The 576,716-nt window shown below is 41.3% G+C and overlaps 25 protein-coding genes and 4 long non-coding RNA genes across 82 annotated transcripts in view; 14 read left to right on the forward strand and 15 right to left on the reverse strand.

Moving 5' to 3' along the window:
• The window catches only part of LOC129172564 (nesprin-2), a 60,249-nt gene extending 58,861 nt beyond the window's left edge, over positions 1-1,388 (forward strand). For 8 of the 9 annotated variants that reach the window (XM_054762447.1, XM_054762448.1, XM_054762449.1 and 5 more), the window contains one exon: positions 1-1,387. This exon is cut by the window's left edge and continues 4,678 nt beyond it. The gene's annotated coding sequence lies outside the window, so the exon portion shown is untranslated. The other variant, XM_054762456.1, reaches the window with a different exon arrangement.
• esr2a (estrogen receptor 2a) overlaps positions 1-20,163 on the reverse strand; it is a 21,977-nt gene extending 1,814 nt beyond the window's left edge. The window contains exons 1-9 of one of the 2 annotated variants that reach the window (XM_054762462.1): positions 19,979-20,163; positions 10,926-11,650; positions 10,119-10,279; positions 9,464-9,577; positions 9,083-9,391; positions 8,867-9,005; positions 7,680-7,813; positions 3,778-3,961; positions 1-2,267 (exon numbers count right to left, since the gene is read on the reverse strand). The exon at positions 1-2,267 is cut by the window's left edge and continues 1,814 nt beyond it. In XM_054762462.1, coding sequence (XP_054618437.1) covers positions 2,051-2,267; positions 3,778-3,961; positions 7,680-7,813; positions 8,867-9,005; positions 9,083-9,391; positions 9,464-9,577; positions 10,119-10,279; positions 10,926-11,332 — 1,665 coding nt within the window. In that variant the 5' untranslated portion in view covers positions 11,333-11,650; positions 19,979-20,163 and the 3' untranslated portion in view covers positions 1-2,050. Of the gene's footprint in view, positions 2,268-3,777; positions 3,962-7,679; positions 7,814-8,866; positions 9,006-9,082; positions 9,392-9,460; positions 9,578-10,118; positions 10,280-10,925; positions 11,651-19,978 lie in introns of both variants that reach the window. The other variant, XM_054762460.1, reaches the window with a different exon arrangement.
• Positions 20,164-65,013: 44,850 nt separating this feature from the next.
• On the reverse strand, positions 65,014-116,639 carry jag2b (jagged canonical Notch ligand 2b). Of its 2 annotated transcripts, XM_054761872.1 has the most exons (26): positions 116,272-116,639; positions 113,626-113,940; positions 94,260-94,314; positions 90,427-90,684; positions 90,211-90,271; positions 85,566-85,696; positions 83,897-84,016; positions 83,573-83,686; positions 82,611-82,724; positions 81,268-81,381; positions 80,849-80,895; positions 80,563-80,739; positions 78,144-78,306; positions 77,889-78,050; positions 76,997-77,110; positions 76,776-76,889; positions 76,521-76,634; positions 75,299-75,415; positions 74,973-75,000; positions 74,283-74,368; positions 71,566-71,679; positions 71,334-71,449; positions 69,874-70,140; positions 69,664-69,795; positions 68,488-68,638; positions 65,014-67,452 (listed from the first exon to the last, which is right to left on the reverse strand). In XM_054761872.1, the coding sequence occupies exons 1-26, from the start codon at positions 116,338-116,340 to the stop codon at positions 66,911-66,913; spliced, it is 3,795 nt and encodes a 1,264-aa protein (XP_054617847.1). In that variant the 5' UTR covers positions 116,341-116,639; the 3' UTR covers positions 65,014-66,910. The 2 variants fall into 2 exon arrangements, with proteins under 2 accessions (XP_054617847.1, XP_054617848.1); XM_054761873.1 differs by lacking the exon at positions 81,268-81,381.
• A 10,576-nt stretch (positions 116,640-127,215) lies between these two features.
• Positions 127,216-148,874, reverse strand: nudt14 (nudix (nucleoside diphosphate linked moiety X)-type motif 14). The gene is made up of 5 exons (XM_054762569.1): positions 148,703-148,874; positions 140,349-140,392; positions 135,705-135,769; positions 134,980-135,280; positions 127,216-132,207 (listed from the first exon to the last, which is right to left on the reverse strand). The coding sequence occupies exons 1-5, from the start codon at positions 148,781-148,783 to the stop codon at positions 131,958-131,960; spliced, it is 741 nt and encodes a 246-aa protein (XP_054618544.1). The 5' UTR covers positions 148,784-148,874; the 3' UTR covers positions 127,216-131,957.
• A 10,188-nt stretch (positions 148,875-159,062) lies between these two features.
• Positions 159,063-174,198, reverse strand: knl1 (kinetochore scaffold 1). 6 transcript variants are annotated; one of them, XM_054762666.1, is made up of 33 exons: positions 173,342-173,484; positions 172,879-172,913; positions 172,746-172,782; positions 172,595-172,654; positions 172,413-172,495; positions 172,265-172,320; positions 172,167-172,188; positions 172,017-172,057; positions 171,891-171,943; positions 171,575-171,767; positions 171,369-171,451; positions 171,101-171,200; positions 171,000-171,012; positions 169,324-169,829; positions 169,198-169,235; positions 165,183-169,007; positions 164,979-165,093; positions 164,812-164,870; positions 164,634-164,732; positions 164,431-164,546; positions 164,084-164,174; positions 162,604-162,720; positions 162,443-162,530; positions 162,240-162,302; positions 162,115-162,154; positions 161,923-162,027; positions 161,717-161,808; positions 161,411-161,476; positions 160,000-160,109; positions 159,792-159,913; positions 159,568-159,693; positions 159,358-159,450; positions 159,063-159,278 (listed from the first exon to the last, which is right to left on the reverse strand). In XM_054762666.1, coding segments are annotated over exons 2-33 (6,642 nt in total). In that variant the 5' UTR covers positions 172,908-172,913; positions 173,342-173,484; the 3' UTR covers positions 159,063-159,277. The 6 variants fall into 6 exon arrangements, with proteins under 6 accessions (XP_054618641.1, XP_054618640.1, XP_054618636.1 ...); XM_054762665.1 differs by having other exon boundaries at positions 171,369-171,767; XM_054762664.1 differs by having other exon boundaries at positions 159,064-159,278; positions 171,101-171,451.
• On the forward strand, positions 173,680-175,658 carry knstrn (kinetochore localized astrin (SPAG5) binding protein). 2 transcript variants are annotated; one of them, XM_054762668.1, is made up of 9 exons: positions 173,680-173,806; positions 173,975-174,016; positions 174,098-174,215; positions 174,661-174,690; positions 174,769-174,868; positions 174,957-175,071; positions 175,149-175,210; positions 175,292-175,366; positions 175,485-175,658. In XM_054762668.1, exons 2-9 carry the CDS (start codon positions 173,998-174,000, stop codon positions 175,611-175,613), a joined length of 648 nt encoding a protein of 215 aa, XP_054618643.1. In that variant the 5' UTR covers positions 173,680-173,806; positions 173,975-173,997; the 3' UTR covers positions 175,614-175,658. The 2 variants fall into 2 exon arrangements, with proteins under 2 accessions (XP_054618643.1, XP_054618642.1); XM_054762667.1 differs by having other exon boundaries at positions 173,702-173,806; positions 174,095-174,215.
• A 524-nt stretch (positions 175,659-176,182) lies between these two features.
• Positions 176,183-179,888, forward strand: mtif3 (mitochondrial translational initiation factor 3). Its single transcript, XM_054762468.1, has 4 exons — positions 176,183-176,300; positions 176,770-177,232; positions 177,385-177,536; positions 177,604-179,888. Exons 2-4 carry the CDS (start codon positions 176,773-176,775, stop codon positions 177,835-177,837), a joined length of 846 nt encoding a protein of 281 aa, XP_054618443.1. The 5' UTR covers positions 176,183-176,300; positions 176,770-176,772; the 3' UTR covers positions 177,838-179,888.
• On the reverse strand, positions 178,140-187,521 carry heca (hdc homolog, cell cycle regulator). 2 transcript variants are annotated; one of them, XM_054762466.1, is made up of 5 exons: positions 187,076-187,521; positions 183,778-184,777; positions 182,720-182,886; positions 178,887-179,041; positions 178,140-178,802 (listed from the first exon to the last, which is right to left on the reverse strand). In XM_054762466.1, the coding sequence occupies exons 1-5, from the start codon at positions 187,224-187,226 to the stop codon at positions 178,638-178,640; spliced, it is 1,638 nt and encodes a 545-aa protein (XP_054618441.1). In that variant the 5' UTR covers positions 187,227-187,521; the 3' UTR covers positions 178,140-178,637. The 2 variants fall into 2 exon arrangements, with proteins under 2 accessions (XP_054618441.1, XP_054618442.1); XM_054762467.1 differs by lacking the exon at positions 187,076-187,521 and adding an exon at positions 186,893-187,061.
• Positions 187,522-188,432: 911 nt separating this feature from the next.
• abracl (ABRA C-terminal like) lies at positions 188,433-192,769 on the reverse strand. The gene is made up of 3 exons (XM_054762658.1): positions 192,678-192,769; positions 191,652-191,717; positions 188,433-190,321 (listed from the first exon to the last, which is right to left on the reverse strand). The coding sequence occupies exons 2-3, from the start codon at positions 191,710-191,712 to the stop codon at positions 190,137-190,139; spliced, it is 246 nt and encodes an 81-aa protein (XP_054618633.1). The 5' UTR covers positions 191,713-191,717; positions 192,678-192,769; the 3' UTR covers positions 188,433-190,136.
• A 745-nt stretch (positions 192,770-193,514) lies between these two features.
• reps1 (RALBP1 associated Eps domain containing 1) lies at positions 193,515-207,948 on the forward strand. Of its 2 annotated transcripts, XM_054762648.1 has the most exons (19): positions 193,515-194,248; positions 198,189-198,312; positions 198,783-199,012; positions 199,162-199,327; positions 199,414-199,544; positions 200,277-200,439; positions 200,523-200,586; positions 201,272-201,426; positions 201,663-201,784; positions 202,120-202,200; positions 202,740-202,827; positions 203,037-203,138; positions 203,255-203,315; positions 203,508-203,706; positions 203,793-203,987; positions 205,130-205,219; positions 205,335-205,489; positions 205,574-205,679; positions 205,977-207,948. In XM_054762648.1, the coding sequence occupies exons 1-19, from the start codon at positions 194,096-194,098 to the stop codon at positions 206,043-206,045; spliced, it is 2,454 nt and encodes an 817-aa protein (XP_054618623.1). In that variant the 5' UTR covers positions 193,515-194,095; the 3' UTR covers positions 206,046-207,948. The 2 variants fall into 2 exon arrangements, with proteins under 2 accessions (XP_054618623.1, XP_054618624.1); XM_054762649.1 differs by lacking the exon at positions 202,120-202,200.
• A 493-nt stretch (positions 207,949-208,441) lies between these two features.
• clu (clusterin) lies at positions 208,442-221,022 on the reverse strand. The gene is made up of 10 exons (XM_054762651.1): positions 220,888-221,022; positions 214,169-214,327; positions 213,936-214,084; positions 213,689-213,859; positions 213,081-213,251; positions 212,772-212,988; positions 210,734-210,874; positions 209,777-210,003; positions 209,496-209,683; positions 208,442-208,859 (listed from the first exon to the last, which is right to left on the reverse strand). The coding sequence occupies exons 2-10, from the start codon at positions 214,281-214,283 to the stop codon at positions 208,847-208,849; spliced, it is 1,392 nt and encodes a 463-aa protein (XP_054618626.1). The 5' UTR covers positions 214,284-214,327; positions 220,888-221,022; the 3' UTR covers positions 208,442-208,846.
• A 4,380-nt stretch (positions 221,023-225,402) lies between these two features.
• On the forward strand, positions 225,403-239,414 carry LOC129172686 (scavenger receptor class A member 3-like). Its single transcript, XM_054762657.1, has 6 exons — positions 225,403-225,816; positions 235,266-235,301; positions 235,448-235,492; positions 235,570-235,689; positions 238,720-238,800; positions 238,879-239,414. The coding sequence occupies exons 1-6, from the start codon at positions 225,810-225,812 to the stop codon at positions 239,079-239,081; spliced, it is 492 nt and encodes a 163-aa protein (XP_054618632.1). The 5' UTR covers positions 225,403-225,809; the 3' UTR covers positions 239,082-239,414.
• On the reverse strand, positions 239,211-258,458 carry LOC129172682 (adenylate kinase 7-like). Of its 2 annotated transcripts, XR_008567044.1 has the most exons (18): positions 258,159-258,458; positions 257,331-257,445; positions 257,158-257,252; positions 256,976-257,086; positions 256,813-256,896; positions 256,651-256,739; positions 256,474-256,564; positions 255,073-255,150; positions 254,167-254,316; positions 253,901-254,029; positions 253,248-253,344; positions 252,885-253,013; positions 252,741-252,800; positions 252,467-252,664; positions 251,927-252,144; positions 251,545-251,703; positions 251,321-251,423; positions 239,211-239,504 (listed from the first exon to the last, which is right to left on the reverse strand). XR_008567044.1 is itself a non-coding variant. In XM_054762650.1 (17 exons), exons 1-17 carry the CDS (start codon positions 258,456-258,458, stop codon positions 239,433-239,435), a joined length of 2,175 nt encoding a protein of 724 aa, XP_054618625.1. In that variant the 3' UTR covers positions 239,211-239,432. The 2 variants fall into 2 exon arrangements, 1 of the variants encoding a protein (XP_054618625.1); XM_054762650.1 differs by lacking the exon at positions 251,321-251,423.
• Positions 239,614-242,919, forward strand: LOC129172684 (scavenger receptor class A member 3-like). The gene is made up of 5 exons (XM_054762652.1): positions 239,614-240,064; positions 240,740-240,828; positions 241,427-241,619; positions 241,703-241,880; positions 241,940-242,919. The coding sequence occupies exons 1-5, from the start codon at positions 239,693-239,695 to the stop codon at positions 242,416-242,418; spliced, it is 1,311 nt and encodes a 436-aa protein (XP_054618627.1). The 5' UTR covers positions 239,614-239,692; the 3' UTR covers positions 242,419-242,919.
• Positions 258,459-263,344: 4,886 nt separating the features above from the next.
• On the forward strand, positions 263,345-268,127 carry actc1a (actin alpha cardiac muscle 1a). 2 transcript variants are annotated; one of them, XM_054762653.1, is made up of 8 exons: positions 263,345-263,441; positions 264,154-264,307; positions 264,426-264,554; positions 264,634-264,829; positions 264,911-265,072; positions 266,958-267,149; positions 267,597-267,778; positions 267,867-268,127. In XM_054762653.1, exons 2-8 carry the CDS (start codon positions 264,179-264,181, stop codon positions 268,008-268,010), a joined length of 1,134 nt encoding a protein of 377 aa, XP_054618628.1. In that variant the 5' UTR covers positions 263,345-263,441; positions 264,154-264,178; the 3' UTR covers positions 268,011-268,127. The 2 variants fall into 2 exon arrangements, with proteins under 2 accessions (XP_054618628.1, XP_054618631.1); XM_054762656.1 differs by having other exon boundaries at positions 263,381-263,441; positions 264,157-264,307.
• LOC129172688 (uncharacterized) lies at positions 266,355-268,689 on the reverse strand. The gene is made up of 3 exons (XR_008567045.1): positions 267,852-268,689; positions 267,583-267,792; positions 266,355-267,189 (listed from the first exon to the last, which is right to left on the reverse strand). It is a non-coding gene; the product is annotated as an uncharacterized LOC129172688 (long non-coding RNA).
• A 410-nt stretch (positions 268,690-269,099) lies between these two features.
• Positions 269,100-271,569, forward strand: LOC129172630 (rho GTPase-activating protein 11A-like). Its single transcript, XM_054762585.1, has 7 exons — positions 269,100-269,128; positions 269,284-269,380; positions 269,475-269,731; positions 269,994-270,145; positions 270,220-270,327; positions 271,251-271,412; positions 271,508-271,569. The coding sequence occupies exons 1-7, from the start codon at positions 269,100-269,102 to the stop codon at positions 271,567-271,569; spliced, it is 867 nt and encodes a 288-aa protein (XP_054618560.1).
• Positions 271,570-272,262: 693 nt separating this feature from the next.
• Positions 272,263-275,277, forward strand: LOC129172204 (neuroendocrine protein 7B2). Of its 2 annotated transcripts, none has more exons than XM_054761727.1 (6): positions 272,263-272,464; positions 272,774-273,017; positions 273,193-273,342; positions 273,447-273,559; positions 274,475-274,528; positions 274,611-275,277. In XM_054761727.1, the coding sequence occupies exons 1-6, from the start codon at positions 272,339-272,341 to the stop codon at positions 274,737-274,739; spliced, it is 816 nt and encodes a 271-aa protein (XP_054617702.1). In that variant the 5' UTR covers positions 272,263-272,338; the 3' UTR covers positions 274,740-275,277. The 2 variants fall into 2 exon arrangements, with proteins under 2 accessions (XP_054617702.1, XP_054617703.1); XM_054761728.1 differs by having other exon boundaries at positions 272,263-272,463; positions 272,792-273,017.
• A 54-nt stretch (positions 275,278-275,331) lies between these two features.
• On the forward strand, positions 275,332-276,736 carry grem1a (gremlin 1a, DAN family BMP antagonist). Its single transcript, XM_054761729.1, has 2 exons — positions 275,332-275,417; positions 275,510-276,736. The coding sequence occupies exon 2, from the start codon at positions 275,515-275,517 to the stop codon at positions 276,040-276,042; it is 528 nt and encodes a 175-aa protein (XP_054617704.1). The 5' UTR covers positions 275,332-275,417; positions 275,510-275,514; the 3' UTR covers positions 276,043-276,736.
• Positions 276,737-276,773: 37 nt separating this feature from the next.
• On the reverse strand, positions 276,774-319,992 carry fmn1 (formin 1). 10 transcript variants are annotated; one of them, XM_054761643.1, is made up of 23 exons: positions 319,866-319,933; positions 319,686-319,748; positions 315,131-315,643; positions 310,321-310,418; positions 301,198-301,381; positions 299,377-300,883; positions 297,665-297,837; positions 291,675-291,783; positions 289,837-289,898; positions 288,762-289,417; positions 287,961-288,102; positions 287,481-287,568; positions 286,533-286,594; positions 286,358-286,446; positions 286,075-286,204; positions 284,609-284,755; positions 284,348-284,407; positions 284,135-284,255; positions 281,301-281,393; positions 280,972-281,023; positions 280,735-280,884; positions 279,071-279,152; positions 276,774-278,988 (listed from the first exon to the last, which is right to left on the reverse strand). In XM_054761643.1, the coding sequence occupies exons 6-23, from the start codon at positions 300,797-300,799 to the stop codon at positions 278,944-278,946; spliced, it is 3,684 nt and encodes a 1,227-aa protein (XP_054617618.1). In that variant the 5' UTR covers positions 300,800-300,883; positions 301,198-301,381; positions 310,321-310,418; positions 315,131-315,643; positions 319,686-319,748; positions 319,866-319,933; the 3' UTR covers positions 276,774-278,943. The 10 variants fall into 10 exon arrangements, with proteins under 10 accessions (XP_054617618.1, XP_054617620.1, XP_054617615.1 ...); XM_054761645.1 differs by lacking the exon at positions 319,686-319,748 and having other exon boundaries at positions 315,131-315,251; positions 319,866-319,992; XM_054761640.1 differs by having other exon boundaries at positions 315,131-319,820; positions 319,915-319,988.
• On the forward strand, positions 306,875-398,313 carry ryr3 (ryanodine receptor 3). Of its 3 annotated transcripts, none has more exons than XM_054761638.1 (108): positions 306,875-307,067; positions 318,958-319,077; positions 322,482-322,586; positions 325,332-325,352; positions 329,472-329,486; positions 329,855-329,929; positions 331,151-331,229; positions 331,486-331,598; positions 333,609-333,708; positions 335,321-335,414; positions 336,572-336,646; positions 337,921-338,077; positions 339,288-339,452; positions 341,207-341,328; positions 341,421-341,601; positions 342,227-342,362; positions 343,339-343,434; positions 343,987-344,105; positions 344,549-344,682; positions 344,774-345,015; positions 345,677-345,869; positions 346,104-346,320; positions 346,780-346,884; positions 347,015-347,118; positions 347,495-347,578; positions 347,815-347,974; positions 348,066-348,210; positions 348,634-348,839; positions 349,407-349,581; positions 349,659-349,867; positions 350,145-350,308; positions 350,454-350,502; positions 350,595-350,755; positions 352,023-352,185; positions 353,657-353,743; positions 354,342-354,568; positions 355,043-355,255; positions 355,335-355,935; positions 356,887-357,087; positions 358,835-358,937; positions 359,084-359,218; positions 359,877-360,150; positions 361,171-361,285; positions 361,559-361,691; positions 361,854-361,957; positions 362,523-362,658; positions 363,183-363,366; positions 364,572-364,674; positions 364,780-364,900; positions 364,989-365,158; positions 365,639-365,859; positions 366,193-366,283; positions 366,931-367,071; positions 367,804-367,967; positions 368,129-368,207; positions 368,273-368,362; positions 368,463-368,606; positions 368,717-368,779; positions 369,904-369,979; positions 370,075-370,198; positions 370,296-370,411; positions 370,494-370,561; positions 370,651-370,772; positions 370,869-370,918; positions 371,083-371,143; positions 371,233-371,471; positions 371,682-371,763; positions 372,084-372,214; positions 372,295-372,413; positions 372,563-372,761; positions 372,865-372,959; positions 373,046-373,191; positions 373,279-373,366; positions 373,432-373,524; positions 373,646-373,813; positions 373,996-374,055; positions 374,834-374,968; positions 375,725-375,837; positions 377,667-378,051; positions 380,496-380,608; positions 380,690-380,741; positions 380,831-380,887; positions 380,962-381,061; positions 381,135-381,214; positions 381,281-381,357; positions 381,434-381,507; positions 382,897-382,911; positions 383,669-383,749; positions 383,839-383,927; positions 384,022-384,150; positions 384,236-384,340; positions 385,410-385,491; positions 385,563-386,848; positions 386,922-386,974; positions 387,035-387,197; positions 388,147-388,233; positions 388,310-388,510; positions 388,599-388,729; positions 389,617-389,659; positions 390,074-390,201; positions 390,388-390,448; positions 391,639-391,785; positions 392,721-392,855; positions 393,082-393,238; positions 393,347-393,411; positions 394,660-394,760; positions 394,832-394,883; positions 397,084-398,313. In XM_054761638.1, the coding sequence occupies exons 1-108, from the start codon at positions 307,020-307,022 to the stop codon at positions 397,177-397,179; spliced, it is 14,862 nt and encodes a 4,953-aa protein (XP_054617613.1). In that variant the 5' UTR covers positions 306,875-307,019; the 3' UTR covers positions 397,180-398,313. The 3 variants fall into 3 exon arrangements, with proteins under 3 accessions (XP_054617613.1, XP_054617611.1, XP_054617612.1); XM_054761636.1 differs by lacking the exon at positions 377,667-378,051 and adding an exon at positions 376,087-376,186 and having other exon boundaries at positions 397,084-398,312; XM_054761637.1 differs by lacking the exons at positions 325,332-325,352; positions 329,472-329,486; positions 377,667-378,051 and adding an exon at positions 376,087-376,186 and having other exon boundaries at positions 397,084-398,312.
• aven (apoptosis, caspase activation inhibitor) lies at positions 353,545-427,619 on the reverse strand. 10 transcript variants are annotated; one of them, XR_008566936.1, is made up of 12 exons: positions 427,357-427,619; positions 425,186-425,354; positions 401,634-401,704; positions 400,910-401,005; positions 399,447-399,741; positions 398,535-398,715; positions 372,599-372,741; positions 368,478-368,564; positions 364,151-368,283; positions 362,535-362,650; positions 356,730-356,791; positions 353,546-355,921 (listed from the first exon to the last, which is right to left on the reverse strand). XR_008566936.1 is itself a non-coding variant. In XM_054761654.1 (7 exons), exons 1-6 carry the CDS (start codon positions 427,549-427,551, stop codon positions 398,573-398,575), a joined length of 969 nt encoding a protein of 322 aa, XP_054617629.1. In that variant the 5' UTR covers positions 427,552-427,619; the 3' UTR covers positions 374,220-374,557; positions 398,535-398,572. The 10 variants fall into 10 exon arrangements, 3 of the variants coding, with proteins under 3 accessions (XP_054617629.1, XP_054617628.1, XP_054617627.1); XR_008566933.1 differs by having other exon boundaries at positions 353,546-354,195; positions 354,307-355,921; positions 364,151-368,564; XR_008566932.1 differs by having other exon boundaries at positions 353,545-355,921; positions 364,151-368,564.
• Positions 414,104-431,193, forward strand: chrm5b (cholinergic receptor, muscarinic 5b). Of its 2 annotated transcripts, XM_054761650.1 has the most exons (3): positions 414,104-414,339; positions 414,422-414,884; positions 427,871-431,193. In XM_054761650.1, exon 3 carries the CDS (start codon positions 427,931-427,933, stop codon positions 429,452-429,454), a length of 1,524 nt encoding a protein of 507 aa, XP_054617625.1. In that variant the 5' UTR covers positions 414,104-414,339; positions 414,422-414,884; positions 427,871-427,930; the 3' UTR covers positions 429,455-431,193. The 2 variants fall into 2 exon arrangements, with proteins under 2 accessions (XP_054617625.1, XP_054617626.1); XM_054761651.1 differs by lacking the exon at positions 414,422-414,884.
• A 163-nt stretch (positions 431,194-431,356) lies between these two features.
• On the reverse strand, positions 431,357-436,780 carry emc7b (ER membrane protein complex subunit 7b). The gene is made up of 5 exons (XM_054761659.1): positions 436,423-436,780; positions 434,194-434,313; positions 433,917-434,055; positions 432,756-432,836; positions 431,357-431,934 (listed from the first exon to the last, which is right to left on the reverse strand). The coding sequence occupies exons 1-5, from the start codon at positions 436,644-436,646 to the stop codon at positions 431,785-431,787; spliced, it is 714 nt and encodes a 237-aa protein (XP_054617634.1). The 5' UTR covers positions 436,647-436,780; the 3' UTR covers positions 431,357-431,784.
• Positions 436,781-437,233: 453 nt separating this feature from the next.
• Positions 437,234-450,639, reverse strand: katnbl1 (katanin p80 subunit B-like 1). 3 transcript variants are annotated; one of them, XM_054761656.1, is made up of 10 exons: positions 449,158-450,639; positions 443,297-443,422; positions 443,124-443,161; positions 442,695-442,974; positions 442,486-442,601; positions 442,358-442,408; positions 440,461-440,550; positions 440,139-440,240; positions 438,288-438,381; positions 437,234-437,822 (listed from the first exon to the last, which is right to left on the reverse strand). In XM_054761656.1, the coding sequence occupies exons 2-10, from the start codon at positions 443,303-443,305 to the stop codon at positions 437,790-437,792; spliced, it is 813 nt and encodes a 270-aa protein (XP_054617631.1). In that variant the 5' UTR covers positions 443,306-443,422; positions 449,158-450,639; the 3' UTR covers positions 437,234-437,789. The 3 variants fall into 3 exon arrangements, with proteins under 3 accessions (XP_054617631.1, XP_054617632.1, XP_054617630.1); XM_054761657.1 differs by lacking the exon at positions 449,158-450,639 and adding an exon at positions 443,631-443,783; XM_054761655.1 differs by lacking the exon at positions 449,158-450,639 and adding an exon at positions 443,906-444,062 and having other exon boundaries at positions 437,235-437,822.
• A 40,378-nt stretch (positions 450,640-491,017) lies between these two features.
• On the forward strand, positions 491,018-511,879 carry LOC129172421 (uncharacterized). Of its 3 annotated transcripts, XR_008567010.1 has the most exons (4): positions 491,018-491,199; positions 507,199-507,433; positions 507,884-509,330; positions 511,423-511,879. It is a non-coding gene; the product is annotated as an uncharacterized LOC129172421 (long non-coding RNA). The 3 variants fall into 3 exon arrangements; XR_008567009.1 differs by having other exon boundaries at positions 507,199-509,330; XR_008567011.1 differs by lacking the exon at positions 491,018-491,199 and adding an exon at positions 496,175-496,265 and having other exon boundaries at positions 507,199-509,330.
• On the reverse strand, positions 500,738-512,427 carry LOC129172422 (uncharacterized). Of its 3 annotated transcripts, XR_008567014.1 has the most exons (4): positions 512,350-512,427; positions 511,993-512,135; positions 501,393-501,524; positions 500,738-501,197 (listed from the first exon to the last, which is right to left on the reverse strand). It is a non-coding gene; the product is annotated as an uncharacterized LOC129172422 (long non-coding RNA). The 3 variants fall into 3 exon arrangements; XR_008567013.1 differs by having other exon boundaries at positions 500,738-501,509; XR_008567012.1 differs by having other exon boundaries at positions 500,738-501,524.
• Positions 512,428-528,385: 15,958 nt separating this feature from the next.
• thbs1b (thrombospondin 1b) lies at positions 528,386-541,851 on the forward strand. Its single transcript, XM_054762169.1, has 23 exons — positions 528,386-528,574; positions 528,660-528,739; positions 528,831-529,390; positions 529,615-529,690; positions 529,859-529,936; positions 530,037-530,146; positions 531,534-531,659; positions 532,414-532,510; positions 533,529-533,702; positions 533,775-533,951; positions 534,056-534,229; positions 534,305-534,432; positions 534,521-534,673; positions 534,788-535,006; positions 535,095-535,202; positions 535,555-535,714; positions 536,636-536,754; positions 537,170-537,404; positions 537,826-538,053; positions 538,673-538,944; positions 539,025-539,122; positions 539,196-539,335; positions 540,150-541,851. The coding sequence occupies exons 2-23, from the start codon at positions 528,676-528,678 to the stop codon at positions 540,155-540,157; spliced, it is 3,504 nt and encodes a 1,167-aa protein (XP_054618144.1). The 5' UTR covers positions 528,386-528,574; positions 528,660-528,675; the 3' UTR covers positions 540,158-541,851.
• A 12,254-nt stretch (positions 541,852-554,105) lies between these two features.
• LOC129172692 (uncharacterized) lies at positions 554,106-569,358 on the reverse strand. 6 transcript variants are annotated; one of them, XR_008567050.1, is made up of 5 exons: positions 568,468-569,358; positions 568,177-568,359; positions 565,701-565,855; positions 560,504-565,457; positions 554,106-560,032 (listed from the first exon to the last, which is right to left on the reverse strand). It is a non-coding gene; the product is annotated as an uncharacterized LOC129172692 (long non-coding RNA). The 6 variants fall into 6 exon arrangements; XR_008567051.1 differs by having other exon boundaries at positions 554,106-559,842; positions 559,960-565,457; XR_008567048.1 differs by having other exon boundaries at positions 554,106-559,657; positions 559,741-565,457.
• Between the last annotated feature and the right edge of the window lie 7,358 nt (positions 569,359-576,716).

Below are 576,716 nucleotides of genomic sequence, written 5' to 3' on the forward strand. Positions count from 1 at the left end.
GTGTTGCTTTCCAAAATATCAACGTGGCCCTTGCGTCCTATCATTTCTCTCGCTGGAAAAAGTTTGGACACCCCTGTGCTAGGTGCAATAAGGGTTGTAAAGTGCCCTCTAGTGGTGGCATTGCAGTCATGCTGTGATGTCAAGTCGTCGTTGGCAGCGACAGATTACACTTTCTGATTAAAATATGATTGTGATCAGTTTAATCGTGGACTCCTCCAAAAACCAGCCGATAGAACGCAATCATATCAAGTATGGCGCTGTAGCCCAGCCTGCTCTATTATATTGTATGCTGTACTATTAAGTCTACCATTAATCAGGTAAGAACACAACAGAACTGAGTCATTGAACCAAATATAAGACGGTATTTTTGTTCTCTGGAAAAGAGAACTGAAAAAGGCGCACCATCTTCTCTTCCGCAGCTACACATTTGAAAGTCAACAAGGTGGTGCCACAACTGAATCAGAGCCTTTCTTCCTGTCACTCACACGCACATTCATTCTCTCAAAAGATTGGGCAAGTTCGCAAACACAGGAGGAGTTATGATGCCAATTTTCAAATATTCCAAATGAAATATGATTGACAAAAACAGATTTTGAAACGAGATGCCGTCTTATATTGGGGTCAGTACGATAGTTTGTACCTACAAAGCCACCAGTGTTGCCCTGTGCGGGCCAGTTAGGGTGAAAATGCAGGTTTAAGGCACGTTCAATACTGGCGATACAGGTTGCGAGCCTACGTGCACACTTCTTCCCGGATGCTGCCCTTTATCGATTAGTAATGTCTGCCATTTTAACCACATAAACTTGATGTTGATGTTCATCATGTTGGCTGGGTCTCTGGATGAAGGCACACAATTCAATACAGTAAATGCTCCAATTAAAGCGGGTCTGTGGCTGGAGGCAACCTCCCGATGTCGTGTTTTATTTTTTATTTTTAATGAACTTCACAAAATGTCAGTAGCTGCATTTGAAGTATCATGAGTCCTCAGCATCCAGCAGCTTTATCTACGTCCGCATTTAAAAAAAATTAAAATCTCTGCAATTATCGCCTACTTGCGATGGACGCCGCCCTTTTTGAGGCTATAATTCAGGGGTGTCCAAACTTTTTCTACACGCACATTATTAGACTGAATTAACTTTATTTCCTTATGTTTGTTGCTTGTTTGCTCTATTTTTTGCTGGTTTAATGAATTTATTTATTTTAACAAATATTTAAACTTTCTTTTCATACATTTTTTCCTCTTAATATGTCTTTGTTGTCATAATATTTTGACCTTAATATTGTAATATTATAACTTTTACCCAACCAAACATCTTAACATTGCAACTTTACTCCTTGTTTTGCTTGTTTCTAATAATATTGCGACTGTTAAAAATTCTATACATTTCTTACTGCTGTCTTAATATTCCGACTTTATTCTAATATTTTGTCTTTATGCTCTGTTTCTTTGTCTTTTTTTTTTTTTTTTTCCATTTTCTTGTATTTTTAAGAATGTGCCAAAGGCCAATAAAAAACAGTCACACTTTGGCCACCCCTGCTATAATTGGAGCATTTCCGATATGCACTTTTTCCTCTTGTGTCTGTGAATTAGGAGGTTAAGGCAAGTATTGAGTGAGAATTGTTTGTTTTTTTTAAACTGATGTAAATAGCAGGGTTTAAGGCACCACCTCCAGGTGAAGTTTTATATCTTTTAGTGTGTTTTCTTTCTTTGTAAAAAGTGGACATGAACAGTGCGGCCAACTAAGAAGGCAACTATCCCATGAAAAGGATGTCCACGGTGTCACTCAGGTGAATATTATGTTGTAATTGTCAATATTGTTGATCATCTTCTAACAGTAAGAACCAGTGAAACTAGTTGGACTTGATGTGGAAAGTTGTTAAATACTGCAGGAGTTTGTTCGTGAATGATTTAAAACCTTAAAGTGTGCAAAGAAAAGCTTGAGCTTTTACATAAAACATCTCATCACAGTCATTTTTTTTACCTACTTTAGGGGAAGGTCATAAAAAGTAATTGCATGGATGCGTTTAAAGCCAAGAAGTGCTCTGCTGGCTACTGAGCACCACCTTCCTTAAAGGAGGCGCCGCAGGAGCCCTCCAGCTTGGCAGGAACCTCCTTTTGGTCTGAGGGCTCCTGCTCCTGCTGCTGGCTCCTGTTGGGAAGGCGGGAGCTGTGCATGATGTGAGCGTCCAGCATCTCCAGCAGCAGGTCATACAAAGGCACCATGTTCTTCATCTTCATGCAGTGGAGATGGTCCATGCCCTTGTTGCTGCACGTTGGACAAATATATGATTACTGGACAGGCACAACCTCCAAAGTCAAACACTTCATAAGTTGTACAATTTGAAGTTCAAACTAGCATTTTTTGGTGGAAAAATAGGCCTCAAAAGTCAAAACAAAAAATATGAGTTCAAACCATCATCATGCATGAATTCAGCGAGCATCTAAGGCCGTGGTTCTCAACTGGTGGGTTGCGGATGCGTTCTGGGTGGGTCGCAGACAGCAAGTCAAGACTGACATTAAAATATGTAATCTACAACTCACGTCTGACGAAGAGAAATATCTGATACTGTGGTCTTTTTGATATTTCATTTTTAACGCATGCAGTTAAGGATAATTTAGAGTCACCAGTTAACCTAACATGTTTTTGGAATGTGGGAGGAAACCCACACACGCACGGGGAGAACATGCAAACTCCTCACTGAGATGGACAAGCGGAGATTCGAATTCACATCTTCCAGACCTCCTGACTGTGTGGCGAACATGCTAACCACTCGGCCACCGTACGGCCCATGCCTTGGCAAATTCCTCTAAAATGCACTTTGCACTTTTTCCCCGTGCGTGCGTGGGTTTTCTCGGGGTACTCCGGTTTCATGTGTTTCAAAAGATGATTTAAAAGAAATACATTTGCTTGGTTTGACTTAAATAAAAGCAGAAAAAATAGAAATACAATTAATAAATAAATGAAGGAGTAAATAAATAAATATAGAAATAAAAGTGTAATTTTTTATTATTTTTTTCATTTTAATAAATGAAGGAATAAATAAATAAACATAAAAATGACAAAGTGTAATTTTGAAAAATGACTTAAGGAAATTGGACTTATTTTGGGTCTAGCTGCGTGAGAAATGCAATGAAATGCAGTAAATATCAATTACGTTGCCAAGTTCGATTGCAACTGGACTGTTTGGGTTCTCTTGGAAGCTGTTGCGTCTCTTATCCGAGCAGATTTCATCAGTTCAAGCTCAAAGACTAGATAGGGCAGGTAGAGGCACGGCGACACAAGAACGTTTTCAGGGGTTTTTTTGGTGCAAAACGACAGACGTTAAGATTCAATAGAGCATCTGCCAGCCAACGACAGTCATTTGAGTGGCTGTTGGCTGGTGAGAGTTCATTATTACTCTGCTAAAAGCATGCATTGTTTTTAATTCCCAACCAATATTCCCTATCAGTCACTGCAACAATATACTGTACGTATGCGGAAGAAGAACCAACTTGTTAATGGCAGCAATGCCTATAAAACGCCACTAGATGTCAATATTGCTGTGAAAACACCCTCTTGTCTGACATGTGTCTTCCAAGGGAAAGTAGTTTTACTTTATTTTCATTTTATTTGACAGTGGTTAACTCGTACACAACATTTTTTCGCTTAAAACATTGCAGGTACAGTTGCAGGACGGCGACAGTTTGACACTGGAACAGATGAATTGACTTGACATTATTTCTATGGGTATAGCATCACGGAATAGATTGTGCTCCATTCGGAGCGTCGTCCTCACCTGACGTGGCGGATATGCGAGAGCAGCATGAGCAGGTGTGCCAGGCGGGTGTACTGCTGGCGGAACGTGAGGCCAGTTTTGGCAATGGCCCACACCAGAGCGTCCGTGACAGCGTCGAGAAGACGCAGCAGCTTGGAGCGACTCTGCAGCTCATTGCCGCCCTCTGAAGAGACGAGGCACATGTCTGTGGGGGGGGACACAGAAGATCTTTCTGAACGGACGTTTTCTTCTTCATAAAATATGGACCATGGACCATGTCCTTACTTGACCGTTATCTCAGCTCCATGTGACACCTCTGGCCCAAATTTCATTCATAATAAATAAGACCCTTACTCTGAACATTTTTTTAAAGGACAAAAACAACCCACAATAGGGGTTGAACCCCGAAAAAAGAGGAAACACGTCTGAAGAGGATGCAATGAAAACTGTGACTGACAAAGAATGTACCAATTCAAAGTAAATAGGGTTCTTGCCGTGAACAAAAAGTAAGGGTGTCACGAGATCTTGAGAGATTAAAACGTGGCGAGATGTCTCGTTTGGAGAAAATGTATACCACGATAACAGGGCAGCCAAAAAGCCAATCAGGTTGTGAACTATGGCATCGCTACTTGGATAATACTGTACAGTAATATGGAAGTGGCAATGTGCAAGGCATTATTGGAACCACACAAGAAGTGCTTTCCACACACACTATAGACCTTGCAATTAGGGATGCGCCAATAGATCGGCCACCGATTAGTATCGATTTCCGTAAAAATTAGTGATCGGCATATGCCAATAAATGCCTTTGACAATTCATGTCAAGACAACAGACATGACATGAATGTGCATGTGTGCTGTGTCGCGTAGCGTTGACAATACCCGTATTGAGCCGACAAGGAACGCGCTTTGTCCGTATTGCCGCGAGAGTCAACGCTAGTCTTTAAAACCTCCAATGGTTTCAGTTTGACAGCTTGACACAGGCTACGCCAATCGATGCCAGAGTGTTTGATCACTCCCTTGTCAAGCCTATTGGTGTTCAACGTCTCTTGCATCTTTCTACACACGCTTTGCCGAGCAGCTAACTAGAATTATCTGCATAGCTTCTCGTCTTTGGACTCCAAATCTGACTTTTTACCACAGTGACATTTTTAAAATAAACGCACCTCCATCTCGTCTCGTTTTGTTCTCGCGGGCCCAATCTCGTGCACCATCTCGTCTTGTGAAAAGTGGAGAAAATAGTGACTGACGGCTTTCAAAACGTAAGAAACAAAGACGTGACCTTTAACTTTTTCTGCCTGCTACAATGGCAAATGTCTGAAGAAGAAAGAATCTTTCAAAATAAGTAGGGCTCTGAAATGGCAAACACTCCAAAGAGGACTGCTTGAAAACTGAACTGACTTTGCCGTCTTGTTTGGAACAGCAATAAAATGAATAGGATGATTGCTTTCCAAACATGCCCCTTAAGTATAAAGAAGAAACCACTCGAGAAACCCAATAGAATCATTTGTTATCCGGTGCCAAATATCATTCCAAATGAATTGGATTATGTCATGGCTTGACCTTTAACATCATTTACATTGACTATCTTGATATTATTGAAAATAAATACAATCCTTGCAATGGCGAAAAAAAAAAAGGGAAGAACGTAGGTTAAAAAACAACAACTGCATCCGCCACCTTATCAGACCAGCATCTAAGACTCCTGAAAAATGAAAAATCCTCTTACAGTTTGAAGGTGATAGGTTGAACCGTGTTCTAATAGGAGCTCTGTCATGGCTGGCAGATATATTCCAAATGAATACGGTTACGGCTCTGAACTAGAAAAGAAGCTAGAAGCAGATAAGATTTACACAACACATGAGAAAGCTCTGAAAGCGTTGAAGCAAGAAGAGGATACAGGTGCAAATCATGCCTCATCTTTATGTCCCCTCGAAGAAGTCCAACATGTGTTTTTGCTGTCCATCAACTCCAGAGGGAACACTTTAGTCCTTTCAGCAGCTGAGTACATCACATCCTCCAGTCGGCTTTACCTTTGAAAACCGAGTTTCTTCGCTCATGCTGGGCAACAAGGTTGCTCCCTGATAACGGTTTGTTGAACAACAGCCGCCTGCTTGCGGCTCCAAATATGTCAAATCTAACATGAAGACATGACATGAAGTCCATAAGTTCATCTTTGCTTTGGACACTGCAAACTAGCAGCATTGAAACACACAAAACTATGGGTTTTCATTACGGGCTACAAAATAAAATGAGTGGTTTAATGACTTCTCTGGGCCTGTAAAATCAGATGTTGAAACCAACAATCTAATAAAATGAAATTGGCAGCAAAGATGACATTTGATGTATTACTTTCCAAGCAAGCCTTTGCCAAAACGCTTTTTCATTCAGGACTTCTAGGATTGTCTGTGAAGTACTGGCTTTCTTGTGTAAATGTCTTTATTTTATTATTAGCAGTAGTATTACCGTAAACTCCGGTGTATAAGCCGCTACTTTTTTCTTAAACTTTGAGCTCCGTGGCTTATCCAGCGGTGCAGCTAATTTCTGGCTAGGGTTATGGCTAAAGTCTAATCTCGTGGCATCTCCTTCACCTCAGAACTACAACTAATTGTTTAACACGTGAGCGGCACAGTATTTAATGAGGAAACGGTAGCTCTTTCTTTGGCAGGAGCCAATCACGAGGTATCCATGCACTCACAACAAGCTTGTCAACCCATTGAAAATTGCAGGTCAGTATATTTAACAGTATAACAATATAACACTCTGACTCGCTGTGTCATCTTACAAAGAGCACTAAACTCATCACACAGCAACTTAACACTCAAAAGGTATACCTGATAAATATACTGTACAAACAGACATGAAAAAAACAAGTCTTTTAAAGTTTTCCTATAATGCATTGCGTCTGAGCAACGTATTCAATGGGGCGCTGCAATGATGTCAGCCTTCCTCTGGGCGCGTCTCGCTCCCTCTGGTGGACAGAGACAGCATTGCAGCGCCATCCACCATTTTCTATGCTGCTTGTCCTGCAATGGCTCCTGTCAAATGAAGAGCTGCCTGGTCGTCACGGACTCGTGCTTGCCACAGTGTGCCATTTTATGACGTGGACACGTGCGGCTTATACACCGGTGCTGCTTATATATGTACAAATCTAGTTTTGTTGGTATGGCTTATGCTGTGGCTTATACACTGGAATTTATGGTATTAATTCAGTATTTACAATAATTATTTTTGTTGTTATTAGCATTTTCATTGTCATTAATTATTTTTCTATTTTATTTGAGTTATTTGTCTATTTTTCGCGATGCATATAATTTTTTACGTGACCTATTTTTAGTTTTATTACTAGTATAAATAATTTAAATTCTTAAAGGAATGGACACCCCTGCACACACTAGACATGGATAAACTCATGTAGTCCTGCCTATGAACAACCACCATGAGCCTGGATGGAAGGTGCTGCCAATGGATCCTCTAATGGTTTGTTATTATCTCCTCCAAGAAGACCTAGAAGTATTTGTCTGCCAGGCTGATTTTACCGGAGCTTTGTCAAAGGAGCAAAAAAAATACCCATTAAAACTGGACCAGATATATTCATTAAAGCGAAAAAAATATGTTTTGGCATTGGTTTGCAGAGCGGTGGTTACATGGATTCATTTTATGTTGTGACTCACAGCTATTACACAAATGATGAGCCATGATGAAAGCTCCGGTGGAGGAGACGGTGCAAAAAAAAACCGCCACGACCCTGTTCAACTTGGTTGGAGGTGGAAAGCTCAAAGGACGGCGGCTCTGCAGCAATGCCGATTCGCTGACCCTGTTCATCTTCCAGCCACGCAACACACAAACATGCACATTTGTCCCACTGAACGGCTGGCCACACTCTCCCATGTTGCAGCAGGTGTGTGTGTGTGTTGACTCACTGGAGTTAAGGAGGATCATGGCCTTGAGGCAGACGTACTCCTCCCGCTGTAGCTTGAGCTCCCTCACTCTGGACGTGGCGGCAACGAGCATGTCAAAGATCTCCACAAAGCCTTGCACACAGCTGCCCTCTTCTCTGCCACACAAACACAACCTTTGTCATTCCCTCTTAAGATGCAGAATATTTAAAAAAATGACATGCACGAAAAGGAAAAGAGCATGACTGAATGACAAAATAACAGAAATATGTCATATCAATATTGATTACATGACACAAGGATGCAATACAACTAGTATCCGTACACATGTACAATAGATACATAATAAAATAGCTTTTTAGCTGTTCTCCGTCAGGTATTGTTTGATTTAATCATATGGGCAAAGTGCAGAAGGCGACAAAAACAGAACAGGCAACATGAAAGGCCTGAAATAGCCACGACTGTGCATGGTATGCAGCTTGGGAATGCCAAAGACAAAAACATGAGCTTTACTGATGTTATGTTCTCTCAGTGTGGAGATTGCCACAAAACGGGAAGGCGTTGTAAGGTTGTTTGCAATATTACGCTGAAATAGTTACCACAGGGCATGGTATGCTGCTTGCATACCATGAATTACAATTGTAATTCAAATTCTAAAAGAGAACAAAAACAACACGGAAGAGGATGAAAGGTTGAAATGCAGCAACAGGGTGAAATAGTCACGTTTGCTGCTATTTAAAAGAATCAGTATGTAATCGCTGGCCGTATAGTCTTATATATAGCGTAGTATTTGTTACCTGCATGCCTTGTTATTTTACCTTTTATTATGGGATGTATTAACTGGTGGTACGGCCCTCAAGTCACCACTTTGGCTCTGCGTTATTAGCGTTAACACTCTTTCTAACTGCAAATTCTTGCTTATTGAGATTACACTTCAGGATTTGAGATCGTTTACCGTTCAGTTACTGCATAAAAGCTGTTTGTTTTACAAGCAGCAAGTGTTTGGCCTTGCACAGTAAAATATTTCAGATGACACCGCGTGCGAAATGAACTGAAGCCTCCAAGGACAGTTATGAATACACTGCCAGCATACAAGAGCAAACTCTGTCTTAATTGGACACTAAGTTCCATGTATTTTGTTATTTAGCTTTCTGCACTTTTTGTCTGACTCTGAGTAGTCACAAGAGCATGTGAGGTTTCTGCTGAGATACCTGCTCAGGCTGAGGTCCGGGGAAAAGATAAGTTTCCCTGGGTGGTTGACCGACCTCCACATCAGTCCTATCATCAGCACCTCCAGCCAGCAGCACTCTAACAGGTGCACCTGGTCTAGCAGTCCGAGCTCCATAAACCCTGTGTAAGTTAGAGCAAACATAGTTTTATAGAAATATCGTTTTTCCACCGACTATTACAACTTCAAATTCATCCACCTGGGATCTTCTTAGCCCAGCTGATCATGTGAACCAGTTCCTTATCAGCAAGGTTAGTCAAAGACATCATGACGTTGGCTTCTGTCAGGGGTCTCCTCATATCCTTCATCAGGTATATCTCAGGTGGCTCTGCTTCCATTATTCGCCCTATCAGCTGCTCTGGGGTCAGCGCAGCGGGGCTGAGTTCGATTATGGCACCCGCCGCCGGTTCAGCTAGCACCGTTTCTGCATGAGTCCTGCTGTGTGAAGACAAAGTGCTCACTCGCCTCCTCTGCTGGTTCCTGGAGCTTCCACGCTCCTTACGCATGCCTGGATCAAAGATCACAAGATTAAGCTAGCAATAAAACAAAGCATTTCAGAATAAAAGCATTGTCTCACCACATTTGGTCATGCCAGCTTCATAGCATTTACGGAGGCGACATGCTTGACAGCTCTTACGGCGGTTCTTGTCTATCGTGCACTGATTAGTTGCTGGGCAGATGTAGTCATTGTGCCCTGATTGAAGGAAAATAATACAAATACAAATGAGGAGAACAAATAAGCAAAACCACCAGGTTCAGTTAGTTGGGGAATATTGGTCTCTATAATACTTGAGTTGTGAAAAAGTATACAACTCATGTCCATAAGAATACTAGAATAACTTTTCTATGAAGGCCTGAAAAAGCCCCAACAGTGCTTGGTATGCTGCTTATTGCTCAAAAGTAGACAATCAATTAGAATTGATTTCGACTCAAATGCGCCAAAATCTGCATCAAAATAGTCATGAAAATGAAGAAGGCGACAGCAAAAACGGGACAATAAAGGACAGAAATAGCGCCAACAGTGCAGGGTATGCTGCTTACTGCTTGAAACTAGGAAGTCAGTTGAAATAGATTTGGACTCAATGTGCCAAAATCTGCAGAGAAATAGTGATGAATATGCAGAAGGCAACAGCCTAAACAGAGAACATTAGGGCCCGAAATAGCCCCGCCAATGCATGGTATGCTGCCTGCTGCTCTAAATGTGAAAATCAGTTAGATGTGTTCCCATGTCTCACCTTGTATGCTCCTTTTGAAGAACGCCTTACACCCTTCACAAGACCAAACGCCATAATGGTAGCCAGAAGCATAGTCGTGGCACACAGCACAGAAGTGAAGGTCTGCTTTTCCACCCGAAGACCCGACAACTTCCTCACTATCCTGGGAACTTCTTCTCTTGCTAGCAAACAAGCGTGTCAGCAAAGGTAGTTATGATGGATAATACTTGAAATTTGTGTACTGTTATGTCACTGAACAGAATTGAGGACATTCAATTGAAGTCTGCACCCAGTGGAGCAATGACAAAAAACATCTCCTGATTTGACCTTTGAACCTGGCTCTCATGTATACTTCAAAAATCAATAGACTTCTTGTTCTGGTGACTCGTGAGGTGACAGTCCATGTGCAGACATGACCTTGGACGCCAGCTATCTCAATACATGTTCAAAATCAACAGGGTCCTTGTGCTGCCTTAAGCGTATTGAATTTGTTACGAATCAAAATTCAAAAGGTTCTTCCTCTTAAGCAACTAACTTGGATAGAATAGATATAGTTAAAAATCAATAGGGTTCTTGTTCTGATGACCGCTGGAAATTGCGAGCTGCTGAGAGGTCACAAATCCGAAGTTTACACACCGATTAGCTCAAGCACATTAGAAACGATATTGTTCAAAATCAACAGGGTTCTTGTGCTACCTTAACCACCACACCGAATGGGATAATGTGATAAACCAACAGCATTCTTGCTCTAACATATATTATTATCAAATGACACCAGCAGAGGGCATCGAGGCTATTTTACAGCCAAGAGGTAATGGAGCATCCTACCTGGTAGTCAAGTCTCTGTCCCCTGGTGACAGCTCCACCCATGGACTCTGGACAGACTGGCTGTGCTGAGGGCGTACCTGGGAGGGGTGCAGCGATCCGGGCGGGCCCACGTGGCCATGGCCCGGCCAGAATAAGGAGGGCCTGAGGGACTGGTGCACAGAGGAGCAGTCTGAAAGACCCGGTCCGGCGTAGAAGATAGTCGGACTGTAGAAAGGGATGGTGGTAAAGTCATGGCCGAGGTCGGTGTAAGGGGAGGGGATACAGATGGGCTGGCTGTTTTCGAGGGACAGACCAGGGGAGGGCACGCTGAGGATGGGGGACAGGACACGACAGCCCGTGCGACTGTAGTCCACCTCCTGGAGCTGCAGGAGGGGCTGATCCTTGTCTGGAGGGGAGGTATTGGCCATCACAGCTACAAGGATGTGTCACTATGGCTGGAATTCCTACATCATCCATGTAGGATAATTAGAACACTGTCTACAATACAATGCAGCTTTTCCAGGACATATATGCTAATATAAAGAGTTCATTAATTACTACTGAGCCCTAAACACTGCATGGAGTTTCATACATGTGGCTTGTTTTGGTTTGACTACACTTGCTGTTACGTTCCAGTTTTAGGATGCATCCTACAATGCAAACAATGAGGAGCTGTGGTTCATGAAGATGTTCAGATTTCAGGCCAGCCATGAGCATGGAGAGTCGTTGGGCTGGCAGGACATCCCCTGCAAGACAAACAAATGGCTGTGTTAAAAAAAAAACAGCTCAAAGACATGAGAGTGGGTATTTTTTGGGATATGACACAATCTCATTGTCCATATACTCAGTGACTCACTGAGTACAACCCCTCAGTGCCTCATCTGCCAGAAACAATATTTGTTCCTTATTGCTTTACATCAACATTTACAAAAATTATATAATACAAAATGGTGTATTATGGTCAAATACGGTCCATTATTATTACAAAATATGCATATTTAAGCAAGTTAAACTATTTTTTTTGCCTAAATTAAACATTTTCAAGCATAAAAATCACTAAAGGAAAGGAAAATAGAAATACTTATTTGTAGATTAGCTGGTAGACTGGTTACTAGGTGTCAGTAATGTTACTGTAATGTTACTGTTCAGTGAGACACACAATCTTATGTGTCACCTATAACACAAAGCTAAGAAGGCGATGTTATGTTCAGATAGCTTAGCATATATTGACCAACACTGTATTAGTTTAGCATCTTTGAAAACGTATCAAAGAGGGCCCCCCCCCACATCCTTTACGTTTTCTGTATGTGGTCCTCGGTGGAAAACATTTGGACACTCGTTTCATTGCATTAAGCTAAATGTGGGATCAAAAATGGCACTTTCATTAGTTTTCAATTGGTGCCTTTTGTTGTTGGGGAAAATTTAGTTTTTTGTTTTTGTTAGACAATTCTAAATATGAAAAAAAAATATTATTATCCTCTGATAAATTTGACCTCCATTCATTCAACACTGCCAAAAAAACCCTCAATGGCACAAAATGTCTTTTTTGGACACCTGTTAAGTTTACTTGGAAATACTTACAATTAGTCTTTTCATTGAACTTTTTTTTTTTTACTGTACAACAATAAAGCACCAATTCATTTTCCAGTAACATTAAACAGGCCAACACCTGTGTCCCGTCTTCTGTGACTCAGTGATGAAAAGAAAAAGCTGCACCATGTTTTAATGGTTTTGGTCCTTAGCCTCCTTGTAACACACATACTGTAAATTCCGGACTATAAGCCGCTACTTCTTTCACACGCTTTGAACCCTGCGGGTTAAACAATGATGCGGCTAATTTATGGCTAAATCAGCTACAGTTCCCATGATGCAAAGAAGCTGCAGCAATTGTGTTTTGGTCTGACAAATCTTTAGTAAGTTTGATGAAGTGTAGAATAACTACAATGTCTGCTTGGACCGCGGCAGCTGTTGAACTCTAATGAAAAAAACATCTCACGTGTCACTCATCAGTAAATACCAGAGTATAGGTAGGATTGCAAGGTTTATAGTGTGTCTTTCTGTGCAAACATCCCATGTTAGAACGTGGACGCCTGCAGCTTATACACAAGAGCGACCTATATATGTACAACATTTTTTTTCTCTTTAAATTTGGTGGGTGTGACTTATATTCAGGTGCACTCAATAGTCTGGAATCTATGGTACATTTCATACAAACAAGCTTTTCATTGTCCAATGTGTCCAAAATGAATTCTAGTGTTACTATTATAGTTAGTAGTAGTCCAGTCTACTCAACATAGAATTAGGTTATACTTAAGAGTTATTTGCAAAAGAATACTTCTCTTTTTATTCCAGTGAGGTGTTAGTTTGCATATTTTACTTTCAGTGTGTACAGATTTTATGGCAGAGAACATGAAATATGATTAATAATGTACTTTAGACGGACACCTGTTAGGTCAATACACACACACACACACAGAGATCACATCCCAGGAAGGTAAAGGACACCCTCGTTTGCTTTTACAACATCTGATACAGTCAACTCAGCAGAGTTAATCATTCCTGGGTGACAGCAGTCTTGTCTTCACTAGAAACGTTTGTGTGCTACTTTTTGGCATCAAGCCGGCTTATTGTCAGCTTATTTCTTAACAAAGTGTGCGGCTGACCCACAAGAAACAGACCGATCCATCTTTGGACTTTGAAAGACCACATTGATTTGTCATTTGAATGGCTGAATGTTCAAATCTGTTATTCAATGACATCTGAACTAAACTAGACAACTTCCACAGATCACATTGACCCTGTGATCACTGATTAGTCGTGAGGAATGGGCTACTTTTTCAAAGTTTCAACAAGTGGAAAAAATATAGGAATGTGACCTTAGCACAGCTTTCCCTGGACAAAAGTAAAAGTAGGACAAAATAGAATTCCCTAAAACATGTTGGGAAGAGGAATAACCAATATTAAGGGGGGGAAATAAGAGGCCAACTCCTGATTGATTCACTTAAGTGTGTCCGAATATTTTTATTTTTGTCGTGAATGTTATGTTTGCTTTGTCTTAAAAATGTAATACTGAAAATTGGTTGAAGGGTCCAGCGCTGAAAAGGACCTCGTGTACCAATTTGACCTTTGACTTCAGCTATCTAAACTGAACATCTATCACCTTTGATGTCGACACGGCTCTCGGCCTGGAACAGGCAGTGAGAAGTTAACAAACGATTAAAAATGGGTACAACTCGTACACTAAAAGTTTAAACCTCTGTAATTGTGTCAGACACAGTTGTGTCTGCTGGAGGTCTGACACAGAAACGGTTTGACCTTTCGCTACTTGGGTTCACAGAAGGAACACCTGATATACAATACCTCACTAAAGTGAGTATTCCCCTGGCATTTCTGCAACCGTCGTTATGACAGTGTATGTCCTCAAGGAACAATACTATCTAAATTAAACTAGGACATACGGTAGTCAGTGTACTACTTACGTATATAGTAGTAAAGATTTACTATGCATTGAAAATGTGCTTCAGAATATCACCGTCCATTGGAATTCATGTTTCCTTCAATGAACCTGTGATCCCCAGTGTCGGCAACACTCATGCAGCCCCAGATCATGAAACTACCAAGATACAATTATCATGCTACTCAGTTGTGTTGCCAGCTATTCATACAAAAATGGTTGGGTCATTTTCAATGGATAGTACATACATAACACTATACTGATTATGCTAAAGTATATCTTAGTTTCATTTCTATAGTCCCTTGAGAAGATATAATAAACTGGCTGCTGAAAAGAGACAGGTGTACTCGCTTTTGTAAGATACTGTAGTTGTTAACCTGCATTTTGTTTGTGTACATATACGGGCAGGGATGGGTGTCGTTTACATCTTCATCGATGCCATTGCCAAATCAGTACTTTTGAAATGATCGCGGTGATTACAAAACATAGACATTTTGTCTAAAAACAAAGCTGGGATTTTGTGACATCCAAGAACAGAATCGTACCCCAGATTCCAGAATATAAACTGCTAGGTTTTTCACACGCTTTGAACCCTGCGGTTTAAACAATGATGCGCATACTTTATGCATTTTTACAGGCTAACGAGTGAAGTTATAGACGGAGATATTGGCACTAAATTGGATTTGGGCGTTAAGACCTGTCCTGGAGGCAACAAAGACGACAATCAGGGTCACAGCAGGGAAGCAACTCCTTGACAAGCTGAACACTCTCTAACGAGATAGAATCTGAGCAGCATTGATTTCACATTGAGCGTCATATTGAATTATCCGCTCACAACAACAGCAGCGAATCCAACAAATGTCCCCTTGCAATACGAACAAATGACACAAACTGGATCAATGTGTTTTTATGCTCTTTATCCAAAGTTTAACATGGAAGACAAGCACTACATTGGGATCAAGATTCATTTATTAGTCTGAAGCTGTGTCGACGTTGAATAAGACCGTCACTCATTTTCTACCGCTTATCCTGACGGTCACACATTAGCTGGATCCTATCCTAGCTTACTCTGGGCGAGAGTCGGGGTGCATCCTAGATTGGACACCAGTCAATAACAGGACACATATATTCACACCTACAGACAATTTATAGTCTCCAATGAACCGAACCTGCATTTTTTGAACTGTGGACATACAGTATGGTGTGTTCCTATTTGCTGGTTCACTGACAGAGGTCGTAGTGGCAGTTCTCAGAGTGACTCACAACTTTATATATGTCATAGCCCATCTTTGGACGCAAACGTTCACCTGCAAGATGTATGGCAATGATATATTCAATCCCTCGTTTATTGCAGTTAATTGGTTCCAGACCCGACCGTGCTAAGTGAATTTTCGCGAAGTAGGAATCCTTATTTATAAACAAATATTTTCATACTTGTAGCATAAAAAACATGTTTATGTTCAACCTTCTAAATACATTATTAGAGCCCTCTAGACATGAACTAACACCCCTATAGTCCGTTTTACACTCATCTTACCCAATACAGCAGTCATAATAAGCCATTTGCCATAAGCCATGTGTGTGTTGATATAAATGTGTTCCCTGTGGGAGCAGAGTGAGTGACGGACAGGAAGTAATGTCGGTAGATCAGAGTTGAGTTTTTGCTTGCCATGAGTTATGGCCACAACACTAGTCCGGGTTTTTATTAGGAACTTTTATTAGGGATTATTGTGCCTGTTATGAGATAGTTCAAACGTGCAATAAAGGCTTGTTGTTCTGGCAAAAGTCTGGTGAATGTGTGTGTCTAATCAAACATGACAGTAACATTACTGACACCTAGTGACGAGTGTAGAGTACTACCTCACCATCTTTGAATGCATCTTTTGAATGCCTTTGATTTGTATTTTAGTTAATTCAGCCATTTTTATGCTTGAAAATGCAACACATATGCATATGTGCATATGTTTTGATTAATAATAAGCAGTATTCTACCACAAAAAGGCATGATGTATTAATTAATATAATTATATGTATTAATATATACAAAATTTGAACTGCAAAGTGGCAAGGGACGACTGTCCTGCAAAGAAATCATGAAACGCCACAAAGTTAAATACTTCTCAAGAACTTTTAATTACTGACAGCTTCCTGGTTTTACCTGACTGCTGAGTCACTGGCTCTCAGTGGCAATTAAATTGTGAGTAAAACAAGACCAAACGTTTGGTGAACAACAACTATTCCAAACGGACAACGTCTTGCTCCATTAGTTTGCCAATAAAAGAGTCTGAATCCAACATCCAACAAACTGACTACTAAATCAGATGAGTCACACTAGGAGGATAACAAACAAAATGTTGAGACTGGTGCTTCTTAAATTGCCATTTGGGGGTAAACGCAGATGTGGATGGCTTCCCCACCCCCGCTTTGACCTTGACTTTAAAGCTGCCTTCACTCTTGTCATACATGCATTGTGGGAAAAAAACTCCCTAGTGTCCATTCTGCTGCAATACCGATGGGAAAATGCTTAAATATTGCACATCTCATGACATCATAGACAGGTACTGGTAAAAAAAAGGGGGGGACTCCTGCAGGGGGTATGGCACCACCTCCAAACAACACACGATGCATCATCAAGAAGCTCCATCAAAATGCCTGGAATCTACTGCGAGTTATTTTTTATGCATGATCATGTGCACTGAAGGTCAGAGCCAAATCAAGTAAAAATAACAATGGCAGAACTGTGACCAGGAATGAAACCATCCTTAGCACACAAAAGATCAAGGTCAATGCCATCACCCCCTCATCCCTGACTCCTTTATGTCACGGATATGAAACGGCTGCGCACCAATAAGCTGAACCTTCCTACGTAAAGGAGTGTGCTGGTCGGTGGGAGTCAACAGCGTGAATTGTTCTAATAAAAATGCTGACATACTGATAACACAAATAGTAGAGAGGGGGGTTAAATTGTCAAGGGGGTGTGAGAGACAGGGAAGACTTTCAATATTAGTGCAGACCTGGCAACATGTCTGAATTTGTCCCACTCAGCATGCAATTTGACTCTTGAATAAGCTCATACGGAGGCCTGTCACGATAATCGATGAACACCAACGACCGACACGGACCGTTTTCTCAACTGGCAAAAAAAAAAAAACAACTACCGACATAGGTGCCTCAGGCAGCAGAGCCTTCGTCCCGACAGTCAACTCTTACTGAGGCGTTTGGTCAGCAAATATGACCAAAACAGTGCAAAATGGTGCGCTCTCACAAACAGTGTCGCTGGCTACATTGCAAAAACATACATACAGGCAACTTCTGCGTCAAGCTAATGTCTCGCAAAGGTACACTGTACACTATACTTGAGTACCATCTAGTGGTTCAAATGTGCAGTACACCTCTCATGGCAATGAAAAAATGGTTTAAAATATTTTTTTATCAATATAATCGACTATCGACGATAATTTGTAGCACAATTATCCACCAGCAGAATTTGTTATCGTGACAGGCCGACTTGTATGCTTCCCTGCTCCCCTTTTTGTTGCATTTTGCTGGTTTCAGTTTTGAGTTCAGTCTGTACAGTACAGATAAATAAATCGATACTATCAGTTTCTTAAAATTTTTTCAAATGGGGGGTGCCAAAATAGTTCTGTCCCCCAACGGGGGCATGACAGAACCACTGCCTTAACTCAACTTATTTGCTACCTTCCAGCTGCTAAATCAGCAGCTAGGTATCAAAAAGGGAGCCATAAAAAATATATAAAAACACAATTTTTTTCCGCAATTTTAGCATTGACAGGTGTCCTGGCTGGGTCTACATGGTCGTAGAGATGCCATCCCCTTTATTAAAAGCCAGTGTGATATCAACAAAGCTGTTATTTTAAAGTAAAATTATTACCGAATGTGTCTTTAATATTGAGAACACCTGTCTCCACATGCTATTATACAGCTACAGTTCTGAATGTGAGTCTAGCAACTGCCAAGAAACATTTTACAGTCTGGGCCAGACCTGTTTAAAGCTCCCACAGTCCGCCTGAAGTTGTAAAGCTAAAATTTCTTATGAGCAACTGTGGTAAGTTTCCAGCAAACCCAGTTAAAAACTACAGAAGCTAAGCTAAGGAATACTATAGTTTGTACAAAAAGCATAACTGTGAAGTGTAATATTAGCAATGATGCTAACGCTAACACAACACAAGAGATGTGTCCTGGCTGGTCTATGGTTATTGTTTATCACTACAATAGATTGTATGGGGTTGCAATGACAAAGGCAGTGATGCCATTATGTGTATCGCCATGATATTGATGATGTTATGTTCAGGGCGCTTAATTACTGATGGCTTCTTTAATCTTGGGAATACGTGTCTACATGCTTTTAGAGTGTTACTAATGCAAAAGGCATTTTTTAGCTGCACCTCTGAATGTGAGTTGAGCAAATACATTATAAGTGTTTAGCTTCCAGGCCGCCCCTTTTGAATACTGGAGTTTTCTTTCATAGAAAATAAACAGCAGTAAACATGCTTTTGTTTCGAAAACAGGATCAGAAGCTGCCCCAAGGTAAGCTACTTAATATACTGTAGGTCTTAAAGTTTGTACAAACAAAACACACTCCTGAACTAGCATTGACTCTAGTGCTATCACAACATGAGGTGTCCTGGCTGGTTCATCAGTATTATTACAGTAAAGTAGGTTATCTGGATGCCATGGCTATGACAAAGGTACTACTCTATTACAAGCCAGTGTACCATCAATGTGATCTTATGGCCAAATGTATACTTATTGTGACTTTAATATTGGAAATATTAGTCAGCGCTCACTTCTCGAGTGCTGCTGATGTTATTACACTGCAGGTTAGAGATTTGATCTTTTACATTTGTACATTTAGGATCATTTCCATGTAAGGTGCATCTTTTTTTTGTTATAATGACAAATCATGACAAAACATTTGCATTTGTTTAGGTCATCACATGACACAAGGCGGCAGCGGAGTAAGTTAATGTGAGAACAACATCTGCATAAAACATCAGGGGAAAACAACAAGACAATGTGTTGAACACATTTATAAATCTAGTGTGGTGCGCAATACAAAAGGAGCATCAGTTTCGTTTCAAAGGAGAAAAAGAAAATTCTCGCTTGTAAACTGGAGCGATCGCAGCCTGATGTTTACACACAGTGATAAGTGCTTGTTGAAATGTTCTCATCATGTTTAAATTTATACACACTGACCGCATACTTCTATTGTATGAAATGTTTATACAGCACAGAGCAAAGGCAGGATTGTTACTAAAGCTGCGCACTCAGTAAACGCTAGAAATTAACATAATGGTGATATGTTTATTACATTGGACGTAAATACACGCGTCAACACATTACTACAATAAAGTCTGGACAAGATTATTTTCACATTTCTTGCAGGAATATTCTGTCACCTGTTGACCCACTAAATCCAGTAGACTTGGAAGATAAATCGGTTGTCCACGCACAGCCCCCGGGGGCTCTCCACTTGTTGCTTGAGCAGAAATATTTGACATGCAGCGGCTGCGAATCCACATGGCTTTAACCGACCTTCTCCGCAGCTACCACGCGCAAAAGCAGGAATATTACACTTTACATGAACAACAAGACTCACCTCTGCTGTCAGATGCCAGCAACTGCACAAAGTTGTCACCACTCAGCGCCGACACGACAAGTCACGCCGCGATGTCACGACACGCTCAAGTGTGGAATAAAGTCACCACTGAAGTGAGCTCGCGTAAAGATTGCGTTTAAAACGAGCAGCTGGTGAATCCCAGTTTCAAACCAGGAGGACGTACTCTCTGGAACCTTGTGATGTACAACACAATGAGATGCACGACATCCGGTTATTCCCTCCAAAATAAAGTTGGCCCTACCAACGTTGTAAATCAGTGGTCCCCAACCCTTTTTGGCCCACGGACCGGCTTGTGTTCCTACAAATCTCCCGCGGAACGGGGTGGGAGGGGGTACATTATACATTATAACGACCTAATTTATCTTATTTATTTTGTATTGTGTAAAAGTAAGACATGAATAACATCAAATTAAAAGCACAAAATGAATACCGACCCGCCATCCACCAGTTCAAGTTCCAGCCAAGTTTTTCCAGAAAGATTATTACATCGCTGTTTGACGTGTGTGGTAAAAGACAGTGGCTAGCATGAATGAACTTGAGACAAATGTGCACATTAGCATTCAATAAGTCATCAAAACTTACCTTTATGCATTCCCACATAGTATCAGCATTTGAGGCCAAATATGAGGTGAAAAAATGGTAAAAATACAGTAGTAGTCTATCTGTGCGGCATGAGATAAAGTTAGCACACGCACAATGGACATGCGTCAAGTAAGACGGATGTAACAGAGAGACTCCGGACACTTTTCAAAATAAAACAAAAGAAATAATGGAAAATATTTTTTCTTTCTGTGCGGCCCGGTACCAAATGACCAGGGGGTTGTGGATCGCTGTTATAAATGCTTTATATTAAATTCATTATGTACAAAAAATAACACGAGCAGCACGCATTCTTAAATGTTAGGTTTGTTGTTGATTGGGTGGTTGGAAAAAAATGTCATAAGAAAAAAATATTCAGTATATTAAATGTTAAATACATGACAAAATAATTAGATTTATTTGTAAAGATGCATGTGAAATTAAATCTGAAAAGTTAATTACATACTATACTTTGCCATAACTTCTTCTTAACACTTGGCTATAAAGAAAATAAATGAATAAATGAGAAATAATATTTCTATGCTGGCTTCTAGCTGCTACTGTAAAAACAGAAGCTTGTGCAAAAGGTCATCCATGCAGACTGTATATACTGTATATAATGACTGTATATACAGTAAGTATAATGATTACACGAACAGTGACTGAAAAGCCAGCCAATGACAGCACAGTGAACCATGTAGGAAGGCGGGACTTTACTGTACAGCACAACAGCAGAATACAAATGTACTAAGCATCCAATCAGATCCTCCCCATTCTGCTGACAGCCACTAGGGGGCATATTTGAAGTGTATCAGTGGTATGAGCCTTTCATGGTAGAGGGCGTGGGTTTGACTCCAGGCCAGGGTTGCATCAGGATGGGCATTCAGTGTAAAAACTAAGCACAAAAAAACCCACAAAAAAAGCAATTGAGTCACTGTGGCGACAAAAAAGTGGATTGGTTGTATTCAACACTTTTATTGACCTTATTCATGTTTTTCTATGTCATTTCAGCACTTAAAGTGTTTTGTATGGTTTGTCTGCAAAAGTGGAAGTATCGACTCCATGAACAAAAGGCGATCAGCGTAGGTCTGACCTCGACTTTCCTCTGAGCTCATTAGAGTGCAGAACGGAAATTGCAGACAATCATTGGAGCCAAGAGTGCAAGAAAACAATACGTTATTTCAAGAGCGGTTTGATTAACACCGCTGCATAATCCGGGTAATGCTGGAGTGTTACTCAATTTAATGTTCAAATAGCTCAAACTTTACTTTTGTGTGTACTATAAAATCAAAAACACACATTGCTGGTGATTTACATTTAATTACAGGACACTTCTGACCCCCCTCTAACAGTCCTGTTCAGAACAGCCAGTTTGGGGGGTCACTTCTGTCTCATGCAAATGAACTACTGCTCTGCTGCGAGAGCTGTCAGATGTGATGTGCGGGTTGTGCAATGTGAGGGGCGAGCAATGTGGGTGAGGAAGCTTTACAAAGAGAATGAGTATTTCGTGAACGCAGGTTGGCGCATGTCTGCGCTTTTAAATAAAAGTTTCACTCAGAAAACTGCAGTTACACAGATGGGAAAGACGGGGGATGAGCCCTGATGTCACGACTTTACAGACAGATCTACTGTATCCTGTTCTACAAAACCAAGTTTGATGTCCTCTGTGTGTGGGATGTGATGTAACGGAGCGTGACAATCTGTGCATCCAACAACACTGCAGTTGTGCTTAGCTTTTAGCCTTGACATTATAGTGGTTCCGCATAGTCACTTGCAAGAAATGGTGGCTCTTCATCCAAGGAATTTCCAAGTCAATGGCAGAAAAACTTGGGGTGAGGGCGGTCTTATGTAAATTGACCCTGGTGTTACACCAAAAAAGGGCCAAAATATGAACAGCTTGCTGAAAGACATGTTCTGACATAGGCAGCTAAGAAACAGAGACCCAAATACAGTATGCATATTTAAAAAAAAAAACAGTATATCCCCTTTAATTCTGTCATGAGGTCAATCTGCAAGTTCACGTTCTACTGATTTTAACGGAAGCAAAAAATGGCCTAAGGAAAATAAGAATAATTTCAGAGGTAGTGTGGACATAATGTACCATTCAGGCGCTGTAGTACCTCTCTCTGCTGCTTCAGTTCCCCTCTCCACACTTGCTCTCTGCCACAAGTCAGCACGTGTGTCTAAATGAGCATTTTCATCCTGGTAATCTTCCCCCGAAAACGGACCACCACCTCACCTGCCAAGATAATCATTCCAAATTACGATGCACTCATTTCTCACCTCTCAAAATCCAATTTTGGTGATTTCGTTTTGTGGTTGCACAATTTATCGCTGCTTCAGAAGCTCATTTGACGTTGCCGGGTAATGGACCCCCGTCTTTACGTTTGCACCCGCACACACACAACAAGCCGCAAAGTGCGAATTGTGGTTAACATTTTGACGATGCCTTTTTCATCTTGTCATTTTGGTTCACATGGGGTCTGTCTGATGGGGGTAATTTTCCTCTAAAATTGAGATTTCACCCCTTGGCTTTGCATGATGATCCAAAATTAATTAAGAGTGTGTGATTTTGTTCAAGTCTTTGCGTATCCTCAACTTCATTTTTCTTGATAAAGTATTATTTTGAAAATCCGTCACTCATTTGCTGACTGGACATCTGATTTCATGGCAGTCATCAAGCAGATTGACATTAGTGTAAAAGTGGCTGCAGGGCAACATTTTGCTGTGTTCTGAATAGACAGGTTATAACGTGTTATGTCATCTCTCTATTGTTATTTTTTATAACAAATTTTCTTTTCACATACCAAAAAGCAAAACGTGTTTGCGAGTTCCGTTGCTTACAGCTGCTTTTCAACACTTTTTCTGATCCTGGATTGAATTGAACATGCTGCTTCTCAGGCCTAGAAATAAACTAGAATGGGAATAAGAGTGGACGGAAGAATGCATCCACGATTGAATACATTTCAATAGTTTGTATTGTGCGTGAGAACAGAACTCTTGCAATTTTCTTTGTTTTCATCTAGATTGGATTTATTTTGTGTCTGCTGCATCATGTTGCTGCAGATCTTGCTTTGGCTGAACGCAAAATAGCATTTAAGCTATTGTTAGTATGGCCACTTGCATGGCAGCTATTATTATAACGCAGTCATATCAGCAGAGTGTTGATGTGCATGGCGATATCAAATTATATTTTTAACAGTGTTTTTAAGGCGGAAACAGCTGGCAAAGAGAAAGGAGAAGTCATGTGTGCCCAGCTCGAGAGAGAGAGATGGACCCATCAGTAAGAGGAAGACAGATGATTATACCCCCTTTTCAAATTCATTATCCCAAAGAATGGACCTCCTTTTTCTGCACTTCTTTTCTGTTTACAGCTAAGATGTTACATAAACTTGGCTTGTAAACACTTTCATACAGTGAGTCACTATTATGTTTCCGGTTACATGATCCCCCATTATGAAGCTCATATTGTAAAAAAAAAAAAAAGATGTTTTTCTTTACCCAAGATCAATACTTCTTTGATCCTGATGGGATTTGTAAATCCAACTGTTCATAGTCAAAGATGTCAGATGTTTTTCAAAACAAGGAATCAAAACCACTTGACCTCCAGGCTGCCAAGGTCTGGCCAAGGTCAGAGGTTCACGGTGACCTTTGAGGCATGGGACAGGCCAACATCACATGCTGCCAGCTTTGTAGAAGTGAGAGTGGGAAGTTATTGCTCATATTTTGGCGACCTGGCACATGAGGTGACACTGAGGGCACTGCTTTGCTTTTTAGGCTTGCTGGCTTCACACATTGACCGCTGTGGGAAATACTCACATTTGGCATCACGTAATCAATGGATCCAAAGAAATTAATTGATTTGGATGGAGTGATGGTAGGTATTAGGTGAAATTTCTGTCGCTGTATTTGTTTACAAAAATAATAGAAACATTTTTTTTGTGTGCTAAAACTAGACTAGGTGGATTTTGGTGCGGATCTGGGTAAAGGTGGGTGCACTAACATTGCCAGATTTCTTCATTTGCTCAATACTTAAGTCTTCAGGCATTTGCAGAACGTGGGTGTGTCTAATGTTTGCACTCGCACATATACAGGTATGTTGTGTGTGAATGCGTGTTCCTTACGAATGGGGCATCATTTAAAAATGGAGAATAAACACGCTCCAAAATGTACCGGCAAAAAGCAACGTTAGCAAATAATCTTTTTGGGAGTTTTGTTTTTGCTCTTTAACAAATTGTTGCTTGATCGATGCAGAGTGCATCCTGGTGTTCATCAGCTCAATGCCAAGAATGGAGGACCAAAACAAAGAGCCTGAAAGACACTTGCGCCATCGGCAAGAGGCTGAGGACAAATGAAATGTGTTGGTATTCCTTAAGCGATGTTTACAACTGCACGCATTTTGCCTCAATTCGCTGTGGCAATGCGCGTCATTTAGATGGCACGCTTGAAGAGGTTGAAGACTAGTTTGCGCACTGTTTACACACCCGCCACGCAATTTGTGACCAAAAATGCCGCACATTAGCACAAAATGCCACCCATATTTACATGTAAGTCATGAACTGTTTACGTCTGGTGTGCAATATCGTACACAGGGCACGCATTTTTCCCGCATGGGTATGCACTGTCACCACCACTTCCCACATCCGTGAAGCAGTCATGGCATTGTTTGGTCCCACTTTCATTAATTCCTCTATTTGCAAGGGACCTGCAAGATGTTGAAGTCCAGAGAAGAAGAATGCGGAAAGAGCTGGGAAAAAAGCATAACTGAGGAAAAAGAAGGCATGGACAGTGTAGGAGAGGGAATTGCTGACTAGAAGACATGGCTTTGGGCATTATGATCAGTTATGAACAGAAATTCACAAGAGCGATCCAAGAGATTACAGAAATTTCCTGAGAAGTCCCCTTGACCTGTATTTCCACCCAAGAGCTGGTGGAAAAGTTCACCCGTTCATGTGAATGAGACATGCTGTAATATGCACCGCCCACGCTGCTTGCACACAGGTATAATAGCTGTTCACGACTAGTTCACGGAGGAAACTGCGTGTACAAGTTTTGAACATTTCAAAATGTTCTTTGTGCACTGGCACGCAGCCCTGCACACTTTGCACATACTTCACACCTGTTTACAAACCAATGTACTTATTGGCAGACCTTTAAAATTGCATGCAAGTGTGAACTTGGCTTTAGATGTTTGTTGGGTTTTTTTTGGCTCCACTACACTTCACATGCAGTTAAAGGATTGTTACTCTGACAATATACTGTATTTTCTCAAGGATCACTTTATTGTCTTTCAGACTGTACATCCGTGAGGGGAGAAGCAGAGTGAAATTTCAATGCAGCTAACTTTGTCATCACAAGGAGGGAAATTAAGGAATATTTGAGGTGAAAGTAAAACAGCAGACCATGGGCATAATATTCTTATGGAGGAGTGCAAGACTTATAAATAAACTTGTAATATTCCGAAATCAATATATCATATTTGTAGTGTAAGATACAAAAATGTGGTTGGGATGTATCTTTCTATAGTCAAGAATGATGTCATTTTTAAATCATAGTAAAAAGCAGGGAACTAAGCACACATCCCTGTGGGATACCGAGGTTATTTTTGATAAGTTACTAATATTGTGGTTGACTGTGCCTTCCAAATGGTGACACATCAGTCAAATTAAAATGCAAGAGAATTATATTGTATAACGGAATGGTTGGTGAGGTTTAGGGAACCAAATGCTTGGATGACGCCAGCCTCCCTCATAGTATTACCATACTAGATAGAATAAACAAGCCTCAGACGTGCTGAAATGTACATAAATTTACTCCAAAAAGGAAAAAAGACAGATGGGAAGAATTCTTTTGATCAGACGAGTCAAGGCCAGACCAAACTGCAATCTGGAGATTTATGTCTCAAGGCTTATACAGCTGGATCTTGACTAACAATCTCTCATATTTTTCTATCAACTGCCATTTTGCAGAGTATAAAGAGAATTTATTATTTAAAAATGTGGAAGGTTTAAAATTTTTATATATTTTTTTGTCCAAACCAACATTTCTCCAAAATGCCCAAACTAAATTACAATTTGATGTTTTATGTTGTTTGGCTGTTTATTCTGCTGAATTGATTTACACAGCTCTTGTCCTAAAATATGTGGTGTATTTATTGCAGTCCCAGAAATCTGTCCATTGTTTTTACTTTAAGAGAGTCAAATTGTGTGGTTATGTTTAACTTATGCCACAGTGCTACAAAAAAAAACACTCAAAATGCAGTTTTTAGGGAAAATTGCTTGGGATTATATGTAAAAGTACCTACAAAAGAAACAGAATAACACGACTGAGGTGAAACATAGTCAGAGTTCATACGGCTCTGCTAGAATTGGAATTGAATCATTGCTCTGTATTACATACAAAATGCACATCAGACAGAAAGAAAAACTGTGCCAACAGGTGGGACATTGCCACTGATGAATTCTGACCACAATAAAGGAAGAGTTCACAGAGCGTGTAGGACTGTGTGTGTGTGTGTGGGGGTGTGTGTGTGAGTTGAAGAGAGACAGCAGAGATTTGCATGTCATTTTTTTGGATTTTCGCTGCTGGTTTCCTGCAACGGACTCAAGTGGTTATTTATTGCCGCAGAGCGCCGTGCCTCGCATTCTCTCTTGGTACACGTTGTGATGTGGGAGTAATGTAGCTCGACTGAAAAGCAATTAAAACCATCCAGACTAAAGTGTGCAACCGCACAGCCCACACAGTTACTGTATTTAACGTTTAATTCTGAGAAATGATAATCGGTCCCTTTATTTCCCAGGTTTAAGATAGTTATTTTAGCGGCTTTACAGTTTGTTTTATGGTAGTTTCTTAAAATAAAGCCACGGAGATGAGAATAAATCAAATTCATCTGTTCTCCAGAAGACACGTGTTCCTCCATGTCTGTCATTCCATCTCCAAATCTCCAGTTTCTCTCCTGGGAAGCCATCTTCCTGCTTCATTCCAGGGGGCAGACACGCTCTACATTAAGATGATATCTAAAACATTCCATTGATAAGGGGTATATATTTAGACCTGGTTCCGAATTGTCCAGGACCCTCCTCTCATTAGACTTCTACAGGCCCATTTTTAGAAATCGGCCTTTAAACCTTTCAAGTCGAATGGCCCTAATTCCCTTGAAAGTTGCACATACACCCCAAGATCTCTTCGTACCTGAGGAGAGCTCACTGGATTTACTTTGCACCTGGTTTGCTTTTTCTTTGTTTGTTTGTGTGTTTTGCGGCTTTTTTGCAACACATGTCCCTATCCAATCCAATCCAATCCACTTTATTTATACAGCACATTTTATAAACACTGTTCCCAATGTGCTGCACAGACGAGTAAAACCATAAATAATAAGTACAAGTACAAATTACTACAATAAATACTAAAAGATCAAATAAAAACAAAGAAACTTACAACAGTAAAATATTTAAAACTAGAAGTAAAAACAATAAAAGCAATCGATCCAAGAAGTAGGTAAAAAAATAAATAAATAAATAGAAAAAAATAAAAACTCAAATAAATAAAACCATTAAAACAAACAAAAAAAGAATAAAAGACACAGAGGACCACACGACTCACGCCGAGTTAAAAGCCAGAGAATAAAAGTGGGTTTTAAGACAAGATTTAAAGCTTTCAATCGTGGGGGCCGTTTTTACACCAGAGAGGAGAGTATTCCACACCTTCGGGCCAACTTCGGAAAAGACCCGGTCTCCCCTGGTCTTAAGTCTGAGTCTTAAGACTCAACTTGAAGTAAACAGACTAGCATTCAAAGCAGTGAGATTCCAGTGTGACATGTCGTCATTGGCAGGTAGCATGCTTTATTGTTTTACATGGCTAACTTCTAGTTACGTGATAAAACAGAACCTTAAAAAGTGAAATGTGTGCGTCGCATCTGTTACACTAACAGTGCTGGGCGTTAAAAATAACAGGGTTACTAATGTCGCTACTGTTTTCCAGTAACAGGTAATCGAATTAATAAATATTCCCGACGTTACAATGCTGTTACCGTTATTGTTGAAACATTCCGACAGAGTCACACAGAGTCTTTTTTAAACTTTTTAAACTCTTTACACCTTACACGCCGGACCGTCTCTGCGTCCTCTCCTCACCAACACTTCCTCATTCTCCACAAATACATGCGAGGTGCATTCACGGACGTCGGAACTCCGAATATCAACACAAAACACAAGTAGATCCTTTCATGATGCACTTTTCCGTTAAGTGCTCAGTGCCACACGCTAGCTATTTGAGGTTTTTCAAAAAAGTAACACAATTACGTGCCTTGGTAACTAATTATATTTTGGAAGGAGTAATTCCCTCACTCATCGGATGACTTTATGGGGAAAGTAACTAGTGTTATTACTGTATAACTAATTACTTTGTCCAACACTGGACCTAATCACCCTCATAATTACTTTACACTTGTCTGACAGTTAGGAAACATATAGAGTTAATAACGCTTTTATTATTGCAACACTTTGACTCTGGAACTTATTATTTCCTAGGGATTTTTTTTTTTATCGGAACAAATGAACAGTTAGCAACCAGCATCAAAGAGAGGATTGTGTTCAACCTTAGAGGTTCCACTGTGATGACAGTATACTGATTAACAGTGAGGGAACGCAGTTACCATCTGCAGCCAGTAGAGTGCTGACAAAAAACATGGACCTCATGTGAACTAGTACAGTATATAGGGTCAATCTTTGAATACTGACAGGTTAGTCCCTCATAAGTGGTAATGTAAGTGCAATTGTTTGTACAGTACAGTATGTGCTCTTTGATTGGCTGGCAGCCAGTTCTGGGATAGGCTCCCGCTCACCTGTGACCCTGAATATTAGGATTAGCAGGAGAAAGAAGTTGATCCTGAGCATGTTTGGTGTCAAACATGCTCAATGTTGGACGGTTGATGGACCCTTTAGATCTCCTTTAAATGGAACTAAAGTAAACGTCTACTTGGAAACCTTGAGAACTGTATCCTGTAAATAACAGAAAGTCAAGCACAGGACACAAGAACATATAATGTTCCTGAACCACAATAATTTAGCTGATTTTCTGCCTTGGAGAATCCATAAAATCAAGTGATTGTGTTTCTCCCTGACTGGACTTAAAAGCCATTTAATGACTTGGCTGAGTTTCCCTTTTTGCAAATGAATCACGCCATCACTGTCTGGCGAGGAGACGCAAGACGAGTTTATGAGGTTTTGTTTTGATGCGGGCTCCATTGCTCCCTGACAGATTTAAAGTTCACTGGTCACAGTTCAGTTTCAGACATAGATTAATAAGGCGAGACGTGAGTCACTGGTAAACACACAACAATACGTTTGTCACTGGTGGTGAATTACGGAGATCCAGGAAAACCAGCCATTCCAGATTGTGTACTTTTTTATTGTTTTATTGATTCTTAAGCTTCAGAGAGAAACGGCACATTATATAGTAAGCTTGTTTATAGTGTGTGTCAGTGTGTTTTGTTAAACAGTTAACTGTGGCCTGATGATACATCTGAATAATTAATTCATTGTATGCTACAACAATATTAATGCAATTCAAACAATTCAATCCTGCAGTCCTATGTGTGTTTCCATGAAAGACCGACTATTGAGCTGCATGACTGTTGTAGGACAAACTCAGCACAATTAGAGTTACACTGCCACCCTGTGGAACATTTTGTCACTTGCACCAACAAGTTACTGGTATCACCCAGTGGCATACAGACACCTTCATATACAGTAATATTTTAAAAAAATGTTCACATAACCATGTCCCATATTGTGTAGCTGTTGGGATTTCTGGTTTTCACACAGGCTGCCCAGGTTCAACTCCCGTGGGAACACGTGCTTTTGGGGGCAATCCCATACTGTACATAATTCATATGGCAGGGGTTCCCCTGCAAGGCACTACACACCCTACTTATTCACACTGCACTGATGTTAACATAACATGAGCGATATCCTGACATTATTTTTCCGAATAGGAGTGGATGTACAACGATTTTGAAGGTTTACTCGTATTACCAGAATATTGTTACTTTATTAAGGTTGAACAATTAATGAAGTACAACAAATAATGGTTACAATATAAATGCATGAAAATGAGAACCAGCCCAAAACAAACTATTACATACAGCAAAACCTCCGTTTTCATTATTCAGTCACTCCAAAAGGTCTGACAAAAACTGAAGTGCAGCGGAAAAGTGCAATTGATGGAAGTCGAAAAAAAAAAAAACGCAATTAGCACTTTTGTCAAAAATCAACACCTCAAAAAACTGGGATTTTCTGCCTTTTTTAGGTGCTTTCGGGGTCACCGAGGAAAGTGTGGGTGGTCTCCCCTTCCTCCTGGAGTGGAAAAGTGCAGTTAATGCAAGTCGAAAATAAAAATTACGTACTGGTCCCCCATTACCACTTTTGTCAAAACTCAACACCTCAAAAAAGTGTCATTTTCTGCCTTTTTTGTGTCCTTTCTGGGTCACCGAGGAAGGTGTGGGTAGTCTCCCCCTCCTCCTGGGGCGGAAAAGTGCAACTGATGCAAGTAAAAATAAAAAAAATTACGTAATAGTCCCCCATTACCACTTTTGTCAAAAATCAACACCTCAAAAAACTGGCATTTTCTGCCTTTTTTGGGTCCTTTCGGGGTCACCAAGGAAAGTGTGGGTGGTCTCCCCTTCCTCCTGGAGCAGAAAAGTGCAGTTGATGGAAGTCGAAAAAAAAAAAATGACGTAATGGTCCCCCATTACCACGTTTGTCAAAAATCAACACCTCAAAAAACTGGGATTTTCTGCCTTTTTGGATGCTTTCGGGGTCACCGAGGAAAGTGTGGGTGGTCTCCCCCTCCTCCTGGAGCGGAAAAGTGCAGTTGATGGAAGTCGAAAAAAAAAAAAATGACGTAATGGTCCCCCATTACCACTTTTGTCAAAAATCAACACCTCAAAAAACTGGGATTTTCTGGCTTTTTTGGGTCCTTTCGGGGTCACCGAGGAAGGTGTGGGTCGTCTTCCCTTCCTCCTGGAGCGGAAAAGTGCAGTTGATGAAAGTCGAAAAAAAAAAATTACGTAATGGTCCCCCATTACCACTTTTGTCAAAAATCAACACCTCAAAAAACTGGGATTTTCTGCCTTTTTGGGTGCTTTCGGGGTCACCGAGGAAAGTGTGGGTGGTCTCCCCCTCCTCCTGGAGCGGAAAAGTGCAGTTGATGGAAGTCGAAAAAAAAAAAAATGACGTAATGGTCCCCCATGACCACTTTTGTCAAAAATCAACACCTCAAAAAACTGGGATTTTCTGGCTTTTTTGGGTCCTTTCGGGGTCACCGAGGAAGGTGTGGGTCGTCTTCCCTTCCTCCTGGAGCGGAAAAGTGCAGTTGATGAAAGTCGAAAAAAAAAAAATTACGTAATGGTCCCCCATTACCACTTTTGTCAAAAATCAACACCTCAAAAAACTGGCATTTTCTGCCTTTCTTGAATGCTTTCGGGGTCACCGAGGAAAGTGTGGGTGGTGTCCCCCTCCTCCTAGAGCAGAAAAGTGCAGTTGATGGAAGTCGACAAAAAAAAAATGACGTAATGGTCCCCCATTACCACTTTTGTCAAAAATCAACACCTCAAAAAACTGGGATTTTCTGGCTTTTTTGGGTCCTTTCGGGGTCACCGAGGAAGGTGTAGGTCGTCTTCCCTTCCTCATGGAGCGGAAAAGTGCAGTTGATGAAAATCGAAAAAAAACCAACTACGTAATAGTCCCCCATTACCACTTTTGTCAAAAATCAACACCTCAAAAAACTGGCATTTTCTGCCTTTTTTGGGTCCTTTCGGGGTCACCGAGGAAGGTGTGGGTCATCTCCCCCTCCTCCTGGGGCGGAAAAGGGCAGTTGATGAAAGTCGAAAAAAAAAAAATTACGTAATGGTCCCCATTACCACTTTTGTCAAAAATCAACACCTCAAAAAACTGGGATTTTCTGCCTTTTTTGGGTGCTTTCGGGGTCACCGAGGAAAGTGTGGGTGGTCTCCCCCTCCTCCTGGAGCAGAAAAGTGTAGTTGATGCAAGTCGAAAAAAAAAAAAATGACGTAATGGTCCCCCATTACCACTTTTGTCAAAAATCAACACCTCAAAAAACTGGGATTTTCTGGCTTTTTTGGGTCCTTTCGGGGTCACCGAGGAAGGTGTGGGTCGTCTTCCCTTCCTCCTGGAGCGGAAAAGTGCAGTTGATGAAAGTCGAAAAAAAAAAAATGACGTAATGGTCCCCCATTACCACTTTTGTCAAAAATCAACACCTCAAAAAACTGGGATTTTCTGGCTTTTTTGGGTCCTTTCGGGGTCACCGAGGAAGGTGTGGGTCGTCTTCCCTTCCTCCTGGAGCAGAAAAGTGCAGTTGATGAAAGTCGAAAAAAAAACAACTACGTAATAGTCCCCCATTACCACTTTTGTCAAAAATCAACACCTCAAAAAACTGGCATTTTCCGTCTTTTTTGGGTCCTTTCGGGGTCACCGAGGAAGGTGTGGGTCATCTCCCCCTCCTCCTGGGGCGGAAAAGTGCAGTTGATGGAACTCTTAAAAAAAAAAAAATGACGTAATGGTCCTCCATTACCACTTTTGTCAAAAATCAACACCTCAAAAAGTGGAATTTTCTGCCTTTTTTGTGTCCTTTCTGGGTCACCGAGGAAGGTGTGGGTCGTCTTCCCTTCCTCCTGGAGCGGAAAAGTGCAGTTGATGCAAGTCGAAAAAAAAAAAATGACGTAATGGTCCCCCATTACCACTTTTGTCAAAAATCAACACCTCAAAAAACTGGCATTTTCTGCCTTTTTTGGGTCCTTTCGGGGTCACCGAGGAAGGAGTGGGTCGTCTCCCCTTCCTCCTGGAGCGGAAAAATGCAGTTGATGAAAGTCGAAAAAAAAAAAATTACGTAATGGTCCCCCATTACCACTTTTGTCAAAAATCAACACCTCAAAAAACTGGCATTTTCTGCCTTTTTTGTGTCCTTTCTGGGTCATCGAGGAAGGTGTGGGTCGTCTTCCCTTCCTCCTGGAGCGGAAAAGTGCAGTTGATGCAAGTCGAAAAAAAAAAAATGACGTAATAGTCCCCCATTACCACTTTTGTCAAAAATCAACACCTCAAAAAACTGGCATTTTCTGCCTTTTTTGGGTCCTTTCGGGGTCACCGAGGAAGGAGTGGGTCGTCTCCACATTCCTCCTGGAGTGGAAAAATGCAGTTGATGAAAGTCGAAAAAAAAAAAATTACGTAATGGTCCCCCATTACCACTTTTGTCAAAAATCAACACCTCAAAAAACTGGGATTTTCTGGCTTTTTTGGGTCCTTTCGGGGTCACCGAGGAAGGTGTGGGTCGTCTTCCCTTCCTCCTGGAGCGGAAAAGTGCAGTTGATGAAAGTCGAAAAAAAAAAAATTACGTAATGGTCCCCCATTACCACTTGTGTCAAAAATCAACACCTCAAAAAACTGGCATTTTCTGCCTTTCTTGAATGCTTTCGGGGTCACCGAGGAAAATGTGGGTGGTCTCCCCCTCCTCCTGGAGCGGAAAAGTGCAGTTGATGAAAATCGAAAAAAAACCAACTACGTAATAGTCCCCCATTACCACTTTTGTCAAAAATCAACACCTCAAAAAACTGGCATTTTCTGCCTTTTTTGGGTCCTTTCGGGGTCACCGAGGAAGGTGTGGGTCATCTCCCCCTCCTCCTGGGGCGGAAAAGGGCAGTTGATGAAAGTCGAAAAAAAAAAAATTACGTAATGGTCCCCATTACCACTTTTGTCAAAAATCAACACCTCAAAAAACTGGGATTTTCTGGCTTTTTTGGGTCCTTTCGGGGTCACCGAGGAAGGTGTGGGTCGTCTTCCCTTCCTCCTGGAGCGGAAAAGTGCAGTTGATGAAAGTCGAAAAAAAAAAAATTACGTAATGGTCCCCCATTACCACTTTTGTCAAAAATCAACACCTCAAAAAACTGGCATTTTCTGCCTTTCTTGAATGCTTTCGGGGTCACCGAGGAAAATGTGGGTGGTCTCCCCCTCCTCCTGGAGCGGAAAAGTGCAGTTGATGAAAATCGAAAAAAAACCAACTACGTAATAGTCCCCCATTACCACTTTTGTCAAAAATCAACACCTCAAAAAACTGGCATTTTCTGCCTTTTTTGGGTGCTTTCGGGGTCACCGAGGAAAGTGTGGGTGGTCTCCCCCTCCTCCTCGAGCAGAAAAGTGTAGTTGATGCGAGTCGAAAAAAAAAAAAAATGACGTAATGGTCCCCCATTACCACTTTTGTCAAAAATCAACACCTCAAAAAACTGGCATTTTCTGCCTTTTTTGGGTCCTTTCGGGGTCACCGAGGAAGGTGTGGGTCATCTCCCCCTCCTCCTGGGGCGGAAAAGGGCAGTTGATGAAAGTCGAAAAAAAAAAAATTACGTAATGGTCCCCATTACCACTTTTGTCAAAAATCAACACCTCAAAAAACTGGGATTTTCTGCCTTTTTTGGGTGCTTTCGGGGTCACCGAGGAAAGTGTGGGTGGTCTCCCCCTCCTCCTGGGGCGGAAAAGTGCAGTTGATGGAACTCTTAAAAAAAAAAAAAATGACGTAATGGTCCTCCTCCATTACCACTTTTGTCAAAAATCAACACCTCAAAAAACTGGCATTTTCTGCCTTTCTTGAATGCTTTCGGGGTCACCGAGGAAAGTGTGGGTGGTCTCCCCCTCCTCCTGGAGCAGAAAAGTGCAGTTGATGAAAGTCGAAAAAAAAAAAAAATGACGTAATGGTCCCCCATTACCACTTTTGTCAAAAATCAACACCTCAAAAAAATGGAATTTTCTGCCTTTTTTGGGTCCTTTCTGGGTCACCGAGGAAGGTGTGGGTCATCTCCCCCTCCTCCTGGGGCGGAAAAGTGCAGTTGATGGAACTCTTAAAAAAAAAAAAAATGACGTAATGGTCCTCCATTACCACTTTTGTCAAAAATCAACACCTCAAAAAATGGAATTTTCTGCCTTTTTTGTGTCCTTTCTGGGTCAACGAGGAAGGTGTGGGTCGTCTTCCCTTCCTCCTGGAGCGGAAAAGTGCAGTTGATGCAAGTCGAAAAAAAAAAATGACGTAATAGTCCCCCATTACCACTTTTGTCAAAAATCAACACCTCAAAAAACTGGCATTTTCTGCCTTTTTTGGGTCCTTTCGGGGTCACCGAGGAAGGAGTGGGTCGTCTCCACATTCCTCCTGGAGTAGAAAAATGCAGTTGATGAAAGTCGAAAAAAAAAAATTACGTAATGGTCCCCCATTACCACTTTTGTCAAAAATCAACACCTCAAAAAACTGGCATTTTCTGCCTTTTTTGGGTCCTTTCGGGGTCACCGAGGAAGGAGTGGGTCGTCTCCCCTTCCTCCTGGAGCGGAAAAATGCAGTTGATGGAAGTCTAAAAAAAAAAAAAATTACGTAACGGTCCCCCATTACCACTTTTGTCAAAAATCAACACCTCAAAAAACTGGCATTTTCTGCCTTTCTTGAATGCTTTCGGGGTCACCGAGGAAAGTGTGGGTGGTCTCCCCCTCCTCCTGGAGCGGAAAAGTGCAGTTGATGAAAATCGAAAAAAAAACAACTACGTAATAGTCCCCCATTACCACTTTTGTCAAAAATCAACACCTCAAAAAACTGGCATTTTCTGCCTTTTTTGGGTCCTTTCGGGGTCACCGAGGAAGGAGTGGGTCGTCTCCCCTTCCTCCTGGAGCGGAAAAATGCAGTTGATGGAAGTCTAAAAAAAAAAAAAATTACGTAACGGTCCCCCATTACCACTTTTGTCAAAAATCAACACCTCAAAAAACTGGCATTTTCTGCCTTTCTTGAATGCTTTCGGGGTCACCGAGGAAAGTGTGGGTGGTCTCCCCCTCCTCCTGGAGCGGAAAAGTGCAGTTGATGAAAATCGAAAAAAAAACAACTACGTAATAGTCCCCCATTACCACTTTTGTCAAAAATCAACACCTCAAAAAACTGGGATTTTCTGGCTTTTTTGGGTCCTTTCGGGGTCACCGAGGAAGGTGTGGGTCGTCTTCCCTTCCTCCTGGAGCAGAAAAGTGCAGTTGATGAAAGTCGAAAAAAAAACAACTACGTAATAGTCCCCCATTACCACTTTTGTCAAAAATCAACACCTCAAAAAGTGGAATTTTCTGCCTTTTTTGTGTCCTTTCTGGGTCACCGAGGAAGGTGTGGGTCGTCTTCCCTTCCTCCTGGAGCGGAAAAGTGCAGTTGATGCAAGTTGAAAAAAAAAAAATGACGTAATGGTCCCCCATTACCACTTTTGTCAAAAATCAACACCTCAAAAAACTGGAATTTTCTGCCTTTCTTGAATGCTTTCGGGGTCACCGAGGAAAGTGTGGGTGGTCTCCCCCTCCTCCTGGAGCAGAAAAGTGCAGTTGATGGAAGTCGACAAAAAAAAAATGACGTAATGGTCCCCCATTACCACTTTTGTCAAAAATCAACACCTCAAAAAACTGGCATTTTCTGCCTTTTTTGGGTCCTTTCGGGGTCACCGAGGAAGGTGTGGGTCATCTCCCCCTCCTCCTGGGGCGGAAAAGGGCAGTTGATGAAAGTCGAAAAAAAAAATTACGTAATGGTCCCCCATTACCACTTTTGTCAAAAATCAACACCTCAAAAAAATGGCATTTTCTGCCTTTTTTGGGTCCTTTCGGGGTCACCGAGGAAGGTATGGGTCGTCTTCCCTTCCTCCTGGAGCGGAAAAGTGCAGTTGATGAAAGTCGAAAAAAAAAAAATTACGTAATGGTCCCCCTTTACCACTTTTGTCAAAAATCAACACCTCAAAAAACTGGCATTTTCTGCCTTTCTTGAATGCTTTCGGGGTCACCGAGGAAAGTGTGGGTGGTCTCCCCCTCCTCCTGGAGCAGAAAAGTGCAGTTGATGGAAGTCGAAAAAAAAAAAAATGACGTAATGGTCCCCCATTACCACTTTTGTCAAAAATCAACACCTCAAAAAACTGGGATTTTCTGGCTTTTTTGGGTCCTTTCGGGGTCACCGAGGAAGGTGTGGGTCGTCTTCCCTTCCTCCTGGAGCGGAAAAGTGCAGTTGATGAAAGTCGAAAAAAAAAAAATTACGTAATGGTCCCCCATTACCACTTTTGTCAAAAATCAACACCTCAAAAAACTGGCATTTTCTGCCTTTCTTGAATGCTTTCGGGGTCACCGAGGAAAGTGTGGGTGGTCTCGCCCTCTTCCTGGAGCAGAAAAATGCAGTTGATGGAAGTCTAAAAAAAAAAAAATTACCTAATGGTCCCCCATTACCACTTTTGTCAAAAATCAACACCTCAAAAAAATGGCATTTTCTGCCTTTTTGGGGTCCTTTCGGGGTCACCGAGTAAAGTGAGGGTGGTCTCCCCCTCCTCCTGGAGCAGAAAAGTGCAGTTGATGGAAGTCGAAAAAAAAAAAAATGACGTAATGGTCCCCCATTACCACTTTTGTCAAAAATCAACACCTCAAAAAAATGGAATTTTCTGCCTTTTTTGGGTCCTTTCTGGGTCACCGAGGAAGGTGTGGGTCATCTCCCCCTCCTCCTGGGGCGGAAAAGTGCAGTTGATGGAACTCTTAAAAAAAAAAAAAATGACGTAATGGTCCTCCATTACCACTTTTGTCAAAAATCAACACCTCAAAAAATGGAATTTTCTGCCTTTTTTGTGTCCTTTCTGGGTCACCGAGGAAGGTGTGGGTCGTCTTCCCTTCCTCCTGGAGCGGAAAAGTGCAGTTGATGCAAGTCGAAAAAAAAAAAATGACGTAATGGTCCCCCATTACCACTTTTGTCAAAAATCAACACCTCAAAAAACTGGCATTTTCTGCCTTTTTTGGGTCCTTTCGGGGTCACCGAGGAAGGAGTGGGTCGTCTCCCCTTCCTCCTGGAGCGGAAAAGTGCAGTTGATGAAAGTCGAAAAAAAAAAAATTACGTAATGGTCCCCCATTACCACTTTTGTCAAAAATCAACACCTCAAAAAACTGGCATTTTCTGCCTTTCTTGAATGCTTTCGGGGTCACCGAGGAAAGTGTGGGTGGTCTCCCCCTCCTCCTGGAGCAGAAAAGTGCAGTTGATGGAAGTCGAAAAAAAAAAAAATGACGTAATGGTCCCCTATTACCACTTTTGTCAAAAATCAACACCTCAAAAAACTGGGATTTTCTGGCTTTTTTGGGTCCTTTCGGGGTCACCGAGGAAGGTGTAGGTCGTCTTCCCTTCCTCCTGGAGCGGAAAAGTGCAGTTGATGAAAGTCGAAAAAAAAACAACTACGTAATAGTCCCCCATTACCACTTTTGTCAAAATCAACACCTCAAAAAAACTGGCATTTTCTGCCTTTTTTGGGTCCTTTCGGGGTCACCAAGGAAAGTGTGGGTGGTCTCCCCCTCCTCCTGGAGCGGAAAAGTGCAGTTGATGGAAGTCGAAAAAAAAAAAAATGACGTAATGGTCCCCCATTACCGCTTTTGTCAAAAATCAACACCTCAAAAAACTGGGATTTTCTGGCTTTTTTGGGTCCTTTCGGGGTCACCGAGGAAGGTGTAGGTCGTCTTCCCTTCCTCCTGGAGCGGAAAAGTGCAGTTGATGAAAGTCGAAAAAAAAACAACTACGTAATAGTCCCCCATTACCACTTTTGTCAAAATCAACACCTCAAAAAACTGGCATTTTCTGCCTTTTTTGGGTCCTTTCGGGGTCACCAAGGAAAGTGTGGGTGGTCTCCCCCTCCTCCTGGAGCAGAAAAATGCAGTTGATGAAAGTCGAAAAAAAAAAAATTACGTAATGGTCCCCCATTACCACTTTTGTCAAAAATCAACACCTCAAAAAAACTGGCATTTTCTGCCTTTCTTGAATGCTTTCGGGGTCACCGAGGAAAGTGTGGGTGGTCTCCCCCTCCTCCTGGAGCGGAAAAGTGCAGTTGATGGAAGTCGAAAAAAAAAAAAATTACGTAATGGTCCCCCATTACCACTTTTGTCAAAAATCAACACCTCAAAAAACTGGGATTTTCTGGCTTTTTTGGGTCCTTTCGGGGTCACCGAGGAAGGTGTAGGTCGTCTTCCCTTCCTCCTGGAGCGGAAAAGTGCAGTTGATGAAAGTCGAAAAAAAAACAACTACGTAATAGTCCCCCATTACCACTTTTGTCAAAAATCAACACCTCAAAAAACTGGCATTTTCTGCCTTTTTTGGGTCCTTTCGGGGTCACCAAGGAAAGTGTGGGTGGTCTCCCCCTCTTCCTGGAGCAGAAAAGTGCAGTTGATGGAAGTCGAAAAAAAAAAAATGACGTAATGGTCCCCCATTACCACTTTTGTCAAAAATCAACACCTCAAAAAACTGGCATTTTCTGCCTTTTTTGGGTGCTTTCGGGGTCACCGAGGAAAGTGTGGGTGGTCTCCCCCTCCTCCTGGAGCGGAAAAGTGCAGTTGATGGAAGTCAAAAAAAAAAAAAATGACGTAATGGTCCCCCATTACCACTTTTGTCAAAAATCAACACCTCAAAAAACTGGGATTTTCTGGCTTTTTTGGTTCCTTTCGGGGTCACCGAGGAAGGTGTGGGTCGTCTTCCCTTCCTCCTGGAGCGGAAAAGTGCAGTTGATGAAAGTCGAAAAAAAAAATTACATAATGGTCCCCCATTACCACTTTTGTCAAAAATCAACACCTCAAAAAACTGGCATTTTCTGCCTTTCTTGAATGCTTTCGGGGTCACCGAGGAAAGTGTGGGTGGTCTCCCCCTCCTCCTGGAGCAGAAAAGTGCAGTTGATGGAAGTCGAAAAAAAAAAAAATGACGTAATGGTCCCCCATTACCACTTTTGTCAAAAATCAACACCTCAAAATACTGGGATTTTCTGGCTTTTTTGGGTCCTTTCGGGGTCACCGAGGAAGGTGTGGGTCGTCTTCCCTTCCTCCTGGAGCGGAAAAGTGCAGTTGATGAAAGTCGAAAAAAAAAAAATTACGTAATGGTCCCCCATTACCACTTTTGTCAAAAATCAACACCTCAAAAAACTGGCATTTTCTGCCTTTCTTGAATGCTTTCGGGGTCACCGAGGAAAGTGTGGGTGGTCTCCCCCTCCTCCTGGAGCAGAAAAGTGCAGTTGATGGAAGTCGAAAAAAAAAAAATGACGTAATGGTCCCCCATTACCACTTTTGTCAAAAATCAACACCTCAAAAAACTGGGATTTTCTGGCTTTTTTGGGTCCTTTCGGGGTCACCGAGGAAGGTGTGGGTCGTCTTCCCTTCCTCCTGGAGCGGAAAAGTGCAGTTGATGAAAGTCGGAAAAAAAACAACTACGTAATAGTCCCCCATTACCACTTTTGTCAAAATCAACACCTCAAAAAACTGGCATTTTCTGCCTTTTTTGGGTCCTTTCGGGGTCACCAAGGAAAGTGTGGGTGGTCTCCCCCTCCTCCTGGAGCAGAAAAATGCAGTTGATGAAAGTCGAAAAAAAAAAAATTACGTAATGGTCCCCCATTACCACTTTTGTCAAAAATCAACACCTCAAAAAACTGGCATTTTCTGCCTTTCTTGAATGCTTTCGGGGTCACCGAGGAAAGTGTGGGTGGTCTCCCCCTCCTCCTGGAGCGGAAAAGTGCAGTTGATGGAAGTCGAAAAAAAAAAAAATTACGTAATGGTCCCCCATTACCACTTTTGTCAAAAATCAACACCTCAAAAAACTGGGATTTTCTGGCTTTTTTGGGTCCTTTCGGGGTCACCGAGGAAGGTGTAGGTCGTCTTCCCTTCCTCCTGGAGCGGAAAAGTGCAGTTGATGAAAGTCGAAAAAAAAACAACTACGTAATAGTCCCCCATTACCACTTTTGTCAAAAATCAACACCTCAAAAAACTGGCATTTTCTGCCTTTTTTGGGTCCTTTCGGGGTCACCAAGGAAAGTGTGGGTGGTCTCCCCCTCCTCCTGGAGCAGAAAAGTGCAGTTGATGGAAGTCGAAAAAAAAAAAATGACGTAATGGTCCCCCATTACCACTTTTGTCAAAAATCAACACCTCAAAAAACTGGCATTTTCTGCCTTTTTTGGGTGCTTTCGGGGTCACCGAGGAAAGTGTGGGTGGTCTCCCCCTCCTCCTGGAGCGGAAAAGTGCAGTTGATGGAAGTCGAAAAAAAAAAAAATGACGTAATGGTCCCCCATTACCACTTTTGTCAAAAATCAACACCTCAAAAAACTGGGATTTTCTGGCTTTTTTGGGTCCTTTCGGGGTTACCGAGGAAGGTGTGGGTCGTCTTCCCTTCCTCCTGGAGCGGAAAAGTGCAGTTGATGAAAGTCGAAAAAAAAAAATTACGTAATAGTCCCCCATTACCACTTTTGTCAAAAATCAACACCTCAAAAAACTGGCATTTTCTGCCTTTCTTGAATGCTTTCGGGGTCACCAAGGAAAGTGTGGGTGGTCTCCCCCTCCTCCTGGAGCAGAAAAGTGCAGTTGATGGAAGTCGAAAAAAAAAAATGACGTAATGGTCCCCCATTACCACTTTTGTCAAAAATCAACACCTCAAAAAACTGGGATTTTCTGGCTTTTTTGGGTCCTTTCGGGGTCACCGAGGAAGGTGTGGGTCGTCTTCCCTTCCTCCTGGAGCGGAAAAGTGCAGTTGATGGAAGTCGAAAAAAAAAAAATTACGTAATGGTCCCCCATTACCACTTTTGTCAAAAATCAACACCTCAAAAAACTGGGATTTTCTGCCTTTTTTGGGTCCTTTCGGGGTCACCGAGGAAGGTGTGGGTCGTCTCCCCTTCCTCCAGGGGCGGAAAAGTGCAGTTGATGAAAGTCGAAAAAAAAAAAATTACCGAATGGTCCCCCATTATCACTTTTGTCAAAAATCAACACCTCAAAAAACTGCCATTTTCTGCCTTTTTTGGGTCCTTTTGGGGTAACCGAGGAAGGTGTGGGTCGTGTCCCCCTCCTCCAGGGACGGAAAAGTGCAGTTGATGGAAGTTGAAAAAAAAAAATTACTTTTGGTCCCCCATTACCACTTTTATCAAAAATCAACACCTCAAAAAACTGGGATTTTCTGCCTTTTTTGGGTCCTTTCGGGGTCACCGAGGAAGGTGTGGGTCGTCTCCCCTTCCTCCTGGAGCGGAAAAGTGCAGTTGATGAAAGTCGAAAAAAAAAAAATGACATAATGGTCCCCCATTACCACTTTTGTCAATAACCAACACCTCAAAAAACTGCCATTTTCTGCCTTTTTTGGGTCCTTTCGGGGTCACCGAGGAAACTGTGGGTGGTCTCCCCCTCCTCCTGGAGCGGAAAAGTGCAGTTGATGAAAGTCGAAAAAAAAAAATTACGTAATGGTCCCACATTATCACTTTTGTCAAAAATCAACACCTCAAAAAACTGTCATTTTCTGCCTTTTTTGGGTCCTTTCGGGGTCACCGAGGAAAGTGTGGGTGGTCTCCCCCTCCTCCTGGAGCAGAAAAGTGCAGTTGATGGAAGTCGAAAAAAAAAAAAATTACGTAATGGTCCCCCATTACCACTTTTGTCAAAAATCAACACCTCAAAAAACTGCCATTTTCTGCCTTTTTTGGGTCCTTTCGGGGTCACCGAGGAAGGTGTGGGTCGTCCCCCCCTCCTCCAGGGGCGGAAAAGTGCAGTTGATGGAAGTCGAAAAAAAAAAATTACCTAATGGTCCCCCATTATCACTTTTGTCAAAAATCAACACCTCAAAAAACTGGCATTTTCTGCCTTTTTTGGGTCCTTTCGGGGTCACCGAGGAAAGTGTGGGTGGTCTCCCCCTCCTCCTGGAGCAGAAAAGTGCAGTTGATGGAAGTCGAAAAAAAAAAAAATGACGTAATGGTCCCCCATTACCACTTTTGTCAAAAATCAACACCTCAAAAAACTGGGATTTTCTGGCTTTTTTGGGTCCTTTCGGGGTCACCGAGGAAGGTGTGGGTCGTCTTCCCTTCCTCCTGGAGCGGAAAAGTGCAGTTGATGAAAGTCGAAAAAAAAAAAATTACGTAATGGTCCCCCATTACCACTTTTGTCAAAAATCAACACCTCAAAAAACTGGCATTTTCTGCCTTTCTTGAATGCTTTCGGGGTCACCGAGGAAAGTGTGGGTGGTCTCGCCCTCTTCCTGGAGCAGAAAAATGCAGTTGATGGAAGTCTAAAAAAAAAAAAATTACCTAATGGTCCCCCATTACCACTTTTGTCAAAAATCAACACCTCAAAAAAATGGCATTTTCTGCCTTTTTGGGGTCCTTTCGGGGTCACCGAGTAAAGTGAGGGTGGTCTCCCCCTCCTCCTGGAGCAGAAAAGTGCAGTTGATGGAAGTCGAAAAAAAAAAAAATGACGTAATGGTCCCCCATTACCACTTTTGTCAAAAATCAACACCTCAAAAAAATGGAATTTTCTGCCTTTTTTGGGTCCTTTCTGGGTCACCGAGGAAGGTGTGGGTCATCTCCCCCTCCTCCTGGGGCGGAAAAGTGCAGTTGATGGAACTCTTAAAAAAAAAAAAAATGACGTAATGGTCCTCCATTACCACTTTTGTCAAAAATCAACACCTCAAAAAATGGAATTTTCTGCCTTTTTTGTGTCCTTTCTGGGTCACCGAGGAAGGTGTGGGTCGTCTTCCCTTCCTCCTGGAGCGGAAAAGTGCAGTTGATGCAAGTCGAAAAAAAAAAAATGACGTAATGGTCCCCCATTACCACTTTTGTCAAAAATCAACACCTCAAAAAACTGGCATTTTCTGCCTTTTTTGGGTCCTTTCGGGGTCACCGAGGAAGGAGTGGGTCGTCTCCCCTTCCTCCTGGAGCGGAAAAGTGCAGTTGATGAAAGTCGAAAAAAAAAAAATTACGTAATGGTCCCCCATTACCACTTTTGTCAAAAATCAACACCTCAAAAAACTGGCATTTTCTGCCTTTCTTGAATGCTTTCGGGGTCACCGAGGAAAGTGTGGGTGGTCTCCCCCTCCTCCTGGAGCAGAAAAGTGCAGTTGATGGAAGTCGAAAAAAAAAAAAATGACGTAATGGTCCCCCATTACCACTTTTGTCAAAAATCAACACCTCAAAAAACTGGCATTTTCTGCCTTTCTTGAATGCTTTCGGGGTCACCGAGGAAAGTGTGGGTGGTCTCCCCCTCCTCCTGGAGCAGAAAAGTGCAGTTGATGGAAGTCGAAAAAAAAAAAAATGACGTAATGGTCCCCTATTACCACTTTTGTCAAAAATCAACACCTCAAAAAACTGGGATTTTCTGGCTTTTTTGGGTCCTTTCGGGGTCACCGAGGAAGGTGTAGGTCGTCTTCCCTTCCTCCTGGAGCGGAAAAGTGCAGTTGATGAAAGTCGAAAAAAAAAACAACTACGTAATAGTCCCCCATTACCACTTTTGTCAAAATCAACACCTCAAAAAAACTGGCATTTTCTGCCTTTTTTGGGTGCTTTCGGGGTCACCAAGGAAAGTGTGGGTGGTCTCCCCCTCCTCCTGGAGCGGAAAAGTGCAGTTGATGGAAGTCGAAAAAAAAAAAAATGACGTAATGGTCCCCCATTACCGCTTTTGTCAAAAATCAACACCTCAAAAAACTGGGATTTTCTGGCTTTTTTGGGTCCTTTCGGGGTCACCGAGGAAGGTGTAGGTCGTCTTCCCTTCCTCCTGGAGCGGAAAAGTGCAGTTGATGAAAGTCGAAAAAAAAACAACTACGTAATAGTCCCCCATTACCACTTTTGTCAAAATCAACACCTCAAAAAAACTGGCATTTTCTGCCTTTTTTGGGTCCTTTCGGGGTCACCAAGGAAAGTGTGGGTGGTCTCCCCCTCCTCCTGGAGCAGAAAAGTGCAGTTGATGGAAGTCGAAAAAAAAAAAATGACGTAATGGTCCCCCATTACCACTTTTGTCAAAAATCAACACCTCAAAAAACTGGCATTTTCTGCCTTTTTTGGGTGCTTTCGGGGTCACCGAGGAAAGTGTGGGTTGTCTCCCCCTCCTCCTGGAGCGGAAAAGTGCAGTTGATGGAACTCGAAAAAAAAAAAAATGACGTAATGGTCCCCCATTACCACTTTTGTCAAAAATCAACACCTCAAAAAACTGGGATTTTCTGGCTTTTTTGGGTCCTTTCGGGGTCACCGAGGAAGGTGTGGGTCGTCTTCCCTTCCTCCTGGAGCGGAAAAGTGCAGTTGATGAAAGTCGAAAAAAAAAAATTACGTAATGGTCCCCCATTACCACTTTTGTCAAAAATCAACACCTCAAAAAACTGGCATTTTCTGCCTTTCTTGAATGCTTTCGGGGTCACCGAGGAAAGTGTGGGTGGTCTCCCCCTCCTCCTGGAGCAGAAAAGTGCAGTTGATGGAAGTCGAAAAAAAAAAAAATGACGTAATGGTCCCCCATTACCACTTTTGTCAAAAATCAACACCTCAAAAAACTGGGATTTTCTGGCTTTTTTGGGTCCTTTCGGGGTCACCGAGGAAGGTGTGGGTCGTCTTCCCTTCCTCCTGGAGCGGAAAAGTGCAGTTGATGAAAGTCGAAAAAAAAACAACTACGTAATAGTCCCCCATTACCACTTTTGTCAAAATCAACACCTCAAAAAACTGGCATTTTCTGCCTTTTTTGGGTCCTTTCGGGGTCACCAAGGAAAGTGTGGGTGGTCTCCCCCTCCTCCTGGAGCAGAAAAATGCAGTTGATGAAAGTCGAAAAAAAAAAAATTACGTAATGGTCCCCCATTACCACTTTTGTCAAAAATCAACACCTCAAAAAAACTGGCATTTTCTGCCTTTCTTGAATGCTTTCGGGGTCACCGAGGAAAGTGTGGGTGTTCTCCCCCTCCTCCTGGAGCGGAAAAGTGCAGTTGATGGAAGTCGAAAAAAAAAAAAATTACGTAATGGTCCCCCATTACCACTTTTGTCAAAAATCAACACCTCAAAAAACTGGGATTTTCTGGCTTTTTTGGGTCCTTTCGGGGTCACCGAGGAAGGTGTAGGTCGTCTTCCCTTCCTCCTGGAGCGGAAAAGTGCAGTTGATGAAAGTCGAAAAAAAAACAACTACGTAATAGTCCCCCATTACCACTTTTGTCAAAAATCAACACCTCAAAAAACTGGCATTTTCTGCCTTTTTTGGGTCCTTTCGGGGTCACCAAGGAAAGTGTGGGTGGTCTCCCCCTCTTCCTGGAGCAGAAAAGTGCAGTTGATGGAAGTCGAAAAAAAAAAAAATGACGTAATGGTCCCCCATTACCACTTTTGTCAAAAATCAACACCTCAAAAAACTGGCATTTTCTGCCTTTTTTGGGTGCTTTCGGGGTCACCGAGGAAAGTGTGGGTGGTCTCCCCCTCCTCCTGGAGCGGAAAAGTGCAGTTGATGGAAGTCGAAAAAAAAAAAAATGACGTAATGGTCCCCCATTACCACTTTTGTCAAAAATCAACACCTCAAAAAACTGGGATTTTCTGGCTTTTTTGGTTCCTTTCGGGGTCACCGAGGAAGGTGTGGGTCGTCTTCCCTTCCTCCTGGAGCGGAAAAGTGCAGTTGATGAAAGTCGAAAAAAAAAATTACATAATGGTCCCCCATTACCACTTTTGTCAAAAATCAACACCTCAAAAAACTGGCATTTTCTGCCTTTCTTGAATGCTTTCGGGGTCACCGAGGAAAGTGTGGGTGGTCTCCCCCTCCTCCTGGAGCAGAAAAGTGCAGTTGATGGAAGTCGAAAAAAAAAAAAATGACGTAATGGTCCCCCATTACCACTTTTGTCAAAAATCAACACCTCAAAATACTGGGATTTTCTGGCTTTTTTGGGTCCTTTCGGGGTCACCGAGGAAGGTGTGGGTCGTCTTCCCTTCCTCCTGGAGCGGAAAAGTGCAGTTGATGAAAGTCGAAAAAAAAAAAATTACGTAATGGTCCCCCATTACCACTTTTGTCAAAAATCAACACCTCAAAAAACTGGCATTTTCTGCCTTTCTTGAATGCTTTCGGGGTCACCGAGGAAAGTGTGGGTGGTCTCCCCCTCCTCCTGGAGCAGAAAAGTGCAGTTGATGGAAGTCGAAAAAAAAAAAATGACGTAATGGTCCCCCATTACCACTTTTGTCAAAAATCAACACCTCAAAAAACTGGGATTTTCTGGCTTTTTTGGGTCCTTTCGGGGTCACCGAGGAAGGTGTGGGTGGTCTCCCCCTCCTCCTGGAGCAGAAAAATGCAGTTGATGAAAGTCGAAAAAAAAAAAATTACGTAATGGTCCCCCATTACCACTTTTGTCAAAAATCAACACCTCAAAAAACTGGCATTTTCTGCCTTTCTTGAATGCTTTCGGGGTCACCGAGGAAAGTGTGGGTGGTCTCCCCCTCCTCCTGGAGCGGAAAAGTGCAGTTGATGGAAGTCGAAAAAAAAAAAAATTACGTAATGGTCCCCCATTACCACTTTTGTCAAAAATCAACACCTCAAAAAACTGGGATTTTCTGGCTTTTTTGGGTCCTTTCGGGGTCACCGAGGAAGGTGTAGGTCGTCTTCCCTTCCTCCTGGAGCGGAAAAGTGCAGTTGATGAAAGTCGAAAAAAAAACAACTACGTAATAGTCCCCCATTACCACTTTTGTCAAAAATCAACACCTCAAAAAACTGGCATTTTCTGCCTTTTTTGGGTCCTTTCGGGGTCACCAAGGAAAGTGTGGGTGGTCTCCCCCTCCTCCTGGAGCAGAAAAGTGCAGTTGATGGAAGTCGAAAAAAAAAAAATGACGTAATGGTCCCCCATTACCACTTTTGTCAAAAATCAACACCTCAAAAAACTGGCATTTTCTGCCTTTTTTGGGTGCTTTCGGGGTCACCGAGGAAAGTGTGGGTGGTCTCCCCCTCCTCCTGGAGCGGAAAAGTGCAGTTGATGGAAGTCGAAAAAAAAAAAAATGACGTAATGGTCCCCCATTACCACTTTTGTCAAAAATCAACACCTCAAAAAACTGGGATTTTCTGGCTTTTTTGGGTCCTTTCGGGGTTACCGAGGAAGGTGTGGGTCGTCTTCCCTTCCTCCTGGAGCGGAAAAGTGCAGTTGATGAAAGTCGAAAAAAAAAAATTACGTAATGGTCCCCCATTACCACTTTTGTCAAAAATCAACACCTCAAAAAACTGGCATTTTCTGCCTTTCTTGAATGCTTTCGGGGTCACCAAGGAAAGTGTGGGTGGTCTCCCCCTCCTCCTGGAGCAGAAAAGTGCAGTTGATGGAAGTCGAAAAAAAAAAAATGACGTAATGGTCCCCCATTACCACTTTTGTCAAAAATCAACACCTCAAAAAACTGGGATTTTCTGGCTTTTTTGGGTCCTTTCGGGGTCACCGAGGAAGGTGTGGGTCGTCTTCCCTTCCTCCTGGAGCGGAAAAGTGCAGTTGATGGAAGTCGAAAAAAAAAAAATTACGTAATGGTCCCCCATTACCACTTTTGTCAAAAATCAACACCTCAAAAAACTGGGATTTTCTGCCTTTTTTGGGTCCTTTCGGGGTCACAGAGGAAGGTGTGGGTCGTCTCCCCTTCCTCCAGGGGCGGAAAAGTGCAGTTGATGAAAGTCGAAAAAAAAAAAATTACCGAATGGTCCCCCATTATCACTTTTGTCAAAAATCAACACCTCAAAAAACTGCCATTTTCTGCCTTTTTTGGGTCCTTTTGGGGTAACCGAGGAAGGTGTGGGTCGTGTCCCCCTCCTCCAGGGGCGGAAAAGTGCAGTTGATGGAAGTTGAAAAAAAAAAATTACTTATGGTCCCCCATTACCACTTTTATCAAAAATCAACACCTCAAAAAACTGGGATTTTCTGCCTTTTTTGGGTCCTTTCGGGGTCACCGAGGAAGGTGTGGGTCGTCTCCCCTTCCTCCTGGAGCGGAAAAGTGCAGTTGATGAAAGTCGAAAAAAAAAAAAATTACGTAATGGTCCCCCATTACCACTTTTGTCAAAAATCAACACCTCAAAAAACTGGGATTTTCTGCCTTTTTTGGGTCCTTTCGGGGTCACCGAGGAAGGTGTGGGTCGTCTCCCCTTCCTCCTGGAGCGGAAAAGTGCAGTTGATGAAAGTCGAAAAAAAAAAAATGACATAATGGTCCCCCATTACCACTTTTGTCAATAACCAACACCTCAAAAAACTGCCATTTTCTGCCTTTTTTGGGTCCTTTCGGGGTCACCGAGGAAACTGTGGGTGGTCTCCCCCTCCTCCTGGAGCGGAAAAGTGCAGTTGATGAAAGTCGAAAAAAAAAAATTACGTAATGGTCCCCCATTATCACTTTTGTCAAAAATCAACACCTCAAAAAACTGTCATTTTCTGCCTTTTTTGGGTCCTTTCGGGGTCACCGAGGAAAGTGTGGGTGGTCTCCCCCTCCTCCTGGAGCAGAAAAGTGCAGTTGATGGAAGTCGAAAAAAAAAAAAATTACGTAATGGTCCCCCATTACCACTTTTGTCAAAAATCAACACCTCAAAAAACTGCCATTTTCTGCCTTTTTTGGGTCCTTTCGGGGTCACCGAGGAAGGTGTGGGTCGTGTCCCCCTCCTCCAGGGGCGGAAAAGTGCAGTTGATGGAAGTTGAAAAAAAAAATTACCTAATGGTCCCCCATTATCACTTTTGTTAAAAATCAACACCTCAAAAAACTGCCATTTTCTGCCTTTTTGGGTCCTTTCGGGGGTCACCGAGGAAGGTGTGGGTCGTCTCCCCCTCCTCCAGGGGCGGAAAAGTGCAGTTGATGGAAGTCGAAAAAAAAAAATTACCTAATGGTCCCCCATTATCACTTTTGTCAAAAATCAACACTTCAAAAAACTGGCATTTTCTGCCTTTTTTGGGTCCTTTCGGGGTCACCGAGGAAAGTGTGGGTGGTCTCCCCCTCCTCCTGGGGCAAAAAAGTGCAGTTGATGGAAGTCGAAAAAAAAAAATTACGTAATGGTCCCCCATTACCACTTTTGTCAAAAATCAACACCTCAAAAAACTGGCATTTTCTGCCTTTTTTGGGTCCTTTTGGGGTCACCGAGGAAAGTGTGGGTGGTTTCCCCCTCTTCCTGGAGCGGAAAAGTGCACTTTTCTGGCCCGGGAGGTGGGCTAAACCCCCTAAACATTCATTGGGGGTCCCGGCAGCACTCAAAGATGGCAAAAACCCCAACTTTTCCGAGGGTGCGATTTTCACCCCTTTTTTCAGTGCCGGCACAAGTTGCTGAAACGACACTTTTCCGGTCTGGGAGGTGAGCCAAACCAACCACGTATTCATGGGGGGTCCCGGCAGGACCCAAAGATGGCCAAAACACCACTTTTCCGATTGGTTAATTTTTCAGGGCCGTGGCTGACGAGGCGGTGGTTGGCTCGGTGACGTCATCATTCTCGTATTTCCTGCATAAATAGCAACGTCAAACCGTTTCATATTTTCTCACTTTGGAAGCCGTTTCAGGTCACCCCGAATGCAGTTCCCCTGTGGATGAGAGCTGAAATAATAAAATACTTGACCTGAAAACGTTTCATTGTGGATAGTCCCTCAGTTGTCTTTTTAAGTTGATGTTTACATTGTAAATTTTCAGTGGCAAAGGAGTGATTGGAGTCGCAGGTACTGGCACACAAGCCTAGAGCGAGCGCCCTCTCACAGCTGTCAGTGTGAATAAACATATATAAGTCGCTCTGGAGTACAAGTCGCACAACCGGTCAAAAATATGACCAGTACGGATTTAAAATTAAAATTAAAATTAAAATTAAAATTAAAATTAAAATTAAAATTAAAATTAAAATTAAAATTAAAATTAAAATTTAAATTTAAATTACAAATACAATTGCAGTTAAAATTAAAATTACAACTGAAATTACAGGTACAATTACAATTAAAATTACAAAGTAAAACCTAGTACGTTGTTTTTATGACTTCTCAACTTTTTGTGTGTGCATTGTTGTGTTCTGATGGGGGCGCTCCAATTATGTCATTTAAATCAACCACAAAAAGGGCACTCAAACTGGCATTTACTCTTTCTATCGCTCTCTCTCTCACACACACACACATATACACGCATACACAGATTTAGATGTTGATACAAAGGGAGGAGTTCAGTGAACTGTAAGACACTAATGGGATCCCTGACAATATAATTAACTAATGAGGCTGATGGAAACGACAGCACTCCATCACCAGAAACCCACCACGCTTCCTCCCCCCTTGCCCAAATTGAACCCCTCACCGCCCCCATAGTGGATGCACTCCTGTCCCATCTGCTGCTGTTTGCCTCCATTTCAGTCATCATTATGCACATTCATTATTTTACGGATCACTTACAGCCTCTGTGGTTTGTTTCCACACTCATTAGCTGCAATAAGTGGAAGTCAGATCTGTCTTTTGGGAAGTTAATGGGTTACCATATGAGATACATGACACTGACTGTATATTTAAATCATTGGGGGAAGTTTACCAGTACATTTATAATGGGCTGTTGCTGGGCCACATACAAATATATATATTGTTTTTAAATCTTCATCTAATACAGGTGCAAGTCATCATAATATTGCCAATGTTTTTGGTGTTCAATGCATTTTTTTACACCAGTTTGATATTTAATATGAACCACAAGCACATGAATTTAATAGATTACTATTTGCCGCTACTGAGTGAGCTGTGTGTGTTGTTTCCCAGTGTGATCCTCACACCAGCTGGGCCATAAATCCTCCTGTGTGATGTGTGTAAGTCGCTGCTTTTACCACCTGCCCGTTGTGATTACAACTCGCGCTCAGCAGGACGACACATTTGGCCTCAAGACGGGCCCGCTGTGTGCGTTTATACCCCTCCGAGTCTTAACTGCAGGTGCACAAGGTAATTGAAATGTGATTTCATTTCACTTCTGTTCAGTTAAAAAAAAAAAAAAAAGTTTGGAATAAACCATTGTCAAACACACGTTTGATTTAAACGGATGAAGAATGCAAACGTGAGGCTGGGAAGTGCTGGTTAACGGTCAACGTCTGGTCATGCTTAATTTGATGGTTAACGCCAGAGTACCTTAAAAGGCTGTGCACTCAGCAGGTCACAAACGTGCAAGATGCTGACGTCGCCAGCGTGGCTGCAGCTAACGACACAAACATCACTTACATTGTGCACCAGTGTCACAGACTTTGACGGTGGCCACTGATTTATAGGCGAGCCGCAAAAAGGTTCCCTTTGTCCGTCGGAATAAAAGCCTGGAATGTTGAACACTCCATTGATCGGACAGTTTGTTGTGCTTTAACATGGGAACACTGCTAATCATTAAGCCGCCCTGCAGCTCCCATTATATGCAATCATTTTAATTAGTGTGTTTAATGTTCGTGTTGAGGGTTGAGAGGTTCAAGTAAACACACAAATAATGCTGAGCCCATGTAACTGTCTTCCATTTCCATTAGTCCATTTTAGCTACCCCAGCGTACAAATCTTTTGACCTCTGACACTGATGAGATTCGTTGTTGTCAAGTTAATGTGCAGACAAAGACGTTGGGGTAATATTCCAACAGTAGGGGGCAGTATTATCAAGTGTAGCAAGCACAGAGCAAGTGCATGTACTGTACTGTCAGTGAAATCTGATGCTGCAGATTATATGCACACCAATACAATTCCCAGATTAGTTTTACATGTATCTAATGATGTATCAGTTAAACATCATTAACATTTGTTTGCACGTCTACTTTGCATTCACACTGATTGCTTTTCTCTTTTGTTTGGTCTGAGGAGGTAGTCCCAAACTAAATGCTCAAGTGAGGCTGGTTGCTAGGCAACACACAACTCAAACCGTCCAGAAGAGGCTCAAAACTGAGTGGCAGGACATTTAATTCAGGTGCCTCAGATGTTAAAATAAATCGTGTCAGGATCGTTGCTACCTCCGCCAAGCTTGAAAGCATCAGGGTGAGAAGAGCTTTCCAATGTTTTTGCTTCATTTAGCAGGATGAGGCAAAAACTATTTAACATGGAGGGCTGGCACATGCCCATTTGGCAGAGATCGAAATAAAAGGCACTTTTTGCCGTTACATTCCACTTTACCTGGGGCCAAGAAGTAGAATGACTCTCCAGATACAGCAGATGAAGCAGGAGGTCATGATTTTTCAGATTACAGTCGCCCCTCGCTCCATCGTGGCTCGAACATCGCCCCCTCACTCTATAGCAGTTTTTCAAAAATGAATTCATTAATAAATGATTGCTGTTTTGTGGTTGACTGAGACCTATTATTTGTCCCAAAAAAGGTACATTTGAGCAAATTCTTCTTGGCCTAAATCAAGTATTGTCAAACATAAAAATGCTCTAAATGAAGTCAAATACAAACACAGTTTAATACGGCAAAACAGTACAAGACGTTAATGAACTGTAGTCTACAGTGGCCACTAGGTGTCACTAGTAACACACACCAGACGTCATCGCCAGTGACAGGGTTTTATTATTTAACAATTATTTATCTCACAACAGGCACAATAATAACATAATAATAATAATAATAATAATAGTCATCATCATCATAACGTGGGCTACTGTTGTGGCCGTACTCCAGCTAAAACCCAACTCTGAATTCCCAACGTGCCTTCCTGTCCACACATCCGGAAGACATTTATTGAAACACACATGAGCACAAGACTCATTTTTGTCTTAAATGGCTTATTTTCTGTGATTATATTGACTATATTGGGTAGTATGATTGTACAGGTGACCATAGGGGTGTTATATCAGGTCTAGAGGGCTCTAATAAGGGTAAAAATTGTATTTTGAAAGTCATAAACAGGTTTTCTATGGTCTCCGTACGTATTAATATTAAATCAGACTTCATGGAAATTCACTTATCGCGGTCGGGCCTGGAACCAATAAACAGACATAAATGAGGAATTACTGTATTTGGCCTTGGTGGTCTGTACTCGACTGAATGTCAATCTATAATAAATAAATTCCTGTATTAGTCTCTTCATCCAGATCCCCACCAAAATGCAAATACAAAGTTAGGTAGAAATTGTTTTTGTATTTTTATTGTAATCCTGCTATTTGCATCTGTCAATCTGTTTAATGTTCATTAAAAAATGAAACTAGTGGTGGCCAAAGACCTTTTGCACAGTACATATATATGTTACGGTAACTAGTGGCATAAATTTAGCCTTTTAGTTATGTCATTAGTTGTGTTTTCGAACATCTTTCCCAAACATTGAATGATTCTTCAGTTGCTTATAACCACTTTCCCACTATTGCCGCATAATAAACATGTTTGTTAGAATACTGCCTGCCCCCTTAATTGAATAATCTAATAACCAAGCTACTTGTTCAGTCATACCTTCAACATGTGACAGCAAAAAAATGTAATAACATTCATTTCCTCACCAAAACCCAAATGACAAACAATAATGTATTTTAATAAACATTGTTTTCAGGCCTCCTTCTTTGTTTCGTGTGTGTGAAAGCAAAAACCTTACCCTGGTTTGGCTGCAAACTTACTGACCTTCTTAGCTGCAGCAGTCATGCACATCACTGTATTGACTCCTTCCTTCTGTGGAGAAAAATCAATAGGCAAGGGTCAAAACAGGCACTGAGGAGAGGAGTATAGGTAACACCATAAAACCTTTCAGCACAGGATTTGTTACGTCTGCCAGGAGGTTTGCTTTTGTTGAACTGGCAGCAGGATTACTCAGAAATGACCAAACAAACCTTCTAATTGATTTTTCCATTCTCCATGAACCAGGAAGTAGCCTGCTAGCTAACATACAGATAGACAGGAAAACAAAATGTGGCAGTTCATTTAGGTTTTTTTTTCATGGAATTATTTTCTCTGTGCCGTTTGAGAAATACTGTGACAGTCCCACACACCCCAGAATGAAAAATGATATTGTGCTGTTACCTTTTGTCATCTTCTACGAGCCAGGAAGTAGCCTGCTTGCTAACGTACAGACAAAAAAAAAAAATGTGGTGTTTCTCCATTTTTTTTCCCCCACTTTTTTTGAAGAATCATTCTTTCTTTCTTTCTTTTTTCTTGTTTGAGTCACAATGGAACGGTTATCTTTTAAAGAATCTCTTTTAGTGTGAGCTACAATGTAACTGTTCCACCCACCCCAGAATAAAAAAATGTATTGTCCTGTTACCTTTTGTCATCCTCCATGAACCAGGAAGTGGCCATCGATCAATGTTATGTCATCCTCTATGAACCAGGAGGTAGCCTGCTAGCTAACATACAGACAAAAATATGGATAAACAAAACTGTGGTAATAAATGATTTGTTTCACTTTTTTGGAGGAATCCTTCTTTGTTTTTTTTTTTATTTTGACTCACACACTGTTTCACACGCCCATAATGAAAAATATGTATTGTCCTGTTACCTTTTGTCATCTTCTATAAACCAGGAAGTGGCCTGCTATCAAACAAACACAAATATGACATAGACTACAAACTGAGTATACGGTACACTGCAGATTTGATGACCTGATTTTGAATTAGTTTTATATCCTGGATTAAAACCAACATAGTCAGATAGTTGATGGCCACAGGAAGTTTCTGATAGGCCTCATCTGAAGACACAAACCTGCCTCCTTTCCACACAAGCCTTTCACCTCTCAGCACTCTCAGCCCTCATCGTGAAAGCGCCGCTGTGGATTTATCTCTGGCTCCGCGCCTGCTGGTGTCCGTGCCACGAACAAGCTCTTTATCAGGTGTCGGCTGTAGGTTTAATGTCACCGAAGTCTTGTCTGTTTCCGTTCACACCTAAAGTGACGTGGAAGCATCCAACTCTCCGTATTAAGAGCTCTCAAGAGAATAATATTTTGTCATTGTGAATTCGAACAAGGATGAAACTGCTGCAAAATGTTGGTGTGGCTCAGTGAACAATGCACCAATCCCTACGGGTTTGGAAAAGAGTTTGGAAAGTCCCACGCCGGCCGTGGGAATAAAAGACATGAAAGGATGAGTGAATGGACACTTCAAATGCAACACAGTCTCATCCACATTATTGCATTTAGCTGCTGATCAGCGGTGAGAAAAGACAGCAGACTGTGTGGGAATCTTACCACGTCTAATTGCATCTTAATATGGAGTCAGTTGTCCCCAATCTTGAAAAAGAAGCTCACGGGCTCCCCCCCTACAGATGTGAAGCTCGTAATCATCATAATCAGTCCTGGAGAAACAACTATAAGGTCTCATAATTATCCACAAGCCCCGTTTAAACTGTACTTATTATCTGTGATATTGTGTACTTTTTACTGTATTGTTATATTTCCCCTTGCCTTGCTGCTTTCCATAAAACCATAAAAGAAACATTGTTTGATAAGATTAGACTGATTGCACCCAACTGTCTGCCTGAGTTCCTGTTCCCATCCACCCAGCAGGGATCGGTGGCTGAGGACAGAAGAAAACACTTGGTTTTTTTTACAACATTAAAAGGCAGACGGTCTTGTCACAGAGTCCGAAAGGGGAAATTGGATCTGGACTTGAGAGGGGAGGGTAATGCGGTTAAAGCATCATGAAAAAGGCAGCTGTAACAGCATTTCGTCCTGCAAGGAGCTCAGGACCGACTGCTGACGTGAGGCCCGTCATTACGTTGAAGTCCAAGCTTGTGTGTTTGTATGGCTAATTCCCGATTATACAATTAGGTCCGAAGGTATTTGGACAGAGACATAGTGTTGTATTATTTTTGCCTTAATAAAGCGCCACAATGGATTTGAAATAAAACTATCACATGGACATGGAAGCGTGGTGTTTTATCATTGATGATGCCTTCGGTTACTGTTTGTGTGTGGGCCTTGATGCATTCCCTTTTGCCTACGTCTGACTTGGGCATTAATTGAGCTAAAATGGCTTTTTAATGCTGATGTAACAGTAATAGTGTCCCAAGAGCCTGTTTATGAGCACCAAGCATGAGAAAAATCAGTCAGTCCCTCACTTGTTTGCGCCACTTGTGACTGAAAAGTTCCAGGTTTTCGTGATGTCATGAAGGAAAAGCCTTCTTCTTTATGGGATATGATACGATACCACCTCTTACCTGGCCCTTGCTAGATGAGCCCACCCCGTGTAGATACCCACCACTTCACAGAGAAGACTTTGCTACACATCTCAAAATAAAGCCTGGAGTTCTGCCAACTATCAGTCAGTGAGCTACAGACGTGGGAGCTGTCAGTCTGGTCATTTAGCTTAGGTATTGGTTTCTCTGTCCAAACAATCACATTTTAAGAACATAGGATGCTTTTTAAGATGTTTTCTGGCCTTCCTGTTCTCGAATGCTACCTTCTTGTAAACATTCTTGAAGATGTCTCTTGATTGTACATGTTGTCAACGATACGCCAGCAAATCTCCTGAATATCCTCGGTTTCTTGATTGTTTCTTTTCAAATCCATTCGAGCCAACAAGTCAGATAGATTGGTACAGCAAGGTGACTGTACATGTGCACGTTCCCTTGAAAACAATTTTAATAGCTTGTCGCCAAGGTCAGCGCCTCGGCTGTGCTATGTGCGGAATGAGCGAAGCCTTGTGGTGCTCTGCCTTCAGACGACTCCAGAGAGTCGCGCTCATTGTGTGGCAGCCGAGAGGGGAACAAAGACATTTCCACTGGAGGAACTTTGGGTTCCTGTCGATAAGAGGGCAGCATTCTGAGCCCGACTGTGTTTATACGCGAGTGTACAGTGAGGACCTACAGAGCAACACAGGCTCGCACTTTCCAGACAACAAGTGGTGACTGTATAAATAGTCACCCTTGGAGAAACATCAAAGGCAGGGAAAAAATTCCAGCCCGAGATCAAGATTCCCAGTTGGAATTAAGCTGATGTATGTGTGCTGACTTCAAACCTGTGGTTCAAAATGATTCTCTCAATCTCATGCAGTTTGTGTTTTACATAAGAATACAATACAAATGTCATGTTGACACAAATAGGGGTGTCTTGGACTACTGTAGTCGACTAGTCAACGATTCAGTTCCTTCGGAGTCTGATTTGACTAACAATCTCGCCGTTGAATCTATCATGTGATCAAGATTGTACCATTCTGACTACATGGGGGTGGCCACGGCTGCTGCTGACCATAGATTATTTCTTTTACAAAAAAAATTATTTTTGTTTTGTATGCGTTTTTGTCATCAATATCCTATTTTGATACAAAAACAGCCTAATTCGTGTTAATAAAGAACTGAAAATGATGTGTGTTTAACAGAAGACCTACAGTATACTCACCACGCATTCATAAAATCAGCCCACTTCAGTGGCACAATCCAAAGTAGCTGAGGTGAGCGCTAGCTTTGAAAGCCAGGAAGACCGTCAGCATCAACTGACTGGTCTCATAATAATCTTGTCCTTTCGTAGATTAGCACTATTTCGAAAGTCTTTTGTTAGTTTTAGCCATTTTGTTAGCTTCGGGCTATTTTCCCTAAGCGCCTTATTTAGTTAGTTCTTTGCACCGCTCCCTTTGTTACCTTCTTTGTACCTTGCCGCTCCGTGCGAGCTGATCTATTGTTTATGAAATACTTTATTCCTCCTACCTGCCACCATGTCCTTGCACATGGAATATCTGTCAACATTTGCATTCTAAAACAAGAGAAATGTTGCAGGAAAACGATAGAAATTCTGATCCGTGACAAGAATTTCCACCGGCAACATCCCCTCCACCCTCCGTATTATCAATCCAGCCAAGGACGTTCGTTATTTTTATTACCTCTCTCCAACAAGGCAGGCTACTACACAATAAATTTTGCAACTGATAAGCGCCTCCTGGCACACGTTAACAGTATAATGACACGTCCACCCTCGTATACAAGTAAAACTGACATAATAAAATAAGGTGGGTCCACATCTGTTCATAGTGTCCGTCCCCCTGAGTCAATGAACACATTCATTCATTCGTGCAGCGCAAAAAAGCCTTTTTTTTTTAAGTCAGCTGTCACATTGGACTCTTTGCCAGGCTGCGCATCACATCTCACTACGGGTAATTATGTTTCTAGCCGTCAGTGCTAATGCTTAGCCCTATTAGCCTTATTACGCACCCATTTAGAGCTCCTACGTCAACAAAAATCAATAATATGGAATATAGAAGAATATATAATAGGCAGATTGGCCATAAAATGTTTTTAAAAGGTTCTGGAATTTGGACAGGAAGAGGACAGCACATGATCCTGTTGGAGATGAAATTCTCCGCAACCTAATAGAGGTCTCAAGGACCACTCTGTTAAATAAATTTCACCTCCCTTACGTGTTCGTTAATCCACAATTATGAGATGGAATAAGACTTACACACCAGTAGAGGGTTAATAAAATGTAGTGTAAATATGTCAGACAGAATAGAAACACATTACAGGATGCTGGGCTAAAAAATGTCTCTTCTAATGTCCTCCTGCGGCCTCCTGACCAGAAGAAGAGAGATTTTCACGCCCCGCGCGTTGAAGCTCCCGGCTTTTTATAGGGGTTTCTCCAGACGACTGACGTATGCTCTCGTACCAAAATACCTTATTTGAAACATTCCCTGTGAGCGTGTGTGCGGCAGTAACAGCTGAGAGTCGTGTTTTTGCTAACGGAAGACTACTTTCCGTCAGCAACCTTTCTGAACAAAATAGGACAGGCACGTACAGAACATCCTAATTTCGGCCTACTTACTACTAGTACCTATCTATGGGTATATCAGTTAGCGGTTTATGTGAATGTACTTTATCTCATGTGTTTTGTATAATCTACATGCAGTACACGTTCATCTACTCAGCTCACAAGTGAATAAAACAATGTTTTATTCACTTTATTTATTTATTTATTCACACAATTTATAATAAAACAAGCTACTAAGCTAGCAGCCTATTCCTGGTCATTTGAATGGAGAGCACAGATGGAGTTGACCCCCGATCACTTTTTGGAAGGTCATTCCTGACGAGTTGAGTCAATTGATTAAAGGATCAAATGAGATTTTGATTTATTGATTCCCCCCTTCGCCCTATCTCTGTCACTGCCTCGGTTTTCACACAGAAAATGGGAAATATCTAATAAGGGTTGACTTTATAATTCCTAAACTGCTTCCAGCTACTTTATATACTCTCATATGTTCTACATTGCTAATGCACGTTTAACGACGGCCTTTAAGGCTTTTCACTAAGTTTTAAAGGTCTGTACAATGTGCATACAATGTGCATTGCTAAGCTATTCAATTACAAATAAGTACAGCAATTAAAGTGGCAAATTGAGCAATCCCTAATTCTTACACACTTGTGACAACATTCATCTTAAATGGAGGGTGAAGGCGCTGCCGGAGGATATGCATTTTTTTCTTCCTGTTGTGGAATACCGTCTCTGTAAGTGAGGAAAGCAAACAGTCACACATACTGTAATTGCGCACATAGTTCAACATATTTCTGTGACATGCCCCAACCGACACAGGAATGTATCGTATTACAAAAGAACTCGGATTATATATTTGATATATTTTATAACTCACACATGAATGCAACATGTCAAAGCTGAAAGCGTGGGTGCGTGTTGCTTTTTTTTCTTTTATGATTGATGTTTAAGTAAAGACTATTATTTATGAGCACAAATAACCCATGTTTATACATTCAGGGAGATACTGGTGTGCAAATCTAAAGGTACACGAGGGAAATATCCAACTAGTAATAATCTGTTCCACAGTCAAACTATGGCTTTTTTTTTTATTACATAGCGATACAGGAAAATAAGAAATTCCTCCAAGTATATCCATCCATCCATCCATTTTCTATACCACTTCTCATTAGGGTCGCGGGGGTATGCTGGAGCCTATCCCAGCTGACTTCGGGCGACAGGCGGGGTACACCCTGGACTGGTCGCCAGCCAATGGCAGGGCACATATAGAAAACAACCATTCACAATCACATTCATACCTATGGACAGTTTAAAGTCGCCAATTAACCTAACATGCATGTTTTTGGAATGTGGGAGGAAACCGGAGTACCTGGAGATAACCCACGCACGCACGCACGGGGAGAACATGCAAACTCCACGCAGAGATGCCCAAGGGAGAATGGAACCCAGGTCTTCCCATCTCCAGACTGTGACTGTGTGGCCAACATGCTAACCACTCCTCCAAGTAAAATTAAACTAAAATAAAACAAAATCACAATGGATGTTTCTTGATAGAAACATACAAGTTCAAAGATAAAAAAAAAGATTAAATAAATAGGATAAACTGTGTGATGCCTTAAGTACAGTAAATACATGTGCCTGGGAGGTGAGTCGCATAAATACTTTGCGTACATTTAGTTCTGCTTTTATTATTAATGCATACTTACAGTATTGTCACTTTCACAGAAGTGGACAGAAATTTGTGTCACTCTTCTATGTAAAAAGTTCCACTCCTTCTTCTATGGTTATCATCGTGCTTTTGGCCCCTATGCCTTTGTTCTGTATGTAAGCCCGCTGTAAGTAGTCTTCTCTAAACCCGTGTGAGTATTTGACACTGTGTAACGTCAGTCAAGCTCAGAGAGGTGCAAATTGACCTTGCATATCACCGAACAGCGGATTGGGTTGCGCCGCACACTGACATCTGAGCATGCACAAACAGACATGCATGGAGTATGTAGCAGCAAACATAGCGAGGAGGCATGTATACTGTACATGTATGCTGCATGCATGCATGTTGAGTGTCATCCGATCTACGTTTTTTTTCTCCAACATCAGCTGCTAAAAGCCAAAATCTTACCACTTGCTATTCAAACGGCCGTATCAATTAAAACATTTCCCCCATAAAAAAAACACAAATTGAAGTCGTACACAAACAAAATTTTGTTTATGCACATGTTATATGTTGTATGTTGCACGAACAGTACGGCCTGAAAGGTGGGTTCCTAATCAATTAGCCGTTTTCAACTTTGCTCTTCAATCACGCCGGCCTGGTTGTTACCAAGTAAGGGTGTCACAAGATCTCGCAAGATTAAAATGTGACAAGATTTCTTGTAAAAAAAAAAAAAAAAAAAAAAAGAAGGTCTCGTGGGCACTAGGCCTGGTGCGATAAGAAATTAATTAATTAATTAATCACACAATAAATGAAAATGAACTTGATTATTTTGCCGGCCTCAGATGTATTGTTGTGTGCATGTGTGTCTATTTTCCTCGTCTCTCGCCTCCAAACAGGCAGGAAGAGAGTAAATAATTCTTTTTTTTTTTAAATTACTGAAAAAAATGGTTGACGATGTACTTTTTATGATTGTTTCAACCACGAAACGAACCATTTGTTTTAATAGAATGGTTCAAATAAATCATTAACGGCCCAAAATGAATATGACATACATGCCCACAGCAAGCGTATGTAAAATTGTGATTGCAAATGTACATTTGTGGATATGTTCTGCTTTAAGGAATATTTAGTTGCGTTGCAGGTCTCTAGGCGCAAGCTGAATGTTCTGTAGTACTACGCTAGCATACAAAGATGTCTTTGGCTACCTCTGTAGTGTGGTGTCAGTTTACTGTGCTGTATTGATGCACAGGAGGAAGGAGTACTTTGCGAGGTGAGAAGGTAGTACACTGACAGGACGAGGGCTCACTGCAATTGGAATATTAGAAACAGCTGTCAGTATGATGCAGCAGTTTTATAGTGCTCCACACAATTAGTAAAGACTCTAATTCCATAAGCGTTATCCTCCTCTTTGTAAGCCGATCCCATCTTACCAATAAGAAAAGGTCCCATTAACGTGGGCACCCGGGGGAGTCCAGAGGAGGAGAAGTGTCCCACCCCATCCTGCTCGGCATCATAACATTACTCATGAAACATTCACGTCTTCATGTGACCAGGAGGAAGATCACGCCAGCCTCCCATTGGTGGAGACAGCATGGGCCCAGAAGAGAAGATGAGCTTCTATTGGTGTACTCGGAGCGATATAAGAGAGGATGCTGAGGGTGTTCGGATCGATTGAGCCAACCCAGTCAGCCCACTAGGATGTGGGCCAGAGATAAACACAGAGGCGGGCAGATAAAGCAACTTTTCATCATGTCATCAAGCAGCTCAGCATATCGAACTTGATAAATGTGCAGAAGTGTTTAAAGGGATACTTCAAGTCTACCGAGAAATCGGGACTTTTCAAGTTTGAGCTTAAGTGCTGTAGCCTCAATCTGAAAAAAAAAACACGGCTCCCAACCACAATAGGCTAGCATTTGACTTTCGGCTGTCCCGACACTTGGCTTGTGTCTCAAATGGAATACCTCCATCAGTACCCTTCAATATGTACAGTACACTTTATATACTGTGTACTTAGTTCTTGCGGGAATTTTAAGAATGTAGTTCTGCCCCAAACCGACTGCCTTCTTTGCACACTTACTGGAAATATTTACAGGCTTCCACTTCTAATTCTCTTTTTAGTTGAGTTGCAACCGCTCAAGTTAGTTCCTCCACTTCCATTATGCCGCCAACAAGGCAGTGATTGAGGGTGGTAGGGGTCCATTGCTGCACTCTCCCAATTTGGAGCTTCCAAGTACTGACGGTGTACTGCAATTTGCCCTACCTCTCAACGTGAATGCACTTTTATTCTGAAAATGCTGTTTACGTATGGACGTACACAAATTGTTGACACAGCCTTAAGCACAAAAAAAATTGTTACAGTCATCTTTAGTTAAGACATATGATATTTTTACGTATTAGGGCCACTTTGCTCATGTCTTTGCTATTTTTTTCCCCCCATTTTTTCAACTTTCTTCGTTAATAAACTTCATAAATTTTCTTTTTGTAATATTATGACTTTATTACCATAATATGACTTTTTCCCCAACCAAATTTTCCAAAAATGACTACTTTATTTCGTTTTGTTTCTCATGATATTATAAAAAAAAATGTAAAAAAATCAATAAAATAAACATTTCTTAAATATTTCAACTCTATGATGCTAAACATGACATGGCATTGTTTTTCCTCATAGTATTGTGAGTTTATTCTCGTAAAATTGCAACCTTTTTTCCTCGTTAGACGATGACTCAAAACTAGAATTGTTTTAGTCATTTCTGTTGGATTTTTTTTGTAAATTTTCTTCTAGTAATTATTCTCGTAAGATACATTTTTCCACAACCTAATTTTCCAATAAAGTAAAACTTTTTGCTGTTGTTTTTCATTTTTCCAGCATATGTTGCCATGTCGTGCTCTGAGCATAGCGGCACTTCATTTCAACATGAACATCGCTAAACATCTGCTTAGTTATTTCTTGGTTCAATTCCTCTGTGACCAATCACTTCAAAATCAATAGCCTGAATGTGCATGTGAGGGTCCAGCCTCACTTAGACCACTACTTCCTGTTTCCCCGGTGAGGATATAGCGTAGTACACTTGGTTTTATGTGAACAAACATGCCTGAGGACGTATATAAAGTGTGTGAGGTTCTGCTGATATCAGCATATGGGAAATACGGTACATGCAGAAGTGCTGAATGCATACAAGCATATTATATCACACGTTTGAATCAGCAATATGTAATAATTGCTTTTTCATGGCTTTAGCTTGTCCCTGCGTTTGTGCTCTGATTCCAGCTCCATCATAAAAGGCCGCTAAAAGCGACTTATAGTCCAGAGTGACTTATCTATTTTTCCCTCTTCATTACGCTTTTTTTTTGCACAAACCCAAATATCACAAGCGTGATGAAAAATGTCAAAAGAGCTTTAATAACTGCCCATGAAACATTCACCGAAAGAATGAAAACCTTTCCTTTGTACAAAAATGATATAGAATGAAAATATGCATATTCAATTTTGTACACCAGCAGTGATGCCGCTTTAATTCTTTATTTTTGCCGTGTCCCATGAACAGAAAATATGATGGTCTTACATGGTATGAAAAAAGAGGGGGTTCAACTTTGATATGAGCCTTTTTTGGGGCTGAGTTGGGAACTGAAACAAACACAGCTGCATGGTAGCGACAGCAAACATTGTTCCCTTCGTTAAAGCCTTGAAACCAAACATGAAGCTAATGCGTTTTGTCCACATTTGACCGAAAAAAGAGCCACGGTGGACAGCTTCTTTTTCTCCTCTTCCTTTTCAATAGTCCGTTGGTATATCACCCACAAATTCTATCATGAAAGCAACGTGAGACAAGGAAAGCACTTACCTAAGGCGAATAAAACACGCCACAATACAACACACAGTTTTTTGTTTTTTTTAAAGTTACTTGTGAAAACAAACCAAAAAACATAAAAAGATGACAACTGATTACACAAATGAAGCGTTACTCGATACTTGAAGGCACCTGAAACAAAAAGGGTTTATGACGGGCTTAGAAATGGTTTGTGGGAAAACACTTAAGGATAAATAACGCAAATTCTTCTTTAACGTTGGTAATTTGAGCGCACAGTCCGACATTCAGTTGACTTGTTTCGCGGTGAAACTGCCACTTGGTCTGCTGCAAACGATTTTGTATTAAATCAAACTAAAAGAAAGCTTTAAAAATCAGAAAAACAAACCATTTGTAAACCCTTCAAAAAGTCCTTCATTGGTGGTACCTCAGTGTAAAGGTTCTTAACTGTGGGACTGATTTGGACGTTTTATAAAACCTTCCTATTTCGACTGGCATAAATAAAAGGAATGGCATTGTAAAAAAAAATAATATTAATCATAATAACAATAATAATAATAATAATAAAAATGTGTGACTTGTCTTAAGTTACTTATTTCAAATATACACAGCGACTCCTTTTGTTGTATTTACACATATGTACAGAGTATTCATTTCTGTTTTGGATCAAATACCTTGAATGGCGTTGCTGTGAAATGGAAGTCTTTAAATGCACACGTAGATGTTTGAGATTTGGAACCAAGGAGGTCAAACTGGGCAGCGCGACTTGGAGCCTGGAGCCGGCTCATAGAAAGGCACTTGCTACCAACTCAAATACTGCAAAAAAAAAAAAAAAAAAAAGAAGAAAATTCTCAAACAGAGCTCAAACAACTGAGAGACAGGATAAAATCATTGAAGGCCACATAGTAGGCACTGGGGTTTGTGTCCACCGCCCCCTCCCCTCCCGAGCCAAGTGTTTTGGTAAGGCTGGCGTGTGCTGGCCTCAGGCGGATGTGAGGGTAAAGCCGCAACGACAAAGAGCAGAGAGAGGGTTTTTCCTTGTTGTTGTGACAGCAACAGCCCAATAAAAACCCTTCCTGGCCCTTTAAATGTGTATGCTCCCCCCCCCATCCCACCACAGACATCCAACAGAAGCCTGATGGGACCACTCAAAGTCATAACAGTCTGTAAAGCAAACCAACCAAAAAAAAAAAAAAATCATTCTACAGATTTTTTTCCCTCTTCTTTGTGTTTCTTAAAAGGTACATAAACAAAAATTGCAGCGGGCTTCTTTCACCACCTGGAAAAAAAGGATGTTCACTGCGCCGCCTGAATCTAAACATTATCAGGTGACACAAATATGATGACAACAAAGCAAAACAAAAAATGGCTTCTTGAAACGCAAAGCCTTTTTCCTCCCAAAAGGTAGTCCAAAAAAAAAAGCCTGCCTCATCGCAGCTCATCGTCTCGCTTCCACACTGGCGAGTCTTTCGTTGAAATGTCTTATACACAATGATCTCTCACGTCCTTCTGGCCAGTCATGACGGCGCTGACATTTTTCCAGCGGTTGTCTTTGGGGCTGTAGCCTGGGGTCCGGTGGGGCGCCTTGAGGGGCGAACTGGAGCTGTGCGTGGTACAGATCAGCCCCCCACTAGACTGCACCGCAGTCTTCGAGTACTTATAAACAGGCTGCTTTCCCGCCTCTGCACCGCACATCTCCTCCTCCTCCAGCTCGCCCTCCGTCTCCTCCTCATCCTCCTCCTCCTCCTCTCCTCCATCACACGTCCGATAGGAGGGCTCCATGAGCTTTTTGCGCTCCTGCTCGGCCTCCCTGTTGCTTTCTTTCAGCTGCTGCTGCTGCTGCTGCTGCTGCTGCTGACGTCCCCCTACTAGCCGAAGCGGCTCCCAGTGGTTGTTGACGTCGGACGGTAAGTGCGCGTTCCTTTCGCGCTCTTTTCTTCGCTTGCGAGTCCACCAAACACAAACGATGATGCAGAAGAGGCAGAGCAAACTGAAGATGACACACAGTAGAGGCACCAGGTAATCTGTTGGCAAGGACACAGCAGGGGAGAGGTTAGCATGGAATCGTTACCGCATTATTACGTCAGTGTAGCCAATTTAGCGACTTTTAATCGTCCCCGTACTCTTTTAATTCGAAAAAGCAACAAATACAGTAATCCCTTGTTTACCGCGGTTAATGGGTTCCAGACCCGACCGGGATAAATCAAATTCTGCGAAGTATAATTCCGTATTTATAAATGAAATATTTTCGTATTTAGAGCATAGAGAACCTTCTACCTTTTACAACCTTCTAGATTCGGCTTTTAATATGATTAGAGCCCTCTACACATAGAATAACACCCCTATAGTTACCTTTACAGACATAAATAAAGACATACATAAGACGAGTGCTTGTGTGTGTTATTACAGATTATTTTATAGTGGAATCAAAGCACACCCAGCTTCCCATTTGCTCCAAATTCAACCAAAATAGTCCCATTCCTTTGTGCTGCATTTGTGCAATTAAATGAAAGATTTATATGTCCCCCGAGTACATAATCAGGCAAGGACATCATCGCCCACTAGCACCAAGGAACCACAAGGAACTCTCCCAATGCTAACGGGCGAGTCCATGCTAAGTCTCATTTGGGCCTAATATGTCTTATTTCCTGTTATTATGTCTTCTCTATTTGGTAATAGAAGTGTGAAAGGGTGTTATAGCATGTCTACATGGACCTAATCATCTTAAAAAGAGCTTAAACTGGTTTTCTGTGCTCTTAACTACAAAAATATTCCATTTATAAATTAGGAATCCTGCTTCGCGGAAATTCACTCATCACGGTCGGGTCTGGAAGCAATTAACTGTGATAAACGAGGGACTACTGCACTTCAGTATAACTTTGTTAAGCACATTACACACAACCGAGTCATTTGTTTCATGTTAGTTGTTGAGTGGCTCAGCTGTGCTGTAGATCGTTCCCAGCTACAGGGAACATCAGAGCAACAGCCCGCGGTAAAAATGCACGCCAGATTCGAAGAACAATGAACAAAAGAAGTGAAAGGTGTCCCTTGTTGCGTACCTAGTGAATGGGACGTGACCTGCGTTTCCACTTTGACCTCTATGACCGCCAACATGATGGTGCTGTTGTGCCGCTTGGACAAGGTGCCCACGATGGTGTTGGCCGTCTCCTGTATCAGGCTGTGGTCTGTCAGGTCCTCGGGCTGGAAAGACTGGAAAACCAAGTGAGACAAGATGGAGATTTGACAGTCAGCATTAGTAAACATGTGATGCAATCTTAAATCAAGCGTACAGAAAAATCTAGAGTTACAAAAAAAATGGTTTGTCAATGGGCGGGCCCTTTCTGTGAGAATATAAAATGAAAGAACGTGAATTAGAAAAGAAGGAGAAAGACAGATACGTATGGCAACAGACCGGGAGGTTTACAATTTTGTTATGGTTTATTATTAGTTGGGTTTTACAACAATGTTGCATTTTTTTTTTATAACAATAGAATTTCCCGTTGCTTTTAGTTACAACTTAGCTAAACAGTGTGCAGCTTGTATAGCAAAATAGAGCCACTAACTACAACGTACTCTTGAGTCCTTTTCATAGGACAATAAGTTGTACACCGAGTACTAGAAGTTATATCTAACTTGCATTTGTATATTATTGTCACTTAAGATATTTACATGTTTTTTTAATGCTGAATAAAAAGTGGGTTGATGGCGCTATCCGCAAAGGAAAAAGTGTTGCAGTTATGAATCCAGCAGAGGGCGCTGTCTGACAAGTCAATTCACTCAATGTTTTCCAGCAGGAAGATGATTTGACGAGACGTGATGCTTGTCACTGCACGTTTTCTAAGTACAATACTGCACGCCTGTGATTGTTAATGCGTAAAACTGTATTTAAAATGTGTTTAAATGTATTTATTTTATTCCAAAAATCACTATACACTTAGAAATCCCACAGTTTTTGCATGTTTATGTTGTTTGCTGTGAACGGTGACCCATCACACTTTTTTTGATGGTCCTTGAACGCACCATAGTCGTGTGTGTTTGCTAACTTTCTCCCACACAGCACAGGTAGTCTACCATATTGTGTTTTTCCCTGTTGAGACATGAGCCTTTCTAAGCCCATTATAAACCTTTGGAAAGGGCCTGCTAATTAGATCTAAGTGATACCACAGCGCAGATTTAAAAAAAAAACAACAACAACAAAAAACACTTTAGATAGGGTGAGCCTTGCAGGGACTTACAATGGCCACTTCCACAGCATCCTGAGTGGAATGAGACAGGTCACAGAGCAGCAGGAGAATGTGGTCTTTTGCCAGAGTTCTGGTGTCAGGAAGATACCTCAACTCAAAGCAGATGTTCTCCACTGTGGTCCCCTGACGGGTTAAAACATGAAAATAGTCATTAGTAATAACAGCACGACTGAAAATATGAAAATACAAAGAAGAACTCACTGGCGGGACTTTGTCTTTGTTGAAAACCAACGTGACACGCCCGCAGTTGTTGTCCAGGTGCCCGCTGTTGGGCTGGCACTTGGTGCTGGTGGTCTGTGTGAGTGCTTGTGATGTTCTACCCACTGAGCAAACCCCCCACTGATGACAAGGTGGGGAAAAGCACGTCAAGTATCTGTGTGGCACACACTCGCGTCCTGCAGGGCATGACTGCACGGTCTGGTCCTGGTCTGAGGATGGGAGGCGGCAGGGCCGGCGACCACACAGCACCTTGAGTCAGAGGGTCAAATGGAGACTGATCAGGGATCCTCCATGTTGTTGTCACCACACATTCATAGAAAACTATTCAACTTCAGGAAAAACAAGTATGTATCCATGACAGAACATCCAGAAGAGGAAATATCGATATTGTACTATTTAAACAATACAAAACACTATGTCATAATAAACTACTACAACAGGGGTGTCCAAAGTGCGGGCCGGGGGGCCATTTACTGAACATTGTTTTTTTTAATTGGCTCTCGGCACATTCTAAAAATACAATTTAATAAGAAAAGAAAAAAACGACAGCAAAAATGGAAAAAACCCCCCAGTAATTTTACAGGAATAAAGACAAAATATAAACAAATGAGAGTCATCATATTAAGAGAAAAAAATAGCATACATTTTAAATAACAAAAAGGAAAAACAGTCTTTATATGTGAAACAAAAATAAAATAAAGCTGCAATTTTTGGAAAATTAGGTTGGGAATAAGTTATCATATTATGATAATAAAGTTTAAATATTATGAGAATGAAGTAAAAATATGAGAAAAAAATGCACAAGGAAAAATTAGAAATTTATGTAAAAAAAAGTGAAAAAATTCATCATAATAATACGCTTTGTCAACGATAAAGTTCAAAATGCAGGCTGTTTTTTTAATATAAAAAAGGCCTCAGCATATGTACATGGGTTGGTTTAGAAAATGTTCAAGTGGCCCCCGCATCCTTTGGTTTTTCAGTATGGGAGGGAGGGGGGCAACTTTGGCATTTTAATATATTTTTTAAATTTAGTAAAAACCTATAGGAATTTGTTTTTTTTATATATACAGTATGTCAAACCTCTGTTTTCAAACGCTCCAGTTTTTGTATGATTGTTTTTTTGACTCAGTTTTCGTGCACTCGCTCTGTTTCCTTTTGGAACTAATGAATAACAAAAACCAATGTAACCACTGCATTTATCGACCAATCTTTGTGTTATTATTAATGTCAACACTTCAGCTTTTTCTCTTTACATTGTGCCTTTTTTTGGTTGTATTTTATTTCTACACTATGCCTCGGCTCGCAAATGACACCAGGGCCGCAATTTGGACACCCAACTGGAGGATCACGTCTCATTTGTTGGACAGAACCAGCTGATTGCCAAAGTTGCTGAATGAGTTGCATAGTCTTTAAGCAAAAACGACATCAAAAATGAATGCTACCTTTGTGCAATCCACTTTTCCGTTGCTACAGTGGCAACTGTTGCACTCTTCCTCCCAGCGGCTGCCATGAGGAAACTGCAGCCCGGCGTACTGACAAGACTTCCCGATACCTATGACTTTACATTCACATAGACGAAAACAGACAATGTAGACCATCTAGTCATAAGAATGCGGCACAACCACAAAATATGGATGCCGTAGAGAAACATAAACATAATAGAACAGTGTTTACATTCTTGACATCTGATTCCAGTTCTGCCGAGTGGACAAATGCAGCGAAAACCGTTGATCTCGTCCACACAGGTGGCGCCATAGGCACAGGGTGAAGACTGGCACTCGTTGATGTCTAAAAAGACCAAGCGATGTATAAACCCATAGACAGGCAGCAGCTCTTCTCTCAAACTAATGTCATGAAATGAACACATTATGCTTCTTCTACTGGACGCATTTCACAAATACTGTACACAGCTTGTGCAAAATAACACAAATACTGCACAATGTGCACTTTAAATTCTAAAAATAAGCGCCAAAATGCTGGGTGTGACACCGGGTGAGTCTTCCTGAGGTGAGATATTAGATTCAGACATTCAGAGTACTCCGCACTACTAGTATTTACCCTGTTTTCCGGACTATAAGTCGCATCATCATGAGTTGCATTTATTTATATGTATGTATTGTATTTATATAATGTGTTTCGCAAAATTCAAGACCAAGAACAGACATTTAATCTGGAAAGGCAAGTTATTCAGCTACACAATAGCATAAACAACACACCTGGGAGGCTGAACAGGCTAAATTCACACAAGCCAGCGGGCCCAACAAGTAATAGCACGTGCAACGAGCATTGTTCCCACATAAGTGTGCATTGTCACCACCACTTCCCGCATCCGTAAAGTAGTCGTGGCATTATCCGGCCCCGCTGCGTCCCACGTGACGCCATGCAACAGCAGGCATTCCCCTTAGCTTCATTAATTCCATTATTTGCAAGGGACCGACTTGAGAATTCTCCCCCCGACTTGCTCCAAGAGGTGGTGGACACGCAGAGGCACGCATTGTTTGCACACAGGTTGCGGTGCTTTTATGGATTTTACATTACTCCAATTTGATAGCAGCATCATGTTTTTTTGGTCAACAAATTGCTGCTATGTGGTTGTTGTCCTTTTTTTGTCCAAGGGTGCCTCCACGACAGGTAAAAGGATCTTAAATGTTCACTTCTCCATGTCATACAGTCATGGAAAAAATGATTAGAGCACCCTTGTTTCTTCAGTTTATTGATCCATTTTAATGTCTGGTACAACTAAAGGTACATTTGTTTGGACAAATATAAGGATGATAACAAAAATACCTCATAAGAGTTGAATTTAAGAGCTGATATCAAGCAACTTTCATGGTTTTCTTAATAACCAAAATCACTTAAGTTCTTACATGAATAGCTATAGCATTGTACTGCCAAAAAATGTAACTCTTATGAGCTATTTTTGTTGTCATTGTTATATTTGTCCAAACAAAGGTACCTTTAGTTGTATCAGGCGTTAAAATGAACAAGAAACGGAAGAAACAAGAGTGGTCTAATATTTTTTTCCATGACTGTATGTGTCATTGTGTCATGTTTGTGGCATTGTTTTTTTTATGTAAAACTGTGCATGTTAAAAAGCCTATTGTTAAACAGACCTCTCTGCATAGATTTTTTTGTGGCATGAGTGCAAAAACAGTCGCCCTCCCAGCATAATCTCTTCTCCTCCCCCTCCATCTTTGCAAACTAGGTAAAAGTGATGTTAAATGATCAGTTGTCCATTCATTTGTCATTTCTAATTATGTTTGCACTATTTTGTGCATGTAAAACAATAATCACTGTCTACAAAACTGGTTTTGTGTTAACATTTTTGTGTTTCTGGAACGAATTAATTGGATTTACATTATTTTCTATGGGCAAATTTGCTTTGGTTAGAGTCTGCTTTGGTTTGAGTCAGACCTTCTGAAACGGATTAACGACGTTAACCAAGGCACCACTGTAAATCACAACCCCAAACTATTGTAACACATTGTGATACTGCCTTATCATTTTCTTGTGGTATTTCAATTTGGTTTCTATTTCAAAATTGGTAAATTGTACATGCTGAATACAGGAAGTGCACAAACAAATGTATTAGCAATTGATGTGAAACGGAAAATGGGTAGGATTATCTAAGATGTGCTTCTTTCTACTACTTTTTAGACATGTGGAATTGTAAATTGTAATATGTAATGATTCCAAATGTAACCTGTATGCATGTTCAAAATAAAATTAAACCATTGCCATGACTAATTGCTGTAGAATCTGGATCACATCCATATGAAAGTGATTTGACATTACAACTCTTGACACTGCATTCACACTGGCCAAATATGAGGAGACAGAAAAATGAGTCATACATACTTTTGCAGATCATAAAATGATACATGGATCATCTCCAAGTTTTAAATCATCCTTTTGAGAAGACAGAAAGTTGTGCACAAACTAAACCAAAGAAAAAGTTATTGGATGAAGTAATAACGACATGAAATCAGTTTAGTCCAAGCGTGTTGAATAACATCTCATTTCCTCTTTTCCCGCTTGGGCTTGCATGATCACTAAGAACTGCGGCTTTTGTCATCTGAGATTCTCGCAAACAGAATGAGAAAGCTCAAATTCGAGCCTGACAGAAAAGGTGAACACTTTCTGGCGAAAACAAAGGAGAAAAGAAGAAGAATTTCAGGGTCACTGGTTAATTTGTCTTCAGTGGGCGTTGGTGTGACTGTGTGAGTATAGAGGAGGGATGACCTCTGACCGCTCGGGGACGTTTTAAGGATGAAGAAAAAAGGGTCTTGCATATTGGCGTCCATGTGACCCACAGCGGCGGAGGAGATTTTTGTTTGAACTGCACGGCTGAGCGTGTTGTATAATGAGGCAAACCTCATGTTGGCACTCACTGATTCTGCAGTCAGGCCCAGCGAACCCGGGGGCGCACTCACAGCGGAACCAGTTGACTCCGTCCACACAGATACCGCCGTTATAACTGAGAGACGGAGAGACATAAAAGATGATTAGATGAGGGTGTAGAAGAGCCATATCCTTTCCAGCTGCAACAAAGCATAGCATTTGTGTGTGTGTGTGTGTGTGTGTGTGTGTGTGTGTGGTGTTGGGGGGTGGGTGTGGGGGGGGTCACAAAGCTCAATTCAACTCATCAATACAAGCTTCCACCTTTCAGATGCTAATAGGCGTGTCCAGTGCCTCCCCTCCCCTCATCCTACCACTCTTCCATTCCCCCTCAAAGCCCAACCCAGCATCCCTCCCCTCCCCTTCAGGTTGCACAGAAAGAAAAAGGACATGTGCACCCCCCCACCACTCATCCTCCTCTGGCTCTCCACCCCCCACCTGCATTCACCACAGGGTAGTTGCTATTACTCCACCTCTCCCTGTCCTATTCAATTCCCCAAAGCCCCGTGCTCCATGAGATTCCCCTTTGAGGCTTGATTTAAGGACAACTTCCACCCCTTTTTAGGGAGTCCCTGCACCCCTTTCCAGCCTGTGTGAAGTGCGGGGAGGGGGGATGAAGGGAGGATGGGTGCAGGAGATTTGACTACACCACAGGAGTGTGCGAGGCAGGAAGCGATACATACCATGGATGAGGGTTGCAGTCGTTTATATCTGTTAAAGAAGCACAAAAGAGATACTGAGTGTACGGCCATTATAGGGACATATTGGGCAACTTTTATTAAGAAACTGCCACTTTTATTACATAAGCAAAGATGGCAAAGGATGTCAGGCATTTACTGTGAAATCCCCGCATCCTTCACACATTTTTATGCAGTTAGACCTTGATTTAGCGATACACAGACAGAACTACACACTTGATTTATGGGCACAAATACTCAAAAATGCAGGCTTGAAAGAACAAAAACAGACACTAGCCAAGAAGGGCTTCTGGTATCACAGAAAAACGTACTTTGGCTGCAGGTGGGACCTTCCCAGCCTTCTTTGCAGATACAAGAAAAGGTGTCTCCTCCTCCCACGCAGGTTCCACCGTTCGAGCAAGGACTGGAGGCGCATGTGCTGTTCTTGGCTGTGAAGGCAGGATTCACAGAGCTTGTTAGATAGAAAAATGTGAAAACTCACACAGATAAATGTCTGATACAAATACTGTGTTGAATCCAGCATCCTTTTTTTTCCTGACTATACTAATACCCATCCATCCATCTTCTTCCCCTTATCTGAGGTCAGGTCTTCCATCTCCCCAGCTACTTCGTCCAGCTCCTCCTGGCAGATTCCCAGCCCAGTTGAGAGACATAGTCTCCCCAATGTGTCCTGGATATCCCTATCCCACAGGCCTCCTCCCAGGGAGGCGTCCTGAACAGATGCCCGAGCCACCTCATCCGGCTCCTCTCAATGCAGAGGAGCAGCGGTTCTACTCTACTCAGAGTTTCTCCTGGATGACAGTGCTTCTCACCTTATCTCTAAGTTAGAGCCCAGGCACCCTATGGAGAATTTGGACGCTTGTACCCGCGTATTCAAGGGTCAAAATGCGTGCAGTGTATAAAAAAAAAAAAAAAAAAGAGGCATGTTGGCAGATCTGTAGCTACAACCTACATCCAGCTTCCCTTTGTCATTAAAATAGCCAAAATTAGAACACAATTAGTGGTATTTTCGTGATCTTATTTCTGTCATTGGACCACAAATCTAGCGTTTTTAAAAGGAAGTGCTTTACTGGGTACCTGTGAACTAAAAATTGCAGAACTACGCTGACAAATACAACCCCCTTCAGCGTTGACTGCTAAAAGCCTCGCACCAACAGGCAATGTGTGCAAAACCAAAATTAAACAGAAGCTGAGTGTATTCACCATGGCCGGGTTAATTAGTGAGAACGTTCCCTCACCCCAAATAAACAACGCTGGCCTTTAGAGGAGCAGTGGAAGTAAATACGTTTTGCATACTCCAAATGACTTATGTCATTAACAAATATTGATGCTGACTAAGGGAAGAATACATGATAAATAATAAAAAGTTTATAGAAAGTAAGTGATGTTTTTGTGCAGCAAAGAAGAGCAATCCTTTTCAAAAACACAAAGAAATAACTGTCCTGTTTTTACTTGATCATACCCTAAAATGCAAGCATTTTCAGTTTAAGTTTAAGGCGGGTGTGGACACCCTGACTGTGCTAAAAGTGTTACCTGTGTTGCATGTGTTTCCTCCCCAGCCAGGTGGGCAGGCACAGCGGAAGGTGTTCCCATGGTCATAGCAGGTGCCTCCATTACTGCAGGTGGTGGCATCACACTGGCTCTCACCTGTACCAGATCACACATTCCCATCATCCAGTCTGTTCTTTTCCATTTTATTGACCTCATTTGACATTGTCATAAAATATGAAGATGTACAGCATTAGCGGACTTGAGATTAACACAAAGTATAAAATACTCATTACTCACGCGAATGGCAGGTCTTGCCCTTCCAGTTATCGGCACACTCGCAGTAGAAGTCGTTCAGAAGGTCGACGCAGCGGCCGCCGTTCTTACAAGGGTTGTGTCTGCACTCGTTGACATCTGAGGAGGGCGAAAGGACTTTCATGCCGCTTGGAATTCAATAAACTACTAAGTGTTCCCATGAAGGCGGGATTGTTGGAACTGACGGTTGCACGCCGGGAACTCACTCAGGTCACAGAGTTGTCCTTCCCATCCGTCAGGACAGAAGCACTGAAACGAGTTGACGCCATCAATGCAGGTTCCCCCGTTTTGACATGGGCTTTGGATGCAGTCGTTAATGTCTGAAAAAAGATGATGATAGGTTAGATCTTCTCCCGATAGAACATATGTCTCTGTAAATAGCCTTAAACCGTACCTGAAGGGCTAAGTTGGTAAGAATCGGCATGACCTTATGTTTTAATTGCTGTAGTTAGTGAGCAGAATTAATCAAAAATCGTCTCAGGGGAAAATACTAGAGAAATTGAATAGATTGGACATACTTGGGAATAGTCCGTGTACAGCTTGTACAGCAGCATACATGTACTATCCACTGAAAACAAGTTAACGCACAACCATTTGTGTCTTACCAGCTGATAGCATAAGTGAAAACCAAGATAACTGGGGCTGCATGAGTGCTGCCGGCACTGTGGAGCTGCGGTTGTGCTTTGAGTGGAAGATACACTGACTACCTTAAGTCATTTCCATGCTTCACCATTTTATTATTGTCCCTTCAGAAGATAGAACAAACCTTTGTGAGATACTGTAAGATTTTTAAAAAATACATTTCTTTAATATGTATGTGATATATGAAATAAATAAAACTCAGGTATGTGCAGGAGTAATTTGGGTTGGCACGCTACTAAGCTACACTCTAGCCCTCTTAATTAAAAGCCAGGAAACCTGATTAGATGATGATTTGCTGATGTCTGATGAGGTATGGTACACGAGCGCAGGACAAACCCATAACATTTTGGTGCAGATCTGGGTAAAGATGCAAATTTCCCCTTTTTTGTAACTTTGTGAGATAGACCTGGGTATTTCTGGTCTACAGTTTCTTCTAAGGTCCTGTACTGTACATACTCTCGTGACAGTAGATGCCGCTGAACCCCGCATCACAGATACATGTGAAGTTGCCAGCCGGGCCGCTCACACAGCGCCCTCGTGGTCCGCAGACGTTGGAGGAGATGTGCCGCACTTCTGCAGAGTCGTTGGTCGCTACGGCAACAGTGCAGCTGTCGATAACTGACGGCAATTAGAAAAAAAAAACAAACCCGGCATTGTTACTTCCTCTATTCAAGCTTTCTGTATGTACACAAGGAGGACAGTTGTAGTCACCTTGACAAGGTGTGGTCTTGCAGTCCTCTTTGGGTTGCTCACAGGTCTTTCCCTCGAAGCCCTCAGGACATGCACAGTAGAAGTCCTGGTCCATGCTGTGGCATTTGGCCTGGTTCTCACACGGGTTTGAATCACAAGCATCCAAAGGGGAAAAGATCTGGATCTTTGTGGATAAAAGAGGCGGAGGACACATTGTAATGGAGTCATATTATTGCTTTAGTAGGCCAGTGAGCCACTTGGCCTTGCTCATGCCAACGTCCCTTATCAAGGTGTAAGACTCTCCCTAAGCTCATCAAGAGGCACACTTTTGTTTTAACGTCACTAAACGCCTTTATTCAAGGTTTAACAAAGAGAAGATGAACAGGTAGCTCAGACAGACAACATCTTTGTGAAGATAAACGACCAAAAGAACCACCCTGCTTGTTTGGCCTTTTCTTAAACACAAGGAAAAGCGTGTAGTTTTTGTAAACATCACTACTGGGCTGCACCCTTTTAGCCATTTAAGGTGCTGAACAGGAGAGTTAGAGCGGGTCAGCAGGGTGCGTAAAGTCTGTGGTCACACACAGTTTATTTTAACCCGAGTGTCATGACCACATACCAATTTTCTTTACTATTTGGATGTGTGTGGTCAGAGCGAGGAACGCTATAAATCATTGGATGCAAGTGCTTTTCTTTTCGGTGGAGGACATTATAGATTTTTTTTTTCCCCCCAGAGAGATTGGCAAGACCATGCAAACAAGTAAAAACTTACTTGCATCCAGTGTTTTCTCATGACCATACGCAGTGCTCGACTGCAATGCCATTATGGAACGTACGGGACCAAAAATAAATATAAAAAGATACTTTGTGCACATTTTGGTGCACTCTGTTTATTTTTTTAAAAATCATTAAAAAAAAACTTAATTTTTTTTTTACTTAATTTAATTTTTTTTTTTAATATCACCTTTTTTTTTTTTAACTAAAAATATTTTTAAAATATTCTCAAAAATATTCTGCTAAGTTTGAAATACTGTGGTACCTGGGTTTTCATTATTCATTTGTTCCAAAAGGTCAGAAGAAAACTGAAACATACAAAAAAACGAGGCAATTTTTCCCATAGGAAATCATGTAAATCCAATTAATCTGTTCCAGACACACAAAAATATTAACAAAAAACAGCACCGTTATAGTTTTACATGCAGAAAACAACACAAAGTAACTATAAATAACGAATGGATGGAACTTATTGTTGATGCAGACTTCCTGTACACCTTGGCAGGGTTGAATTCAATACTGTTTCACGCCTTCTTTCTGGACATGCTGGTACTTGCAGCTTTCTTTGGCCCCATATGGCGGTTTATTTGCCAGTGGCACTCAATAAAAAATGGACGATGAGTCAGTGTTTGGCCACTCGATTTCTCAAAATGATACAGTACAGGGCAAAGGGACTAGTTTGTTACACGCAGTACTGCACAAAAAACAATAATTACTTCGGAATAAGCTCAGAATACGGAGTAAGTAAATGCAATGCTTAATAATCAACATTATGGAAAGTAGGAAAAATTTTGCTAAGCATGCATGCTGTGCCGTGGCAGACAATGTTCTGTAGTAAACGGGCAGCAACCCAGCGTCACCTCATTGAGTGCGGCTGCTGTATATATAGTGGCGATGCTAAATCAGGATTGGCTCCCGACCAGCAATGTCCTCCATTCAGGCCCCAAGAGAAGCAGAAACAGAATCAGTTTCCTCGCAGATAACCTACATTGGCTTCAAACGCACACTAAATATAACGGATTACAGCGAGGAAACAGAGACGTCATGTGATAGCCGCGAATACAAGCAGGACAGGTGGCTGACTGGAAAGGACTCTTGTTTTGGTGACTGTTTGTAAAGGCGCCATGTTGTATTTACCATTCTACCATCTTCATGGTAGCAGTTCCAAAAATACATCTCACTGCATGTTCTTGTTTATTTTGGACTGTCTCACTTGTTTTAACCACACTCTCTATGATAAAATAGCTGCACTACAGTATGTCACAAAAGCGAGTACATGTCTGAAAATCTTTGATCATATTTCATGAGACAACACTAAAGAAACGACATTTTGACACAATGTAAAGTAGTCAGTGTACAGCTTGGATAACTGGAAATGTACTGTCCCCTCAAAATAACTCAACACGCAACCATTAATGTCTCAACCACTGGCAACAAAAGTGAGTACACTCCTAGAACTGTTGCTCTACATCAAGATGTTCTTGGCTATAAGACGATTGCCAACACCCTGAAACTGAGCTGCAGCACGGTGGCCAAGACCATACAGCGCTTTAACAGGACAGGTTCCACTCAGAACAGGCCTCGCCATGGTCCACCAAGGAAGTTGAGTGCACGTGTAAACTAAACTGAAGTTTTCATAAACTGACAACCCAAATATGAGACTCACCTCACACAGTTGCCCTGCGTAATCTGATGGACACTGACACACAAAGCCACCCAACACAGCATGGCACTGCCCTCCATTCTGACACGGTCCGCTGTCACACTTATTCCTCTGGATTTCACAGTGAGAACCAACAAAGCCTGGTGGGCACTGGCAGCGGTAGGTGCCTGGTGGGCCCTCCTAAAGAAAAAAGATCCACACAAAGCCATCAACACGTGTGTTAAAAAAAAAAAAAACACACACAATCAAAAAGGTCTCATGTGGTTATTTTGAATGCAAAATGACAAACCTTGCATGCAGCTCCGTTCTGGCATTGTCCTTTGCAGCCACTCATGTCTGATATGCAAGCAAATATGACACTTTAGCAAATAATTTAAAGTCGCATATAATGCTTAGAATTATAACATGGTGCGTGTGCAGACCAGACAAAGTTTGGGAAAGGAAGATACGAGTTAAGCTGAAGAGACATTGTATGGAATAGCTCATGCACTGGATCCAGAGTGAGCATGCAACTGGTTTCATGGGGGCAGAAGAGGAGAACGGTTACAAGTTTCCACATGTGAATAAATGAGTAAGCCTAAACTACACCTATGTTGTGAGTCCAGGAAGTGAATGTTGCCGTTTAGAATTAAAAAGAAAGAGTCTGTCGGTCAAAAGATCGGAGGGACAAACATTAAGAAGTGACTTTGAGGCAAGAAAAATACTGACTGATGTCACAGTTTTGTCCAGACCATCCCCGAAAACAGTCGCAGTGATATCCACCAATCAAATTTTTGCAAGAATAAGCGTTCACACACGGCTTTCTTGCACACTCATTAGCATCTGTGAAAGCAGGTAGAAGGAGACCGCATCCATAAAATGGGACAAAGCAAGGAAAGCACAAGAATACAAACCAAAAAATGATAGGATTTGAATTTGATTTGAACCAAAGGTGCTAATTTTTAGTGTAATAAAATGTTGGACATTGGACAAGGGTGAATAAATATGGTAATTACATATCAAAACATCTGCAAACCAAGATTTTCTACATGGATAAGTGACAAATGCACAATACACCCACAAGAACTGAAAAAAAAGAATTTGCAGCAATAGGAAATGTTTTTAGGAAAAATATGCCTCTAACGTCACAGAAAAACCCAGAGTTTGGACCACCGTGGCGCATGATGTTCTGATCGTGCTCACAGGCTAAGCGTCAAAATGCAAAAGAATAACATTGCAAAATGTACTTTTACTAATACACAACTCAACAGTTACGCACGCAGATTAGGCAATATAAAGATTCTGCATGCGCATTGTTTGTTCGGTCAAATTGGGCTACATAATCATAAAGTGTCTCCAAAAGGCTAAAAGAAACAAACAAAAGGCGTTAAAAAAAAAGAAAAAAAAAGGTTGAAATGAGATGCAAATAACGGACGCCCACCACCTTCCACTGACATCTAAAGTGTTACAACAAAGCACTGTTGCTCAAATATCTAAAAGGCAGGGTGAGGTGGGGGTGGGCAGACCGCAGGGGGTCCTGCTGTGCTCTCACACACACACACACATGCACCTGTCTTCTTTCTGAAACACTACACTTATCACACACACCCACACACACACACACACACACACACACACACACACTCAACGCCAGGTAAGACAGGAAGCTGATTGCTGCTTGTAAATTGAGATCTAAGCTGGTAAAATGACTCTTGAGATCGTTTTTCAGAGCAGCTCGTCCCCCACCCCCTTTCCTAACACACACACACACACACACGCACCAAATGTATTTACTAGTTGTACATTTGTGTTGATCATGTCCGCTTTTGACAGGAGCCACACAGAAAGAGCCAGATATAAGACCCACTGGGAGCGAATAAAAAAACTGGGAAAAACTTCGATATCGACAACAGGGCAGTGTATCATGATTCAGGGTCCTGGGTGATCTGGAGCCTATCCCAGCTGACTTTAGATGGTTTGGTGGTAAAACCAGGAAGAAGTAGCCACGTAATAGGAAAGACTGTACCTCTACGCACGTGTGCTCGTCCTTAGATCAAAAAGATGTCGCTCACCTATCTGGCAGGTCTTTCCTTCCCACTGTGGAGGGCAGACACACTCAAAGCCATCCTCCAGGTCCATGCAGGTTCCACCCCGGGCACATGGATTAGAGGCACACTCGTCCAAATCTGAGTGGACGTAACACGACGTGACATCAGATTTGACTGACACGGTCACAGAGCTGACAACATGTTTATTATCGCCATGTTTTTTTGAATATTTTGTCATACAGCTAAATGACCCGAACTGAAAATTAGTCACCACCAATTTCTAGTTTGGTATTTCCCATATATTTTATTTGTGGCGGGCCTCCACAAGTGAGATTTGGCGCTACTGTTTGCCCTCACTCGTAAATACAACATAAAAGGGACTATCAGTAGCTTGTCGTTCCAAGTCGGTCGTAACTCTGCTTCTTAACACACCTCATACGCACCTGGTCTGCCAGAGAGTAAGAAGACGTAGCAGGAGGGATCAGTGCTGTCAACTTAGCGACTTGATTCTGTTTTATTTTATTTATTTATTTTTTTTAATAAAAAAAGCGACTTGCGACTTTTTCTGGTCTTATTGGACACTTTTGGAGTAAAGCACTTATTGCTCTTCTCAACGAGCACTGTGTCCTTCTGTGCCCCCCCCCATAAAAAAGCACTCACAGGTGGCTCTGTCTCTGTCTGCGATTGTGAGCGTGTACCTGATGTAGCATGTGAATGTGCACTATAGCAAAAGGCGGGCATCCTGCAATTGTCCATGCTACTGACGCGTGTATGTACTATACGCTGCCCTTTGGGTGACATGATGAGTTTTTTTTTTTTGCTCCCAAAAATAAGAAATAAATCTTCGGCCTATTTTGACGTCTCTTTGACTGTGATCGAAAATATAGCTGTGACCTGTGTGGCTGCCAACAAAATAAATCAAAACAACTGTGTGTTTCCCTCAGTGGGACACAATAAAATATACTGTATGTGTGGCAGCAACTCACTGTGTGCACAGGTCGGACCCTCCCAGCCTGGCGGACACTGGCACTCAAACCCCGAGGGACCTTCATGGCATGTGCCACCGTTTGCACAAGGACTGGAAACACAGGCGTGCTCGGCTGATGGGGGCACCAATACAAAGGTTAATTACAGTAAGTTGAGATGGTCAAAAATTCATTCTTCCAAGCTTATTTTTCCAAGTGACACCATATTTTGAACAAATACTTCTGACATAATTTTTTCTCCCTCTTAAAGCAATAAACTGGGGCTGTGGAATACGAGGGAGCCAAATTCCAGCAGATGCATTTTAGTGAGCGTTCTGCACTCACCCATCTGACACGTTTTGCCCGAGTAGCCTTGTGGACAAGCGCAGTAGTATTCGTCTGGTTCGGTGTTCATGCACGTGCCTCCATTGATGCACGGCTGGTGGCGCCCGCAGTAATTCAAATCTGGGGGTGGCCAGGAAACACACAGGTAGCAAGTACAGTACATTTGGATTTACAGTATATAAGGAAGCAAGAGTAAGGCCTTCACAATTCACAGCATGAAGGAAGTCATCTCTTCACTCTTGCTGCTTTGATATATCATACAGTAGGGGTGTCCGCAGAATAACATCCCTGTTATTGCCATGGCAACCAGATCATGTACTTTAGTGGTAAATATTATTGGTGGACCAGCCAGGACACCTCTGTGTTAAATGTTACTGTACAGAGATGTGTACACTAAAGTCATTTTTATTTTAAGTCATGCTGTTATAATGCCAAAAAGTTTGGACAAGAACTAGAAAACTGTACCCTTTGAGTGTGTATCGGGCCTACAAAGTAGCGAGAGACTTCTCCATGAACATGACAAGCTCTTGGAGCAATATCAGCTTCCACCGCGTCCCCAACTTTGCTAATTGGCTGCCAACATTCATCCCGCTGGTGCCAGGAGTTCCCGGGAAGCTTGTCGGCGTCTTCGTCTCAGTTATAGAGCACCAGCTGTCCGTTTGACGGGAAGCACTGAGTGTTTCCTCAAGCACTCTGCCGCTCGGCACCACGAGAGGGTGGCTTATAGTATTTACAGGATGTGCTCAAGGAGTTAGCAACTTGCCTCTCTTTTAATTATTCATCAGGAAAAAAAATATACTGTAAGTTTCAGTGTTTTTTTCCCCCTCCACTTTCAAAACACTTCAACCAAACCCATTTGATCCTTGAAACCAGCTTCAGCCTGAAGGGCAGGTCACACTAAAGGCTGCTAAATAAATAAATGAACAGGGATGAGTCTCCACTGGGGAGCTTTAGGACCAACTCTCATCGCCCAAAGTGCACTCAAGTGACGAAGAGGATGTGTGGGGATCGAGTGTCCCTGCTGGTGCTCAAATCACACGAGCAGTAAAACTATACAGCTGCCGTTTTCCAGTCGGAGAATGGGGAAAGACGTCTATGGTCTGATAAGGGTACATACACTGACACAAAAGTGAGAACGCACCTCACATCTCAGCAACTATTTTTTGCAGTACATTCCCTCTCAGGAATATACCATGGAAGGTAAACTTGGATATACTTTAGTCAATGTTTGACAGCAGCAATATCCACTGAAAATGAGTCAATACACAGCCATTATTGTTTAAATAGCTGGCAACCCAGGTGAGCAAGATAACTCAGTCTTGCCTACAGTCAAGCATGATGGTGGTAGAGTCTTGCTTTCGGGTTGCATGAGTGCTGCCGATACTGGGGAGCTGCGGTTCATTTAAGCAAATGCGAATTCCATTTGCACACAATTTGGACATGTTCACTGTGAGGTGTAGTCGCTTGTGTCGCCAGCTACTGTATGTGTTTACTCATTTCGTTTCATTTCTATAGTACAGTATTGTCCCTGGAGAAGTAAGTTGCCAGAATTGTCCGTGTTGACACATTGCATCTTACAAAGAACACATAGCTTGAGGGTACCTGCAGCATGAGAGAGTGTGCCAATTATGTTAGAGTGGGAGGTGAAGACGCAAAACCTCGTGCATACCTTTATCGCACAGCAGGCCACCCCAGTTCCTCTCGCAGTTGCACTGCCAGGGGACGCTGCAAGTGCCGTGAACGCATCCGGGGAACACCGCACATTCGTCGCAGAACTGCCCCTGCCAGCCGTATTTACACCTGTGCACCCAGACACCAAAACATCATTGTCACTTAGTGCATGTCTCCCCTTCTCCCACATTGAAAATAAGCATACATTGGACATAGATCATTCTAGGACTGCAACTAACGATTATTTTCTTAGTCGATTAATCTGAAGCTTGTCGTTTCCATTAATGGAGTAATCCGTTATGCCGTAGACGGACTAAATCAATATACACTAACCACAAACAGTTAGTGGTTTGGTCCGCATCGTATCAGTAGGATACGATAAATAGGCAAAAATGTTGATCACTGTTTTACAAAGTCAAAGCTGATGTGTGTGAATATCTAAGATACTATGTCTGCTTTCATGGACGACTAAGGAAATTAAAAATCTTCACATCTGAGAGGCTGAAATCAGAGGATATTTACGTTTTAAAATGAAAAAAAAAACCAGACACCAAAATCGTTGTCGATTAATTGGATAATTAATCATGGATTAATGAAATAGCATATTACATCATACAAGCAGTTGATTTTTTACATTCTTTTAAAAATCTTTCTGTAAATTGTATCAAAATGCATATTTCTCAATAATTATAATTGTGTAATAATACATATACTAGATGAATCCATGAAATCACAGAAACATTTCTGATAAGACGGAATGGCACTCCAACAATTTCCTTGTTCAAACAAAAAGAAAGGCGGTGGATCGCGAGGTTCTAAGCTAAACTTCATCCCACTCAAATGCACAAGTGTAGTGTAACAAAATAAACTCCAGCCTACAGATTTGTGTTGAGAAACACGAGCATGTCAGTGCTTGAAAGCAGCCTGGTGACAGTCAAGATGAAAACACCCACTCTGAAGCTCCCAGAGGTGAGGTAGATGCAGACTAATGGATGCGCTAACTTTACCAGCCAACCAATAATCAATGTAGTTAGTATCTCAGGTTCACGCAATATTTATTGAGCATTACCGCACCGATACATTGTTTCTTCTGCAGCCCGTTTGGTAGGGGTTGAACTACTTGTGCCTTCGGCTGTTTGCTGCCAAGTAGTGAAATTGATTTTTGCACCCACTGCTGCAAGAAAACAAAGTGACGCATTAACCAGCCTTTCCCAAACTTTGGTTCGGGAGCCAAAACGGTTCCTTGTCAGTTTTTAAATGTGATGCTGACGGTCAGGGCAAAAGGCTGTGAGCTACCTGGTATAATATATTACACCTTGGGAGGTGCCAGAAGACTTCAAAAAGGAGGCGCAGCAGCAAATAAAATAAAATATATACACACACACACACACACACACTATATGCGTGTGTGTGTGTGTGTGTGTACATGTGTTTTTTGCTGCCTAGGTTTGCTGAGGGAGTTTTTCCTCGCCTCTGTCGCCAAGTGCTCACTGGCGCGGTGTTTCAGTTGGTTCTCTGTTTTCATTTCTGACCTTCATGTGTAAAGTGCCATGAGATAACTGCTGTTGTGTTTTGGTGCTATATAAATAAATGGAATTGAATTGCTGTCATTTATTGCACTGACAGTCAAGCAGGCACACGTTTTTGGGGCTTAATTAATTGTTATTTTCACTAGTTTAGAGATATATGTCAACATTTGGCACTAAATGGCATTGTCGCGGTCCAACAAAAAGCGTGCATGTCCAAATTATGTGCATTCTTTTGTTTTTATAATAAAAAAAAAAGAAAATACAACAGAAGAGTAAGGTTTAGCATTTTTGGATTAAAAAAAAAAAATTTAAATTAATATTCGACACGACAGCAACAATAGTTGCCGTATTGTGAAAATGAATAAAATATATATATGTTGTATATTTGGGTAAGCCTGCGTTGCTTCTTCAATTATATAGCATTAAAACACAGTTAATAAATGACAGCAACCATGCCAATCAATGCAGAGGGTACATGAGTGCACACGAACATTTATTTAAGGTTTAGAAACCAATAATTGACGAAGGTCAAAATGAACAATCAGTAAGTTTTTGGGAGAATGTCTCTGAATGTTCTAAACTCATGAAAAGAGGAGTCAACTTTGTATTGCGCCTCTGCTGGCTGCAACAAAGTACTGCAAGGGCAAGAAAGAGAGAAAAAAAAAAAATCAGTATCACGGCTTTCGTCAACCCATCCCAAAGCGCCTTTGCCAACTAATCTTAGTGGTGGGTTACATTCCAGGGCAGGAGAGGTTAAGAATACTTCCAGCAAGCTCCTGTCTGGACTGGGCTGGGGAGGGGTGTCTGTAGGTCTTTGAGGGTCTCAGAGCAAGTGTCTGGAGACGGCTGTGTGTTTACAGAGGCTGTGTGCACGCGCCTGCTGCTTCATGACAGCACACGGCTATTCCAAGGCTGTGGTGTCGTCGAGCCAGCTGTCTTGTCAATTGGCTCCTATTTTGAGCGAGTACTCCTTCAGACGGCACCGCTAGCACTCAGAGAGACAAGGTCTTTGAACGTCTCTTAGGGCGGGAGGGGTGCTAGGAATACCTGACATGCTTTCTTACAAGGTGTCACTGTCTTAATAACTTTAAAATTGTCTGAATCAATCAAGCAGGATCAAGTCTGTACCATTACTCAGTGCACGTAGGCGGCTGTCCGATTCCTGCATCATGGCACCTTGACGTGTCAGAAGGTTGACAAATGTTCTGGAGTGGTGAAATACAGGTAACGCCATTTCACCATTTATCTACCCTCAGGACACGGCGAGCCTCTCACAAATATGTCATGACAAGCCTAATGTGTGCCGATATAAACCCCTCAATGCCACAACCTGACAACCAGCAGCTTTTGTGATTCTTAAAAGGCCCGTGGCTAAATGAGACGGTGTAAAGCCCACAAAATTGATGAAATAAAGGCAATGAAAGGCCTTGAGATCACAGGGGATTTATTGTCGGCTTTCTGTGACCCGAGGCTTCATTAAATTCATGCCACAGCAGGAAGAATCTTTACTGCTGCTCCTTTACTCATATCACTTTTCCCGTCTGTCGGGACCTGACATTTCAGGAGAAGAAGATGCCTTGCTCCCTTGTCTGCCTGCTAACTGGAGCCAGGATACCGAGTCTGCCCAAATGCAGACAAACCTGCTCCTCCTCCTGTTCAGTTATACATGCAACACATCATAGCAAGTAAAAGCAAATCATCCTTTCCACTTTGGAAGCATTTCAGTGCAACTTTCCTTGCCTTGCCCTTGAGGGCCGCATTGCAGAGGGCAAGGAGGCATGACGATTCCCGGCACGTTTACAGCACTCACACTGACATCTCCTTGTCTCAGGAGCGGTAAAAAAAACCCAAAAGAATGGAGTGCTTGGTATTCTGTGTGGGGAAACATACAAATAGGATTTGCCGGCTGGATATGCCCGCAAGACAGAAAAAAAACTGTCTTTGTTTGGCATCCGTTATACATCAATTAATTAACAATTAAGTCGATTGTGAGGAATTGAGTGTTGATTAATTGCTCCTTGAAGCAACTGAGGAAAAATGGAATGCACTATTTGGTGCCACCAGTAGAAGCGCTGTAGATTCAGGGGTCCCAAACTCGCAGCCCGTGTAGTTAGAACATAGAAAACCTGTTTATGACTTCCTTAATAAGGGCTTTACCATTATTAGAGCCATGTAGACATGAAATAACACCCCTATAGTCACCTACACTCTATTATATTACTATTATTCTTTGTTTACACCATACTGTGCAACATAACGTGCAGGCTACGGGATCACTGCAGGGACATATGGGACAGCCGCCCCTCATAGCATATAGCAAGCTAGCGAGCTAACTAGTTAGCCTCCAATTTATTTGTTCTACACTTAAGAAAGGGTCTCAAACAGATTTGGGACAAAGTCAGAAGCCAAAAATGGGACGGTTAATGACATTTGTGGCATAGGATCCATCATACCTGCGCACTCCAGTGAGGACAAGCGGTATGAAAAGTTTTGGTTGCTGTGGGCCATGTTTTCCAGCCAATGTTATACACACATGTGCTTGTCAGTCCTCTAAAACAGGGGTCCCCAACCACCGGGCAGTAGCCAGTCCTTGGACGGGACCGAACCATGCCGCTGGAAAACTTTCAGGCCCAAAAAAATCTCATAATAATGAATCAAAAAATAATATCCACTAATAAATCCCAAAGTTTTTGCATGTTTTTGTCGTTTAGTGTGAGCGAAGACTTGTCCTGCTTTGTCCAACAGTCCTTGGACGCACCATTGTGCGTGCACCAACTTTCTCCCATGCTGCACAGATAGACTACTATAATGTATTTTTACCCTTTTTCTTTCACCTCATATTCGGTCCCAAATGCTGATACTCAGGGGGAAGGTGTAAAGGTAAGATTTGATGAGTGCATATTTGTGCAAAAACAAAGCCTAGGCTGCAATGTCGGTATCGCATCAGAAGTGAAAGGTTGTATCAGGACAGCCCGAATATAGAGTGGTGTACAATTACAGACGTACAGTATGTAGAATAGTCCAGTGACCTGTGATACTGAATACTGCTTGGACCAAATACTATAAAAATACAGTAAAATCACAACTTCTCCATTGTACAAAAGAGTATCTTACTTGCATTCCCCCGGAACTGTGCAGCCACCATGTAGTAGATTACAACCTTGCTTGCAGATTGCTAAAAAGAAGCACAGTGCATTTCCAACATGAATATAGAAATGTGTTACCATGACAGCCACACCATATCAAAGTCCGTGAATAATGACTTTAAGATTCTAAATGCAAACATGACATAAAACAAAATATACACGGACTTGTTGGCTGGTGCCTCACCTGTCCTGCAGTCAGGACCCATCCAGCCCTCCAGGCAAACCTTGGCGCCCGACTGCTCACAGCGATAGTGGCCAAAGTAGTTGTCGCGAGGAACACACAGCTTATTGCACTTGTTGCCGTAGTAATTGTCATCACACCGCACCCGAATACGGTAGATGATGCGAGCCACGGGCCCGTCGTAGGGGACGGTCTTCCAGGGATCACCGGGGTTGACCATGCCCGTGTGAGCGGTCCGCTCGATCAGCAGCTCCTCGTCATCTGTAACGGACAATCGAATAATTACCGAAAATGAATAAGTGTTTGCTAGAAATAAAAGGATGATATAAACTCCTGTTTCGATGCGGGGGGTTCTCCCTTCACTGTTACTTTTTTTTTTGTTTGTTTTAAAGGACCTGTTAATTGAATAAGGACCAATTAATTAAATTTGTTATTTTTTTGCTCATGTCCACATTTTTTTTTTATGTATCGTTGTGAAAAGACTAACATTGACAAAAACGTGATTAAGTGCTTCAACTGTAAACCGCCATGAGCATTACTGCCACCTACAAGACGGAAAAGGAACAGCAAAGGTCAAAGTTGTTTAGCAACTGGTTGTTTTCCCCCCTTTATTGACTGAAGATTACCTTTCTAAAAAATGACGTAAGGGGTATTTTATTGCTACATTTCTATTGCAAAAAGTATCATGAGCTGCCAAGCTATGACTCTTTCTTAATTATGGTTTAGCCTACACACTACTGAGTTCCACTTGTTAGCTGCGCAATTGAACTGTTCTGTCAGAAAGTGAGAATCTCCGATTTCTCAGCAGGCATAAAGCGTCTGTGCAAAATATGCTAGCGTTTATCTGCAATTAATGCAGACAGAAAACAGCCTGCACAAAAAATCCATTTAGCACAGTGGGATTGACGCTCGTAAACAGTTTTTGTGGAAACGGAGGGTCTGATTTCCTTTCCGCCATAGCTTTGCAATGCACTATAGACACTTTTGAAGTCAGCGCTCGCAAACACATACACACACTTTCCTCTGCCGGGGGACTGACACAATGTCAGACAGAATTAAGCAACAATAACAAATATAACCCCCGGCATTTGCCAGATAGAGAACAATGGGCTGCGGGCCCAAGCCGGGCTCTGCTACCTCGGTGTCTAAACAGCAAGCCCAGCCGCCCAGTCCACTCCACTTCCTGCTCGATAAACACAAGGAAAACAGCCGGCTGCCTTTCCTGAGGACGCGGGGGGAAGAGGAGGGAGGGGGAGGTAAACTGGAGGATGTGATGCTGGAGGAGAGGAATCTCACTGACACATTGGCGGGCTCTTACGTAGGACAAGACAGGAGACGGATGCTGACTCAGGCCAGGATTCTACTCTGATGTCTCACAGATACAGAATATGTCCATGCGTGCACGGGTATAAAACTATTTTACCCCCACTCCCTATGGTGCAAAATTGACTTTTTGAATAATGTTCCAACAGGAATATATGGCCCTAGAGCCGGTTTATGAGCACAAACGTTTGCTCCACTTTTGAGAGAGGAGGCACTCAAAGGGTCAGTTTTAAAGACTTTTTATAACATTATGAAGGAAAAATGTCCTTCCGCATGGTCATCATAGCTCCTCTGACCCCCCCCTCTAGCTAGATGAGCCCGCCCTGTGTATGAGCACACCATTTCACAAAGAAGGCGGCTACGCTACACATTTTAAAGTAAAAGGTTGGAGCAGGCGTGAACAAACAGCTCATTAGCATTAAAGCTACAGAAACAGTAGGCTCCCGGTAGTGCTTACTAAAAGTTGTTTTGTTTTTTTCATCTGTGTCTGTCTCTCAACACATTTTGACTACACTATTATGGGACCTCTGAGACCCCTATCTTATTCAAACAAATTAAAATGAATGAAAAATAGTAATGCTGGATCTCTGGTCTAATGAACTACAGTATGATTGGCTGGTGACCTGTCCCAAAGTCAGCTGGGATAGGCTCATACCCCCGCAACCCTAGTGAGGACAAGTGGCACAGAAAATGGATGGATGGATGTTCTAATGAAATGTCATTCCCGTAGTTATGGAATAGAAAACCTGTTGACAACCTTCTAAATAAGTTTTTTAAAACATTATTAGAGACCTCTAGACATGAAATAACACCCCTATAGTCACCTTCACATTCGTATTACCCATTATAGTAGATCAAACCAAAGAAAATAAGCCACTTAGGACATAAATAAGACTTGTGCTTGTGTGTGTTGCAATAAATGTCTTCCGGACGTGTGGACAGGAAGTGACACTGGGGGTTCAGAGTTGAGTTTTAGCTGGATTACGGCAACAACAGTAGCCTGTGTTGTTATTACAATGATTATTATGCTATTATTATTGTGTCTGTTGTGAGATAACTTAAACCTGCAGTAAAAGCATGTTGATCTGGCTGTCAAGTCTGATGCTTGTCTCACCAAACAATTACTGACACCTAGTGGCAGATGTAGAATACTGCATTCACAAACGTAACGCTGCTTCGTAATTCCCTGTATTTGTATTTTAGTTCATTTATCCATTTTGATGCTTGACAGTGCTTAATTTAGGCACAAAATACATAACACTTGCTTCGATATGCATATTTTTGGACTAATAATAGGCCGTATTCAACCACAAAACAGCATGATTTAGTCATTATTTCATGTTTGAAAAACCGTGATAGAGTGATAAAAAATTGAAGTGAAATATCAGGGACAGAAATCAGAGCCTTAAGGTTTCCCGGTGTCTCTGTCATTAATGAGTTTCGCATTAAACATTATTTTAAAAGTTCCCTAGACATACAGTAGATGAAAGCAGCAGAATAGTTCGCTTTATTGACGACGCTATTAAGTCAAATAAGCCAAACCCAACGAATGTACTCAACAATAATCAACATTATGAGTGAGACCAAACTATTCCACCAGTCAAGCAGCAGCTATAAAATGTACCGCCACATACAGAAGCTTTTTCCGATCTTTACAAAAGGAAGATTTGTTCTAGATGCTCTTATTGCATCTTTGACCCATGACATTAGGACTGAAGTCAGCTGATGTCTATGATGCGACGCACAAGGCAACCGCACTGCATGAGCACCAATAATCACTTATATAATTTGACATGACAAGAGTAAGCATTCTTGAGCTCAGAATGTCCTATTCCATTCTTTTTTTAAAGATAATGTCCACGTCATATCTCACTACATTGATGAGCAGATGCGTCACAATGTGCGACCAAGTCAGTTGTCGTACTGTACGTGTGTACGGAATCCGGAGACGACACACGGCAAGAAGCTAATCACAGCCATGATGTCAAATTCTATTTCTTGTCCATTGTCTGCACTCATGAGTGGAGGTATGTTTGAAGTCGTGGACTAAACAGGATGCGATGGCCTCTTACAAATAAAAGCAGACAGAGCGAACACGGCGGTGTGGACATGCATCGCATCCATGTTTCCATGCACACACACAAGGATATGCCAGACTCCTGAAAAATGCCAAGGAATCGCGGGAGCGCGCAAACATTTATAGTCCTCAAAAGATTCCTCCCGGCCGGAGCGGGGCTACTTCTCAGACGGGAAAAAGGGGGATGTACAGGAGTCGAGGAAGCGGACATTTCCAAAGGAAAACAGGATACAGCTGGTCAAGCACTGACCACCGCAAGCCGACATCGCTGCTTGTATTGTACACAGGGCGTCTTGGGAAGTTAAAATGCACATTGCTTGTGGAGCATTTCCTACAGTAAAATGCTGCAATCACTACACAAAATACAAGAAAAACTCAATGTTATCTGGCAGGAACACCTGTTCAAGTCAGCCCACTTGAGTTCGCATTGACTTACTGTTACGGGTGATGTTGTCCCAGTCCCAGGCCTCAACAATTAAGGTGTACGTCCGCTGCAGAAAGAAGACAAAAAACACATCAATTAACATTTGTGTTGCATGTTATTTGCTGAGCTGTGTGCGTACAGTACACATGTAGCATGGATGCACTCCCTCGTGTTCCCAACATGGCATTCGGTGATTATATCGGCAATTTATCATTTCCCATTATTCTAACTTTCATTACATTCAAAAAGGGTGCTGCCATATCTTACATTTGGACTCAAAAATCTTAAAAGCGACTCTAACCCGTCGAGGGGAAAATGCCTCCCACCAAATAAGAGGCCCAGTAACAAAAGGTCACTTTGCCAATATTAGCTACAGTATGAGAGCTGAATTCAGTCTGGCTTCGTCCGTGCTTTCCAGACACCGAGGTACAGTAAATAAGCAGCTAATGGGATTACCTTGTTTCAGTTATGCTTTGCTTTCCGAACACATCATGCGACGGATTAAAAGAAACACTCCCTGCATATTTGTAAAGCAATGCAATACGTTGTTAAAAAGATAAGGGTGACTGTGCATACTGCAGCTGCTATGCATGGCTATTTGTTAAAACACAATAAATGCCACATTTAAAGGAAGGAACATACAAAGAGCCAGTTGTACCAAAACAAAGTCACTACAGCTTGAATACACCATAGTTTGATGCTTTCCTATTTATTTATTCTACGACCAGTCCAGGGTGTACCCGGCCTCTCACCCGAAGACAGCTGGGATAGACTCCAGCATACCCACAACCCAAGTGAGGACAAGCGGTACAGAAAATGTTGGATGGATATTTAATCTATTTGGACTCCAATGGCAGCCCAATTAAGTACTTAAGGGGATAGTTCGGAGTTTTTGACATGAAGTTGTAGGACATCCCCACCAGCAGTGGACTATTTCAAGTGACTTACACCCCCTCCCCATCATAAGAATGTCTCCTGAAAAAAAAAAAAAAAAAAAAAAAAAAATCAGACCTCACAAATCGCTCAGCATTATATTTTTCTCCCGCCATGTCCGTGCTCACTGACGCCCCTCTATTTGTATGTGATGAAGACGCTTGCATCTTCTTCCGCTGTGGAACACACGTAACACCTTGCGGACTTCTATGTGTGTCATGTGCACCACACATACGTAATTAGTGCGGCCAACGCACGTTCAGATATTCCGTACGTCCTCCATGCGCGTCAAGATCTTACTCCTCCATGGTCACGAACAAAAAAAAAAAAAATGCAGCCATTCGGGGAAAGCTAAAAATCGCACGTGTGGTTGTGATCTAGACTTAACAGTTTGAGAATGATGTGATGAAAAAAGGCACCTTTTGGTCTGAAACATTGAACCAAATTAGGGAAGAGGGCGATCCAATCCAGTATTGGTATAATGGAGATTTTCTGATCCCATCTGCGGGGAGTTCTGATCCATGAGCCACGTAGGTGCTTTCATGTTGTCAGCAAACGTAGTTAGAGGAATATCAGTCAAAACAGCATCAGCGAACCACCTGCTCATCATTCTTAGAACATCTGTAGACGCCACAATAATAATAATAATAATAATATTAAAGCAAACAGAGCTCTGGTATCGGAATAGCGTCGTTACAAATATCCAAATTGAGGTATCAGGATCGGATCTAAGTGAAGAAATGTGGGTCGGTCAACCTGTATACAACACTTACAAAGACAACGCGTCTTATGTTCGAAGTGAGTCAGATCTTTTCTTCCCTCACGAACATCAGTAACCGGACGACACGGTTCAGTGTGATCGCGCTGACAAACGGCTGCAAAAAACTCGGACAACTCTCATCTAGCATCAAATCTAGTCACAACGACAAATGACTTGACAAAAATCATTTCACAAATCAATTATGCCGAGCTACCAATGGTGCGCGCACACACACACACACACACACACACACACACAAGAGTAATCTAGCCGGTGTGCTGCATGGCACACTGCTAGGCAACCAGCTGACCTAAATAGCACTCATTACGTCACCACCAGAGACAGTTGTAGTAGCCACAGTGTGACCTCTACTGTAATGTCACTGACCGGACATCAGACCCGAGAGGAGTTTGGGCAGGGGTGTGTGGGGTGGGGTGGGGGGCACAACGCCAGAATTACAACCTGCGGTTGCTCAAATGAAGCGGGAAAGAGAAAATGCAGGGAGGAGGAGGTGGGTGATGTGTCAAATGTGTGCGTTGTTAATCAGGGGGACCAACAAGCTGGTAGGCTGGTTGCTGCTGGGCTGCAGGATTAAGAAGGCTTGTCTGGCTGTGGGTGGCGGCGGGAGGAAGGGGAGGGGAGTGTTGTTGAGGAGAGAGACCACAGGGGTGAACGGGAGAGAAGGATGGCACACAGGGCTTCTTGGCGTGAGGGTCTGGACTTCAGGGACAACTGCTTCAGATTGGTTCTCAAGGAGTGAGGTCGGGAGGAGAGTCGGGGGGCTTTTGATGAAAAGTCTGTCGACAATTCCGCATCTCGGCGCAGACGCATAACAGATGCAGCCTCCGTGATGGATTATTTGACATGAACGTGGATCATCCCACGACATGTAGCCCGGCTTCTGACCTTTCCACCTGCCCCCCCCTCCCCCACCACAATAGGGTAGGCCGGTCTGAGCATGTGGGTGGGTGTGCACGTATGCCAACGCAACCCAGAGGTACTTTGAGTGGCAAATACATAAATTAGCGACTCATTGGGAGTCAACCCTTAAATGATTCAGCATCAATGACAGGTGTCCAAACTGTACCCCCGCACCTTCTGTGCTGGACTGCAAGTCAGGCTTCCTTGCATGCCTGCGTCTTGTAAACGCTTGCGTAAAGTATCGCCGCAGTCCGTGTGTGTTGGGCTTGAGCAAAGCCACGGACTTGTCTGGTTTCCCACAGACCATCCCAGTCTGTGATTAGCTGGATTAAGTGACAGCTGCCCAAATGGTCGGAACAAGATAGATGATGGTCGGGGGGAGGGCGTGGGGGAGGAAAGGCTACTGAACAAAGACCCTTGTTCCAACACCATAACTCACCCCCATCCCAATCAAAACCATTGTCCACGAAGAGACGCAGCTTGAGGACAATTAGCAATCAGCACCGCTGAGTCAGGCCACATTAGTTGGATGGAGTCAAAAAGACAAAAACAGTCCGAAGGATCCGTGCAGCAGATTGCAAAATACAGCAACGACTCAACTTTAACTTTCTAAACCATTTTTCTAAGCGTTGTTCCTGAAGCGAGCGAATAAAAAAGACTGAGGAAGCTACTGTCAGTCAAATCTCCAAAACCCTCCGTAGCCCGTCCCTCTACTGGATTAGAGGATTTACTAAGAGAAATCCTAGTTTTTAAGTGAATAAGGGGGGCATGTTTAAAAAAAAGGGTGTTTCTGTGTCATGTACTCCCTGATTTAACACTTGCATTGCGTGCATTCAAAATGACATCAGGTGACTACCTCTGGATGTATATCACTGATCTCTATGGAGATGCGACTGATATCAAGCGGGCGCCACAGGTAGAGCTCCACACCAGATGAGGGGTGGATGGGTGAGTGGGTCGCAGCCATCGCTGCTACTGCAGAGTCATTTTGTGTTTTGAATAAAGAGGGCCGGGAAACGGAGGGAAGCAGCAATGGGAAGTGGAAGCCGGGGCTCGTCGGGGTCATTAAGCATGGGGATCTGCACGCTTCTGTTTCTAAAGAGGGGTCAGCGCTCTGCATGTGGGGCGATGTGCGTGTTTGCATTCGAAGAATACTAAGAATGTGAGATCCAGGCCTGGTGTGTAATCCCATGCAAAATCCCAGTCGGCCAACAGTCCGCTATCAATGGGAGCGTCTGCAACGAGGATCAGTGGTTTGATTGACTCATTTCTGTCTCCCCGGGAAAATGTTACTTTGAGAATCTGCCCATATCCACCACCTCTTAAAATGTAAGAAAATCCGAGCTAGTTTCATCCCGAGGTCCCATTCAGAGGTGACCTGAACGCCCGATATTCCCGCTCCGCCATGCGAGAGTTTCACTGACCTCTCCTGATTTATTGCCTTCTGATGGGACATGAGGTCATCACAATTCATCCCGTGGCCAGTAATCGCTGCATGTAATCTTCATTAATCTGTGATGTCAATCCCAGCTTTTGGTTTTACTAGGGCTGAGTCTACACTATCCCAGGGAAGGCAACGTGCCACGCCGTCTCTGTTGGATGGAGACCCGGAGACCAGTGGTTTTTCTTTTTGCGATACCCCTTCCGATACCCCTTTGTGGATAAATCACTGCAGTACTAATGCCTAACTGACGCACTGCTTCCTGAAAATAAGGACTGATAGTCTAAAATGACGTTAATGATGCATCGTCATTTCATAATTAGTCATTAAGATTAACTGACGGCAAGCCTAGATGGTCCCATTAACCGACGCAGATGGTTTCACGTTTGATGAATTTGAGGTTGGATGGTGGGGATGCAAAAAAAAAAAAAAAAAAAAAAGTGACTTGGTGCCAAGAGGGTGGACCCGATCATAAGTCTCCACTTGTCTAGCCCCTCAATCTGTTCAGAGGAGAGGATGAAAGACCTCCAATGGCTAAATCCTTGCAAATGTGAAAAGGGTGTTGGCAGTACAATTTGGCACTTGCTAACATCAATAAAGAACAGGCCTTTACTCCGCTTGTCACATTTTTGGATTCAGTCCTCACTTGAAAATGAGTGGCCCTTCCCAACTCGTTTCTGTGTGTGTCCGTGTGTGTGTGTGTGTGTGTGTGTGTGTGTGTGTGTGCGCGCCTGTGCAAAACCTGGTTTCCAACAAGTGGGCTCAATTGGAATCAGTCGAAATGTCCTTGATCAACAATGTGGAAAATTAACTATTGATTAATGCACCATTTGATATTATTTTTTAAAACAGGTGAATGCTCTGAACTACCGTTTCCATGCCAGTAGTGTATCCATTATAATACTGTAATACTGCCCGGAGACTTGTGCCATAGTGAACGTCTGCATCGATGTTGCTCATCTTCCCATAACTGACATCATCATCATGCAAATTAGTTGATAGTGAAATCAACAGTGCCTTTGCTGGTTGCGGCAAACATAGTACACTCCATTTTGCCTGATTTGCTTCAGGACATGATTAATAAAACAACTGATACCACAAAACAGACGCTGACAAAATTGTAAAAAAGACATTATCAAACCACCTAGTATCATGCTCATCCCTAGTTAAGTCTCATTTTGGCGCACTTTTGGGTTGCACTGATCCACATTTTTCCCCCACTTTCAACCTGATCCCAATATCTGAATTTGGATATCTGGATACCGATACCAGAGCTTTGTTTGCTTTGATATACAACCATGAAAAAAAGATATCAGCAAATTTAGCTAGAAAAATATCAGCCAACGCAGCTGTCTCCAGCTGCCACACACACACACACACACACACACACACACACACACACACACACACTTCAGCTTCACAGACAGATAACACAGAAGTCTGGATGAACCTCGCCCATACCTTCCAAGTTGCTACATTATCATTATTGTTGATTTGATGCGGCTGTAATAAACTTCTCTCTGCAGGCAAGTATGGTGTTGTACCAACCAGTTTTGTGTGGCCATGAACACGTCAGGCGGGGCGCTTGTGTGTGTGTGTGTGTGTGTGTGTGTGTGTGTGCGGCACGGTGGCTGCAGTGCATGTGTGGAGCCAGCTACGTTTGCTGGTATTCTTCTGACTACATTTGCTGACAACATGAAGAGCACAGACGTGTCTCACGGATCAGAAATCTCCGCAATACGTCTGCAATACAGATACGTGAATTACGCTGGTATCAGAGCACGATACAGATACCGGATCGGATCTGCCCCATCCCTAATACTGCAGTACCCTTATGTGTACGGCTTGTAATGGTCCACTTATGGATGAATGATACGCTTATGGAGCGTGGAGCTAGAATGGTTATGGAAATTACTGATCCAAAGTGTACCCCCAACTGAACTGCATTGCTAGGTGGCAATACTAGCTTCTTTAAATACTCTGTTCTGATTAGAGCGCATACAGCATTTGCACTGTATGGTGAAAAACAAAAATCCATCCATCCATCTTCTATGCCGCTTATCCTCCCTACGGTCGCAAGTATGGCTGCGCCTATCCCAGCTGAATTCGGGTTAGAGGCCGGGCACACCCTGGACTGATTGGTGCAGAAATACTTTCGCAAAAGTACAACTGCATGGTCCGAGACACTACAATGTATCCCACTGTTCATTCTCCAGTTAATAATATCAATATATAAATACCATAGAAAATAATCAGGGTCCAATAATAAGGTAAGCTAAAATAAACATGGAAACTGTCCTTAGAGAAAGTAAAGATGTCAATGTTGCTAGGCACTGGCAGTGAACACCTGCCACCTGCACAGGCACACCTGCGCATAAAGCAGAAAAAGAGGCTACAAAAAAGACCAATAAATAAAAGTAATCATGGGAGAAGTATCAGCATCTTCACATTGTAGAATAGCAGGTTACAGGTTGCTTTGCCAGAGTGCCAAGAGAGGTTACAGTGAAGGCAAGGCATTTGGCTGGCTACTGTGCACCGGCTGTGAGCAAACACACAAGCGCACACACACACACACACACACACACACGCACACACACACACACACACACACGGCCCATTGAGCAGGCTGCTATGATGCCAAAAGGGTCATTAGGCATGCACTTCCAATTCAGCACACCCTGGTGCTAATTAACCAGAATGATCCAAAACTGTGCAAACAGCACAAAATGCATGTTAGGAGGGCGAAAAACAACATGCAAACAAACCAAGCGGTGGGAGTTTTTTACGATGGAAACCTAAGCATGGCAGGAGGATGGTTGTCCACAGATGACACTAACCAATACTGCTTATAAAAACCAACTGTTGTCATTGTCCACGGCAGTATCAATACATTAAAGGAGGGTGTGATAAGTCAAGCTGCAGTTAAGGCTCACGCATTTTTTTAACATTCAAGTTCACAATTTTGTGTGGGAGTTAGCGTAAACGTTAGCAGCGTACAATCAATAAAACACTAGCTTTGATACCAAAGGACAACAGCGGCTGTGTAATTGTGAGTGCGCTTCTTTCGCTATAAATTGCTCTTCCGCCTGCCGCTTCTCGCGGTGTCTTGTGGAATACGAGTTCCAAAAATGCCACCGGACGCCTAAGAAAAAGCAAAACGCGCAGATTTGCCGACGTCGCACATGAAGAGTGTTGAACTTACTTTACTGATCTAACTTTTTTGTTGATTTTTGAGTCCTTTTGAGTGAGGGAGTAAACAGTCTGTGATGAGCAGAAAACAAACCAAAACTTAAAACACAAAATACGTCACAGAAAATCCTTTTCACGGAGAGTTTGGGAGGCCCCAGCCAGAGGGGCGGCTCACTGCGCCACACTTTGAAAACGGATGTTTTAAGACATATTTTCAATAAAAAGGAGAAGGTAATACGTAAATCAGCTTTGCAAGCCTCAAGTTAAATCTTAACTTGAGCGTGCTCTTGGCTGTCCGTCCTTTCCTCCCTGAAGGTGGCTCATTTGCCTAAAGACATTGAAGAGTTGCCACAGCGATGGACATGCTCCCCAAACATTAACGGACTAATACCCGATCCAAAGTAACAGGGGAGCCTGACAGGAGTGCGATGCAGCACCGCTTCCAGCCGAGGCCCATTATCATTTCAAACAGGTTCAGCGGCACGGTGACGAGTTAACTGCCCATGTAATGACATGCGTTAATGACCTCCACAAGAAGCCCCTTGGCACCTGTACACCATTTAAGAGGAAGGGGCCATGACAACAAGCACATACGGGATGTTTAACCAAACTAATCCATGCATGGTGATAATAAAATGCATGAAATTGATTTAGCGCAATGCGTGCCTGTAGTCACATCTAGGAAAAAGCTGAAGCTAACGGTGCACTATGAACTTTATCCGCAAACCTTACAGCAGCTTCACCCAAATGTCGTCACGCACCTGCTTTAATAGCTTAACAAAAGACAGTCAGCGCCCACACAAAAAGCATCGACCGCCTCTGGCCGGTAAGCTCCACCCACCCAGCTTAGGAAGTTTATTTCCGTTGTACAAGTTTCCATGACAGCTCATAACCACTTTGAATGGTGGTTTACACATTCAAAACCAGGCCAACTTGAATAGGCGCCCAGGCACCGACCTCAGCAGGTTACATTTCCATACAGTACAAGCTACAGACTACCGAGCATTTTATTTTTGAATGGCTGCACCGCACTTCCAGCCACTTCCGTGAATTCATGTATAATTAGATGCTGACATTCAATGAACAGTATCAGCTGGTGATTGATGTAATAACCACCATGTGTAAATAGCGCACACAATAGTTGACAGAAACATACAGGCGTAAATAAACTGCTGAATGGTGGCACAATCAGCCAGATGTCCAAAATGAACGGCTGTACAGGTGGTCCTCAAGTTCTGTTCCTACCATAGACATGATGTAAGTCAAGTTTTAGTGCAAGTCGGAACATTAGTACCCAAGTCACTCATACTGTGCACAGAACACATGAAGGACATAAAATAAAAAGATTAAATACAACAAGGCTAGTCCGGAAGGATAACCTCATGTCCTCCCAGATCTCCTTGTAACATCGCACGAATCCACGACCCCTCGACAATCATTAGGATTCGATTATCTTTATCCTTCATGGTTATTGCGACAGTCGATGGGCATATCTCCTTTCTCTGAGATTTTTATTATGTTCATTTTCACTTCCATGATGATGGCTTTCCTTTTCTTTAGTGCACTGCTGTTTGGGAGACATGATGAAGTCCAAAAAGTTGACTAAAAAGCGATCATATGCCGAGTACGAGGAACACACTGCATTGTTGCGCTGTAACTTGTTCTCGTGAGAGTGTTGTGTTTACGGACCAAAATTACATTTTGAATCATTTACGGGAGTGCGTTCGTAACCACGTAACATCATAAACAAAAGGGCCACCTGCAGTTGTAATGTCAACTGCTTGAAAACGTACAGGATGATTTCAACTCAATATAAAACTTCCATATTGACCCATATATTATTATATATACACACCGTAAATTCCAGACTCTTGAGTGCACCTGAATATAAGCCACACCCATCAAATATAAAGAGAAAAGCAACTGTGTACATGTAAAGGCTGCACTTTAGAAGCCGCGGGTGTCCACGTTGTAACAAGGGATATGTACACAGAAAGACACACTATAAGGTTCAGGCAGTCCAAGCAGAAGCTGTAGTAATTCTGCACTTGACCAAACTTACTTAAGTTTTGTCAGATCAAAACACGATTGCTGTATAAGAATTCAAAACATGATATTAGCGTCACTTCTTCCTGAATCTGCACTCTTAATCGTCATTGGAACTGTAGTTCTTTTAGCCGCATCATTGTTTAAGCAACAGGGTTCAAAGCATGTGAAAAAAGTAGCGCCTTATAATCCGTAATTTACGGTATGTTATATATACCCATTTATATTATTAGTATTGTTTCCATAGAAAAAGTCTGCCAAAGACTTACATGCAAACCAAGGTGGCGCCAGCAACTTCTCCCCAACCGTGGCTGAGCTTTTCTTCATCACTCACACATCAGATATGGATATAACGGTGGTCAAGGAGACTCAATTATCGAGCATCTAAGAAAGATATTTTCTTTTTCTCCAATTGTTATTTTATTGAAACCATGACTAAAGAATTCTTAATCTTGTCTGTTTTTTTTGTGTCTGAAATGTTTTTCCAAAAACAGATCTTGAAAAAGATGGGCCGTCTAAAATTCGGGTCAGAACAAAATAAGCATTTTGTTTCACTGGATGGGTATAAATAGCATCAATGGAGCAAAAACCCAACCATAAAGATTCTCTCAGAACATGTGACAGTGGTGGAACCACAAGCGACAAGTCAGGTTATGATACTTTGGCACTCTTTACAAGGTAAAAAGTGATCAATTAGGAGTGTACAAGCTTATCTGTTTATCTATTATCTGTTTATCTATCTACTATTTTGGTTATTTTGGTGACGTGTCAACCATTCACAAAAATCAGCATACTAGAGTGTTCAATTAATGTAACACATACGCCGGAGAACCCGCAAGGACACACAAAAGCACTGGGAGACTGAGCAGAAAGTTTATAAACGTGATTTGAAACGAGCTCCAACACAAAATTTTGTGCAATTAAATGTCCCACCGTACTCCCTTCACTAAATATTCATCTTGTGAGTCATAAAAACAATCCATGCTGCGTGATTGGCCAGGATGCGAGTCGCCTCTCGCCCAAGGTCAACTAGGAAAGGCCCCAGCTCACCCTTGACCCTGAAAAAAAACACTGCATTAATGAAAAAGATCTTGGTGGGGATCTAGATCATTATAAAAGTTTCTCAGTTCGTTATACCGAAGCTAAACACTGAATCCAGCCTCGTGTTCCCTCTGTGGACTAAAACAAGGTAGTCAGATGGAGAGGTTTTTCGTCCACATGGGTCGCAGTGAAGCAGTTTTACAGTCTAAGATACACTGCAGCTTTGTCGATGAGGCAACATACAGTAGCATGTCTGTCCGAGTAGTGAGCTCCGTCAACCGGGGGCCGTCCACAAGAAACAACACGTGCAGTGTCACTGTCTTTTATTGCTCTTGCTAGTTCTTCTATTCATTTGTTTGCACATGCACATAAACATGAGGAAGCCGCGTCTTTTGGTGCACTCGCTGCCCCTTGGTTGGAAGATTGTTCGGGAATATAGCATTAAGACTTGCCAAATGTTGGCAAGGCTGCTTGCTTGAATGGAGATGTAAACAGGAGCTCAAGGCCATAAGCACCACTTTTCACACTGCTTTGAAGCTCCAAGCCTTGGGAGTGTACCGGTCAACTAACCAATTGCACAATCGATTCAAAGCTGAGCAGAACCACAGGTGAGTGGCTTTGCACACAAGCAGCCCTGGGACCAAAAAGAGGGAGGCCGGGGGGTAGGGAGGCACCGCGGCGAGCAAAGATAATTGTTTACCAGAGGCCTATGTAGCAGTCTCCTAGCAACAGCTTTTGACAAGCTCCCTATCAGGTGTGGCTGGCTGAACCACGGCTGCCTCCGCCCGGCCTCAGCCAGCGTGTTCATCATCCATCCACTTAAACCGGGCGTCCAGGGCACGGATGAAAGCAGAGGTGACTTTCTGTGAAAGTCCCGAAGAAGTGTTTAAATGAAACGCCGCTACGGCTACTTCTGTCCTACTTCTTTTTCATTTTAGGAATCACACTGTGTCTCTTTGCTGGCCCAATTCTGAGAGGGAGCGGTTTGTCTCATTAGCACGAGGCAGGAACACAGAAGCGCAACGCTGACCTTCATTTTCTTTTACACTTCCCAGCATGAAGAGCTTCAAATGAACACACTGCAGGTTGGCTTTTTGAATTATAATTTGTGAAACAAGAGTAAAATACCGAGCTAGTGCCTGCTCATAAACAATTCCATGCAGGATTAATTGTTGATTAATCAGGTCTTGAAGCACTGAGAGCACTGTTTGGTTGCAACCAGCAGAGGCGATGTTAATTCAGTATCGACGAAACCGCTGTCTAAAGAAGCTGTGCAACATAAAACTGGATCCATACAGAAGGTCACTGTGGCACACAATCTTCGGGAGGCATTACCCTGGCATGGAAACAGGAGTTCAGAACAGACAGATGATCAAATGCCATTAAATTAATATTCAAAAAATACCACAGATACATTTATTGATGGCTCATTTTTCCACCTTATTCAATCAAGAAAAATGTAGGCCATTTCAAATTTTTCACCAATTGATGAATAATAAACGCTAAATAAGGAATTACAAATACAATATACAAAGACTGAGCAGTCTTCAATGATCATTTCTTCAAATGACAATTCCGAAATTATGACTACGATGAGAATATACCGTCGTTCCTCGCTGCATCCCGATTCCAACATCGCGTCCTCACTCTATTGCATTTTTTTCAAAAATGAATTAATAAATGATCAGTTTTATGGTTGAATATGGTCGATTATTAGCTAAAAAAAATGCATATTTAAGCAAATTATATGTATCCGTGGCCTACGTTAAGCATTTCATAAAAATGGCTAAATGAACGAACATACAAATACAAGGTTTTCAAAAGACGTGATTTGACGTGTAATACCATATCTGTGACTTGTGTGCACATTTAAGAAGCGGGGCCTGGGAAGTGACGTGTGTGACGGCAGCCGGCTAGAGTTGACTGTTAGCTGAGTGCCAGCAGCGGGTTAGCAGTGTAGAGTGTGGCCGACAGCAGCTCCTGTGTGAACGTTCACTGCATGTGTTCTCTGCTTGTTCATAAAGCGATTGAAGTGCATCGAGGGTCTCTTTTTAACCACAAACAGCAGCAGTAGAGTAGCATCCTATACTGGTCTGTAGATGTCAGTAACGTTACATTGATGAGACAAGAGCCACCAGGAAGTACGCATGAGTCTCTTATCTTATTTACGTCTAAGATGACTTATATTCTATGATTATGTGTACTATATCGGGTAATACAAGTGTAAAGGGGACTATAGGGGTGTTATTTCATGTCTAGAGGGATGTAATAGTCGTATAAACCGCATTTAGAAGGTCATAAACAGGTAACAAACTACAAAAAGATTCAATTTATTTTGAGTCCTACGGAAATTCACTTATCGCGGTTGGGTCGAGTGACGACTGTAGACGATTAAAAATGACTAAACCAACTAAAACAAGAGCAGAATCTGAATGCAAAAGACAAAGAAAAGGTGGAACCAATAAAATTCACAATTCCACATGTCCAAAAAGGAGTAGGAAGAAGCGAAGCTTATTTAATCCTACCGCACATCCGTTTCGCATCGATAGCTAATCCATTTGTTCGCTTCCTGTGCTCAACATGGACCCTTTGCCAACTCTGAACATCATAAGAGAAAGGCACTGTAACGATGCATTGCAAGAGGGGTCAAAGTTCTTCATTGATTTTTAGCACTGAAAAAAGCAGCACAGAAAGAAATCCATTTTCTTGTGTTATGCTAATTTTCAAAAGACAAACATTTGCATTCCTAGCACGACTGCAAATTCTAATTCTGACAATTGAAGTTCCGTATTTACATTTCATAAAGCAAAACATCCCGCAGCTGTAGCACGAATCCCATTATAATTGCCCGGGGATTAGCGTCCGTCTCTTTATTGCTGAAGTATGCACTCATCTTTATTGTGAAGGTGGGTTTCTTAAATCAGCTTTAATTGGCCTTGCAGGAACCGCAAACTCAGACGTGCTGTTGTGCTTAACCCACTGTGGGAAAAAGTAGCTTTCGAATGACATGTAAGCCTGAATTCAAAGGCATCCTGCCGAACAGGATCGGTTAATAATACAGATTGGCCAAATATCATCACTGGTTGATTGATCGGTCCATCTTATGGCGTTTTCCATGATGATGCAACTATTTTATCACCTTCTGCATAGCTAGATTAAAGAAGCAACATGGAAATGCACGGGATTCTAAAACAGTCAGCGTTGACAGCTGAATTTCTGCAAGAAGCCAAAGTTTACTCTGCGTGTTCCACAGATCCCACTTAAAAAAAACACACGCATGGCTGCACTTGACTGCATCTGCTTGAAATTGCACACCGCGTGCATTTGACGGACACGTGGCTGGAGGAGCAAGCCAAACCCATTCAAATAGTTTGGGTTCCCTCCAGGAAAGGCCTGTCTCACACAGGTCCGTGCAGAGAGACAGCATGGTTTTGATACGCTTCCGCTTTTGATATGGTCACTTTTGTGACTCAAAGTGTATGACTTTATCTGTGACCAAATGTGATTAAGGTCACGACCTCGCCACATTCAGAAGATTGTATAAAATGAGGATCACACAACCTAAAACAGGCCTTAACTTCCTGTTGGCTGGCTGTCTTTTTGTCTGCCATTTAACTACAGGTAGGCACAAAATCTATATAACCTCTAATGGGACTTATTTTAAATGCACTTTCTTTGTGTACCACTTTTCAATAGAACATTGATTAAAAAAAAAAAAAAGTGATGGAAAACCAGAAACACCTTTGGAAGCCCAGTCATTGTGCAACAATCTGCAGTAATTATCTTAATCATTCTGTCATTTAGCTAAAAGAATCCAGCAAAATGACACTTAATGAACACAGATACACTGTATGTTATGTGCTACAAACCTTTTGCGTTTTACATGTGATGTTTACGGATCAAAATACGACAAAAGATGCATTTCAAAGCTGTAAATGCAATTTGTCTTGTTTCCATTGCAAATCTATATGGCAAAGGATGCTAATCATGCTTTCATCAATGTTAGTTTCTCCAGAAATTCAACTACTCTCTAAGAGTAAACACTAAAGAGGGTATAAACACCAGCTGTGGCATTACTACAGTATATTGACAAAACTGTTGGGGCAACAAGCGAGGCTATACGCCAAGAAACCATTCATATTCTTTCTTATTGATTGAGTTTTAATTTCCCTTGGAAATGAACTTACCAACACAGCTGGTTAACCAAGCAACAACCTGACTTCTTGTTGCTAGGCAGAGCTCATCAGCCAATGACAAAATTGTCATAAGCCACGCCCACCAGGCATTCTGAACTGCAAACTACAGGCGAAGAGACACAGTATGGAGACCCTGGATGCACAGACTTAAAAAAAAAAAAAAGGTAAAAATACCTTTAAAAGAGCTCTTTAGGGATGGCGAGACAAGTTTAACAGCATTTAGTATAAACACCCAACCTTAGCAGAGCTGAGTAAGCATCACTCCCTCATATGCGTCTCTACTGGCAATAATGCAAAGACAGAACAACTGGAAGAAGTCCGAAACATGACGCAATCCGAGTCCAATCAGGCATGAGCAAGAGCGTCACGCTGCAAGAGTGTCGTTACACCAAGACCAAGCTATGATGTCTCGTCACGGAACAAGCGGTTTTTCCAACAAATGTGAGATTGGACACACCACAGTAGGCTGACGTTAGCACATATTCCGAAAACTCACGAGAGATCTGGTTGTTCTGCATTTGTAAATAAAGTTAGTTACTTCAAAATTTTCGGTAATGACTTGTATTTTGGTAATTCTGTGCTGCTATAAAAAAAAAAGGTCCCCATTATGCAAAATTGGCTTTTTAATTATAACAGTAATAGGGGACCCTAGAGATGGTTTATGCACCAATCGTGATCTCCCTCCCTTGTTTGCTCCCCTTTTGAGAGACAAGGCGCTCAAACAGTTTGAAGTTCCGGGTTTCATGACGTCTTGAAGGAAAAACCTTCTTCCTCATGGACAGAATACCACCTCTGCCCTGCCCCGGCTCGACGAGCCCACACCACGGAATGCCTGCCGTTTAACGGAGGTCAGCAGGCTTCGCTACACATCTTAAAATAAAGCCTGGAGCTCTGCCAACTGAATGCGCATCAGCTACACGCCTGGGAGCTGTGAGTTTGACAGGCGTGGACAAACACAGCTCATTAGCATTAAAGCTGCAGACACGCAAAACGCCATGTTCCCATGAGGACTTTCTAAATACACTAAAAATTCCATCAAGCATAATGGCTAAATTTTGGGCAATACAGTTCCAATACACTATTGTGAAAAATAGTCTAAATGGTACCTTTAATAGCATAATATGTAGAAGTTGCGAAATCGAGTGCTCTTATGGTTGTAAAATTCCCAAAATGTCCCAAAGAACCACACCTCTAAAGTAGGGGTGTCCTGATACAATATCAATATCTGATATATATATATATATATATATATATATATATATATATATATATATATATATATATATATATATATATATATATATATATATATATTAATTATATTAATCGGCCTTCATCTAAAATTTCCGATATTGGCACATATAAGCAGTCGATCCCAGACTCCGCCCCTGCGCGTCTATCCAGAAGCCGCCAGACAGAGCCTACGTTACCACAACAACAGCGTGTGCCGACGTGTTAAGCATGATGTAGGCCGTGCTTATTTTTTGTCTGAAAAAGACATTGCAGCTTTGTGAAAAACTTGTCATGCACAAGTTTCTCGTGGAGGCACAGAACCGGGGATGTTTAATAAGACCGAACTCATCCCGGAAACTCACACGGATGACAATGAGCTACGAAAGAAAAAATGAGCAGCCCCTGTCGGTGGTGAGTAATGTCGGGCTGAAAGGCTCAATTGAGCACATCGAACCTCGCTATATTATGCCTCGCCGTCACTACATTGTGCATAAAACTATGCACCAGATGCACAAACAAGTAAATGGGTCTGTTTGTCCTCATACCTACTGTTGCTGATTATTGTTCTCTGAGTAATACCACTTGAGCCATTTTTTTCTAACTTTCCACACTACAAAATAAGTAATAAAAGTATGAAAGGGGTGCTAAAAGAATATACACTTTAAGTTTCAATAAGTAAGCATACTCCCATTTGAAGCAGTAAAACCCGTAAAGTGAAGGAGTGTTTCCTTCTTTTTAAGGCCCGCTGACTCATTCAATCCCAGCCATATTTCTAAAAACAACCCGTTCAGTACCGGCCATTTTAGACGATTTTGACAATATTGACTGACTTTCAAGGCACACAGGATATTGCGTTCTATGGCTATAAAAACATGGAACCTCCCAAAAGAAAGCTTAGACTCCCGTCTTTCATTGGGAAAAAAAGTTTGTTTCTACCATTTTCCGTTCTTCAGTTATCAGCAGTAGAACATAGGTAAGTTTCATGTAACACCATGAACTCGTTACAGTGTTCACATTTGGAACTGAACCATGTGTGCGCACGCGTGCGGGGGAAAAAAATCTCCCCACACGCTACACTCCTCCCGTTCAAACAAAAAGGCTGCTGGGTGATGTCAGACGAGAGAAGCAGGGTGTCAAATGTGTAAAGTGGGCAGTGGTCCAGACGACACACAGCCAGTGGTACACACTGCATCTTTGTGTTCCCAGTGTGCCACACAGCAAGTGACCCCGCGGGCTTGTTGTGACATCTGCCACTGGAATACTGCACCGCTATCAGCCTCACGGACCACTTGACACAGCACATGAAGAATAAACCTCTTCACCTCTCATTTGAACACAAAGCCTTTTGGATTTCAGCATTTGTCCTTTCACTTGCCATCATTTGTAGGTCGGAAATCTCAATTAAGCCAATTATCATTTAATTTGTTGTGACTGGGGATGGGCATAATAATTGAGCGATGGATTGTGAAGAATTATGTTCATTGTGCGGAAATGACTGTAGATGTCCCGGAGCAACTGGGGCAAAACGGAGTGCAGCGCTTGGCTGACACCAGCAGACGTGCCACTGATTTAGTCTCGAGGTCGCTGTCTAAAGAAGCACATCAGCTGTAGGAGGTTGGGCTACAGCCATGCAGCCACTCCACTATGAAGCAATATTCCGCTGCATGCAACAGGAGCGGAAACAGGAGTTCAGAACATTCTTAAAGCTTCTCCCATCCGAATAATATTTAAAAATCAACATCGTTCAATTTTCGAACTGTAGTCAATCATTTGGCAGGATAACAACAACTTCTGGATTATTTACACATTTGCGCGCTCATTTGAGCGATGCAAAAGAGACAAAAACACAATTTCCTGAAAACTATGGTGCCAAAAGGTTTGTATTTTCCAACAATGATGCCGAAGCACTGCTACTAAAGAAAGAAAGCTGTCTGATGCATAGCTCTTGAGCTTGAAATGTTACCATAAGCAGTTGTTGACATAACCAAAACCGAAAATAGCCATTGCTTGCACATTTACTGAATTTTGCCCAAGACATACTGTAAGGATTTCTCGCCAACTTTTGCCAGTGTTTCAGGGGGCGGGCTAGTGTTTGTGAGGAGATTCCGCCACAATTGAGTGATCTGCCGGGGAAATACTTCCCCACACAAACATTCCTTCTCCTCACGACAGCATTCCATTCACATTATGTAAATGCCCGCAAAATTTCGCATTTAACAGCAGATTCTGTTTGTATTGGCCAAACACGCAAATCATAGGGCCCTACGGACTAGATGAGTTGGTCAACATAGGTGGGCTGTTAACATTAACGGGGCTGACTAAAGCACGTTGACCTGTATAAGCCAGTATATTCCTCGGAATTTGGACAAAGACAGGTCGTCTTATATTGGGAGTCTATAGATTTATACTGCAGGAAGCCATCCAAACAACTTATCTTCCAGCGAGTCAGAGCTTTTCGTCACGTCAGCCGTGACACGGAAATGTGTCTCAAAGGTCGGGCATGTTAACAAACAACAGAGGAGGAGCTGTGACGCTAATTTGAGGATAATAGTGAAGCAGAGTCATCAAACCACTGTGGAGCAGCTGAGAAAAGCCATATTCTTTTTGCATTGCAATCTACCAGTCCAGCTACATTTTACCCCAGAACAGGGGCGTCTTATATTCGGCGTTGTCTTATATCCAGGTCAATACGGCAACTGGGACAATTAGGACACTAAAGTCACCCGCCTAAATGATCATCTATGAATCTTCTACGGTGGGACAAGCTTAATTGCCCTGGAGGGACCACCTGGCACCCACAGCAGGGGAGGAAGAGGTGGACCCACACCAAACCAAAGGCCCACTCATCCACAACCACATTAAGGCATAACGTAAGAACTAACTGGCTTTAAAACAGAACAAATCAGATCAGCTGAAATGGAACTTGACTGTCTTCATCGTCACCACTCAGCCACAAGTGTCTCTGTACAACTGCAACACAGATCCACTTCAGGGTCTGCATATTAAAGCATGTCCCCCTGTCTAATTAGCCTGTGGCGGCCTTGGCAGGTGCTTAGTGGTGCACTGGAACAAAGCCAAACCTCATATATCAGGGGCACTATATATATATATATATATATATATATATATATATATATATATATATATATATAAAGAGACAACCCAGGTGACATTACAGAGCGCTGCAACTGCAACAGGATCCATGGGAGGCAGTCTTTTAGCAATACTTGCAAAGAGAGGATGCCGCTGCATTTAAATGCCACTTCAGTGACACATGTGGGTAAATATGGCAGCGATGTGTGAGACCGACTTCATAAAATGACAACGTTCAACCCCAGGCAGACTTCTAAGTATAAAGCCTGCAGCTGCAAAGCTCGTTTTCTTCAATGACAAACTATTAACATTCATCTACATAATTGCTGCTGTAGCGGATTGCAGGAATGCTGGCACACACACACACACACACACACACACACACACACACACACACACACACACACACACACACACACACAGTACATGCATTCTAAACATTTTTGATCTTTCTAGACAGGAAGTAGATATGTGTTAACCCGCAGGTTTAAAAAAAAAAGAAATAAATAAAATAAAATCACTTACCGGCCATGCAAACTGGAAGGGGATCACAATCTTTCCAGCCTCGTCGATTTTATTCTTGCCGTTCTGAAAATTCAACATATTTCCACCGAGAACTTGCGTAGCTCCTGCTCCGAACGTGCAGGGCCCCCCAGTGGTGACGTCCACCTGGTACTCCTTGAGGCACACCTTGAAGTAAGTGTCGCACTCGTCCTCCACGCAGCGCAGATCCTCCTGGGAGCTCCTGGAGCCGTCGCAGCACTCCCCGCCAGCCAACTCGCCGTTCACATTCTCCACGGAGATCAGCTGCAGCTCGAAATAGCCCGTCGACTGGGACGCCTGGAAACAACATCGTTGAAATGACTAAAAAACGCATGCCATCGAACACCAGATCAAAAATTCCACTTTTGCAAACCTCATCACTTTGGTGAGTGTGAATGCTGTTTGTCTACATGTGCCCTGTGATTGGCTGGTGACCAGTCCGGGGTGTACCCCCACCTCTCACCCAAAGGTCACCTGGGACGAGCTCCAGCCGAACCATGACCGTAATGAGGGCTAGCAGTATAGAAAATGAATGGATGGATATTGTGGTTTGCAGTGGTGTCGAACTGCGCTGCATCACACTGACAGCTGTTTGTAATATTTTGACTCTTGTGGTTACCAGCGAGGTTTCCAGAATTGTAGAAAGAGCTATGGTTACGGTTTAGTTTATTTCGAACGTGCTTAACGGTGTTACATTGGAGTGCATGGCGTGTTGACAAAACTCAACATGTGTGAAAAGGAGCAGAATGAAGCAGAGCTTATTTCATTCGCAGTCTCAGCCATGATGGATAGTTTTTGCACCTCCTGTGTTAAACGTGTAGCAGGGTAACATTACAACATAACAGGGAAAGAAAAGGATAAAGAATGTTAAAACTGGCATATAAGTTGTATAATATCCAAGTGCGGGATATATGACCAACAATACCTTCATTAAAAGAATAAGTAATGGGTCAAACTGACTGAGCTGTCATCAGAATTATGCAGTTCAACCTGCAACAACAGTAATAATAAACACGGTGTCAAATGAATACCTCAAAATTGAGAAATTTTAATATTGTAAAAGGTATTAAGATTATACATGCAGGGCGTACCTTGGGCAGTCTGGTGTATTTTATTTATTTATTTTATTGTAACATTTGCATATACAGTCGTGTGAATTCAATAAAACATATTTGATATCATCTTATTTTGTGCGTGCAGTGTGCCCAATTAAGGCTTGTGTATCTTATTATTTAGATTGTAATGTTTGCGTTTAATTCCAATCAAATACAATAAGGCTGTATGAAGAAACACTGACCACACATTACAATCTTTTCTAATGATTGACTTATTTTATATTCTACTTTGCGGACACAGGGTGTAGCTAATGTGCACTGTCTAATACACATGTCATGTCATCTGTAATGTGCACCTGGTGTATTTTTTTTCCTATTTAAAATTTGTTGGTATATAATAAATTCCATCAGATTCAACACAAGAGATGCATGAAAAATTCAGAAAAACTATATGAAATGTTTTTACATTTATATATTTTGTATCATAATTCATGCTGGCTCATTTAATTTAGTTAAACTGTCATTTTTGCATATAAATTCAACCACATTCAATACAAGGGCTACATGAAAAAAAAAAAAAATATATATATATATATATTTTTTATTATTATTTATTTATTTACTTTCATAATTTGTGCAGGATTGTGATTTTTTTTTATTTCATTTCCATATTCGCATGTAAATTCAACTAGTCAATGCGAGAGCTGTGTGAAAGTCAATATAATATAAATATGAAATGTTTGACTTTTTTCTATACTTTTATGTTATAAATTGTGCTGGCTCATGTGATATGTATTAAATTTGTCATATCTGCAAATAAATTCATGCAATGCAATGCAATGCAATAGAAGAGCCACCTGAAATTATTTGTTTTATATCCTAATTTGTGCAGGCTTTTTTAATTTTATTTCCATATTTGCATGTAAATTCGACCAGTCAATGCAGGAGCTGTCAATGAAAACACATGAAATATTTGACTTATATGCCTTTATGTCATCATCACGTGTGCTGGCTGGTGGAATATTTATTAAAATTGTCATATTTGCCTACTAATTCAACCACATTCAAAGCGAGAGACGCATGAAAACAAAATCACTGACATATACGAAATATTTTTAAATCCTGCATATATTTTATATCGACACAAAAAACCGTCAAAATGCACGTTACGTGCATTTCCTCCCAAATGCATCCTCCATGATGATGCATGGCATGATGGGTATTTTCAAAATAAAGTGTCGCATCATGACGAGAGCACGTGAGCATGCAGGTTGGTGCAAATTGAACCAAACAAGTTTGATCCCCCCCCCAAAAAAACACCTACAAATCACCCCAGCGTTAATGAAAAGGCGAATAGTGCTTAACAATCCCTCTTGATGCGCGTCTTGTCAAGGTGGCGTGATCACATGCTCCACTAATGACGTCTACGTAATTGAATTATCGATTAATGTGATGGCGAGGATACAACAAAAAAAACGCCAGGCTGCAAATGCAATATACAAACTTTGAAGCGTTTATTTTACACCCTGGTTAATTCATTATGTTTTTTTAATGAAGGAGAAAGACGTCTTACCTTGGCCCATATCGTCAACAGCAGGCACACTATTAGGAAGCAATGTCTAATCCTGGTGCGAGTCCACATGCCTCCGATTAATTAGAGTCCCATAGGAAGGAGGGACGAGGGAGGGGGGGCCGACAAGAACACACAAACAGCCGCAGAGCCGGCGAACAGCAGCCTTCTTCACATGCAACAACAATAACAACACATACACACAAATCACACGCTGTGTCTCTCCGCGGCCACCGTAAAGCTCTCAGCCAGGTGCGTGTGCATGTGAGCGGGCGGCGGCGGCGCGCTGGTGATGGTCCACGCACAACATTCAACACACGAGTGGGCTCTCTCCCCCTCCGGCACACTTGTCTCTCCACACACAGCGACTGACTGACTGACTGACTGACTGAGATCTGTTCTCTCCCAGCCCACAAGCCCCAGGAGAGGACGTCGGCTTTGATTGACAGCTACACCAGCCACTCACCACTTGGCCACAGGGCAGGTTGACAGCCAACCGGATTAAGGGGGCGGGCAGTTAGTGGGAATAACCCCCCCATCATCACCCAACCAACCAACACCAGCCTTCCTCATTATCATCCACCTCCTCATCTTCCCTTTAAAACTTCTTTATTACGGTCTACTGGTGATTTATATCATAAATCTCATGAGGAGAAAATAAACAATGTTAACTTATTTCATTCAGGGTTTATATACCGTATATTCTATGTATTTTTATATACAGGTAGTAGCACTGTGCAGGATGCCATTCATTTACATCAGGTGTGTCCAAACTTTTTCCCATGAGGGTTGCATAATTTTGTGCATTAAAGATGCTAAAAGCAATCCAATGTAGGTCAAAAAATATGCTAGGATGGACAAAACATGCACATGGCAGCTTTCTGTTATAGGTGACAAAGCAGATAGATGTAATATGTAATAAGAGCTCTCATTAACAATTTTATTATTTTTAGAACACGCCCACGGCCAACAACAAACAAGCTGCGGGCCAAAATGACCCCCCCATTGAATATTATTGTAAAGTCATTACAGTGATTAAATTAATATGTTTGTATTCTAAACTACATTTTCAGGCTGATTTTTTTTTTTTATGAGGTTCACTTTTATGATGATAATGAATGGAAATTAGTTCTATTTTGGTTACTTTTTTGTTTAAATTTTCATGTTGTTTTCCATTTTGTTATGATAAATGATTGACAAAGAACGTTTTAATCGCAATGTCGCATACGTGTTTTAAACTTCACAACTCTCAATGTCACTTCACACGCAATAAAAATAAAACACGCTATATACATGGATAGATGTTTTGAGTTAAAACAACATTCACCCATCCATTTTGTATACCGCGTCTTCTCATTAGAGTCAGGGTTGAGCTGGAGCCTATCCCAGCTTACTTCTGAACTGGTCACCAGGACATCACAGGGTTTATATAAACAACCATTCACACTCAAATTCACAATTTAGAGTGTCCAATAAACCAAACATGGATGTGTTTGGATAGTGGAAATAATTGAGAGTACCCGGAGTAAACCCACACAAGGACAGGGAGAACGTGCACATTTGTGTAATGTGCAATGATGCCAAAATGCTTCCAAGTAACTTCCTATTGACGTTTCACTCAAAGACTCTGAATGTTGAGTAAAAAGCAAGAATATTTAGAAGTGTGGGTACCTACAAAGTGCTGATTCAAATGAGTTTTTTGTTGTTGTTTTTTTACCTTGTTGAAATACCGTTCGTGTCATTTAGGAAGCTTGGTATGACACAGCCCTCTCCTCAAAGCCTCCAGTCCACTGCAGCAGCAGATTAGAGCGCCCTCTACTGTTTGCAGCACACCCCTGTTAAACCACACAGTGACATTTCAGGTTTTTAGGCCACTCGTGTAAGCTTTTTTGTTAACTTTTTTGTCGCATAGCACAGCTCCATGTGAAATAAATGACATATTGCTTTTTCATCCGGTCAAGCAGTGTTAAAATGTCCATTAAACACCACGAGGCAACAAGCATACAGTGAATATACACAGACAAGAAGTCTTTTATTTATTGCATGGTGAGCTGGTGCACGAGGGGGAACACATTCGGGGGATTTGCAATGGCTTCACCTCACATATAGACAAATTAAAAGATGATGTATATCTTATTAAAGGGGGTTCATTTCCTGGTTACCTGCCAGAATTAGTTGTACTAGTTTAGGGGGGCTGGGCTGGGAGGCAGGCAGGCAGGCGCTGAGATAGGCCTCAAAGGAGGCGGCTGATAGCCTGACCTGCTGTTGCCGCTTTGACTGGAACACTTCACACGCTGTCACAAGTGTGTGTGAGTGCCTTAAGTTGGCTCACACCTGGCTCGGAGTGCCCTGTGTGTGTCTTTTTGTAGCTCCGACTGTCAAATATAGGTCAGTTTTCATTCATTTTCCAGACAAGCTTAATTAGACATCATCAGATGCAGAAAAATGATGCAGATACAATCTGATGCAAAGTTTGCACAGACTGTATGTACTGTAACTCTGATGCTAATGCTTACGCAGCATGAGAGGTGTCCTGGCTGATCCACCGTCAGTGTGGTTGGAATGTTGTGCCACGGTCCAAAAAACATGCATGTTATGCTCATGCAGACACTCAATAGTTGTCAATAGGTGTGTTCCTGTGTCGCGTATGTTGTACTGTGTGTAAGGTGACACTGACAGCAATAAATGGAACCCATAAAAAATGCATTACTATGATGATAATAATAATAATAATAATAATAACGGGGAGAGATTGGAACCCTAATCACTACAGTGGCCCTTCACATACAGTGGATAAATGCATTTAAGTCATTCAAGTCCTTGGTGACAGTGAATGATGCTGCTATTAGTTGGCTAGTAAGAATTATCAAAGGGCTTTGGGTGGTGTGCACCTATAGTTTTTCCTCCTGTTTGCACGCCACATGTGTGTGTGTGTGTGTGTGTGTGCAGGAGGAGAAGGGATTATGAGAGGGAGCACTGTGGGGAGTTTGCCAGCCTCCGGGGGGGAGGTGAAGTGGATTTCTTCTCTCATCCATTTTTCATGGCTTTCCTTCCTTTCAGATCTCAGTGTGTGTGTACGTATACGAATGAAGGGTCCATTCTCTTTTATCTCTGCTCCATCTTTTGGGGGACTGTGTGTGTGTGGAGGCTTTTTGGTGGCTTCTTTATGGAATCAAGCTGTAATGATGATTCTGGAGTTGATGCATAGCCTCTCATGTCCTCGTGGCTTACTTGTTCTAATAATTCAGAAGAACATAACATGATAAGGGATGTTTGGTTTTCTGTCAACTCATAATATGAGGGTCCCCACTCAGACCATAAACGCGTTCCTTCTCCCTGTGGGTTAATTTAACTTTGAATGATAAATGACCTTGAGTGGTGACCTCTGTGTTGTAGGTTTCAGCATCATTGATATATGTTTCCTGGCCACCACCGCCCTTTCCCTTTTTTAGGACAATAGCATGTGCTGCAAAATCAACATGTAAAAGAATGATATAATAGAGCAGTTTTGTCATTTGCTGCGTTTTTCCTCATTCTTTTCCTTCCGACTGTTGTATTGTTCCCTCTGTGGGTTTTATTTTGTATTTGAGGAGTTTTGTCTGTATTAAACAGTGATAGACTTTCGACTTGGCTGAACTTGTCAAAGGTTATTTGTTATTTTTGTTACAACTGACGAAAGGGAACCTCATTGTAAAGTGTAACAAACAAAACAAACAACGATCATTTACAGTCAAACCTCAGTTTTCGCACACTGTCTGAGTTTTCCTACAATATTGCACGTAACAAACCGTTCATCCTTTTGCCCTGTATTGACAACTGTTTTGCCCATTCCGTGAAATCAAGTGTGCAAAAAAAGGACACTACGTATTGCTTACTCACTGTCCCTTCATTTTTTAGTGTGTGACTACTAAATAACCCGCCATGGGGCCAAAGAACGTTGTGAGTGCCAGCAATTTAATAAAGAAGGTGAGAAACACTACTGAATTCAATCTCGCCAGGATTTACGGGATGTTCGCATCAACAATCATTTCCATCCATTCGTCCTTTACAATTATTTTATTTATTTATTTATATTATTTTATCATATAATTTATTTATATATAATTTATTGATTGAAATTATTTTCTGCGTGTAAAACTACAGTGGTGCCTTGGTTAACGTCATTAATCCGTTCCAGAAGGTCCGACTCAAACCAAAACAGACTCTAACCAAAGCAGATTTTCTCATAGGAAATAATGTAAATCCAATTAATCCGTTCCAGGCACCCAAAAATATACTTTCACATGCAGAAAATGATGCAAAAATAGTTTCAAATGACAAATGAATGGACAGCTGAACATTTAACATCACTTTTACCAAATTCTGTTGGGGGAAAAAAACTCCACAAAACCATCAATTAACAAAATCAACACATTATTCTCTGCTATGTTTGACTGTGGATGCCGCGAACATGCTACAGTAAGTTTGAATGCTTGTGTTTTGTTTTTAAAACAAAAAATGAGTGTTATGGACGTAAAATGAGACAGACAGAACCACCGAGTGTCACATTCAAAGCGCCACCGGGTTGGCAGACTGTTACACGGGACGCTGTGTATGCATGTTTGTGTGCAGCACAGCCGTCATACCTCTGAAATGACCACTGTCTTCTCTTTACGTCGTAAAACTCGGAGGTCTTGCACTACACTAGTTCCACTAGTTCACCGCTCTATACTAAATGTCTTGTAGGTACAACAATATTTATATATGCCTTCAATTTTTGAACTGTGGAACGTTTGAAGTCCATGCCACTGAATTTTTCTTTTAAATTTGACTCTACAGTTAAACCTTGATTTTTGAACGCAACAGTTTTTTTATGATTCGATTTCTGACGAAAATTTTTGCCAAAATTTTGCCTCGTATTCATACACCGTCTTGGTTATCGTTAACATTGTGCATAACAAACTAGTCCATTTGCCTGTATCGTATCGTTCCGTGGAATAGAGTGGCCAAACTAAGCACCCCAGGCGTTGCTGACTCACTGTCCGTGCGACTGCTAAATGACCCACCAGGGACCCGAGAAAGTTTCCAGTGCCGGCATTTTGATAAAGAAGGCGAGAAAGTCTATTGAATTCATGAAAGGACTCATTGCAGAGTACGAAGGTGGCGTTCATGTCTCGCCAGGATGTACGGGAAGTCTGCATCAACAATAGGTCCCATCCAGGCGAAGAAAAAAGAAATCAAGGATGCTAATGTTGCAAAATGGGTAACGAAATGGAGATCACAAACAAAGTTTTTGAGAAGCTGCTGTTGCTCTCTCTTTGCTTCTCCCTCTCCACTCCTCGCCAGCCGGTCTCCTATAAAGGGAACGGGTAAAATTGCTTTGGTTTTCATACAATTCAGTTTTCTTCGTACCTTTTGGAACAAAAACCAAGGTAGCACTGAATAGTAGTCAGCTTACTCCTTGTATGGCAGTGAAGAATGTTAAAATGTCACCTAAAAACTGCCTGTGCAATTAATAAAGGATTTATGATAGTCCTCTGTTTATTGGAAGCTATTGATCAGCATCCCGGAACAGATTGTATTCGACCTTGGGGTTTCCCCTCTGCTCACATCCTGTCCTCCAGCGTAATTACCTTCCTCTCTTCAAATGGGTTCCACCCCATCAAGGAATATTGTTATTTTTTAGCTTGACGACCTTGCACACCCACTTTCAAATGCTTAACCCTAAGCTTTAAAGCAACATATTCCTATTAAATTGGCATTGCCGCTGATATATTCATCTCTATGATGCACTGAAGCCAGCTTTTCAATGACTCTAATGATGCATAACACAGGGTTTTAAGAATGAATTGCAGCAAATGAAGCAGCTTGCTGTGTCAGGGCCACTTTTCTTTTGGTTCCCATGGTTGACTGAGCTATCAAGTGCGTGGAAAGGGCAGTTCCGCTAAGATAAGAGGAGACATGTAGTCACCATTGACACACAGAGGTATCTTTTTCATACCCTTATGTTCCGCTCTGCTGGTGGTACTGTATGCATTTGTTTGCTGTCATGCAGAAAGCTCAGGTTTCCTTCAGTGCACGCCAGCCAGCCAGCCAGCCAGCCAGCCTGTGTGAAATGTTTGCCGTCAACTGAAATGACTTTCCCAAACAAACTGGAAATGCATATTTGCATGTTATTAACGTGGCAGCCCTACCCATAGACAAACATGTTAGCCAGTTGAGCCGGTGAATGGCGATGATGCCATTCTAAATATCTGTACTTTCTCATGATGATGCACTGGAAATGATTTCCTCACCCATGAGGAGGAGGATGACATAAGGCACGTCTCTCATCAGCCTTCGACACTCATTCGACATTTTGTTTGGTACACCTGCACAATGAGATGTATCAGGAATTATTGGGGAAAAATGTAAATATCAAGCGTTAAATTAGAAATGTAAACAATATATGACATGAATATCCCTCGGGTGATAAACACTTGAAATAAAAGAAGAAACTTCAAAAAATTAAATCAGAAAAATAAGTCACGAAAGAACCTTCACTTATTTGTGGTGTTCCACAGGTGTCCTATCTAAGTCACCTATACTTTTTCAATGATTTAACTTTTGCCTTATCATTTTTCACACAGCTCACTGCATATTTTATTATCGTCGTTGACTTGTTGAGTTAGGCATTTTGTGTTGAGCAGCCTGGTCCGACCTGCAATCCTTTATTGCACAAGTGGGTCATATACTGTAGGGGTGTCACGAGACACTCAGTTCCTGAGACGAGACGATCCATGAGATCGGGTCTATCAGAATGAGATGGTAGAAGATGCGAGCATCTTAATCACATACACAAGACTGGACAGGTGACAGCGTCTATTAAATCTGAACATTGTCATTTGGTGAGATTGGTTCATTGCAAAGAGGAAAATCTGCTCCACTATCACCCGTCAGTAAAAGCTGCTCTGATTGGCTACACCGTGCTGCTGTACGGTACATTCCCTATTTTGACCAAGAATGACATGCTTGAAGAGGAAACGTGGCAAATTTATTTCCTGACCGTCTGAGCATCCCAGATAAGACCGTCTCCTTCCACGCAAGCAGACTTACCCTGAATCCTACCATCCATTCCTTCACGTAAAGCCCGGGGTGCTCGTAAATATACGGATAAGCCACACCACAACTCACCTCGCTTGCAGAAAGTGGAGCAACAACCTCAAGAGGCAGCTCAACTTTGAAGCAGAAACAGGTTGTCAGCATTCACCTCGGTTCTTATCGCACACCGGACCAGTCCTTCACCCGCTGCTCTTCCTCAAAGCTTGATGTTAATCCAATGAGGTCATGACCTCACTGCAAGAGGGGAAAAAAAGAGATACTTTGCACGGGCTGGATGAAAATGTGGATTTTAAATTTGTATAGGATACTTACATTTTGTTGTAGAGCAAAATGATGATGAGATGAATTCTCTCCATTGTGGTCCAAAACGGAGTAATGTAACATTTTTACTACTTTTGTTTTTACATTTTTTACAAACACTGCAGATTATTAGAGGGGAGCAGACCTCCGCCAAGGCCTAATAACTGCAATTCCAATCACCTCCTCCAAAAATAAGCTACGACGTGGTATTAGAGACAAAAAATGAATAAATAAAATTATGAGGGTAAAAAGTCTGACTGTCATACTCAATAAAAACTATTCATTGATTCCTTTGTTTTAAACCTTTTCTATTATATTAGCTAAGATTTATAATATAATTAGAAATAGTACTACTTTATTATCATGAAATTACAACTTTTTCCTCATTTTTTTTTCAGAAAATTGCATTTTATTGCCATCTTTGGCATGGCAATATTTTTGTCCATGACTGTGTATGATTTAATATTGCACTATTAAGACCTTTTCTTCTAAATATTACCACTTTATTTTCACGATGTTTCAACTTTTTCCTCTTAAAAGTTATTTTCCATAAAATTGCCATTTTATTCCCATAACATGGGAGCTTGCACAAATGAATCCAATGTTTTTTTTCACAATCCTTCTACCATACACAAACAACACTCACAAAAAAAACGTCCTTAGTGGAGATAATTAGGTCGGTATGTTGGTACAACTACCACCTGTATCTCAACAGATAGACCAGTTTCACAGCAAAACAATATACTGTAATATGGACGACAAAAGAGTGAAAAACACACCTTTTCTCCTCCTTACACAAGGTCTCATTATCATACAGATGGGGAGTGTGTTGGAATCGTGTTAGCTTCAAACTCTTGACGGTGGCCCTTGTCTTCCTGTCAAAAAGCACCTCTTAGCTCCCACCTGTGAATAGGTCACATTGACAAGGTAATCCATCTGCTGGGCTAACACACATGCAGATGGTCTCTGGAGAATGGAGGTACGTCCTATGTGTCCCGTTACAACACGAAAGCAGCAGGCACGCAATTGAAGGACTCATCCTTGCACACAGGAAGTTGCTGAATGGTTGCTTTTGTGGATACGGTGGGGTGACGGTGAAAATGAGTCAAAACAAGCACCCTGATTATGTCGCATGTGCTATTATTTTTCTGACAAACACACGACATGGTGGCACAGTTATTAAACCGCAAAGTTTGACCCAATCAATCAGATTGTCTAGAAATTTCTCATACAGCTGTACGAAACAACCACTGTAACTTTAAGGTGTTTAGCTGAAACACCACGAAAATTGGTACACAGCTTTTACAGACACATGGCCGTCATCAAGTAAAACGTGTGTGGGATTTAGCAACTCCATAAGTCATCGACCACTTCTCCAATGGTTCTAAAACTTTGAGGCTCTCTCTATTACATGTATGCTAGAATATTTTCCCAAGCATTAGAGCACAAATGTCGTTTCCAGTCACGTAGCACAGACTCTGCCTTTCCTAAGATATCTAGAATGTCACTCCGTGGAGTACAGACCTCCACCAAGGCCGATGTTCACAAATTAATTTGTGGAGGCCCATATTTGTGTGAAGTTAGGAGGCTACTTCCTAAGACCACGAAAGCATGAGCATTATTATCCTTGCAAAGGCAGAATTTTTAATGTCAAAGTGTCTATTGTGTCTAGTGCAGACTCGGTTTTCAGAGTGCGAGGAGCCCGACCACTTCAGGGGAGGTGCAACGGCTTGAGAAAAATTAAGAAAAATGGCTTCTGATATCTTTAAAGGCAGTGTATTTTTTGTTCCTATGGAGGGAGAGTAAACATGGTCTGGGGTGAGCAGAAAAGTCCACAAATTGTTTTTTCAGGGCATACGGGGAGACCCTGATTGCATTATATTCTCTGTGCCACACTGCTCAAGGGAACATATTTACCAACAAGATGTTCCGGGTTGGTTGTGTTGCTCAAGCTATGAAGATGCTGTGCAGCATTCCACGCCACCATTGGGCCTTGAAACTCTGGCAAGTGACAAACGACAAGTTAAAAGTACACAGTAGTACAACACACATAGCTTTACTTGTATAAAAGGAAGTAACTAAACATGTGACAAACTTCTTTCTTTCAGTCATTTTCTACCACTTATCCTGTTCAGCGTCACGGGTGAGCTGGAGCCTATCCCGGCTGACTTTGAGTGAGTAGTGCGGCACACAGTGGTCTGGTCACCAGTCAATCATTCACACATCTGGACAATTTATTTTAATACTTGAAACCCTTTAAGTGGAGTTTGAGACCCCTGATTTCGAGTTTTTGGAGATTGACCCCTGCTCTTCTATTAAGATGCGATTACGTCATGCTGGTGGGTGAATGATGTTTGTAGAATCTGATCGGAAGAAAAGCATGTGCTGACCCTGAGGTGTGAGTATAAGCATGACCTGTCATCTTGTTCCTAAGCAACACACTAAGCAGAGTGAAAGTGCTGCCGCATGCTTGGCAGGGAACAAAAAGTACCAATATGTCCTAAAGCCAAATGGCTGGTTAAGGCATCCAATGGTCCCTTTTGACACTAACTTTTTCTGTTTCCTATAATTACCTGCATTTCCTCTTCAAAAAAAAAAACACATTCATTTCTTGGAAAAGGATCAAGATCTAGCGTTCATAATTTACATTCACTTATCAGCATGGAAGGGATTCTTTGCATAAATGTGTCATCTCCTTTCCTGATCCACTATCTCTAGTTCTGTCTTATCAGCGTGCATTGATGCATGTGAGATGATGGACAGGTTTTTGAATGGGAGGAACGGCTCAGCGATGCTTCGCATTCTCTGTAAAGTGAAAGTAAACTTACATTCTGCCTTTAGTGCTAATAGGATTACTGAATATGCTCTAATTATCGCCGGAGGAGTTTATTTACGGTACCTAACCTGCAAACAGTATTCATTGGAAGCAGGTTTCTGTTTCTGTTAAATATGAAAACAATGTCTTTTTTATTTTAATAATGATTTGGAGTGCATGAAAAGAAACCGTAGCTCTTACAAGTACATTGTACAACACCGCAGCAACAGAACCAATGTTGTAATAGCGGTAAGGAGTAAGGAGGAATACCGCAGATGAGTTAATTGTACACAACAGTGCGGCAGGTGAGTTTCACACCAACAGCTGAGTACAACATTTTAAAGCGCATGCAGAGGTAGATAAAGCTTCTGAATGCTGACCACTCATGATGCCTCAAATGCAGCCACTGACTTCTTGTCGAGTTAAGAAAACGACAAAGGGAGGTTGCCTACAGCCACAGATGTTAATGCCAATGAATTCTGACCCTGGTGGTTATTTGCTTTTGTAGAAGAGGCCTTAGGAAGGAGACTTTGTCTATTGAAATGAGGTGTTGAATGGAGCATTTACGATGGTCATTGTCAGATGTAGGCTATTTTTTTAATCGTGCTGCATCATACTAAGAACTACTAATATTTGTACCAGAAGGGACAAACAACAGAATGCACAATATTGTTACATTAATACCTTTTTAAGAGTGTCAAAACCATTGCAGAAGAAGGCAAAGATAAATGATCACAAATGACATTGTCTCAAAATGTTGTTTGGGTATTCCACCCATTTTATTTCAACTTAATGCAGTTTAATCCATCACAGTTAGTGAACATGCAAGGTATCTTATCTGAATGTATACCATTTGTTTGTACCAAGAGTTTTTAAAAGTATCCTGCATTAACATTAAAATGAATTGAATTGGAACAATAACAAAAAACAACGCGCACAAAAATCAAACACTCTTAATAAAGCGTAAAACACGTATTCTTATCTTTTTTCTTTTTTAAAGAAAGAAAGTCAGACAATGAAAACATGAACACTTTTTATAATGTTTACTTTGTGAAAAACAAACCTAAATACCTTGTATTTCCAGTAAATATCATGTCAATAGAAGGAGTTTTATAGCGGATTACTTGTAGATTGTGTAAATCCAGCTACCAGTCTGCTAAAAAGAAACCAAATAAATAAAAAAAGCTGTGCTGCCTAATGAAATAAGTCAGAATAACATTTAAATAACATTTCAGTTGCTGCCTAGAGTTAATATATGGACGGCAACATCCACATATCAACTAATTTAACAGTACTCCACCTGTCTTACTGAAGAGGACACAACACATAGCACCGTTATAAAATAAACTGCAGCAACATGACGAAAAAAGTGCACAGATATAAAATAAACAGTCACAGTTAAAGAAGCAACGACAGCATAGTCATGGGGAATAAGATATAACTCTGAAATCTGCTGGATGAAATCCGTTTTCTGATGCGATGCTGAGCGTCGGATATGTCAGCGCCTTGTTAGACAGCAAACAGGCACAAAATTGTTGTGTTGTGTGCCTGAGTGATGGAGGTAGAAGTGTCTTTAACGTTGAGCTCATGGTCCTATCGTTACCATAGGCAAGAATGAATTTGAAAACAACTGACTACCTACCTCGATTTCTTTAAAAGAGAGGGAGCATATGGCTTTTTAGTGGCAAACGTCACTTCAAACTGTGAAAGAATGGCTTGTAAATAAATTGCAAGGTGCAGCTATTGAGGTGTAACGTCGCTAAATATTCCCAAATACTTGAGGGACAGTTGGGATTTTTTGACATGAAGTTGTATGACATCCCCATGAGCAGTGTAGTACATCATCAGTGACTCCCCCCCACCCCTTACCTTTGTTCCATTTCAAGCTACTCATTGGACCTCAACGGTTTCAATTTCAATAAATAACTGGAAAAATTGGGGTGTTCTAAAACTTTTGGCCGTTGGTGTATACACAATAGTGGACAGGCGGAAGAGCGCAGTCGTACGAAGGGAGAGAAAATAACGCACAGAGGCTGTGAGGTCTGACTTGTTCACCTCCAAAGGGTTTTGGGATGCAAATGTACTACTGCTTTTGAACACATTGTTTTGAGAAGCAAAACGATTTACTTTTGTGTCCCGGAACTACTTCAACACCAAAAACTAAACTTGTCTCACGGTACGAAGTGGGGGGAAAGTTACTGCTGATGCACTACACTGCCGATGGGGTTGTCATACAAATTCATGTAAAAAAATAATAAAAAATCCGAACTATCCCTTTAAGTTCAGGTCTCGTGCAGGATCATACATCTGTATAGTAAAATGTGGGTTTAAAAAAAAAAAGAAAGAAAAAAAAAGGCAGGCACACAAAAATATTACATACATAAATTGTCGATGCCTACGAGCCAGGTCATGACAGGGTGTTCAATCAAAAATAAACAACCTTTCAATGAATGAATCACCTCATCTTAGATAAGACCACTGGAAACCAAGGGCACCTTTGGGAAGCTTGACTATCTTGGGGATCTTGGGAAGAAAGGGCTTTTCAAGGTGCTTTTCACATTTTGCCGAAGGCGTCTTGAGGTTGGAGATCCCTCCCATCATTTCAAACAAAGACTCCCGGAATTAGAAAGTGCAATTCCTTTAGAAATTGCATGTGAAAGCTGAGAAATGTCGAGCAAAAATGCCCCCCCCCCAAAAAAAGAATTAACTGTGGACTATAACGCTGAATAGTACTGTACATCACAGCATATCATAAAGTCCCCAGATACTATTTAACATGACCGTCTGATTGGGTGCTAAACCATTACCCCTTTTCCACTGCACAGTACCAACTTGGCTCACCATAGCGTTTCCATTTGCCATAAACAGGTAAATCTAGCATCTGGTCAACTAGGGATGCAACACATTTTTTCACTTCATATCCGATATCAATATCTGAATTTGGATATCAGCTGATACCAATACTATTCTCATACCAGAGCTCTATTTACTTTAATATTATGATTATTGTAGCGTCTACAGACGCTGTAAGAATGACAAGTAGGTGGTCTATCAACAATTGAACAAAACAGGTTACTTGCAACCAAGCCAAAAGAATATCAGCAAACGTAGCTATCTCCACACATGCGGCACCGCACACACACACACACACACACACACACAGACAAGGCAAGTATAATATTGTAGCGACCCGTCCGACTGCTTTGCGTGGCCATGAACGTGTCAGGCGGAAAGCTTGTGCGTGTGCGGCGCGAGTGAGTAGGCCAGCTAAGTTTGCTGATACTTTTTTGGCTATGACCGCTGATATTCTTCGAGCTATATTTGCTGACAACGTTAAAGGACAGATGTGGGTCATTGATCGGCAATTTCCGATACGTGAATTATGCTGGTATCGTAACCCGCTACTGATACTTGATGGGCTCGGCCCCATCCCGAGTGTAAACTACTGCTGGTTGCTCATTGCTTGAGCAATTTTTGGACAGAAAACAGCAAAAATAAACACACATGCTAACATTTGCGTACCCTGTTGCTGTGTCTTAGCTCTGGATGCTGCAGTAATATACTCCGCAGTCTCCTCTCTGCTGCAGACACCCTCAGTCCCCTCTTGGACAAAATTAGTGTCTTACCGTCACCAACATCCACATGCTGACAAGTAAAAAAGTGAAAAACCGTGAAATAAACACTATAACAAATACTATGCAGTGGGAAAGCAGCAATTCATTTATGACCTTTTTTTCCACTTTCTTGCAGAAAAAGTCCACCTTTAAATGTTCTTTGTTGATGTTGTTCATTTGTGTGAGTGCTTGACTACCTCAGAATTAGGAAAAATGTTCAACCCTGCATAAAGGAATGGCTATGAGGAACCCCAAGGAGAATATAGCTGATATTGGTATAAATTGAGCGGGTGAGAACAATGCAGTTAGAACCCAAAGAGTACCGAATTATTGCACAAAGACACCTGAAACTATTCTATTGCTTCTGTAAAAACTGGGATTATCATTAACCTACTCATTGAAGGAAATGACCATGTATAAAACTTGATTGTCACCTTTTTTTGGAACAAAAAAAACTTCCACATTTCTAACTGTGTTAGCCCACATGTTATCTCGAGCTGACAACATTTCCGTATTTAGGTTGACTAAATCATAATTCAATATGATTGCATACCTTTTCGTTCAGTCAGTTACATGATCTGATTGTAATCATGGATTGAAGAGATCGGTTATCTTCAACAGGTTTTTGCATATTGTCCAAAAAACTCTTAAGATGTGGTGGGGAATTCTTCCCCCAGACGTGCGGAACATTACAATACGGTACCAGCCCTTTGTTCAAACAAGGAGGAATACTCACAGATACTAGGACGATTGGAAACTTTGCTGCAAGTGCGTATGACGTATGATGTTAAAATGCTGGTCACATCCAGAGATTGTCCCTGAATCGGAACATGGGTTTTAATATTCGGCCCTGAGCTTTTAGCAAACAGCTGTTGTGATCAGCAAAGTAGGATTCTGTTTGTGTGTGATGCAGCAGGTTTTTTCACTATTTTGACACTACAGTTTGTTAGATAGTTGACGTCCGACTTAAACATCAACTTATATGATTAGAATGCAAGCTGACACAAAGATTTGACTTCCTACCATAGCTACTGTTTTTTTTTTATCCAGTCTGACTTCATTCCTGCCAAAATGACGCACCAAAAGTGGAATTGAAACCAACCACTATGTGAACGGAGTCGTTCACTTTCTTAATACTTGTCAGGTGCTGCATATCTTCAACACTTTGCTACTCAAAGCAGCTTTGTGTTATGTTTTGTACTCACGCAATCACACAAGCTGTGCTAAAGCTAACTGTGCTAAGCAACAATATGCTTAAAGCAGAAATTGGCGAGGATGTTTATTGTTAAGACATCAAGTCTGCAAATTTTCGAAAGATTGCCGTACTGTTGGTACCAATTAAAGTCTGCGGAACCAGGAAACTGTTTGAGGCATTGCTAACAATGCGGCGCAATGATCAAAGGCCACCGACATTGACGAGCATAGTTTTTGCATTCCTGGCTCACAGTGTAAAGAAATGCTCCACTTTTTGAAGCCACATCTTAATTAATACTGGGTTTCAAGGGCACATTTCTTAAAAATATATACATTTTTCCAAAAATGGGCCTTGGAAAAAAGGGGTTGTCTTATATTCGGGTGAATACGGTAAGCAGTGGAGCATTTGTTTACTTGAAATCAATGATATGTGGCCACTTTTGATGCATGGCAAGGAAAAACAAACAAAACAAGAGGTGAAAAGTGCCAGTGACAGCCCGCTGGGACAGTTTGCTTTACACATAAAACGCTGAACAGGGCAACAAAGAAACAAGCTGGCAGACGTCCACTCGTCATCATGTGTCATTTAACAAAAAGGCAAAAAAATCAAATAAAAAAAGGTGAGGGGCCATGAGGAGGCGAGTAGGTGTGCTGGGCCAGTGATTTGACATAAAAGTTACTAGTGGTTACACATTGGTGGAGATCTTGTACTTAGGAGACATGTTGTTATGGAACCAAATGAAGCTAAATATGACGCCCATGGTTTTGGGGATGCGCTCGTTGTAGGCAAACGTCATGGCTTCGTGCAACGGAACTTTGACCACCTCAATGAGCTCGCCCTCCCGCGGCTCACCTCCACCTGCACTCACGCAGTTGTCGTCGGACACCTCGGCGTAAAACATGGTCTGTTTGGCGCCTGTGACGCCCACGCCAGACCTGGAGACAAAAGAGGCAAATCAGAATTGTGTGTAGAATTTGAAAAGATCCAATGTATTATCATTATTATTTACAGTCATCCCTCGTTTGGTGAGGCTAATTGGTTCCAGACCCGACCATGATAAGTGATTCGATTCGATTTGATTCTTTATTTATAAATGGAATATTTTCAGAACAAAGCCTGTTTACGACCTGCTAAAAACATTTTTTAACATTATTAGAGCCCCTATAGTCACCTTTCCAGTCGTATTGCCCAATAGAATAGACATAATCATAGAAAATAAGACATAATATAGACACACATGTGTTGGCATTGGGAGAGTTCCTTGTTGTTTGTTTTACTACCGGTACTTCCTGCGGCGGCTATTGTCTTATCAGTGCAACATTGCTGACAACCAGCGATCGGGGGTAGAATACTACAGAATCCCTCGTTTATTGCAGTTCACTGGTTCCAGACCCGACTGCGATAAGTGAATTTAATACTAATAAACAGAATAATTTCGTAGTTATAGCATAGAAAACCTCTATGTCTGTCTAAATCCGATTTTTACTATTATTAGTGCTCGCTCGACATGAAATAACACCCCAATAGTCACCCTTACACTCATATTACCCAATATAGTAGATATAATCAGAGAAAATAAGACTCGTACTCGTGTGTATTGCTGTAAATATGTTCCAGGAAGTGACATCGGGGATTCAGAGTTGAGTTTTAGCTGAAGTACAGTCACAACAGTAGCCTGTGGCATTATTATGATGATGATGATGATGACTATTATTATGCCTATTGCGAGATAAATAATTACAAAATAATAATCGTGATCCGGACTTGCATGTTACAAGCGACACCAGTGGCCAGTGCAGACTACAGTTCATCAACACCTTGTATTGCCTAAACTATATTTGTATTTTAATTCATTTAGAACATTTTTATGCTTCAAAATGTTTAATTTAGGCCAAGAACACATAAAATTAGCTTAAATAAGCATTTTTGGACTAATAATAGGCCACAGTCAACCACAAAACAGCAATCATTTATTAATTCACAAATTTTGGAAAAACTGTGATAAGAGTGAAGTGCCGAAATTCGAACCGCGATGTGGCGAGGCACGACTATATACTGTATGTATTCTATCCTATAATCAGAAAGTATTGTTTGTATTAAGTATTGAATGTATTGTATGTAAATGTTTATAGTCTCAAGAATCAAAATATCTACTGCAGTTAAATTTAAAGAGCTCAATGTAGTTATCAGATATATCAAACAATTGCTCCCCCAAATAACATTCAGTACAATGTGTATGTCATTTCACTCGTTGAGTGTTTATAATACACAACAAAGCCCATTTAGCGACCACAGTAAATCGTCACGGTGCTTCAGCAGGCTGTGACCTAAGCGAGCTGCTTCACCACCACACAATGCACTTCCGTCAAAACCATATGCCCTCATAGGGGTCGTGAGGGTTAAGACGATACCCATCTATTCAAATGGAAGGGGCCCACACGTAACAAGGACCATAGACAACACCAACAAAGCTGGAGGAGGCCAGCGAGTCAAATCAAAAGCACAGTTATGAGAGCCGTCAGTCTCGGATGTGCAGGTGCAGTAGACGAATGTGGGGTTGTTTTTCTTAAGTCGCACCGTGCTAATAATACTTTTGAAAAAGATGGATGGCTCACCGAGTCTCTGAATCTTTAGCTCTCATACATGATCAGAGGTGGATGAAAAAATATACAAAAACATGCACATGCAAACAGGATTCACAATTATTACATTACATAGCACCATGTTAGACCACATTTAACTAAAGTGTTGTCTAGATAGCTACAATGCATAAATATTGCAAATGTATGGTCGACCTGTTTCATAGAAAGACAATGCCCACAATAATAGCTGAAAAGGTCTGACGCTAAAAAGGAGCAAGTCTGTATTGCTCAAAATTTCTGTGTATGAAATGTATGAGTTTTCAACAATACAATAACGTATAACCATTTGTAAAAAGTGTACTTTGTGGTACATGTTAGCATGTAAAATATACAAGTGGTCCTGTTGTTGCAAACGACTTCCGTTCCGCTTTGTAAGTCAAAGTCGGAACACTTATCTAAATTAACACTTAGGTCACTCACACTGTACACAGAACACATGAAGTGCTTAAAATACAGCAATAAAAACACCAAATACAACAATTAAATAAAACAGTAATAAAAAAAAGATAAGACAGAAAAAAAAAAACTACAGTGTTTAGTTCTTTTTTCCATCGCTTTCATACGCGGAAATCCTTTAACATGCTCAAGCATACTGTAGCCACCTGGCAGTTGTGTAGTATTGTAAAGTTTTGTGATTTCCGACACTCTGTGAAGCTGTGAACATGACATGAGTCCGGACTTTGTATTTGTGGGTGCAGGCCGAGGAGGACGGCACATGCAGAGGACAGCTGAGTTTACTAATGTTGTTTTGGCGTGGTAGGGGCGACAGTAGACTCTACAGTAGACAGCAGACAGCAGATTGTTGATCGATCACCTCCTCGTCACCCTTTCAACGTCCGAGTAGATGATACAATACTTTATCCTTAAAGATCGTCTAACAGTAGAGCAATTGAAACAACTGCGGCCAATGTTGAGCACATAGTGTACGCCTCTGCGCACTGTAACTAGTTTTCATGCGAGACTCGTGTTTATGGACTAAAATTAAGTTTTTTATTACTTTATGGGAGCGCGTTCATAAACACAAAACGTCGTAAAACAGGGGCACCTGCAGTACCACAAACCCACCTGTAAGATGTAATCCTTTTAAGTTTCGAAGCGGGCACATCATAGCCACACTCCTCCAGCACTTCCTGTCTGGCGATTTCCTCCAAGGAAAGATTGGGTTTGTCCACCAGCCCGGCGCACAGCTCGTAGGTGACCCCAGCAGCGGCCGGCGGCCATGCAGACGAGCTCTCCCCCTCTGTGGGTGCCTGACCCTCCTGACTCTCTGAACCGGAAGCTGCAGCTTCGGTGCCCCCTTCCTCCGGTTTCTCAGCGGCTTGACACGCCTGCGTCTTGGTCCTTTCCCACTCACACATGTATACAGCTAGAGGATCACCATCAATGTTAGTCGGCAACTTTATGCATTTAAGTGTGGAACATGAAATACAGAAGCTTATTCTGGTTGACATAGTTGACAAGATAATATCCACATGTTAACAACAAATGTCAAGCAAAGTCTCAGATGAAGGGCATATTGTGTTTTTATCTATTTTCTTGCAGCAATAGTACAGAACAAAAGATATTAATACCCACACTTCCTTGCATTTAGCACACAACAAAGGAGGCAGGCCTCTTGTGGCGTATTTAAGCAATGTGGCTCCAACCGACACGAATAAACAGGATTTGAAATATACTGTTTTTGGTGAAAGTGGCTACAGCATAACAATATGCTGTAGATCTCACATTGTGCATAAAACAAATAAGCAGCAACCGAGGGTCGACAAAGCTGTTGTGTTGTCAAAACTTACCTGGACGGAACTGCTTGACAAGGACAAAACAGTGGGAGGTGGTGTTGAAGATCAGCACGGATACACTGAGGATAAATGGTGGAAAATGCAAGAATCAGTATCCAATACATTTGTTCGTTGATAGTGATGATGAAGTGTCAGCTAATGCACCGAATCATTTGCCTTTTGGCATTGGCCCTAAGGAGTTACTGTATGGACACATTGGTGTATGTGGCTGTGACAGGCTTCTACTGCCAGGGGCGACTTCAGGCCTTTTGTTGGGAAAGCGGATGTGTCTGAGGCAGGAGGAAACCATTCCCTGCCCTTTCCATGATGCAAGGAAACAGGGCACTGCTATCAAATCAACAACTTCTGGTCTGGACATTTCAATATATGCTCGCAATAAAAAATCTGACAAACATGTTCTCCATTGTTAGAGGACTCATTCAGGCTCTATTGATCACCATTTTCTTCAAATTTGCACCATAAATCCGCCTGTTGTTTGCTAACTTGTCCAACCTTTGAGGCACCTACGGCTCCAGATCACTGGTTAGCGTGAGTGACAGGAAGAAAAGCTCAGATTTGCTAGGGGAGAAGGTTCTTTGTACCACCTGGTGGTTTACATGGTTAACATTAGCTTATACAGTCATCCCTCATCACTTGGCGGTTCGAACATTGCGCCCTCACTCTATCGCGGTTTTTACAATTAATTAAATAACCACGGCCTATAATTTAAAAAATAATATTAAAAAATTTGCATATTAAGCACATTTTACATATTCTTGGCCTAAATTAAGCATTTCAGGCACAGAAATGACTAAATGAACTACAACACAAATGCAGTTTCAGGAATTAAAGGACGATGAACTACAGTGTACACTGGCCAGTATGTGTCACTAATAACACACACACCAGACTTCATCGCTGTCAACAATTATTGCAGATTTGAATTCTCTCACAACAGGCACAATAACATCAAAAATAATAATAATCATGACTATGATAATCATAAAAACCATAATAATAAATCAGAGGAATGTTGTGGCCATACTCTGGCTAAAACTCAACTCTGAATCGCGCACGCTGCTTCCTGTCCACACGTCCGGAAGACATTTATTGAAACACACACGAGCACGAGTTTTATTTATGTCTTAAGTGACTTATTTCCTCTGATTACATCTACTGTATTGGGTAATATGAGCGTAAAAGTGACTATAGGTGTGTTATTGTATGTCTAGTAGCTCTAGTAATATTTAAAAAAACGTATGTAGAAGGTCGTAAACAAGTTCTCTATGCTCCAATTACAAAACTATTCCTACTTTGAGGAAATTAATTTACCGTGGTCAGGTCTGGAACCCATTAACCACAATAAACGAGGGATCAATGTACACTCAAATCCTTGCAGTTTTTCTCTCAGTGTAAAGCATCCACATTTTACATGTAGAAACTGTAGATTTGTCAGACCGCAAATCATGTTGACAACCCTCAACATGCCCTCTTTCTTCCCAATTCAGAAGCTGTCAAACATCCAGACAATGAAAACTATTACAGATGGAACTCAAGGAGCCGTGTTGAAACATATCTACATTAGAATCCAAGTACAGGTACAGTTATGCAGCAGATTGAGGCTAAAAAAAAAAAAAAGTGGGACATGCAGGCCTGAGGCATAGAAGTTGTCCCTTGAGGCAGCTGTGGGTCTTTTAGAACTGTTCCACACCATTACGGCTCTTCAGCAGCTTCCCAAAGACATAATGCTCTAATGGCTATACCAAGACGCTTGGGATTTTCCATGCGCCATTGAACATGCTACCTTCTCAAGGGGGCTTTCAACAGGACAGTGGGATATCAGCTGTGATTCTGGTAAGTATGAAAACAGCAGAGAGTCTGGCGCAAAAAAACACCTTTATATTCGATACTATGACACACCCAATGTTATTGGACAAGATGCTTGATGTTATGAACAAACACATATTGTTGTCAGGTAAAATAAGGATTCTTGGAAAGTATTTATTGAAGTATACATTGAATTTCTCTTGGAGATAAACAAAGTATCTATCTATGTAATCTTTATTTTGTTCTTCCCCCTCATAATACCACTTTAACACTAATTCCTCACAGACCAATGATGAATGGCTTCCAGAAAACAAGGGATGGCCATTACAAATGATTAATTGCTAATAATTTGTTTGATGATTGACGAATTGAAAGAACTTGACAAAACAATGGAATACACTACTTGGCTAGGCCCTGTTGCTGTCTAAAGAAGCACAACATGACGTCAGCTATCCACATGGAACTCCCCTGCTCAACATTAATCCACTCAGTAGTGCACTGGCATTGAAACAGTAGTTCAGAACTGTCAATGAGCAATTTTTCCACCCCATTAGAAATACAGTAAACCCTCGTTTATCGCGGTTAATTGGTTCCAGGCCATACCGTGATAAGTGAATGTCCACGAAGTAGGATTCTTTATTTATAAACAGAATTTTTCTGTAGTTTGAGAATAAAAAATATAAAACTTCTTTAGTTGTTGTTGTTGTAGTTGTTGTTGTTGTTGTTGTATCAACAACTATCGTCTAAATATTTTTTTTACCATTATTAGAGCCCTCTAGACATTCCCTAACGTTCCTATAGTCACTTTTACACTTGTATTACCAATATAATTGATTTATATAAGCCGCATAAGACTCGTGTTTGAGTGTCGCTAGGGTTCGGCATCAAGTCTGGAGCATATTAGGGATTTTATTTTTATTATTTTTTATTTTTATTAGAGATTATTGTGCCTGTTGCGAGATAATGCAAACCTGCAATAAACCTGTTGTTCCAGCGACCAAGTCTGGTGTGTGTGTGTGCGCGCATGTGTGTGTGTGTGTGTGTGTGTCTTACTAAACATTACAGTAACATTACTGACACCTAGTGACCAGTGTAGAATACTACATATCATTCACAACGTCTTTGAATGCATCTTCTGATTGCCTTATATTTGCATTTTAGTTGATTTAGCCATTTTTATGCTTGAAAATGCTTAATTTAGGAAAAAATGCATAAATGCTTCAATATGCATATTTTTTTTATGAATAACAAGCCGTATACAACCACAAAACAGCATGATTTATTAATAAACATATTTTTGGAAAACCGTGAGAGTGAAGCTGCGAAATTCAAAGCACAAAGTGGTGAGGGATGACTTTAATATTTAAACATGTTTATTTTCCACATTTTGTCACTTTGTCAATACAGAACATTCATTCAAATGTCAATCCCTACTTGAAACATATGACATTTTTTTGTATATATATTTTAGATTTTAGGCACAAATAAATTATTTGGCTCTACGATGCACCAATATTTCAGCAAGATTACTGACACAAAGGTGTCAAAACAGCAAAACAATGGAGGTCTATAGAGCATAGTGTGGCCACCAAGTGTGTTCTTGTGGCTCTGGTGAAGGTTTATCATTACATCCCTCAGTGCATTCTGTTGTTACTGACAATTTCTCAAAGTGGTATCCAGGTACAAGCTCCAGAGTAAAGGGTCACACAAACAATGACAGGTATTTTGGCTTTGGTGTAACAAAAGTGAGAGCTTTGGGTGAGTTAGTCTGCTGATTTGTGTCCACAGTTAGCCAAAAGAGAAAAGCAAGAGAGTTTTCCTGCCTGTGATGCATGGCATCCACAACTTGAGCAGCCACTTGTGATCGCATCTCACTTCCTTGCACATTTGTGTTCACTGCTAAAAGTATGCAGTCACACATGGCCCAGAACGCCTCCCAATGGACTGGGTGAACAAATCTGTCTTGAGTGCGCACTCAGTTGGGATTGTAACTGGGCCACTGTCCTCGCCAATGATCATGAGGGATGCAGCTATAAAATGAATAAAATTGCACAAACCATCTCAAATCTTTTAGCTATCTGATAGACATGTCCATTCTTCACTTTATTCTAGGTATGGTGAAACAAGTGCTGATCTTCAGACGGAACCAACAGATTTCATATCTGCCAAAAAATTTAGTATTGTCCCCAAGTCTGTCTTTCACATTTTTTTTACCTATTCTATACCATTTTATTGATCATGTGAAACATACAAAGAAGTCTAGACATAACTCAGCCCTGCTCTGAGGAAACTGTAACGCCCACTTTAACAAAAATTCTAAACAAATTCTGGTCCATTCATAACATGTCAAATGGGAAATACTACTTTCACACCTGGGAAAAACCTGTCGGCTCTCGTGGCCTATTTCCTCTTGGAAATACAGGTTTAAGGTTTACAGCCTTCGTCTCAGCGGTACTGTTTTTTTTTTTGTTTTTTTTTACAAGGACCTCTTTTGGGTTCAGTCGTAGAGGAAAGAGGGCTTAAATGACCTGAGACGTACCTTGGAGCATTAGAGTGCCCCAGGCAAAACAGTAGGAACCAGGGTTTTGACATGAGTGTGTGACAGTTGTCTTACAGGACGCTATAGACAACTAAGAATAATGCTCCATTTCCCCAAAACAACAAAGTATTTTGGTTTACAGTCATGGGTTTATACTGCGTGTTAACAAAACAAGCTTTGTGCATGTAGTTTGACATGATGAAATGTATTTTTTTAATTAGATCACTGAATAAGAGCAGTTTCCTGAATGCATCACTTGCACAAATGAATGCAAACCAAAACTGTGTGTTTACCTGTCATGGGTTCGCATGAAGTCCCAGGACTTTTTTGTGCCATTCTGTGAAGAAACAAGATGGAAAGAAAATGCGTGAGTACATGCAATAAAAGCACAACACGATTGAACTGATCAAATACTCGGGTTAGGGAAAGTAGGGGCTTCCTTTGAAGCATGAGGTCCTTGAAGTCAGAATGTCAAATCATCCTTGATTTATTCAATCTGGGTACTGCTAAAGCAATCAGCTTCCTCACAACGGGTGCTCAGTTCATGTAGAACCAAAAACGTCTGGCATGCATTTTCGACCCCTTCTACTAGTAGCATCTTGGATTGAAATGATTCTCACTATTGGCAAAAATGGAATTGGAGCACTCACAAGTAGTATTTACTCAGTGGTTTTTACTTATTGTATGCGTACAGTATCTCAAGAAGTATTGGCGTTTTAGATTCGGGTTTTCAAAGTGTGAGGAGGGCACAGTATCTTGAGAAAAATAAAGAAAACCATTGTTTCAATTATGAATAGAGAACACGCCAGGAAAACCAATTGTTTTTTTAGTTGGTGAGGCCCAAATTGTACTATTTTCTCAGACGAGAAGCTCACTGTGCCACGCTTTGAAAGCCACTGTGGTAAGACAACCGGCCAAGAAAACCTTCTAACCTTAGATTCCTTAGCCATGTTGTGTTGGTTATTATTCAAACTCAATAATTCACACACCCTGGAAGTTGTGGCGAATAACTTCTATGGTCGGGAAGATCATCATTGGCTGATAGGGGCCAAAATGTGTCTTAACTTAGAACAAAATAATAACAATGCCTTTAAAGAAGAGAAAGCAAAAAGAAAAGATGGGTGTTTCCACGCTGGATTAAGTTTCAGGGAGGGAATCCTGATGACTAAATGCTAAAACACGTCCCATTGTTATTCAGCTCTGGTGGCAGAGGTTGTAAATAGCTGTTTATATGCCCTGCGGTCATGTTGTCACATCAACAGGATGTGCAGCATTACACTCCATCAGATGTGCGGTTAAAAAGCGGCACAAAAGAGAACACAGAGTGTTCGGTGTGTGGGAAGTGACTCACACTTTGTCCCGGATGTTTCTCGTCCCTTAGAAGTGTAAAGGAATTCGCTGAGCATCTTGATTGTCAAGTTTAATATATCCATTCACTTTGCACGGGGCGGGTTCAAGTACTTACATGCTGGGATTCAAGTCTGCATTTGAGGAAATGATAATGATATGGAATTATCCACTCAATTCCACTTTCAGTGTGAAATCGACACATCTGATTATCATCTGCTTAGGTCTGAAATGTTGGCTGCTGCTCCTCAGACATGAGACGCACTTGAGTCTTATTTTAGCACATTCGATTATAACCGTGGTCATGGTGACCCGGCGGAGCCCAGCAGTTTTGCAACCTAAGCGGTAGTCACAATGAGCGTGTCACGGAGGCCTGCAAAACGACAGGCGCCTGCTTCGTTTGCTCCCGTGAATTCAAGGCGTTCTCTGAACATGACTGCTCATAACAAGCAGCTCATAACACCCACACAACAAAACCGACGCTGTGCATTGTTGGATGATTTACATTTGCATAAGCAATCAGTTGATCTACTCCTTGTTGACTGGTAAACGAAACAACAGTTTGATATCTACTAGGCCTGCCATGATAATCAATAAATCAATTAACCGCCCGATAAATAAAAACAAACTAGATAATTTTGCCGGCCTAGATATATTGACATGTGCATGCGTGTTTTTTTTCCTCCTCTCTCTACCAAACAGGATGGACGACAAGAGGGTTCATGCTGTGCATCTGTCTCAACACCTGGGGGCGTTGGTTCTATATCGGAATGAACGGAGTGAGTGAACCCTCCTGTCAATCATTCAGTCTATTTGTCCAAGTGGGGAAATGTGGGGCACTACTCGCCAGCTGTGTGTGTCGTATGCCACACGATCTAATACTTTTTTCGTGCCTGTCATGTGTAAAATGTCAATTTTAGCCAGTTTGCGCATCATCAAGACAGTTAAATAAATAATACAAAACGATGGACTTTGCATTTCAAATGCAGTGTTGTTTTCGTCAACGATGATGATAAAGAAATTATTTTGTTGACAAAGCTTTTTTTCATGACAAAAATGAGACGGTGACGAGACGAGATTGGACGAAATTGTTAGTGGGCGGTCTATCAGACGTTTAAAATGCATGACATTTCTGCCTATCGTGTGTCATCTTTCAGTCAAAAACTAAAACACAGCAATGCACCCTAGCTAAGCATGCAGCGCACTTCCTGCTCAACATGCCGGTGGCCAGTGACGTAGCCAAAGGGAGCACTTTTGGTGGGAAACGACGCACTGATTTTTGCTAAATATAATCCATCTGAAAGAAAAACTTAAAAAGCTCCGCCTCTTTTCCAGAAACGCCAGCATTTAGCATTGTTGTATCAGTCCAAAGGTTGGGACAGCAACTATGAAATCTATCTATAATCTGTCTTGCATGTGATCATTCCTTGTCGAGGCCAAGCAAGCCACACCCCACTTTGTGCAGAAAACAAAAACAATCTGAAATCATTCAAAAGCCTGTTGAGTCCTGCAAGCTTGCCACCCACACAGAAACACCTACACTTCTTAACCTGGCAGCCGCAAAGTCGTCCTACATGTTTTAAAATGCACTGCAGAATGTATTGTAGGTGTCCACCACTGACTTTTTTTATGCATGAACCACAATTCTGAGGCTCAGCTGAACCAGGATTGTCCAACCTTGGTGGAGGTCTGGCCTACAAATACGGTACAGAGAGACAAGTTCCATTCTCTTTCCAGTGACCATTCCCTGTCAACATATCAATGGATCGTAATGTATCATGATACTACTACCTTACATAGCTTAAAGAACAACTGCACAAATCTTGTGCTGAAAGATACAGCCATCCCATTAGTGCAAGTTCCGGAAAGGCCAAAAATGACCAAAATACGGCAAAATACTGTAGTGACGTTGTTGGACAGTTTTTAGGGGGTGTTTTAATGGAGGGCTTTGTAGGTGGAATAGGTGAATCCCATTTCATTGCTTCATTAGCTGCCTTGTGCTAGCAATTTTTCCCTCTTTAAAAAGCATAGAAAAGAGAAAGTTCATGTCTCACATAAGGATTGGTGATGGTGGGCAAAAATCCCCAAAAATGTGCAGTTTTCCTGTGCAGTTGATATCAACTTTGTTGTTGTACCACATTAGACTTTGGCGCCCAATACAACTTAACACAATAGAAACACATTGTGTACCATGCATAAGAGAACCAAACACTACTGCATTGGCTGAAAGGGGGATTAACTTTCTAATAGGAGGCACAAGCATTGAGCGGATAGATAGATAGATAGATAGATAGTTAAGATAACCACCTGTCATGTCACTTTAGAGAGAAAGGCGGTCAACCAGTTTTATTTAGCACAATCGCACCAGAACATCACCAAGGATTTGTAATTGGAGTACCAAAAAGATGACACTCAATGCAGCCATTCTCTCTTGAGGATCTTGTCACCACTCCCAGATGGTGGGGGTCCCCTCATTACTACACCCTCTTGCTGAGAGGATAGTGGGGCTGGTGCAATGGCTCAGGAGTGCCACAGATTCATGTTCGATGTTGATTTCAACACAGTGATTAGCCAACGTAGCGTGAGTGGGAGATGGGCAGTGGGGGAGAGGAGAAGCCAGAGGAGGTCATAAGGGACCTTGAAATTAATGTGGTCCCCCTGGCTTTGGGCCTCAAACATGAGAGGCTCCTGTTTGAATGGCCATTGTCGAGAGAGGGCGTATCGTCTTGATCTTTTAGGTGCTTAATGTGTGATGACCGGCGCATGCACCTACTGTGCTCACCACACTCGACACTACAAAGCTGCTACAGAAAGTGGAAGAAAAAAAAAAAATCAACTCAGTCCTCAAATTCAATAGCGCTCTTTGATTCCTAACATATGCTGTCAGGATTTAGCTTCAGTTGTGTTCTTCTCAGCATCGCACACACTGTACAGCTGCTCCACTAATGATCAGCGACGTCTAAAGGAACAAAAGACCCACGCTTTGCGACAGCTAACTTGTGATGTGGAGTCACAGCATCAGGAGCTTCGCCAGAATGCACTTTTCATAAAACAATACCCATGCACCCATGTCAGTATTAAACCAATATCAAAGATATGCAAACATTCTATGGAACTTTTTTTTATGCCAACTGTGTGAATCCCATTGCAAAGTATTACATTACGTCTGGAGATGCTCCATAGTGGCTTTCTCACCGATATCCGATGTATTGATACTGCCCAAATCATTTCATAGTATCATCAGACATCCAAGGAAAATTGTGATCGATCGGCCACCGATCAATATAAGCCAATTTCTGTGAAAAAGCCCGTGATCGGCACGTGATTAAATTCAATTTATTTATGTTACACTCTCCTGCACTCTGTGTGTCTGTTACGGGTCCCGCCTCCACCCACCGAGACAAAGAGAGTGTATGACTGATAAAAGGGCTCACTCTACTTGTATTTGTGCTGTTGTTCTACGGAACAAACGCGCCAAGGTGCTGAAACCAATACACAGAGTGAACCCTCTTCCTGCCTGTTTGGGGGCGAGAGACGAGGACAACAGACACGCGTGCACATGGCAATGTATTGAGGCTGGCAAAATGATTGAGTTCATTTTCATTTATTGAGTGACTAATTTATTTATTTACTACCATCCCAGGCCTAGTTCCCATGAGACATTTTTTTTTTTTCTGAACGAGAATCGTTCGAATCTTGCGAGATCTTGTGGCACGAGATCTTGTGACACCCCTACTCCAAGCTGACTTTTGTGCATTTCAAATGATTTAAACCAAAGACTATTCATGGTATATGGGCCATGTGTTTAAAGTGTGTGCATACAGCTCATCATGCAGGTGCAGTGACGAACAGGTGCATGTAGAGGAACAGTGGACTAAATATTAACACCAGTGTGTTTTACTTATTCTTTGTCTTTTCTTGTGTCCAGCAAGCCTCCCTCTCCTGTAGGTTCTGCTAAAAACGGGCAAAAAGATGTACTTTTTGTTGTGTTTCATAATGTGGCGGTTACAATGTCAATACAACTAACAGTCAGTCTACACCTATTATTACTTATGCTGTACTTTATTGGTTCAGTTTAGGTGGAAGCTGACCACTAACAATTCCAAGCGAGAAAATGTATGTTAAGATCATAATGGATGTATTCACTGAAGGGCAGAGGGACCACAGGCTGAAAGCCACACGGGCTGAATAATTCAAATCATTATCATGAATAAATGAAGGTGATTAGCCTGCATGAAGTAGCAACTTGTATGCGGCAACAATGGTGAGTATCATTTCCCAGAGTCAACAGGAGACTGTCACCTTTTTTACTAGAGCGAAGAGACCAACAAACAACAATGATGACGAGAACCACTTAAGGCGCGCACTATTGCCGTCGTGAGCGATTGTGCGTGATCACGGTGAGGCTGCAGATGTGCTGTGCGACAAAAGGGTTTTTTGGGGGGGGGAGTGCCTGAAAAGCCTTTGTGGGAACTCCCTGAACAGCCCGTCCTGATCTGGAAAGGAGTTGGTCAGGATGAAAGAGAGGGAGTCTACCGTCCTCATCTCCTTTGTTGTCCATCTGCCATATTAGCTGTTCCACCATCCTCTTGATAAGCTTAACCCCCCTCCTATCACAGGTGTGTACCCCAAATGGTGAGAGCCTCCCCCGACCATAAGCACCATGGCGACTGAGCTTGTAATGAATGAAAAACAGCTCCTTCAAATGATACTGTATATACATTAGTTATCGTCGCTTATGTATTATGTGTCTTACTGTAAGTGCACTGCTGAAATGCTGCTGAAAAAAGTGAACTCATTCTGTTTTCCAATTAATGATTTAAGGAATAGATGATTTGCTATTATAGAATCAATCTGAATGAGGGGAAACAAAACAAAGTATTTTAACTAATGGAAGTAGAAATACTCCAAAAATATGAACTAGACAGGCAAGTTCTTAAAGTAATATTTTAACAGTGTTAACTGAAGGGGTGAAAACGTGACAAGATTTCTCGTTCAGAAAAAACTGTCTTGCAATAACAATTTTATTAATTAATCACACGATAAATGAAGATGAACTGGATCATTTTGCCGGGCTCCATATATCGCCGTGTGCACGAGCGTCTGTATTCCTCGTCTCTCACCTCCAAACAGGCAGGAAGAGAGTTCACCCTGTGCATTGGTTCAGCACCTACAAGCTTCATATAACAACGGCGAACAGAGTGACACCTCCTGTCAGTCATACAGTCACTTTGCCTCTGTGGGGGAGGCGGGGCCGCTAGCACAGATACACACAGTAGACAGCAATGCAAGGTAACGTAGTAGAAGGAGGGAAAAAGATGCTTGCAAAGCCAAATGCCACAGCCCCTGTGTGAGAATATTACTGACCAAGGTGAGCCCATCAACATGAACAAGCCAGTATGCCGAAATGATTCAAAAGTGGTAGCAACATAAAAGGCAACAAAACAAACTTGCCTACTTCAAACATATCCCCTTGACCCAGTTTTCCCATCTGGGGAAAAAAAAAAAAATACACATCGAGATACAGAGCCTTCATCCCGACTGTCAACACTCACTGAGACATTTGGTCGGCAAAGTAAACAAACAGAACGGCGCAAAATGGTGCGCAGAAAGTCATCGCAGAAGAAATGCTGCTCTTTAGTACAGTCAAAAAGCCAGCGTTTCAAGGAATGCTGCAAACGTTTCACAGTGCTACTTGCCTGTGACAAAATACATATCACAAAGGGCAATTCCACAACTTTACAGAGTGAAAGATGACATATTCATAGAAATAGTGCATTATTATGATATATTAGAATGTATTATTATATACTGCATTATCATAACATTAGTGGTTTATTTGGTCTCAAAAAACGTTGACAATACTATCATTTAGCGGCAGTTTGTGGGATAATAAACATTTCGAAACGCACCTGCATCGTTTTGTGTTTATGTTTATGAGCAACAAACATGAGAAAGATGTATCATCTTCCTCACTTATTCACTCCACTTTTGAGAGAAGCGCTGCTCAAACAGTCACTTTTGAAGTTCCGGGTTTTCTTGTCATCAGAAGGAAAAACCTCCGTGTTCACGGGCACAAAAAAACAGGCTTCTCTACACATCTTTAAATAAAGCATGCCAACTATCTGCGAATTATCCATGTGCTACAGATGTGGGAGCTGTAAAAAATGTTTTCCTTCACCAAATAGGCTAATAAAGCATGATACCCTGTTAAAATATGATGCTAGCACCCACAAAGCTATGGTAGTTTTGCTAATGTTTGTGTCTTACCCCACTCTTTAATGTTACATTGCTATATGTCATTTGTGACATATATTACATTGGACAATACAGATTTATAGTGTATATGTAAAAAGTGGCACAAAGTGCACAATGGCGCTTTTTGGAGCCACACACGCGGACAAACAGCTCATTAGCATTAAAGCTACAGGCACACAAAACGCCATGTTCCCAGTCGGGCTTACTTACTGGAGGCACTTTTAAACTGTCTACATTCATGTATCAAGGCTAGATTTTATACAGTACGCCATTGTGGGACCTATGAGACTTAATTACAGTTGTTAAAAATGATATAATATGGGATTTACCAATAAAGGGAGAAAAGACATGAACATGAACACATTAAATAGCGCAGGTGTACCTAATGAAGGGGCTAATGTAGTGTAGTTAGTGAATGTATACGTATATGACTATATAATTATTGTAAATACAAACTTATCTGAAGAGGGGGTTTAAATAAACCTATGTCGGAAGATTTGTCATCCACATTCACTAAAATCGATCGATATTAACTTCATTTTAGCAATTGTAATTGATACAAACAATAGCTGTGATGTTGTTGATCATGATTTACACATCAACTGAGTACGACCTAACATCACAGGCAGAAATCAACAAGTCTTACTTGGGCTGTTCTTTCGGATAGAAACCTGGCACCGACCGTGATTAAAATTGTGTTAAACAAGCCAAATTACGCCAAATAACAGTGATGCTCTACCACAAATTGGAACATCTGTAGCAGGCTAATGTTAGCATGTTAGCGTCAAGCTGTACATTAGCTGTCAGGTTTCACACCACAAGCCATGTCAAATCCGAGTCTGCTGTAAGCGACAAGACACATTACATACACGTTTTCGTCATTATTGTAAACAAATGTCAATTATTGCTGTCGGGGTTTGTCTTTAAGGTCAGCGTAGCCTTCACGTTTTGCTAGCTTACAAAGTGAATGGGGGCGAGGGGGTTGGGCTAACCCACAGCATCCAGCAGCATCTCAGCAACGGTTCCGACACAAACAGCTCACCTGGTTGTAGTGCACCCTGAATGGCTTTAGATAGTCGGAGTCTGTGCAAGGAACCACTTCAATGTTGTTGATCTCTTCCATAGTTCAGTGCTGGGGCTTGGATTGTGTGGCTCGGCGATGTTGGTCTGTCACCGCGAAACACACACTGACAGTGAAGGAATCCTACGGAAGCCTGGAGAGGACACGACACACATGTTGGGACCATAACTCCCGTGAGGCCTGGCCAATAACGTATCTAGTAGTAAAACGTGACCATATTACATTTAAGTCACTTTAGTAAAGTGTAACATAAGATTCTTGCTTGAGGACAGAAGCAATGTTCTTATTTAGAAAGAATTTTCCCAAAGGAAAAAAATGGAAATAGAAATAATCTGTTCAGGAGTCAAAACATCCCCACCGTAAAGCCTTTATCAAGTATACAGGCAATTTCTTAAGTACAATTTTAACACTGCAAAACATTTTAAAACATTCTACATTATCTTTGATAGCTAGTGATAAATTAATTAATTCCTCCTATTGTTTACATTTGACTCCATATTATCAGTCCATAGGTTGGGCCGAACTGGGCCTTTCAGCAGCAATGATTTAAAAAAAAAAAAAGATATGTAAGTGTTTTTTAAATTGTTTTCTAAACAGTAAAATGAATGCAGTCATCCCTCACGGTTAAAATGTTGCGGCAAAAATATATTAAGTAATAAATCATACTGCTTTCTGGTTGAATTCGGGCTATTATTAAAAAATATATATATTCATGTGTAAGCTAATTTTACGTATGTTTTGCTTACATTAAGTATTTTCAAGCATTACAATGGCGAAATGAACTAAAATACAAATATAAGGCATTCAGAAGATGCATTCAAATTGTCATATGTAGTATTCTACACTGGTCACTAGGTGTCAGTAACGTTACTTTAATGTTGGGTGAGACAAGCACCAGACTCCGCCAGAACAACAGGCTTTTATTGCAGGTTTGAATGATCTGACAACAGGCACAATCACAACATCATAATAATTAGGGTTGTCAAAAATAGCGAGTTAAGGGCGGTAACTGGTTTAATTCATTAATTAGGTTACATTTTTAAGCGTAATTAATGCGTACGTATCATGGCAAACCATGCTTCTCTGTTATGACGACAGACAGAGTCACATGACAGTCCTGACGCTCTTTTAAAACGTTATTCTCACCTGAACACATCAACAGAAGTGCAATTCCAACACCATATGTGTCTCACCCACTCACAAACACGTCTCTAATCCCTGCGTCGACACTTCCTCGTTGTCACTACAAAAGATTGCGAGATGCATTCACGAACACTCCGAACAACACGACTACATCTTTATGATGTGTGTATGTGTGGTTTAAATAAACACAAAGAAAAAAAATATCGCTCACTTTGCAACTCTTAATGTGGATGTACAATCTCGCTGCATTCAAGTATGCTCGGAAATGCCAGAAAATACACTCAAAACATGTGAATTCAACTTAAATGACGCAGTGTCTTCGAACACAACCCATAATAACATGGTTAAAGTGTGTTTCAAATGTTCTCCTTCTCTTAAAGAAACTAGCCTTAGGTAAATACATTTTCAGACATGCACGCTACCTTTTCGCTTGATTTAAATTTTCAGTTAATTTGCAGCTGTTGGTACATGCAAATACTTCACAAGGGAGGCGCAGCCGTGTGTTAGGACCCCAAAGGAGACAAAAATGAATTGAGATCCAAAAGGTTTACTGAACAAAAGGAGCACAAAGCCACGAAAATATAATAAAAGGTGTGTGCAACAGACGGCTGCAGTGAGAAAATGGTTGTTGCTTCTTTGCGTATTAAAATGAAAGGTAACCACCCACAACTTTCCCCAACAGCATTGAAGACGCTCATTCTCATCCAATCCTGTGAAGATACGCTTTGGTTGGGGACTGCTGCCTTAAAGGACGGAAATAGACTCCAACTGTATCCCTACTTCTGATGAGGTCACGAGTTGGAAGAGGATGTGGAAGCCCTCTCCTGACCTCGACCCTGACCCTGTGGGTGGCTTCCAATGATGTCATCCTCTCAAACGAATAAAAGCCTTATAATGGAAAACCACCTGCAGATTTCCAATCTCGCTGCAGCTAACTTCCTCCATCCAGTCAGACTCCTGCTACACAAGGGCAGGACGTAACACATTTGTGAGGTGATTTACATGAAAACAAATATAGGCCAAGACGAAACAATGAGTGGACCCATAAGAGGAACACGGCGTCTCTCCTGTGGGCAAGACCCATTTATATTGCCTGATCCAGCCAAGCTGCTATGGCACGATAAGGAGGGAGGACCTGCTGAGTGAAGGTATTGTACTCGTACACAAGTCACAGTGCATGGGCACGCTTAGCAAAGTGCATACAATTAAAGCACAGATGTGACTTGAAGCGCAAAGTAGAAAGAAAACTAAATAAACCAGAAGGGGACTGAGCTGCGTGAGAATGTAAAAGAACTCTATCAACGTCAGAATGATGGCAAAGAGGAAAAATATGATGATAACCACAGAACAGCAAATGGAACAGGACATTTTTTTTTTTTTTGGCCCACGGCACAGTCTAAAAATAAAAAAATATATATTTTTTTTTAAAAACAACAGCAAAAATAGAAAAATCTGCAGTAATTTTACAAGAATAAAGTAAAAATATTAAAAGAATTTTTTAATAATGTAACAAGAAAAAGTCCACATTTTACAAGAAAAACATAATATTATGAGGGAAAATAGCATCATTTTATAGTATGAAGATGAAATCATTGAAAAAATTAAATTATTCTACATTTTTACATTTATAAGTCATATTAGTAGGAAAAACAAACCAAACAACAAATTAAGTTGTAATAAAGTTGTCATTTTTGGAAAATTAGCTTGTGGAAAAAGTTACAATGTTACCAGAATTAAAGTAAAAATATTATGGGAATAAAGTCATAATTACAAGAATAAAATTTACAAGAAGAAAGTTTAAATAATTGGAAAATGTAAAAAAAAAAAAAAAAAAGCAACAACAACAGTAGAATCCAAAAAAGCAGCGGTAATTTTACAAGAATAAAGTCAAGATATTAGGAGAAAAAAGTCACGTTTTTACAAGAATAAACTCGAAACTAATGTTGTGAGGAAAAATAAAGTCATTTTAATAGCAAACAATTGAATTCTTAAATTAAAAAAATACACTATTTTTTTTTAAGTCCTAATTTTACTAGAACCAAACAAAATAAAGTTGTCATTTTGGGAAAATGAAGTTAGGGGAAAAGTTATAATATTATGGGAATAAAGTCTAATATTACAAAAAAAAATTGCAAAGATTAATTAAGAAGAAAGTTTAAATGTTTGGAAAATAATTTTTAAAGAAACAACAGTAAAAATTGGGGAAAAAAAGACCAAAATTCATACTAATAATAGGCTTTTTCACCTCCACCAGAAAGCTGAGATGCATTTTTTTCTTGAAATGTATATAACTTCTTAGCATATCTAATGTGTTGCTTTACAAAATATCAAAGTGGCCCTTGCATCCTTTCATTTTTCAGTATGTGGCCCTTGGTGGAGAAGGTTTGGCCACCCCTGCTTTATTTTAGTAAATTTAGCGGTACTGTGTCCAGTTAAAGTGACATTTACACCAGACAGCGCCATGATATTTTCATTTCCTCATTGAGAACCCAAATGCAGTTTTCCCCTTGGAATAAAACGTGACCTTTTGAGCCTCAACATCCAGCCTCAAAGGAATGCGGCCCACAAAAAAAGGCTTCCTAAAAAGTCTTATCAGCGACTACTGGGGCACCCATAACGTGTTAATCCCATCCTTCCATGAACATGTGGGTGCCAGGCTCTGGTAGTCATGAGCAATTACTGTTTGCAGGAAGCTGACGGAGGCCAGGCTTTGTGGGGCTTAAGGCAATGAAACCCCTGGAGCCTCCTCAAGTCGCCAAACATCTTCCACTTGTCTGTCTCCGTTTATTTTGTGACTCTTTTACAATTTGATTTATGTTTAGGGTATTTTTGTTAGAAAAGATGCTTTCACAGGGTTTTTTTTAAATATATTTCATGGCAGTTACAGTGTGATGACAACTATGGAGTACAGGGCACACGACTCGGAGTTGGTTACCTGAAATTGATGCCAGGTCTTGCGATAAGGCGGCACAGCCTTCCTATTTCTCCTAGCAGGAAGGCTAACGACAAGAAAACATGTAAGAGTTACTCGGAAAGGGGTAACAAACATGACAAACATCCTGTCTTGCTTATCTTGGTTCCAGTGTCATGTTTCCGTCACCTGTGTCCAGGTGTGTTTTGATGCAAGCGCATGACAGCCACTCATATTACTAGCAACAGACGCCTGCATACACTGTTTACTATACACCAGGTAGCACATCCAGGGTTCTCATAATACACATAATGCCTTATCCAGGATATGGTTTCCATGCAACGTGGAAGATCAAGCAAACACACGCAGAAAAGATTTGTCCTATACGACATGTAAACAGACGTGAGTAACTGTGGAAACATTTGACAGAGCCTTATTTTAAAGGAAATCTCTACACTGGGCTATCCATAGCATAGTTTATCAGTGGGGTCAAGCATGGATTTGGGCCGGGGCCTCAGGGAATGCACTTAAGAAGGCGGCTGTCGTCCCCCTGTTAGCGGGCTCGAGGTGTGGGTCGCACAACAAAACACCAGTCTGGACGTTCGGCCGCCACTCGCCTTGTCCGGGAGATCCTTAACGACCCTCATAAGGCAAAGTTCTAAAGAGTGCGGCGTGTCAAAAGGGCACTTGGTGAAGAAGACACGATGACCAAGTATGTAAGGATCATTCAGAACAGGTTTTCCTTCCGTTCAACACAATAAACTAGAGATATATCATTGCATTATTTGAACTATGAATCAAAAGGACATTTTATGCCATTTTATATAAAAAAAAACTGTCCCAGAACCCAGTATGGTTGGGGCCTACAGGCTATTGCCTGTGTTTGCAAGTCCGCCCCTGAGTTGAACTTAATAAAATAATAAAATATGCTGCTGAACTCGCATGAAATGTCTGAGTTTGCTTTATCTTTGGCTTTTTCTTTTTAAATCCCTTATTCTGAAAGGTGTTAGCAAAAGAAGCGTAAAGGAATACACACCAGATTTAAATTGAGGTTAGCTTAATTTTACACTTATAAGACAGCTACAATGTTATTGAAACATTGCCTTCCAGTTCATACATATTTTATGACGGTGACAGTTTTTGATGTCTATCATACTCAATGAGAAAAATTCCAATTGTCAAGCGATGTTCTTGTGACAACAAAACAGCCTCCTCCCAATTCAAGTGCAATAGAAACCGGCTCGTGTCAGACCCCTTATATTTATAGCTGTGTTCCCTTGTTGCTCGCATGCCCCAGGATGCGCTCCCCACGCAGGGTCAGAATTCCTGTTTTGTCATCATTCTTCCAGCAGAGAGAATGGGCAGCTCACCCACGATGCTCCGTGTTTGCTGGCGTTCCAGATACTTGTTTGTCTTCCTTGGATACAAATAGATCTGAAATGGCATTCAGACGGCGCTAAGTGACTCTGTTGTGGTTGGGTCGAGTCTTAGACACACCAAAAAAGGGAGAGAGAGAGAGAGAGAATTGGGGGAAAAAAGTCTCTTTCTTAAGAAATTACACATTTCTTCGTAAAACACCAACACTATTAGGAAAAATGTATGCGTATATAAGAGTAACATACCGTATACATGCCTTTTGAATGCTTTACATTTGTATTTTTGTTCATTTAGCCGTTTTTATGTTCGAAAATGTTGAATTTAGGCCATGCATGCGTACAATTTGTTTTAATATGCATATATATATTTTTTTTTACTAATAATAGACCATATTCAACCACGAAACAGCGATCATTTATTGATTAATTATTTTGTGAAAAAAAATCGCAATAGAGTGAGGGCACAATGCTCCAGCTACGATGTGGCGAGGGACGACTGTATATGCAAACCAACACCGAACAGAGATTTTCTTCCCGTCACTCACACACCACAATAACATGGAGATTTGCAGCTGTGACTAAGAGACCCGCTTGGAGGGGGGGGGGGGAGTCTCAAAGGAGGATATATTATAGTGATACTTTTAAGATAATGACGATCAATGAAGCAGAGTCATCCAGCAACTCTTTGAGCTCTTGAGCTGCTGAAAAATCTTTCTTTCATGCAGTCTGTTACCTGTTGTTTTACTGCTGGTTGGTCTCCACTGATTTTGTCTTTCAAATATTTTTACAAAAAAGGGTCGTCTTATATTCAGACTGTACGGACTTTGGTTCATTCCACCTCATAACCAAACAAGCAAAGTAACGATGAAGTGACGGCACCGCTGAGGCTCCATAATAAGAGGCAGCTGCTGCTGCTCCGCCGTTCCACCCTGCTGAGCGGGAACCTATTTTAACAAGCCAGACCTATTGTCTTTTCCTAAGAATGAGCAGAGAATGTGGCAACTTCCTTGGGTCACATAAGTCTTTGGGTGCGTGTGTGTGTGAATGGGTTGAGTAGGGGTGATGGGGTGTGGGTTTGGGGGGTGAGGGAGATCAGGCTGTATTCCTGTCATTCGCATCCCTATGGGAGCACATGCCACCAGAACTAATGACCTGCCTGCGAGGACCAATTAAGTTGGCCCCCGTAATGCCACATAACAAGATAAGTTCAGCTGTCTGGGAGGTGTACAGTGGTGTAAGGGTAGGGGGTGGGGGCTCTGATAGAGATGGCTGAGGGACATGAGGAGACAACAGGAGTCAACTGTGCAAAGCGTGGCACCCTGTGTCTCTTCTTCTATCAGCATATATAGCACACACACAAAAACATTGTGTTTCAGAAGGTACTGCACCGAGCAAACAAAGAAACACACTTCTCCTCATTAGGGTCGCGGGGGCATGCCGGAGCTAGAGCCTATCCCAGCTGACTTCGGGCGACAGGCGGGGTACACCCTGGACTGGTCGCCAGCCAATGGCAGGGCACATATAGACAAACAACCATTCACACTCACATTCATACCTACGGACATTTTAGAGTCTCCAATTAACCTAACATGCATGTTTTTGGAATGTGAGAGGAAACCGGAGTACCCGGAGAAAACCCACGCACGCACGGGGAGAACATGCAAACTCCACACAAAAATATGGAACCCAGGTCCCGATCTCCAGACTGTGCCTGTGTGGCCAACATGCTAACCACTAGACCACCGTAAGACACCAAATTATACACTACAACATTATTACAACTTGCACAGTCTAATGAGATCCAATGCAAGATCTGTATCAAAATGCTGCTTAAATACTACATTTTGATTGGCATTGTCAGCGAGCAATTTTATGCATTTTATTAAATTAATTTACAGTTAATGTAAGGTCAACTAATTATGAGATTTCTTAAATGAAATTATAAGCAAACTATTAGAAAGTGGGAAGTGGACAGGAAGTGATGTTGGGGGATTCAGAATTGAGTTTTAGCTTTGTGTGTGTTACTTTAGCAACAGTACCCCGTGTTTTATTCGGGATTATTGTGCATTAATAACCTGCAATAACGTTGCGGCAATCAAGACTGGTGTGTGTGTCTCACTGAACATTACTGACACCTAGCGGCCAGTGTGGAATACTACATATCATATCATATAGCGTCTTTGAATACCTTACATATTAATTTAGCCATGTTTAAGCTTGGAAATGCTTAATTTGGGTAACAAATACATAACATTTGACTAATAAAAAGCTACATTCAACCAAGAAAGAGCATAATTAATATATTTTGGAAAAACTAAGCTAGACTAAAGCCACGAAATTCAAACCGCAAAGTGGCGAGGGATGACTGTGTAACATTCATCAATCGCCATTACAGTATGTAGCAAGACTTGTTTTTCCAAAGGAAAAAACGTCTGTCTTACATTTGGGTCGGTGTGGTAAATTTGAATGAAACTGGACACTTTCGATGTGTTGGTAGGCTTAATAAGCTCTCAGCATTGTACTGTCATTTTAGTAATTGTTATAATCTGTTTTTGGACCAAAAAAAACGTACTGTCATAGCCCGATGTGAGAATTGACTGAAAAAGGAACTGGGCCAAGTCAATATTGACCACACGTTTAACAAGTACCATTCCTTCTTCTGCTGTTCATGTCAGTCCTTGGTCGAAGCTCCGGCTGTCTATCAGGATCCCCCAAACAAATAAAATCTCCCACTGGGTTTCCATCTTCCAAAAACCAATTTCAGCACCGTCCACCTTACAGTTGTTGATGTCAGTGGAGGACACTGATGATGTTACGACAGTGAAATACTGCTTCCAGGCGTGAGGATAAAAAGAATTAAACATGTTGCCTGGGGGCAAAATGTTCTACTTGATACAATTAGAGTTTCCTGTGGGGGACATTGCCAGGCACGTTAAATATTGTACATCTAAATCAGGATAAGTGTTATCAAGAAAGGAAAACACTTGCGTATCATTAATATTTATGATAGTTGGTTTTTATGCTTGTAATGGGTTTTGTAAGGTTGATAGCTGACCCAGATGAGGGATTATCAGGGGATCATACAGCACAGTACAGACGAGAACGGGGGCAAATTACAATGAATTAAAGTTGCAACATTAATACTATATAGCCAATGCTACATTTTTTCAACAGCCATCCTGCATTTAAATACTGTAAGTATCAGTAAGGTATGGACTGTAATGAATCCTTGCCTGTGATAAGGATATCCAAATGGCACGCTGAACCAAACTTAACCTCCTGAAGACCCCGGGTGTCCTCGATGTGCTCTGACAGGAAGTGTTGTTTTGGGGGGAGGGTGGTAAGGAGGAAGAAACATGTCGCCTCTGACGGCTTACTTGAAGGTGACGGTTTGGAAAGCCCTCTGTGACCTTTAACATCAGGAATGGACAGTCACTCGCCCACTTTTCCATCCTCTCAGAGACTCGTCTCTGGTTGTTTGACCTTTCAAATGACCTCGGCACAGTGGTCATGCTTCACCCCCCCAAAAAGTGGAGTGCAGAAGCATCACACAGATGCTCATATTTGACACTTTCTTTAATTGACAGTGAATTCGAAACAATTGTTCGTTCATTTTATACCACTTATCCTGTGCAGAGCCTAGCTTAGGGCAGCAGGCGGGGTACACCCCCGGACTGGTTGCCAGCCAATCACAGAGCACATGTTGTATACACCAGGGGTGTATACAGCAGTATGTGTCCGAAGGCCACATACTGAAAAATGAAGGGATGCAAGGGCCACTTTGATATTTTGTAAAGCAACGCGTGCAGATATGCTAAGAAGTATTTCAAGAAAAAAACGGCATCTCAGCTTTGTGATACAGGTGAAAAAGCATATTATTATGAACTTCAGTCTTTGCTCTTTCCAAGTTTCTCACAATATTGCGACTTTTAAAAAATTTAATATTTTTTCTTTAATATTGCACTTCTATGCTACTAAAATGCATTTGTTTCCCCTCAAAACATTACAAATTTAGTCTCGTAAAATTGCGACTTTTTTCTCGTTAACTGAGAATTTTTTTCTCTTAATATTTTGACTTTATTCTCACAAAATTACAGCTTTTTTTAAATTTATTTCTAACTATTTCAACTTTCTTCTTGTAACTATAACTTTATTCCCATATTTTGACTTTATTCTTGTAACATAACATTTTATGCGAGCCTAATTTTTCCAGAACTTGTTTTGTTTGATTTCATAAGTTTTTTTAAAATGTCTTTTTTCTTTAATATTTCAACTCTATGCTTCTAAAATTAGTGTTGTAAAATTACAACTTTTTTCTTTTAATATTCTGACTTCATTGTTGTTAAATTACTGCTGATTTTTTTCATTTTTGCTGTTTTTTTTTTTTTATTTTATTGTTAAATCATTGTTTTAGAATGTGACGCGGGCTGCACTTTGGACACCCCTGGTATACACAAACAACCTTCATACTCACATTCACACCTATGGACTATTTAGTCTCCAATTTACCAAACATGCATGTTTTCAGAGTGTTTGAGAAAAAACACGCAACACATTGAAAAGTCTAAGCCGGATTTGAACCAAATAACCACCTGGATGTAAGGCAGATGTGCTAACCACATGCACCACCGTGCTATAAAATAATACAATATTTAATTGTGTCTTTCCCCTCAATCAATGTAATAAATATCCCTGAACATTCTGAATTAAAATATACATTTTGTCATATAAATTAGATAAAGAATCATTACAGGCATAAGCTGCTTCGACACACAATAGTTCAAAGTCATTTCCAAACACAAGTGCCACAGTATTTCTTAAAAAAATCGAATATATTGCCATGTATCTCCAAATACTTGCTATGATTGCAATAACTGTGCACGTCAACATGCAGACAAAATGTGTACATCCCTGAACATACAAAACACATTGAAGAAAATAATTAGAAAACATTTTTAATGAAAACTTTAGGTATGAAATATTTAATTCTACCCACTCTTAATAAATGTATGACAAAGACAAATAGGGCATATTTACATGTGTTGTTTTTAACCACAAGTTATTTTGCAAACGCAACTTAGCAGGTTAAGTAGGACTTGGTCGCCATCTAGAGGTTACAGAGAGAAGGAGAAGAGATAGTTAGGAAAATCCCATTTAAAAGTATAGACTGTACAAATTCAGCTCACCAAAGGAGGTCAGTGTTAATCTTCTTAACAACCTTGGTCAAGAGCTTCTTGGCCGGAATGAATGACTCAACGATGGTTTCAATCTGCTGGATCCTGCAGACACAGACGTGCAACACGGTATGAAAACCTGACCTTTTCTTCCACTTTCTCGTTATTTGCTGTGTACCGTCAACGTTGAAGCTGTCAGAGGTTTCCTTTAGTCATACTTACGTTGTGTTCCCATAGATGCTATTAAAGCTGTGCACCTGAAGACTATAGATGTGGTTGTCCAAGCTGACAGAGAAGGTAACCTCAAATTTGGAGCACCTCCTCAGACTGCTGAAGAGAATGTGTACTCTAGAACAAGACGATGACAGTTATTTGTCAAAGCTATTCTACAGTACGAGTCTTCCTGCTTCAATGTCTTTGTGGACAGTTTGGAAATGGACTCTCACCGAGTGTCCACACAGCTGATGTCCACGATATTGAGCCGTAAACCTCCCCACATTTTTAGCAGTCGTATCTCCTCCCCCAGGAGACGACAGTGACTGACCACCAAGGACACGTCAGAGAGCAGCTGGACACAGCAGGAAGAAGTATAGCTTAGGAACACCGGATTCAGTCTATCAAACCAAGATTGAACTTCGATCCATCCACCCGCACCTTTTGAACATGATTACTTGTTGGGTATTTCTTCACCCAAGCTGTTTGGCCGTCAATGTACTGGGAGAGCAGTTTGTGAACGAGGCGGGCGTGGCTCTGCGACCTTTTATCTACATCCAAAATAAAATGCAGAGATGAAAATGCACAGAAGAAATGTAAAAGAAAATTCACTCAGCCGAAAATACAGTACATCCTGGAAATGTGATATTGTACACCGTCTTGACCCAAATATACAACGACCTTGAATATAAAAGACCCGTAGATGGACAATATCAAAGAGAAAAAGACTAAATTAACTGATTAATCAAATCCTGTTTTCTTTATCAGTGATAGTAGCAGACCTGCCAACACTGAAGACATTTTGAACCAGTCGTATGCAGACGGAAAATAATGTACTACAAGCTGACCAATCACAGCCTTAATTGTACGCGTCACTTCAGCTCGACAATTGTTTGGACAAACTGAAAATGGGGAAATGCAACAAAATGTGTACCTGGAGAGGAGCGAAGCCTACAAGAGTATTCAAGCTCAAAATGCATGCCAGGTACGAAAAATACGTACATGTTAGCAGGTGTGTATTAGTCGTTTGTTACAGCTTAACTCCTCACTTTTTTTTAATGTGTCTTTGTGCCACAGCTGCATCTCTCCAGGTCACTACAGTCATCCCTCCTTTATCGCGATTAATTGGGTCGCGATAAGTGAATTTCTGTGACGTATTATTGACGAAAAAATGTTTAGGAGTTTCTAAATGCATTTTTTAAAACCTTGATAAGAGCCTTCTAGACATGAAGTAACACCCCTATAGTCACCTTTACCCTCATTATTCTTTGTTGATACCACATTCCGCAGGCTACAGGATCACTGCAGGGACACAAGAGATGGCCACGGTTTAAGCATAGCGTGCTAGCGAGGTAACTAGTTAGCCTCCAATTTATTTCTTCTAAACTTAAGAAAGGGTTTCAAAAGGAGTGGGGAAGAAGGACAAAGAAGCCAAGAATGTACCACTTCCACACAGAAGGGGAGGACAACTTTTTTTTCACTCTCTCATGTCAGACATGCCATGAAACCGCAATCATTTATGAATTAATGACTTTTTGAAAAAAAGGCGACATAATGAGGGAGCGATGTTCGAACTGTGATGTAGCTAGCGACCACTATAATGTGTTTGTGTGACGGAAGAAAAGGTCTGACTCATTTTGGGAGAAGTTGAAAACAAAAAGATAAAAGAAAACAAAAAGATAAAAAAAATATCGAAGTGATTTTTCACTATGCAGCCCTTGGTGGATAAATACACCCCCGCTCTACCCTATGAATATAAAACGAGTCTTTTAGAGACTTTTCCCAGAGTAAAAATACCATCATATATTTCAGGCAGTAAGGTAATTTAGTGTGAACTATTTTTTCCCCTCACCATCAAGTAGAAATGTGAAATTGATGTGTGAAATTTCTCGCTCAGGTTCCTCAGCGGCACAATCTCCTGCAAAAGAAAAACAGTTTCTATTTTAGATATCTACCAAATTCAGCTTTTTTTTAATGTCACAAAGATTTCCAATGCTAAAAACACGTGTGGTATGAAAAAAAAAATTCTGAAAATCACAGAGCCATGATAATGAGCTTGAAATTAATTGATTGAGGAACCACTTTTCTATTTGCGTCTGAGTGGAGAAATTCCCAAGTACATAACGTAGTGTGTTGGGTGAAAAAAAAAAAAAAGTACCTTTGTACATCAACTGTAGATGCAATGTGGCATTGAGGAACGTGTAGACTGCATATTTGTCTGTCTTTTCACTCAATCTCCATTCATTGAGTCTATGAAAAGGCATTCACCAAAGACAAGCATAAATATCATTGTGTGCAAATAAATGCTGGAAAGAAAAACTGCACAAGAAATGATGACTGATAAAAAAAACCCAAAAAACTGACGTATTGAGAATGGCGATGGAGCGCTCAAGGTTTGCTACGTCAGCTTTCAGATTGTTCAGTTTGCTTGAAGCCTGCTTTTTCTGCATCTCCAGTTCAGATATTTGACTGTCGCAGGAGGAAAAACACATTTAAATATTAAACAGCATACTCCTAGTTTTAGTGTTTTTTTACGGAAAGGTTGAATTAGTTTACCGCTCATTGTCATTCAACGTCTCATTGACTTTCTTCAATTCTGTTGGAGAAAAATCAATGATTTAATTTAATTATTGGACAAAAAGTATAAAAATGCAACAAAAGATATGCAGTGTACAAGTTACCTTCCTGGAGTGATTTAAGACTTGGCTTGCTATCAGTTCCTTTCTCCTCAATTTCTGCAAGTTCTAGGGAGGCAAAACATAGTTTTAATGACTGTAACCACTCACAACAGTTCTTTGAATTGTGTTGTTTTTGTTTAGTATAATGAATATTGTGCAAATATATAACAATATATAAAAAAGTGAACATTTTAAACAGGTCTTACCTGCTTCCAAATCACTAATGCAGTCATCCAGCATTCTGATCATCCCCTCAGATTCATCAACTTTCCCTCTCAGTTTCTCCTGCTCATCCTGAAAAGAATACATTGTCACATTGAAAATCTCCAGCCAGTTTTAAAAGTACTTTGGAGTGATGCCTACTTACCGTAATAGCCTGCACAACACCTGTGTACAGGACCTCCTTCATTTCATGCGACCGGACTTTGCTCATCTTTCTGAAGTAGTTGTTTCTTTCTTTTAATTTTACGCCAAAACATTTGATCTGCAGATTTAAACAAATACAATCATGTTAGGATAAAGTTTATACACATACTGGATATTTTTGTCATTCTATGCACATGGAAAAGGCCAATAGCCACACCGTCTGTTGATAAAAGCTGTAATTTTCTGTCTTTTTTCCATGTTGGATGGGCGTACACAATCGCTCAGTCAATTTCGCGCTTTTGGAAGGACAGGTGGTCCTCGGGTTACGTATGAGTTGCGTTCCTAGACCGTGATGTTAGTCGAGTTTTGGTGTAAGTCTGACCTTATACCTAAATTCTACATGAATTAACTCGTAAGTCACTCTCATTGTACACACAGAGAACATTCAGGACATATAAAACACAGCAAAAATAAAAATAAAATAATAAAAAAAGACTCCTTTCCTTTATTTACTCTGTGGTTTATTGGGAGTAGAAAGTTGAAGTGGCAGGAGAACATATAAAACAATAATAAATCCACTACTTATGACTGTAAACATGCTCAAAGCTATGATCTTATGATGGGCAAGATAGTCAAAACATTTAATACCAAAAGGGCTGCCAATATTCATGGGTGTTTCTACTCTCAGAGCTTTTTATGTTCATTTTCACTACCATGGCGATAGCTTCTCTTTTCTGTGGCGTGTTTCCACCAGCCTGCCTTACGCTTGCGAGATGTAGGCTACATTCACACTGCAGGGCATGATGCCCAATATTGATTTTTTGTTAAGCTCCCCCCAAAAATGAGCCTTGTAAATGTGAAAGCGATGTGTCAAAGATGGGGCGTGCAAGCGCAAAACATGACGCTACACTCATTGCCGTGTGTTTACGTACGTTTGTGCTCTCCTTGGCGCGTTTGTGACAATTTCATGGATTTTGTCAACATTTTCTCAACCAAATGATTTAGACTAAGAAGGAAGAGTGCAACAATTTTGGCTATGGCATTTTGTGGTGAGATAGTGACGTGAGCCACTACAACACTTTTTAAAAATAATTTTCAGATGACAAAAAGAAGTTTTGCCTACATCTGTGGGTATCTTTATCCAGTCTCGCACAGCAAAACATGCCTTTCGATGATAGTATAGGTATGCTATATGTGACCTGACCATTCAGGCTGCAGTAGATCTGATACATATCGGATTTATATCTACATACGAACGAGGCCTGAGTAGCATTTGAAAAAATCTGAATAGTTTACATTAGAAATAGAGTCTGAGTCCACTTGCAAAAAGACAAGAGGAGAAAGTATTACAGTACATTAAAATAAAACGTCGTACAGTACTTTAAATAGAGTCAGACATTGACGATGCGTTAAAAGGCGATTTAATATGACCTTTTGGCGCTAACTTCAGTGTTAGGTCAAATGAGCAAAAGCAGCAATACCTCATTTTCTGAAGAATTTTTCATCTCTTCCCATAATGCTTGATTGATCGTCTTAAGAGGTTTGTCTAAGTCCCACATTCGGTAATTCAACCTGAGAAGACAAAACAAATGTGCTTAGACCTTTATGAAACTACTCTTTAAGTAATGATTTTAAGGAATAATAATGGTCTCTAAATTGTGAATAGGTATGAATGTGAGTGTGAATGGTTGTTTCACTATATGTGCTGGGCGACTGGCGGCCAGTCCAGCTTGTACCCTGCCTCTCGTTCGAAGCAGTAGGCTCTAGCATACCACAGCGACGCTAGTGAGGATAAGTGGCATAGAAAATGAATGAATAGTAATCTCACCCTTCCACCTTTTCAGACAGGCTCTTGATGTCAGCTTCATAGACCAGCTGTTTGGGCCGATTTATAAGTTTGTCTTTCATTACATCCATCAGTGTGCAATCTGTGTCGAATGAAGACTGAGCCAAAACAAAAACAAGTCTATAAATGCATATCAGTGTTTTTTTATGTCGAGTTCACAGAATGAATGTCAGAATAAAACCTACCCTGCCAGGAAGCATGCTTTGCCGGGGATTATGGATCACAAAGTCAATGTTGAAGAGGTTAAGGAACTCTGAGACCGTTATTGTGCCATCCTCTAATTTCTGAAAGACAATCACCAATAAATGTGGGGCAGGGGAGCGGCATGGAATCATACATTTACAACATCAAACGAAAACAAACCCTCTGTACATCACTGGAGTAGTCTTCCAGCTGAGATTCCAACATGCTCTGTTTAAAAGCTGCGGATAAGAAAAGAAACATGTTTAACACAATTTCAGAAACAATTATATATTAAGAAAGTAAACGATCAAATGAAACAACATAAATTATACACTGGGAGGACTTACTGGAGTCGCTTCTGCTGCTAGACGTGTGAGTACTGCTGGAGGAATCCATGGTGTGTCTTGTTGTTGGAGCTGCAATGATGCTACCATCATATTTGACAACATGAGGCTGTGCTCCCTGGTAAGAAATAGAACCAAGTGGACATCTGTTGACAATTTATTTACCAACTTAGAGATAAATAGAAATTATAATAGAAATTGACCTACCGTCTCTACTGTCTCAGGAAACATCTGAGTGGCCATTTTTAATTTCTTCTCCTCCTCAGTGTTATTTTCATCTGATGGCAAGCGTCTCTTTATTCCTGGGACACGATTTGCACTGTCTTCTTCAAAAACGTCCAATAAACATTCATCAATGTTGAAACCTTCAAAAGGGATCACATTTTCTGAGATTTTCGGCACACTCCTATCATCCAATATTTCTGATAAATCTTCGCAGCTGCCAAGCTCTTCATCGTAAATGTCACTCACGTCGTCATCATTCCAGTTGCCCAGATTATTTGCAATATTGTTGGTCGTGGTCCTACTGTCACTTTTTCTCTCAGAATTCATGTGGCTGGAGTTTGCCTTTTTTGGATCATCAACTCTGGTTCTTTGAGGGAGTTTTGCCTTAAAGCCTCCCATTGACAGTCTTGACATCAGCTCTTTCGTCTTAAGTTTAAAAGGAGTTTCCACAGTTGCATATTCTTGTGGAAGATCTTGCGCTTCAGCCGCAGTATTTCCTAAATCTACAACATCTGGCACTACTGCAGGGGGCAAATCATTCTCGTCTTTTGGGCTTTTGTCGGTGCCAGGGTCCGAACAAGGCGTAGGTGCTATGCAGCTGTCCACAGCTGGAGTCTCAGGAGTCGTGTTTACCATGCAGCTCAAACGCCTCACTTTTTTTTGGAGATCAGCTAAACTTATTCGTCTAGACTTCCTTGAAGGACTATCATGGTCATCAGCAATGGGTGAATGTAACTTTGTCAACAGCGGGCTGGTTTCATTTCTTAATTCATTTTCTTTTCTAATCTTTGTTTCTTTTGAGTCTACATGGTCCGGAACATTTGAGATTTCCATTCCATCTTGTTTGCTTAGTCCTGACTCTTGATTGGATTGAGATGAAGTTGCCTTTCTGGTCTCTTGAAGACAAGCATCTGGGTCTCGTGTTGATGACCGAGAGTGAGGGGGCTCATCTGAGAATTTTTCTACTACAATTAAGCCTGTTTGAACTTCAGTCAGGTTCATGCCAACATCAGTCTCTGCTCCTTCTAATGCGCCCTGCAAGTTTGTGATTTCATTCACACCACTATCCAAAAGAGCTTGAACTTCACTTTCATTATCCATGCATGGTGTTTTTGGCTGGGCTGGGATGAAGTGGTCTGTATCACCAGTTTCTTGAAAGGATGACTCTGCTGAAGGTTCCTCTCTGGTGATCATGGGATTAGCCCAGGAGAAACCTGTCTTTTTAAATCCTGTATTGAAACCGAGTACTGATAAAGATTTATTTCTTGGCAGAATAGTCATCTCTTCTCTCTTCTGGGTAGGAGGAGCTTCGTTTAAAAATGAATTACCAGCAATGTTTACAGTATGTCTTCGTTGACTATCCAATGCAGCATCATCGGCAGGGAACCTCAAGGTTTTCTCTCCAACTGGTAATATATCCACATTTGTTATGGTGTGTGGCTCAAAAGGAGTATCAGTGTTTACAGCGTGGCTTTGTGTCTCATCCATAGCTGCATCATCTGCAGAAAACCTCATGATTTTCTCTCCTCCAGCAGGTACACAGTCCACATTTTGTGCTCCTGATTTCAAAGGGGTATCAATGTCTACGGTGTGGCTTCGAATCACATCCATAGCTGCATCATCTGCAGTAAACTTAACTGTTCTCACTCCTCCAGCAGGTACAAAGTTAACATCATGGTGTGCTCCTGGCTCCAAATGACTAGCAATTTTCGCAGCGTGGCCCTGTGTCACATTCACATCTGCATCATTTGCAGAAAACCGCAAGGTTTTCTCTCCTCCAGTCAGTAAAACATCCACATTTTGTTTGGTCCTTGGTTCAAAATGAGTATCAATGTTTACAGTGTGGCTTCGTGTTACATCCATAGCTGCATCAGTTGCAGAAAACCGCAAGGTTTTCTCTCCTCCAACAGGTACACAGTTAACATGGTCTATTTCTGCCTCGAAATGACTAGCGATTTTTGAAGCGTGGCCCTGTGTCACATTCACATCTACATTACTTGCAGAAACCCGCAAGGTTCTCTCCCCTCTAGTTGGTAAAGAATAACAATTTTGTTTGGTCTCTGGTTCAAAATGAGTATCAATGTTTGCAGTGTGGCTTCGTGTCACATCCATCGCTGCATCATCTGCAGAAAACCTCATGGTTTTATCTCCTCCAACAGGTACACAGTCCACAATTTGTGCTCCTGGTTTAAAATGAGTATCAATGTCTACGGTGTGGCTTCGCGTCACATCCATAGCTGCATCATCTGCAGTAAACCTCATGGTTTTATCTCCTCCAACAGATACACAGTCCACAATTTGTGCTCCTGGTTTAAAATGAGTATCAATGTCTACGGTGTGGCTTCGCGTCACATCCATAGCTGCATCATCTGCAGTAAACCTCACTGTTCTCTCTCCTCCAACAGGTACGAAGTTAACATCATGGTGTGCTCCTGGCTCCAAATGACTACAGATTTTCACAGCGTGGCCCTGTGTCACATTCACATCTGCATCATTTACAGAAACCCGCAAGGTTCTCTCTTCTCCAGTTGGTAAAGAATCCACATTTTGTTTGGACCTTGGTTCAAAATGAGTATCAATGTTTACAGTGTGGCTTCGTGTCACATCCATAGCTGCATCATTTGCAGAAAACCGCAAGGTTTTCTCTCCTCCAGTCGGTAAAACATCCACATTTTGATTGGTCCTTGGTTCAAGATGAGTATCAATGTTTACAGTGTGGCTTCGTGTCACATCCATAGCTGCATCATCTGCAGAAAACCTCATGGTTTTCTCTCCTCCAACAGGTACACAGTGCACATTTTGTGCTCGTGGTTTAAAATGAGTATCAAGGATTACAGTGTGGCTTCGAGTCATATCCATAGCTGCATCATCTGCACTAAACCTCTCCGTTCTCTCGCCTCCAACTGGTAGAATGTCCATATTTGTTTTGGTGTGCGGATCAAAATGAGTATCAATGTTCACGGTGTGGCTTCGTGTCACATCCATAGCTGCATCATCTGCACTAAACTTCACCGTTTTCTCTCCTCCAGCAGGTACAAAATTAACATTATGGTATGCTGCTGGCTCCAAATAAGTAGCAATGTTTGCAGTGTGGCTTTGTGCCACCTTCATAGCGGCATCCTTTTCAAAAATCCCCAAAGTTTTCTCTCCTCTAGCAGATAAAATATCCACATTTGTTTTGGTGTGTGGCTCAAAATGAGTATCAATGCTAACAGTGTGGCTTCGTGTGACATCCATAGCTGCATCATCTGCAGTAAACCTCACAGTTTTCTCTCCTCCAGCATGTAAAAAGTTAGCATTATGAGAGGCTCCAGAATCGACAGGAATCGCGAAGTTTGCAGTGCGACTCCCTGTCATATTCATTGCTGCATCATTTGTAGAAAACCTCAAGGTTTTATCTCCTCTCGTAGACCAAATATCCACATTTGTTTTGATGTGTGGCTCAAAATGAGTATCAATGTTTACAGTGTGGCTTTGTGTCACATCCATTGCAGCATCATCTGCAGTAAACCTGAGTGTTTTCTCTCCTCCAACAGGTACAATGTCAACATTATGGTGTTCTCCCGGCTCCACATGAGTAGCAATGTTCATGGTGTGATTTTGTGTCACATCCATAGTAGCGCCATTTGCACTGAACCTCACCGACCTCTCCTCGTTGGTCGGTAAATTGGCCACATTTTTGTGCGATTGCACTGGCAAAACACAGGCTATGTTCACAGTGTGACTTTGAGTCACATCCATGAGTGCGCTGTCATCGGTGAACCTCAGCGTTTTCTCTCTGCAGTCCCCTTGACTACCACAAGTCATCTGAGAAAGAAATTTTGAGTTAAGACTATACAATCAAAATCAGATTATACCACTTCTTTTTAATTATCCGCTTGGCCTATTGGAAAGACAATAAAAAAAGCAAAAGCTGAATTTATACTTTATAATCGTTATTATGCCCATCCTTTCAATCCATTTATTCAGCAGCACAATGCTAAATAAGTGAACTTACCTGACGTCTAAAAGAGGACTCCAATAACATTTCCTTTCCTAAATGTAGAGATGGAGATTTAAGCAAGGGTTTTTACAGGCACCGTTTGTCAAGATCATTTCCTTTTTGTCAAAATTTGTCTGTTACCTGTATTGTAAGATGACCGGTGCCTTTCAGTACACAACTGTTGAGTTGAGTTTTGTCCGCCTTGAGGGCGCATTTCTTGTGCAGGTCGGAGATAGTGAAGTGGGTCATTAATCCCTGCAATCTCTATGTGTCCCGTTTGAACTTCTGTCATATCCATGCTCAGATCATCTTGAGGACAGACTGGATCTCCATTAGAGGGTTCCTTGATCAACACAGGGTTAGCGATTCTGGAATATCCTGAATTAACGCTGGTGTCTTTTGGCTTTAAGAGGCTTGCAAAGAATCCAGAGTTTAAATTATTTGCAGATGAAGATAGCCCAACAGTATGTCTGTGTCTCTTTTCCACAGAAGTCACAGTTTTTCTAACATTGTCAAAATCAGGGGGAGCTGACACATCTGTTGGGATTTTAACAGGGTGACTCTGCGTCATGTCCATATAGGCGTCATCTGCAGTGAACCTCACTGTTTTCTCTGTGTGTTCTTCTTCAGCCTTCCCCCTATGGAACCTTTTAGGCACAAAACACAAGATCAATTATTCCACACTGTCTGCTATGTCCTGAAAATAATTACTACAAATTACCATATTTACAAGAATAAAAAAATATATATTATTTTTTTAAAGACAGAAACACAGTCTCTCTTGTTTGATAACTGCTTCATTGATCACTATTTATATTTTAGAAAACCTCACAACTCCTGCTGTTTGCCAACTTGCTCAACCTTTCAGACACTTTTTCCTTGTGGGGTTCGGTGTTGCACCAGCATTTTTCTAGGTTACTGGTGTGTGTGTGTGTGTGTGTGATTGACATGGAGAAAAGCTCTGACTCTCACGGGGAGAGGTCATTTGGTGCCACGTGTTAGTTTGCATGGATAACTCTCTAAACCCTCAACAGAAGACAACTCATCTTTGTCTGACTCCAATTGTCCCTTGTTTATTGCGATGAATTGGTTCCAGACCCGAGTGCAATTAGTGATTGAATTATATAAATGTACTATTTTCGTAGTTAGTGCATAGAAAACCTGTTTATGACTTTCTAAATACACTGTTATCACAGCTCTGTAGACATGAAATAAGACCCCTATACTGTAGTCACCTTTACGCTCATATTATTCTTTGCTCACAACACATTGCTCAACTGTAATGCGTAGGCTACGGGATCACTGCAGGGACACAAGAGATGACCGACGCTTTAAACATAGGACGATGCCAAGCTAAGTTGTTTGCCTTGAATTTATTGATAAACTTAAGAAAGGCTTTCAAACGGAGTGGGGAACAATGACAAACTAAGAAGCCAAAAAAACTTACCACTTACACACGGAATGGAAGGAGAACTTCTTTCCACTCAATCATGTCAGACATGCCCTGGCTGACTACATGTAGTGTGAAGGTAATCTAATGTCATGTCTCATCAATGTAACATTACTGACACCTAGTGACAAGAATACTACATATAACTTGTCTTTAAATGTTTTTTTGACTAATAATAGTCCATAAATCAACCACAAAAAAGAGGCCATTTTATATATTAATTTTCGAAAAACCGAGAGAGAGCGTTCAAACCGCGATGTAGAGAGGGATGACTGTAATACATTTGATTACGTATATTTGCGTCACTACGGTAGTTAGTGCTACTAATATAACTGAAAAGACAATGTGAGATGAACAGGAAACATACCTGTGTCCTGATGCTGTAAAAAGGTTTGCAGAATTGTTAGAGTGTGCCTTAAAAATTTGACATTATGAGAAAGTTACATTTGTTAATTGAAATAAGAGTACCTTTTGATTTGGACAATCCAGGTGTCGTGCTGGCTTGCTTCTGTGATTCTGGTGACCCTCTGTCAGACCGGGAGTACATTTCTTGTGAGGGAAAAAGACACTGAAAAGGATTGTCGTTATCGTCAGTCAATCCTTTAACAGGCCGGTTGTGTGTCATGTCCATGTTAACGTCATCATCTTGAGAGAGTGCGCAGCCACGGGATGATTCTCTAACATTGCCAGTATTTTTAACTGACGATGGAACGTGATTTTCTTTATCAACATTGACCTTTTGGGTTTTGGTCTGGGAAAGGTTTGTGTCCACCGTGGCATCAGAGAGTTTTACATTCAACCCAGTTGGTTTTGAAAGACCTGAAGGAAAAATGGTCAAAGTCGGATCAAAACTCGACACTGGGAGGCTGAAATCTGTGTTTCTGCAAGATGATGGAAAATCGAACCCTCTAGCCATGTCAACATTATGGCTTAGGCTCATACCCATGGATCCACAATCTTCTGAAGGCATCACTGTACTCTCGCCACTCTGAAATAAGTTGAAATTGTTCTTCTGTGGCGTATCAACAAGATAGTCTACATCGATGTTGATGGTGTGAGACTGGGTCATGTCCATGATTCCATCATCCACGCAATAAATCACTGTTTTCTCTCCAAAGTCAGTGTTGGAGATGACCTGAAGAGAAGTAACATGTAAATGAATGCTTGCTAAATGTGCATATAAAAAAGTATCAGGATATATTATCATCTTGGTGGTCGCGGGGGGGAAAGGGAAATAAAGTCGTGAAGCCAAGCTCACCTTTTCTTTTTGGTCAGAGGCATGTAGAGGTGCACTCAGCAGGGTTTCCATTCCTATATTAGACACAAATATTAATGCAAATAATATAAATCATAGACTGCAGTTGAACAGTACTGCAATGTGTACCCATAATTTGTTGAATCCCATCTTCACTTGACACCTGGAGCCTGTAGTGGGGAAAAAATTAAAGGGATTTATTTTATGATTATGGATAACTTTAAAAAAAGGCACTTTGTTTTAGTGAATTTTAGATAGAATTTCAAATAGTCATGTTACCTATTTTGTGTGGGCACAGCTGCTGAAAAAATACAATAAGATTAGAAAACCGCTTAATATTTAGTATTTAAATGCAAAGTATTGAAAAAACACTCTACTTGTTGGCATTAGCTCTTGTAATGGACTTCGGCCGGACGAGGTGTTTTTCGCATCCCTTGAAATAGGGAGGGGAAAAAAAAATATTACAATGAAAAGGTTAGGCTTTTTGAATAAAGTGGATTAAATGAAATGACTGTGGTGTTTTACTTGGGAAAAAGAAGAACATCATTGGCTGGTGCAAAGCTAACTCTTCTGGAATTCCTTTTTTCCACTGGTTTGGCACTTTCAACCTTAATGTATATAATAAATAATAGTTACAAAAAGTTTTAAATATCCTGACTATTTTGATGTTTAAAATGTATAAATCTCAAATCGAGAAATGTGTTTACCTGATTTTCCTGTTGCTCTGGATCAGAGAATTTTATTGATTTCCGAGGCGCTTTTAATATCTGAAAATCATACATTGACAGCATGGTTCATGCCAAAGATTGTAGCAATATTTAAAGGATTCTTTCTTCAAAAGTACTTTGGATTACTCACAGAAGAAATGCGTCTCTTGGAGAACCCACTGTTTTCACTGTAAACAAACAAAACAAAACAAAAATGTATCACCTGATGTAAGCTATATATTTTTTTAATATTAAACATGACATTTCAAAAGCGCTTTACTTACTCATTCCTGCCAGGGTCCAGGGGCTCCATTTTTAACTAAAACGTGAAAACAGCATTTGTTTTGAGAGAAAGGCGACTTTTTAAAGTTTACTTGTTTAAATTTATTTGTAAGGAGTGTTTGTCAACTTATTTGTAAGGAGCGAAGAAAAGACAAAGCTGTTCCGAGCTATTTGAGACTAGTGTGCATCATAAGCAACAGTAGTTTTGCAATGTATGTAAACTCATGTAAATTATGTAAGAGCCCCTTTGAAAAGAAACGCCCGCCCAAGTTCAAACACAAGCTTTTTAATGAACGAAAAATTACGCTATTATTGGGTTCAGGTTCCATCAAATGAAGCAAGACACTGAAAGACTTTCGCTAAGTCTAAATTGTGTGCACTTATCCTATTTTGTATTTGACTGTTAGCATTAGAGCGATATTGATAAGCAAATGTCGTGCGAACAAATAAACATGCCGTACATACCTTGTAGTTGTTACTAGTCAAATAATTATAGGTGCTGCTGCTACTTGTTAAATAACAGTTACATTCATTACGTCCAGCCTAAACAAGTTGGACGTAAGAAAGGCTAACACCAAGCACCGCGCTAACGTCAACGGCAGGCTTACGTCCGGAGTTTTGAATTTAGCCGCCTCCACGCATGCGCAGTAGGCTCTTTTCAGAGCTCTTTATCCGTCAGCCGTGTGTAATTATTTATACATTTATGTAGTTATGCATTAAATTCAGTAGGCGTACAATATTATTTAATAACGCAATATATTTATGTGCATATAAATTTACGTGAACAATTTGCAAAATTATATCGCGACAGTCCTCCGACCGATACAGGAAGTGACACAGAAAGCGGAAATGACAATGCGGGGCTGGTCGTTTTGAAAATTGGTGTGGTTGGTTTGCCTGTTGATAGGTCCATGTAACGTTCCGATTAAGGTAAAGTAACATGTTATTGGTGTTATGTGTTTAAAATACGTACGGACTGTACACGTCTTCCATGCTGCACTTGTGTATGTGTATTTTCATCATCGATACTTTAACTTAAGTGGCTAGCTCGTGCATACTCCGTTACTAAATCGTTCATTGTTTCATATCTGTTTCTAGTCGCTGACGTCTCGGATAGAACAATGTCAAAAATTCCCAGAGGTGAGCATAATTAGCCGTTTTCTTGTTGATTTTTTTATTGATTTAAAAAAACACTGACCGGGGTGTATTCTTCTCCAGTAGGGCAGCATTCCGCAGACACAAAAAAAGCAGCACATAGAAATGAGATGAAAGAGGCAGCAACTGCAACTAATGCTCTCCAAAAAGACGGTGTCCTCAAACAGAAAGAAAACATCATGCGGTAACAAATCTCTTTTTACTACCCACCGGACCTAGATGTTCGGCAAATGATGCATTCACTGTTGTTTGGGAGTTGCAAAACAACATTTTAAAACACTTTTTTTTAAGTCTCAGAGGTCCCACATTCCAAAAATATGCAAGTTAGTTTAATTGGCGACTCAAAATTGTCCATAGGTATGAATATGAATGTGAATGGTTGTTTGTCTATATGTGCCCTGCGATTGGGAGGTCCAACGATAGTGTATTGGAATAGTTGCCTGAAATCTAGACAGTTTAAAATTGCTTTTATTAAGTCCTACTGGGAACATGTGTTTTTTGTGTCTAGCTAATGAGCTGTGGTTGATATATCTGTCAGTCAGATATTTTTTAATTCATATTTGCTGTGCTTTTTAATTTATAGCATCATACACCTCTTTGCATTCAAAATGGCTTATTTTTCTTTTCAGAAAAAATGTTGCCCATAGGGTTTACAAAGGGTAAGCAGTACATTGTATTTAATTTCCACTCATGCAATAGGATTTTTATCTCTGTCATCACATATTTGCTTTCCTCAGGGTTTCAACAAGGTATGACATGCAGGAACAACTGAAGGAGCAAAATCAACAGTTGATGGCTGCCAATGAGGAACTGCAGAAAAACCTCGCAGAGACACGGGTAGAAAGATAAACAACCTTTTGGTTTGACTCCATGCAAGGTGCTGCTATGTACGCGTTTATAGCCAAGTGTTATTTTTAATACACAGCAAAGAGTAACTCATTTGGAGCAACAGTTTTGTGCCCTTGAAAAGGAAAATTCTGAGGTGGAGAAAAATCTGAAGGACTGTCAGATACTCCTAGTGGCTGCAAAAATAGACCCCAGTAAGTATACTGTGCTACACAACATTCTCTGGTTTATTTATTACTTGTTGGAAATGAACAGTCTCCTTGGTAATTAGTTTCAGGAGATGTTGTTGGAGAAGCTGCACGTCAAGATGAAGAACAAAGAAAAGAAGTAATGGTATGTACATTTGTTTCGATTTCTATGTTCAACTTCTTGTGATACTTTTTCATTCAAAATCAACTATGTGTCCTATTCTAGAGCATCTCCACAGACCTGCTGAAGGAATTAAAGCATTTCAGTGAGATGGCATCGCAGCAGCGATCTCATCTACAGGTCATTATTGTATGATTATTCTGATTCTGACATTGATACGTGATGTTTTTACTTTGAATGGTTTCCAATGTTGCCACATATTGACATTTTCAATATCCCTTCATTTACACATTTGAAGGAAATCCAGAAAACAATGACTGACCTGAGTGAAGCAAGGCAACATATGCTGCAAGAGAGGGAGGCTTTTTCTGTGGAAGCTGCCGAAATGGAAAAAGCTCTAACGGAGGCAGAAGCTCTATTATTGTAAATATGTAGAAATGACTCAACTGAAATAGTGTGTGATGGTTCATAATATGACTTTAAATATTGTTGTTATTCAATCTTAATAAAAAAGTTATTTGTGAAAGCTATCATTTTATTTCTTTCAGTTTAGAATTATGGACTGAAATTATGACGTAGTTATTTCTGGCAGTGCACGGGAGCTATTTATTTCCACTCATTCACAATGACTCCCAATGATTGTATACAGCTATATTTGAATTGTATTTATTTTTTATTAAGCCATTGGTTTAACATATTTGATCACAAATACAAATATACCTTTTTCGGACCCAATCTCATATCTATAATTTTGCCAGCCCATCTCGTGACCGAGACAATTCAGAGGACCGAGCAGTTGCTTCCTCTTGTGACCTGTAGGTGGCAACATTGTAAATAAGGTTTATGTACTCGTAACAAGTTCAACTGTTATTATAGTATTATTATGAGTAGTATACGTAATTTCCTCATTATCTGAATTATTATAAAATAACATACTGTACATGGCCCATGTTACAAACTCTGGTACAGTTGGTGGCGGTATGCACCTTTAAAGTCATGGTTGCAACCCGCCATTAAACCAAAAGAAGAGAACTAATTCAACGAAGAAGAACATTGCGGAAGAAGACTCGTCGGTCGCCCTTCAGACAGCATGAGCTAAAGGTGTTGAGCCATAGTGAGTAAATACTGCAGAAATGAAAAGTTGTGATGTTTGCATCTGTGCAGCAAAGCATTGGTGACTAAATGATTGTTGAATGATAATGTTTTTACTGTTAGCAACTCGGCGCCACACGCCGGTGAGAGTGATGGGACAGTCGTCTGTAGAAACGTGTGCATCTTTCCAAAATACGAAACAAATGTAGATGTACTAAAACTATATTTGCTTTAGAAAACAGCTTTTGTATTGATTTGACGTCGCACTGTAAAAATTTGGAAAGTAACGTTAAACCTGACAAACTTTGAATAGAGGCTGGTCTCGTTTTTATTTGTAGGGGTGCTCGATGTTGTTATAATCAATTTGCAAGGTTATGCTGTTGATTTCAGTGATGTGACAATCCGTCAGGTCTGCCTCAACTAGTAACAAAGATATGAAAAGCTGTATGTTTTGAAGACTTTAATTCAAAGTATGTTTGCTGTTTTTTTAGAATATGGCTGCAGGTTGTGTGAGACTGGTACTCTGTCATGCAGTCAAAACTGTGTACGGTGGCACTCTCGGGTACTGGTCGGCAACAGCACGGACTCTCATCAAGAGCGAAAACACATGCATCTTTGCCAGCGCTCGGGGATGGTCTTCCTTGGGCACACAAGCGGATGATACACATCCGAATCCTGCACCCAAGAAGAAAAAAAAGCAGGATCCTCGGGCCCGGACCACAATCTCCAGTGTTGGCCGTAAGATCCCTCATCCAGAGATCCGAGTGATCAGTGAGGCTGGAGAAAACTTAGGCATCATGCACCGTGGGGAAGTGCTGCGACGAATGGATGAGAAAGGACTCAAACTTGTGCTCCTTGGTGAACATCAGGACCCTCCGGTCTATCGTCTGATGAGCGGCAGACAGATCCACGAAGAGCAGATGAAGATGTGGGAGAAACAGAAAGCCAAAGCAGGTACAATGAGCCATACTCATTCAGCTACATTACAGAAATTATTTAAAAGCATCCGTTTGCTAATGAATTGAATTCTTGACAATGAAAAACATGTATAATAACTTAAATAAAATGTAACATATAAAGCCGTTCTGGTGGTATTGTCTGTCCAGCTCCAGTGCAGGTCAAAGAGCTCACCTTCTCATCTGGCATCGCTTCTCATGACTTGACAATCAAACTGAAGCAAGTGGAGAGCTGGTTGGAGAAGAAGCACCATGTTAAGATAACACTACGCGCGGGACGCAACACACCCACGAACAACCTGGTAAGGAATAGAGGTCCAAATGTTTTTCCCTCCAGCTGTCTTCAATGGCAAATCTTATTTTCCACAGGATGAAAATCTTCAGCAGATCGTGGAACAAATGGAGGTGATGGTGGGATTTGTTTCCAAGCCAAAAGTCATACGCGACGGTCAAGCTGCCACGTGTGTCCTCCGGCCACCTTCAGCAAAGGAACTGTCCAAAAACCAAAGAGATCGGACTTCGCTGCCGCAGTCTGATAGCCCACAGGCTGCCAAGGATGAAACATCACCTCCAGTTACAAAAGAGGAGTCTCTGCAACAGTGAGATGTGAGAACTAAAAATAAAACTTCTTTGCAAGTACATTTTGTGTTTGCATGATAGAGATGTCATGCGGCAGCATTGAAGAGGATCAGCAGAGTCAAGTTTGACGTGGTAGGTAGAGTTACTCCTTTACCTCAGTGGCAATATCACTGGTATGTGCAAGTCCTCTCTCTGGAACAATGCAGCATTGATGATAAATGCCGAGCACATCACAAGATATGGAGAACACGTCCTCAATAACCCCACTCAATGGAAAACTGCACTTTCACCGTTGATGTAGTACACTGCTGTTGGGGATGTCATACAACTTCATGTAAAAAAAAAAAAAAAATGTTAACAATTACTGAAAAATACATTTATAACACAGTTCAATAGACAAATAATATTTATTTTGTGTTATCATTATTTTTTCCCCTGACCACACATCACTGGTCATGGGGTACTTGATCAGAGAATAAATATTCACACTGCCATGTATCTCGCCTTTATTCAACAATGATATTGTTTTTGGTAAAAATAAAGATCTAATTTGTCTTACAGATACATTCACGTGTCACAGATCAACGTGTTTCCATCAAAGAGTCACTCCCACACTTTACCAACACCTGTCTAGCGCTTTCAACATTAGACACAAAGTCTTGGAACTTGTACATGCTCTGTCTGTACATTTCAAAAGTAAACCAAACAAATAAGAACCTAAGACATCCAACCCCTCCTCACCTCCTGAAAATATAAACTTTCCTAAAAAAAAACAAAAAAAAAAACGATAAGCAGCTTTAACTAGCATGCATGAACAACATTTGTCAATAAGCCTCAAGTACTTTGTAGGAGGAGAAGGGTTTAACAAAATGATAGTCCAGGTTGCCGCAGTGAGGGCATTGCTGGACGTTGCTGTACTCGGAGAAATACTGCATCCCCACACGGACATCCACCACTGGCTTCCCGCAGTGTTTACAGTTTAGACGAGCCTGGTGGCACACAGAGGGATGCAGGTCAGATAATGCTTTACCTTGATGCTCGAGCTATCATCATTTTTGTCACTTCTACTCTACCTGGCAACAAGGTGAAGCAGCCAGGATGTCGTAGGTGTACATGGTGCCTAGTTGGTGCCAGCTCCCGTCCCAGCGGGACTTGCACTTGATGCACACGATCTTGTGGACACCTTCTAGACAATCCACACATATGGCATACAGGTGCATTAACCTGCCTGTTAGAGATGAAGACAGATGATTAGTTGCTACATAAAAGCACCGGTAAGTGAGTTAGATGTTGGATGTTTACCAGACAACACCCCTCACATTTCAGGCAATCGTTTTTATTACAGCGCAGAGGATTTGCGGCTTTATGGCAACATTTTTTTCCCCACATACACATCTCATTCAGCAGAAGTCAGTGATAACGTATACATTTGTGATAATACAGTCACAATGTACAACATACATGTTCCGCTGTTAGAAAGGCCACTGTTTTTACATGTTTATGTCTTTATGCTTAGCTGATGTTTTTTTCATCATGCGTTGAGATTTCGGTCCTTGAACGATTTCGGTCCTTGAACGCATCACAGTTGTGTGCTGTGACTGCCTGCAACGTGACTCCCAATCTGTTCATCAGTCATCTTTCATTATCATTCATTTCTACTGTACAGTAAATGTGTTTAATAAGTGTGTGAGGCCTTAAAACTGGATTGTGTGGCGAGTGAACAATGGCGATTGAAGAGAGAAGGGGGGTGATCTGTATCTGAATTTAATGATTACATTTTTATCACTTTTATCGCAAATGTTGATCTGAAATCGCAGGAGAACATCAATGTCAAGCTAAGTGGTTTTGGAAGCGGGAGAGTGAGCCGCGTGTCAAAAACTTTTAATGGGCGATAAAAACACACACGACTGGACTTATGTGTTATTGAATTTGAAGTGATCTGTTCTGTATTTTTCTTATCTCTCCTATCTTGCCTTGTTTGTTTTATTTTTAAGTGATTATATTTAGTATGACGCTTTTGCAGAGCTGCAGAAAATGTGACTTTCTCTTGGAGATAAAGTATCTATCATATCAATTACTTGCATTTTTCTGCCATTTGTTGGTGGTCCTGGGATTTAACCCCCACAAAAAGCAGACACTGTATATGCTCTCAAGGAACAACACTATAGAAAGTAGTAGTTTTACTATCCACTGGAAATTACTCAACATGCTGTACTATACTGTGTGTACATTATGGCATAGAGATGTGTTTTAGTAATGATGCAAAATGAGGGGTTTTCCTGGCCGGTGCCTGTATGATTCTTCATCTTTCACCGATTTAATTTCATAAAATATTTATGCTTCCTTAAATAACACCCATGCTGTCAAACCACATCCCAATCACGAACCACTTTTAACGTCAGAGCCCAGTGAAACCATTTCTCTCCAGAAAAGCGGACAGAAAGGATGCAAAGCTTAATTAATGATCCTTTCATGCTTATTATGCATATTAGGCATCGTACATATCAAAGGGTGTGGGCCAACACATCAAAGTAGCATATGCAAGAGTAGGGCTAATTCGCAATGAAGGCTGGACTGTGCAAAAAAAAAAGAAGTGATAATGGGCTGTGCAGTATATAGCGTAATTTTTACATCTAATGACTGTGTGTGCATTTTTAGTCTGCAGGAGGTTTACAGAGTGTCATCTACTTGCATTATATTTGGTTTTTATGATTAAACCTTACATCACATTGCATTTTTGTGTGTGGCTTCTGTCATTTGAGGACTCCTACTACAACAAGTAATAAAGAACAATAATGATTACATATGTTTAATTAACATAATTATCTTATTTGCAGTCATATTCAAAGCAATTCTTGCGTTCATTAGCTCGAGGCTCGATTATTTTAATGTCTTCTATAAGGGAGTAAATCATTTCCCTCCTCCGCAGGCTCCAGTTGGTGCAAAATGCAGCTGCTCGCCTTGTCACTAATGGTCCAAATCACGCCCATATCACGCCCACTCCGGTTCTCTTTTCTCTACAATGGCTCCACATACACTTAAGAATACATCTTAAAGTCCTCCTGTTTGTGTTCAAGGCCATTAATGGTCTTCCTCCAGCATTTTTGGCTGAACTTTTAACTGTCTGTAACCAATCCAGGGCTCTGCGCTTGTCTGAGCACACAACTCTGGAAGTCCTGAGGATGAGCTAGAAAAAAAATGAGGGTGGAATCGCTCTTTTACTGCCTTTGCCCTCAAGCTTTGGAACTCCCTTCCGCCTGCACTACGGTCTATCACGGAGCTATCAGCTTTTAAATCTCATTTAACAGACTTATCTTATTTGTAATCGTATTCAGAGCAATTCATGCGTTCATTAGCTGGAGGCTCAATTATTGTTCTATCCTCTATACAAGCATTCTAGACTGAGTTTCTAAATCTCATTTAAAAACAAATTCATTCAGTCATTGACACTTGATCAATGCAGGAATTTTAGATGTGATTCTGGACATGTGCATCTATTTTCGTTTTAGTTGTTCTTATATTTTATTTGATCTTACCCTGTTATTATTTTTGAAAGCTGTTGTTATTCTTGTGAAGCAGCTAGGGCACTATTGGGGTGTTTTAAGGTGCTATACAAAACAAATTGGGTTTGATTTGATACACTACCGGTCAAAAGTCTGGAAGCACCTTCTCATTCAACAGCATGAGCAAGCGTCTCCAAACTTTTGACTCGTATGTATACGGCAGGGGTGTCAAAACCTTTTCCAGGGAGGGCCGCATACTGAAATATGAAAGGATGAAAGGGCCACTTTGATATTTTGTAAAGCAACACATATAGATATGCTAAGAAGCTATATATATTTCAAGAAAAAGCATCTCAGCTTTGTGATTATGGGTGAAAAAGCCTATTATTAGTATGTACTTTGGTCTTTGCTCCTTTTCCCCATTTTTGCTGTTGTTTCTTATATAATATTTGTACATTTTCTTTTTGTAATATGGCTTCATTCCCAAAATATTTTTATTTTATTCTCATAATATTGTTACTTTTTCCCCAACCTGATTAATAAAAAATCGCAACTTCGTTTTGTTTTGTTTGTTTCTTATAATATTGTGACTTTTAAAAGAAAAAACTCATTTTCTTTAACATCTCAACACAATACCACTAAAATGACATGTAAAGTTTCTTTTTTTCTCGTTAGAATACGACTATTCGTCTTAATATTTCGACTTAATTCTTGTGAAATTACAGCCCTTTTTCCATTACTACAATTTTTAAAAACGTTTCCAGCAATTTCAACTTTCTTCTTGAACATTTTGATCCTGTAATTATCAGTTTATTCCCATAATATTTTGACTTTATTCTCGAGGCATAACTTTTTTCTGTGACCTAATTTTACAAAAATTATAACTTCTCACTATATTACTTTAAAATATATTTTTTTGTAAATATTTCAACTTTATGCTACTAATATTACATTTTTTTTCTTCATAATATTACAATGTTCTTTTCGTATAATTATGACTTTTTGTTGATAAATTACAACTTTTTTCTCCATATTTTAACTACATGCATGTAAAATTACTGCTGATTTGTCCATTGTTGCTGTGTGTGGTCTTTTTTTTAGTTTTCTTGTTAAATTCTACTAAAAAAAAACCTCAGCCCTTTGGACATCCCTGGTGTATGGCATATTATAATCCTTCACTGGCTTTAAATGCCGTAATTAGTTGCTGCTTCTGTAATTGAAAAAATGTAGTTTCGAACAATAATAATAGATTCTTGTGAAAGATCAGAATTCCCCTTATTTGCTTTCATTTTCCTTTATTTTTCTGGAGCATGTCCCTTATAAGGTATGTTGTTATTATCAGTGTTTGGCAATGTGCAAATGAAATCAAAGAATCCCACATGATGCAATGAACCGGGTCTGACCTTGCAGGTGGCATGGAACATCATACTCAATCTCATCGTGGCGTGAGGGGCTGAGGAACATCGTGCCGTCCACGAGCGGGAATTGTTCAAACACTGGCAGCGCCCGGTGGCACAGCGCACAGTTGACCACGTTCCTCTGGCTCGCACTGAGGGTGGACAGGATGAACCTACAAGACAATAGTGAGCACGTTTCACAACTGATTCTCAACTTTTAGGCGACTTCCTTTTTGTGGTCATTCTCTAAACCAGACACCATACTTCCTGTTTGACTTACTCGTCGTGTCTCGGAAGAAAAACACGTGCTATCTGTGTGTGAAACAGTAACACGGTGTATATGCTGAAATTCGTCCTAACATTTGCAATGGAATAAAAATAGTATCCATTACCGTCTCTAAAGGCTTTGTGAGACTTTTTTCGACAAGATGTTGGATTGTGTTTGAGGGATTTTTTGTCCATTCATCAAGAATAATAATTTGTGATGTCAGAGGTGACTGATCTTAGCCTGTTCATTCCAAAAGGTGTTTGATAGGGTTGAAGTCGGGGGCTCTCAAGTGTCCAAAATGTTCTTGGCATGCCAGGTATGCTTAAGATCCTGAGGGAACTTGGGTCAATCCAAACCCTTGATTGATTCTTTTGGATATGTACATAATTATGAAGCATTGTTCAACTGTACTGGCTTTCACACCAACAGATGTCAACCTGGGCGATTAATGGTAGCAACAAGGCCAACCAGCTAACCCAGGGTTTTTCAATGTATGGCGCAGTGAGCCTCCTCCAATGGGTCATCTGGCGCCTCCCACGGGAAGTCCACCTCACACTTTGAAAACCCTTGAGCTAACCGATCAACTGGGTCATTCCAATGTGCAAGGCGGTGTCTGTCATTTATTACTTTACCAAGGATTGATGGCATTAATTAAATAAAACGTCTTTGTTATGCATGCCAATGTATTCGTGAATGACAGCGTGCAATGGGGTTTGACTTTACGGACTTTATATGACTACGAACTGGCGTGGAGTGATCAAATTACAGCCATTCTATGACTTGGCCAATGTCCTACCTGCGTAGTTCTTCTCCCTGGCCTGCCTGGGCATCGTCCTCCATGCGAACATGGTAGGTGTTCAGTTTATGGCGAGGGACGTGAGTGAGAAGTTCCGAGAGGTCCAGCCTCCTTAGGAACTGCATGGGCTGAGGAAGAGCGCCGTCACCCACACTACCCGAGGCGAGCCGGTGATGAAGCGGGAGGGTGAAGGCCATGGGCAGGGGTAGCACTGCGGCGGGGTCAAGCTGAGGAATACCACCAGAGCCTCTGCTCAGGGCTCCCCCGACTAAAAGGTGCTTGCGCTGCGTGTCCATGTGGACTGCGGATTTGAGAAACTCTCCTAATTGACGGGAGCCCCGGAAAGCTGCCCCACCTCCACCAGGTCCGAGTACGGAGGTTGGCGAGAAGGAGAAACCTGATGGAGGAGATTGTCCTGGGGAGTCACATGGAGACTTGTGAGGAGGCCCCAAAGGAAAAAGTCCCCCTGCTGCTCCTCTCTCAACAGAGTTCTGGCGCTCCACTGATTGTCTTCTTGGTAGCTCCTGACTCGAGGCTCTGTGTGCTGTTTTACCTGATCCCACCACTGGCTTACTTTTCCTCGGCTCCTCAAACAACCCGTCCCCAGACCCGGAAGCTCCTCCACTGGCCCCCGTCCGACCAGTGCTCCTCTCAGATGGCTTCTTCTTTCTCTCGTCCTGCATGCGTTTCACCTGATACCAGTCGGTGTCTTTCTTCAGGTGACCCTGGCCGCAACGGCAGGAACAGAATCTGAAAGCCAGGTCGTATCCCTTCTTGGTCCACATGTTCTGCCGGCACTGTTTCTCATTCCATGAGCGTGCGCGGCCAATGCAGTTGAACTGCACCAGAATGGAACTCTCCCACTCATAGAAACACTGCAGATGCATCCAGTTGCCGTAAGGACACAGCTCATTGTTGCAGAGCACCCGCTGGTAGTCATCCTTCTCCAGGTCAATGGCACGGCCCAAGCTGCAGCCCAGAGGGGTCGCACACTGGATTTCTGAATAACCAAAGACAAGGAAAGATCAGAATGTAGAAGATACAGACAGTGACAATTATCTGTATTGAGACCATCTCTGAGGAGCAGTGGCTGCCCAAGAACCATATCCTGATCCTGTGACCATCTGTTGTTGTGGGAGAAAACAGAGTCCCTGGAGAAAATCCACACATGCAAACTCCACACAGAATTACCCCGAAGTTGGGTGCTCGGAGCGGCCCAGTACCAACTGGCTACATAATAACCTCAGATACATTTTTCATAGTAGCAGGATACGGGCTTTGGAGCAGAAGGTTGCAAATTTTACACCCGCTGGAGACAAACAACAATGAAATTAGGGCTGGTTTGGGACTACAAATGGAGACGTTCTTGATCTAACGTGACAGTTCCCACTAATATGCCATATGCTTCTGTCAAATCACAAATCCTAACACATGCAAATTAAATCCTGCTTTTACAGAACACCCAAATCCCTTCATTAAGAATCTCAATTACAAGACATAGCGAATGATTTCTAGAACATAACAAGAATTTTTTTCAATAAACAGACCAAGTAAGCCAAGACTGTGAACAGCTCCACTGAAGCGGTGCCAACACTCAAGTCTGTTTGCGAAACACCAAGCAAACATGGGAACGCTGTCTTTGTTCTGGAGGGAAGCTCCTCAACCAGGTGCTCAAGTTACTAATTTAACTTGATTGAACTGAATTAATTAAATTTAATCTTTTATATGCACACAATGGGTACACATAGATGAGATTTGTGTATTGGTTTGTGGTTTATAGGACATACATATTTATTTTTCAGTTACGTCCGTATTTTCAACATCAATGTTTGTCATCTTTGGCATGCAGTATGAGGGAACTACAGTGGAACTTCGATTTCGTCATTAATCCGTTCCTGTTCCAGACACCCAAAAATGTTAACACAAAACACATTTTATAGAGAATAATTCAGAGCAAGTACAATCATCAGTACACACACTGACCTGACACACACTCAAAAATGCACAGTGCACTTGAATGACAGTGCTTGAAGAGTGGAAGGAAGGGGTCCGATACAGTGTTGTTCATCGTTCTGTGTGTACTCTATGACCAAATAAACCACACACACACATAATTAATATGAGTAAACGGTTCCCTGGCCGGAATCTGTCCATAGTACTATGGACCGAGGCCCTTTTAGAGCTGGGACACGTGTCCCAGCTCTAAAAGGACCACAGTCGCAAAGACCGGGTCACCAATGCGTGGCTGATTGTTTGGGCACTCGATTCCGTGGACTAGTTTGTCAATCGTAGTTTAGCCGAATGAAAACCGAGACATATTTTTGACAATACCTTTTGTTGAAAACTAAATCGTATGAAAACTGGGGCGTACAAATCCACTGTATATATCTAATAGTATACACAGTAGTACAAGTACATACTGTAGCAAGGGTTTTCAAAGTGTGAGCTGAGGTGCCTGAATCATTCAAGGGAGGCGCTGCAGGTTGAGAAAAATAAGGAAAAACAATGTGTTAAACCCGCTAAGATCTCACTTCAATTATGTTTACCTTCAGCTTAATTGATTGAGCATCACTATGAAGACTCCTGATGTATAGTGAAGACTGATTTGAGTGTAAGAGTACATTAAGCATGATGAACAGATTATAAATACATTTGCATGAAGTTATTAGTATGTAATAAGGAGGACTAATGCATTGCATGACTATGACAAAGGAAAGAGGTGCATATGAGTACTGAAGGGCGAAGAGTGCGTGGGCAGACTTGTCACTTCAATCCACACAATAACATAAGGAGACATCAGTTCCATCTATGGTAGTAAATCTTCATTCCAAACTCGGTTCATATTTTTGTCAATTTTAGATATTTCTTGTTCCAGGGCAGTATATCAAACCATCATGGCCAATATATTAAGAAAACGGCAACAGTAGATTTCCTTTTCGATAATCAAGCAATAGAAAAGGACCACATCTGCCACAATGTTTGGTTAAAAGAAGGCAAATAAATTCCAAGTAATTGAATACGAACGAAATAAAAGTACATTTCACACCAGGCCTCCAATTGCCATCGCGTAGCGGAGCCTACATTTGCATGATAATCTGCAAAATTATTAAAATACCATCATTTCGAATGGAAGTTTTGCATGGCTCGTTCCGGTGCAGCCAGAAAGCCTAGCAGGAGCACAGCCGTTTGCAACATCGCTGTGTGCAGGCATGTCAAAGAATGTCCCACTGTGGCACAGGCAGAGCAAGGGAGGCAGCATCACCAAACTTGTACATCTGTGTCCTGTTTCCTCTCTTACCACTCGAACGCTCGTTCCCGGGTGCAGCAGCAGCAGCAGCAGCCGCGGCCGCGCCTCCTATTGCGGCCGCACAGGCTCCATTTTCCTGCTCATCTCCGCTACTGTTTGTGCGTTTGCTCTTCTTCCCCTTGTTGCTCTTCTGGTTGGGCATTTTTGTGACACGATTCGAGTGTTATTTTCGACTGCTTATCACCAACGACTGCTGACAACGTAGTCGGACATTTCTGTGGACTCCATTTCTGCAATGCTAATCTCGATGTTTCTGTGAATCACAGGCGTGTTGTTGTTGTTCTAGTTGTTGTTATTTAGTCTCTCTGTGCACGATAGGCCCACGGTTGTGCAGCTCTGACAGCAGTACTTATTAAGCTGCTATAACCTTTAGGAGAGAAGGCGTGTCCCTCTCTTGTTTTCATTCCTGCTCTGTCGTCTTCTCCCAACCCCGTGACGTCACAGGACCCCCGGCATTGGCCGACGGCGAGTCGTGCTGCGTTCAAATGCCCTGGGAAACCTGCTTAAATTTCATCGCCTTTGAAACGCCAGTCAGAAACAACAGCGTCCGTGTACTTCACTGGCAGTGTGTTTCTGAAACGATTAAGTACGAACAACTACGACACAATAATGTCAACTTTCATTTAAAAAATTGTAAATAGATTAATACATTTGATTTAAGTAGCAATACTTTTGTTACATTATCATAATAATACAAAAACATGACTGTCTTACAATTTAGTTCATGGCCAATTTATATATTTCATCCCCCTTTTGATTATTTAATGACTAATATTTAGATGTATTTACTAGTATTTGTATTTACTTAATTTCTTGTTTAGTTATTTAACGACTTTGACTTTTAACATAATATTTGTTTAATCAATTAATTAATCAAATATAAAGGACAGTAAATTATTAAAAAGGTAATGGAATATATAAATTCACTGTAAAATAAATATATAGAGGGTCAACGGAATAATGACTATATTAACATTTAACACATTTAAACCAATAATTTCATTATTTCACTTTTTAAATTTAGTTGGTTTTATATTTATTACATACATTTTGCCACAGAAAAAAACCCTCTATAGGTAATCCTGCAGGGACAGCATAGAAAAATCAAGACATTCTCTGATACAGTAGACATCATTACAGTACATTACTCGGGTGTACTTAATTTTGTGGCCTTTTCTTTCATTCCATTCTTTTTATTGCATCACATTCAAGTGGGAGGCAGCTGATTTATGATGGTACGTATTTCACAAGACGTAAGTTGTATTAAGGGTGTGCTTCTTCTCATATTTGTTGCAGAAATGTGGTGGCGCTGCCAGATAAATGTAGCAAATGACAATACTGCATGTGCAAAAAGCAAGAGTCAAGTGTGAAGATTGTATTTATTGGAATGTGACATGTGTTATTGCCAATACAGAAAACAGTAATAACACAAACTAAATGCAGGTGTTGTACACCAGTTCACAGACATGACACTAAAGTGTAAACAGCGTGAGGTATTGGTGCTGCTCTGGCAAGAACGTCCTCCAGTTCTTGCTAAATATCAACATGTCGTGTACATTTCTTGTAAGAAAGGAGCAAAACGCAAGTGTGTCCAAAAGTGATAGCGCCAAATAGGGTGTCAGCAGCAGGCACAAGAAGCATAATTCTCAATGGTGACTTTGTTTTCAGTGCTTCGACAATTATTTCCACTGACAAACATTAATTATCAAGTGACAACGGACATCTCCGATCATCCACACTTGTTTGTTATTACAATACAGTCCATTCACAATACAGTGTAACAGTTCAAACTGCACAAGTACAACAACTGTTGGGCGGATGCTGTTTTAAGAATAATCAAAAGGAAAAAAATAGATCCACCTGGGCTGACATGACAACAGTGATGTGAATGCGTCTCACTGAACTTACAGGCCTGGCATCCCCAGTGATTTATCTCCCACCCATGTTTTCTTGATGCGGTATCTTAGCAAAACAATCGTGCCTGACCTGCAAGTGCCGTTAGACGTACAGTACAAAATAAACTGTGGTAAATTAACTAATTCACCATTCATTTGTCAAGTGTATTTGGTTGATTTGGTCCTGAGAAGAAGTACAAACATTTGGCACCGCTCCCCTTTCTAATTATACCCTCACTTTACCAAAAAATTGCACTGTACAAACCATGTCCCATATAAAGTCTGTCCGAAGGTATTACAAAGACAGGTTTCAGAGTTTGCTTGGCAAGAAAAAAACATGTGTATAAAAAAGATGGGATAAAAAAAGAATGCAAAAAGTTGCAAATGTTCACATCCTAATAGAAAAGTTGCGAGGTAGTTCAATGGACTCATGCAAACCGTAAGGTAGTTGGTTAATAAACTCTGCTTAGTGACATGAATCCAGATCTAACCTTGCGTACCTCTAAAAAAAGAAAAGAAAAAAAAGCGATTTTGTCGAGAACATTTTGCTGTAATTTCAGAAGTGAAAAAGTCTGTATGACATACAAACTGGGACTGGTGAGTCAGCAATAAGCTGTCACAATAGCTGTAAGTACTGTTCTTATTTTTCACGATATTGTTCAAATTCAACCTGAGAATTTGGTTTTCAAGAAATGTTTAAGTAAATTTCAGACGAACACAGTTTTGCTCGCAAACGTGGCACCAGCTGATATATAAAAGGTTGCACGTGGGTTAGCATGTTCGCTAACAGTAGAGTTGTTAGCACGATTAATTCACTTCTAGTAAAAACTTGATTTTATTTTCTTCAGAAATATATTTTTTCCTGCTGTTACGTCATTTTTAACAAACATAATCCAAATATTCAAACAGATACATAGATTTAATGAAACACCTGACTTGTCAGTGTGCTTTGTTTGAGGGCCGTGCCGTTGGCGGATGTTAAAAAGCCCTTGAAACTCTAAGACTCTTCTCAAATACAAACTTGCTTTGTTTGGCATGGAATTGACATTAATTGTGAATAGAAAAAATATGCCAGCTCCAGCTGTTTCTAATCTTGTTCATTGAGGCAGCTGTAGAGGCAGAAGCGCCACCTGCAGCTGCTATGGGCAAGTGCAGACTTATTCTTTCAGCAGAACGATGTCGACATTGTCATGAACACCCTGAAGAAGTATCTCGTTCTGGAAGTTGACAACCTTCCTTTTCTTGGCGGCCCTCAGGGTGCCCACCAACGCCTCAAAGATGTTGGCACAGCGGTCGTCTTGAAACAGGACTCCAAACTTAACGCACGTTTGACCTTCAGCATCTGTAATAAATATAGAAAACGTTTTTTGTTTTTTTTTTAACCTCCAGGGAACAGGGGCAGCAAAATGTAAGCATACTAACGTACCGCATTTTCTCACAGACTGATACTACCATGCGTCACTGAACAGCTATAGCATCTGTAAAGCTGATGCTTCAACTATTACCGTTAATTCTGGACTATAAGCTGCTACTTTACATAACTCTGTGGCTTAAACAGTGATCTGGCTAAGTTATGGGTAAAAGAACTACACTTCCCATGATGCTTAAGAGTACATATTCAGGAAGAAGTGAATTGGGGTAGTCAAGTGGAAGCTAATACGGCCGTCCCTCGTTGCATCGTGCCCTCACTCTTACGTGGTTTTCAAAAATGTATCAATAAATGATCGCTGTTTCCTGGTTGAATACGGACTATTATTACTATTATTATAAAAATGGCTAAATTAATTAACTAAATGAACCTTAATTGTGAATGTAGTATTCTACATTGGCTACGAGATATCAGGAATTGTTCGGTGAGACAAGCACTAGACGTGATCGCCAGAACAGGCATTTATTGCAGGTGTAAATGATCACACAATAGGCACAATAATAATAATAATAATAATAACAATAACATGGGGTACTGTTGGGGCCATAACCCACGACAAGCTATAAGTGAACTTTGAACCTCTGATGTCAATTCCTGTCCTCCACACACATGTTCGCCCGCCACTAAAGGTCCCCTAGGGAAGACATTTACTGTGACACACACAAGCAGGAGTTTTATTTATGCCTTAAGTGGCTTATTTACTCTCCGCTACTATCTTGGGTAATACGAATGTAAAGCCATTTAAAGCTGCCATGACAATACACTGATGAGACAATAGGCACTGCAGGAAGTACGTTGTCCTGAAAAAAACAACAAAGTATTATTGTGTGTGTGAAAAAGCTTCTCACGTCTCACTCGTCAGAGGTTACGGGTGACGCTGGGAGCACCGAGTGTAGGTAGGATTACAAGGTTTATAGTGTGTCTTTCTGTCTAAATATCCCATATTGAATATTATTATAAAATCATATTGTACATATAAAAGGGCCCCAAATGGATGCCTGGTAATTTTCCTGATTATGCAGCAGTAATTGGTCAACTTATATATTTTTGGATGGCCTGGGCTGATTTTGTTCATGTTTTCTGTACTTGAAGTAAGACAGCCTCCTTTTAAAGCAATGTTTACAGTTTATTTGGATTCATGGAATGAACTGCCTTGAGAATAGACCAGCCATGCCAAAGCAAGACCAGAAAAAAACTATTAATCCCCATAATGCCACAATGCAAAATAAGAGCTTGGACTCACTTTTGCTGCCAAGTCGCTCAATCTCCTGCACCAGCAAGTCTATTTCATGTTGCACATTCATTGTTTCTGGGAAAAAAGAGTAATAAGAGACATAAACAAGTTAATGGAATTCTTAATGGCTCAAAGGGTGCTTTTTAGTACGCACTGCAGATTGTTTAATAAAAACAACCAGACGTCACTGGCAATGTTTACATTTTAACAGTGCTGTCTTTTGGAGCACATTAAATAATCTTTTTTAAATTGATTCTGCTCAAACTCAGCATAAATTGAGTTTATGGAACAAAACATTCACATTTTACAACCTGGTGTCATTCAGAACAAGTGTTGTGCAGTTAATAGGAAGATTACTATGTTGATTTACTAAAAATCTCTCCAGTGGGTTTTGATAAACTCCATGCCGAATTGTGTAGGAAAGGATAATCATTTAAAATAAGAGTTTACTTTTATTACATTCTTCTTTATGTTGGGTGTTTCCTGAGGCAAATTCAAATTGGCTTGATTAACGAGCGATATCTGGGGAAAAAAATGCATGTACTGTATTTAGAATTACGTTTAAATCGTTGTTACGTGGCATAATAAAACGCTGTATGTACAGTCTGCAATAATGTAAAGCATTCAAATACATTCAACAAATAGTGCCATTTAAAGGAACACGCTACAACACAACCAGGGCGGACCGCAGTGAATGCGGAAGTGTGTGGTTAGCGTTACCGGCTAGCCATCATAAAAAAAAAGATTATTTATGTAATTGATCCGCTGTCGTCAATTCCTATCGGTGTCATGTTTAAATTGGTAATCCGTGGCTAAAATATGTTTGGACGAGATTTCGAAATTGACATTAGCACACCGATTAGAAGGCCGTAGTAAGGTCTACTTAAAATGTAACTTGTGATCTGCTTGCAATGGAGGGTGGAGTCCTGGCTGTTAAAACGGATGAAAAGTGTAGTGCCGAAATTGTTTTAAGACCAGTCAAACAACATACACTACACATGTGTGATATTTACTGAGCAACTTTAATTTTCTTACCTGAAATTATGCGACGGTTGGGTTTTCGACGAATACAATGCGGCAGCGACTGTGTGCTACTAATAATGCTGCGTTTGTGGTAATCGTAATCTCGACACATCCTATAAAACGTCAAACAATGTGGTGTCAGCGTTATTACAACTCACCGTGGAAATACACTCAATTACATGTATAACATGATATGTACTTTGCTATAAAAAAATCTAAACATTAAAGGTGTAATAAATGTTGCTTGCCTTTATTTTTCATTTAAAATGTCATGGTTTACAAAATATCCTGAAGTTCAGAAGGCAACATCAAGATCATCTGGCGTCACGTCAATGCACCGTTGAATAAACTTTTTTATACTGAAATATAAGAATTACAGCAGTAGAATTTTAAAAAATAAGTAGCAACATTTGAAAACAGGTACGGAGTGTAATATAACAACCCTAATTATTGGAAACGGCACATTTATGTGTTAATATTTCAATTCTAATAACATTTGTCTGTACAGTATATTGTGTGTACCTTGCTATACGATATGGTTGCTGTAATGTATTTTTAAAAAATCTATTTAAACATAATATTCTTATTCTCCCATTCCCACCCATTGCAATTCCCATCGCCAGATGTGGAAATAGCTATGCTTCCACCTGCAGACTTAAAAGCACCAATTTAATTTCAGTGACAGTCGAGGATACAGAAAACATATTAATGTTAGCGCCACAAAATAATCAGTCGTAACACTTTACTCTCTGAAGTGCTCTTATTGTGAAATGCACACCTTCAAAGCGTGTCATCGTCAGTGTGTTATATTTTGAAGTGATTCCCGGAAGTGCTCATTTATCGAATTGGTTGACAGCGCTAAGCAGGAATGGCGGCTATGGTCAGCAGAGGAAGGAACCAAAAGAGCCCGAAACTTTACTTCTAACGGCCCTGCTGAGGATTTTTATCTTTGGCGAAACGCACGAGCCCCTCTCTTGTAGCTGTCGAAAGGGCGGTAACGTGCTTTGACGTGAGATACTTGAGGTCGACTTGCTTGTTAGCCCTCATCGTTAGTGGCCGCCGATTTAGATTGAAGGTAGCTGCTAGCTCGCTCGCACCACTAGCCAGCTGTTGGCTCCTTGGCTTGGCTGGCCCAACAAGTTAACTAAGTGAATAACTGTATTAAAACGCTCGTTATTTATCGATAAATGGTGATCGCCTTTCCTTATCAACAGCTAGTGTTTGGCGACTCTAGAGAGAGTGGTGCTCACAGGACACAAACTTGTCATTGCGACTTGAGAACATAATTAGTGCTAATCTTGACGCTAGCTCCAAAGCTAGCTAAGTTGTGATCCTGAAGTATCGCCCATTTTCGATCCTGCCCCAGCTACTGACTCGGTGGGGCTAATCAACAGCCCGCTGTCTGCTTTCAAGGGGGCATAAGCAGTACGATGGAAAGTCTAACATTAAGCGATGTCGAGCAGAAATATTACTCGGATTTGTTCGTTTACTGCGACACGGACAACACCAAAAAAGTGGCTTCTTATGGGAGAGTTCTTGACCTTTTCCGGGCGGCCCAGCTACCTAGCGAAGTTGTCCTACAGGTAAGCTAACAGTGTTAAGTGATCAGTTTGGAACGATGATTGTTCTTTTGAAAATATGTCTTACCAAAGAAGATTGATGCTATTTTCAAAAACTTGAGTGACTGTCAGAGCTGAGCTGTCAGTGCGTTAGCCTGAATAGTTAGCAGCGCTGCGCATTAAGAGACACACCTTCTTCTGGCTAATGTTAGCTGCTCATGCACAGTTCATTCACTCCAGCTGTCAATATGCGTTGTATTATACATTTTATATAATGATAAGGTGTTTTCTCTTCAGATAGGAACCTAACTATACACAGGAAATCATAACAACTGCCCAGTTTTTCCTGCCCTCTTAATTTTTTCATCTATATTTTCCTTTCATCTTGTGATGTTTATATATTGAAAGTAATCCGGACATCTTCAGTTACATGCATAGCAACTGTTTTACATGGCTGCATTATGGTAATATATTGGAAATGTGTGCTAGGAGGTAGTGACTGTTTCCAGGTTGTTTCTATACACAAGTGTGTATTTTGGTGTTTTAGTCAAGGGGAGCAAATTGACTACTAAATTTGAGAATGAAGAAGGTGCTCTGTAAGACTCATAAACCGAAGTGTCAAAAGTGGGAGAATAAGTAGCTTAAAACAGATTTTTAAGGGTTTTATTGACAGATAAAATGAATTCCACTTGACGGACCAGATGGACACTGGCTGAATCACTAATGGTCGGATCATCTTGTATCATAAAGGAAGACGGTTTTTCCCGTAAGGACTGTAATCTATTTGTGGCCGGAGGTGACGAAAGGAAGTAATTGAGAAGAGCGATACGCGCTCCCCAAAAGTCTCCTGAGTTGCTTTTTTGAAAAAGAGTATCTGGAGCAGTGGTCTCCAACCTTTTTTCTTGTGAGAGCTACTTCTACTAAGTGAAAATGACCGAGAGCTACTCATTTATTTTCATAGCTTATTTTAACCCAAACAAACTGAATATGCTTGCTTTACCACAACATCAACAAAATGATGGTGTCCACAACTCGCATTTTGTATTTCAGAAGGCATTTCTTTCTGGTGTTCTCACATTATCAACTAAAATCCTAAATGAAAAGTAGGCTTGCGGGGCCCTTATGTGGTTGTGGGGGGATACCACTGATCTAGAGGGATCTGATTACTCGTTAAATATAGCAACAAAGTCACTAAGTTGGTAACAAGGATCCCTCCTGCTCTGTAGTCTTATTCTCTGGCCGACCAGGTGTGTTATAATGTTTATGAGCGAGGGCAAACAAGTAATGCCAAATGTATTTGTGGTGCTCCAAATGTATTTGTGGCAACCCGCTACAAATAAATGAACATATGGGAAACACTGGAAGAGCTAGTTGAACCTTTGGGTTATGAGTATGTCCTGAAAGTCAACTCCCAAACCTTCAACATGTTTGATGAATTTCCCTGCTGTGGGATTAATAAAGTACTACTACTACTAACCAATTCATTTATCAACAGGCAATAGTAACCCCAGCATTCAGGGAGGGCTGTGATCTTTATGCAGGTCAATGCTCACATCAAAGGTGTTACTTCACTGCTCGGCCAGTGAGGAATCAACTGTGAGGTTTTCTCAAATGTGAGATTTGTTTGGGAGCCTGTGATTGATGCTTCAGCAAAAATTGGCTGTCAACTGACCGAGAAACTGACCAGCTTCTTTGATGGAAAGCTCATGGCAGTTGTTGAAAGAACGGTGGCTACAGTGGTCACTGAATATTTTTCAAAGGCCAAAATGTTATGTAGGGGTCATTTTAAGCTACTTTTACAGACAGTTTGAAAAACATGTGTTTGTAATTTAGGTGCATCATTGCGCTGACTAATATGTCGCCTAGTAATTGTGCACACTCGGAAAGATAAAGCTCACATTTTCTTTATTCAACAATCGAGTTAGAGGCAAAGTATAATTTTGGATCAACGAACTGAATTTGGTCTTTAATAAAGAGGAGTGATTTGCCTTATGATTGTGCACAAGCTGCATTGAGGTTTATACATCACAGCGTATCACAAGTAAACCCCAAGATGCCATGTGATTAGGTAATCAATAAATCAATTAACAGCACTATTAATAAAAATTAAGTCAATAATTTTTCCGGCCTCTATATATTGATGTGTGTTTGTTTTCCTCCTCTTTCTGCCAAACAGGCTGGATGACAAGAGGGTTCACTCTGTGCATCTGTCGCAATACCTGGGTGCGTTGGTTCTATAGTGGAATGAACGGAGTGAGTGAACCCTCCTGTCAGTCATTCAGTCTCTTTTCTCCCAGCGGGGAGAGGCGGGGCACTAGCAAGTGTGCACTCGCTAGCTGTGTGTGTCGTATTGCTTTTGATACAGTGTACTCGCATGATTATGCCAGATTGCATTAATGAAAAAGTTGTCTCAAAATGTTGGTGATAATATCGTTTATCGTCAATAATTTGCCAGAGCGACGTGACAATGTGGAGCACTGCCAGCATTTTTTTTTCATTTATACAGTTGTACCCTGGCTAAAGGGTGCTAAACTTTGGTTTATGAGCTGCTTGTTACTGACAGGCATAGCCATGGACAGCTATTTGGGGGTTTGTGTCAATGTGATGATTACTGAAGACTAGAATGGGTCTAAATAGCATCAGCAGCGCGCTAGCTAGTCACAGGGAAAGATTTTCAACACATCAGCAAAACATACGTACATTATAGCGATGTAATTTATCAAAATGCGATTAATCGTGATTAAATATTTTAATCCATTGACAGCCCTAGTATAAATGCAACACCTCAAATAGACGAGTCTGTCTATACCGTATACAGTAGGTGTGTCACAAGCTCTCGCAAGATGAAAACAGGACAAGATTACTCATTCCGAAAAAAAACCCAGTCGTGTGGGCACCAGGACTGGGACGATAATAAATTAACTAACCACACAATAAATATATTGCATGTGCATGCGTGTCTGTTTTTCTCGTGTCACGTGAAGTGAGTGTCTTGTGACACCTCTAATACACAGCCTCTCATATTCTCCCTGAGAAGGTTACAGTACATGTTGGAACTCATGTTTCCCACTGTGAACCGCATCTCCCCAATGCCGGAAACATTTATGCAGCCCCAGACCATGACGCTCCCACCCCCGATCCAGACTACAGGCAACACACTATTATGCACTTGTGATGCCAGCTATTTAGATCGTTAATGGCTGTGTGTTGTCATTTTCAGAGGATAGTATATCTGCTAAACAAGCTGTACACTGACTACTCTATAAATCCAGTCCCAGCTTTGAGAGTTCCTTTGTGTATGTACATCTTAGGCCCAACATACACCTGGTACTTTCTGCAATAGAGTACATACTGTAAAACCCTGAGGCAACTATATAAGGAAATATTGGGATCTGGATTGTGCTCCTCTCAAATTCCGGCATCTGTACAGAGATTACTATCAAATAATAACTCATGTTGCAGTCACATCACACATTGTGCTATGAGTGTTGAAGCAGCGCATTCTTGTGACTTCTTGGCTCTCAGCGGTATTTGCACTTGATGAGTCAGCATCCTTTTTCAAGGTCAAACCGTGTAGTGGAAAAAAATGAAGCAGTGTAGCACCAGTTTACTTGAAAATGTACATTGATTTAAACTGCAAGAAACAGCTGGTGTCTTGGTTGGACAGACTGACTAAAATGACTTGCACTGTTTGTCCACACTTGATTAGAAAAAAAAAAAAATCTTGTCAGCAAAACAACTGTGGCAGGCCTTAGGAGCCTCATGTTCTTGTTGTGGACCGTCATTAGGTATACCGACGCAGTCTTAATGAAATGCAGCAAGGTTTTTTCCTGTTTGCTTTCAAATTCTGCTCATCTGTCTTGAAATCTTCACGGTGGATCTAATAAGTACTATGTTGTTGACTCAGTAATGGGTCAGGTTTCAATACAATGTTTTATCTCTCCTTGTGTGTGTTTGTTTTTAGATCACAGAGCTGTGCGGAGCCACTCGACTGGGTCATTTTGGCCGCAGCCAATTCTACATTGCTCTGAAGCTCATTGCCATCGCCCAGTCTGGCCTGCCTCTCAGAGTGGAAAGTCTCAACTCAGGTGAATTTATTATTGTGGTTGTAGTTTGTATTGGTCAATCATACTGTATGTGTTACTAATATTTACTTGATTTAGTTATATGAAGAGGTAAACCATGACAAACACTTCTCATTGTGATGCAGTGTAGTTCTACAACACACAAAAAACATATTACTATTCATATGCAAGTAAATCAAAACGGCATTATCTTTCTAAAGGTAGAGCATTGGATTCTATACAGTTTGGCAGCTTTTGAGTTTATATAGCCAGTCTATATAGTTTTTATATGGGCAGTTATAACAGTAACGCCTCCAATGTTGAACTTTTATGTTTGTCGTTGATGTGACTTCTTTAAAGAAGTACATGTATATGCATGGAAAAAGTCTAGAGTAAGCATTTGGCCTGAGATGTTGCAATATGCACACCCTGAAATGATTTCACAATGTGATAAGGAAGCGTGTGATGGATGTTCGATGTGTTTGCGTTTGCAGTCAAGGACCTTCCGCTACCCAGGTTTGTGGTGGGGAAGAACGAGGCGGAAGCGAGACATGTTGCGCTGTACCAAGACCCTGACAGCCAGGGGTTGTACCCTGCCTCTGCCACTGCATTAATACCCAGACCTCCAGGCAGGGGTCACCAAAACAAGAAAGTCCCACCCTCAGCCAGCACCCATCCTGTGCATGAGACCATTCAGCAGATGGCACCCAGCATAGAAACACAGGTGTGTATGTGTAGCGTATGTGTTTTATGATCTTCGGCTTTGATGTTGTTTTTTTGTTTTTTTTTTGCCACCTGAAGTAAACAAAGGACACCATGGATACTAAGGGATGCACACTGAAATGATGTTTTCATGTGGCTTGTCTCTTGTAGCAGGCAGAACCGACATCCCCTGTGGTCTCCCCTCACCAGTCCCCACCCGCCTCCCCCCCTTCGTGGAGGAAACACAAACGGCAGCACAGTGGCGGAAACGCAGAAAGACCACCAGTGGTGGCAACAACGGGAGCTGTGTGGACACAGTTCCGAGATCCACAAACTGGTAATACAAGCAAAGAATAAAATAAGTGGCTTAAAAAGAAGATAAACTCTTAATGTTATTAACTCTATTGATTATGTATGTTTCAGCTTCAGTAACAGGTGATGGGATATGGTTGTCGCACTCACCCCCTCTGCCAGGACAGGAAAGTTGGGTCAGTTTCACAGCTGACACGCCACCATCCAGCACGCTCCCGGCAGTGCACCCCTCGTCAGTGCAGGTGGCAAAGCATTTTTTGTGGTTGTTGGGATTATGTAACTATAATATTATTTTAAAGGGATAGTTTGGATTTTTTGACATGAAGTTGTATAACATCCCCATCAACACAGCACACCGCACGTGGTCTCCTAAGTCTAGTTCTGGTCGGACTTCGGTGATGAAGAACGTAGCTCCGCTTAGTTGCTGTGGCCATTTAAGTAAAGACTTGGGCTTCTCAAAACAACGTGTATGTGATGAAGACACTTGCATCTTCTTCCACTGTGGAACACATACATAAACAAGATGTGTGCGGCGCTCCGTCGTGGAAGAATGGCATTAATGCGAATGTGTTCATCCCATACACATGAATGCACAGGCGACAGTGCGCAGGGTTATGGCGGGAGACAATATAACGCTGAGCGTTTTGTGAGGTTAGATTTTTTTGAGGAGGCAGTTTTGTGACGCAAATGTATTACTCTTTTGAACTAATATTGTTTTGAGAAGCCAAACTCTTTACTTAAATGGACCCAGTAACTAACCCGAACGAAATCCGACCAGAACTGGTCTGAGGAGACCAAGTGGGGGGAGGTCGCTGTTAATGGACGACAACGCTGATGGGGATGTCATTCAACTTCATGTCAAAAAATCCAAACTATCCCTTTAATGACATCAAAAGTGAATTAATTACTTTCATTCCTAGAATCCAAACAAAAAGTTCAATATGACTAAATACCCCCGTTTTTGTGCTTCATAGGAGAGCACAACGGTACGAACAGTGGCCTCAGCAGCAGCGACCAATGAGATCCAGCGACAGTCCAGCGGTTATGACGATCCATGGAAGATAACAGACGAACAGAGACAGTATTATATCAACCAGTTCAAAACCATCCAGCCAGACCTTACTGGATTCATACCTGGTATGCAAAAAAAACAAAAACAAACAGTTAATAGATCGTTATAGATTAATAGATAATTTCCTGTCTGTTACTCTGTATTGCAGGCTCAGCAGCAAAAGAGTTCTTTACCAAATCCAAACTACCCATTTTAGAGTTGTCACACATTTGGTGAGTCTGCAGATTTTTTGTGTGTCTTTCTATCAGAAGTTATGATCTGTACTGTTTCCAGTGGGACAGTGCAATAGGGAGTTAGACACGCTGCTGTGTCAATTTTTTTAACAGTGAGTCGTCACAGCGAGATTGAATTGGAAACATGATATACTTTTCTCAAACAAAGCTTGTCTTGTAATAGACAGAAAGTATGCACAGTACAGATTGTGTCTCCATTGTTGTCATTTGTTAAGTGCCAGATTCTTTGTTGCCCTAGTCTTAGGCAGCTTACACTTTGTTGTGCCAGTATAGTTTCACACTTTACGCAGTTAGTGTCATCCTGCGGACATATAATGCAGTGGAAGCACACGCCAGGTAAGGGTTGGGTGTTCCAAATGTAATTGTGACAAACTGTATTGCTTACTGCTCATGTGATGTCATCATTGGAGTGCACCCATGTGGTTGCGCCCACTGTTAAGTCTACCTAATTGCTATGGCGTCACAATGGTATCACTGTAATAAGTATCTCAGTACATTATGCCAAAGGATAAGTCTTTTAGTGAAAAGTCCATTAACACTCCTCTTTGTCAGACTGATTTATAGCTACATAATGGAATCAGCCATTAAGTGGCAGAAAAGTACAATATAAAAGTACAAAATAATTGTTTTGTTTTAACCGTTGTGCTTTTGTGTGTGGCTCCAGGGAGCTTTCCGACTTTGACAAAGACGGAGCGCTAACTCTTGATGAATTCTGTGCTGCCTTCCACCTGGTGGTAGCCAGGAAGAACGGCTATGACCTCCCAGAGAAGCTGCCGGAGAGCTTGATGCCAAAGCTGATTGACCTAGATGACTCAGCAGGTTGGCAGCTTCATGCTTCTTATTTCACTTGTTTTCCTTTTCTTCGCCACACCAAACCTCAACTGTGCTCTACATTAATTATACAATCAATTCATTAGCATTGGCTGTTTGATATTCAGCATACAGATATTCACATTCTGTGTCAGAGCAGCAAGACTTCCTTTTTTGTTGCAAGCAATTCACAGAACCTATCACAGCTGTATTGAATTAAGCCGCGCCATATTTGTGGTCCGCAGAAGTCCCCGAACCGACAGCTGACGTCGGGTTCTCTGCCTCCCCCGCAGAGGTGACGCCCAACAAGTCTCCCTCCATGCCTTCGCTCAACCAGGCCTGGCCGGAGATGAACCAGACGAATGAGGTTCCTGCATGCACACAACACGTTTACTTCCATAAGTACATTTGAATCACCTCATTTCTCTTGGTTCCTTTTAACCATCCATTGATTGGCATTGAATCTTGGTTGTTAGTATGATCTGTGACTGTTGTGCTTCCTTTTCTACTATGGCTGGCGGTGCCACTACATTATTTTGCCTCTATGCCTGCTGATGATCTCACTTTGTCTCTGGATGACTGATTATGCCACAGCCTCGCTAGTGCCTTGGACTGATGATGATGAATGTGTGATGTCACTGCACTGGCTGACTGACTTTTTTTTTTTTTTCTTCTTTTCACTGTCCGTCTGTCTCCTTGCAGCAATGGGAGACGTTTAGCGAGCGCTCCTCCAGCTCACAAACTCTGACCCAATTTGACTCTAACATTGCACCAGCTGACCCTGTAAGTCAATCACTTAGCATGCATGATTTCACCATTAATGGAACAGACATTAACCCACCCTGAAATTCTCTGCATTGTTCTCCCTCTATTTACCTGCCTGTGCCTGGGCATGAGGTTCTTTGGCAGTCAGCAGTGCTCTGATTTTTATGAAACATCATCTTTTTGTACTGTGACATTAGCCCCTTAATCTTTCCATACGTTACAAATTTCACATGGCTGGCTGCATCAGTTGTGGTCTAAAGTGTAGACAAACATTTTTTGTTTTCATGCTTGCCAAGCAGGGGTAACACGGGAAACTACAAATAATATGTTGCAATGACATTCAATTCAGTTCAGACATTCTTCAAGGCCTCAGTCCCCATTTGGATCATCACCAAATTGTATTCCTTTATAGATACCCACCTCCTCTGATGCTTTCTCAGATTAATGCATTAAGTCCTTGGCTGAAGTAATGATATCCCTAGCACAACAAATCATTTTTATAGAGGAAAGCTCTCTATCTCCTTTGACAATTTTGTCTCCTCGTCTTTTTACTGCAGGACACAGCAATTGTCCACCCAGTTCCCATCCGGATGACCCCCAGTAAGATTCACATGCAGGAGATGGAGCTGAAGAGGACTGGCAGTGGTGAGTCATCACAAACTGACTTCATAATAAATCTTTAATTAAATGAAACTGTCTTTAAAACAGTTATTTTTTTGTTTTTTATGTGATTTGCATTTAATATAATGAAAAACATTGTGTTATGCAATGAGTTTGCAATAAGACCCTCAAAGGGGCCATTTGTGACATCATAGTGTTTTCTGAATAATAACCGTAGCATTCCCAATCCATAGAACACAACCACCCAACCAGTCCACTGTTGACCAAACCCCCAGAAGTGTTAGAAGAAACCAAAGTACCTGCCACCATGAAGTTTGTATCCGCAAAAGCTGTAGGTTAGTAAATATCCGCATTATGGCATCCTGTAATTAAATATTCTCTGTTGTATGATAAAATACATTTCAGCAAATGTGGTAAAGTGGTGGTAAAATAGTTTTTGCCTCCTTTGAAGGTGATGGTTACAGCAGTTCTGACTCCTTTGCCTCAGACCAGGAGCCAACTGCAAGACAAAGGCAACTATTACCTGCTTTTTTTATTGCATCTCATCAGATTGTTGTTTGTTTTGCTTCTATAGGATCCTAACACATGTTGTTCTTCAATAGGAACCTTAGCCTTGTTTTTCAGTGATTTTGCAGCTGATAAATGTGTAAGTCTTGGTGGAGGTCTGCGCTCTCTGAAGGCTCTTATGTTATGTCTGTGTTCAGGTCACAATCGGGTGCATCTCCCGAGGCTCTAAAAGTTGTGGCCCCGCCTCCTCCTCCGCCCCGCCCTCACCCCTCGCACTCCCGCTCCTCATCTCTGGACATGAACCGCACCTTTGCCGCCACCTCTGCCGCAGGACAGCAACCATCCGCTGCCATCGCTTTCCCGCCTGCCGTGCCTCCGCGACCGCTTCCCACACAGGTGAGACAAAAAGCAAGATCTAAACTCACCACTCACTTATTCACTCAGAAACGCAGACCCATCACGTGCTTGTCTCCTCTCCAAAGTCATCAGCACCGCACACGGGCCAGCGCACCGAGGCTGAGGGTGCACCGGGAGCGGGGACCACTCTCTCCGCTACGTCTCCCCAGCAAATCCCCCAGCAACCCAATTTTGCAGACTTCAGTCATTTTCAAGCCTTTGCTGCATCTGAGCAGCCTTCCAGTCTGCCAGAAGCGGACAAGCACAGTGATCCTGGACAGGTAAGTACTTGCGTAGTACTACTACTACTACTACTACTACTACGACTACCAAGACTACTACGACTACTACTACGACTAGTATAATATTGAATTGAGTATAAGCTGACTCTGAATACAGCCATCCCCCGTTTATCTTGGTTAATTGATTCCAGACTCGACTGCGATAAGTTACTTTCCACGAAGTAGGATTTAGTATTAATAAAGTGAATATTTTTTTTTGTAGTTATGACAGATAAAAACCCATTTATTATCTTCTAAATACAGTGTTGTATTAGGTTAATATAGTAGATATAATCAGAGAAAATAAGACTTTATTCATAAGACTCACACATTAGCAGTTCCTTGTTCTTTTTTCTGGACAGCGTTCTTCCAGCGGTGGCTATTGTCTCATCAATGTATTGTAATGGCGGCTTTAAATGGCTTTACACTCGTATTACCCACAATAGTAGACATAAGAAGAGTAAACGAGCCATTTAAGACGTGAATAAAACTCCTGCTAGGGGACCTTAGTGGTGGGTGAACGCATGAGTGGAGGACAGGAAGTGATGTTGGAGGTTCAGAGTTGAGTTTTAGCTTGTTGTGAGTTATGGCCCCAACAGTAGCTCATGTTGTTATGATTATTTTATTATTATTATTATTATTATTATTATTATTATTGTGCTTGCTTTGAGATAATTTAAACCTGCAGTGTGATCATGTCTGGTGCTTGTCTCACTGAACAATTCCTGACACCTAGTGGCCAATGTAGAATACTACCTTCACAATTTGAAAAAACCTTGTATTTGTATTTTAGTTCGTTTAGCCATTTTTATGCTGGAAAATGCATAATTTAGGCCAAGAATAAATATGTAGGCCACATTCAACCATGAAACAACGATCATTTATTATTTTGTGAAATAGCGCTACATTGTGATGGCGCGGTGTTTGAACTGTGATGTAGCGAGGGGCGACTGTATTAGACAACCACTTGTTTTCAAGACCTGTTTGTTTGACAGAAGGAAAAGGTCTGACTAGCTTGGGGAAAGGACGTTTATCGCCACATCTGTCTTTAGGGAATAAATATTGCCTTATAGACGGGTCTACACAGTAATAAGCTTTTTAGGCTAAGGGCCGAGTTTGACATGTTTGTTGGTCTATTGCAGAGCGACAAGCCATCAGAAGGAGCAGGGCCCTTGCGGACAGTCAAGAGTGACGGCCAGGCTGACGAAAGACCTTCCACCATAGTTAACTCGGTGTGTGATTTTTCCAGTATTTTAGTACATAACAGTTGTACCGAAGAAGCATTGTTAACATTTTTACAGCTAATAGACATACAAAACCTCCTGTTGGTTTTATTTTCATATCCAGACCAAGGGTTCGTCTGGCCCTTTAGCCCCTCCCCCTAAGCCTATACGTCGGAGGTTGAAGTCTGAGGATGAGTTGCGGCCCGAAGACGAGCAGCACGGGCCACAAAAGTCTAATGTCATAGCTGCGGTCCTGGCCACTCAGCCATCCATCCCCAGGTAGGCAAAGCTTCCTTAAATAGTGGTGAAATGTGTTGGCTTCTCCAGATATGTCTCGAATAGGTGTTTGTGTTGTGTTAACAGGTCAGTAGGGAAGGATAAAAAGGCAATACAAGCATCAATAAGAAGAAACAAGGAGACCAACACTGTGTTGGCACGACTAAACAGTGAACTGCAACAACAGTTGAAGGTACCACACACACACACACACACACAGAGTAATGTGTGCATTTGCAAATACATATACTCAAATTGCATACAAATGCACACCTCAGCAAAGGGAAACTTGGATTGAAAAGTCATGATAAGTAAGGCTATACAGTACTATTCCACTCCAGCTCCATCTGCTGGATCTGTTTGGCCACTGCACCTGTAGGCTCAAGTGCAAGTGGATTATAACAGCACATGTGACACCCATAATCCTGCTCACAAACCAACAAATGGTGACCAAAAAAGGTAAAATCCCTCCTGTCCTGTGATTTCCCAGGATCTGCTGGAAGAGAGAATATCGTTGGAGGTTCAGTTGGAGCAGCTCAGACCTTTCTCTCATCTTTAACCAACACCAATGAGGTGCTTGTAGTTTCTCCAAAGTAAAGGCTGTGCCCTTGGCGGGACCCTGCCCCGAACCTCCCCTTATGTTCACTCCCTCCCATCCGCAGTGTGCACCATGTTAAAACCCACCTTTTATCTGGTGGGAAGAACCGGCAGCACAGTCTGGCTGTAGTGCGGGAGAAGAAAAGACAACATGGCGGGGGTTGTATTCTTCAATGTGGCACTTTTTAATGTCTAAAGAGAGATGGCCGACAGCCTAGTGGGGAAGCAGTGTTGGACATTTGGCTGCAGCTCTGAGTTCAGTCTGAAGACAACTGCTGATGAATGACTGCGTGTGTTTGTGTGTCAGATTTTGTCTGTTTTTGTGTCTGACTGGACGGAAGCACCAGCGTTGTCAGCAACAAAACAAGACTACACCAAACTCTTTCAGTCAAATCTGGTTGTTACACAATGACGTCCTGTAAAAAAAATGCACAAAACTGGACAGTTGCAAATAAATACTGTAGTAGGATCACATCTGATCACAATCAATAAAATAAATTGTACTGGTTTCTTGCTTTTACCACTAAAGAGCCGATCTTTGTCTGATTTGAGTTTGGTGTGGTTAGACATACAGGTCTGACGTGTGTGAGCGCTCTGGTCATCCAATCGCCTTCCTCTGCATCATTTACCGCCACCTAAAGTGTGTTTGTGTGTGTGTGTGTGTCTGAATGGCCTCAAACTTATGCCAAATGACTGAAGTATCACTCTGCTGTGTCACTTCTGTTTCCCTTCATGCTTATTTCCTCTCTATCCAAAACATCAGGAGCACCCTTTCTTTTAAGCCTCTTGAACGCAGCTTTATGCTCCAATCTCCTTTTATGGAAAGAAAGTTTTTAAGTGTATTCCAGCTACAGGAGACGGCACTTATGAAGGACTGTGTTGCCCATCAGTGCACACACACACACACACACCTGCACAGATCCAGAGTTGATATTTTCCAATCATGCGTCAGGACTGTGGGCACTATGCAAGTACGGGCGATACATCTCCACAGCTGGGCTATAAATAGTAGCAACTGTGTCTTTTTGCGTCTTCGATCTTCCAGCTACACAATCTGCTGTATATGCTTCAAGGGGGAAGCAGTTACACATCAGTGTTTTTTCAGCCTAAATTTGTTTGAAATGAATCTTAACACGACTAAAGACCGGTCACCAGAACCTGAATGACCCGACTGCACTTTGAACCTCTTTTATTGTCTTTCTTTTAAGCTGTTTATTTAAAAAGGGGGCGGGATGAACGACTCAACTGGAAAGATTAAGGTCTTTGTGCCGTCCCAAAGTAGCCTCTCTGGTTTGGTTAATTCCTCATTTTTATTATTTCTGTCTGTTTGTGAATGGCCTTACTCTTAACTCTTCCGGAGTTGAGGTTCCATGGTGACTGACTGACCACCTCCTTGTTGCATCAAGGCTCGCCTTCGTTTTGTGTCTTCTGTTGAGGATGATTATGTACTTGGGCTCTGTCTCTGTATGTACGTATGTATGGTTGTGTGTGTGTTACAGTGTTGCCAGGCCTGGAACTAACACCATTTAAAAACCCACATGGGCTGGATATTCCCGATTTGTTTGCTCCCAAATGGCAATCCAGGCAGAAGCAATCCAAACAAACAGGAATCTTTGATGGGATTTTGAATGCTATTTGCTCCCAGATTTGTGTTGTATATTGAATATGACACACCCTTTTTTTGGACTTGTGTAAATTTGCGGTAAATGCTGACTAACAGCAAAATAATATTCTATTTAATTCCTTCTCTCTTGGCTGTGGGATCCTAGATGTTTAAACTGCATGGATGTACTGTATCTCTGCAGAGTTGACTAGCAGCTGTGTGATTTTTACACAAAAATAAAAATGGCACAATATTTTAACAAGTGTGCTTTGCTACCTTGACTTTGTGGGCTCATGACAGCGTTACTGAGCTATTAAATGTGTTATTTCAAATGATTTTGTTTTATAATAGGATGCTGCTCAGTTTTGGCTGACACTATGTGCTAGTCAGTGCCGCCCCTCCCTATGTGCAGTACACTCGCTAGTACACAATGACTTTCTACAGCTTGTGTATTGCTTTTAATGTGAGTGCGACGTCATTCTTCTTGCTCAACAGACAATAAAATGCATAGAAATGTCATACGGGAGGCACTTGCAGTACCGCTGCGTCCTGAAGAGGTGGGGGCGTGAGTGAGCTGGAAGGTGCTTGTCTCTGACGTCATTGGCTTCCATAGAAGAAAAGCCAGCGGTTTTTTTCCTTTTTGCTATCACTAGCTAGCAGAAAATAAAATGCATTCAATATATTTTTATGTTCTACTGAATGAATGAATGAATTTGGCTGCCAAGATGGAGGATTAACAGGTAAAAACATACAGCATTGTTTAAAGTGTTTTATTAATGTATGCATTGTTTTATTATTCCTAAAATGTAACTGGGGGGGGGGGGACACAACAGGAAATAACTGCTTTCCTCTATTTCTTTACTGGAGAAATCTGTCAGTGTTACAGAGACTAATTACAACAAACTAGTGTAGATTCTTACAAGTTAAGCAGGAGTAGTTGTAGTGTAGACATGTCATTTTAAAGATTGTGGAGCTGCAGACATGAATACAATCATCTTAAGTATGTTCTCTTCCAGCAGGACAAGGAGATCTAAATACACCTTTAGAGGTTAAACTTGGGAGAAGCAGGACGTGAGAGGATATACAGCTGATGGGGAGTTGCTGCAGGGTGTGTTTCAGGTGTGTTTGGATCAAGCAGAGTCATGTGCACAAATCCACCTTTATTTGGCAATGCTGGGGAAAAGACAAAAGATCAGAATTAAAAGCTATAGCTTTTTAGCCCTCCTGACTTCAAGACATTGAGCCCGAGAGCCGCAGCAGCTTGAGAAAAGTAAAGAAAAACATGATCCAATCCCGCCAAGCTAATCCCACGTTTAAAGGTAAAATGAATTGAATTGACCAAAGGCAACAGAGTAAGTGTGGTCGGAGGAGGGGGTTGTCAAATCCATTTCGGCCAAAGGAGAGGAATGCGGCTTTACCCTGTACATGACTTTGAGATCTATGTAGTATTTTATCAGAAGAAATTTACTATAGCGTGCTACTGGGATACAATATCATTTTAAAAGCCGCTGAAATGAAATGACAGCCCCTTTAAAGAAAAAAATTGCAACAATATTAACTGTGTCGCTGTAGCTTTTTTTTAAGCTGTTTTTATATGTTTAGACCGCATCAGAAAAGAAAAACGTTTGTTCATGTCTCACATAAGGATTGTTGATAATGGGCAAAATAAAAAAAAAATGCGAGCACCACATAGAGGGTTGCAAAAAATGTGCAGTTTTGCACCTGCAAAAATTAAATCTGACATCTAAGTTTGTTGTCATGTTTATATAAGGTTACTGTATATAATCTACACCAAAATAGGATACTCACACACTGGTTTCCTTGTAGCGGTCCAAAGCCTCCTGGGCCACCACCTCAGAGAACTTGGGGTCATTCCAAGGGATGTCGCCCGGCACGTTAAACTTCATGGGTGGTGCGTTGAAGAGTTTGACGGACACGCTAGTGTCAGGCTGCTCAATATCTTGACCAGGCTGCTCTACGGGGTCCCTGCTCATCACCTACAATAACAATTAGCATAATCTGACTTAATTATTCAGTGTTTAGAGATGAGGAAGTGTACAAAAATGAACTAGGAAGAAGACTACGTGTACCGTCTCAACTTGGAAAATGTCCTTCTTGGAGTTGGTGTTGTTGACCAGAGATGACACCCACCCAAATTGCCTGTTGAACAGGTCCATGACGGAGGACGTGTTGAGCATTTGCTCCTCAAATCGCTTTAGGAGGGCGTTGTAGTGCTGGGTGAAACGCTCTGCTATGGCCAAGGCCCTCTCGAGCTCCTCCTTCAGGGGGCCTTCCAGGGGTTTCTTCCCAGAACAGTCTGTGAAAGCAACAAGAGAGACCACTGTTAGACGTCAGACATCAGGACCAGAAAGGTTTTCCAACACTGGTTTGTATTAAATATAAATTGCGCATTTTGCGGTGAAGTACACAAAATCCTCACTGGTCTTCTGTAAAATGTATCCATCTATGTTGAACTAGAGTACAGCGGCACCTCCACAATCAAACACTATCCATTCCTTGACGCTGGTTGACTTCCAAGGTCTAATTTTGAAACAACTTTTCCTATAGGAAATACTAGAAAGTGCTTTCATTCAGCCAAGCAGCCTTTGCAAGGTTTTAAATATCATGAACATTCTTACCTGCCATACAGGTAAGATGTTTGCAGAGCAATATGTCACCAAGTGGTGTTTTGTATTTGCTGTATTATGTCAAGTTCCTTTTCTGGTTATCGGTCACACTTTACAATAAGGTAGACAAAAATACAGTAGTTATTGAGGAACTAATGACTAAGGCATATACATTTTGACTAGTTGCTGAGGAACTAATGAGAAGAGTAGTTATTAAGTAACTAAGGCACATAAATTTAGAGTAGTTACTGAGGAACATATTAAGAACTAATGAGTAACTAAGGAGTAGTGGTTAGGTAGGTTCATTCCTCATTAACAACTGTAATTTTGTGTACCTTATTGTAAAGCGTTACCTGGTTATCTTCTGTGGTGGCATCATTAAAAAAACTGTTTTTTGCCATATTGAGAGAATCCACTCACCAATATGTTCAATCTCTTTGCATTTCTCACACTCGTCACGGAATTTGAGGCAGCCGGCCGAGTTGCGACGAATCTCCCTGCAGGTCATCTTCCCGTTTCCGAAAGGTTTGGTGATGACCACGTCCTCGTTCACGCTGCCATCTGTGACAGACATCTGAATTATTTACCTTCGGACTTCTTTAAAATATATGGAACAAGGATAAAAAGCTACACATTCCTGATTGTAATCTAAAGAGGGAAACTTGAATATTTAAACGTGCTGTCCGTCCTTGGCTCGCTCCCTCATTGGACACTTTTTGTTCACCCAAAAAATATACAAACCCCACCACCGGCTGGCATATGTTACCAATAGTGGTCTCAGAGGACAGATTGTGCAAGCAATACAAAAAAAAAAAAGTATATTCCCAACAATTCCAAGTTAAAGTGAATGAAAAGGGGGAGTGGCGTTAGTTGCTGTCACTCACTCGCGGCGAGTGCACAGGCACATACCCATAGTGAGCGTGCACCACCTTTAAGCATAATCTTGGTTAGAATCTAAGGATGATAATATCAGTGGGACGATACTGGCATAAAAATTTAATATCGGTATTGTTTTTTTTCCCTATAATGAAAGCCGATATGGCCCTTAAAGCCACAAGCATTGCTGTCGCCATGACAGTCAACACACAGCATATACTTGAGCCGATGCTTTGCTTAATAACCGTGTTTGGGGTGGCAGGATGTGATGGGTTGTCAAAACACCGCTAACGGTGAGCAGGGTAGCTCATGAACATATATAGTAGACGCCGCATCGAGCGCTGAGCCGTACGGAAACGTCGCCGCCATATTGGATGTGGCAAGCGTTGGAGCGTTGAAGATGCTTCATTCATGTGCTGCAAACCAAATCCCAGGGAATAACATTTCACAGGTAAGACTTAAAGGGGACCTATTATGCTTTTTCTTTTTTCTGACTGATAAATGTTGTTACAATGTGTTGCCAACGTGTCAGATAACGAGCTTTGTGCATTTGAAAGTGAGACCTAAAAGCAGTTTTGGATGGCTCTGCACGCTGCATTTTACAGAGTTTTTTTTAACACCGAGTTCCTCTGATGTCAACGCAACCTGGACTTCCTTATATGGGCATGCCCAGGTAAACGCTGTAGGTCTGCCCTCCCCCTGCTCTGCTCTGTTCACCGTGTTAGCACGTATGGCTCCCAGGAAATGTTTGTTCGCGTGTGCCTAAAAAGGCAAACATCAGGCAGAAGTGGTTGGAGTTGCTGATTCCCGGCCAGCAAGAGAAAGATATGCTCACCTGTCAACGGCATTTCACACGGGACTGTTCTGTGAACATGGGCCAATATGAAGCTGGACTATCTAACTGAATGAGTTTTTTCCCAAATGAGTTTGGAATGGTTTGAATTGGTTTAAAAATAAGGAAGTAGTAATGGTTCAAGATCAAAGGAAGTTGTGTTGCAGAAAAAGTGGGAATTTTTGGGATGTGGAAACTTGTTTTGGATGAGCTGAATGGTTTGAATCAGTTTAGAAAAATGTTCATCTATTTTCAATAAGAATTTTGTTGTGATAAATACTAATGGATTGATTTTATATAGCGCCTTTATACAAGGTACAGTGAAGTCAACTCATTATTCATTCAGTCCTCAGTCACACACTGGTGGTGGTAATCTACATGTGTACCCACAGCTGCACTGTGGTAGACACCAAATAGTCATACACCAGTGTGGGCAGCACTGGGTGAAGTGTCTTGCCCAGGGACACAACAACTGTGACTGGGTGGAGGAAGCGAGGATCGAACTGCCAACCTTCCAGTTTTTGGACAAACCTGCTCTACCTCCTGAGCCACTGCTGCCCAAAATGTTGTTGCATGTGTTGCATGTCCCAAATGAGCAGGACATTTTGATGTGGAAATGGTTTAAATTGGTTGAGAGGTTTCAACATTCCCCAGCTAATCATCCCATGTCAAGTTTCAAAAGAGTTTCCAGAATATGAAAATGAATTTTTCCCCTGTTGCAATCCTTGGTGTCACCGTAAGAGGGCATACCCTCGTTAGCGGGGGCATCTGTGTCAAAGTCCATCATGGAACCAAAGGAGCCAAAGGAGCCAAAGTTGTTCCTGTCGATGTTCATCATGGGGGAAAACAAACTCTGGAAGCTGGGGAAAGACTGGCGGAGGAGCGAGTGAATGCTTCTACGCCAGCGCGCCGGGAAGAAATTGGGCAGAAGAAATGCGGGAGGGTTGTAGTGCACATGATCAGCCACCTGAGAAACATCCCAACACACCCAGAGACTGCAAGTTAATACGCATACTAGCTTTCAATTGGAGAGAATCATAGTCTTTGGGTATTTTGTACCTTCATACTGTCTGAAAATATGCCATCCACACCGTCAGCCATCTCCGAGTATTTGTCTTCCAAGTCCTTGAACTCTTTCTGCTGACGTTGGCCTTCCTGCTCCAGGGTGTCAATCCTCTCCCCATTGATCCAAATGGAGAAGGGAGACGTTCGGTTCAGCAGGTCCTCCAGCTACACAGAAAGGGACGCTATTACGTTACATTACATATTATATTGTGGAATGTCTAATGCCACAAATGTGATTTGCTTTTTCTTTGGCTTTTTTCCCCCAATCAGAAAATGGTAAAATGTGATGGAAGAACACGAAAAGTGGAAAATGAATCTCTGTCCTCGCTGCCAAGCGCAATAGCTATATAAGAAGAACGTATGTACACCAGTTGTTTGACCTTTACTATTTAACAGCAGCTTAACTTATTTTTACACTTGTACGAATGTTAAACGTTACTTAAAAACTGGCTGTTCATTCCATGAAGGTGACAGTGTGGCCCCGGAACAGACCTCTTCATTGTAAAACAGCACGTCCAAGACCGTCTAGGGTGTACCCTGCCTTTCGCCAAAAGTCATCTGGGATAGGCTCCAGCTGAGCAGGACAAGTGGTAGAAGCTTACCTGGCGGCCCACCATTCCAGATCCACTGCTGCACGTGCGGGAGTAGTACTTGACGCAGGTTTTCTTCAGACAAGGCTTACATTCCTCCCACAGCGCCTTCATGGTCTCGTTGCAAACCTCGTCCTGCTGCTCCAGCTTGGCCTCCATCTCTTGAGCAGCCAGCATGGCCTCCTACATCAACATGCATGCCGTTTAGAATGGGACAAAAAACGTCTCTTTTGTGGGATTTCAGTGGCTGAGACAGTACCTCTTTCTGCTGTTTAGTTTTCTCCAGCTCATCCAAAACCTTCTTGTGGTCCTCTGACGATTTCTGCATCAAATTCTTCATCTCCTTGACGCCATTGATGGCATTCTCAATTTGGACATCCAGGTACTTCTCTCCTTGACGGGAGATCTCTGCAAAGAAGCAAACAACACTGACCTTGAACATGTTTTTATTCTTACATGGTGCCAAAAGTGGAGTAATGCAGAGGCGCTTACGTTGGAGATCTTCCTTTGTGGGCGGGACAATGCAGTTGGCTGAGGCCAGGAAAAGAGCCACCACAGCCAGCGACTTGGACCCCTTCTTCATTTTCATCATCATCATCATTAACATCCTCTCTGATGCTCCAAAGGCCAGCAGGTAATGATGAGAAAAACCTGCACAAATAAAACACCATCATCAGGCTGACTCCTGAGGCGTAATGCTCTGGTAATGTCACACTGTGCACACGAGAGGGCTCTGTAGTCGCTGTGAAATTTAAGAACACTTTCTCATACATAAATGCAACACAAATCATTTAGAAAAATAATCTGAACTGAACCACGTTGAGAAAAAAACAACGCATTCAATGAATGCATCATAAATACATAATAATAATAATAATAAAAATAATAGGTCATAAGTTACAATTTAAAATGAAATCCAAAACCATTATATATTTAAAAATTTATTATTTAAATATATATATTTAATTACAATTTTTAGATAGATAGATACAGTAGATAGATAGCTGGAGAGGCCGTAGGTCTACCCCACTTAAATATCTTATGTATTACATTGGCTAAAAAAATTTATTTAAAAAAATGCATAAAGTGACTACATTTTTTTTAAAATGTATTTATTTGCTTAAAGCAGGGTTGTCCAAAGTGCGGCCCGGGGGCCATTTACAGCCCACGGTTGTTTTTATTTATATATTTATTTATTTATTTATTTATTGGCCCTTGGCATGTTCTAAAAATACAATTAAACACAAAACTGAAAAAAAAAAACAATAACAAAAATTGGAAAAAAAAGCAGTAACTTTACCAGAATAAAGACAAAATATTAGAATAATAAAGTCCATAATATACAGAGAATGAATAGCATCAATTTGAAATATTTTTAAATCATAAAAAAATATAACATTTTAAAAAGTCGAAATATTGAAAAGTCATAATTTTAACAGTCGGAATATTATGAGAAACAAACAAAACAAATAAAGTCAAATATTATGAGAATGAAGACAATACTAACGAAGAAAAATGTATGAGGAAAAAAATTTAATAAAAACAGCAAATCTGGAAAAATGATCAAAAAAATCTAATCAAAATAAAAAAAAACCTAAAGGAGAAAATGTTCATTCTTACTAAAAAAATATGCTTGTCACCAAACACGAAGCTGAGATGCAGGCTGTTTTTCTTTAAGTATAAAAATCCATCTCAGCATATCTACATGGGTTGGTTTAAAACATTTGGAAACACCTGGCTAAGGTTTAACTGGAAAAAGAAGTACAAGCAAAGTAAAGTATAAAGTTAAATGGCTGCACATGGCTTTAGCATATCGGTCTTCTATCAGTAGTGGTCACCAAAAGTGGGTACTTTGCACACCCTTCTAAGAGTGCACAGTGAATGAATGTAACCACAGCGCGAGGACATCATCCCCACACTGACCTTAGATCAGTGTTTTCTGTGACTTTCTGCTTACATAGCAAGAACAGCAAGCTCTTTCTCTGTTTACACATTTTGCTGATGTCCGATTGGCCTGCTGCCCATTTAGTGCCCTTTTTCAAATACACACTTAGGTGACCTTGGAGAGTGGACACACAAACACGGACTAGTCAAGCTGTGAGACTGAGATCGTTGACCTGACCACACATAGTAACGTGTGACAAAAAATACATAAATTCGAGACAGGGATTTTAATTTAATTCATGTTGGTGATGCAAAATTGAGAGCGCATCGTCGATCGCCAACCATCAACAGAAAACTATACTCTGCAGACTGTGTTGGGCAACAATCGGCCCAAAAAACTCGATAATACGTTCCTTTTCCCACCTCAAAATGAAACTCATCATTGAATACCACCAAGTTTGTGTCATTTAAGAAAGTAAACTTACTTCCTTCTGCACCGTTTTGCACTTTTTTACCCTCTATGGCATGGCACTGCTGGAAAGAAACTTTAAAACTTGAAATATTTTCTTTAGTAGAGGTATGTGTGTGGTATAATGCAGGTACAGTATTTCCTTTTATTCCAAGGATTCATTGCTTAAATCAGGGGTGTCCAAACTACAGTATTTCCACTGAGGGCCACATGCTGAAGGATGCAAGGACCACTTTGATATTTTGTTAACAAACATATGTAGATACAGTATGCTAAGAGGTTCTGCATCTCAGCTTTGTAATATAGATGAAAAAGCACATTGTTAGTACAACCTTTGGTCCTTGCTTTTTCTCCCAATTTTGCTAGGTTTTTTCTTGATTTTTTACATATTTCAATTTTTTTCTTAAATAATCTTTGTAAATTTTCTTTTCCTAATATAACATTATTTCCATAATATTTTAACTTTACTATTAACTTTATGATAATTTTTTCGAACTTTATTTTGATTTGTATGTTTTTCATATTATGACTTCAAATACAAAACAAACAAACAAAAAAACACCAACATATACTGTATGTCACCGATGCCACTGAAATTTCCTCATAATGCGAAATTATTCTTGTAAAATTGTGACTTTTTTCTTGTTAGTTTCTTGTTTATTCCTGTAAAATTACAGCTGTTTTTTTTTCCATTGCTGCATTTTTTTTTACAACTATTTCAACTTTCTTCTTGTACATTTTCTTCTCGTAATTAACTTTATTCCCATGATATTGCGACGAGTCTTGTAACATTATAACTTTTTTTAAATTTCCAAAAATGACAACTTAATCTGTTGATTTGTTGGTTCCTCATCATATTACAACTTTTTCCATTTTTTTTTCCCTTTAATATTTCAACTTTCTGCAACTAAAATGTCATTTTCCCTCATATTACAACGTTATTCTCGTACAGTTACAACTCGTTTGCTGACTTTTCCCATTGTTTTTGTTTTTTTTCTTGTTAAATTATATTTTTATAATGTGCCACGGGACAATAAAAAACAGCTGCAGGCTGCAAATGACCCCCGGGCTGCACTTTGGACACCCCTGGCTTAACGTGCACCAAATGTTGCAGGCTACTTTGTGCAGTATGTTTTTATTTGAAGCATGTGCACACTACACTTAAAGAATTGTCTTTATTTAAAGTAGCCATGCCTCATACATACAAGTAGTATTGACCTAATTTACATGATCCACTCCTCTCATTAACAAGACACCAGTTTTTCCTGTTCTGTGTATCTTTCAACCTGTTGGAATCGTTCGCACTAACAGAAAGAAACGAGAATGTTTTTTTTTATACAAGCTATGAAATAATTTATCTGCAACATTAATGTGGTATAATTGTAGTTTTGCACGTTCTCAAAACTACATACTAGGTTTCTTTCTACAAGGGGCCGCATTGTATGTGCAACATGGATTTCACCTAAATATAAGATGACCTGTTTTTGGAAAGCTATTTTTTAAGCAAAAAAAAACACTGAATTCATTAAAATTCTTATCATTTTTCAATCAAATTTCAGTGAAATGACAACTGGTAGGTAGCGATGAAAAAAACCAAACATACTTCTTAGCTGATCTTAAAATCAGCCTCATGACTCCCTCGCTTTGCTCACGTTCACTTTTTTCCAGCAGGTCTCTGATCTCACCAGGTCACACTGGTTTTTGTGAATGACAGGTAGAAAAGCTCCGACTGGGCTTATGTTGCTTCAAGACACCACGACACAGTAATGATGCATGGGAGCATGTAGCCTGAAAACACGACACAATGCGCCTCGTGTGACCTTTTAGAAGAATTTCAATCCTTGCGCAGCCACACATGCATGCATACTAGTCTCTGGTTCCCATGGAAACGAGCCCAGCAAGTTATTTTTGCATGATGTCGTCATGTATAAATATAATCAATGAGCGTGCATGTCTTCTTAATATGCTGTAAACACCAGCAGCAAAGAAAACGTCCGGCATTCCCGTCTATGTGAAGGCGCACATGCAGAACAATGAGGTTAGTATTCTATTCACAATTAAACCAGCCTGCTTCATTACTGCATGCCTGTTAGTCTGGAGATGAATGGTTGCTTCCGCTGAGATATTTTCATTGAGGTTTAAAAAAAACAAAAACAACAAAAAACCCACACAATCCAGATTGTGTGGTGTGCGGAGACAGAGGGGGTGGGTGGGGCCTGACCGAAGCAGCCAAAGTGTGGGAGAGTTAAACAGAGAAGGTTGACAAAGAGAGAAAGTTCCACAAACTTCCACAAACAAAAAAAACAAACAAAAAAAAAACGTGGCAGCGCATGCAAAAGAAACACCTTCACATCTGCATGTGATGTCATTTCAGATCCACCCGATCCTTCCTGCCACTGCATGAGAAAGTAAACACCCCCTTTTAGCCTTTGCAGTATTTTCTCATAGTTCAACCATTTACATTTGTGTGTAAGTTAAGATATAACACATTCATGTTACATGTTCCACGTGTAAATAACATTTACATGACATACTGTACATACATATATTGTAAACACAAATACACAATCTCTATGTATCTACTGTATGTATGCATACAGCAGCTTGGTAGAGTAGATACATACTGTACATATAGTACATGCATACAGTGGAACCTCAGTTAGCGTGGTTTTTTTTGGTTAACGCCCAAATTTATGCCACAATTTTGTCTCGGTTTGCGTGCATTCTCCGTTTAGCGTGCAATACGGCTCTCGTTTTGTGCTGTTGTTAACTCATTCGATACCGAAGACGTATTTATACGTTTTGATAATCCCGAACGCCCAATGCCAACAACGTATTTAGACGTTTTTTACGTTTTTTTTTTCGCGCGAGAGGCAATGATGAGGTGATGATGCAACTCTCCACTAATGCATTAACACTTCAGAGCACTTTTAAGACATAGAAACGGCCAGAAACGGTGTCAGAAATGCATTTGATAGGATTTTCAGCAGGGATCACATGAACGGAGAGAGCCAGAAGGTTACGCATCGTAGGGAAATTTTAATGCATGCACGCACATAGTTCAGTTCCAAATGTGAAAATTGTAAATAGTTCATGGTATTTGTAAATAAATTGCCATTTTGATGTAAACAACCCCTTTTTGGTGTGGTTTATGCTGGTATAGTTGTTTAGAGCTGTCACAAATGCAAAAAATAGTTGTGCCAAAGTGATGCTTGAAATGTGTCTTTTCACAAAATGCTGGTGTTCTCCCTTTTATAGTTGGGAACTGATATTTTCCTGAAACTTACCTATGTTCTACTGCTGATTACTAAAGAACGGAAAAATGTAGAAACAAACTATTTTCTCTGATTAAGGACGAGAGTCTAATCTTTCTTTTGGTAGGTTCCATGTTTATGTAACATAGGACACAATATTCTGTGTGCCTTGAAAGATCAGTCAAATTCATCTAAAATGGCCGGTACTGAAGGGGTTGTCTTTTCAAAAATGGCTGGGATTGAATGAGTTAATGTATTTTTTACCCCCAAAAATGTCCTTCCTTGTTAGCATCCTTCACTGAAGACCGACTAAACTGTTCCCAAAGACACGACGTGCGAGATCAACCATCACCACCTTCCTGTTTTCAGTCACATCGAGAATCACGTCTTCAACGAAGGTAAAAGTAACCTTAAATGTTCACATTGTTCTTTTCGTTCATCTTGTACATGTATTTTTATGTATTTGTAAGTGTGATCTGCATGTAAAGCTATAATTGTAAAACTATAAAAATATGTTTTGTGTTAACATTTTTGGCTTTTTTGAGCAGATGAATTGGATTTAGATGATTTCTTGTGGGTAGCAACTATTGGGTAGCAAATGGGAATTTTTCAAGTTTTATTGTTGTTAGTAGTAGTATTACTACTAACAATTTTTATTTAATAGTTTTCACAATAAGAGAGGAAATTATTGTTGTATTACTTATTATTTTATTATTATATATTATTATACATTATATATATTATTATATATTATTATTATTACTTATTATTCGAAGTATTATCTAAAAATGTAAAATAGTTGCACAGAATTTTTTTGCTTAAAACAAAAAATACTTAATTGCACAAGTATTTAGTATAATTTGGGACTGTTTTTACTGTCTGTCAATTTTGTACCAACGGTTCTCTTTGTAAACAATGTGTCAGCAATATTAAAGCACTTTTCAAATTGACTTGACAGTTTCATTTTCTCATATTAAAAATGGGCAAACAATAATCTCCCTTTCAATGGGACACTGGCACGAGTGGCCTCGTTTCATGCCTCTAGGGCTTTATGCACTTGGCATGTGAGTCCTGCAGTTAGACAGTTGGACAACACCCCCCCCCCCCCATGAACAGAATCAACATATGCAACACAACTATCATGATTATGACTTTAAACAAGGTAATTAAAAAAATGTTTTGCTCCGTTGAGGCACAATGTATTAAAACTGTATATTCTTTTTGCAGTATGCATAGCATGCATAGCATGCATAGCATAAAGTCACATTTAAGGATAACACGGCTTCATCTATTTGAACCCACTTGGTTTGATCGAGAGATGGTGGTCACGCCCATGAGTAAGCAAAACAAACAATTCTCCACTGCGGCCACGCGGTCCACCATAATTCACCATGACACATTAAACTACGTCAAATGCTTTAAAGCGGTCATAAAATAAAATAACATCAATGTATATTTTCTAAAACGCCAAATATGAAACACTGCGGCAAGTTGCGCACCAATGTAATCATCATCATCATCAAGCTGCTCTTGATTTAGTTTGCCAGGAAAGGTGTTTACCACCGGCCAGCAGAGCTCCCAAAATAAAAGCACCTGTGACTCACCTCTGTGTGCGTCCTGAGACTCCTGACCGTCTGAAGCTGTTTCGCATCTTTCCGCGACTCTTATTTATACAGCCGCGGAGATCTGGGACATGCAAGACACGTGACTCATCAGACGGGCAAAACACTGCCGCTGTCAAACTACAGGAAGAGCCTTCCAAAGGCGCCCTTCAAAATAAAAAAACACATCGCGTCAGAATTTGATGTTAAATAGTAAATAAAAAGATAACATTACCTGACTGTAAATGCTGCAAAAATTCCATCCAAAATATATTTAAATATAAAAATATTGCACTCTATAATTATTTGATTTGAGGAACGTGTCAAAGCCTAATAATAATAATAATACAATAATAAATACAGATTTTTATTGTAATACCATGTAGCATTTTATTTGGGCTGATTTGAGGGTAATAATAACAGTAATAATTATGATCGGCATTCACACATTTAAAAGGTAATTTAAAGGGAGAAAAACGTTTTAAAAAATAAGTGAAAATCTTTTGTTACTTACATTTACAAGAATTATTATTCTACCTTATAAAATTTGATTTGAGTTGATTTTAGGGTCTTGATGATGGTAATAATGATGATTGGCAGTCATACATTTAAATGTGTTTTAAAGTGAGAAAAACATTAAAATTTGAAGGTTTCGATCATCATGTCTATAACATTATGTTGCAAAGTCTCTTAAAGTTTAGCTAATTGAGCAGCTTGTGTATCTTTGACATCGATTTAGAACTTTCATGAGTGGTAATTTCATCACTGATAAAGTAAATGATACGTTATACAGTACAGTATTAGATTTTTTGCTGTAATGTGGGCTTTTATTTTGAAAACCAGAATGTAATTTCCTGTCGTTTCTGTAATGTTTACCCACCACTTTATTTTTTTTAAAAAGACTTTTCCAGAAATGTCGTAATGTCCTGGCAGCTGCGGACGGACAGAGCTGTGGACAAACGCTGGACACGCTGCTGCTGCTGCCGATGATGATGATGATGATGATGATGGTGACCATGACTCAACATTTCATCGTTTCACAACGCGAAAAACAACAAATCTTCCTCAATGAAAGAAGAAAAGTCCAAATGAAGTGAAAGGGTCAAGTCTGTTTTCACACGTCTGCATTCAGATGAAGTGGAAATGTGAATGCTACCACGAGTAGATCACTTATGCACGATTCTAAATAACATTTTAAAATGGAACAATTGCTAAATGCACTCCCTCTTATCAATAAGGATTAGAAAAAGATAAATTACGTAAAGTATATCAAACAAATCTGCAGAAAAGAAGCATATTGGAGTTATTGACACACGTTAATGTACTCATTTTAAAAACACATCAAAACAACAGAATACTTATTGGCCCTCAACTGAGCTAAAATGTAAATAATTGAGACTCCTGCAAAAAAGGACAAAAATTCAGTCTTCAAAACTCTTCTTACTAACTTTTAAATATAAATTCCCATGGTCACATAAACACATTTTGAAGCTTGTTTGCACAACTTGAACTTTTCACCTCCTACCAAGGGAACTGTGTTGTTGTTCCCAAATTGAACATTAGATGGCAGCAAGTCTTAACTCTCAGAGTCGTTAAACACTTGGTATTAATGATCTGGTATGCACGGACATCAGAATGAAAAAAAACAACAACTGCACTGTAACTATATACATGAAATATGCATTAAATAATAGAAACGACTCAACCAAATATTCTTGGTGTACGGGAGCACGGATGACCACCAGAGGGCGACAAAGAACGTCCAAAAAGTACACATTTTACACTTTATTTACCAGAAAACAATCCATTGAGCTTACGAATCTCGTTTAGAGTATTTTAATATGGCATTTGCCCCTCTCGTGCAGCTGAATAATCACCAAAATATTTTAAACGGCTGTGTGTCACTGTACACCACTGCAAACTGCAACCACACTAATAAATGTATACTGACTAAGCACTAGAGTTTTATACCTATTTTTATTGTATATATGCATGTTTACATGCACAAACATCGTAGACTCAAGCAAAAATGAATAAGTTTGCTGTTGTAATGTTGTGCTCCCGGTTGGTTCCCACAATCATTTTAAGGTATGCCAACACTGACATCAGACAAAAGGCAACTTTAATATCCCCTGGCAGTCTTACAATGACACACATGTGTGCGAGTTAGAATTTGAGCACATCTGGCATTGGCGTTTGTCGGTGTTGATGGCTTACCAGCAACAGATCCAGTGTGACTAAGCTGGAAATCTGTTGCGTGACCCCGCTGCAAAATGCTGTTTTTCTCCACTTTGTGTGAGAAAGAGTCCAGATGGTTGACAGAGCTTGTGGACTTGTGCAAAAAAAACCAACAAAAAACACGCAACTTCCGGCTATTTACGCAGGTTTTAAGGTTTAGTTAGCCCTTGGAGTCATGAATAAGTCAGTGTAAAGAACACTAAAGGGATGGAAGTATGTCTGTCCAATTGGCCAGCCAGTGAACTGAAACCGTCTCCATGCTTGTTGCTGATTGGCTGCAGAGGTTTGGCCTGAACGGACGAATTTGAACACCAATGCAAAGAGCACTTCCTAATGAGTCACCTCTGGCACACAGAGCAATTATCACCAAGCTTAACGGCTCCCGCGGGTGACATTGACTGAGCCGCCGCTGATTGGCTCCAGATGCACTTCAAGAACATTGACATGATTCTGGTATCAATTTAGCTGCAGCTTTGTGCCCGCTGACATGCGTGTATGCGTCGGAATGTGAGCTGATTTAGAAGGCGCGCGATGTCATTCTTCATGATCAAAGGGCAGCGGGGCGATGTTTGTCATTGGCTGCGTGCTCCACTTTGCATAATGAGGGATGGAGCCTGGAAGCAGGCTCAGGAAGCAGACGTCACCCAAAAAAAGGACTGAAAAGCTATTGAAAACAACCCTGTATTAGCTCCTATGGTGCTTTACAATGTTGGCGGACCAGCCAGGGCACCCCCCGTGTTGGGTTAGTGCTTCACCCTTGACCTTAGCTCTCTTAGAAATACTTATCGTGCTCTGTTTTTAACATTTTAAAGTAACAATAGGTATCAGCTGATCCAAAATAACAGCTTAAGAATCATTTTTGATGAAACACTGCCTTCTAACAGGGAGCACAGTGTTACAGTTTGTGCAGTGCCAACCCTGCCTTGCCTTCCATCTGTGATATAATTTGTGTGGACCAGCCAGGACACTTCCCATGTTGAGGTTGCCCTTTGACATTGCATGCAGTTACAGTACCAAAAGATATCACCCTTGAACTTAGCTGCCCCAGGTATGTTTTTGTTTACTCGACCAAAACCGCAGATTTATTGTGCTGCATTTTGTTAAAGTCATAATTTGTAAGAAGTGTCCCAAAATAACGGCCCCACCAATGATTTTGTTTAAATAATTTGCTTATCTTTGTAAAAAAAATTAAAATAAAGTAACCATAGGTGAAAATTGTCCTAAAATAACATCTTTAAAATAATTTAAGATGGAACACTGGCTTCTAATAGGGAGAATAGCGTTTCTGTATTTGCCATTACCTTCCATAGTGTGGTATAATTTGGACGGACCAGCCAGGACACCTCCTATGTTGCATTAGTGCTTTAACATATGCAGTTACAATACCAAGGGATCTAACCCTTGACCTTAGATACTCATTAACAGTTTTTTTCAGTTAGCTGCTAAGATCACCTTATTTTTATTATACATTTGTTACACATTAAAGCAATAATAGATAATACTTGAGCCAAAATAGCAATAATAAAAACATTATACATTGTGTACATTATATAATAGTTAGCTTGTAAAAAGAACGATCGTGTTTCTGTCATTGCTGTGCATGACCTTCTATGGAGTGGTATACTGTAATTTGGGTGGACCAGCCAGGACACCTTCCATTTTGTGTTAATCTAATCATAAAACATAATATTAACCTACAACTGTAAATAGAGCCTGAGAGCTAAAAAAAAACCCAACATGAAATCACATAGAATATAAATTATTACTTACTATTACTTTAAAATCTATTATGTGAAAAAAAAACATTGACTGGCAGCTATCCTTTAAAATGATACAAAATCTAGATGAGTTGAGGTTTTGTTGTGATATCACTCGAAGGTTAAAAAAATGCAAGTGTTATGATGGTCTGACCTTTAACCTCACACCTCTGAGGTAGACAATATAGACAGAAGTATCCAGACATCCCCCTGGATGTCAACTCCAAGACCTTTTGGACAGTTGTCCTGCTTCCAACATTTCCAAGACGCTTTTGCTGTAATGACACCTGCTGGCAGGTTTAGAAGAGTACAGCACGGCGTGGGCGTTAATGTGCAGGTGTTCAGTTCAAGCTATTTTTCTTACTTTCCAAGGTCACACGTATTCGAGGTGCTCCTTCGTTCATGTCCAAACATTTGTTAGTCATTAGCCTCAGCCACAAAACGCACCGAGCCTCCCCTTTTTTTTCTACCTCTCGCCTTCCCTCGCCCGGGCCCTCCCTCATTTTCCACTTTCTTTGTTCTCTTCTGCCTCTCTTTGCCTAGTTTCTTCTTCTTCTTCTTCTTCCTCCTGCTCTTCCTCCCTCTCCCTCACTGAAAGTTGCACATGGTTTCATTCTGCAGAGGTTCATTCTCCTCAGGCTGTGGATGGGAGAGGGATGAGAGGACGGAGCTCCAGTCTAAGACACTTGCAGCTGCTTTGGAACGTTTGACTTCGTGTGAGGATTATGAATGATGAACACAGCGGCTCCTCTTAGTTTATTGTGCATCAACTTCTAAACCCGACATTTTTTTTTCTACTGTTTTTTTTGGAGTCTGCATGCAACTGGAAAATGAACACTGACGCATCAACTTGCTGACGCTTTGGCTTATCCCGTGCACTTGTTTTGTGGAGGAGGCGGTGACATCATCACCATCAAGCGCTCAGCAATCATGAAAGGTAAGACTTATATCTGTGTGTGTATTCACTATTATGATGACAAATACACTACAGGATGGTACATGTAGTCATGCACCTTCACGGGCACCCGCATATTGGTCACATCTACCTGAGAACGTACCGCTTTGTTGTTTTTGGGCTGGAAATGATCATCTGTCAGCTTTTAGCAGCTCTGTGCATGCGCGTGCATAATACACCTCCATTATTTTTAACACACAAACATGCAGCGACAGAGAACATAAGGTTTGCAGCAACGTGCGTGATTCCCACTAGAGATGTGCGAGACATGAACGAGTCTTTCAAAGCTCGCAAGTTTGTACAATTGGGACTTACGGGTACTCGTGTCTGTTAACTTGTTCCCTTTGCTACTGCTAGCAAAACTCTCACTGACTGACTGGTGCTCGACAAAGTCTCGAGCTTCACTGACTCACAGGTGCTCGATAAAGACTCGCATTCAATTGACTCATGGGTTCTCAATTAAGACTTGGGTTTCGCCGACACATGGATGCTCGACACAGACTCAAGTTTAACTGACTTCACGGGTGCTCAATGAAGACGAGTGCTCGATGAAGACTCAAGTTTCACTGACTCACGGGTGCTCGACAAAGACTTTAATTTAAGTACCACACAGGTACTTGATGAACACTCAAGTTGCACTGACTCAGGGGTGCTCGACGAAGACTTGAGTTTAACTGACTCACGGGTGCCTAACAAAGACTCAAGTTTAACTGACTCGTGGGTGCTTGACGAAGACTCGAGTTTCAGTGACTCACGAGTGCTCAATAGAGACTCGCGTTTAACTGACTCACGGGTGCTCCATAAAGACTCGTGTTTAACTGACTCATGGGTTCTCAATTAAGACTTGAGTTTCGCCAACTCATGGATGCTCGACAAAGACTCGAGTTTAACTGACTAATAGGTGCCTGACGAAGACTCGAGTTTAACTGACTCACGGGTGCTCCATGAAGACTCAAGTTTCACTGACCTCACGGGTACTTGATGAAGACTCGAGTTGCACTGACTCAGGGGTGCTCGACGAAGACTTGAGTTTAACTGACTCACGGGTGCCTGACAAAGACTCGAGTTTAACTGACTCGTGGGTGCTCGACGAAGACTCGAGTTTAACTGACTCACGGGTGCTCAACAAAGATTCGAGTTTAACTGACTCACGGGTGCACGATGAAGACTCAAGTTTAACTGACTCACGGGTGCTCAATGAAGACTCGAGCTTCACTGATTCATGGGTGCTCGACAAATACTTTAATTTAAGTACCTCACAGGTACTTGATGAAGACTCGAGTTGTACTGACCAGGGGTGCTCGACGAAGACTTGAGTTTAACTGACTCACGGGTGCCTGACAAAGACTTGGGTGCTCGACGAAGACGGGTGGTTGACGAAGTCTCGACTTTCACTGGCTGACGGGTGGTTTTTTTTTTGTCTTTTCTTTTTTATATACAATACAGAGGCGATATTAACTTGCTGTGTGAGCAGCCTCGTGGTCATGACTGTCACTTCATTGCTTTATGAACTTCACCAAGCAGTCACAGAAGTAATCCTGACATTTAATTGGTTGATAGTGCAGCTATGATTAAGTCCTCTGACTTAATCCGCCTAGCAACAAGTAGCTAGATCCAGTATCCTACAACAGAGAGCACACCCCTAACATTTCAGCAACCATTTTATTACGGTACATCTTCTCAAGGCACAATACTATAGGAATTAAAACCTGGATATACATCGTGCAATTCACATTTCCACATGGAAATGGAGAAGTAGGAAGAATCAAAGCTGCTATTATTCTTATGATTATTTATAACATGGCAGTTGGAGCAGAAATTTGAATGAAAAGGAAAAAGATACTATAAATTGTTGAACGATAGCCTGTTTATTTAAACTCAGCTCGTGAACTTCCCTGACACCCTGACTCAGCGCTTTTGTGTCAAAATGTGAATCAAAGCTCTGATGTGTCCCAAACACAATGAAGTGATTTATTTGGGACCCTTTTGGAAATCTGCTGACTGAATTAAGGGTGCAGTAAATGTGTGCTCATGGGTCATTACAGGGTCAGAACACGTGGCCCAGCCACGGAGGACATTCTTACGTCATTGCTGTTGACATTATCACTTGTGTTGTAGTTTATGGCTCTGGCAGATTAGCGTACGTTTATTTTGGGATGAATACATAAAAACAGAACAATAAGTTTCTAGTCCCTCAGCAGCAGTTTAGCGATAGAGTTGATGCTGAATACATTTGAAATAATATTAGAATTGTTTTCAATTGTAAATTGCTATTAAATAATACTACTGATAATATATATATATATATTTTTTTAATAAATATTTGAAATATACAGTAATGCCTTGTTTATCTCAGTTATTTGGTTCCAGACGCGACCATGATGTAGGATTCCATATTTATACATGGGATATTTTCATAGTTAGAGCATAGAAACGATGTTTATGACCTTCTAGATATGTTTTTTTTACCATTATTAGAACATTCTAGACATGAAATAACACCCCCTATAGTCACCTTTACGCTCGTATTACCCAATATAATCGACATAATAACAGAAAATAAGACATATTAGACATAAATAAGTTTCTGGACATCATACTTCCTGCAGTGGCTATTGTCTCATCAGTGTAACATTACTGACACCTAGTGGCCAGTGTCGAGTATTTGTATTTCTGTTCATTTAGCCTTTTTTATGCTTGTAAATGCTTAATTTAGTCCAAGAATGCGTACAATTTGCAACCACAAAACAGCAATGGTTTGTTCATTTAAAACCCATGATAGAGTGAAGCCGCCAAACTTGAACCGTGAAGTGGCGAGGGACGATGTATTTTTTGGATGACTCTGGGAGAGTCACAAAAGGGCAACTATCCATCTCTAGACTTTCAACTTCATTTGACATGTGACCGTCAATCCTGTGGCGCAGGACATCTGCTTCCATTTCCTGTTATTATTGCAACCATGACAACCCAACCAGTGCGTTTCCCAGTCCCTACCCTAATGTTTTGTCTATCTAGTGCTGTAGTACAGGTCCTAATCACAGACTAATGATACCTGCTTGCACATGTTTGGGTTGGACATAACGAATGCATACTAATCACACACATCTTGCTGGCAACGTGGTGTGGGCTGAGCCACGTGACCACACAGCAAAAGAGCGCCGAAAACATGTACAGTGGTTTCCACTCTTGCTGAGGGTGAGTCCAGCAGAACTAAATATGCTGCCTCATACATTCCTTTAAGGGGGCTTGGAGCGGGAAGGTTGAGGGCGGGGTGATGCTGGATGATGGACAGGTGCGGCGTTTTCGCAAAGCATGGTGAAAGCGTGAGAAAAGAACACGTGTAGCTACCATAATTCCCCACAGAGGAGCCAGAGACATTTTTTTGTTCAACTACAGAGAGTATCAGACGTCTGTCGTAATAGGGGTAAGGATGGTTTGTTGACTACAGTATACAGTATCGTAAATAACTGCAGGGTGCCCTGTGGGGTAAATGTGTGAAAAAGTGAACAAAAAAGACTTTTAGGCAAAGAGTAGAGGATATTGTACACGCCCTTCGACCTCACAGTGCTGTAAACCTAACCTGGTTTGTTTATGTGCAGCAGACTGCATGCCAGAGAACACGTTGGCGCTCTTAGAACATATCCATTTTCATTGCTGAACCACAATAAAAGAACCTACACCCTCGTAAAGGCTCGTCTAGATTCACAGTTCACGGAAACAAATTCCAAACATTTACAGTTTCGTGAGGAGACCGCATGATGAACATTCCAGTCAGAAGGCATGTAAATAATCGACAGCTACACTGTGACCTGGACAATCTGTTCACTCCCGCTTTCATTTGCAACGTAGCGAGTTGGAGTTGAAGGGAGGTAGTGTGCATGGTTATGTAGGCCCGTCATTTGAATTTCATCCACAACCTCCCAAGAGGAACCACCACAGAAGGCCCACGAACACAACATCATACTCTTACTGCTTCGTGCTGCATTCACATACGCCACGCAGTGTCGCACACACCAGCGCTGAGAGCTGAATAGTTACTGTATGAAGCATGGGGCTGAGGAAGCAAAATGTTGGATTGCAGAACATTTACCTTCTGGTGGGGTTTAAAGTTGCATGGAATGTTTCTCAAGCTGCTTGCACATGCTTGCAAGCTTGATATTTTCATAGGTGGCTTTCATGGCCACAGAAACACCATCTGGACCAGATGCCCACAGTACAACTTGGGCTTTATGGGGGGGGGAAATCACCTTTTCAGGAAGTTCCAACAACTCAATGTACAGAACAAGAACATTATGTTTGCCTGGAAAGTCTTTCATGGACGAATTTGGGACCTGTGAAGGAACAATGTGCTTGTATATAAACCTTTGATACATTGGAAACGGTCATGCATGCAAACCATACAGCCTCACATGGTGGCCTCCACTCTATTAGTCACTGGGTGCACTTAAGCCTGGAATGTCCGGACCTTCACATTTTATTTTGTAAAAAGGTTCAAACAAAATAAGTTATACACAGTAGATCCCTGCTTTTGTGGGGGTTACCACCAGCAAATGGCAAGTACATGATATGCCCATAAAAATGTCTATTTTTGACCTCATGCTAGCTTGATGTCGACATTCTCCTCCGATTTCGGATCACCATTTGCAATAAAAGTGACGGCTGTAATTATCACACCGAACACCGTAAAACTATACTGCTGAACTGTACAGTAAGAAAAATTGCTGATATTGCAAACTGATGTTTTTCTGCTGTCAGTCTGCTTAAATAAAAACAAAACAATATACAATTCATCACAGATCTAAAAATAAAACAGCCATGAAGACTTATGTGGACTGATGTGGTTTGCCTCATTCACTTCTGTTCCCACCGAGTTCATTTGGTTTATGCTGGATCTTGGACGTGCAGTGAGGCGAAATAGGAAATGTTTCGTTTTATTTGATTCAGAAACAGACATTTTCCAGCCCCTGTGGTAAATCCCTGCACGTCCTACCTCTTTCCAAGGCCAAATTATGCACTTGTTTTGCTCGCCGTCCAGTTTTCCATCCAGCGCTGCATTTATTACATAAATCCAAATTCCATTGTATATTCATGGCTTGGTGTTGTAACCAAATACTGCTGCACTGATCATAACATGCAGCGTTAGTAACAGTAGTCATTGTAAATAAAAACTCAAGCAGAAAAGAATAACATTGAAATAAACCACCACAATAATTACACAGGTGGGTTGGGAGGATTAGGAAAGCTGACAGCACAGGTAAAACTAATGGTGTCGTTTAGGGGCGTCCAAAGTGTGGCCTGGGTGCCATTTGCAGCCCACTGCTGTTTTTTTATTTCCACGCAGCGCATTGTAGAAATAAATGTAAACTAACTGGGGGAAAAATAAAGAAAAAGGGCGCAATGTAAAGAGAAAAAGCTGAGATGTTGATACTAATACTGTAACTAACACAAAGCTTTGTCTTTATACCGTAGATCCCCACAAGTAGTTGACACGGCCGACCTTCAAATCCTCCTGCTAGCTTGACGCTGACATTCTTCTCTAATCAACATTTGCAATAAAAGTGACTGCTGTAATTATTCCGGGTTTTTTTCCCCTTCTCTCTTCAATTGCCATTGTTCCCTCACGACACGATCCAGGTTTAAAGCCCTTAAAAATGCCTGACACTCTTATTCAAGGCATTTCAAGTATAAAATGTATCGGTACTCGCCACGAATGAATGATAACGTAAGATGATACTCGAACAGATGGACTCGGACTAGCAATGTAGCCTTTAGCGGTTGTCATGCGAGCCTTAGAGAAGGCATTCCTCCGCGCTGCGTCGACATAATCCACACTGCTCGCTTGTTGCAATTCCAAGTCGCGTGTTTTCGAAGCTGTCGAAGTGCTTCCGTAGCCAAACCAACTTCACAGAACACAACTATGGTGCATTCAGTGACCGCCCAACAAAGTGCAGACTCCCAACGCGTGATGTAAAAACACGATCAGTGAAGCATAAAGACATAAACACGTTAAAAACTGTGGGCTTTTCTCAGGGTGGTACACGTACGCTGTACATTTGATCACGTATTTGTAAATTATTACCAACTTATGGGGAATAAGGTGTGTTTTTAGATACTTCGGTTGTAAATAGACAAAGCTGGACTCAGACCCAGAAGAAAATACGAACAAACTAAGAGTAAACAATTCAACTTGACTAAAAACGTACACCATTGTTTTCACTGAGGCGTCTCTTTATATTGAAGTGTGATATACATGTTACTATTATGAGCCAATTTTCAAAATAAGATGAGTATATTTTTAGTGATTTGGTCATGACTCTGCACGGGTGTTGTGCAGTTGTCAGCTTCAATTCTGTTCCGTGTGTGTGCGCGTGTGTGTGTGTTGGACGGCTCCGCTTCCTCACTAAAGAGTCAGACGAGAGGACTTTTTTTTTTTTTTTTTTCCACGAGGAGAAATGAAAACATGAGGATAGAAAAGGAAAGCGTGTGAGAGAGGAAGATGGTGAGGAGGTTTGGAAGAGCAGACACATATTTGAGGGTGGATGCCGATTTGGGGCTATTTTACAAACAATGTGCTGATACTTTCAATTGGTCGGGAAAGTCCTAATGGCAGGAATTCCGGAGCGGGGTCATGGAGGCAGGATTTAAACCACAGTGGGATGTGAGAAGTCACAAATATGCATTCTAGGAGCCACTTTAAGAGCTATTTGTTGAATATCGTAGTCTTTAATGCATCCTTACGTGATGCAGTAAAGTAATGGTAAGAGTTGGTGTTGATTCCAGCAGGGGTGGGCAAACTTTTGGGTTAAAAAATTTGGAGGAGGGGCCGCCTATACTGTAACAGAACGACATACTTGCTCACGGTGCAACGAAACGGAAACACAACACGTCCACAGCAAGTGAACGCATCACATAAATCAACAACTAAGCGCTAAACGTGACACGTAACTTAAAACTGTTACTCCCAAATGCCCGCAAGGCATGCTGGGCAGTCCAGCTGCAACACCAATATGAACTACGAACAATAAAACATAGCAAGAGTGTGTTAACTCCTCCTCCCCTGATGACCTCATCAACATATTTTGCAATCAAGCAAAAAATGCGACAAACACGGCAAAATGTTGGGAGAAAGAATGCCACAAGCTACCCAGCATGCCTTGTGGAGGGAATATGTGGGTATTTTTGGCAAATTTGGCGCAACACTAGCACTGCAAGTCATGTTGCCGGCTACACTTTCCATGATAAAGGGTTAAAAAAAGGAATTTGGAAATGCTCGGTGCTCAGCTGTTCATGAACTCCACTCCTATCGCCCCCCCATCACATCTGAATCCGCCTTATCTTGTCTGACGATGATGACGATTGTTAATATTATCTGGACAAAGCTATCTCTGGTTTTCTCTGGTTTTACGCCGCCGGCCTCGCCCAGATCTAACCACTGCAGCCGCAAGGCATCTCTGTGTCACTGAAAGCAGGTCACGGTGTAAATCAACGTCAGCTCATGTGTACTTACTTAGCCAGTGCGTGTTTGCACTCTGGAAAAAATGAGATGAAAAATAACGTTTCTGTGCCAGAGCTCATCACCAGACATTGTTTGCAGCTGGAAAAAGTCAGAACATTTTTCCCTTTTTATCGGGGATCAGAATATTTCTCAAATCAACCAAGCGCCGCTATACCGATGCGGCCCCGTTATGCTGTGTATTTTCTGGCTAATGAAATGGAACAACACAATTTCGGGAACCCATGCTTAAGATTTTACTACTTAATATGTATAAAAGACGAATCTGTGAGTCACTGTGGGAGTGCCACCCTCAAGACATTAACCTTTATGATTGTGCAGCAATTCAACATCTGACATCATGTGGGTGGCTTGGAAAAGTTGATGCATGTTGTTAAAGGGACACGTTGGCAAACCTACAGTGGCCATTTCTATGTAAAAGTACTCCGAATGTGCGTTTGCATGCTTAATTCATTTTAAATACCATATTGACCCAAATGTAACATCACCTTCTATGGGAGACAACCCCTCTTTTTCAAGAGGGTGAAAACCAACAGTGTATAAAGTTGGTGGGCCAGCCAGGACACCACTCATGTTGTTAGTGTTCAAAGTTGTGTGCTATGTTTTTATTCAAGACATAGCAGATTTGTTAAACTTTGGTAATGACAACATCAATTATAAGTAGAAAATTCCCCAGGTGAAATTTTGATGGGCATGCCCTGTGTTGTGAACCTCTGACCCGGTGTTTGCTAGCACGCTGTGCCATGCCAGCAAGCGATGCCATGTATAATTTAGCATGTAGATGAGTAAATTAGCAAATGTGCTAACATGCCAACAGTTAGCATGCTAGCATCAAAATTGCCAAGACACTATAGTGTTCCTATATCGTGCCATGTATTTAAATATACCTTTAGACATGAGCAAAATAGCCAAAATGATAAGTTAGCTGGGTAGTACCTAGCAAGACAGCACTAAGTACCCAAAAGTACCAAGGCAGTTTTATAGTGTCCCTACATTATGCCAACAGTTAGCATGCTCGCATCAAAAGTGCCAAGTGTGTCCTATGCTGTCCCTACATTATGCCATGTCTGCTTTAGCCTTTATACATGATAAAATTTGCTAAAATGCTAACAATTAGCATGCTAGCATCAAAAGTGCCAAGGCTGCCCTATAATGTCCCTACATTATGCCATGTCTGTATTAGGCTTTATACATGAGGAAATTAGCTGAAATGCTAACAGTTAGCATGTTAGCATCAAAAGTGCCAAGGCTGCCCTATGATGTCCCTACATTATGCCATGTCTGTATTAGGCTTTATACATGAGGAAATTAGCTGAAATGCTAACAGTTAGCATGTTAGCATCAAAAGTGCCAAGGCTGCCCTATGATGTCCCTACATTATGCCATGTCTGTATTAGGCTTTATACATGAGGAAATTAGCTGAAATGCTAACAGTTAGCATGTTAGCATCAAAAGTGCCAAGGCTGCCCTATGATGTCCCTACATTATGCCATGTCTGTATTTGCATGTAGACTGCTCACTAGCAGTCAAAAGTTTAGACACACCTTCTCATTCAACAGCATGGGTAAGTGTCTCCAAACTTTTGACTGGCCGTGTATCATATACAATACATATTGTATGTGTGCCACTGCACTATATTCATTGTCCCCTACCTGCCTCACCACACAGAAACATTTTTTAAAAGTTGTGTATATACATATACAAGGTATACAGTATACAGTATATACTGTATATAATAATACAGACTTCCAATAGGCCTTGTGCTGTTATTTTGTGGAACTGTTGTGGCTCAGTACTGTACGACAGAGCAGCTGCTTTCTGTGATTTATGCAACTTTTATTAGTTCTAAAAGTTGTTGATGGCTTCTTTCTTTACTTAAAAAACCCCCGTCTGCATTATGTCTTTCTTTCCTTGGCAGACAACTACGGAGGATATGAGAACCAGCTTTTTAAAGGTAATGACGCTGCTGTCATCAGTCACGTGATAAATATGGTATTGTATACACACATACTGTATAGTGAAGTCAGCGATGGTAGCTTAGCTGACCTCATCGGCCTTGCACGCATGGATTCCATGAACATTTTAAATTGTGTTTTGCAGAGGAGGAGCTCAACGGCGAAGAGGAGGAAATACCTCCGTTCAGAGGTGAAGGCCACGTGCACACGAGTGTATCTTCAATTGGCAGTTATACGCGTTGCATAAAACATGTCGTGTGTGTCCAGGTCGCGCGAGAGGCGGTTGCGTGAGGTGCCAGCAGAGCCATTCCCTCCAACTGGCTGTCAAAGTCCTTGCTGCATTTGTTGCATTCCTCATCATCACTGTAGCAGTGTTAGCATCGCTAGGTGAGTTATCACTCTCCAGATAATCACGACACGCTGCCACGGACTGACATGATGCATGAGGAGAACCAAGCTAAAGGATTTCATGAGGATTTTTAACATAGTCTATGTCGTCCGGGCGCTCATTTCACTTGCAGGATGACAGCTGCACTGTACCAGCAGATGTTTTAGTCATCACGCTCTTTATTGTGTCAGAGAGCAGGGAATGATTTACAATCACTCAGGAATCTCCGAGTGAAGCTTGGTGCTGATGCTGATTGCACCCTTGCACACATGGCTGCATTTAAATACGCAGTTAGCACAGAAAATGACACATGAATGTAATGTAATGCAGTCATGGAAAAATATTAGCATACTCCATGGGGTAGTAGCGGAGTTGTTCAGGGGGGTCTAAGCTTTTTCCAGTGAGGGCCACAAACTGAAAAATGCACGGATGGAAGGGCCTGCCTTGATTTGTAGGGCAAAATGTGTAGATATGCTACGACGTTAGATATATTTCAATTTTCCAAACATTGCAACTTTCTTCTAATATTTTGGCTTTATTCCCGCCATATTATAACTTTTTCCCCAACCTAATTTTCCAAAAATGACAACTTTATGATTTTTTAGATATCATTTTTTGTTTAATATTTCAACTCACGACAAAATTTTAACAGTACAAAATTACATTATTTATTTCCTCACAATATTACGAGTTTATTCTTGTAAAATTGTGACTTTTTTCTCGTTAGAATGCAACTTTTTTCTGTTAATATTTTGACTTCTTTTTGTAAAATTACAGCTGTTTTTTTTTTCCATTTCGGCTGTTTTTTTTCCAACTATTTCAGCTTTCAAAATTTTCTTCTCATAATTTTACATTTTTGTGCCTTAGTCATTAGTTCCTAAGTAACTACTTATTAGTTCCTCAGTAACTAGTCTAAATGTATGTCCCCTAGTTTCTCAGTAACTACTCTACTCATTAGTTCCTCATTAGTTCATTAGTTCCTCAGTAATTAGTCTAAATGTATGTCCCCTAGTTTCTCAGTAACTACTCTACTCATTAGTTCCTCATTAGTTCATTAGTTCCTCAGTAATTAGTCTAAATGTATGTCCCTTAGTTCCTCAGTAACTACTCTACTCATTAGTTCCTCATTAGTTCCTCAGTAAATAGTCTAAATTTATGCCCCTGAGTTCTTCAGTAACTACTCTACTCATTAGTTCCCCATTAGTTCTTCATTAGTTCCTCAGTAACTACCGTAGTCTAAATTCATGTGCCTTAGTCATTAGTTCCTCAGTAAGTAAACTTTACTTCTTGTTTAGTTTGTTTGTCATAATCATACAACTAATTTTTGATCTTCTTGGTGCTAAAATAAACCTTATTTTTCCTCATAATATTAGGTTATCCTTGTAAAATTACAACTTTTTCTATCATTTACTGTATTTTTTCATTTTTCTATCACGACCACAGGAGCCACATCACTGCAGGGCAAGCAGGTTTGCTGCACAGCACATGTGGATACGTTTATTCGGGCTCGCAGAGCCGCGTCTATCCCCTGCGTCAGCAGTTATGATGCGGAAAATGCCTCCAAAAAAAAAAAAAAAAAAAAAAGGTGCGCACCTTTTAAACTCACACACACACTCAAAAACTCTCTTGGGAAATTGGTGGGGGGTTCAGGACCAGAGCAGCTGCATAAACGTTCTCTCATCGGTCATTTGGTGGAATTTGTTGGATAATGAAAACACATTTTCATGTCAGGACTGAAATTGAAGAAATTCCTCCTGTAATTCCTCTGCTGTATTCATTGTCTTCACAGTTAGCCTTCAACACCCTCATCCGCCAGCGGTGGTGTGTCAGTACTTGGTCTTACTCTTATATTCCAGGGCGTTTACATTTAGTTATTTCGGAGTTTTAGTTATTCCTTTACTGTGTGCAGAACACAGGTCACAGTTTTACCTGGATCATGTTCACATTTTGCCAATGTGCCCCGCGATTGGCTGGAGACCAGTCCAGGATGTACCCTGCCTGTCACCCGAAGTCAGCTGGGATAGGCTCCAGCATACCCCCGTGACCCTAATGAGGAGAAGCGGTACAGAAAGTGGATGGATGGATGATACAGTATCTGACATATTCACTCACTTGTGTTGCCAGCTATTTAGACAATAATGGCTACAGTGGATAGTGAATCTATACTGCTACACAAGCTTTACACTGGTTACTCTAAAGCAAGGGTGTCCACATACTGAAAAATGAGAGGATGCAAGGGCCACATGCAGATGTGCTAAGAAGTTATATACTGTATATTTCCAGAAAAAAAACTAAACAGCGTCTCAGCTTTGTGATATAGGTGAAAAGGTTTGTTATGCATTTTAGTCTTTGCTCTTTTTCCCCCACTTTTGCTGTTTTTTTTTTTGTTTTACATTTCCCAAATATTTCAACTTTCTTCATAAATTTTCTTTTCGTAATATTTTGACTTTAATTCCATACAAATTTTCCTTTTTCCTCAACCTAATTTTCCAAAAATTACAGCATTATTTGTTGTTTTGTTTCTCATAATATTACAACTTAAAAAAAACCAACTTCTTTTCTCTTCAGTATTTCAAGTTTATGCTAGTAAAATGATGTTATTTTTCCTCATCATATTATGACGTTATTTTCATAAAATTACAACTTTTATTCTTTTAATATTTTGACTTTACTCATGTAAAATTACTTTTACTTTTTTTTTTTAAGTTTGTTGTTAAATTATATTTTTAGAATATGCCGCATGCCAAAAAAAAAAAAAAAGCCACGGGCCACGAGTGGCCCCCGGGCTGCACTTTGGACACCATTGCTCTAAAGCACTGTTTCATATCGGTAGTATTGTCCCTTGAGAAGATATAATACGCTTGCTGGAATACGAGGGGTGGACTCACTTTCATGGCCCATTTAAGGGTTAAAAAAATGCCGAAACTGTCATTTCCTCCAGTTGGGAAAGTCCTGAAGATGCCTGGTGTGATACAATGTAGTTGTCACTGATTGTTAGGTATCGTCAAGATAATATCCTTATTCTCTAGTGTTTAGGAAGGTGGACCATCTCTCTGAGGAAGAGTCAGTCTATGACAAGAAGATCACCAGGGCTCAGCAAGTATTAGAAGGTAACACACTTGTCTGTTTCTTCCACAAACCATACACCACACATGAGTTCCTCACGCACACTTTTGTCCGTCTTTCAGATCTAAGTAACTGTTCCGGCTGTCTGGATGTGACTCTGTATAGCGAGGAGATCAGCAGGCTCAAGCAGGAGTTTGAGGACGTTCAAAAAATGTTACTAGGACAAGAGCAGGTGCCGGATCATCATAATGTATCGTTTCACATCCAGCTAACGAGGCTTCACGTAATACTTTGTAATACAACAGACTTTTCGCATTGGTTGTGATCCGGGGCCACCAGCAAATGCAGACTATCTTGATACGGCCAAAAAAGCTGGCCGTAGCGAGTCAGAGCTTTTCTTCCTGTCACTCACACACACGCACACACACACACACAAATGACCTGGTGGTGGCAAGTTGGAAAGAATATGCTTTTATTTGCTATTAACTGTTTTATTGTAATCAACCAGTGGTTGAAAACATGATTTAAATTTTGTCTTAGTTTGGTATTTTTTGGAAAGGAGTGGTCGTCTTATAGATGCGCCCCCCTCCACTCTCAGGTGCTGGACCAAGCCTCTCAGGCCCAGACCAAGCTGACAGCCACCAGCAACCAGCTGAGTCGTGACATGCAGAGCCACCTAATGTCCATCAAACTTCTCAACCAGCTGCTGGAGAGACACCGAGATCAGGTGGAGGGCTGGAAGGACGTGCTGGAGGAAAGCGAAGAGAAGATGAAGACTCTGACAGAGGATCAATACGATGTTAAAGCCACAGCACAGCAGGTCAACACGACCGTGGCACTTAGGTGAGTCGCTAGCGCTGTGACATGTTCTCCGGGTGTGTTGTTGACATTTTAGTAGCGCTTTAGTCTTCACTGCCTCCTTTTCGACAGACTCATATGGAAGCAGTTACGCATGCAGCCAAAAGAATAACAACAGCGCTTTGCAAGTCCAAAACTATGATCGATGGCGTTCGTCATCCATACGGCTGCTTACATCTTGTAGCTACACATTGGCAGGAAATCATTCATATATGTTGTCTGCTCTCTAGTACTATGTGGATTGATGCCCTGCAGAGAAAATCAGACGAGGAGACTCTGGTCCTCCAAAAGTTGACCAGCGACTGGCAGAACTACAGTCAAGTGCTCGGCGTGATCAAATCCAACACGAGCAGCAACACGCAAACCTTACGCTTCCTCCAAAACAGCATCATAGCCGACCACCAAAGAATGGTCATGTCCTCGGAGATGTACTACGATCTCAGTCAGCAGGTATGTGTGGGCTTTTCTCACGAGCTTGCAACATAGACCGTTACAAGTAGAGCTAGAGGCAGAAGCTCTGACTCTCGGATGCAGGAGTGACTACAAGTACAGTGGACCCTGGATTTTTGCCATTAATCCGTTCCAAAGGGTCAGACAAAAAAACAAAACATAGGAAAAACTGAATACATTTTTGTTTCTCTATGTTCTGGCACTGCACAACTTTCTTGCAGCTGTCCGAAATTTAAAAAAGCACTCAGAAATACGCATTGCGCTTGAACACCTCCCCACAACATGGGTGCACTGCCTGAAAGGAGGAAGAAAGGTGACAGATACAGAGTTGTTCATCGTTCTCTGTGCATTCTAAGAACAAATAAACTCACACACACACAAACACACAAACACACAATAAAGTGGGTTAGAATATTCGCTGGCCGGAATCTCTAAAAGAACCCCTGTCCATACTTCACGGCGACGAAGTCACCAGTGCATGGATGCTTTGTTTGGCCGTATGATAACCGAGACAGTGCACAATTTGTGGCAATAATTTTCATCAAAAAACTGTTCCTATGAAGCCTTGGCTGTATGGAAACTAGTGTTCCACTGTTATAGGAGATATTTGGAATGATATTGTGGCTGTAGGTTGCAGAGAAGCTAACAGCAATGACTACGGAATGTCCTTTTCAGGTGATGAACCTGCAAATGCAACTTGACAACGTCACGTCTTTCATGGACGAACACGAGGAGAACATGCATGACCTGCATTACCATTCCAGGTATTTCAAGTTCTCTTCTGACTTTGAAGGTTCATTTTCAACACTTTTAAACAAAGTGTGAGAAATCTCATAATAGTGCATCGGAAGTCTGGCCTTAATGCTGGAACGCAGACAGTTTGAAAGTGCTTTCAGTAAGCCCTGCTGGATAACCTTTAACCTATTTTAAGATGTGTAGCAAAGCCCGATTCCATACAAAGCTGCCCTACATGAAGTGGTGAGCGTATACATTGGACAGGTTCATCTAGCTAGGGAACTTCAACACCGACAGTTTAAGTACATTTTGCATAATAGGGACATTTAATGTGCTTTGTACGTTTATGCCCTACTATGAATGAAGTCCCTACGAAACCTAACCTATCATCAGGGGGGTGGACTCCAGTCATGCGAGCCAAACCCGAGTCATTGACAGAGTCATCAATCAAAGACTTTCAATTTGACTTGGACAACAATGACTCTGGACTTGTCTGTGACTTCAGACTTGCATCGACCTGTCTTGTCTATGCTTGAGGCGTCTATGCTTGAGACTTGACGTGAGATTAAAGACTCGAGACTTGCAACACACTGACTTGCTCCCACCTCTGCTTAACATTCTCTTAAGATACTATGAAAACCGGACTGGAGAGCGTTTCTCCGCCTTAGATGGTCGTCTGAACTCCATCGAGATGGAAATCGACACGATATCCTCCAGCATCAACGCCACCGTCACACACGTCCAGAGCATGTACAAGTACATCAACATCGAGAGCTCGACCTGCCAAAGTCGCCTGGGAAGACAAACTGAAGATCTCCAGGTTGTGACCACGCAGAAACACCAAATGCTGCCTGATATTCACGTTCTAATAGGTTCCTTTGCTTGCTTCTATCATTTCTGCAGAACTTAAACAGCAGCGTGCTGCTGCTTCTCAATTCGGCCGACACACTGAGGCAGCAGAACGTGTTGCTAAATGTTCGCCTGGATGTTGATGTCAGGAACTTGTCGATGGTCATGGAGGAGATGAAGTTGGTGGACACGCACCATACACAACTCATCAAGAACTTCACTATATTAAGAGGTAGGGAAAAACAGTACAAGTCCTGTGGACAACTTCAGCTTCATACATCTTCTCTACAGGTGCTCCAGGACCACCGGGGCCCAAAGGGAACCGTGGAGAGAGTGGTTCCAAAGGACCTGTGGGGCTGAACGGGAGTAAAGGAGAACGCGGCCCAATAGGAAGCCGTGGGTCCCAAGGAGAAAAGGGTTTTTTTGGGCCCAAAGGTGCAGCTGGTCAACCTGGCCCTAGTGGCAACAGAGGAGCCATAGGCAAGGCAGGAGTTAAGGGATCTCCTGGTCAACCGGGACCACGTGGTGAGCGGGGCCAGAAGGGTGATATGGGCCCATTTGGTAAACTTGGAAACCCTGGACAAAGGGGTCCGCCAGGGATCCAAGGCCAGGCTGGACTACCTGGTATAATTGGACCAGTTGGGCCTAGAGGAAAACCAGGACCAACTGGGCCACCTGGACCACCAGGGACTCCTGGACCTCCAGGAGTACACCATCAATCCAATACACAGCAGCAAAGCGAACCTGCTGTGGGACCCAAAAGACAATAATGGGATGGATTAGGACGGGACAAGAGTTTTGACAGAGCTGATCCAAACAGGGCATTGCCAACAATGACTCTACATTCATCCATTATATTGATCCATTGCCAGATCATAATGAATATGTGGGGTAGAAATACTCGAATAGATGCTGATGAAACATGGCTGATATTAATCATCTCCACACTGACACGCCCTTCTTTGTAGGGTGGCTCTTTAATGGGTCTTTCATTGTAGAAAGCCAAAAAGCATTTCAGAGCAGGTACTCTGAAGATATCATCCATCTGCTGCGTGAAATAACATGAGGGAGTCTGACTGAAGAATCTGAACATGTAGTCACACAATCATTTCTATGTTGGAAATGTAATGTATATATATATATATATATATATATAAGACATAAAGCTACAACTAGAGAACCATAGTATTTTGGAATAAAAGCGAGTATTGTCATGACATGCGACTGGCTTGCATTGAACAATAAAAGTAGACATTGACGTGGTGGTCTCGCTTGTATCTTGACATTGTTATTGTTGCCTTGAGAAGGAAGGGGAGCGGCTTTATTATTAACACAAAACACATGTCAGGACCCTCCCTTCACATTTCTGCGGTTTTCTACTTGTGGCTTTCAAAAGAGATTCTTAAATTACCCTGCTCTGGTGATCTGCCAAAAATGTACACTTTACATAATAGACTAATGTAGTAGCATACATTTCAAGTGACTGGATGCTGAAGAATGATTGCCTTAAAACCACTATAAGTGTTCATTTGCCTTCATATCACTTACTGTAATATGCAACAGTTCATGTTTCAGACCATCAGGCAGCCGCAATCAAACTGTGGTTCACTTAAGAAATATGAGGCAATCTCTCGAGGGTTTAGATTGGCCGAAACCTCGGTAGTTTCATTTTTCAGGCGTATTTGAGCATGATTAGACTGCAAACCTTTTTAAATTAGTTTCTGAGGTGGCTTCACATGTCTGACTCAAGAATGACGCTGATAGAAATGACACTTCCACGAGAAACTGCATATGGATGAAGAAATAGACTATAGCACTAATAAATGAATCAAAGTGTCTTTGAATGGAATGCAAAAAAACAACCAAAACAAAGGTGGAGAACAAGAACAACAACAAAGAATATACTTTACATTCAAACAGCAACAACAGCGCATCATATGCCCTGAGAACACTGTCACATGACAAGTCGTGGGCTTTGTTCAGCAGAGCTTAATGAGACAAAAACCCATCCATCTGTTGTGGTCGGATGACTGTTCTCTGTCCTCAGACTAGGTTCCAATATGGACACTTAAGTAAGCAGCCTATCGTGCGCTGTCTCAACTAAAGAAGCCAGAACAGTGCCCCTAATTTTCAACAGACTTGATCACATTTAGAGTCCAAATCAACAAAAACAACTGAGGTAAAAGAAATAAGGCCATCTCAACTACCAGCAGTACACAAAGCAAAGCACGTACTGTCTATGGATGACAGGCGTGTCCTAACGTTTTTCAGTGAGGTGCCACATAATGAAAAATGAAAGGATGAAAGCGCCACTTTGATATGTTGTATAGCTATGCTAAGATACTGTATTTCAAAATAAAACTGCATGTCATCTTTGTGATATAGTAGGTGAAAAAGCGTATTATTAGTCCAAACTTCGGGCTTTTCTCATTTTTTTCTCCAAGTTTGCTGGGTTTTTTTAACATTATGTTGGTTACAAAGACCCTAAAGATGATAAGCGGCATAGAAAATGGATGGTTAAAAAGACAAGAAGGTTTACTTACATACTTTCATTATGAAGAAATACACAAGTGTTGAACATATCTGGATAAATAATGAAGACACAAAGCTCCTGTTTGGCCCTCAGCCTAAAGACAGCTTTGAGTTGTGGCCCCCAGTGCGATTGAGTTTGACACCCCTGGCGTAGGTTGTTTCTTTGTTTTTGGAGGGATCGGTCAGCAGAAAATGAATGAATGCAGTCATGAGCTTGAAAAACGTGAACATTACAGCGACTTGCATGCATGCGCGTTTGAGCAAAGGACACACTTCCACAGTCTGGGACGTGAGCTCAGCGCAGACTGGCCAGGTCCCCAAAGAGCTCGTTACGTGGACAGCTGGAACAACACATGCACTCCAGTCAGGTTGCTGTTATTCTGTTTGTGTGAACGATGACAGCGGCACAACAGCACCGCTGACTGTCAGCGAAAGGTGAACAGTGGACACCGTAAAAGGCTCGCCCAGGTATAAAACACCGCCAATGAAGAGGGCGCATCGTGATGTGACCCTCCCAAAACCAACAGTGGGAGTACTGGTCTCTTCACTCTTTCCGACTGCCTCAGCCAGTCTAAAGCCTCCACCCTTAAGACTCATTTATTCCCCCAAAAAGTGGGGACAAATTTGATTTTCTGTGTTAACTAAGCGTGCGTGGGACTTCACTTCAACAAGTTTGGTCCTTTCTTATGGGAAATAGACACAATAGCAATAATAGACACCACCGATCGTGATCACAGTAGATTCAAGTCTTGGGACACCACACTGACAGCAGCCGGTGTCTTCCTTAGGAGACCTGATACATGATGATGCATGTGATATAGTGGTTAGCAGTTTGGGCAATCTCAGTTTGGGGGCCAACATGCTAACCCTTAGGCCACCATGCGGCTGACACATCTCATTTGACCCAATCTTTGGTTTGGGAAATGGTGCCAGTGAACCCACCCTAGCTGTGGTGCAAAATGCCAAAGGATAAACGCAAACAAAAAGCCCACATGCTTCAAGTGTATCATTGACAGCTTAATCTACATCCAAATCATTAACGGTGGACAAGCACTCAAGTCAGACGTGTGCATGACCCTCGTCAAGTGTTTTTAGGAGAAGCTGCTGCAATATAAAATCCTCTCTCCGTTTCCCTCCCTGCGTTTAGAATAACAGAGTCCAGCTGCTGAAACTCATGTTTGCTCATGTTCTGTTCTCTCACTCTGCTTTATTCTAAGTGAGAGAGAACCTTGTTGATCCACCTAAGCGGCCCCGCGAGAGACGAACAGGATGTTAGTGATTACAAATCCAAATAAAAGTGCTCGGTGTTATGCAACCAGGGTTTACAAAAAAAAAATACCCTCCCTTTGAAAGCGAAACAAACAAGCTGACAACGTACAGTCATGGCCAAAAATAATACTGGCATGCCATTGATTCCAATGGTTTATAAATTAGGCTGATTGGTTGCATTCCATGCAGGCTTGGCCAAAAACACTGGCATGTTTGGCCACATTCAATAATTTGGTTGAGGTTTAATTGTACGTAAGCAGACCTCCGCCAAGGTTAAACTGTTCAGGAAAGTGTGGGGAAAAAACTGAGCAAGTTACTTCCATCTATTGACGTGTCACATGCCATTTTTTAATCTAGGGGAAACGATTCCATCGTTACTCCGTTGGCTAAAAGCGAGACGTGATCTAACAAAAGTAAAAAAAAAAAATTACATTCTGGACACATTTTTAATTGTTAGCCAGCAGTGCTATTTATTTCCTGCTTCATGGGGATGATGACCACGCCCTGTTCTATTCTGGAGCAAGGAGAACGGTTCCATATTCGGACTCAAGCAACAAAAGTTTGTGGAGCACCATATGTTGGATCGGGATTCAGCCTTCGTGGCCCCCCAAAAATGGCGGATTTTGTCCCAAAAAAAAAAATCATTTAAAACCTTTTTTTCTCCAACAATAGGTGGAATTTTCCACAGAAAACACATCTTATTCACCGTAAGTCGCTAATAACTTCTAAATACGTGATAATACAGGTCAAATGTACATCATCACTTCAAAAAAGCTCAGTGATAATGTTTTTTCATCAGGCATTGAGATTTCACACCTTGTTCGGTGGTCCTTGAACGCATCATAGATCATAATGAGTATCGGGAAGATGGTTCCAGATTTGAACAGCATAAAACTGTCTGTTTATGGTTCTGACGGTCTCCCTGAGGTTCTCAGAGCCCGAGATGGCCGATATGGCTCTAACACGTGTACCAGAGACACCATGAAAAGACTTGTACACAAGCAGGGCTGTTTTAAAGTCTATTCTCTGAGCGACAGGCAGCCACTGCAGAGATGTGAGCACTGGACTAGTACGGTCGTATTTTTTGGTTCTAGTCACGTTCTAGTCAGGACTCTGACCAATAGTTAAAACGGTCACTTTTATTGCAAATGTTGATCCGAAATCGGAGAATGTCAACTTGGAGACAGATGGTGAGCGAGTCGTGTGTCAGAAGTAGACATTTTTATCGGCACCGCAATTACTCGTGATGGTCCATTGATGGTACTTAAACGTAACGCTTGCAAAAAAGCGGGGATCGACTGTGTTTGTTTTTGGTTTGTCCGCCGTTTATTAGCTGGCAATTTACTTCCCGGGACAAGCATGGCACATCACTTTTGATTCTGGGAGGGAGGATACAAGATAATTCCATGCTGGTGGAGGATTACATAAGATGACATTTAAAAAGATGGGAATCAACCATTTGCTTCCTTGACCGACGCCTCAACGTGACTCATTTTTAACCAAATCTGCAGCCAAACTGAATGGGATCTTTCTTGTTTCGTGGAAATCTGCCACACATTTGTTACATAATTATGCTAATGAAACAGAAATCAAAACAACACCTTTTGCTCTATGAGGGCATGGTTTCCCCAAATGTGTATGATCTCACAGGCGTGAGTGTGTACACACCATGTTGACGCTTGTGTGTCAGTTCACCACCACACACAGCAGCACATCACATGGCAGCGACAGTATTTCAGCATGACACTACACAAGGAGTGTGTTGGACATACAAACGCATTTCAATCCATCCACTCATTTGGGTTAACCTTCAAACATGACCAGCTGTACTGCCAGGGAGCTGCGGGGTCTAGCAAGCATCATGAGGGAATTACGGGATGTTTTTTAAGTCACTTCCTGAAACACGCAACCAGATACAACCACCCACTTCTGCGTATAACACAACCATGTAAACACACACACACAAGACGATTACAAACGCTGTCATGAGAGCTGTCTTGTTTTGGGAATTTACACCACATTTAATTGCTTTAAAGCACTTATGCGTTCACAATAGTTCACATTCTGTCCAAACGTTTTCCAGCGAGGGACACATGAAAAAAAAATCAAAGGATGTAACGTTCAATTTTTAATATTCTTCGCTTTGCTAAAACAAATCCAGCGTATAAAAATATATAAGTGATGAATTAAAGACATAAACGAACATTTAAGGTTACTTTTACCTTCAATGAAGATGCGATTCTTAATGTGACTGAAAACAGGCATGTGGTGGGGGTTGATCTCGCTGCCACATCATGTCTTTGGGAACAGTCACATCTTCAGTGAAGGTAAAAGGAATTAAATGCTCTTTTATCCCTTTCATGTGTCATTTTTATGCATTTAGAATTGTTTTATGCATGTAAAACTATATTTGTAAAACCTTAAAAACGCGTTTTGTTTGAACATTTACTTCCGTTACTTCCGGTTCTGGTTGCCGTTTTGTTTAATAATAGGATGCTAACAAGGAAGGACATTTTGTGATTTAAAAAAAACATTTAAGAACACAGTTGGACTCACACCATATTGTACGCAAACCCGAGAATGCACGCAACCAGATGCAAAATGTTCGACGTTATTTGAAAAAACACGCTAACCGGGACGGACACCAACAGAGGTTCCACTGTATTTCAAATCTCTTTGTCTCACTAAAATCCCTCCACATTTTCAAGCATTCCTTTCACGGATTTGACGGAATTGTCTCCCTAATCCTCTGGATTCAACAAGACCTGTCTCCCGTTTGCCAGTTGGAAATCGTTCAGGTATTTGTATCTGTAAACACTTGAGAGAGTGCATGTTTTCTTCTGAGAATTGCTGACACTTCCTCCTCTGCTTGCTCCACGGCAATTCAAATAAGCGTTTGCCATCCTTGTTGCACACTGCCAAACACCGACCGTGGCTTGTCTTTATTGTAATATCGCCACGATGAAGCGCTGGAGGATGTTTGGGACGATGACTCCAGCCATCATCACTGTGTCTTTGCTGACAATGTCATCTCATCAGACAAGTGAATCAATCTCATTGGCTGGTAAAAGGACGTGAGCTTTATGGATGAGTAGCAGATAAAAGTGCACAAGTGCACCATGTTTGACACAAGCTCTAGTGGGTTTGCATGCACAGCGGAGCATGTCTCAGCCTACCTGAGGCTTTCACCACTGTAGATAGTAAAGTGAACGTGTTAGTGTGTGTGTGTGTGTGTGTGTGTGTGTGTGCAGGCAAATTAAACCGTTGTGACGTCAATATGGCTGACAGATGTTAGAGGGTAATCGTTTCTCTTTAGGGCGTTAAGAGGTGGCATGACGGATCTTTGTGTGACATTCTGGCTTTATTGTGGGGACTCTTTACTTTTGTGGTGACATTTGGCTGCTACACACAAGGAAAATGCTAGGATGTGTGTGTATGCGTGTGTACGTGTCCTCCTCCTGCTATTATGTGGACTGCATAGGTGTGTGGTCCTCATTCAGCATTTTCAACCACCAGCAGATGTTAGGATGACCACCATGATGGTTGTTATTTTCATTGTGTGTGCGTGTGTGTGTGTGTGTGTGTGTGTGTGAGTGACCAGACCACTATAAGGGGGCGGTTAGAGGTTTTTTTTTGTGACTAGAAGTTGAGCAAGATAGCAAAACGTGCTGAAGACCACCACTAACTGTGTGCAGACCATTCGGCACCGCTGCTAATTATATTGCTTGGCAAGTTTGACCAAGAAAGAACAGAATAAATCGCATAAATGACTTGGTTTCTTTTTTAAGGGGGTGGACGTTGGGGTAATTTTCTGCGAAAAGGAAAACATGTATTCCTGAATATGATGCTAAAATGAGACTGGCATTATGTATTCTTAACTGATTCCATTTTTGCGTCCTGCAAGGAACGCAAAATGAAGCATTACTGATCTACAATCAACAAAATCTCCGGTTTGCTAAATTCTGATCATTTTTAATATTGGAAAAAATCCTTCAGAATTGACCTCTTTTGAAGTTGAGGCTCTTTTGAGCCAACACAACAGTCTGATGTTCCTTTTTCTTGCAATGTCTCCCCCAGTGGCAATTTTTGTTGCTCGGCAGAATTAATGAAGCACTTGAGCCAGGAGAAAAAAAGAAAAAAGAAGTCAGACCCACTAAATACATTTCTCCAAAAACAGCATTTTCATGCATTTTGCATGAAATAATCAGTGCTCTGTATTGAATATAAAACATCCAAAAGAAAGACAAACAGTGCCATCTGGTGGGTAAGAGTGACTACAGTATTAGACCTGCGTTTAAGGTCTTTTTCCCAGCATTCTTCAACACTTTGTGGACACTCGACCATCTGATGATGACTCACGTTTTCCAAACAGCCTCATGGGGCCACAGCACAGCTTTGGCGTTGGCACCCAGCTAAGTATTTGTCACTTTTAATCTACATTTCGAACCTATTTCTGTGTAGTCACAGTCAGGCAAACCGCGACGCAATAATATCCTGCTCCTGAAGCCCTCAAGTCTTAAATGTCACAAAGGCCAGGAAAAGCGTTAGCGAGGGTCCTTGGTGGCTCAGCGGATAAATGAGTTTTGGGAAGCGTGGGCGTTTGTTTGGCAGGACATCTGGTCATGCTTCAAAAGTGAAATTAAGACTGAGTGACAAAACTGGCATCACTCCTTGAAGAGGAAGTCAGTCCGGTGCTTGCCAAACCCTCCACCAAGCTCCCTTTCTCACCATTTGTATTGTGGTTGGATTGTACAAAACGTTATTTTCACAATCTAATGCAATGCAATACGCCAGATTTAACTACATATGCTTATTATTGTGGTTGTAGTTTGCTTCATCATTATGTTGGTGCTCTGTGAGCAAATATTACTGAACTACAACTGAAAAATATTCTTTCAATATGCACTGTGCACAAATGGACGTTTATTAATCATGACATTTGTACTAACATATGACTAACGAAGTCTGATGGGTCCCTCTGAGACTGTTTAGAAGTGCTCTTTACGCCATCTAGCGGTGGCATAGCATATTAACACTGTACTTTATACACGATGGAAGACGACTTAACCTCACTTTGCGTTGAACCACCATGATCTCAAAACCATGTCATCCCTTCATTTATGGAGCTTAGTAAATGTTGTTTGCTCATTGACATACGGGAATAAGTTCCATTTTGTCTGGATAAATGTTGTTGGAATTAAATTCTTCCAAGAAGTCTGATGAGTCATAAATTGGGAGGCTGAAGCTCGCAGCAGACAAACTTGTCCTGCGTGGAAACTATTAACCACTAGCATGTAGTACTTCTTTTTTTTTTTGTACTGCACTGAATACATAAAGCGTAATACTGAATACATTGACAAGACACGCGTTGCACATTTTTCTTAGCCTTTCGACTTCTATTTATTTTTTGGTTTATTCCTATTTTTGCCAGTGTAGTTATTTTTATAACGTTCACCTAAAAAAACAAATGGAAAGAGGTCCAATACAAAAGCTTCAGTATTTTCTGTTGCAGAATAACTTGAACAACTATATTGGCGTAAATGCAGCTCAGTTAACGTCAGTCATTTCCAGCATTATTATATTTGTAAAGGCAGAATTTTGAATACAGATCTAGTAGTGGACATACAAATGGTGCGAGATTATGTTATTTTGTGTGTACTTTACCTTTGATATGGCATGATTATTGTTTATTATGTTTTTATATAAGATATAGCTTATATACAGCTCCCAACTGCACAATACAATAACATATTGATGATATTCTACTAATGCAACAGGACGTTTTAGGAAAGGCAGTGGTTAGCAACAGTCGGCCGCCAGTAAACTCCACTAGAAAATGTAATTAAAATATTTATTAGAAATGATACCCACCGTTCACATCAGTGATTGCTCCAATTGTGAATTCAACCTCTCTAACGTCGCAACTGTCAAAGTTTCATTATCATTTTTTGTCCATACGAAGTAGATACTCAGCCTGCAGAAATAAGAGTTATCATCATAGTTCAGAAGGGGATAGTTAAATAGTTAGTGTAATAAACGTAAGAAAAAGGTACGCTGAATAGATAGCTAAATATCAGGCAAGGATGTGGTCATACCAAAAAGCTGACAGGGTCATCTGGTTTGATCTTGGAGCATTCTTGCAAGGCTTCAGTGAGTGATGGCATCACGTACTTCATCAAGTAGTTCCTCAGCGGGAGAGCTTTAGCCTCCAGAAGCTCGTGTTCCTGCCTCTTCACCTCTTCCAGATTCTTTTGCTGATTAGAAAACGACAACAACAAAAAAAACACAAATAAGATCGCCTGGAATGCACACTTTTGCATTGTAATGGGATCCACTACCAGAGTGGCATGACGAATGTTGCCATTTAAAAGATCATTGTGCTCGGTGTTGACAATAATATAGGTGGTGTAGTATATTTGAAACACCTCTCAGTCGGATGCAGTTTAATTTAAAAAGTGACACATTTATCTTGTGTACCCATTCTTCATACTGCGCTGCAATCTCAGCTAGCGAGGCCTCTTTCCTGCGTTTCCTCTCAGCTGCCTCCTCAGCCAGTTTCTGCTGCCTCTCCCTTTCTCGCCTCCTGTCCTCCTCCTCCTGCTCTTCAGGGCTGAGGCCATAGTTCTTGGCAGGTCCCACCACCTCGATTATATTGTTCACGATGTTCGTGAACTCAGGATCGTCCACGTTGACCTCTGCAAAGAAGGGAGTCGAGACCCCTAGTAGAGACACCTTTTGAAACTATGTAAATCGCCAATAAAGTGGGGCGCCATATAAAACCTCGCCTAGGGCTAGGCTACTTTGGGTAGGGTTGGCTCTGCACAGAACCCTGACCTCAATCCCATGTGGGATGAACTACAACAGAGGTGGTGAGCCAAAAGGACCTCTCTCAGGTCCAACATTAATGACCTCTGACCCCACAAATACTTTTCTGGATGAATAGACACTCCCTCCCCCCCACAACCCACCCACTCAGAAGAGTGGAAGGTTCTGCAAAGGTGTCTCAATGCACTTTACCTATATAAGATGGGTATATTTCCAACTCATCAAAGTAGTCGAGAGAAGTTTCCCCAGCCCTGATCAGTTGTCTGAATCTGGACAGACGAGGAATAAACTCATCCTGGGTGAGGCCTCTTTCCTCGGCCACACTCTGAGGAAGACCTTGTACTTTTTTAGTCAGGAACTCATCTGATGCTTCCAGGGCAAACACAAACTCTGGAAAACACAGTGAGGTTCAAAGCAGCTGATGTTTCATCATCTGAGCGAGAGGCTGATGAGTGAAATAGACAACCTGGAGTGATGCTGTTGTGCGCGGGTGTTTTGCTGGGCGCGTCGCTGTCTGTATCCTCAGCTGAAAACAAACATGGTGCATCCCATTACAACACCGGATATCGTTATTTATTATAGGGTGTCTACATAACTGAATGAAACATACCACTAAACATCATCTCAGCTTGCTCGAAGGTCCTCGGGAAACCATAGAAAACAAATCCTTGGTTCCTACATGGCTTGGAATTCAGCTTTTCTGTCAAAACTTCTAAAAGTTGATCATCCTCCAGTCGTCCTATGTGCACCCAAAATAGCTGCTTTACATAGAGACTCCAGATGTGAAAACAACATTTAAACTTGTTTTTTTTTAAATCATACTTTTAGCATGCAATTTATGGAGTAATGTCATGTGTCTCCCGTGTTTCGGGAGTGTGAAGACACGACACTCACACGGTATCAGGCTTCAATATAAAATATGTCAGTTTTGAGGACAAACATTAGAAAATGGAGTTGTTTGAGTAAAGGTGACCTGCATTGCTTTCCATGCTTGTTTTCAGATTTTCCAGTTGGCTCTGTGCCATTTCTGCTTCGCTGACATCAAGTTCACTGTTGTTCATGATACCTTCCTGTGGAATACAATCAAAATTCAGTACCTGTTGTTTAAAGCCAGAATATTGTTATTATTATTAATGCCTCAAAGACTCCCTACAGTAAAGTATAACTTACTCTCAGGCCACAGCACTAAATATTATGTTTAATATGCATTTCAAGTTCAATTGGCTATTGGAGATTCACAGCTTGCCTGTTGACCCTTATATTATTATAACTTATTATTATTATTATTAACTGTGTGATAAACACTAATACAAACTCATCTGTACAACATCAACACTTGTCTCATTATTGTAACACAATTTGAACAGTAACATTAGCACATGCTAATGTTAACACAACATGGGAGGTGTCCTGGCTGGTCCACCAACAATGTAGACATTGTAGGCCCCTAGGTGATCTGTGGTCACCATGCCAATGACAGCGATGCTAAACTTCATATTACAAGCATGTGTGCCAACAACATGATTTTGAAGCAGTTATTTTAAGGTGAAATTTCTACTTGTTACTTTAAACACAACTGGTATTGATAGCTTGCATTACTGTATTAAATTGTGGGAAGTCACTGACCAGCTCTTTCATCTTTTCTTCAATGACCTCTCGGATTTTGATGTGATGTATCCGGTAATGCTCACACAGCTTTTCTGCGACCGTACTTTTACCCACGGCGGGAGGTCCAGTAAGGCAGATTCTGATCGGCTATAGACACAGATGGAAAAAGCGCAATGTGTTGCCTGATGAAAGTGAACTTCAAGGATTATAGGCTTCCAGGTTGTCCAATGTGTCCTTCCGCAGCATCCTTAAAGTAACAAACCGACTTTGTTGGGAGGACTTACAAGTAGTTTCCTAGTGTTTCGGTACTCTTCCACAAGGAGGTCTATATTTTCAATCATGCCACCTTCTGCTACCCAGGGGAAGCTGAATAAGTCTTTTACAATATAAGCATCCAGGCGAAGGTTAACGCTGAAATACTCAAGTTCTTCTGGCTGAAATTAAACAGAAAAGATGACAACAATGTAAGTTTTAGTAGTAACACTGATCTTGTTTAGAGAAATAATTGTTACAAACAGCGTGTTTGCCTTCAGGGGTCATTATGTTTGGAGTCCAATAGACTTAGTAACAAAAACCTACTTAAAGTGAGATACTGAAGAAGTTTAAAGTCCCCTATGGAATCACAGAGGTAATATAATGTGTGCAATGATTCCAAAAACGTGTTCTGTCTGCGACTGGCCACAACATTAGGTACGCCTACACAATCTAATGAAATCTAATAGAAGAGCTGTATCAAAAATTGTCCCTTACATGATAATAATTCTCAGACAGAGCAAGAACCCATAAAATTTTGGTAAATCTGACTAAAATCCTGTTAAAGTCACAAACGAACGGCCCCCCTCTCTCCATACGGCAAGTCCCCTGGGACAAGCTCCATTTGTCTAATCCTCATATCTGATACGTCTCTTTTCATACAACTGATGTCTGTTTGAGTCACAATGGAACAGTTCCTCCACCTATAACCCAAAAATGGTACGATGCCTCACCTTGTGGGTTATGTTGACTATTTTCAGTAGTTGCGTTTTAATAAGTTGATATTGCAAAAAAAGGCACAGTCTTTAGTGTGTGTGTGTGTGGCATCACAAGTCAGAGTGCTGCTTGCAGAAACCACCACTCATTAACACAAACAAGTATTGGATCTCATTAGATCATGCATGCTGATGACACTGCTTTACACAACACTGTACTACCTTATAGGCCTTCATGGTGATGGCTTCCTTCTCTGGCACTTTGTTTACGCTTCCTGGCCCGAGCACATCACTTATGACCTAAAATATACAGGAGAGTCATTTCATCTATCTGTGTCATTTTCTCTAGTTCTATGTGACAAGAAAGTAGAATGAGAAGAGGACTTAAAATCAAAAAAGACAACCCACTAAGTAGAACACCCACTTGCGGTATTTTTATCTTCTGCACTAAAAACTGCCCTTTTTTTGGAATTTTGCCCACGATCCACAATGTGAGACAAGAAAATGTCTTTCCCTTTTCTGTGCGTTGTAGATAGCATTCTAGATCACTAGCTATGCACGTAATAGGGATTCACCTATTTCGCCTATAAAGCCCTCTAAAAAAACATCCAAAAACCAACGCTTAATTGACTTTCCGTGACCTGTTTAATGACCAAGCTATAGCGACATCATTATTGTAGAAGCCAACACTGAGGAACTACTTTTCTGGCTTAGTGACACAGCGCCTTGAGCGACTATGTATAAAGCTGCGCTATCATCCATGTAACAGAATCAATATCATGGTGACATACTCGATGGACAGTTGTCCGTCTGGACCAGCTGGTTAATGGTTGATTTTGGGTAGGTGGAAAAAAGTTTCTACCACTGCAGGGTTTGTTAGCACTAACAATTCTTCGATCATTGTGATCCAGTCTCTTGGAGTGGTGTCCTCCTCTCCAGATACACAAAGCCTTTCCATCCATGCTAACGTTGTGTGCCACTCAGTGAAGCAGAAACACTCGATTTCTGTCAGCATGGCTTGGCAAACTCCATATTTACACCACCAAGACATGCCGGTGGTACTGACTGTCTCTGCCCCTGTCTACGCCAACGTTTGACCCGCTCTCTTTGCCCGCTCACCTTTAAAACCTCAAAAAGATTAGGTCCTGGATCCTCATTTGTCCCAAAGTAGTGGCTGTTGTTGGCTCTCACAAAGTGTGCCATGATTAGTGGTACCAAATACAGAACTCACTCTCTATGCTGTTGTTGTTGACAGAAGTAGTGTTAGTTGCTATGCAGTCATTTAAATCAGTGCACCCAGGAAAGAGCTTCCGGTAATGCTTAAAATGACCAAAATACTCTAATTACGACATGTTATCATGAATGTGCCTGTTAGTAACTGTTACGACATGGTTACAGCATGTATTTAAAACACTGTTGGAGGTCTTTGGATCTTTTTATGCAGGGTTCAATGGGTGAAATAGGTGAATCCCTACTTCGTGCAGTTATTGAAATACTGCAAGCATGAAGCGGCTATCTAGAACGCACAGAAAAGGGAAAGACGTGTGTTCTTGTCTCACATAGGGATTGTGGACGATGGGCAAAATTCCCAAAAGGTGTAATTTTCCTTTTAGATGTGTTCACCTTTACAATGTCCTCCAGTACGTTCTTGGAGTCATCAATAGCAAGGATGTATTTGGACTTGGGTTTGACCTCAATTAAATTTTGTATCACCCTGTAAAGGAATCACAGTCCATTAAGAAACAATTAGTAATCTAAAAACAATTGTATCGTTAGTATAGATAGAAGTGAAGCACATACTGAGCAAGGTCAACCACGTGGATAGTGGGGATGAAATTTGTGCCCTCTCCAAATATGGGAACTTGTGAACACTCTGAGAGCCAAGACACCTAGCAGGAAATAGAAATACAAAAGAAAAATAAATGTGGACTGCATATTGTGACTGTGTAAAATATGATGTACCTTGAAAAAGTAGTGAAAGAGATTCTCCCCCTTCCCATATTGAAGACCAGCAGCCACAACGTAACCCTTCAACTTGTTTTTTTTCTGTAATGAAAGAACAGAATATATTTCATGCTGTAGTATTTGGTATAGTATTAATATTTTCCCTGAACAACATCCTTACTCCTGTTCCCAGTTTAAGCACATGTTTCTCCATATTGTTGTGGTGTTTGAAACTGGGATGAGGCCGTCTTTTTCTGAACTCCTCCTCTGCCACCATCAAATCTGGTTCTTCCTGAGGAGGGATAGTTTACTAGTGTCATGGGTGAATTAAAAAAAAAAAAAAACAGACATTTGCATGCTCACCGTATTCGGTGGTTTGGTCATGGCCCACGTCATTATCGTTGAGACTAAAATGAACATTTTCTTCGACTTGAAATGTTCCCTTTCACCATGAAGGGCTACATGTGAAGAACATAGAGCTCACATCAGACTATGATGATTTTATCGATAAGAGTCATGGTGGAACGCTGCTTAACCTGTGATTGCCCAAGTTGCCTCTTCAATGTCATTTAGTGTTGCATTCTCTGAGATGTTGTACACCACCACGTCGCAGTCTAGGAGGCGTGGAAGAAGCTCCTCTCTGCTTAGCGACTGTTACAGAAGATAAAATATCCATCAATCCTCCAGAATTAAATGTAAAAAAAATAAACTTGGATCGTGGGGTATCTTAGAGGTAATAATTAACCACCTTGTTTATTATTGTGGTTGTAGTTTGCATTTGTGTACAACTGCACTGCATCATACTGACAGCTGCTAATATTTTTGTTACCTTATTTAGCTAAATGAGTGGCAAAGTATAAGAAACAGCTGTCATAATGAGGCAGTGCAGTTCTACACCACTCCAAACTGCATCCACATTAATAAACATTGTGTTAAATTGATAGGACTGCATAGTGCCAGAGTGGTGAGAGTGTGAATGGATGAATGTTTATATGCGCCCTGTGATTGACTCGTCCGTGGTGTGCGTCAGCTGGGATAGGCTCCAGCTCACCTGTCACCCTAATGAGGCCAAGCAGTATAGAAAATGGATGTATGGTTAAAGGAATACCGCTATGCAAGTGGCAATGATAACTGATCATTATCAGCTTTTTAAAAACTGATTTTTTTGTTGTTGAACTCTTTTATTGGCTCTGATTTGATTGTGCAGGTGTACCTAATGATGTGGCTAGTGGTGAAAATTGGTGTTGTTTTAATTGATCACTAACTTAGAACTTAATTTTATACAGAAGATCTGTCTGAAACATAGGGGTTGAGGTGTAAAAAAAATGCTGACATTTAATTTGACATTTTCTGCATCGACTCACCGAGTATTGCTCCAACAAAAAGTTTGCTTTCTCGCTGCAGGGGGTAGACACAGAGCCGACCACCTGGAATGCAGGTTCTTCAGATTGCGGGAGGTTGTAATCGTCGTCCTCTTCTTCTGCCTCTTCGACTCTCTCTCCGCACGTCGATAAATACTGTACAATTTCAAAAAGTTCATGAATTACACGACGAGCTATCATAAACATTACACCACGCTTGTACTTCACCTCAGCGATGTATTTGGATGAATATTTGTCAACGCCTTGCATAAAAACACGCCTGGGACGCTTTTTGTCACCCATTTCGAGTGGGAGGCGACACGATTGCTAATGTATTATGTGCTTTCGTTAAGAATAATGTGTCAAAAAAAGGAGAATGAAGAGTTCTCTACGGCGGGACTTACTTTCTTTGGCCTTTACTGTTTGAAATGGTCACCCAGGAGACGGGACCACGCTTGAAGGAGCTGTGCGTCATCAGTTGTCGACGAGGAAGCGATACAAACTAACGTGACGCACGTTTCCATAGCAACTGGTTTCCGCCTACATTTACCTTTTCCTTTTCTTCCACAGTTTCGTCACTTTTACAATTACTGAACTAGGCAAGGCTGTCATCCCAAATATTCCACTTTGCACCTCATTTCTGGAAAATATTCCACATTCCCCCCCCCCCCCCCCCCCCCCCCCCGTTAAAACAAACCTATGGCTCCTATAACTTATAACAATGTTTTATGTGGTGAAAGTGAACAATATATACATATATGATGTTTTTACTACTTTTAAAGGCCATTTAGTACCCAAGGGTAAAAATTAATCTAACGTCATTTTTGTTAAGCGGCCTCAAGAGTTACTCACACACTGAGTATAACTAAAGAACTTTTGATAAACAATAATTTAAAAAATATTAATGGGATTAATAAATAAAGTCTACCTCTTTATCTACATCACCATATATTATAGCACTCCCTGAAAAGTACCACTTTTCAATCTTAGCACATTTCAGGCTAAACTGGCAGCCAGATTGTGACTGCACTGTACACTGTTGATATTGACTATACGGTAAGCAGGGATTGAATTATGTGCGCTGTTGTTTTTATCTAATTATGTGAACCTGTTGCGCTTCTGACATTTATCTGCCTTGCTGCCGCTATTTAATCATCCAAATTTCACACCACTCATGCCATGATTTTCACAGATACACACACACACACACACACACACACACACACGCACACAGTTGTGGGTCTCCTCTTCACTGTGCAGGACAATGGAGCACTGGCATGGAAACTTCCAAAGCACCTCATATATTTATAGAGCTGACATTATCTGGCAAACTGCTTGCATGGTGTCTGCGCTACGGCTACGCAGACCTCAGCACTCAGCAATACACACCCTGACACACACTCAAAGTGCAAAGATATTGAGGAAAGCTTCTCAGGGGGGTGCCTGGTGAGACTATAAATGTATGTTATTGTCAGTTAATTGGTCTGTGAATTATATTGATTGTTTTCAGCTTTGGATTATGTGGTCCATGAAGCATCAGTCCCAGGTTTGGCATTATATGAGCAGCTAGTTTGAAACAGAAAATTATTCATATATATAATTTTCTTCTATTATCACTTCTTGTGGGTGAAATAGTCTGGTGTCCCAGTACTTTTGTCCATACAAACCTGTTGTCACATTTTGTCATCGTAGTAAATATAAAATGCCTTCTTACTTTTGTGATTAACGTGCCAAAAAGTAGAGTGTTACTGGCGCCTCGGCAGCTGTTTACAGCAGTCATGCTCCACGTCATAGTGATGGATGCTAGCGGCATGGACAATAACGCAGTGTAGCATCGCTCATTGTCAACGGCTGCTGCTGAAATAGACTCGCCTGCTATGACAATGCCTGTATGCAATTCATCACGCACTTAAAAGAACACACGAAACCACAGCTTGAAATGCTAAAACTACTGGTAGTCTGTTGAAGCAAGTTGGACCTATTGTTCTTTATCAAGGTGTGTGAAAGCTCTGAAGTAAAACGGATGGGTTGCAATGGTATTTAAATCCCCACTGTCTGCAAGTCATGTAGTGTAAACTGCTGTCTAAGCAGGAGGTAGACCTGGCTGTTAAAAACTAACAGTTGTTTCAAACAGCTGCTGAAGTGTGTGCGTGTGTGTGTGTGTCTACGGAGGGGGGGGCGGGGTTTGCAGAGGGGGCAGCTGTCAAAGACAGACAAACCGTTTGCTTCCTACGTTTCCTTTTAAGGACGAAACTTGCCTCAAAAATCACGACCCGTTTCAGACCCATCTGCTTGATCCTGATAAAGACACGGTGATAAAGAGAGGAGGGGGTCTCTGGTGTCTGATTGGCATAAATGGGCTGTCGGGGGCTTCTGACTAAAGACCAAAAAAAAGGTATTGATTTAATCTAGGGTTTCCCAAACTTTCTCAGATGAAGACCGAAATTAGAAATTTGGTGCCTGTTCCTGTCAGCTTGGTGTTTTAACCAGTGATGGCATGATTTATTTGAACCGTTCTTTTTCCAGGGTGGAATGATTAGGCTATAAAACGTATCGCTTCAACTTTGAATTGATTGATTTTAGTATGGAACGGGTCAAAATTATACTGTACATACATTGACCAAAATCTTTTAATAGGTGGTGCAGATTGTCTTTTAACTTGACACGTCTAAGTCGTATTATATAGTTTCTCTTTCCCAACAAAAAGAAGACAAGTTGGACAACACTCATTCGACTGACCAATGCTCAGATCAATGGGAATGTCCGAAGAACTCAGAGAAGGTCTAAGGAGGACAATTCAATATTTACACAAGTTGAGAAAGTCTTTTGGATTGCTTTCTAAACTGCAGATGTCTACATCATCAGTTAAACCAGGGGTGTCCATACTTTTTCCAGCGACGGCCACACACTGAAAAATGAAAGAATGCTAGGGCCACTTTGATATTTCGTAAAACAACGCATGTAGATATCATAAGACGTTTTATATATACAGGGTGGGCCAATAAAATGTTACCACTTTTTAATCACACACAAGTTGTTGTTTCTCATAACATTACAACTTTAAAAAAAAACATTTTTTAATTAATATTTTAACTTTATACTACTAAAATGACATTATTTTCCCACATAATATTACAATGTTGTTCTTGTAAAATTAGGACATTTTCCTCATTAGATTACAACTTTTTTCTCTTAATAGTTAGACTTTATTCTTGTAAAATTACTGTTGATTTTTCAATTTTTCAGTTTTCTAGTTAAATTATATTTTTAGAATGTGCTGCAGGCCAATAAAAATACAACCCCGGGGCCGCACTTTGGACACCCCTGGTTTAAGCGATTGTATGTGAGTGGCAAAACTCGAAGCCTTAAATGAAAAGAAATTGGTTGGGATGTTCAGGAACAACCCAGGAGCCAACAAGGCTCCAAGCCTGCCACGCCCAGACCTCAACCTGATTTTCGCAACATTGGACGATACTTAAAAGCCGTGTATGTGCTAGGAAACCAACCCGTTTAAATGAACACTACCGATTCTGCCAAATATCAAACCAGAATGATGCCTGAAGCTTGTTGATGGCGACCGAAAGCATCTGGTCAAAGTTAAACTCGCTAAGGGACATTCATGGGGGAGTCTATATAGCATATCTGAGCCTGTATGTATAATTTTGACCCTGTGTAAATAAGAAAGCATCAAAAAATAAATTCAATTCATAAAGAAAGTCCAAGCATCATTTGTACTGTGGCGATACAGTATGAAAATGAATGAGCAGTGTAATAAAGTGCGCAAAGCAAGCCTCGACTGCAAGAATATTTCTGCTACTGCTGCATGTTGCTGTTGTAAAAAAGGTAAATATAGAAGCCTCCCTGAATGGCCAATATAGCAACAGTGAGTTTAGACGGGATCACACATAATCCATGAGTGGGACATCCAAGTCCAAATTCCCTTTGCTTTGATGAGGCTCCTCTTGACAGCTCGTGGCGTGACGTCATTCCCACAGTGTCTCGGACGCCATGCTGTTGCTGTCCAATGAAAGACATGTATCTTAGGGATTTATCTTAGGGAAGTATGTGCATTTAGATTGCGTTTTGCTACTCATTTATTTGTCACATTTGCTTGGATTTTTTTCTCTATTTTGCCACATTTTCAACAATTTCTTTTCGGCTTTAGTTTGATTTTTGATACTAGAATTTTTGAAAAATAATTTCCACCAACTGGATGCCCTGAAGCAAAGTGGCCAAACTACCAGGATGCAAATAAAAGGTTAGTAGAATCTTTCTTGGAAGTACATTACGCCTACAAATGGAACGGTTGACGTGGTGGGAGGTATTTACATTCTTATTAACCCGGCATAGCGACGCAACATGACAAATATGGAGCCTGGGGTCTCGACGACCTCCAGACAGCCTGTTGAGGAGGGGGGCCATGCAGCCTCCGGCACCTGTTATGCTCCATTTCCCTAAAAGGAAAGACGGGAGCCAATCAGAGTGGAGAAGGCTGCCTGCTGCTCCTGCACAGGACATCCCAGGGAATCTGTCGTCTGCTGGAGGTCTGGGCTATAGCTCTTCCCACCCCCTACCCCAAACACTCCCTCCTCATACAATATTGCATCTCAGCTGTTGTACTTGTGTTTGCCTCCCCTCGCCCTCCCCAACCTCGCTCTTTACACATGCCATGACACTAGCAAGTCCCGTTAGACGGCTCCTTGCCTATTGCTCAGACAGGAGCTCATGTTACAATCACTCCATTCAATCACCTACTTCCCCAGTGGCCTGTGAGAGCTTAGTCATATTAACACATCTTTAGTGGCCTGCAATGGGGCCCCCCCTGTTTAAGATACGAGAGGGTAAAAAAATCACTGCAGTGTATGAAGGAGATATACTGTACGTATTGCGGCATCATCAAGTGTAAAAATCCTGAATTTGCACTTTCATTATACGATTGGCTGATACTGTACACTTCTTTAGCGTTTAATTATTATCAGTGATTTGATAACACCGTACAGACTTTTTCAGCACACGTTACATTACATATTTCTTTAAGCCTTTAACTGTACACATCATGTCCGCGAAATGTCATCCTGAGGCCAGATCTCCCCATTTTGGTGGCGTCCCCGACACAAGCGCCACTTAACTCCCCCATGTTTCTGAGCGGCACATATTTGGACTTGTGTGAACTAAAGAGTCCGCCCACCTGCTCCCCCAGCCTCAGCACGTCAGGGCATATTTAAGGATCCCTCGCACCCTGGCCCTTCGTCCCAGTGGAAACTCTAGTCTTGCATCCAACGCTCGGTGAGTCCCTTCACTGGTTTTCCTGCTGCACTTTTTTAAGCATGGCGGTTAAAGGACCTACTGCAACGGCATTGATGCGTTTTAGTTCAAGCTTAGCGTAGAACAGGGTGTCACGTTTGTAATTCTGTGCTTGAAGATGGTTCAGTGCGAGATGGAGAAAAAGACAAAATTACGAGATAAAGCCAACTTTAAAGTTTACAGCTGCATCTCAAACTCTGATTTGATAGAACAGCGTAAACCAGTTTCATTGAGTTTTGATTAGATTTTAAGTATTAGATAACATTTCTTTGATGAGTAAGCTCCTAATTTACCATTCAAGGACGCACAGCTTTGACACTGACGCAGTCAAATGGCCAAACTGGGGGCTCTAAACAAAGGACTACTATAACGTGGCGACAGCTGAGGGAAGACCCAGGTCCTTGCTGCCACTTGTCAAAGAACACACGGCCTCAGCTGTTAAGTGTCTGTGGTTTAATGATGAGATACAGTAGAGGAGGGTGGGGGGTGAGGGATGACAAGGATCCCGTGGCTAAAAATAGAGCTGTGTGTGTTGTGAAATCAAACCATGTCCTGTTTTGGTGAGAGTCGAGAGAGGAGATTAGTGCACTTCAAGGTGTCGTGAAACAGTGTCGTGCTGCAGTGTTTCAAAGTGAAACTGCAATCTAAAAGGGAGAAAGAAAACTAGTTTTAAAAACTACGTTCTTTGACACAGAAGGCCAATCAACAACAGACCAAACATGTGCGACGACGACGAGACCACCGCCCTCGTGTGCGACAACGGTTCTGGCCTGGTCAAAGCTGGGTTTGCCGGTGATGATGCCCCCCGTGCTGTCTTCCCATCCATTGTTGGACGCCCCCGTCATCAGGTTACAAACCTCTGACTACCATTAAATCCTCATTTAAACTAAAAACTGTCGTATTGTAAGCGGTATGTATACATACCTTATTTCCTGCAATTCTGAAGTGTCTTTCTTTCCTCCTCAGGGTGTGATGGTGGGTATGGGTCAGAAGGACAGCTATGTGGGAGACGAGGCACAGAGCAAGAGGGGTATCCTGACCCTGAAGTACCCCATCGAGCACGGCATCATCACCAACTGGGACGACATGGAGAAGGTGAGACTCAGGGCAGAGAACACATACCACATCGTGATTTGACATGAATTGTTTACAAGCTCTCCAACGGCTTCATCAGATCTGGCACCACACCTTCTACAACGAGCTCCGAGTGGCCCCAGAGGAGCACCCCACCTTGTTGACTGAGGCCCCCCTCAACCCCAAGGCCAACAGGGAGAAGATGACCCAGATCATGTTTGAGACCTTCAACGTCCCTGCCATGTACGTGGCCATCCAGGCTGTGCTGTCCCTGTACGCCTCTGGTCGTACCACCGGTGAGTGTCCTTTGTAGACTTTTATCAAAATGTGTTCATTTGCTATTGGACATGTTATCTTACAAATGGTTGTGTGGACAGGTATTGTGCTGGACTCTGGTGATGGTGTGACCCACAACGTGCCCATCTATGAGGGTTACGCTCTGCCACACGCCATCATGCGTCTGGATCTGGCCGGTCGTGACCTGACCGACTACCTGATGAAGATCCTGACTGAGCGTGGCTACTCCTTTGTCACGACTGGTAAGGAAGTTCAGGATAATCACTCACAAAATTGCAAAGATAATAATTGAAATATAAATGCGCAATTCTAGGATCCTTCAAGAATAAAAATAATTAAACCACCCATGTTTTAATGTTGCCAGTTGACATACAAGTGTAAAATGAAATTTACCACTATTAAAGAGGTAGTATGCAGCTGGTTCCTCCAGCTGCCAAGAGGGCGCCAGTTGTAGCTCTCCTCTTCCTGGTTTGAGTAACACACACACTAGTTATGTTTAATGTCAGCTAATGATAGCAATTTGGCAAAGTTTAGCTACTAACATTAGCCATCATTGAATGTATAGCCATATAGTCATAACAACAACTGCTTTTGTGTATTTGCGTGTCACGGACATGTACGTGACTGCCACCAGCCATGAATGTCAACAAGTTTTTGAATTTAGAGCGAGTTGCATCCAGGTTCTTGAATAGTAAAATATAAAAAAAACACCATACCTTAGTTTTGACAAGTGAAAACATGTATGGTGACAGTTCTTCTTCTCTTCTTGTTGATGCTGGTCCTTCTTTTGGAATAACTGTGACAAAAAAACAAAAAAAAACCAAGTTAATTCAGTAAAACCTATTGAACTTAGGTCTTTACATGTGTGATGTTATGTTTCTCTCAAATTTTGTTGAGTTCCTAATTGCGCGACATCACCAGCATTCATTCAAAGTTACAGGGTAGAGCAGGAGTGTCCGAAGTGTGGCCCGGCAGTTCGCAGCTGCTTTTTTTATTGGCCCGCGGCACATTCTACAAATATAATTTAACACTGAAACTAAAACCTAAAAAAACACAACAGCAGAAAAAATGGAAACATCTGCAGTACCTTTACAAGAATAAAGTCAAAATAATAAAAGGAAAAAGTTATAATCTAGCGAGAAAAAGTCATAACTTTACGAGAATAATGTTTATGAGGAAATATAACTTAATTTATATTATTATATATATATTATATATATTAATTTATATAATTTGAGTAGCATACAGTTAATACATTAAAAAAAGTTGTAATTTTTTGGAAAATGAGGTTGGTGACAAAGTAATTATGTTACAAGAATAAAGTCAGACTACGGGAATAAAGTTAAAATTATGAGAAAATTTGAAAGAAAAAAAACAACAGCAGAAAAAACAGCTGTAATTTTACGAGAATTGAGTCAAAACATTAAGAGAAAAAAGAGAATAAATTCGTAATAATATAAGGAAAAATATAAATAGAGAAAAAAGTCACATACTAATGAGAAGAAAAATTTTACAATTTTACAAGAATAAACTTATATTATGAGAAAAATGTCATTTTAGTTGCATAGAGTTTAAATGTTGAAGAAAAACATTTTATACTTTAAAAGTCATAATACTATGAGAAACCAACAGAAATATAAAATCAAAATATAAATATAAAAAATAAAGTTGTAATTTCTGGATACTTAGGTTGGGGGAAAAAAGTCTAAATATTATGGGAATAAAGTCATAATATTATGAGAAGAAAATATACAGGTATTATTTAAGAAGAAAGAAATATATAAAAAAAAACATTCAAAAATGGCGACAGCAAAGAGCGAAGTTCATACTAATAATACACTTTTTTACGTACAGGCCTATTACAAGGCTGAAATTGAGTTTTTTCTTGAAATATATATAACTTCTTATCATATTCATAAACTATCAAAGTGGCCCTCACATCCTTTCATTTTTCAGTATGTGGTCCTTTCTGGATAAAGTTTGGACACCTCTGGATTAGAGGAATGGCGTATACTGCATAATGTCATATAATGAATAACTATTTGTATTGGTGCCATTATGTCCATAAAGAGCATGTTTGTAGCCAAATGAAAGCAAGACAAACTCAGTGAACGTTCCCTCCCTCAGCTGAGCGTGAGATCGTGCGTGACATCAAGGAGAAGCTGTGCTATGTCGCCCTGGACTTCGAGAACGAGATGGCCACCGCTGCCTCCTCCTCCTCTCTGGAGAAGAGCTACGAGCTGCCCGATGGTCAGGTCATCACCATCGGCAACGAGCGTTTCCGCTGCCCCGAGACACTGTTCCAGCCTTCCTTCATTGGTATGTACTAACACACCACATCCAATTACTTCTTCATCACCTACAATCAGAATGCCAAAGAAACAAATGAAGGGAATGAAGACATAAGTTACATTTTTACAGCAAATCATAGAAATCCAGATAACATGCAAATATGCCCCCATGGGCTGTGATCTGGGCAACCTAATTGGACACTTAGTCAGTGCTATGATTTTCTGGATATAGATACTGCATCAATGCTTGTCCGTTCATGGGCAAAAAAATCCAGTACGTATATTTAAATATTTGGTGCTGAATAACATCAGTATAAATGCTCTGACTCTCTCTGCATTCACAAGAATTCTAACCAGATACACAATTAATTAGATTTTTTTTGACAAAGATAATTCATTGCATACATCAGCACTAATTGCATGTGCAGGTTTTGCATTCATTTCAATTAAATTTGCATTACTTCCTTCTGCAAAGGTATGGAGTCTGCTGGTATCCATGAGACCGCCTACAACAGCATCATGAAGTGTGACATTGATATCCGCAAGGATCTGTACGCCAATAACGTCCTGTCTGGTGGCACCACCATGTACCCTGGTATTGCTGACCGCATGCAGAAGGAGATCACAGCCCTGGCCCCCAGCACCATGAAGATCAAGGTGAGCGGCATTACCTGGCATAAATTACACCATTCATAAAGCAGTTTGTTTGTGTGTCGGTTCACTGACCAACCTCCGCTTCATCTAGATCATCGCTCCCCCTGAGAGGAAATACTCTGTCTGGATTGGCGGCTCCATCCTGGCCTCTCTGTCCACCTTCCAGCAGATGTGGATCAGCAAGCAGGAGTACGATGAGGCAGGCCCCTCCATCGTTCACAGGAAGTGCTTCTAAATCAGCGCCACAACACCCCACCAAAATGCAACTTTCCTACCCCGTCTGTATTTGTACTGTGCCTTATGCTGTATATACATGTACCGTTGTAATAAAAATAGCTGCTTTAACAGTCAACTGAGGTGTCTGGCGCATTAATAGCACAATGTCAACATGTTTGTTAACAGATTAATAGTGAGATAAATGGCTGACACAGCAAATTACAGATGCATAAATTACATACATAATCTCATCGGGAACATACAGCACAGGAAGTAAACTAACTATTAAATAAACTCTGCTTCTTCCTACTCTTTTTCAGATACACTATGTTGAATTGCTCAAGTGTAAACATGTTATGTACACTGTAACACTGTTAAGCTATAACCATGAAAACAATGGATATTGAGGTGTTTACCTTCTGATAAAACAAGGTTAGCTGCTCATTTCTACGTCTAGCCTTAATGCTAACTTAAGCTAACATGTTTCATGGCTCAAGATTCCCACTGCAACAAATATATTGAGCATTTTTTTTTGCATTTATGTCCTTTGAGCTCTTCCTTGATGAAACCTTCAGTATAGGCTTTATGGCGCCTAAATATTTACATAAAATACTGTACATATTGAGCAAAAGCTATGAGAGGTTTAACTCAAATATGGCACAGCATGGGAGAAAAAAAAAAAGAAAACCTGGTGTTGCATTCAGGACTACTGGGAAATATCTAATATGTAGTTTAGACATTGCAAACTCAAAGCACTTCAGTCAGTAAACACAAAATGAAACTGGTTGTAAAAACGATAACTATTGTGGATGACAGCCATTTCTGTTTTTAATTGACAACTGTTTGGTGCCAAATAAGGACACCTCTGACTTCCCAGCAGTCACAAAAGCAGCAACCCTAACCCAACAGGTGGTATAAATTAGCCTAATTAGCCTCGTCTTCTTGATTCACTTGAGTTTTTACAGAGCTAGCAAGCAAATATTTTAGTACTCTTCATTGTTTTTAATACCTCTTGGTGATTTTAACATGAAAGGTTTGGACAGTAATGTGATTCGCTTTCACCTTCAAGTCAGTCATGGAATAAATGTGCAAAGTGTCGAGAGAAAAAATGAGAGACTCTTCCTTGGGGGTGCAAAGGTTTTTGGTGTTCCTCTGGAGAATTTACCAAGGTGCTTGATTCCTGAATTTGGCCTGGTGCCCTGGTAAGTGTGTGTGTGTGGTGGTGGGGGGGCGGGGGGTGGGGCGCCCATGATTTTGTGAATTAAACAAGTTTTGACTCTTTTATGCCTCAGCTTTCTGGTGGATGCTTGTTCATTTCTCCTGGAGCGTGTTGGGACAGTGGGTATCTTCAGAAAACCAGGCTCTCTCCCTCGCATCAAAGCCCTTAGGGTGTGTAGTCATCCAAAGAGCAATGGCATCATCTGGTGGATGGGGCCAATCATTAAACCTCACAAGAACTAAATGTTCTTTATTAACGTTGCAGGCCAAGCTGAATAGTGGAGAGGCATGTCTACCTACAGCGGCCCCCTATGATGTGGCCACCCTCATCAAGCAGTTCGCCAGGGAGCTACCAGAACCGTTATTTCCTTCAGAGATCCAAGAAGCTATGCTCAAAGCACAGATGCTGGCTTCTCTGCAGGACAGAACCTCGGCCCTCCAAATGCTGTCCTGCTTATTGCCTGCCAGAAACACTTCCTGTCTACATTACTTGTTCAACTTCCTGGCCGGAGTATCCCACAGGTTTGATACTTATAGGCAACATTAAGTCATACAATTTTAAATTAGGTTAACCATTATGTAGTAAAACTACTGAAGATGCCTGACATGTACTGTAATGGAGAAGGAAGGAATAGGAAGGTGTTTACAGAGTGATGCCATCTAGTGGTTTACAGGTATTGCTGGAATTAAATGAAGCTAAATGAGAAGCATGAATTGATTTTAATCCTTTTTATATGGTGGTATATGTTGATTTTTATATGATGGTCTGTTTTTATTTTGCCAGATGTGAAGACAACCTGATGACCAGCTCCAATCTGGCCACCGTCTTTGCTCCCTGTCTTTTACCGCCTCCCAACATGGAAGAGCTGTCCGAAGGGCGCTTTGAACTCCGAATTCTCGTCCTGCGCGCCTTCATCGAAAAGCCACAATCATTTGGTGCGATGATCTCAACTGGCAGGATGTTTCCAATGAAGACCTTGGATTGATCTACTATACTGTATGCTCCACAGGTGCGATTCCTAAAGTTGTCATGGATAGTATGGAATTCCTGATGAGCTTCCATCTGGCGGAGGAGCCGAGCTCAAAGAAAAGAACTCGAAAGAGTCACAGTTTGAAAGGTAGGACATTCGTTTGGAGAGGTTGGTTTTGAAATTTGAAAAGTCTTTATGCACTTTTGTTTTGTTTTTTTAAACTTTGTGATTTGGAATGGGGTGACAAGGTGGTTAGAAAAATGTAGCTCGAGTTTCACGCAAACATTTTAAAGCACACGTAAAAGTAGACAAAGCTGCTGGATGCTGATCTTGCCGTGATACTTCAAAAGCGGCTACTGTCATCTTGAGGAGATAATTAAAAAAAAAAAAATTTAATCGGGAGGTTACCTACAGCCACAGCTGTTTTTTGACCTCGAGCTTAATAGTAAGTATCCCTCCAGCCATCCCATCCTTTATTTCCACGAAGTAGGATTCCTTATTTATAAATCAAATACTGTATACTTGTAGTAACCGCATAGAAAACCTGTTTACAACCTTCTTAATAGTTTTTAACATTAGAGCCCTCTAAACATGAAATAACACCCCTATAGCCACCTTTACCCTTGTAAGACCCAATATAGTATCCATAATAAGAGAAAATAAGACATAATATAAACTAACATGTTGGCTTCGAAAGAGTTCCTTGTTCCTTTATGGTGGCTATTGTCTCAATGTAACATGACTGACACCTAGTGACCAGTGTGGAATACTACGTATGTCTTCTGAATGCCTTATTTGTATTTTAGTTCATTTAACCAGTTTTATGCTTAATTTAGACCAAAAATAGAGTAGCATTTGCTTAAATATGCATATTTTTGAGTTAAAAGGTTGGTTAATTGGTCAACCACATAACAGCAATTTTTATATTTTTGAAATTGTGAAATTTGTGGTGCGAAATGATTTGCTTTTGTGGTTCATGCATGCGACAATTAGCAGTTAACTGAATGGCGCATTTGTGGTACACGTGCTTCACTCACCATTTTCTTGAAATGCGTTTGTCATTTGGTCAGTGAAGACTGTGCCCTGGTTTCACGGAAGGTCAAAGGTCAGGACACCAATCACTCAGCAGACGCAAGAGTCCATCCTGCAAGACCGACCGACCCTCAGGAGGAGTCTTGGTCTGGGGACTTTCCCTAATGTCGTCCTCTTTAGGACCTGCATGCCTTGTGCAGGTACCTCCCATAGACCTACAAAGTACACTTGTTCTGCATGAATGATGATCAAATATTTTTACAAACTTCTGTAGAACAAAATTCAACGCTTTCAGTTTCCATCTCGGAGGCCTTGAGTCCTGGCACAGAGTCTACACTACAGAAAATGAAAAAGTGAGTTTTTGGAATTGTTGGACCGTTTGAAAGGTAGGTATTTGAATTGGAACATATTTTTAGTGTACTGACCTGACTTGTGTTTTGGTCATTTCCAAGGCTGGTTTTAGGACAGGATGTGGTCTCTTCCACATCCTCCCCTGCACTGCAACTTGCGCCCTGGAGGAGAAGCTCATCTCCATAACATGTTCACAAGGCATTTTTAAGAAATCACTATTTAATGTTTTATTCAAATTGTGTAAACGGTTGTGTGGGTCATGTTATTGTAAAATTCATGCCTAATAAAAGGTTTTGTTCGTGTTTCTTATATATATATATATATATATACACAAATATAGGAAGACTGTATTGTTTAAACAGCAAAGTTCAAAATACAGTGTGACATGATACAAACAAGTAATGCTGAGGCCTTACACCATTTTAATTGTGTTTTAATTGGATATAGCACGTAAAACAATTAGTTTTTCTTTTAAAAGTAGCCCACAAAGTATTTAAAGTCAGTCTCGTTTGTATATTTCTAAAGCAAATAACGTCCCTGCTGAAATTTGAAACCCAATCGTTTTAATGTTGAACAATTGTAACAGCCAATCAGAAGCGAGGCTTGTTGGCTTCGAAACAACTGCGTGGACCTTTTGTTACGCACCACTATAGAAGCTACCGGAAACCAACTCATGCTCTTTCAAAAATAAAGCGTCCAGTGCCTACATTTGAACGCTAATCACATTTCAAATGAATTGAAACAAAGGCACTGGGAAATGTTTTCGTGTATTTAAATGGGGCTTATCATTCACTCCTCGTGCTTTGTCGCTTTATATTTTGAAAGCCGGAAAGGCGGACATTCATTGTGGTTGTACCTTGACGGACATCTTGTTCAGTTCGCAGGTCGTTTTTACACAAGGTAAGAAAGAATAGCTACACCAGTCTTTAGGTTATAGTTATCGTTTTTTGGCGAACACTTTAATCAAATCACCTTGTCGCCTGAATGTAAATCAAGGCAGGTTATTGGGTTGTTGTGTACGTGCGTGATGCTGGCTATAAATAGACATTAACGGCTGTGTTTACTCAGCGCCAAAATTGGTTTACAAAATTCATTTTGCCTTTATGTGCGTCATAACATTACAGTGAATATAAATATACTTATGTAATGACTGCTTGAACAGAATTATATTTTTTGTCCATCTTTGGTGGCCTCTGTGTGTACGCGCGTTTGTTTTGTCCACCTGCAGATGACGGAGATAAGATGGACGGTGCGGTCATCACTGCTGGTTCTTCTAGCAGTCCTGCAGCTCGGCGGTGCACCGGCCCGCAGTGCCCCCGGTGTCGGGCAGGTGTCTGAGGCCGACATCCAGCGTCTCCTTCACGGCGTCATGGAGCAGCTGGGCATCGCTCGGCCCAGGGTGGAGTATGCGGCCCACCAAGCCACCAACATCGTAGGACCCCAGAGCATCCAGGGTAATGTGGGATGCTGTTGAACAGATTGGGCGATTAAGATGTATATATTGTGCTGTCGGTGGTGATATTTCGTTTTTATTCATACAAGTAATTACATTTATTAGATTAGTGTGGTGCAAACTGTAACAACAATAAACATACTGTATTGCTATTGCATTACATGTTCCCCCACTAGGTGGTGCTCATGAGGGGTTGCAGCACCTTGGTCCTTATGGCAACATTCCCAACATTGTGGCTGAGCTGGCAGGTGACAACGTTCCCAAAGACTTCAGTGATGATCACAGCTACCCGGACCCACCAAACCCTTGTCCCCTAGGAAAGACAGGTAGGATATAAGATTCTATGCTTCAATTTTTTGTCCAGAAAGTGCATTTTGTGGTGATGGTGATGATAAATTGCATATATAATGTGCTTCATCTACATCTACAGCAACAGACGGGTGTATGGAAAATGCTCCAGACACCGCTGAGTTCAGCCGTGAGTTCCAAAAGCACCGACACCTGTATGACCGAGGAAATGAGTACCCAGCGCTGATGAAGTGGGTCAGTACACATTGTGACTGCAGCTAGTGAATGTCACCCTCTTTGACCAGGGCACAAGTTACGAAGTGGCCGGCGTGACTTCGTTTTTAAGTGTACAAAGGGATGCAAAACCTTACCAGTATTGACATCAAATAACAGTAACAGTCTTTTAAAAAGGGTCACATGTCACGTCAGTTTCGGGTTGACTTTTTGTGCATATTTCAGAACACTTTTTTCCCCATATGCTGCAACTGAAATAGAAATAGTCTGTTCCAGAACCAAACTGTCACCATCGCTTCCCATTGCATTAACATTTGAACACTTTCAACTGTCATGTACGTGTAAATAAACCTAAACCCTTGCACTTTTTAACATTCTTAACTGTTGCACAAGCGTAAAAAGAAGTTAAGTACTGCATAGTAAAACTTAATAGTGACCAATTGTGGACTCAACATACATTTTCCAATGCGTGAAGGCCTTGTGACATCGTGTCAGACATGCAGAGAGGGAGTATTAGTGTGTGCGCGCGTTAGGTGACCCTCTGCACGTAAAAGCTATACACAGCTGACCAGGGACGTATTTAGTCATTTGGGGTTTCACCGTGCAGCAGGGTTGTCCAACCGTTTTATCCCACACGTGGGACACCCCTGCTGTACAGTAAGCAGCTTGAAAATAACTAGCACCTCACACCTGTAGGGGGAGCGCAGGAGCAAAAGCAAATATTTCTTCCAGCTGCTTCAAACAGTGTAATTGTTGAGTAGATGATGTGATCTGGTGGTGGTTGGAAACTGCTGGAGAGTCAATGAAAACTTAAAACAAAGCTAATGTGTAATTTGTGGTAGAGTTGGCCCTTTATTTTATGTCTCCTGGTATTTGTTTGAAGAACTGAGTTGAGACATTCACGCTGGTTGGCAAACTTTTTTTTTTTTTTTCCAGAATAAGGAACTTCTGTACCAAAAACTAAAGGGAGGACCAAAGCGAAGAAAAAGGGTGAAAAACCATATCGACACATCTTTTGAGTTACTATTAAAACGGACTCCCTTACCGTATTCCCTTCATGTCCTGTCTTCAGAGTGTCAACCCATACCTGATGGGCCAGAGGCTGGATAACGTGGTGGCCAAGAAATCAGTTCCCAACTTCTCAGAGGAAGAGGAGGATGAGGCATCAAGCATGCCTACAAGCACCAAATCCACAAATTAAAACAGCATCTACTACAAAAGCCGGCATTCACGTGAAACACCTATATTTACATTTTTTTGGTTACCACAGAAGCAGTCAAACATTTTTAAAAAATGTGTTGAATGTTCTGCAACGTGTTAGTTGGCTAGGAGAGTGTTTATATTAAAATATCATGTATGTAAGTTCAAATACATCTCTCCTTTAGTCTTATTTATGGGGATGAACATGATACACTTTTTTTGGACTAGAAAACAAGACAAATATTACCTTTGAATTCACGTTTCACTGCTTGAGTGCTCAAAAGATGAGATTATTTCTACAGCGGCTGTCCAGAGATTAAAATAAAAAGTACGGCTTTCAATTTTTTGTACTGTATGTCTTCAAAAGGGCCTCTGTGTCTTTAAGGTCCCATTACAAATCATATTTCCACTTTGCTGTGTTATGCACAATTAATCCCAACACTTTTTTTGTGCAGGTGAATCCTTTTGCATGTTGTAAAAAAAAAAAAATCTGTATTTTGTTTGTTCCTGTCTTATAAAATAAATATCTGCATTGACAAGAGTAGCAAGTTTTTTTCCTCAAAGGGGGCGTGCCTTTGCACCAGTACCAGAAAGTACCTCATAAAACCCACAGAGGACACGCAATATCCAGAGTGTACGCACGCTTTTAAGCCTGAATATTTTGGGCGATAAACAACAGGTAATTTATCATTTTATAGCCTTAAATTGGTGTTGTGTATGCATTTGCAAGTGCGTAAAACCTGTGCGTAAATGCCTCCATATTCTTTCCAGCGTCCATGATGAGAGTCGAGTCTCTGCTGAGCTTCTCCGCGGTTCTGGTTCTGCTTCCCAGCACGTCAGATGCCCTCCAGGGAGCTTTCCCTCATCCAAACAAATCTAACCAGAACGACCCGGAGCGTTGCCACCCACCTCCCATCAGTGGATTCATTTCCCGCGGGTTGACGCCTGGAACCACAACCGACGAGGTTCTGGAGTCCAGTCAGGAGGCGCTGCACGTCACGGAGCGTCGGTACCTGCGGCTGGACTGGTGTAAGACACAGCCACTCAAGCAGACCATCCACGAAGAGGGCTGTCTGAGCCGGACCATCATCAACCGGTTCTGCTACGGCCAGTGCAACTCCTTCTACATCCCTAGGCACATGTACCAGGATGGAAACGCGTTCGAGTCCTGCTCGGCCTGCAAACCCAAAACCTTTAGCACGGTAACGTACACCCTGTTCTGCCCTGGACAAACCCCCGGTACCAGGAAGAAACGGGTACAGCGTGTCAAGCAGTGTAGGTGCACTACAATAGACACGGATTAGACCCGAAAAGACTATTGGAATTTGACGACGTTCATTCAAAATGATGGAATTTTCATATTTACTTTACAATATCAAGTCCAACCAGAATGGACTAAAAACTCTCCTAATTTGGATCAAACAGGACGCATTCACAGGCACCCACTTCTTATTTTGTGTATTATTTTTGTCATTAAGATAATAATTGAGTGTATTTCTAAATTACTCTCTATGTAATGAAGTTGAAATATGTTAAGTAAATTAACTTTCTTCATAACTTTTTTCCTTCAATACATTTTTTATGACTCATAGTGACATAAAAACATTTCAGTACCTCCAAGTTTAATTGATTTTATGGAAATTGCTCCAATATTGGTTTGTTTGGGGTTTTTTTGGATAATAAGGGAATAATACACATAACATAGATTGTGCCTCTAAATTGATGTCTTCTAATTGTCACATAATTAAAATTGTTGCGCATTATTTAAACAAATGTTAAGATGTTCTTAATAGTTAATGCCTTTCTGTAAATATGTTTTATGTTGTACATGAAAGCTAAAATGTTATATTTTGAATAGAACAAATACTGGTCTTCAACGTGTTTGGATGGTTAGTTTCCACTATGTGGGATGTCAGAGGGTCTTATAGAAACCCCCTGCAATTTGACTTGCTTCACCAGCAATTTGTGTTGCCAACATTTGCTTGTCAATAAAACTAAGAATTCACAAAATTCAAATGAGTGATTTATTTGAGGAGGAGTATGCCAAAATACTGACTACTTACATTAGAATTCATACATTCTGTGAAATATAATAATCCATACAGTGATGGCAATATTGCACAATTGTTTTCTTCAATCTACATTTTAGGTATCAGGTGTCAGTCATTAAATGCAATGAAAAGCAAGAGACAAAATGCACCCAGTTGAAGGAATGAAAAAAGTCGTGGTACCCTGATTGTGATCCCGATCCAGCCTGGTCCAGCAGCTCAGTGGTTAAATGGTCCTGACATTATAGTACAATGGAACCTCTTAGGTTGAGTCCATTCCTGATTTAACGTAATTATTCAGATTTCGAGACAAATGATACCAGGGTTCCTCGATAGGCTTGTCATTTTGTCATCCCCCGAACAATGTAAACCATTTAGTCAAACTAGACAAGTGCTCCTTCATGCAGTACTTCCTCTGCTCTGCAGGGGGGAGACAGCGAGGCATACACGTCACAATGAAGGAGCTGGAGAAGAAGACAGCTTGCATTTAAACAAATGCGGCGCTAACAACTCTACAAAAAAAAGTAGACACTTAAAATTGGACTTTTGACAGTGACCACAAAATACGCATTTACAGCAAATGCAGTGGGGAAGCCGATGTGTTTACTTGTACGATGTAAACAATCTTTTGCAAGACTCTGTACTTTAGGGCAGTGGTTCTCAACTGGTTTGGCCGTGGGACCCACCATCACCCCTCAGTGACAAGCGGCGACCCAAATTACTGACATTTTTCAACTTTCACTTTCAAGGAATGGTGACACGGCTGCCGAAGCACGCGTACCGTGGCGGCGTAGCAAGCAAATAGCACAGACAAGAACGCAAGGTGCATTCACGGACATCGGATCATTACGTCCATCTTTTTCTTGTCCAGGCAAAGACTTGTGACCGACCCACTGAAAACGGCCTGGTGACCCACTTATGGGTTGCGACCCACCTGTTGGGAATCCCTGCCTTAGGGGCTTGCTGCAGTATAGCTAATATGAGTCTGGTACCGCTGACAAAGGCCAAAAAAACACTCTATATGTATACAGTCGTCCCTCACTACATCGCGGTTCGAACATCACGCCCTCAGTCTATCACTGTTTTGTACTGTTGTACAAGACATTCACATTCACAAGACAATTTATGAAGCCTTTAAGAAGTAGGGCCTGGGCAGTGACGTGTGTGACATCAGCTAGCTAGAGTTGACTGATAGCGGAGTGCTCGCAGCAGATTGGCAGTGTAATGAGTGGCCGACAGCAGCTCCTGTGTGAATGTTCACTGCATTGTTCATTAAGTGATTCAAGTGCATCGTGAGTCTCTCCTTACTCACAAACAGCGGCAGGAGAGTAGTATTCTACACTGGTCAGTAAATAAGATGGCTTATTCTATTATTACGTCTACTCTATTGGGTAATACAAGTGTAAAGATGACCATAGGGGTGTTATTTCATGTCTACCGGGCGCTAATAATGGTAAAAACTGTCTGTAGAAGGTCATAAACAGGCTTTCTATGCTGCAACTACAAAAATATTCCATTTATTAATATTGAATCCTACTTTGCGAAAATTCACTTATCGCAGTCATGTCTAGAACTTAACTGCAATAAACGAGGGACAACTGCATATCCTTTTTTTTTTTTTTAGCAGTACCATTTGGCCCTTTGACAATTATTGGACAAATAATTTTACCAAAGGAAGTAATGGAAACAGAATTAATTCAAACTGTAGTACTGTTCAGTACAAGCATTGTTTTACATTTTAATATTCTTAACTTCATCAAAAGTGTAAAAATAAGTTGACCGCTGGGTATTAAAAGTAGCTAAAACTAAAATAAAATAGTGCAAAGGGGGATGCAGATGACAAAATGTATCTCATTTTGCATTTCCACATTCTGTTCCGACACAAAGGATTGTACCAAGCAGCCAGAACCACCTTCCTACTCTACAATATGTTCCGTTTCCAGTTCTATGCTCATCAACCCATTTTTACAATTTGTGAATTTGTCATGGAAAGCACTTGTGGAACTACTCCTTCCTTCCTTGACAATATGCATAAAGACGCAAAACATTCCAGGCACGTTTTGTTTAAGAAAGGTTAGGTTCAATTCCAGATTCAAGAGCATTTGACTGAAGAGGTTCCACTGTAGTATAAAATCTAAATATGTGCAAGTGAGAATGTTAAGTAGAGGTCATGTTAGCTTCTTTCTGTCGCAGGCGTTCTTTCTGTTGGTGATGAAACATATCAGGAAGCATCTATGGAACCAATATAATACAACAATGACTGGGAGATGTGTGTTATACTTACCAGACTGTTAGGGATGATCTTTCTGGTCTCGACTTTCTTCTCTGCTGTGATCCTCTTCACAGACAGCTGGGCTTCTTTTATCCTGTGGTAATAAGCATTGTACTTGTATTAGCCCACTGATAAGATAGATTAACTATATGGAACGTATTGGGACACTTGGGGTGTCCAAACTGCAGCACAGGGGCCATTTGCGGCCCGCAGCTGTTTTTTAATTGCTAGCTAAAAATACAATTGAACAAAAAAACAAACAAAAAACAGAAATGGAAAAAAAGTCATTATTTCTCTAATATTATGAGGAAAAAATGTCATTTTAGTTGCATGAAATGAAATATTAAAGAAAAAAGGCGCTTTTTTTTAAAGTCGTAAGATTATGAGACACAAACAAAGCAAAGTTGTAATTTTTGAAAAATTAGGTGGAGGGGAAAAGTTACAATATTAACGGAATAAAGTCAAAATATCTTGGGAATAAAGTCATAATATTACGAGAAGATAATTTACAAGAAGAAAGTATTTGTAAAATTATATATATATATATATTAAAAAAGCAACAGCAGAAATGGAAAAAAAACAGCAACAATTTTACAAGAATAAAGTCAAAATATTAAGAGATAAAAGTCACAATTTTACGAGAATAAACTCAAAACATTATGAGGAAAAATAATGTCATTTTAGTAGCATCGAGTCGAAATACTAAAGAAAAAAGACGTAATATGATGGGAAACAAACAAAACTATTTCTGGAAAATTATTAAATTATTAAGTTGTGGAAAAGTTACAACATTATGAGAATAAAGCGAAAGTGTTGTGGGAATAAAGTCATAAGTACAAAAAGAAAAATTTACAAGATGAAAGCTGAAATACTGTAGCTGGAAAATGTAAACACACAACAGCAGACACTGTAACTTTCCGAGAATAAAGTCAAAATATTAAGAGAAAAAAGTTGTCATCGAATGAGGAAAAAACACATACATACATACATACATACAAACATACATACATACAAATATACACATATACATATACAGTATATATATACATACACATATACTGTATATATACATACGTATACATAACTCTCTCTCTCTATATATATATATATAATACATACATACATATAACCCGCCCTGTTTTGCACCGCCCGCACCGGGCTCGAACAGAGGACCTTCGCAATGGGAGGCGAGAGCGCTGACCACACGGCCAAAAGCCCGGACTGTCGACCGCGTGTTCAGCGCAGCTTTTAAGGCAGAGGGAGTGAGGTTCACCAACGTACACTTGCACAGCCTCACAGGCTGGCATCCGTTACATACGTACACATATACACACACACACACACACACACACATGCACGCAAACACACACACACATAACATATCATGCATATCTACATTTGTTGCTTTACAAAATGTCAAAGTGGCCCTTGAAAGGTTTGGACACCCCTGACCCACAGGAAGTTAACATGGGAGAAAATATGGAGTTGGCCTGTCTGTTCATTTTTATCTCAGAGGTTTTTGATGGGCTTGGAGTCGGGCCTCTCAAGTTTTTCCACACTAAACTTTCCAAAAATGTATTGATGAGATAAAGAACTGCGGCCTACAGCAACCCTGAATGATGAATGACTCACTTGAGACGTTTGCCTATTAAGTGCATCTTCATGCAGTCCCATACCTTTCTTTAGAGATGTTCCTATTCTCCCTCTTCCACCTGGCCTTGAAGTCGGCACAAAATTCAAACCAGAGCATGAAGAAATGACCGGACGTCAACTCCTTGTCTCCTGCCTTGGACTTCAGCTCAAAGTACACACACAGGTCCTGAAAACTGAGCATGCCAGATGCAAATACATGCAGATTACAAAAAGAATGTTTATTGTTTTGGAGATACATTTTAAAGACTTCTTTCTCTAACCTTTTCTCTGCAGCCATCAGCTGATAGGAAGCCTCAGCATGTTCTTTACGTGCTGAAGGAAAGTAGAGAAGTCATCATTTTACATGATAAACATCTCAGTTACAGAGATCACAAAAAGACACCAATGACGCCGATGTAATGTAACAGCTTTGTTCACACGTCAATAAATAAAACTGCTATTATGACGAGTGTCCAATCACAACAGTAATCTCAAGGCGCCTCTACGAGGCAAGTTTAGGACCATAAAGCCACTAAATATTAGCTATGGTAACATCACAGCCTACCAGTGATTCATAGTTGTTGTGGTTACATAAAACATAATTACTTACCACTGAGAAGAAAAGTCTCCATTCTGTCTTTAAACGGCTGCAGATGTTCTTCAGGAGAGTCCGAGCAGACCTTCTGCACGTCCTTTTCGCATCCTTAAATCGACAAAACACAGAAAAAAGTCACATGTTACTTTCCCAAAACAGTAATTGAATTAGCACCTCCCTCGTAAATGTAATTAGTTAACAGGCAAAGTCGTTTTTGAGTTACGTTTTTGAAAAACCTTCAAATTGAGCTTTAGCATTTAGCATTTTTCTGAGAGTGCGTAATCACAGCTTTTGTTGACCAGCTGTTTAGCTTCCTGTGTGAGCAACGGCGACTGAAGCGACACCCAGATCACTGATATAGATATCGGTGCATAATAACGCGCCACATTTCAATGTCGGTAACGGCATTGTAATGTTTGAAATGGTAACGACCCATTACAGGAAAACAATAATGGTGTTAGTAACGGCGTTATTTTTAATGCCGTTACTGCAAACACTGTTGATCAGTGACAACAATAGAGCATACAGGAGGAACAATATACACTGAAAATGATGCGTGCTCACTTAGTTCGGGAGATTCCTCTGTAGTTTTTACTTTTGCACTCGTTTGGCTGTTAAGAATGTGACTTAAGACCTGTACAGTTAAAGGTTTCATGACCCTGGAGTAAGTATTCCTATTTTCATGATTGCCGATGGGAAAAGGCATCAGCCTAGCCTGCTGAGAGAAAGGCAAGAGGGCCAGACGGAGCAGAGCAACTCCTCAACAGGAGTAGTTTATCAGCGCGGCTTCCTCCTCAGATCTCACTTATTGAGATTCACCTTGAGATGGCGACTGCAAACTCCGCTCCTTCGGACCTGCGCCCAATCAGTGGATCAGAGGAGCCTGTCTGCACGGACCAGCCATAATAGAGGCTGCGCTCCCCTCCAGCCTGACGCTCGATCAACATCTCCCAGATAAGATTACAAAAGAATACTGTTTTCATTCAGGATTTGTGTAAACTGTGCAGGCACCGTGTGGTGTGGCTTTCTTTTGTCTACCTTTTGTGCCTGAAACGTTTGCTTGTGAGTGGGTTACGGACCCTCATGTAAACACTCTCAGATGTGGGAATACTTTTGTTTGATGGCGCATTGGGTTTCAGATGTCTCTTAAGTGCCACTTTTACCTCATTTAAGGGAATAATTTCATGTTTTTGGCACAGCACATAGCTGAGTAGTAAGGATGCTCACTGGAGCAGTAGTAGGAATTTGTCCATCAATTTCAGGTATGTTAGTTTTTACAACTATACGGAAGAAAATGTCACAAAACACAAGATAACACTCAGTTTTGATTGATACTAACCCCAACCCTAATCTTACCCTAAACCCTAAGAATAACCCTAACCCTCAGTTTCCATTGATTCTGTCAGACATGCACAGTATTCAATTAACAATATCTTTGCAATTCTGATTGGATGTGCATGCAAAATCATGTTTTTTTTGGTCAAAACTGAGCTTTAGTACCTTATAAGGCATTTAAAAAGGGTGCTCAAATGGATCTTTGGATGCAGTGCAAGTGTATGATGCGTTCCAATGTTCTAACTGTGTATGTACTTTATACTACTACTACTACTACCACGATTACAGCATTGTTAGAGTTTGCATTAAAGCGCCCAATGTCAGGTATAATTCTATGTCATTTTTGTATGTGCTGCATAAAACAAATGGAACTAGTCGGTCAAAATTAAGGATGGTAGTTATTGTGTGGTACTATCACTGTGCAGACTTTCTGCCAACTCTCCCTGTCCTTTTTCTTCTGTCTAGGGCAGGAAAGAACTCCCATGAAAACTGCACTGTAAGCATGACTTTTATACGCTATGTTTTTATACCAGGCACAATCATTGGTATGAATTCTGCTTAGCAACAATAAGGAAAACCAGGACAAATAATAGTTCATAGTTTTGCTATGTTTTTCATGGCACCAAAGGGTTTTACTTCCAGAGCAACAGTCCAAATGAATGATATACAATATAGCAAAACAGTCGTCATCTCAGTTTGGGAGCGCTTTATACCGAGCCGAGAGCAAATCTAGGGAGAGTGAAGAGCAACAATAACGATGATTCAAACAGGCAGTACAATAAGAAGCCGCAATGTTCGTTCCAGATTGCAGTGGTTTGGGTTGATGCACCGATACGACAAAGCTGTGTTGAAAGCTAAAGAAAGCAATCTGCGGCGTACATCTTGGGGCCACACTGGAGCCCGGCTGATACAGCCGAGATGGTTACGGGTCCGTGTAGAGGCCCGTGCAGAGATGGTTTAGATAGTGAAGGAGTGGGATAAGTGGGAAGCTACCTTTGCTGGCGACAGGAGCCCAAAGACGAGAAGATCTGATGCGCAGAAGGATTAGAAGCTGGATCTAAAAGGCGCCAGGCCAGTATCAGGAGCACAAATCCTACTAGTCTCTGGGTACAGCATACATAAACACATGTATACCATCGCTAAGGATTGTTCAAAACGGACAAGCCTCGTGTTCGAGAGCTTTGATTAACAAAATCAGTTTCGGTCAAAGTAGAAGGCCTTTAGTCCAAAGAGTAAACAGTTAGTGTGGGAAACCATCGTGATGAGCAGCGTTAGGTGGGGGTGTTTGAGGGAAAAATGCAGCCAGACTGGGATTTTTTTTCATGGGAAACTCTCCAGAGCGACACAAAAATGGCAGTGCTAGAGTTACACAGACAAAAACACAACAAAATGACCACAAGGCGACTCTACTCTGGTCACACAGTCTCATGTCATGCAAGGCATGGGTATTCAGAATTCCACAGTGTTTTTTTTTTTTTTAAGGTTTTCCAAGTAAGAAATGTGACACCACATACCTGCCAGATCTCTCCCAAGCCTCCTCAGCTCTGCACTGAGATCATCAAAATTGACCTGAGCCGCTAGGAAGACATCCTGAGGTTCGGGAAGCGGGAAAACACTCTTGTCTGTTCCAGCATTCTGGTGGAATCACAATTAATGATCACATGTGGGAACAGAAACCCGTTCAGTGAAAACATGCTACAAGGTGGTATGACTTTACATTATTATACCTTGTCCACGTTGTGAAGGTAATATGATACCACGTAGTCCACCAAGCTGATGCGATTGTCCTAAAGAAAAGATGGAGGCACTTGTCAGCTGGATAACTTCTACTAGAAACAGGTATCTGCATGTAGTTTCTATTTCGACCTTGTATGAGACCCACATCAGATTATATTTCACATGTTCTTGCAACCTTGGAGAACATCTACAGTACAAAAGCTTGCCAAACAAGATGGACCACAGCTTCCTTAATGGTCGAGGTCCATTACCCTGCTCTTGACATCCTTGAGTTTTGGAAGGATCTCCAGGCCGAAGCCATCAGCCTGGCCTCTGACCCTGTTGCCTCCGTTCATGTGATTTCCCAAAGCCAACACCAGTCCCAGCACCTCCCTCACGCCGCTCTTCTCCAGCAGAGCCTCCATGTAGAAACACAAACAAAATCAACTTTTCTAATAGACGTTTGTAATAAAAATATGCCTCGAGCCTGTTTATGAGCATCAAACATGAGAAAAATATATCATCTCCCCCTCGCTTGTTTGCTCCACTTTTGAGAAAAGAGGTCGTTTGGAAGTTCCAGGGTTTAATGACATCATAAACAAAAACCCTCCTTCCTCATGGACATCGGCACACCACATCTGATCTGCCCATAGCTAGGTGATCCCGCCCAGTCACTTGATCGGGGGCAGCGTTGTAAGAAACAGGCTTTGCTACACGTATTAAAATAAAGCTTGAGCTCTGCCAATTATTTGTCGGTCAGATCACAAAGCTACAGACACAAAATGGCTTATTGCCAATAAGGCTTCCTAAAAGCATCTTTAAACAGTTTAAATTTCAGCCTCAAGGCTAGATTTTGGACAACACACTTGAAATAAAGTATTATGTGACCTCTGAGAGAGTCATCAAATTTCGCGGCTTCACTCTATCATGCAGCTTTTCAAAAATATATTAATCAATCATGCTGTTTCGTGGTTGAAAACAGCCCATTATTAGTCAAATATATAAATATTTAGCAGATTGTACGTACTTTTTGGTCAAATTAAGCATTTTCAAGCATAAAAATGGCTAAATGAACTGAAATACATATCATGAAGCATTCAGAAGACGCATTCAAAGACTGTGCGAATGATATGTAGTATTCTACACTGGTGTCAGTAATGCCACTGGATCGCTGGACCAACAGGCTTTTATTGCAGTTTTGAATTATCTCACAACAAGCACAATAATCCCTAATAAAAAAATAAAAATAAATAAAAATAAATTCCTGCAGTAACCCACGCCAAGCTAAAACTAAACTCTGAACAACCGACGTCACTTCCTGTCCGCCCGCCACTCAGCTCCCCTAGAGAACACATTCATAGCAATCAACACAAGCACAAGTCTTATTTATGTCTTATCTATTCTTATTATGTCGACTATATTGGGTAACACGAGTGTAAAGGTAAGGGTGTTCGTTCATGAGAGGGCTCTAATAATGTTAAAAAATGTATTTAGAAGTTTGTAAATAGGTTTTCTATGCTATAATTACAAAAACGTTTGATTTATAAATAAGGAATCCTACTTTGCGGAAATTCACTTCTCACGGTTTGGAACCAATTAACTGCGATAAACCAGAAGTCACTGTATTTAAAACTGTTGAAAAATACTATAGTATAATATTGGAGTTTCAAAGTTATACTGTATGTACAGTAGATGGACAACCTTGTAGTGATGCTTCCTGTGAGATGCGCCAACCTACCTCAGACACAGTGGAGACAATGTGAAGTTTGTGTTGGATGGAGGCCATCCCATCATTGAAGCCCGACTTGAAGATGATGCAGTGAGCCCTGCCAGCGAAGTCTGGAATCTGCGAGAGCTCGTACAGGAACCTGAATCACATAAACATTCAACAAGGAAAACCATCATCCATCCATCTTATAACTGCTAAGAGCGGTTATACACAATTTGTGGTTTTGGTCTGGTGTTGCTCCAGTCAATGTTCACACACTATCAATCACACTTGTGTTCTGTTTCATACTGACTGTTCAGGTTTATCCAGGAGTTTGACCTCCTCCTCTTTGGAGGTGCTGAAGTGTGTCATGATCTTCTCCAGCTCCTCTGGTTGAGCTCTCTGGGACATTGACAGTTACATGTTAATGACATGATTATTATTACAGAACTGCTCATATGTATTATTTATCCGTGTGGAATACATACATTCTCATAGAGCGCTTCAATAGTCTCAAGGTCCACCACAGAGTTATCCACAGTCAGAACAGCTAATGGAAATAAAAACACACACAAAAGAGTTTGGGATTAGCTTCTTTTGTTCGGGGAGCAGCTGTTATTAAAAATGTTCACACGTGAAAAGTCACACTGCCCTCTGCCGACTGCCAGATTGTTGCTCTGCCTTGTATCACTTTCCAGTGACTATCTCTGGACTGATTCCCCATTGACTTGTGGATTTTTGGACTTTTGGATATTTTCAGAAGAGGATATGATTACTAAAAATCCAACTGTAGATCTCCCAACAAAAGTACAACCCTCAGATTTCAGTAACTATTTTATTATAGCTTGTATTGGAGTACTGTATGGATTTACTATACACTGAAAATGAGTCAACACATAACCATTACTGTCTAAACAGCTGGCAACACAAGTGAATACGCCACACAGTGAATATGTCATATTCTGTCCCGTGTGTCAATATTTATGTAAGCTCCATCTAGCACTGACTTAATCCTCTTGGGCATGGACTTCATCAGAGCAGTACGAGAAAATCCAAAATATGTTGTGGTCGTCTACACATTTTGAGTTTCTTTGACGTTTGTTTGCAAAGATAACTATGACATCCATTCATTTGTACACGTGTTAAGAAAACAATAAATATCATTTTCAACTTAAATTGTGATTTTTAATGTCCCCACTTTGTTTTACACTCAATAAAATCGAACCTTTTATCCAAAATAAATTTTTTCATATTAAAATAGACACACACATTTGACCTCAACAGCTTACCGACAAAATGTAAAATGTCATTCTGTATATTTAAATTTTCATATTCAATTCAACATGAAAAAAAGTTATGTTGTTGTTGATCCTTTCTACCTAGACTTATGTAGAAGCTGGGGTCAGAGGTCAATGATAACAAATTCTATGACTGACCTTGTTGGATATCTTTCATCTCCAGATGAAGGCTCGAGATGAGGATGCCCACAGTCTGAGAGCGCTTACCATCCAGCAGCTTAATGATCTAGCACGCACGCACGCACACACACACGCAGACACACAGTAAGTTAGTAAAGAGTCCAGAGTGAGAATTGTAGAATTGTACCTCAGCCTCATATACAGATAAACGGTTGTATGATATTGTATTGTATGTTCCTTCTTCTATTGTCCTTTTAATGTAGATAACTGTTAGCTGTCATGATGAAGTTGTGATGCATTCCTTCTGCAGCACTGTTGTACCGCGAGTTGCTTTAAGACAGGTTGGTAAAAGACGCTGCATCTGAACAACAGAGAACAAGAGCGCCCTCTCGTGGTTTAACAAGAGACTGCAAAAACATTCACGCAACAACCAGATACATGGATTTGTGTTACGCGACGCCATTCATGATATGATGTTCTGTTATTTCAGCGTATTACCTTCCTGGTTTTTGCTTTCTTTTCGTAATTCTCCACCAGTGGTTTTCTCTTGAGTCGTGTGATGGTTTTGGCAAACAGCTCCTCAAACTCAACTGTATTCACGATATGTGGTTCTTCCAGAACATTCCACAGTGTGTTATTCCTGAGAGAGAAAAAGCAATTATTACTATAGTTAATTGTGCAGACAATAGCTTTTCTTTATGTTTAATGATTTTTTTTTTTTATTTGAGACACCACCACCCATTTTGAATGTTACTTAAACACGCTCACTGGGCCATACATTCAGATGCCTCCATTCAGAGGATCAGGATGCCTCCCGGACGCCTCCCTGGGGAGGTGTTCAGGATACGTCCGACCGGTAGGAGCCCTTGGGGAAGACCCAGGACATGTTGGAGAGACTATGTCTCTCAACTGGCCTGGGAATGCCTCGGGATCCATCAACAGCAGCTGGACAAAGTAGCCGGGGAGAGGGAAGTCTGGGCTTCCCCGCTTAGGCTGCTGCCCTCGCAACCCGACCTCGGATAAGCCGATGAAGATGGATGGATGGACTTTAACATTATTATTGTGGCTGTAGAAGTGCAGTGAATCATATTGAGAGCGGTTAGCCACATGAGAGGTACTGTACAATATATTAGAAATATCTCTTTAGATAGTGTCTTTTGTATTAATTATCCCTATAAATGTGGAATTTTGTGTCCAACTTTTGTATTAGATCACACTATGGTGGCATGCAGAATGTGTTTATATTGCATCAATTTAAATGTAATAATAAAAACATCTTTAGTCCACGTGCAGACATACTTGTTGTCCTGAATCTGAATCCTGGTCCAGTACAGAGGCTTCATGGGACGGGAAGGCTCCACCTGAGGTTTCCTTGGAGCCGCATACAAAGATGGGGCTGTTGGTGTAGTTAAACCTGCCATAAATGCAGGTGGTGGAGGTGGTGGGGGACCCGCAGCTGACATGGAAGGAGCAGGTGGAGGTGGAGGTGGGGGTGGAGGTGGTGGCGGCGGAGGAAGTGGTGGGGGAATGTTTGATGTTTGTTTGGAGTTCACCGTTGATGACAAACATGGCAAAGGTGGAGGTGGACTGATGGTTTTGTTTGGTACACAACATGGAGGGTCTCCTTCTTGCTGACCTGCCAGGCTCAAGCTGATAGAAGCCAGGTCTAGTTTTTTGGGAGTTACTTTCTGCTGCTGGGGTAAGCAGTCTCTCCTCTTCCCGTCTTCATCACTCCTGACAAAGCTCTCTCGGTCTGTTTGTACGCAGACGGTGCGGAAGGCCTTCTGGGCACACGTGTCGTCTTGCGTGGACACTGCTACGTCTCTGAGCTCGCCACGTTTGAGGGTGCCGACCTGGGAGAGCTCGGCCCGCAGCTCAGACAGGGTGAGCTCCAGACAGGACACCGTGACCTTGTTCTCTTCTCTCTGTCTTGAAAATTCCTGGTAGAAGTCCTCCTGAAGGAACATTTAAGACACAAAAGTCAAACTAGGCCATTATTCTAAAACCTTGTTATAGTTTCACCATTATTAATTGTGCTAATTTCAAAGGTAGTTACACGGGGCCTTATTGACCAATTGCTTTTTAACATCCTACTTAAGAATAAAGACATTTTTAGTCACATTACTATTATGTTTCCTATACAATCAACGCTTTTGAAAACTTGCCTGATTCAGAAAATAGGTAACAAGATAGGACACGCTAACAAGATGGGACATTTTCTGATTAAAAAACATATATATTAAGAACTCCAGTGTATTAACAGACAAGATGCGCACCATATTGTATGCTAACCGAGGCAAAATTGTGGCGTAAATGTTCGAAGTTAACCAAAAACACGCTAATCCAGGTTCTACTGCATATCCTTTGGGCTGACCTGTAGCTTCTCCACTTCTTCTTTGCATGCTCTCTTCAGTTGAAGCAGCGCAGCCTGGTGCTCTGAAACACAGAATTGGAGAACAGTGACAAACAAAAAGAGAGATTTAATTACCATAGCAGGTTGTTTCATGGCGACTATAGATATGTTCAAGAAATTCAAAGCGCTTACTCTACTACACTCATTATTATGGAGTTTCATACTTATTGACTAGCTACAGTGACTGACACGCTGTGACCACTTGGGGGCAGCAGAGTAACGGCTAGTACAAACCAGGACACAACACGAGCGTGGCTTAAATTGTTGCCGACTTGACTGCACAGCTTTTGAGACTGATAATAAAAAACACACACACACACGCACTCAAAAAGTATTGTTTGAAAGCGGCAGTCAGAAAAGTGTGTTGTGACTTCAAGGTGTCCCAGGTTTGTTTGCTGTGGACTCATGCAGGGCGGAGCTGTGTTTACCTTGGGAGAATAGTAATACAGTACAGTGTATGATACAATCTATGACAGAAAACATCACTGTCTGTTTGCTTTGTCTGGAATTGCATCACATCTCCTGAATATTCCCAGGACAAGTGTTATTTTTATTTCTGCTGATCATCACAATTCCTCATAGTTTCCAAATTGAGAGCTGTATTGAAAATAATTTTAAGATATGATGATTCATTTTAATTGACACTGTTTGAGTGGTATTGATTTAAAATTATGTTTATTACTGGGGGTGTAGTTTGCAGTAGCAATGGGCGGATTGATCCAAATATCAATAGCATCAATGGTAGTATCGGTATTGGATCGATCCTGGCAATATTTTTCTCTCCAATGTTTATTTTCACAAATGTCTGAGTTTTTTGTTGTGTTTTTTTATATCGTTATAATTATATAGTGTTGTAATTTTTACAAAGTCGGAATAAGTCCTTGGTCACAGGAGGGCTTTGGCTGCAAAACCCCAAAGAATTTGAATGAAAGCCAATCCTGTAGTAGTTTTTGCTTTAGAGTTCTTTTGGATTATTTACTTTATTTTGGGCAAACAAGTCCTTGTAATAAAGAGGAATAATGTGTTATTTTGTTGATATTGCTACACAGCCTTACAATATATCATTATATTTATATATTGTTCAATTGTTCACAAATTATTTGGTATAAATTTGCTTTCTTCTGATTACAAGCATGATCAAGAAATTAAAGGCAAAACAAATTTTGAAGTAAAACGTATCAGGATCAGTCAGGATCAGTATCAGTATGGTATTGACTTGGCATCAGATCAAAACCAACATTTGTGTGCAGCCACTGAGGTGAGGTCAAACAATCCACATAAAACCTGTATTACATTCTTACATCCCCTTCTTAACTGTAATACAGGTGCAACAGTAAGTTAACCACAGATAAAATAATAAAACTGTGTTCACTCGAACGACAAATGGCGACGGTGTTACGTGGAGGAGATTCGTGTCACAGTTGCGGATTACTTTTTTTCAAGTGTAAAAAGCAGTTAACCATTACTAAGAGTAAAAATACAAAACTATCTTAACTTTGGTAACAAGGTACTTGTTACTATGCGCTTACTTCATGTAAATGTGTATCGTCTTTTTCTCTCGTGTCACAGAGAAAGTAGAAACGAAAGAAAATGCAAAGCACTTGTCAATGCTTGCTGAACAGAGGTCTTGTAAGGTACACCAAGGTCTTGTAAAAGTGGTTCAAACGCTGAAGGTTTGTGTGACTTTAGACGCGAGGCTCGGTCAAATTCGGACTTGTACAACCTCAGTGGTGTTGGAGGACAACAGCAGTGCCACTATATTCAGAATAAAATGTTTTGGAATATGGTTCCATGATTACCTGCTTCGGTATACTTTAAGCCAACTTTCTCCTCCTTGGGTGGAGGCCACACGACTTGTAGATGTCCGGGCGTTCGCTCTTCTCCTTGTACTGGGCTGGGGGCTTCGGACTGGAGGAATCAATGTGCAGTATTAACAACAAAGATAAAAAGAATACAGTATACAGCATATGTCATTGTCACTAAGTTCCTTGGACGTTCCAATTGTTCAAAAAATTGGTCAATCCACTGAGTTCTGTCAAACAAATTATTTTCTGCTATCAAAGAGAAACTCCCTGTTAACAGATCACTAACACTTGGTCTTGTGACGTTAAGATATGTACAGTATACTGTAATTTTCACCGGTGTTTTAGCTGCACCCACTAAATTTAGAGAGAAAAACAGATATGTACATACAGTACAGTATATAGCCGCACCCGACTATAAGCCGCACATGTCCACATCATAGAGTGACATACAGTATTGTGGAGCACCTGTCCATGAGGACCAGGTAGCGCTTTATTTGACAGGAGCCAATCACGAGCGATGAGAAAACCCACAACAAGCTTACCAACCCGTCAGAAATGGCAGGAGGTCATTACTCGATATAACAGTTTGACTAACAGTGTCATCTTAAATATAAGGCTAAAATCATCACACAGCAACTGGTAGGTAGCTAGGAAATATACAAGACAAGTACCGATACAAGTTTAATCCGAAGAACAACAGCTTTTTGAAGTTCTTCCGATAATGCATTATTCCCAGCAGAGCAATTAATTGACCAAGGGGCCACTAGAGGGAGCTCATGAGCTCATGAGAAGTTAAAATAGCTGCTGTTTTTCATTTTAAACTCTCGTTTTAAACTCATAGTGGTACTTGTCTTGTCTATTTCCTAGCTAACTTTTCAGTGTTAAGTTGCTGTGTGATGATTTTAGCTTTGTATCTCAGATGACTGTTACATTGAGGAATGACCACCTGCGATTTCCGATGGGTTGACAAGCTTGTTGTGAGTTCTCTTATATCTCGTGATTGGTTCCTGCAAAAGAAAGGGCTACCGTTTCTTCACTGACTCGCGAGTGGCAGAGCATTTAAGCGACTAGTAGTAGTTCTGAAGTCAATGAGATGTCACGAGACTACAACATGGTCATAAATTGGCCGCATGGCTGTATAAGTCACAAAGTTTAAGAAAAAAGTAGCGGCTTATGCAGCAGAAATTATGGGTTTTTGCAGGTATATTTCAGACTGATATCTGATTTCTGTCTGATTTTTTGTTTTTTAAAATCATACATAATCATTCCACCCTGGAAAAAGAGCGGCTTAAATAAACCATTAAGGGCACCAAATGAATACGACATTCATGCTAATGATGAACGCACTGAACACAGATTAATTGATGTGATTTATGATGAGATTGAATCATCACATAATGATAAACAATACAATACGTTCATAAGTTGATGTTATCCCTACTTTAGAATTAGATGCGACTGTCTTCTCCGGGGTCTTGTTAGAAGTTCTCTCAAAAAATGCTTTCAGAGCATCTTTTTCTGTCCTGATCCTTTTCCTTGCTGCGTCTGTGTCCGCATTCTCTGCTGGCTCCTTCCTTAAAGGCTTTGGGGTGAAAAAGGCCTTGAAGGCATGGAAGGCTGCTTCCGCACCAGAAACAGATGGTTTAGTGGACTCAAATGACCCTGAGTTATCATTTTCAGTGTCAAGTTCTTCATCCTTTTCAGTGATATTCTCCATAGTTTCTACTGGATCTTCGCCACTCTCATCCTCTCCTTTTTCCGAGTTCAGGTAGTGGGAGATCTGGCCCCGGACGTTTTCCTGGACCTTTTGATCCACCTGCTTCTCAAGGGGTATCACTGTCTTTACTCCTTCAGTTAAAGGTTGGATTTGAGCAACTGTGTCAAGCCCAGGCCCGACCACGCTCTTCTTCAAGACTTTCAGGCCACTAAAGAGGGCAGGGAGCTGGACCTGTTTGTCCGTGGGTGGGCCTGGGGAGAAGGTGGCTCTGGAGATGGTAGATCCAGGTGGAGGGATATTGTTTGCAGATGATACGACAATATTTGGTGAATTATTCATTGGTCTTGCAGGGATGTCCTCCAAATGGTAATTTTTCAAGGAGAGCCCATTGCTTTGCTCACACGTTTGGTTGTCTTCTGCCACATCTTCAACAGTATGTTCTGTCCGAGTCACAGTTATCAAGACATGTTTGGGACATGTTCTCAATACAAATTCCTCACTTCCAAAATCATTCAAAGTTCTGGTGGCGGTGAATTCCTCCTGAGAACATGAAGTAGTCACATCTTCACAGTTGATCTTTACATCCTGACTGGGTTCTTTGGAATCCCGCTTGTAGTTCTTTGCCTCATCCCAATCACCATCTGTATTTGTACATTCTGTCAAACAAAGTTCACATTTGAACGGCTTAATTTCCCCTTCATCCTGTGGGTTTCGTGCCAGGCTACAACCTTGACATGAGCCAATGAAGTGAACTTTATCAGGTTGATTTATTTCCAATTGGTCTCCAAGCACAGAGGAGCTATTTTCATCCTTTACAGCCGTTATTTGTTCAGCATCTATTGTATCATCACTTTCCTCTGCTACATTAAATTGATCTCTTATCTCCTCACTTGAGTTGTTTTCTGTTTCCCCCTCTAAGTTGGAAGTATTTTTTTCTTCTTGTCCAACATCAAATATAACATACGAGCATGAGTTATCCAAAGGAGGTGCTTCAAAATCCTTGATTTTCTTCATCTCAGCCTCTTCTTGTGTTACATCAGCATTGGGTTCTTCTGAAATGGTCCGGAAAAATGTTAGGACAGGCGACTGCGGCTTTGCCATTTGCTGTTGGTAGGTGTTACTCACACACAAAACGGCAGTAAGAAGTCAGTAAAAGTTACTGTTTCTTGAGAGGGACTACATGCAGCCATGCAACCTTGTCCAACCAGAGCATTCATTTTCTTAACCCAAAAGTGGAAACATATGTTAATCGCACGGAGCAGCCAATCACAGGAGACAAATCCACAAAGTTACACAAGTTTCCATGTCCTTGACTTGTTGAAGTTCTTCCTCGTGCTCCCCTCTGGCATTCTTTCTACTTACTTCAGTACTCTTCCAACAACTTCCATCATGTTGGACATCACTCAGCACAATCACAGTACCACTGGAAGCAGATGGCGGCGCGAGCCATCTCCCTCGGTGACCGTCAACAGTTTTAAGACGACACCCTGACGCATCTGGTGCAGGCGTAAGTCAGAGGAAGCCAAGCGGAACAGATGGAGTCAAGCCACACCTAGTCGCTGCAGGAGGCTAAACGGGACCGCCACGGATCACTTGTGTGAACATTTGGTTTGCAAATCCGGATTGGCCGGGAAGTCTTGTAGCTCTCCTACGTGTGTTGTGGAGCAAAGGAAGGCTAATCTGGACCTTTCAGTGGTGGAACCACACCTCCTTCGGCCACCAGAGGTTTAATCTGCTCACACACTATTGATAGATGCTGAAGTTTTCTCACAACTATGCATTGCTTTGGCTTAAAAAGCGTTGTAGTGCACATAAATAGTATATGAATGACATTTAGAATGTAACTTAATTTTAATTGCTAGGGACACGTGCATCTACTGTATATTATTCAAAACTCAGTATCATAAAAGCATTATACTGTGACATACTGAAAGTGTCATTAAAAATTGAGCATTGTTATAATATAATATTAAGAGTCTTGCAAAGTATTTCCGCTCTTGCATTGGATGACATTACATTGTGCAAGTGTATCCAATTTTGTGGCCAGTGAATAATATTGTATTTGCTCGTACTACACAATATGAACAACAAAACCTTTTTTTTTTTTTTTACAAAGCTTGAGAGCAAATGTATCCAATCTTACATTAACTTGTTTACTTATTGGTGTCTGTTTGCTTTATTGTCAGGTTCCACCCTTGTTTGCTCGTACCTGACGTTATAGCCAGCAGGTGAGAGGCAGAACCTATGAACGATGTTTTAAGTGCATACACACCGTGCATAGGTACAGTATATCGCTGATTGTGATCTCTGTGTTGTCGACATTGTGGTGCACTGTGTCGTCTTAGATGGCTTTATTTAATCTTAGGAACAGTAATAAAGTGCTTTACAGTCCTATACACAGGCGGACATTGTGGCATTCAGGGAAGGTATGTTTATGTAACAGGCATGAATGCAGATAAGCCCATGAAATAGCATTAGAACCTAACAGTGCGGGACAAACATGCCAGACTATAATAAGAATGTAGAGCAGGGGTCTCCAACCAGTAGCTCGGGAGCTACCAGTAACTTGGAAGCTGATTTTGAGCAGCTCTCCAAAGGGTTAAAGAATATTTGCTCCAACTCTTTGTATTTTTGTAACTACTCAATTTAGGCATTATGCTTATATTTAATGACACATTACCACAAAATAGCAGAAAGACAATGTCCGACTGAGTGGGGATCAATTTATGTTGCCTGTCATACAAAAAAACACAAATAGCTCAGTTTGTTTGAGTTGAAATAATAATATAGAATTATAATATAAAAATAAATGAGTAGAGGTTAAAAGAGGTTAAAATTGCATTCTACAATAATTGAAAATATTTAAAAATATGCATTTTTAAACATATTTTGATAATAATATGATAATATGATTAATAATAATATTATTATATAAAATTATTATTTTTATTATTATTATATAAATGACAAAAAATTATAAGCAATAATGAAGCGTCATAACAATTTATTGGGCTTCTTTCACAACACAAGTCATGCTTAATTTAATCTGCTAAAAACAGGGTTTTTCAAAGTGTGGCTGAGGCTGAAAAACGGATTTTCTGGATCGTATTTTGTGGAGTTTTCTACTCATCGCAGATTCTGTTTATTCTTCCCTGGAACTGAAAGTAATTTTGCCTTTGACATAATTAAAGTTGACTTATGTTTTCTTTATTTTTCTCAAACTGCTGCACCTTTGCTGAAGGCCTGCCTCCTACTTTGAACCCCCCCCCATTTTAAACGGCAGGCAGATCCCACCACAAATATAATTTAATTAAAAAGTGCATGATGATGCTGCCACAACATTGGATCTTTCTCTCAACCAACTAAAGAGTAAGCCTTGTTCTCAAAAGAACACAAACAGAGAACACAAAAGAACAGAAGCACTTGTGACAACAATAACTTTTGGACAATTTACCCCGCACTGGCACAAGTGAGTGGAAATAATCCCTAATTCTGAATAACGATATCATTTGGGATTTAAGTCTGTTATACATGCAAAGCGCCTACTTGGCTGCATTGTATTCCCTATTATGTAACCAACAGGAACAGAAACTCTCTTTGTTGATGTTTGAGGCCAGTTCCTGCACGTAAAAGGCTTTAAGACCATGAGAGAGCAGCTGGAACATGCTGGCCAGTGTTATGGTGATTCTCTCTGAATGAACACTTACATCTTTATGTTTTTCCTGATCAAGGGCCATAAAGAGCTATCTGAAGGCATTGTTAAAATATGGATCAGGTTTTGGACCACATCATTTATACAACCCATTAAATTATACAGAGATTCTCAAATGAATTCTAATGAACGACTCTTGCGAGGGCACGATGGCCGAGTGGTTGGCATGTTTGCCACACAGTCAGGAGATCGGGAAGACCAGGGTTTGAATCTCCGCTTGGGCATCTCTGTGTGGGGTTTGAATGTTCTCCCCGTGTGTGGGTTTTCTCCGGGTACTCCGGTTTCTTCCCACATTCCAAAAATATGCATGTTAGCTTTATAAATTGGCAACTCTAAATTGTCCATAGGTATGAATGTGAGCGTGAATGATTGTCTATATGTGACACCTGCGATTGGCGGGCGACCAGTCCAGTCCGCCTCTCCCCCACGACCATAGAAAATGGATGGCTGGAACTCTTGCTAGTTAAGGGGCTTGAACTGACCTTTAAACTGCACCAATGGTCCTTAGTGATTAACAATGACAAGTGGAGAAATCAGGCTGGTTTTACTACTCACCCTGATTTCTGGGGGTACAGGAGTGGGCGTCCCACTGATATCATCCTCAGCGGCAGTGATCCGTAGGAAGTCTATGAGCTTTGGTCGAGAGGGATGAGAGAACCACCTGCAAAAGGAGAGGGACTCTTCGATCTCTTCATGCCAGACGTCCTCCTGTTTCTGTAGAGCTTCATCTGGAGCAGAGGGGAGAAATCACAAATACAGACATACCTTACTGATCCCAAAAGTCTTGTTTCTCTTGACAAAAGTCTGGAAAAAAAATCATATATTTGGGGTTTTGCGATTTATACATGCAAATCAGCAGGTGTAAGACACCAAGCAAGTCAGAGGTTTTCGTCCTGTCAGGGACGTGGAGACATTCAAAGGTTGGGCAAGTAGGCAAATAACAGAAGAGTAATGATGCTAATTTCAAGATAATGATCAATGAAGTAGAGTAGAGCATCGAAAAATATTTTTTCATAATTTTCCAAAAACAGGCCTTGAAACAGAGGTGTTATTCAGGGTCGTCTTATATTCGGGCCTTCTCTAATTTCCTTAGTTTGTATCTATCTGACCTTGCATTTCTGCCAGCTTTTTATGCCCTTTCTCTGTTGTGTGAGGCAGCGGTCCAAGGTAACCGTGTATTGCGTGTGACTAGTATTTGCCAATATGGGCATAAATGGTCTTCTGCTTAGACTATTCATCAACTGTGATTTAACACATTGCCAAAACAAAAACATTTAGTAATTTAGAGTTGGAATGTGAAGTGCCACGCCCTCAGGGAAGTACACGCTGTTCAAAGACATGATGACTGGAAACTTGCCTTAATGCTAACTTAATTCTTATGGTAGTTTAAAAAAGTAATCTGTTGTCCTCGACTTAAAAGTGTAATAATTTTACCAGTACAAGAGCACCACCATGAGGGCATGGGAGGAACATAAAGCTTCACACTGAGCTTGTACTTAGTTAAACACACTCATACCATTCATTCATTGTAAGTTTACCACAGTATAGATAGACGTTTCATGGAAACCCAGGTCATGTCAGGCTAGGACCCTTCCACATCAGGTGCTTACATAGTACATCATGCCTGACTAAGCGCACACACACCCACACAGACACTCAAACAGGGTATGTCTAGACAGCAAGAGGCCATTATTAACAGACTACCACACATCCTTCATCTTGAGTGTGTGTGTGCACTTTCATTGGCAAACAAATCAGACCAGGAGGTGGTCAAGGAGACATCTGATAGAAGTAAACCCGTATCGTATATATTTTTTAATCTAACATGTAAAACATCAGGAGTGCATCTGTCAAGACGGGCACTTCAGAATGTCACAGTACATGTTGGAATTCATCTTTCCATAAATGAACCATAGCTCCCCAGTGCCGGTAGCACTCTTGTAGGCCCAGATGCTACCACAACCATGCTTGACTGCAAGTAAGTACCTTGCCCTCACCTTGTACTTGTTGCCAGGCCATAATGGCTGTGTGTTGACTTTTTTCCAGCAGAAAGTCAACCTATATCGCTATATAAGCCAGACACTGACTACTCTAAAGTATATCCACGTTTACATTCTATAATGCTGTCCCTGAAGATCGTGTACTGTAATAATAATGGTTGCTGAAATGTGAGGGGTGTACTCACTTTACAGTATGTAAAACTACAGTAATGAAAATCTACATCTCCACAGAGTGAAGCAAGTTTAGGTTACTATAATATTGTTTACCTGAGTATGGGTCGTCATCTTGGTCGGCCTCAGCCTCACAGAGGCTTCTGTGCATCTGTCTCTCCTCACTCCATATGAGGTTGGTCCAATTTAAGGCCTCCTTCTCACTCCAAATATCCCCCGTTGATCTTCTGCACAGTGCGAGGCAATCATCGATGTCCTCTTTGTGATGATTATTGGCCATTGATATGGCGATGCTACTAGATGTTTGAGATGTGAAAGGCCTGCAAGTCATCTCTGCATGTGTAGCCAGAGAGCTTGAGAAGGAAGAGTTCAGAGCAGAAAATGGTAGTCTTGTGGTTGGTTCCAATAGACCCTTCTTGGACGGTTCTTTGTGTTCGTACGGTATGGTCCACCACTCTAGGCTGTCCCCCTCCATCCTAAGAGCTCGGTGAAGACTCTCACTCAGGGCCTCACCCAGACAACGGAACTCGTCAACAAGCTGCATGCACTGGTTGTATTGTGTCTGTGTTTGGAAGTGCTGTGGAACCTCACCGCTCAAACATATATCATTCCCTGGAAGAGGCTCGTCTCTTGCTTTGCTAGTCTTTTTGATCCACTCCAAACTGGTGAGACTCACTCGACTGATGATGCCTTCGACCTCTTCAATCTTGCTCATGACACGTTGTGCTGCGGTGGCTGTCTGAGAAGTCTTTCCCACTGTCTCGTTTGGAGTGTCCGTCTTTGGTTCTTCCGTGTTTCTGTTTGAGTCGTCGGTCCTTGGATCCAAACCAAATGGGGAACAGATCTCGTCATATTCAGAGAGGTCAGTCTCTGAGGCAGATTCTTCCCCTTCTTCTCCGTGACAGAAAGGACAGTTCCTGCTGACACATGGAGAGCCTTGTGTGGCTGCTCTCCATGATGGCTGTAAGTCCACGAAATCACCGTCCTTGTCATCAAAGCTTGAATGACCTCTTGCGACATTTTCTTTGCCATGCATGCAAATGGTGGATTCTTCCTCAGAGTCCAGTGTGTCCTCACATGTCGGAGTGCCTGTTACCCAAAGTTGTAGCAGACTTCTTGGCTTTGTAGGCTGTTGTGGAGAAGTGGGTGTCCCCTTGATGTCAATCAAGGGGGTACCGGTGTAAACTGGCCCCTCAAACCTCCCTCTCCTGATCCCACAGCATTTCGGCTCTGTCTTAACGCTCATCCCCTGTTGGTTGCCCATTCTCATGAAGGTCTGGTATTCGGAGCAAAGCAGCAACAACTCTTTCAACCACAGTACCTCAGAAGAGTCTGTAAGCCTAAATATGTCCACAAGTTGGTTGGTTGGACCCTCCTCCTTACGGTAGGAGTTTAGTTCAAGTCGGTGGTCTTGAGGGTCATTGAAAGGGGAAGCAAGGCCCCCGAGGGATGGACTCACATGCGCACTCATCCCACTGATGGGGATATGGAAGGGCAACGAGGCGTGAGTGCCTTTCATGATGTTATTTAAAAGAAACAGATAAAAGAGGTGATGTGTTCTTAAATCATTAATTGTGATGTTGAAATGCGTCCTGTATGAATCCTGGCACAAACAAAAAGCAAACATGAATACATTTGTGTCACTTGGTTTTAGGTTAAGAAAATGTGACTTGCCCGGCTCTTTTTTAAAAACTATTATTAAACATGATAAAATTAATGCATTGTAGGTTACGACATGCTAAACAGTTGAAAAAAATTTGTCACAGGCCGATAAATATATGTAGGACTCAAATGGACTTTGGACACCTGTCCCCTAATGGATTTACAAATTTGAATACTTTTTTCTGCAGGTAAAATCTTGAAACATCACACTATAATCTATAGCTATACTTTAATTGTAACACATATAACACATACCTATACGGTTGTCCATGCAGCAGCAGCAGCAGCTGACTCCCGTTGGACTTGCAGCGTAACCCAAGAGCTTACAAGATAAGCGAGAGGTCTTCCTCCACAGTCATGGCTGTCTGCTGGCATTTGGACGACTCTCATTGGCTCAACATATGGAAATCATCGCTTCTAATCCCCAGAAGACTGGCAGCTACAGAGGGGAGCACAAAAACAGACAGACGCTGAGCTCAGTGAGGATTTGCACGGATATATCTTAGCTACCCGATTTACAACTATAACCGAACAGATGTATAGTACCATTAAATTAGTCAGGTTTTTAGGTTTTCTGTCACAGATTTTCAGTAATGATGTAGTATATTTATTACAATTATTATAATAAATTCAAGAAATAAATTCAATGTACACTCTGCTGTATATAGCCTACTGTGTTGCATACCACTGATGTAAAGAAGCAAACTTCTTAGCAAAATGTAACATTGCTATTAGTGACATTATTTTCACTATTTAGGTCAAGTGTGTGCCACAATGAACTGCACCTTGCTCAGTGCGTGCACTAGGCTAATTGGACCCACTGTCCAAGCTGTCTCTGATGGATTACACAAGAAAATCGACAGCTGCTACTGTCACTGAAACCACAACACTGACATGCACGGGTAATCTGTTTGAATAATCTCTTAAGCATTTGACAACCATTACATTTCAGAAAGTAAATACATGTGAAGCACCAAATAACATATTTACTCATTCATTATGAGATGAAATCCTAGCAGTAGATACGTTAAAGAATATAAAAGCATTTTGTATATTCTTTTGATACTCATTACACAATTTCAAAGTCACATCCCCACTTAAAACAACTTGAAATAGCCATATTAACATGAATTATATTTGGGGGCAGGGGGATACCCTTTGAAATAATCCATAAACTAAATTTCAAGGAGTATTTGCCCATCATTATTAGGCAAAGGAAATTCTGCTGCATGCTTTGACTGGGAAAATGTATCACAATGTTGTGGACAATTTTCCTAAAATTAAAAGTCAAAGGTTTGTAGTCAAAATTTAAATCTAAACATTAAGCAAACGTGGGCTCAAAAGAGGAATTGTCATTGGTTTTCAATGGGACGTGTTTTGATGCAAAGAACAAAAGTCAAGATATGTGTAGCGTTGCCATTTTAGACTAATTTAAAGCAATTTAACGGAACCTGAAGGCATTTCTAAAATGTTTGAAAAATATCCTTCAGTGGCTTGAAAATAAAAAAAAAAGATTGCTACAAAACCTTTCCAGGATCCCTGCAGTTGGATCTTTTACTACAACTGTTTCAACAAGTCTTTTGACCTGTGTTTTTATTTATTTGTGGAAAAACAATGCATATTAAATGTGAAATTCAAGAATTGAGAATGCTGACAGTTTAAAATGTTAAAACATCAGAAGGTAGTACTAAAGTCATACAGTACTCATTTTGACTTTTTATGATGTCATAATGCCTTGATCTCCAAAATGACATGCAGGTCCAAAGACTTGATACTAATGACTTGCAAGACCCCATTAGTGTAATAAAGGTGAAGTAATTGCTTGATGCCTTGATATCAAAATGACATACAGATCAAAAAGCCTTATACTGATGACTCGCACAGTGATGGTGGCAGCGAGGTTCATGGCTGGTAAGGCACTGGGTCATTTGGAGTTTTTTTTTAATGTTAATACAGGTTTCTCATTAAGAGCATAACAAAAAAAGAATAATTGACTTTGTTTAAAGAAAAGCTTTGAAGTTATTTTCAGATACTTCTTAGTCCCATTTATGTATTTTATTGAAAAACATTTGTGTTCTTACCTTTTATCTGTATATGAAGTACATGCACCCCGGCATGGCTCAGCTGGTAGAGTGGTACTCTCTAACCCGGGATTTGATTCTCCGTCCTCCCGTGTTCTTGTCGAAGTGTCCTTGGGCAAGATACTGAACCCCCCAGTTGCTCCTGATGCTGCGTCATCAGTAGGTAAATTTGCTAGCAGTGTCTAAACGCTTTTGAGTACCTTAAAGATATAAAAGCGCAAGAAACAAACTGAGAGCGTGCGTGTGACATGCCGATTCTTCCCCAATAAACGTTCTTATAGTTTGTTGTAAATGTCTGATAACCTCCTGGTGAGGTTAGGTATACAATCATCTATCAGCAGAGCAGAAAAATATCTTTCGTTTGAAAACCTAACTCTAGCCGGCACTGCTGTTTCTGCATGTCAATAAAGTAAAAAAAACAAAACAAAAACACTGGCTTTTCCTCTGTGCAAGGACTGCTGACAATTTATGGCACTTTCCAGCTCATGTACGCCCCCACCCCTTCAGCATGCATCGGTACTGCAAGTGCCTCCCGTATGACGTTTCTGTTTATTGTCCGATTAGCAAGGATAATGTGGTCACACTAACATTAAAGACATGATACAGGCTGCAAAAAGTCATGGCATATAATAAATGCTTCTGCAACATTATATTGTTAGCCAAATGCTGACAAACAAACTGCCAGGCGCCACGATCCCACTCTGTGTGTACTCAGACGGTAGGCGGGGCTTGCGAACTAAGCCGAGAAGCCACGCTTACGATGGCCATTTGATTAGGAAATGTGCAAATGCAAAATGTGCATTTTTACTTAAAGTGTAAAAAAAACAGAAAATACATTTCTAATACAGTTCAATGGACAAATATTAATATTTGTTTAATGTTACTATTCATTTTTTAAAATTCCTTTTTCATCACCTCCACTGAGCGCACGTTATTAGACAAGCAAGACCCTATAAGCGCTAGAGAGGCACTGTTGCCAACTCCTCAGTGAGAAAAGTGACTATTGGCTGTCCTAGAAGTTGCTAGACGATGTCATCGACTAATTTCCATAGTATTTGCATATGATGTGTAAAAGATGCTGTAGGAAAAAAGCATAACCTCGTAGAAGAGACAAAAAAGTGAGTAAAAACACCTTAATTTTAGAACTAATACAATTGCTTCTTGGTTTGTTCATTTAAAATTGGCCATCACTTCATCAAAATAAAATAACTTTAAAATAACATTTTATCTCAGCCTGCGCCTCTCAAAGTCTAGACAGCGTAATTACATCTGGACCCGCCTCCATCACTCCACCCTTTATCTTGTTTAATTCATCACACAACGTTCTCCCCATCACACGTTCTGACACACTGACAGGTAATGGCGAGATCGACCCCGGCGGCATCATTATTCATGATTCATCATGATTTCTTGTTGAAGAGACAAACATGAGGGCGATCCCGGAAGACCCAAATTCACCCTTCTCGGTGTGTTTGTATATGCCACCGCTCGGTGAAAGACTCGCTAAGTGGCTGTAAATTTCAAATTCCCGTCTTAGATTTAAATTTCACAGTGCGACTGATCGAAGCAAAAATGTACAATCTCGAGCAGCCTCTTCAAGAAGGGAGAACGTCTTGGAGTATCATGATTGTCCTCAAGAATGTCTGGCCCCCTCTTGCTTCCACTGACATATGTAGGCTTTGTCACACTCAGATTAACAGTTGGGTTCCCATGGCAACGCGACTTGTCCTGGTTCGTAGCCCACTGGATGTGGTGTTTCTTGCTCGTAAATACCTCTTCTAACAGTCACTGTTACTTCCCAAACTCTTATCTTAGAATAAACATCCAAGGTTAACGGTATTGTGTGTGACACTTTTAGCCTGGCCATTTATAATGATATCTCTTAAAACAAAATAATAGTAGTATGCAGAAATATGAGGGACAACAATCAATATATTCATTCTATCAAGTGTAATATATGGTAGCATGAAAATATTGGACTATTTGGACAGTGCACTGGACAGTGTTTTGTGTGTACACAATAATACAATGTTTTCTTTGTTTTGCCTTAATTTCAAGGTTGGCACTTACAGAATTCTTGGAAAAAATAGAAATGAAATTCAAAAAAAGCTACTGGAGTTGAGTTGATAAAAGCGTTTCTCTGCGGTCTTCAGAGCATCTCAAGTTCAGGCAGGCTAAAAAGAACTTGACAGTTGATACCCACGCAGCGCAGTTATTGGACAGAGGATAAAAGACCTTAAAAATCCAACTTACAACTGCTGACGTAAGAAAGTTGCCTAAAATGGAGACGAAAAGAGTAAAACAGCTTGAGAAAGAACAAACGGCTGCTAAAAGCGCCTTCACCAATGCAGCCAACCTTATCATCAAAGGAGCAAACAACATGGGTGAAGTGGAGTTCAGAGAAGGATTCGGCAAAGTCAGAAATGACTTCAGTGAGCTCATGGATGCCAATCAAGACAAGAATGCTGAAGTTTCTGAGTCACAAGTGTGAATACAGCCCCGCGGGAAAGTGGACCAAAGCTTGAAAAAGTGAGAGATATCATTCAGTCTAACCTGTGGACAAGATATGGTCTACGTAAGCTTGACTTCATAATTTTAAAAAAGTTGTAATGAAATTTAACATGTACAGTATCCACTGTTGCTATAAACCTAGATAGCTGTGAGGTTGACTATACTGGATGATGGCATACTGATAATACTGACATACTGATAAGGAGCAATGATAACAGAATGATAACATAATAACAGAACCCAGGCCCTTACAATTTCCAGAATAAACATGATGTGGTCATGTATGGACAAAATCTATCAAATCAGAAATTACTTTGAAAATCCTTAGTCGAAGACAGCCTTACAAACTACATTACCCCAAGGGCTGCTAGCGGGCTAGGTTTGCACAGTGAAAAAGCTATTTTTTTTTTTTTACAGACCACAACCATGGCTGAACTGAAAAGAAATTCAGTTGTGGATTGTATTTTTGGTAGTTAGCAGGCTATTTTCGGTTTCAAGGAGGATGGGAGGGTGCTGTTGTTATTGTAGGTGGTGGACAATCCCTTTAAGGCCAGAGTGATGCAAATTATAATACTACATTTCCTGTTTATCCAGATCCTCACCAACATTTAATGCCCTCTTCCTTGTTCCATGTGCGCCCCCTCGACAACAGTTGGTGGAAATCGGTTTTGTATTTTGAGTGTAACCCTACTAATTGTGTCTGTTCTTCTATTTACTGTTTTACTGTGTCAGAATGATCGCTGTGAAAAATGGGATTAAAACATTAAAATTAGCGGTGGCCTAACACTTTTGCACAGCCCTGATTGATTCAAATAAATAAAATGATTGAGTTGACAAGTTAGCTTTATTCTGCCTCTGGTATGAGATATAGTACGAATAAATAATATAAAATATTCAATAAGTAATTCATAGTAATGTCGAAATAATTTTAAATTTTTTTAATAGTATGGTTACATGCTAACGTTTTAATTTGAAGGAAGTTGTGGAAGTATTGATTGTGATCTTACTTGTTTTTTGCTTTTCAGTTTTTATATACTTCTCTAAAAAATATTGCGTGCAACTTTTGCCTTCACAGGTTAGTCAAATAAATATAAATATCGCATTTATATGACTTATTTTCTGCTGTTGTGACTTTGCACCATGACCAGGAGTGGATGCGTTTCCTATCTACATTCAACAGGCAAAGTGCCACAGAATAATTGCAAAAATTGTGAGTGTTAAGGCCATAAAGACTGTAAGACAATGGCCGTGTCTTTGTCCAGCTGCTGGTCCGCACTGCTGCTGCGGGGAGGATGATGATGAGGAGGAGGAGAGGGAGAAAGACACGAAGGGGGTGTTCGCGGCGGGGGGTTTACCGATAGGTCTTCCCTATATGGCTGTGGATGAGCTCCATGCTAATAACGGCTTGGGGAGCTCAGCATCGCGTTTCTCGCCGGCAGTCAGTGGTGGCTTCCACCGCGTGAGCAAGCAGGCTCCTTCACAGCCATGGCCGAGGGCGGAGAAGGAGAGGACGAGATCCAGTTCTTGAGAACTGTAAGTATTAGTTTTAATTCGGAAACGTCCCCTCACTCGCTTTGGAACCGCGCTTTTCTGCACTTTGATTTCACAATGCGGGCTTTTGGCTTGTAACATACACGATGATTATTTGTGGAAGTTCTGAGAGAGCATTGAACACAGCTGGCCGCGTAATCACTTCATGGACTCTTATGGGGAATGTCAATGAGGCTCCGACGTGCAGGTGCAACAAGGGCGACTCACCCCACCTTTGGGTGCTTTTGTATAAAACATCCCCTCTGTGACTCATTTTTTAGCTATTTTAGACTCCTGGTACTCTCTTCCGTCTTTGCTCCGTGAAAATAGTTGAAACAAGTTGCGCACACATGCATGCAAGTCATGACTATTTTCTATGTTTGACGCAGATTGCTTACGAGCCATGCACGTGAGTTTATCTTTGTAAATGAGACACTGGATTCATCCTTTCTAGTCAAATGAAGCCATTGAGAGTGTGGTGTATGCAGTATGCGTGTTACTTAATGCCTTTTACTTAAGAAGATGCTATATAAGTCTTCCCTCAGGCATAGTGAGAGTATATATTGTGTTGTTTTAAGGGGTGCACATAAATGCACTTGTGCAATCAAGCATTGCATTGAAAGCTAAATGACTTTAGAATCCCTCTTCAAAATCAGATGTAGGCACTTTTTGCCATCTCATAGTTAATTGTTGGTTGGAATGTGTTCAGCCATTTTGGGATGCTTTTTAGGTGTTTTACTCAGGCACCTACTACCTTTTATTCATTTCATCTCAACATAATTCCAACTGTAAAGCCTTGAACCTTACTGTAGTTGAGTATTAAATCACACAGATCATCAAAAGTACATTTTGACACAATCCCTTCTGGGATTCTGGTAGATTTCTTTTGAATTTTAAACATTTTATCCCATAGGAACTCGTGGAATTACAAACAATGTTACATTCTACTATTCATAGCAGTCAAGCAAGGAAAACAAGCAATTATGAACTCGGAACTGTTGTCCCTGTCACACCTTGTGTGACTTGTTGGATCCTGATCTGTGTCTTGTTTTTATTTCCTGTTGTAGGCTCTTACTTTGTATCTTATGTTTCCTGTTTGCACCATGGGCAGCAACTTTACCGTTCTTTTGGCAACTTTCTGAGCACAAATGGTGCTGATTAGTTTGAGGATCTATTTAGTTCAGCTGGTCGCCTCTTCCTTTGTTGGACTGTTGTATGTTTTAGGCATGTGCTTTCCCGAAGTGTCCTTTTTTCTTCTCTGCTACTGATGATAATTAAAGACTTTACCTGCATTTCGTTCCCGTCTCTGCATCTTGGGGTTACGCATCAAACCAGAACGTGGCAGTACCAACACTGCTCATAACCAGTACCACCATTTGGAATGTCCCGAAGAAGAAAGAAACCACTTGTTTACTAAGTAACAGACATCGGACAGCTACCTGCTTGACGTGATGACTGAAACAAAAAGACCATAAAACAACTGTTGTTAACATCAACAAAAACCTGCAGAGGACAGGAGTGAAGGTACCAAGACTGAATTTTGAACACGAGGGGGAAAAAAAAACAATTGTTTGGTGTATTTGTTTTGTCTGTTAGTTAGCAGGCAACTCCCTGGCTCATGCAGGACGACAAACAGATGGGCGGGTGTCATTATTGATTTTTTTTTGGGGGGGGGGGGCAGTAGCTTTGATATCAAAGTGACTCAAACTAAGAATAAATTCCTGTATTAACACCTTTATTTGGATCCTCACCGAAATTTAATGGATTCTTCCTTAGTTCATGTGACGTTGTGCCTCTCCTAAGTTTGGTGGAAATTTGTTTTGTGTTTTTAGCGTAATCCGAGTAATTTTGCCAGTCCCATTTACTGTGTTAACATGATTGCTTTGAAAAGTGCATCAAAACAGTACAATTATTGGTGGACTAATATACATACACTACAGTTATTTGTCGTAGTTAATTGGCTCCAGTACTTATGGCATAGAAAACGATCTTCTAAATACGCTTTTTAATGTTAGAGCCCTCTAGAAATGAAATAACACCTATAATACATTCATATTACCCAATATAGTGGACATAATGACAGAACATAATACGGACTTCCTTTACATGGTGATGCTGAGTCTACCTATCTACAGTATCTACTGTATCTATCTAATGTTATGATTTAACGCGGGGGTGTCAAACTGGTGCCATGGAGGGCTGAGACACTGCAGGGTTTCTTTCCAGCCGGTCACTAAAGCCGGTGATTTTTAATGATCAACACCACCTCCAATTTAAGGGAAGGAGTTCATCAATTAAGTCACCTGCTGGAGAAAATGGTTGGAGAGAAAACCTGCAGTGTCTCGGCCCTCCATTGACACATGTGATTTAACGACAGTTACAAGAGTGTGAAGGTGTTGTCACTCTATAAAATGGCCAAGTATATACTGTATACATGTATGCGTGTTAATGCCGAGGCTCGGGCTGGCAATCAGTGCCAGGAGAGGCACTCTTTACTTAACAGCTCCTAACCTTGGCCATGCCAGTGATGTGCTGACCCATGTCACTCAGATTCTACTGCCACAGTGGTATCTTAGTCATCTGATGACAACAGCAATTTGAGAGGGAAGGGGTGTCGGCGGGGTGGGGGTTCCCCTAAGCTCGCCTTGAAGCTTGTTATCAAACCTCAGTGGTGAGAGAATCATGCACTCACTGCAAGCACTCAAAATAAAGAGCGCTGATTGAAATGCAGCGCTTTAAGTCAGTTGAGCTTTATTGGATAAGACTTTGGACAAGTGCTGATGGGTGGGGTGTCAGATATGGTCAAAAGTATTTGGACTATTGGCCATTACAGGCAGTGACAACAGAATATGGAGCTAGATAGAGTTCCCCTCCACCCCTTTGCAGCTATAACAGGTTCCACTCTCCTAGGCCAGGGCTTCTGCAATATTTTGGAGAGCGAGTTTGTGAGGTCAGACGTCTCTGATGTTGGATGTGGCTCACGGTCTCTGTTGTAGCCCTTGCCGAAGGTGTGCTTGAGGTCAGGGAGGTAAGGTGCACACCAAACTTGCTTGCATTAGGCCACAGTCAAAACTCTTACCCAAAGTTGGAGGCATATAATTATCCAAAATGTCTGAAAAGAACAATCAAGGATTACGAACATTTGTGCTTGACTATGAGGTGTGTATTTTGTCCAGAGGTGCTACCAGTTGTTACAGGAATTGACAATGTATAGCACAGTAATACAATGCGATAATGAACTCAAAACTGTCACTACCTCAGTAATCCAAGTCATGCTGGTAGAGCACACTAGCATGAACACGGTCTCACCCCCGCTGTTTGTGTCACGTCAGAGGAAGTTGGCAGTGATGAGAGCTTGAGAAAGAGAATGAAAGAGGAAAAATGTTACACATCCACAGGGGGGAGACGGGCTCAGAGTTGTGACAATATGCATATGTCAACCACGCTTCTCTATATAAACTCAGATGTCATTGTCAATCTACTTTGCGCTCTTCATGGATGTGCTTGGACAATTATTTTCATATAAAGACATCCGTGTCCAATTAATAGTGATGTGTAGTCACTTGTTTTATTTGCTACATCTTTGTGTCATCCTTGTGTTGCTGAGGGAAGCAAAACTAAAAAAAGATATTATTGCCTTCTTGTCTCAGAGGGAATGCCTCTTTTTTAATGTCCAATTTAAAAACCTCAACCTTGCATACTGAATAGCAATCCAATACCCCCCAAGCAGGCAGCTGATGTCTCTCATAGAAAGTCCACTACGTAGGAATTTACATAATCACTGACTGGGGTATAGAATCTGTTATGATTTTAACAGTTTTTAAATTATGTATTTACAGCCTTTGAACATGCTCTTCATTTCAGCTTTTACTTTGGCAAGCATGTGATGTTATATTTTTAGGAAAGCATATGTAAGCAAGAGCTGTTTTTGGGGGTGCACAGTCTGTTTTCATGTTGACACGTAAACATCTGCAGAGTAAATGTGGCTGCAGTGGAGTTTGCAAGTGCAAGTAAAGCCGAGTAAAAGTGAAATTTACTGTAAGTTTCATCATAATTTGAGGCAAAAAAAAAGGACTTTCAGGTGTCCGAGTTGATGATGTGGGACCTCTGGAATCCAAGGTTAGTTTTGAGCACTCAGAAATACGCAGTGCGCTTGAACACCTCATCAGTGCAGGGTACTCGAAATGAGGCAAAAATTAAGTTGTTCATGCTATGAACAAATAAACCACCCACACATACATAATCAATAGGATTCCCTGGCCAGAATCTGTCTATAGCGAACTATCTATTCTTCACAGAGACTGAGTCACCAACACGTGGATGCTTTTTTTCTGTTTGTTTGGCCATATGATAATGGAGATATTGTACAAAAACAGACATATTTTTTGCAGTATTTTTTGTCGAAATCCGAACCGAGGTTCCACTGGATTAGACTAATGAAAAGGATATTTAGTTTGGGCAATATTTATACAGTGCTGTGCAATTTTTTGATATGTTTTCTATTAAAAAACTGTTTATTTCTTAGCAGTTCTTGGTTCATAAGGATGACAAAAAAATGGGGAATGCCTTTATGATTCTTAAGGAGGGGACCGTTCCTTTTAGGTGTCATAGTGACACAAAGTCCCTTATTAAAAAAAAACAAAAAAAAACCTGTATTGGCACTTTTATTGAGACCCTTGACAAAATAGAATAAATTCTTTGTTGGTCCATGTGTCACCCCGCTACAAATTTTGGCCAAAATCGGTTTTGTTTCTGCAATCAGCAGTGTGTGCTCTCATTCGAATGAGGCAGCAGAAGGCAACGCCCTGCTAATTAACTGATCAAAATAATATGTCTTGACTTGGTAGGGGGTTGGTTTGTGTTTTGCATATGCATTGACTTGACTTTTGACCATGTCAAGTAGTAGCAGGAGTTGTATTTACAGCGATGGCTTAAATGTAAAGTATATTTCACACCTATAGGGGGCGCCAAAGGGCATATAAAGAATTATTTATTGCTGACACTTGACAAGATTATGTCAAGTACAGTAGCTGAGCAGGCATGTACTGTATCAGCAAAGCAGTTTTGAACATTGTCTATGGCAGATTGATGTTGGTTGATAACGGAAGAATGTAACAGTTCATGTTTCACCATCACATAGCAATGGCTGTTATGCTAATACCAAAGCAGTGAGTAGTAATATGGGTTAGAAAGGGTTTGAAGAGTGCGCATCGTCTCAAGTATCAAGTTTCAAGGTTAAAGGACCAGGCATTTTTTTTTAAAAGCACTTGAAGATGTGTGTCTGATTATACTATATAATATTTGTTGTGTAGGAGTTGGAAAGAGAGGTGCATTTCTCCCAACATGATCTGAATTAAGAAGTAGGATTTCCTCTGAATCAAATCACTGGGCTTTCATAGCCACAGAACGTTGTTTTCAGTCATCGTTACTGCTGCCATGCCTATCAATTACACAACTTGTGGGTGGTGTGAATTTCATTATGTGTGTACGTGTGCTTTTTGGGGAGGCTAAATAGCTAAATCACAGGTCTCTTTTATGCAGATTGTGCAGTATTGCTGCAACAGTGATGCCACCATCCTGCTGCTTATTAATTAAACAAGGCAGGTGCAATACTGCCTCTGTGTGTGGCGTCCCCAGCATCTCTAATAAATGTATGACAGCAGTGCCAACCCACACCTGTGTCCTATATAGAAACCAGTTCTGGATTGTTATTGCCTTTTCAACTTGCTTTTTGGTTTAATGTTCTCCTACGCAGCTCTGTGTCTTGTAGAGAAACACTAGTGCAATGTTCCCGGCGGGAAACGTGGCTATGAACTTATTGATCAAAATGTTTTTGACCTTTGCTGCACAGTGAGCTCTGTGGGATTGCTTTTAAATGAATGCCTATCATTTCAGTGTCAGAGATGTATTATGAAACATATGCATTGCTCTAAAGGTCCCAGAATGCCTAAAGCCCTGTTAGATCTGCAGTACAGTACATGCCTGATGGGTAATGTACATCATAGCCGTTTCTTTTTTCTATTTAGAATGAACCGAACAGTAAAAGTAGTCTGGTGATAAATACAGTGGTGCTCTTACAATTTTGTAGGTGCAACTGCACTTGTTTGAATTTTGAAATGATTTATATATCATAAAGGAATTATGGAAAGTTCTTAACAGGAGTAAAATGAGTAAAAAGTACTGAGTACAGGAGTAAAATGAGTAAAAAATGCTTTAAGGCATTGACATTGTATGATCTTTGTGGTGTTTGCATATCGAGGTTCCAATGCAGTTTTATTTTAGGAATAATGCTTGGAATATTGCAAACAACTCTCTGACATTTAGTTTTCCAGAGAGATGTCAGACTTCCTTGAAACACCCTTTTAGACATTTGTTGTGTGCATCCATCTGGAACAGCTGCTGCTGTCGAGACATGACATTTTGCAGCTTGATTGGGGTGGAAATAATGCCCTTGCAGAGAGGTTTTGTCTGGTTCAGATATATTCCAAAAATAAAAGCTTTCAAACCATTTTCATGATACACTGGCTAAGGACAGTAGTGTCAAAGTCTGTGATTTTCAAAAACTGATGCAGGCCTCCACTGGGAGGATGCCTGACGACCTCAGGTGCAGCAGCTTGAGAAAAATAAAAGAAACCCAACTTTTTTCAATTAAATCCAACTTCTTAACTTACACTAAAAGGCCAAATGAATTGATTGGTTAATGTGGTGAACTCCAGAAATTAAATTTTTCAGAGAGGGGAGGCCCCAGCTGTATTGTGCTGTCTAAGGGGACGCTCACTGCACCGCATTTTGAAAACTCCTGGTGTAGGTCACGACCCTCCTAATATTAGTGGAGCAGTATGTGGGCACCTGTGTTAGCAGTCTGTCAATGCAATGTATGTACAATAATATTATTTCTTCCTGACTTTTTTTGCCCCAGGGCACCCTTATAATTATGAAGTATAACTTCAACTTGAGATCACCACACTAAGCATGTAATGTATTTGTCATAACTATGCATTTGTCTTTCTCAAGATGACAGCACGCACACACAACTTCACACTATGCAAGCTAGTTTCCTCCCTGACACATCAGACGCATTTCATACATCAGAACGGTTTCATTTCCATACAACCTCCGCTCTGGCTCCTCATGCTCATGTGCGTCTGCGAAATGGTTGCCCATAAAGCTATATGCATGCAAACGAAGCCAGGAAACTTCCAATTTGTTACAGGAACTGCGATGCATATTGATACTGCAGGGCAAAACCTGCTTGACTGGTGAATCTTCTTTCATTTTTTTTTAATATGGAGCTTAGATGCGTGTGATGCATTATTGATTTTCAGCTGTGAGGCGGTGATAACAATCGTGCTGTTCCTTGTGAATGAATTTATTAAATCAGATGAACACACAGGAATATATTTGCCCTTTTAGCAGAAATACTGTACTATGTGATACTGGCACCACTTTTTGACCAAAGTGTTGGCTTGGGACAGGCACTGGAAAGCTCATGGCTGGTTGTTGGGGCACTGACTGATAATAGAACCCACACCATCTGCTCACAGAAGTAGCAGCATACACCGCTACGCTACCGACTTTTCGGCTTTTTCCCTGTCTGACTTGCTGTGGTGACACCTATCGCATGAATGGTTTTGGCTTTGTTTTTAAGCCAGATAACGACTATCAGTATTTAATATAAAATTTGTTTTCAGGTTTCAGGTACCTCTACTAGGAATAACCATGATAATTTGGCATATTGCATGGAATTGATTGTTGATGAATCTCGTCAAGCTGGGTGCACTTCTTAGCTGCAACCAGCAGAGGCGCTGTTGATTTTTGTAGCAGCTCGTTTGCATCCATGCGGACCTCTTTCTAGCAAGATGAGTTGCTTCACACACAAAATGCATAGAAACAGGAGTTCAAAACATACAGAGAGAGAGATTCTCACACAAAAAAATCGGGTTTGATTTCTGAGACAAGGTTGCCTTTTCAGCCAACCTTGACCAAAGGCTGCCTGTTGATCCCTACTGAGCATGTGCAAAGCACTCGAGTCAAAATAGTCGTGCTGAGGGATTGAACAAAATTACCTTTTCTCAAGTTCACATTGGTGGCAGCGGCGGGTGACTTGTGGGGGTTTATGTGACACGTGCAGCGCGTCGGAGCTTCTCAGGTATCGGGCCGGTCGGTGGACGCATGTGGCTGTACATGCTCATAAACACACAAACACACACCTGTTACTGTCTGTTATGGCACACGGCGGCTGTCTGCATCAGTGACAAGAAGCTGGTAGAGACTGACGGGCGGGGGGAAAGCATGAAAGAGAAAAAATAAGAATATGCGACACATCCAGTTGTGGCATCAAAGAAGGCACAAATCAAAGTGTTGGTTTCAACTGAGTGCTACAGCGGTCTTGGGGATTGGTGGGGCAGAGAGAACAGGTTGGTTGATGACGGGGGTCAAGTTCCTGGCCTACACTTGGCAGCTTGATAGAGGGGTCACCCGACTCTTACTTACCTCCAGGGCCCTAAACTTAGTCCTGATGCTGTTCTTTAGTGGTGTAGCAGATGGTCACGCTGCTGCTGCCTCGGATTCACCACATTCTATGGATGAGATCAAGTTTGGGCCATGGAGAGGGAGAGCACGTGTCGTGTATAATGGACAATACAACTATTTATTTTTACCAAGATCGTGCCAAATAAAACTGAACTGTATTGTAATGAGAGATTTTTGTTAGGGGTGTCAAATTGGTACAGTAATTGAGTTGATCTAATTTTAAATCTCTAACATTAAAGCTTCTGTATGCAAGTTGTTTTGTATTTTTATTAAAAATAAAAAAAAAAGTCAGTCACGCCCTAAAGTGGACTCTGATTGGCTGTCATTGTGTTTGGCACGTTTAGCATCGGTTGATAGGCTCCTATTGTAGTTGGGAGGGCAAGGTGAGGACCAGGGAGATGACATGAAAATGGAGGAGCAGGTGACATTTGTCGTTCCAATGAATGGGAAATTTACATTTCAAAAACGCCTAGACGGCACCATTGAAGCTAGGGTAATATGTCTTCTTTGTAAGAAGTTTGCCAACAACCGAAGCAGCTCAAGTTTACCCTACCACATCAACGCAAAGCATCCAGTCGTGAGTCCGGCCACAGCTAATGTTAGCAGCAAAGACGTAAGCAATTTAGCGAGCCATAGCAAAGCTCTTTGACAAACTAAAGTTTGACAGGCTGATGAATGTCCTTGTCAAGTGGATAGCGATACTGCAGGCCGATAAACATAGTGAAAGACGAGGGGCTAACAAAGGTGTTGCAAACCACGTCCAGTGACTCATCATGCAAGCCACCGTGCAGGATTACACTGACCACCAAAATCAGCCTAGCTGTACGATAGCTGAAAGAAAAACAAACTAGGTTTTGGTGGAAGATTTGGCCAGTTGTGTTGCTATAACTTGAGATCACTTGGCAACCACAGCTGTCTGAGGATGACTTACAATGAAATTAACAAGCAACAAGGTGCTGCCGACCTTTGCTTTATGGGGGAAAACACAATTAGATCATCAGCATCAGACACAAGATTTATAGCCTTGCTGCCAAACTTACATCTGTTGTAAAGTTCAGGCAGTTGGCCATGCAACAAACATTTGGAAAAGAGAGACAGTAGGCATTCTTGTTGTACCCCATTGGACACAATGGAGAAGAGAAAGAGGCAGTGTGCTAACATGCATGTTTCTCGAATGTGGGAGGAAGCCTGAGTACCTGCAGAAACAAGGACGCTCAAGGAGAACATACAAAACCCAACACAGAGATATCCAACAGAGATTCAAACCCAGATCTTCCAGATCTCCTGACTGTGTGGCCAACATGCTAACCACTAGGCCACAGTGTGGCCTAGTGTTTCCTGAAAATTGAAATTTGTCCAATCCCAGCAGTAATGTGCAAACTGCAAACACAGTGCCATTCCCAGCCAGAAGATATCTGTTCAAAAACAAAAATCATGACTTATTAATCGTGAAAATTCCAGGATATAAACAATTTTGGTGTAAAATTGATATTCGCCTTGTCCCTAAAAGATGGGTTCATTTTTATATAAAAAGCAACTTCACAGTGCCTGTTTAACAAATTTTATGAAGGAAGAATTCAAGCCTGTACATTTTTTAATGCACCTCCCACATGTCAACAAGAAAGACTAAGAATCTAATTTGTGGCAGACCACCAACGCATGGAGGAACATCTTCAATAACCACCAATGGAAAAACTGAACTTTCTACAATAATTATAAAGACAAGAAAAAAATCCTCCTAATATTTACTTTAAAAATGAATTTAAAAATGGCAAATCGTCTAAATCATTATCGGCTTTCAGGGATGAGATGGAATCATTTCTCATGCACAAAAAAAGAATACAGTAATTCAGCAAAATCTGCCACTATCAGCCATCCTGTTATTTTTAGACGTTTCAAATATTGCCAACATCTGATTTCCCACCTTCTGATGGGAGCTGTGCAGCCTGTATTTAAATCTATTGAATTATTACTTGTGTGAAAGAAGTGGGAGCCAAAACCATGGCAACCATCTGCTTAGATTACACACACACACACACACGCACACAAATCAATACATGTGAGTTTGTTGGCAAATAGAGGCCCTCTCCACCCTGATAGATACAGATGTTATTTATGCGTGGTTTTTCTCATAGCGATGAAAGACGTGTTTGCGTAACAGGTTTACAACTACTACTAATCAATTTTTTTTAATATTAACTTATGCACTGCATGCTTTGTTGAAATATTTATAACATGCTGTTGTTTGAAGATGTTTTGATTTGATTTTGCTACATCCTGGGGACTATTTCAAGCGTGCCAAGTACAGATTTTTTTGTGTGCGCGCAGAACACAGGTCACAGTTTAGTTTGAAATGTGTGTTTTTAAAACCGTGCTTGAAATCTCAACATGGTCCAAAAATGTATGTTTTCTTTTTTTGTGTGGAATGAATGGGTGGGGCCTGTGATTCACCAGTTTCTCCACTAAGTAGAGCAACTACGCTCAGATTGTGCTTTACTTTACAGTACAGTACAGTGCCACAGACAGTATGTCCTGTAGGATACATTGTGAGTGCCAATAAGCATTGTGTGTCTGTAAAGGAACATTTTGATACGGTTCTTGTATTGTATCATATCATGATGTACAGCATTGGTCATGCCCCCCCACCCCCTTAGGGGACAAACAACTCCCCCAATTTGAATTACTATTGAGAACCATTAATATTCATTTATCTGTACAAACCACTGTATGAGTTGCTGGTACCCGAATAATTCAAGCATCAATAAAGACCACTAATAGACTTGCCAACCTTGAAGACATTTTATGAATATACTGTAGTCACCCCTGCCCTGGCACCTCACCACACTGGGGCCCGTCTCACTATTTGACAAGCACTGATGTATAATATTACTGTCTTGTCTTGACCAAACGTAAGATGGTATTTCTTTTCCTGGGGAGAAAAAAAAGTCTAAAAAAGACAAGGTGTCTTATATGTGGGGTCTGTGTACAGATTTACACATTTAAATCAACGTATAGCGCAAAGCGTCTTCTTTCCAAGCAAGTCAGAGCTTTTTCTCCTCTCACTCACACATACCAGCAATGACCAGGAGAGTTGCAGCCCGCAACAACAACAACAAAAAAAAGTTGTGGTGCTAATTTTATGCTAATTAAGACCAATGAAGCAGAGTCTTCAAATGATTGCAATAAAAAAAAAAAATCTGATTTTTTAGCTATCTACCACTTCTTATTTCATGGATATTGAAAACAGGATAAACATTTTTTGAGGGTGACAAAATCGGGTATTGAAAAAGGGGTTGTCTTATATTTCGGCTCATCAGTCTATTTATTGTTGTGAGTCTTTAACGCATTTGTCTTCTTGCAGGATGATGAAGTGGTTCTACAGAGCGTAGCCACCATACAGAAGGAGCATCGCAAGTTCTGCCTAGCCGCTGAGGGACTTGGGAACCGCCTGTGTTATTTGGAACCTACCTCCGAAGCTAAGGTGAGGACCGCGGTAGTATTTTTGAATCAGTATGTAAGGAAGTAACTTAAAGTAACTTATGACATGCGTTGCAACGCGCTTTATAACAAGTTAAATGTTGTTTTGGCACTCCTAATTTCCTGGGTATGTTGGCAGATTATTACGTTTATGTAGTTTTGTACATATTAAGTCTTAAAATAAGCTAATCTAACATTGAAAGTTCCATGTAAAAAAAAAAAAAAAATCTTGTTAATCAAAAAATAAAATATACCTTGATTTACCTTAATATTTAATCTTGCTTGGATTTCAGTTTCTGAAGTGCATAAGGAGATTTATGACATACTTACAAGTAATTAGTTAAACACACCTCCTGCTGGGGAGTTTAGAGTTAAAACACATGCCCACCACGGCAGCGGGTCAGGTTCGGTACTGTGATATGGCGCCTTGGGTTTGGCTGAGACACAAGTGACAGTGTTTTATGAGGTCGGTCATGGATCATATGCTTGTTGGTCAACTTGCCTGGGAAGCCACCCAAGCCACAACCAAAACAAATGCTAACTGCAGATCAAGTCATTCATTATGCCCTTATTTAAGGACTTTTTCTTTCACTTACGGTGGTGAAAACTTACTTTAGCCCTCAATGAAAGACGGGGGAAGCAGAATAATTTGTTCTCTACAAGCCACTTAATGTTCTATGAATCAAAGCAAATCCCATTTTCAGGGACATCGGAGAGGAGGGCAGGTTTGCTGGCAGTCGGGAGCTCCTAAATTTAGTTTGGGGACATGAGGGCACATTTTAGTTCACCTACCTGGTACTGTTGTCGAGGCAGAGGGCAACACCTGCAGAGCACAAACTACCTGTCCTTGCACTTGTACAGGATGACAATGCTTTAGGCCTCCTTGAGTATCAGATGTGGATGAGCTGGGCTGCCTCCACCTGCTGACAGGAAGATGTACAAACAGTTACTCTTTTGATACGTAAACCATTCATGATAGCAATCTACAGTAAGGTCCAGTATTATTTGGACTATGATTTGAATCTCTTCACCCCTTTTATTTCATTGGCTTTTATTCCTGCTAAGCATGAACAAATGAGCTTTGTAAAAGGCTGCTGTGCGCACTCTGGGAGTGTTCACTGAGTGGCTGCCAAACCAGCGTGGACCAAATATGATAATTGGAAAATCAGGCTGTGAATAATTCATAAGCTATGTAAGGTCTGTAGCAGGTTGCGAGTTATCTCTGTTTGAAGGACCTTGGACAGTACAGGTGCATCTGTGTCATGTCGCTACACTCTCAACAGCAGAGCTAAGTTCTGCAGGGAGAACGTATATGAAAGATGTGGCTATACATGCCCCCTTGAGCATGATTTAGTGCATTTTTACAGACTATATGCCGTAATTCGATGTAAGCTGCTAGGAAAGGACAGACAGGCAATCTTCCGTCATAACAACTTTTTACCTAATCATGCTAACCGATAAGCCAACCAGTGAACAAAGAGTCATCCCTCGCCACTTTGCGCTGTGACTTTTGCGGCTGCAATTTGTCGCGGTTTTGCCAAATATCTTCATAAAAAAAAATTATATTGCGGTTTTTGGCTTTATCGCGGGTGACCATGGCCTGTTATTAGTAAAAAATATGCATATTTAAGCAAATGTTACGTGTTTTGGGCCTACATTTTCAAGCATGAAAATGGCAAAATGAACTAAAATACAAACATAAGGCATTCAGAAGACATACTGTACTCGCGCGTTCAAAGACATCCGTGTTGCCAGGTCCACTTATCACAAGTGATTTTGGCCTTTTTTTTTATTTATTTTTTTTTTTTTTGCAAAGTCACTTGCAAATTCCCAAGTGTCCTGTTGTTTTGGTCTTCTTTCTCTCGCAAGACCTTGCAACACTGACGTGTATCTATTGTAATCAGCATAATCATCATCATTGAACAAGTTGCATTATTGTCACATGTTAGTTGTAATGTGTGTGTGTGTGTGTGTAATTCTAATGTAGAAGTACTGAAGTATTATTACTATATAAGCGTATCAAATGCAACAAACTGTAGGCTAGGTGTGTGTGTGAGTCTATATTGCGTCTTGAAGGTTATTATTATATGGGTGTTATTGCTAGGGTTGTACTTCTCTTTGTGATAGACGAATTGATACACATCTACATACACGGGCTGCGATGCGATTTAAAAACAACGATTTGATACAGTATATGGACGATACGATTCAATTCCATACGATTCTGCGGTTAACATTTTCTGATGTAGACATAAATCTACAAGCGGCCGTAATGAGTTTTCTCCGTAGGGTGGCTGGGCTCTCCCTTAGAGTTAGGGTGAGAAGCACTGTCATCCGCGAGACACTCGGAGTAGAACCGCTACTCCTCCGCATTGAGAGGAGCCAGATGAGGTGGCTCGGGCATCTGGTCAGGATGCCTCCCGGACGCCTCCCTCCCTGTTCAGGGCAAGTCCGACCGGTAGAAGTCCTCAGGGAAGACCCAGGATACGTTGGAGAGACTGTCTCCCAACTGGCCTGGGAACGCTTTGGGATCCGCTGCGAGGAGCTGGACAAAGTGGCCGGGGAGAGGAAAATCTGGGCCTCCCTGCTTAGGCTGCTGCCCCTGCGACCCGATCTCTCATAAGCGGTAGAAGATGGATGGATGGATGGATGGACATAAATCTAACATTACAGATAAAGAAGCCAATTCTACAAAAGGGACATTCTTACAGTATTTTCAAATGCGTAAAAGACCACCTCATATCCCCAAGCAATGCTGTAAGGCACTGGAAAATAGAAAGTAAAAAGACAAACAACAGAATCAGGCTTTTTGTTTTATCATATGTCGAGAGTCATCTTATATTCGGATCAATATGGTACTATATCAAATCCTCAGTCTAAACGTTTACTTGCTGGAAATAATTGATAGCTTTATCATAAATATTTGATTAAATCTGCAAGAAAAGTCTACATCCAAAATGTACAGTATATGTGGCCAATCTATTGCAGTGAGAATATTAATCACATCTCGCATTGTTTATTGGTGCACTGAACAGTGCTCTTCATAATCCTCAGCACCTTGCTGGCTACACATCAGTATGCCAGTCATTTTATTTATGAGGGCTATTCCTTGCTCAACAATTCCATTAATTACAGCTGGGCCCTTGGTCTTGTATCGCTTAATTTAGCAAATGATTTGGCCACTGGTGCATGTTTCTTTTCACTCCGTTCAATTAACTATGATGGATTAAGGATGGAAAAAAATTCTAGCAGAATTGTTGCTCCAGATTTTTGTTTTTTAATCAAATTTTAATGTTTAAATTCCGACCTTCTTTGGAAGTGTTTTCCTGTTCATAGCTCCCCCCCCCTCCCTTTTTCTCCTTTTCACCATCATCTCTTTCCCACTCCCCTTTTTTCTTTATCTTGCAGTATGTTCCTCCAGACTTGTGCATTTGTAACTTTGTGTTGGAGCAGTCACTGTCAGTGCGAGCTCTGCAGGAGATGCTGGCTAACACTGGCCAAAGCAGCGAGGGGGTGAGTACTTGTCCTTGACTCATGCACATAACTACATAAAAAAACAACAAAAAAACATCTACAAAGGTTGAAATGGACTTCTTTTGTGGACGTTTTATCTAAAAAGCTTCTTAAGGCGGCAGTGATCTTTTGGTTCAAAGATATAACACTCTTCGACCAAAACATGTCAGTTGGATGAGTCTGAGTGTACACGGAAGAAAATAAAAAACACGCCAAGCCTGACTGTTTTATATCTTTTCTAAAATACTTCTTGCCACAGGAGCATTCATTGCATTGGAGATGCACAAACACATTTTTTTTTCCAGGGCACCCAATCTAGGCCAGCTGAGATGCTGGGATGATCTTAAAACACATCATTAAAAGTTGAGAATGTTTTCAAGTCTACAAACTTTTCCAAAGTTGAAACCAAAATGTCAAATCCAGATACGGCACAGCTTTGCAGCGTTCCATGAAAAGCACAACTGACGCATATCTGTGTATTTGTGTGTGATTACTTGCCTATGTTAATGTGCATTGTTTTTGACAGCTGAGTACCTTCCCGAAATAAATCCACGTGATACTGGTCATACCAGATACTGACTGGTTTTCGGACCTCCCTCAATACAGTTAAAGTGCACATTTTGGAGTGGCCTTTTATTGTGGCCAACCGAAGGCACACCTGTGCTATAATCATGCTGCTAATTTTTAATTGCTGTGTACATTTTTGTTGAGCGTAGTCAGGACAAAAAAAACCGTGCCTCTGCTGGTTGCAGCCAAGCAGTGCACACAATCTGATGCAATTGCATCAACACGAGTATTAATAATTAATCCACAATTCATTTTACCACTGATTCTGATTATTATGCCCATCCCCTGTTCAAACTGACCATTAGTACTGTAGTGTAGGGAGTGTTTTAACACCAGGAACTGCAACTGAATTTTAATAAAAAGCTGTCACTGTTCATTGTCTGGAACATGTTCCCATATTTTGCAAGAAGATATCAGAAGTCAAAGATAATGAAAGACCATTTAGGGTGAAGGGAGGAATGGAAAATATCTGTGAGCGCTCTGCAGCATCCGTAATCACATTTCTGAATTTATACAAAGCAGGGTTGGCTCCTTTCTTTTCGGGCTCCTGTCCAGCTCACTTGGCATGTTTATTAAGTCATCTATTGAGCAGTCAAGATACAGCGAAGTGATACGGGCTTCCCATCAGCGGTAGCGACATTCCTCTGGTGGGTTTGTTTGGTTCGTAAACCCCTGTCAGATGCTAATATCCAGCCATGCTGCTGAGGTATAACAGCAACATTTTGCGTGCCATTTAGTTTGATTACACATTCAGGGATAGAGGTCAAGAGATACCAATGGATGGCATCACCCTTTTTCTGCACACATTCAATGGACTATTTATTAGGTACATCTGTACAATTGAATGAGATCCAATAGCTGTAAAATGGGTTGAGCTATGTAGTGAATTCTGCCCTTAGAATGCATTAATTGACACTGTCATAGCAGTATTAATCAGGGGTGCGCCGATCAATCGGCCACCGATCAGTATCGGACGATTTCTGTGGAAAAAGCACGGTGTCGGCACATGCCGATACGCTGGCCAACCTTTGAATTGTTCATGTTTCCAATAGAAACTAGTAGAAACTGAATAAATCCATTTATAAATCAAACTGTCACCATCATAAAGCCTTCACTAACTGTACAGATCATGATTTAAGAAACAGTAATTTAGGTGTAAAATGAAGCTATTTAATTGGGCTAATACAAAAATAAATCTACTTGCCCCTTGAGGACGCATGGCGGATGTGTTGCGTTCAAGGAAGCGGAGCAGAAGACGCCGAGTTGACTTCGTTCAACAACTTGTTAATGCTCTTCACTGTCAACCAGAAGAAGAACAACTGCATAGTGAAAGAAAAAACAACAAATTCCATACTCACCCTTAACTCTCATGATGAATGAGTCTCCATGCAAAGACCGCTGTGGTGTAAATTGCATTCTTCCGTTTCATTATGAACGTCGACTTATCCCTTTCGTCATGTTGTACTGAGCAGCCAGGACAGAGACATGTACTGCCTTCCTGTGTCACAACAAGGCTGTTTTCATCTCAATCCCTTGTGTAGTTAATTCTTTACTCACTGAGCTGACATATCACAGGAATATGCTGAAGTCACATGTGACATACTGTAATGCATGAAACATCACTCATTTCTGCATTTGGATTTACAAGACATGTTTTTTTTTTCTCAATATTATTGACAACTGCATTGCAAGACATTGCTTCTCTCTTGGATACACATGGTCAGGGCTTCATTATCGTTACAAACTACTAGTTAAGGCCAGATCATAGGTATCCAGGAAGCCAGAAATGTTAAAGCATGCATGAATCATTGTGCAGCACAATGTAGCCAGAGAAACTCACGCTGCACGGCTTTACAGTTCAATATGTAAGGAAGAGGACATGTACAAAATAGATGTGCTGGATGAGTCTGGCTACTACTTAACTGCCATGAACACCCTTTTTGTTTTATTTTTGTGTAGCCCCCCTGCATTGTTATTGGCCTCGGTAGCGGGTTAGCTGCGTCACTGTTGGCACTTGGCAGTCGTTCTTTTGGCAAGACATGCTGTTGGCCGCAGTACAAAACCTGGTAGTGAGGCTAATAAATCAAATCTCGTAATGCCCCATTTGTCTTTATTGTTGATGTTTGACTTCCGTACTCACAAATAACAGTGTTTTTATTTGTATTTGTATGTTACTAGAGTGCTGACCATGAAAAATGGGTAGGTCCATCTGTTTGTTTTTTCCATCTGTTTGCATGAGAGATGTACTTAGAGACTAGAAGTCAAGCTTATTTCTAATAATTCTTCTGTTTTTTGGAGTGTGTGACATTTAGTTTATAACCATATGACAAGCATCTCTTTTAGTGAGATACTTAGGAGCGACATTATGGAATTGTATTGGCTGCACTACTTATTTACCAAACTAAAGCATATTTGGTTTGTGTGTGGGCTCTCACGGGGTTGTAAATTAAGCCTTCCTCTCAGCAAAGCTTTCCGTTTTGTATTTCACCCAGTCAGTCCTGAGACAATTAATTAGCTTGTCATAGATGTCTCGGGACTGTGACTTGTAGCTTGAGACAGATATCCATAGGGGCTGCTGCAATGGTTTCATAGTTTAGCCCGGAAATCACATGTTGTGCATGTAAGTCTCACTTAGCGCCGGTTTCTTATTTGTTTAATGCTATAAGATTGAGCCCTTAGTGTTTAGCCTTAAATGAATGGTCGCTCATTAGGCTTTTTGAGAGTCCTCTCTAATCAATCTCTAATCAGTTAAAGGCTATCGACATGCAGGAAGTGCATAACCTTGTTAATTAAGCCAAACTGGTCAGTAGCAAGATTCGCTCTGCAATCTGTTTACTGCATAAGGAGTTCATTTCACATGAAAATTCTGTGGAATTATTATTATATTTTATAGCTGCCAAATGGCTTTTCATTATCCTTCCCAATTGGCGTTCAGAGACTGGGGGGATTTTGCTGGTGCGCAAATCTCTGTGGGCAGTGTTGTTTTTGTTACAGGATTAGATAGATTAGATCGTTTCAACATCAATCAAAAACGATGTACAAACTGGCTGAATTTTCATTACCAGTAAACAAACTTTTATTGTGAATGTTTTAAACCGGAAGTGTTATAAACACAACCGGAAGACCATATACATGAACGCTAATGCAGTTTTAGAGCATTATACTATACGTCTTGCTCTCGTAACGCTATTTTACAGCAAAATTACATCATTTTAACACCTAATATACTCACAAATTCGGACAAACACATCCACTGCATTTGGTTTCAGAACGTGAAAGAACAAGTAAGTAAATACATCAAGGAACGCTTAGCTAGCGTGGCTAAACTAGCGCCTGCCATGTTTTCTTCTGTCAGTGCTGTTATTGCACATTTCTAAACATATTACCATTTTCAACCAATTAAACCTTAACAACCAATGCATACTGACACAGATTCTAAATATTATTCAGCTGGTTTACCTGGTGAGGGGACCAAAAGACATGTACAGGTGAGACTTTTCATTATAATCTGTTACTGTTGAGGATTCTTCTTCTGTAGCGTCAGCCACACGTTTGTAACAGTGCGCCGCCTATTGACGATTGACGAGCTGCCGGTAATTGAATGAATAGAGTTATAAAAATACAACAAGGGAATCATATTTCACTCAGTATCACATGTTTGTAATGGACAGTGCGCCACCTATTGACGATTGACGAGCTGACAGCTAATAGAATGAATACAGTTTAGTTATAAAAATACAACAAGGCAATCATATTTCAATCCATATTACAATCGTTCATGTGACAAACCATTCAACTCCCTGAATATCAGCAGGAACTGGGGTAAACACTGATGAGCACTGCAGTATTTGTCTTGTTGCCTTTGCAAGAAATACATTGCAATGCAGACTGAAGTCAAATTATTTTACTGCAAAGAGCTTGCTGGTACAAAGCATTTAAAAAAATTGTAGTATACGAGAATCTGTATATCTCGCAGTACTGAGAAAATTAGTTTCTTCTGAGGCTGTAAATACATACTCACATATTTGTGTGCTCAAGATATAAGATATATAGACCAGGTGACACGGTGACTATACAAATCATCCTCTGACGTTTACATTTGCAGAGGTACATTTTTTTTAAGAAAAAACAAACTAGAGTTAATATGAATCTGCTTTAGATGATATGCATTGTTTACGTGCATTAATAGCTGAGTCACTGACAAATCTGGAGTCCCTTAAACAAAAATAAGACATTCCTCTGAGGATGATAAAGAGTGGAGGAAATAATAAATAAAAACCTGCCTTCTGTGATTTTGTGTACAGAATTCAATCTTAAGACCAAAAATGGTTACACTAAATGTATCCAATTTGTCCTTTTCGTGAATGAAATCAATTAAGGAGCACACCATGCGACAGAAACATTAACTGACCTGACTTTGCGCCGTGTTCTAACAAATTAACAAAGACATCAATCAACCCTGACACTTGGACTCTCAGCAAATTCAAACGTGGAAAACAATCATTCTTGGAAGATGCAAGTTACACCTCACCTCCTCCTTTAAAGCACACGCACCGCCCAGCTGGGTACCGAGCTGTTTAGGATACAGTACACCGAGAGGGTCAGCAAAGCAAAGGTCACCATTCTTGGCAGTGATGTGTCAGCAGCACAACAAGACTGAAATACAGACGAGCTTGCTGTGCAGTGTGCAACCCCACGCCCCTTCATCCCCAGCTGTTGCTGCATACTCTTGCAGTTTTCTTTTATGAAACCCTTCCCCATTCCATTGGTCAAAGATTGGATTCCCAAAACACAGTTTGCTTCAGTCTGTTTGGGCCACTTTTAATGTCTGCTATGTAAGCAAATAATACATTTACTCTGATAGCCACACTAAAAATGATTCTAAAAAGTACTATACTGTATGTTGTTGTTTTTAGCTCAACATCACATGTGGGTGTTGACATTGTGAACAATGAATTGGCATATACAATATTCCCTCATTTATTGTGGTTAATTGGTTCCAGAATTTCTATAAAGTAGGATTCCTAATTTTCGTAGTTAGAGCATAGAAAACTTCTAAATACAGTTTTTAACATTATTAGAGCCCTCTAGACACACTCTTTTCATCACCTTTACACATATTTCCCAATATAGAAAACATAAGAGTAAATACCAGTAAGCCATTTAAGACATAAGTCAGACTCTTGCTCATGTGAGTTGCTATACATGTGTTCCCTAGGGGAGCAGAGTGAGTGGCGGACGGGAAGTAACGTTCAGAATTGAGTTTCATCTTGCCGTTTCATCTCACGGCCGCAACGGTAGCCTGTGGTTTCTTTATTAAGGACTATTGTGCCTGTTGTGAGTTAATTCAAGTCTGCAATAAAAACCTGTTGTGCCGGCGATCAAGTATAGTGATCGTGTGTCTCACATTACTGACACCTAGTGACCAGTGTTGAATACTACAACTACATCTTTGAATGTGTGTTTTGAATGCATTCATTCTATTTTTACTTTAGTTCATTTAGCCATTTTTATGCTTGAAAAGGCTTAAGCTGGGGAAATAATATGTACCATTTGCTTAAAGATGCATGCATTTTGGCGAATAATAGGCTGTATTCAACCATGAAATAGCATGATTTCTTAATTCATATATTTTTTTAAAAACCGTGATGTAAAGTCTCAAAATTTCAACCACGAAGTAGTGAGGGATGACTGTAAGGTATTTTTAAAAAGTGAGTTCCCGCCTTACATTTCAGCAGTCATTTTATAATTTTTCTTTATCTTTATCAAGTAACAGTACTATAGAAACTTGGATACAAATTAAGAGTAGACAGTGTACAGCTGGGAAAGCAGTACAGATTTTTTTCTACTCAGAAAATAACTCACAGCTCTGCGTCAGAATGTCACAGTATTTTACACGTTGGAATTAATATTTCGTCTCAATGAACCACAGCTCCCCAAGCCCGGGAGCACTCAGCAGCCCCAGGCCATAATGCAGCTACCACCACACTTTACTGAAAGACAAGGAACAGTTATTATCTTGGTATTCACTGGCATTGCCAGCTAATATTTTTTTTTTTCAACCAAAGCAAAACAAAAAAAAATATGTTTTTTCCGGAGAAAACTCACAATGTAGAAATACATGCTTTTGATAGGGATGTAACATACATTTCAGTCTTGCACCTCGTTGTAGTGGTTTGTTTTTTTTAACACTGCCATTGCAGCACACAATCCGGAAAATGTTTTTTGAGTCTGAGACTACACATTGCTGTGTTCGTGACTAGAATAAAGATGAGACTACTTACTGTATCGTATCTTTTTTTTTTCCTCTGCCACTAGAGGTTGATTAAAAAGGTAAGTCGGGATTAGATTAATTAACCCCAGTGGTGATGGGGGGAAAAAAACTCATCTTTTATGTTTCTTTTTTTTTTTTTTGCTCCTGCAACATCAAGATTCCACTGTAGTTGTGCTGTGTTTGGTTTAGTGGCCCTGTACTGGTCGGTAGTGTGACTGTGCTGTTCTTTTGTGTTTCCCTAGCTGCTCCTCTTCGTTGCTTAGCCTGCTTGCACTATGGATCGAAAGCACCCAAAGTCATTTGTTTCTCATCAAACTCCATTCAGTTAAAAAATGGAGTTCATATAAATGATGGGACAAATCACCACATGATAGGTTAAATATACTGTAAAAGATCAATATAATCCAGTTGTTTTACTTCTTGGCAGGCGGGTCAGGGGGGCGGACATCGGACCTTGCTGTATGGTCATGCCATCCTCCTGCGCCACTCCTTCAGTGGCATGGTGAGTAGCTGGAGACTGATACACTCTAACTGAAACTCCAGCAGCACAACACTTCACAATTTAACAAGGCCCAATACAATAGCTATCGTATTGTGCAAAAGTTTTTCAAATATAAGGCAAAGATGATGCTCTTTTTGTTACAGCAGTGTTGTTCGACACAGAGTTGTTCCTAATGTTTAGACTCTCATGGAGATATTGAAGATAACTAAAATATTAACATCCATTTAGTATGATTTAATGCCGTTTTAAGCTGTGTTTACATTTGCACGCATTTTGCCTCCACATTGTCCAGAAATTTGCGTGGCAATGCGTGTCATTTATTTATGGCACACCTGAAAAGCGTGAAGACTAGTTTGCTCACTGTTCGCATTCTGTTTAGGCATAAATTACGCACTTCCATGACCAAAAATGGTGCGCATTGGCTCCTGCACACCTTGTCAAGTACTGTTTATGTCTAGTGCACTGCAGTAGTACGCTCGACATGCATTGTTACCACATAGGTACGCATTGCCCACTTCACGCATCTGTGAAGCAATTGTGGCATTACTTGGTCCCGTTGTGTCCCGCATCACCCCCTAACTTCATTAATTCCTCTATTTGCAAGGGACCTACAAGATGTTGAATTCCAAATAATAAGCTCTCATTGCAGAAAAGAAAGGTAAGACTAGATACAGGAATCTCACAGCTGCAGAAAAAGAATGTGTAAAGAACAGGAAAGAGGCATAAACTAGAAAAAAGGAGGCACGGGAGTGGGGGAGAGGGAATTGCTGACTAGAAGACATCGCTTTGGGCATCATGTTCACTTATGAACAGAAATTCACAAGGGAGAACCAAGAGGCTACAGAAATTACTTGGGATTTCTCCCCCGATTTCAACAAGAACAAGACATGCTTTTATACGCACCACCCGCACTGTTTAGGCATTGGTTGTGGTGCATTCGAAGTGCGTTCACGGAAATTAGGCGTACCACAAATTTTGAACATTTCAAAATTTTCTTTGTGCACTGGCACGCAGCCCCGCAGTTTACACTTACTTCACACCTGTTTACCAACAATGTACTCATTGGCATGCAAAATTGCAGGGACAAAATGCATGCAATTGTAAAAACCACACTACACTACTGCAAAACTGCAGTTAAGAACCACCACTGTGTACACCTGTGTACAGACATGAAAGCATTCTTGTATAATTAAAGTTTTGCTCAAATGTATATTGCACTAGTACCTGACCTGTTTGAAGACGTCAAGGTCTCTGACAGACAAGTTGTCATTCGATGTTGGACTACAAGAGGATTCAATAGGTACAGTATGACCGCCGCTGTGCTTTCCCTTCACTTTTTGCGCTCCTGCTAAGCCATTTGAGTACGGCCCCAACAGAAACCTTCACACAATATATCTACAGAAAGGATTCCACACATGATGGTTCTTTTTATGTCCTCCCCCCAGAATAGAAAGTCACCTAAACATCACGTTGGCCAGCAGAGCAGCTCGTTTGTCAGCTGTCTTACATTCCAGCACCTCGTAATTGGTAATATGGAAGCCTGTTTGTGTCAACAGGAGAGGCCTGTTGGTGGACCATACACCCTGCATCCAAGCAGAGGTCTGAAGGCGAGAAAGTCCGCATCGGAGACGACTTGATTCTTGTCAGCGTGTCAACAGAGCGATATTTGGTCAGTGGACTTTCATGGGTTCTTAATCAGATTGGTGCTTTGTATAAAAGAGCATGGCCAGATCACTGGTCACTGAACGGTGTCTTAGGCTGCATTCACACAGTGAGCTAGCATTGTTCAACTACAAGCTGGAACTAGTAATGCTGACACCCCTATTGAAAAGCCAGCATTTCAAGAAATGCTGTACACATTTGACAGACAGTGCGAATTGCCTGTGAGAAAATGCACGTCACAAAGAACAATTCCGCAATTTTACGGAGCAAAAGATGACATATTAAACGAAATGATGTATTTATTGAAAATTGCAGTGATATATAGAAATGGCCTACATCCTTTCAAACTGCTGTGTTAATGTTACATTCACATAGATTACCAGTATAAGTATGCATTTTCTATCATCTGCTCATTCTCATTGGGTGCACATGTTTCTTTGCAGAACTAAATGATCCTCCTCACCGCTGTCAAGTGAATTGCACTGACAATTGATTTCCCTGTGTGTGTGTGTGTGTGTGTGTGTGTGTGTGTGTGTGGAGGTTATAACCCTCACATAGCTTGAAGTCTGCTTCACTGTCACACTCTCACTTAACACCAGTCAAGAGTGGCTGTAATGTAATGTGTCTGTAATAGAAATCTGATTTCTTTTTAATGCAGTTTCTTCTGTCTCCAAGTGTACCTCCCTCAAATTACTCACTGGCTAAGGAGGAGAAAGGAGAAGTTCAAGAAAAATTGTTGAGGCTGAACAGAGGAAGACAAATAACAGAAATGTGTGGTGGCGACACTCTGAGAATAGTAAAAAATGAGCATCAGTGGATGCTTGTGGCCATTCAAGCAGGGGAAATGTGCTTTTAATGCAAAGCTGGCTAATGTCCAGACTTTGATAGCCACCACTGGGAAATCTCCACCTGATTTGGCTTGAGTGTTTCTTTCAAAGAATAGGGCACTTGAGGAAATTCAAGCAAAAGTAATCAGTGTGCCATTACTGTGAGTGATCACGCAGGTCGATATGCAACCTTTGCAGGATGTAAGCATTTGTAACTTCAAACAAATGATACATGAGAGGAAGCCTGCCAAAAGGAAGTTGAATTGATTTTGGATAAATACACTAACATTTCATCAACAGCGCATGTTCTTAAATCCTACTGTATGATATAATTCAGTACAACACAATTACCATAAAACCTCACATGATAAACATGATGGTTGGCCTCTAATTTGTTCAAATATCGGAAATAATTATTCCTGTGAAAAACTGGAAATGGACGAGCCATCATAAAATGTATTAACCAGTGACGTGCGGTCAGGGGAGGCTGTCCGTCCTACACGACCTACAACAAAACTCGACTGACATCAGTCTAAGAACAGAACTCGTACGTAACGCGAGGACCACTTGTACACAAACTGTGTGATATGCTTTCCACTTCAAAATAAATTCAGTTTCTATGGTTGTCATCACATTTTTCCTCTTGCGTGTTGGCAGTGGGTAGCATTTTGAATAAGTATCACGAAAAAGCTAACTTTAATTGACCGAAGATGCATGACAGCAATTTGTGTATTTTTGTACAACTATATTTAAAGTCTGGTGAAATTCCAAGCCATTCAATCTGAGTAGAAGTCCGTGTACATTGTATACAGGGGATGAATATGATGAAAGTCATTGTACAGCATGTCCACGTTTTGTCAAGCAACTTGTAAATCCAGCCTGTGGGGAGTTTGGAGCTGCTCCAAGCGTATCTGCTGGAAAGAGTTATTGTTAAGGATTATCTGGACATTTCTACTCAGAGAAGCGCTGATGCAGCAGTGCTTTTTAGCCAGCAGCATTGTTTGTCAGCACTTGTTGATAGATGCAGAGTTTGCTTTAATATCTTTTCAAATCCCAGCGCTGGGACTTCACCCGCCTTCGGTGGGGTGTTTGCTGATTCTTGGGGTTTGTCTGAGCTTCCCAACGGCTAACGTTTGTATTTTACTGCTGTTCTGGAACCTTCTGTGACTGACAAACCTCTCCTGTTGCAGCACCTCTCCATATCCAATGGCAACATCCAAGTGGATGCATCATTCATGCAGACATTGTGGAATGTCCAGCCAACCTGCTCCTCAAGCAACATGGCAGTTGGCAAGTTGATGGCAATCTATTTGTCTAATAAGACAATTCTATGTTCCTCTCACTACAGTATTTGACCCTGGAGCAACCATTTTTTTGTCCAGTACATTTTGTCCAGTTCTCAAGGAATAACTATGGAAATTAAACTTTAGAGTAGTCCGTCTACAGCTTACACAGCAATATAGATTTACTATCCACAGAAAATAACTCAAAACACTGCTGTTATTATCTAAATAGCAGGCAACACAAGAATCAAGCTAATTAAAGCCTGGTGGTGGTAGTGTTGGGTTCTGGGGCTGCATGAGTGCTGCAAGAGTTCCATTTTTGTACTTTGACATTCTCAAGCAGAGCATGATCGCCTCAGGGCAATTTTCCAACATAACAAGGAGACCAAACACACCTCCAAGATGACAAGTACCTTCCTGAAGAAGCTTAATATGAAGGTGATGGAGTGACATAAGTATGTCTCCAGACCTGACCCCGACTGAGCACCTGTAGGGCATCCTACGGAAGGTAGAGGACTGTAAGCTGTCCAGCATATAGCATCTTCATGGAGTGGAAGAGCATTCCAGTAACAACCTGTTTCCAGATAACTGATGCTCACACTAAATACTGACAATTTGGACATATTCACAGTGAGGTGTGCTCACTCGTGCTACCACCTACATGGACAATAGTCTGTGCAATGACTAGTCTAAAGTATATCAAAGTTTCATTTCTATGGTATTGTCCCTTCAGAACAGGGGTGCCCACACCTTTTCAGCCTGCGAACTTCGTTACTACTTTTAAAAAGATGTAGTCCCAAAGATCTACCTCATCCTATAGACATAGAGAATATATACAGTATATATACATATACGAGTATATATGTATGTCAATGAGTACTGTATTTCTGTATATTGTACATGTATATCGGGGTGCACACACTTTTTTGGCATGTAAGTTACAAGTCAAAATCATGTACCTCTTACTATAAAACATCCATCCATCCATCCATCCTCTATGCCGCTTATCCTCACCAGGGTTGCAGGTATGCAGATATACAATAAATGAAAATGATGTCACCGAAGTCAAGGCAACATATTAAAAATGTTGTTGTTGTTGTATGGTCAAGAAATCATAGTTTCACAAACAAAAGTACAGAGAAAACACATTTCTATAGTGGAGCTGAGGACGCAGAGCAGAACCAACAAACAGTTGACTTTTTTTCTACATGACTCAACGCTACAAGTGAACGGATAACTTTGTTGTAGGCCTCTTGCCGCTGAGTTGGTTTATCCGTAATCGGAATAATAAAGATGTGAAAGTTGCATTTCCGTGTGCCGCTTATTGAGTTGTCTGTTCATCACGTAATCTTTGCTGAGGAGGAGCAACAGCGAATCAGGAGGGGAACTTGATGTCAACTGACTGTCATATGACATCTACAAACTGACGGTTGTGACGTGGGTAATGGATGCGATTGACCCACACTACCTTGATCGAGATAATGGGCACCCCTGCTTTAGAAGATATAATAAAATGGTTGCTCAAATGTTTCATTCTTGTGAAATACTGTATACTGTTCTATATATCCCACTTGGGTAAGATTAAGTGTGAAAATATAAAAGTTTTGTTTGTTCTTTAGGGTATTTGGTTGGTGGTCATGTGATGCGTCTGTGTCGCGGCCATGATGAGAGCTTGACCATCCCAGGTGCAGACAAGAATGAAGGAGAACAGAGGTATTGGGGAACGCTTTAGTTCAGCCCCAAGTTGTCTATACAAGATGAGTTGTATTGTGGAAGACTAATGAGAAACCCAACCATGCTAAGTGGGTAATCGAACAAAATGAAAGGACCCTGTCTCTGTAATGTGCTTTGCTGTGTGTGTGTGTGTGTGTGTGTGTGTGTGTGTGTGTGTGTGTGCTATGTGTTTTGGCCTGTCACAAGTAGTAAAAATGACAGTATGATACTGCAAAAGCGATTGAGGGTTTCACCATGTTCTCGTGTTATGCAATGATTGTTTACGCTTAGGGTCTTCAGTTGTGGTTGGAAAACTAGCTTAGAAATGTATTTTTATCATTGAGTAACCTAGATTGCTCCTTATTTTCCTTTGTAGTATGCAGCAGCAGCAGCAGTTTTTTAAATGAGCACACTCACACTAGGCAATTTGTACCAGTTTGAATAATTTGGACTGAGGTGCGGTACGCTTCTCTGGCCCCAGCATGTTAGTCGAGGTGGCCTGGGCACAAGCACATGCACAAGAGCCAAGCCTGGATGCGCTCTATAGTAAATGTGATCCCTCTTCCTGTCAGTTATTAAATGATATCCACCGCCACCTTGAAGCCAGAAAGGCTCAAAATAGTCCCAAACTTAAAGACCAAGGTACTGTGTGCACTTGCTCCTGCACAACATAGATGTGTCATGTTCTTGTGACCGCTCCTCCCACCAGTTAATCACAACAAAGATCGCCATTGACAATAGAAACAAACAGAACAACTCTAAATAATCAACAAAGTTGCAATGACGGTGTACTTGCTATAGCCCAGAGGTAGGGCAAGAATGGGTAATCGGGCTGAATCTTAGTATGATAGATCTGGAACAGTGTGAGCCCTCCTTAAGGCAGCAGCTTTTATATTAATAGACACAGAATCATAATAGCAGTCATTAATAGACAATTTACCATTCTATTAATGTTTAAGTCTGCCAGTGCTGAAAAGAAAATGTTGCCGCCTACAAGTCAACCATTGATTACATGAAGAAATGATATTAAAGTAGAAGTACGGGATTGTAGCCTTATAATTCAGGTATACAAACACTAGCACATATGCTGTTACCAATAACATGTTATGACAAGTACAATATGGTATTTTAAAACATTTCTGTCTTTATGCTCCCAGGATAGTAAACTATGAGGCGGGTAAGGGAGCGTCAAAGGCCCGCTCCTTGTGGAGACTGGAGCCTCTGAGGATCAGGTGAGTTTTGACCTGATTATACACACACAGATTCATCTGAAGTGAATCTCATACCGAAAAGAAAAAAAAACAGTTAGTATTTCAATGATGATGCCGCTCTTGACTCTGAGCTGTCACTGTCCTCCAGAGGATTCTGTTTACATCTCTTTCTCGCTGTCTCTCTTTCCCGTCATTTATCTATCCACCTGCACCATTTCCCTCCTTTCATATTGTGTGGCACCCCTCACTGGGGCTACCTGTCAGTCTTTTGGCAGGTGCATCCTTTAGGTTAGTCTTCCTGCCTCAGGATGTATTTCAGTAGAGTTTCTACAGTTAATATGCCACCGTCTTTAGCTATTGTACATGTATATGCAATAAGTACGATGTATCAAGACACTGTCAGGTACTGTGTAAGCTGCAGGTATAATGTTTATTTATTTGGGGTGTCACGATACACTCAGCTCATGAGACGCTCACGAGGAGACAAGACTATGTTTTAACGTTCAAGAAAAATAAAATTACGTTTTTTTTAATTAACCGAGTCCCAAAACAATGAATGTACAGTTTGAAATTGTTTATAAATTTAGATGCATGCTTTTAACTGTTGAACTTTTGTCCACAAATTGAAACAAAAACTAAAAATTATAGAAGTTAAAGGAAATAATTATAAACGTTAGTTACTGACGGCAGTTGTAGCTGCTACTACTAATCATTTATGTTCATGTATATTTATGTAAAAAGATGTAAAATAGATTGAAGACTGCAGTAGATTAGTTTTGTTTATGCTAAAAAAGAACGGCGTGCTTAGAGTGCCGTACCAGGAAGTAGTGAAATGATACTGTCACATATTTTGATAGAAATCTCATGCAGCGAAGTAACTTTGGTCAAATGTAGAATTGCTGCAGCTTCTGCTTGGACATTAACGCGGCGCCATTAACAGTCAAACGTCACAAGCCAGTGGCGCTGGGAACACCGAGGTGGTTTGGATTGCAAGGTTTATGGTGTGCATAAAGAACTTAATGTGCAGTTTGTGTCTTGCACACTGCCACTTCCTTATTACGTGTATTTTCATTCACATTAGTGATGCCATAGTTGAAAATCTGGTAAGACCTTCTGACTCCCCTGTTCTTGCGAGATAGCTATTTTTCTAAGAGAAATATCGTCACGTTTTAATCTCGCGAGATCTTGTGGCCCCCTATGTTATATATGCTGGTATATGCTCTCAGGTGTTTAAAAATCTTCCTGACAGCTATATTAATAATGTGCGTGTGTATGCGTGTGACATCGGTGTTTAGCTGGAGCGGGAGCCACATTCGGTGGGGTCAGGCCTTCCGACTACGCCACCTCTCCACTGGCCATTACCTGGCCCTAACTGAGGACCGGGGACTGGTCCTGCAGGACAGGGAGAAGTCCGACACCACGGCCACTTCCTTCTGCTTTAGGCCCTCCAAGGTCAGATTTCTCTGTCGCACAGTCTAGACCAGGGGTCGCCAACCCGTCGGTCGTGAGCTGCTAGTCGATCTTTGGGAATTTGCCGGTTGATCGAGAGAACATTAACACATCAGTGCCCTCAGCTCCCGGAGAGCACCAACACACCCGTACACTTTGCCGCTATCCAGGCAGCAACCCGCAAGCCCCAGTAAGGAGCCCAGTCCCCAAAATTCGGCCGGAGGTACACTAGTACACCGGCTCGCCTTGTACATCGACTTAATAAATTTATAATTTTCTTGGCAGATATACAATATATACATATATATATGTGGGGAGGGAGTTTGGAGGGTAGACCTTGCGCAGGTTCATGGCTGAGACCCGGGCTGTTGGTCTCAAAAAGGTTGGTGACCACTGGTGTAGACTTTCAAGTTACTTAATGATGCATCTCTAGAGAACTGCAGTAGCTTTATGTAAGCCTATACATGTTAAAGTAAGTCATGACTTTTTACAGCCAAGACAATTCTATATACAACATATCGAATAGCTGGGTTGAATGTAAATATCTCCTTTGACTTCATTAAAGACTGTACTCTTCTAATGAGCACATAGACTGCCATTATTTTTGGCCTTTTAACAACTGCTGAAACACTAAAACTCATCTAATGGTAATTGGCTGACTTACAGCGTTTTACCATTAGGGGGTCAAGAGAAAGCCACCTTTTTAATCTTAAAAAAAAAAAAAAACATTAGAAAGAAATTGGTCGATAAGTAAGTTAACAAGATTTCAAGGAGCATTTCCCGACTGTCCTTTTGTGCTTTTCTGTCATCCAATTATCCTTCTTTATTTTCCCACACTCCTTTGCCCTGGCTCAGAGGTCTGTGCAGTTCTCTCTAAAAATACAGTTGCTCTACTAAATATAACCTTGAGAATACTGTATGGTACAATCCAATTACAAAGTTTTCATGAAGTTCAACTTCATACTTTAGGTGACAAATGTGTTTTGTGTTTCTAGCCCTCTTATATTTTGCCACAGTGTGTGTACTTGTTTGTTAGTTGAAGGTCAGTGCCTTTCTGTGTTCAACATTGGTGCTAATGTGTTTCACTGCTACTTGCTGTCTGCTACAATCAACTGCGACTCTCCGTCTTTGCTCAGGCAGAAACTACTGACAAGCCTCAAATAATCGACCTACCTCGGTGCTATCAAATACACTAACTTCATTGTCCAAACAGGAAAAGAGCGAGTCAGGCCCTAAGAGGGACATCGATGGCATGGGTGTGCCAGAGATCAAGTATGGAGATTCTGTGTGTTTCATCATGCATGTGGCAACTGGATTGTGGCTGTCCTATCAAGCGCCTGATGCCAAATCATCTCGCCTTGGACCAGTGAAAAGGAGGGTAAAAGCACATTTTGTTGAATTTACATTGCACCTATTTGTAAAAAGTCATAAAGTATTTTTAATATAAATGATTTTGTATGCATTTGTATATTTTAACAAATTAAGTTTGATATAGTGTGACTTAAGACCAGTGTTTTTTACGTCAAAAAAGTAATTGAAGTAATGACAAAATTGCTCCTACATAAATGTAATTAGTAACCAGGGATAGTACTGGATAGTAATTATTACTTTTTTGAAAAACCTTGCTGTATAAAAAGCTGTAAAACAATTTAGATTTGGCCTTGTAGTAGCATGTGCCGTTGAGAGATGTTTGATAAGAGGGAAATGGGGGGGAAACAGTTTTGTAATGAGTGTTCCACTGTACTATACAACTTGACGTACTAGACTATTGCGCATAGTGTCACAAATAACTGTGATGGTACTAAAGAGGCGTGCTTACGTCCGGCATATGTCTGCACCGAGCGCTTTAATGCTATGATATATGCACAGTGAAACAGTCAAACTAAAGATGACTTCATATAAAACATTTATCTCCCTACTTTTCCCCATTATCCACTGCCCACGTTCACCCCTGCTCAGACTCTCACCTGACATGAGGCAGCAGCTTAGTTAAACGCTAAAAAAGGTCCCACAGTTTTTGACAGTTTGTTAGAGTGACACAAGGAATGCTGGTCATCACTGGCCTCCGTCCAGGAACATCAAACATCTCCCTGTGCTTGGTGCCAGGCAGTCCCTGCAGTCTTGATGCCATGCCAATGCACCTGACACGTTGGGGTGGGTGGGTGCATAGGGATACTATGGTCAGTTTACGCCACCCTAGACCTCGTCTTGATTATAGTGTTTGATTACAGTAAGTCAAGTTAGGGACGCACCCATAAACCTGAGCATCCAGGGAATGCATACCTTACAAACGCAAATGTTAGAGCGCTCTAATTATATGTATCCATACTTGCTATGTTATGCATAAGTGGCGATGGATTAGACTTGGTGATTTGTGAAAACGCACCCCTCACATGTGGGACTATGATTTTATTATTAATAGCTTGGCAGTTATCTCCATGAAAAGAACACTCACTTTCAGTGGGTACAACTACACAACATACTGAGGCATAAAACAAGAGCTATATCAGAAATTGTGCCCAAGATAATAGATTTGGTAATAGATTTTTATACATATATACTTTAAAAAATTGTAAAATAACTACAAATTTGCAAATAACTATATAAAATTTGTAAAAAAAAAAATTGTAAATGTATATCAATTTTGGAAATATTGGCCATTATTTTATTTTAAAAAAAATAATATACAATTACAAATCCCATAGTTTTTGCATGTACAGTATATGTTGTTTGTTGCAAGTGGCGACCCATCCCACTTTGTTCGACGGTCCTTGTACGTACCATTGTGCGTGTGCTAACTTTCTCCCATGCTGCACAGATGGACTACTATATTGTTTTTGTTTTTTTTTACCGGTTTTCTTTCACCTCATATTTGATCTCAAATGCTGATATTATGTGGGGATGCATAATGGCAACAATGCATAACAATACATGATAAATTACACACATTAGATCACTATAATGTACGAACCGTGGCCTGTGTCTAATTTTGGGTGACATGGTTGCAAACATGTACAGCAGATCACTACTTTTGTAAAATAACTAATACATGTATGCTTCAGTACACAAATTGTAGTAGTTTCCTTCCACTGACTCTGTATGGTTAATACACTTGTGTTGTCTCCTACATAGGCTTGCCTGCACTCTGAAGGCCACATGGATGATGGGCTTACTCTCCAGCGCTGTCAGCATGAGGAGTCTCAAGCTGCTCGCAACATCCGCAACACAACGTTCCTCTTCACCAATTTTATCAAGTAAAAATGGACGAAGGGGGCATCTTGGCGGTCAAACTCGTGAGAGACACAACGATGTTCAACATCAATACTCTTTTCCTGCTTTTCTCAAGGGCTTTGGACAGCACCGCCGCGGGTGAATCCATGGCTGTGGCGGGGTACGTAGAAGAGGTGCTGCAGACGCTGAACGACCTGATCGAGTACTTCAAGCAGCCTGGCTCAGAGCTGGAACATGAGGAGAAACAATGTCTCCTCCGTTCACTCATCAAACGTCAAGACCTCTTCAAAGAGGAGGTGAGCGAGGACCCAGTGGAGCTCGACTTGATTATGCAATCGATCGTGCAACATTAATGTCCCCTTGGTTGACTTCTATTGCAGGGACATAATCCCCGGTCACAACATTAGGCACACTTGCAGAATCTAATGACATTTTCCAAAGAGAAGAGCTGCATCATACATTCAGAAAAAATAAGGTGCAGTTTTGTTTGGCTGTATTTTAGTGACCCAAAATATTAGAAACGTCCCATGGTGCTCCACAGCCCTGCAAACTACAACCACGATAGCAAACATATTAATACTCCTCAGTGTCAAAAACTGAGCATTATGATGTTTGGAAAAGCAGAATGTGTGCTACAGCTCCTGTATTAGATCCCATTAAATTATGCAGGTATACCTAATGAACTGTCCAATGACTAAGGCCCAGCAGTTATTGGGTTCTTTAAATGAAGGACCATGCATGGTCTGTCCAAAGTGATAACAAGCTATATGATTTACATGATCACATAATAATGTACCTCTGTGCTACAGCTGCAATGTATTTTGGCTTCAAGACAAACATATTGGACACTAATTAAAGTATACTTGTAAAAAGTGATTATAGATTTCTCATGGTTGTGGTCATGCTTATTTTTTTTCTCAGGGCATGCTCACCCTGCTGTCAAAATGCATCGACCGGATGAACCTTTACGACAGTGCAGCCCACTTTGGGGAGATGGCGGGGGAGGAGGCAGGCGCAGCGTGGAAGGACATCCTCAACCTCCTCTATGAGCTCCTAGGTAAATGGACTCGAGTGATGGATCTCTCGGCGCCATCAGATGTCGACCCTTGCTCGACATGCATTATTCATCTTCCTCCGGCATGCACCCCCCCCCCTTCCTTCCCTTTTAACTTTTCACACACTCTTTTTTATTTTTTATATTGCCTTGCTTCACCTCCACTGCCCTCTTTCCCTCTCTACCTGGACAGAATGTCTGCCCTTCATTACATTTGGGTCGCATTATTCTTAGAGAGCACTGAGGATATTATGAAGCTTTCTGCTGCAATTTTGAGGAAATTCTAGTCCCTGACAAAATGCCAGGCATCGCAGGTGCTGACATTCGCTGCCTCTCATGGGGGTCTGCAATGAGTCATGAATGCTAACTGTGTAACCCTGAAAAGTTCTACTTTGGACAACTCTGTCTTGGCTAATTTGTTTTGCTGTCATCAACAGCTCCCCCTCAGCGCTCCTTGCATTCATCATCAACATGACCTCCACGTCTTGCACCTGCAGTCTACAAATAGCCTAAAACCTACGCAATTTTATTCACCCCCTGATTTTGAGCAACCATACTCTCAGGACTGACTTACAATATGCTAGACAATCTAAGCCATGCTTGTCCCGATTGTTTGACGCATGTGACGCCACCGCTGCCTACAAGCACAGTAAAAATGGCAAGAAAAAAGGAATTAACAATGGAAGAGAGACAGACCATCTTAACACTGAAAAATGTAGGTTTTTACTCCAAGGAAATTGGGAGCGTTCTAAAACTTTTGACTGGTAGTGTATTTGAAGCATTTTCAAAAATATAAGTAATTCTGTTATGAATTCAATTACATTACAGGGAAAGTAACTAGTAACTATAATTACTTTTAAAAACAAATTTGCCCAGTACTATTACAACCTTGGTTCTTTTGCTGCTGTGTGTGTGTTAAAGTTGTTGTATACAGGTATATCCTATGTTTCCTTATTTTGTATATTTTTGTGTTGTACAGCCGCACTAATTTGTGGCAACAGGAACAACTGCACCCAGTTTTCTCAGAACTTGGATTGGTTGGTCAGCAAACTGGAAAGACTTGAGTCATCATCAGGTATGCAACTACTCTTTTGTTGCTTTTAAAGTGCACATTTTGTGGAATTTGGCCCATCATACACAATCTTTATGCAAGACATGAACACGTATGCCTTTCTCTTTTCTGTGCGTTCTAGAGATGTAACAACGGCTAAAAAGATGCATCTAAGAATGCACGTAATGGGAAACACTTATTCCACCTGTAAAGCCTTCTGGGAAAAAAAACCTCCAAAAAGCGTCAACAACGCTCCAATTATCATGTGACGTACATATTAACCATGCTGCAGCGACGTTGTTGTTGTTGTTGTTATTAAAATTGTTACACTGATCAAACTACATTACTGGCCACACCACATGGGCTAGCTACTAGCAGGCCAGCAACTAGCTTCATCACACATTCACCTGCAGCATGTCACAACACACTCACAGTAGGTGTGCTCATGTCTCACATAAGGTTTGTGGATGATGGGCAAAATTCTCCCCCAAAAAGTGCAATTTTCCTTTAAGCTTAGATGATGGTGCTGCGATGCTGTTTATAGTCATTTCTTGCTCAAATGTCTTTTTATCGAAGGCATCCTGGAAGTTCTGCACTGTGTCTTGATTGAAAGTCCAGAAGCGTTGAACATCATCCAGAGAGGACACATTAAATCTATCATCTCTCTGTTATACAAACATGGACGCAACCACAAGGTACACACTGTCAAATGTTATTGATAATGACATCCGGACGCCAAGTTTATTGAGTTTCGAAGCACATGCCATGAAATTTGACCGTAAATCTTACAACTTGGTCTTTAATTCCCCATCTCTCGCGCTCTCTCTCTGCTGGGTGACAACTGCAAAAGTAAACCCAGATATTTTACCTTGAAAAACAATTTTTCATTGTATTGAACATTTAGGACAGCTGCGTGAGGCTCCATTTCTTTTCTTTTTTTTTTTTTAAATCTGAACTCTCTTTTTTTCCCTCTTAAATTCAGCTACATAACCTTCCTCTTGAGGACTCTTCAGACAAGATAGAACTTTACTACATTACATTTTAACATATTGGCTGTGGCTTTAAATCAAACTGTGGTTATCTACATGGCATGTTGTGACAGTCAGTAAAAGGGCAACATTTTGTCTCTCTCTGTCAGATTCTGGATGTACTGTGTTCCCTCTGCGTTTGTAATGGTGTGGCTGTGAGAGCCAATCAGAATCTGATCTGTGACAACCTGCTTCCCAAAAGGGACCTGCTGCTTCAGACCCAACTGGTCAATGACGTTCAGAGGTATGATGAAATTGCATTTGCATTACTGGTAGTATTATTGGAGTACAGTATTGTATTTTTTAATCTGCTTCCAATCTGTTTTCACCCCCAGCATGAGGCCTAATATCTTCCTGGGAGTGGCTGAAGGCTCGGCACAGTATAAAAAGTGGTATTTTGAGCTTGTGATCGATCAGGTGGACCACTTTGTAACCGGCGAGCCGACCCACCTGAGGGTAGGCTGGGCTAACACAAAAGGCTACGCCCCGTATCCCGGCGGAGGAGAGGGATGGGGTGGCAACGGCGTTGGGGATGATCTCTATTCTTACAGCTTTGACGGACTTCACCTCTGGTCAGGTGGGCTTTTTTTTTTCTACCACTGGATGCTCCGATTTAACAAAGATGCATATATTTGTATTTTTGTTTAGAATCCGGAAAGTGGTCTAAATGGTTATACAATAAGTATAGGAGAGCAGAAGGAAACGTGTACTACCGTAGAACCCACCATATAGTAATTTTATCTGTTATTTTCGAGATCTAATTCAGACAATTTGGTTTTTTTAATTATGTCAAAATTAATCCGCCTACCTATCATTTCGAGCCTGTTTATGCAAATCTGGCAAGAAGTAAAACACAAATAAACATCCCCAGATGAAATCATAACCTCCTTGGAAAATATAATAACCAATAAAAAAAAAATAGGATGATCTGGTTTTTATTCGAGGTATCATTTTCATCATTAAATATATTCATGCTCCATACTAGGAGTATTTGCAACGACCATAACAATCCAAGTGCTTCTGTTTTTCTTGAAAGGAAAAACTGAGAACCCTTTTCTTGTTCCTTGTTGTCAAGGGCAATGTTAAATCTCCACTGTGAGAATCCTCAATCTCAAGGGACCCATCACTCTTGCTCAAGAGCATTTCGCCTTCCCTTCTCGTTACCTTTCAGTCTGGCCTACATTCACAGTGACTGTCCATTTATCCTCCACTGTCTGTGCCTACCTCTTGTTGTCCAGGTCGCATCCCCAGAGCTGTGGCCTCCATCAACCAGCACCTGCTGACTTCGGATGACGTAGTGAGCTGCTGTCTGGATCTGGGCTCCCCCAGCATGTCCTTCAGGATCAACGGGCAGCCCGTTCAGGGCATGTTTGAGGACTTCAACACGGATGGATTCTTCTTCCCCGTTGTCAGCTTCTCTGCCGGTGTCAAGTAAGTAAAAGTGGAAAGTTGCAAAGAGAAAGCAAAGTGGTTAAAGTCTGTCTGTCTCCATTGGGGCGTGGTTACGTAATGGCGGATGTGTTGAGCGCTGTTTGCTTAAGTTGTGCTGAGCTTGAAAATTGCAGGTCCCGAACAGTTAGCGGAGACAAAAAGCCACAGTGAAGGGAGTCTTAAAATTTCTTGCGTAATGTCATGGCAGTGTTATGTAACCCCTCTCTTCATCAGAGTGCGCTTCCTGTTGGGTGGACGTCATGGAGATTTCAAGTTCCTGCCCCCCGCGGGTTACTCTCCGTGCTACGAGGCGCTGCTGCCGAAGGAGAAGATGTACGTGGAGCCTGTGAAGGAGTACAAAAGGGATCATGAAGGCGTCCGAGACCTGTTGGGAATGACCCAGTTCCTCTCCCAGGCCTCCTTCATACCCACCCCTGTTGACACCAGCCAGGTCAGGGGACTTCTATGCTTTTAAGGCATTCCATCCCATGGGTGCTTGTTCAAGCTCTGAAAAATATTTGATGTAGAAGGATAAATAAATAGCTATATTTTTTAACAATATTAAAATATACTAACATTATATTGGTATACTATTAGTATCAACAATTATATAGCTTACAGTAACTAGTTATATGCAAAAATGTCGCAACGTTAAAGAACTCTTTAAAAAATTCCTGGATCCAGACGGCTATCCGGATGACCCCCAAAATGTAATCTTTCCTTCCATATCCCATTTCTGACAATTCCTGAAAATGTCACCAAAATCCATTCAGAACTTTTGAAGTTATTTTGAACACAAACGGACAAACAATGCCGGCAAAAACATAACCTCCTTGGCAGAGGTAAAAATGTCAACCAATTGTTAGTTTATCTTCCTGCTGACCAATCTGTTGTTCTTCTATCTCTGAAGATTGTTCTTCCACCTCACATGGACAACATCGGGGACAAGCTGGCAGAAAACATCCATGAACTGTGGGGGATGAACAAGATTGAGCTGGGATGGACCTACGGCAAGGTACACCTACTGTGCTGTCCGACTGTCACATTTGATACACAAATAAAGCAGAACAGTCGAATAGTACCTATACGTAACAGTCATTCATGGTTCTGTCCCCCAATATGGCATTCTTATGCCTTGTTTTCAGGTTCGGGATGACAACAAGAGGCAACACCCATGCCTTGTCGATTTTACCAAGCTGCCTGAAACGGAAAGGAACTACAACCTGCAGATGTCAAGTGAAACACTTAAGTACGGAACTTCGTCCCATAAATGCTTCTCTTTGCCGAATGCTGTGCAAGAGCCGATTTAAGCGTAGATAAAAGCAATGCTTGTAATGACTTGCATCTCCTTAGTTAATCCCAGTATTGATGACAAAGAAATCTTGGCTCTCAAGCTTATCTGAGCCGAGTGCTGGCTCCGCTCACACTACAACATTTGGTTTGGCTCAATAAAGTGACCTCATGTGGGTGTGCTTACAAAAATAGTCAGCTACCTCCTAATGGGCCATCGAAGGTCACATCCAAAACTATCGGCTGTGCATTCTCATGACGTGTAGATGAGATTAGAAGGTGAAGGTGAATGTATGTGTAATGTTTTTTTAAATTACCTACTCTGTTCTTCCCAGGACCCTAATGGCTCTTGGCTGCCATGTCGCCCAGGTCAATATTCATGCAGAGGACGATCTGAAAAAAATCAAACTTCCCAAAGAGTATGTTCTGTGTGCAACTTCAAAATCCTGTCTATGATACACTGACTTGTGATAAGGGTTTATGGAATATTATCTCTGCTATGCAAACCCCTATTTATTGCTCGGTAATAGTGATGGGACTAGCCAGGACACCTCTAGTGTAAAACTAAAACATGATGTAGTGTCTATTATGTCTAGTTTAGGGAATTACTTTATTTCTAAAATTCTGTATTTTAATAAGGATGTTTTGTCTGCAGCTACATGATGTCCAATGGATATAAGCCTGCACCTTTGGACCTTTCTGATGTAAAACTGACTGCAGGTCAGGAGGTTCTAGTTGATAAACTGGCAGAGAATGCACACAATGTGTGGGCCAAAGACAGAATTAAACAAGGATGGACCTATGGAATCCAGCAGGTAGTCTCCCCACCCAACAGACAAGAATAGTTAAGAACATATGTTCTTCTGTATGACACTTCCAATTTTTTTCCTTTTTTGTTTGTGCCAGGATTTAAAGAGCAGACGTAATCCTCGCCTTGTGCCATATGCTTTACTGGATGAGCGCACTAAGAAGTCCAATAGGGACAGTCTGAGAGAGGCCATCAGGACAATGGTTGGCTATGGATATGACATTGACCCTCCAGACCAAGAGGGTAAGAGACGTAATCTTCCTGATCCTGCTAGTTCATTGCAAGTCCCTTTTGTGAAGCTTTATCCACATAACGAGGGCTTAAAACTGCAATAATAACATTTTGCAACATGCATGTCAAAGCAATAAAGGGTGCTGTAACCCCAGCAGACTGAAAGCGAGACGCCACAGCCAGAGAAAGATTTAAAAAAAAAAAAAACAAATGTGGCAAATGTGTGTTCTCTTGGTTGTGGCAAATGGAACATTTATTTTCAAAATTTTACATTTCTTCTTTGATCAGCTTGAGGATGTTGTCTCAAATGTGTATGTAGGTATCATAATAGTAAACTAGTATTCATTTCATTATCAATATTGGCATACAGTGAGTCTGAAAATGCAATCTAAAAAGTGGAGGGTTTTTTTTTATTTTTTGAATGATTTCTCCCAGTTGTCCATGTGGCGGATGATCAGAGCATTGAGACTCTCAGATTCTTCCGTGTGGAGCAAACATATGCAGTGAAAACAGGAAAGTGGTACTTTGAGTTTGAGGCTCTGAGTGGAGGCGATATGAGGGTTGGCTGGGCGAGGCCTGGCTGCAGACCTGATGTGGAGCTGGGAACAGACGACCAGGCCTTCATCTTCGATGGATACAGGGTAAACCACATATTCAGCCACAACCGTGAACTTTGACATAAGCACAACTGTCATCCCAATGACTTTATGGTCCATTAATGAAGTTTAGATCATCTTTAACTCATTCAATACCAAAGACGTATTTATACGTTTTCATAAACCCGCCCAATCCCAACAACGTATTTATGCGTCTTTTACATTCTTTTGCGGTCGAGGTAAAAAGAGGTGATGAGGCAACTCCTCACTAAAGCATTTCACTTCAGAGCAAGTTTAAGCCATAAAAATGGACACAAGGTGGCAGAAATGCATTTGGGAAAAGCTCGGCAGTGATCATGTGAACGGTAAAACCACACATGAGAGGAAGGAGGAAGTGAGAGAGCGTGGTAGGTTTGGTAGGTTCTATGTTTATATAGCCATACAGCACAATATTCTGTGTGCCTTGAAAGGTCAGTCAAAATCGCCTAAAATGGACGGTAATTAAAGGATTGTCTTTTGAAAAATGGCTGGGATTGAATGAGTTAAAGAGCAAATTAATTCCAACTCCCATTACATGCTACTTGCTACAAAACAAAATATTTTTTTCTCAAGGGTCGACGCATACACGCAGGAAGCCGCTACTTTGGACATCCTTGGAAAAAAGGAGACGTAGTGGGATGCATGATCAACTTAGAGGACAAATCGATCATTTTTACATTGAATGGTGAGCTCTTGATAACCAACAAAGGATCTGAGCTTTGCTTCACTGACTTTGAGACAGAAGACGGTAAGGGCTACATACTTATATATAATTTATATTTGTGTGTAATACTAACTGGTAAACCAACCCTACTTTCCCGCCAGGTTTTATCCCTGTGTGTAGCGTGGGCATGTCTCAGATTGGACGAATGAACCTTGGGAAAGATGCTGGCACGTTCAAGTACTACACCATGTGTGGTCTTCAGGAAGGCTTCGAGCCCTTTGCTGTCAACATGAAACGAGAGATCGCCATGTGGTTCAGCAAACGCTTGCCTACATTTGTCAATGTACCCCAGGATCACAGGAACATTGAGGTAATATTATACAGTATATGCACATATATGTGCTGCCTGTTGGCTTTTTATGGAGTTGTCAATTTGCACCTGCCATTTTTAATTTAGTGTGTATCTATGGCAATTTTTCTCCATTCTTTTGTGTGACGGACCTGAGATAACCCTGTTGGCTCACCTAATGTGTTAATGGGCTTTAGGTCTGTGTTCTTCCACATCATTCTCATCCAATCTTGGCTTTTTGAACCTTGCACGGTATCTCTGTATTAGGGTTTGATTTCCTAATTCGAACTATCCTCAGGTGACAAGGATCGACGGGACAGTGGACAGCCCTCCATGCCTCAAAGTCACCCACAAGACATTCGGCACCCAGAACAGCAACACTGACATGATCTACTGTCGACTGAGCATGCCCGTGGAGTTATACTCTGCGGACATGTTGCTTGAGGAATCATTTAAACTCAGGTCAGACAGTTTTTTTCCTGTACTGCTACTGCAGTTGAAGCAATCACTTTTCTTGTGACAATGCCAGATTGATAGATGTGATCACTTACTCTTCATTTGTGCTGCTTTGCTCAGTCGACCCGCTTAATTAGTTTACTCTCTGCAGCCATCCTCCAAAAGAAGATGGAGCTGTGGATTATGGAAGCATCACAACTGTAAATCAAATCTATATTAGCTATAAAAAGTAGTAATACAAAGACTTGCTCTGTGTTCTGTAAATTTAATCTGTACTATGTGTTCTCAACAGTACTACCACTCTGTCCGAGTGTTTGCCGGGCAGGACCCTGCGTCCGTGTGGGTGGGCTGGGTCTCGCCAGACTATCATTATTATTGCAAGAACTTCAACCTCAACAAGACCAGAACAGTCACGGTCACACTTGGAGATGAGAGGGGGCGAGTCCATGAAAGGCAAGTATTTAGCATATAACATATTGAGTTTTAATCTATACACTAAGGCAGGGGTGTCCACAGTGTGGCCCAGAAGCCACTTATGGCTCGCAGCTGGTTTTTATTGACCCTTGGCACATTCTAAAAATAGAATTTAACAAGAAAACTTAAAAAAAGCAAAAACAAAAAAACAGCAAAAACTGAAAAAATATTATTTTACCAGAATAAAGTCAAACTATTAACAAACAAAACAAAATAAAGTTATAATTTTCGGACAATTAGGTTGGGGCAAAAACAACAATGGGGGGGGGGGGGGGGGGAGGAAAGGACGAAGGTCATGCTAAGAATAGACTTTTTCACCTATTTCGCAAAGCTGATGTGCAGGTTTGTTGTTACCGTATCTACATGTTGCTTTACAGCAGGGGTCACCGTTTTTTCTTGCGAGAGCTACTTTTAGAAAATGAAAATGGCCATGAGCTACTCATTTTTGTAGAAATGATTTTCATACCTTATTTCAACCCAAACAAATCAAATATGCTTGTTTTAACAAAACATTCACAAAATGCTGGTGTCCACAACTCACATTTTATGTTTCAGAATACATTTCTTTCTAGTGTTCTCACATTATTAACTGAAAACCTGAATGAAAAGCAGGCCTGCAGGCGCCTCATGTGGTCGTGGGGGGCTACCTGGTGCCCGCGGGCACTGTGTTGGTGACCCCTGGTTTACAGAATATTCAAGTGGCCCTTGTGTCCTTTCATTTTTCAGCATGTGGCCCTCGGTAGAAAAGGTTTGGACACCCACAGCACGAAGAACTTTTTATTACAATTGTGGGATAGTGCTGTTAATCAATGGGAATGTGAAGGAATTTATTGCAAGAATTAGGAAAGTGTTTCAGAGGACCATTAAAAGTATAGGTAATTATATTCCCATTGTTATAAAGACACTTATCTATTATTGACCTAATCATTCGTTATTATTACTATGAAAGCAATCGCTGGATGTACAGTAGTTTCACCCTGACATAACAGCTTTGAAATAATTTGGATGGTTCATAATAGTTATGACATTGCCATGGCAACCCTGGATAACCTACTCCAGTGGTCAATGATATTGTTTCCTAATTGCAACATTATGGTCCATTGGATCCAGAACATTCTAGATCTGAATTAAAAAGAGCTGTGTGTAATCCAAGATCATAAACTTTCACTGATTGAGTTCCCATGTGGCAAATTTTGAAGCTCCTTCCGCGTTCTCTCATGCCTCCCTCTCTTATTATTGACGTTAGTGTCCAGAGAAGTAACTGCTATCTGGTGTGTGGAGCGGACGCAGTCAGCTCTTCTTCATCCAGCCGCCCCAGCTCTGACGTGGAGATCGGCTGCCTGATTGACTTGGCCACTGGCCTTGTCACCTTTACCGCCAATGGCAAGGAGTTGTCCACCACATATCAGGTAAACTGGACTGGAGCACATGTGCGGAAGATGCAGATAGGCTTGTTTATTCATGGTACTTATCTGTACAGTACATGGTGAGTTTGGAGTGGTGTGCGTTCACGGAAGGTTTCTGCTACATCGCAATATAAATGTTGCTCTTTAATACAGTTAAAAAGCCAGCATTTCGAGAAATGCTCCAAACGTTTGACAGACAGTACGAATTATCTGTGAGAAAATACATGTTACAAATGTCAATTCAACAACTTTACAGAGCGAAAGATGACCTATTAAATGAAATATTGCATTATTATGATATATTACTATTATTATTATTATATACAGGTATTATCATAATATTTGTGGTTTATTTGGTCTCAACAAATGTTGACAATATTGTTTAGCGTGGATTTTGTAGGACAATAATCATTTAAAAATGCACCTGCATTAAATATTTTTTATTTGTACTTTTCTTAAAATGAATATTAATGTTAAAATCTTGTCTCGTTCCCGTGGACCCAATCTTGTGTATCATCTCATCTTGTGAGCTGGGTGCCTCGTGGCATACACACTGTGCTGTATTATTGATAAAATACGGTACAGCTGTACAAAAATGGCACTGACAGTTCTCAGCTCCACCTCCCTCTTTTATTCAAAATATTTTAGTGATGCTGTGTAAAGCTTGATGGTTCGTAGACCTATTTGTATTCAACAAACACATTCACACACTTTATCTTGCATTAAAATAAACACATTTGCCCTGCAATAAATTACTCCTGCAGAACCGTTCTGCAGCTGAATCCCATTGTGCTTTCAGCAGAACAAGTCTGCTCAATAACGCTCTCCTTAACCTCATTCAGCTTTTTAACCTGCCAAGAAACTGCAGACATTGTCTTGATGCATTGGGAATGTTATATTGCCGACAGTATCTTCAGGGAAACATGAATTCCTACATGTACTGTGACATTCTGAAACCCCTCTGTTCAGAAAATGGAAATTTTCCAACATAACTACCTCTAACAACTGACTGGCTGAGGTTTTACTTCTATCTCTGTAGTTATAGCCAAGTTTCATTTCTATAGCATTGTCCCTTGAAGATATAGTACAATTGTTACTGAACGTAAGGATTATACTCACTTTTGTGGGAGGTTTTATGTTGAAATGGAAATCCCATTGGGGGCGGCATGGCTTAGGTGGTAGAGTGGTCATCTCCCAACCTGAACGTTGCAGGTTCGGGTGATTGTGTCAAAGTGTCCTTGGGCAAGATGCTGAAGCCCCAGTTGCTCCTAATGCTGCGTCATCAGTAGGTAAATGTGCTAGCAGTGTCAAAGCGCTTTGAGTGCCTGGGAGGTGGAAAAGCACGGAAAAGTGAAAGACCATTTACCATTATGGAAATCAGATGTAAGGCATGCTGTTACATACCAGGCCATAAGAGTTGAGTAGCTGATCTGTTGCAGTTGACTTCACTAAAGGCATTTTTGCTTCTTTCCAGGTGGAGCCAAATACCAAGCTGTTCCCTGCTGTGTTTGTACGGCCCACCAGTGCAAACCTCTTTCAGTTTGAATTTGTCAAGCTAAAGGTTTGTATCCGACATGCAGTAGTTTAATAACTCCTTCAATCCCAGCCATTTTTCAAAAGACACCATAGAAAATAATGTAAATGGTTTAATTTGTTCCAGATTAAAACTGTCACCATCACAACATTTATTGAATGTTTTAAATAACATTTGAACACGTTCATACATATGTAAAATTAAGTTAACCATTGATAAGAAGACGTCATTCACCATGCTTTTAAATGATTTTTAACTGTTATACATGTGTAAAAACAAATTATTGACTCAACCATAACTTCGATGATGCCATGGCAAACATGTAGGTGCATGTGCTTGGGACGTAGGCCGCTGACATTATGGTGAACATTCCGTTGTTTGTCTTTTATCATTCAACTCAGTCGTTTTGGTTATGTTGTACTGAACAGCCAAAACAGAGATGTGTATAGTTCCTCCTCTTTGCCATCAATGGCACCCTTCTGTAGGGACATCAAAGAAAAAGCAAAATACTAAGACCATATACTGTATATTGACATCTTGCATGAAAAAGTGCTTATTAAAGTGAGATATTACAATAACAAAAACACAACCTGTGTATTGTATTCCCTTGTGCCTCTGCTCCCAGGATGCCATGCCACTCTCCTCTGCCATATTTAAGAGTGAGCATAGGAACCCAGTGCCTCAGTGCCCGCCACGGCTGGACATTCAGACAATCGTGTCAGTGCTGTGGAGCCGCGTGCCCAACACCTTCCTCAGTGTGGAGACGGCGCGGGTCAGCGAGAGACACGGCTGGGTGGTGCAGTGCCTGGAGCCACTGCAGATGATGGCAGTGCATATACCAGAAGAAAACAGGTGCGGAAAACACAACGCAGGAAAAAGTTTGCCATTCTTGTCCATTTCTATCATGCTTCAAATTTTCAGGGATTGTTTCTCTGTGCGGAAGCAGAAAATGGCTGCAGTTTTTTGTGAAAAAAGTCAGACTGAGTAATTATTAAGGCTGTCAAATGATTAAAAATTGTAATCAAATTGATCAGTTTTCAAATTAATTATGATGAATCACCATTTGCTACTATGTGTGAAATATACCCATTTTTCAGTGTTTTATGAACAGAAAGATAAATGACAGGACAGGAGTATATACATTCTTATGTATTAACAGCTCCAAATTAACTGAAAATTTAAATCAAGCTTAAAGATACCACACGCCTGAAAATCTACATGCCTAACACCAGTCTCTTTAATAGTAACAGAACATTTGAATCACACTCTAACTAATCATACTTGTCCACCTGATTTCTTTCCTCCTCTCTGTTCTGCTTCTTTCAGATGTTTGGACATCCTCGAGTTGTCGGAGCATGAAGACTTAAGGAAGTTCCACTACCACACTCTCAAGCTGTACTGTGCCCTCTGTGCCCTTGGCAACACTCGCGTGGCCCACGCCCTCTGCAGCCACTTGGACCAATCTCAGCTTCTCTACACCATCGACAATCAGTACCTCTCTGGCATGCTGAGGGAAGGCTTCTACAATGTCCTAATCAGGTTTGTTAGTCGACAAGCTTATTGTGCAGCACTGCCACGCATTGAATGGCTGCACAGTGATTGTGACTTTCGCTTTCAGCATTCATCTGGAAACGGCAAAGGAGGCTCGCCTAATGATGAACAATGAGTTCATCATTCCCGTGACAGACGAGACGCGCTCCATCAGGCTCTTTCCCGATGAGTCCAAGAAGCACTCGCTGCCTGGCGTAGGTCTGAGCACCTCCCTGAAGCCTCGGGTTAACTTCTCTCCTGCCTGTATCATCGGCACCAAGCGTCAGCAGTATCTTCACAGTCCCCAGATACCCCTGGGCATCCTAAAGGAGAAGGCCATCAGCATGATTGCTGAGGCCGTGCAGGGTGGTGGTATCCATATAAGAGACCCAGTAGGAGGAAGCGTGGAGTACCAGTTTGTCCCCATCCTCAAGCTAATAGGAACACTGTTGATCATGGGGGTGCTAAACAGCGAGGAGGTGAGACTGATTCTTCTCCTGATTGATCCCAACGTGTTTGGGGAGGCCGAGGAGGCGCAGGGGAATGAGGTGGCCGTCGCTGGAGATAAAGAAGATTTGAGCAAGAATGAGGAGAAGTCTGTGGAGGCAGGAGAAGATGAGACGAAGGAGAGCAAGCCGGTGGTCAGGGGTCTTCTGGAGAAGTCTTTGCCCGAGTCTGTCAAACGGCAGGTGAGGCAATGTAAACCTACATTCACGCACATTAGTCTATAGATAGTTAGTTTGTATTCCATCAAGACGCTGTCCATAGTGATCTAAAAGGTCTAGTCCTTCTCAAACTCTGCTACGAGTATCACTGGTGGTACACGGGTTCCATGTAGAGGTACTCAGGAACACCAGATGCATTTTAAAAAAAATTAAAATTATATTCGAGACATATACGGTACATATGCAATATGCATAAATACAAATTTATTATCAAAAGTTTGCTTAACTAACAGGCGGGTGGTGCATTTGGCACCTGATCCTTCAATGGGCCAGCCAGAATTTTTTTCGCCAGACACCGTGGAAGCCAGTATCAAAAACCAAAACAATAATGGTAGTAAATATGTGCCATAGCGGGGTGTCGAACAAGGGTCACCTGTGAAGAGAGAGTTGTGAGCAATGTGCCATGCAGGAGTTTAGAGTAAGAGTAGTAAGTAGAGTAAGTAAGATGACCTTGACCGTCGTGTGACACACTATTGATGATAATATAAGTCCCCCTATTTTGGGATACATAGTTATAAATACGCCTGACCTACATTACTGCTACTACCTTCTAGTTAGTGGCTAATTTCCACCGGTGATCGGCAGTACACCGCAGCTTGTAAAGTGGGCACTCCACCAAATGTGACAAGCGTAAATACAATGGCTTGTTGATTAAAGGTTCAGACAACTCTAAACATCTACACGACACCATCATCTAATATTTATCTAATAATATGGCAAAAATATTAAATCCTTTTAAGTAAAATACTTTTACTCACCAGAGATGTCAATTTTCTACTCCTCCGTCAGCCATTGTTGCCTTAACTTATTGTGTTGAACACTGGATTGGAACACATGATTTCCAAGGAGTCAGTCATATGAACGAGTTTAGAATTGTTTAGCTATTCAAATTCTTAAATGCCTTTCTTTTGTCAGATGTGCGAGCTGCTGCATTACTTCTGCGACTGTGAGCTGAAACACCGCATCGAGACCATCGTGTCCTTCTCCGACAACTTTGTCTCCAAGCTGCAATACAACCAGAAGTTCCGCTACAACGAGCTCATGCAGGCGCTCAATATGTCCGCCGCTGTGACAGCCAAGAAGACTAAAGAGTTCCGCTCACCGCCTCAGGAGCAGGTACAACACAAAAGTATAGGCAGCTAATTTACATCAACATAAATGGAGATAGTGGACACATTGAAATCAAGGAACTTCACTAGACTCCCTAAACTTTATTTGTATTCCCAAAGAATATATTGGACTTGTAAGGCTAAATTGAATTCAGTCAGTTGACTGAAAGCCTGGACTCCTGCATTAGAAAACTAACTGCCCCCCAAATGTTATAAATTCACAGTGTAGACCATCCATTCATTTTCTATACCGCTTATCCTCACAATGCTGGTAGACTGCAGCCTATCCCAGCTGACTTTGGGCGAGAGGCGGGGTACACCCTGGACTGGTCATCAGCCAATCACAGGGCACATATAGACAAACAACCATTCACACTCACATTGATACCTATGGACAATTTAGAGTCGCCAATTACGGTAACCTGCCACGCATGTTTTTTTTGGAATGTGGGAGGAAGCCGGAGAAAACCCACGCACGCACGGGGAGAACACTCCACACAGAGATGCGCAACGGAGATTCAAGCTCAGATCTTTCAGATTTCCTGAAAGTGTGGCCAACATGCTAACCACTCGGCCAGTCGGCCCAGTGCAGACCAGAATTACTAATTATAGGAACACAGAGGAACTGTCCAGACGCATTATTGGTTTGTGATGTCCTCGCCTGTCTGGTGTGATGTATAAAATACTTTTCAGACGGTGACCATTACTTTCAACACAACAGGATGGAGGAAGAGAAGTGTTAAACTTCACACACTGGTCCTGGCATTACATGTTTTGCATTCATACAGGTGCCGTCCCACCTGTGGGGTTTAATAACAGCACCAACATGTGGTGCGTTTAGCACCAAAAGAATAGCACGGCCATTACAAGGGTCTGTATTTAGCAAAATCTTCAACCTTTTCTGTGTTGCCATTCAGAAGTAGCTTACACAACCCTAATTCTTTCACATGACTGTTTATTTGCAAAATTGTGGCCACAGTATGATTTGCTTTTGCCTTTCTAGAGACCAATAGTGAACAAATGTGAGAGCTAACTGCAAGATTACAGCTGTTGCCCCACATTTATCCACCCAAACGGTCGTTAAAGGCAACAATAAGGGAACCGAAAAAGCCAATGCAGTTAAATAAGTAGCTCATAAATAGTGAATAACCCTCAAGTGCAAATATTCTCCTATGTAATGGTGGCTATATATAAAATACCCCTTCAGTGTCTATGTACAATTATGGTTCAAGCCTTGACAAGATTTTAAAATTATTAAGTCCACTATCCACTATGCAGTTGGATAGTGACAATATTTACTTCATGCGCCAATCACCTTGTTCATTTTCATTCAAAGTGGCTTCTACTATATGATCTGAATGACACTTTAAGTGTTTATTCGCCTCACTGATTTGTACTCAGTGACTTGCAACACCGTTTAACAAGCATCTCCCTCATTGGGAAGAAAACAAAATCATTATTCTTACCACATAGTAGTCTACAAGTTCTGTTGTTTCTAAAACAACTTGCACTTTCTGTGACGTTCCAACACATTGTCAATTAGCCCGAGCTGACACTGATTCCTGAAAAACAAGTTCAGTCAGCAGCAAGTGTATGCTGTCGGCATTGCAGTTTCTTCAGATGTTTGTTAAATGCCACCAATGCTGTTTGCATGGTAATCCTCAGTAGAGAAAAATATAGTAGTAGCTTTCTTGTTCACAGCATGTGTTGTTATACTTTTCTTTTCCATAACTCCGTTTCTCGGTTTCCTGCAGATCAACATCCTGTTGAACTTCACTGCAGGTGATGACTGCCCCTGTCCTGAGGAGCTCCAGGAAGAACTCAATGGCTTCCATGAAGAACTGCAACTGCACTGTGGTGGGTCCATCGACACAGACAGCTTTGGCGTCCCCACTGATTGAAGATAGGAAAATGATTCATTTCCAACAGGGTTACACTTACTGTAACCTCAGTGTCGATGCGCCACATACGGTACGTATGTAAATGTAGTCTCTCCTTTGCAGGAATCCCTGTGGAGGAGGACGAGGAAGAGCAGGACACTTCGATTAAAGGTCGTCTCCTGGCCTTGCTGTACAAGATCAAGGGTCCGCCCCAGAAGACAGAGGAGGAACCCACAGAGAAAGAGCAGGCTGCCCCCAGTGAGTCACTCTTTAATTTTGTGCTCAAATGGCAGGCAGATAGAGACCTTTTGGATTAAGTGAGTTTAAAATAATGATGGATGGCATCAAGGAAAGAAGGATGCTGCTACTTTGACAGCTTCAGTTTGAGTCCCTGTGCCGAGAGCAATTTCAACGTTCTGCTTCATAGAAAAGAAGACTAATGGACGTCCTTTGTACGACACTTGGCTATAAATTTTAATGCCAGACTCCCACTCTGCACTGAATGATTGAACAGTGTCAAAAGTGGGACAAAGGTGTCATTCGGAATGTCTCCAATGACATATTTTAGTTACTTACATATTTTTAAAAATCTTATATTGAAGAGTGCTTGTGTTAATCAAATTGCTCGTCTATTAATACCGCATCAATCAAAGCACAAAATGAATCACTGCAAATTCATCATTCATATAATTTACTTATCTCTTTGTCTCCTGTGAACTGAATATCTTGGATTTAGAAATGTGGTTCCTTGCCAGGACCAACACTTTAAAAAGAAATTGTAATGTATTGCAATAACATTGACATTGCATGGAAAAAAAGTAAAATAAAAGCCATTTCCTTGACCTTGGGATAAAAAGCAAGTCGCAAAGCGCATTAAAAATAAAATATTCAGTACAGTTCTCCTTTACCTCCACAGCTAACCTGAAGGAACTCATCTCCCAGACTATAAGCAGCTGGGCCCAGGAGGCCCACATCCAGGATCCCGAGCTGGTCCGAGTGATGTTCAGCCTGCTCAGGAGGCAGTATGATGGTATTGGGGAACTGCTCCGGGCAATGAAGAAGTCTTACACCATCAGTGCTGCATCCGTGCAGGATGCTATCAACCTGCTGGCCTCACTGGGTCAGATCAGGTCTCTGCTGTCAGTGCGCATGGGCAAGGAAGAGGAGAAGCTCATGATTGATGGGCTGGGGTAGGATGGTTTGTTTCAAGATTCTTTGCAGAATATTGAGTGAAACTTGGGAGGGACTAACATTTTTGCAGCAGATTCTTAAAAACAGCAGATCACTGTTTCAGCCTACAAGCTACTTTTAAAATGACCAAGTCTACAGTCTCCTACAGTAAACATAGAATATGTATATTTAGTACATATATGTGTATTTATGTACATTGTACATGTATTTCGGGGCGCACACACTTTTTCAGCATGCAAGTTAGAAGTCAAAATGATGCATCTCTTACTATAAAACAGGAAAACTATGTACTGTACAGTGTTCCCTCGTTTATCGCGGGGGATAGGTTCCCAAAATAGCCTGCAATAAGTTAAATCCGCAAAGTAGCCAACTATATTTTTGTACAATTATATATGTTTTAAGGACTTAGGAGACCGAGTGGGGGGTAAGTCGCTGTTATTGGACTACAATGCTGATGAGGATGTCATACAACTTCATGTCAAAAAATCTGAACTATCACTTTAAACGCAGCAGAGCTCCCTGTCATGTAGACAGTCCTTGACTCTCATTTTTGCAGTAGGTTCTCAAAAAACAGAAGATTTTTGTTGAGTGTTGTTGCAGTAGGTCCTTAAACACAGTGGTCCTGTCATATACAAGACCTTTGACTAGCATTTTTCAAGTAGGTCCTTAAAAAACAGCAGAACCAGCCCATTCTGGCTTGTGTTTTTGTAGCAGGTCCTTTAAAACGGCAGAGTGGTCCTGTCATAAAGAGGATCTTGAACTGGTATTCGGAACAGCAGAAAATCTCTTTGATATATAACATAGTGCTTTGATATACAGTACTGTATATAATATGATATGATTTGGTGAAGTAAAAGGTTTAAGATATGACAGAGCCTTGTTTTGACCTTATAAGAATATAATAGTGAAACAAGAAGTCCGGTCCTTAGCGTTGTGAAAATGTGATCTGCGGAACAATTGATTTGCCCTGTTGTACAACATACACTGACCTTCACAAATAATCTGTTTTGTGTCTTTAGGGACATTATGAACAATAAGGTTTTCTACCAACATCCAAACCTCATGAGAGTGTTGGGCATGCATGAGACAGTAATGCAGGTCATGGTCAACGTGCTCGGCGGAGACAAGTCACAGGTTGGTTTGTATCTAACTAACACAAATGTGCTAGTTTTGCCATTTCTTAAATATTATATAGGTACTCCGGTTTTCTCCCACATCCCAAAAACATGCATGTTACATTCATTGGAGACTTGAAATTGTCCATTGGTGTTTGTCTGGTCCACTCCAGGGTGCACCCCTCTTTACTAAGCTGGGGTAGGCTCTAGTCCAGTTCCAGTATCTGTACTTTGGTCCCGATTGAAATCTTAACGTTGAAACTAATGCTATATATTTGCTGTTTATCCACAGGAAATTGCCTTCCCCAAGATGGTTGCGAGCTGTTGTCGTTTTTTGTGCTATTTCTGTCGAATAAGTCGCCAGAACCAAAAAGCCATGTTTGACCACCTGAGCTACCTGCTAGAGAATAGCAGTGTTGGTCTGGGTATGTAGTGATGAATGGATCAATCCGAATGAATGAATGAATGAATAGAAAACATGCAAGTTGTTAGATTGAAAGGTTGATTGATAAGTTAGTTTTTAAACCTGTGTTCTCAGCTTTTGCTCTGCATAAAAAAGGAGTGAAAGGATGTTTTGTGTGTTGTAGCCTCTGAAGCAATGCGGGGCTCCACTCCGCTGGATGTTGCCGCATCATCAGTGATGGATAACAACGGCCTCGCTCTGGCCTTGGAGGAGCCGGATCTAGAAAAGGTTGGTTTCCGCTGCACTAAAAATTCAACATCTGAACAGTAAGGAAAAAAACTACACTCACTATTAGGCCAATGCAATAAATGCCAATACAAAGAAAAAAACGTGCCTTTGCATGTATTTAGATTTGTTGATGCTGTCAGTTGTTAATGCAGTTTTCAGTTTCTTCATTGTGATTGTGAAAAAGATGAGATGAAAAAGAGAGGAGATAAGAGAATGAGATGAAGGATGGAGGGCATAAGAGAAGGAGATGATGGATGGGCTACACAAAAAAATGATTTTTGACATGACACAAATATGCAATTTCTACATAATGGTGATGTACTACTGTCATATTACAATGAAGCATCGCAGCAGGCTGATCACGAAGGAGATGAATCGTGAGTAAGCAAACAGAGGCCTTGTACCACCCATGCTTTCCCAGAGAAAAATGAAGTATGACTTTGTACTACAAGATGAAGCTTACTCAGCAAATCCATCAAACTAACAGTCAGCGAAAGTCACAAAGACAGAGTACACCATTACAGTACCTTGGAGTGAAACTGTGTGCGTGTGCGTGCGTGTGCAGGTGGTGACATACCTAGCAGGATGTGGTCTTCAGAGTTGTGCCATGCTGGTGGCTAAAGGTTACCCAGACCTGGGCTGGAACCCCATAGAGGGAGAGCGCTACCTGTCCTTCTTGAGGTTTGCGGTCTTCTGCAACGGTAAGCAGATGCCAAAGTTAATATTTACAGGAACCACACAGCAATACTTCTAAGCAGATGTACTGCTGGTGTCACATGCTATATATCTGCACAAGAAGTTATGCATGTTTCTGATGTACACTTGCGTTACGACTTTTACCAATTCAAGTTACCAATTCAAGTTTGCATAACTTTGGCCCATTCTAAGGTGTTTCTAGGCTATCTTGAAAGACCAAAAAAATGCTGCAATTGGAAACATTTACACTGGAACCTCTAAGGTCGAACATAAACCGTTCAAGGACGCTGATTGACCTACGATTTGTAGAATCTATTTTTCCTATAGGAAATAGCAATACATTCCGCGGTCAACTACAAAGATGTTAAAATAAATGGTGTACTCACTCTGCACTTTGATTATTTATTGCTATCTTAGCCATGTTGTACTGAGCAGCCAGGACATAGATGTCTACTTTTTGATGTCTCAATAAGCTCCATTTCCAGTTCTGTGGTTATCATCACACTTTTCCTCAATGCTGTCTTTGCAGGTGAGAGTGTGGAGGAGAACGCCAATGTGGTGGTGAAGCTGCTCATCCGACGTCCGGAGTGTTTCGGCCCCGCCCTGAGGGGAGAGGGTGGGCAGGGTCTGCTGGCGGCCATGAAGGAGGCCATCAAGATCTCTGAGGATCCTGCTCTGGACCTGCCCAAACCCTTCGCTGCCATCACGACTGGGTTGGAATCGGTTTCTTTTTCAGTAACTTCTCTCTTTGTAGCAATCTAATGTGTGTTCAGATGATTATGCCAGTTGATGGCTCAGCTGGGCTGGTTTTGCATTCAGTTAAATCTAGTGTGTTTGTGAAGCAACATTATACTTATTACACTTCTGTATGATGCAAAAGCAGAACATTTTGACATTACAGATAAGATGTTTACTTCTGATAGATGCAAACATTAAGCATCACTTTTCTAACTGTACTATTTATTTGATTTAACAGGAGTTCAACACACTCTGGGCTTACTTTATTCACAATGACAATGCTTTGTCCTGGCCAATAATTCATCTGACATTTTTTTTATAGTCCATTCTCATCCTTCCTCAAGAATATATGAATATGCAAATATTTTTTCCCTAAAACATTGAGTTATTGATGCAAGATATGCCGCTTCGCTTCCGCTGCAGGTTTACATTGGACACCGTCTTTTGAAGGTGGCATTGATACTCCAGTCCTACATTCAAAGTTTATTGTGGTTGTAGTGTGCAGTAGCGTAGAACTGCACTATTTAGCTTAATGGTATTGGCAGAAAACGGTTGTACCTCAGGTTTTGTTACTTCGCTCCAAAAGTTTGACAAACTAAAATGTACAAAAACCGAGGCAATTTTTCCCTTGGGAAGAAAATCTAATTCCAGGCACCCAAAAATATGAACAAAAATTAATTTTTTTAGAGAATAATTATGGTTTTACACACAGAAAACAATGCAAAATTTAAATAAATGACTACTGAAATTGATAAATACCTTTTATTGAAAACAGTTGCTGGCGAAGACGGGGAGGAGGGATGGGAACGCCATCTTCATACTTTGCGATGAGTTATTTCTTGAATTCAACAGTGTTTCTCACCTTCTTTATTAAATCAAAACACGCAACTCTTTCTTTGGCCCCATGGCGGGTTATTTAGCAATCGCACGGATAGCCAGTCACCAACACATAGGTTGCTTTGTTTGGGCACTCGATTCTGTGGAATGATACAAACAGACTAGTTTGTTAAGCGCAATATTGTATGAAAACCCAGACAGTGTACGAAAAAACAGGCTAAATTTGGGCTAAACCGCAGTTTGACTGTATTAGAAAATACATCAATTCAAATGATATTATGCATTGCTCCGTTTGTTTCCATGGTTTCCAACTAGTAATGATTATTTTCTGTGTGTACTTCAGATCTTGTGATGAAGAGGAGGAAGTAATCCACATGGGCAACGCCATCATGTCCTTCTACTCTGCCCTCATTGACCTGCTGGGTCGATGTGCACCTGAGATGCATGTGAGGCTTTATAATGAAAGTCGGAGCAGGAAAAGGCTCATAAAAACAACCATAATAGTCACACACACTGGATTTTGGATTTGAAGGCTTTTGTTTCTTTGGTAGCTCATCAACGCTGGTAAAGGTGAGGCGCTTCGTATACGAGCAATTCTACGCTCTCTGGTTCCCACCACAGACCTGGTTGGCGTCATCAGCATCCCGCTCAAAAAACCTGTAGTTAATAAAGGTGTGTGGGGCGTGCAGAGAAAATTACACTAAATATGTGGTTATGAATGTGTTATGAAATAAACAGTCAATATGTGCTTAATCTACAGAGGGTACAGTGACAGAACCCGACATGTCAGCCTGTTTTTGTCCGGACCACAAGGCCCCCATGGTGCTCTTCCTGGACAGAGTGTACGGCATCGAGGACCAGAGCTTCCTACTCCAGCTGTTAGAAGTTGGCTTCCTGCCCGACCTCCAAGCTGCTGCATCCTTAGACACGGTGAGTAAGAAGAAAAATGTTAGGCGAATCTCCACATCGTCACCAAATGTGCACGTGAGACCTGTACCAAATATTCTACTTTTACAATATCATAATACTGCACTGATTCATATTGGGAGGTGTTTTTAATATTTGATGACCTTATTTAGCAACATTTTGTTCAATTAAAAATTGAGCATGATTTGTTTTGATTGTGTCGGTGTACCTAATGAAATGTCTTTCCAAAAAAGAAAAGAAAAGAAATGTCTTTCCCAAGTTTTCATTAGGCATAAAGTCTTGGTTAAATTAGATTTTTTTCCTCATTCATATTCAGCTTGTCTCCTTGCCCGTTAACGATGCTCCGCAGTCTCATCAGGAGAAAATTGAGATTTTCAAACTCCACTGCCCTTGACTTTACATTTTGCATGATTGACATCACCAACACTGAACCTTCACTCGTCTTGACTCTTTATCTCCTGTGTATTACCATCTGTGCCACAGGAGGTTCTGAGCACCTCTGAGACGGCGTTGGCCATGAACAGGTACATCGGTGCAGCTCTGCTGCCTCTGCTGACCCGCTGCGCCGCCTTATTTGCGAGCACGGAGCACCACGCACAGCTGATCGACGCCACGCTTCAAACCATCTACCGGCTGTCCAAAGGACGTTCCCTCACCAAAGCCCAGAGAGATGTGATTCAGGAGTGTCTGCTGGCTATCTGCAAGTAAGCTGGAGGAGGAAGTTTGGTGCACATCTTCATTATGCTTCTTTTCTCGCATTGCACATACTTCTTTACACTTTGGCACAGCAGCAATATATCAGATAGTCTGCCATATCGTAGAAGTGGCCATAGATCACCATATGTATCTCACTTGGCATCATCTGAATTTTCATATGCATTTCAATCCAGAAGTAGATGTAGACAACATTAGCGTTGATTGCACTTAAATCAACCCTTCCCCTCCTTGGGTTCCATAATTCAACCAAGCCTGGAGACTGTTCTTTTCATCCTGCTGTCTAGATTTTAAATTCACATATATTTGAATTTGCTTTATAGGCATCTGCGGCCTTCCATGATGCAACAGCTGCTCAGACGCTTGGTGTTTGATGTCCCCATGCTCACCGAATACTGTAAGATACCTCTGCGGGTAAGAAGACATTTCTTCATGATATTCCAATTCAAATCAATTATTTTGATATCACTTGAATGCTGCTGAAAAAGGAGGGGGGAGGGTCTTCTTTGTAGCGTTAATATTTTATAGTGGATGTAAAAAGCATTATTTTATTTCTCATTAATAGCATGAGCAAGTGTGTCTACACTTTGGACTGGTAAACTACTACTCTATATTTGGACAGGTCACCAAAAAAGCTTTTAAAAAATGATGGATGCAGTGTTTGTGAATGTTCTTATTCGTCCAGGTCTTTGTATCCTCAGGGCATTGAATCCATTGCAACTGGACTGTTCAGGTTGTCTTCGATGTTGTTTCACCTGTCATCCGAGCAGGCTTTATCAGTTCATGCTCAGTGACTAGGTGGGACAACACTAGTCTCACTAGGTAGGACAGCCTTAGTCTGAGGAGTTGGTGCAGGATACAAAGTATTTATTTAAAGTATTTACACGTAAACCTCCCCCCTCTGTTCTCAACTTTGACGTAGATGGGCTCCCTCACTCCTCTTTCAAACCATTTGTCTGATAGAAGCAATATAATTAATAATACAGTTTTACGTGATTTATTTTAAATATATGTGTTTTTTTTTGTTTTTTTTTACATTTTATTATATGTTCAACCTGTAGCTACTTACCAACCACTATGAGCAAAACTGGAAGTACTACTGCCTTCCGTCTGGGATGGGCAGCTTTGGCATAGCTTCAGAAGAGGAGCTCCTCCTGACCAAGAAACTCTTCTGGGGAATCTTTGACTCCCTCTCTCAAAAGGTACCGTCGAGGCATCATTTTGAAAGCTCATTGATTAGTAGGGGTGTCACGAGACACTCCGTTCACAAGACGAGATGATACATGGGATTGGGTGTACGACAATGAGATGGAATGAGATTTTAACATTACTTTGCCTCCACCCACTGAGACAAAGAGACTGTATGATTGACAAAAGGGCTCACTGCGTTCATGATCTATATACATGCTTTCACCATATTAGAAAACTCCCCAACGACGGCAGAAAAAGTTGCTAGATTTGTCGCTAGTCGCTTTTGAGAAAATATGTCTTCAAGGGGGGGTTGGAATGTTGCCAGATCTAGAAACAAAATCGCCAAGTCGGCAACACTGTTCCTGCATGTTTGGAGGCGAGAGACGAGGAAAACAGACACGCATGCACGTGACAATATACTGAGGCCAGCAAAATTGTCATCTCATTTTCATTTATTGTGTGATTCATTTATCATCGTCCCGGGCTCATGCTCATTTCGCAACAAGAAATCTTATCGCATTTTAATCACACAAGATCTTGTGACACCTCTAACAATTTTCACCTCTCAAATGTCGGTTTTGGGTCTGCAAAATCAGAGCAAGTGAGGAAAGTTCAGTGAACTAGCAACGTGTGATGCTGCTGAAACAAATTAATCATTTAAAAGTCTGTGACAGCCCAACGCTACCCTCTGCTCTGACCTGTATATGCCTCGTACAACAGTTGTGTGTCCTCTTTTCTTGTAGAAGTATGATGCTGACCTGTTCAAAATGGCCAACTCATGCCTTTGCGCCATTGCTGGAGCCTTGCCTCCTGACTTTGTGGATGCCAGTTTGGGAGCAACACTGGAGAACCATGCTTCCATTGACGCACAGGGGAACTTTGACCCCAAACCAATAAACACTGCCAAGTAAGCGCTTGGAAGTCCGTCACAAATATAAAACAGAGTGTCATTTATATGACTATTAAAACCAATAGGCCAATAAAGCATTTAGTGAACATCCAGCTTACAGTGTTTACAAGATACAAATTTCATCATAATCAAATAATATAAAACTCCCTATTTTGCAGTATCTCCCTACCTGAAAAACTTGAGTACATTGCCAACAAATATGCAGAGCATTCCCATGAGAAGTGGTCATCGGAGAAGGTTTGTGTAGCATTTGTGATGAGTAGTAGAGATGCATGACCGTGAAGACGTACTGGCTGCTCTAGGTGTCAGCAGGCTGGAAACATGGAGAAAGTATGGACGAACACGGCAAAAAACATCCGCTCCTCAAGCCTTACAAAGCTCTTAGCGAGAAGGTACGTGCACATTCAAACAAAGAACACACCTTCTTACATGCAGTACAGCAGCGGTCAGTCATGAATGCAAGTCATCTAAAAGGTGGCTTGTTTGTGGTAGGAGAAAGAAACATACCGGTGGCCGGTGAGGGAGTCGTTGAAGAGCATGCTGGCTATGGGCTGGAACATTGAGAGGACCAAGGACGGAGAAGCCATGTTCCAACTGCGGGAGAATGAAAAACAGCGAAAGATCTCTGAGATTCAGGTCAAGTCTGAATAGGGAATTCCGATTCCCTATTATTATTATATGATGTTTGTTAAAAATGTGTGTTTTTTTTTTTTTTACACTTATGTTTTCTGTGTTTGACTTTGTAGGTTAACGGATTCAGTCCTGCTCCGACGGACCTACACAACGTCACCTTGTCAAGAGAGTTACAGGTTAGTTTTTTTTAACCCATAATTGTTGAAACATTGTCTCCACCATCCAGAATGTTTGAACTCTCACGTTATGAAGCTACCCAGTAGTAGTAAACAGATACTTTAAAGAATCTGGTCACAAATTAATAGATTTCTTTTCTCTGCTTTTTTGTGATAATAAAATAGAAAGTAGTTTGATGGCGCTATCTGCAGGGGAAACAAGAGTACTGCAGCTATGCAGCAAATTAAGGCGCAGGCTCCACGCCTGGTGGTGCCCTTCTGTCAACTCCTTTTAAGTTTCAGCTTTGCAATCAAACTCCCCACGGAACCCAAAGACTTGCTGTCTCACAAGTCAATTCACTCAACATTTCCCAGCAAGAAGATGCTTTAAACAGGACAATGTTCCATTGTAAGTACAAAACTGTATAAAGTAGTTCCTTGTTTATCGTGGTTAATTGGTCCTACACTGCAATAAGTGAATTCACGTGAAGTAGGATTTCTTCTTTGCATAGAAAACCTGTTCACGACCTTCTAAATACATTTTTTGACATTATGAGAGCCATCATAACACCCGTATAGTCACCTTTATAGTTCTATTACCCAACAGAATGGATAGAATTAGAGAAAATGAGCCATTTACCAGAGTTTACCTTGTAAGGGAGCAGAATTGATGGAGGACAGCAAGTGATGTCGGGGGTTCAGAGTTGAGTTTTAGCTTTGCTATGGCCGCAACAGTAACCCGTGTTATTATTATTGTGCCTGTTGTATAAAATATTTGAAACCTGCAATGAAGGGCGGTTGTTCAGGTCTTGCTATGTACCGTAATAAGAAAAGGCGGAAATCTTGACACCAACAAGCAAAAACTAATAACACAAAGCTTTGTTGTTAAGTATGTATCAGCATTTTAAAAGCTTTCTACAAAATAAAAAAAAAAAAAAAATATATATATATATATATATATAAAAATATAAATATCACAGTGGGGTGGGTAGATCTAAAAAGTCAGACACAGACGGTTTACCTTATACTTGGGGTTTCGAGATTTATAAATGCAAACCAACGTGTTGCGCTTCTCCTCCCCAAGCAAGTCAGAACTTGGATTGGAATGAAGTGGAGTTAGCGGATTGTTATTATGTTGTCTGCAGGGCATGGTTGAGATGATTGCGGAAAATTACCACAACATCTGGGCCAAGAAGAAGAAAAGTGAACTCATTGGCAAAGGTATGAGCATATATGGTGTGTAATTATTTCATAAAGTCTTGTAATAGTTGATGTAAAGACTGTTCAATAATGATGATTACGAATCTAACGTTTAGGAGGAGGGACCCACCCGCTGTTGGTACCCTATGATACCCTGACTGCTAAAGAGAAGTACAGAGACAGAGAGAAGGCGCAGGAGCTCTTCAAGTTCCTGCAGATAAGCGGCTATGCCATAACAAGGTCTAATTTCTTTTGGTGGTTATTTTAGCTGGACAACTCAGTCTTTTGCCTCTGCATGAATTTGGGGATTTGAATGGTTACCACTTGCTCACATCAGAGGTCTGAAGGACATGGAGCAGGACTCTTCATCCATGGAGAAACGCTTTGCCTACAAGTTTCTCAAGAGGCTGCTGAAATGTGTGGACTCGGCCCAGGAGTTTATTGCACATCTTGGTGAGTTTTTCATTACTAATCTAATCCAGATACTGTAGCAGTTCACAGCAAAACTCAAGACTGAAAGCCATTATCTTCACAGAGGCAATGGCCACCAGCGGGAAGACCGACAAATCACCTCACGACCAGGAAATAAAATTCTTTGCCAAGGTCTGGATATCCAATCTCACAACTGATTGGGAAGATTAAAAAAAAGAACTGCATAAATACTGATAATAGTGCAAAAATGTTGTGTTCAGGTGCTGCTCCCCCTGACAGATCAAACCTTTAAGAACCACTGTCTCTACTTCCTGTCCACGCCCAACAAGAACATGAGCAGCTGCGGCTGTGCCTCCAACAAAGAGAAAGAGATGGTCACAAGGTACTACTGAATGACATTTAATGGGAAATCTGTCCCCTACTGTCGTTCCTTAGCACTTTTTTTCCTTGTCTTGTCTTCCTGTCACATTTTTTCCAGCCTTTTCTGTAAGCTGGCAGCTCTTGTCAGACACAGGATTTCTCTCTTTGGTAAGCTGCCCCTCTTGCACCCTCTTTGCCTTGCATGTGTGCTAAATTCACCATTATAATGTACAGCAGTTATGTGATTTTGAGCACCCTCATATTGAGTGTATTGGTCAAACGACAGGAGACAATGGTACATTCAATTATTTTAAGGGAATTTTCTCTCACAGGAAGTGACTCTTCAATGATGGTGAGCTGTCTGCACATCCTCACTCACTCACTCGATACCAGGCAAGTATATTTCACACTTCCTTACTACTGTTGCACCATCAGGTAGCATTGCATCGCATGCAAATAACCTGGCATGATTCTTCCCTCAGAACAGTGATGAAGTCCGGGGCTGAGCTGGTCAAAGCCGGCTTTCGGACCTTCTTTGAGAATGCAGCGGAGGACCTGGAGAAGCTTCTGGAGATGCTCAAACTGGGGAAGTTCATGCAGTCGCGTGCGCAAATGAAGAGCGTCTGCCAGAGCATCCATTACGTGACTGTGGCACTTCTGCCGATCCTCACGGCGTTATTCGATCACATCAGAACACATGAGTTTGGAGTTGATCTGCTGTGTGAGTTTCCCTTTCCGTGACCGATATATAAGCCAGGGGTGTGAAAAAGCATATTAGTATGAACTTCGCTTTCCTCTCTTTTTCCCATTTTTGTTGGTCAAATAATCTTCAGAAAACAGACACCCCTGACATAAGCAATTTGTGTCCCACCCCTGCATCTTATTGTTTGGAGAATGCACAATACTTATGTAAAAAGTACCTGTGTTTCAGTGGATGATGTGCAGCTGTCCTGCTATCGAATCCTCACCTGTTTCTACTCTCTGGGAACAGGAAAGAGCATCTTTGTGGAAAGGTAGGAGGCCGGATCAATATTGTGTTGTGTTGTGACAAATGATGTAATGCATTAATTATGACAATAATTTGTCCTTTGACAGACATTCAGGACACTTTTTATTAGGTATACCTGCATAATCTGATGGGAGATCAACTGCAATCATGGTAGAAGCTATAGGTTGATCCATCTGATTAATAGCAGTGCACTGTGCAATTGTTGTTAGAAATATAGATAGAAATAGAAATAGAATATCGCTGCATTGGCTACACTGATATTTTTAGGGGCTGTCATTGTTTTAAATTCTAGTCTATTGACTGTTTTTTAATGTTGACTTGCAGGTATCTGCCAGCACTTGGGGAGAGCCTGGCCACTCTGGTAGGCGCCATGCCTGTGGCTTTCCTGGAGCCCCATCTGAACATCCACAACCCACTGTCAGTCTTCAACACCAAGACTCCACGAGAGAGGGCCAGTTAGTGTCCACTTCCGACCTATATCGAAATTATATAGAGTCATATTTACGTTTCTTAAATGTTAATGTTGCCTTTGTAGTCCTAAGTATGCCTGATACGGTGGAGGAAATGTGTCCGGAGATGCCTCGTCTTGACAAGCTGCTGAAGGATGTCAATGATGTGTCAGAGACTGGTGCGCGCTACAGTGAGATGCCACAGGTCAGAATAATGCAAAATACCGTAATTGCACGGAAAGTCATTCATTAGAATTGATCTTTTTGAATTGATCTTTCAGGTCCTTGACATTTGATTAGTTTATCATTATTATTACTTACTATTTGTTTTAAAAATAAATGTACTTCTATTAGGTGATTGAGGTGATCCTGCCCATGCTGTGTAATTACCTGTCCTACTGGTGGGAAAAAGGTCCAGAAAACCCGCCTACAAGTGGCGAGTGCTGCACCATGGTGACGTCGGAACATCTCAGCATCATTCTTGGCAACATTCTCAAGATCCTCAACAGCAACCTGGGCATTGACGACGCCCCCTGGATGAAAAGGATCGCAGGTAAGCGCCAGGCAAAGTGGAGGAAAAAAAATAGATGATTCTTTTAGCTGACACAGAAATGAATGTACATGCAGAGAATAAGCTCCCGATTGTGTCTGTCTAGTCTACTCTCAGCCAATTATCAGTAAAGCTGGAGCTGGTCTGCTAAGAACCCGCTTTTTGCCCACATTGGACAAGCTCAAGAAGAAGACAGTGAAGGTAGCACCGCAATGGAGCAACTGCAGTATTGTGTCATTACTTTTACATGTTGACAGTATGCATGGAGTTTGTTGTTGCACACGTAGGTTGTATCCGAAGAGGAGCTACTGAAGGCTGATGGCAAGGGTGACAATCAGGAGGCGGAGCTTCTTATCTTGGATGAGTTTGCTGTGCTCTGCCGAGACCTCTATGCTTTCTACCCCATGCTCATCCGCTATGTAGACATCAACAGGTATCGTACACTTCACGTTACTGTACAATTGACCTAACTTGGCATCTGTTACGTAATGTTTCTGCTTGGTGTCTTTGTCGGTACCAGGTCGAGATGGCTCAAGGAGCCTGATGCTGACTCCACTGAGCTCTTCAGAATGGTCGCAGATATCTTCATCCTTTGGTGCAAATCACATGTAAGTTTGCTTACATTCCCGTATGTACAGTACAGTACCCTACTTCCTCTGTTCGCTGACCTCAGAACTTCAAGCGTGAGGAGCAAAACTTTGTGGTGCAGAATGAGATCAATAATTTGGGCTTCCTCACTGGAGAAGGCAAGACGAAAATGTCCAAGGTAAATATGTTATAGGATGGGTCAATAATAAGACCTTACAGTCCCACAAGTAGGGTAAATAAGTACAGTTACAGGTTGAATAGGAACAACGGGGCAAGAAGTTGTTTTTTTGCCTCTAAAGTCAGGTGGGGACCAGGAGAGGAAGCACAAGCGCCGTCGAGGAGAGTACTACTCCATCCAGACCTCTTTGATTGTGGCTGCCTTGAAGAAGATGTTGCCCATCGGCCTCAACATGTGCACCCCTGGGGACCAGGAGCTCATCTCCTTGGCTAAGACGCGCTACAGCCTGGTGGGCTTACTCCCTTCACATTTAACTCCATTCTGGTGTTTTCCCAAAAGGTTTCATCTGGTTGTTTTAGTCCATTTTCAGCAGAAAATGCTATTTATGTAATCTCTTCATCACTCTTTGAACTCATAGATACATAAATTGGCCCACATATCAGTTTTCTCTCATTTATGTTCTGATCTTAGAAAGATACAGACGATGAGGTGAAGGAGCACTTGCGCCAGAACCTTCATCTGCAGGACAAGGTAAGATGAGTGTGTATCAATAATAGTGTTCCCTCATTTATCGCGGGGGATAGGTTCCCAAAATAGCCCGCGATAAATGAAATACACGAAGTAGCCAACTATATTGTGTACAATTATTATATACAGTATGTTTTAATGATGTAAAACACCTCACCATACACTTTATACACTTTTCTCAGACAGTCATTAACATTTTTATCACATTTCTCTCTTGTTTAAACATTCTCAAAGTTCAAAATTCGTTTGAATTTTAATGATCAACTTACAAAATTGGACACAAGAAATTAAGTGACTCACTCCTCTGATTGAGGCTTGTCCTGGCGCCGTTAGGCTGTAGTGTGTTTGTATCCTTGTTTTTAAAACATATTCCTCCACGTTGTCCTCCATGAACCAAAGATTCATCTCCAGTATTCCAGGCGCCATACGGCCGCGTACCTTCTGCCTTCATTCAGCATGTATGATGGCTAGCAGCTAGTGGTCGTACTACAGGAAACAAGCAGTTCTGCACAAAGGAGTGATTGACAATCAGAACACAATGGGCGGGTTCTCCCTTAGCCAGTCAGGACTGTTGTGGCTCTATACAGTACATACTGAGATAAAGTGGACACTCTGGACACATCTTCAACTCTCACATGAGTATACAACACCCTCTACTGGTAGAAGTAGCAAATACAATAACAGACGCATGCAACAGAGCACCGATATATCACTAATACACCACAAGGATGCAGAACACAATGTATCTACTTGTACAAAGACTTTGACTTTGACTTTGCAGTCTGATGACCCAGCAGTCCAGTGGCAGTTGAACCTCTACAAAGACATCATGATGAAGAGCGAAGAACAAGTCAACCCAGAACACACTGTGGCTCGGGTTCAGAGTATCTCGGCTGCAGTTTTCCACTTGGAACAAGTAAAAAGTTTTTTTTTTTTTCACTTTCATTTCGGCTTATAAGCATTCACTGGATACACCATTAAGGCTGAATTTTGCTACAGTGTAGTCACCGGCGTCTTGAACCTGTTATAGCTCTTCGATGGGGACTGAACGTGTGACTTGCAATTCCCTGCCAAGACGCTAGGGTCAGTGTTTTCCTGAGCGTGAGCAACCGCTGACTAGGTAATTCGCTTCATGTGTTGAAGTAGGAGTGGAAAATGGCAACTGACGCGACATCCAGATCGTCGCTGGAGCTGGAACTAATCTTTTCGATTTGAAACAACTTTTATTCACTTTTATTGTACACGGTGCTCCAAAACCAAGAGTTCTTTCTGCTGTTTTTGGCGCTTTCATGAGACGGAAAAGACCGATATGATGTACTAAAAAAGGCAGACCAATCGCAGCCCTGCAGTCCATGTCACTGATGGCGTAAGGTTAGAATTTTTTGAGGCACACGTCAAGTTCCACCGGAGGGTTTGCGGGGGGAGGAGTGAGCCGGCATCGCTTATGCTGGCACCGGGATGTTTTTAGGTACACCTGTGCCATTTTGTGATAAGAATAGTAATCACTGTCCAATAGGACTTTATTTACAATTTTTTTTATTATTGTTGTTGTGGTGGTTGCCTTGTTTAGCTTGAGAGGGAAAAATGATTAAAAACACCGAAGTATTCTCCTTGTAATGTCGGGCGCTTTAATACAGCTCTTTACTCATGGTTTGCTCTTTTTGCGTCACAGGTGGAGCAGCCTTTGAGAAATAAGAAGTGTGTGTGGCAGAAGCTGCTCTCCAAACAACGTAAACGTGCCGTGGTGGCCTGCTTCCGCATGGCTCCCCTTTACAATCTACCTAGGTGAGTCTCCCTTCTAAATAGCTCTCTCTCTCTCTGTCAATGTCAATCATTTCAGAATTGATATTAATTATTAAAGCCATTCAAATGAAGTTTTTGTTTAACTGTAATTAACAAGCAAGCAATCCCCAAGTAGTTGTGGAGGGGGATTGGATTGGGATTGTGTGGCCATGAAAACCCTCATCACCTCCCTAATGACATGATCTCCTCTGTGTTGTTTTCTTGCATAACACTACCTCACCCCTCCCTCAGATACAAAAATAATAATTACTTCCTGAATGGCTATCGAGAGGTTTGGCTGGAAAGGGCATTCAAAGCCTACAGCTTTGACCGCTTGTTCTCCCTGCTGACGGTAAAGTGATACTACGGGGCGAATGCTTCATCTGTTCAACCCTCTTCAATCCTCCCCTTCCATCCACCAGGCTGTGGACAGATATGCGTCGAGCAAGCAATTGTTTCAGCACTGTTGATTCTGATTGGTCAGCTAGGACGAGCCAACAATTGACCACAAATAAACATTTCGGGAAAGCCGCAAGTGTCCCCTGACAGCAAGAAGACATAAGTCGCCTCTTAGCAAATACGCTTAACCGCAGTTTGGTTACTGCAATGTAAAAGTGTTATGTGCATCTTCTTGTTATATTATTAGTAGTCAATGGCCACAACATTACGTACCCAAAGACAATCTCATGAAATCCAATATAATATTTAAAAAAAGATCATGCTCAGTTTGGACTGACACTGTAAACAATTTATTAATTATTGTGGTTGTAGTTTGCAGTGGTGCACAACCACACTACATCATACTGACCAACATTTTACCCACACATTTCTCATAATATTGTTACAGTATATATTATATATGTATAGTGTCAATCACAATTTTGCATTATTGTTTCCCTTCTGGTGGACACATGTCACTGAGGGCACACACTCAAGGGAAGTTTTATCGAATACAATCTAATCCATCATTGAATTCATTAATTTGTCCACCATGTGGATTTTTGTGTGCCGAACACTTAGTCCCAGTTCTGTGTCAGACAATATTTGTATGGGTCAAAAATGGTAAAGTGGATGCCCACAAAGTCGCAATTCAGCATTCACAGCCTCGCAAATTCGCTGATTTTTGGTCAAATTTTTAAAATGTTTTTTTCTCATTTTCCGTAAATTGGTAATAATTTATAAATACGTGATAATACATGTAAAATGTACAGCATACCCTTGCCGCTGTGAGAAAGCCCACATTATGTCTTCAAGCTTCACTGATAATGTTTTTTGTTGGGCAGTCATTCAATGCACCATAGTTGTGTGCTTTGAAGCACTAGCTTTGATAATCAGTCCGGCCTCAAAACTTGCAGCGGGTTAATGTACAAGTATTATCGTAAGTCGTTACGGGAATTGCTCGAGCAGTGTGTATTATGTGGAGGCAGCTCGGACAAACGCCATCTCTAGCCTGCTAGCCACTTTAAAGTTGAAATAACATTTGAGACACTTAAACAGTTGGCGCCAATGTGCATGACAGACAAGGTGTCATCATGAGATGGTGTTCCTAATGTTGTGGCTGCTTATTCTATGTGTCTCTAACAATTTTTCAACTCGACAGAAGTTACTGCAGGTTTTTTTACCGAACACATGTGACCAGTCAGAAAAGCCAGTGGGTCCCACATTGAACCAACATCACCCTGCCTGAGATGCATTATTGTGTAACCCCTCCCTCCCCCCTTACATCACTCCTTCCCGTCTCCTCCAAAAACTCCCCAGGATCCACCCTAATGCCATTTTACCCCCCTCCTTCATTTCCCTCCATTCCTCCCCGATGCCTCCCCCCTCCCCAGGCATCGTGGTATCAACCTCTTCATCCCGGCCTATCAGAGACTATGGATAGAAGCAGAGGAGTACTCCTTTGAGGAAAAGCTAGTTCAGGATCTGGCAGTAAGTACCGGACGGCCCTTGCCCGCCCCTCGTGTGCCCTGCGTTGGCACCCCTCTGCCAGTCCTGCCCGCTGATCGCCTCTTTAGCTCTGTGCCCGTTGAGCCTTGGGAGCAAACCTGTGCGGGGACCTCGCCCAAATCCTCGAGGGGTACCCGCTCTAGGCGTGCGAAAGCCTTCAGACAAAGATCCGTCAGAGGTCAAAGACTGCATGAGCAACTCAGGAGACACAGGGCCTGCTCTGGTGCTCACAGCTCTAGAAAACCAGGCTATACGGTTCTGACAGCAGTGGTAAGGAGGGCCGCTCACTAGAGACCGTCGCTCCATGTTTTTGGCTGTCAGATCTGGATCCAACCCATCAGTTGTCCTTTGGCTGTTCTGTGTAAGTCTGTAGTGTGACGGTGGTGTTACAGTCGGTTCTGTGGCCGTGACGTCAGTGGCATGCTCGCGTAGTAGTCACATTTCATGCTAGAGCTCAGTTGAGAACAAGTTCATCAAGAGTCCAAAAATTTGTCAACACAATCATCTTCAAAAAGTATTTTCCATTTCATTTGTTAAAGGTAAAAATTACAGGTGGTCCTACGGCGTTCCGTGGTTACGTACGCGCTCCCATAAATTAATCAAAAATAATATTGGTCCGTCAACACGACGCTCACTTGTTAGAGCGGAAGGATACACGCGTGTGCAGCTCAGGCGGGGCCACACTACTCTCAACCCTCGACTCTCGCGACCACCATTAAGGATCAAGCTCGTATTGTAATGTCTACCGGGATGTTGGAAGTAAAGATCAAGAATGTCTTTATTGCAACAAGAAAACCAGCTGCTGTCGGCCACAAGCACTCAAAACAACATCAGCAAACTCAACTGTCCTCCCTGCACAAAGCCGTCCTGCTGCAGCCACACACACAGTCACGACTCAGCGTGTCACGATCACAGGCAGGCGGAAATCTAAAAAAAACTCAACAGTATCCTCAAGCAAATTAAAGGATCTGCTCCTATGAAAGTCACAACTAAGCAGCATAGTGTTTTGTTTATTACTGTTTCATTTATTTCTTGTATTTAGTAGGACTGTCAAAAATAGCACGTAAACGGCGGTAACTAATTTATTTCATGAACTACTTTGCTTTTTTTGCATAATTAACGCATACGCATCATCAGCGTAGCTGAGTCTGACACTCCTTTCTAACTTTATTCTAACCTGAACACATCTACACCATATCTGTATCTCCAACTCCAAAACAACACGTCTCTAGTCCATTCGTGATTGCAACGACACGTCCTCATTGTCACTAGACAGACTGCGAGATGCATTTACTTTACAACATCTTTAATATGCGTGTATCTGTGGTATGAATAAACAGAAATGCAAAGAAAAACATTTACGTATGCTCGGAAATCCCAGAAAATTCACTGAAAACGTGAATTCAACTTAAACTTTAACTTGCTCATAATAACACAGTTAAAGTCTGATTCAAATATTCTGTTTCTTTGAAAGAAACCAGTGTTAGGTAAATAGACTATCAGACATGTGTGCCATCTCTTAACCTGATTTACATTTGATGCTGTTAATACATACAAATACTAATTGTATAATCCTGCCTGTCATTTGTCTCTTCTAATAAAATACAGTCAAAATTGGCATATTTCAGACAGTGTGACATGGTGATTAACTGTGATTAATCTGATTTAAAAAATGTTATTTGACAGCCCAATTATTTAATCTTTTTATTATTGGATTTTATGTGCTTCATGTGCTCTGTGCACTAACATTCAACTTACTTTTTATTTTATTTATATATTTTGTATAATCTTTTTCAATTAAAAAAAAAATGAAAGAGTAAATGAATTAAAGAAGACTTGGACGCGTCCCGAGGACCACCTGTGCTGTATTTTAGAAGGGGTGGGGCATGGGACAAGGCCGAACCTATGTAATATTGGTGGCGATGGATAGAGACGTGAAAGCTTGTATTTTCTCTCCTCTTCGTGATGATGCATGACTCTCAGGGCGCACTCACACTAGGCAATTCGTACCAGGCTTGGGTCCAATTGACACAAAGTCCGGTTCTTTTGACTAGTGTGAGTGCTCCAGTTCTACAGCATGGTTGGAAGAGGTGGGCCCATGCTCGGCACTATTGCACACCCACAAGAACCCAACCTGGACAAGCAGATAGTTCCACCTGCCAGTTATTAATAATAATCGCCACCTCATGTAATACATATAGCTACTTACTAATACTAATAAGTCAAAGCACAAGCACATGTAGAATAATTGTGACATTTCCTCCTGCCGGTTATTGACGGTAATCACCACCTTGCACTATATAAATAAACATGAATCAATATAATCCACAAATTGCGCTGTCACATGGTAACACCTGGCCTAGTGTGAGCGCGTCCTGGAGAAGCTGTACTTTGGTGCCGATCCAATCTAGGATTGTTCGCACTCGACCAAGAGCCGTTCTGGTTGGTCCTTCAGTTAGTTTCAAGTTGGCTGTCCTGTCAGGTTCATTCGTCAAAGTCACCGTTTGGCTGTGTGCTGTTGGCTGTAACAACGCATGTGTCTCTCAACCACTCTGTACTCATCGTGTCCTTCCCACAAATCATCCAGACAAGTGACATCTGCATGAGTCATTGCAGTGTTCAACCGTCCAACACTGAACATGTTGATTAAGCCAGGAGGCGATGGGGTGAGAAGGAATGAGGCCAAAGCTTACTGTTAATACCTTCTTTTGCAGAAAACCCCCATGAAGATAGTAGAGGAGGAGGAAGAAGAGGTGGCTGAGATCCAGCCAGACCCTCTGCACCAACTCATCCTCCACTTTAGCCACAACGCTCTGACGGAGAGAAGGTGCTGCACACCAATAAACAAACATTGCGGAAAGTATTCTTTCTTTCTTACCTGAAATTCTCTCTTCTTTTATTTATTTAGTCACTTGGAAGAAGATCCTTTGTATATAGCATATGCTGACATGATGGCAAAGGTGGGCCTCTTGTATTGTATTCATCTAGAATCAATCAGATACAACTTCAGGTAAAAAGAGGTTTTCAGTGTGCATCTTTCAACTCTCAGAGCTGTGCAGAGGATGAGGAGGAAGAAGAGGATGAAGAGAAAGAGAAGACATTTGAGGTGCCTGCCTGAGCAGACTTGTAACCATGTCCTTTTAGCTCGTACTCATCATGTCTTGTGTTGCGGACCTTCAGGAAAAAGAGATGGAAAAGCAGAAGATCCTGTATCAGCAGGCGAGGCTGCATGCTCGCGGGGCTGCGGAAATGGTGCTGCAGATGATTAGTGCCAGTAAAGGTAATGCTGGTCTGCTCCTTTTTAAACAACAGTCATTTTTCAGAGTTGAAATCTCCATTTTATCTCCCGTCAGGACGTCTTGGCCGCATGGTGACCTGCACGCTTAAACTTGGCATCTCCATCTTAAATGGAGGCAATGTGCAAGTTCAGCAGGTGAGTCTGTACAGCTTATCTGATGTGAAGCACTTCTCAACTGCATACTTTTGACCTTTCCCACAGAAAATGCTTGATTACTTGAAAGAAAAAAGAGATGCAGGCTTTTTCAAAAGCCTCTCAGGGCTGATGCAGTCGTGCAGGTATTGCTGTGTTTCATTATTCATGTTATGAAATATATATACACCATAAGTAAGACTTGTGGATGTCTTCCTCTAGTGTCCTGGACTTGAATGCATTTGAGAGGCAGAATAAAGCAGAAGGTCTTGGCATGGTGACAGAAGAAGGCTCAAGTAAGTTCTAATGGATGCTGTGTGAGTGGCTACCGTTGGGCCACCGTTCCAAATTACAATACTGCGTGGTCTGAGGTGACCAATAGCTGTGTTAGGTCAGTTGTATTGTTCATTTCGACGTAGTGAAACAGTGAGTGGTAGGACAAATTAAGCCAGCAGATGGCACATGGTCACTAGACAGACTAGACATGGTCTGAGGAAAAAACTTTTAGATAAAGATACAGGAATGGACTTCAAACAGTTAGGTAAGCTGCAGAAGGGTTAAACAAGCATCGCATATTGTAAGTAGAAATGTACCTGACCAACAGAGTTGGAGCAGTTCCAACTATTATACAGCACAGGATCACCACTTTGCATCGGTAACTAACTGGTGCACTGAAGAGTCCCTGGCTAAGCACACCTGTATGCAAGTCTGCTTGAATATTTGCTTTCCCTGTCGCTTGTCCAAGGGCTACATTTGAAATGTGGCCAGAAAGACATGTGAACCTGTGTGGTGACAACCATGTAAAGCTTCAACGCACCGTAGGTCTGATACCAGTGCTCGTAAATGATCAACACCCGATTTCATTTTTTAATTTAAGACTTAAGACAGGATCTGCCTGGTTGATCTGGTCTATCGTCATGACCACCCTAAGAGAGGTTGAGGAAGGGAGTTGTCTGTCAGCTGTTGTGAAGGTGGTCATATTAGCTATTTGTGTTTGGATAACCTTAAACGGCATACAGACAGGATGCGTTTGAAGAGCAACACTGTCATCTAGCGGATTTGTAGAGGTACGGCTGTAGTTAAAAAGTGTAGTGTTTTCCAATTTGTACAACTTTGAAGGTGCTTCTGTAGCCCATCCAGGCCTCACATCCAGTCGTGATGAGCAGAAATCAGAGCTGTCATCGTTTTGTATCTGGTGTAAACATCAGTCCCATCTGTGTTTGAAACACTCACCTATGGTCCTGACTGTTGGTAACCTAAAGAGTGGATACTGGTGGCCTCTGCATGAGTTTGCAGCCACCATGATCCGTTGGAGATACTGTAAGTGTTGTAAAGTGGATGCAAATAGGTCTTGACCAATGGTTTTTAAAAAAAGACCTTTATTTTCACTCCAATTTACAACACTGTTCACTTGATGTTATTACATCTAATAACTACTCTGAGTCCTTTCATTATTCGGTCCTCCTCTTTAACAATTCACTGTTACTACCTTGTGTCTGTAATGATTAGCATTTCTTTCTGCCATGTCTGAACTTCATAGACGGGCTTTCCTGAAACGATATTTAACTGCATGACTGTGTACTTGTATTCATACTCTTTGTATTGTAACTCACTGTCCTCTCTTTTTGCATATGTCTTCATGTATTATTTGTCTCTTTCCTCTCATTAAAAACCATCGGCGGCAGTCCACACCGAGCGGGGTAAATAGCAAATTAAGAGCATCTTCATATGTTTATGCTACAAAATGAATGTCTCCTTCAGTATGTGTGCCCCCCTGCCCCCGCTCCATAATGTCACGATGCATGCTGACTGATGCGCAGAAGCCATTGCTTGTCCTTTTGTGTTATTTTTGTTCTCATTCCTTCCATTTGAACATTTACTAACGCAAACTGCTTAATTGTGTTGTTATAAGGGTTAGACCAAAGGATGTGCACTCTTCTGCGGCTTAAGCAAAACTTTATCTAGGACCTATCACACAAAGCTAGCTTCTTCCTTGGTACTTTCACATGGTTTTATCTGCTTCTACAAATATATCTTTTTTATCTTGTATAAAGCGTACACACAGCTTGTTGGCTGGAGTATCTGATTGAATTTGAAGTGAATTTTTGTATCTTTGTGTGTCCTCAGCTCTTATCTGAAAAGATGAATCCTTCATCAGGCTCATTCCTGGCCTGCATGTGAAAGTTATCAGGCTTCCTCTGGCATATGGAAATGTCTTAGTGTTTTACTTTAATCCATGTAAACGCATTGGATGACTTTGGATTCAGTTTTGAACCTGCAATCTAAAGGCTACTGGGCTTTAAATATGTTTCAAACATGTAACCTTTGCTGCTTGCTTTGGATGTATCGCTTCTTTGGCGATATTGAGAACCATTAAGATTATATCATGTTTTTCTTAAAAATAAAAAATTGTATTCCCCATTTTCTGACATTAACCATCATGTACTCTCACAAAAGGCTCCAAAGTGCTACTGAATGATGAGTTTACAAAAGATCTGTTCCGGTTTTTGCAACTTCTGTGTGAGGGCCACAATGGCGGTAAGCTCAAATGATGAGAATTCCACAGCATTTGCTTATTCTCCAAAGAAAAATCAATTGAAAAATGAGAAAATATCACTCTTCATCAGAGTTCCAGAACTTCCTGAGAACCCAAACTGGAAACACAACCACGGTCAACATTATCATCAGCACTGTTGACTATTTACTGCGCCTTCAGGTTTGCATAGCACACATCTCGAAGCAAAGAGATTATTATTATTGTCAGAATTTCTATTATATTAACGACGTTACTATCCCCTTCCTATTTTTAGGAATCTATCAGTGACTTCTACTGGTACTACTCGGGCAAAGATATCATTGATGAGACTGGCAAAGTGAATTTCTCCAAAGCGTTATCTGTGGCCAAGCAGATATTCAACTCACTGACTGAATATATTCAGGTAAATAGTCCACATACTGTAACATGCCAAAGAGATTGATGTTGATAAATGACATACAGTGTGTTTTTATGCTGTCCTTTTCTAGGGCCCTTGTATTGGGAATCAGCAGAGTCTTGCACACAGCAGACTGTGGGATGCAGTTGTTGGCTTCTTGCATGTTTTTGCCAACATGCAGATGAAACTGTCTCAGGTACTCACACTGGTCACACCTGCTTTAAAAAAAATATACTGTATATGTGAGTGTGAGGGACAGCTTTAAACACTAGCTATTGTTATATTTACTCGATCATATCATTGGTTTAGGTTCATTTCTTTATAATTATTAGTTAACAGGCTTTTTATAGTTTTCATCTTGGGTTTTTCATGATAGGTTACAGATTTTGGGTGACTATTCCCACATGTATCTTCTATTGGGACAAAATCTTATTCATGTTGGCAGCTGCATGTGTATGCATGGAGAATCCTACACAACATCTTTACACACATGCAGTGGAACCTCTAAGGTCAAATCCTGGGGTGCTGGTTGATATCTGATTTGTTCAAACTTGAAAAAATAAGACATAGGAAATAAACTGTTGTCATGATAAAACCTTTATGCAAGGTTTTTTGCTGAAGAAAAACAAAATGATACAATTTTTAGGCGATACGCATATAAGCTTTTATTTCCAGGTATTTACACCTGGATCGGATAGCACCTTTTTCATGTGAGTATTATGTGACTGACGGGTGTGGTTTGTTGTCCAGGTGTGTCTTACTACATTGCTTATTCAATCCGTAAATAGCACTGAATGTCTACGCTTAGTTTCAGATTGGGTAGGATGGGTTTTGCCTGTGTAAACTGCATTTAGAGGTCAAAACAGCATGAAAAACAGAGCACAGTCTATGGGTAGGGGAGTTATCGGTTAGGCCCTAGACGGACTAAATCAATATGAACCAAACACAAACACTTTGTGGTTTGGTCCGCAACAAATTACAAAAAGGTCACTTTTCACAAGTCGATCACTTTTCCAAAGCCAAAGCTGTTATGTTTTTGTGTTTTTTTTTTTTTAAATCACATTTGAGAAGCTGAAAGCAGAGGATATTTTCATTTTTAAATCAAAACACAATTACTGAAATACCAAAATATCTGTTAATTGGCTAACAGCAGCTCTAGATGTTTCTCATGTTTGGTGGCCTTAAACAGGAGATATCACAGTATTAAAAAGTCAATTATGCATCATGTAGGACCTTTTAAGAAATGTTCTTGTACGTTTCTTTAGGACGCCAGTCAGATTGAACTGTTGAAGGAGCTGATGGATTTGCAGAAAGACATGGTTGTCATGCTGCTGTCTCTGCTAGAAGGTAACACGCTGCTGTAGAATGTATGTGACGAGCGTGGTTGTGCAGTTGACGCAAACATGTTCCCTTCCCAGGCAATGTTGTCAATGGAACAATCGGGAAGCAGATGGTCGACACCCTTGTAGAGTCTTCCAACAATGTTGAGATGATCCTGAAATTCTTCGACATGTTCCTCAAACTGAAGGACCTGACGACCTCCGACAACTTCAGGGAGTACGATCCCGAGTGCAAGGGCGTCATCTCCAAGAAAGACTTCCAGAAGTCCATGGAGAGCCAAAAGCAGTACAGCCAGTCGGAGATCGACTTCCTGCTCTCCTGTGCGGAGGCTGACGAAAACGACATGTTCAACTACAAGGAGTTTGTGGAGCGATTCCATGAGCCGGCCAAGGACATCGGCTTCAACGTGGCCGTGCTGCTGACCAACCTGTCCGAGCACATGCCGCACGACACACGCCTGGCCACATTCTTGGACCTGGCCGAGAGCGTGCTGAGCTACTTTGAGCCGTATCTGGGCCGCATCGAAATCAACGGCAGCGCAAAACGCATCGAGAGGGTCTACTTTGAGATCAGCGAGTCGAGCCGGGAGCAGTGGGAGAAGCCGCAGGTGAAAGAGTCCAAACGCCAGTTCATCTTCGACGTGGTTAATGAGGGAGGCGAGAGTGAGAAGATGGAGATGTTTGTCAACTTCTGCGAGGACACCATCTTTGAGATGCAGCTAGCCTCGCAGATCTCTGAGCCGGACGCTGTGGAACAACCTGAGGAGGAGGAAGAGGAGGAAAGCTTCACCATCCTAGAAGAATTGGCTGGAGAGGAAGAGGGCGCCGTAGAGTCGACCTCCGCCTTTGCCTCGGCATGTTTCTCAATCAAGAAGAGGTTACGCAACGCACGCCAAATTGTGTCCGTCAAAAACATCCGCAAGAAGCTCAAGAAAGTGAAGAAGCTGACCATCAAGGAGATGATCACATGCTGCTTCTCCTTCTTCTGGATGCTCTTCACGGGTTTCTTCAAAGGAATCTACAGCCTCATCTTTGGATTCTTCCACGTCATCTGGTCGTCCATGTTCGGTGGCGGCTTGGTTGAAGGTGCCAAGAACATGAAAGTCACGGACATCCTCGGAAACATGCCTGACCCAACTCAGTTTGGCATTCACGGAGACGCCGTTGAAGGAGAGAAAGTCGAAGCCGTAGAGTCTTCTGGAAGTTCAGACGCCGCTATGGTTCCAGCGGCAGACATAGCAGAGGTTGACACCATGTTGGATATGCTGAACGTACCCAGGAAGGAAGGCGGCAAGCACGTGGAGCCCGGTCTGGGGGATGTTTCGGAGCTCAACGCCGAGACCTCCAGTACGGACCACAAGAAGGTTTGTTGACATCAAGTGAAACAGAACTTTTTATTTACCTTCACAATATTTATTATTTCTCTCTGTGATGCAGAAAGCTACTTCCAAGGCCGATGAATCCCCTGAGAGCGAACCTGAGAAAGCAGAGTGAGTAACACTTAAGGAGAGAACGTAAAGCATGTCAGATAACAACCATGACTCCCGTAGCACGGAGAACCAGGAGAAGGAGGACCAACCAAAGATGGAGGAAGCCAAGGAGCCAGCAACTGAGGAGAAGCCCAAAACCAAATCAAGTCAACCCAAAGAAGCTTCACCTGCCTTCATGTCCAGTGTCTTTGCAACACTGGATGTCTACCTGACCAAAATGCTGGTAAGCAAGAAGTCACAATCTATTCTCACTACACCTACTTACTACTTCTTCTACTTCTATACTAAATACACGCATCATTTTGTTTGACATTTTTCTGGCGTAGCCTTTTATGCTACAAGGAATCATAATGGTACCTAACGGAAACTGGGAAAGGTAAAAGTGCTTATAGCTTGATATTATCAAATGTATAATAATAATAATAATAATAATAATGTATATTACTGTTAAATAACAAATATGATTCCACAGTTTAGTACAGTGGAACCCGCTTAAGTCGGTTAAGCAGTCACCTTCACTCCTGTTATTCTTTGTTGACACCACATTGCACAAGCTACGGGATCACGACAGGGACATAAGAGATGGCTGCCACTAGCAAAGCAAGCTACTAGTTAGCCTCTCCAATTTACTTTTTCTAAACTTTAAGTATTTCAAACAGAGTGGGGAAGAAGGACAAAGTAACAAGCCAAACACTTCCACACGGAATAGGAGGAGAAGAGATGTCTCATCAATGTAATATTACTGTTGCCTAGTGACCAGAACACTACATAGAACTTGTATTTCAATATTTTTTTTTTACTAATAATTGACTAGAGTCAACTACGAAACAGCAATCAGATATTAATTAATTTGGAAAAACCGCGATAAGATTGAAGGAGCAATGTTTGAACAGTGATTTTTGTTAAGCGCACAGACAACCTGTTTACGACCTTCTAAATATGTTTTTTAACATTATTGGAGCCCTCTAGACATGAAACAAACATTGTAAACAAATAAAGTTGGCTACTTCGCGGATTTCACTTATTCCAGGCTATTTTGGGAACCTATCTCGATAAACGAGGGAACACTGTAATCACTTCATGGGGACTAAACTGCCATTTGCAAAAGCCGTGTACATTATATTATGTCTCCACAGTGGAAGTGATGTTTGTATTTAACCGTGTCGTTTCAGAATTATCTGGCTCGCAACTTCTACAATTTGCGTTTCCTGGCTCTGTTTGTGTGTTTTGCCATCAACTTCATTCTGCTGTTCTATAAGGTAATGCAGTTGTGTTAAACATTCTGTGAAAGACCCTTCAGATTCAACTTTACTTGAAAATATATATCAAATGTAGGTCACTGGTGATGCGGAGGATGAGGGAGATGACGGGAACAGCTGGGGCACCAAGGACGAGGATGATGAGGATACTCTGTTCGACATGGATGAGTTTGTCCTGCAAGAGAGCACAGGCTACATGTTGCCAACCCTGCGCTTCCTGGCCGTATTCCACACCATCATCTCCCTGCTGTGTTTGGTGGGGTACTACTGTCTCAAGGTGGGCGTGTTCACCGAGCATCATTTCTCCAAGCTGCAGTGTTACTGTACGTTTTCAACATCCCCGCCTGACTTGTTTCAACGTGAAGGTTCCTTTGGTGGTGTTCAAGCGGGAGAAGGAGATTGCCAGGAAGCTTGAGTTTGATGGACTTTACATCACTGAGCAGCCGTCTGATGAAGACATCAAGGGCCAGTGGGATCGACTCGTCATCAACACGCCGTGAGTCAAGCTACTTTAGCTTTTTTTGTCCAGTTTCCATCCTATGTGCTGGAGTATCATAAATATATCCATGCCTTGCTGATCAACATGAGGTTTTGCCTATTTCAAGTACAGTAGTGACAGTTTGATTCTCCTTGTAGTGCATATAACAGTCATGATAGTATTGGAACTGCTGCTAATACAAATTTACACTCGGAAAAAACAATATTTAAACAAAAAGTTGTTGATTTCATTGACAAAAATAAGCAAGAATGCAGCACACATGTCACAGGAAATCATAACGCTTGTTAAACATCCAATCAGATTTCCACTTGGGGGTGTAGTGAGGGATTGCTATGGTATGATGTGAGGACATGGTTTTCTTATTTGAAATATATCTCATTATTTACGTACATGCAATTTGTGATAGCATCTCTGTATATTGTTGTCTATAATCTTTAAAAAATAAGGTGTAGAAGTCACTCTTTGGCATTTTGGAATACAGTAATCCCTCGTTTATTGTGGTTAATTGGTACCAGACCCAACTGCAATTTTAGTTTCCAAAACAGGAAATTTAATAAATGGAATATTTTAGTTAGAGTATAGAACATCTGTTTTTTTAGCATTATTAGAGCCCTCTAGACATGAAATAACACTCCAAAAATAGAAAATAAGATGTCTTAGGACTAAATAATACATAGCCATAGACTCACACTTAACATCGACAGCATACTTGGTGGCTATTGTCTCATCAATGTAACTTTACTGACACCTAGTGGCCAGTGTAGTAGAATACTACTGCAATGGCACAGTTTAAATAACTTCAATCCATAAAGCGTATGTCGTTTTGCATTTTATTTTTCTCAGATTGCAGGGACTTAACTTTGTTCTTTCATTTTCTACTACAGGTCCTTCCCCAGCAACTACTGGGACAAGTTCATCAAACGCAAGGTGAGTCTAAAAAAAAAAATATCATTTTTGATTTTAAATATCATAAATGCTCTAATTAACGCCACTATTACCGTCATTTCTGATGTGTAAGCCGCTACTTTTTTCTTAAACTTTGAACCCTGCGGCTAATTTATGGTTAAGTTCTAATACCGTACTTACCGTACTGTTCATCAGCGGTGTTTACGTTTGCTCCTTAACTGTATTTCAACATTGGTTCTGTTGCTGCTGTGTTGTGCAATATACTCGTGGTCAAAGAGAGCGGTTTATTCTCCCCGGTCTAATGCACTCCAAATCATTATTCAAGTTAAAAAGTTATGACCCTCTCTCCAATTTGAGCATTTGTCCTTGTGAAGAGTTCACATGGCCCCCGTCTGTCATAAGATGTGACTGGATTGCATGTTTCCGTGTGTGTAGGTGATCAACAAATATGGCGACCTGTATGGAGCTGAGCGCATCGCCGAGCTCTTAGGCCTTGACAAGAGCGCTCTGGACTTTGACCCCACCGTGGAGGCGGTAGAGAATGAAGCGTCCCTCCTCTCCTGGTGAGAAACCTGCTTTGTTACGTCCTTGAGAGGTTGTTATTGTACACACATGACGTCATCACTGTTTACAAAGGGATGATGCAATTGTAATGTGCCAAGTTGTCCTAAGCTGTGCTTTCTTTCTACATGTGGATTCATATGCATAAGAAAAGCCAAATGATGATCCAATTTGTGCTTGTGTGGCAGGCTCAGCTCCATTGACACAAAGTACCACATTTGGAAACTGGGAGTGGTTTTGACTGACAATGTAAGTGGGAACTAGGGGGTATTCCGCGAACGTGGCTCAGTGTGACAGGTTCACATAATAGGGTTTTGACGGCATATTATTCTACTTATGGCGCGTTATGAGGAGTTCCCAAAAGATTATGACTAGTAAAAGCAACACTGTCGTAGCCAATAGTGCGAGGGCAGCCGGCTGACAAGAATAATGCTGAGCATGTAATGCACGAGTTAACACTGATTTATTATAGTAACTAGAACCTACTAGTCTTTTCATTTATCAACGCTCAACATTGCACAACTTTGACATATTAACATTTATTAAAAAAAAATAAAATAGGAGCAACAACCCGTTTGAAATACCTTCTTGTTGTATCTCTTTGTGACCACTAGATGGCAGTGTTGTCATGAGTACTCGGGCAAGGAAAGCCTTTAAGTCTGCTAACGTTGGCCTAATTATTAATATTTCATATTGCATTTTATTCCTGGTGCTCGTGTGCGCATATCTATCGTATTCCCTCGGCTGAAAAGCTTTCTCGCTTATAGATGGATATAGGGAATGTTCTTTTTTTCCTCCATGTCCCCTCAGGGGCTGCGTCGGTGCGAAATAAATGGTGACGCTATAGACATAGATACTGCATCGAGTGCTGAGCCGTACGTCAACGTCGCCGCCATATTGGATGGGTCAAGGCTGCGCCGTAAATTAATAAAAAATGAATAAAGTCAATGTACTTACTTTCATAAAGTTCCTTTCTACCAAAAAAACTTAAGTTCATTCCTCTCCTTTATACATTCACATACGCACTAATATACTTGGGAAACAGGCACCAAAAAGTCTTGACACATCCAATACGGCGGCGACGCTGACACATCCCAGCAGTGGACAAACCCACTCCATGCATCGTCTGTTAGCTAACATACGCTATGTTAGCTAAACAGTGGCACTTTCAGAGCCGTATTTGAAGATGAAAGCCTGGACCAGGTTATGAGTTTAGCCTAGGTTACCATGGTGATACGGCTGCCATAAAAGAGAGCTACCGTCGCTGCACAGGCAAGTCTGGCTTTCCACTCAACACAGCTCGCTAATCCACAAAACTCGCTTCGCAGAATACCCCCCTGTGATTGTACATAAAACAAGTTTACTAATACATCTGACTATATTTTACCTCTTAAATCCAACAATTATTTGTTAAAAATGAATCTTTTTTTGTTTTGCAGTCCTTCCTGTATCTAATCTGGTACACCACCATGTCCATTTTTGGACACTTCAACAACTTCTTCTTTGCTGCCCACCTGCTGGACATTGCTATGGGCTTCAAGACCCTCCGCACCATCCTATCCTCTGTTACACACAATGGCAAGCAGGTATGTATTGTCACCAGCAGGGGGTGGCAGAGGACAAAGAAGCGCCTCTTTGAAGCAATTAACTTGCTTTGTTTTTGCAATTAGCATCTTCTATTGAAGTAAGGTTCCAATCTCGTGGATTAGGTCGTGACGCCATTGGAGCCAAATGTCTGTGACGACAATGTGATTGTTTTAGCATCATAACAACATGCAGCTCTGCTCTGCATCAAGGGACCGAGGCAGCGTTGTTCAAAGTGATGCCAGTGATGAATTACTAGGAGTATCAGACGGAATACTTCCAAAAACCCATTGGCTACATTTCCTACGCAGTTTCTCAAAAGCTTTTAGAAGTAGAAAAACTGTCCACCTTGATTTAGATTGACACCGCAACTTTGTTTCTTATTTATGTATGAAACTAGACGTCTGCCAAGCGCCATAGTTCCCCCCCATATTGTGATTTACACCAGAAATACTGTATTAGTCCTATGTTTATTTTATCTAGATATTTAGATTCCTGAACCATGAAAGCATACCATTAGCATATTGGATTCATAATGATATCAATGTTAGTTCAGTAGTTAGTCACCAAAATCGCATTTTCCGTAATGGCGGTTTTCTTCTGGATCTAGCTCCATAGTTCTTGAAGATACAACACATCCGTTGGAACACTCCAGATCCCCCAGTGTCTTGGCTATGTATGATGGCGTGTGTCGCATGGCTATAGCATTTTTTCATATTCCGTACCATAGTGTCCGGAATGATCCCACTATCTGGATCAGTCTTTGATATTTTGTAGAGCCTGTTGGCAACTTGTCCTGTATTTTTCCCCAAGTTATACGCACGAATGCTGAAAACGGTCTCTCGCAATGTTCAAGAATCCTTTCAAGAATTCCTCGATGCAGACGGTGATCGGGATGACCACCACAATGTGACTGACTGGCTCTGTCTCCTGCTAGCTGGTGCTGACTGTGGGTCTGCTGGCAGTGGTCGTGTATCTCTACACTGTGGTGGCCTTCAACTTCTTCAGAAGGTTCTACAACAAGAGCGAGGATGAAGACGAGCCTGACATGAAGTGTGACGACATGATGACTGTACGTCTGTTCCACCCTTTGTCTTTCTGTGCAAGGATCAGCATGAATGACAGTCCTGTGTGTTTATATAGCAAGGTCACGTCTGATTACCTGGAATGGTATCTCATGATGTTTTTTAATAGAAAAATGTTTCTCCCATTGTTATTTTCCATAACTAATGAAGCTCTTCCTCATAATCACAACAATACAAGTGAACTTCCTGTCTTCATGTGTTTCTATCCACCAGTGCTATTTGTTCCACATGTACGTGGGTGTAAGAGCTGGGGGTGGTATCGGAGATGAGTTGGAGGACCCAGCTGGCGACCCGTACGAGCTCTACCGCATCCTCTTTGACATCACTTTCTTCTTCTTTGTCATTGTCATCTTGCTGGCCATCATTCAAGGTATCCGGCTTTCCTCCCACTCCACCTCTTAGCGACAGCACTGCGACACGGGAGCGAGATCGCACACCTTCTTGTCCGGGGTTGAGTGTTGCGTTCAATGTCCTGCAGGTTTGATCATCGATGCTTTTGGTGAGCTGAGAGACCAGCAGGAGCAAGTGAAGGAGGACATGGAGGTAGGGAAGGGGTTTGCATAAAAACAAGGAACTAGAAAAGCACTCAGAGCGCAAACCTGTGCCAAGCACCATAGTCCCCCCCCCCCCATATTGTGATTTACACCAGAAGTATTAGTCCTACATTCATTTGATCTGTACATTTAGATTCCTTGACCATGAAAACATACCATGGAATGACTTAAAAGAATGGCAACATGCTAATGTTAGCATGCTGACACCTAGCATAATATCACTGTTACATAAGTGCCTACCTCTGAAAATGCTAAAAATGTTAGTATAATTATGTTAGCGTACTAACATGCTAATGTTATCATGTTAACGCCTAGCATGGTAGCGTTAAGTGTCTACTTAAGTTTATATTCATGAAAATCGCCAAAAATGGCAGTATGCTCAGTTGGCATTCTAGCAATGCTAACACCTAGCATAATCATGTCTACCTAAGAAAATGGCTGAAAATGCTACTATGCTATTAACATGCTAGCAGTGTTAACATGCTAGCAGTGTTAACATGCTAATGTTATCATGATAACACCTAGCATGAGAGTGCTAAGTGCGTACCCATGAAAACGGCTAAAACTGCAACTATACTAACATTAGCATGCTAGCAATGCTAACACATACCATAATACTGCTAAGTGTTCGTATGTGTCTACCCATGAAAACAGCTAAAAATGCTACTGTATATTTAGATTCCTTGTTCGCATTGTTAACATGCTAACATTAGCATGCGATCACCTTTCATGATAGTGCAGTGTTTATGTAAGTGTCTACCTATGAAAAGGACAAAAAAATGGTATTATGCAAATATTAGCGTGCTTATTTACTCTTGTCTACTATATTGGGTAATACAAGTGCAAAGGTGACTATAGGGGTGCTATTTCATGTCTAGAGAGCTGTAATAATGTTAAAAACCATATTTAGAAGGCTCTAACTAATAATACTATAATTTATAAAAAAGGAATCCTACTTTGTGGAAATTCACTTATCACAGTCAGGTCTGGAACCAATAAAGCGATAAAGGAGGAATTACTGTATTAGTGATGTGTGTGTTAGTAGTGATGTTATCCTCACACGCTGGTCGTTAGCATAACAAAAAAACAAAGCAACTTGTGGAGCTGAAGTCTGACTAGATTGGCTATTGAATGTGTCTGCGTTTGTGCCACATGGACATGTTAACAAGGATCTTGGGGAATGTGTTGATTACAGATAATAGATGATTAACTTAAGCTCCGCTCTCTCCCCTCCCAGACCAAATGCTTCATCTGCGGCATCGGCAACGACTACTTTGACCGGACCCCTCACGGCTTTGAAACTCACACCTTACAAGAGCACAACCTCGCCAATTACCTGTGAGTGCTGCAACAACCCCTCACAACGATCCCCGATGTGTCTGATCGCTAACCGGCGCTCTCCTCCGCAGGTTCTTCCTGATGTACCTGATTAACAAGGACGAGACGGAGCACACAGGCCAGGTATGTGCAGGAAACACACACGAGCCGCTTGTGGGACATGAAGGAAGAGAAAAGTGATGTTCCAAAGCCTCCTGTCAAAAGGTTGCACTTGTTTCAGCCCACTTGATGGGTTGCATAAGTGGAGCTTTGCAGCAGGAAGAAAACGCGTGGGTTCACCTTTTTTTGTTGCTATTACCTTATTGGCCTCCTTGAAAGATGCACCGTGTTTTATTGCCATTCAGCTGCAAAGAAAACATTTAAGACACGAATAATTCTATTACAACCGCGCGTTATTGTTAGTGTTCGTTTCCAGCCGATGGCTTTTCCTCAGATCTTGGCTGCATGTCACCAGATCTACAATATGGTCCCTGTCGTCGAAATGAGGAGATCCTGTTTTCTTTCTCATTTTGAAGCACTCGGCTAATCCAATGAAATCGTAACGCTGTGCCGTCTGCAAGGACGTGACTGTATCACTTTACCGAAACACAACGCTGTGCCAAATATCAAAGGGATGCCTCATAACGTTCCATTCAGTCACAACAATAAAAGCAAGAAGGATTACCTTTTCATAAAGCTGTAGGCTGTTTTAAAAACAGCAACAACAAAAACTTAAGTGTATTTTTTCATAGCACATCTTTTTAAAAGGGATGTATGCAACTCACTCCAAATTACGTCTCATAACAAAAGTATAAGAACACCTCCAGCTAGCATAGGTTACCAAAAAATGTCTACATTTGTCTCAAATACAAATTAACTGCGTAAAAATGGTCTTAAATTTTAGTTTGGCCGGAATAAGATAACTGGCGTTCATGTCCGTAGTGAGCGCACGTGCACAAAAGCCATCCCAGGCGAGCGGCTGACAATTTGGAGTCCTTGTGCGGTTATGCAAGTTATACATTCAATGAGAGCTCATGCCTGTAGCCAAACTTTGCCAAATAACTATCATTACCTGGCAGCAAATATACAGTAACTGAGCTTTGTGTGTGTGTGTGTGTGTTAAATGGGGAGCGGCTTGCAATATCAGAGGAGGAAGAGGCGGGGATATAATGCTATTTGTACGTTTAATCGTTGGTGCCCTCGAGGCAGCTGGAGGAACCCGCTGCATACAGTCCCTTTCAGGTGCAACATTTTTATGAGTAGTTGCCGCACCCAGGCATTATCTGAGGAAACACGGTATATAAACGACATGCAGTACTGACATCGTATGAGTAGAAAAGCCAAAAAAAAAGCTAGTCGTCTCCTTTTCATGCAAGGAGTGAATGAATTATGTAGGACGTTTCTAGTGTGAAATACTGTTTGCATGAAAACAAAAGCCCCAAATGTAGCAAAAAAAATACATTTTTTTTATTGTTACACCTTTTGTTCATCTGTATGACGACCAGTTCAGATTTGGAAACAGTTTTTCCATTGTAAATAACAGAAATCTGTTCCAGCAAAAAACATGCATTAACTGTACAGTCCAATGGAACATTCCCTTTGTAAACTTTGTTTTTTTAACTCTTGTTTCAGCATTTATGGGATCCTTTTCTTCCATAGCAGTCAATAGGTCAACACCGCGCTATAAATGAATACAAGCCCATGTACTTACTTTCATAAAGCGCCTTTCTACAAAGACATTTAAGTTAATTCCTAATATACTTGGCATAGTAGTGCATGTGTGAATGTATAAATGACAGGAATTAACTTTAATGTCTTTGTTGAAAGGCTCTTTATGAACATTAATCATTTGACATGGTTATAGGTCCTTTTGTGGTGTCATTTAGAATATATGACTTTGCACACTCCTCAGCGCAATCAGAATTTACTGACGGTCCCTAGTATAAAAAAAACAGCAGTTCGAGCCAGAAATGTTTCAGTGGGGTGGCTGGAGACTGACCAAGCCATCACGTAGCTCCGCCACTGCGTGTCCAACGTGAAACTAACCACAACACTATACACCGCGGACATGTCTGCATGGTGGTGTTGCGTTTTCTTTTTCTTGCGGGTGGCGGGAGTCGAGTGGCAACCAGCTTGAGGCGCATTACCGCACCTACCATATTAAACGGTGGCCCACCTTTACAAACATCATACCAGATCGGCCCGATCTCATGGCGGAAGCCAACGTAATACGTGAATATTTGGACTGGCATTCTCCTGAGTCCTCTTCCATCACATAACTGCCTCTGTATGTTCTGCATCATCTCACGTGTTTCTTCTTCTTCTTGTCTCGTTTCCCTCTCAGGAGTCATATGTGTGGAAGATGTACCAGGAGAGATGCTGGGACTTTTTCCCGACCGGAGACTGTTTCCGCAAGCAATATGAGGACCAGTTAGGCTAAAGACGGCCACCTTGTCTGGCGGCCGTCTTCCATCTGACAGACTGTGAACATGACTTCACTCTAGTTAGTTAACAGCCAAACACGAAAAGGAAAAGGAAAATGACTGACGGGAGACATCCAATTTGTCGTTTATGCAAACTTTTCTTTCGGTTCTGACCCACATTGCCTTTTCACCTGCTACACACGTTGTCGTGAAACTTGACAAATAGAACGTCTGAAGGGTGCAGTTTGCCAGATCAGATCAGATCAGATGCTTATTTTGATCACCACTCATGTCTGCCTTTTCAAACTGGTTTCAATGTGTTAACGTGACAATACACTTTAATTACCCAAGTGCCTTGTGAGAATCTATGCAAAAGAACCTTTCTGTCCTCTCGCTTGAGCTCATTTTGCGGCTTTAACGTTTAAGAAAAGAAAGAATTTGTTGTATAAAATCTAGATGTGTAAATGTTGCTCAGTTTAGTTTGATTCTGCCTGTCTGCACTTGTCTGTTTTATGTCAACTGACAGTATTCACACATGTAGTCTTGCATTTGTTTGAATGAAAGGGAAGGAATTAATAAAGTAACTGAGGCAATAAAACATTTCATTAGCTGCTCATTATTCAGGTGACCCATTTCAGCTTTTTGCTCTTTTTTCCCCCCATTGTTGGGTTTTTTTTTGGTTAAATTTGATTTCCACAATGTGTCAAGGGCCAATAAAAAAAACAAGCTACAGGCCACAAATGGCCCCTAGGACGCACTTTAGACACCCCTGCTTTATAGGCTACTTTTAACTTTCATTTTCCCTGGAGGTCGCCACAGCGAGTCATGGTTAGCTTTTACGACGTAACCCTGGCCAGGGAATCAAACCCATGGGCAGATGGGTGTATGGTTACGCCACTGGGGGATTATACTTCTTTCATTGTAGCCCTAGAATATGATTGTAGTATATTACAAGGCATTTTTGCTCAACTGTTTCAATAAATATAATACTGGTATATAATTTGTAGTTTCTTCCATTATTATTACTGCTTGTCTTATCTCTCTTGATAAAAAGGCACATTTGTCAGCCGATAAATGCATGAGCACCTATAATCTGGCATCTAAAAGGAGATAAGGTTTATCATACGATGCTATCGAAATGTGACATTTTAATTGCTTTTAAATGAATTTGAAACAGAGCTGACGGAACATGAAACATTGCTGCTTCCGACCTTGTCAGTCAAATTGGATTTAACTGTGAGTGACCTGTAAATGTGACCAATAATAAAATGGATATTTTTATGTTGTCACTATGCTATGAGTAGAACACCTATGCGCCATCAAAAACCAGCCTAACGTTTTGCCCAGAGCTAACAGTGTGAATGTGGGGTACCATGCATGTGTCGGTTGTTGGCACTGGTGCAGGTTTGGTCAGGAGATCATGCTGTCCAACCAGTCCTCCAGGTCCTCCTCCGTCATTTCCTGCCTGCGAGGAGCAGACACGGGGTGTGAGACCTCGTCGTTTCGCTCCTCCGTCTTCTCTTCTATCACTGCCTCAGTCACACCGTCACACTCTGGAGATGGTACGAAGATGTCAGTGGAGCTTCTTGAGATGGTGATAAGCCATTGTGACATAATAGGGTGCACTACTTGTCTGTGACCAGCAGGGGCGCTGTTGTTACCGCCAATGAATGGCAAAAGAACTCAAATAATGGACGCACGCTTCAAAACGCCTTAAAGCCCTACTTTTTGATACTCTAAACATACACAGTTACACAGTTTTGTATTTAAATACAAAGTTTTGTGTTATCATTGGTTGTCTGCGTCAACATTTCAGCTTTTTCTCATTGTGCCTTTTTGCTCTATTTTTACCATTCTGCGTGCCTGGAGAGCGGCAAGGTGTACGGGCGTGTTCAGTGGTCAAAATGCGTGCCTGTTGGTCACTCTCGTGATAGGCGGGCTGGTGAGCCCTGCAGTATCCGGTATTGTACTTACATCACAAGGTGTCTAAGCATCTTCCTGCTGGAAAATGTTGAATGAATTAACTAGTGAGACAGCGCCCCCTACTGTATTCTTAGCTGCAGCACACTATCAAATCACCCATTTAATTCACCATCAAAACAGCTAATTGCTTACAAATTGAAAGCAGAATAAAGATCTGCAAATGGGTATGGATCTACTGTACGACACTGGGAGTTCACAACATTAAAGAATCAGTTCATTTCCCCATAGTCGATCAAGGGAATGTAGACAAATGCCCCCCGCGTGTGAACCCACCAAACTCATTTTCATAGATAGCGCTAACCTTTCTGTCGTGGAGCAGCGCTCTCCGTGCTGTCAGACTGGCCTCCTGAGACATCACACACTGGTTTCGCTAAAGTGAGCAGCTGGTCCAGCTCCTCATCGACGTCATCCTCCGGGGGGGCGGCAGCAGCAGCGGCGGCACCCGAGGGACCCTGGGAGTCGGCGCTCGCAGAGAGGCTTAAAGACTCCGCGATATTAGGGTTGTTGTTCGTGTTAGGGACTTTTGCAGCCACGGGCGGAGGTGTGAATGTGGCCGGTTTGGGCGTCATTGAGGGAAGCTCAGCTGGTGTTGAAACCTGCAATACAAACAGCATATATTTATAAAAGGTATGACTTTGTATGTGTACAAATACCACACTAAAACAGGTCCTAATTATCATGAACATTACAATCTCCTCTGAACAACAGCAGAACAATTCTTGGCGGTTTTAAAGTGGAAAAAAACCCGTGAGTGTTTCTAGGAGCGCTCATCTAATCCTTGTCCGGAGAATTTATTCCTATTGATTTTTGTTTGTCATCTCAGGCGTGTTTTAATCTCAGTGTGAGAGACTTCAGTCTCTGACGTCGTTAATGTTTCATAAAGTGTCTCTACAGCAGGGCTCGTACATTATGGCTTTAGCATTAGCTTATTTATTATGTATTGTGTAAAACTAAGACATGAATACCATCAAATTAAAAGCACAAAATGAATGCCGACCCGCCATCCATCAGTACAAGCCTGGAGTTTGTTTTTCCAGAGATTAACTGAAACAATAAGTCATCAAAACTTGGTAAAAATGGTAAAAATACAGTATAGTAGTCTATCTGTGCGGCATGAGAGGAAGTTAGCACACGCACGATGGACATGCGTCAAGTGAGATGGATGTAAGAGAATCCGGCCACTTTTCAAAATAAAACATAAGAAAAAATAATAATAATGGAAATTATTTTTTCTTTCTGTGCGGCCCGGTACCGTTATTTAAAAACTCTTGACATTCAAATTACAATGTTAAATACTCTTGAGAAATTAAAGTTTATTGCTTTTGATACGATGTAATCTCATTATTATGCCATATAGTTAATGAAAAAAATAGTCTAAAAAAATGTCAATACTATCGATTATCAACAATAATTTGCAGGACAATAATTTGCAGGACAATTATCGTCCAATAGAATTTATCATCGTGGCAGGCCTAGTAAGCACCTTAGAAAAACAGATCCATCCATTCTTTTTGTTATTCACAATTTTATCTTTTAGAAAAGAGAACAGTGGGAACCATCATGAAAACATGATTTTTTTTTCATACTTTTCTTCATACTTGACTTCATGCTTTGACTTTAAAATCAAATGTTATACTTGCGTAGGGAACCCTGTGTTATATTCCAAATGTATTCCCATTTCTTGCTATAAAAATATTACTTTAACCTTGCAAACGCATGTGTTCCCCCCCACCTAATATCAGTGCTTATACGCCTTGGGCATACCTGAAGCAGCTCAGCCTCCAGGTTGAGTCTCTGGTGTAGAGGCACTTGTTTCAGGCTTATGGCCAGCGCTTCGAGGTCCACAAAGTGGGCAGACATCTACGACAAATACAACAAAAACATCAGAAAACGTTGCTAGCTTTGTCGCAGGCCGCTTTTTTTTGTAAAGAATATCTCGAGGGGTCTCAATACACACTAAATATAGCGACACAGGTCCCTCCGGCTACGTTTCTTATTCTCCGGCAGACACGCATGAGTTGTAATGACAAGCTACATCCACACTCCCATTATAATGACTTTTATAAGTGATGGGCTGTAGTGCAAAATCTATTTGTGGCAGTCCCACAAAACAGCCACTGTAACTTTAGGGTGCTTAGCCAAATCACCATGAATTTCAGTACACACCTTTAGGGGACTGACAAGCACGTGTCTGTAAAATGTAAGCAAGACTGGTTGACAGACATGGCCGCCATCGAGCAAACATCTCTGCAGGGGCACGGGCAGGACTTGGCGACTAAGGGGTGTTGTGATTGTTCTCCCGTGACTGCGTGATGTATCTCCATGGGATATAATCATTGCGTGCATCAAACTCCTCCTCCTTGTCAATCATGAGTGAACACACAAATAATGTTGTCCCCAAATGTCCACAGTCTATTAGGTCAGCCAAGCACACCAATGGCTGACAAAGTGGCTGAACTCCGTAGAAAAGCCAAGAGTGTGGATTTACCTGACTGCATGAAACTGTGTCCTTCTCCCAGCCTTTTTCTTCGGACAAGCGGAATTGAGTGAAAGAATCTCCTGAGAATGACACAAAAACATTTTTAGCCCAATGGTAAACCCTGACAGTAACACACCATTTCATTTTTTTGTCATTTTAGGCCACGCTAACACAGATATTATCAAAAACGGACATGTCCCCACCCCCCCAGGTCTTGTGGAGTTTTAACAAAATGTCTTTTAAAAGCACGTTCAAAAAAGTGTGCGTTTTTAATTCACGCAACGCAAACACAAGCAGCCTCTGTGAAACGGCCAACCTTTAAAAAGCAGTCGATGGCGTGGTGTGCACAGTCGAGAGTCAGAACGGAGCGTGTGCGACCATTTGTGCTTACACAACAAAGCGGCTGAGTGCTCTCGGAAGCACATGAGCACTGAGGTTGTGTTGTCAACAAGCCAGAAAGCAGCAGAAGCACGTCCATCCTACAAAGCCGACTTGTTAACATCTTTTCAGCACTGATGGCGGCAAACAGTGTGTGTGTGTGTGTGTGTGTGTGTGTGTGTGTGTGTGTGTGTGTGTGTGTGTGTGTGTGTGTGTGTGTGAATGGACATGCTGGAACGCATCACCCACGAGCGACTGTGAAACAAGAACACGCTGGCCGTCGGCTCTAAAGGGCTCTTCAAAGCTCTTGTTATAATTGCGGTGATCTCCACGACCGAGCGGGAGTGTGTCATTACACGGCCAGTAAACACATGCTGGGAATATTTTACACAAGATTTGGACGAAGCCACAAGAAAAGAATCGAAAAGTTGAGCTACATTCGCGTTATGGCAAATCTAACAGGCAGCATTTTCCTGATCGGTACATTGTCATAGAAATGGGAATTCAGAACATTCAGAGGGAACAAATATAAAAAAAGATCAATTAATTGACGTAATAGTCCATCCTTACCAAAGACAGAAAGAAATTGGGACCACAGAAACAGACTGTTGTGGTGACATTTGATTGGATGTCGGTGAGGTGATGATAAAATTATTGCAACATAATTCCTGCATTATTCCAATACAATAGTACCCCAAATTCAAACACCCGGTTTGGAATTCGGTGTAAAAATATTACCTTTAGTAGCCATTGGGGACGAATGAGCAGGCTGTGAGAGACCGCTAACATTAGCCACTAGCGAGCTAGCCACTCAGTTGCTAGCTGCTATGTACTTTTTGTGAAGGTTTGACAAGCGATAGTGCAGTGTTTTATAGTTCAATGGGTTTTACAGTGTTTTTTCTTTTGATGATTCTAACAGTTAATTTAAAAATATGAATTGCGTGAAGAGCACCATTGACCCTCAACTCACCAAACCCCACCAGCCACCCGAAACGCCAGCATTGCCATGACGGTGCCCCTAAATCCCACAGACGCCTGCACCACCGAAGAAGTTGCTCTAAAGCCAGCCGCAAAGAAAGGCCCGGGGCACAGTCCCATTGCCATCCTCCCTCGCCGAAGACACCGGAACCCGGCGGCCAACAAAAAACTCTGAGCCACGGTTGGTACTTTATGAGCCGCCCCTATTTTTTTCTGTTTTGTTAATAGTAGTGATGTCAGGATCCAATCTTTATTCGAGTTGTTCTTACCTCCAGGTGTGCACAAACTACCGTTAAATCTAAATTTTAAAAAAATAATAGATATAAAAAGGTATCAGTATCGGTAAAAATATCTATACTGTAGTGCATCCCCACTTTATACACTTGACTTGCTTGGCTGTTATGTTTCTAGGGATTGTGTTCACAATCAATACGTTTTGGTAATAGCTTGTTGAAAATACCTTTATGTTTTGATTATGGACAAACCCATTAAGTGGTGGAATTTCTATCTGTACCTGCCGTAAAAGCAAATGAAAAAAATCAGAAAAACATTGTTTTTTGACGCACAACCACATTGATGTGCATGTTTGTCTCTCAGAACTCACACAAGAAATCGAATCCCATTGTTGTTGTTGTTCCCCTGGAGTCATGCACTGACTCGCCAACTATTAAGTACACCGAGACACAGCTCATGTACGATATAATATAGAGTCAACAGCCTGCAGGTCATGGTGAGTAATGATAGCCCAATGAACTGGCGGTCATCGAGAAAAAGCCACTCGGTCCTGAAGAAGACCCTGATCCACAACCATAGCCGTGTTTGCAAAAACAGCAATGTGACGAGATACAAAGTATAAGAAGTCTGCTTTGGACAAACGGGATTAAAAAGTCACAAACAGCAGACACAGGTCGGTGTGGCAAACACAGATGGACGCTCAGCTGGAGACCTGACAGAAGGACGGCGGTCGGTCGCAGCCTGCCCGCCATGCCCAATATCGCAGACGTGCTGCTTTCACCATCTCTGCCGCTCAGGACCATCTGCAGTTGTCCTTGATTGCTTTGCTATACAGGGACTGATGGGGGTCAAAAAGGAGAGGCTGCGGGAGGGCTTTTGTCTCTCGCAATGGAATAGAATGATGTATGAAAAGCAGTATTTCCAAGGTTACGGAAAGGGAAGAATGTCAGCTTTATGTGACGGTGACGGGCACATTGAGCACATCCAAGTTGGACCTTGAAACAGCTGTTGGTGTACAATGTCTACTTGACGAAGGATAAGCATTTTGCTCCATTTTCCTGATAGGCCATGGGTAAAATGAATAATCAATCAGTCCCTCGCTACATCACGGTTTAAACATCGCTCCCTCACTCATTTATTTAATAAACGATTGCCGTTTTGTGATTGACTATGGCGTATTATTAGTCAAAAAATGTTGAAAGACAAGTCATACGTAGTGTTCTGGTCACTAGGCATCAGTAATGTTACATTACCTGAACACTGCATGTCGTCAGCCATGGCGTGGCCGACGAGATCGAGTGAAAAAGGTTTTCCTCCCATTCCGTGTGGAAGTGGTATGTTTTTGGCTTCTTACTTTGTCCTTCTTCCTCACTCCATTTGAAACACTTTCTTCAGTTTAGAACTAACACATTGGAGGCTAACCAGTTAGCTCGGCACCTTGCTATATGCTATGAGCGGCAGCCGTCTCTTATGTCCCCGCAATGATCATGTAGGCCGCGCAATGTGGCGTAAACAAAGAATAATAGGAGTGTGAAGGTGACTGTAGGGGTGTTATTTCATGTCTACAGGACTCTAATAATGCTAAAAACATATTTAGGAAGTCATGCACAGGTTGACTGCAGGCATGACTGCAAAAACTGTTTGGCGCCACCTGCTGGTCTGCATGAATGAAACTGTCTGATGTCTCCAGTGCTTATTTTGGGAGTATTATCTTTATCCTGATTTGTCATTGCAGAAAGTGTGTTTCAGGCTCCTTCCAAAGTATTTTGTGCCTGCACTCTGTCATTCAATGTTCTGATTTTCATTTTAGTTCTTTTTTTTTTAAATATAGTTTTGCTATTTAAAAGGGTAATTTTGGTGAAACAGTACACGTGGGCACCTGTACATTTTGACATGCGTTATCCTGAGAGGTTGGGGGGAAATACTATATTTTTTGTTCCGTTTCCAAAACCAAAAATACAAACTGGCCCATTTAACGCACTCATTGGGTGCATTACAATGTTTATCTCCATGTTTAGTCTCATAGCGTACATCTTCAGATACTATCAGAGAATGAGACTGGCCTTCTCATTTCTGTCCAAGGGTGTCCAAGTGAATGAATCTTGTACGAGTGTGTCATTGAAATCTTATTATGGCCACTTCGCCGTTAATGGAGACGCTCCAGGTTTCAGCATACTGTGTCTCTGAGGTGCCTGGACTCATTTCTTTTGCTTTTTGGTTTCTCATGAATCTAAGTTAAACTTGTTTGCGTAAAAGGGCAAATGGGAAATTTGCAGCGAGATGGAGAAAAAAAAAAAAAAACCTCCCCCGTCTCCAAGTCCCATGTTAACTCTTCTACTCCTTTGCTTAATAGCTCTTCAGCCGCTAATTCTCATCCTCTTCCTGTTCCATCTCCTTTGGTCGGTGGCTGATGATGAACGACCTCCCTCCTACACTATAGGAGCCCCGTGTCACCCTCGACCTTCCCTGGCCATGAAAATATCAACTCAGGTAGTCCGTAGGCGCCGACATAGCCATGGCAACAACAAGAATCTTCTGTCAAATTTCCAAAAAGACAAAGGCTGGGGGACGTGTGCAAAGACGAAAGCAAAGTGAGCCAAGGAAAATATCAGATTTTCTTCTGCCATCTTTTCCCCAAGTTCCATCAACAAGTTTTTTCTCTTATGTAAATATTCCTTAGGCAGCCCTATCGTCCAGCGGTGTTTTTTAATATATTAAACTACAGAACAGTGGATCATCTAAAGTCCAAGTCCTGTGACATTCTATAATTCAGAAATTGACCAAAATCTCGGTGTCTGTCTAGATGGCCACCCCACACTGAGTCTTGTTTGTTTGAGGTTTCTTTCTTAGAGAGCCTCAATCACCAAAGATGGTTTTCTGGTCCAAGACCGTGCTTTACAGTGCCTTGAGATAACTTTTGTTGTGAATTAAAAGCAGTCAACTTCTTTTTATACTTTTGTTAGAGATGGAACATTTTCCACTCTGTTGCAGGAGTAGACCTGCAAGCAGGCCCAACAGAGAGTTAACATACGCCAAGACTTCTCTTGGAACAATAACACCCTTTTCTTCTTTAATCAACTTAGCATGCATACATATAGATTTATTATGAGTCATCCTTCCTGTCTCCTGGCCGGGACGCTCACCCCTCGAGAACTGTCTGAAATGAGATCGGACCAATATGCCAACAAACAGTTAACAGGAAGTTTCCCAAAGCAGGCCAGTGAGGAAGAGGAACTCCGTTTCACTTCAGACAGCGTTTGGACCTCTCAATATATCGGTTGATGGGCTGACTGTTCTCTCCAGCGCTGGCATTGTAACTGCATGTATCTACTCCTTTTTAATATTAAACTGTTAAACTTGACTTCAGACTTATAATTCAATTTAAAAGGTATTTCTACATCGCAGCAATAACAAACAATCCCCCCATCAAATGCAAGCCCGTAGGTCACACCTTAAGCTTAGGTATAGTGTCTGAAGACTGCTATTAACGTTGATTAGTCTCCTATTGGGCGCACGTCAGCAGCAACGGTCATCTGGCTAAGTCTCCGGTAACACTTGCTGTAAAATGTGGACATTTTATACCACACTCAGTTTCACTTGGAGAATGATCACTTCCCTTTATATGAGCTGTCACCGGGGACCAACCGAGCGTTATTACTACCACAGCAAACCCCATCCGATAGGTGCTTGATTGCCTTAAGCGGGAGGACGAGATGGAACATGCAGAGAAAATGATGGAAGGACAAGCTTGGTGCCAAACTTGGAGGCTTTCCGTGCACCGCGGTACCTCCAGCAGGCTTCCTGTCATGCCTTTTTAAGTAAACCAATTAGACTAACAAGACATGGCGCAGAAAACCCTCTACACATCGATAAATCAGGGCTTGAGCTAATTGCAATTAAAGTCCTGGGTAAACCAGGCGAGGAAATAAAGAGAGCTGAAGCGATTTACTTTTAACTTTTAATGGTGATTGTGTTTATGTCAAAGTCATATCAGAGGAACCTCAATCCGCTTGAGGCTTTATTCTCATTAGGCATGTGTTGTATTGTGTGCAGGCCGTTGAGAGGCGAGATACTATAAAGCAGAGGCTTCCTTTGGACCTCATTGAACATTGTGTCATTTCGAGCCTTTTTTAGAGTAGGCATAGACATTTGACTACATTTTCGGAAGAGAAGGGAGGAAAGTAACAGTCACTCAATGGCTTTCATTTTAAATCTTGTGTCTAATTGCATGGGAGAATGTTTCAATGCAAATTTTGCATTGGGCAGAGTAATGGTGCCCAGAATATTTACGGCCAAAGCGGAGGTCTGCACGCATGTGGCAAACTAGTTGAAACTGATTCAACAGCACTTCTGTAGCACACTCCAATGTGCTTACTTCACTGTGATTCATATGATTGATCAATCATTTTTGCAGCTCAGTTAATTGAGGATTAGTACCCCCATCAGTCCTTCCCACACAAATATGTCAGTCTGTCTTTACTGAACTACCACGACAAATTTTATTTTCACTGGCAGCCACTTGAGACTGAAACAAGAAACACGATACTGACAGCTGATTTATGAAAATAATTAGGTCGCATCCGAGTAGCAACAAAGTTGTCAAGCACAAGATCTATTTTCCTACATCGACTGGCAAACAACACATTTGTAAAGGGAAAGAGGCAACAGATGATCAGTGTTTCTTCTCACCCCCAAAGGACACAGGATAAGAACAATGCACCCACTAATGCAGCTAAATAAAGACTTGCAGCTTTGTCTTTTAAAAAGCACTAAACTACCAGAATGCACAATACACATTGCATTTCATGACGGCCACTACAGCACTGTACTGTACTGTACTGTACTGTACTGGACACCAGTCACACTCATTGTATTCTTAGCATTTTTTTTTAAATACAGTTTTTGTAATAAATATAACAAATGGAACAAATAAATGTCAGAATCAGCTGAATGAAATCGCACGGCTACATCATATGCAAAGTACCCATACTTCACACCTGTTTACCACCAATTTAAAATTGCGTACCATGGCGGGGCCAAAATGCTTGCAAGTGTAAACCCAGCATGACTGTAGTGCTGTATTACCACCACCACTTTCTTGTTCCTCACAAAAGCACTAATTTTTATTTAATTCTGAAAAAAAAAAAATCTTCAAAACAAATGCACACTCGATGAAATAAAACCTTACGGAATGCTTTGGACGATATTCAAACTGGAAAATATCCAGCAGCTGTCAATTAACAGAAATGTTCTGCTAGCATCAAAATCTCCAGTCAATAAGCCCGTGGGGAGGCCATATTTCCCTGGCATATCTACTGCATGCAGTACATTCATTTGTTTGTGATGGCTGGCCGCGGTATCATTTTTGAGCGCCACATATTGATTTTGAGCTGCTGAAATGAAAAAAAGATGCACGGACATGATACCAGGGCAGAAAACAACATAAAAATAACCTCATATGGGAATACAAAGATATGTATGCAGTTAAGCCCAAAATTATTCATACCCTGAACAAATATTTCATCAAAGTGCGTATTTACTTTGTGAACATGTATCGTTCAGCTAGAAATGACAAGAAAGTGAGGAAAAGTATTATATTAATATAATAACAATATAATATTATAACCAAGAATATTGGTAAGCAACTTAATATTCTATTTTCCTGCAGGGTGAGATGGATAACTTCATTATGATTATCCCTAACAGTCAACTGACAACTAAAGGCGTACTGGCGTCATTCACGTAGTCACGATTGCCCTGCGGCATCACTGACAATATGGCTATTATTTACCGTAGCAAAGGTGTCATCGGCGTGCAAGATATGAATCACACAAAGCAATTATCTTTAATTGAGGTAAAGACCCCTCCATCAAATGACTAATCTGTTGATTTTTCCCCTCAAAGGCACTAACTGGCTTGGCATTTGGAAATCGAAACACATAATACAGCTGTGACTGTAAGTAGTCTTTATTAATATCCTTAAAAATGTAAAATGCAAGGGAAAGAAGAGGCTTCGCTGAAATTTCTTCTCTGAAACCCCCCCATTTTCAACAAAGCAAAGACTTTTCAAAATCCTGCCAGTGTGGGTGTCAACAACCACAATGCAAATCATCATTCACGTCCCCACGAATTTGCAAATATTTGGTTTTAAAAAAAATAAAAAAATTAAAAAGTTGTTTTTTTAACAAAAATTACTGTGTCACTGCTAGCTTGACAGCTGTGTTCTGTTCCGTTCCGTTCCAATATGACTGCAAAGTGATTCTTTAACCTAGAGTAGTCTTGCACTTTGTTTCCGAGTCGGGAGGCTAGGTCTCACAGTCATTCGTTGCAACCATCCCCAAAGGCACAGAAAGATACCAACACCACATACACCATCAGTTGACAAAGATCCCCGTCGGAAGATGACATTGAGAGACAACTGTTACTAATTCCGGGCATGAAACTTTCATCCCAGCATGAGGACACATTAACCACACAGCAGGCGGTTATCTTGCTGTGATGATTTGATTTCCTTTCAAACAACCAGCCGTAGACCACAGTCTTTGTTTTTATCCGTCTTCCAATCCGCCACCTTGGCAAAAAAAAAAAAAAAAAGCATCAATTTGCTAATACTCAAGGCACATACTGTGGTTGAGAAATAATCCCCACGTCTTGAGTGATACAGACACCGAGTAGCTGACAGACTGAAAATATACTCAGTGGTACATTCATAAGTACATTTTGGTCATCAGCAGCATATTGACAATGTGTAGGTGGAAGCCTTTGATGTGTGTCATCTACGGAAATTGAGCAGTCACTGTATATCCGTACGGCCTCATTAAACAAATTCCCCCAGGGACACAGTGCGTATAAAACACAGTTTTTGTATTGCATTCCCGAGGAATCAATATTAGGCTACAGCGTAGGAGTCCATAGAAACATGTGCAGTATCATTTTTGTGAAAGAACGGCCATTTCAACACACGCTGTACTTAAGCGGGGATTCATGATCGGGATGGGCTGCCAATCCTCTGTATTTTGAAGTTTGGATAAAATCGGCTTCCACCACGAGATCGGGCTGATCCGTTTGCCGTATAACGTTTGTAACTCTGGGTCACACTCCAACACGGTAATACGGTGCGGTAATACGCCTCAAAGCTGGTTGCCACTCGAAACCCGCCAACCCACGGTGTACCGTGGTGAAGTTAGTTTCACGTTGGATACTCAGCTCCGTAGCTACAGCGATAGTACCCCCTCAGTGTGTCCGGACTGCTGTGTCATGGTGCGGGGAGCTCGCACCAGAAGTGTTTATACTAGGGGCCGTCAATAAATTACTATTGTGTTGAAAAACGTTTGTTAAAAGAAAGTATATTCTATATTTTAAATGACACCACCAATTGATCTATAACCATGTCAAATGATTAGTGCTACCCTAAAAGTATTTTGCATGGCCATTTTTTTTACCCCAATTTTATCTTTTATTGGATGGACTTTTATTGGATCAGGGCCCCAGCTCAAAGAGGTTAGTTACAAAAGCCAAACAATATTGTTAGTCATGCTTTGTAATAAAAAATAAATTCAGCAATACTTTGGTTGCATTATATTTAATGCTTTGAAGAGCTATTTCCATACCCATACTCAATTCCACAAATTCACATTTGTAACAAAAGCTTATTTTAAAAAAACAAACAAAAAAAAGGATCGGATCAGCAAGACTATATATATAAAAAAAAATCGGATCGGACACCAAAAAAATGTGCATCGGCACATCGCTAACATGAAACAGCATACAAATATGGTCATATTTACCATTCTAACATGTCAAACGTCATTAGCACAAGCCAATGAAAAGATGTTTGCAAACTGCACAACAAACCTAAGACGACGACGACGACGACATGTGTGTTCCGGTGCTGTGTCATTTATTTTGCTAATCAATTGACGATTGTGTTGCACCTACAAATAGGACTTCGATACAGGTGTGCGCATATGCAGAGCATATTTGAACAGTGACTTTGGTCATCGATCGGCCCCACACTACTATATCAGTGTTATCTCTCACAGCTAACAATTACGCTACTGTAAAGCTTTTATCGCGGTTGACTGGTTCCAGACCCGATTGCGATAAGTGAATTCCCGCTAAGTAGGATTCAATTTATTAAACGGAATTTTGTAGTCAGAGCATAGAAAACCTGTTTGACTTTCTAAATATGTTTTTACCATTATTACACATGAAACAGCGCCATAGTCACCTTTACACTCATATTACCCAAGATATTAGATATAATCAGAGAAAATAAGCCATTTAGTTGAGTTTTATCTGGAGTACGGCCACAACAGTAGCCCTTGTTATTATGATGATGACTATTATTATTATTATTATTAGTCTGTTATTGTGTAACAACATTAACATTATTGTGTTATTAGTATGCTGTTATTGTGCCTGTTGTGAGATAAATAATTATAAAATAATAAACGCCTGTCGTTGGTGATCACATCTGGTGCGTGTTACGAGTGTCACCTAGCTGCCACTGTACAGTTCATCAACATCTTGTATTGCCTAAAACTGTATTTGTATTTTAGTTCATTTGGAACATTTTTATGTTTGAAAATGGTTAATTTAGGCCAAGAATATGTAACATTAGCTTAAAAAGCATTTGCATTACTAATAATAGACCGTAGCCAACCACGAAACAGCAGTCACTTACAAATACATTTTTGAAAAACCATGATAGAGTAAGGGAGCGATGCTCGAACAGCGATGGAGCAAGGGACTGTATTTAAATGGGAATATTAGGAGAGAAAGATATTAGACATTTTAGTGTTCACTTATTTTCATTTTTTTTATGTATGCTTAACGTGCAAAAAGATTTAAGTTGACTTGTTTTCTCTTTCAAATGTCATGATGCATCTTGGATGTTTGTTTTTCCCCCAGTATGTCGATCACGGCATTGCAGTGTTGTGATACTACAAAAGGCAAAATACTGCTATAATGCTAATGGGCTTCTCTTCATTGAGCATCCATAGTGACAAAAATGGAGTGGAAAACACTCTCAATTTTCCATTGAAAGACAAAACAGGCTTCTTGTTTAATTCAGTGCTGTTTACCTGGTTGAGGGCTTGATGTCATAACATGTTTAGTGGGCGTTGTTGACATGTTGCACAACATGTGACAATTTGTCCAGTTGCATCAACAGCAAGCGGTCCTGCACTGCACTGGAGTGGATGGTTTTGCTTACGCAATCAGCTGCATGCTGAATGCATCTACAAGCAGGAAAGTTACACCACACCCATTCACTGATATCAGTGAATCAGCTTGGATATCTTTGAATGACTGTTATCCTTGACGTGACTCTAGTCTAGGGGTGTCGAGGGCCACATCCTGAAAAATGAAAGGATGCAAGGGCTACTTTGCTGTTTTGTAAACCAACACATGCACATATGCATATGCTAAGAAGTTATAGTGTACATTTCAAGAAAAAACACAATTTCAACTTGAGATATCGGAGAAATTAGCATGCACTTCACTCTTTGCTCTTTTTCCCCATTTTTTGCTGGTGTTTTTAAATTTTCCAAATATTTAAAACTTTCTTGTAAAATCTTCATGAATTTTCTTCTTGTAATATTAAGACTTTATTCCCATATTAGAATTTGTTGTTGTTGTTGTTTTCTCATATAACGACTTAAAAAACAAACATTCATATTTAAACTGTATGCTACTAAATTGACATTATTTTCCTGATATTACAGGGTTTTTTTGTTGTCAGAATGACTTTTTTCTTGTAATATTATGACTTTATTCTCGTAAAATTACAGCTGTTTTTTTTTTCCATTTCTGCTGGGGGGGTTTTATGTTCCATCTAGTATTTCAACTTTATTTTTGTAAATATTCTTCTCATAATCATGACTTTATTCCCATAATATTTTGACTTTATTCTGATAACACAATTTTGAGTGCAACCTAATTTTATTTGTTGTTTTGTATGTTTTTCATAATACGAATAATAATTTTAAAAATGTCTTTAATATTTCAACTTTGTGCTACTAAAATAATTTCTCATATTACGTACTATGTTCCCGTAAAATCACGACTTGCTCTTGTTAGAGTAATACTTTTTCTCTTAAAGGGATAGCTCGGATGTCCGTTGTATGACATCCCCATCAGCAGTCTAGTGCATCAACAGCAACTCACCCCCCACTTGGTCTCCTAAGTCCAGTTGCGGTCGGATTTTGGTGATAAAGTAGTCGCTGTTGTTTCACATGTAAGGAGTTTGTCAAAAACTCCGAACTATCCGTTTAATATTTTGATTTTATTCTTGCAAAATTACTGCTGATTTTTTCATTAAAAAAATATATATATATATATATTAGTTTTCTTCTTGTTGAATTATATTTTTAGAATGGGCTGCGGGCCAATTAAATACAGCTCCCGGTGCCACACTTTGGACACCCCTGCTCTAGTCAATAAAAAAATGTTTCTTTTATTGACATTGCACTTGTGTGCTACCATTCCAAAAATGCTCCCCTGATTTTTAGCTAGGCAAAAAATTCTAAATTATCACATTTTTTTACCGCAGTAAACTGGTTTATGCTACCTCAATATTATACATAATGCCAACATGCCTACCTGGGGGGGGTTATGTAAGGACCAGATAGTGTTCCTGAAAATTATATTGGTGGAGAAGGTTTGCCAGGCAATTTTAATCAATCAACCACCAGTCTCCACTTTGTCTGCTTTTAGTGATTGCCATTCAGTTAAGCACATTTGAGTGGGCAAGCATTTCTCTAATGAACAAATTGTGTACACCAGTATGCTACTGATGCTAAAAGCACACAGTTGTCCCCCGGCGAGAAGACGCCTACATTGACTCCTCCTCAGACTCCTCCCTCATCTGCATCAGCGTACTCCTTCTACTCCACCACCTCATCACCTTTTCCTCTCTCCTCTTCCATGTTGCTCAGTACCCTGGTACAGGATGAGGCTTCCAGCCACATGGGCTTTGCCTCCAATAGTGGAGAATCAGCGTCGTTGATGAGAACAACAGTTCACCCAGCAACCATCCAAAGAATAAAGAAGCCTTGCAAGCGGCAAAAAGTCACAGTAGCAGCCTTGAGGGTCGACGGTGAAGTTGCTCAGGCTTTGGCGGGTGAGTGAAACAAGATTTTCTAAGTTTCCATCATCTTCTCTGAAGACACTGAGCTGATTTCATCTTTTTCGGGTCTGATCAGCACCGACAATGAGAGGAGCAGTTCCCCGTCGAATTGTAGAATAAAAGGTTTGAACAGTACCAACGTGGCCCCTAGGCTACAGAAAACAGCTGTTGCATCTTGTCCCTGGACCGCTCGGCACGTTACAGCACAATGACATTAAAGCTCCTTAGCAACTGATGAGGACGTGCAACGTCGGGATGACCAGCCTGTATTTGACAAGTGTGTTTTTCACCTCGTTGGAGAGACGAGCGGGGAGGTCAGCGAGAGGGATCAGGGGAGGGGGCCAAAGAGCCGGCGAGGGAAGGTGTGAAGCGAACGCTCAGAGAGGGAATCAAAGCGCTACAGTGGGAACGGCATAAAGCCGCAGGGAGTCGGAAACTCAGCCAGACTGAAGAAAAAAAAAAAGTCAACGGTATCAAAGAACTGGCCAAACGCCCGTTTACTGAAGGAGGATTGTCTTTTGCAGACAAAGCCACAAGGGGTGAGTATGTATTCTGTTTGAAGTAGATATTATGGCAGAAAATGTAAACATATACGCATTTGCCACCCTTTTAGGTGTCTGCTGAAATTATATTTGAAATTCGTACACTCTAAAATAGTCATTGTTGGATGAGTATCGCCGGAGTTACACAATTAAAATAATATAGCGAGTATTGAGTAGTATAGCTCAGGCTCACAGTTGGATTGTACATTTCCTACAGTTGTTTTACATTTGAGTTTGTTTTTTGGTTTTTAAAACATGCCATTACTGATCATTAACATTGGGTGTGTTTCAATGGGTACAAGAATACGTGTAGCAATGTCGTGTGTGTGTGTGTGTGTGTGTGTGTGTGTGTGTGTGTGTGTGTGCGCCTTCTGGAGTGGGAGGTGTGAGAAGTGAGACGATTAAATTTTAAGTATCATTAAAAACACGGGGGCGACCACATGCCTGGAATGCTAGTACTTCTACATTTGTGGGAGGGAAGAAGTTTTAAAAAGAATTTGGAACTGTAAGAAATAAGTGACTGAATAAGACATTTTTTAGAATAGAAGACTAGAAAGTACGGTTGTGCAGCATCAAAGCGGATATGAACTTATTGACAAACCTTCATTTTTCAATGCTAATAAATAAATAGTGATTTTGCATGTCTGGTATTCTAGTTTGGTTTTTAATGTATGAGAAAGTTGTAGTTTAGGTCTCGTATGCTTTAAAAAATGAAATAAATTGTGTCTCACAATGCATTAAAAATTAGGGATGTCTGATATTAGCTTTTTTGCCGATAACATCCAACTCTCAATTTCCGATTCCGATATCAACCGATACAGATACCGATATGTGTAACGTCACATGTCTCCTGTCATGGAATTAACACATTGTAGTGACCCACAATATTGTTTTAGACATGTTAGACATTTCTCTTGGAGATGAATCGTTGGTGCTCTCTGCGGCACACTGACGCACGTGGTTTCAACATACAGTATCAAGTCCAGTTCCAACTGCGAAGAACAACACAGGACGGGACGAAGTATTTCCACGTATTGGCGCCGCTGGATGCCTCGATGACGGCAAGTGCGGGAGCCCATAGGCCTATATATGAAGCAGTTCTTTATTATCGTTTTTAATTATAGGGAAAAACCTGATACCGATCAACCAATATTACATTTTTATGCCAATAATCGGGCAGACAATATCGGTGGGACGATATTATCGGACATCCCTATTAAAAATAAATATATCATATTATATAATTTATTAATATTAGGGGTGTCACAAGACGATGCACGAGATCGGATCTTGAGAACGAGACAAATTAGATATTAGCATTATTAAAAAATTAAAAAATATATATAACAATATATTGAAATCTACTAATTTCACTTCTACTACATTACACTCTTCTGCACTCCGTGTATATGCTACTGGCCCCGCCTCCACCCACCGAGACAAAGAGACAGTATGAGTGACAAAAGAGCTCACTCCGTTCATGCTCTTGTTCTATGGGACAAACGCCCCAAGGTGCTGAAAGCAGTGCACTCTCACATAGTGGACTCTCTTCCTGCCTGTTTGGCGGCAAGAGACGAGGAAAACGGACACACATGCATGTGGTACTCAGACCGGCAAAATTATTGAGTTCATTTTCATTTATTGTGTAATTAATTCATTTGTTTTTTTATCGTCCCAAGCCTTGTGCTCACAAGACATTTTCTTTCTGCGTGAGAAATCTTAATACTACATACATTAAAGCTGAAGACTATATGACATTTCCTCTGTATAGTTAAATGCTAAGTAGAGGAAAGAATGCTGAACCATTGGTAGGAAGTGCTTCAAGATGACCACGTGTAGACTGTTCCGTAGGATGGTAACTGTCAAGTGTCTATGATCAAAGCTGCTGTTTTTAGCCTCACGCCTTCTTCCACCAGCTTCACCATCACCATCATCAGCAAAAGCAGGAACACTGAAGTGCTTGGAATGCTTTCTTTCCTGTACGTGCTCCGACAGGGCAGTACATCGCCGTCCCGTCAAGTATCCATAACAACAGCGGAACATATAAATTAATGCGTGATTGCGGCCATTCGTCTCAGTTAGGGAAAGTATCTATTTAGGTGAATCGCTGGTGCGTTAATGTGATTTCCTTTTGTCTCATTATGATTGAGCCTTGATAGGTGCCCATTAGAGGCCTGGGTAAACCACGGCTGCGGGGGAGTAGGATTGATCCCCGTGCTAATGTGAACAGATAGATGACCGCATTAGGATGTAAATAACTAGCCCAGTCAATCCCCCCAGTCATACAGACGTGACACACACCTAGAACGAGGGGATGGCACCATGTGTGCTTTCCCCATGGCAACAGCGCCATCAACCCCCAACAATGACAAGGACTGAGACCTGACGAAGTAAAAAACGTCTCCGGGTTACAAAACAGTCGACAGCAATTAACTCCTCCAGGCGTCACGGAGAATGATGCGTTTTAATTTAACAACCGCAGTTCAGGACTGCAAAGTTTCTTCAGGTAATAGCAGCCTTTCTGCAAAAAATATCTAAGTATACATAAGAATATTTCAAGTTCCAACATCGCTTCCTTGATAATAGCCTTGAGACGCAATGAAAATGCTTTACAACGTGGCTTTACAGCTTGCGGAGGTGAAAGCAGTGTAAACCACAACACAATGATAAGTGCATGGGGCGTTTGGGTCAGTAGCGGGTGCCGCATAATAACCATCCATGAGGCAACAAAAACAAAAGTCAACAACCTTCGATGCAAATCATGTTCAGAAAACTTTCCTTTCCATGTCCCAGAGTACTGATGCTTTTTTACAAATAGTGCATCTGCAGATTTGGTATTAAACGTTATATCTTGATGCATAAATAATTAAATACATACAACTCTTAAAAGGAAGGGAATGTGGCAGCAAATTTGTTTAGGTTTCAAACAGTGGAACACGCTGCAATATGGGGTTACATAAAGGGAAGTTATATAACCGCCTTGAACATTTTAGGATGAATGTACTGTATGAAGTGTATGGACGGCAGTGTTATCACAGTGCAAAGTAAAGTCATATACAAGTGAACATTGTGTTCCACATTTTCAAGTGACAACCATACAGTACTGCATCCTGCAACAAGCAGTGATGGAAGGTCTTTACTAAATGAGCTAATCAGCTTCTTATTGCTGGAGTTTGACAAAAAAAACAATCCACTTGCAGTTTTATGATGCTAACCACTGCTCCTTATCATTTGCCCACCAAACCCTACATAAAGTCCATGAGTTAGTCTCGTAAAATTCCCAGCTGCTCAGTCGCTTTTTTTTTAACATTTAAAACGTGTCATATAAGCTGCTAATTAGCGTGAATTCTGTGTGACTCTTGGTACCCGGCCAACGTTTGACTTGTTCCATGTCGACGTGCTCACTGAAGTCTGTACAAAGTTTATTTGGGGACAGGAGGAGAGCTCGGAGTCGACGTATTGCTAACAGGAGTCGAGTTGAACTTGTCAGTTCTTATTAATGAGGAGAGTAATTGATAGATTAAGTGACTAGAGATGAAAGCAGCAGAAACATCCAGTAGCTACAAGTGTTGGAAGCGAGGTCCAAGTAAGAAAAGACTTGAGAAGGGGGACAAAAAAAAATAAGTGACTTTGGGAATTACAGTGAAAGCCTGGCTAGCGTCATTAATCCATTCCAGGACATCCGACTCTAACCAAAACATACTCTAACCAAAATCATTTTCCCCATAAGAAATACGATATTTAATCCATTCCAGACAGTTAGGTTTTAGTTTTGCTGGACGATAAAGGTCCCAGAAATTATAGCCCATGAACAGTGTTATTGTCAACATTATTTTGACACAATTTAAATTCATGTAATGATAATATATGGCATTGTAAGGTCACCGTACACCGTATCAAAAACAACTTTCATTTCTCAGAAGTATTTAACATCGGAAGTGGAATGTGAACAGCTTTTACATTAAATCAAGTAAACAAACAACATAATAAATTAAACAAAAAAAAACAAAATAAAATGGACTCTCAGTCTCTTTCAGCAAAACTTGCACTTATAGTATTTCCGCTGTATAAGCCGCTACTTTTTTTTTTTTTTTTAACTTTGAATCCTGCGGCTTACACAGCGGTGCGGCTAATTATTGGCCATGTTCTAATCTGGTGACATTTCCTATTCTGTGCCGCTCGTGAGTCAGTGAGGAAACGGGAGCTCTTTCTTTGGCAAGAGCCAATCACGAGCTGTACGTGAACTCACCACGAGCTTGTCAACCCATTGCAAAGCATTTCAAATTTCATTTAGCTGCCTCTGGCCACCAGAGGGAGCCAGAGGAACCGGAGGCCGTAGGCTCCCGCCTGGGACGGCATACTTCCTGCAGTGGCTACGGTCTCATCAATGTATTGTAATGGCGGCTTTAAATGGCTTTACACTCGTATTACCAATATAGCAGACATAAGAGTAAATAAGCCATTTAGGACGTAAATAAATATATATACTATATATAATATATATAATGTGTGTGTCACAGCAAATGTGTGCGCTCGTGAACCTTAATGGCGGGCGGACGGATGTGTAGAGAACAGGAAGTGATGTTGGAGGTTCAGAGAGTTTTAGTTTGTCATGATTTATGGCCCCAACAGTAGTCCGTGTTGTTATGATTATTATGTTATTATTATCGTGCTTGTTGTGAGGTTATTTCAACCTTTTCTGGCGATCATGTCTGGCCCTTGTCTCGCCAAACACCGACACCTAGTGGCCAACGTAGAATACTATATTCACAATTAGAATGCTTCTTCTGCCTTGTATTTGTATTTTAGTCTATTTCGTAAGTTCATTTAGCCATTTTATGCTTGAAAATGCTTAATTTAGGCCAAGAATAAGTCAAATTTGTTAAATTATAATTAAAAAAAAAAAATAATAGGCCACAAATGAATTTAAAAAGTACATTTTGGTCCGTCAACATGAGACTCGCTCGTGAACTAGTTACAGAGAAAGAATACACTTTGTGCAGCTCACGCACAGCTACACAACACACAACTGTCGCGACCATGATTAAAGATCGTATCGTATCGTAACGTCTCTACTGTATTGCAACAATCTCTTGATAGCAAAAACAAAACAGGTTACTGTAGGCCGAACCACGCCAGCATCAGCAAACTCAACTGCCCTGTGCGCCTGCACAGTCCGGATCTTTTTTTTTTTTTGTTCTCATAATTTTTATTACGGTCATTCCATTCTTTTATCATGTTTTTATGACTGTATTTTATTGTTCGTCATGTCTTCTGTCTACAGTGCGAGTGACTTAAGTGTTAATTTAGGTATGAGTTTAAAAAAATTACACTCACAACGCATCACGGGAAAGGAACACGTTCGTAGCCTAAAACGCCTAAACTGAAAGAAAAACCATCAGTCATGACTTGGAGTGAATGAGAAAGTCAAAAGGAAAAGCTGAGTAGCACAACCAGTCAGATGGCTTTGTAGAGCATGCACCCGGTGACTATAAGTGACTCTGCAGTTGATTAAATAGAGGCGTTAAAATTGCCTGTACTGTTCCCAAATTCAATAAGATTGGAGGTACAGTAGGCCGTATCCTGGAACAATGTGTTGACCTTTGAGCTTCTATTGAATTAGAAGACCTCCAGGGTTTGAATGGCACTGATTAGGCGGAGGATGTTTTTCTGTGGCACATGATAAAAGTTGTTTGCGTAAAGCATAAAGCATCAGCCACTCAGGACCATTAGGGACGGATTTAATCAATTCTGTGTCAAAGCACGGTCCTTGAACCTCCTAAAATATGCTTTTTCAACGTTTGTACATCCAAATATAAAGGCCTCTCCTGCAGTCAGGGAAACAGCACAGTGTTTCCACTTGATTGAAATGAAATATGCCTATAATCTTGCTCATGCCTACCGCCTCCACAGCACTGTAGGTAAAGCTGCACTGTCGACCTGAGCGTCCTGGGAATTTGTATCTGAAAAGCACTGCGAGATACATGGCAAAGGTTGCAAAACACTGCTCAGGGCCATTTGTAGCCGGAAACACGTGAGATGTGCACATAAATAAATAAAAGTCGCAAGTCCAAGTCACGGGATCTGGAAGATCTGGAAGTCCTGGGTTCGAATCTCCGTTGGGCATCTCTGTGTGGAGTTCACATGTTCTGCCTGTGCATGCGTGGGTTTTCTCCGGGTACAGTGTTACCTCGTTTATCGTGGGGTACAGGTTCCCAAAATAGCCCGAAATAAGTGAAATCTGCAAAGTAGCCAACTTTATTAGTTTAGTTATTATGTATGTTTTAGGTCTGTAAAATCCACTTTATACACTTTTCTCAGACAGGCATTAACATTTTCCTCACATTTTAAACACTGCCAAGGTTCAAATTTCATTTGAATTTTGATGATCAATCTGTTAGGTTGGACGCAATAAATTAAGTGACTCACGCTTATTCACTCCTCCGTTCTCCATGCTGGCGCCGTTCGGCTGTGGCGTTTTTGTATCCTTGTTAAAACATATTGCTTATTGCTCCTGCCGTCGTCCTCCTCCTCCTCGTCCTCGTCCTACTCCTTGAACCGAAGGTTCATTTAGCTGCTGCTGCTTCTTCTTCTATTGTTTATTAGCGGTTAGCAAGCAGCTCACACAGTTAGCTAGTTTGCTAACCACGGCATGAAAGAGATTGATTGACAGTGGTCTACAGCCAGTCAGGATGCACAACACAATGGGCGGGTTCTCCCTTAGCCAATAAGGACTGTTGTGGCTCTATATTTACCCGGTTATTGTCTACTGTGGGTTCCTAATATGCTCGTACAGGCACGTAAACACACTAAGACAGGTGGGGCTGCACACGTCGTCAACACCCTCTACTGGTAGCACTTGTAAATACAATAATAGACACATACAACAGAGCACCAATAGATCGCTCTAATACAAGGACGCAAAACACAATGCGCATTCATACACTGTGGGGAAAAAAAAATGCAAAATTGCACTTAAAAAAAATCTGCGAAACAAAGGTGAACTGTGATGTAGCGAGGGAACACAGTACTCCAGGTCCCTCCCACATTCCAAAAACATGCATGTTGTCCATAGGTCTGAATGCGACTGAATGATTGATTGTCGCCCGAAGTCAGCTGCAATAGGATCCAGCATATCCCCACAAACCTAGTGAGGATAAGTGGCATAGAAGATGGATGGATGGATGGATGGATCGATGGGGGGGCAAAGGCATTTGGTGGGTTATTTGTGTTCTATATGGAAATGATTTTGATGCTGGATTCCTGATTTCATGGCTACCTTAATTGGCTAGAAAAACAATGCCTCCCACATACAATTAAGTATCCTCTGGAGAGCAGCAGCCTCTTGTTGTACGGCATGACTAATCTGACAATGTGGGCAAAATAGCAGAGACAAGAGATACCGAGTCCAACTACTCACACGAGCACTTTTGCCATGTGCGCTACAAGAGAAAGGCAGAGATTGACGCACCATTCTAACACTCAACTGCAAGAATAACGGGAAAGAATACAAATGGTTTAAAAATGACATCATGACCGAGTAGGGCAGCCACAAGCTCTCGTGTTACAAGAACTTGCAAGATGAAAACGTGACTAGATTTCTCGTTCAGGAAAAAACTGTCTCATGGGGCGATAAATTAATTACGCAATCAATAAAAATGAACTACATCATTTTACAGGCCATGTGCATGTGTGTCTGTTTTCCTCGGTTCACTCTGTGCGTTGGTTTCAGCACCTTGGCACGTGTGCGCCATAGAACAGCAGCATGAACGGAGTGAGCCCTTTTGTCAGTCATACAGTCTCTTTGTCTTGGTGGGTGGAGGCGGGACCGGTAGCATACACACACAGTGCAGAAGAGTGTAACGTCGTAGAAATTATATTAGTAGATTGCAATTAGGGATGTCCCGATCCACATTTTTAGGCTTACGATCTGATCTGCTTTTTTTTTTTCTTTTTTTAAATAGTCTTGCCGATCTGATGCTCTTTTTTTTTTTTATAAGCTTTTGTTACAAACATGGATTTGTGGAATTTAATAAGGTTATTAATATAGCTCTTCAAAGCATTAAAAATAATGCACCTAAAGTATTGCTGAATGTACTTTTTTATTACACAGCATGACCAACAATCTTGTTTGGCTTTTGTAACAAACCTCTGTGAGCCCTTAATTCAATAAAACATCCAATAAAAGTCCATACAAGAAAAGATCAAATTGGAAAAAATGGGCGTGCAAAATACTTTTAGGGTAGGACTAATCATTTGACATGCTTATACTAGATCAATTTGTGGGGTGATTTACAATATATGAAATTTTTTCACAAACACTCTTCAGCACTTCGCCTGCGAGCTCCCCGCACCATGACGCAGCAGACACAGCAGTGAGTGTAATGATGATTGTAGCTGCTGATGAAGTTTACAGTACAGTTCAAGCGAGCAAGTATACAGCTCGAACCGTCCACTCTTGAAAGTTAAGTTTGTGACAGACTGGAATGAAACAGCGTCTGCGTGGCTCTTCCGTCCTTTCCTCTCCTCCCTCCACTCATCTCTGTGTTTGCTAGTCTTCAATAAAAGGTAAAAGTCATGCTAAATGTTCATGTATCCATTGAATTTGTCATTTCTATGTATTTTGCACTGTTTTCTGCATGTTAAACTATAATTATTCATAAATTACTCATAAAATGTCTTAATATTTTGTGTGTCTGGAACGGGTTGATTGGATTTCACTATTTCTTACGAGAAATATTTATTCGGTGTTTGGAACTTTTCCGACCTTTTGGAAGTGATAATTCATGACGAAAACTGAGGCTCCACTGTATTTCATTGGTGACAAATTTTCTCTTTGACTGATATTGCAAATCTCCACAGAAGGTGCAAAAGCGCCATTGACGGCAACAATTTGTTATCCTATTGTTCTTTATTTTTAATACCTTTGCAAAAATTAAAAAGAAAAATTGTGTTGTCATCATGGGGTAGAAGTTTGAGGTAAAAAATGTATTTAAAACATTTTGGAATATTGGCCCACCAATATTAAACGTATGGACTATAGGGCTTACTGCATAGGGTAGCTCCTGTTTGACTGGTAATAACAAAATATAGTTGATGTTTATATGTTATGGTGGATCTCAGCCTCAATACATCGTCTAAGTTCTGCTTAGCTACGAACAGCTGGGCTTAGATGACACAGAAAACAACTTTGGACACAAATAGTCATGCAAATGAGTGGCAACTTGCCCTGAAAATCTAATTGAGGTTTCAGGTCATCAAACTCTTCACTGTCATCGGGCAGCACAAATGGGGTTACACATTCTTAATGCGTTTAATAAAGACTCTGGTACTCTTTGGAAGGTGAAAGGGTGTCCCAAAAAAAAATCCCAACTTACCTGGTTTGTACTATAATTGATCAACCTTAGGCAAGCTACTTCCAAAATGTATAATATTTTCTATTACTTCTATTACTTTAAGTCTTTTTTAAATCAGCCGTTTAATTGGAATGTGTTGCGCTGCTTTTTAGACAATTTCACCAAAACAACTGCCAAATACTGATTTACATATAGCATTTAACTTCAATGCACCAGTGGTCCTTCACAAAACAACGTCTAAGCTACATTATAAATGATACTAACCTTGAAAGGCATACTTTCCAATTAACTTTTGTATTTCTTAAAGAAATCATTTCTTTACTATTGACATTTTTTTAAAAGTCAGTAGCCAAAAAAAAAATAATAATAAAAAAATAATAAAAAAAAACCTTTAGCCTCCCTTAAGTCACTAACTAAAAAAAAAACTCAAAAAATAACGAGCGTGGCTCTAACAAGACGGAAATGAGACCGCCATGCATTCCTTTTTGGTTTTTTTGAGACAAAATTACGAATAGAAACGCTCAAGCGATAACAGGAGGAAAAAAGTGTTGAGACTTGAGACAGAAATGAACAAACAAAAATAAATAAGTACAGTGCAGACATCTGACAGCAGTGTCCAGACAAGGCAATTAAAAAGGTCCCTTAAGACAACAGACATTTCCTTTCCACTAATTGGGATACTAAGGCAACCTCGGACCAGTGCAGTCAGACTCGGTGGAATATTTGACACAGAGGGAATTTCCATGCTTTTAATCTGGAAAAAGCTATTATTAAAAAGTACATGTGCAAGTAAAAAAACTTCTTTTAATCAAGTGCTGTGTCCTCAGTAGTGAACTGTGCTTTGTGTATTTTGCTCATTAGTGGTTTAGACAGTAAATTAATAAAACGCTGACGTAAACTGACCTGCCTTCGTAAAACAAACTTGTAAAGACCAGACCGTACCTGCAGACGCCAGAAGGACGTGGTAGTCGGTGCCTCTTTGAGTGGGCATGTCGTCACCTGCTTCCTGCTTCTCAGAGTCCTCATAACGGCCCCAGTTGGATTCCAGTGTCCTCCTGGAGAAAACTGTCCTGTGATCCTCCTCATGAAAGTCGTCCTCTTCATCTTGGTCCTGACAGAAAGAAAATGCGCACAGTGAGAAACTGTGTGTTACTTCAAAATACATACAGTATAGACATAAAGTGTCCTAAGACGTTCATATTAGTGCATGTATTGTTGTGTAAACTAACTCTTCTACTGCAAAACCGCTGCACACAAAAGGGTGACAATGAGGCAAAACATGCACCCCTGCTGTGTTGTCTGTGCTTTTATTTGTTTCTGATAAATACGCCACATGGCGGCGCTGTTATTGCACTTCAAAGTTTGACTCATCAGTCGGATTGGCTTGAAATTTCTCACACAGCTCTGCAAACCAACCAGGGTAACCGTAAGGTGTTTAGCCGAATCACCACAGGATTTGGTACGCATCTTTAGGGGACTGAGTAAAAACTTATTGCCCATAAGTCATCGACCATTAATCACCATAATGATTAGGGATGTCACAAGATCTTGCAAGATTAAAATGTGACAAGATTTCTCGTTTAAAAAACAAACAAAAAAAAAACCTGTCCCTTGGTCACTAGGCCTGAGACAATCATAAATTAATTAATTAATCACACAATAAATGAAAATGAACTTGATCATTTTGCTAAATACATTGCCATGTGCATGCGTGTCTGTTTTCCTCGTCTCTCGCTGCCAAACAGGCAGGAATGGGGGTTCAATCTGTGCATTGGTTTCAGCACCTTGGCGTGTTTGTTCGATAGAACGGAGTGAGCCCTTTTGTCAGTGACACAGTCTCTTTGTCTCAGTGGGTGGAGGCGGGGCCGCAAGCATACACACAGAGTGCAGAAGAGTGTAACGTAGTAGAAATTAAATTAGTAGATTGCAAAATACTGTCATATATTTTTGTATATTTTTTCCATTGTACTTTTCTTAAAAATAACATTAACATCTTGTGTATCGTCTCGTCTTGTGACACACCTACTAATGATTATTATTAAACTGTGAGGATATTTATATTACGTGTCACATTTTTAGCACAACCCATAAGGAGAGCGACCCCACAGGGGAGTCCAACGTGCGACCCGGGGGGCATTTGCAGCCCATAGGCTGTTTTGGCCCTCGGTGGAAAGTTGGTACAAAGAGTGTATTTTGTAGTGATCATTACCCCACGCTCCAAGGCATTGCCAACTGTGTGATGTTGGATAGTTTCCTCACATTTTCCTCAAGTTTTCTTCATGATCACAAAGTCAACATGTTTTCCCGAAATATAATAAAAGACCACCAGCTTGTAAGAGACCCGCTAAAGGGGATTTTTGTGATTGCAATCAAGGAGTCCATAGGTTATGTTCCAAAGGGGATTTCTTTGATTGCAATCACAGGGCCCCTATTGTTTTGCTGCTAATTCTGTCCTTGCAACAACAGGAGAATTAGATGACAGAATCTGCCTGTGGAAATGAAGTAGAACCCTCTAGTGTCATTTTCAAGACAAACATGGCCCAATGATGCACTTCAAGTGCTTTGTACTCAAATGTGTACATAATTGAAGTATTTGATCGTGATGAAAATGCTTATTTCAAACTACACGGTCTGACAGGAACTTTGGCATGAAATACATAACGCATATGTCATTACTTATTTATCTGGCAACTACTGTTTTGACATTTAAACACATGCATAACCTAATAGAAAAGCTGTATCGTTTGTCTTTACGAAGCTAATAAAGTTTCAGCTACAAATTCAATCGTATTTGCATTGGTTTGTAACTGCAGTGTATAAACATAACACGTGGTGTTTGTAATAAGTTGTTTGCCTAGTCAGTCAGGTCATCATAAAAAACTTCATTAGATTGTAAATGATGCACAGCTGTGAAAGATTAGATAAGCAGTGACTTAAATAGCTTCAAAACATGGTCTGCCATTCCACTAACATGAGCGGCATATACGCCGAATGGGACAGAAGGTGTCATCCTCATTTGTCATTTATTTTTAGAAACTTGGTACATTACTGTAAAGTTGGTATGACTAAATAACGTAGATTCGAATGGCAGTTTGGCGGAGCACGGTAATTACCGTGTGTCGGAACGCCGTTGCATGTGTGTTCCCTCCCCGTCCACGGCCGCGGTGGTGGTCTTTTTTGCCCCGGCCGCGGTGTTGGCCTCCTCTGCCTCGGCCTCTGCGTTCACTACCGAAATGATCACTGTCGTTTCCACCATGGCCTCCTCTTTTCCAGCTGCCTCCTCTGCCTCTACTCGGCCTGCCTTCCATTACTATTCACTTGTCGAGCGGGCAGCTTTACGTGTGGCACCAAAAGTTTAGGGCGCAATGGGTGTTACATTAAACCGTGTCCGGCGAAACACGAAACATAATATTAAACACTTCCGGTTAATTTGTTCACACGCTCATAAGTGACAAATTATAAAACGTACTTTGCGAGCACTAAATATATAAGAGATATATTTTAATGACATATGTGGGAATAATTAATATAACATTAATATTCATTTAATAAACACAGAATGTCCTACTACGTCACATACAGTTTTTATGCCATTCTGTCTCAATATTGTTTTCCTTCTTTTTACAGGACAACAGGAGACGGCCCTAGTCATCTGTCAACAACAACCTGAACAAAAAGCACACCATCATGGATGTAGATCCCTCGAACGGCACTTTTGACAACAGTACGCACATCTCCTCTGCTCCCCACAGCCTTTGGGAGGTCATTACCATAGCAACTGTCTCTGCCATTGTCAGTGTGATAACTATTGTCGGTAATGTTTTGGTCATGGTGTCCTTCAAAGTAAACAGCCAACTGAAGACGGTGAACAACTATTACCTGCTGAGTTTGGCCTTTGCAGACCTCATCATAGGAGTGTTGTCTATGAACTTGTACACCACGTATATTCTGATGGGCTACTGGTCCTTAGGAAGCCTTGCATGTGATCTCTGGCTCGCAGTGGATTATGTAGCCAGCAATGCTTCCGTTATGAATTTACTTGTGATCAGCTTTGACAGATACTTCTCCATCACAAGGCCGCTGACTTACAGAGCTAAGAGGACTCCAAAGAGGGCGGCCATCATGATAGGCCTCGCATGGTTGGTCTCGTTTGTCCTCTGGGCACCACCCATTCTTTGCTGGAAGTACATCGTGGGAGAAGAGAAGGAATCGGTGGACGAATGCCAGATTCAGTTTTTAACAGAGCCGGTGATAACATTCGGGACTGCCATTGCTGCTTTCTACATCCCCGTCTCTGTCATGACGATTCTTTACTGCAGGATCTACAAGGAAACCCAAAGACGCACAAAGGATCTGGCAGAGCTGCAAGGACTCGCGACTGATCATGTCCAAGAGGGAGCTAAACCGCAGAAAACTATTATTCACTCTTGTTTCAATTTCACCAGAGAGAGGAGAGACAGGAGCCAGGCCTCCTGGTCCTCGTCGAACCAAAGCAATGCCACGAAAACCACCACAAGATCGGACGAAGCGTGGGTCAAAGCCGACCAGATCACATCCTTCAACAGCTACTCCTCATCCGACGAGGAGGAGCCTCACGCTTCCATTGAGACCCCGCAGGGATCGTTGAGAGAGAAAAGTCAATCTGATAAGAATGGCCAAGTGACTGACTACACAGAAGATCAGTATTCGTATTCAACGCCTTCAAAAAAGAGCAGTAAAAAATGCATTTCTTACAAGTTCACGCCTGCTCCAAAGGCTGAAAAAGGAAGCCCTGCTAGGGCTTCTCCTCGCCTTCCAGAAACCGAGGAGAAAAACGCCTCCCCTTCCTCCTCCACTGCCTCCAAACCCATGGACCCGGTCCTGAAGAACCAGATCACCAAGAGGAAGAGAATGGTTCTGGTGAAGGAGAAAAAGGCGGCACAGACCCTCAGCGCCATCCTCCTGGCATTCATCCTCACGTGGACGCCGTACAACATCATGGTGCTCATCTCCACGTTCTGTGCCAAGTGCATCCCGACGTCCCTGTGGCACCTGGGCTACTGGCTGTGCTACGTCAACAGCACTGTCAACCCCATGTGCTACGCCCTGTGCAACAAGACCTTCCAAAAGACCTTCCGCATGCTTCTGCTGTGCCAGTGGAGGAGGAGGAGAGGCGAGGACAAGCTGTACTGGTGTGGACAGAACCCAAACGCTAACAATAAAATGACTTGATGGATCATGTGAGCCATGGAAAGGGGCTGGAGCCTAGCCCAGCTGATTGGTGGACACCCAATACTGGTTGCCAGTCGGTTACGGGGCGCTCATTAATGGGGCATTGAGTGGGACTCAATCCCACACTAGTTCTACAAAAGTCAGCTATGTGGACCACTACACTACCAGTTCACATTAGCTACTTTTGTTGACACGTTGATGTTACTGATGTAGTTTGTGATCAGCATGAAGTGCTGCATGTGATTTATTTTTTGTGACATACATGTTGGTCGGTGCAAAATGAAGTTTAAGTTATGGTACTAAACATGGTGGCTGGAAGGTGCCGCTAGAAGACAGTGGCAGTATTTTACTCATACAGCGGTGGATGAGGAATTTATTTACCAAACTTCAGAAAGTGTTTGTAAAAAATATATTATAATCATGTTTTAATATAAACACTACACCACAAATGATGCTATTTCCATCCATCTTCTACGCCGCTTATCCTCATTGGAGTCGCGGGGGTGTGCTGGAGCCTATCCCAGCTGACTCGGGGCGAGAGGCGGGGTACACCCTGGACCACGCCAGCCTGTCGCAGGGCACATATAGACAAACAATCATTCACACTCACATTCATACCTATGGACAACCTAACATGCATGTTTATGGAATGTGAGAGGAAACCCACGCACGCACGGGGAGAACATGTAAACTCCAAATAGAGATGCCCTAGCGGAGATTCAAACCCAGGTCTTCCCGATTTCCTGACTGTGTGGCCAACATGCTACCCACTCGGCCGCCGTCCGACAAATAATGCTACTTAATAAAGAATATAGAGTGCATTATAATATGTATTAAAATGGATATATAAAAATGATGTATTTTTTTTTGTGGATATTATTCCCCCATTTTGAATAGATTCACGCAAATATCATCCTAACACATGACACATGGGGGAGGGCACTACCTGTGGAAATACGGTACTTTTTATTTTTATTTTTACATTTTATTAAGTTAATGTAATGAAAAAGAATCTAATGTGATGTTTGAATGTAATTGACATCTGATGTATTAAAAAAAGAAATCAAATCCATATATTTATTGTGCCATTTGACACAAATTCTAGAATCATATTAAAATGTGTGGCAAGCTCACCTGCACTGTAAATATATACATAGAAGGATTTATTTAGGTTTATGAGTTTGTACATTTACTTAGTGTTTATCAATGGTTGCAGTTGACGTTTTGTTCCAAGGGCTAACTGTTGCTCTGTATTACTTTTACAGTTTCAATGTGATATTCATATTACAGTACAGAAAAACAAAAGGTGTTGAGATCTATCCTAGGCTCCATTTCAGCATAATGACACCTGTTATGACTCTCTGATGGATGTCTGATGCTGTGTATATAAAAGTTGCACTATGTCATGTGATGATGTCACGTCAAACTCTGTGCCTTCTGTTCGGCTCAGAGGTGAAACACTTTTCTTGTGACTGAATCTGTGGTAATTGTCTGTGCAGTTATATTAAAGTGGGTCTGTATGTGTTAATATGACATAATAGTGAAATACAAACACAATAGCTGGATTACAATTTTGTCCACTTTAACATTGACTCTGGCCTGATTTGTACAGTTTAGGTCCTGTTTGTGCCATTTTGCTATGTAAGTCCTAATTAGGCCTGTCGCGATAAAACAATTTGCTGTTCGATAATTGTGCTATTATCGGCGATAATCGATCTTATCGATAACATTTTTGAGACCATTTTTTCCATTGTCATGGGAGGTGTAATTCACATTTGAACCACTAGATGGTACTATCGTTCGATTAATCAATTTATTGATTATTGTGACAGGCCTAGTCCTAATTACAATATTAAAAAATAAATAAACGGTGGAAGATTTCACACAAATAGGACTGAAACATAGCTGTTCCATACCATTGCAATTTATTTATTCAAGCTTTTTAAATAAGATCTTATCATTAGTCTTAAAATTACTCAATGAATCTTCATTCACAGTCATATTAATGAAATAATAATACAAAAAAAAAAAATCTCTGACTATGTATAGATGTTGTCTTTCAGGTAGTGGAATTAGCAGCAAAGCACGATTAGAACAGGACAATGAATTAAGACCACTACAGCAAATGAAAGAAAAAAAAAACTGCTTATGAAGGGATTTCTTCCAGAGGAGTGTGGGGGAAAAAAAGGTAATATTTTTTAAGTTTGAAGTAGTTTACAGCTGTTCATAAAGAGAACTGTACAATAGACCCGGAGTGAGGGAGGGGGGCGAAAAAGACACTTAAAAATCCTGCTTCTGTGACTTGACGTGCTTCTTCAGAGGGACGCGTACTACCTCCTCTTGACAGCCGGCCTGGTTCCTTTGCTGCTGCCGCCTGCCTTGCTGGAGCCCTTGGAGCCGGAGAAAAGCTTGGTCATGAGCTCGGACACATCCGGAAGCTCGGGGTTGGGGTTCAGCATGTTCATGGACTGTTCCATTTCCTGTAAAAAAATGGCAGTTAATAAAAACTAATTTAGTACAGTGCCTTAGTCAGTAAGACCTGTCTTTCAGATGAGCCCTCTTTTTCAAGACCCATTTTTGGAACTATTTTGGTAATAGGGTAGCTTTGTAAAAAGGTGCTTGTAGAAAAGCAAGTATACTGTAATTCTCCAATAAATAAAATGATCCAATAAAAATACACATATTACATACAAAAACTGAAGGATCCAATAGTATGTAGTTTATTTTACTGCTCAGTTACTTGCTTCAGACTCAACTCAAAACGTCCTCACCTTTTTCTGTCCAGTGAGACTCCCTGCATACACCAACCTACTCCCCCCTCCCTTGCTCATCCAATCAGCAGTCACAACACAGTCTAGATGCATTCACGGACTTGTGGCGAGTCGGATATTTCACATTCTTTTCGAAACCATAAACACCATAAAAAGCTCAGAGAGGCAAACCGCCCATCAATATTGGCCACACTTTTAGTCTCAAGGCTCGGCTGCTGCGACCATCATTCAGGATAAAGATGTAGCATCTCCCCGTACGTTGTAAGGATGAGGAGGTGATGGTCCATCAACAATCTCTGGGATAAAGGTAAGAGGGTCTCCAGGCTCATTCCCTGGTCCCTCACTTTTAATGTGTAAAATCTGATTACCGATACATGTACCATTACACCACTCATCGTTAGTCACTGTCTTTGCAGGTGAAAAGTACACATCGGTGGAGGGCTGCACCCACTGAGTGTGTTTTGTTGCCAACTAAATCAATGCAGTGCATGGATTTGTAATTTAACACTCTTCTTCATGGCTTTTCTTACCTTTCTCATTTCTGGGTCATTGGTGTTGACCACTTTGGGCAGCAGAACAATGATCAGCAGGGGGAGCACCATCATCATAACCTGCAAGAGCGAGACAACCAGTAAATTCAGGCACAGGACCGAGACTGGACACAACATGAAAAAATACTGTGTGATCGAGATGGTAATAATTGCTGTTCAGGATGAATACCTTTAATCGATAATTGATTTCACAGTAGCGAATGCATTTGGATCATTAAGGAAAACAAGTCTCTAACGTCATAAAAAACTTTGGAGTGATTAACTTCTTTTTACACTTGAAAAGTTGAACACTACTAGGGCAGGGGTGGGCAAATTGTGGCCTGTGGGCCACATCAGGCTTGCCAAGCGTCTTAATCTGGCCCACCGGGCGTTTCCAAATTCCTTTTTTAAAACCTTAAACGCTGCATTCGACAACATGACTTGCAGTGCTATCGTGGCACGCTTGAGCCGTACAGGAAATAGTCAGACGCAATCTGTAGCTTGTACAAAAAGGCGATCCAAACAACACAACACGTCAGCACACAACGCAACCTACCCACTGCACCTTGTGTGCATTCAAATAAATATCTATGCAAAATACCCATGCCAAAATGACACCCATATGGTCCTGCCGCAGGGCATGCTGGGTAGCTTGTGATGCTCTCCCAACATTTTGCCGTCTTGGTCGCATTTTTGCTTGGTTGCAAAATATGTCGAGGAAGTCGTTGGCAAAGTAAATAAAACAGGGACGTTAACATATTCTTGATATCCAATGTTTTAATGTTCATCGCTCATATTGTTGTTGCCGCTGGACTACCCAGCATGCCTTGCGGCACTTGTAAATAACACTTTGTTACGTGTTATGTTTACCGTTTAGCTGTTTATCACCCACGTAGCAGCAGCAGTTGATTTATGGGATGTGTTACCTTGCTGTGGATGTGTTGTGTTTTCCTTTTGTTGCACCGTGAGTAAGTATGTGGTTCTCTTTGGTGACCACACATATTTTCTTAAGCACATAATTGCCTGTACAGTTAATACTGAGACTTTATTATGGTGACAGTTTGAATCCTGAACAGATCATTTCTAATTCTGTTCTTTCCGATGGGCACAGCCACACAGAAATTTGACTCATAACCAAAGCACGAGCTATCGTTTATTTACCATTGGATTCATGAGGAAGTCGGTCCAGCCCCAGGTCTCCCTCTTCATGAAGTAGCTGTGAAGACCACTGGCTCGAATTTGGAGAGGATACGGCTGCCGGATGACTTCTGAAGTCTTAATGTAGTTCACAAGACGAGCCCTGTTAAATGGACAAGTGTTTGTTTTTTTGCTTTTAAATAAATAAATAAATAAATAAACAAATGGACAAGTGTTGCGTGTGTGGAAAAGTCACATAGAATTCAACATAATTGAACTCAGTTGAATGGAGAAGTCATACCTCATTTTGCCCTTGGATGTAATATCAACACGGATTGGCTCAAATCGGTACGCTGGAGCGACAACTTCAACAACGTAGGACCCGGACGGGACATCGTTTACAGCAAAACTACCATCAGTTCTGCAACAAATAATAAAAATAAAAAAAAAACCCCCATCAACTTTCAGTACCACTCTTCCTGCAAAAGTGTCCCTTGTTTTGTTGTTGTGTGAGAAAATACATCTTGTGGGTATTACATATGTCGTCTCTTGTTTAGTGCGAGTAATGGCTTCCAGATCCAACCGCAATAAGTGAATTTCTGCCAAGTAGGATGGAATATTAATAAATGGAATATTTTCATAGTTATGGCGTAGAAAACCTGTTTGTGGTCTTCTAAATACAGTTTTTAACATTATTAGAGCCCTCTAAACATGAAATAACACTCATATAGTCATGTTTACATTTGTATTACAAAAATATAGTAGATATAGTCAGAGGAAATAAAACATACTAGACATAAATAAAATTACACTCACACTTTTAGCAGTTCCTTGATGTTTTTTTCTGGTCAACGTACGTCCTGCAGTGGCTAGTCTCATCAATGTATTGTACTGGCGGCTTTATATGGCTTTACACTCATATTACCCACTAGAATAAGAGTAAATAAACCATTTAAGGCGTAAATAAAACTCCTGCTGGTGTTCCACAGTGAATGTGTTCCCCAGGGGACCTTAGCGGCGGGCGGACAGATGTGTGGAGGACAAGAAGCGATGCCGGTTAAGAGTTCAGTTTTAGATTGTCGTGGGTTATGGCCCTAATAGTCGCCCGTGTTATTGTACTTCTTATTCTGCCTCATTTTCTGTCTGCCAACTACTCCTCCATTTCTTGACCAATTCAAAGAAATCCAATATCGAAATGTTCAAATGTGCTACTATTTGAGACTTTTCAAAATATTCCCACATTTAGTGTAATTTCATATTTTCTGTGAAAATGTTCCCATTGAAAATGAATGGCCAATTTAAACGGCGCCCTCTGTTGGCGTAATTTCGTTTTACATATACTGTACCGTTACAGAATCAGTCTGCTGAATCTACAGCAATAGCATAGCTTAGCTGGTAAGAGCACAGAGTTGCCAACCCAACAGGTGCATGTTCAAGTCCCATTCATCATGTTGTATGAAATAAAATAAACAGTGACCCAAAGATTGTCAGCTCAATTCCATAGTCGAGCTCAAAGAACTCCAAACGGCTCCCACCTTCATTCTAAGTTTTGATTTTTGTACATTGTCAAAGCATTTCAGTTTTGCTTCAGCTTTTCAGCATTCACATCTAGTTAGGGCCTGTTGTGGGATAATTGAAACCTGCAATAAACGCCTGTTCTGGCGATCACGTCTGGTCTGTCTACTGACACCTAGTGGCCAATGCAGAATACTACATTTACAATTAGAACGCTTCGTCTGCCTTTTATTTGTATTTTAGTTCATTTAATCATTTTAAAGCTTGAAATTGCTTAATTTAGACAAATAATAAAGTATAATTTGCATAAATATGCATTTGTACTGCTATTAGGCCGTATTGAGCCACTAAGATTTTATTTACAAAGTAATTTTTGAAAAACGGCACACATGAGGGCGCGACGTAGTAACGGATGGTTAAAGTGTGTCGTGTCATTTTATGTTGCGCCTGTACTTTTCCTGCTTGTTAATGAATATCTTGATGGTACGAATAAACAAGGTACGAATAAAGTAGCGTTATTTTTGGGGCTTTGCACAGCTTATTACACAAAAAACACATACATAGCTGTATGGCTTTCTACTCATGAGTAGAGAAAGTTAAGTCATGTCATCGTGTATGAACAGTCGTGCGGGAGCATTTATGTGCGTTCATGGGTAAATAACTGGTACATTCTAGAACATATATTGTTAAAACTATTATTTACATTCAGTGAACACGTCCATTGTTTTTTGTCTTTACTAGCACAACAGCGACTGTTATTATTATTGTAGCATTAGCAATGTGTTAGGCCTGACCTCGCCACGACGTACATTGCTGTATTTGGCCCTATAATAAAGACTTGATTGAATATTAGCATATATGAATACCAATGGTATTTTGTACTGTAAATTGAAAAGACCATAAAGAGATAGTGCCCACTGTCATTCGTTCTTCTCGATGTTGATTAGCTAGCATGCTAATGATACGGCACCAAGCTAATTCGTTAGCATGCATATACAGTATGGAGATTTCTTACCTCAAAAAGCCCACGTAGTCTTCACCGTCTACGAGAACCCTTGCTGTAGAGACCCAGTCTTGTGTTTTTACCCCAGGTACGATCGCCCTTCCCTCAATTTTAAACCGATCTCCCGTGGTCTGTGTCGATACACCTGCGCCAGGCCCTGTTTCTATATCGGTAAAACACGAAGCCACGACGAACGTTGCCTGCACGAAAAGCCATAAGAGCGCTATTCTCTCCATGTTGTTTGTTGATATCAAATAAAAGACACTTTAAACTGGAGTTGCGACAACATGGAAATCGCGTCGACAGAACAGACCGTACATCAGCTGTCGTGACGTCACATAAAACGACGAAGCTTTATTGTTCAACGTTCGATACACAAACGGAACCAATGCTGATACGGCTGCCGTCTTATAACCATACCTGCCAACCCTCACGTTTTCACCGAGAAACTATTATTTTGCCCTTCTTCCCCCCTCCCGTTTTTAATTTCCCTGTATTTTAATTTTCATGATTTTTTTTGTAGGCCTGCCGGAGACACACTGCTTCCGGTCCGCTTGGCAACATCGGCAATCGGCGGTAGTCAGGCCTTCAATATAAAAGGATTGAAGCACGCACTGTTCCACCTCGCTCGCAAACGCTGTTGGAACTTGCCATAGTTTCAAAAACAAAATTATGGTCTTTATCCGAGTCATTATCGTTAGGGACACCTGCACAAGCCAGTAAAATCCAAACATTACAGGGTTATACATTTGGGTTTCCTCCCTTGAGACTGCAACCACAATATGTACAATGAATCATGTTTACATTTTCATGTTATGTTTAGAGAAATAATTCGACATTTCGATCTTTGTCAAATTTATTTAAAAGCTTAAAAGAATAACTTGTTTTTACATCGAGTCAAAATGACACATGGAGATACAAGATGCGCACAAATAACTTAAGACTGATGCAAATTCAAGTTCCTGATTCCATTGAATGCAGGTTAAAAACATCCAAACAGCGGGCCATTCATAAAATCCACAAGTGCATTTGCATTCCGTGGCAACAAGCGGTGTAGGGAAAGACAACTAGCTTGGCACTACATAGAGCGACACACATCCGGTCTCATGGCGGTCCACGGTACGCCCCCTTTCCTGAGACGGTCCACTTCAATGTGAAGCAGTCATTTGTTGTGCTTCTTCGGCAGAAACGTGCTCCCGGCCCTGCTTACGTGTCTCCCGCTATGACTCGGCAAGTTGTTCTTAAGTGTCAGTTTCAGTTTGAAGGTCTGAGTAGCAAAACATGATCCAGTCCATATCCCGGATGTCATCATCCGTACAAAAACACAGCCGTGATCCGGCATTAGTGGTCACATCCTCAGGAGTGCTACAGTGACATTGTCAGCGCAGCTGCAGGACATAAGCCTCAATGTCCTGCAACGTGACAAAACACCAGCATTTGCTCAGTTCTTAAACTTGAAAACAATCACATCACTCAAATGTCCACTGTATTTTCATTATATGACAAAATGACTAATGAAACAACCCCCCAAAAAAACAAACAACTTGGAAGATGTGTGATCCAAGTTAGTGGGTGGAGCTTTACCAGGATACAAGCATGTGGCTCTGTACACCCTAAAACAACAGCCTGTGGTGCTGTTTTAACATGTATTTATTTAGGACAAGATAACTCAACAGGCCTTACTACACCTTTGAGATGACACATTCATATAATCTAATTCTATATTTTTTTATTATGTTTATTTTTCTTTTTAAAACTTCTGATAAAAAAAGAAAAAAGTTTGAAATGTATGAAAAATGCATTGGAAGGTCTGGTCTGTTATTTTGAACAACTGTCTGACACAATAATAGCCAAATACTACAATAACAACACCTCACCTTTGCTAGGTCACCAGTAGAACCTGGAACCAGACAAAGCCTGGCCCCGTCCTTCCACATGTCCTTTAGTCGTTGCTTTAAGACTTCAATGTTCCTGTAGCACAAAAAACAAAACAAACCCAACAGTCACAGGATATGTTGATTTGTCTTGTTGCCTCTTCAAAAGAAGCCCTAATCTACTTGAGTGCCAGTCTTATCCGGCACGACCAGCTGTTACACTACAGGGGGCTGTCCCGATACAACTTTATCAATTCCGATATTGCAGCCTTGATTATCGGCCGATAACCAATATTGAGCCGATAAACATGAAGCATACACACTTTTATTTTGTAGTGTGGAACATTAGAAAAGCACAATTCATGCATACTTTTATGACTTGTTTTGTAGTTTGGAATATTAGAAAAGGCTTGATCAAGTGATATTACTCAAACAGACAACAATAGTCAGCAACAGTAGTTATGAGAACGATTCACTCATTTACTTCTTTATGCAGGTGGGGTATAGTTTCATCCACAATGTAGTGGCAGCTAGCATAATAGCGAGGTTTGAGGTGCTCAATGAAGCGTTTAAAGCGTACATTACTCACCACCGGCAGGGGCTCGCTCGTTTCTGTTGTAGCTAATGACTTTTTGCCATCCCCTGGGAGTGTCCCGTGTGATGCTGCTACATGTTTGCTTTGAGGTTGGTCAAATTAAACTTCCCCAGTTCTGCGCCACCACGGGAAATTTGTGCATGACAAGTTTTGCAATCAGCTGCAACGTCTCCTGCACTTTGCGACTCTGTTAGCACGCTAGCAAACACTATTGCTGTGATCACATGGGCTCTATCTGGTCGCTGCTGCATCGATATGCTGAGGTGGAGTCTGGAATTGACTGCTTGTATCAGAGTGCCAATATCGGAGATTTCAGATGCAGAGAGATATAATCCAATATTGTTTTTTTTGTGGGTTTTTTTTGCTGATATTGACCTGATACACATTAAGAATAACTTGCACTATTGTGGGTTTATAGAATCAAATTGCTAAAATGTAGGGTCGCAAAATGGGCCGACATTCGGCATTATGACATCATACAGATAAATCTGATAACCGATGAAAAAAAAAAAACAACAACAACTGTAATGTGCGGTTAGGCTGAGCAAATCAGGGGCTCCTCTTCTGTGACGTGCTGCTAAATTTCTTGCCAAATTTCACCAAATACTCTGCAAGCATTCTGTCATGAGAAAAAAACCCATCAAGCTTCAACACCACACCCTTACCAGCAACCTGAAACACCAGCATCGCTACGACGCCCGCGGCTTGTTTCTTTTGCTGCGGCGTTTGAAAAGTGCAAACAGGTTGCCAGAGACGACGCAAGGGCTAAAGCGATCTGTGCAGCCAGTAATTCTGGCCCTTGGGGGACCTCGGGATTGTCCTGACTTTTCCCCTTTATATGGCACCCCTGGCCAACAGCACTCACCATAAATAGATTGAAAATGTTTTAATTAATTAATTAATTAGGGAACTGACTCAGAGGTTAGTTACCAAAGCTGTGGGTCATGTGGTCATACCGTGTAACAAAAAAAGTAAATTCAGCAATACTTTGGTTGCATTATTTTTAATGCTTTGAAGAGCTATTTTCATAACCATATTTAATTCCACAAATTCATGTTTGTAACAAAAGCTTATAAAAGGATCGGTACCGGATCGGAAGCCAGAAAATGTGGATCGGGACATCCCTAATCCCTACTGTAATGAGATGTTTCCTTTGTGGCCTTCAAACATGGTGTGACTGACAAGCTGCATAAAAACCTAAACTCCCAAAAGACACATTTAAAGACCAAGTGGTGTCTATTACAACATGCAGCTCTCACCTGTTGTCCAAACTGTCCCGCAGTCTTTTCTCTGTCTTTGAAAGTTCTGGCCACCATTTCTTGATGACGGATTGAACCCAGTGTAAACCCACAAGGATATGTCTGTGGAAGAAACCGTGCGAGGTAGAGCAAAACAAACATAAATGTAGCAATAAAAGATTACAGGTAGTCATTTTGGATAGTTTGGGGATTCTGCTGCTTTCATTCAACAGCTGTCACCCAAACTTTTTTTGTTAGGTTGAACCAGAAACTTCTACTGGTTGATAATTACTTATCAGTGAAAGGCAGTCCACTTACAGATACTGTATGCAGCGACACTTACTCTTCATATTTACTGGCAAGAATCACTTTTACTTGGGGTATGAGGTCAACGCAGCAGCCAAGTGAAAAACATGGTGCTTCAGTTTGAAGGCTGTCAAAAACAAAGCAAGGAAGAGAAACGTAGTAAGCAAACTGGCAGCAGTAGATGGTAAAACACATCAAGGTTATGTTATGCCTATCAGGGGCAATGTGCTACTAAACCCTTTTATACAGTGAAATGGGCTACTGCTCTGGTCACTTAACAATGCATTCTCATGAAGTCAAGTACTAGGCAACAGGTGGTGCGATGACTCCTGTATTTAGCCATTCAGGAGACTGATAATAGTTTTTCCTGGAAAAGGCCCAATAACAGCATCATGTGAAAGTGAATAGTGGAGATACTCCTGCATATGGCACTACATGCATCCATTTTCTACTGCATATCCTTCAAAATGAACACAAAAAGGTAAAAAAACAAAACAAAACCTGGCACATTAAAGGAGATAACGGCACACACAAAAAGCAGTCACATTTGCCATTCTATACACCCACACAGTTTAGAATTGGTGTTTTTTTTTTTTTAATCTAAAGTAACATGAGTAAAGTACCTGTCCTCACTGCAGTGTGGCCAGACAAGAAATATATTTAAAACCAATAGTGTGAACAGAGACTATGACATAACGCTAAGTCAACATTGCATTAGCATTACAAATTACAGTGGAAACACTTAAGTCAAACACCTCTGAGGTTGCACGACTGTTTCCTCCACCATTTTATTGCAGGGGCACCCTGCCCACCCGGGAAGGTGAGGTTAATTCTATTTTTTGTCTGTACTCCACGTAATTTAAGGATACCTTTCCTATGGAACCTTCATAAACTACAGTTTTATGAAGCTGCGAGGTGGGAGAAGCAAAATGAACAATAAGACACGTCTTGATTACATGCATGCATGTACTGCCATAGCAGTGAGTGTAACATGGGTGATTTACAAGCCTTTCTATTGATTTCTATCATGAAAGGTGCTTATTATATATAACTGACAAAGAGCAATTACGTCACAGTCATTTTATGATGCTGCTACGGTGCACATGGGCATGTGTTTGTGCCTGTGTAGTTTTTATTTTCATTTGCAGTCTGCCACAAATGATACTTGGCTACTTTTTTTTTTTGATTTGGCACTCCCAGCTCGCTCTTGCCATTCCACATTACAATGGCTCTGTCTGATTAGCTTGTTGTTACAACGCCGTACAGTAGATGGCATTGCAACTCTGCTTCTTCACGCCTTGTACCACCGTGGCACAAATAACTCGGTTGCGCAATGTAACACATCTGTTCTTCGTTTCGCTTAAGACAGGTGCTCTTCAATTTGCAAGCGATAGCCAACAAATAGCTTGACAACGCGGTGCAAACGGACAGACCAAACAACGAACCACAAAATGAACACTAACACGCAACAGGTAAGTTAACACAAAACAAACGACCATTTTATATGGCTAATGACGCCTGAGCAACAACCACAATCACGTAACTTCAACTGTTATTTACAAAGTGCCCGCAAGGCACGTAGGTTACTCCAGTGGCGGCTCCTCTCGACGCTACAACAGCACCATCTTTAAAATCAGACTGAGGCCAGGACACGTCATGAATGTTTTGTTTTTTAATCAGCCCTGGGCTTTGTGAGGTGAACGCACGCCTGTCTGCCATCGCACAAAACTGAAACCAACACCCGGAAATCAACAACTTCACCTGCAGGTGTTCACAAACTTTTGGAGGGTAGTGTATAGATAGCAGCGCTGTGGCAAACACCACGATGTCCATCTTTCAGCCTCATTTTATCACTTGACTGTACGTGAGTGGTTAACAAATTGTGATAATGTTCCACTGTACTTAATGAAAAAAAAATGCCAAAGGAGACTCACTCATCGGTTATGACAGGTAACAGGTCAAGCAGCACTCCCGTATCTTCAATTCTGGGGAGTCACAAAACAAACAGTAGATGTCAAGGATTTAAACGATCCAAACCCAGTCTCGATAGTAAATGATCTACCTAATTAGGTAAGCCACTAGTTCATTGGAGTTTCTTCGCCATAGCGTTAGGGCCACCTTAAGTCGAAGATTCCTTCCAAAGAGGATGTGAGTCATCGCTTCGTGGTCTTTTGATAACTATGAAAAAACAACGGAGAAAGGGAAATCTGGCTAAACACTGCAAACTGACTCTGTTGTTTAAGGTTGAACTATTATTTTTTTTAAACATACTTCAGTGAAATCACTGTACTTGGAGCTGGCCCCTGCCATCTTGGAGGCCTCTGCAGTGCTCACAGGGGGCCCGCAGTTGTCTTTATAGTGATTCCCCCGCACATCAGCGCACGTCACCTCGTTTTCTTTGTTGGCCATGCCGGGGTCGCGGGCACGGCCAACATTGAATGTTTTACGGTGCAGCTTCGAGCCCACCTCTGGGAACAGACCACTCCTCCTCTTGCACGGTAAGGACTTCTTCGCTTTGCCGGGACTGTGTACTCCGTAATGCACTTGGAAGCTGTGAGGAGCGACAACATGGACGGGTGTTCATTCGGAGAACATGGATTCAGATTAGAATCAACATGTTAGATGTTTAAAATGATCCAGTGACTAAAAGGAGCATTAACTGTGTGACACATTCCTACAAATATGGATCAAGAGACTCACCTTTCCTTATCTAATTTGTCCTTATTTATATTATCCACCTAAAACAAAAGGACAGGGGATGAGGCCACTACTGCATGCTCCACTACAACAATACCACTTGCACTGTCACCAGGAATTTCTAAACCACCACACTGTTTACATAATATCACACGCTAGTAGCTCACAAGTCTTACCTGCTTCATGATCTTTGTGGCAGAAAGATGCAGGTGAAATCACATGAGGCCATTGGACTTTTTCTTCTTGACTTTTGAGAAATGTCGTTGACAGAAACGCATATCACTTGTCACAATTGGGGGACTCTATTGGGGAAGGAAAAGTACATAGAGTTCATGTGTCAAACATCAGACCACGTAGTAACAGATGTTACAGTTGGCGACTTCAAATTGTAATAAATGCACAACTGGGAATAGTCACAGCACGAGTGTTACACTAACACGACGCCGTTGTTTGCTGCTTCGTTAGTTGTATTAGCATTAGCAAGACGTCCCCCTCGCCAATAAAAGTTACCTTAGCACGTTCTCCATCGCGTTAACAACAACACGGCGGAAGATATATCAAGTGGCGTTTACAACACCCAATTTCGTAACATTCTTCGACGTAATGGGGCTAGCGAAATAAAATCCACAGCTAGCCACCTGCAAGTGTTAGCCCACAGCTTAGTCAGAAAGCTATCAAACATAACACAACCAGCTAGCCTAACTAGCGACTTAGCCTCCCCAACTTAACTATCATAATACTTCAAAACAATTAGCGGGAGTCAAACACCACATTTAAATACCAACCGAGGCATTTTGTCAAGAGACATGTATATTCTCTTTAGGTATGTAAAGTCCAAAACGTGAAAAACAGGTTACAGTCTAGGCCAACTCTTTTGCTGAACGTTCGCTGCCGTTTCAGCGTTTGAACCATTCAAATGGATACACTGCCGGTGTGTTGGGATTGTGGGATTGATTTGGGCACAGAAAACCGGTCATTCAGCGACATCTGCTGGACATAAACGGTAACATCATTTGTTTTTCTTCAAACGCGCTGACGTGACAATGCTGCTAAATGAAGAATAATCAAACATTTTACTGTTTTTGAAAATATAATAAATAAAAAAATACAGTCGTCCATCACCACTTCGCGCTTCGAATTCAGCGGCTTCACTATATCACATTTAAAAAAATCAATTAATTACTAAATCATGATGTTTTGTGGTTAAATATGGCCTATTAGGAAAAAAAACATGCATATTTAAGCACATTTTAACGTATTTTACCCCTTTTATTAAGCATTTTCAAGCATGAGATAGTTAAATGAAGTAAAATACCAATACAGTATAAGCCATGAAGAAGACACGTTGTGATATGTAGTATTGTACACTGGTCACTAGGTGTCACTAATGTCACTTTGATGAGACAATAGCTACTGCCGGAAGTACTCTGTGATAATGTGACTCTCCACATGCTAACATATGTGAGTGTTTATTTCTTATTACTTAATTAAAATATTATTATAACTGCACATCAATATACAAATATAATATACAGCTGTCACTTTTGTGGATGATTTTCTTGCTAAAACATGCCTAACAACCTTTTCCTTTCCCTTACTTCTAAAGCCATTTGACGAGGAAGTGACGAACGGTTGGCCCTGCTGCCTTTGAATTTCAACTTGAAGTTAATGATGCTAATTGTGTTGACATTATGTAAGGCCCTGCCGAGCTGCCTCGCACACTGCGCCCCTGTTCCCAGCAGGGCTGTATGCCGCGTGAATGAATTCGTATCCTTGTCCACAGACTGCAAAGCAAATGAAATCAAAGAAAATGTCTGGAAGGGAAAAGGTGGTGGTCGGTTCAGCATTTCTGTCAAATTATTCAGAAACTCCCTGGCTGGCATTCCTCAAACTGAGGGTGTATTTGGCTCAAGGACGAGTCCAATAAACACTGACAATGTCATCTTATTATAGTCTCAATATCATAATTACATCTCATGTTCTCATCATATATTTCATCAGCACAGAGGGCTTTTTTTTATTCAAATAACCAAATCTAGCACATCACTTATGATTGTTTTGGGGAGTGCTTCCATTTACATCCATCCATCCATTTTCTAATTAAGGTCACGGGGGCATGCTGGAGCCTATCCCAGCTGACTTCAGGCGACAGGCGGGGTACACTCTGGACTGGTTGCAAGCCAATATACGGTTCGAGCAAAAATTAAACTTTAAAAACACTCTTCTAATTGTTCAATAAGTCACGTTTTTGCCCCTTATAGGACGGGGTGTCCAAACATCTTCCACCGAGAGCCACACACTGACAAATCAAAGGATGCGAGGGCGGCACTTTTGCATTTTTTAACGCATCCCATGTACAGTAGATGTGCTAAGACATTTTTTATACTTAAAGAATAAAGAAGCCTGCATGTCAGCTTTGTGCTGTTTTGTATTTACAAATATTTTAACTTCCTTCTTGCACATCTTTTCTTGTAAGATGATGTCTTTTTTGTCAGAATATTTTGACTTTATATGGTAATATTTTACTTGCTTTTACCCATTTTTTTTTCTAGAATTGCAACTGTATTTTGTGCTTTGTTTGTTTCTTATAATATTATGACTTTTAAAAAAAATTCCATATTTAAATCTTTCATATTTCAACATTATGCTATTTATTCACCTAGTATTTCATCTTTATTCTTGTTATTGTTTTTGTTTTTTCAACTTTGCTGTTGCTTTTTTCGTTTTCTTGTTAAATTGTATTTTTTGAATGTGCCGAGGGCCAATCAATAAACAGCCGTGGGCCGTAAATTCCCCCCGGGCTGCATTTTGGACACCCTTGCTTTAGGAGCAGCATGCTTCTTGCTGGTCTTTTTACACACCCATAAATAACATATATTTGAGGAAAGAGGAAAAGTAAACGCATAAATGACGTACAACTCAATAAAGGTTATATATACAATATACACAACCAAACTATATCCAGTTTTGAAAGACATGAATATGTTCTGGTAACAGGGAAGGTACATTTATGTACTGCAAATCTGTCAAGGCTTTATGCCTTTAAAGCCAATCAGACGCTGAGGTTACTTAGTGCAGTTTTCCCTTTCTAACGCTAGATGGCAGTGTTTGTCCAGGACGACTGGACATCTGCGGCTCAAGGTCCAGACAAGTATGACATCCATCATTCAGTCGACTTTACAAGGTGTCACTTTTACAATGTCGCGACGTTCTAAGAATTGCCATGGCTTACAAGTGAAAAAGTCACACCCTGTACACGACAAGAGCACAGTTTACAAGACATGGCGACATCGAGGTGATCTCCTGACTTGTCTTTATGGGCCTTCGTCGTATTTCTCCCATGCAAGCCTAACTGATACAAATACTGTACTGCACAAATAACATATCATCCATCTCCATTGGTTTTCCTTCATGATGAGATGGTAATTGTAAGTAATGGGAATGGACAGTCTGGATGTGTCAGTTTAGACCCTGAATAGGATAGCAGCACAGAATTGAATGAAAATAATGATCAGATTCTAGGTGAGCATTCAACTGATTGTTTGAATGCTCCCCCCGTGCCCCCGACAGCCCAAACGCATGCATGTCGAGTTAACTGGGTTAGGCCCCAGCTCACCCATGACACTGAACAAGATAAGTGGCGGAAAACGAGGGAATAAATCACAGACCTTGTCTCCTCTCTCATCATAAAAACTATCTTGCTGTCCACCTGTTGTCTCTTCCATTTGCACAACAGCGTGTGAAATCGATTGCCAATCTGTGTTGCGTCCTAAGTGGACAGTTTGATTTCACACAAGTGTGACTGACTCGGAGTCGCATTGTGTTGTTTTAAGTGTTCCCTTTATTTTTTTTTGAGTAGTGTATAATTGATTGCTTTCTTTACTGTTCTCAAGCTGCTGTTTTTTTTATTAGCCTGCATTCTAAAAATATAACTTAACAGAAAAAAAGCGGCAAAAATGGAAAAATAAGCAGTAATTTTACAAGAATAAAGTCAAAATATTAAGAGAAAAAGTTGGAATCAAACAAGAAAAAGTTGTAATTTTACGAGAGCAACGTCATAGTATAATGAGGAAAAATACCGTCATTTTAATAGCATAATGATGAAATATTAAAGAAAAAGAAAGTGGTAATACTATGAGAAACAAACCAAACAACGACTTAAGTTGTAATTTTGGGAAAATTACGTTGCGTAAAAAGTTATAACGTCATAAGAAGAATGTCAAAATATTTTTGGGAGTAACGTCAGAATTCCAAGAAAAAAAAATACAAGAAAGTTTAATTAGTTAAGGGAAAAAACAACATCAGAAAAGAAAAAAACAACTGTAATTTTATGAGAATAAAGGCAAAATATTACGAGAGAAAAGTTGTAAAGAGGAAAAAAAGTCACAATATTATATATATACTCTCTATATATTGTATATGTGATACTATTATTGCTTTTATATGTTGTCTTTAATATTAAAGACAACATATAAAAGCAATAATAGTAAACAATAATAAAAGTGATAATATTATGAGAAACAAACATAACAAAATAATGTTGGAATTTTCTGAAAATTAGGTTGGGAGAACTTGTTATTATAGGAATAAAGTCCAAATATAGGAATCAAGTCAAAACATCACAAGAAGATAATTTACAAATATTATATAAGAAGAAAGTTGAAATATTTTGAAAATTGAAAAAAAAAAACAGCAAAAAATAGGAGCATAAATTAAAGTATAAATTGAATAAAGAAGTATAATAGGAGTATAAAGGTGACCACAGGGGTGTTATGTCATGTCTACAGGGCTCTAATAATGGTAAAAAAGCATATTTAGAAAATCCTAAATATGCTTTCTCTGCTCTAACAACAAAAGTGCATCCTTTTGCCCTTGCAGCCTTTTATTTGTCAGTATGTGGCCCTCACTGGACAACATGTGGACAACCCTAACCCTAGCATAACCCTAGCATAAAGCATGTGTGACATAGTTTGGGGTACAGATGTCTTCTATTACCATTAACAACGGGTAGAATTTGCAGTCACAAACCCAGTTAGACCCCCACAAACACACAAACGTGACCCTAAATCTCAGATGGCACATTCCACTGAAGAACACCACGCAAGCTTCTTCTGCTTTGACATGGTCGATATTTCTTAGAGCTCTTCTGTAAGTTCTTATCATTCCATTATACAACATCTCATTCTGACTGTGCGCCCCCTGCAGAGAAGAACACTACCATGAACTCCTTCATCAGTCACAATGACCATTTGGTTTGAGGACATCAAACACAGATCTGGCCAGTACAAGCACTCGTGTGTACTTTCACAATATGAGGCCACACCACATTATGATGAAGCGCTCCCTCGGTGGAGCCTGTAAAACATATTTCCAAGTGACACAGGGCGCGTTGAGGATCCCCTAATAGTCAAATATTTTTGCAGGAGAGATTTATTGAGTTTCATGATTCAATGTTTATCTTGGCCTGAAATGTTTAAAAACCTTCAGTGTGTTGGTCTTTTCAAGAGATAGTGTACGGAACCCATAGGAAATACAGTCATCATAATGGACGGTTCCTCCTAATTGCCCAGAAGGGTCGAAACTACGCAGCTCCAGCTTGAACTGGGTGGCAGGACAGGGTGAGGTCCATCTTTCACCTTAAGTCACATTGAGTAGACATAAGAAGTAACTGCAAAAATTACAGTCCAGTTTTCATACGATTCGGTTTTCGCCAAAATGTTGCCTCCGGTTTTGTAAAACATTGCACCTAACTAGTCCGTTTGCCCTGTAATGTATCGTTTCGGGAGATCTATGCATTTCTGGCCCACTGCCTGTACATTTTTATAGAGTGCCGCTGCTAAACAACCCACCACGGGGCCAAAGAAAGTTTCGTGTGCCAGATAAAGAAGTTGAGAAACACTTGAATTCGATCTTTCCGGAATGTAAGGGAAGTCCGCATCAACAATAAGTTCCATCCATTCATCATTTATGATTATTTTTGCATTTTTTTCTGCATGCAAAACTATAATTATTTTCCATCCATCCACCCATCTTCTACCGTTTATCCTCGAGCGGGGCGCGGGGGCAGCAGCCTAAGCCCAGACCTCCCTCTCTGCGGCCACTTCGTCCAGCTTCTCCCGGCGGATCCCAAGGCATTCCCGAGCCAGTTGAGAGACATAGTCTCTCCAACGTGTCCTGGGTCTTCCACAAGAGGGGGACAAAAAAAGAGACAAGAGACAAGGACAACAGCAGGAACAACAATTGTGTAATTTTATCTCTAAGAGGGAGCCCAGCCACTTTATAGGGAAAACTAATCTCAGCCGCTTGCACCTACGATCTTGTCCTTTCCGTCTTTACCCAGGGCTCATGACCGTAGGTGAGAGTAGGAACGTGGACTGACCAGTAAAATTGAGAGCTTTGCCTTTCGGCTCAGCTCCCTCTTCACCACAACGGACCGAACTGCCGCACCAATTCGTCTGTCGATCTTGCGTTCCATTCCAATTATTCCATATAAAATGTATTTTTGTCAATATTTTTGGGGTGTCTGGAACAGATTAATTGGATTTACATTATTTCCTTTGGGAAAAAACGTCCTCGATTTTCATACGTTTTGGTTTTCATCAGACCTTTTGGAAAGAATTGAGAACAAAAACCAAGGTACCACCGTATAAATAATCCAATATCCAAGGTCCAACTGTCGCCATCATAAATCTTTTATTAACTGTGGCGTACAGGTAATGTTTAAGCCACATTTTAACATTCCAAACACGCTTACAAGCGGAAAATAAGTTAACGAACGCTCTTAGTAAAAATAATAAAACACTCTTAACTTTAAAAGAAATGACAAAGGCGTAATGCACGCAGCAGGTGTGTGTCAAACATCTCAGTCCAAAAAGAATGTAACCACCGTCCATCTTAAAATATGTTGCTACTTTGATTGCAAATATACTCCCTCGTGGCACAGCTCTTCTTCTCTTAACCCCTTCCATGGACATTATTATTACATGTGAGGCCTTCCCAGGCCAGCTGTGAAACATAATCCCTCCAGCGTGTCCTAGGTCTGCCCCAGGGATGCATGCAGTTAATTATTTGATTAATAATAATGTCTAGTGAGGTCTCTTGTTACTTCACACGTGTTACTTCACATGTATTTGTACGTATTTCTACTCATGTATGACAATTAAGGATGCATTTTACTTCAAACTTTCCTGTGCCGTTAATAAAGACTTTATAATACAGTTTGAGCCTTCAACGGATTATTTCTATTTCTGCTATTCCTATGAAAACATTTGTCAACCAGCGTCTCACGAGAGTTTGTGTTTAACTTTCCAAGGTTCACAGTCCATGAATCAAATTGCATCTTTCTAGCTTGCAGCCATGACAACAAGGATGAACACAATTTAATGGAGCACTTTGTAACCGACTCAGTCTCCCGTATCATACAATATTCTTGCCACCTGCCTCCTTCACACCGCTGTACCACAGCCAAACCCAAACTGTAACAACAGTCTCCTGTTCGCTCACTCAACCTGCACCTCCCAATTGGACAAACCTGAAGGGCCTGTGAATCACAAAGCACTTCAGTAAAAATATCACACTGACAAGCAACGAGCAATAGAGGGAGCAAACAGCTGCAAGGTATGTTTCTATTTGCATCCGAGCACGCTAACACTTCCCATGCAGAACTAAACGGCTTTGTCACTGAAGCACACGGAGAAATCTGGAACAGCTTTGTTTCCTCCAGCTCGCATGTCCAGTCATGTGAGCGTGTGGGTAACAAGTCAAGGATTTATGCAGGCGGGGGCTTGACATCAGGTCAGTATAGACTTGATGCATCATTAGGCCAATGGTCCAAATGTGGGATGTACTCAGGTTGGGCGGATCGATTCAAATATTGATAATATCGATATAAATATCGATATTGCTGTGTTGTTCTTATTGTTACATTTTTGACAATGTTATACAGTGGATCTCTGCACGTTCAGCATGTTGCCAACCCACAAATTCGCAGACTTTTGATCAAAACATTGTTTTTTATTTGTGAAAAGACACGCCATTTTGTGCTTTGTGTTTATTGGTAGAAAACCCACATCATTTGCCCTACATTGGCAGAGCTTTTATATGCAGTGAATCCGCTATTTGCGTTCTTACATGACATCAAGCCAAATGCCTACCTTGCTCACGGTGCAACCAGAAATAACACAAGTACCACAGGCACGAGGCAATAGTCGCTTACACACTAATAAATACAAAACAACACAATTTTATCCTAATTTCTAACCTGCAAGGCACGTCAGGAAACCCACGTGCACATTTACCTAAGAAGAACTTACCCAGCATACCTTGCGGCGTATAAATTTGTATGAAATACAAATGTTGTTTTGCATGTACAGTATATTACTGTGTAAGCGCTTATTTTGATACCCACAAAGTCCGTGTGGTGCAGGCACATTGTGTGTTCCACCTGAGTTATTTTTGGTTGCGCTGTGAATGAGGTAGGCGTTTGCTTTGATGACCTGTTGGTTTGTGTTAAAAGTGTCAAAACAGACATTTTATGTGCCTCTTATAATCAGGATCAACAAATGAAAGGCACACTCAATAAGCTATTCAACTATCTTGAAACATTTCAAGGAAAAAGTTGATAACGCCAATACTACCCTGGTATCAGATTGACACCAAATCAGCAGTTGGCCACTCCGCATTCAAGCCACCTGGTGTAAACGTCAGCTGACGGAAATATTGTCAATGGCTGTTTGTGTTATTATTTAAATACAGATTTTTCTGCAACATTATCAGACTCAACTCCTCTCAGCTCAGTGACGGTCCAGTTTGTGAGATCGTCATACTCCAGTTCCCGCCTGGGACATGTTTGTAAGTGGTTGGTAGCGAGGTGTAGAATAACAAACGTCTCCCTCTTTGAACCGGAGCAGAAGTTTATCTCTCGTGCACTTGACAGACAAAAACAGACCACCTAATTTGAGGGATTGTCTGTATACAGTACAGTGTGTGCGCGTAAAGGCTCGCTTGTCACCGAGTCAACCACATAAACTCTCCCAGTCCAGACACACCAAGCATCAAACCAGCTATGCAACCGCTTCATGAGTCAAATGCGTATGATGATCTGCTTGGTTATAAAAAAAAAAGTGCATGTTTAATACTATCCTCATTTGTATTTACCACAGAGGCTTACATGTGACCCTTTTGGACCAAAACTACAATTGAGTGTAGAACACCACCAAGGCTGAAGCGTTGACTAAAGCGGAGCATAACAACAACAAATGGACCAAATCTGTGAACTGTCAGTTGATGAAGACGTAATCATTTTTGTAGGATGCGTAAAAAATACTTGGCTTACAGAACCATTTACTGAGATGAAATTGCCCAAGTATGTGTGGTCTGTTTATTCACAGTTAAAAATTGAAATGTTTAAATAACAGTATTCAACCCCAGCTTAAACAAGTCTACATGATTTGTACATCAGAAATACATTCAGTTCTAACATTGCTTGGCATGTTTGCCCACACTTTCACTCCCTACACCCTCGCCGTCCCGCATTCCTGCTGGCCCTCGATTAGTCACTAAGCTTTTTGCTCTGTTATTATTGCAAGAGGGTCTCGGGTCATAAGACTTTAAACACCAGAAAATTCCTGCCCTCTGGACCGCCCAGTCCTCTTGTCAGGTTGCGTCCATTAATGCTGTGCATTACCCAAAAATCCTAGGTATGACTGGAATGGATGTCCATCCGTCCCTACTCAAGTCGTTGATGATATACAGTAGTTCTTTCATTTTTACACATATAGAGAAACACTGAATTGAAGGGATAGTTTGCTCATGAACGTCCCCATCAGCAGTGTAGCGCATCAACAGTGACTTTTCCCCCACTTCGTCCCATGAGCCGAGTTCTGGTCGGTTTTTTTTGTGTGTGTGTTTAAGAAAGTAGTTCCGGTTAGTCGGTGTGGGGTCGCATAAGTAAAACATTCTGCCTCTCAAAACAATATGCGTTCAAAACAGTAATACATTTGCATCACAAAACCGGTCCCCCACCCCAAAAAGTCAGACCTCTCAGTCGCTCGGCTCCATTTCATCTTCGTTGGTATCACTGCACGGGATAAACTGTCTTGAAATCCGAACAAAACAGAGATTGCCAAGTGTCACTGAATCAGTGACGTGCGGTGAGGTTTGTGGCTGGTGAGGCACTGAGTCATTTTTTTCCAAATGTTAATACAGATTGCTTATTAACAGGATAACAAGAAGAAGAAGAGGATAATTCACTTTTGTTAAAAACTTTGTTTACAGATACTTCTTAGTCCCATTTATTTATTTTTATCTATAAACTAAAAAACATTTTTGCTCTTACCTTTATCAGTATATGAAGCACATGCACCCTATCCTTCTCCAGGAAGAGCTCTGATACATTCTTGTGAAAGCCTGATCACTAATCCTCCATTTTGGCAGCCAAGTTCATTCATTCATTCATTTAGTGAAGTGCACTCGAACGGTAGGCTCAGCTTGTGCACTTAAGCCGAGAGGAGAAAGTCGCTGCAGCCTCATCTCAGCTCTCAGTCGTGTATTTTGATCAGGAAATGTGCAAATTCTGTGATTTTTACGTAAGAAAATCTCAAAAAATGATTGTAATCATCCAGAAAATACATTTACTGACAGAGTGACTGATGACACTGACCACTGATCCAGTGGCGGAGCTAGTACTACTACTACTACTACTACTACTACTACTACTCTCCGGCCTCCCCACTGGCCAACTAGACATTTCAGGTATCAACTTATTTCCACCCTTATGTGAGTAATGGCCTCACCTTGGCCACCCCAATAAAAAATTTCTGGCTCCGCCGCTGAGGTGGTCATTGCCAAAGCTACATCCTTGCACATACAGTATGTTAAACACAAGACAAAACATAAACACCAAAATTGTCTCCCTCAGGAATCAACTCCATGATGTCTTGAAAGTTGGTAGTTCTGCCACTGAGCTCCCAAAACAAAAGGGCTGGGGGCTCAGACTGAGTATCACTGTGTTCATCAGCCAAGCGGGTCTCATGTTACTCCCATGGGAGTTCATGTCTTGAAAACACAAGACTTAATCAGCGACATTCAGCGAGCTGGAATATCTGGGAGTCAGGGGATCACATTACCCAGGTAAGGTCCAGAGGAATGTGGCATGTACTGTACATGTTATCAACTCGTGACCAGGAGCTGATGAAAGGTCGACCTTTTTTGGATGATTAAAAATGATGTAACTGGCGACGGTGACAGTCTTGGATGACATGTGATGCTGGGTATGTAGATAGGGGAAAGGGCACAAAGACAGAAGCTAGTCTGGTGCCAGAATTCCTCAGGAAGACACATATTTCACATTTGAGCAGTAATTATGCTACACAGACAAAGTGAATCGGGAAGAGGCGTTTGGCTTAAAAGGCACAAGAAGAACACCAGCCTCGACATTTATTGAAAGACATTTTGAGTCATGAATAAGCTAAACAAAGAGATGCGCATCATGTCAAGTGACACGTCTCTGTTATGATGGCAGACGGATCCACAATAGCTTCCCCGCAGGGTCACACAAGGTCTGACGCTGTTTTATAACATTATTCTGACCTGAACACATCAACAGCAGTGCAATTCCAACACCATATATGTATCTCCAACTCATAAACTTACTTACATGGTGTCTTTGAACGCAACCCTTCATGGCTCATAATAACTTTTGAATCAAATGTTCGGCTACTATGAAAGAGACGAGCGCTAGGCAAATACATTTTCAGACGTGTGTGTTATCTTTTCTTATCTTTCAGTTGATTTGGAGCTGTTAATGCATTAAAATATGCATGTCATTTATCTTTCTGTTCATGAAATACAGCAAAATGAGCATATTTCACACAGTGGCAAATGGCATTTGATAATTGGGATTAATTTGATTGAGATTTTTAATCATTTGACAGCCCGACTAATAATAAAACAAAGCTGTATTTAAAAACTATTACAAAATTAAAAAATACATACAAATATCAAAGTGGGCCCCCACATCCTTTGCTCTTCAGTACGCAGCCCTCAGTGGAAAAGGTTTGGACACCCCTGACTTAAACAATGAAATGCCTCAAGAGACTCTTTCCCCTCAGGATGCTTTATCCACATTCGTAGTGACCTGACATTCGTAATGACATAACAACTGATATTATGGCAAACAAAGCACACATCAGCGTGGTCTTACAGCCATGCAGCAAGTGCAAACTTGAAAAGGAAACGCAAATAGCATAGATGATGCGAAAACACCAAGGAGCCTTTGTCAGTGGGCAGAAGTGTGCCATTGGTAAAAATAAGAGCCCCATCTTTCTTGTAAATAAACGCCTTACTTCAAACAAACACTTGATTAAATAAACACCCCTCAGCCACTATTTCAGGAAGTACGGTATACATGCTTGAGAGATGAAGTAAATAGTGAACAACCTTGTTTATGTAGGAAAACGCCTAAAACGCATAATGTCATCAAGTGCTCTGAGTGACCCTTTGATGAGCGGCTTGCGCAACCTTTGCCTATGCAGGTTAAACCCCCGATGGAAGGTAAACACGAAGAGCTGGCAAATAATCAAAAGTTTCGGAGTTGATTCATGCAGAGACAGCGAGGATTAGACATGCAGACAGGCAAAGATGAGAGGAGATGTCTTGTGAAAAGGCCTCTTCACTGGCCTCCTTCATGTGCTCCATATGGGGATCAGTCCATGTTTGGCTGAGAGGTAACATGCTACCACAGTCCTAAGTCACATCGACCACAATGTTGGCACTGGAGAAGCTCCGTATAGAATGTAATACTGTATGAAGGGAAAACGTCTTTAGGATCGTTTACTTTTTCCCAACAACATCAATTAGACATGCTGTTCTGTTTGAGGAGACCCAGTTGGCACATGTTGAATTCAACAGAGTGAACTCCAATAGAAAAAGTTACTTCATGCTTTGACTTGTGCCTCGCAACCAAGATTCAACATACAGTTTAGTTTGCACGGAAGTAGATTGACTTTAAAGCACTGATGCTAATGCTGTAATGTCCCAGTTCATAGTAATGTGCCACATTTGTGCATTTTAACACCAACTAAAATGAGCAGAAGATGGATTTTTTTTTCTCAAGCTATAACATAACCTGAACCAACCACGGCGTTTTGCTGTATGTCATGTTTAGCATGTAGAATAATGAGCCTGTCTAGCTCCTGACCACGTTTTTGTTTGCTACCTTAAAAGTAAAAGCAAAGTGTCCTGAAAAGTAAATGAAACTTCACAACTGTAGGACATAAAATTTTTTTTTATTACTGCCACTTCAATCCAAAATACTGTCTATATTTATCAATTTAAGGTTTGTAGTCCCTTTTTAGTAGTGATGGTTGATTCCTTTTACTGACTCAAGTACTTATGAGTCACTCACTGAAGTGAATCGGGTACTGGATGCACTCGAGTCACCCTTCATCGAGTGCTTGCACAGAAATCCACACATGCGGAACAAGTTTGGCATCCGAGCTGTACATGCTTTTAATTTAGCTGGCAGTAGCAGGGGTGTGTACAAGTGTATTGGTCAAAATTACCGTAATACCCGGTGTATACGCCGCTACTTTTCTACTACAACTTCTGTTGTAGTAGAAACCGTCACTATTGTAACAGTTTGATTGAGCGTAGGTTGATTTGTTATGCCTGGAACGTGGGGTGCATAGATGATGTCATATAAAGACAACTTTTGTTGTGAAACGCTGTGCTCACATGTCGTGTTGAAAAAACAGAGTACAAGTTTGTGAGTTTTTGGCGAGGCCCTACACCCTCGGACACTACACAAGGGCTTCAAAAGGCGGGACTACTGCATGATGAAGAGGAAAACTCAAGCTAAAGAGCTAATTTGTCTCGAGACAAAAGACGCTGAGAGCGACAACGAAAGGGCGAGAGACTGACGAAGTGTGTGACGAAGGAATTATGAGCCTGTTCAAGAAGAGGACGACTTTAGCACTTTTAGTTCCCAGGAGGAGGATGAGGACGACGTTGAATGACCTTTCTGTTCCGCACTGTTTAGCTAGCCGCATTACACACATTGTTTGGCGCTGTTTGGAAAAACCATTTATTTAAGTAAAAAAAAAAATCTCTGTCACATGTTACGACATTGACACCTCCGACAGGTGCACTATGTACAAACAATATAAGTCCAAAAATATTTTTTCCCCCTTCAATTAAAGTAAATTCAGTTTCAACTTGTTGTCAAACAAAATACCACTGTACCTCACTGTAATCTACAAAATCACAGAGGCTAAAGTCAATAATTGACGTTTAATCAATAATAATGATTAACATTAATTAATAATGATTTCTTCTAGACATGTATAGAAGTTATTTTTACTTCCAAGAAATATGAGCAATAAAATCTGCTCTTGATGTTACTCTGATACTCATCTGAAGAGACTATAATTCATATTTTATGTTACCTTACACCCAAACAAAACACATTTTACTTGAGACCTTAGGAAACCTCGACTGGTTCTTCAAAATATCAAATGTGGTTTTGATCATTTTCACTTTTGGCGCAAAATAAGAACAGCATGTGTGTGTGTGTGTGTTGATTTTCACGTGTGAGAGAAAGAATCAGCAGTTTGATCGTATGAGATAAGGAATTAAAAAGGTCATTTACAGTTTCTCTTTCCAACCACTGCTGCACAATGATCAAAACAACTTGTCCGTCAATCATCCCGACAGAAGCAAAATTGGCAGGTGGAAAATATGAGTAATTTGCAGCGGAATATCCTCAAACTTGGCAGATGCGTGGCGGTTTCTGTTGAAGTCATTTTCTTATTCAATTATTGGTTTACATCTTCATCATAACCAGACCTCCCGACTCGAATGGCTGGGTGTTGAAATATTTCTCTGGCAGACTGCAACGATGTCCATGTGACAAGGCAAATTGTCATTTGTCCCAAATGCAGAATTAACAATTCCATCCATTTTCAATGCCGCTCATCCACAGTAGGGTCGCGGGGGTATGCTGGAGCCTATCCAAGTGGACTTCGGGCGAGAGGCGGGGTACACCCTGGACTGGTCGCCAGTCAATTGCAGGGCACATATAGACAAACAACCACTCACCCTCACATTCATACCTATGGACAATTTAGAGTCTCCAACTAACTTAGCATGCATGTTTTTGGAATGTGGGTGAAAGCCGAAGTACCCGCAGAAAACCCACGGACACACAATGAGAACATGCAAACTCCACGCTGAAATGCCCAACGGAGATTGGAAAAGAATGAACAACTATTCTAAAGAATTCCATTGAACAGCTCAACACAGAGGGCAGTTGTCATAGGACGGACGCCATAAACATCGAGAAACAGGTCAAAGTTCTTGAACGCAACATGGTACTTGCGGAATGAAGAAAAAGGATACAGGTTACGAGCCGATCAGCATTCCCATTACCACCTGTGAGTTCCTTTTGTAGGTATTTTTCCCTCTCAGATTAATAATGATGTTGTGTGTTTATGTGAATGGAGTGATGAAGGCTCACATTAGACAAAAGACTAAATTATTAGTCTGTGAATGGACAGACAGCAATATGCATTGCTTATGTATGTAAATGGACGGTTTGCATTATGTGTGGATGTGAATCCACAGATGTTTACATCATACATACTGTAAATGTGAATGGACAAATGTCCACAGCATGTGTGTATGTAAATGGACAGACAGCGGTTTTGCATCATGTACAGTGTGCACTGTGTGTGAATAGAAAGACACATGTCCTCAGCATGTGTGTATGTGAAGCGACAGACAGCTGTTTGCATTATGTGTGGACTCAAAAGCTGATGAAGCCAAAGTAATTAATGGCTCGCGACTTGCGCTTGATTGCCTACTTCTTTTGGATGAACTCCTCCACGACTCACGTGTTTGAGAGCACGAGAAGAAATCTTTCCAAAAACAAATTATAATCATCAACAACTACATTTAAATTTTACTCTCCCGGTCTAGTCAAAGGGATCACATAGCCAGCTAAGCGATTCAGTGTGCAGACTTGGAAATATCAAGAAGGGATGAACAGTCAAGGATAAACAAGGAGGAAGATGATGAAGCACCTCAAATAAAGATTCCTTGTCAGTTTATGTTCGATATAATTAATGTTGTCTTTAATAATGAAGGGATGTTGAGTACAGTGAAGGGGAGAACAGGAGGGACTCGGAGAGTGTGGGTTTGTGTGAGTCCACTTAGCGGCCCTCATACAATGCTCCTCTCTGTCTGTACCTTCCAGCCAGCTATGATCGGACCTCTCTCACATACCCAATTACTGTACCACCCACCTTACCACCAAATATGCTTCAGGACCACAGAAAAGGGAGATGGGTAGTCAGGCTTGTGAATAGAACTTTTTTCCAGCGAGCCCTCAGAAAAAAAGGGCACACTGATGACCTTGTTGTCAAAAATAGTTTTAATTATAATAATTATAATGAATTTCGATGGGCAGAATGGCACACCTTTCTGCCTGCATATACCTGATGGAAAGTGAAAACATTTGGGTTTGATATCAAAAGATGAAGAGGAGACCAAAGAGCTTAGAAGATAGCACCTTTGGTTCATGGTTTTAATTCATCTTGAACATGCATACAAGTCAAACAGTTGCACATCACACAATACAGTTCACAGTTTTGCATGTCCAAAAAGGAGTAGGAAGAAGCAAAGCTTATTTAATCCTACCCCTCATCAGCTTCACATCAATTGCAATACATTCACTCACCTCTTTTTCTTCCAGGTATGCTTTGTAAGGCTACATGACAATGTAGTGCGATCATAACAAGGTTTTCACTTACTACAAGGAAGCTACAGGCATAATGATAACTGATAGAATGATTGAAGAAGTGTTTGATTGATAATGAATGAGTACAGACCATGTACTCACCACAATGAAAAGTTAATCGTCAGTATAGTAATGGTTAGATGTTGTATTGTATGTACTGTACACAGTGGTTCAGGTCTCTTCTTCTTTGTATTTTGTGAACATCAACTGCTTGTACTTTTTATTAAAATCGCTCATTGTTGTGCATTGTTTGAGTTCCTTACTCAATCCATTCCACAACTTGATTCCACATACAGAAATGCTGAAAGTTTTCAGTGTTGTCCGTGCATATAGGTGTTTTAGGTTAAATTTTCCTCTCAGATCATATTTCTCCTCTCTTGTTGATAAGAATTGTTTTACATTTTTCGGTAGAAGGTTATTGTTTGCTTTATGCATAATTTTGTACCTTTTGTCTGAACCCACAGATTTTTCATGGGCAAAAATAAGGGAACATGTGACTGACAGGTATGTTGTGTTGCCAAGGTCGTTCCATTAATAAATTGCACTGAATGTAGGGATGTCCTGATCCAATATTGATAGAGGATATCAGGTCGATATCAGCAAAAAAAAAAACCCAACAGATTATATTGGCCTGCATCTAAAATCTCCGATATTGGAACTCTGATACAAGCAGTCGATTCCAGACTCCCGATAGAGCCCACGTGATCACAACAGCAGTGTGTGCTATCATGCTAAGCATGGAGTTGGAGTGATGCCGACCGTGTGTGCTTTTCATTAAAGTCCGAAAACGACGTCGCAGCTGAGTGCAACACTTGTCATGCACACATTTACCGTGGTGGCACAGAACCGGGGACCTTTAATATGACCAAAATTACATTTGGACCACTATCAAATGGGAAACTCCCATAGGTTTTGTGTGTGTAGACTGCATTTAGAGGTGAAAACAACATGAAAACCAGAGAGCTGTCTAAGAGTGGAAAAACAAGCAATATCTGAGAGAAGGTGGAAAATGAATCAGACGTCGAACAGGTAGACAAAGAAAAACATCAGCAGCTGATGACAGAAGCATTGTGAGGGCTGTCAAGAAAGAACCTCAAACAACTGTTGGTGACATCTGCAACAACCTCCACAGGGCGGGAGCGCAGGTATCTACTGCTCATAGAAAACTTGACGAACAAAAGTCCAATGGCTACACCAGAAGACTCAAACCACTCATTAGCAAGAAGAATAGGAAGGTCAGGCTGGAATTTGACACTGAGAGTCTCAAAAATTCACCCATTGCATTTTTGAGGCTCATCTTTGTACTTTTTGGCAAATTCCAGGAGTACCTAATATCAGTCTTGCTCTAAGGAGGTGGTCGAAACTGGACTGATTTTAATATTTGCTCCTCTTACTCCTAATTTTTCTAAGAATGTTCCGCATTGCTCCCCCCTGTCTAAACAGTACATCATGAACATGCTGCTTTTGTTAGCTGATTAGCTGATCCAATTATTATTTCGTGCATGTAGTAACACCAGCAGCCAAGCCAATCAGCCTCTGCCTGAATCTATGGGTCAAAAATGTGCAGATAAATGATGCAGCAGGTTAGGGTGAAATGAGATGGCGAGGAAATCATGATGTCAGCCAGTTCCAGTGATGACTATCAGTTTGTCCTAGACGGGCAGCCGAGCTGGGCAAAAGGACAGTCACAGAGACATGCTGTTGGGTTCTTATGTAACTTAATGAGGCTGCGGTTTTTATGGTTTGGCTTCACACAGAGCAGCACTCTCGGTGCTCAGGGAGATGGGGGAATACTTCCCAATCATATTTTCCTTTGACTTTCTATGGCTCTCTGTGACAGATGTGCATCAAAGTGCACATGCACGTGTAGAGTGCATGCACTTAGATTATAAAAATATTCACAACCATGCACACAGATACACATCTGTGAGCTACTTTCACTGTTTTATCATGCAGCCACATTCAGCTCTAGCCTTTTATTACTCTCTGAGTGTTGAAAGATTTGCTGTTTGATAGAAAACAGGAGCCAGTCTCGGTCAAAGAGCTAATGGGAAGAGACAGGCTGATAACAGTATGTCTAGACAGCACAGGGCGCAGCAATCTGGGACAACCAGTCTTCTTGTCAGTATCACCCACCAGGGATGATAATCCCCGTCTGCATTGACAACTACCACTACTATTTTATGGATGGCAGAAGACAAGTTTGAACGGAAATGGCAAATCCCAAAAGTATTAAGAGACCACAAGGATGACCTATAGCGCTCTCTACGGTTGAGCCATACAGTATTGATCCTTTTTGGATCATGGTTGTTCTTGCTGTTGTTCGGCAGTGCGGAAGGGGACCACCGTTGGTTTGTTATGCGCGTTACATTTGTTTATTTACGTGTATATTGCAAATGTCAGTCTGAAGAGGAAAAGAAAATGACATTTTGGCTACGACAGGCCGCACAGCGGCCTAGTGGTTAGCATGTTGGCCACACAGTCAGGAGATCGGGAAGACCGTTGGGCATCTCTGTGTGGAGTTTGCGTGGGTTTTCTCCGGGTTCTCCGGTTTCCTCCCACATTCCAAAAACATGCATGTTAGGTTAATTGGTGACTCTAAATTGTCTATAGGTGTGATATGAATGTGTCTATATGTGCCCTGTGATTGGCTGGCGACCAGTCCACGGTGTACCCCGCCTCTCGCCCGAAGCTGGGATAGGCTCCAGCATTCCCCCGCGACCCTAATGAGGATAAGCGGCATAGAAGATGGATGACTAAGTAGAAAATGAAATGAATGGCCATTTTGATTGGAAACTATGCCAGTGGAAAAGTCTTGGCATGGCATGGGATTTTTATGTTTGTGGGAAACAGTGGGAAAGCTGTTGAAGAGAATAAACTACATTTTTTTCATATGTGGGTCATTGGTTCTTTGATAAATAGACCATGAATACTATTTACTACATCACATGGCCATTGGAAAATTAGATTAGATTAAATCGCCATTCCGCATAAAACAATTAAATTCACAAATGATGCAATAAAAATACCTTGTGGGATATTTTGTAGCTGTCAAGACACAATAAAATGTAACATACGACTGTGAGGATTTGTAGACATACAGGCCCAATTTTCATGAGTGTGCTGACTGCATTAGGACACACGTGCACTCTGTTTACATTCATGAGGAAGGATGGAGGACACAACCTTACACCAGGGTGCACTAAGCCACTGGGCAACATAGCCATAAGAGGTGATCCTAAACATACACATTTACCAAAGACTCACACACTTGTCTCCTCAGTGCTCCTCAAAGTGACACCTTTCAATAACACAGCCCTCTACTGTGTAGTCTGTCAGTTTGTGCTGCATGTGTCACATGTGTGCTAAACCTTAGGCACTTTGGGGGGGCCTCTGAGAGAAAACAAATATGACAGGTCCACACAAAAGCCTTCTTGCAAATTATGGCTTTCTTTGGTGGGCTTTGCAAACAACCATAGCTGAATAAAAGCCAATAATAGTGAATGAATGAAGATGTTCACTATCATATTACTAAAATCTTTATCACGTTCTTGTCTGCACTATTCGCTTAATATGCCGCCGTGATGTGCATGCCATGTTTCTGGGCGACTGTCGAGCTTGAGTGGGAGAGGGAGGATATTGAGTGGAGACAGACACACAGCTGCGGATGTCTGCTAGAGAAGAGCGCGCCATAAAGAGGCAGCATCTCAGCGCTGCAGCTCACGTTTTGTTTGAAAACAGTCCCTTAAAATATAACATATATGAGAAGCTTAAATTGAAAAATTCCTGCAATTTGAGTTACCAATTGTCATTGAGTGGTGATGGTGGGTCCTGCAGCCAAACCAGTTGAGAACCACTGCGATATACCATAATGACCCAAACATATAAGACGACCCGTTTTTCATACCAGGGAGAAAATGTTTATATTCCAGTCATTACATTAATAATGTCTTCGACCCGAGAGGTTCAATAACAAATTTCTTCTAATGCTGCTGCTGGATTAAAAAAAGTAGATGACATTTATCATCAACTAGCATCTCTGAGCTCTGAAGGGTCAACACCTCATATTTCAATGCCTTATCAGCTTCAGCAGCCAGGCTTCTCTTCTATGGAATTATCTTCTTGGCCTGGTGCAGTGACGCGATCTCTCTATATTTACTTTGCTTTTTGATAAAGCGTACAGTTGCAGCCGACTTCACCCAGTGATGCATGTTCCAGTACTTTGAGAAAAGAAAATGTAGATGCTAACACGTGTTTTGCCCAGCAAATGTACAGAATAAACCATAATTCACGTAACAGTGGTGGGAAATGTAAATATTAGTGCAACTAAAAGCCCAGACTTCCACATCCATCCTCCTTGAATGCATGAAACAAATGACAGGACACTCTTTTCGCTGATTGTCCAGCACATGCTGTGGTTGAAACAACAGGGCAGACATGACCACATAGATTGAAGTCATTTACTTTGTGGTTGCAAATGTTGAATCTGCGTCTGAGGCCTGTGTTGGTTTGACATGAGCGGGAACCTTTCAGCTTCATCTTTTTGCACCAAGATGTGTCTCGTATGTTATGCACATTTGATAGACGTTTTGAATTTCCAAGAATTTGAGAGACTATATAAAAAGTTACATATAAAGTGGATCGCGAGTCAGCATTCATAGCACTTCAAATTTGTGGATTTTTGGTCGAAAAATTGATAATTTTTACACTTATTCTCTGAAAATAGGTTGTTTTTTACCTCAGAAAATATATCTTCTTCACCCTAAGTCGGTAATCATTTATGAATATATGATAACACAGGTCAAATTTACAGTACACATGTACCACTGTTTAAAAGGTTTTTGTCTTTATGCTTCACTGATAATGTTTATTCATCAAGCTTTCAGTGTTCGCACTCTGTTCGGGGGTCCTTTAACGTACCATAGTTGCTGTGAGATGCAAAACTGATTCCAATTCCATCTGTTCATCCATCATCTTACATTATTATTCATTAATGGTGAGTATATGTACATTTTATAATTGAAAATGGGGCACTTTCATTTGCAAGTGTTGATCCGAAAGAGGGGGACAATGTCAACGTCAAGCTAGCAGGAGGGTTTGGAGAGTGGGCACGGCAACCTGAGGTCAAATGCTTGCAAAATTTTGGAATGTACCCAATATTTTCAGGGAAAATGTGCCTTCTAAAGTCGCAAGAACTTGGAAACGTTGTGCCAGATTTCCCCAATTATGCCAGACTTCAACTTGGTAAGCGTCAGAGGATTAACTCATTTAAAAAAGCGCCCACAGGGCAGACTCTTGGGGTTTACGTCGTACGCCACAGAGCGCCCTAGCGATGCTCAATTTCATGGTACAATGAAAAACAATGAAAACCAGGACATTTTCATCACTTTAAAAAAAACAACAACCCAGGATGACCAGGACAGGATGTGAGAACAGGGCAGTTCGGTCACTCGACAGTAGATCACAAAACAAAATCTATTTTCTATACCACTTGGACGAGCCTATCCCAGATAGGGTACCTGGACTTCCTGCCTCCACTGTGCTGCCGAGTTAGCAACACGTTAGCCCTAAATCCACTGTGCATTGCTGTATATTGGACATCCGCTTGTTTTAGCAGCTGGTTGTGAGGAGAGTGCTCTACTGTATGTTTACGGAGAATATGCCAAAGCTGTACAAGGTATGTGAACATGATTATATCATCACCATCATGGACACTCATTCAAATGCTGGAGGCATGTACATTGTATACCTTGTTATGTATGTCCCTCTAAAGTCTCTGAAAGAAAAACAGGAAATCTAGTCGTGCAAAGCAAGCAATTACTTTCATGGAGGGTTTTCCACATTAATACAAAAATGATACAGATTAGACACAATATGTACTGAATATATAACATACTTAACCATACTTAAGCTACAGGAAGTCTCTTTGGATGGCTGCAAAAGGAGAATACATACACTGAACAATCACCTGGTATTTATAACCGTAAAAATTTAATGCAGAAATCTAACGACGTATATAAGACAGAGCTCAGCTTTCACCTTGTGCCAAGCATCCGGTTTTGCCCGGTCTCCATCAACAGGAGCTTTGTTGGAATGCCACGCAGCACTATGCAGTGGCCTACATGTTGCAGGTAGAGGTTGCCAGGGAGAGGTCAAAAGTGTAATTGCCAGCATTGGCTCAAGTTAAATCTCAGAGGGGTTTAATGACTTGACTGCTGAAAGACAGGAGAAGCTTGCATTTTGTAGAGGACTACAAGAGTACTACAGTAGTTCACAAACGTGAGTAAACCCGACACATTACAGCAACCATTTTTACAACTGTAAATCCACTCACGGGACAATAAGATAGAATTGTCCCTTGAGAAGATTTATTTTTTCTATAGAAATTGTACAGCTTGTATAGCAGTAGTATAGATTTACTATCCACATGGTGGTGGTAGCATTATGGTCTGGGGCTGCATGAGTGCTCCCGTCACTGAGGAGCTGTGGTTCATTGAAGGAAACATGAATGCCAACACGTCCTGTGACATTCTGAAGCATTGAACAATCGCCTCCCTTGGGAAAATGGGCCACAAGGTAGTTTTCCAACATGGTAACGAGCCCAAACCCAATTCTTGCTGAGGAAGCTGAGAAGCTCTGCTTCTTCCTACTCCTTTTCGGACATGTGGAACTGAGAATTGTAACATGAAGTATTCCACTCTAATACCATCCCAAGCTGAAAGTGATGGCGTGGTATGTACTGTATGTACCAGTATGTCTCCAGACCTGAACCCAATTCAACACATGTGAAACATCTTCAATAATAAAACGGTAGCTGATATATGAGGGGTGTACTCACTTTTTGTAAGAAACTGTAGTAATCCTGTAACTTCCTTTGAAGTGGGCAGCAGATGATGTGTTTACAGCTTTGGTTTACAAGGAGGGAGGGTGATTTACACACAACATAATCCCCCCTATTGTAATAATCCACAGATGACCGGAAGGTGAATGCTGTGCTTATTTGTGCTGGAGGTAGTAGTACCTTCACTTGCACTAGCAGCGGCCATCTGTTTTGTCCCTGTATTGATCCCATAGCCTGCGCAATGATGTAAAGGAAAAATAATAGGAGTGTAAAAGTGACTATGGGGTGTTATTTCATGCCCACAGGGCTCTAATAATGTTAAAACGCGTATTTATACAGTCATAAACAGGTTTTCTATGCTCTAACTAAGAAAATATTCAGTTTATTAATACTGAATCCTACTTTGCTAAAATTCACTCGCAGTCTGGTCTGGAACCAATTAACTGCAATAAACATGGGACGACTGTACTACTTGAATAAATGTACTAAAAGTATTCCTGATTAGGTAACCTGTCCACTACTGTATGTATCATGGAAACATTGTGGCTTCAATCCAAAACGAACCAAAAGCATGGTAGAAATTCTTGTGACAAAATGAGTAAGGAAAGCCATTTGCAGACTTCTTCGCTAAATATATATATGCTGCGGAATTTGTTTGTGCAGTGATAAATCATTTCCTCTCATTTCGTCTTTTAACATTTGATTATGTAACACAAAGAGAAACACTAAACTGTGCGGATGCCAAAGCAAATGTGGCTCGAGTGGCCCGAGCAGGTAAAAGCGTGCTGGAATGCTGAAACCCCCTTTTACACAGGAAAACACATCTTCCAACGATGGATTAGTGTGATTAAACCCCAACCGAAGGGTTTAGACCAAAAATGCACAAGCGGTGCTGATGGTCACATGGATATTTTAGGAGGGAGGCCCCGGTCCTCTCACTCTGGGTTATGATGGAGATTGAACTGCAGGCGTAACGAAAGAAAGCTCAACACCCAAGAAAAGCAGGACGCACAATTCCGGCAAGTAAACATTTCCAAGGGAGCTAAGTTTACTATTGCATGTCAGCTCATCTGCATTCCTCTTCTCCACTCCTCCTCATCCCTAACGCTCACAATCTCATGCTAAATGCAAGAGATGTCCGTAGATTTGATAGAATATGGCAGTTTATTTTCCTTCTTTGAGAAAACATTCCAAGCATGTGCGAAGATATATAGGAGACTGAGACTGAGGCCGCTGCAAAGCCGCGGAGAAGCCTGAGAGACAAAATGCATGAACGTATCTAGCTGTTGCAAGGTGGCTAACGCAGAGACGCTCAGGAACACGCCAGGTGAGGCTGACAGCGAGTGATTCAAACAGACTGCCGTGTGTTCGTAAGACGTGACCCCCCCCCGCTTCCTCGCTCATGAAAGCTGCCTCATAAAGTTAGTAAACCTAGAGGACCGTCCACTTTAGCCCCACAGCACTTATTTTCTTCTGATACCTGAATGATGAAACAGGCGGAGAGCAAATATGACACAGACAGACCTTCCATTATGGAGCTGATGCACACCTGCAGGAGGTTCATAGAGGAGACGCTGTCCATCAAGGGAGGTTGGTGGAGGAGACCGGGGTCAACATTGCGGCACAGTGGGCCCAATATTCCCCTTACAGGCACGGCTACTGTATGTGCCCCAGGTGTGGCTCACAAGTTCAAAGGTCAGCTCAATGAGTGAATCCTCCCATGAAGATCTGTAATGTGGGCTGCACACATTTTTAAAACCACACCACCACACGCAAAATCATCCGTTCATCAACGATGTGACCTAATGTAGTGCCTGCACTGACCTGTGACAGGCAGGAAGGTACCACAGGGCTCACAGACTGCCAGGAAATAAAAAGAAGAAGCTAGGCTAGCTGTTAATGCTATTGCAGTGGCAGTGTCTTGCCAACTGATTGGACAGTCTTGACTCAAATACAATACAGGTTGTCGTCTTGACTGGTGGTTGACTCGAGCGTTCACTTGACTGTCGCAGCCATCATTAAGGATAAAGATGGTACGCCTACCTCGACGTTGTAAGGATGACAACGACGTGGTTGATCCACAATCTCTTTATTACAAAAAAAAAAAAAAACAGGCTACTTTCGGACGAACCACGCCAAAACAACATCAGCAAAATTAAGTGTCCTTCCTGCACGCAGGCGTCCTCCTCATCCACCAACACACACACAGTCAGGACTCAAATCACACCGTTTTTTTAACACTACAGTTCACATAACAGCCAGGTCGCTGATCCTCTGAAAGTGAGAGTAATAACCAAGCAGTGTAGTGGCGTTATTATTGGGATGGAAAACGTGCTAGTGCTTAGGCTGTCATTTTTTTGTATTTTATGTCCTTCATGTGTTCTGCGTACAGTGTGAGTGACTTAGGAGTTACTTTAGGTCTAAGATCCGACTTACATAACCATCATACATAACCCGAGGGCCACCTGTATCAGGATTGGGGTGTCAGGAAACCCGATTGCAGCAGCACAAACTGATGTGGTGAATGAAACCTTCTGTGAGGAAGGAAGCAGGAAGTGGGTGAAACCTCCCATATCCATATGGAAATGATAATTTTGTCAAGGAATACCTCCCACAGGTTCATCACATACTCTGTCTTTAGGGCTCCACAGAGAGGTTCTCAACCAATTCTGGAGGGGATAAAGACATTTAATGAAGGCGAGCCTGACTGAAAGGTGTTAATGTCTGAGTCCGATCGAGGTCTACACAGCTTTCGCTGTTGGATTCTGGCAGGAGCCGCCTGGAACTGCTGCTGGTACACGAGTGCCCAGTCGATGCCGCCGATGCCAAAGATACGTAAAAACGAGCACGTTGTTTAATTTGGAGAGGTGAGACAGACAAGCTGCACACTCAATGAACTTCAGGCAGGAAACAGCAGTGATGTATCACAGTGAGAGTGTGAAGGCGTTTGAGTGATTTATTAGCTGTGGAGATACCCCTCTGTAAAGTCAAACAAGATTTTCAGGCTGTGACAGATGCAATGAAATTCTGAATGAACAGCTCTCTTATTAAGTACTAAATACAGTATTTCTCTATCGTTCCATCTGCCCTCTTTATGCTTGGAATTTCATTTGGACCTCTAGGGGAGCACCAGCAAACCCCTGAGTCCATCAGTTGAGTGACAAGGGATTCATTCACCTTTTATCATTTTACTTCCATAAGGTTTTCAGACTGACTTTCCGAATTGCATAGCATTGGGATATATTGGATTTATTCTCATCCGTCCATTTTCACATTTTGTGTTCATTCTAACAGTACATATCCACATCACAAGTCAAAAATTGTCCAAAATAAGTTGTAGGCGGGAAAAGGACTAGAAATGCATGGTTGTAAGAGACCACAGTGTATCCTCCAATTGTTGATACCGTATATATACATATATGCATAAACGCTTTTCAACAACAAAACCGTGGTCACTCTCCGGCCACCCCATTGGCCATCTAGACGATTCAGTTACTTCTTGCCACCTCTATGTGAGTGGTGGTCTCACCTTGGCCACCCCAATGAAAAATTTCTGGCTCCGCCACTGCTCTAACCGATTACATTTTCCCCATCAAAAAGAATGCAAATCCAGTGTTAACAGAAAAGCTATTTTTTAAAAATAGTTTTACAATTATAGTTCTACAGGCATAAAACTGCATATGAATGACGAATGAAAGGGAAAAAAATAACATTTAATGTCACTTTTTTGCAAATTTCTTTGGGTCCACTGGGGGTTATTTTGCAGCCGTGATCAATAAGAAAAGCAGAGACTAGTGGCGTAACTGTGTTAGTTAGCAAAGACCTACAGAGTCAACCGCTGATGACACCATGGATGGGCGACGGAACTTGGGGGACAAGATTCCCCTTTCCATGCTAATACGCTGCCAACAGGGACGTTTTGGGCTAAAATATGTTACAAACACTGTCGGACTCACGCAGTGTATTAATAACATGACAAGGCGCTTGCAATACCGTAAACTAACCGGGAAATGTATGCAAACTGAGGCAACATTTTAGCTGAAACTTCGACATAAACCGAAACATACGTTAACCAAGGTTCCACTGTATTTTATTACTAAAGTATTACTAAAGTAATTTAAGTACTTAACTCTTAATATAAGCTTAAATTTGGGATGAAAGTAATCTACCATCAACCATCAACTACCGTTTTGTGGTCACGCAGCAGGAAGGCCGTCCCAATTCAAAGTCTCTTACAAATGCAACCAGTTTTCCAGGCACAGAGGCTAGGTTGATGATCAAACTTACAGATCCCATGTCTGCAGCTGACTGAAGCTCCAGGCTTTCTTTTAAGATTTGTAGCAAAACCTTCTTTTTTTAAAAGGACATACTGTATGTGCTGCGTCATGTCCTTGAGGAAGGAGGTTTTTCTCATGTTTGCTGATCGTGAACAAGCTCTAGGGACACATATTACTGTTATAACATCATTATGCATTAACAGGGGACCTTCCACGAGGGTTGAAGTGTCATGTTATCCCCATAGATTGCAAGTCCTCTGAAGTGGGCAGCCAATTATAGACGGGACAGCTACTATTTATGTTGCCCACACACAGAAAACACAAGCCAGATCAGGGTTGACTGTTTCGGATTGTATTGTGGTGAACAGTACTGCTTGGTGGAAACTTGGCCAGTGGTGTTGTACTCTACCCTACTGCTGTCTTTTGATAGTAAAGTCAGGGCTTTCCTGAGGAATCTGCCCAGGCAGGACTCTCGATCCTCGTCTTTGAACAAACACCAGGTTCCCATTAGGGAGACTTCAGGAGGGAAAAAACGACAGGGATGGAGAGAAAGGCAGTGAACCCTTAACTTTATGAGCCCCCATCCCTCCCTGCTTATCCTATTGTTTTAAGAGAAAGGCAGAGGAACAGAGCATAATTTAGGTGGTGCATGGATACAAGACATGCATGGAAATCATCTCGCCTTAAGATGTTTGAACTCTGACATTTGAGGGTAAAGATGGTGAGAATATATTACTGCAAGGAGAGCAGTAAGTTACAGTGGAAACTCCAAAATAGAACACATTTTGTTTTGTCATACCGGTTGACTTGCAAGTTTTTCCATCCATCCTTTCTTATCCTCACGAGGGTCGCGGGTATGCTGGAGCCTATCCCCGCTGACTTCGGGCGAGAGGCGGGGTACACTCTGGACTGGTCACCAGCCAATTGCAGGGCACATATAGACGACTTGCAAGTTTTTCTCATTTCAAAAATATGTTTCCAATGTGGCCATCATACAACCATTATTAACACAATTACAACGTTTAGGTAACATAGGAACCTGATGAAATCCATTTTATTTTTTCCAAATTCCGTTTTTTCCATTTAAATTTTTTTAATTACATTTTTTTCCCTTTTGCACTTATTTGAATTGTGTGTACTTAACTTACTTTCCTTTTTGCTACAACAGCGGACATTGTAAGACGCTCGTTTGCATTAACAAGCGGTAAAACACAGCACGGTGTAAACACACTCATATAGCCTGAGTTGCACACACAAAGCTCCACTAGCATGCACTGCTAAAACTACCTAAAAAAAACCTCACTAGCTCCCACTCACGTTCTGTAAGAGAGGAGTTTTTTCGCCAACTTTTGCCAGTGTTTCTGGCCACCGTTTTTACATGTTTAGTTCGGGAGGGTGAGTGCAAGTGACTAAGATGACATTCCGCCACAATTGAGCAGTCCGCCAGAGAAATATTTCCCAACACAAACGTTCCATCTCCTCACGATGACAACATTTCATTCACATGATGTCAGTTTCTGCCAGATTCTGCGTTTAAAAGTAGATTCCGCTTTTATTGGCCAATTCTGTGATTACGTCCACAATTCTATTAATGCGGATCTTTTGACATTCATAACTGTCATACAAGTATTAGAATAATAAAAATAAAGAGCAGTGATTCAGTAACATAAACGTGAATTAACGCCAACCTTGTCTGATAATCCTTCTAGTGCTGTTCATGAGAACCATAGAGAAAGAAAGGTCTTCCGTTTCTTCTTCACAGGTTTACTACCATGGTTGTTAGGTCGAAGGAGTCACGTGTGCGTCAACTTGCTTTGATTTATTTTGCCAACCTTTCACCTTTAAGATATATTTAACATTCGGAAAACACCACGCCTTGTCAAAAGAGTGCTTCAAAGCGGAAGAGAACGTGAGCGGCTCTGTGAGTGACGAGGCCTTGGCACAGAGGGTCAATGAAACCTTATAGAGTCTCCATTTAGAGCTAATAACATTGAGTGGATTCATACAGTAAGTGAGAAAATGGACATTTAGGAGGTATCTAGATTGGCCTGTCAAAAACCTCAATAAAACAGTGGTTGTTACTCATACACCCAGGAAACAATATTTGAATACATCTTATTTGAGCTGTTGCTGGCATCAGCTATAAGTAGGCCAAAAGATGCTGCCAGAGGATAGTATAAATATTTGCCTGGTAGTGAGTGCAGTGTGACTCACATGTCTGAGCTTGATCCAAACGCACACATTTACTACACTTCACACCCAGCAACATCCAGAATATTATACAGTACATTTAGGATGCTCTAAGGCAGACAGCTGTCTGCAGGGACTGTTTGGGTTTTACTGCTAATAAAACTCATGTGGACCCCTGGTTTTTAGTATTACCAGATTACAGCGTGGACCTCCAGGCAGACAAAGACGATGCAACTGGTAACTGTCAATCTCTAAATGATTGGGCTTCATAAATCAGAACTTTTGACAGATAAAAGCAGAGCAATAGTTGTGACTTGATGAGCCCTTGGATACAATTATTGCATGGTAGTTGCAGGACCGCCCCTGGCCAAATTAGGGACCTAAGTAGAATTTTATTTTGACGGGTTAGCGAGTGAATTCTGGCATTTTATTCTCTTATCCTGCTGCGTGCTGTCAATCATTGTGACAACGGACACGGTGTCAGATTACTTTTTCTTTCTCTGCTGCCTCGAGCTGACTTGGTACTCTATGCCTCACTGCAGCGATGTGCATCCTTTGCGCATTTACCGAGAATGCTGGCCCCTGCGCAAAACGTGGCCTCCTATGGATTGTGGGGCCCAATGCACAACACTTGTTTTTATCTTGTATATATTTTTAAATTAAGCTTCATATCCGTATTTATTCTACCTTTTGAGACGAGTTGAGGAACAACATTAATGCAGCCTTCAAGTGTAAAAACGCTTGGTTATAAGCGGTACATCTGCACAGACATGCGACTTTTTGCCCTTATATGGAGTGACAGGATTCCCACACAACCAGTAGAGGTGGAAGTTTAAAAAAAAAAAAACAGGTAAGCAGTATTCAGAGGACAGCAAGTCGAAGTTTCCTAAGAAAGATGCTGTGCCATGTCCTTGTCAACTACCGTCTCCATAATTGCATGTTGGAAATCAGTCTTCCTTTAACAATGCTGCATGCCATTTAAATTAATGGTTATTTGCAAAAACAACATGAAAACTCTTCATTAACCCAAATAATCTGTCATGTCTGTGGTGGCCTTGCACTATGCCAGATATGCCCGCAAATACTGGAGGAGAAACACAAACCGAAGCAGAGACACAACAGGACTTTTGTTCTTTCTGGCAACAATCCTAGCTGCTGCCTTCCACACTCCTCATCTTGTTTTGGAAAGGCAGGAGGAATGTGAATTTTGGACACACACACACACACACACACACAAATGTAAGGCAGTGCACAGAAGTCCCAACAAACATATTATGTCTAAGAGTCACTGTGTTACAATATTAGATTGGAACCTTGGTTAGCGTCACTGATTTGTTCCAGAGGGACCGACTCTAACCGAATCAATTTCCTCATAATAAATAATGTACATCCAATTAAACTATTCTAGAAAGCCAAAAACACACACAAAACATGTTGACATAGTTTCCCAATTGTAGTTTTACATGCACAAAACAATTTGAAATGCATATAAATACATCCAAATGATGAATGAAAGCCATAAATGAACATTTAAGGTTACCTGACTGTTCCCAAAGACACAATGTGGCAGCGTGATCAACAAGGAACACCGCCTTCCTGTTTTGCCAACAGTTATTATTAGGAACAGTCACTTCTTCAGTAAAGGTAAAAGTAACCTTTAATATACATTTATCCCTTTCATTCACCATTTATATGCATTTAGAATAGTTTTATGCATACAAAACTATAATTGTAAAACTATAAAAAACATTTTGTGATAACATTTTTGACAGTCAACCGCTGATGACATCATGGACGGGTGATATAACCGACTTCCGGTTCCTGTTTCAATGTAGTTAAGTTAATAGGATACTAGCAAGGATGTTTTGTGATAAAAAACACCCATTAAGAGCACAGCTGGACTCACATAGTGTATTAATAACACAACAAAACGTGCGCCATATTGTACGTTAACAGGAGAATGCACGCAAAACGAGGCTCTCCTGCTTCAAATCCCAAGTATCAACACTCACAGCTTTCTCAGCAAGAAAGCCACAGAAGTGTCGCTTATTCTTCCAGATAGCTACTTTATTCATTCAAGGGAAATTCACTTCATGAATGCAGCTATGGCCAGATGCTTGTCAGGAAATTTCTCATAGGAAACAATCTCGGGAAACTGCTGGAAAGCTCACGTCTCATTGCTGCTAACTGCCTGGCAAAAGAAGCTGCCGTGAGCTGGGTCTGTTGAGGTTGATTAGCAGTCGGCATTCTGTCCCCCCTGGGCCTTGGAATACCAACTATTTGTTTATAGCTGCACGGAATTAGCATTTTTTTGGCTGGATTTATAAAGTAATCTTGAAGTTTTACCTCTGGGCAGGTTGGTGCGGTGCAGTTTAAAAATGACAAAGGAAGTGTACCACTGCTTTTAGGGGCTTGAATGAAATAGTTATTAAACCAGACACCACCAAAACTGTTTGGGAACAGTTTGACTTTATCGTACTTCATAATAATCAAAAGACAAGATATTACATACATACTGTACTGTGTTAACCATACTGTGTGTGACTGGGTTTATTTATATAAAGTTGCGGTTTGAATTTCACAACTTTACTCTATCATGCATTTTCAAGCATAAATGGCTAAACAACTAAAATACATACATACTGTAAGTCAGTCAGAGGACGCACTCAAAGATGTGAATAACATGTAGTTTTCTACGCTGGTCACTAGGAGTCAGTAATGTTACTGTAATGTTCGGCGAGACACGCAAACGCCAGACTTGACAACAGGCACAATAATCCCTGATAAACATCCCTAATAAAAAGGAGGGCTACTGCTGCGGCCGTAACCCACTCAACTCTGAACCCCAGACGTCACGTTCTGTCCGCCCGCCACTCAGCCCCCCCCAGGGAACACATTTATAGCAACACACACAAGCACGAGTCTTCTTTATGTCTTAAATGTCTTATTTACTCTTATTATGCCTACTATATTGGGTAATACAAATGTAAATGTGACTATAGGGCTGTTAATTCATGTCTAGAGGGCTCTAATAATGTTAAAAACTGTATTTAGAAGTTTGCAAAAAGGTTTTCTATGCTCCAACTACAAAAATATTCCATTTATAAATAAGGAATCCTAATTCACGGGAATTCATTTATCAAGGTCGGATCTGGAACCAATTAACCGCGATAAACCGCGATTATCAAAGATGGCGCCCTCCGTGGCAGACGTCTCTGTGACACTCTCCCGTGTTTTTCTATTTTTTGCTATTTTATTGTTCATTTTGGACATTCAACACACTCACGCAGTACATTACAACAGGGAGACACTTTTGAACATCGGCAGGGTTCACCATGAACTTTCATTTAGCCTCTCAGACTTTGCCTTTCTTCTGCGCCGGGAGAACGCAGCAGCCTGCGGCCCCGGTGAGCTGAATACCCGGCGAGCAAAGCATCCGAGGCGTAAACGAGGCAAGCGAGCCGGCCTGCATGCTAGGCTAAAAGCTAGAGCGACTAGGCCACCGCTACCAAGCTTGCTGCTAGCCAACGTCCGCTCTCTTGAAAACAAGATGGACGAACTACGAGCAAGGATTACAGCTCAACGTGAGATCAGGGAATGCTGTGTCCTCACCTTCACAGAAACCTGGCTGACGGAGGATATACCGGACTCGGCGATCAAGTTGGAATCATTTGCTGCTTACCGGGGAGATCGGACTTTAGCGTCTGGTAAACACAGAGGTGGCGGCGTCTGTGTTTACGTAAACAAACGGTGGTGCACAGACGTACAGACGATGGAAAAGCACTGCTCGCAGGACATTGAGCTGCTGATGGTGAAATGCAGACCTTTTTATTTACCTCGTGAGTTTAGCGCTGTGTATTTAACTGCTGTTTACATCCCACCACGAGCTAACACTGCTAATGCACTAGGCCTCCTGCATGACATCATCGATAAACACGAGACCAAACACCCAGACGCTGTATTCATTATATCTGGCGATTTCAACCACTGTAACCTCAGGACTGTCCTCCCCAAATATTACCAGTATGTGAGCTTTCCCACAAGGGAAAATAACATCCTGGACCAAGTCTACTGCAACATGAAAGGTGCTTTGAAGGCTGTTCCAAGACCCCACTTTGGAAAGGCTGACCACATCTCTATATTCCTTTATCCAACGTACAGACAACTTCTCAAAAAAGCTCCCCCTGTAAGTACAGCAGTTAAAGTATGGAATGAAGAAACTGATCAAGTACTTCAGGACTGCTTTGGCTGCACAAACTGGGATGTGTTTAAAACTGCAGCGGGGAGGGAAGATTGTACTGTTGATTTGGATGAATATGCTTCTGCTGTTACTGGCTACATTAGCACATGTATAGAGACTGTTACCACCACCAAGTATTACAGAAAATACCCTAACCAAAAACAGTGGATGAACTGTGATGTAAGGGCTAAGCTACGTGCTCGTTCGACTGCATTTGTCATGGGCACCGCTGATGACTACAAAAAGGCCAGATATGACCTGAGGAGGTCCATACGAGAGGCCAAAAGACAGTACAGACAGAAGCTGGAGGGCTACTATTCCACCTCAGACCCTCGGCGCATGTGGGCGGGGCTCCAGCACATCACAGACTATCGACAGCAGAGTAGCGTAGCCACGTCCAGCCAAACCACACTTCCAGATGAGCTGAACGAGTTCTATGCCCGCTTTGACACCCAAACTTCTGATGAGCAGAGAGGGTGGCTGAACCTGGGGAGCACACAGGACGCACCTCTCATGGTGACATCAGCTGATGTGCGCAGGGTTCTAAACAAAACAAACCCACGAAAAGCAGCAGGCCCAGACAACATCTCAGGACGTGCACTTCGGGTTTGCTCATCAGAGCTAGCTGATGTGCTTGCTGACATATTTAACCTGTCGCTTGCACAAGCATCTGTACCGACCTGCTTTAAGTCCACCACCATAGTGCCCGTACCCAAGAAGAGCAACGTGACCTGCTTGAATGACTATCGCCCTATAGCACTCACTCCTATTGTTATGAAGTGCTTTGAAAGGATAGTCATGACCCACATCAAAAAGAGCATCCCGGCGGCAACTGTGGACCCTCTACAGTTTGCATATCGCCAGAACCGGTCCACGGATGATGCAGTCAACACTGCCATCCACACAGCCCTTTCTCACCTACAGGGCCAGGACACATACGTCAGAATGCTATTTATAGACTATAGCTCCGCTTTTAATACAGTCAGCCCCCACAAACTCACAAATAAGCTCCTCACACTTGGCCTGTCTCCCTCCCTCTGTAACTGGGTGTTTAACTTTCTCACAGGCAGGCCCCAGTCAGTCAGAGTCCACAACCGCACATCCAGCTCAAGAATTGTGAGCACTGGGACCCCACAGGGGTGTGTGCTGAGTCCACTCCTCTACACGCTCTTCACCTACGATTGCGTGGCCTCCCAGAACAACACCAGCATCATTAAATTTGCGGATGACACTACAGTCATCGGACTGATCACTGGTGGTGTTGAAACATCATACAGAAGAGAGGTGGCGGACCTCATAGCTTGGTGTCGTGATAACAATCTCCTTCTCAATACAGATAAGACTAAAGAGATGATCATCGACCCAAGAACAAGGGAAAAGGAGCCACATAGACCCCTGTTTATTGGTGAGACTGAGGTGGAGAGGGTGAAAACCTTCAAGTTCCTTGGCACACACATCAGCGAGGACCTCACCTGGTCTCACAACACCCAACAAATTCTGAAGAAGTCCCAAAGGAGACTGTACTTCCTGAGAAGACTGAGGAAATTTGGCATGTCCACCACAATCCTGAGTTGCTTCTACAGATGCACCATCGAAAGTGTCCTTACCGCCTCCATCACTGTTTGGTACGGTAACTGTACAACACGTGATAGGAAGGCACTCCAGCGGGTGATCAAGACCTCACAGAACATTGTTGGGGCAGCCCTCCCCTCACTGCAAGACATTTATACATCTAGAGTCCTACGCAGAACACACAACCTCATCAAGGACAGCACACATCCACAACACACATTATTCACACTCCTACCATCAGGCAGACGCTACAGGAGTTTGAAGTCCAGGACCACAAGGCTGGCAAACAGCTTTTACCCACAGGCCATCAGGCTTCTCAATGAAGCACTCAGACACGCCACACGCAACACACACTCATAGCACTTAATTTATTTATTTATTTATTTGTATTATTTACTTGCATTAATGTCTCTTCTGTTGTTGCTTAATTTCTTGGTATTTATGTATATGTGTTTATGTTTCTTATGTTCTTATTCTTTCTTGTGTTTTTCTTTCTTTTCCTTGGGAGAATGAACAGAATAAGATTTTCATTGCATGGTATAACTGCTGTTTTACCATGCACATGACAATAAAACTCTCTTGAATCTTGAATCTTGAATCTTGAATAAACGAGAGATGACTGTACACTACCAGGTGTCTGTTGGGTTAAAGCACTGTTTAGAAAAAGCATTTATTTGATCAAACTATACAACGTGGAAATCAGATTTTGTATTGTTCTCCCCAAATCTTCATTCTTTTAAAACTTTTATCCGCATTTTGCACACAGCAGCACTTTCCTGTCACTGTACACTTTGATTTCTAGAGGAGGCCTTATTTGAGGAAATACGGGATTATGTTTTTTTTTTTTTTTTTATTTCTTCAGGTACTTTCAAAACAGAGAAACACTACTTCAGGTTTTGATGCTGAAATACTTTGGTATAATTGATTCAGTGACTTCCAACGCATGGGCTACTGCTGTAATGAAGACATTGTGCCACAATTACTCTTTTTAAACATCAAACAATGGGAAATTTGAATGACATATCTGGAAAAATAGAACCCCTGAACTAAGCACACTTGACGCTGCAGGGGAGAACGTCTGGTCTGTTGTGTTGGCTCTGTGTGCGCACACAATGCTTTTATCCAGAAATCAAACACAGCCTTTCTTACTCGTTTTTTAAGCAAAATAAGACAGAAAACACAAAACACTGCAGTATATAATAAAACCGATAATATTCCTTGCACATGCTGACTGTGGATGTCCATCTTATACTGTCAGTATGTAGAATCATGTAGATGAGGCATTATGTAATACTGTAGTTCGGCTACTGCTCCGATATCCAATAAAATCCTTATGGATGCCTGCTCAAATACCTCACAAGAAGGAATTAGTCTAGTCTAGTCTAGTCGGTGACATCATTGTGTCTTGGCGGTGAAGGCCACCCCTGAGACCAGCTAGCCATACATTCTTGGAAATGCAAAAGGAGCTACTGGTAGTGTTAGCCATGTGTTTACTGTCGCTGCTGCTACAGCCAGATCGGACAATAGCAGCTGTACCTGGCTATTACTCTTAGGTTTGTCAGAATCCATACAAGAACAGGGGTCCAGATGCTGGAAATAAACACCATGCATGTGCTTTGTTCTCACAGACATTTCCTTCATTTCTGGCCAGACATTGAGAGCTTGGTTAAGGTAGCCAAAGTTTGGTTCTGTTTTGCTTCATTGTTGCTTGATTTGATTGAGTGATTTGAGTGTGGGTGGGACAATCAAAGGATTGCTCTGTCATTAATCATAATAAGACACTGCCAGGTAAATAGCATTTCCTGATGTCCCTCGCCAAAATAAAGTCACACTGGAAGTAAGCAAAAAGTAGAATTGGACGTTTGGAACTTCCAGATCTTTTGGTGTAACATTGCAGACATGTATAGCTATATAATTTCAGAGTTATTAGGATTTTTGGTGCATTTAGAACGTGTGGGTGCTCAGGAGTCGGGGGATATTGGCGTGAGCCGCTTCACTGGCACAGATTAGTAACCTCATTTTTGGATGGCAACTTTTGCCTACATCTGGGAGTACCTTTGTCCAATTCACGCACGGAAAAATACACCTTTCGATGATGCATAGGTCGGATATATGTGATATATGTGATGTGCAGATCGATATTGAAATATTATACCAGATCTTAGCCCGCTAAAATCGATACTAAAATCTAAATATTGGTACTTTGATACTTTAGTAATTCGAGGTAATGTATGTCATTAACAGAAACACAGCAGAAAGTAACTAAGTTATTCAGATCTTGTCTAAATGATGGGAACTACATTTTCTTCCGCCTGGGTAAGTGTAAGTGTGTGCAGCGTCACACTGCTCAGTCAGTCACTCTCAGTCTGTCAGCATCAGGAGATAGTGATTTGGACGAGTCAAGTGGATGCTAAGATCATGTTTGGAAGTCTTACGCAGCGAATGTGTTTTGATCTGACAAATCTTAAGTAAGTCTGATCAAGTGTAGAATTACTACAGCTTCTGTTTGGACTGCTTGGATTGCTTGGACCGCGGCAGATGTTGAGCTACGATCAAAAAAAGCGTCTCACGTCTCGTCATCAGCGCTAACGGGTAAAGCTGGGAACATCAAGTGGAGATAGGATTGCAAGGTTTATAGTGTGTGAAAAAATCCACTATCAACAAAGGGTTTCGAAAGGCTGGACTACTGCATGATAAAAAGGACAGCTCAAGCTAAAGGGCTAATTTGCCTCAAGACGAAAGTGACACTGTGAGCGACAATGACAGAGAGAGAGAGAGAGAGAGAGAGACAGAGACTGACAAAGTGTGTGACAAAGGAATTATGAGGCTGTTCAATTCTGACCCTGAAGAAGACAACATTAGTGGAGGACGACGATGAATGACTTTTCTGGTAGGCTACTATTTAACTCACCGTTTTACACACACGGTTTGGAAACAAACATTATTTAAAAAATCATTCTGTGTACTAAATATCCCATGTTACAATGTCGACACCTGCGGCTTATAGACCGGTGCAGCCTATATATGGAAAAATCTTTTTTTCTCTTGAAATTTAGTAGGTGCGGTTAATATGCAGGCGCGCTCTGTGGTCTCGGAAAATTACGGTAATTAATTGCCCTTTCAAATAGGTGTGACAAAAGCGCTAGGAAAAAGCACAAGAAGAAGCTCATCTCCACTGTGGTAGACTTTGGGACTTATGTACAAATTTGTACAACTTTTAAGGCTAGTTTTTACCAAAACTAAAATGGGTCTGGCTCCAAATTTGACAAGCTTTAGCTTTGGATGTAGTGTGCTTCAAAGCCATGTAAAAGCAATGTGTAAAGCATGCGGTGTAGAGGATTCCACATACTTCAGTTCACGTTGAAATCTTGTATTTATTTCGACAAGGGAGGCTTGCACACAGTCTTATCATCCTTCATAAAGATAGAGCCCCCTGCATTTAGCCAGTAAGCAAGGAAAGTCTGGTCTCTCCCTTTCCTCACGACTTTGATCTTGTGTGGAAAAAGTGTTTTAGTAGCAGCAGTCAGGCGGCCTCTTAACATCCCCCGTGTGTGAAAGTGCTCTCTCCTAAATTCATCATGCGAGGGAGAGGAAATTCCTCGGACAGTAAGTGGAGGCATTTTTGGAGCAGATACGCCGGAGACCGTCTTTGTTTCGTCTCTGTTTGACAGTCACTGACAATTTCAAGAGCTCGTTTGTGTGGACCTTTTCCATTTTGGTCAGCGAGGGGCAGCCAGGTGCACAGTCTGGAAACCGCACAAAAAACGTTAAGCTAAACTTCAGCGCTGACCTCGCCAGACGGTTTGTGAAGAGTAAACAGTTGTCATACAGTGGAGATGTGTGGACAGGGGGGGACGTGGGGCTGCAGCACGAGTTGGGGAAGCCCAAGGACACACGGAGGGTAAAGTTTCATGTACGTAGCTGTGGCGCAAACATGGCGAACATGTGTTTAGGAGATATGTTTATGCGATCAAACACATGGCCACTACAAGCGGAAAAACACACGCACGGTGACACGCCAAGGTATGATAAAATCATTTTGATGTAGGAACGTTTGGCTCACTTTGGGGCCGCGTTTATTCCATACAACACAATAAATGTCGCAGTTTTGCTTCAAGAAAGAATAACATTGAAGAGGAAAAAATACTACAAGAGGGAAAATAAATATTAATATTGTAAAAATATTTTAAAAAATCAAGTAGAAACAATACAAGAATACATTTGTAATTTTGAGAATATAATGGTAACGTTATATTACAAAACAACAACAATAAACCTATAATTTATAAGAATAAAGTCATAATACTATGAACATACCTGAGTGCTGCAGAGAAGTACTACACATCACGCTTTGAATTTTGCGGTTTCACTCTGTCACGGTTTTTCAAAATATATGAATACATCATGACTGTTTGGTGGTTGACTACGGCCTGTTGTGTGTCAAAATGTACGCATGCTTAAGTATTTTACATATTGTTGGCCTAAATTAAGCATTTTCATGGATAAAAATGGCTAAAAGAACAAAAATACAAATAGATATTCAGAAAAAGCATTGAAAGACATATTGACATATTGTACACTGGTCAGTCGGTGTCAGTAATGTTACATTAGCTGCCACAAGAAGGACAACAAAGAACTCTACCTGTGCTCACGTGTGAGTTTATATAATGTCTTCTCTTCTCTTATTATGTCTATATCAGGTAATACAAGTGTAAAGGTGACCATAGGAGCGTTATTTCATGTCTAGAGGGCTCTAATAATGTTAAAAACTGTGTTTAGAAGGTCGTAAACACGTTTTCTATGCTCTAACTACGGAAATATTTCATTTATAAATAAGGAATCCTATTTTTTTTCATTTGATCTATAAACAAGGAATGACTTTAGTATATATTTTTCAAAAATAACATAATGTTTGGCTGGTGTATTGGCTACACAAAAAATATATACTTCACATAATATCTAATCAATTAATACATCATAAAAATATACATATACAGTCATCCCTTGTTTATCGCGGTAAATTGGTTCCAGACCAGACCCCAATAAATCAATTAGTTATAAAGGGTTATCATAGGAGTCAATGTTAATAAATGGAATATTTTCATAGTTAGAGCATAGAAAACCTGTATATAACTTTCTAATTACGGTTTTTAACATTAGTAGTCCCTGTAGACATGAAATAACATGCCTAGGGTCACCTTTCCACTCCTATTATTCATTGTTTACACCACATTGCGCAGGGATTCAAGACGACTGCTAGCTAGCAAGCTAACAAGCTAGCGAGCTAGTCTGCTAACCAACTAACCAGTTAGCCTCGACTTCTAAACTTGATAACCTAAAAACATACCACTTCCACACGAAATGGGAGGAGAACGTTTTTCAGTCCATCATGTCGCACATGCCATGGCTGCCCTCATGGCTTTGTGCAGTGTTAAGGTAATGTAATGTAAGGTAATGTCTATATTTTGTGTCATTACTGCCGCCTAATGACCAGAATAAGACATGTCACTTGTATTTCAATATGGTTTGATTCATAATAGAGCATAGTCTACCACGAAACAGCGACCATTTATTAATTGATTCATTTTCAGAAAAAAGTTGATATAGCGAGGGAGTGATAATCGAACTGCGCTATAGTGAGGCACTCCTATGTGTCAAACAAATGTTAAATTTGAATTTTAGTGTGGGATAAAGTTTGTACGGGCACTGCACAAGCCTCTGAACAGTAACATTAGCATGGCAGCTAACGAAACATGACGTGTCCAAGCTGATCCATAACTTGTACACTCACTAATTTACTGCCTCATTCCTTTAGAGCGGTCCTATCTGCACCAAAGCTTAATGTTTTCTATTGTCCACGCCACTCCCCTCCATTGCCAACACTTTCTTAAAATCCTTTGACTACAAGAGTAACTGTCATGAATATTCTAAGACTAAAAGGTCTCACTAGAATTTACTTTTCATCGTCGTTTCTAAGCGTTTTCTTCGCATTGAGCCAACCATCTGAAGCCAGCAAACTCCACACACAAACGAGGGTTCACAGCGTCACTCTCCACTTGTTTATCTTCCACCGCCTGCCAACTCTCAGTCCAAATTAAACAATCAAGACGACTCCCAGACAGAAGCTCGTCCAAAGCATCCTTGTCTGGCTCACGAGATGATGAGAAGACATTTCACTCAAAACTTGTTACGATAAGACGACCAAAGAACGATGACACCAAAAAAATAAACGGGTGCTTTTTCCAGTTTTCTGTGACAAAGGAGAGGAACCGATGGCTTGAAGCTGTCAGTGCTGGATCATTGGTTCCAGTTATTTAGTTTTGAAATGTAAATCTTTGTCAGACTTATGTAACATTGCACTGTGCCATAAGAAACCAGCCACTACTTTACACAGTCAATTACTTAACCAAACATTATAATGCTGTAGCACAATAAAGACAAGATTATTTGGGCTCTAAAGCACCAGACTCGACTCCAGAAGCGCTAATAGACAACGATGTCAGAGCATTGGCATAAAGCGAGGGCCACATTGTGAAAAATGAAAGAATGCAAGGGCCACTTTGATATTTTGTAAACCAACACAAGTAGATATGCGAAGTTATATACATTTCAAGAAAAAAATCTGCATCTCAGCTTTGTGAGAAAGGTGAAAAAGCCTATTATTAGTATGAACTTCTGTCTTTGCTTTGTTTCTCCTTTTTTTATTTTCAAAATATTTCAAATTTCTGCTGAAATAATCTTTGTCAATTTTCTTTTACGAATACTGACTTTAATGGATTTATTCCCCTAATATTTGATTTATTTCCTTAATATTATAACTTTCCCCCAACATAATTTTCTTACAATTACAACTTTATTTTGCTTCTCATGATATGCACACAATGCCACTTTTAAAAAGTAAAAACTAATGCATTTTTTCTTTAATATTTCAATTCTATACGATTAAAAAAACATTCTCATAAAATTGCGACTTTTTGCTCAGTAGAATCCAACTTTTTTTTCTCTAAATTCTCTAAACAGCTGTTTTTTTTATTTTTGCTGCTGTTTTTTTTTTTTAATTCTAACTATTTCAACTTTCTTCTTGTAAATTTTCGTAATTACATGTTTATGTGTTGTTTTGTTTGTTTCTCATATTACGACTTAATAAAAACGTCTTTCTTTAATATTTCAAATAAAAAAAAATTCTTTTAGTTTTCTTGATAAATTATATTTTTAGAATGTGGAAATAAAAAACAGCTGATTTTTTCACTTTTGACACCCCTGGTATAAAAGCACTAAACATACAAATCCATATTGTTTTGTATTTTTAGTATATTTATATAACACACTCCAATTAAACAAGCAATTTTATTATTTTGATGTACGGCCAATGTCTTTTTAAAATTAATTTAATTTTTATCTTTGAATTTTACAACCCTAACCATCCTTAATAGTGCAGAGTGCTATGTAGTGCAAAATGCCACCAAATTAGCAGCAAATGGACCAGAAACTTGGAAAGGAAAAATCACATTAAATATGTCAAACAGTGGAACAGTAGTAGGGAATTAAAAATGCCTTGATGATGTGCGAATTTGCCAAAAATAAGATTCCGCATGGGGAAATCATTAAAACTTATGTAACTGCAAAAGCATAATGAAAAAACACGAGGGTCTTACTAACGTGGCCTGCACATATTCAACAGTGATGAATGACAAAGTGGGTCATCAAATCAGTGTCTTACAAAGGTCAGAATTCATAACAAGGAAACACATATAGCCATAAAATCTATCCTGGTAGCCACAATAGCAAAATGTATTCTGATAATGAAATATGGTATAACACAAATATCGAAAAATGTAAAGAAGCAAAACGATAGGGAAATACTATATTGGCCAAAGTATAAATAATGGCTGGCGACCAGTCCAGAATGTAACCCATCTCTCGCCCAAAGTCAGCTAGGATAGGCTCCAGCTTTGCTCAGCTCGCAAACATTAGAGGAGGGGTTATGTAAAACAAATGTTAAGTAGCTACAATCTACCAATTATTCCAGTAATATTGAAAACATTTATTTAAAACAAAATTTGTTTTGTCTTAAAATGTTTTTTTTTTTGACAAAACCTGGATTTGAAAAAGCATTTTTTTTATTATTATCAGTATTTACTAGAGTTGTGATAATGTCTATCAACTTCGTCTTGTAGGCTATTCATACCTTTGACATACAGTCGTCCTTTGTTTATCAAGGTTAATTGGTCCCAGACCCGACCGCGATAAGAGAATTTCAATATTCAATATAAATAAACTGAATATTTTCATAGTTAGAGCATAGAAAACCTGTTTAAGACTTTCTAAATACACTTTTTAACATTAATAGAGCCCTGTAGACATGAAATAATACCCCAATAGTCACTTTTACACTATTCTTTGTTTATATCCCTTTGCGCAATCTACGGGATCCCTGCAGAGACATAGCAGACGGCCGCCGCTAGCATAGCAAGCTAGCGGGCTAACTCATTAGCCTCTCCAATTTAAGTGTTTCAAACGGAGTGGAGAAGAGAGACAAAGAAGCCAAACACGTACCACTTCCACACGGAATGAGAGGAGAACCATTTTTCACCCTATCTCAACCATGGCATGTCGGCTCGGCTCTGCTGGCTCAGTAGCCAGTCTCCATGCAGTGTGGAAGGTAATGTAATCTAACGTCATGTCTCATAACATTACTGATTCCCAGTGATCAGAAAACTATGCATAACATGTCTTTCAATATTTTTTTGACTAATAATAGGACATAGTCAACCACGAAACAGCGATCATATATTAATAAAATTTAGAAAAAAACGCAATATAGTGAGAGAGCAATATTCGAACCGCGAGGGACTGTACCGAGGCCCTCATCCATCATGATGGACATACAGTAACTGACCAGCAACCAAAACTGATCAGACTGTGCAGGAAGTCAGGAGTTGAATAAGAATCCACAGTGAAGTGAAAGAATACATGCAGGCTGAAGTATTCTTATGTTACTTAGTCATCCTTTACTCTGTGTCGTTGGTGAAAAGCGTCGACAGAAAGTGACCATCCGCTATGTTTGTGCAACAAAACAGTCGACGTTTTTACTCCACTTTGGTGAAACATCACCTCCTCATTCGCTCAGGTAAGTTGCCGAGCTTTATCGCAACTGACCTTTGACCTTCCCTGCCAAAGAGGGATCCAACATGTGTTGATGATGATCTGTGATGATTGGTGTGTAGTCCTGAAGCTCAATGTCAGAGCTGAGCTGACAATAATGAAGACAGCATAAAGGTCATGTTCTCTCGTATGTCGATGGACGTTCATAATGTGGACACTGCATGTGGAAATGACTATGTGCTTGTTTCATGACGACGTGTTATCATCAGCTTTCATGCTTTCATTTTCCACTCTGCATTAAGTCTATCAGAGATGTGTTTACCTTTCACGACCAGTCCTTTAAATGTTTATACTGTATGTAGCCATTATAATCATGTCAGTTCTCAAACATGTATTATATAATATTAGTAATATTTCATCTTTATAATCCAGTTGCTAAACCCTCTGATCCCGATATATGCCATCGAAACCAGGCAGTGATTGTTAGTTTAATACTATCTATAAACAGTAGGTCAAGGATACTTTACACGAGACAACCAAATAAACCTAAATATTCTCAAATAACCTACAATGAAAACATCTTGCAGGGCAGCACCTATAATTAATATTTTCTATGATAATAAAAAACCAACAAAGGGGTATTAACAGCCAACTACGGTTGTAAACAGGTTTTCTATGCTCCAACTATGAAAATATTCCATTTATAAATACTGTAAGGATTCTTACTTGGTGGAAATTCACTTATCACGGTGGAGTCTGGAACCAGTTAACTGCGATAAAAGAAGGACTACTGCACCTGGGAAAAACACCTACACAAGCAGAGCGAGACCATGCCAACTCCACACAGAGCAGTACAAGTCGGATTCAAACCAAGAACCACATGGCGGTGAGGCAGACGTGCTAACCACACTACCACCGTGCTGCCCCAAAACTCAGCAGGAATAGACATTTTCTCCACCTCCTGTGATACATCAGGCCTATTACATAACACTTTAAACCGCTTAAGGGAATTTCACGCACCTTTGAGACAACTATTTTCAGACCTCATTAAAGCATCCGTAGGGGATACAGTGGAACCTGCTATGCCAGCACTGAGAGACAGCGGAACCTCTACAGAACCACGGTCAACCAATTTAACCAATACCAATTTTGGCATATGACATAATGGACATTGAAAAAGTGTTTTAAATTTTAACACTCTTAATTGGCATTGACAAATGCGTAATGCAGAGGTGAGACACTTTCCCACATAAAGGTTATCCACTGAAACAATAACGCTGAATTAAAACACTTTGATAACTTGTACATGTACATGGTGTGCAGTATGTCTTACTGCTTTGGTTTGGTTTGGTTTGGTTTAGTTTATTTGAACATGAAGGTTACAATGGAATACATCTCATGAATCATTCTTTGACAGTTCCACATGTCCAAAAGGAGTAGGAAGAAGCAAAGCTTATTTAATCCTACCCCCCATCCATTCTACATCTAGTACAGTACATGTAGTTCACTTCCTGCATTCCATGTCGTGTTTTCTGTGATAGTCAGGATAATACATAATAGATAACGGTAAGACAGCCCTCCCAAAAAAACAAAAAAAAAACAATAATATATATATATATATATATATATATATATATATATATATACATATACATTAATAATAATAATAATAATAACAATAATTAATAAATAAATAAATAAATAACTTTTTTTTTATAAACAAAAAAAACAAAAACATAACAAACCTGACAGAACAATCAAGACTCTTCTGCCTTGTATTTAGCAAACATCAACTGCTTGTATTGTTTTTTGAATTTGCTCATCTCTGTACATTGTTTTAGTTCCTTACTCAATCCGTTCCACAATTTAATTCCACAATTTGAATAAGAATGTTTACTTCATGTTACTCACGGCATTCTTTTTCTCTTCTCATATTCTTCTTTACTTAAGAGCCCTTGGTCCTTTTTTAGGAATATGTGTTGCTAAAATGCCACACAAAGCCAAAGAAAACGCAAAGCACACCCGTAATTGCAATATGGTGACATCACTAACTCTGACGTTTTGTGTTACTTGAGTGGCATGCACCACCTGCAGGGATTTTTGACTTGATTAAATCCACAGACTGGCATCAATACATCCTCCTTTGAAAAATATCACAACATACCAATACAGCAGATCTACACTTTTGCAAATGCAGCAAAAAAGTTTATACGCCCATAAAAATGAAACTAATGAAGACCTAATGAGCAATTAATGAGTAGTTACTGAGGAACTAAGGTACATACATTTAGGGTAGTTACTGAGGAACTAATGAGGAACTAATGAGTAGTTACTGAGGAACTAAGGGACATACATTTAGAGTAGTTACTGAAGAACTAATGAAGAACTAATGAGCAATTAATGAGTAGTTACTGAGGAACTAAGGGACATACATTTAGAGTAGTTACTGAGGAACTAATGAAGAACTAATGAGCAATTAATGAGTAGTTACTGAGGAACTAAGGGACATACATTTAGAGTGGTTACTGAGGAACTAATGAAGAACTGATGAGTAACTAATGAGTAGTGGTTAGGGTTAGGGTTAGGTCGGTTCGTTCCTCATTAACTACTGTAATTTTGTGTACCTTATTGTAAAGTTTGACCTAAATAACAGCTAACACCTCTGGTGTGACGCCAATTATTCCTTACATCGACTTAAATGTAAAGACACAATCAAACAATGCCCTTTCTCGCATGTTTAAGGTCAAATATAATGACGGGCTCTCGTCCAAATTGAAATAGTGTAGTTGTTCTCCTTTGCCCAGGAAACTCCTCCCATCTTTCATCAAAGTCAAACCAGCAGAGTGTGCAATCTGCCGACTGCTGAGCTGACAGATGACAAAGACATTTTCTTGGTGGAAGTGGAAACAAAAAGCGGGCTCTTTTTGAACGGCGTTTCACAGACACCATTAAAGCTCTCAGTCATGCTGTTTGCCCGTTGGCTCAACTAGTGGGAAAACTTTGAGGACCGTTAACTGGAAGTCTGACGCGTGGGTGCAGTTCCAGTGTATTTCACTTTGGTGAGTGTTGACATTCCGCTTTTAGTCGAGTGGCGCTTGCTTGTGTATGGCCTCTGATAGAATTTTGGACCCAGGAACAAGAGATCTAAGAGAGCGCGATGGCGGCAAGTCAGAGAGACAAAGACAGAGCCAGACCATCAAATCATCACCTCAGAGGCATCAATTTACTCTCGCATTGAAGCATACATTCAAGCATTCTTGGTGGAACTTTAAAAAGGGAAAGAAGTGAGCTATGTGATCAAATCATAATTTCGGTACCGAAAAAAAAAAATCTGAATTGAGCTTTTGCTGAAGTGCGTTTCATTACTTCAGTCAGCATGCATTCTTCCTCCACACAGTGGCTTTGTGTTTCTCCTCTTTGCATCGATAACGGCTTACACCCTTCAGACTTTGTGTGACTGTGGGAATATTTTTCCATTCTTCCAGAGGAACACTGGTGAGGTCAGAGGTCAGTGATATCCACTGGGATATTGTTTTCCAGTAACGGGTAATCAAATTATTTCCTATTTCAAACAACACTGTTACCGTTACCGACGGTGCGATATCAACGCCGTGGATGCCGCTTCAGTCGTCGTTGTTCACTACCACTACACAGGCAACTAAATAGCTAGTCAACATGAGTTGTGGTTGCTCAGTAAAACACAGCCCCCTAGCGTCTTGGTGAAGAACTGCAAGTCACGAGCTCAGCCCCCAGCCTAATTTCACGAAACATAACAGTAATTCTGCTACTAATTCAATTATATTTTTGGGAAAGTGACTTTTAACTATAAGTAATTACTCGGGGTGCAACAATACATGTAACTGTATCGAACCATTCGATACACTGGTATCGATTACCAGTAGGAATCGAATTATACTGTCATCCAAGTCACAAGTGTCACATGACGTCCGTCAGCTGACGGAAGCAATCGGCGGCTCCTGTTGTGGCTGGCGGCACACGACGTCTCGAGCAACATGCAAAACTGCATTTCTTTTATTGTTGTTATCCAAATTTCGGATAAAAGAAGTCAGCGCTAAGATGCATATTCACACAATAAAAATCCTCAATGCATTTCTAGCAGCTACAGGTAGTTCCATGCAAAACCTTAAACAAAAGTTGGGCATTGTGCGCATCCTAAACTCCATTACGGAAATGTGTTTTTCTACACTTGCCTGTTATCGTTTCTATTGTTTTATGATGAATTGACTGAAAACCCTTCTCAAGTTTTTGATGGGTTGCCTTGACTTCGGCTGTATTGTCATTTTGATAATTGTTTTCTTTTATTTTATAATTGCAATGTTTAATAGCCAACAGGATGCGTACATGGACTGTGGGAAAAAAATGAACACTATGTAGTGATTGAAATACTACTGAATCTACGAACGCAACTATTAAATCCTGGTTCTAAACTGAAACTATCTCAAATTGAGGTGACCAAAGCAGGTGAGTGTCATTAACACATAGTAGTCGTAATGTGTCCTGCTGCCTTTCTTTCAAGGCACAGTCCAACAGTGTTTGGGCTGCCTTGTGTTTCTCAGGGAGGATACAGGAATGTCGTTTTAAGTTATTTTGAGTTTTAAAGCAGCGCCAAGGTTTTGTGAGGTCTGACCCTGCATGGGAAACCTGACGTAACAGTCAATATTGGGAGGCCCGCTCCTCAGGCGCCAGATTTTCACAATCGCACCCCCTCAGTGCACACAAATAAACAAGCTGGAAAACACCTTTTATGACAAGTCTTGACTGTTCTCTTTATAACATTCATTATTATCCACAGTCTGGATTTTCCCCATTAATAATGACCATCTTATTGTGGCTATTTGTGCTCACAGGCGGGAAATGATGCTTAGAAACCCTCATTTATCGCTTGAGCAGTATAAAATGACGTCAACCGGGCCGCTTCTGGTGTCTTGTCACTCTTTGGCTCAACATTTGCACAATCAAAAGGTTTTACAGAAAAAAACGCAGACGCTTTTTGCAAAATGTTCCCTAATGAGCTACCATGAGACAGTGGAGGGTGTGGACCACCCGGCATTTCATTACGACAGTGAACTGAAGCTGTCAGCTGAATCCATGACATGCTGAAACTGCGTTATTACGGCGTTGCAAACACGTCCAGTCACATACCGTTTGGGCAAATGTTGATGATTTAGGTTCTTGATTATGCAGAACTGACTTTTTAATGAGGTTACGACAGTAATCCCAAAAACCTGTGTATGACCACCAAATGTGATCGACAGTATGTACTGTATATTATCTCCCCTACTTGTCTACTCTTGAGGGAAAAGGCGTTCAAACGGTCTGTTTGAAATTTCTGTGTTGTCATGACATCATGCAGGAAAATCCTCATACCTTGGACATGAAAAAGCAGGCTTTGCTACACATCTTCAAATAAAGTCTGTTCTGTGTTCTGTTCCAACTCTGCCAGCGCAGTCAAGAGACCCTCTACAAAGTAAATATAATAGACGGTTGGGATTACATTAATACAGTTTCATGGAACAGATACTCCAATTTAAGTTGGAAATGTAGGTGAGTGCTTCTGATAGGGTTTAGGCCAGCAGAGAAGGCCTTGCTGGTCCTGACCGCACGCCACTGGATGATGATGGGACTCCTCTTCAGCTGTGTCGTGAATGTAGGTCAAGCTCAGGTCTGAGAGGTCAGTCCAAGTTGTGAGAATTCACTGTTTGCTTATGATGTCATCACAAAACAAAGCTCCAGACAGAATGAGCTATATGTAGCTGTGTAGACACAAAACACCCTCAAAAATGTCTCACGGCAAAGAGAAGACAGAAAACGACAGGGAAGACAGATGGGAAGGTCATGCAAACATTGCCAAATGGAGGCAGCCGCCACGATATTTCTACCTCATGTTATTAGTAACTAGGAAACATGTATTACGTCTATATTGTACATTATGTATTTTTTTCCTGTAAATCAAATTTCCAGTATCGACATAAATTATCCTAAAACACAAAAATAAACCTAAACAAAGATGTGAAACCATGAAACAATAATAGTTTGTTAATAAAACCTTTGCGGTTTGAACACTGCACCCTCACGCCATGGCGGTTTGTCAGTAATTAACTCTTTCACTGCCAAAGACGTCTACTGACGTCTTTTCAAAAAGTAACATTGACTGGCAAAGACGTCTATGGACATCTTTTGCTTTTTTTCGTGGGAGCTACAGATCAAAGTCTTATTCATCTTGTGTGTGAATTTCTGACTTGTAGGCAATGTATTTCTGTCCCAGTAGGGGGCAACAGTTCAGTCCAACAGTCCAACCGGCAGTGACAGATTGTCTATGAAGAAGACGGATTGTGGGTTGAGAGAGGGAAATGGCGAAACACATGCAGAAATCGAGCGCAGACAAAAAATACAGGCAGCTAACCCTGTCACAGAGCTTGTCTGGCGGTGGTTCTGCCTTTAGTAGTGACGCGGTCGTGAAACCACAAAATGACTAGAATAAAGTGCAAAGTGTTGTGTCTGATCATCTAAGTGTGCAGCAAATATTGTATCGTTGGGGGCTTGGCTCCCATTTGCGCCCATTTGGCTCAAACCCTAAAATGCAGGAATAAATATTAAAAGTATTAAAAAATGATGAAAAAAAGTAGAAAGGTTACGTGATATTGCAAATACATGTGGATATAACCTGAGCATAAGACCTGTGGAGATGTTAATATTTATCCTTCACTAATCCAATTAATTGGTCTACTAGTATTTCAGTTAACATTTGTCCTACTTTGTCCTACTTGATTCAAGGTGCACGTCACCGTGGGTTCTATTACCAGGAAAGGGATTGCGAAATCTATCTAATGTACATACTGTATGAACCATCACACATTGATTTAATGGTGAATGAGTTGTTGGAATATCTAAACCCCAATATTGCACAAACTATTACATAACCTCTGTCTTAGTAAATAATCACTGTAATCACAGAGTTGTGCTGTAGGTGTCTGGGATGTTTTTAGGTAATATTTTGAGCTTCCAAATCCTGGAAGGAACGACATCTCTCTGTATGAGACAGGAAAGACTGCAGACAGGCAACAGATGTGAGCATATATCAAATGCTAAAGAAACAGACAGACCGTTCAGGAGGACAAATTCCACGTGTGACTTCTTATAAAAACACCAGAAAATGATTGACAAGCTCACTTTGGTCCCTGTCCTCTTCCACTGCATCCTAATATTGAATACAGGAAGTGGCCTTACGTCAGTCCGCTGCCTCTTTCCATACTTGACTTGTCGGTCCAAGCATGTAAACGTCATGAGGAACAACGAGGGTGTTTATAAATCAGTGTGTACCTCAGTGTGTCAACATGTGTGCTGCAATGGCTAAATACAGTAGACTTTCCAGGACCACCAGCGAATGGCGAAAATCCGTGAGCAATTGAGACACCCATAAAAATGTTTATTTTTTAACACACGGCCATATACTGCAAGTGTCCTGAGATTAAACTGGTTTGGAATGGCAAAAGGTATAGATGTGCGTGTTCAAGTTAAAGAACAGGGACTTTGGCTTCTATTTAGTGGAAAACACAACAATAGTGCGTTCAAGGACCTCCGAACAAAGTGTAAAATCTCAGCGCTTGACAAAAAAACATTGTCATAGAAGCATAAAGGCATAAACGTAAGAGTAGAGAATGGTACATGTATGCTGTGCATTTGACCTGTATTATTACATATGTAATGGTAATGATAATGGATTCATTCTTCTTGAACTGGAGCACGTCACATAACACAATTCACAGTTCCACATGTCCAAAAAGGAGTAGGAAGAAGCAAAGCTTATTTAATCCTACCCCTCATCAGTTGGCTACTTGGCAGATTTCACTTATTGCAGGCTATTTTGGGAACCTATCCCCAGCGATAAACGAGGGAACACTGTATACGAATTCCAGAAGATGTCTGCTGGGATACATTTTGGTCATCTGCAGCCAAGTCTTCTCTGTGTGAAAAGTTGCGAGATGATCTTTGTCATCTTTCCCTCAGGTTGTCCAGTACCTGATCTTCCCTCTAGCATCTGCTCCTCATCCCCCAGAGCCACGAAGCTTAGAGTATCTCAATGGGAGGGAAAGCCACATTTAATGTGAGTCTGCCCTCAAGCTTTACAGCGATATCACATTTTTTATAAAAGGAGGAAAGCAGAGATTCATAGATTTAGGTGCATCATTGATGTTGGGTCTCCTGCAGATTGAAACGAAGGACATATTTGCCTCGAGGGTAAAGATTAGAAGTATTCCATGCTGAAACTCTATTTTTACAAAGGAAGTGGGTGCACTGCGTAAGCTGTGCAACTTATCTTGTAGAATTTTTCATTTGCTGTGGTGTGGTGTTCATCCCAGAGGTGGCCAGAGGTTTTGCTGTGCCTCCAATCGTAGTGCCAAAAACGTGAAAGGGATACCAGTAGACAGACCAGTACACCATAAGAGGTAAAAAGGGCCGCCAGAAGGGCAATAATTGAGTACGGTTGCAATCTGCTTCGCCATATGTTGTGGGGAGTCCATACAGGCACGTGGAGGCCATACGCATCACTGGGCCACATTATTGAGGAACTGTATAGATGTTCATTTTGATTATGAGTAAGATTCTGAATCTAGTCCTCAGTGAGTTGCGTTTCTTTTTATCGTTATGTCATTTTATTATTTTATTGTGAGAAAATGACACAAAGTAATAAATACAAACTGCGTAATTTACCTTTATTATTTTTGGAAGCAGCGAACATTTTAATCTTACGACAAGGGTTTGGGCACAATGAGCCTCCCTTCAGAGAATACAGTAGATTACGTTCCAGGGCCACCAGAAAATGGCAAAATACTAGTTCGCCTCCGATTTCAAAAGCAACATTCGCAATAAAAGGGACTCTTTATTAGATTCCACTCCAGACCCTCCCCTTCTCTCCTCAATTGCCATTGTTCACTTGGGACACAATCCAGGTTTAAGCCCTAATTATGCCTCACACACTTAAACGTAATTCAAGTATGAAATGTATAGGTACTCACCACTAATGAATGATAATATATATAGTGAGAAGCAGCTTTATTCGCCATGTACAGTATGTTACCACACTAGGAATCTGACTCCGGTCTAACATCACTCTTTTACGAAGTACAAAAATAGTAAATAGATGTTCACATATAAGGGAGAAGAAGGAGAATGCAAAACAACGGTATACATACTTACATACAAAGGAAATATTTAGAATATTTACAATGTTACAGGTTACAATTTAGTGCAAATGGGTGCAAATAGTAGTGGTTGATAATATAAATATGGATAAATAGTAAAGTAGTACATTCATTTCAGATGACTTTAGAGATTTTATGGTGTTTTCTGGGACCTAAAATGACCTAAACATCTTTTTATTTAGCCTTTAAAAATAACTACAATTAACCTGCCACTGAAAAATATAGTGTTGGTTTGAAAAACAGGCTTTAAAATGTTTAGTTTTCTGGCACCTCAAGGTAAGCATATAAATAATGATCATTGTAGACAGAGACTTGTGGTTACTACGCTGATATGATGATTATAATAATTTTAAATTCAATATTAGAAAGTAGTTTGGGTCTGATACGGGGTTAGACAATTTATAATTAAGACACAACATTTCTTGGATTCAGGTTAGAAGAAGTGTAGTTCGTCGGCGAATTTGAAGAATCTCTTTGGTGCCCGGCAGCGATCCAAACGGCACGAGCACACAAACAAAATCCCTGTGGACAGGATATGTGGGACCTCCTTCGAGCTGAATGAATCCAGTGTGTTCCTCCACTAAATAAGCCGACATCTGGTTCATCTCAAAGGTGTGTCCTCCAAACCTTGGCCCACTCCTCGTTACGTAATGTCGACACAGTATAGATTACGTAACAATTACCTTCTTACCGTGCATGACTGGCCCTCAAAACACTTTGCGGACTATATGTGCACGTGTATGCATACATGCGAGTGGGCAGCATCTTTGTTTGGCACATTCGATGGCTGTGTTGGCTAAAGTGTTGAACCTGACATCAAATCATTCCAGCTCCCAAGACAAATCCATCTTTTACAAAGACATGGTTTCATTCATGTTTTGAATGAAAGACACAGTTCCCAAATATCAGGATTGTGGCCATTAGCCGTGAGTTTGGCCAGACACAGACTTGTAAAAGTTATGAAAGGACACACCTGACACATCCAGAAGTTACATAAGTCACAGAAGGAACAACATCTTAAAGAGAACGCTACAATATAATAGAAATAGAGTTACGCAAGTCGTTTGGTTTTTATCTGTTTTCACAATCACATGTATTCAAAGTTATGGTTGCGATTCATTTCTCTGAGCCACATGTGAGAGTGTCAGGGACATTTGCAGAAAAACTGCAAACTCGTGTTTGTATGATGCCAGTACTTTTTTCAGTGTTCTGTGTAGCCGCATCTTAACTTGTACACCTTTTCTTCCGCATTGAAGTTAATCCTGGATTATCCGAAGAATTCCCACAGGCAGGCAGAACTTTAGACTGGAAGTGGATTGTCAGCACTTTAACTCATTCAGTACCATAGACGTATTTATACGTTTTTATAATCCTGAACGCCCGACTCCAACAATGTAGTTATACTTTTACGTTTTTTTGCGCGAGAGGCAAAAAGAGGTGACGACGCAACTCTCCACTAATACATTTCACTTCAGAGCAATTTTAAGCCATAAAAACAACGACCACAAGGTGGCACAAGGCCATTTGATAAGAGCTCGGTAGGGATCATGTGAACAGAAAAATTACAGATGACAGCAAGGAGGAAGTGAGAGAGCGTGAAGGAGGGTAGCATGCAGAAGGTTACGCATTGTAGGGACATTTTAAAGCATGCACGTGCACGCACGCGCACACGCGTTCACACTCATAGTTCAGTTCCAAATGTGAAAATTGTAAATAGCTCATGGTGTTACATTTGTAAATAAATTGTTATTTTGATGTAAAACAACCCCTTTTTGTGTTGTTTATGTCGGTACAGTTGTTTGGATATTCGAGCTGTCACAAAAGGAAAAAATATTTGTGTTATGCTTGAAATGTATCTTTTCACAAAAGATACATTTTCTTACATGTATCTTACATGTTTCTTACATGTACAGATACATACTTTTCTCCGTTTTGTAGTCTAGAACTAATATTTTCCTGAAATTTACCGATGTTCTACTGCTGATTACTAAAGAACGGAAAAAGGTAGAAACTGACTTTTTTTCTGCTTAAAGACAGGAGTCTAATCTTTCTTTTGGTAGTTTCCATATTCATATAGCCATGAAACACAATATTCTGTGTACCTTGAAAGAACAGGACTAATACTACATATCATCACAAATATTTGAATGCATCTCCTGAATGCCTTATATTTGTGTGTTAGTTCATTTAGCAATTTTTATGCTTGAAAATGCTTAATGTAGGCCAAAAATGTGTACAATTTGCTTAAATATGCACATTTTTGACAAATAATAGGCTGTATCCAACCACAAACAGCATGATTTATGAAATATATTTTTGAAATGTGGTAGAGTCACAAAATTCGAACTGCTAAGTGGTGAGGGATTACTGTACTGTTTATAGCGGTTAATTGGTTCCAGACCAGACCGCAAAAAATGAAGTTCTGCAATATAGGATTCAATGTTAATAAAATCAATATTTTGTACTTAGAGCATACAAACCCTGTTTATGACTTTCCCTGTAGAAATGAAATAACACCCCTATGGTCACCTTTATGCTCTATTATTCGTTGTTTACGTCACATTGTGCTGCAGGGACTCCAGACGTCTGCTGCCTAGCAAGATAGCGAGCGACCAAGCTGGCAAGCTAGCGAGCTAACTAGTTAGCCTCGAAGTTATTTCTTCTAAACTTAAGAAGCCAAAAGCGTACCACTTCCACATGGAATGGGAGGAGAACTTGTTTTCCACTCTATCATGTTGGACATGCAATGGCTGACTTCATGCAGTTTTAAGATAATGTAATGTAAGGTAATGTCTCTTCAATGTTTTGTGACATTACTGCTGCCTAGTGACGAGGATACTACATACTGTATTACTTGCGTGTAAATATGTTTTGACTAATACAAGGCTATAGTCTACCACGAAACAGCAATCATTAATGAATTAATTAATTTCTGAAAAAACGCAATATAGCAAGGGAGTAATAATCGAATATTGCAAGGTACGACTGTATGGAACAAATTTCAACTTGAAATAATTGGTAAAGGATGGAAACGGATGGAAAGTGATAAAGTGTCCATTGTTCCAACTGCCTAGAGTATATGATGACAAGTCTCAGCAGCTGCCAGCATCTCATTGTATTCATGACTATTTTATAAAGCTTCTTTTTAGCAGCTCATTGTAGTCTGACCCAAATTAACCTTCCTCAGATTTCTCCTAATTATCCTGCTAACTTCAAGGCGGGGCGAGCGAGCGAGAGCAACGGTAACACTACGGAAGGCCGGAATCTGTTTTGGTTTAGATGGAATCACACTGGGAGTGCTGAAAAGCACACATTCCATTACATTTTGCTTGTGTGCAGCCTAACTGGAGGCTGCTGTGATTTGTTCTTTGTCTACTTTTATTAGCCTTATCTGGCCCGCTCCTGACACTGAAATATGTGTCGAGAGCTCATAGGCAGATGTGATCTAAGCTTAGCATGCTGCATAACGCCGCAACATCAATAGGGCAGGTGAGGCTATTGCGTGTGCGCATTATATAATAACAGATTTCAGTAAGAAGATTGGTTTGATTTTGTCTGCAGAAACAACATATGCAGCTACGTCAGCAAATAGGTAATTGGATATACAATTATGGTAGAATATGAAAGGTACAAGTGGTTTATTTGAATGTTCTCACAACTGGAATTTCTACAATGCAAATCTGCCAGAATTAAAAAGTTAAATAAACAAAACAAACAAAAAAAGAAAATCCAGGTTTGAAATGCAAAGTTTTCAAAATATTTGTGGCTTTTGATCAGCGGTGTCCAAACTTTGCCACTGAGTATGGAGGACGCAAGGGCCACTTTGATATTTTCTAAAGCAACACATGTAGATATGCTAAGAACGTATATATATTTCAAGAAAAAAACCTGCATCTTAGGTTTGAAAAAAAATGACGTCTTATATTTGCAGGTCAATACGGTACTGCATAATATGCAATAAATATGATACTGTGAACAAAAATGGTCCTTTCTGTAAAATTTGTTAGATTACAGCAATAACTACTTACTTCGGAGTCAGAGTGTAGGTAGGCAACACTGTAGCATAGCAATGAATCAGTTGTGGTCAACTGAATGAATCCTGACGTGAAGACTGACAGCATCAAGCTCCTGGTCATGGTGAGAACCTGTAAAAGTAAAACCTGTAGAAGTAAAAATGTAACACTAACTTGCTTGGCAGATGAAGACAAATAGCCTATTGAGCGTTGTGAACAATGTGTGTGTTATTGCTGCTGTCATCCATCTTCATCTTGTGTCTCCCGTCAACGGTTTCCCACTCCCACGGTCGTGCACTGTCTACTGGCCTCCTTGAGTGCTTCAGCCCCTTGACCTCAACCATGGTCATGGATTTGTCCACTATTGATGACTCATTAGCTTCATTTACAGAATATTGATCATTGCTTGCATGAACAGTACCTGTATTGAATTCCATGGCAAAATGAGAAAACTGCCTGAATTAGTTTCAGACATTCATACTTTTGGGAATGCCATTAATTTCCTGTCTGATTTCTGATCTTGAGTGTAGAAATTGGCCGATGAGATGATGGAGGGCAGCCGCTTGCCTCTTTACTGCCAATCGAGAAAAGAAAAGGGTGGGATGACAGACGGCAAATGAAATCACAAGAAAGTACTTGATTTTTTTGCTACTTATGAATGGAGGGATCCCACTGAGCTTTAGAGCTCTTTGGTCTGCAGTGTACTGGCTGATGGGATTTATGGTTATATCAGTGCGTACTTTTGCATTCCTATGTGTTTATAGCATGAGTTCTATACTGCGGAAGCATTTTGATGCAAAACTCCTGTTCTATTACATAACCTCATATTAAAGAAGCTCCTTTAAGGCGGTACAAGCACAGAAGTACACCAACATAAAACATTTCATAAAAATGCATGGTGTTTTATCTTTTCATGTTGGTTATGCTTATTGTTACACTTAAAATGGTATGTAATACTAGTGTAAGAAAATGTTACATATTTTACATATTTTTTCCCAAACTTAAGCTTTTTCACTTGAATTAATTCACAACAGCCACAATAATCCCGAATCAAAGCAAAGGCCACTGTTGCGGCTTTTACCCACCAAAGCTGAAACTCAACTCTGAACCCCCAACGTCACTTCCTGTCTGTCCTTCACTCAGGTCCCTGAGGGGCTTATTTATTCTTATTGTGTCTACTATATTGAGTAGTATGAGTGTATACGTGACGACAGGGGTGTTATTTCATGTCTAGAGGCTCTAATAATATTAAAAACCGTATTTAGGAAGCTGTAAAGTTGGAAGTTTATGGCTTCTTAAGTTTAGAAGACATAAATCTGAGGGTAACTGGTTAGCTCGTTAGCTAGTGGCCGTCTGGAGTCCCTGCAGCGTAAGAGTTGCACAATGTGATGTAAACAATGAATAATAGGAGTGTAAAGGTGACTATAGGGGTGTTATTTCATGTCTAGAGGTTTCTAATAATTTTAAAAACCGTATGCTCTATGAAAATATTCCATTTATTCATTTATCATAGTTGTGTCTGGAACCAATTAACCGCTATAAACAAGGGACGACTGTATTACTAATTATTAACAGCCCAACATAATTTGTAAATGTCCCAAAAAATTTTATTTGTAAAATTGTGTACTTAAATTACAGTCCTATAAAGAGAGCTGCAACTCAGCAGTAACATAAATACTAACCATTTTTATATAAATATTAATAAAGCTCATTATTATTTGTTGTCTTATGATATTAAATACAAATCTGTTTATAGATTCACGTCATCCATTGTTTCCCTGTTACTCAAAACCTCATCTAAAAGATGACCCTTGCTTCCCTCACGTGCCATAAAGCTGAGACAGACACAGCCTGAGTATGCCTTAATTAAAACATCCATTCCACACATAACTGGGTTTGGTGAGTGGCCAGTTTAGTGGCTTGTCTTATGTAAGATAGCACCTGGGATCCTTGAGGCACGCAAGAAATGTGCCACATGACCAGGTGCTTTGGGGGGGATTTGCCTTAGACAAGCTCTTGTATTAAGTGTGTGCTTTTAAGCGGAGGGAAGGGATAAGTAACAAGAATGGGTCGGGCTGCCCAGTGAATATTATAGACGAATATAAGTTCTGTGACCAAGACACACATGACTTTACAAGCCAACGTACCAGCAATGTGATTTGAAAGAAATATAAATAATTACAAATCATGAAGATGCTTGCCAAAGTTAATATATAATGATATAATAATCTGCCCAGGGCCTTCAGAATCAGTAGTGGTGGCAAAAAAATATATATTCTAGCTGGCCCACTGAAGGCCTCGGTACCAACTGCACCGCCCGCCACTGGTAATACCACAAGTATTCTAAAGTTTTGTCCATGGAAAAATATACTGGAATAAAATTGTTGACTAAATAAATTTTACCTTTTGAGCTACTCAGTTAATAGAAACTGAATTTTAATCAAGTACACTAATTTAGTTTAAAAAATGAAGCAATAAAAATAATACAAATACTGAGGTTGCATTTGATGCAACATGTAGGCAGTTGTATGTTGTGTTGTGAACTGGAACAACAACATTTTGTTTGTATTAGTTCAGTCATCTGTTACAAAAGTTTCGGCCGTAACTGTGGCTTCCGCAGAGTTTAATGACCTTAACGACTTAATGATCATGCATCACTTTCATTCATGACATGAATCAGGACATTATGTATCATTTATCAAGATCTCAGATTACAGCAAACAGTTGGACCACCTTCAGTGCTGGTTGCAAAACTTCAAAGAAATGACAAGACTCGAACAATTATCAGGTCAAATAATAGCGTGTCTGGGGATGCAAGGTAAATACAGCAAAAATCTCTGCTTTTCTCTCCTTGCTCATGATTTAATCTTGAAGCTGGATTACAGTGGAACAATGACCCTCTTTGGTACATTTAAATGGACACAGGCGTGTTCTTTGCCCAACTCAGAGGACATCAACCATAAAAGCTGCTCTCTTATTCGGTAATCTTTCTATCAAAGTCCCTGAACAACAGAGGAGCCAGTGGACCTGCAATGCTTGCAGAAAGAAACTTGTAGAGGGATTGGGAATGAGTGTGTGTGAGCGTAGGTGGGTATCAGTGTGGCTTTGTTAATTGATAACATGACCCCCCACATCGACTCTCATTCTGGCCTCTTACACAGTGGTGCACCCGCTGGCACATTTTGTGACAGTTCACTGCCTGCATTTCTTCTGAACACAGCCATCTGTGCCAGTGGAGGTTAGGTTCTGCCACTGGCACCTTGCAGTGGCTCTCAGAAGACTTCCATCCATCCATCCATCTTCTATGCCGCTTATCCTCACTAGGGTCACGGGTATGCTGGAGACTATCCCAGCTGACTTCGGGTGAGAGGCGGGGTACACCTCTTTGAGGTGCAGGTACACCGCAGAGTCTTGACCTGAAGAGTTAGCCCGTCTGTGTTGCAACAGCACCTGCTCCTTTAGAGGATAAATAGATTGGATCTTGCACTAAGTTCTCAGACCAGAGCTGTCCTATCTAGTATGCTAGTCTGACTGGTGTGTGTCCCATCTAGTCTTTCAGCATGAACTGATGAAGACTGCTCGGATGAGAGGCGAAACATCTTGTAACACAACCTGAACAGTCCGCTTGCGATTGATTCAATGCCCTGAGCACACTATTTATGTGTATACTGTTAAAACAAGTAACAGGACCAGCAAAAAAGACTGAGAATGCTCTAATATGCATGCCAGGTCAGTAGTTGGCAATGTTGCTGCTTGAATCCCTTATCGGTGCATATTCTATCAATGGTTCTTGTATGAAGTCCAAAAAACGTGCATGTCAGATAATTGGATGTTGTGTGAGTGTGACTGACCGGTGATTAGTCCAGGGTGTAAAACACCTCTAACCCGAAGTCAGCTGGGATAGTCTCCAGCTCACCCGCGACCCTCATGAATGAATGAGTTGGCTTCCTTCCGTGTGTCAACTTCTAAAGGCCAATTTTTCATGTTGACAGAAGTTCCTCTCTCCTCTCATGTCATGCATCCTCCTTTTTCACCCCCAACAGTGATGGAGCCACAGAGACCACGGTTGGTCATTGTAGTCAATATTTTCCCAAACGATTACAGTCTCTGGCTCCGCCCTCTTAGACAATCATGGCATCATTCACAATGTCTGCGATTACCATAGCTGGCATATCAACATGGAGGGAATTGCTATTCACTTTCTAATCCTGTTCTCATATTTGAGTGTTCAATAGGTTTCTCACTGCTCGCCGACCCGATTCATTCTTCTTACTTTCTTCTACTGGTATTTCTGTCTGTTCACTTTTTCATAGCGCCACAATAGCTCCTTTCTCCTTGCCGTTAAGGCTTTGATTACGCACACAGGCGTGAAGCATTTCAAAGGGAAGCAGTGTCACCTTTTGAGATGTGTGAATGTGTTTAATCGCGTATTACAAATCCCCCCTTGATGAAGATATTAAAGTTGAATCAAAGGTAAACTGTATTCTTTCATTAAAAACTCAAACTGGGATCAAAAGCTTGCCACCATGAGAGCAGAAACAAATTATCAAAGCTGGGATGCCCTTCCAGGACCTCTGTCACTGGGAATGAAACAGTGTCATTAAATACATGGGAAGTTGGAAAATGGCCCTTTTCCACTGCAGCTCTGATTTCTACTGATGCTTTGCTATTGGCAAAAGCAAGTACTATTGCTAATTTGTGATCAGGGGAACGGATATGATAGGATAGGGCTTTTTCTTTCCGACAGAAAGCCCATGTCATTCTCATTGTGGTAACCTGATGACCAATAATTATTATTATGTGATTATTATTATGCCTGTTGCGAGATAATTTAAACTTGCAATAAATGCCTTTTCTGGCGATCACATTTGGCCCTTATCTCACCAAACACTGACACCTAGTGGCCAATGTGGAATACTACATGCACAATTAGGATTCTTTGGCCTTGTATTTGTATTGTAGCTAATTTTTATGCTTGAAAATGCTTAATTTAGGCCAAGAATAAGTACAATTTGCTTAAATATGCGTTGTTGTTTTTTTATACTAATAATAGGCCATATTCAAAACCTCAGCTATTTTACAGCTGCAAACCTGCCAACGTGTACACATTTTTTATACTCGGCACGTATTTTGACACTTGTACGCTTCACTGCTCCGTAGATACATATTTTGTTGTACTTTGTCAGTTTCCGTTTCGAGATCACTCTCCAAACTGCAGTCAGGGGCCATTTGTGGCCCTTGGCTCGTTTGTTAACGGGCCGTGGCTCATTGTAGAAATGAAATTCAACCAAAAACCCCAGCAAAAACGTGAAAAACATAGCAAAATTTATAATGTACAACAAAAAAAGCTGAATAAGTAATGACAATAATAACAAGTTTTGTCTTGTATGACTTTCGGGGGGCGATGTATAAAATTTCTTCCTTGAAAGTTGGAAGGTCTGCAATTGGCACATAGATGCATTTGGGTGTCATCTTATAATCTTTAAACACGGTCCAAGTACAAGCATCTCGTCAGGCAGATCCTTCACTCAACCCCCCCACCTGCAACTCTTGGGGTTTAAGAGCTGAAGAGGCAGTGATTAGCTTGTCAGCTCCCCTCTTCCCTAATGGAGCAGACACACGAGTGCACCCTTGGGACAATCTCCTTCCCGGTCTGAGCTGCTCTCGACACACAGTTGCTGTAATGTCAAGTGTTCAGCTTTCAGTTTCCTCCATATGCGCCCCCAAAGGATGTCTATTAAAATGCACTAGATACAAACACATGCATTTGTATCTTGTATTTTGTTGAAGCTCACTTATTTTCAATGATTTCTGATTTCAGGTTCTCCCATCACACCCTGGTGGTCTGTCGCTGTGAATCGCCCGCTGTACATGGCAAGTAGGGATGCTCCGATTGATCGGCCACCGGTCGATTTCCGTGAAAAAGCATGTGATCGGCATATGCCGATAAATGCCTTTCAAAGTATGTACTATGTACACCTCGCATCCAAAGTCTCCTTCAAGAAGGCGTCTCATCCTCTGGAAGTTTCACCAGTGATACATGTTGTCTTGAAAAAGTAAGTCAAATATGTTTTTGTCTTAACAAAGGTGATGTCATGGTTCCTTTTTTCATAACATATAGGCAATAGCAGGGGTGCAACCGCAAATTTTGGGCCCTATGAAAAAAAAAAAATCATATTGGCCCGCCCCCCAATAATTACCTATTTTTTGCCCCCCTTCAGTTAAGGGACCTTGGAATTGTCCTAACTTTTCCCCTTTATACAGCACCACGGGGCCAATAAACTCCATCCATCCATTTTCTATCCCGCTTCTCCTCATTAGGGTTGCTGGGGCATGCTGGAGCCTATCCCAGCTGACTTCGGGAGACAGGCAGGGTACACCCGGGACTGGTCGCCAGCCAATCACAGGGCACATATAGACAAACAACCATTCACACTCACATTCATACCTATGGACAATTTAGAGTCGCCAATTAACCTAACATGCATGTTTTTGGAATGTGGAAGGAAACCCGAGTACCCGGAGAAAACCCACGCACGCACGGGGAGAACATGCAAACTCCACACAGAGATGCCCAACGGAGATTCGAATCCACGTCTTCCCATTCTCCTGACTGTGACTGTGTGGCCAACATGCTAACCACTAGCCCACCGTGCGGCCGCCAATAAACTCATCATAAATAAATGTAAAAATGTATACTTAATCTATGTGATCGGTATCGGCTGATTTCACTCATGGATGATCGGAACTGGCAGCATAAAACCCTGATTGGAGCATCCCTAATGGCAACACAAGACACCCATTCAAAGGCTAGAAATGAACCACGTTCCTAATGACCCGCTTATCCTGGCATTATGTAATCAGTCTACGAAGGCTCAAATGTGAGGAAGAGAGGGGGCACGGGCATAATGGAGAGCGGAGGTCACATTGGACTTCAGCTCTTGAGTTTGTTGTTTTGCGATGTACATCAACAGCAGGAAAGACTGCCTGAGTCTGTTGGACAATACATTTTTTGAATTTGGTTAAGAATGAAACAAATGTGGAAAATAGCTCAGAGCATAGTGGAACATCTGTCTGTGTTCAAGGTATGACCCTCCACTCTTCGTAGTTGCTGCTGCTTTTGGTTGCTTGTTCGGAAATCCAAGCCATAAGCAACTAAATTCATGTTTGGTTTTCAAATATTTATCATTTAATGACTTTTTGATGGTGCTCACCCTGACAAATGAACACCTATTTCTGTGTTTGAGGTTGAACCATTGCTCCCCAAAGACCCACATCAGGGTCTTTATATTTCTGTAGCCTACCCTGCAGCCTTCCTATCGGCTGTCTTCACAGACAGGTAGCCAGCATATAGCTTGGATATGGAGCGGTATTAGACTTTATTAAACATGGGTTCTGTGCTGTGGAAGCCCCTTCTGATATAAGATCAAAATTTAACATTCCCTCCTTTGATGTCGGCACTACTTTACCCCCAAGTACATGATATGGGAGGAAGGGAAAACAAGCATGTTGTAATTATGGGAGAACTCATTTCTCCTGACTTCCTGTTATTGAGAACACGCTGCAAATAGGCTGATGGCACGGTATCAGGCACATTAACAATGTTTCCTCTTCCACTTTGATGTGCTGAGAAACAGCCACACACACACACACATGCACGCACACTCATACACAATGGCAGTTTCACAAGGATAAATGATGGCGGGAGGAACTGGTAGTGAGTGAAATGAGGAGACTCGGCACATTCGGAGTGAAAAGTGATGGATCTTTAAACTATAACTCCGCTGGTTTGGCCTGAATTGAATTGGTGTCTTCTTCTTGAACTGTTCCTGCTAAATTGACCACAAAATTCAAGCATACAGGGGTTCCTATGTTTGGATCTGCTTCAGATGTTTTCGGGATATGGCTGCAAGAAAAAGACGCTGGTTCAAGTCTGGTTCATGGAAACAGCAGGTTTGTAATAACCCTCCAAGCTATGCAACTAAAAATGACATTTTCTGCAGCTGGTAGGCTCTGACTGACCACCTAAATAGAAAATTATACATCACACACAAAGTGTAAGTGAAAAATAAAAAGAAAAGACATCCAAATATTATATTTAACCCAGAAATGGATATGTTTGCATATAACATTTCCCTAGGAGCTGTGGTTCTCCACCGCTCTCTGGATGCTGTAGCGGCACGCAAAGCTGTAATTTTAAGGCAAACACCGCTATAAAAGTGGGATGTTCCACTATTATTAGTGGTGAGAATGTGAAAGACTGCAGCAGCCGCAGCTCTGCATGAAGACCATATTAAAGGAATTGTAGTCGTAGAGTTTGATCAGAAACTTTGAGGGGGAGACTAAGGTTTCTTGAGAGCAAATAATCCCCAACGTTGTGAAAGTCCAAGAGGGAATGGGAAGGAAAATAAAAGGAAAAATTCAAAACACATTTTAAACCTTAAACTATTTCCAAAACAGTCCACCAAAATAATGTCCCGACTGAGCTTAAGAAAACAAGGTTGTGAGTCTGTCCGGTTCCCTTCATTTTCCTTGATGTTTGTATTATACACTGCTCAAAAAAAGGCAACACTGGACACTTTTTGTTTGTTTACACCACATTGCGCAACTCTTATGCGCAGGCTACGGGATCACTGCGGGGACACAAGAGACAGCCGCTAAGCATAGCACGCTACCGATTTCGCTAACTTGTTCGCCTTTAATTTATTTATTTTAAGCTTTAGAGAGTGTATTAAACGGAGTGGGGAAGAAGGCCAAAGTAAGACGTCAAAAAGGTACCACTTCCACACGGAATGGGAGGAGAACTCTTTTCCCCCACTCTATTATGTCGGACATGGCATGGCTTACTACCTGCAATGCTAAGGCAAGGTAATCTAAGGTAATGTCTCATCAATGTAACATTACTGACGTCTAGTGAGCAGAATACTACATCTGTCTTGTCTCTTTTTGTACTAATAATAGGTCATAATTAGCCACTCAACAGCAATCATTTATTAATTAATAAATATTTGGAAAACTCTGTTGGAGCGATGTTCGAACCGCAAAGTGGCGAAGCACTGTATGGCTTTGGCTGTTGACAAGAGAAATGTGAGGGTTGTACCTGCTTTTGTGAGATATACCATTGACTTAATATGAGTGCATAAACAAAACTGTGCATCACCATTGTTGGTAAAGTTGCATGAAAACAAAGTAAAAAATAATAAATGTGTGATTTGGCTAATGCGTATGAACTACTTTTGGTCTATGTATGACATTATTTGCATGGGCATGTCATCTCTCATCGTCAGTTAACCTTAACTACGGTTTAAATGTGATAACAGAGTTTGGACAAGACTGCAAAGCCAGATGCACCATTTAAACAGAATAGGTGCTAAGCTGTTTTTCACTGAACGTTCCGCTAAATTAGCTGTGCAAAATATGCTTCCCCACAAAACAAAATGCTCAGTCACAGGGCCAGAAACGTGAGGTCTGTGCTTGTGTGGGCAGCATGCATGGAACAGGAAAAGAAACAGGGAGGAAAAAAGGAATCTAACTAGCCAAAACAAGTTAAATGACACCTTATGATCAAATAATGATTATAAACGACAAATGCACTCTGGTTACAATCCTCATTCATTTGCTTTTCAAATATGCATCCTCATTTCAGGACGCAGATTTATATGCCTGTTTAAATTCAAAAGAATCAACTTACTGAAGAAATTTTGCAATTAAAGTGACTGTTGAGTTATTACACTACATTCAACTCCAGAAACCTCCCCTTCTCGTTTCAATTTCCATTGTTTGCTCGTGACAAAATCCAGGCTTATGCTCTAAACATGTCTCACAAATTTAAAGTAAAAAATGTGTAGCACACAACTCCATTGCGTTCAAAAACAGACAAACAAAGCGCGAAATCTCAACAATTGACGGAAAAACATGATCAGTGAAGCATAAAGACGGAAACATAAAAATTGTAAAAAAAAAAAAAAAAAAAAAAAGTTAACCTTTTTTCTCTCTGCTTCTCCTTGATGCCGCCGCCCTGCCGTGTCTGCTGTGTCATCACTAGCTTCCTAGCTTGCAGTCTTTGTATGTTTGCAAGTTTCTCGCCGACAAAACCCACAATGTTGACGAAACATTCTGCGCCCAAAAGGCAGAGGAGGATGCTCACCATTTCTGGACATGCTGACGGAATGTAGTGGAGTACTACAGCAATATGATTTAACAAGGACACAAAACCGCTACAGTGCCAGGACGAAAAGGCACGGTCAGAGGACCGAAATATGCGTGAGTCACCTTAATAATTTCTTGTCTCCAACCTCGCTTACCATTAAAATTCAAATAAAGGTTTGAACTTTTTGTTGAGTGTTTAAACAAGAGAAAAATGTGAGACAGCGGTAATGCCTGTCTGAGAAAAGTGTATCAAGTGTATGGTGAAGGGTTTTACAGCCTTAAAACATATATAATCATTGTAAAAAAAAAAAAAAAAAAAAAAGTTGGCTACTTCATGGATTTTATGGAATATATCCTCCACAATAAACAAGGGAACACTGTAATTACAATTATGTCACTATGCTGAAAAAAAAAATACAATGATAATAATGAAAAATAAAAGAATTAATTCATAATGATTACAAACCCTGGAAATGGTGGTGCTGTGTGTGCCGTCCTCACAACACGTGACTGCATGCTGCTAGGCAGCCAGCGAACCAATAAAGAAAACTCCTTACACAAGGCTTACTTTTCTTGCTTCCGTGAAGCTTTCTTTGCTGTGCTGTGTGACTGTAACATACAAAAAATACAATTAGTATCTATAAATGTACATTAAATACGCTAAACACAAGTAGCTAGCCAAAACACAGGGATACATAACTAACAGCTACAATGAATGTGCACCACCAAGTTTATGGACACATTCAAATAATAATTCAGGAACATTTGAGCTCGATATCTTAAGTACTTTGTACACATATATACTCACAAAGACTAAAGTTACCTAAGGCTCAAACGTTTTAGAGCAAACACAGCTTGTTTATGAGCTTTCTGCCTTTGCTAGCTTGTGCTTCACGGAGAGAGGAAAAACGTCAAAGATTGTTTACTCGCGAGAAGAGCACTCACTCTTGCTGTCACTGGAACGATGCTTTTCGGAGAAGATGTCTCACTTTTAACTTTTTAATCATAGCCTTTTAACCATTTTTACTATACACTTTAAACATATTTACCAGCTATGAACACGTTTACACATTTTAAATCCACTCAGGAATCATATGAAACCGCTCTAATTGACCCAAAGACATGACACTGTGCATTAAATGGCTGTAATTCCTAAATGGCATACGCCACTTTCATTGTTTTATGTCAAATCCGTTGTGGTTGCGTCATCTATGAAAGGCAAAATCATGACTTCACGATACATCTATCCATTGTCATGTGCAATGAAAACATGATAAAGATTGTCTGAGATGTGTGTCTAATCTGACATTCTTTGCATTCCTGCTCCCATCCAGAAAACACCGGTGGGGTGTTTTGAAGTGGCATTTGATTTCCTCTCTGATAGCATCTGATGAGTCTTCCGTCTATTGTTGGTCTGCTCTTAGAGCTTCTTTCAAGTGCAGTTTGCAGTACAAAAAAAAAGCATAAAAACACATGCCCTTTGTTAGTTGTTATTTTCGTAATTCACTAATAGAGACTTTTTCTATGGTGGAAAGAGAAGTGTCGCATGCTGCACTGCATTATTTAAACACCAGCAAGAGAGACCACCCTGCCCAAGGATAAAAGACAATCCAGTATCCAGTGCAGTCTGCGGCATGTCCTCCCTCCACCACTAGAGGCTGAGATGAGTCATCCCACAAGATGACGCTTTTCCTGTTGCCACGGCAACTGCAGCCCCACATAGTCTCATAACAAGAGGCTTTACTTATCCTCTGCTTTCTGCTTCCGTCTTACTGCTGCAAAGAGCTAAAGAAGCTTGCTAGAGAGTCCTGCTTGGGCCGCATGTGAAACAGCTTTGGGAATAATTCCTTCCTTTAGGGATATTGAACACGTTCAAAAGACAGGCTTTCAACTGAGTGAATGGCATTCTCAGTCAGTCGGGGCGTGTATTACACAACAAAATGTTGGCTCATATTCAAATGAAACCATAATGGCTCAGTCTGACTCTTAAAATGAGGAGGATGTTTTGCTAGCATTTCCATCCTGTCTCTTCCAAGATGGCCTTGTATACCTACAACCTCCACCAAGTGCAAAAAACAATAGGTAAGAGGTTATTTTGCTTTTGTTAGATCATCAGCAGTACTGAACTAAGCAGCGAAAACAGTCTGATAAACTGCTAAGGGGAGGAGCATGGGAAGAACCCATTAGATTTAGGTGAGAATCCAGGTAAGGTGTAGACGAAATGTTCAATTGTTTGCTTAGGGAACAAGTGAGACAGAAGCCCATGTCACTCTGCGACCAGTTCTGGAGTTACGTGCACAAATGCCGAAAATGGTCCTATCTTGCAATGTTAAAGGATCCTTTCAAAAGATTCCTGGATCCAGACGGTGATCAGGATCAACTCCAAAATTTGATCAGTTCTTCCATATCCCATTTCCGACAATTCCTGAAAATTTCATCCACATCCGTTCAGAACTTTTCAAGTTATTTTGAAGATGAACACAAACAGACAAACAGATATACCATCCATCCATCCATTTTCTATACCGCTTCATCCTCATTGGGGTCGCGGGGGCATGCTGGAGCCTATCCCAGCTGACTTCGGGCGACAGGCGGGGTACACAGAAGAGCTGGAGCCCGTATTGTATGTGCTGGCTGTGCAACAAGGCAGCTCGTCCATCCACCAATGGTGGAGGTATTGCAGGTGCACGATCCTCAAAGCCACGTTACGCAAGGATGTGCACTTTCAAGACCTTTGGACGTGACATAATCCCCTTTATGGAGGTACTTGGAAATAGTTGCGAGGGCGCTATATATGACGCTTTTCCACTCTCATGGCTTTTTCCCCTCTTCAAAATAGCACCACAGGAAACTGTAAACACCATGCTGCATTGAACGCATCAAGTCAGAATGACAAGATATCCAAACATACAGCAAAGGGAGAAAACAAATGCCTCCTGTATGAACTTCTTGGTATAAATGTGTTGGCTATGCTGAGGACACTCATTTTATTCAGGAGGACACTGCGGGCCCTGCGATTGGCTGGTGAACAGTCCAGGGTGCCCAGAGCCCTCACAAGAGAAAACGCTGGTGACCACTGACGTAGCCAATACTAAATTAAAATATGTACACTAAATCTACGTGATCGGTATCGGCCGGTTTCACTGATGGATGAGCGGTATCGGTATCCGGCCACTGCCTCAAGTACAGTTGAATGGTTACAAAGCTACATTAGCTACGTTGTGTATGAAATGTTCGATAACCTTACGTAAGAGCAAGGATGTGTGCTAATAACCGTATCTGAGTAGATTTTCCTGCCCTGAGAATCAGCAGGCATTCTTTGACCATGACTGCGACAGACAGGACGGCTCCCGGGGGGGGGGCAAACAGCGCTCCAGACCCAAACAAACGATCGTGTTACCTGATGGAGGAAATCTCTCATTTTCTAAGCCTGCGTTGTGATCACGTGTATCCAAACACCTGTATCAAATACATGATAGGATTCAGGTGATGTTTCAAAGGGAGACAAAGTGTCTATCTAGCAATGATAACACGTGTTTTACATTCTGCAGAGCCGCTTCATGCTATCGCCACAAGGACAGGCCTTTTCCAACTCCGTAGTTTCTCCTTGAGGAAGAAGATTGCAGTTTGTTTATTTTGACATCTCTAAGGAAAAACATCTAAACAATGCAGATTAGAGGAGCGCAAATGGCGCTGGTAGGCAACGTTTCAGGCTCGGCTCTTTCCAGACACGTCATGCTGTTCTAATGTCAGGGACGCTGACTGCTCTTCAGATATTTACTCAAGGAGCTTTAGCCCACGTTTTGGATTAAACCTTATTTCCTCTTTTCCTTAACCACGTTAAAAGCATGGAAAGAACGGGCGAAATTAAAACACAATTGTTCAGTTACTTTGCTGAAGGAAAATACTGAGAAACACCTTGGCAGAGTCAGCAAGTCTCCAGGAAAATGATAAAATGACACTTTTTCAACATGTGATTCTATTGGTTTGGTCCTCTATCGACATACTTTATCAGTGTTTTCAACTTTTCCTGGAAGGTTAAGAACATTCATTGAGATAATAGGAAAAATATGCATATTTATACGGCTTTTACATCACAGTGCTTCAGCAAGGCCTTGAAGTGGAATTGTGCGTGTCATGATTACAGTTGGAAACAGCATGTTAAAGTTAGGAGAAAAAGACAAACTTGTGGGATTAATAGAATAATTAACATAAAAATAAAATAATAAATAAATAAATAAATACAATTAAATTTAAAACTATAAATTTTTTCAATTATACATTTTTATGAATTGCTGTCTTACGGAATTTGGCTGCTGAAATATCCTAACTCCATCTTTTTGCCACAAAAAGTGTACTGTATGTATACGTGTGTATATATGAATTAAAATGGTATTTTATTTATTTATTTTATTTATTTATTTTATTTCTTGAATCAAATTTTATTTATTTATTTTTATACATGGGCAATCGTTGCAAATAAAGATCATCAAGTGGTTCAAAAGGACACAAAAAAAATTTAAATATCTTCTGTATGTTGAATTTAAATTGTAAACATAACAAATATGATAGTAGCGCATTCTATTGATTTTGAGTAATTGATAATGAGTAATTCTTGCACATAATGATCATCCAATGGCGAAAAGGCACAGTTTTGCCACAATTTAGTTCATAAGTTAATGCGTCTTTGTTAAAACCATTTGGATTCCCTTAAAGTTCATTTTATGTGGGGGTTGCCTCGTGCATCAGGTTAATCCCACCAATGGCATCCCGTGTCAAAATTCACACCCTGGGTCCTTAAATTATGTGCTCTTTTTGTGTCACAAAAATGGCCTTTAAATGGCTTGACAAAAAGCGGAGGGGGTCGTCTGACTGAACAAATTCAAGCTGCACCCCGTGTCACACGTTGTGGATCGACTCGACGGCTATTGTGTCGTAAATCCCGCTGATATCCACGCAAACATGAATGACCCCCCCTGACTACCGCTGCAGAGAGATGCGGGGCCATAAAGCGCTCGGCAGACAATCCATTCAGGAATGGTCTGACGCCGGGGGGGGGGGCCTGCCAGGAGATCATGACTAGGGATGCGTTTAGAGAGCTGCTTCTCGGGAGACTCCTTTAAATAAGATGAAACTGACAGGCCCCTTGAGGGTTTTGGAGAGGGCCATAAAAATATTTATGGAGTATGGTGTGACTTGCTTCCTGTATCGCAGGGGTGCCCAAACTTTTTCCAGCAAAGGATGCTAAGATACTGATGCAAAGAACAAAAACTGCATCCCAGCTCTGTGATACAAGTGAAAAAGCGTATTATTTGTTTGAACTTTGGTCTTTTTTCCATTTTTGCTGTTGTTTTTTTTTTGGGTTTCATTTAATTTCTAGTAATTGTTCTTCTCGTACCAGTCCAGTACCCCGCCTGTCGCCCAAAGTCAGCTGGGATAGGCTCCAGCATGCCCCCATGACCCTAATGAGGATTAAGGGGTATAGAAAACGGATGGACGGATGTTCTTCTCGTAATTATGACTTTATTCCTTTAATATTATGACTTTTCCGCCAAGTAATTTTCCCAAAATTTGAAATGTATTCCTTGTTTTGTTTTTCATAACATTACGACGTTGAAATATTTAATATTTCAACTTTATGCCACTAAAATTATGTTATTTTTGCTTATAATATTACAAGCTTATTCTCATAAAATGGCGATTTATTTTCCTCGTTAGAATACAACTTTTTTCTCTTAATATTTTGGCTTTATTCTCGAAACATTATAACTTTTTCGGCAACAAATTTATCCAAAATTACAACTTTATTAATTTTTTGGTTCGTTTCTCATCATATTACAACTTTTACAAAATACAATTTTTCCTTTAATATTTTGACTTTATGCTGCTAAAATGACGTTATTGTTCCTCATGGTATTACGTTTGAAAAAATTCTATTAATATTTTGACTTTATTCGCGTAAAATGATTTAGCATTTTCTAAATATCTTTTTTTTTTTCCGTGTTAAATTATATTTTCAGAATTAGCCGCCAGCAAAAAAAAAAAAAAAGGCCACGAATGGTCCCCAGACTACACTTTGGACCCCCCCGCTCCATAGGGAACTGAAGACAGGAGCAACCTTGTAAAAATGCATCATGCTACAAACCATCCAACAATTACAGTCAAACAAACAATGCAATTTAGGGTGCACTCACACTGGGCACCTAAAGCCCGCCACGTTTGGCTAGTGTGAGCGCACAGACCCACCACGTTTGGCTAGTGTGAGCGCACAGACCCATGCTGAAGTTGGCCACACGTCCCCTCCTATGGCACAATTTGAAGGGCACATTTTGAAGTGGCCTTTTATTGTGGCCAACCTAAGGCACACCTGTGCAAATATCATGCCGTGTAATTAGCATCTTGACAGACCACACGTGTGAGGTGGAGGAATTCTGAATGCTCACTAACACAGACTTTGATTTGGGAACAATATTTGAGAAGTATAGGCAGTTTGTGTACAGTGTTGTTGATAGGTTCCCAAAATAGCCCGCAATAAGTGAAATCCGCAAAGTAGCCAACTATATTTGTTCCCAGTTAACGGGAACTTCCTGTGAACGGTTTGCTGGTGTGTTGGCCCGATTTGATTTCAGCCAATTCTTGGATAGACGGCGCAGCGTCCCGGGCAGGAGATGGGAAGGATGACTCATAACAAACCTACTGTATGTGTATGTGTGTGAAGTTAATGGATCTCGCTGGGACATACTCAGTATGACACACTGAACTTATGACCTCCATGGACGTGACACCGAGGCGCCCGAATTTTTAAAACGCAACCAAGGCAGGCGGTCTTGTTTGTGCCTCACACGCCAAGAAGACGCGGAACCAACTGTGGTATTTACGCAGGACATAAACTGATTCAACAAAGCTTTAGTGTCTTAAAACCGCCATTCCAAACACCGAATCGAAGGTTGCGTAGGCCCGCCGCACGCTTGAAACATGTCTTTCTGTCGCATATCGGCATGACACGGTCAAGTGAGTACTTGTAAAATCACACAGCTATTTTGCCGTCACAACATAACCCCGAGGTGTACCCCGAGGAAAGGTGAAAAGTCAACTTGCCTGACATGCTCTCAGTGAACCCCATATGCTTTAGCGGCTTATAGTGCCGTGATTGACACTAGCATTAGCGCCTTAAACATCACACTGCAGGTGTGTCCAAAGGTCCCACAGTTGGTTTTGTTGTCACATTCATCATCAATGACATATTTGATTAGATGACACTAATGACCAACAAATATTAGCGTGTCAGTTCTGAATGTGCACCATATACACTTAATGATCCATAACAATTTTCCATATAACCCACAAGGCTTAGCGGGTGACTTCCTGTTGAGGAAGTGTACACTTCCCAGCATCCCTTTTGGGTTGTAAACTACAATAAAATAGTATTGTTTTACTTGTGTATTTGTGTGTAAGCGTTTCTTACCCGCATAGTTTGTTACTTGTGTTATTTCTGGTTGCGCCGTGAGTGAAGTATAATGAACAAATACTGCTTTGTTCAAAAATCTGCGAGCGCCGAGTCGCGAATCTATGCAGGAAATCCAATGTTCGATCAAGCTAATGAGCGTACATGCTAAATACTAGCAAATACTGTCAACGGTATTATAGAGCACTAAGGCCAGGTAGATTTTTGTTGGTAAAGTGAAGCAACTTTGAATATAAATGCGTATTTTGGTGTCGTGTCTGTGTGTGACATCACACTGGGTTACTTTCACTCCTGTGTGCCACCACACAGTCAATATACTTTTATTTCTAGCTTAGCGGAGTTCATATTTAAGTGTGCCATTCACGTGACTGTCAGTCTCCACTGCTGATTCGCCTTCGTTTAGGCTTGTGATTGACAGACACAGCTTTACAGTCGGGGCTAGAACACTAACGGCGTAGACAGAAACCTTTTGTGGAAAAGCAGACGACCACCGCGGCGATGACAGAGACGCTATTCTCCTTATTACAAGGCAGCGTAGCATCAAATTGATTCTGAAGCTGTTTTGCAAAGTTTATGCTATGTTTTTGTCATCCTTGACACAAGACAATGGTGGTCTGTGTGTATATCAACATCTGAGGCCTTCTCGTTTGGCTCGAGTCCTTAGTCTGTGGTCATAACCCTGAAACAGCTCCCTGCGTTACCCTCAAGTGCTCAGTATCGCACCGTTGCTCAGCAACTTCATCAACACTGCTGCTGGTGCAAACCTGCTTTCTATCAACTGGGACTCAAGAGGAGGTATTTATCACCATTTAAGTGGGATTAATTGCAGATACAAATGGCCAAAAAAGCCAGTATTTTAAAGAAAAGAAAGGTTAGTCTTTCATTGATTATTTTTCAAAAGATTAGGTGCCACAATATTTGGGGCTTGTTTTAGATTTCTTCCCAGGCCACACAGAGCTAGACTTTAGGCCTCGGGAGCTAAGCAGGTTTAAAAAATGTTTCGTATTTGCTCATGATGCCAACTTCCAGCTTAATAACCAACTTGCGTTGTTCGCTGTAATACGCCTTTAAAGTCAGTAAATGCGCTTTGGCAGACTTTCCGGAAGGTTTGTTATGAGGACCTCAGACCTTTTTTTCTAATCTCTTTATCTTAAGCCCGTCTATGTGATGTTGACATTCTGTGCCAATTGAAAGTCACAGAGGAAAGAGAACGACCCGCCTTCCTCTGCTGTTATTGGACAGAATGGTGTCATTATAGTAGCACTGCTGACTGGTCATGATGTTCCTCAGTGAGTGTATATTTTAAGTCATACATGTTAGCTAGATGGTTTTTGTTTGTGTGTTTTTAGTTTATTTTGTAAGATGTGTAACACAACCAGTTAAACAGTGCCGAACAGTGCGTGTAACAGACTAGTTAAACAGTCACTGCATAATGCTGCGTCATCCTGTATAACACTGCATTATGCTGCATAACGCTGCGTTATCGTGTATAGCGCAGCGTTATGCTGTATAACCCTTTTGTTATCATGTATAACGCTGCTTTATCATGTATAACATTGCAATATGCTGCATAACGCTGCATTATCATGTATAACGCTGCGTTATCATGTATAACGCTGCGTTATCATGTATAATGCTGCAATAGGCAATATTTTATCCCCTAGAAATAAATGGGTCATCTTGTATTTGGGGTTCAAGAGATTTTTACCGCCAACAATCGGTGCCAAACGACTGCTCCACAAGCGGAACAGAGCTTCCTGTCACTCACACACACACACACACACACACACACACACACTACAGGGACCTGGTGATAGAGGCTGACTCTAAAGTCAGCACACAGAGGAGGACTGCTGATGTTAAGAGAATGGTGACGCAGAGTCATCAAATAACTGTCGCGCAGCTAAGAAATGTTCTTCCTTGGCCAAGGCATCACCCATCTAATATTTAAATGTGTTCAAATTGCTGCTAACACACTCAATGACAAACAAACCGGATCAACACGGATCACACGTCCTAATGTAAAGACGACGGGCAAAGAGCGCGGTGTTCGACGGCGAGGGCACACCATGGCTACTGACAGGGACGCTAATGTCTGACGAAGAGCACCTCCCCTTGAGAGTGAGCATCTATTGAGGCGTCAGTTGTTCACTCATGCACTAAATTGCTCCTGAAAGCTCCTCTCACTCCGAACCTCCTAACCTGGTGGCCATGACGGGATCAGTGGAGACCTTCAGGCGCGGTGTTAACATAACACAACTGATGCCCGATGATGACTATCCAGGTGGGCTAAGGTCTGCTAAGATGGTTTCAGGTAGGTTCTGGGTTTAGGAGACACATTTACAGGGTGGGGCGTGCGTGGCCATATGACGTGTGCAGTACTTGCAGTGACGTAAAAAAACTATGTGTGTGGATAAGAAGGGGACACCTTAGTTATGGCAATGGGTGAGTTCACTTCCAACATGCTTATCAGCAAAGTTACATTGACGTACATCACGTTTACACTTGCTACCCCTTCTCCATGTCTCAGCAATTAATGACAGCCAGTGTTCCACATCGCGCACTTCCACTTAGCATTTTGAGTACATAAGTGTGTTCGCCCTGAAAAGTACGGCAAAATACCCTCCGTACCCGGACGCTGCTCTGTCTTGGCTACGTAACGAAAGAGGAGGAACTAACTAGAGTGGTTGCAATTCACAATTAAAAAGGAGAGAAGAAAAGGAGTAACCACAAAGTGCGCAATGACAGTTATCTATTTAGCATAGCGCTACACTTTCCTTAGGAACTAAGTACACAGTATATATGGTATACATATTGAAGTGTAAGTGTGGAAGTGCACGATTTGAAACACAGTCTGTTCACTTCCTGTGTTTAACATTTACCAGCTTACCATTTCAAAATAGGGGGAAAAGGATAAAGAACATGTAACGGTGAAGTTAATAGGGTTTGTAGCTAGCTTAGCACAGGGGTCTCAAACTCCCAGCCTACATAGCTGACATAAAGGTTTAGTGTCAAGTGTTTTATATCAATATTGTTGACATTGTGGTGACACACAAGAGATGACCAGTGGTACTTCTGCTTGCTTAATTGGGCACGCAACAGCAAACCCTAAACTCGCAGTGAGCTTGTTGCACAGTGAAATGAACAGGGGGTCACAAGACAGAACACTAACTAAGGGGGTGTCAAACCTGTGCCACGGAGGGCCGAGACACTGCAGGTTTTCTTTCCGGCCGGTCACTAAAGCGGGTGGTTTTAATGATCAACACCTGCTTCAATTTGAGGGAAGGAACCCATCAATGACATCACCTGCTGGAGAAACTGGTTGGAGAGAAAACCTGCAGTGTCTCGGCCCTCCATGGCACGAGTTTGACAGCACACATGTAACAGGCAAGCGAACACACATATGCCAACTACTACTACTATGGGGAATAATAAACAACAGCTAAAATAACTCTATATACGGAACTTTAGCAACCTTTTACAAAACAACTTCCGCAAGGCATGCTGGGAAGCCAGAAGCACTCCTAGTGTAAGAGGAAGTGCTGCCAGGCTTCTGGCAGCAAGGAGCAGGCAAGAGAAGCCTGTGTTCTGGAAAAATATGTTCATTTTCTAAAGAATGCACTCATAGTCTGAACTGTTATTAATGGAGATCGAGAAGATTGGATCCGTTGTCATTTTTATTGGAGTATTTTTGTGGAATACTCGATGCGACCCAGCCACACCCAAACTCCTCCAGCAGCCCCCAGCTAAGTTGAGCTTGAGAGCCCTGGCTCATGCAAATGTTAAAGGCTTCAAAAGTGTTTTTGCTAAATGTTAGCCCTGCAGGTCCGGGCGCGCCCTCAACATTGTCTTCAACTCTGTGAGAATGACCCTCAAGGTCCTTGCAAGGCTCCAAGCATCTTCTGTGTGAGAGATGTTTTGTACAGAGGCCTGAACAAACCTAACACCCCCCTGCAGACTGCAAAGAAATATTGGCACGTCTCTTGTTGAGTGACCTAAGAAGCCCAAGGAGTGATTTCTACTCGGCTTTCAGACAGATAAACAAGGAATAAGGAACAAGCCTCCCAGGATATTTATGTACACTGCAGAAGTATGCTAGGAATGTGTACGTGGCAGGTGACCTCTCTATATCTCCAAATAAGGTCAGCTGACAAGTGTTTATTGCCGCTTTAGCCTAGGTCACCACAGTTTGTGTTTGTTATTCCGAGGAATGTGTGCAGGGCCGTAAAAAAACTATGGCCGCTGTTGGAAATTCACAATAAATTATGCGCTCATGGCGAACAAAATAAGTTGAATTTTTAAACTGCCCGATGCATTTGTGCGCTATTATTTATTGGGTATAATAGTTCCTTATACAGTCGTCCCTTGCTACATCACGGTTCGAACTCTACCGCATTTTTTTGGGTTAATTTAGTTTCATGGTTGACTATGGCCTATTTTTAGTCAAAAATATTGAAAATACTCTGGTTACTAGGCGTCAGAAACGATACATCAATCAGACATTACATGATCACATTACTTTGCACCGCACATGGAGTCAGCCATGGATGCAGAGTCCGACATGACATACTGGGAAAAGTTCCCCTCCCATTCTGTGTGGAAGTGGTACGTTTTTGGCGTGTTACTTTGCCTTTCTTCCCCACTCGGTTCCAAACTCTTTCTTAAGTTTAGTATAATTAAATTGGTGGCTAACTAGTTAGCTCGGTAGCTTGCTATTCTTCAAGCTGCGGCCGTCTCTTATGTCCCTGCAGAGATCCCAGAGGATGCAAGTTGCGGAATGTGGTGTAAACAAAGCCAGCAGCAGTGCATGATGTGAGTTGTGTCTTATTATCGCTAATCATGTCTACTATGTTAGGCAATATGAGTATAAGGGTGACTATCGAGGTGTTTTTCATGTCTACAGGGCTCTAATAATGTTAAATATATTTTTAGAAGGTCATCAACAGGTTTTCTATGCTGTTCCATTTATTAATATTGAATCCTACTTCAGTAATTCACATATCACGGGTCTGGAACCAATGAATTGCGATAAACGAGGGACAACTGTATTTGCAAAAGCAGCAGTTCATTTTATTGTTTTACATTACATCACCTCTAATGTTGCACAAACATTCACAGGTTGAGTCATGTGATGTGTGACATTTTGCTAGACTTCAGCTCGGGAAGCACATTAAGGATTAACACCACAGGTTTTGCTTATTCTTTGGCTTTTTTTGTGATTCCACCACAGTCAGGTTGCCATCAATGGCAACGAGGATAAACATGATGCGTGATGACCACAGAACTGGAAACACGTCTGTGTCCTGGCTGGTCAGTACAATATGGCTAAATCATCTGTGGTCACTTGTTAAAATGGGCAGAAACTAAAAAAGTCAAGCCAATAAATAGAGCGCAGTTGGTGAAGTTAGGTTGCCACGGCAATAAGAAGTGTGCTACCAAAGATTTTAAAGAAATGTACTTGAGGCATTGTGGATCCACTACATTGTACAGTAGTTGGATATTGAATATGATCGTTATTACTGCAGAAGGACAGTATGCTGACAAGAGGGCAGGGCCTGGTCAAATTAAATCAAATCAGCAATTCCATCAGATGATTCATAACACCACAATGTCTATGACCCGCCTCTTCCCACTGTGCTCTGGAATGTCAATGACACAGTAGCCCATGAAAAGAAGCTGGCACACCGTGACCTGATAATAGGCTGAAGATAAAACTGGATCAGGAGTACATTCCAAGACGCTATGAGATGCAGTTTTTAAACTTGCACGCATTTTGCCTCCGCATTTGTCCCGCAATCTGCTGTGACACATAGATGGCACGCCATTTGTGACGGTAAAATGGTGCGCATCGGCACGAAATGCCACCCTCCCGCATAACTTATTTACACCAAAGTCAAGTACGTCGAGTGTGCGACATCGTACGCAGGACGCGCATTGTTCCCACGTGGGTATTGTCACCACCACTTCCCGCATCCGTGAAGCAGTCCTGGCATTATTTGGCCCCGCTTTGTCCCACGTGACGGCACGCAACAGCAGGCATCACCCTGAGCTTCATTAACTCGTCTATTTGCAAGCGACCTACAGTACAAGATGTTGAAGAAGCTCTCATTGCAGACTAGTAAGGTAAGTCTATATTATCTCGCAGCTGCAGAAAGAGAATGAGGAAAGAGCAGGAAGAAGGCACACACTAGAAAAAAGAAGGCACGAACAGTGTGGGAGAGGGAATTTGCCGACATCGCTTATGATGAGTTCTTAACAGAAATTCAGGCTAAAGATCAGTACATGAGAATTCCCCTCTGACTGAAAGGTGGTGAAAAACTTAACCCGTTCACGTGAATGAGATTGATACCCACCACGGTGCGTTCACAGAAATTTTTCACAAATTTTCTTTGCGCACTGGCACGCAGCCCCGCACAGTCTACACATTTGCAAAATTGCGTACCACTGCGGGGACAAAATGCGTGCAAGTGTAAACTCGGTACGGGCACAGTGTATTATGCAGAGTCATGGTGATGAGAGAAAATTCCACTGAGTTGTATCATAGAAATACCACAGAGGGTGCTCATTGCGTTGTGGCTGTGACCTACGTCGCTTTGACCGCATGTAACTCATGCAGTGTCATCTTTTTCATCGTCATTTGTAATCGGACTGTTTTTAATCATCTCCCCGTGTTTATACACATCAGTTTGACTGTGAATGTGGAGAAGTGACGCAAGGCAGAGCCTCAGGCAAACTTTCACCCAACCCGTGTGACCTACTCCAACATAATTACATACAAGTCACCCCTACTACCGTAATGACCATTCTACATACAGTATTGATGATGCTAAATCAACTACAGTGACTGTAAAATTCAGACAATTCTAATGTGAACGAGCATGCAAGTTTACAGTAAGGTTCTTGCATTATTTACTGAGAAATGAAAAGGTTGAGTATTATATACTGTATATTAAAACATCAGTATCCAGATCTGCTAATATTGCACATGCTACTGTACAGTGAAGGCAAGGTTCTACTACTTTTAACATACGAGCGTGTGGTGTTTATACTGACCTTGGGAGGCTGCATGCATAGATGTCTTGTCGCATTCTGTAATTTATGAGATGGTCACAAATGATGGGCTCAAGAGTCTAGAAGTCTTCTGCAGAGGATCTCCACTGAACATGCTGATCTAACACATGGCTAAACCACACTCATATATATTATTCTTGTATTTATGTACAGTGGAACATCTCAAGTTTAATATAATTCCAGAAAACCACTCGTCCTCAAGTTACTTTTTTCCCATAAGAAAGAATGTAAATAGAAAAAAATGTCCCCAACCTATATTAAATGCACAGGCAATATTATTTTTGCGTATTGCGCGGCTTCACTCTATCACGGTTTCTCCAAAATATATTCTTTCATATTAATTATTAGTCCAAAAAACTCACATATCTAAGAGGATGTTATGTATTTTTTCCCTTAATTAAGTATTTTCAAGCATAAAAATCACTAAATGACCGAAAATATAATAATTATAAATACAAGGCATTCAGAAGACGCGTTCAAAGACGTTGTGATAATAAGTAGTGTTCTACACACAAGCACTAGACTCGATCGCCGAAGCGACGGGCTTTTATTGCAGGTTTAAATGATCGCACAACAAACACAATAATCCCTGACACGGGCTGCTGTTGCAACCGTAACCCATGTCAAGCTAAAATTCAACTCTGAACTTCCTGTGCCCCCCACCACTCCTCTCACCGGAACACATTTACAGAAACACACACAAGCATGAGTCTTATTTACAGTATGTCTTAAATGGCTTATTTTCTGTTAGTATGTCTACTATATTGGGTAATACAAGGGTAAAGGTGACTCTAGGGGTGTTATTTCATGTGTAGAGGGCTCTAATAATGTTGAAAAAAACATATTTAGAAGGCCCTAAACCGGTTTTCTATGCTACAAAAATATATAAATAAGGAATCCTACTTCACTGAAATTCACTTATCACTTTTATCCGCGAAAAACAAGGGATTACCGTTACTATCGTTCTTCTCTAGTGATTTAATTATGACACAAAAAAACTAAGTATCTTTTACACACAGATCCTGCAAAATAAAAAAACAGAATTACACTCAATAAAATATAAATTCCTTTGCCGAGATAATCCATCCACCTCACAGGCATGGCATGTCAAGACAGCATTGTTATTGCAGAGGTGTGCTCAGGCCGGCCCCAGTAAAAGGCCACTCCAAAATGTTCAGTTATACTGTAGAATGTTCTGGATCAGACACTGTCGGCTGCTGCAAGGCATAGTGAGCAGCAGCCTTGCCATCACGAGGCAGCTTTGAGTTGTCCTGCCACAAGTCTCACCTCTTCTGGAGCGCTGAACGAAGCAAACGCTCACAGATGAGCTTTGGAACGTTTCTTACACAACACGTATGAGCACTTATTTTTCCTCTTTAAACAAATGGAATTTCCCCAAGAGAATTATTAAAGTGTTACTATTGTTGTTAAATCATGTGCCAGGTCAAGTTAGCCTTAGCTAAATGAGGTCTTGACCACGTGTCCTTGCACAGGCTACAACAGGCCCTACACCTCCAAGTGTCCCATCAGACACGAGACTGGCAGGCACCACAAGAGTCAGCTCGGCCCTGACCTCTGTCAGGACCCCTCAGGGTGAAAACTCAACCTGGAGACGTTTTACCTTTCCCTTCACTCCACTTCTGGCATGCATTTCATGCTACAATGGCAGCTCTGGACACTGGTCATATTACTTACAAAAAGACACGTGCCAAGTGCGTAGGTCACTTTGTGCATCTTTTGCTATCCTCCCAGGTGTCAAAATGAATCAAAAAGTCAAAACCCCCTCTTGTAGAGGCAGTAAGTTACTGGACTCATGCAATACAATCAAATTAACACCTTGAGGATATACTCTCAAGTGACCTCATGTCGACTCCTAGTGGTAGAAAACAGAACAGCAGCCGTAAATGCTCTCTCGTGTCTGTGCTTCCATAATTGACCTATAAAAAATGCATTTTAAGCCTTATGGGATTTAATCAGACCTTAATTTTAGATGAATTAGTGACATGGATGTCTACCTGCATGCATTAGGTAAATACAGACTGGTGTTAATGTTATTTTGGAACACTGCTTATGACGATAACACATCACAGGCAGATGCAATGATGCATTAAAAGGACAATGCCCTTAATTAACATATTTCGTTATGGTAATCTGTAATGAAGCAAGGGTCCGTTGAGTTTGAAGGAAATACTCCACCCGCCTCGCTCTTTCTCTCTCTCCTATGGATGATAAACTCGACCATTCTCTCTCTCCTCACCCTGATTGGCCGAGGCCACTTGTTGGGAATGGCATCAAACTATTTAAATAGCACTTTGTGCCCCTTCTCAGCTTATAAGGGACTTTTTATTGCGACTGATCCCATCCAGGACACATTTTCAATTAAGAAAATATATTACAAATGCTGCTGATGTCCCGGGGAAGTTTTATCTTTTTGTCAAAAAGTCTTTCCCAAGGATTATTGCTGGACATTTAAACATATTTTGGTGTATTTTTTTATACTGTTCAAAGGCAGGTGAGTTGAAGATCACCACGGTAGTGTTATTCCTTTTTATGATATTTAAGCATCAGTGTGAAATAAATGTATTTTTTGGTTGCAGATAGTGAAGAGTCATCATGAAGTTGACGGGGATATTTTTGTTATTGATGCTTTGGACCTGTGAGGGTGCAAGAATTGCAGGTGATGCAACTTGAATTTGCATATATGTATGATCATTTATGGCAAAACAAAACAAAACAATTGAAAGTAGCTCCTAATTATGCCCTCACAGAGAGCGGAGAGGACAATAGCGTGTACGACTTGTTCGAGCTGATCCAAGTGCCGAAAAAGAACCACGGAGTGAACCAGGTGAAAGGAGACGACCCGTACAGCCCCGCCTACAAGATCCTCAACCCGGACCTGATCCCCCCGGTCCCCGAGAGCGCCCTCCGGGACCTGATCGACTCCATCCACGAAGAAAGGGGCTTCCTCCTTCTTCTCAACTTCAAGCAATCCAAACGCACCCGAGGCAGCCTCCTGACCGTGGAGAAGAAGGACGGTTCCGGCCCTGTGTTTGAGATAGTCTCCAATGGAAAGGCGAACACTTTGGACATTGTTTTCTCCACCGAGAAGAAGCAGCATCTGGTCTCCATCGAAGATGCGGATCTCGCTACGGGACAGTGGAAGAACATCACGCTGTTCGTGCAGGAGGACCGGGCTCAGCTGTACGCCGGATGCGAGAACGTCGACACGGCCGAGCTGGACGCGTCCATCCAGAGCATCCTCACTCCGGAGACGCCCGCCAGTGCGCAGCTCCGAATTGGGAAAGGAGCGGTGAAGGACAGGTTCATGGTGAGCGCGTCACACTAACTAAATAATGCACGTTTGTAGCGCCGTCAGCATGCGTAAATGTGCTGCAGATGCGCAAATTACGCACTTGAACTAAAGGCAAACTAAAGAACCAAAAGTAAATTTGAGCAATAATGTGCATAATGTGCAATGACACTACAGTATATAGAAGATACATCTATTTTAGATGTATCTATTTGGACTAAATCTAACAATACTGTTTGCAGGGAGTTCTTCAAAATGTGCGCTTTGTTTTCGGAACAACTTTGGAGGCAATCCTTCGCAACAAGGGGTGTCAGAGCTGTGAGTAATTAATCATGAGCCTTATGTGTCCTTCCTATCTGCTTCCTTGCATGCTCAACTATCTCCTTGGGTGGAGGTAACTTGTGCATCCGTAGTATATATTTTAGTGTCATGAAAACATGTTACTACAGTATATCATCACGTCATTTCATGTGCTGTCATCTGCAGCGACAGATGCAATCATCATGGAGAATCTCAATGGCTCCTCAGCCATCAGGACGGAGTACACTGGACATAAAACTAAAGGTAAACCATGTGACATTACTGACCCTGGTCTGCAATAGAAGAGAATGAAACAAAGAAGCAGCAAGTATGGAATAAAATCGTTTTTTCTGAATTGGTGAAGATCTGCAGATGGTCTGTGGCTTCTCCTGCGATGACCTGGTCAGCATGTTCAAAGAGCTGAAGGGACTCGGCGTGGTGGTCAAGGAGCTGTCCATTGAGCTCCGCAAGTTGGTAAGCAAGAAAGTCATTAAGCTGTCTGCCTATTGCTGTGTGTGCTTATTTGAATGACTTTGTATTTTCATACAGTTGCGCAGCCACTGCTAATAGTTTTGTTTCGACTTGAAGCTGAGAGGACAAAAATCGTACCTTCGTCTTCAATTTCAAAAAATGTATGACTTTTTTTTTTTGGCAAATGGTTGAAGGATAGATTGAAGTGTAGCCTAACAACTTCAACACCCACTTTCATCAGACTTGAGTGTTAGAATGCATGAATAAATGCAGCAGATGCCCAGGGGGATACATTGTGGTCGCCCAGGTTGACAATTCACATGTTTGTAAGAGTGCTTGAGATCTCAACATTGATCAAAAATGGTATGTCTGTCTTTATTTTCAATGAATTTAGGACATTTTTCATCAAAACATGTCCCCTGAGTAAAGCGTCTACTGGTCGTCTACCACTTTTTATTTTCGCATTTCTGAATTTTAACACACCCGCTTGGTAGAGCAACTACACACAAGTTGTGCTTACGTGTGAGTGGAGTATTCAGATGCAGTCAATACGCTGTAGGACACATTGTGGTTGTCTAGATGCATCATTTGCATGTTTCATAGTGCTTGAGATCTCAACGTGGGCCAACAATGGTAACAAAATGTCCACAAGGAAGAATATCTACGCTCCAGTTGTGCTTTCACCTGACCTCGGTATGACAACGGATAAAAAAGATGCAGTAAAAATGCTTCAGGTTCACAATTTGTGTGTGTGGAACAGTACTTGAGATCCCCAAATGGTATCGCTGTCTTCAGTTTTGATGAATTCAGGACATAAAATGGATGTAAAATTGTGCTTTCAGCCACATGTGCATTAAAATGCATGGAAAAATGTAAATGTCTGGTGGGATACATTGTGCTCGTCTACCAGCTTTTGCTGCAGAGAGTTAGCGGAAAACTTGACAAATTTATGACATTTTTTTTGTCAAGGCTTGAAGGTTCAGTACAATCATTTTAAAATAATTTCCACTAGGTAAACAACTACACTTTTTATCACAACGTATGAGAAAATTCTGAACATTGTCCGACAGGCTACATTGTGGTTCTCGAAGTCAATTTTCAATTTGGGCAAATTGGCATTTTCCGTTATGGCGTCGATGAGCCTGTAATTTAACAGCTCGTCCACTGGGTAAAGCAACTACATTTTACACTTTACGCTTTCATCCACTTGGGAAGATGTCCGATGGGCTACAGTGTGGTCATCTACAACATGCATTTCTATTTTTGTGTATCAGTAAAGCATATAACTCTTAGGAGATCTGCTATGTGTCACATGCTGCACACTAAACACTGTGTAAAACTACAAACATTTACGCAACTTCCCTCTTTGTTTCCGCTCTGCCGCGCCCAGACGAACGAAAACAAGCTGATTAAGAACCGCATTGGCATCCACAGCGGGGTCTGCATTCATAATGACATTGTGCACAAGAACAGAGACGAGTGGACCGTCGACGACTGCACCGAGTGCACTTGCCAGGTGAGATCCGGGCAGCGTGTGACTAACTCAACTCTATTCTCAGATTGATGAAGTTTGTGCCGTTTGTGCCTGCGGACAGAAGCATAGATACACTGGCGCATAATGAGCACCCACACACAGACAGACACACAGAAACACACACACTGATACCAGCACTCAGATGATTTGGCCAGTAATGACAGGATAGGGTGAAGTCTTGTTGGGCTTGATAAGAGGTCTGTCATCAGGAGGTCAACATAAGTGGGGCTGAAGTAATTCACTGCTCGTAATTAAGGAATGAAACCGTCATTTAAGTGCTTGGTAGTAAGTGCTGGTAAGATCTTTTTCATTCCTGCAAGTTATCAATTTCCCTGAGTCATTCACATAGCACTCATATGGGTCATACCGTCTGTCTGGCTGACATGTCTAGGATATACTGTAGTAGCCCGTCTGAACCCAACTTCCCTTTTACAAGGATTTTGGCCGCATTCCCACCCATCTACTGACCCAGTAGGCAGGCGGGTGCCCGCAGGGGTCTCCATTCTCAGACAGAATCCTGCCCTCTGAGATTGTCTGGTTTTGCGAATCAGTCAAAGCTCACATGGCGAGCAGACAATTTGTTGCACGAAGTTGGATCGAAATCACCCTACAACACGAACGAGTTACGCAACAAACCTCCCGACAGGATATAGTCCATTTCCATCTTGACTCTTTTGCTTACTTTTGAAAGAGACCTTATTAGATAACCTGTAACCAAAAACTCTGTCTATTGCAGAACTCTGCCATAGTGTGTCGCAAGATCTCCTGCCCCCTGATTCCCTGTGCTAACGCTACTGTACCTGACGGAGAGTGCTGTCCACGCTGCGGAACACGTAAGCACTCCTCTACACTTTAACATATTTGTTCAAAGTGCAGTGTTACCTCGAGAAACCGACCCACCTGAGGTTGTACAATTTAGTGTTTGACCAAAAATACTGCTCTAATTTTATATGTACAAGACCTCAACATATCTCACGTATGATCTCACGATGGATTTCCAAGCTTTACGCTTTTTGGAATTAAAAAAACTTGGATCGAGACCAGCGTAAAATCAACCTTCGAGACTCCACTGTGCTCTGGAATTAAAGCCATACAAACAACCTACATGCAGTACTAGAAATGCTTCCTGAACTATAGTAGTGGATGGAGCATTCAAACACTAACCTAGTCATTCCCTGAAGAGATTCTGTGTAATTTCCCGAATAAAAGCCAAAAATATTTCCCGACATGTTAAGGATCCTGTACAGGTATGTTAATTTTAGAGAATATTTAACTGCGCTCAAGCCGGAGTAAATAAAAGGGGTGCTTATGCGTTGGAAACATTGGTGTTTTGTGCTCGTAAACATCCTTGGATCCTTAAAGCTGAGATGGCAGTAATTTGGTCAAATCGGTCCAAGTGGGTTAAGAAAATAGTTTGACTGTTTAGTGAAGGCATCGTCCACATGAAGGCCGACTGACATGTTTGGTCATACCTGTGCAGGCTTGGCTGCAACGTCTGACTAAAACCAAAATAAACAGCAGGAGCCACACTCACGTGGAGCTCAGCCATTTGTTGAAGTCACTCCACACTAACAGCCATGTGTTCAGAAACATTTCCTCTTTAGAAAAGCATAAGTCAGTGGGGCATCCCTATGTATCTGTAGGACAGTGGGCCTTTCTGTTCTACGCCTTCTCTCAGTGCCCGTCCTAAATAGAAGGCCCTCTTTCTGTCTAAATCCACACTATTAACCCTCTGCTCTAAAATCTTTCCTTTCCTCATTTAAGCTGGGGGGTGTTTGTGGGAGGGTGCTGCCTTTCTGCAATAGCTCTTTCATTGTGTCTCTCCCATATTCTCGCCACCTCCCTCCTCAGCGAGTGACTATGCAGAGGACGGCTGGTCGCCATGGTCTGAATGGACCCATTGTTCCGTGTCATGTGGGCGGGGCATCCAGCAGCGCGGGCGCTCTTGCGACCGTCTCAATAACAACTGCGAGGGCACCTCTGTGCAGACCCGAGACTGCTACCTCCAGGAGTGTGACAAGCGCTGTAAGCTGCCCCCAGTACGCAATCCAATTTATTGCTCCAGAAATGAAAGTGTCTTTTTTTTGGTTGCATCAGTCAAGCAGGACGGCAGCTGGAGCCACTGGTCACCATGGTCCTCATGCTCCGTCACCTGCGGCGCTGGTGTCATCACCCGCATCCGTCTGTGCAATTCTCCAACCCCCCAGTTTGGAGGCAAGGACTGCGTGGGAGAGGGTCGGCAAACGGAAAAGTGTCAAAAGTCTCCATGCCCCAGTAAGTTTCGGGTCTGCCTGATTGCACTTGTGTGCCCTCGGCACATTTAGACAACAATAGCATCATATCATTATCATGCAACCTGTCCTCCTTGTGTTCCTCAGTCAATGGCAACTGGGGACCCTGGTCGCCGTGGGATACATGCTCCGTTACATGTGGAGGTGGCACGCAAACTCGTAAACGGCTGTGCAATAACCCTGAACCCAAATACGGCGGGAAAGAGTGTGTCGGTGACACCAAAGTCATGCAGACGTGCAATAAGAAAAACTGTCCAATTGGTGAGTGCCGTTGATTAATATGACAAAGTATACCTAATGTGACACTTCATAATAAGCATTGATGCTTGTTTTCAGATGGATGCCTGTCAAACCCTTGTTTCGCTGGGGCCAAGTGCACTAGTTTCCCTGACGGTTCCTGGAAGTGTGGAAAATGCCCTCTGGGCTATACTGGCAATGGTATCAAATGTAAAGATATTGATGAGGTAAAACTATCAATCCTTCTTCATCCGCTGTTCTATCGGAAACCAGATGCAATACCTAATATTGTTCTTCCTCTTAACCTGAATACAGTGCAAAGAAGTCCCAGATGCTTGCTTTGAGTTTAATGGTGTACACCGCTGTGAGAACACAGAGCCTGGCTACAACTGTCTTCCCTGCCCTCCCCGTTACTCAGGACCTCAACCGTTTGGGAAAGGTGTGGAGCACGCCGCCGCAAATAAACAGGTACAAACAATCATCAAAGGGCAGGGAATCACAACTGAAAAACCCTCAAATTAGGCTCTAGTAATGGAAAATCAACGGGATAACTGATCATCATCCTTTCGTTCCGTTCGCAAGGTGTGCTCACCTCGAAATCCCTGCCTGGATGGAAGCCACAACTGCAACAAACACGCCCGTTGTAACTACGTCGGACATTTCTCCGATCCAATGTTCCGATGCGAGTGCAAACCAGGCTATGCCGGCAATGGACATATCTGTGGAGAGGACACCGATCTGGACGGATGGCCCAACGCGGACTTGGTTTGCGTGGAGAATGCCACTTACCACTGCAAAAAGGTAGGAGGGGAGGTTATGAAGCCAAAATACATTGATTATGTGGAAGGTTATGAACGAAAGTGTTGATATGTGTTGTCGGTTTTTCAAGGACAACTGCCCCAACCTCCCCAACTCTGGGCAGGAAGATTACGATAAGGACGGCATTGGAGATGCTTGCGATATTGATGATGACAACGATGGCATTCCTGATGACAGGGTACGTGTGAATGCCCAAATAGGGTCATAACAGTGCACAAGGGACTTTTATGTACATCATTCATGTGCAGTAAGAAGCTAGGTGGACAGGAGGTGGTGCTCAGAGGGAAAGCAAATGTTTTCCCTGGCCAAAACCTCAAATTCTATCACTGAGGTACAAGTCTGAAGGGACTCCTCTATGCACCACAAATTCCAACGCTAGAAGTGGGATATGACCTAAAAATAAAGCACCTTTTCATTCCACAGAGCTCCTTCCTTCTAAATAGATCCACTCAGTCAGTGTGACGGCAGATGGCAGTGACCTGCACCTGAACACATTCCTCTAACTTTTTCCCCTCCTCTCTCCAAAACAGGACAACTGTCCGTTTATCTTCAACCCCAGACAGTATGACTATGACCGTGATGACGTTGGTGATCGCTGTGACAACTGCCCGTACAACAGCAACCCTGACCAAACAGACACGGACAACAATGGGGAGGGAGATGCCTGTGCTGTGGATATTGATGGAGATGGTAAGCATCAGAAGTTGGGGTCAGCATGGGAGCTAATATGATAAAATAGAAGGTACAGTAAATTGTATGAAGTCTGGCAATGAATCCCATCGAGGGATCAAGGTTGCCGAAGTTAAAACTTGCCTATCCGCCCACCCTGGTTAGAGCTTGCTTTTTTTCAATATGCTGTGAAAAAGCAGATAATTTAACTTAAATGTCCTCTGTGCCTGTGAATATTGTCATTCATCCAGGTCATTGCATTCATAAGACACTCAATCGATCGCAACTGTACTGCTTTAGAAGACGTTTTGCCTCTCATGCAAGCACTTCATGCTCAGACTCTAGCTAGCTTTAGTCTAGAGATGTCCTATCTAGTCAGTCTAGAGCTGTCCTACCTAGTCTTTGAACATGAACTGATGAACGCAGCTCGGATGAGAGGCGAAACGTCTTTAAGACAACCCGAACAGTCCAGTTCATTCTCCTTTTGTTTTGGTCAAATTCGTTCCTTCCACGTCACTCCGAGTTGTTAGACTTGACAACTGCCTCACAAACGTTTTTGCACAGTTCCGAGTAAAAAGGCAAACCAGATGTCCATGTTCTAGTTAGCTCACTATAAGTCAGTTAGCGTCATTTTTCTGAATTAGTTGTGAAGTAAATAGATAAGTTAGATTACATACTGTAATGTTCCACAAACGCTCCTATGTAATAAATATCCTACCAAGGTTAGCAGGTCTGTGATTGGGATAACAAGAATAAGGCAGCATTCAGTATTTCCATCCTTGTTTTTCTGTTTTTGTTTGTTAAATTCTTCAGTTATTCATTCTTGTTTTTCTAAGAAACAGGGATCAAACGCTAGAGGCTAACTATCTAGCTTTATCCCTTTTCTTTTGGAAATGTCCATAATTCAAGAAGTGGCTTTCAAGTGTCTGTTTTCATTACCAGGCATCCTTAACGAAAAGGACAACTGCCCTTACGTGTACAATGTCGACCAAAGAGACACAGATTTGGATGGGGTGGGAGACATGTGCGACAACTGCCCTCTGGAACATAATCCTGATCAGGTGTGTGGCCATTTTTCTCCACCTCAACCACCACCAACAATACACATTCATCTCTCTGTCTTCCTTTCACTTGCAAGACAGAAAGAGACGCAGTCCTTAGCCCAGTGTGTCAGCAAGAAAGAAAGCCTGAGTAAATCCAATGTAAAGCTCAAGGGCACATCAGATTAAAGGGCATGGTAGGGGGTTACAGGTCTTTTCAATGGCCCATTGACGTGAGTTGGTGTCTTATGTGAGGGAAGAGACCCTCAGCTGGATGTTAGCGAGGAATGGGCTGCACCACAGGACTGCTTCATGCACCTGTGCCATGCCACACTGAAAAAGCGGAATGTGTCGGACAAGCGGAATCTCCAGTGCTGTTACAGCAACCCTTGAGTAAGGTTGAGACATTACGATAACATTACACTTGCCATTTCAGGTGGATTCAGATGACGACCGCGTGGGAGACAAGTGTGACAGCAACCAGGATATTGATGAGGATGGGCACCAGAACAATCTGGACAACTGCCCGTACATCCCTAATGCCAATCAGGCTGATCACGACAAGGACGGAAAAGGAGATGCCTGCGACCATGATGACGACAACGACGGCATCCCAGATGAGAAGGACAACTGCAGACTAGCCTTCAATCCTGACCAGGTTGACTCTGATGGTGAGCGCAATGGAAGATTCTTCAACATAATATACCTGTACTCTTGTATCTGCATATATTAGATGACCCTCTTTTTCGGCCATTATATTTGATAGCTGCTGAACAGTTCTTCGGTCATCTTAATGTTAGGTTCATAACTCCTCTGTAGTTTGTTATCTTTCCCAACCTTTGAGACACTTTTTAATGGCTTTCTGTGTCATGGCTGCATCTCACCAAGCCATTGCTTGTGTGAGTGACGGTACAAAAAGCTCTGACCGCCTTGGGGAGAAATTGTTTGGGGCTATCTGTTGGTTTGCTGTATAAAGCTAGAGACCCCGAATATAAAACAACCTGTTTTTGTCAGACCTTTTTCTTGGGAAAAATCCTGTGTTATATTGTAATCCATATGGTCATCACCAAGGCATATCATTTCTGTTTGCAGGTGATGGCCGTGGAGATGCATGCAAAGACGACTTTGACCAAGACAACGTGCCCGACATCTACGACGTGTGTCCGGAGAACTTTGACATTAGCGAGACAGACTTCCGCAAGTTCCAGATGGTTCCTCTGGATCCGAAAGGCACTTCCCAGATTGATCCTAACTGGGTGGTCCGTCACCAGGGAAAAGAACTTGTTCAGACTGTCAACTGTGACCCTGGAATTGCTGTTGGTAAGTAAAGAGAAATGCAGCTGAGCTACCATTCCTGGTAATTTAGCGGCTAGTATGATCTGTTCAAATAGTGACTGAAAGGACAAGATCGCGGGTAAAAGCGGCCGAAATGAGTTTTTTCCCGTAGGGTGGCTGGGCTCTCCCTTAGAGATAAGGTGAGAAGCACGGTCACCCGGGAGAAACTTGGAGTAGAACCGCTGCTCCTCCACATTGAAAGGAGTCAGATGATCTGGTCAGGAAGCCTCCCGGACACCTCCCTGGGGAGGTGTACAGGGCACGTCCAACCGGTAGGAGGCCTCGGTGAAGACCTAGGACACGTTGGAGAGACTATGTCTCTCCACTGGCCTTGGAACGCCTCAGGCTCTATCGGGAGGAGATGGACGAAATGGCTGAGGAGAGGGAAGTCTGGGATTCCCTGCTTTGGCCGCTGCCCCCCTGACCCGACCTCGTATAAGTGGTAGAAGATGGATGGATGGACGGATGAATAATCTGTACAAAAGATGTTTTGTAAACGGGTTCCGATGTACTAGATCAACCAGAGACTGACATGATGGATAAAAATTACTTCTACTATTTTGTATTAGGTGAAATATCTCTAATTTGATCATTTTTTCTGTAGGATACCACGAGTTCAATGCGGTGGACTTCAGCGGGACCTTCTTCATCAACACCGAGAGGGACGACGACTATGCTGGCTTTGTGTTCGGGTACCAGTCTAGCTCCAGGTTCTATGTGGTGATGTGGAAGCAGATTACTCAGACCTACTGGTCCAACAAACCCACAAAGGCCCAGGGCTACTCTGGCCTGTCCATCAAAGTGGTCAATTCCACCACTGGCCCAGGAGAACACCTCAGGAATGCCCTCTGGCATACCGGGAATACTCCAGGACAGGTATGACATATTTTTACAGCAGCATAATCTAGTCCACCCACAAAAAGTGACGAGTTACTTAAAGTATTTGCTGGCTTTAGGTCCGTACTCTGTGGCACGACCCTAAGAATGTTGGATGGAAAGATTTCACTGCCTACAGATGGCATCTGATCCACAGACCAAGAACAGGACACATCAGGTGAGGATGATAATAACGTCTGATGGATTTCATCCCAGCTCTAGCTGACAGTCGTCTTTCTTCATTGGCACAGAGTTGTGATGTATGAAGGAAAGAAGATTATGGCAGATTCTGGCAGCATCTACGACAAGACCTATGCAGGAGGCAGGCTAGGTCTTTTTGTTTTCTCACAGGAGATGGTTTACTTCTCAGACCTCAAGTATGAGTGCAGAGGTGAGAACTGATGTAAAACTATACAGTGGAACCTCTAAAGTCAAACAGAATCCTCTCTTTAATACTGCTCAACACCTGGTTTAGAATCTATTGGTCCCATTCCCATAAATTACCAGCATTGCACTTTTTTTTTTTGGTTGTTGTTCCATTTCTACTGTTTTTCCCCTCAAATATTTCAATATTTACATTTTCTTGTAATATTCTGACTTTATTCCCATAATATTTTGACTTTATTCTCATAATATTACAACTTTTTCCCCAACCTAATTTCTCCAGAATCGCAACTTTATTCTTTGTTTTGTTTGATTCACATAATATGGCAACTTTAGAATATAACATCATTTTTATTTGAAATTTCAACTATAATTTTAATTTATTTATTTAGAATTTGATGTATTTGTTATATAATTATTTTTCAACAACGATGTTTTTCCTCATAATATTTCAACTTCAGTCTTGTAAAATTACTGCTGTTTTCCCCCCCCATTTTCTTGATTAATTGTATTTTTAGAATGTACCACAGGCCTATAAAAAAAAAAAACAGCCGCGGTCCCACAAATGGCCCCGGGCTGCACTTTGGACACCCTTGCTCTAAACATTTGGAAGCTCACTTAGATATGAGTCACTCTCGCATGACATACCGAGGTGTTATGTGACGTTACTCATGCATCATGTGCTTTTATGTCAATTAAAACTTTGGTCAAATACCAAATTGGACAACCTGAAGTGTGTTTGAATTTAGAGGCTCCACTATGAATGCTAAATCTTGTTGGAAAGGCTCAACATCTTACATGATGTATCTTTCTTTTCACAGATGCATAAATGCAAAGCGCCGGATGCTCTGAGGAATGCACCTTTAAGTAAAATGAACTTTTCTTCCATTCTCTTGTAAAGTCCAGGGACCGATTTCTTTTTTTTTTTTTTTAATCTCCGCAATGCTTTCTTGTGCAGTGTAGAGGGTGAAAGGGCATGTGGGCGGTCTCAGAGTAACGGGAAGCCGGTTTGGGCCGAGCACCAAACGGCCGAGTGCCATTTGAGGATCAGAGAGTCCCTTCTCCTCCACCCTTCCGCAAGAGCAGGGAGAAAAAGGAAAATATTCCCTCCTGCCCTGCCTTTGCCAGTAGGACACCAGCACCTTTCTGTCCCAGCTCTCCTTGCTTTTTCACTCTCTGAAAGACCTCATTCATGTCTGTCCGGGAAGGCCTCCCCGTAGACAACTATGCACTTCCAAACTTTGACATCCTCTCCCTCAGCTCAGCTTGTTAGCCTACCTTCCTTACCTTAGCCCTCTCTGGATGGACGTCCCAAAGACAAGACTGAGTACATATTCCATTTCCAGGTTGTACATTCGGAATGATGGACTCATAGAATAACGGCAGCGATAACATTTGAAGGAATCTTTGTTGTTGAAGTATTGCTGAAGAGAAATGTGGTATTAGAAATAAGGGGAACGTGATCTCACTGATGTTTGTGTGTGGAAGACTGGCCATGGATGGAAAATGAAAGTACTTCATCTACCTAAGAAAACCCTACAAAAGGAGAAATATGCAATATGGAGCTCGTCACTTAGTCTTGTGTTAGTCCTGGATTGCTCAACATCTCTCAGGAAACATCAAGAGCCACCAATCTGCATTCCCTCCACCGTGTCACATCCAAACTTGGTCAACGCCGAGACTTATTACCCTCATCTTTTGTGGTTTGAAATAGGTATTATGTAAATACATATAATTTATTGACTCGTGCCTACAGTGTAGGCAGCAAAATCAATTTGAATGCTTTGAAAAAGTACCAAATCAATTTGACGAAACAGTGAGAAATGAACACAATCAGGAGTCATCGGGTTTCAGAAACTGGATGCGTTGCTCTTGCAAGATCCCTACTTCCAATTGCCATTCAGCATGTGTTTGACTTGTGTGTCCTTTTGCAAAGAAATGCACAGCCAATTCAGCGATGTACAAATATTCATATCATCATAATATTCAAAAACACATGAATTGAATGTTCCATTAAAAAGGATTTTAGTACTTGTGTAGCACGGGTTGTAAATAAAATGATTCATTCCAACGCGGCGAGAGTGACGGTAAAAATGGGAGAGTTCTTTTTTTTATGGATAACTTTGCTTTATGGTATACATATATATATATGTCCAATGCTGTTTTTAGCAGATAAATTATTTTTCTGTTTTGTCTTAGCTGTTTGTGAGAGGTCAATTTGAGTGTGTGCGTGTGTGTAGATAAATGCTATTTAAATAATTTATCAGGATTTGTTGCCGTACAAAAGGGCACGTGTCCGTCTGTATAAACGGTTTGCACACTGACGTGAGGATGTTGTATTCTTTCTCATTTTTACGTTTTTTTTTTTTTTTTGATTTTGTGTATCAATATCATCGTTATTTTTGTACAATTAGTTTCGCTGGTCTGTAAACATGTTCTTAGTTGTACAAAGCTAAAATGCTGTTTTTATTCATAGTGATTGTTTTGGTTACGTATTTCAAGATAATAAATAGTTAAAAGATTCATGATTGTGTGTGAGCGTTTCAAACCAAGGAATAAAAAATGCTCTTGGAAGGAGCTCCCCAAGAGACCATCCATCATTTTAGGAAGTGCATACAGACAAATGGAGACCATACACACGGCTATTAGGAGTATAAAGACCATCAGTCATCAGGGAGTTGCAGGGAGTGCACACTGGCATAAACATGACTGAGCCACACTATGAGTTGTCACAGTTATGAGAATAATGGGAGGAGATCCCCCAGAAGACCATCCATCATCTCATCAAGAGCATGCCTTAATGTTGTAGGGAAGGGGTCTCAAACACAACTCAACTGGGGGCTGCTGGGGGTAAAGTCTGAGTGAGGCTGGGCCGCATCAAATAATAACAATGGATTAGATTTTATACAGCGCTTTTCAAGGCACCCAGAGCGCTTCACAATGAAAGTGAACCCATTATTCATTCATTCCTCAGTGGCACACTAGTGGTGGCGATGTACATCTGTAGCCACAGCTGCCCGAGGGTAGCCTAATGGAAACGTGGCTGGCAATTCACACCTACGGCCTCTCCGACCACCACCAAACATTCATTCACATTCATACACCAGTGTGGGCAGCACTGGAGGCAAGGTGGGTGAAGTGTCTTGCCCGGGGACACAACGGCAGTGACTGGGTGGACGGAGGGAAGCCCAAATCGCCAACCTTCCGGTTTCTGGACGACCGCTGCCGCCCTGTCGAGTATTCAGTCGGGAATCACGTTTCACCCGAGTGGCTAACTTGCCAACGAACAACAGGTCACTACTCAACATAACAGTCTGACTCAGGGTGTCCTAAAAGAAATAACGCTAACATGCAACAGGTCGATAACACATACACAGGGCACTTGTGGAGGATATTAAATAACAGCTATGTCAACTCTAAACCCGTAACTTTCACAACTTTCTACAAAACAAGTGCCGCAAAGCATGCTGGGAAGCCAGAGTGATGCCAACTCCAAGCATGCTTTTGCGGCACGGTTTGAGACCCCTGTTGTAGGGAGTGCATCCAGGCACATGGAGGCCATACACACTACTAAGCCACATTAGTATTTTGAGTACAGTGGAACCTTGGTTAGCGTCATTAATTGGTTCCATGAGGTCCGACTCTAACCAAAACCATTTTTCCCATAAGAAATAATGTAAATCCAATTAATCCGTTCCAGAAATCCAAAAATGTTAACACAAAACACATTTTTATAGTGTTACAGTGATAGGTCTACATGCAGAAAACAATTTCAAATGCATAGAAATAAATATAAATGATGACTAAAAGGGATAAATGAACATTTAAGGTTACATTTACCTTCATTGACGACATGATTTTTGATGTGACTGAAAACAGGAAGGTGGTGGTGGTTGATGTTGCTGAACAGTCATGTCTTCAATGAAGCTAAAAGTAACGTTAAATGTTCATTTATCCCTTTTATTTGTCATTTATATTCATTTAGAAATGAACCATTGCATGCAAAACTATAATTGTAAAACTACAAAAACGTGCTTTGTGTTAACATTTTTAAAGAGTCAAACGCTGATGACATTTTAGACAGCCCGCATAACTTCCGGTCACGGTTGCCATTTTGTTTAGCTAACTAATTGTCGTGTAAGTTTGCGATGTTAACCGAAAAACACACTAACCGGGGCGGACACCGACCGAGGTTCCACTGCATAGTCAAAGTCAAAAATATATCTCTTCTGCAAAAGGTGATGAGAAGGCAACATGAGGAATGTGACACACACGTTTGCAAATTCAGCTTGAGCTACCAGGTGACCAGGTTAAACCAGACATTATAAACAATAAATAGATTCAAGAATCAGCTGAGAGCATCAAAAACCTGCTTATGATTTCTAAATACGATTGTTAATATTATTAGAGCTCCGTCGGCATGAAATAACACCCCTGTAATCACCTTCCTATTATTCCTTGTTTACGCCACATTGTGCAGGCTACGAGATCACTGCAGGAACACAAGAGACGCCCGCCGTTAGCATCGCACGCTACCAAGATAACTAGCCAGCCTCTCCGATTGACTTTTTCTAAACTCAGAGTATTTCAATTGAAGTGGGGAAGAAGGACAATGTAAGCAGCCAAAAACCTACCACTTCCACACAGAATGGGAGGAGAACTTTTTTCACTCTATATGTCGGACATGGCACGGCTGTCTACATGCCGTTAAGCTAATGTAATCCAACGTACCTACAGCTAGTGACCAGAACACCACACACAACTTGTCTTTCAATATTTTTTGACTAACCCCCAAAACAGTGATCATTTATTAATTAATAATTTTTTAATAACCGCAATAGAGCGCTGGAGCGATGTTTGAACTCCAATGCAGCAAGAGACGACTGTTTCTTCAGACAAAATACATCACAGCAGCTTTGGCTCGAGATTTACTTGAGAAACTTGGCTTTCTTATCGTTTGTGTAATTCTTAATATTAGCAAACGGTGATGTTCCACTGCCTCACAAACGTCATGATGAGTACAGTGTCTCCACTGTTCCCTCAAAGACGTGGTGCAGTCTTCCGGTCGGCACACCTTTAAATAATGACAGACCAAGGCTGCACACAATTACTCCCCTGCACCTTTGATAGTGTTTTAAAAGCAGCACCTTTTTCCAGTAATGGGGTACGGCCCATCAGCCTTGAAGTGCAGGGGCAGAGTGCTGATGAATGGAACAAGAGACGGTCTCATTTAGCTCCTGTAATTCACCCAAGGAAGCGGATGGACTGTGTCGCCGCTAAACTGACCTCAAACCTCAAACTTCGGCAACATGAATTGGCCTCCCTGCTCCCCTTCATCAGTCACCTTACACTTTACGCTGCTTGTGTGCGCGCGGAGTGTTGTGTTAAGAGGAGTACGCCCCCCCACCAAATACCTACCACCTTGTACATGAAGGGCAGGAGCCACCTGAACACACAGAATTTGACACTCAAACAATATAGACTTGCTAAAAATAGTTCTGGAATGTTTTCTCCCAATTCAGCATTGGGCCACAATGATGAGCATGCACTGGTGCTTCTGCATGGAAACAGCTGCAGGTGGAGAACTGTTAAAAATCATCCAATTGTGTAACTCCAGCTGTTATGAACCATCTTGGTCTGTCCGCTGCTGCACACGCAGCAGCACCTGTTGTTTTAAGATATGCAAATGAGATCCAGCAACTGAAAAAAAAAGTTTCTGCTGTTTGTCTTTGGACTTCTGCTGATTATGTGAAAAAAAAACAATAGTCAGGCCTTTTGTACTTTGAAATTTAGTCCAGAGGTCCACTTAGAGCTGAGTGAAGGAGATATTCTCAGCATCTGGTGGAGCCAGCCAGACCTTTTCGTCTAGCATCGTATCTGTCAACCCAGCTGGCTGCGGTTGGGTTGCACACTGCATCATCATCGTCTGATGACAACCATGCATCTCACATTTCCGTTTTTCCTCGGAGGAGCAATCACAAACTGTTTTACAGCAAAGTGTCTCATAAAAACACCACAAATGACTTATGAGCCCTGGTGCCAGAAACTGATTTTTTTCAAAGCCATCACGATACAGGAGAAGCGGAAGCTGAACGGAGACGGTCAATGGAGATACTTGTTATAAACATTCAGTTATAAAACTCTAAATAAAGCTTTCGCTTGTAAAGCACCTTTATACCGTCAAGATACTCAAAGCACGCAACTGACCGGGAGCGACCGGGACTTCCCTTTGATCTTTCCTGTCAAAATATAAGGGCCATACGGAATATTAGGGAAATTCGGTGTCAGGTGTGATGAACAACATTGTTGCGATACAGACTGATGCATGCCCTACATACAGTAATAATAATGGGTTAGATTTGATATAGCGCTTTTCAAGGCACCCAAACCACCTCACAATGAAGTGAACCCAATATTCATTCACTCCTGGTGGTGGTAATCTACATCTGTATCCACAGCTGCCCTGCGGTGGTCTGACAGAAACGTGGCTGCCAACCTTGCCTGTCCGACCACCACCAAACATTCACACTCCAGTGTGGGCAAAGTGTCTTGCCCAGGGACACAAAGATAGTGACTGGGAAGTGGGAGCGAGGATCGGAAACGCCAACCTCCCAGTTTCTCGACAGGCCTGCTCCACTTTCGCCCCAATGTACAGCATTTGCTCCCTCTGTATTAATGCTTTAATGCTCCAGTCTTTTTACATCCAGCGTAAAAAGGTTGCAAGTCCTGATACAGTCTGGATTGCAGTGTCCAAGATATAGACAGTGGCAAATGAAGGATACCCACAGACACCAGCGATGTACTTTTCATGAAGTCAAATAGAAGCAGATGAAAGACGAGTGAGGGGCTGAAGGAAGGCCTTTAATTTCCTGCCGAGAGGACGGTCTGCTACTACTCTGCGGCTTCTGTTGACCCAATGGCCTGTAATTCCATCTGCCTTGGATCGAGTTACAAGATATTCTGCCTCCACTATCTGGTTCGGTACCGCTCAGATGCACATACACGTCATCGTAGAATCACCTGCCCAAGTCAACCAGTGTATCTTAACGGTTCTTATCAATGTACTCCCATTGTAAGTATTTTTTTTTATTTCAAGTCGTCCTGTTAGTGAACCTGTTAGTTACCTGCTGTAAATTATAAGCAATACCTCTTAACATAACACCTGAATCATTTGTTCTACATATAAACCAGCAGGAAACAACAAGCATGATTCAACACACACATACGCACACACATTGTCTTCCGACAAGCGAGGGGAAGTCCTCTGATTGTTTTTGACCGCTACTGTGCGCCCCCTGACCGCTCCACGCAGATGTGTCAAATATTAGAAATAGCTGAGGCGGACAGGTTCTCACACAGCAACTAAGCTCTCCTAAACTGGTACAGCGTTGCGTGAGAGGCTAAGACGTTAACAGCTACTGTAAGGTAGAGACACCTGTGTTGTGTGTCTGTGCTACTGAAAGGTTGATATGAGACATACGTGATATAAAACGTGTTGCAGTAGTGCAGTCGGAGCCAGAAAAATAGTTTGAGTGAAGCTATTCATGATGTTTCTTTCAGGTTTGTGGTAAATATTAGACATGCAACAATACAAGTAGTCAAGTATGACATCAGTCAGCTGACATAAAGGCAAAGTCAGCGGCTTCTGTTGTGGCTGGCGGTAGATGGCTTCTAAAGCGGCATGCAAAACTGCAATTTTTATCCTTATGATCCAAATTCCAGCTAAAATAACTCAGCCGTACGATGCGTACACATACATAACAGTCCTCATTTCACTTGTCTTAGCTAGTTCCACGCAAAGCCTTAATAAAATGTCAATTGCACCGTGCGCCCTGAACTCCATTACAGAAACGTGTTTTTCTACACTTACTTGATATTGTGGCGATTATTTAACGATGAATTGAAAAATGTTTTTATGGCTCAAATTTTTTTATGTGTTGCCTTGACTTTGGCTCTATTATCATTTCGTTTACTTTATAATTGTAATGCTTAATAGCAAACTGGACGTGTACATGTGGAAATAATTAACTGTACGTAGCGTGATTGAAATTGCAAATTGAAATGGTTGTAAATTCTAAGCATGCACAGCTTTAAATGTGGCATTGACATATATTCGCCTGAATCTTGTACGTATACATAAGTGTCGCTGAAGGTTCTGGAGTGTCTTAACTTCTCATTGGTGATCATGATTGACTGTTGTTGCACAGCACTGTATAAGAACACTGTTGAATTCAATTGCATCTGAGTCACTGCTTTCAGCCAGGAAAGAAAAGAAGAAAGAAATAAACCAGCAAACTTCCCGTGTCTGAAGCTGTTGCCTGTGCAGCGACAATCTTTACTGGGGTGACTCATGTGGGCATTCGTGCTGTGACACGCCAGCTTTCCACTCCCAAGTGTTAAGTCTTCCACAGCCTTGTGCCATGCTGATGACAGTCAGCAGTGGAGAATGTGGATGAGGAAAATAGCTCCACTGTGAACACACTGACTGGCGCTTCACCTGGAGCCCATCTGATGGGATGCTTGCATGGAAGCATCGGCCTGATGGATTACTGTCAGCTGAAGTCATTCAACATCTGCATGATGAAGAGCGCATCGCTTCGCAAGTGATTCAATTACTTTTCAAATTACTGGATATATGCATATGACTCCTCTGTGATTGACTGGTGACTGGTCAGCTGGGATAGGCTCCAGCTCACCCCAGCTAACCCCTGACCATGATACAGGAAAGGAAGTAGAGAAAACTGTGTACTGTGTCAGTCATCCAGGTCATGGTAAGCTACAAAGGTCGAATCGAGGCAAATGGACTTGTTTGTTGCATTTCAAACTCACCAAGACCCTCACACAAAAGCTGGTTGTAGCGAGGCATGCAATGACCTCTACATTGGCGAGACCAAGCAACCCTTATACAAACGCACAGCACAACATAGGAGAGCAGTTTCTGGGTGCCCAGAGTGAGCAGTTCATTAGCATTCCGAAAAGAAGGGGCATTACTTTTGCTGGGTCACCTACAGTCTGCTTACAACAATGTCCGGACATCTCTCCCCCAAAGACTGTTTTATTCCACAGAAAGAAGAGTCACTAATGAGCCGTTTTGTCACTCGGCAGGCAAATGACCTATTATAAGAACAGAACAGTCGTTCACCAGCCACACCCAGCAACAACCACATCTCTATGGTGACCACCCCCGGGGGACACACACACCAGAGACATAAATAGGGAGACGCCACACTTCAAATTGAGCTCTGAAGAAGCCTTTTGGATCCAACAGCAAACCTTGAAACTACTGGTTTGTGATGTTGCACTGGTACGGTGGAGGTATACACCGCAGTCAGAAGTTTCGCAAGTGTATCAAATGGCCATTGAATGGCATTTCTCCAGCTGCTCTGATGGCTATTCAGCTCCGATGTTGGCAGGGCCAAACTGCTGAAAGGTTGGCATCGCAGCTCACATTACAATACTGGGTCAGTGCCACTGTTGCACCGAGCAACCCTAAATAACCTCCTAAAGGTTTAGAAACAAGACAGTGCTGCATTTGATCATGAGTATAAAAAGTGACATGCTTCTATTGTGCTTCCGTCCGTCATGAATGTTCATTCCTGCAACAAGCCTTGACAGAGGCGATGAGGAACATAAAGTGTTGGATTCCCTCAGACCCATCTGGTGTCCTCGGTCGAGTGTGCAAGACAAAAGGAGCACAGAAACCAGAGCTCCAGAGTAGAAGAATGGACTCCTTTCTCTGGCCAGGCTGGCCGGCTGTCGTACACCTTAGAGAAGCTTTCAACACGGCGGACAAACGAGATATCTTGATACTGGACACACACACACACACACACACAGGACCACTACTCCCCCTTCAGTCTCCCAAGCTTCACAGAAAAGGCAAGGGAGGCATGTTTTTATGCGTATGTGAATCGCACGCCTGATGAGTCACAACAAACACCTTCATGTCGGTGTGGCCCAAACTGCAAGAATGGGACCCGGTGCACTGCTCATTTCATCTGACATTGCAATATTTCATGAAGACGACATTCATCTCTTAGTGGCCATGGGATCTCTGACAAAAAAACACGCTTTGACGTTTGAAAAAGTCACATTTTTTGTGCTTCATACCCGGGACCAATCTGCATTATTGTCATGCTCACATGGAAAGCGTGTAGAGCGAATCCTTTCAAACAAAACGTGAAGTCGATGCGCTATGAGTTCTAAGCCAGGTGACTCCAGACCTATTCGGGCTGTTATATGCTTTTTGTCCCAAAGTCAACTGGGCTAGGCTCCAGTTTACCCATGGGTTGTATCAGTTAGACTTGTTCATTGTTTCATCTTTTCAGGTTACTTAGAGATGCTTTATAATTTCAATACATTAGTATGCAAGTATGCCTTCTCTGTACTGATATGTAATTGTTATCCAGTTAAACATCGATTTTCGTACGCCGCGGTTGTCGTATGATTTGGTTTTCTCCAAAGGTGAAGTGTGTCCTGTCAGTTTTGTAGCATTTGTGTGACTGAGAGCAGAGAGTATAACGCTCTTCATCAACGGTTAACAACTGGTTTTGCTGCAGCAGCCACCATCACCCCTCAATGACAAGCGGCGACCCAAATTACTGATTTTTTTTTTCTCCCCAATTCAAACTTGTCAAATAGCTTGTATTTAAGAGGGACTGTTTGCAACATAACGTGAGCGGCAGCGGTGAGACGCTGTCCTCTCTATGGCGCGCCCTTCTCCAGCAGATAGCGGCAGCTGTGTGTTGGACCGGACGGCACGTTAGGTCCCCACTTAACATCCTTCCCCATCTTCCCCACCCACTCAAGCTTGACAGAATACATATTGTTAAATTAATAACTCTCTCACAGTGTCAGTCTGAAGTGATCATTACCTTTATAAAGGTTTTAGTTGGGATTTCACCGCATCTCGCAGGTGTACCTAACATGGCCAGTGAGTGCAGTAGTCCCAGTATGAACAGAGTCAACAGTTGATGCTGTATCACTCTGGAATGTGAGGAATGCTTGAACAACATACATGATTTATGTCAACCCTTCTACGTGACGACAAGAGGAAAATTCACCACATCTTTCTGTTTCACCTCAAAAATAATGACTCATGTATAAAAGTCATTCTTTTAAACCTCCACCCTGCACTTTCTTCTATATTCAGCTTCCACCGTCGAAGACGTGCAGACTGAAGACTTTCACACAGTGATAAAGTCTGCTTTCCTGCAGATTTCCTTGAGCTTATGATTACCGAACTAATTACGAACATTCCAAAGATAATTTACAAACGCCGGCTCAGAACGCGTCCGTTTTAAAAGAACAGTGAGCTCCTTATACGGCGCTGCAGCTGCACACAGGCCACGAGCGCAGAAAGAATACACAGGGATATTCTTTGGGGGGCGTTTAAGCCCTTTATGATAGCAACATAATTCATTCATTCATTTTCTATGCCACTTAATCCTCATTAGCGTGAAGGGGGTATGCTGGAGCCTATCCCAGCTGACTTTGGGCGAGAGACGGGGTACACCCTGGACTGGTCGCCAGCCAATCGCAGGGCACATATAGACAAACAACCTTTCACTCTCACATTCAAACCTATGGACAATTCAGAGTCGCATATTTTTGGAATGTACCTGGAGAAAACCCACGCACGGGGAGAACATGCAAACTCCACACAGAAATGTCCAACGGACATTCGAACCCAGATCTTCCAGATCTCCTGACTGTGCTAACCACTAGGCCACCATGCAGCCATAGTAACATAATACATACAGTATATGTTTCATATTACATCATATGTATGGTCAGCTGTCTTGTGGTGCGATTAGTGGCATGGCGACCTCACATGACTGGTTATAATAATGTTGGACCAGCCAGGACAACGCTCATGTTGTGTTAGTCAGCTGAAAATTACTGCTCAGAGCATAAAAAGATGTTGTTTCAAGACTTGTCTTCTTTGTATTCATAGGTTTTAGCGCTAGTCTTAGCATTGCATTGCATTGGCCAAACGGTCAATTGCGCTTTGGTACTTTAGGGGGAGCCTGTGAGCAAAAACAAAAACGTTCATACTCGCTGCTACTTTGTGTTTTGCATATCAAGCTTGGAAACAACATTAAAGACGATTGGAAGTGACTTACCATAAAAGTGCTGCCAATTCATATCCAATTTATGCACAAAATGGAGACTTAACTTCCAATGGAAATATGCGGCTCTCGATAGACCATCCGCGTCCAAAACAGATGACCCAATAGCAGCACAGAAGCAGTTCATTTGGTGTCTTTTTGGACGAGGACATAGCAGCACAAATGCTGAAGCTTGGGAGATATAACAGGTTGTGACAGAAAAATGCAGCCAGTGAAATACTACCCAGCAGACTCAACATTAACAGGTTTTCAAAACATCATTTTCAGTCCCCAGAAAAAAACTAATTAACAATGGCAGCTGTAATGTTGGCAGACATGCAATCCTACTTACTTTCATACACTTTAGTGTCAACGTCTTCGAACAGTTCACAAAAAAGGTGGGGGGGGGGGGGGGGGGGGGGGGGGGGGGGGATCAGGATACTCACCACAATTCAATTTGTTTTTTGACATGTTAAAGTGTTATTTTCGGCCACTGTAGTTGTTTGTTTAATATTCCAACCATTGGAAATTGGACCACAATTTGGAATTAAAATAAACAGCGATTACAATGGGACCCTGGCACAAGCTTGGTCTGTGTTCTCGGGCCATAAAAATCCAATAAGTGACAACATGTGCCTACACCAATAATTACATGGCTTTATAACACCTTCACAAAGTAAATTCCCATGGAAATGTATAAAATAATTGATAGATTGTCATTTATCAGATAGAAGTCAATTAAGGCCCGTGAAGTGCTGTGTCTACTAATGTCTTCCTACGAACTACATTTTGGTCCCTATAAAAACACCATCCATTATCCAATTATCTTCAAGTATATTTAGTTCTCCAAACGGAAGACAAGGCCCATGAGATGTGGGGAAATTGTCTTTTTCAATATAAATGTTCTATATTTTTATCTCTGCGCCGGCTCCTGTAATTATATTGTTGAACTTTTAAAAGGGTTCCGCTCACTCAGCCACCATGTATTTATGTTATCTACACGGCACTTTTGGAACGGAAGCGTTATGGAATGACAACCGCAAAGAGGAAGATGTGCTCCTACTTTTTTCCTCGGCATAAAACCATCCAGGGTGCAGTGAATCCAGTGACCCCGCAGTCGGTATCAGTGTTAATCGATATAAAGCTGCCCCATGGTGGTTAAGCCTGTTAGAACAGATACGTGTATCCAAATTAATTACACTCCAACATCCAGTCTTGAGTCTAATCTCGCACAGTGATCTCAGGCTGTGATTGTCAGTGTGGAAAGGAGCCACTGAAATCTCGAGCTGCTATCGTGTCCCTGTTGAAGGGATTGTGTGGTTTTGGTGAACCACAAATAAGCCTTCAACGGGTCGTACGGGCTAAAAACAAAACAGCTGCGGTTTGAAATGTGTGGTCCACACAACACAGACAGTGAAAAAGACAGACTCAGCTACTTTGCATTGTTTTCATTTGAACCTGGATTGCTTCTTTTTTTTTTTTATGAAAACGATTGTCGCAGCATCTTAACTCCAATGTGTCGTCCAACAGAATTGCAAAAAACGCCACTGAAATAAAATGCAAAGACCAAACAACAACAATGATTTGCCTGATCACTTGTTGCTAGGCCAAGTGCACAGGGCTCAAGCATAACCGCCACATTGACCAGTGAAAATAATTGGCACAGGCCAGCCACAAGACACTAAAAACGCTAAAAGTGGGCACACACTGTGAGAATAAAGTTCATTTTCAGCCCGTTTCGGAGTCGGACAACTCACTTTTGAATCACGGCTGATTCCAAATCTTTACTTATGAAACTTTCAAGTGTTCCCTTGCATTCATTTATTTGTGCCAGCCTGCCACAAATGTATTTGGACCGCCACAAATAGGCTACATGGGCAATTGTGCAATATCATGAGGCTATATTCATATTTACTTTATTGTTTACATATATATAATGACAGTTACTGACGACAGCCATAACTGTGATGTGGCCCTAAATGAAAACGAATTTGACACCCCTGCCCTATTAATTTGCATGTCCCATTGTTAACCCGTCTCACTACACTCACTCCTTACCGGTCCTCATTTCCAGTCTAAAATGTTATGCTACAAAATCGGCCAAACAGAAAGCAGACGTTGGTTTCTGACAAGCCATAAGTGAGAGTGCTTCGTTTGCAGGCATGAGTGTGCCTGCAGAGCATCTGTTGTCTTCTCCATGCCAACCACCTGGGAGCCGAGGGGGAACTCCTCTTTCTGGGCTACTGGGATAGCCAGGATGCGGTTAATGTGCAATATGCCAAGACTGTGGGTGCATTGTCCAGATGTGATGTGTTTGGGCTGACCTGGCACAGAACGCCCTATTAATGGTAGGGAATGCCACAAGCTCAGGTGGTCAAATAGAAAACGCAGACACTCCATCTTTCCCTCAAGGTGATGGTTAACCCCGTTCCTTTGACCCCCCCCCCCTCCACCAAAAATGCATAAAAAGCTTACACATACAAACCCAAAGCTAAACTTGGAATTAAAAACATATCATGTGAAAGGAGCAACTATTTAAAAGCAATAAAAATCCACTGGTTGAACTTCAAAAAGACAGCAAGAGTTTATTAGGTTCTTATGTACCCTATTTTTCACACATATTTTAAATACTGTGTTCTTGATTCAGTAAATAGTGAATACCTGCTGGTCTATGAATGCTTACTGAGCGTGAACCTTCTGATCTGCAACAGGAAATAAAGTGTTTTGTCCCTGAAAAATAATCCACTTAAGTAAGATTAAGGGCTTTTTGTTTTAATGTACACACAAAAAAAGACACCACACTTCTTTCACACATAGACGCATCGGAGCAAAGTGGAAGTTGACCAAAAGAAGGTTACTTTGCTTCACCTTGCAGTAGTGAGTACAGTCTAATTTGGTTTTAGGCGGGAGTCCAAAAAGTGTCAAGTTCCACTGTGGGAGTCTAATGCAGATTAACTATGGGATCAACACAATTAGCTACTGAAGCACCACCACACGTAAGTACACACAAACACATTCATGACCCAAACAAAGGGTCATTTTAAAGTAGAAATGTTCCGTCAGTAAACAAGGACCTTATGTCTCCTAATGCCTGAGATTGTCATAACTTGGCATTGGAGACATGTTACATAAGCCATGAGCTGATACTTAGACAATGCGGTCACATACGGGATAACCATGCAACTCATTCTACCTAAATGAGTTGACAAGATGATTAGCATTTGACAAAATGTGCTTCTGTGCGGAAGTACGTTGGTTAATCTCACTCCCTGACACCTAAAGAGTCGCCCTGGATATCGAGTAACAGCTGGGGGCTTTTGGGTCGATGCCTAGCACTCTTGACTTTCAATCTGTGGACCCTGGGTTCAAGGCCAGGTGGAACGTGAGGCTGGCTGGACCAAGCGGGTTACACATGTATAAATGTCATTATTACTAATATAAGGCAAGTCATCTATTTCAGACTTTTGCCTAGATTGGTATGACCCAGGGACCGATTGTTTCAGTTTCTATTAAAGTGGACTCCTGCACATTTGTGATTCAGTGTTCGCCGATTTGCGTATTTGGTAAAAAAACAAACAAAAAAACCCAACAGAAAATAGGCTGTTTTGTCCGTACAAACCATACCTCATTCCTCCAAAGTCGGTAATAATTAAAAAAATATGTGATAATAGAGGTATGTATTATATGTACAGCAAAACAAACACACCATTTTTACATGTTTATGTCTTTAGGCTTCATTGATAATGTTGAGATTGCGCACATTATTCGGCGGTCCCTAAACGCACCATAGTTGCTGTGAGATACAGAAGTGAAACTTATATAGGGGTGTGAAATTAAAGCATTAATTACAGTCATACATTAATCACATTAATCTCATTTTTAATCTTGAACTTTATTATTATTTCTTCTTATTATCAGGGATGTTCCGATCCAATCTTCAGGATCGGGATCATCTGCCGATCCGCTGTATTTTGATAAATATTGGTTTCTGCCACCAGATTGGGCCCATGCGGTTACCGTTGCTGCGTTCGGAACTCTGAGCCACACTCTAACATGGTAGGTGCACTAATGTGCCTCAAAGCTGGTTGCCACTCGACTCCAGCGGCCCGCAAGAAGAAGAAAGCGCAACACCACCACGCAGACACGTCCGCGGTGTACCGTGGTGAAGTTAGTTTCACGTTGGACGTTGGATATTCCGCTCCGTAGCTACAGCGGTAGTTCCGCCTGACTGTGCCATTGTGCGGGGAGCTCAAACGCAGTGGCAGAGCTACATGGTGGCCAGTGGTGGCCGTGGCCACCCTTGATCACTCTTCGGCCACCTCACCGGCAATCTAGACATTTCAGCTACTAACTTATTGCTACCACTATGAGTAATGGTCTCACCTTGGCCACCCCGATGAAACTTTTCTGGCTCCGCCACTGCTCGCTTGGGAAGTGCTGCTCTAACCGCTGGTTGTTTACACTAGGGACCGTCAATAAATTACCACTGCACTGAAGAGTGTTAAAAAAATGTCATATACTCTAAATCACACCACAAATTGATTATAACCATGTGAAATGATTAGTCCTACCCTAAAAGTATTTTGCACTACAATTTTATCCTTTATTGGAAGGATTTTTGGATTAGGGACGTGACTCACAGAGGTTTGTTACAAAAAGACTATAAAGAAATCGGATGGGAAGGCAAAAAATGTGGATCGGGACATCCCTAATTATTAGTATTACTTTATTACGTTGCTGCATAAACCAGTGGTAAACAGATCTGGGACACCCACTTCTAGTTTGACTGATTGAGAGATTTTCAAGGATTGCAACAACATCCTTTGTGTGTGATGTCTGAAAGAAAAGTTTGGTATGTCTTTATGTCTTTGTCCACGCCAGACCAGCTCCAATGGCAAGAATTCCCATACAAGGACGCAAACAACTCACAAATGTCAGCGTATGGAGAAATCAGGTCAGTAATCGTCCTTTGTCTCACGGCGACATTCCTGATGTTGCCCCGTGGCAACCGAGACTTAGGGAAGCTCCGAGATTTTGTTTGACGGCCATGTCACCCAGCTTAGTGGCCCTTAGGGAGGGAGGGGCCGCCTATTTGGGGCTGTGTTTGGGTGAGGGGGCGAAGGGAGACGTGAACTCATACGCAACACAATGTCGTCCAGTCAGCGTCTATAATGGCTATTCTGAAGCCATCAAAACAAGGAAACACATTTGATTAATGAGCTGGCCTTTTTATCATCAACTTGGAGCTGTTGGTGACAGCTGAAAGAGTGATGGAGTCCGTCAATCTAAAGCACTGGAAATCTCGATTTGAACAATGGACTCTTTATAAATCCTCAGATTTAACATTAATTCTTGGAAAGAACGACAAAAAAAAATGTGAACGACAAACCTTTTTGCCTGATTTTGGTGCTAAATTAATGCAGACTCAGCCACCTGCAAAAAGCTCTTGAAGGTATCGTGTAAGTAACGTCTTTATGTCTCGACAGATGAACAGAGTCTCACGCTTTTTAGACTTTATTTACACCGTAACACGCCAACAGAAGTGCTCAATTCCAACCTGCATGTTTTTGGAATGTGGGAGGAAACCGGAGTACCCGGAGAAAACCCACACACACACACGGGGAGAACACGCAAACTCCACACAGAAATGCCCAGCGCAGATTCGAAGCCAGATCTTCCCGATCTCCTGACTGTGTGGCTTGTGTGGCTGTGTGCTAACCACCCAGCCACCGTGCGGCCCCTATACAGTCTAGTAAAGGTAAATACAGCTACCTGGCGGCACCACCTGTTATTCTTTACTGCAGTGTACCCAATGCTGCATTCCATGAGCGTGTATGCAGCTGTGCTGAAATGCATTCCAGCATCAAATCAACAAAAACATGAACATGTGCTTTTATGTATTTTTGATTAGAGAGTTGAAAAGGCAAGGAGGCTACTGATCCAGAATAGCCCCCAGTCTATTCATGTGCAGCTCTGCTGTGACCAGCAGAGGGCTGTTTCATGTTGTACTGCCACTGACTTAATCCAACCTTCTAAACCAACCTAAAGACACAGTGGAGAGACCATGATTACAGCCTCACGCTTCAGGAGTAGCTCTCACATGCACACTGACCTGGAAGGTGAATTGCTGTGTGCTGCACGTGCAACTGAAAGCAGCTTTAGTCAGACATCCAGGCTCCCTCATCATTTTTTTTTTTTACAGTGAACGCCAACCGAATGTGACCTTTAGCGCTGTCGTCTGCGTTTGCACGAGACACTTAAAGTGGTACATTTAAAAACTTGCACAGGATATATGCATTGTGAGGTTAAATGATTATAATTTGCTTTGGGGAGGAAAAATGCAATATATCAATGCCATATCATGTTAGCCACAGCGACCACACTTGCAAACTAAGTTGGAGAGCTCAAAACCACCATAACATGGCGCGACAGGGGACAAATTATGAGTTTGTTGGCCAAAACCACAACCATGGTTGCCAGATCTAAACCTGAAAATTTGGTTGCCAAGTCTTGGGTGGGGGGGGGGGGGGGGACAAAGGGAAGCAACAGCGCAGTGAAAGTGAGTGGCAGAAGACAAGCCTTCCACGCCCTTTAAAGTGGCTTCTTAGTGTTTTATTGGCTGCCAGCTTCACAGTGATTTACTAAAGTGCACCAATTTATGACCCACACAACCCGCAGGCAGCTGATCATGTCAGCTTGACTGGGAGATCACCACAGACAAAATCTGTGATGAAAAAGTTATGTTGATCAACAAATGTGCTCCTTTTCGAACATATTGTGTAGTTTTTTTGTGACTCCTTTGTTTTTACTACTGCTATTTTGTTTGACATTATCGTAATGGAGATCCTTCCATGAGGGCTCCAGCACAGAGCCATAGCGGTGCAAATTATTTCATGTGTTTCCTTGTATTTCTGGGTGCCTAAGCTCGCATGAAAACTCAAAATTTGCAAGCAAGTCAACCCTGTGAAAAATGTGGTATTTTAAGGGTCCCTTATAATTTTTATTTTATTTTTTTAATTAACCCCTGCCGCCATTTTCACTGATTGTGACAAACCCCTCCTAGGGACTTTGACCAAATGAGCCCAAATCAAAATCACGGATACTAGACAGATGGATGACATCAAATTGCAAAGCGTTTTAGAATGTTCGCGGGGCATGACGACAAACTTTGATGGTCAGTCTGACAATTCACCACAACAATGTAAACGTGATCTGATCCACGTGGTCCGATCATCATGATTGGTATGCATGATCAAGACGACACCTGAAGCTATATGCATCGACCACTCCCTGAATTTGTCAGTGTCAACCAGTAGCAACAGGAAAAGACACACACAAAAAAAATCACCTACTTGCGTGGGCCCTGATGTAAGTGGTGGGACAAGAGCCCATTCAGCACTGCTCACATCTTTAATTTGATACTATTATCGTCACGGTGGCGCATGGTCGTGACCCCAGGATGCGGAGACAGTCAAAGTGCAGGTGAAAGTCTTTAATTAGCTCCAGTCTCGGCCTCTGCATGGAGCAGGAGCAGGAGCAGGAGCAGGAGCAGGAGGCAACTTGGCCTCGGTCTGGCGTGGAGCAGGAGCGAGCGGTGCGTCCCCGGTCGCACGGCTGAGGGTACTAGCTACCCACTTCTAGACTGATTCCAAACATCTCTTTTGACAACAGACACAGGGAGAAAGGTCTGATGGCTCTGCCCGACCATGTGAGGCAGACGCCAGGGAAGGGCGGTGGGAGTCTTGGAGGAAGGCCAAAAGTCCGTCCTGCTCTGACCCCCTGGAACCCATTTTGCCATGCGTTTGGGGGTGTCAGGGCTTTGGGCTGGCGTGGAGTGAGAACTGGAGTTGACTTGACATTTGCAGCCGGAAGCAGTGGTGGCTGAGAAGGCATATGGTGGCGGGATAGGAGGAAGCTTGACCTTGGTCTTGGACTGGCATGGAGCAGGGAGCGGAGGTGTCGGAAGCTGATGTGGAGCAGGCACTGGAGGAGTTGGAAGCTGACGTAGAGCACGCATCAGAGTCGTCAGGAGGTGAGTTAGAAGGGGTGCCGGAGTGGAAGGAGGAGGGGAACGACTTCTGACCTGACTTGGACTTGGAACTGGAGCCGGCCAGCCGAGACGTGCGTTCGCATCGAGGGCGGGCTGTGTGTGAGCGGCCGCTGGAGTCGGTTCAAGCTTGCACTTGCTGCGAGAGCACCCAGGAGCACGAGCGGTGGTTCTGGGGAACACAGTTGATGGGGTCAAGCTTGCCGTCAGGACCAACCATCAACATGTCTGATTCCTCTTGCGTGTAAGGCTCACACATGGCATGCAGCGCTTTAAGAAAAAGTGAGTTCCAAAAATCCTGCTCTGTGGGGCCCACAGTGGCTGGCTCATTCTGACACGATCGCACATGGTCGTGACCTCAGGATAGTGAGACGAAGTGCAGGTGAAAGTGTTTAATTAGCTTCAGCAGGTGGACTGGAGAAGCCCCGGAAACACATCAAAGTCACACACAAATGGCCAAATCCACACACTCACCATAAGAAACCTCCTAATTACTAATGAGGACCAGCTGTGATCAGCAGCTTCAGAAGGGAGAACTACTATAGCACTAAACAGGAAACAGATGCAAAAAATAAGAGCACAAAACAGGAAATTAAGGTGGAAACAATGGGCAGAACAACAAGAAGTCCAACAAGTCACACAGAGCGTGACATTTTTGTTGTTTTGGAAATAAAAAGGAAACAAAGTGTAGAGAAGGTCAAATCCCCGTAAGTTATAGGTTCTGTCACGAGCTGGCGAAAACAGGGTTTGCAGAGAAGCGCACACACACACACACACACACACAAAGAAGGTTTAATACAAAATAGCCTCCGAAGAGGGAAAAAGATGCACAAAGCATACAAAAAAATGGGAGCAAATACTGACAACAAAAATAGAGGGCGAAGCCATAGGCAAAAGGCAGAACAAAAATGGACAGCCAGCAAAAGGATGCGGATAAGCCAGCAGGTAACACTAACATTAGCAAGAAAAATGCAAAACAAGGAGCTGCTGGAAGTAGCCAAGCAGGAGTAATACTCACGACCAAAACTAGAGGAAAAAGCTAGGGTACGGGATACAAGACAGAGGCGAGGCGAGGCGAGGCGAGGAACGAGGACAATCTGGCACGGAGCAGAAGCAAACTATCAGCATAAGAAGAGGTGCACTAATTGGCCGCAGGTGTGCGCTGCCAGCTCCGCCTCAGCAGGACCGCATGCACTGCAACACAAGGCAGACAGGCGGCAGCAGAGCGACAACACAGATCATGACAGGTTCATCCTAAAATGTCACACGAAAGCCAAATATCCCTGACTTTTTGTGAGCATTCATCCATTTCCTATCCCACTGGTACTCACTATGGTCATGGGGGTATCCCAGCTGACTTTGGGCAAGAAGTGGGGTACACCCTGGACTGGTCGCCAGCCAATCAGAGGGCACATATAGACAGACAACCATTCACAATCATGGCCAATTCTGAGTCTCCAATTAACCTAACATGCATATTTTTGGAATATGGAAGGAAACTGGACTTCCTGGAGGAAAACCCACGCACATAAACCCCTGGCTAACCACCAGGCCACCGTGCAGCATTGTGTGAGTTGTGTAAGATAAACAGTGAACACATTTTTTAATGCTCCTGAGGAATTGAGGTTGAAAAATAGTATGAGGAGCACACTCCACGGTTCATTAGCATAAATGTTACAGACACAAAATGGCTGTTCCCAGTCGAGCTTATGATACGCGCTTTTGTCTAAATTCATTCAAGGCTAGACGTTGAGTTCACAATTGTGGGACCTCTGGGATTTATTTCAAATTGTTTAAAAATAGTGTATTATAGGAGTGTGTAAAACAGTTCCTTTGCGGAGCCTACTTGCACATGGGCCAGTACTGTACAGCATAGCTGCTTTAGGTGATCTTTTGATATTTAGAATAACAGGTTCTTGCCAAAAACCTTTACTACTCACGCTAGCCTTTTAAACTGTAAACTGTGTTATCATAAATTCCAAAATGGGTGATTCACCTGTTGCTCATCAAGAGTGTTTGCTGCGTTAACAAGTCTGCTTTGCATTGAGAAGGCCGTAAATCTCCGTACAGTAAAGATGAGGACAAGGTGTAAATCTTTCCTCCTCCTCCCCCTCTGAATGGTGCTTGCTGTTCCAGTCCTAGCTGCTCACCTTTCCCAGACGGAGATGAGAGGAAACATAAGGGGGTGGAGTGGGAGTTGGTTTGGAAAGGAGGTGGGCAATGACCTTGCATACTCCAAAGAAATCATGGAAGCGCCCGTGGCTCTTTGCTTTCTAAAGTGCTGCTTGTGGCTCTCAGTCATGTGTGAGGCCGTCGTCACGTGCGGAGGAAACATTCTTGACTGGTGAATTTCACAAGAGCGAGTGGCACCACACTCACTCTGAAGTGGAAGCCGCATGCAGCCAAAGCTTAAATAAACACATTGAAATGCACTACAAGCAGCCCTGCACACCGTCTTCCATGGGATGTCACTTTCATTCTGGCTTTCAAATAAGCTACTGGCTACTTTTTCATTCTTACAACAACAAACATTCACTAACCGTTCTTACCGACAATTTGGTTTTAATTACGTCCTACTTGGGCTTTTTCAAGATGACGGTGACATTCACCAGTGTGTTTTCCGAACAAACACATTGGAGCATTGACCTGGTTGAGCAGGATTATGTGTATTCAGCTTTTTCTGTAATATCACAGTTTAATACAACTGACTTAACTTCATTATCATATCGTGTTTCACTGATCGGGATAGTAGAGGTGTCTTATAATAGTCGACTACTCGGCGATTCAGTTTGGAGGAATCTGGTCCGACGATCAATCTCGCCTAATTTGTGCTAATAAAGAATTGAAAATGACGTGTGCGTTTAACACAAGACCTAGACTTAGCACACATTCGTAAAATCACCCGCTTCCGTGGCACAATCCCAAGGAGATGAGGCGCGCTACAAAGCCCGTCAACATCGACTGACTTATTGGCTCGTAAAAGTTACTAAAAAAACATCTTAAGTGTGGAAGTATTTTGAAAAGGTTAAAGATGACTCCACAAAGTGAAGTGCAACTTGTGTCAGCAGCTTCTTACATATCTCACGACGTCATTGGCTCATCGTTGAACATCACTGAATGTCATTTAAAACAGCTAAGGCCGTTACGCCATCTTCATTTTATATCCTGACAGTGAATTTTAAAGGGATAGTTCCGATTTTTTGACATGAAGTTGTATGACATCCCCATCAGCAGTGTAGTAATTGATTCCGTGAGCCCAGTTCTGGCCGGAGATCCGTGACGAAGAACGTAGTTCCGCTTAGTTGCTGCGATTCGTGAGGTCCGATTTTTTTGAGGGGGTATTTTTATGATGCAAATGTGTTACTCTTTTGAACGCATATTGTTTTAAGAGGCCAAACTCTCTACTGGCAACTAAGCGGAACTACGTTCCTCGTCACGGATCGCCTATCAGAACCGGGCTCTCGGGACCAATTGGGAGGGTAAGTCACTGCTGATGTAGTACACTGCTGATGGGGATGTCATGAGATCTGTTTGTCGGGATTGCCAATAGCTCTGCTCTAAAACACTTGAATATTAGTCAACTATGGACAACATCTAATGACTCAGATTTGACTATGAAAATCCACTTGTAATGAGTAACGAGCAACCTTTATTAACATTTTTTAAAACTCCAAAGGCATCGGTGCCTCACCAGCCATGAACCTCAACGCACATCACTGATATGTATACTGTATAAATAAGCGTATACTGTAGAAATAAAAGATTGGAGCGTAAAAAGCCATTTCCTGCTTGACCCCAGTCTAAACTGTCAGACCTAACTGTCAGTCTTTCCTCAGCCCCAAAGTTGAGCTACACCAGATACAGAGGATGCTGTCATCCACTTCCTATTTCTATTTCAAGCCACACAAGCCAACCAACCATTACCGTCCAATGTCTCCATTAAATCACATACTGCTTCCATATTCCTGACGGGACTCAAACAACTGCCACATTTATGACATGGTGCATAACCACATAGCTTAACATTTCATACCCCGATAGTTCCAAAAGACCTGTGGTGATCCACATATAAATTTACAACCTTGCAGCTTTTTCCTCCATTTCCGAATGATTGGGATGATCCACTATTATTGTCATGACACACTGGTTATTAATTTCAATATAAATTCCTAGTTTGCAGTGGCTTTGCTGACCCCAGAAGCGTCTTTTCCTGCTGATTAAACATCAGTGGTGAGTTTGAGGAGTGGGGAATAACAGGGTGTGCTGTCTAAATAAGTCACTCAGGGGTTTAAATGCGTTTGCGAGACTAGAAGCGTGAGAGCTGCCTGGTCTTCCATCATCTTTCATTGGAGAAACCACAGCAAGATTCTGGATTAAAGGCCAAGGGATGCTGTAGGGATCAGGATCCTATTGATGTTTGGGAACCCCATCATACGGTGGCCATGCATTTGTAAAGCACTGATGTCATCATGAAGTCATGCAATGCTATGGAGCACACATACATGTATTTAATACAGAGTAGTGATTTAATTGTGAAATGAATGTCTCATATGCATGTTGTTTTCCTCAATATTTGGAGCCATGCAGTAGGAAATTAGCAGAACTCCTTGTTTGTTGTGTTTCCATGAAGATTTAGAATATTGGACCTATCATTATGGTCAGGTTAAGTGGATACTTCCAAGCTGTGGCCAAAACTGAGAAACTGTGACTTCACTGCCACATGGATAACAGCATTGAACATACATAAAACAGTTTATGGAAAAGCCAGATTTTAGTAATAGGTAATTCCCCAAGAGTATCACATGGTCATGGCTATGCTTCTATACTTTTCGAGATGCATGTGAACACCCGATATCAGGAGTCGATAACCTTTAGCATCAAAAGAATCACTTTGCTTCTTGCAACAACAGAATTCAACTAACAGAAGTGCAGGGTGCATGTGTCGGGCTACTTTGAAATAATTGAACACTGAACTATGATGGCTTTTTTGAGTCGTTCCCGTGTTTGTGTAAAATTCAAAGAAAACGTGGCCAACTTTAGCATAAAAAAGCCCATCAGAGTTCACATATCTGCTTATCAGTACTGTCTGCTCAATATTATTTACATCACTTGACTCATCACAGGCAACACAATATGCTTGCGCTGAGTGAATGTCATCAATTTGCCTACTGGTGATGTTTGTTGCCATTCTTTTGGTCCTATTGTTGACTGTTTTTGACTTTGCAGGGGGAGCATTTTTTTCATTTTATGAATATTTAATAATTATAATTTCTTGTCTCACTTTGGAGCCTTCATCCACTTCTTGAAAGTATGTTTGCTCTGCTCAACCTTCCGTAGTAGTTACGAAATCGCTCCCTTACGCCCATCTGCAGTTGGGTACTTTTCAGAAAAAGCTGAGTGCTTGTTTTGAAAAGGTCTTTCAACGTTACATTTTCTGTTGTTTGCTAATATCTCGCCACACACAGTATGTGGTCAGTACTTATGCCACAGGCCACACAGCCAGGTGGTCTGGATTTGAATCCAGGACTCGACATGGGTGTTCCCAAAAAAATATGTTAGGTTAATTGTAGACTCTAAATTGCCCATAGTTGTGCATAAGAGTAGGAATGGTTGTCTATGTGAGCCCTCTGATCCTGAACAGGGTAGGCAGGGTAACGAATGAATGGGAAGTACAAATGGACGAAGGACATATAGAAAGACAAGAAACAAACAAACAGATAAATTCATATTACTGTAACTCATTTTTCCTAACATATGTCCAACTCTAAATAGTTTACATTCCAACTTCCTTATGTCTCCATTTCATCACTTTTCCATTTACATTAGCAGGTCTATTTACCGTGGGATGAGAATGCATCTCTCACATGCTTGCAGCTGCAGCTCACGACCTCTTCACTCAGGCAGATGCTGGGATGTGTCACAGTGGAGGTGAGTGGCATGCTTAGCAAAAGTCAAGTAGGTGTGCTTCTCTTCTGTAAATTAAAAGGTGACATATAGTTTGGTCCAGAAGCAGCCGTCCCTCACCACTTTCCTTCACTCTATCGCAGTTTTCAAAAATGAATGAACGAATGAATGAATGAATGATCACTGTTAATAAATTAATGATTGACTGTGGCCTATTGTTAGTCAAACAATATTGAGAGACAAGTTACTGTATATATAGTATTCTGGTCACTAGGTGTCAGTAATGTTACATTGAAAAGACATTAAATTACCTCAACATTGCATGGATTCATGTCAGACATGAAAAAGTTCTCCTCCCATTCTGTGTGGAAGTGGTAAGTTTTTGTTTTAGCTTCTTACTTTGTCCTCCTTCCCCACTCCATTTGAAACCCAGCTGTCTCTTGTGTCCCTGCAGCGACCCCATAGCCTGCGCAAAGTGCAAAGGTGACTATAGGGGTGTCAGTTCATGTGTACACGGCTTTAATAATTTTTAGGCATTAAAATGGATCAATAAACTGAAGAAACAAGGATGGTCTGATCATTGTTTCCATGACTGTATGTTCCCACCCTCACCTGTGATCATGAGCTTTGGGTCGTGACCGAAAGAACAAGATGGCGGATACAAGCGGCTGAAATGAGTTTCCTCCGTAGGGTGGCTGGACTCCCCGTAAGCGACAGGGTGAGTAGCTCAGCCATCCGGGAGGGGCTCAGAGTTCAGCCGCTGCTTCTTCACATCAAGTGGAGCCAGTTGAGGTGGCTCAGGCAGTCCGGATGCCTCCCGGACGCCTCCATTTTTCGGGCATGCCTAGCCGGCTGTGGGCCCCGGAGAAGACCAAGGACAAGCTGGAGGGATTATGTCTCACAGCTGGCCTGGGAACGCCTTGGGGTCCTCCTGCTGGAAATGAAAGGGGTGGCCAGAGACCGGGAAGTCTGGACTTCCCTACTGAGATTGCTGCCCCCACGACCTGGACCCGGATAAGCAGAAGACAATGGAATGGAATGTTAGGGGGAGCCTGGGTACAAAAAAAGTGATTCATTCATTCAGGATCACGGGTGAGCTGGAGCCTATCCCAGCTCTTTATTAAAAACTGTGCACAACCAGTAAGAATGTAGTTGGCATTTTAATCACTAGGAGGAGATTGAGGCATGCATGTATCCCATCTGATTGTGAGTGTCATATTCCGCTGACAGTGCGTCATACACAGGAGTGACACAAAAAGAAGCCATGCATGGTGATTACTTAAATATGATCCTACAGTTGCCAACATAAATTCCAGATGGTGAATAAAATGACTATGCGTGATATGACAGGGGTCACTTAAAGTTAGGAACCTGTGGAGAAGCCAACGCCATTTACGGACATCTAATTTCTTTTCTTGGCTCATGTTGGCCTTATTGTTCAAGATACATGTGGCACTAAAATATATTTTAAGGAGCCAACATTTAAAAACAATGTGTCACCGCAACTTTAAATCAATTTTGTTTTTGATGGCCATAGTAGTAAAATCAGAACAGTCTAGCATGATTAAATACATGCCCATAATGAGATGATCAGGTTTTCCATCATGTCCACAAATGTGTGTCATCTTATGAACAGGAAGCTTGAATCGAATAATAATAATAATTGAACTGAAAAAAGCTCATTTAAAAAGCTATTCTACCAAGCTAGAACGGGTAACGGTTCAAAAGTGACTTGGGTTCGTTTGTCCATCTCAAAGTTAGAACGCGGGTTTACAGATAACGCAAGATGACTGGTCTTACTACCTATTTGCATTAAAAAGAGACACACGGAGGCTCAGAGAGACTTGTTTTTTGTCACTAATTGGGAGACAAGCCAAAGCCAAAACTAGTGCCTACGAGTGGTGCATTCCAAACTACTGAGAAGTCCGAAATATCCTAATTTGCGCTCACGAGATATGACTTGAAATAAAAAAAACATGGCTGATGGCTGCAATAAGCCAACTTTTGTTTATGAAGACAATTTGATTGTTAGTCTTGAAAACATTCAACAATCTTAAGTCATTTCTATTGGCTGTGATCAGTTGTTTTTTTTGTTGTAATTTTACTCGGTAACTTTCAGGGTCTCCGAAGGCTTTAACAAGTCAAATTTAAGACTTTTTTTTTAAAGACCCATTTGAAGACAATTTAACACATTTTAAGGACTTAAATTCAAATTATTGGATTTTAGACATTTTAAAACCCTATTCAGAGAGCATATTAGCTCATTAGCATATACTGTAGAGCATGTAGAGCATGTAGGGCAGTAGAGTGATTGCATTCAAATAGCGGTGCCACTGTGTTTGGAATACCGAATAGAAACCAGCTTTTCTTCCTGTCACTCACACACACACCATTCCATTTTCCTCCACTTATCCGGGTCCAGGTCACGGTGGCAGCAGTCTCATTAGCTCCACCAGGAGGACCCCAAGGTGTTCCCAGGCCAGCTGCGAGACATAATCTCTCCAGCGTGTCCTACGTCTGCCCCGGGGGCCTACTCCTAGCTGGGCATACCCGTAGCACCTCACCAGGGAGGCGTCCAGGAGGCATCCTGACTAGATGGCCGAGCCACCTCAGTTGGCTCCTCTCGATGTGACGGAGCAGCGGCTGTCCTCTGACCGATCCACCTGTTGACCTCACGCTCCAACCTTCCCAACTTGTGAAGAAGACTCCGAGATACTTGAACTCCTCCACCTGATTTTTATGATTCCTCAATTTGTATTGATGAGGTTTTTGCATTGTCCTACTAACCGACTTGTCACCATCGTGCTTTCGCAGGTAATCTTGCTGGAGGCAACTGTCTGAGTGGGCGCTGTCATTGACATCTTGGAGAAGTTGGGGTGCAACTACCCATTCTTTCCTCATCGCAGGTTGAACATTTTCACCTTCCTCGGTGTTCTGGAATGCAGCAATATCCCACAATATGCCAGCGACCTTCAACATATACAGGAAAACAGTTTTGGCAAGGGATTTCCCTGAAACCTAATCCCACGGGGTGGTCGTTTCATGTTAGCATCAGTCAGACAAAACGGTCTTTGTTACCTTTGCAGGCCTTACATCATCTCCAGGGTCCAGTCCCTTGAGGAGTTACTGCAGGATCTCAGCAGTACACTTGCCTTCAACCTGTACCCCTTCGAAAGGATGTTCGCCAAGCTCCGCGTTTGATTTCCATCCATTTGAGATGAACTCTCACTGGACTGAGGCTGCATAGGATCAGGATGTGCAGGTAGCACTTTGGGCTGGCAGGTCCGTTGGATGGCACCGCATGCCTAAGCTCACTTTTTCCAGCCATAGCTCAGTGCCACTAATTAGAACAAGCACCCTTGCCAAGTTAATGAGGAAAACACATTCACATTGCGCTGCACATGATTGCTGTCTTTTGACACATCCACAGAAGCGTTGACCTTTTGGCTTCAGGTCAGCTACCAGCTGACCAATAAGAGAGCAGTTCCTTTCACCTGTGCTGTATGGAAATAAAGGACTGTTCATCCTTCCACGCAGTAGGACCACTTTTATATGATCAAACTTGACATACGGTACAAAAAAAACGGCTGTGTGATTGGTTTTTCCGAAACCGCATTCGCTTTAGAATAACATTCTATTCTCACACGTGCTGCTGAGAAATTAGTGACTCATTAATTCCAAGTCAACACTCACTTGTCCATCACTGAGGGGCGAAGATGTTGTGGTCAAAGTGACAAATTAAAGGTAAAATCAACATAAGGTCTTCAATAATGTGTTGAGTCAACCAAAAATGACTCTGAAGAGTCTTTTCCATCCTTTCGAAATTAATTTCTCGACTCCCTTCATTTCCATCACATGATTAATGAAGTAAAGTTTATGTGATTGTTAGCAGGAGCGTATTTACTCATTTGAGGACCCAAGGCAAACCCGGTCATTGGGGTCCTCCACATCCTTGTACTCCTTTTTTTATTTTAACTTTTACAAAAGGTGAGTTTGTAATTAAGGCCACTTTTTCCTGCTTTTGAAATGTGTTGCAGGTATTTGCTAGTTACATAGCCATGTTTATATATATATTTATACATATACATATATATATACATATACATATACATATATATATACATATATATACATATATATATACATATATATATATATATATACATACATATACATATATATATATATATATATACATACATATACATATATATATATATATATACATACATATATATATATATATATATATATACATATATATATACATATACATACATATATATATATACATACATATATATATATATATACATACATATATATATACACATACATATATATATATATATATATATATATATATATATATATATAGCTCCTCCCAAAAAAAACTTTAAATATTACGTTTTAAGCACGTGAATTAAGACTAAAACAGTTAAAATGCGCTTTCAATCTGAGAAAAATAATCATTAAAAAAAAAAATCTAACCCAACTAGCTTCCATTCACATTCCGTAAGGGAGGAGTTTTGAAGTTTTTTTTGCCAACTTTTGCCTGTGTTTCAGGTCGCCGTTTTGACATGTTGAGTTCGGGAGGGGGCGGGCTAGTGTTTGTGAGGAGTTGAGACTGAATCAACAGCACCTCTGCTGGTTGCAGCAAGTAGTGCACTCAAAGCTGCCTCAATTGCTTTAATGCATAATTAACAAATAATCAATTTCACACTAATATGGCCATTCGTACTAATAAAACACAAAAATGTGTGAATTTTGCCCATTTTATTGACATTAGAAAGGCGTTGTAGTTCCCAAATGATAAATTACCATCAATGCTCCTCCTTGAGACAGTAAATCTAGCAGCTATTGGGGATGTTTTTAGACACAGACACCGTATCGTTAGGGTAGGAGGTGTCTGGGTTGAAAAAAAAAACAAGTATAACATACTCTGAGCTGCTGTGGGGACTGGAGAATGCTAGTAAACCACACCATCTTCCTTAAAAAGGGATTTAAGATGAGGTTTGCAGGCAAGGGCAACACAGTACATACAGCACACATATAAAAGTGGTAACACCAGCATCTATGAATGCTATGTTTTCAGCAATGTTCATTATTTTTGTTTACTTTTGCATCCATTAACACAGAGGCAAGTCTTGTATTGAATTTGAAGATCTATTTTATATTTAATACAGAGCAGTAATTCAACTGCATAATGTGTTCTAGTGGTGATTTTGTAGTAATGTCCTTTGTTTCTGTCAATGGTGTTAACCACTGAGCCTAAATGTACACTGAGCCTGTACAGTATGTCCAACTCTCTTGCATGCTTCTATGTTTGTCGGCTGCCTTGCTAAAAAAAAAAAAAAAAAAAAGTCCATTTGGCACCTGGGAGGTGTTTTTGGCATGAGAGTGAGGCTGTCTCTATTGCTACACTGTTTTCTAGGCTGCACAATAGCACTTTTCGGAAAACAAACCTCTCACCAAAGCAATAAATAGGTCGGAATAGAAAACAGAAATGTCTCTCGTTACATCAGGATGTCATAAATAAAGATTATAGGCCATCATAATACTACTTCACTGCAAAGTACCACCACAATAGCAATACCTCTTTGATAGTGTTAATCAAAACTCATCATTTGTATTATCTTTGTGGGTCAGATTGTGCAGATGGACCTAAGATGAACTGCAGGTGCAGTCAAATTCAACAAAACTGCAATCAAGAAAATATATTTTTTACATTTCCAAATAATTAGGCATTATTTTTTTTCCATTTTTGGAATAACTCATTCTCAATACCAAAGACGTAGTTATATGTTTTTATAAACCCCAATGCCCGTCCCAACAACGTATTTTTACGTGTTTCATGGGGAGGGTTTGCGCGAGAGGCAGCAGGAGGTGATGACGCAACTCCTCACCAATGGATTAGGCTTGAGAGCAATTTTAATGTCATAAAAACGCCCACAAGGTGGTAGAAGTGCATCATGAGAGGAAGGAGAAACACCCATGACAGGAAGAGGAAGCCCTTGCTTAAAGGCAGCTGTTACATTCCGTACCACATGGAAAAAAATGACACATTATGGGGAAATTTATAACACATGCACACACACAGTTAGTTCATTGTGTTATATTTGTTTGTGAATAAATTATTCGGATGTAAAAAAAACCAAAACATTTTTGTGTTGTTTATGTTGGTGTAGTTGTTTAGATATTTGAGTTGTCACAAAAGCAAAATATATTTGTGTCAAAGTGAAAGCTGTGCTTGAAATGTGTCTTTTCACAAAAAGCTCATTCTCTCCCTTTTCTAGTCTGGAACTGATATTTTCCTGAAACTTACCTTTATTCTACTGCTGATTACTAAAGAACGGAAAAAGGTAGAAACAAACTTTTTTTTTCTGATGTAAGACGGCAGTCTAGTGTGCCTGTGTGCCTCGAAAGATCAGTCAAAATCGTCTAAAACGGCCAATACTGAAGGGGTTGTCTATTGAAAAATGGCTGGGATTGAATGAGTTCATGGTTCTGGCACGTACAGTTACGGGCAGAACCCCAGGATGCAAACCGTGTAGCAGCTCACACAAAAACACAAAGTGCACAATAACAAAGGAGGACAAGCTAAAGCTAGCAAATAAAGTCACCGTGGGAGCTGCAAACAATCATGTGCACAGAAAGGAAAACAACACCAGGACACAGGGGAACTACTAAATGAGATGCAAAGGGATGAGCCACACATTACTGATTAGGAGCAGGTGCGCTCCACCGCTCCGCCCAAAGGAGAAAGTCAAGGGCTGGAACTCAAGGCAACACAGGAGCAGGAGTTCACCAAATAAAAGCACAAAAACGCAAATAAGTGAAAAACAGAAATGAACTAAACTACAGACATAACCTCTCAGGAGTTAGAGAACATTTTAAAACCGTCCCCAAATGTTGTTTGGGGGCTTTTCTGTATGAAAACGTGAACCGAAAGAGTCCAAATATACACTCAGGTGATCAGATTATTGCACAGCACAACCGTGTCATAGTTTCTTTTTCGCCACTGATAATGATACCTGAAATCAAAACCAAGAGTCCTAAGTCTATCTCTTCCTGTACACGGACATCTTTCAGGCTTACATGTATCCTTACATGACTAATAACAGCCCTATCGGTACTCCAAGAAACTGATATCAGCATGAGCAAATGGCCTTTTTAGTCCAGTCACTGACGGAGGCCTGAGGGTGGCTGTTATCAAGACGAGTCATGACTGTCTGCCAGATGTCTCCACACCAAACAGAACCACATCATCTCACTGCTTCCATCTGACCCACTTTATATCTAGCAGCACATCCATCCTTGGTTAACTGCATCTCGATGTAATAGTGGTGATACGAATGTTTTTCCTGGATGTGCAGCAGCTCCTGCTGTATTTAATGTTGTGCACTAGTGCCCTCTGTTGGAAGAACAGCAGATGTGTTCTTGTTGCTTCTGATTTTGTCAAACTGAGGGCCATAGACTGAAAAATTAAAGCATATTGTTCTAAAAAGTCTAATCCCACGTAGATATGCTAAGTAGTTATATATGCTAAGTAGTTATATATAAAACTACTTAGCATATCAGCTTTGATTGAAAGGTGACATACCCTATTATTAGCAGTAGTATTATTAGTAACATTGAAACTTTTCTTGCCTTTTTTTTCCCCAATTTTTGCTGTTTTGTGCTACAGGCCAGTAAAAAACGAGCTGCAATGGCCCCTGGGCAGCACTTTGGGCACTCTTGAATGTATCCATTGTATAGTACATGTGTGTCATTTGATGCCATTAGCATTTACAGATACAGGATTTACATTTAAGCGTGATTTGTAAAACATGACTGTGACAGGAAAGAACAACTCACCTGATCGTGCCCCCTTGTCTCAGTTTCACCTGACATGCTCTTCCTGTGTTTGTCCCGCCTGTTTCCTCCAATCGGCCCTCCTCGTGTCCTGTTGTTGCCTTGTTAGTACTTTAGCATTGCACACATACGTAGAAAGATAATGGGGTCGATTTTGAGCCCAGTTGCTTCCTTCTGACCCAAAGTCACCAAAGGCGTGAATATTTGATGTCTGTTAGTTGAGGTGGGATAAACATACAGTACATGTTTTTTTATTTATTCAGTGCGCCTCATAGCGTAGCTCTACTTTTATTTTTCTGGCAGTGCACATTACTGCCTCTTACAGGTCAGTTCAGGTACTACATCAGGTCTGTGTGACCAGTGTAGTGCAGGGATGTCCAAAGTTCACATCCTAAAAAATCAAAAAACGCTTGGTGGCATTTTGCCATTTTATAATTTTTTTTGTAAAAAGGGTACAACTGTATATATTATTAGTTATTACTTATTATTGTCCAATTTTTGCTAGGGGTTTTTTTAGGTTTCCTTTTATTTCTACAATATGCCACTTGCCAATAATAAACAAACCGGACACCCCCGCCCTGTATTCTAGTGTCTCTCCATACTTATAATAAAACATTAAATGGTCAATTTATTTAACCTACTTACAATTGTTTTCTTTTCTTTTTTTTTAAAAGGCATTTTCTGTTAGTGTTGTATTACAGCAGGGGGAGTCAAAAGTACCGCTTCTGCTCATTAGTGTCGCTGGGGTATGCTGGAGCCTATCCCAGCTGACTTCGGGCGACAGGCGGGGTACACCCTGGACTGGTCGCCAGCCAATCACAGGAATTTCACAAAAATAAAGTCAAAATATTTAGAGAAAAAGTTGTAAAGGCGTGATATTATGAAAAACAAAGAAAACATGGGGATAAGGTTATAATATTACAAAAACAAAATATTATTTAAGAAGAAAGTTTAAATATTCTAAACTTAAAAAAAAAAAACAGCACAATGAGGTGAAAAAAGTGCTACGTTCATACTAAACATTTTCACATCACAAAGCTGAGAGTTTTTTTCTTGAAATATGGATAACTTCTTAACATATGTACATGTGTTGCTTGACAAAATATGAACTTGGCCCTTGCCTCCTTTCATTTTTCAGTATGTGGCCCTGGGTGGGAAAAGGTTTGGACTCCCCTGCTTTAAGGCATGAGCTGTGCATGTTGCCATTGACTGACAGCTGCTCTCCAAGTGCAGCAGGTAAGGGAAAACAGTCGGGATTGCTGTTATAAATGTAGGACAAAGCTCTGCAGCTACCGTCAGTCTGTTGCCAGCATTGATTATTGATTTCCTTCATCTTCAATTACAGTATGAATTCATCACCACAGTACAGGGACGTTGGGTGTAAAAGTAATCCCACTGCATGTAAGTATCATTCACTAGGGTTGTGTGTTTCTGCCCGAATCCCAAGCTGACACTAAACAGCAGCACTCCGGCAAAAACACAACGCTTGCACCTTGTTAATGGTACGTTTTTGTGGAAAAAAACATGGGGTGTTTTTCCAGAAGGAGCCGTAGATGTGATGTCGAGTAGCAACATGTGTCTTCCCTCTGCAATCCTATAATTGGATACAAACGATGTAACAGGTCGGTCGGTGGCTGCTTTCAGCACCATCGCTCTTTTCAGAAATAGGTGTTGCCTTGGGGATGTTTTACAGTCGCCATTCATGACAAGAACACGCGATTGTTCCTCTTCTCTGCCCTTCTCACACTCTGAGAAGAATCATACCTAATGGAACCACAGACATCTTATTTCCCCCCACTCCCACGTCAGTAATGATTGCGGAAGGTGCTTTTTGTTGTTGTTGTTGATACCTTCAGATGATTTTTCCCCCAAGTATAATCTTAATTTCAGCCTAAACATAGAAGGAAAGACGAAGGGCGGATATATACTGTAGTTAGGTCGTGTGAAGATGCCTTATGGTAAATGTGAAAAACTTAATATGAATATAAATGAATATAAATGAATATAAGACAGCCCTGAACACAAGACCCCTCTAGACAGACAGACAGACAGACAGATAGGAACCTTGGTTAGCGCCATTAATTCGTTCCAGAAGGTCCGACTCTGACCAAAAACGGACATTAACCAAATCAAGTTTTCCCACAAGAAATAATTAAAATCCAATAAATCCGTTCCACAAAGCCAAAAATGTTAACACAAAAACTTTTTATAGTTTTACAATTATAGTCTGACTTGCAGAAAACAATTTGAAATTAGGGCTGTCAATCAATTAAAACATTGAATCGCAATTAATCGCATTTTGCCCATAGTAACTCGATTAATCCAAATTAATCGCAGATAGAAATACGTTTTTATCTAGAATAAGTAGGGATGTACATATTTGTGGTAAACGATTCAATATGCATCTACATCTACCTGTACACAGGTTAAGATACGATTCAAAACCGATATATTTTCAAAACAGAACTGTTGCGTTCTGGTTTGAGCTGTCGAACGCTTGACCCCCGGTGTGCAGAGAAGAGGCGATGGCTTGCAAAAAATAAAAGTTATTTCATGGTGCACAAAAGGAGTAACAAAAAGCGACAGAGGGAGAAGCTCTGTGGGAGAAATAACATGAACTAAGAAGTACAGGTAAGTCCAGTCTTTAGGTAACAGCTCTCGTGCGGAGACGAGGAGCAATGGCATGAAGTGTAACGACAAAATCAATAATGAACCAGCGCCGCACATTCGAACGCGCTGGCCTTTTATCCGCCATAAATGTTAATTGGCCGCAGGTGCGCGGCCACCAGGCGAGAAGCGGCTGCCTCTTCCTCCCCGGAGAAGGCACAGAGCGCCAAAATCAGAGCGCAGGACAGGGAACACTCGTTCCCGTCCTGCAGAACGTCACAAGAACGATTTGATACGTTTCGATACAGTGTACAAACGATACAATCAGTAAGGATCAATTAGTCAATATTTCTGATCATTTATTGCTGGATGAACTTCCCTTCCTACAGACACTCTAGACAAGTAACATTAGCACTGATGCTAATGCGAACACAACACGAGTGGTGTCCTGAAAACAAATGAACGAAAATAGCACAGCAGTGAGTGAAGCAATATTGATATTTGAGGATTAGACAGCAATAAGATACAGTAAATGAGTAAAAAGCATGCCTGCCGCCACCATGTTTGACCCATGGTGATGTGGTATACTTTGGATCATGACCTTTTGCTTTCTTTCTCTGTGCCTTTCGCTTATTAAACTGCTTTACCAACATGCAATTGTATCTCCAGTTACATAAAATACATCCTATTTTTGGCACTTTATATTTGATTAAAGTTGCATGCAACTGACTTCGTTGCTCACATTGTCTCAAAGTTTTCAATCTGTGCTCCCCCGTTTGGCTTGTCACGTCATGTTGTCAATGAGGATGAATACATGTTAAATACTGTAGCACACAAGGAAGAATGTGTCACAGTAAAAGTGGGTT

This window comes from Dunckerocampus dactyliophorus, chromosome 19, assembly GCF_027744805.1.
Source record: "Dunckerocampus dactyliophorus isolate RoL2022-P2 chromosome 19, RoL_Ddac_1.1, whole genome shotgun sequence".
Lineage (NCBI taxonomy): Eukaryota > Metazoa > Chordata > Actinopteri > Syngnathiformes > Syngnathidae > Dunckerocampus > Dunckerocampus dactyliophorus.

What these genes read in the sequence shown, in the direction of transcription:
- jag2b (XM_054761872.1), bottom strand. Translation starts at nt 116,340, where the DNA reads ATGTGGACTCGCACCAGGATTAGACATTGCTTCCTAATAGTGTGCCTG. An exon ending in ACGCAGGGCAACTGTGTGAG is followed by an intron (nt 78,307 to 80,562) that starts GTGAGTCTCATA and finishes TTATCCACAAAG; the next exon opens with ATCCAGATCTTTTCCCCTTT. An exon ending in ACAAAGACAAAGTCCCGCCA is followed by an intron (nt 69,796 to 69,873) that starts GTGAGTTCTTCT and finishes TTAACCCGTCAG; the next exon opens with GGGACCACAGTGGAGAACAT.
- nudt14 (XM_054762569.1), bottom strand. Translation starts at nt 148,783, where the DNA reads ATGGAAGAGATCAACAACATTGAAGTGGTTCCTTGCACAGACTCCGAC. An exon ending in TCAGGGTGCACTACAACCAG is followed by an intron (nt 140,393 to 148,702) that starts GTGAGCTGTTTG and finishes GTTTCTTCACAG; the next exon opens with AATGGCACAAAAAAGTCCTG. An exon ending in TTCATGCGAACCCATGACAG is followed by an intron (nt 135,770 to 140,348) that starts GTAAACACACAG and finishes ATTTATCCTCAG; the next exon opens with TGTATCCGTGCTGATCTTCA.
- knl1 (XM_054762661.1), bottom strand. Translation starts at nt 172,907, where the DNA reads ATGGAGCCCCTGGACCCTGGCAGGAATGA. An exon ending in TGGGATTCAACAAATTATGG is followed by an intron (nt 171,944 to 172,016) that starts GTACACATTGCA and finishes TGTCTAATATAG; the next exon opens with GAATGGAAACCCTGCTGAGT. An exon ending in GTGTTGTGCAGGCTATTACG is followed by an intron (nt 162,531 to 162,603) that starts GTAAGTAGGCAT and finishes TATTCTTTTCAG; the next exon opens with GATGAGCAGGAGAAACTGAG.
- knstrn (XM_054762667.1), top strand. An exon ending in CAGAAAGAAAACATCATGCG is followed by an intron (nt 174,216 to 174,660) that starts GTAACAAATCTC and finishes TTTTCTTTTCAG; the next exon opens with AAAAAATGTTGCCCATAGGG. An exon ending in GCCCATAGGGTTTACAAAGG is followed by an intron (nt 174,691 to 174,768) that starts GTAAGCAGTACA and finishes TGCTTTCCTCAG; the next exon opens with GGTTTCAACAAGGTATGACA.
- mtif3 (XM_054762468.1), top strand. Translation starts at nt 176,773, where the DNA reads ATGGCTGCAGGTTGTGTGAGACTGGTACTCTGTCATGCAGTCAAAACT. An exon ending in GAAACAGAAAGCCAAAGCAG is followed by an intron (nt 177,233 to 177,384) that starts GTACAATGAGCC and finishes TTGTCTGTCCAG; the next exon opens with CTCCAGTGCAGGTCAAAGAG. An exon ending in ACACACCCACGAACAACCTG is followed by an intron (nt 177,537 to 177,603) that starts GTAAGGAATAGA and finishes TATTTTCCACAG; the next exon opens with GATGAAAATCTTCAGCAGAT.
- heca (XM_054762466.1), bottom strand. Translation starts at nt 187,226, where the DNA reads ATGCCCAACCAGAAGAGCAACAAGGGGAAGAAGAGCAAACGCACAAAC. An exon ending in CAGGGAGAAGAACTACGCAG is followed by an intron (nt 182,887 to 183,777) that starts GTAGGACATTGG and finishes ATTGTCTTGTAG; the next exon opens with GTTCATCCTGTCCACCCTCA. An exon ending in CTGCTTCACCTTGTTGCCAG is followed by an intron (nt 178,803 to 178,886) that starts GTAGAGTAGAAG and finishes GTGTGCCACCAG; the next exon opens with GCTCGTCTAAACTGTAAACA.
- abracl (XM_054762658.1), bottom strand. Translation starts at nt 191,712, where the DNA reads ATGAATGTGCAACATGAAATAGACTTGCTGGTGCAGGAGATTGAGCGA. An exon ending in TGAGCGACTTGGCAGCAAAA is followed by an intron (nt 190,322 to 191,651) that starts GTGAGTCCAAGC and finishes TATTTATTACAG; the next exon opens with ATGCTGAAGGTCAAACGTGC.
- reps1 (XM_054762648.1), top strand. Translation starts at nt 194,096, where the DNA reads ATGGAAAGTCTAACATTAAGCGATGTCGAGCAGAAATATTACTCGGAT. An exon ending in GTTCCGAGATCCACAAACTG is followed by an intron (nt 199,328 to 199,413) that starts GTAATACAAGCA and finishes TGTATGTTTCAG; the next exon opens with CTTCAGTAACAGGTGATGGG. An exon ending in GCTGAAGAGGACTGGCAGTG is followed by an intron (nt 202,828 to 203,036) that starts GTGAGTCATCAC and finishes CCCAATCCATAG; the next exon opens with AACACAACCACCCAACCAGT.
- clu (XM_054762651.1), bottom strand. Translation starts at nt 214,283, where the DNA reads ATGTTAATGATGATGATGATGAAAATGAAGAAGGGGTCCAAGTCGCTG. An exon ending in CTGGAATGGTGGGCCGCCAG is followed by an intron (nt 213,252 to 213,688) that starts GTAAGCTTCTAC and finishes CTTTCTGTGTAG; the next exon opens with CTGGAGGACCTGCTGAACCG. An exon ending in TATTTTCAGACAGTATGAAG is followed by an intron (nt 212,989 to 213,080) that starts GTACAAAATACC and finishes GATGTTTCTCAG; the next exon opens with GTGGCTGATCATGTGCACTA.
- LOC129172686 (XM_054762657.1), top strand. An exon ending in TGAGAACCAGCTTTTTAAAG is followed by an intron (nt 235,302 to 235,447) that starts GTAATGACGCTG and finishes TGTGTTTTGCAG; the next exon opens with AGGAGGAGCTCAACGGCGAA. An exon ending in AGCAGTGTTAGCATCGCTAG is followed by an intron (nt 235,690 to 238,719) that starts GTGAGTTATCAC and finishes CTTATTCTCTAG; the next exon opens with TGTTTAGGAAGGTGGACCAT.
- LOC129172684 (XM_054762652.1), top strand. Translation starts at nt 239,693, where the DNA reads ATGGAAGCAGTTACGCATGCAGCCAAAAGAATAACAACAGCGCTTTGC. An exon ending in GACAAACTGAAGATCTCCAG is followed by an intron (nt 241,620 to 241,702) that starts GTTGTGACCACG and finishes TCATTTCTGCAG; the next exon opens with AACTTAAACAGCAGCGTGCT. An exon ending in GAACTTCACTATATTAAGAG is followed by an intron (nt 241,881 to 241,939) that starts GTAGGGAAAAAC and finishes TCTTCTCTACAG; the next exon opens with GTGCTCCAGGACCACCGGGG.
- LOC129172682 (XM_054762650.1), bottom strand. Translation starts at nt 258,458, where the DNA reads ATGGGTGACAAAAAGCGTCCCAGGCGTGTTTTTATGCAAGGCGTTGAC. An exon ending in TACTGGAGGACATTGTAAAG is followed by an intron (nt 255,151 to 256,473) that starts GTGAACACATCT and finishes TGTATATTTTAG; the next exon opens with GTCATAAGTGATGTGCTCGG. An exon ending in AAGCATGGAAAGCAATGCAG is followed by an intron (nt 253,014 to 253,247) that starts GTCACCTTTACT and finishes GGGTGCACATAG; the next exon opens with GACGACTGGAGGATGATCAA.
- actc1a (XM_054762653.1), top strand. Translation starts at nt 264,179, where the DNA reads ATGTGCGACGACGACGAGACCACCGCCCTCGTGTGCGACAACGGTTCT. An exon ending in CTACTCCTTTGTCACGACTG is followed by an intron (nt 265,073 to 266,957) that starts GTAAGGAAGTTC and finishes TCCCTCCCTCAG; the next exon opens with CTGAGCGTGAGATCGTGCGT. An exon ending in CCAGCACCATGAAGATCAAG is followed by an intron (nt 267,779 to 267,866) that starts GTGAGCGGCATT and finishes CGCTTCATCTAG; the next exon opens with ATCATCGCTCCCCCTGAGAG.
- LOC129172630 (XM_054762585.1), top strand. Translation starts at nt 269,100, where the DNA reads ATGAGAGACTCTTCCTTGGGGGTGCAAAG. An exon ending in AAAGAGTCACAGTTTGAAAG is followed by an intron (nt 270,328 to 271,250) that starts GTAGGACATTCG and finishes TCATTTGGTCAG; the next exon opens with TGAAGACTGTGCCCTGGTTT. An exon ending in GACCTGCATGCCTTGTGCAG is followed by an intron (nt 271,413 to 271,507) that starts GTACCTCCCATA and finishes CAACGCTTTCAG; the next exon opens with TTTCCATCTCGGAGGCCTTG.
- LOC129172204 (XM_054761727.1), top strand. Translation starts at nt 272,339, where the DNA reads ATGGGGCTTATCATTCACTCCTCGTGCTTTGTCGCTTTATATTTTGAA. An exon ending in AGGACCCCAGAGCATCCAGG is followed by an intron (nt 273,018 to 273,192) that starts GTAATGTGGGAT and finishes TTCCCCCACTAG; the next exon opens with GTGGTGCTCATGAGGGGTTG. An exon ending in TTGTCCCCTAGGAAAGACAG is followed by an intron (nt 273,343 to 273,446) that starts GTAGGATATAAG and finishes CTACATCTACAG; the next exon opens with CAACAGACGGGTGTATGGAA.
- grem1a (XM_054761729.1), top strand. Translation starts at nt 275,515, where the DNA reads ATGATGAGAGTCGAGTCTCTGCTGAGCTTCTCCGCGGTTCTGGTTCTG.
- fmn1 (XM_054761645.1), bottom strand. Translation starts at nt 300,799, where the DNA reads ATGAAAGGCACTCACGCCTCGTTGCCCTTCCATATCCCCATCAGTGGG. An exon ending in AGAAAGCAAAAACCAGGAAG is followed by an intron (nt 287,569 to 287,960) that starts GTAATACGCTGA and finishes CGTGCGTGCTAG; the next exon opens with ATCATTAAGCTGCTGGATGG. An exon ending in TCAAGGATGTCAAGAGCAGG is followed by an intron (nt 284,408 to 284,608) that starts GTAATGGACCTC and finishes TCTTTTCTTTAG; the next exon opens with GACAATCGCATCAGCTTGGT.
- ryr3 (XM_054761638.1), top strand. Translation starts at nt 307,020, where the DNA reads ATGGCCGAGGGCGGAGAAGGAGAGGACGAGATCCAGTTCTTGAGAACT. An exon ending in AGAAGTGGTCATCGGAGAAG is followed by an intron (nt 368,208 to 368,272) that starts GTTTGTGTAGCA and finishes TGGCTGCTCTAG; the next exon opens with GTGTCAGCAGGCTGGAAACA. An exon ending in TGCAGATGAAACTGTCTCAG is followed by an intron (nt 384,341 to 385,409) that starts GTACTCACACTG and finishes ACGTTTCTTTAG; the next exon opens with GACGCCAGTCAGATTGAACT.
- aven (XM_054761654.1), bottom strand. Translation starts at nt 427,551, where the DNA reads ATGGAAGGCAGGCCGAGTAGAGGCAGAGGAGGCAGCTGGAAAAGAGGA. An exon ending in CGTCCTTCTGGCGTCTGCAG is followed by an intron (nt 401,705 to 425,185) that starts GTACGGTCTGGT and finishes TGTCATTCTCAG; the next exon opens with GAGATTCTTTCACTCAATTC. An exon ending in ACACAGTTTCATGCAGTCAG is followed by an intron (nt 401,006 to 401,633) that starts GTAAATCCACAC and finishes TATTTGTCGTAG; the next exon opens with ATGTCTGCCCACTTTGTGGA.
- chrm5b (XM_054761650.1), top strand. Translation starts at nt 427,931, where the DNA reads ATGGATGTAGATCCCTCGAACGGCACTTTTGACAACAGTACGCACATC.
- emc7b (XM_054761659.1), bottom strand. Translation starts at nt 436,646, where the DNA reads ATGGAGAGAATAGCGCTCTTATGGCTTTTCGTGCAGGCAACGTTCGTC. An exon ending in ACATCCAAGGGCAAAATGAG is followed by an intron (nt 434,056 to 434,193) that starts GTATGACTTCTC and finishes TCCATTTAACAG; the next exon opens with GGCTCGTCTTGTGAACTACA. An exon ending in ACTTCCTCATGAATCCAATG is followed by an intron (nt 432,837 to 433,916) that starts GTAAATAAACGA and finishes TCGCTCTTGCAG; the next exon opens with GTTATGATGATGGTGCTCCC.
- katnbl1 (XM_054761656.1), bottom strand. An exon ending in TTACCTGTCATAACCGATGA is followed by an intron (nt 440,551 to 442,357) that starts GTGAGTCTCCTT and finishes TGTTTTTGACAG; the next exon opens with CCTTCAAACTGAAGCACCAT. An exon ending in CGGGACAGTTTGGACAACAG is followed by an intron (nt 438,382 to 440,138) that starts GTGAGAGCTGCA and finishes TTTGTGCTACAG; the next exon opens with GAACATTGAAGTCTTAAAGC.
- thbs1b (XM_054762169.1), top strand. Translation starts at nt 528,676, where the DNA reads ATGAAGTTGACGGGGATATTTTTGTTATTGATGCTTTGGACCTGTGAG. An exon ending in TAAGAAAAACTGTCCAATTG is followed by an intron (nt 534,230 to 534,304) that starts GTGAGTGCCGTT and finishes GCTTGTTTTCAG; the next exon opens with ATGGATGCCTGTCAAACCCT. An exon ending in TGACCAGGTTGACTCTGATG is followed by an intron (nt 537,405 to 537,825) that starts GTGAGCGCAATG and finishes TTCTGTTTGCAG; the next exon opens with GTGATGGCCGTGGAGATGCA.